The sequence below is a fragment of the Lycorma delicatula genome, chromosome 3 (assembly GCF_047948215.1).
Source record: "Lycorma delicatula isolate Av1 chromosome 3, ASM4794821v1, whole genome shotgun sequence".
Taxonomy (NCBI): domain Eukaryota; kingdom Metazoa; phylum Arthropoda; class Insecta; order Hemiptera; family Fulgoridae; genus Lycorma; species Lycorma delicatula.
The window spans coordinates 208,768,463-209,345,178 of record NC_134457.1 but is presented as its reverse complement, the minus strand read 5'-3'; the positions used below and the strand labels follow the sequence as shown (position 1 = coordinate 209,345,178).

The 576,716-nt window shown below is 30.4% G+C and overlaps 3 protein-coding genes across 3 annotated transcripts; 1 reads left to right on the top strand and 2 right to left on the bottom strand.

The window, feature by feature from the left end:
* Window positions 1–135,854: 135,854 nt before the first annotated feature.
* On the bottom strand, window positions 135,855–229,084 carry LOC142321303 (outer dynein arm-docking complex subunit 4-like). The gene is made up of 7 exons (XM_075359298.1): window positions 228,824–229,084; window positions 224,047–224,202; window positions 166,670–166,852; window positions 154,673–154,821; window positions 145,099–145,284; window positions 138,238–138,550; window positions 135,855–136,271 (listed from the first exon to the last, which is right to left on the bottom strand). Exons 1-7 carry the CDS (start codon window positions 229,082–229,084, stop codon window positions 135,855–135,857), a joined length of 1,665 nt encoding a protein of 554 aa, XP_075215413.1.
* A 67,971-nt stretch (window positions 229,085–297,055) lies between these two features.
* LOC142321302 (uncharacterized) lies at window positions 297,056–298,087 on the bottom strand. Its single transcript, XM_075359297.1, has one exon. It carries the CDS (start codon window positions 298,085–298,087, stop codon window positions 297,056–297,058), a length of 1,032 nt encoding a protein of 343 aa, XP_075215412.1.
* Window positions 298,088–314,368: 16,281 nt separating this feature from the next.
* Window positions 314,369–572,499, top strand: LOC142321080 (uncharacterized). Its single transcript, XM_075359078.1, has 7 exons — window positions 314,369–314,669; window positions 333,590–333,896; window positions 402,103–402,299; window positions 456,487–456,734; window positions 503,737–503,890; window positions 557,949–558,088; window positions 572,000–572,499. Exons 1-7 carry the CDS (start codon window positions 314,379–314,381, stop codon window positions 572,220–572,222), a joined length of 1,560 nt encoding a protein of 519 aa, XP_075215193.1. The 5' UTR covers window positions 314,369–314,378; the 3' UTR covers window positions 572,223–572,499.
* Window positions 572,500–576,716: the final 4,217 nt, after the last annotated feature.

Below are 576,716 nucleotides of genomic sequence, written 5' to 3'. Positions count from 1 at the left end.
AATTTTAGCACGTTAAGAAATGTAAAATATAAATTTGGCTAGCAAAACTGTTGACTCAATACGTTACTGTTATCGTATTCCATAGTGTAATCTAAGAACATTAAAACGGAAACATAATTTCATAACAAATAATCTTTTCTTAGTTTAATATAGCGGTTAGGTTGGAAAAAGTAAATGGAATTTCTAAATAACCCATACATTAATTACTACAGTGTGTATTATGTAGTCTCTTTGAATGAATTTTGTGATGTAAACGATTACAGCAACGCACACATATTTAGTAAAGGTTGTGGTAAATATATAGTGTTCTTTAAAGGTGAGGACAAACAATAGGAAGTGATTCTACTTGTACTGAAGATGTCCAGTGAATAGAGGCCCAAAAGCTCATATTCTACTGCCTGTGCGCCATTTTTTTTTTTTAAGAAAAAAATTATTTTTCAAGAAGAGTTGGAGATAACGCAATAAACTTTTGTGCTTTAATATAAACTAACGTTTTTTAATAGTTAAAAAGATAACCATACTCTTCGTTGAAACATTTCAAAATGGCGGTCGTTTCAATCTTAAATATCATAGGAATTATTAGATTTATCAAATTATATTGAAAATAAAAAATTATGAAGTATTTTTTTGTGAACAAAATGATACCTTTTTCGTAAAAATCCGACGACTAATAACAGAGTTATTGCAAAAAGTAGGCCTAAACCGATATTGCGGGCATATTGTTTTTTTTTTTTTTTATTATTATCATTACTCATTTGATAACTAATTAAATTTTCTGATTATGATTGCTAACATTAGCAATTTTAAACAGAAACCACGTTAATAAAAAAAAAAAAAAAAACATGATGGTCACCAAATCGGTTTAGGCCTACTTTTTGCAATTACTCTGTTGTTTATCGTCGGATTTTAACGACTAAGAAGTCGTTTTGTTCATAAAAAAATGCTTCATATTTTTACAAAAAACACAATTTTTTTAGTTTAATAATTCCTAAGATATTTAAAATCTTAAATATTGAAAAATTGAAACGACCGCCACTTTGAAATTTGTCAAGAGAAGATTGTCGTTATTTTTTTCCTGTTAAAAGATGGTAGTTTAAAAAAAGAAAAAAAAAGTATTGCATTATCTTCAACCGTTCTTGAAAAATATTTTTTTTATCAAAAAACACAAAATGACAGACAAACAGAAAAATATGCGTTTTCGGATCTATGTTCGCTGGAAATTTTTTCTTCAGTATGTTAAGTAAAATCACTTCCTAAAGTTTGGCCTCATCTTTAAAGGACACTGTATATTAGCACAACCTTTCCTAAATTTGTATAAATGTAATTATAATTAATATAAAACAGAAATGATAAATTTCATTATTGCTAAACGAAGAATTAGATTTTAGTCTCTGAAAATTCCGGGGAAATTAGGTAATATTATTACAAATATTTTTATATTCCATACCGATTTTGCCTTTAAATTTATTATTTTTATTTTACGTTTTATTTATGACAATCTATTAGGTCAATAACAAATTAAATTTAGTTTTTGGATAAAGTGGGTGTGTACATATAAATATATATGTATATAAAACTATTAAGATTAAGTACTTAGTTTTGATTAAAAACTAACTACTTAAAATTTCTGAATAAACGTGTTAACTTACTCTAGAGCAACTGGGTTACAATAGTTTAAATCCTTAGAATTTTTTAGACTTTCAGTAAGAAGGGATTTAAAATCAAACCACTCAGAAACTAAGACAAGAAAAAGGTGTGTCAGTTGCCATTTTCTTTTTTACTTAAGTCTTAAGAGGTTTTTTACTTTTTTATCTCAAAAACAAAATGATTATGTCTACACTAGGATTTTTAAAGAAGTTTATAATTCAAGTTAAATGTATAACGCATTTATTTTTATTTTTATTTCAAAGACAGTTCAAATAAAAATAAAATTAATCGTAAAAACATATTGTATGTCTAATTATGCCAAGAAAAGGGTGAGGGATTCCTTAAGGATGTCAGTATGTATAAATCTAAATTCAGAACGGCTGCATTGATTATCATGAAACGGCTATCAAATGATTTGTCTCAGTTTTGCTTATGAAGCAAAATAAAAGACAATTTGTAACAAATAAAATGGCAGATAATAGTCGTAATTCTATTTTGGATGAAAAATCTAAATTATCTGAACATCAAATGGGGTGTTATTAAAGCTACTAGAGCAACGGGTTAAAAAATATTATTTTTTTTTAAATATACTACAGTGCCCTTTATTTTAAGTTATTACAGTTATTTTATTTATTATTACACCAAAAATTATAAAAAATATTACTATTATTTGAGCTAGCTTTAGCTGAATGATAAGGTTTCTTAAAGATTGCCGCTAAGAGAGCTGTTTGTTGAGTTGCCGGAAGTGAATTCTGAGACTGCTTTCACAAATCGTACCATTAAGACTACATATAATAATTTTAAGTGTTTGTATGAATACATATATATATATATTTTACACTGAAAATGAGCATAAAAACCAAATTGACATTGGAGAATTAAAATAAAAAAGGATTTGTTTCAAATTAAATAAATTATTAAATGATTTAGATTATATAAGTGAATGAATGATGGGAATTAAAATTATTAAATAATTTCTTAGTTAATAGAATGTATAAATGTTCGCAGTAAACTGATGAGCAAGGCATACAATTATTTCACGCGTATTTTCTTTTAAACTTAAAAAATCTGTTTCCATTTATTCATGTTGGCATGTTACTTTTAACAATAAGCACTGATTTTAATGATTGTTTTTATATTTTGTTAAGAACAATATTATGGTGATTCCGTTGTAAGGTTTTTAACTTACGATACTTTACATAGAACGTACAAATAAAGAGCTATTTTAAACGGTCATTGAAATAAATTGGTTAATAAGATTTAATGGTTTTATTAAAAAGACTATTGATAGAAAAGGAAAGAAGTTATGTAGAAATGAAGCGTTAACAAACGCAAGTAAAGTTCTGCAAAGGTTACTGAAAAAAAGGATCGGAGAAAGCACTGATAAAAATTAAATGTTACCATTCATATAACAAGGTAAATAAAATATGAAACTGTTCACAAAATTAGTTTATCAGAAACGAGAATTTTTAAAGATGTACCTATGAACAGGAATTAGATAGTTGAGGTACTTTATTATAGTGAAGACAAAATTTATTGTTAATTTATGATAAGAATCAATATACCAAGAGCCTCTTTAAAATTAAAATTTTATCAAAAATAATTTTATGTAATTCTACAGTCATAAGAACAATAAAATATTATCCCCACCCTTAATTTTTTTTTTATGGGCGGAAATATCTCTGATCCTTTTAAGGTTCATGACTTCATTATACTTTAAGAGATAAGTTTTATTTATCCAACTTATAAAAGGAGCGTGCACTTAGTCGTAGGAGATATAAGAATCGGAACCCACCGGATGGGTCTAGTGGTGAACGCGTCTTCCCAAATCAGGTGATTTGGAAGTCGAGAGTTCCAGCGTTCAAGTCCTAGTAAAAGCAGTTACTTTTATACGGATTTGAATACTAGATCTTGGATTCCGGTGTTCTTTGGTTGTTGGGTTTCAATTAACCACACATCTCAGGAATGGTCGAACTGAGACTGTTAAAGACTACACTTCATTTACACTCATACATATCATTCTCATTCATCCTGTGAAGTAATACCTAAAGGTAATTCCTAGAGGCTAAAAAGTAAAAAGAAAAGAAAAGAATATAAGGATTGGGGATTTACGCTTTCGACTGGGATTGTCTAAAAGGATTTTTTTATTTAAAAAAATAAATATATTTTTTTAATTTAATTTTTCATATTTATTCTAAAATACCAACTAAAAATACTTGCTTTTCTAGTGTTTTTAAACTACTGTTAATCAATAATATATTATTTCTTTGTTTATATTTTGTTTACTTTTTTTTACATATATTTTTCCTTTTATTTTCGTTAGTGTCTGATGATGGTAATTGTTTAGCAAAGGAAATAGATGTAGGACTAGATTTTAAATAAGACTTTTTTTAAACGGTTATGGAGAAAAATATTATCTTTCAGTTATATAAATTAAAGTTCCACTTATCAAAAATGTTAAAAGAATATATCCGAGCACTTTCGGAGCCGTTACTCCATCATCAGATTTCCCAAATGATGTTATTTCAAATTCAAATGTATGATTGTATTTAAATTAAAATTGTTACGTTCATAATAGTCAGTCGTCATGAAATAAAATTAAATTGTACATCAATAATACCGTAACGTCATGTTCTTATGTTTTATTGACGTACAATTTAATCTTATTTCTTGACTACCGACTATTATAAATGTAACAATTTTAATTTAATTACAATTATACATTTGAATTTCAATGAACATCTTTTAGGTAATCCCTGATGGAGTAATGGCTCCGAAAGTACTCGGATATATAATTTTTGAAATTGTTGGTAAGTGGAACTTTAATTTATACAATTGTATAATAACAATGTTGCCAAATTATATGCTTAGTAAATTATATTATCTTTTAATTTATTTGAAATTAAATATAATTAAAATTAATAATTCCATGGTCTTCTTCATAAACAATTCATAAATTGTTATTTATCTTTCACATCCAGTTTCTTTTTATTGTTGTAATGAATGAATCGTTCAAAATGCTATTCAAAATTATGTCTAATATGTAATGTATTTAATATAAGCATCGTTTACTTCTTTTGGTAATTATATACAGTTGCTGTCTCATCTCGAATTTTCATAATTTTTATTTTCACGTTTCATTAGTAGTAGATAAGTAGATTAAAGGTTGAAGGTAAAAATTACGGTTATTTCAATGCTCAAAGTTAAATAATACTCGTAGTATTAGCTATTGACATGCGATCCAATAATGAACTGCGGTCAGTCTTGTACAATAACTATTTTGGGCTGTCGTAAATTCAGATGCAACGTCATTCCGAGTACGAAAATTTGTCCGAAATATGGGCAATAAAATGACGGTACAAGAAGGATAATTTTTTCATTGTGTAAGTAATGAATTATCTTAAAGGCACTTTTTTCTCAGATAAATGTAATGATGAGTTATCGAAATTCTTTGGCATTAGGTCCGGTGTCCCTTAGGGCTCTGTACTAGGACCTATGTTATATTCAATATTCACTTCCAACCTTTTTTTTTTTTTTTTTTTTTTTTTTTTTTAATATTCCCACCTACTCCTCTGGAACAGATCTACAATCAAGTTTGACTCGCACCAGAGGAGTGTCCTTTACTCTAGCTCGCTTCTCTGCCCGCCGGCTGTATGTCCGGCACGGCAGGTCAGTTCACCGGTTAGCTCTTTTATTTCGTAGGTGGAAATTCCACCTACGACAAGCCGTCATCAGCGAGCGGTTTCTTCTTGACGAGCTTCCTCATATTTCTTCTTTATAACTGCGGTTATAAACGACGAGATCACATTAAAGTTATCCTCGTTAAGTAGCATTTTATCCACCACATTCTCCGTAGATAATGGCCCTATACGTCTTACACAGGATTGCCTACTTTCAGTCCAACGGTTACATTCAAATACTACATGTTCAAGGGAATCATATGCGCCACAGGAATCATATTCCCCACAGGGGAATCATATGCCTCACTTCCAACCTTGGAAGATTGCATCGTCCCTCGCCACATTTGCCGATGACACTGTTATCCTTGCTGTTAACGAAGACTCTGATCTAGCCTCGCAAGAGCTGTAAATTGCATTAGACTTTATCTGCGCATAGAAAAATTCTGCCTTATCTGGCAGAAAAAAAGTAAAATTAACGTTAACAAGGATAAATTTGATTTATCCTTAATGTGATACGCTTTGGCGTGTCACATTCACCATGAGAAAGGGTGACTGTCCCAGTGTGTATATGGATGGTGTCTTAATCCCACAAACAGGGAGTGTGCGGTAACTAGGACTGCACCAGATCGGCGTTTGAACTGGAAATGTCACGTGAGGATGAAAGAAAACAACTGAACGCGAAGTATACAGAACTGCATTGTAGAAACTCACACCTCACGTTGTCCAATAAATTTCTGATTTACAAAGTTATCCTACGACCAATCTGGACTTACGGCGTAGAGTTGTAGGAGACATCAAGTAATAGTAACCTAGGTATCGTACAACGCTTCCAAAACAAGGTAACGAGAACAGTTGCAGAGGCACCATGGTTTTCTTTGAAATGATGAAATTCATGAATATCTGGAGCTTCCGACGGTTCATAAGGTTTTGAGACAATGCAATGTTAAATACCAACGACTAGAAAATCACGTTTACCTATTAGCGATCAATCTGCTTGATAACAGCAGGGTCCGAAGGTGGAAACGTCTCCATGTGCTTGGCTTAGGAGCTAATGAATGACAGTTTGCAGTTACTTTCGCCAAATCTAGTGATATTATTGTTTACTTTGTTTATTTATTAATTTTTTTTTTTGTATATATCTAGACGTTGTTTTGCTCCTTGTTCGACTAACTATCACTTGATTATTTGTTCGGTTTTTATTGACTATTTATTTGCTTATTGCATTTATTTGTTAATATTTGTTTTTATGGACTATGAAGTGTTGGCAGAAATATTTTTTCTAATGAACTTTAAGATTATTGCTTACTGATAACTATTATTATGAATTGACTTATTATGGGAGTCCCTTAAGAACCTCTTATCATGTACTTATTATTTAACGATTTACTTATGTTTCCACTTAAGGAGTCTATTGTAAATATACTGGTTGTGGAAAAAAAATTGTATAAGCGTAATGTAACTGTGAATAAAATAAAAAAAGTGTAACTTAAACCGTAACCTGACTGAATTATATTTCAGTCAGGTTACTTTTTCATTGTGTAAGTAATTAATTATCTTAAAGACACTTTTTTATTCAGTCAGGTAACCTGACTGAATATTTCAACTGAATCAAGTTATTTGCTTCGTTAATAAAGTGTATTGCATATTTACTGAAATCTACACATTAAGCAAACCTAAAGTAAACCTTACCTTATTTTATGAAACTAAATTATTTAGTTCGCAAATAACGTATATTATAGTCGTGACTGCAAAATTTGGGTGCAGATAAGGATTAACTAACGAGAGGTATAACTCGGGCCAGGCGATAATCGATTCAGATGAATAATTTATTTTGAAATGAGTCCAATTTGGATCCTTTGTATTATATTCAAAATTTCATCAAAATCAGAAGTGACGCAGTAACTGAATACAGTTATCCTTATTTAGATAAAATGATGAATTTTGTATCTTTGTTTACTTCTGAACGAACTTTTTTATACATTTTTTGTAGGCTTACCCATATTTTTTATAAAAATAAAAATTGAAGTAAATTTTAATAAAAAAACCTCCTGTAAAAGACTTCATGTTTTAAATAAAATTTTGAATTTTGGAAACTGAGACTGGCTTAAATAAGTTTTTCATTATTTGTTTCTAATCTATTACAGACTTTAAGTAGGCTCATACTGAGCGATTAAAAAAAAGTATATCGTTATTATTTTTTTTTACTGCAGTTATATGATGTTTTAAACTTATTCAAAAATTACTTTTTTCTTATTATTTAATCCTGATTATTTATTCGAAATAAAAATTTAGCTTGAATTGTCAAAATGTATATTATTTTAACATGTAATTTTACTTTTTTCTTTGAAAATATGATTTTTATAATTTTTTTTCTTTTTTTTTGTTTAACCTTTGAGACTACCGTTAAGTATTGCTTAACGGTAGGAGAATGAGATAAATGATTTATAGCGTTTGTGAAAATGCCATACCTGACCGGGATTCAAACCCGAGACACCGGTAGAAAGGCCGAGACGTCACCACTCGCGCCACGGAGGCCGGCAAAAAAAAAATTAACTTTTATGTAATATATAATGATTTAACTTATGTGTTACGTTTTTTATAACTTATTTATAATGTAACTTACTTATTGATTTATTAATGTATAAACATGTTCTTAGGCTTTACCTTTTCTGTCATTGTACATTGGTTATTTTACGTTGTTTCCTGCTTACGAAACAAAGCAGGCTAATGGAGCCGGTGAAATACAAGGCACTTTTGTTATCTCTAGTGTTTATAATGGGAATTTACTTTGTTTTGCACAAACCATTTCAAATAAGCTATAAGCTACTACCTTTCAATCCACTTAATTTCGTTATAAAAGGAGTTACAGTATTATCCTTTCAAAAAGATATATGTATACATTCTAACACATACCTGCATTTGCCACCTACACCTTTATACAGAGTGTCCCAAATAAAACGTAACGTATCAATCATATACTTATGTCATAAGATATACGTAAGTTATTAAATGCATTTTATTATCAAATTTTCTATCACCTTAAATTACAGAGTAAATCTTTAACGTGGTCATTATGGTTCTGAATTAAGTTGCCATTCTTTTAATTGTGTTTCTTGCAACTGTTTTTAGAGTTTTTAACCGGATATTTCATACATCTTTTTGGATATTGATTTTCAGTTGTTCTAGTGTGTGTGGTTTGTTGCTGTAGACTTTTTCTTTAAGATAATCCCAAAGAAAACGTTCTGTAGGAATCTAGAGACCCCGATGGCAATACCTCACGACCAATGACACGATTATCAAAAAAAAAGTTTAAAGAAAGCGGTTGTTTAAATTTACGTTTTGATGTTGTGACAGCGCCAACAGTATTAATTTCCCTCTTCCAAGAGTCAATGAATTACAATAAAAGATTCTGCTTTAATGGAGTACGCAAAGAAAATAGGATCAAAATTTTTTTTTCGTAATATCACGAAAAAAGGCCCATCTTTTCGGATGGAAACGTTTTTCATGATAAGCTTGGAATTTTCAGAAATCCACATCCTACTTTTTTCACTATTTACCTACTATCCAAAAAGGAGTTACAGGGAATAATATCGAGTCTGTACTATGAATCCATTGACACACAAATCGAGAAACCAATGACAATATTATTTTATTTTTTTTTTCGGAATGAAAAAGTAGATGAACTATTTGTACTCGATGTGATCAAGGATTAACTTTTCTCCTCTGAAAAATGGTTATTTTCGGCTAATTTCAGCTGACAAACAACTAATTGATTTTTGTAAAGCGATCCAGTAAATCAGCCATCGATTTCAGCGATTAGATCTGTATTTAACAGTGCAAAATTCTTCTGGATCTTTGGTGTTGCTTGTTATTAACGGAACTTATCTCTCCTTTTTGAGTTTAGTCTCTAACTTTAATACTGATGTTTAATTAAAAAGTAGTTAATTTCTGCACTTACGGAGAAACGATTTTTGCAGTGCAGTCACTGATCGTTTACTAAAGAACGATTTAAAAATAAAATCACGTTCCTCTTTTGAAAACACCAAGTTCTTACTAATTCTTCTCAATAAAAATCTACTGAACATTCTGATCAGTTTGATGGCTACAGGTAGGAGCCATCAAACCGATCCGATTTTCAGATGTTGGTCGAGTTCACTCTAGCAAAACTCGATGGAATAGGGAAGTCAGTTGAAATTTTATAGAAGGTTGATTGCGTTTTTTATGGGACACCCTACACCAATTTGGTGTAGGGTCTTACACCACGTGTAAGAAGGGTCTTACACGTAAAAATTAGGATTTTACGGTCTTAGCAGAAGTCTTGTTTCAAAAGTTTTCTTTTTTTAATTTTAAATCTCAGAATATTTAAAAAAACTGAATGATACACCATAAAAAGGTTTTACCAATCATTTAATTATTTCTACAATATATATGGTATTATTTTTAAAATTATCTTAAAACACGAGTTGTAAACGAAAGAAATTAGAAACTATAGAGAGAAATTTGTGTTATAAACACAAATTGTTTTGTTAAAAAGATCATAAAAACTGGATAAAATTTATAATACATAGCTTAATTTATATATATAAAATTTATTATAAATTGAATAAATTTATAATAATCTTACAAGGTTAGAAACTAAAACGTTTGTATATATTTTTATACTTTTATACTATATATATGTTAAATTTCGCGAATTAGGACCCAAATAAGTGACTACGCAAATAATAGAAATGAATGTAAATACGCAGGTAAAATATTTAGATCACAAATATTCCGCATTATAATTCTGTTGGTTATTCTAAAATAAAACAAAATGCAAAACAAATTTACACTTGATAAAGCCTCGCATTGAAGGAGAAGCACGTTATTGTTTTGTGTTTTGTTTTATTTTAATTAATAATATCATAATATTGTAAAATGTTTTTTTTTCCCCAGGAAAATTATAATATGGAATAGTTCCTATTAAACTAAATATTTTATCTGCTATTTGTATTTATTTATATTATTTGCTTAGTGACTTATTTCGGATCTAAATATTTTGTATTCCTGTTATTTTAATATCCAACCTGGAAATTATTAACTTATTTATTATTATTATTATTTTGTATATATTTATAGTATATTAAACAAAATATGGTCATGGATTATATAATTCATTTTTTATGATTAAAAAAAAACTAAGACAAATTTTGTGGTTAATTTATGATGGTATAGTTGTACTTAAGTATAGATTATTTTTATAGTACGTTATAAATTTTTTTGTTCGGTAATGTTGGCCTGTTATAAGATTTTTGGTGCTTTTTATAAAATAGATAATCCCAATAGTTTGAAAAATTTCAGTATTTACTAGCTTAAATTATTGGCACTTACTAATTTCACAGGTGGTGGTACTTTGAATTGTTTCTCTAATTTTTAAGAGAATGTGAAAGTTAAACATAAAATTTACAGATATTTTGAAGATGTATTGGGTTGGTTTCTATTCCCTTCACAATTTATTTTTGTTTGTTAACACATTTTTATTTCGTTTCTATTATTTTATTTATTTAATAATTATTTATTTTAATTATTCACATCTACTGAAGACCATTTAAAGTTAATTTTTTTTTTTTAAATTTAAATATTTAATTTTAATTTTTGCTTTTTTACTGTTCTTATTTTTTTATATATTAAGTGCCTAATAAAGTTTACTGTTTGCATAAAAATGTTATGTACAGTACATTGTAATGGTGGAAAGAATAAATATGATTTAATAAAAAATTAATAATTATAGAATAATAATTGAAAAATTTATTTATGCATAGAGTTGATTTAACGTTGTAGATTATTTATTTTTAAAATTTTATATTTGAATACAACAGTATTTTAGCACTTTTATTTCACATTTTGTAGTACATTTTCAAAATTAAGTATACATTGATAATTTTCTTTCTCTACTAATATTGAGCTCTATACGAGTATAATGGAAACGGTTTGTACAAAAATCATTAAATTTTAAGTTATAAATTATGTATTGGCCATTATATCCATTTTTGAATTTTCTTGTTTTTTTGTTTTTTTTTTAAATCGGATATTTAAATAGAAAAATATTGAGGACTACTCAATTTGAACGGGATAGTACTTAATGAAAATCTAACTACAGCAGTTGGAAATAAATCTTCAAATTCATTAAATAATTGTTTGTTCAAATGGTTAAAATTATTTACCATTTTCGGTGTTTTATCTATGTATCTAATAAATAGGAAGATGTAGAAGAGGTAGGAAGATATGTTTACTTTAGTAGTCAGCTTTATTTTCTCCAGCCAACCCTACCGCTCAAGCCTACTAGCCGTATCACTAATCATATTTCTCGGTTGAATTATCTTTTATCTTTGCAATGTAAGCCATATAGACTCGTTACATATATCGAAATGCGTTTGTATAAGTGTATATGTATATCTGTTACACATCTGAAATTCATAGCAGTAAGACACAAGTACAGGAATGGATCCAGTAAGGGGGTCGTCAGCGAAATTTTCAATTGATAGTTGCAACAATATTTACGTCTGATTACAAAAACTTACTTGCTGAGAATATTAATCATGCTCAGGGCTCCTCTCTAGTTAAAATATTTTTCCTTTCCACGGTTCTGATGAATTACGTAACAAACATTTGTTAAACTATTCAATTCTCCTTTCAGCTCTCTAATAATTTTATTTATCAAATCGCGTCAAATTTTAAATATTTCCCTACTGTTGAACATTGTCTCTCGTCGCTATTGTTCTTCATGGACAAAGTAATCTTCTCTGTAAATTATGCACCTGTGGTTAAATTAGAATAGCATTGCTAGGATTACCATAGAAAGCCCCCAATAATCTAAAATGTACTTAAATATTTTTTGGTTTGTCTCTCAGTACTTGAATTATAAAATACAAATTCAAGATATCACGGTGACTTATATATGTATATTTATAACATTTTGTGTTTTTTGGCTCAAAATTACGTCAAAATATTGAGAAATAATAGAAATTTCAATAGAGGTTATTTTTTTTATATGTACATGTAAAAATAGTAGAATATATCTAGGTAGTAGAACATATATGTAATGAATATAGAATTTTTAAAACGTTATTCCTCTACCGAGTTATGAAGTTGGAGCAGTGTATAAAATGCATTGTTTTGTAACAGTAAACGTGTATTAATTTACTTATTACACTGTCCCAAAACTTCCTTATGTCGTTAAGATAAATGATATAACTAAAAGGCAGAAATCAAAGCCTTTTCTCTAAAGAGTAATGTGCTCCTTTACAACCAATCCTTCGGTGAGTAGAATGAAAGGGTTTTTATTTGCATAACTGAATACCATTTACACTTCAGTGGACTTATCATGCTGATATGCAGTAGTAGATTATATCTTGGCTTGGTGAAGAACACAATAAATACATCCGTTGCATTTTTCATTTTTTGTAGTGTCTTTTATGGTCTGCCATGGAAAGAACAACTAAATTTGAAGTATTTGTTAACATATTGAATCTTTTCTATTCAAATTTTGGTTTCAATTCTTGCAAGTTTTCAAAACATTTTACTTATCATTTCATCCATCTCATCTCGTTTTAAAATACAAATTTAGTGTATCTGAGGTTGTATTAATGAATATTAATAAATGAAATGCTTCTTATTCTAAAAGAATGATGATTTCCTTTTTGGGAGTGACTTGTAAATTATATCCGGTGTATTACAGATTTTACAGTATGGTATTTGTACACCAAAATCTTATGTTTAATGTAGAATATTTGAGTTACATAGTAATAAAACTTCATAGTTTGTTGATTATGTTACTTAAACCTCTTGAGTTTTTATTATTTACATTTCTATTGCTTTTAGTAAAAATAAATAAATCAACTGGTGAACCTAATAAAATTTATAAAGATTAGAATTTTTCTATAAAACAGATTTAGTCTAATGGATTCAACTTACTTTACTAGATATCTGTGGGATTGTTAATGGTTTTAAGGTAACTTAGTACTCACTCATTTACTTTCAATATTCTTTCATCGAATTTACAATCGCTTTGTAATTGTTTTTTTAAGTCCTTTAGCTGAAATTGTAAAATAAAAACGGCGTTTCCAATTCTTTTTATCATTAGAGTTGTAAAGTTATAAAAATTTAAAAAAATAAAGGATTAAATTATATTACCGAAGATGTAATATTATACAAAAATAAAACGAAATTAATAAAATTTATTCAATTAATCTATAATTTTAGCTTCCTTTGAGTTTAATTTAATTTAATTGCATTACAGTAAAAAAGTTATTACATAAAAAACGATATTATAAAACATGTTTTACTAACATTAACAAAATAATAATATTATTTTCTTTCTCAAAATAATGAAAAGAATTATTTTTGAAAAGGAAACAAATGCGATCCTTTTCATTAAAGAAGATTAAGTAAAAATAAAAAGGAGTAATTATATTATCTCTTTAATTAATTTTTTTTTGGAAAATACATTTTGATTTTTAAGTTTATTTTTTATTGTGTTTATATTTTATTCAAAAACTTATAACTTACAGCTTTGTAAATAAATTGACTTTGTAATATTTTATATTAAAGGCTGTACTAATTTTTAATTTAAATTTTCTTTATGAAATGATATAACATTGAATCATCAAATTAAAAAAGAAAATGTAAAAATACAATGACATAGAGGTTATTTAAGTAAAATAACCCAATGCAGCAGGCAACAACAAAAGATTAAAATCAAATTGTACGTTCCGTTTTTCAAATAATAATCATCAGAAAGTATTAATTAATTATGTATATATATATAAGATGTTTCTAAAATGGTGATGATAAAAACTTAGATTTGATCAAATCCCTTTACTGTTTTAGTGAAAAGATAAAATAATATTGTTTATATATTAAAAGTATTTATTTAGTAAACCGTGTATTTTTAAATGTAGAGTAGGTAACACAACAATAGTCATAAACGCAATTTATGTATTCGAAACTAATTGAAAAATCTATGAAAAGTTTCGAATAGATAAATTGTGTTTCAATGACAATTTTTGTATTACCTACTCTACATTTAATAATGCATGGTTTACTAATTAATACTTTTAATATATAAACAATATTATTTCATCTTTTCACTAAAACAGTTAAGGGATTTGATCAAATCACTTACTTTCTTTAGGGAAATCACCCCACAGACTTGTAATTTTAACATCTTCCGTGATTTGATAATCTACCTTAGGGATTTGATCAAATCTCCGTTTTCATCATTTCCCTGCGACATATATATATATATATATATAAAATGTTTCTAAAATAGTGGGCTGGCTATACTTTTTCGAATTCTACTTGTAAAACTAAACAAAAATATTCTAAGGAAAAATGACAATTTCTCCTTCGTTCACCCCCTGTCCTACATTTTCTTAGTTTTATATAACAATTTATATTTCAAGTTCGGATAGAGAAATCACATTAATATTTGGTAAGCGTCTTGGTAATAAAATTGTAAAATTAGCAAAAAGTCAGAACTTAAAAAACTTCGCAAATTACAAAATGGCGGGCATGTTTATTTTTCAATCCGTTATAAATCTATAATCATTAGTTTTATCAAAATTTATGTTATGCTAAAATATTAAGCCTATTATTTTAAACAAAATGACATTTTACTTTTTAAAATCGGTCGATAAATAGTTGAGTTATGGGAGAGAATTGATGTTGTAATTTTGTGTCATAATTATTAGAGGAAATTATTACTTCATTTGATAATAATTTACAATACTAGAATTAACAATAAATAAAAATAATTAATATTTAATCGAATTAAACGTAAAGTGGAGGACATGAAAACAGACACAGGCCTTGGGAAGTCCTTTGGTCCACCGGGGGGCTTGACTGCATCGATCTGGGCCAGGGGGAGGCCTAAATCGGCTATTACACACACACACAAATATATATATATAAATAGAGTATTGTTCGGTGACAGTAAGATAAATTTATATAACCCACCGGTTGGTCTAGTGGTGAATGCGTCTTCCCAAATCAACTGATTTGGAAGTCGAGAGTTCTATCCTTCAAGTCCTTTACTAGGACTTGAGTTCTATCGTTCAAGTCCTAGTAGTAAAGGACTTGAAGGACTCGACTTCCAAATCAGCTGATTTGGGAAGACGCATTCACACTAGACCCACGCGGTGGGTTAATGCATTACAGTCCAAAATTTTACTCATTTCATTTCATAAAATAATAATAATAATTTATTTACGAATTAAATTAATTTCGATGATTACTAAACTTAGCATACCGATCGATATCGCGATCTATATCAGTTTGCCTGTCGTTATGAATATGCATTAAACCAAGTGATGTCAACCTCTCTTAATTACCTATAAAAAAAAGTTATTTTAATTTTTTATTATTTTTATTAAATTTATTTTTATTATTTTAATTTTTACATTTTAATTACAGAGTTGCAACTGGTTGTCATGACAATACTGTATTAGTAAAATGTTTCAATTCTTTTCAACTGGGTTTTCAAAATTCAAGGCTATCGGGCCTTGCAACTTGTTTTTTATTAAATGGGCCAAGCGGATAAGTACATCTAACCCATGTGTTTGCTTGCAACAATACGTGTGCATTTTATTTCAGATACTAGTTATTTATCGTGACACGGTTTATCCTATACGAATAAAAAGATGGAAATAATTTAATTAGTAATATTATTTTCCATTGTATAATGTTAAATTATTCACAAAATGGACTGTAACAATCTAACTTTAAATATATTTAAAATTGTTGTATTGTGCTTCTCAAATAAATGAAACGTTACTGATCGCGTGAATAGAATTCCAATTAATGGTAAAAGTAGTATTCTCTTTGGTCCCAAAGCAAAATTTCTGGGTGTTTTATTACATGAAAGCTTTTTGTGGGATGTTCAAATTGATTTCGTTTGTAACAAAATTAAGCAATACTGTTTTGTTCTCAAGAGCCTTTATAGAATACCTTAATAAAACAAGCTTGATGTTATTTATTATAATTGCATACTCGTACTTTCTTGTTTATTACGCTTATTTTCACATTCATGTGCCTATATTTAATATACATATTTACTATGCGTACATATATTCTCGTATAAAGTATAACGTCATCTTGTTCTTCTCAGAACGAATTTTTAAGATAAAGTAATGGGCAGTCAGATCATTAACTGGCTCCCGTAATTATGAATAGTGTAGCCCTATATTTAGAACGTTAAATTATCTATGGGTCAAAATTCTTCATTTCGTTTCGCCACTTATTCTGGTAGATTTTTTGATTTGTTTCACTATTTCACTGTTTGTATGCTTGATTATTTATTCTTTGTGTGATTAATAAGACTAGTTTTTTTTTTTAGTGTTTTGTTTGCTTTTTATGATCTGAACTTTATCAATTTATTATATATCTATATCTATTGTATAAGACATGTATACATATACATTTTTTTAGGGATTTAAATGGAAACTACTCTTCACATATCACTTTTTTGTGTTGAAATTTACTTATAATTTAAATTGGAACCAATTGTAAATTAAACATTGAGGCAAAAACATACCATTGTGTTTATACAGAGTGATTTAAGAAGAAAAATAAATAATTATAAAACTGATTCTAAAGCTTGAAATAAGCAAAAACGTTCATACAAAAATAAGTACGAAAATGCTTTGTTATAGAGTTACGGCTAGCAAAAGATTTCGCCAGGATTTCAGTTTCCTCGGAGAAATGAAGTTATACTGAAATTAAGGTGTTACATAAGGGGTAAAATTGATAATTTCTTATGGTTTTTGACCTGAAAAATCGAATAAAATAAGTCCCAAAACTGGATCTCCCGTAGTTTTTATATATTCAAAGTAAAACAGAAAACATCGATAACGAAAAAAAATATTCTTAGTTTTGAAGTTCAATATTAATAAATTACTAATAAATACGTAAATTTTGTTATCAAAACTTGTAGAGAATTTATACTATAAAATCTAAGAAAAATTAAAGAAAGAATCAACTTTAACAAAACAAAACAATACTTAAAAGAAGAATAATATGAATTTGTAAAAATTAACAACGCTGTTTTAATTTTTAATCAACAGTCAAAATTGTTATTAGTACAATAAATTACCTTTGAAAAATTTAAATATTTTGAATTTGCTTTAAAAAAATACTCAATGTTGTTTATATCATATTAAATTAAATGTTTGAAAATTCCACCATTGACATCGACGCACTTTTTAATTCGTTTCCTTAAATTTTCGATCACCAACCTAATTATATCTTCAATTAACTTGATATGGACATCAACACTGAGAATGCGAATGACCAGTTTACCACGTGTGTTTTGCTTGTATATCTCGCATTTCATACATCCCCATAAACTTTAATCTAAGGGAGATAAGGTTCAGTGAGCTACGTAGCCAATTTACCGGCCATCTTCTTCCAATCCATATACCAGAAAAATTTTTCATCTAAGAATTATCTTACTTCTTTATGAAATGTGTTTGAGCTCCATCAAATTGATAGTAAATTTCAATTCGTTTCGCCAATGAGAAATTTTTAAGTACGGTAAAAATTCCAGATTATTTCTTTCCGTCACACGTTCCTGTAGGAAAGGGCTTATTAATTGCTTGTCGATCAATTTATTAATGTTTGCAAATTCATAATATCTTTCTGTTAAGTTCTGTTCTGTTTTGTTTTTAAGAATAAAAGTTGATTTGTTTTTAGTTTTTTATAAAGTTTATTACATCAATTTTCTTGTAATTAAATTCTCTACAACTTTTTATAACAAAATTTACGCATTCATTAAGCATTTCATAAAGGTAGTTTACTTAAACCCTAAAAATAGGTTTTTTCGTCACCGAATTTTTCTTTTTTTACTTTGGATATCATAAAAACTACGAAAGATACAATTATGGAATCTGTTTTATTCGATCTTTTAACACAAAAAACATACGAAACCATCAATTTCATTGCTTATATAACATCAGTATAACCTTATTTCGTTGAGGGAACTGAAATCCGTGAGAAATTCTTTGCTAGCTGTAACTTGATAAAGCTTTCTCGAACATATTTCTGTATGAACTCTTCTCCTTATTTCAAACTTTAGAATAAGTTCCCATATTTTTTATTTCATTTCCTTCTGAAACACCCTGTTTATGAAATGCAATCTTTACTAAAAAAAAAAACTTGATTTATTCTTAAACCAGAATGGAATTGTTTTCATATAACTCAGCACAACACTTCGGATACACAACACCGTATTATGTTTCCATTGCCATTTTTAATAAACTGCTGGACCATTTAAAAAATCATCCCACCAGGTTATTTAAAATGCAGTTTACTCCCTCGATGAGTTTTTAAATAATATTAATTACAAAAAAAAATAAAAACACCATTTATTTCCATCCCCTTTTTTTCCTGTTCAGCCTCCGTTAATTACCGTTCAAATAATACATCAGAGGATGATATATGTATGAGCGTAGGAATGTAGTCTTGTACAGTCTCAGTTCGACCATTCCTGAGATGTGTGGTTAATTAAAACCTAACCATTAAAAGACCACCGGTATTCACGATCTAGTATTCAAATTCGTGTAAAAATAACTGACTTTACTAGAACTTGAACGCTGGAACTCTCGACTTCAAAATCAGCTGATTTGGGAAGTCGCGCTCACCACTAGACCAACCCGGTGGGTTATTTATTTCCATTTAGTTTAACGTGTATATAAATATGTGCTGAAAATATTTTCTATAGCGGCTTCTGAAATGTTAATTTTATTTTAATAATTTTTTTTATATTAATTTATTTAGCCTAACATTATTTCATGTATTTATATTTAAATAATCATTATGAACTTTACACATAACAATGTTTTTTTTATCTTATAAACTGTTTGTTTTTTTTTTTTATATATATATATATAAAATAAGTTATAAAGTTTATCATATACTAGCAGACCCGGCAATGATTCGCTATGGCTATAATTGAGTATATATATATATATATATATATATATATATATATATATATTTATATATATATATTTCTTGTGTACGTGTGTATGTCACTGAACTCCTCCTAAACGGCTGGACTGATTTTGATGAAATTTTTTGTGTGTGTTCAAGGGGATTCAAGAATGGTTTATATTCACAATTTGAACCGATAGGAAATATTTTTTAAATTAATTAATTTATGTGTTGCTGTTGATCTTGGGATGGTGAAGGTTCACAACTGGATCCAGTAGGCAGCACTGCCATCGCATTTTAGAAATTTGTTTTTAATTTTTGGCATATCAGTCAGTTCCGGTAGTTGGTGCTGCGATCGGATTCTAGGAAAGTTTTTTTATTTTCTTGCTTTATCGCATATCAGTTACTTGCGTCGTAGCATAGTATTGTTATTAAATTAAAATTCGTATTTTTAACGGACTACTGTGTTTAGAGAGTAGTTTAAATTAAATCCGGTAGGTACATTATGACTTTTATGAAGTGAAAGGTTAAATTTTATGAAGTTCCGTAATGTTTTGTAAGTTTCTAAATGTTCAGTATTAATTGTGATGAATTTGCAGCCATATCTCTTTTCGTTTAAAAGTTATTATCCACTGAATACTGTGATTAGAGAGTGGTGTGAATTAAATCCGATAGGTAGTGCTGTTGATTTGCCATTTGGATTTATTTACATTCTGACTTTTATAAAGTGAAAGGTTAAATTTTGTGAAGATCCTAATTTTCAGTTTTTTAATATTTAAACAAACTTTCAATTATATTTATTTAATCTGTATGTATACTCAAATCTAACGATAGCGAAGCATTGCCGAGTGATAGAATCGCGCACTTATTGAGAATACTATATTATTATTTATTGAAATAACGTTTTAAAGTGTAATTAAAATATATACATTGTGCAAATTTGTAAGGCGCAGTATTGAAGTGAGTATTTTACATGATTTTTCATGACTTTTAGTGATATATATATATATATATATATATATATCATTAAAATTTATATATATATATATATATATATATCATTAAAATTTATATATATATATATATACACACGTGCATTCAATAACAATCAACTTAACCTACAAATTTAAATTGTCAGTTCTCATTTTATTCTATGCAACTTATGAAGTATTGAACGGCTCTTTGAAAATAAAAATGTAAGTTTGTAAAATAAATTATAACATTTATAAAGTTAAAATATAAGTTACTTATAGTAATTATAGTCGCAGAACAATAATGCTACGTCAGGGCAACGTCTGCCGGGTCCGCTAGTTTTATATATATATATATATATATATAGATTAATTGAACACAATTGAATGTTGGATAAAATATAAAAAAGTGAACACTACGGAACTTTCCCTTTCCCTATTTCCCTCTTTCCCCTGTTCCTTTTAACCCTTTCTTTCCCCTTTCCTCCCTTACACTTTTCCATTTTTACACTTTCTATATTTTCCCTTTTTCACTTTTCCCTTACCCTCTTTAAAATATGACCTTAATTAGGAGAAATCTCGAGATACTGAGATTTAAAAGGTTAAGGGAGCCTCACCCCCTTGGCCTTTTAGGTTGAAAATGTAATGGCAGTAATGCCCCCTATATAGAAGAAATCTGACCAAGTTTGGTCAAAGTCGGTCCTGTAGTTCTGGAGATATAAGGTAATTTAGTGGCCAGCATTGAACACACACGTACATTCGAACATGAACATCCGGAGAATTTCCTCTGTTATTTTGTTTTTTTTTTTTTGTTTTTTCGGTTCTATAGGTGTCAAAACGACAAGATCCGGTGAAAACCGCATATGCCCAAATTGGACCGATTAGATTACTTTCTCTTCTAGAGCTATAGCGCTATCTAGAAAGGAAAGTAAAAGTAGTAGTAGTAGTAGTAAGCTGCCATTCACAACCCTTTTTAATCGTTGAACTTTTTTTTACCAGGTAGAAAGGTTCCGTTATTGAGTAACGTTTTTACGATGACTAGGTGTAACAGGGACATATGCAGAAAAAAACTCTGACACATCCATTGAACTACCTCGCCTACCCCCGGAATTCTGTTTTAACCTTCCTTTACATTTCCATTGGAATAATGTTTACAAATTAGTTACTCATTTAACTGGATTTGGTTTAAATTTCAAGAGTACGAAAATGATAATATTTTTTATCTTATCATAGGATTTTCCTTCCAAAAATAAAATAAATATTGATTTTTAACTAATTAACTGATTTTATTTTTTATATTTGCTTTTTGTGTCAGAATAAATAAATAATATAAATATAAACTTGTTTTATACAAAATCTTAAAGCAGGATATTTCGAAATTAAAAAATATAACTTTACTATCTAATAACCCTCTTGATGAACTGATTTCATATTTATAGTGCAGAATGAAATCATTGAATGAAAGAACGGTAAAGCCTTAATAGAAATAGAAAATAATTAGACAATGAAAAATAATTGTGTAGTTAGCTTAATTAATGTTTTTTCCTACAAAAAAAATTCAAATAAAGATCTGCTGCACAACGAATATTACGTTCAGTTAAGCAGAACAATTTGGTATGATTTTAGTTAATTTATTATAAGCTAATTTAATTAGGGGGGGATATACCTTAATCTAATAGCCAAAAAGATATACGCATATTTGAATTCAAACGACTTCGCATTTTATATGCTGTATAAGCACCTTTTTAGAATAATAGAAGGGTTAAAGGACACTAAATTAATGTAATATTGCATTTTATTAACTTGTTGTATTAAAGCAAGAGAATGGTAGAAAGGACCCTTTGTGCATAGTCAAATTTGTGGAATTCTGGAATAACATCAAGGCAGTTAATGAAGGTACAGCCACACGAATTAAGTTCGCTTTCAAACTTTTTCTGAATTTCTTAATGGAGTTGATTTTATTAAAGAAGTTAAAATATATTCATTTTTGTTGTATTTGTCTCAGTTTTTTATGATTAAAAAGTATTAAATTGATTTTAAGTTATACGTATTACAATGTCCTTTAAATAATTGTAATTATCTAAACATCTACGCCTCCCAATTTTATAAAATATTGCATTTGTTAATTCAGATAATTATTAGTTTTATATGAAATCCATAAATTATTTAATTTATTGTTCTTGTAATTAAATTTCGGAAAACAAGAACATTATTCTAAACATTTTTGTGTAGAGATTTCCCTTTAGAAAACACGTAATTTTATTCTTCTTCTTATGAACCCTGTTAATGTAAAGATAATTAAATGAAATGTGCACTGTTTCAAATATATATTTATTAACTTTAAGTTGGATTAGTAAAAATAGTAAAAAGTAAAAAAAATGCAGAAGTAACTTTAATTCAATTAGATTTTTTTTTTAACGGGATATTTTTCTTTACTTTTCCTTTTAAAGTAATCATAATTCCTTGCCCTATCCTCCTTTAAAATTTTAAATACTATTTAAATTAAAAAATACTATTTATTTATAGTATTTAAAAAATACAATTTTAATAACCTTTCAAATAATATTTTGCTAATATATCCAATGTTTCATCAATGAGGTGTACAGAGCCTTTTTTTAAGTAACAAAATTGTCTTTAATTTCATCCTTTTTTTTAGAATTTTTTTTCAAAGCTCTTTCAAATTCTTGTTAATTCCCCGAATTGTAAAGTTAGAGTTTCTTCAATAATTTTAAGAGTTAAATAAAAGCTCACAACAAAGCTGTTATATTGGCACTGGTTATTTATTTTTATTTAGTGAAAAAATAATGAAGAGAACATTTTAAAAAATTCAAAATATTTTAATTTGTTGTTTTTTCTACTTCTTACACCTAAATCGTTTTTAATGGTAAGATAAGCGTGTACCTACGTACTAAGATTAATATAAAGTGGGGTTATGTTTGGAAAAGTTTGAGAAAATGATTCCGAAGAAACTTTCTATCACATCCCTTAGATATTAACCCCAAACCTTTACCAACAAATTGCCTTATATAAATGAATCTGTATCCAACATTTCATCAAAATCGGTTTAGCCAGTCAAAAGTTAAGCTTCAAACACACGTACGTACGAACACTACTCCCCACTTTTTTTTGGTATTCCTGGGTCATGAAATGTAAAGAAAAGCAAAAACCCACACACCATTTTTTGACTGATTACCATACTTTACTTCTTGCATCATAGCTGATCTTGAGCTACGATGCCAGTAAAGTAAGCTACATGAGATGACTCCTTCCTTATTCACTATTGAAACAATATTTTTGAAAAACTTACATTGTCCCAAATAACACATCAAAACACATGGAACTTTAATTTTGTCGTTACTTAAAAAACGGTATTATAATTAAGTGTTAGAAAGGATGGCATTATACAAAGATTTATAAGTAGGCTTTATGAATTTATTGAATATATTTTATTTTAAAAATTGTAAATATTTACTTTATAGATTAAAAAAAATACAAAATTCCTTATTAAGAAGTTTTATTTATTTATTAACTTAGATTTTTAATAAATTTAAAGTCTTACGTGAAAAAATAGATGATAAAATAAAGAAAAAGTTTTACAACGAAATAGTTCTAATATTTATGTTAGTAAAAAATTGATGTATAAAAACTTTCGGTATTATATGAATCTTTACGGTTTTCTACTTTGGCTTTATTTACAGGTTCATTCTATTCTTCCTTAATACTCTATCATGAGCTTTACTTTTCATGTATAGGTTTCCCTTTAACATTATTCACAAACTTTGTGCTTTTTCTTCTTCTCGTAGTTCTTTCTACTATTTTTTTTTTATATATTCCTTAACAAACAATATTTTTCAGTTTCTTATTTTTAATTTTTTGTTTATCTTAACGTTACTTCTTTACTTTCAGATTTTCTTTCTTTATCTTTAAAAAAAATATTAATAAACTTACACTGTTTTTGTGAAACATTTAGAAAAGAGCTCTACTAATGAATTCAAGAAAACATTTGGAGAAATAAAGGAATTTTTAGAAAAAACTGAATTAAAATTCGCTGAATAAAAAAGTATACTGTCCTATAACAAGGAGGTGAAAAGTTATTTATAAAATTTCACGGTTAAAAGATACTGGCAATCACTGAATTAAAATATATGGAATGAAATATAGAGAAGAATAGAGGAATAGAAGCTGAAATACAGAGTAACGTACAATGTGGGTGAATGAATTGATGACCCTTGTGTGATTATAAAGAAAGTAAGAGAAAGACGAAAGAAAATAAGTAAAAATGTGTGTTGAGACCGACGATGATTTGTATCAATCAGAAATGCGAAATTAAAAAAACATATGCGATGAAGAAGGGAGATAAGTAGAGTGATGAAAAAATAAAGGTAGAAAATGCATACATTTAAATTTAGAAAAGCGAACATAACCGTGTTCACTCTTTCTGATTCTACGAAAAGAGAGCTTTAGGAAGGTAGGCCGAGATGTTTGGACAAATGGAAGGAAGTGATGAATATTTTTAATATTTTGAAAACAAAATTCACAACACGGTGGTAAGGAAAATAAAGAAAGGAAGGGATCTTTTTCGGAAATCCCCCCTAAAAGTTAAACACTTAATTTTTTAACCAATCGGTCAAAATTCGATGTATTTTTAATATCCAGTAAGAATTAGGTGGGAATGTGCATGTTTCAAAATAAAAATTAGTATTTTTTTAGTTTCCCTCTCCCCAAAGTTGCACGTTTTTCACCTGGATAACTGATAACTAAAAATAACAAGAAATATTGATATTAACAATAACAAAGTTGGAGAATCCAATTTCTCCAACTGGGGAATGTCGGACTCTCACGGGTTCGGCTAGATGTTATTAAGACCCTATGTGTACCCGCACACAACCGACTAAAACTCCTATCTCACCGTTTCTCCTCCTCCGGGGTCGATTCTGCAGTTTAAGCATTGCACGGGCCCAGGGGTCCAGAGTTCCCCTGCTTCATCACCGTCGCCATCCACGCAAGTACAGACGCACAATGGCTCCACAGGGGGCTTCCTTCGCCTCTTTACCATCAAATCACTTTCTTCGCCTGAGTCTCATGCCTTTTGTATGGAATTCTGATTTATTGCTGGGTGATCTTCAGTCCTCTTACTGATCTGGGTCCTAGGTCAGGCTCCATCCCATTCTCTAGCTTCTCTCGCTTTAGTTTTCAGGATACTTCTAGCTAGGTGTACTACCTTGTCCCATTCCGCTCTTCCTATCAACATGTATGCGACTGTTTCTTCCGAGGAAAGCCACCTTAACCCGACATCTTGTCTGACCACATCTCACCGCTGGCATTGGTACATAGTGTGCTCATCGGTATCTTCAAGATCGCAGTACCTGCATAGAGGAGACGCTCACCTGCCAAATCGATGAAAGTAGACTTCAAACTCGCCATATTCAGAAAGGAGCTGCGTTATATAGAAACCTACCTCACCCAGTCCTCTCTGCACCCATACATCTATTCTCGGAATTAATTTACGTGTCCATACACTAGTAGGTTAGGTGTTCCAGGCCTCCTGTCACTCGGCCAAAAGTAAGTCCTTAGCCTCAGTCATACTGTGATAAACCCGCCGGGGCATCAATGCACACAGCCGCACCGGGGTAATCTTTGAGATGACCTCATTAATAATTTAAGCCTTCTGCATTGTAGGTAGCTGTTAATTATGCCAAAGAGATACCCACTTACATTATTCCCTCTCAACACATCAATAATCGTCGGCCACTGGAGACTACCAAAGGCGTTCCTGATGTCTAGGAGGACCACTACGGGATCCTCCGTCGACGCCCAGTGCCACTACTTCGATCTCTAGCCCATTCAGTTATGCGTTTCCACGCATCAATTGTGGACTTCCCCCTAACAAAGCCATATTGATCAGGGGAAAGCCCTTCGCCCACCTCGCACCAGAGCCTATCAGGATAAGTACGCGCGCTTCGCTCGCTAATCTTACTTATTAACAGTAAGGTTTTGAATATTTAAATAATAAATTCAGTAATTATTGCTGCATTTTTTTTGTTGAAAATGCTATGCCTGACCGGGATTCGAAGCCGGGATCTCCGGATGAAAGGCCGAGACTCTACCACTTGCGCCACGGAGGCCGGCAATTATTTATTATTTAAGTAATCAAAACATGAATGTTAATTAATCGAGTTTAGCGAGCGAAGAGAGCGTAGGTTAGGTTTTGTTAGATTAATAAATTTTTAATGAATTCTGTAATTACTGCATTTATTTAAATAATTTAAACATTACTGTTAATTAGTCGAATTTAGCGATCGAAGCGAGCGTAGGTTAAGTTTGGTTGATTATATTTATAATTTATATCTGTAGTTATAAGCAGTAGTGCTTATATTTTTAATATGTAAAATATATTAATATGGAGAATGTTTAAAATGACTGGTATAAAAGTGCATGTTAGTGTATTGTTGGGTTATTTCTCCAACCGGGTTATTGTTAATATCAATATTTCCTGCTATTTTGAGTTATTTCCTGCTGATTTGAAACATGCATATTCCCACCTTATTCTAACAGGATATTAAAAATACATTTTTAATTGGTTATTGGCCCATTAATTTAAAAAAAGTGGTTTTTTTGGGGTGGAAGGGAATTCCAAAAAAGATCCAAAGGAAAACTCAAGTTAAGGTGCGGTGTTACATAAGAGAGAGAAAGAGATAGATAGATAGAGAGAGAGAGAGAGAGAGAGAGAGAGAGAGAGAGAGAGAGAGAGAGAGAGAGAGAGAGAGAGTGAGAGAGAGAGAAGCAAGTTCGGGTACGGAAGAACAACGAAAAATAAAGTACGAAAACATCAACAAATTGTAATCCTGACCCCCGTAGGAGAAGATACCCACCCGCCTTGGAACTATCTCGGTCGTAACACCATCCTCTCCATTCCTAGCGCTGAAGGGCTTTACAGGAGATTGTTTTTTAGACTTACTAAACTTGATAACACAACGCTGTTATTAGTTTGGCCTCTGTCAGGATGCCACCGATGCAAATGCCTCTGTGAACATTTCCAACACTGTATTTACACAACCTATTATCGCCTTCGTATGACCTCTTCCAACCACAACCATCTACAATAACTTAACTCTCAATTATCAAACTAACCGATTCGCGGAAGCAAGATCCCCGCGCCTACATCTAACACTGAAGGTTTCATACAAAACCTCTTCCGATATCTAACTTCAACTGGACTATGCACTCAAATCATTTCCTTAATTTGTCTTCAAACACCAAAAATACTATTCTCATACCAACATAAATAAGACATTTTAATTTATACTTGATGAATAATTTCTTTGTAAAATATTTGCTATTTGAATATTACTCAGCCAATTATAACGAAGAATAATAAAAATAATCATTCCTTGAATGAGAAATTTGAACAGTTGGCATTGTATTAAAAACAACTGTTTTTAATTTTTACAGATTTATGAAATATTTTGTTAAATTTTGTTTTTAATAATAAAAGTTGATTTTTTTTGTTTATTGTAGATCTTATTATATCAATTTCCTTATAATTAAATTCTCTACAAGTTTTGGAACTAAAATCTACGCATCTATTAGTCATTTGAAAAAAATTATTATACTCGAAACCTAAGAAAAACTTTTTTTCGAGACAGAATTTTTTTATATTACGTTAGATATCATAAAAACTACGAGAGGTACAATTCTGGGACCTGATTAATGTGATTTTTCAAGTCAATAAAACATTAGAAGCAATCAAGTTTACCAATTATATAACGCCATAAAAATTTCAGTATGACCTCATTTCAGGGGAAATTTTTCCACTAGTCATAAATTGATAACAAAGCATTTTCGGACATACGTTTATATGAACTTTTCTCCTTATTTCAAGCTCAGAATCATTTCCCAATTATATCCTTTTCCTGCTGAATCATTCTGTATAATCATCAAAGCTGTTATATTTATCCTGAAAATTTTAATATTATTCAGTTTGGAATTAAACCCACATATTTATTTGTTATATATTTTCTGGGTAAGATGAGAAAATGGGGTATTAGAAATTATTTTTTTATTTTTTTGTATATTCTACTTTTATTATTAAAGATTCTGATTAGGAATAATTAAAAAAATATATTATATAATAATATCTGTTTGATGAAATTTATCACAACATATCAAAATAGAACTATATTTAATATTTTATTTATTTACATTTTTCACTAAAAAAGTTTTATTGTAATATTTTTTTTTTTTGTTTTTATTTAACAGGGGCTATGATGTGCTGAACTTCAGCTAGTATTGTTCATTAAAGTGATATTCTAAAGTTGTCATCTGATTCAGTTTAATATGAAGGTAAAATTACATATTTTTATATTTATATCCAACTATTAATGATAGTAACAGTGTTTTAATTTACTATTCTATTTTATTGTTAATTATTAAAAAGGGACATAATTTAAAAATTATTCATAATTGCAGAACTAAACAATTTTATTACAAATATATATAATTAATTACATATAAAGATTTCTAAAAAGTATCTTAAAGCAAAATACTCTTTTACTTTTTTAACGAAAAGAAATTTTCCATTTTGTATATTACTCAAAATTTCCCAGCGTTAAAAGAATTCGTTCATTTAGATTTATTAAAATTATTTAAAGTTTAATCCATTACATTTTTGTTATTTTTTTATTTTAATAACTACAAGTGGTGTGATTTTATTTTTTAAATTTGATTAAAGATGTAATAATATTTTCTAAAAATAAACTTTTTTTCCTAATTCGTCGATCGAGATGAATAAGACTAATTCGTCTTAAGAACCATTAAAAATTCCAACATAAAATAATTTATAACGAAATAAAATATTTAATTAATTATAATAATAAATTTGTCTTATGAAATTCGTATAAGACTATTAACTGAAGCATAAGTTTAGATGTTTAAACACATCATAAGACGCCAAGCAAGCTCGCAAATTAATTTTATGACGTACATATACTTTAATGAACTCAATAGTGTAGCTGAGACATTAATTTCTGGGTAACTGCAGCTATAGTAAACGGTAGATAAATTCAGTATTTCTTATTTAACTGGTCAAACATGTTTATATTCTTACTGTATTTTAAGATATTGTATAATAAAAATTTAAACAACATAGCATATTTTTTTAATAAATATTTAAGTAAATTAATTTTAACTGTAATAGGAAAAAGTAAAATAAATGATAGTAAGATTTGAACACCTAGATACAATTTGTTGATTGGAGGTTGATAAGGATAATATTGGAGTATAAATAGTGATTTTATCGCAAAAATACGAATATATTCTCTGAACCTATTAAAAGTAAAAACACTCGATATCTGTTTCTTAAATAAAAATCTCTGTTTTCAATAAAAAGCATTAGTTTAAAACTTCAGAGAGCCAATGTGTTGCTCTCTGAATTAAGTAATAAATTAAGAATCTTCGATATTTACGATGTAAACTGAAGAAAAAAATTACAAATTACAATTATTGAGTAATAAAATTGCTTCCACTTTTGAAATCCAAGGTATGGAACTTCAATAGTAGATTTTAAAAAAAAATATTACGTATAAAAAAAATACAACAGTTTGAAATTACAACTTCAAACCGTTTAAAATCTGTTTCGTAAGTCAAAAGTGAACATATGAGGAGCCAATGATTCTATTTTAGAGAACTGTAATAAAGCTGAAAACATTCTGAAAGCTCTTTCTATAGTGATTACTACTCAGGCTGCCCCGCGGGCGTCTAAAAGGAGAATGATCATGTCCGCAGTGACATCGGCAGTTTATACACGGCTCCAGTCTGAGATGCTGCAGCTAATGTCAATAGAAACTTGAACAGACAGGCGTATCCTATTAGGAGGTATTTCAGGGTACAAAACGGAGTCTTATGACTCCGTTTGCATCCTTGCCTCTGCACTCTCGATAGATTTACAAGTCAGGGAAAGGTCGCTTAGATATGAGGACATACGAAGTCCGATGCTAATAAAATTGTTATAATGGACGTTTGGAAAGAAAGATGGATGATAGGTGATGGCTGGGTATGGAGCAGAAGGACTGTTGCAGATCTTGAAGCATGGATCACGAGGAAACATGGTGAGATAAATTATTGTATCACATAGATGTTCACTGGGCATGAGGCGTTTGAATTTTATTTACACAGAATCGGAAGACGCGATTCTCCTCGATGTATGTTCTGTGGCGGATAAGATACGGCACAATATACGCTGTTCGAATGCGTGGAGTGAGATGTTCTGCGGATTCAGTCGGGAATATATGATTTTGAATGTGATAATTTGATATCATTTACAATGAATTTCGAAGATAACTGAAAGTTGTTCGATGCTTTTGCAACGAGGGTGCTCCGCATGAAGGATGAAGAGGGCTGACGGCGCGGTTTCTAGTTAGGGATAGGCGGAGAGGACCAGTCGCGAGAGCCGGCATGCTCAGGTGTACCGGTTCCAATGAATGACCGGGGACCAGGGTTCCTAGGTTTGGGAGAAAAGTAAAAGACCGAGACATGGCTGCTAGGTCTGGGGATGGTAATGCCAGAACTGGTCACTCCCTCCACGGCAGTTAGAAGCATGACATAATGTAATGATCGAGTCCCGGTCTCCGGTAAGGGGGCCCGGGAACGTCATAGTTGGGCTCGGCCCTCCCTCTTAGAGTAAACGGACACTCCCTTGCGCTGAGCTTTACTTAACTGAATGTCCGGCCCAGGGAAGAAGGGGAAAAAAGATTCTTAGTGACCGGACTCCGTGGCACGAGTGGTAGCGTCTCGGCCTTTCATCCGGAGTTCCAGGATTCGAATTCCCGTCAGGAATAGCATTTTCACACACGCTACAAATCATTCATCTCATCCTCTGAAGCAGTACCCAACAGTACTGTTAAACAGAGGTTAAACAAAAAAAAAAATTGATTCATAGTTCCTCATAAAGATAACATTTTGAAGAAATTGAAGCTTGCGTCAAGGAAGAAAACATTGCTGTAGATTGTCTTTGAAGATTTAAGGTTTACTTCGCTTATGGGAAAGTTTATTTTTCGTTGTTACAGATCTTTAAGCAACCAAGTTCATATTTTCAGCTAGAAATTTGAAAAAAGATTTATCGTAAATAGTACATTCAATTTTATAAGTGTTCTTGTGAAATCAACGATTTAATGGTACAAAATATCAGTCATTGTTTATTTATACTTTCTTTTCTTTTTGAGGGAAAGTTACATTTTTTACGGGCAAGAATATATAAAGATATTGACTTATTTTAAAGTGTAGAATGAAAAAACGGCAAAATACTGATAAGAAACTTGTTTTCGGAGTTATTTCGTGCAAAGTAATTTAATTAATATTTTCCTAAGTTTACCAAATTAATTTTTGACATAAATGCTGGCGAAAAATCAGAAAAATGAATGTCAGTTTAATTTTGATGAATTACGATCAGTTCGTGAAGCTTCAATACATAGTAAAATGAATGTTGGATGCAAGACGTTTATTTTACTTTAAAATCATTCCTCAGAACATCCCATTAAATCTTCTTACAAAAATTTGTAAACAAATAACATTTCATATTTCTTTTCTCTCAAAATAAAATATATATCTTAAAAGTTATTTATTATAATAGAAAAACTGCTGTACATTAAAAGAAAAGAAAATACAAACATATTTATATAATCTTGATTCAAATATAATACTAATAATATTTGTATTTCAGCCTTCTAGTAATGCAGTGAAGTTATTTAGAAGGGAATTTTATTTTCTTTCTTTTGATAATCATCTGATTTATTTTTTAGTTCTTGTATTGAGATTGGTTATGTCTTTATTTTTTTGTTTATTGTTTCCTTTTAAAATAAGTTATGTTTTAAATCAAGTCATTAGCAGTGTCCCAGAAAAAATAATCAGATTTCAAAAAATTAAATATTTATTGTAAATTTTTAGGATCCAAAAAAAGTTAGTAATGAATAATAAAAAATTAAGTTACATCATAGTACTTTCAAAAATGTTTAAAAATGTATGTTTGGAACGTAGCTTTATAAAAATGAAACTTGGACGATCGGAGTACCTGAGAAGAAAAGATTAGAAGATTTTGAAATGTGGTGCTATAGGAGAATTTAAAAAATCAGATGGATGGATTAAGTGAAAAATGAAGATGTGTTTTGGCAAATTTATGATGAAAGAAGCATTTGGAAAATATAGTTAAAAGATGAGACATAGGCCAGATACTAAGGAGGCATCCTGGAATAGTGCTTTGATATTGAAAGAACAGGAAGATGGTAAACATTTGCAGGTAGGCAACGTTTGGAATATGTAAATTTTTTGTTAATGATAGGGATGTAGGGGATATACCTAAATGAAACGACTGGCACTAGATAGGGAATCTTGGAGATCTGCATCAAACCAGTCAAATGACTGAAAACAAAAAGGTAATATAGGATTAAATTTTTCGTATTTTGTGGTCTTGAACTTTGTACACATAGCTTAGAAGATAGTTTGAATACTCAAAATTAATAGTAATATTAAAATCTGTAGTATACAAATAAAACTAACCTTTTTAGAGGATTTTCCACAAAGGAGTGTAATGTATTTATGTTGTTCAGCTTAACGGCTGAACCGATTTAGATGTATGAGCCCGCGTTGGAATCCTTACGTTTTCAAAAGTGTCATAGGATATACGGATATATATTTGAAAATGTTCTATTAATTTGGACAATTTTCTAGCTTATTTAGTTTATTTATACATATATATATGTGTGTTTTTGTGTGTGTGTGTGTGTGTGTGTGTGTGTGTGTGTGTGTGTATTTAAAAATTTTTTAAATTTGAAAACAAAATTATACTATATACAAAATTGTCCCCACACGCTCTTTAATCGTCCTACTATTAGTAATTATCCTAAATTAAAGAGCAATGTTTTTTTTTGGAAGTTGTGTTTTTTTAAATTTTAGTATTTATCTCTTTTTGTGTCTTATTTCGGGAGCGGACACATTTCCTAAATTGCTTTATAATAATAAAAAATAAATCTTACTTGCATTCACTGTTGTGTAAAACAGAAGAAAGCGATACCTGCAAAATTTGATCGATGTTGGCGACACCTGAATTCGCATAAGTAGGAGTTAAGCGTAGATTTCGATGTATCACACAATTCTGTCTTTTCACATCTACCCGGAAACTCATCACTGTGTTTACATGCGCTCTGGTTCTCGAAAGTTAACAGAGGGATTAATAGTTTTGTGTAAAATAGTACCCTTGATAATTACGTATATCACTGTAACTCCCTCAACAATCAGAAATTATATTTGTTTCAGATCTAATACATTCGTTTATAACACTTAGTAACCTGCCTTTCGTTCGATCGGGGACACCACAAACGAAATATTCTTCTTTTTTCTGCAAATTCCCGCAAACATCCATTGCTGAGGTAAACAGTCTCCACATTGTATTTTCGCCTTGAAAAAAGAGATTTGTTTATTTCTACGTCTACGTTGTTTCATTCCCGTCTATTATATTTCTGTATTAAGGAGTAACACATCCCCACGCACTTCCCTTTCAAAATTTTTCCTACAATTATAGCGGTACTACTCATACCAAATTCTTCGTTATCATGCGTACAGAGAATAAACAATTTTCAGTTTCAGTTTACTGGATTGCAGCCACCGCTTCCTAAACGAGCAGAATTACGACAACTTGCTTTTGCACAATGTCATTTATTTTCCCTGACGCTTAATGAAAGAGACATTTCATGACCCTTTACCCAAAATCTGCGATTATTTAAAATGTCATTGGCTTTAAAAATCGAACACCTTGTTGTTTATCTGGCACCTCACGTATTACGTCTATCAAACCCATGTCGGATTAAGATAACGAATACTTTATACACGATTGAAATGATTGACTGCATCGACTAGTATGTAGCCAGCGAAATAATTATGATAAGATGAGATAGGTTGAAATATAATTACTACAACGACACATAAGATAAAAAATATTAACGATTTAATATTGGATATTATTATTTAATCCATAAATAATTTACATAATGATATTAGTAATTCAGAAAATAAAAATTCAGTAATTACATTGGCGGCTCGCATGTAGGCACTATGGAACTGCAGCACTCCCTATTTTCACTAGATATTATCGATAAAATTTATTATATTGATTCCTTTTTTCGTTAATCCTTTATTTATACTTGTACAATATATAATCCTTAATCTTAATGTCAGCAGCCATATCCCAGTTTATGAAAAAGATACAAAAATCTTTGTATGGAACTGTGAGTTTCATAGTTCCAGCGGCGTGGTGTTTGGCTGTTGTGCACATGCGCACATAGGAAGCTGCAAGGGAAAGAGAACACTGTCGCTCCCGCAGTTCGGACCCGGCGTGCTGGTGGAAGGTTTTTTTTTTACTCCGCGTGTGAATTAAATGTTCCTTGTTCGTTCCCTTTTTTTAGTTTAGTTGGTGGAAATATGGAGCGATTTAGTTGTTTTTTTCAGTAGTAATCAGAAGACAGCGGAAAGCAAGGACTATTTGATTACCAATACTATCCAAAAACATGCTGGAAGGGCGAAAGAGAAGGTAATTAGTAAAAACTTATTTGTATTTTTTTCTGTGTGCATAGAAATTTAAATTAACCATCATTGGACACAATAGTGTTTTTAAGCGGATATTTTATTAAGTTATTATCTAATAATAATAAAAAATATTATCTGTATTGACATTTTATTATTTATTCGGGTAAACCGAATATGGTTTTTAAGCACAATATGCTTAAAAATCGTGTACCATATTCTTGAATGTTATAAAGTGTAGAATTAGATTATTATCCTGCTTCCAGCTATTCTATTTGATTCACTTTTTCGATTCTTTTATTTAACAGAAAACTTTCTTGACCTTGAAAAGGCCCAGAAAAAAAGACTGGGGCAGCAGCCTCACTAATTTTAGCTACGAGCCGCCGTGGTAATATGTTCGCTTTTGAAATAAGACTCACCTTTTTTAGGTAAACTAAAATAAGACGTTTAAAAAATACATGACTACTAAAAGCGCGCAAATCTTATCATTGATAGCTCTTACGTTCTCATTAATAGGGTTAAAAATTAATAAATTTGATTTTTATTAAATAAATAAAAATAAAATAAATTTTTAAGTATTAATATTACTTTTCTAAGTATCTATTTATAATCTTATTTCAGTCAACTTCAGGTGTTCTACACCTAGGGATTTTTATTTTATTTTTCACTTGCAGTGCAGTTGTTTCAAACACAAATGCTATTTGTATCAGAAAAAATCACGATGTTATGCAAATGTGAGTTTGATTTGTAAAGAACTAAAGAATTCAATTAATTTTTTTTTTAATATCATTACAAAATGAATATTTTAATGATTTAATACATTGTAAGATTGTGCAAAATTACAACAAAATGAACAATATTTTCTTCATTATTATTATTATTATTTAATTAATTTACCTTTAATTAGAGTTATGTAATAGTAGTAATTAACAAGCTTAACTTTAAGGAGAGTTCTACAACTCTACTAACTTGTCGGTACGCCGATTTTGATTAGAATTTACTGGTATGATTTGATGGTTAGGAGAAGTGAGGAGTGTAATTCAGCTGCAATATCTCCTTTCACATTATACATACCTCTCTATCATGCTTTCATTGCCATTCTGGAATGCTTTGTTTCATCAAGGTTGTTTTGACTCCAATATACTCCCTCATTGTTTGTACAAAATGTTGCTTGTATTTTTGTATTCTTTACGAGAATTCTTGTTTGTAATTTCCATTAATATCTGTTTTCTGTTTCAATATTTCGAGGAATAACAAGAAAGTTATAGTATATCTTTTATAATTCTCATTAAATAATCCATTATATATGCATATCAATATTTTATCGTAATGCTATAATGTTGATGTTTGTAATAAACAATTTAACTTCGGGTTCTTGAACTCTGTACAGTTAACAAAATCGTTTGAAAACTGAAAACTTTACAGCAGTTTTAAATTCTACGGGATGATAATAAAACAAATTTTTGTTTGTATGCGAATACTTACGTTAATCACTTTCTTTAAACTGTTTCATTTGCTCTGGTCCCTGAATATTTATTTGTCGATATAGAAAGGTGAGATATCGAAAATTATTCAACAGTATTTTATCTTCCTGATTTTTGTTTGAATTCCTTGAAATTTTGGCATATTTCATATTATAATAACTTTTTACATCGTAAATTGTGGTACAAGCTCTGAACTTATTTGATAAATAACTCATCTAAAGAAAAGTAAATAATAATAACAGTAATGAGTTTTATAATCATAATTTAGAACAGTTCAATTTTTTAAGTTTTATATAATTATAATTAATCCGTCTATGAATTAGCTGGAAAATATAAAGAAAATAATCTGGATATAATATACTGGTGAAATGGTTAGCATACACATTCCGGTATCCATCTCTGTAATGGATAGTAACTTTAAATTTTAAAAGATATATTAGGAAAAATAAGAACTTTCGGTAGAATGGTAGAATGATTTTATTTTAAAACTAGCTGCAGGGCATGCCTAGGGTACGCCTAGAGATTTTTGAATGATGAAAATTGATCAAGGAAAAGCGAAAAAATATCAGCAAGTCTTCCCAATTAAGTTTGGTTTAGATCGGTTTAGGCATTATTTAAATATATTCCATACTCTCAACATTTTCATTAAGATCCATAATATCCATATGCAAATTCACTCGATACGAGAGCTGGAAGCTTAAATATAAATTTAATTAATTAATTTACTATTTATATATTGTATTCAATTTACGAAAAAAATTATCGTTATTACGAAATTAACCTTCCTTGACACAATGACAAAACAGAAGTTGGCTTCAGAATCAATAAATCGCTAAGAATTAGCGATAAGGATAAGATCAAATAAGGATAAGATAAGGATAAGGATCGCTAAGGATAAGATTCAAAATCCTTCTAATTTATTTACTATTTGACCCTCGTGCTTTCCCTGTATGTATGTTTAATTGTAATTACAAGGCCAAAAAAAGGGTCTTAATACAATTCTAATTGGACAATCGATAGTATTTTCAGTATCGATTTATTTGCATCGAAAATAGTGGTGTTTTAAGATCTGCTACGATATTGAATGAATGAATTACGGTAGTCAAATTTATTAATTTATTTTTATAATTAATGACTAACAACAGAGCATTAGACAAATTCATTTAACAAGACTAACAAAAAAAAAGTGAGAATTTATAAAGAGTAAAAGAAAGAACGAAAATTTATAAAGAATAAGAAAAAAGTGAAACATTTTTATTTTTACAAATAAAAATGGAGGAAATGAAACCTGAATCTTAAATAATTAATTCATTATTTATGTATTATATTCAATTTACGAAACAAATTATCGTAATATGAACCTAACCTTTCGACAAAATATCAATGGATTCTGATGACCAACAATATCGAATAATGTGCCGTCTTGGTTCAATACATCGGTTAGGTTTAATTATTCTAAATATTTTATTATTCCTTAGTTCATTAAAATAAATAAAAATCTTTATTTCGTTTATAATGTAAATTATTTTCATTATAATCTTTGAACTTATAATTCATATATATATATATATATATATAACATATTAATTAATTATACATTCCTAATAAACACATGCTGAGTTTGAAGAATGGAACAAGATTGACTAACAAGAGACCATTAGACAGATTCATTTAATAAGAGTAACAAAACAATTGAGAATTCATAAAGAGTAATAAAAAACTGAATTTTTTTAAATTTTTATAAATAAAAAAGTAGGAAATGAAACCGGAGTCTTAACATAAGTAATCGATTTTATGAAAAAAACAATCACATAAATAAAAAAATATATTATTAATATATACTTCACATATATATATAGATGTAAACAATATAACACCATCATTGTTTAGCAATTTGTTACTCCTAACTGAGTATCTTGCGAATGATGTGGTTAGGATAGGTACTTGCTTCTTGGAAGAGCTCGAAACTTAACTCTAAATGGAAGGAAAAGTTATTCTCATATCGTTATTGCTGCTGTGAGAGTCTTTTCTCATCATCCGCAACTTTATTTTCATACTTCTTCCCATCTTCCATATTATTAGTTGTGTGGGTTTAGTTCTAACTGCGCTATAAACATGTACACCATGCTGAGAATGCCTCAGGACTGTAGATCCAGTGTCTAATATTTTTTAATTATACGATTCATGGGCAGAGTTTCTACGAACTTACACGATAGCTTTCTATCTTATTCAGTGGCTGAACGTTAAGCCTAATACCCGAAATGCCTGTCGGGTAAAGCCAAACCACTTAATAATCTGTAAACTTGTTCTGAGAGGATCTGATGGTCTGGATTGGGCAGTGATTACGAAAGAGAAAAAAAAATAAAACAGTACATCAACATTATTTAAAGTTTGTTAAATTTATAATTATACCAGAAACGCAAGAAGAGTTTATGCATCGACTACAATAAAGGAAAACAATACGGTAAATAACATTCATGCTACAAGAACAGAAGACTTAACTGAGAATAATTGAATAAACATTACATTCTCAAAAAAAAAAAAAAAAAAAAAAAAAAACAGGAATTCAAACACATAATTAACTTACAACACGAAAAAACATAGCACGACCAGTCTTAACGAGCACAACATTTTACTTAAAAAATAATCTAATTTTAGTATTTATATATTATATCCGACAATACAGAAACAGCCGCGAGCAGTAAGTAAAGATTAAATTAAGTCTTTAGATAACTTAAATCTTGTATAGAGTTTGACCCGACGATTTAATAACAAAAAAACAATGTACACAGCATCGAAGTTAACACACTCACCGCACGAAGAGAACAGACCGACAAAACAGCTGACATCGTCATTCGCACACAGGTCAGAATTGTATTAATAAAAAACCTTGGGTTATGTTGTTTTTTAACACCATTAACTGATTTGTTGACAAATCCTAGCCCGTTATTGCGAAATCGGCAAAACTGTGGTTTCTCGAACAACGTTGTTCTGCGACCTTGATCAAAAACTGAACAAACCTATAAAAAAATAAAATAAAATAAAAACAGGTTGCTTCTATGTACATAATATGTTTTTACATGTGATGCGCTTTAAAATATATACCAGGAAATGTTATCATTGTTAATTTATGGGCATCAGCATCCAATTTAGACTACGTGCTACTTTAAAAACATTGACTGGGGTCCTTGATCATACGGAAGAACTCGTTATGTGTATGTCACAGTTTTTCCAACAAACTACAACTCGTATCAAATTTATAATTAATAAAATTGGTTATGTAAAAATAGAATCTTGCAGAAAACCTTAATTTTTTGTAATATGGATAGAATAATCCTTTAAAGGGTTGGGACTAAAAGAAGGCAAAACTAAATCAGATTATCTCTGACTCAATTGTTCGTAAGAGTCTTATCTTTTCTCCTATTCGTTTACTTTATTGCAATGTGCAACATATCCAAAATCGTAAAATTTATATTTATTATTTAATAAGGTAATAAAAGAAATTAATATGTCGTATAAAAAAAAGTAGAGGTATATAGCAAATAACTTTATTTCCTCTTTCAAATCAATTTTTCCATTCAAATTTGGTATTTTATTTTGACTAGGAATAGCTCTATTTTAATAAAATGAAATCAGATGTTTTATTTGAACTTTTAAAATATGATGAAGTTGATGGTGAAATGCCACATTTTTCATTTTTTCGTCTGTTTTATTCTTTTACGGATCATTGATTCAGAGGATTCAAACATTCCAGTTTTTTCTTTTTTTTTTTTACCATACGCCTTATAGGCTAACAATCTAACCTCATTTCTTTTAACATCTTTACTTTTTCGTTCCTTTCTTTTTTATAGCTCTCGAGACAACGATTTGAAAATTCTAATGACATTTTTCCTGGAAGTTCACTAATGCCACTATTCAAACAGCATTTTAATGGGGGTTTTCCAAAACTTTTTTATAATGGTTCCAAGAATATTTTATTTTAAGGAAGAAAGAATTTTAGCTCTGTAATCCCGTTTATTTTATTTTTTATCTACCTTTGTTTTTGTGTTTTCTTTCGTTAATAACGTTGCTGTAGTAGGCACCTGTAACTGTCTCATTTTTACAGCTCGTTACAGCTAAACTGACTGTTATTCAAATATTTCGCTGTTATTATTCTTTTTTTGTTTTTTTCTATTTATTTTCATATTACTTGACAAAGCAAAATGTTTAACTAGACGAGGCCGCTGTTTAGAGATAAGTCTTATACCAAATATTACACTGATTTTTAATTTATTTGAATTAAACGTAAAATAATATTAATTTCATATTATAGTACTATACATTATGCCATAGAATGATATTATAACAGACAAATTAAACATTTTATAATACTCACATATTGAAATATAAAATAAATAAAATTACTCGTAATATATTAATTTTACCAAATATTAATAATATATTAAAACAACAAATATATTAATTTGATGTTTTCCTAATTATGAACAAGAGTTATTTTTCTAATCTTTCTATATTTGATCCAACCAAAAGAGATATTTTTCCCGCACTACACTGTTCCTTCTTTGAAAATAAAAATCTTAATCCGAAGACGCTTCAAAAGAAAACCGATTTTATTTATATTATTTTGTTCATAAAGTAAATTAAATAGGATTCCAACGTAACCATCCTTTAGCCAGTTCATTATCTATTAATAAATTCTCACCGATAACATTTTTGAACAAAAAGCAATTCTCATTCTGAAAACTAGCAAACCAAAAGAAATTCGCCTTAAAGTTACCATCTTTTCATATTATCTACAATTTTTTCTATTATAGAACATATTATTGTACCACTTCAAGGAAAATTTAATGCAATAATTTTATCAGTTTTATCATACACCCATCGATTTCATGATAATTGACGTTCCTTATTTGCTTCCAGGTTCCGCCATTTTGCGAATTCTAATTGTTCTGACTATTTCGTATAATTTCTTAAATTTGTAAAATATATGTTCGACAGAATTTCAACTTTTTTATGAAATATAATTTTGCTCTTATTTAAACTTCTTTTACATTCCTTATCATTTCTTTCTTTTTAAAGATTATAACGTTATTATTCACTCCATATTTACATTCTAATACAATAAAACAAAAACTGTAAGCAACTAACAGAAAGAAAGTGTGCAATTTTAAATTCTTACTACTATAAAAATTGATTTGCTAAAAAACCATCAGTCTCCTCCCCTAATTCACAGAATTCAGTGTCACAGGTCCGTAATGAAACAAAGGTCAACGACCAGATAATGCAAAACCGTTTTAAATCTCAAAATATCGTCTAGGGACTATTTATCTAAGTTTATTTTCTGTTATCTAATTTAAAACGTAAGATTTGTGTTTGTAGGAAACTTGTATTTCGAAGATTTAAATAAAATACATTATTTTAACACTAATTAAAAAAATAATTTCAATGAGGTCTTGATTAAGTTATCCTTAATTGGCTGTATTAAACTAAAAAATTTCATGACTTAGACTGTGCTATCTGATATTAACCCTAAAACATTTATTCTTTGAAACTCACCGACAAATTTCTGCATAATTTTCTTATAAAATCACCTTGTCACTACAAGGCACAATTTAAACACTTCTAAATGAGCTAATAAACATATTTGTACTAGCCGGTCAGGGCTCGCTTTGCTCGCCCGACCGTTTACCCAGGGGACTCTGTCCTTTTGGTCCTCGACGCGTTCATATTCTCATGTTTGTGACAATATTAAGTATTTTACAGAAGCATTTTAAGAAAAGAAATATTAGTAGTGGTAAAATAATATTAGTAAAATAATACTATTGTCTAAAGAATATTTTTCTGAACATTTGAGTTTTTTTTAATTTAAATAAATACCGTATTCTTCATTTAGTCTTGTGTGTGTTTGTGTGAGATAGTATTAGCTGCCAGTCTAGCTGTTGCTATTGGCGAAGAGCGGATCACGTGATATGCTGGCCGGATGCGCGCCAACGACTTTAACCCGCTAAATAAAGAATCTTTATTTTTACTGATAAATATTAATCCCTTTCTTTTATTAATAAAATTTAATAAATATTACTAAGTAAATAAAAATACAAATATAGAATAAAAATTAAAATAAATAAAATGCTTAGAAATTAAATTAAATAATCAGTAAATTAACTGACAACGGACTTCTTCTAGCGGGAGAGAGTCAGCTGAGAGAGAGTTGCCGTACGCAACCGCCCGACGCATCACCATTGATTGGCCCGCTCTGCGCCAATAGCAGCTAAAATAAAAATGTGAGCACATACAGCAAATAAACAAACAAACCCACGTAAAATACATTTTATAAAGAGTGAAACTATATTGTTCTTGCTGCAATTGCTAAACGGAGTTTTTTTTTTATGGAAACATTTAAAATAAAGAAATAACGAAGATGGACCACTGAATGTAAAAATAGGAGGAGAAAAGATTATGGAGGTAGAATTACTAAAGATGGATGAAGGAGGAGCGATATAAAATGCCGAATAGCACAGGCGAAACGAGCCTTCAGTCAGAAATGTAATTTGTTTACATCAAAAATTAATTTAAACGCCAGGAAAAGATTTTTGAAAGTATATGTTTGGAGCATAGCTTTATATGGAAGTGAAACTTGGACGATCGGAATACCTGACGAGAAAAAATTAGAAACTTTTGAAATGTGGTGCTATAGGAGAATGTTAAAAATCAGATGGGTGGATAAAGTTACAGTTAAAGAGGTGCTGCTGCAATTCGATGAAGAAAGAAGCATTCGGAAAAATTAGTTAAAAGAAGAAACAGACATATAAGCCGCATATTAAGGCATGTTGGAATAGTCTGTTTAATATTGGAGAAACAGATAGAAGAAAAAAATTGTGCAGGCAGGCAACGTTTAGAATATATAAAACAAATTGTTAGGGATGTAGGATGTAGGGGGTATACCGAAATGAAACGACTAGCACTAGATAGGGAATCTTGAAGAGTTGCATCAAACCAGTCAAATGACTGAAGATAAAAAAAAATGATACTTGCTAAGAAAAAAGAATTAACAAAAAATCAACTGATTTACCAGAACGTAAACTGAAAAGCTAAAATTTATGTAGAAACATGCGAAAGGTTACTCTCCGTGAGAGGATTATCATTCTGTATATGCTTCTCCATTTTTCATTTTAATAAAAAAATGATCATTACAATTTTCTCGTTTATTTTATTGATAAGAGAGTCGTCTGAGAGAGAGTTGCCGTACACGATAAAAATTTGATTATGTATAACATAATCTAATTATGTATAACATAATCAAATTTTTGTCGTGTAATAAAAAAAACTAACTACATAATTGGATTTAAAATATTATATACCTTTATTTAATATAGTAATTCTGTGAAATTTATTTACTTATACTTTACCTCCGAAATACGATGGTTCTTTCCACCTTTATGTTAGGAATGATAAAAATTCATTGGTCATACTGTCGACTTCCACGTCTTTATCGATCTCTTTTAGTGAGAGAACGTGCTTTAATTTGCGGAATTTTTGTTCTTTTCCAAACATTCATTCGTTTTCAAAGACAGACGCCCACATCTTTCTATCGTCATGTCTTTGATATCCTTCATTCTATAGGAAAACAAGTAATTGTACTTATCTCTTATTTTTTAAAGATAAATTTACTTTTGGTTAATATAAAATCTTTAAGTTTCTTGTAATAAATGTGTTTTTTCTTTTCGATTTTATTTGAAACCTTTTGTTCGTTCAAATGTTCAAAAATAAAAAAATATTATAATTATTAATGAGTTAGAAAGTAGTGTTCCGTAAATTGTCTTCCGATTTTTAATGCAGTCTTAAAAATTTTAAGCTTAATAACGAATAAATTTAAAAAAATTAATTAATAATTGCCTCCAACAATTGTACATGATAAAATGTTTTTATCTTACGTATTACGGGTTCTTAGGGCCGTCCATTTATACTCTACAATTTAAATTATTGTAGTATGTATAAGCTATTCATGCAAATTGCCGTATAGCAGTTTGAAAATTTAGTATTTTAATTGAAACATAAAATGTAAAATATATTTGTTTATTACAACAAACATGTGTCCGGGCGATTGTAACGCCAAAGCGTTTTACGTCCAGAAAAAAAAAAACAAAAATTGCACTAAAGTTTGAAAAATAGTTGTTTTACTCTTCTTCAAATTTAAAATTTTTGAAATCGTGGGCGCCAAATAAAGGTTGTTCGCTCTAATATGAGGTTTCTTTTTTTAATTTAAAATAAAGAATTGAAAAAGTATATATACATTGATTTATTTTCTTTTACTCTTTTTTAATTTGATTTTTTATTTAAAATAGAGTTAGACCTTCAAAATGCGCAACCCATGTGAAAAAAGCGTTAGCAAAAAATGCGAAGAATTGTAACCATGCAGTTCTCCCATCTTAACAAAAACACGAGAATTTAAAGGAACGAAAAAAAAGACCTAAATAGACCAATAAAAAGTTTTTCTCGATCATAATACTTCCTTTACTTCGTGCAAGGAACTAAAAATAATTCAAAAATTTTTTATCTATTTTACTTATCCAAAACAATCTGGATTTTGAACTTTTTCTTAATTATCGTAATAAGCCCTTACTTGAGAGATTTTCAACGATATATCATAAGTGGTACTTATTTTCATTAGTTCCAGAGTTACAGCCAAATAAAATTTTAATTAATGAAATATTTGAATCTTACAAGGCGAGGTAGATAGGTTGAATCAACCTATCTAACACCTTTAACCTTAACACCATAAACCTAAGGCTTCCACACCTTTTTTTTATTTTTTATTTTTTTTTTTTTAATTTAAATATAGTGATTTATTAATAATTATTAACCTGTGATTGTAAAAAAAGTTTTACGATAAATAATAATTCAATAATAACAACAAAAAGAAAGAAAATATTAAAAAATATCAGACGTTATTAATGAAATAAAATTTTATGTACTTTTACTACAAAAAAAAATGTGTGTATGTAATTTAATAGGCGTACAAGCAAGTCATGTAATGTCCACATCAGATTTTTTACTCGGTCGTCGTAATATACTCATCTCTCTCTCTTTCTCTCTCTCTCTCTCTTTGTTTGTTAGTGAGTGTGTGTGTACGAGTACGCACGCTCGCGTGTGTGAGAGAGATTACGCTCTAATAATCGAATAATAAGAAAAGGTGCAAATAAAATTTTTATTTTTTTAAATACGAAAATTTAAATCAAATCGTAACAGTGCATTTTAAAACGTAATTTTAAACAAACGATTATACAATCTTTTAAAACTGTATTCAAAGAAAACACCATATTTTCAAGACATTAATATTTATAGTGTACGAGGGTTATTTTTTTTCAAGGTCCGATCGGTCACGAAATTAAAACCACAGTGAAAATAAATTTTTTTTATTTGTAACAAGTACTTACATAGTTCTCTTAGTATTTCTCTATATAGTCGCCACTCCGATTTAGACATTTGTCGTAGCGCGGTACCAACTTTCCAATACCCTCGTCATAGAACCGCCTGTGTTTTCAGCCATGTTTCTACGCTGGTCTGCAGCTCAATATCTGTGCCAAAATGTTGTCCTCCTAGCTAGCGTTTTATTTGAGAAAAGAAGTGAAAATCGGATGGAGCCAAGTCCGGGCTGTATGGTGGGTGAACAAATACTTCCCAACGAAAACGCTGCAGAAGCTTCTTTGTTACAGCTGCAGTATGCGGCTGAGCATTGTCATGGAGAAAGACAATGCCTGATGACAACATTCCTCTCCGCTTATTCTGAATTGCCCTTCGTAGACGTTGAAGAGTTACATAGTATGAGGCTGCGCTGATGAATTTCAGTTGCATTACACCCTTCAGCCTAAGGAAATCGAATTACCGAACGTACGTCAAACTTGGCGGGAGATGCTATTGTTGTAGACATGTTTACGTGATAGCTGCGCGTGTTCAGAAATAAACGAAGTGACTCGGCGTGATTGAAGACCATATAGAGACGCTGTGCAACACATATGCGCAAAGGTTCATCCGATTTTTGCGCGGGATTTTATTTCGCGACCGATCGGACCTTGAAAAAAAGTAACCCTTGTACTTTTTCTTTTTAAAAAGTCTTCCGTTTGTTTAGGAAAAAAAATACAGCAGACCACTGAAGGAAATATTTCTAGAATATAAAAAATACTCATGTAAGTATGATCATGTAATAAAGAATAATATTATATTATAAATAAAAAATAAAAAATTTCCTACTTTAATGAGGTGGGTAAAGGTAGAAATTATTCAATAAAATGTATAATATTTATAACGTAATTTTTTTTTTAGTAAGTTAGTTGTAAAAATATAAATAAATGTTTAAAAAAATCTCATTTGATGAAATATTATTACCATTAGATTAATTGTTACTACATATAACGAGAGTTCCCAATTATCAGGGATACAAGCATTATTTTAAGATGCAATTTGATACATCAGATAAATTTCTTACGAGTATTTTATTACATCACGTAGTATCTTAACTGCTGTAATAATTGATCATTAAGTCAGGTACCTTTAATTGAACATTAGTAAGATTAATTGGACATCAAGAAATATGTGATGAATTCTATTATTTAACGTAATGATTATTTTTTGTTATTTTTTTTTTACTTTACTTTATTTTTTATTACCGAGGAAATAATACAATTTATTCTGTGATTTGTTTTGAAATGAGATGGATGAAAAAAACTTTAGTATTCGTGATCCAGAGAGGTTGGATACGTTACAGAATGTTTATGTTTAATTTATTTTATCTGTTTTTTCTATTTTTTACGGAAATGAAAATATTTATACCACAAAAAATAATCGTAGATTCATTTCTAGTGTTATTTACTTCTTTGCACACACATGCATCTTGTTCGTGTTTCTGTTTTATCATTTTACTGAAAAATCTAATTTATCTATCAAATATTTTGTAAATTTTCTTTAGTATCTTGATATATTTTCTATTAAATTAATTATTTTCATACCAATAATATCATAATTATTATTATGATAAATCATTTTATTAACCTGCATTTCCATTTACTTAATTATTTTGTAGCTGGTTACTTTATTTTTTTTCCAACAGAATTATGATTCAGATACATGAGTTAATGCTTTCAATTATTTTATTTCTACTATTGACCTGAAACCGTACAGTCTATGACATTTTGTTAATCCTTCCAAAATAATGTCTAATGTGTGTTCTTCTTTATCTTTAAGAATATCTTAATCCTTTATCTTTAAGAATAAGGTTTCTTTGAGGATTCCACCCATCCTATCCTCAACCTTCCAACTTTCTTTTTTATAAAGGAGGTGCATTAAAATAACTTATTAGATTAACGACAGTTTTCCGTTCCCATAACGTAATCAATCAAATTGTTTCGAAAAATTTTTTTGATATAATTTATAAAATTAATCGACCATTTACCTCACACTCAAACTCTCCTTTAAACCCTTATGGTAATTTTCCTGAAAAATCTCATTTCTGCTTTTTGCATCTGTTGACAAGTTATCATCCAAGACTTACTTCTAAGCATTTTTGTCAGATTATTATTTTTTTTTATACTACTATTTTAAAATGAGATCAACCTGAATTTTATTTTTTAAGCGTCATATAATTTTTCATAAATATTGGAACTATAGCTTTCACTGTAAGTAATGAAACTGGAGCCTGTTTGCTTTGTTGAAAGTTTCATTGGTATAACATGAAACACTAGTGATGAAACTTGGATAAAGTCTCCTGCTCTAAAATTTGACTATTAATTACAGTATTTTTTTCATCTACTACTCTTTAAAAAATTACATAATCTTTCTTATGTAAGAAAATAATTTCTTCTTCTACAAAGTGAAATTTAAAAAAAAAATTATATTTAAAAAAAACCAGATGGTTTTTTTAAAAAAATATTCTTTAAATGATTGCTAGTCTAAAACTTTTTTCAGCGTAGATTAGTGAGGAATCTCAAACGAAATAATTTTAGAATTTTTTTTTATGACTATGTATTTCGATGTAAAATTGACATATGTGTTCACCTCCTATAAGTTATCTCATTGATAACTTTTCCAAAAAATCCAAAATTAATCACTGCAATACATTTTTTGTCTAGTTGATAATATAACCAATTCATTTCAATATTATTAATTATTCTTTTTTTTTTTTGTTTTCCCTCCGGGTCTGCAGTCAAGCAGCAATTCATTCCGCAGAGGATGAGATGAATATTTTGTAGCGTGTGTGAAAAATGCCATGCCTGACTGGGATTCGAACCCAGGACCTCCGGGTGAAAGGCCAAGACCTTACCACTCACGCCACGGAGGCTGGCATTATTAATTATTCTAGATCAGATTATCGGTCTTCCTCGCTGCTACTAATGTATGAATTAAGTGATGTAAGAAAATCATATAATTAAATTCTTCTTCTACTTAGTGAAATTTAAACATACTAATTTATAAAGTATTATATTAATATTCTTACAGAAATTCATTGTTTACATAATCATTTATAGGCCCTTCAAATTAGATAAGGTAATTTCTTATACTTTTAAAGATGGTGTAAATAGTGGAAGAACTTAGTAGAGATAGACATTAAATTAGAAAAAGTTTCCTTCAGTAAGATTACAGACTCAGAGTTATCCTACTTTCCACGGAGTTATAACACCAGTTATCACCGGGATTTAAAATGATTGACCGAGAATACAAAACTAAACGAACTGGATCTTAAAATATTTATAATACCACAAAATACGAAATTGTTGTGGACCCTCGTATTTAAAAAAAATCGGTTATATTTCTGTTTTTTTTTTTTAATAGTCTGTAAAATTAATACTGGTCTAAAACTTTTCTCAACGTAGATTAGTGAGGAATTTCAAACGAAATCATTTTAGAAATTTTTATAACCGTGTATTTCGTTCTAACTGACATAGCTTTCACCTCCCAAATAAATATTTCATTTTTCCAAAAAAATCTAAAATTAATCCCTGCTGTAAATGTTTTGTCTGTTTCTTAGTAACGAATTCATTTCGATATTATTACTTGTTTTGGATCAGATTATCGGTCTTCCTTGCTGCTACTAATGTATGAATTTAAAGTGCACTAGCATATTAAATTAGGTCTATTACTACAGGGTGATGTTTTAGTTCTGTTACCCAGTTGTTAATGTCTGGTAATTTTTTCCTAAGAAAGGGAAATTTTGTTTTGTGACACGAAGTTGGTAGCGCTACTCAACCGGTATAGATACGGCAGTGTGAGTTGTTTCTCCTTGAGCTGTGTAAACGTTTGTGCCGTTTCCGGTCGTGTTACGAACAGAATGTCTTTTACCATAGAACGAGTTTTCATTCTTGAACAATATTTTCCTACGAAATCATACGCGACTGTAAAATAATAATTTCAAATTAAATTTGTTGGTGTTCCTCCGCCAGAAAAAATGTCAATTTCTTGGCTAGCAAACCGATTTCGAGAGACAGGTAGTGTTTGCGACAGAAACCGTAGCGGTCAACCGACTCGCTTGACGGATGACGTTTCAGAGAATGTGAAAACAAGATTGCTCAAATCTCCACGGAAAAGTTTACGAAAACTTTCCACGCAAATCGGTTTGTCATATTCGAGTGTTCAGAAAGCTGCTAAAAAATTGAAATTGTTTCTGTATCGCGTACGATTAGTCCAAGAACTTCAGCCTCCAGATTTAAACAAGCGATTGCAATATTGCCGTCGGTTTAGGTCTCTCGTAAACGATAACGGAATCGAATTTTTAAACACAGTGTTTTTTAGTGATGAACTTGGATACATCTCGATGGTTATGTGGACAGTCAAAACTGTCGAATTTGGGCGGTTGAAAATCCTAACGCTTTACAAGATTAATCTTTGCATCCTGAAAAAATTAGTGTGTGGTGAGCGATATCTCATCATCGTATAGTCGGACCCATATTCTTCGAACAGACAGTAAATGGTGAAGTATACAGGAATATTGTGCGCCAATTTGTGGCCTTCCGGAAACCTCAATAACGATATTGCTGGTTTCAGTAAGACGGCGCTTTATGCCACACGTCTTGAGAAACAATGGATTTTCTGCAAGAGTTCTTTGATGATCGAATAATAAGCAAGGGATTATTGGCCTCCATGGTCCCCAGCCCTCACATCTCCTGACTACTTTTTTTGGGGCTATATTAAATCTCAGGCCTTCAAAAACAATCCTCACACTATTGATGAACTTAAAGTCAATATTAAAGACTTAATCACGAATATTTCCAATGCAACTCTTAAAAAGGTTTCTGCTAATATGCTTAAAAGAGTCCGTGCGTGTATAACCGCAATGGGGTGGGCATTTTGAGCATATTCTTTAACAATTATGTAAGTAATAGCTTTTTATTAAATCTCTTTTGTAAGTAACAAATACATTTTTTCATTCCACCTAAATTTCCCTTTCTTAAATTACATTTAAAATTGGGTAACAGGATTAAAAAATCACTTGGAGATTAGCGAACATACCTACACTGTTGAAAGGTTGTTGGCAAGGGAAAAATCGCGAAATAAATTACGATTTGTTTTAGTTACTGATATACAGCAAGGCACCATTTGAATTCTTATTTACTGGAGTTTCAGTTTGGTGATTACAAGTCACCGACCGGCACAAAAGTGATGCTTTTCAAATTAAATCTTTTTGGTATCAGTCTCTTGGAAACTAAACTCTTACTCCCTCTTTTGTTTAAAGGTATATCTGGAAATTGTATTCTCAGATTTATAAAATATTTTGCTCTCCCTAAATTGTAAATGAGAAAACAAAGGGAAAATACTAGTATTTATATATGTTAAATTAGGATAATTAATAAAACATTAAAATTTAATTATTTCTATTTAGAAAATATCTTCTGTTTAATATTCTGCGCAGGAATAAGATAGTAAATTAATTTCCTACGAGTTCCTTAAATAAACAGTGAGCCAGTTATGTTTTTTTCTAAATAAATTATTTTAAATGATTCTTTAATAAAATATTTTATATTTACGTATTAAAAAAAATGTTAGTTATTGGAAAACGTTTTTAATGCTAAACATGAGATCGACTCATGATTTCTTGTGAATATAAAATGAGTCTTGAGACAGTTTGTTTATCTGTTTCTTTTTGGAAAGCTTCATGTTTCATTTTACCAGTACATTTGAAGTCGTTTTATTTATTTAAAAGTAATGAACCTAATAAACATAATGAGTCTATTTATCAGCAGTATTTTAATGTTTCACGATTTGTTCAAGAAATAGGCATACATTTACGAATTTTTTCCACAATTAATTATACAATATGATATTTTAATTTAATGCACTTTTAACATCCATTGTTAGTGTTTAATTACCGCATAATCTCTGTCTCTTTTTATTACGATAACGTTTTCAATTCTCTGGATGAGAGCCAATTGAAAACTATCCAAATGAAGTTCGTTCTCTTTATATTCTTTATTTTTTTGTATTCTTTGTATTTTTATACTATCTGCTTTATTTATTAAAAAAAAAATTAGTGAAATTTAGTCAAAAATGGGAGAAGAAGGAATTATAAAGACAATTGGATTGATTTTTTAAAGGATGATTTTTAAAAATAAAGAAATTTAAATAAAAATCAGACTGAAATATTTATCATATTATTCTTATAATTTTTTATTCTAACTTCTTTGACTTCGTTTTACATTGAAACTAATAGAACATTTTTTCCTTTGTCTATATATTCACTGTAATATCCAGTGATATAAATAAATATAAAAATAAATATTTTCAAAGAAAATTAAATAAATAATAGGATAACACTTATATAATTAATACTCAAGGACTTTCAAAATCGTTATATTAGGGCATATCAAGAAAATATCTGCAATAAATTTATTGATTATCCATCATTGGAGATTAATAATAATTTTTGTCTTCTAGACTAGGTATAAATAGTTGCACTACTTATTCCGTAACTATTTTGTGCTCAGTGATTTAGTTATTCATACTCAGCTGGGAATTTACTATTGAATAAATAATTTTCTTTTTACAAATACCATATTCCATCGCCATACTCGTTAATAAAATAATCCTTTCACTTTCGATTGAAGTAAATATTTTTTCTGAAAAGTAAAATCTTAATTTTTTTCTTCAAATAGTCATAATGAAGATAAAAAGTAAGTTTGACTGTATTAAAAAATAAAAATTGTATTGCAGAATTTTTAATAAATTATTTAATTTTATAATAAAGTTGCTAAATATCACCTGTAATTGCGTACACATTACTGATAAATTATTAAATAAAATATTTAATCTTATTATAATAATATTTGAGTTGTTTTAGAGCTGTAACACTTTTATAGGGGTGCTTGCACAAGAAGTGACTTTTTCCTTTTCCCGAAATTGAAACATGTCTTAAAAGATTGTCATTTTGAAACTCTGGAGAACATTCAAAAGACTGTGACCGACCAGTTAAAAACCCTACCACTTGTTATTTGTGGATATATTTCATTCCATTTTCATTTTTGGTCATCTCGTAAAATTGGAATGTTATAGAGGAATTATAAATATTCATTCTTTAATATTTAACGTCTCTTCACTCAAAAATTCATGTAAATTAGTTGAAAACTTAATTTTTTTTAAATCCACATCTTAGAGTGCTTTAGCTAACACAAAGTCTTTTTTACTTTAATTTATTATTTTTATCAAAACGTTAATTTCTAACCTTTACATTTCTTGTGAATAGCTTTTTATAAGATTATTCAAATTAACATAAAAAAGTAGAATAAAAAAGTTATAAAATCTGATTACTAAAACCAGTAGTATTTAGTATCGTTTCATATTACGTTAAAATGTAGAAATTAACGAAATAATATATTTTTATTTTGTAGGTTTTGTGTTTTTCTGGAAGTCTGAATTACTTATCTACTTTATGTATATTTTATTAACGCTGAGAGAAAATACAAAAAACTAAAAGTGTTTAGTTACTAAGACTGATTTTTCAATTACATTTTACAAATTATCAGTCGTTACGAAAGGTGTTTTAACATTTGTCTTGCAAAAGAGAGAACGTTTTATTAAGGTCTAATAAAACTTTTTCAGTTAGTCTTCCGACAAGTTGTTTAATATTAAACATTTTATCACAATGGTTACAGACCCTATTTCGAAAATTTATCACTTGTACTTTACACCTATCATTAAAATAAATAATATTTTTATGTTGATTGGAATTTATATTGTTATGTAAATTTTTTATTTTATTTATTTGAAATATTTTGTTATCAACATAAATTTTATTATTTCTCTTATATTTTATACTTTTATATTAATCACTTTAATTAAAATGAAAAAGGATGTTTATGTTTTGTACCCTGTGTATTGCTGCACTCTGTGCGTATTATTTAGTAAACGTTTTAAGATTAATATTTATGAGGTAATGTTTATTTCATAATATTCATTGCTGATCATCTATAATTAAAAATGCTTCATGGTTTTTAGATTGCTTTATGAACCGTGCTTTAAACATTTTTTTATTAAAAATCCATTTTGTTTTGTTTTCTGTGTAGTAAAGATTTTTGCACGATTACCTCTTCATCCTTCTTTATAATCAGCTTCTTAGATAGAGAATTCCGTTTTTGCTCATCATAGTTATTTTCTTATTTTTACTAAACTCTCCTCAAAATATGAATTATTTAGTGCTTTGTTATCTATTTAACAACTGCCGCCTATAACTTATTGGTTTTAATAAATAAGATTTTTTTCTGAATTTTATTTTTTACCTCCTTGTACGAAGTAAAATGTGAAAGTTAAATCGTATTCAAAAAATCTGATGTAGACACCGCATGACTTCCTTGTATGCCTATTAAATTGCATATATATTTATATATTCATATTTTTTATTAAATTTTTCATATTTTTTTTACTTCCTTGTACGAAATAAAGTAGGTATTGTGATCGTGAAAAATTTCGGTTTTCAGTTCAACGAAAATGTCCATTCTGACCATCCCTGAATCAATTTTGAATAGTTTCGGCGCGACGTATGTACGTACGTATGTGCGTATGTATCTTGCATAACCCAAAAACGAATAACCGTAGGATGTTGAAATATTGGATTTAGAACTGTTGTAACATCTAGTTGTACATGTCTCTTTTTGATTGCAATTGATTGAACCAAAAGTGTCCAAAAAAAACACAAAATCTAAAAAAATTTGGAATTTTTTCATGAACTGCCGTAATTAAGAGCTTTTCAACGATATATCACAAGTGGTACATATTTTCATTGGTTCCAGAGTTATAACCAAATAAAATTGTAATTAATGAAATATTTATTTCTTACAAAGGGAAGGCACATAGGTTCAAATCAGACGTCATCTCCTTTTTTTAATTTTTTTTTTTTAATTTAAATATACTGATTATTAACCTCTGGTTGTAAAAAAAAGTTACACGATAAATAATAATTCAATAATAACAATAAAAAAAAAAAAATATGAAAAAATATCAGAAGTAATTAATGAAATAAAATTTGATGAATTTGTCATTTAAAAAAAATGTGTATATGTAATTTAATAGGCGTACAAGGAATTCATATGAAGTCCACATCGATTTTTTTTTTAATTTATCTTTTATATTTTAGGAATTTAAAAGTTTATCATATTCTTTTAATTAACAATTTGTTCTTGTGTATAAAAGATGATCTGCTTACATAGTTTTTATTCTGAAAATGTTCTCTCCTTTGGATTTTTGTGATGATTTGACCGTTATTTGAGTCCAAATTTAAAATTTCAAAAAGTCTTCGTTTAAAAAGTTGTTAGTAGTATCATTTACGTTTGTAATTGTATATTTATAACTCAAAGATAATTTAAGTTTCAATTTAGAAATTTGATAAGATTGCTTGAATATCTTAAGAATTCATTCTGTAACTGTTTTTAAAATAATCGAAAAAGAATATTCGGAGAAAATACTGTAATCTGAACAAAATTCAAACCTTAAACTGAATTCATCTTGAATAAAATTTAACGTTTGTGCTTGATTTATAAGTAAAATTAGCAAGTAGCATAAATGTAAATAAGTGAAAAAACTATATGTATATATACAGGTGTCCCATATAAAACGCAATCTATCCTTATAAAAGTAGGTATTAAAATAATAAAAAGGCATGTGTAAATGTAAATATAATTTGTATTATTACCATCCATTACCTTACATTTAGAGTAAATGCTGGAAGTGGCCGCCATCTTCTTGAATACAAGCTTCAATTCTTTTTACAGCGTTTCTTGCAACTTTTTTCAAAGTTTGTGGCTGGATATTTAATACAGCTTGTTTAATATTGACTTTCAATCGTTCAAGTGTTCGTAGTTTGTTGCTGTAGGCTTTTTCTTTGAGGTAACCCTGTAGAAAAAAACTGCCGTAGTCAAATCTGGAGATCTTGGTGGCCACAAGCCTCGACCGATAACACGATTACTAAAGAATTCCTCTACGAAATCAGAAGTTGAACCTGCGTAGTGCGATGTCGCACCGTCATGTTGTAGCCAGCAGTGTCTGTCTTCCTCTTCCAAGAGTGCGATGAACTGAAATAAAATGTCAATCCCCCCCCCCCCCCACGAGCAGGGCAGTCAAACATCAGGTGTTCATTTGACTGGGCCTCCCCTACACGCACAGCTGATGAGCTGCCAGACGGAACAGAAACAGACATTGGTTTAAATTAAGGGTGGTTGGTGAGCACCTAGGCACCCCTTGCCCTTAAAAACGAGCTTGAGGAATACCATCCTTCCAGATCCTGTATAACTTTATGCAAGGACGTTCGCTTAGTCGTGGTGTGCTATTCCAGCTGCCATACATCCGTCGCGAGGCTCTGCAGCCTCTTCTGCAGGCGGAAGATGGGCAACTGAACGAGATTTAGATCCGGCGCATTGTGATTACCGTTCCGTTCCGGTACTGGCCCGGCTCGAAACCACACCCCAAATACCTCGGCCTCCTTCGCAATTTCCACAGGGCTGCCTGAACTTTCAATTGTAAATCGATTGGGAGAGCCTTTCCAATACGGTGGTACTCTTGTAGGAAGTTGTTTTAAAAACATCAGTGCCTACAATTAAGGCTCTACACTGGGCCCTTTTTAAATTTTGACGGAGTGCTCTATTCATATCCAACCTATGTGCCCAAAGGGTGGCGCGTAAGACGTCATGATTTCGAAGAAACCTCGGTACACCAGGTACATATGGACCCGACAACCCATACCTGTTGGTTTGTTTCCGAGCAATCCTCCCAAGTTTGTGCATCAATTAGACGGCGTCCGCTGCTACTACCTTTATGTAGTTGCTAAACAGCAACTGTTTAATTTCGATTTTACACCGAATTCTTTAAATTCAAAATATTTAAAGAATTAAAAACTTTTAATTCTTCAATTTGTATTCGAAATATTAAAATTATATATTTTGTACTATAATTGGTTATACATGTAAAATAAAAATTGAAATGTGATTTATTTATTAACATTAACCCATACTTAAATTTTAGCACAAATCGAATAACTTTTCAGTAAACACAGCCACTACCGTGTTACAGGAAGACCTGCCTACCCCTTAAGCCTTCTAGTTATTCTTGTGGGTCCATTACTCTGGAAATTAATGTCGAAAAAGTACATAAACTCTTCTGTACTGAGGGTGCAATATCTTACAGTTTGGATTTATCGCTTATTTTTCAATTCTTTATTACCAGAAATAATAACATGTTATTGTTATATTTATTATATATCTATGTACTTTTCTTATGGTAATATTTGACTCGCCGATTTTACATGTACTGGTTAAGTTTATTAAAAATTACGTCAATATTCTTTTATTATCTTTTTTATAAAAAACTCAGGCATCTTGAAGAAACACAGAAAGAATAAAAATGATAATACTAGAATTTTTATTGTCTATAATTTTTTTTTAGCCTCTGATGCCACCGTTAAGTACTGCTTCAGATGATGAGATGAAATGGCAATTCTTTAGCGTGTGGAAATGCCTGACTGAGAATCGAAATTCTCGGCTTTTCATTTCTTCCAGATAAAAAGCCGAGACGCTACTACTCTCGCACCACGGAAACCGGTATAGTCTGCAATATATCTGTATTATTATAAAAAATAATACTGGGCGAGCGAAGCGACCTGTTTTAATTTCACTATTTTGCACTTGGTCTGCAGTTCGTGTTAGTGACACAGTTACAGCTGAACGAATATTCCTATTTTTATGAAAACGTTTAGTAATTTTCCTATTTAGGTATTAGGCGACATTTTTAAATTATGATGGTTTTTCTTAAAAATTTTCGTTTTAAAATGACGTTGCTATCTTTCTTTGATAACGTTAGAGAAGTGCAGAAGAGGAGAGTTCCCGCTACCAAGCCATCGCTACGATAGCTAAGCGATGGCTTAGCAACTTCTAAACTAGTGGTCTACCTATAACCCACAATTTCCCGTCTGCCTCTCAGCAGCATAGTATAAGATACTTCATTATTTCAACGTTTACTCGTATTTTTTTACTCAGCTATAAGTTTAACCAGTATCAGATTTGTCTTTACCACTGTTCTCTTACAGACGTATAGTGTCGTAACTTTCTCATTTATTATTAAATAGTTTAATTAATTAACTATATTTCGATTAACTTAAATTTTCTCTTCGGACACTTTATAAAAAGAAAAAACAGATAACAAAATAATCTTGCGCAAGAAGACCGACTATTTGTATCCGACGCCTTTACTAATTCGCTGTCAGAAACAGACTAATTTTCAGAGTGCAATGGAATACGTACGTTCAATTAAGGAGTAGACTACATACAAGCGTAAAGTTTCAACTCGCTCACCACTATGACTCACCGCATAAGCATGTATAAAAAGCCACACCTCTACACAGTCAAATATTTTCGACTTTAAATTGAGCGTAACACACGAATGACTTAACCAACCTTCAGAAAATTTTCACATGCACAATTTCAAACACTCTACTACAGCATATATAAATTTCCATGAAATTGATTTAGTGGTTCTGGATATTTTCGAGCAACAAAACTTTATATACAGGCCTATATATACTCGTATATATGTTTATTATTATTATATATTTTATTATTATATATGTTTCGGCGTTATCATCGCCCGAAATATATAAGTGAACCCCATTTTAAGTGAAGTGTATTTTCCTACTTCTCATACCTCGAACGTAAAGAAAATTCATTTTCACCTCCCACTCACACCATTAGACCGAAAGTAATATCATAATTTCCTTCAAAAATTCAGAATAAAAACCTTTGAATGATAAAAAAAATTAAAAACTAAAATTAATGGGACTGTAATGGCAATAACTTCTCGTCAGTTATCAGTCAGAGATGTCTGGTGACTGACGAGAAGGCTTTCGACAAAAACGCTTTTGACATTACTAATGAATTAAAATTGTTTCTGGCCTAGATTGTACCTTCCATAACAAAATAAAACTTTAATTTTACTATACTTATATTTTTTTTCTATTTGCTCATTAAATTTCATTGTAGAGCTGAGTATATTAAATTCAGTACAGAATGAACTGTCTGCTGTTAACAAAACTACCAGTGTCTTATAATAAGTTAGTTTTATGAGAAAATGAATCCATAAGTTGAATAGTATCCAGTGTCAATTAAAAAAGTCTCTTTCATGAGCTTCCATCCCTAAAATTGTTTACTCTGGATGCTGTTTCATTAACTTAGGTTCTACGTATGAAAGGGATTTTTAAAAGCCCTTCAAACTGTAGTATTCAATATGATTAGAGTCGTTGTATCTTACAATAAGATCATAAACATCTTCCTTCTTTGCAAAAATAGACATTTTTGTATAAAAATTATATATAAATAAAGTAACGAAAAAATTAAAACGAAAAATTAAAAATTGTTATTAAAGATCCGAATACCGACTTTAAAGTAAGAACTTTTAATTATACAAAAAGGGTTTATTCAGAAGAGGATCGTAAATCAAGATCATTAAAAATGACTAAATATTGGGAGAAAGTAAAAGCTAAGAACTTAAGGCCAAAAGATCGGCAAAAAAGACTTGAATTATTCTGACTAAAGTGATCCTTTGCGGCCTTAAAAGTTAAAAAAATAAAGAAACACACACACACACACACACACACACACACACACACACACACATTCGCGCGCGTGTGTTTACATAACTGTTTCATATTTAAAGAAATCTTATTCTTATTTTTCTAAATATTAAAAATTACTTGAAGATATAAGAAATTTAAAAAAAAATCAGTTTCATATATAATTTGCAAGATAGTAAGAAAGTGTTAAACTACTGTATTTGATTTTTTAATCGAAATCATTTAAATTGCTGATTAGTTGTATATGTAGTAATCATCATGTTGGCTTCTAGATCACCGATGTATGTGGTTCGATCACCGAACGATGTATGTGGTTCGATTTCCGAAAAAAGTCCAAGTACTTTTTCACATTTTATCTATTCTTCGTTAAAGTACGTATAGAGTCAAAAGAGAGATTGTAAAAATAATATTAATAACTTTTTACATTTAGTTTTTATCATTAAAAAAAATACGGTTATTAAAGGATTACAGACACAACATAAATATTCTGTTTAATATGGTACACAACAATAAATATTTCCAGTAAATCCGAAAAAAAATGATAAAGTACTTGTTATTCATTTGTCAACACTTTTTATTGAATCGATTATTTACCAAGTGACGCCCCGTGCAGTAACTGCAAATACAGTTGAGCGTGTAAGCCTACGCTCAATAAATAGTACGACTTATTTATTTTCCTTTTCTGCATTACAAATTTTTCTTCCTATTGACATATTTGACCATTTACCTATATAGGTTGAATTATTTCTTAAAATACACTGATATCCGTGACCGTTATTTCTGTCTCAGTCTTTCATCCGCAAGGTCCTACGTTCGAATACTAGTCAGGTAGAATTTGAAGGCTGCAAAAAAGGGCTAAATTTTTTATACTCTACCAGATTTCATTCTATATTCTCATGTAAATATTTTGAGTTTTGTAGTGAATTAATCATTAACAAAAAATAAATAAACTAATAATAAAAAGAGAATTCTTAAATAGCTAATAAATCACCGTTTTATTTTCATAAAGCGTTGGAAATTTTGTTTAATTTTATGATTTATTATCTTCTTTTACCAAACATAAAAGTGAAATCAAATTTACATACTTTTATCATTTTTTTAATATTAATGAGTTTTTTTTTTTATCAATAATCTGGCTAATTTTATACATTTCTCAACTGCTTCATATTTTGACCCGACCTAAATGTTGAATTTAACTAAAACTAAGTGTTTCAATGAATTCATACTAAATGTTGAATGAAAATTCATTTAGTTTTTTCAATCAACAAATGAAAAAATAAATGTTTTTTTTTTCATTTCAATGAAACATCATTGATTTAAAATTTTATTTTCTCCTTAAATTGATTTTGTTTTATGTATCAATTTATCTTTTTTAACACCTTTATCTCTAAACGTTTTTTGTTAAGCTAAGTTAGTTAATCATTCTTATCTTGATATACGGTCAAGCATCATTATTCTTTGCACAAGATTCTGTAACAATTTTTATCTCCAAATTTCTTCATGATTTCTTTGAAATCCTCTTTGTATTTTTCTTTTTTAATTAAAACAATTGTTAATATTCTTTGCATCTTTGTAAACGGTATACTTCAACATGTTGTGTTCTATCTAGGTTAACGATGTATATACAAATGTAATTGTTATACCAGTTCCATCCATACTTCATAACTAAAGATATTATAGGAATATCAAAAACAATAATAATTTTTATAATAACAATTAATCTAAGTCCATTTTATAATATATAAATTTACAAAAAAAAAGTTTTTATAATTCACTACAGTTAAATTTCTCTAGTTAATGATGATTTTTACCTCTTATTTATAATATTAAATTTATTATTAATTACGTAAAATTAGTGAAATGATATGTGTGACTTGTAGACTTCTAAAACAATAATAATAGTAATAATTAATTGATATGCAAGATTAATTAGTTAAATTCATACTGTCATTTCACAATTACTTTATACAAATGTCAGTGATGACAATGGAAGACCGCTGTCACAAAATCTAAATTCTGTTCGTAGAAATTTGTAGATGACACATTTTCATATCCTCTGGTGAAAGGTTAATTAAATTTCACCGAATTTCTTTTGAATGTAATTGATTATGTAAATTAATTATTTCTTTATGAATTCATTAATTACTAGAATAATTGAATTATTTCTTTTATTGTTGATTACAAAACGTTTATAGTTTTATTTATAACTTTGTTTCAGTTTATTTTATAATAAAAGAGTGAATGTGGGATTAAAGAGAAGAAAATTATTAATACTTCATTCATTGTAATAACTATTCAGTAACAAACAGTATAGAGTAGAATGTGTAATCCAATCTCTCAATCGGTCATTATAGAATTACCACTACATTAACTGCACGGCGTTTGGTATATGGTTTATTTTCCTAAGACTTTGTGTAATAAAATTCCCCGAATGTAATTTATTTTATCCCTGTAAAAAAAAATAATAGATTCCAGCAACGACTTCTATGATAATTTATTTATGCCTGTAATTTTGTATTCTTAACAACACGAAATGCTTTTCAAACAAAAAAAAATCATTCATCTCTAGAAATTAGTGGAAGTAAAAAGGAGTAATAATTGATTCATATTTATTTAAATTTACGATTATTTGTAATTTATCACTTTGAAGCTAGCGTGTTATAAAAGGTAATTATCACCAGCCAACTTGCTCCCACATGTTCTTTTGAATTTCTAACTTTCAACCAACCAATGATTTTTTTTGTTTTCGTTTCTGTAAAATGCTATTAGTTAATAAATTTTTAAAAGTTGCCAGAAATATTTTCATTTGTGTCTAATCGTAAAAGTTGTCAATTATTTTTACCCGCTGTAAAGATTAGAAATTATTCTTTACTAAGCTTTGTGATTTTTTCTAAAGATGGTTATGGACGAAACAGTTTCTTTTAAAGGTGATGTTGTTAGCGATACGTGTGTCATAATTATTATTTTGATATTCTTTTCTATTTCTATTTCTTTAAAAAAAGACCAAATTCCAATTTGGGGTTATGGTGTGACCATTCTCCTTCAAATTTTTTTATATCTTTTGGTACAATTTTGTATAACTGAGTATGATTTACTCATGATTACGATGCAAATAATTTTTGATTTGGGCAAGGAAAAAACACCGTGATTATAATATGTGCTAGTGTTCTCAGTTTTTAAAACGTAATTTTAGGAAAATTTCATAAGAAACCTTTTTTTTTCTGTTTCAGAAAGTAAATTACCTCTGAAGTAATTACCGTCAGGTATTACTTCAGAGGATGAATGAGGATGATATGTATGAGTGTAAATGAAGTGTATCCTAGCACAATCTCAGGTCGACCATTTCTGAGATGTGTGGTTAATTGAAACCGAACCACCAAAGAACACCGGTATCTACGACCTAGTATTCAAATCCGTATAGAAGTAACTGCCCTTATTAGGATTTGAACGTTGAACTCACGACTTTGAAATCTGCTGATTTACGAAGATGTGTTCACTACTAGACCAACCCGGTGGGTTCATAAGAATGCTACCTATCGGTACCATGATTCGACTTCGGGAAAATTTCGACATATTTTCGCGTTTCACATCCCCCAGACCCCAAAACCACGTCAGTCCAAAAGTTTATATATATATATATATGTGTGTGTGTGTGTGTGTGTGTGTGTGTGTGTGTGTGTGTGTGTGTGTGTGTGTGTGTGTGTGTGTGTGTGTGTGTGTGTGTGTGTGTGTGTGTGTGTGTGTGTGTGTGTGTGTGTGTATTTCACCCTCTTGGTGATCTAACGTAAGTTTTAATATATAATATGGGTAATGTAGGCCTATTGTATTACAAATGATTTTCTCAGCATCACTTTTGTTACATTTATACATGTTTTTAAATAAAACTCTCTGACAACAATTTCTTTTTTTATCAATACTAAGAGAAACCTAGAATCTTCCAATAATCCTGAAATAGGTGTGTTGTCAAACAGTTCAGGAAAAATCATAATGAAGTCTTGATAAATTTAGCAATAGCTTGTAGTCTAATGAGAAAACGTAGTGTCCGTAAAACATGGAAAGTTAATACGAGCTCGTACAATCCAAGTTCGCCTACTCCTATTTTTCGCCGGTGAAATCTACCTCCGCTTTCCTGCGTGCCGAAAGAAATTTTGTTCAATTAACAATTAACAGATTGTATTTTTAATATTGTGGAGTGAATAGTAATACGCACCTTGATCGGTGATAAAATTTAGTTGTTTAACTTACTAGTTCTTATTAACAATTTAATTTTTAATAATACTGTTTAATTATTAAACTACCATTAGTAAATAACTTTAATAAATCATTAATTGTTTCATTACAAAAAATATGCGTTAAGTACGACTGTACTTCCCATCTTTGTAAAACTTTCAAACTTATACACAAATTCAAACAATATGAGATTTGGTTCGGTTTACCGTTTAAAAAGCTTTATAAGTTTATCGTAATTATTAAATATTAAACGAAGTAGATGTAATAACACAACGTATCGTAAGTCGAATTTATTATTCAATTATATATTTACTGAAGGGATTTCAAAACTTTTTAAGACGGGTTGTAGTAAGAACCGTGCTAACGGAAATTACAAATATATTCCATAATTAGATCGAAAAAATCTTTGAGAGAACATATTGCAGTTACTAGAAAGCGATTTATTACAAGACTGCCCAAAAAGGAGAGTATTGTATTTAGAGTGTATGTTTATTCCACTGTAGCAGTTCAACGGCTGAACTGATTTACATGTATGATATCGCGTTGGAATCTTTACGTTATGTTCATCTTTACGTTATGTTCATAGGCTATATATATATATATATATATATATAAAGATTAATGTTTGTTTTTCTTGTATGCGTTCCTATATCATTCATTCGATTGCGAAGAAACTTTGGTGAGTTCTGTGTACGCCCACGAAGGTTTCTGAATTAGTTTGGACCAGCTAGGTGGAACTGGGGTTGAGATATTTCGAAAAATTATATTTTTGTTCCGATTTGGTTCATATTCAGAAATACATATTAATTACGTGAAAAGAAATTTTTTTTCAAAAAATATACCCGTCAGATGGCGCCGGTGTCAAGATATTTACGATAAACAATTAAATATACAAACAGATTTTCTTCTTCTGTATATATAAAACGCATCGTTCGTATGTGTGTCTGCTATAGACTAAAAGGTTTCTGGCAGATTTACGCGCGGGGTTTTTCAAAATAGATTGTGTTGTTCAGAGAAGGTTTAAAGTTATTGAAATCCTTGATCGGACCAGTAGAAAAAAAGTTAGGGGTATTTTGAACCGACTACTCTGTTTAGAGAGTAGTTTGAATTAAATCCGATAGGTACTACTGTTTTGACGATTGAATTTATTTACATTCTGAGTTTTATAAAGTGAAAGGTTAAATTTTGCGAAGTTCCGTAATGTTCTGTAAGTTTCTTAATGTTCAGTATTAAATGTGATGATTTTGCAATCATATCTCTTTTCGTTAAAATTTTATTTTCCACTGACTACTGTGTTTAGAGAATGGTTTGAGTTAAATATGATAGAGAGTGCAGTTGTTTTGCCGATTGGGTTTATTTACATTTTGACTTTTATTAAGTGAAAGGTTAATTTTTGTGAAGTTCCGTAATGTTCAGGTTTTTAATGTTTTATCAAACTTTATTTAGTGTTCATTTAATTTCTATATATACTCAAATCTAGCAATAGCGAAGCATTGCCGGATGTGCTGATATATACGTATTAGTAGAGATTTACCGGTTGAAACACAAATTTTAATGAATTGAATTAATGAACTGTGAACTATGAGCCTCTATCACTGTGTGAGCTGGGTTTGAAATGAAAGATTCCAATCAGTAGACTTAATAATATACAAAAATAATGGAATTAAATTTACATTAAATAAAATTAAATATTCTAATATTAAATAGATTTAGAAAATTTCTGTTTAATAATAATGGGCTTCCCGAATGGGACTAGAGTGGTAAGATGTTGCGAGCACCACGTGCCAGGCTAGACCAATCAACATCAGTACCCGGTAACAAACGGGTTGCCCCTAAGGCGCTGTTTTGGGAGGTGCAAGAGGATGTTCTTATAATATCTCTCATACAATCTTCCGATTTTCAAAATTCAAACGGAGCATTTGTTAGTAGGTTGAAGGCTAAATTTTTCATGTATCAGGTACACTCTCGATTTTACAGATTACGGTTATTCGGAAATATCTTCGCAACCGAATCTTCGCAACCGATCGTCCGGTTCTCAAAATATTTGCTAGTATTTGCCGGTATTTGCTAGTATAATACAAAATCACGATAGAACCAAACCAGAACAAAAGACAGTGTTTGTCAGCAATGTTTTTGCTGGCAGTCGTGTTTTTTTTTTAATATTTATATCTTGTTTAATATTTAATAATTTTAAAATAAAAAGAATAACATATACATATCGATTTTATGTGTCAAATTCCTTTTGCTTATTTTTTGGTTTTTATTCGTTAGTTTTTTTAATTTTGTTTTGAAGACATTTATTTAACTTTATTAATCATGAACGGTTTTACTTGTCTTTGTATTGATTATACATTTAGAAACTTTAAATATTTTAAGTTCACTACATTGTTAAGAAGTTGTAGTTTATAAGTTTTATTAATACCCTTGAGAGGAAATGTCACGCGAAGCGTTATCAATCAATAAAAAGTGCCATCAGAAACATTTTAATATTCGCTCGATTTACCTCTAGGCTAATTACATTTTTTATAATATTTTTATTTTTTTATTAATATTTTTCTTTTTAATATTTTTATTTTTATTTTAAATTTTATTAAAATAATATTGTGGTCGATTAATTTAACTTTTACTTTGTCAAAACATGAAGTAAAAATGTTTTTAATTTTTTTTATTTAAAATACAAGTTGACTGTATAAAACAATTTTTGTTTATTTAAAATATAGACTTTTCCATTTTTTGAGATGCTATCTGCTTGATGTAAACGTCTAACCTATTTAATCTATTATATTTAGCAGCTAGTACTGAATTAGCTTAAATTAAATTTTCGTTAAATAATTTTGATTATTTTTAGAGCAAAGCTTACTATTTTTTGTTATTATTTTTGTTTTAATAGTTCATTATATATTTTCTCCTACATTGCCTTACCGTTTTTAACAGGAATAGGGTATTGAAGTTTAGGAACCTTTTACCTTGACCTTGTTATTAATAATTAATTAAATAGTCCTTTATCTTTTAATAAAATAAAGAAAGAAATTGGTTTTACATTTTTTATTTTATGGTTAACACATATTTATTTTTGATGATGAAGAATGAAAATAAGATATTATTTTATATATTGAGTAATTCAATTTTTTAATTTGGAACTGTAGTATATTAAAAAAGTAGTGTATTGCTATTGCTAAAAAAAATATTACCCCACCCGTTTATTTTTTTGTTTCTCAACATATTGAAGTGTTTTCAATTAAAAAATTTAAATCTTTGTTACAATATTGTGTAATATGTATGAAAATGTGTTACTATCATTTCTTTTTAAATCTCGGGAAAATCTAATGTAAATTTTGTAACGGAATCATAAATGTTAGAAAATTTAAAAAGAATAAAAATTACTATATTACATACACTACAACATACTTGAGGGATTAGATTAATATTGATGGCGTGCTATATCTCGTAGAAGAATTTTACTGGCAGAAAATTTTATTCATGCGTATTTTTTAGCTTATAAGGTATTATAATTAAAAAGAATATATAAATAGAAATGCTTTAACAGCATTATTGAAAAATTAATTAAAAAAAAAAAAAGAAAAAGATTTAAGTGTTCTCCCTAGAAATTAAATTTTAATGAATTTTCTCATTTTTTATCCTTTTCTACGTCTACCGTAGATTTATTTTCTTCTTTTTTATAAATGATGAGCGGTTTCGAAAAATACTGGCCTTCTATTTATCTATATCTATGTAGGAACTAAATTTAAATATTGTGTTTTAAAATAATTCATTTGTTTGAATTTCTGGAAGTACTGTCTCTCCCCCGTATATTTCCTGATTTCTATTACATACTATTTTATCACCATTTAAATTTTTTTTAAATATTCCTGTACTTATTAATCATATTTGTTTTGAAAATGTTTCATTAGTTTTTAATGGACAAGATTATAAAATAAGTAACCAGCTAGAGTAGCCAGAACCTGGACCCTCAGGGCCCAGGTCAGCCCAGGCGAACCCCAGAGCCAACTCAGGAGCTACTTGGGGCCTCCCGGCCCCCAGGGGCGCAGGGCTCGCTTCGCTCACCATTCCCGTGTACTCAGAGTGCTTGACCTTCAAACAGTCATGACTGTATTCTCATTTTAGTTTTTGACTTATTATAATATTTTTAATCTCCTAATGATAGTTTGAAAAATCCGAAAGATCTTGAGAAAATACATCTTTTTTGCTTGTGAGGTAATAAAAAATAATTTTTGAATTATTTTTTATTAGTAATTAAAGAATTCAGACTTTATAGAAAACTGAAAAAGAAACTACGAGTAAATTACAAAAGATAGAATAACAGTAGCTAAGGTAACTAAAGTACACATACCTTTAACGACAAATAATTCATAATTTATTATTTGCCATGGTGGTAGAAATATAATAATGAATTAAAAGGAATTTTCCCCCTTAATAATTAATCTTTAATTTACAACTTCACTCTCCTTGGGGGCGAAGAAATAATGAATATTTTTAATATTTTAACTTTAAAGGGTGCTAGGCCCTTGGTCTTTGTCTCAAAACCTTTCATGGTATACTAGGAATGTAACCTGAAAATTTAAAAGTAATCGATCGGTTGGTTCTTTGAGATGAAATATATCTAACAACCTTCTAGTTATGCCAAGAAGTAAAAATTTGGTTGCGATTGATCGAGTAGTTTTTATTCTGAACATACAAAAACCCTTTTCCTCTTTATGTAATAATACACATAAAAACAGTAGCTAGGGTAGAATAATTTTCAATTTTTTTATCTCTGTAGCGAGGGTTAGTTTTTAGGCTGTATATAAATTATAGGAAATTTCAGAAAGAGCTTTGTCAGCTTTTTTTTGTCGTGCGTACTGTTTATTCTGTATGAAAAAGTGTTAATGAGAAATTAATTAATTTCTCTTCTGTTTATAGTGTTAAACCTTTTGTAAAGTATTCATAAAAATGAATTAAAGTGTTGCCTTTTATTACTTTGCTGATAATAACACCCTGCTGCTTTTCAAGTAGCTAATATATTTTATAAAATTTTCATGTGGCGTGGGATAAAATTTTCTTTAGTGTTTTCCCACATAAATCCAACTTTAATCTTTCCATTATTTTACTGTTAAATTCCCCTTCTTTTAAAACTCTATCTTAGATTTAGTTTCATATCGTATAACGTTACGGGTATTTTATTACACGTTAATAAAATATATTTCTCGAATGTTTTGCTTCGAAGAATTTGGACGTTAACGTTCTTAATTTACGATACATACTGTAATAATTAAATCACATTTCCTTTTTAATTTCCATTCTTTTAATTGTATAATTTCTTTTTTTTTAATTGTAGTTTTCATATAAATCTTCATATTTGTTAGAATTTTTGTCTTATCGAAATTTTTGACATTAAAATATTAATATGTATACTGTAATGGTAATAAATAATGTATTATAAAAGACAAAAATTGTGTAGTTACATATTTTATAAATAATTCATTAATTATTATCCTGAGTGTCATTGTTTGGCCGAAGAAACATCCGTTTATTAGAAAAAGAATTTTGCAGAAACAAAATATAATAAGCAATATTAATAACTGTAACATGGTTCAAAGCAGATGTTTTAAGATATGGTTTTATGAAGCTAAATATATTTTAATCATGTTTTTGACTGCTATGAATATTTTAGAATAAATAAATCCATAAAATAACTTATTTTTTGTTACATACGAGGTTTTTGCTAGCATCCTGAATACCATTTATTAGTTATTATTGAGTATTTTAATAGTATTTACTATGATTGATATCTAAATACAAATCTGTATAAATAAAAATGTAAATGTTTGTTTGTTCAAAATCTTAACTCCGAAAGTTCTTCACCGACTGCATTGAAATTTTCACACAACGTTGCATTTGAATATGCACATGTTTTTATATGCTACTATTTATATACCTAAGATGTCACACCTGAGACAGGTAAAAAAATGCTTTTTTTTAAAAACAACGCTATCTGTTGGATGTAAAAGCAACACTCGCTACACTAAATATTTTACAATTCCATTTCAATGTTTCCTATGTGTGTCCGCAATAAAGTAAAAAACTCTAAGACCGATTTACGCACGTGGAAAAAGGGAGAAAGAGAATAAGGGGAAAATGGAAAAAGGGAAAAGAGGAAAATGGAAAAAAAGGAAAATGGAAAAAAAGGAGAAAGGAAAAACGGCAAAAGAAGAAAATATAAAAGGGAGAATGGAGAAAGAGAAAAAGGAAATGGAAAGACAGTTGGGAGAAGGAAAGGGAAATGGGGAAATTTGGAAAAGGAAAGGGGGAAATGGAGAAAGGGAAAAGGAATATGGTAAAATTAATATAGGAAAAAGGAAATGGGAAAAGTGGAAAAAAGGAAAGGGCGAAAGGAATAAGGGTAAAAGTGAAAAGGGAAAAAAGGGCAAAATGTATATTACATTTTTGTAACTCGGTAATATTAATTTTTTTAATGTTTTATCAAACGTTCAGTTGTGTTCGTTTAATCTATACTAATCTAGCGTTCATTTAATCTAACATATACTCAAATCTAGCAATAGCGAAGCATTGCTAGAAAGATAATTCTTTCGTTTACAGTTATCACTGTAGATTTTTGGTTTATTTTTAAAAAAAGTAGGTATGCTAACTTTTGATATAAGTAAATATTAGTTTTTTTTTTTAATCAAGGTATTAAATTAAAATGATAAATAGAATGGTTATTGTTTGATATTAAACTGAGCCAGGAGAATTTCCTTAAATACAATAATTTATTCTGCTTAAAAAAATTCCCTTATGACAACAGCTTTGTTTAAACTGAAACGGGCTTAAAAGATGAGAAAAAGCGGAGTGAAAATATTTTTCATAACTGTTTTTTTACGATGAAAGATAATCGATATCAACTCTTTAAAAACGGCATTGATGCATTTTTACTTTTTTTTCATTTTAGATCTTACTCGGTAAGCCTTAACTGTGTTTATTTGCTTCCTTTGAAAATATTCGAATAAAATATAATATTTTGAATTTAACTTTTTTTCTGAATACTATTGACGTTTATTAAACGGTTTAAATGTGAACTAAATTAGAAGTATCATCGACAATAATTATATCTTATTTATAAATATTACTTTTTCGAACAGGGATTGTTCGATATAATAAAAAATTACGAAATGTAATACGTATTTACACTTGCACCTGATCTTGAACAAGCAATGGCAACGTGGTTGCAAAGTTTTTTAAGGTGTATTTACCCGACCCACCGGGTTGATCTGGCAGTGAACTCATCGCCAATCAGCTGAAGCCAAGAGTTCTAAGATTCAAATCCCAGTAAAGGCAGCTACTTTTATACGGATTTGAATACTAGATCGTAGATACCCGTTGTTCTTTGGTTGTTGGGTTTCAATTAACCACACATCTCTCAGGAACGGTCGAACTGAGACTGTACAAGACTACACTTCATTTACATTCATACATATCATCCTCATTCATCCTATTAAGTAATAGGTTACGATGGTTCCAGAGGATAAACAGGAAAATAAAGGAAGGACCTATTAAACCTTCCGTAACCCTAAGTATAAAACCCATTAGGATTACTGAGAACCCTACGGCTTTGGGTTAGAAGCGTACCAGTTAGGGGAAAATGGTATCTACACCCATAAGTACATACTGACCTCGTAGCGGAAGACACCTACCATGTGACAGTTGCGGTCGCCACGCCACACCTCCCCCTTCCGTACCTAATTCTTATGAGCTTTACCAAAGTTCATCTTCAAAACTTCGGCAAAACTCTCGGCCTTTCTTGTCTTAGTCAGTATGCTACTGATGCGAATGCCACATGTGATAGTCCCATCAGTAAACTACTATCCCTAAAAAACAACAAAACTAAAAACAATACATATATTACGAAGTCTCAGTAAACAAATAAGGAAAGGAACTGAAATCCACTACCTACCCGAATGCAAAATAAGTGAGTTCAACAAGTAATTAACGAACAACAAAAACTTTGCGCAAACGAATCGGGACAAATTCCATAATTATTCGTTCACCAGTCCCGTAGACATTAAACATTATATACAACCCAGTACATACAGAGTTACGCCAATTTCTTTTGTTTTATTTTTGAACTAAACGAACCTCGAAATTTCCAAAATCTATAAATCGGGAATTGTAATATACAATAACAGTTATTCTGTATTATTATTACTAATAATATATACTATTATAATACACTATTATTATTTATTACTTTATTTTTATTATTATTACTTATGGTAATATATGTTTCTTCTAACTTTATAACGCTTGATATTATAAAAAAATACAAATCGAAATCTTTTATATAAATAGATGAGTAATACATTTTTTTTTAATTTTATATAGAGAGGTTATGAAAGTTAAAGTAGCAGAAATACCTTAAAAGAATATTTCCTATAAATACACATTATTCTATGTTACTGTTCTATGTTACTCATTTTGTAACATTTCTAAAATGAAGAATAGTTTTTAATGACTCAAAAATAGAAATAATCATAAAAAATAATTTTCCTGATATTTTTTTTAAATGATTAGGAAACGTGATTAATGATTAGGAAACACAAAAACATGTAATTTTAAATAAATCTACAATAATGTGTGGAAACTGGTAGTGAAAAAAATCAAAAGAAACTCAAAGAACCTCAGCTGTCATTAAACTCAAATTTTTAATTTTCCTGACTAAGGTATTCTTTTAATTATTCCATTAAAGGTAATTTCATTATGATAGTGAAGTTATCACTATCAAATTCTTTTAAATTAAGAGTTTTTTTTTTTTATTTATAAAAAAAAACAAAATAAATATTATTTAGTATTGTTATGTTCTTCAAAACACTACTTTTGATAAAATTTGTCCAACATGGATTGAACTAGCAATTAATTTTTTCATTTCTGAAAAGTCATAAAAAAAGGGATTCTCAATTCGACACATTGTTGCTTTGCCTTTTCTATTCTTATTCTTAACCAAATAGTCGGACTTCAGGATATATATACGATATATATATATATATATATCGTATGTATATAATTAACATTATGATAATGTTAAAATCATATATATTTATATATATATATATATATATATATATATATATATATATATATATATATATATATATCGTTGCATATAATCAATTACATACGTGCTTTTTAATTTTTAGAGTAAATTACTTTTGGTTTTTTTTAAGTTTCATTTCATTAAAAAGAAAATTTTTCGAACAAAAATAGATTGTTAACATCGTTGCTTAACTTTGAGTATTTATACGATAATGATGTATAGTTTACTCCGATATTCAGAAGAACTTGCAAACAAATACAAATTTTTGGTCGGCCTAAAACTAGCCGATGAAAATGAAGACAAACGTAAGATAAAAATAATTTTTCATAATTTTAAATTTCGACTTTTCAGATCAGAACAAAACTATGAAATAGTAATCTTTAGGCAGTTTTCACGTCCTTCTACGAAGTAAAGAAAAGTATTTTGTGATCGCAAAAGAATTTCGGTTTTCAGATTTCAACGGAAATATCCATTTCGATCATCCTTTAATCCATCGTGAGTAGTTTCGGCGATGTCCGTACGTACGTATGTATGTCACGTAACTAAAAAACGATTAGCCGTAGGATGTTTAAATTTTGGATTTAGGAACATCTAACAGTGCACATCCCCTTTTGATTGCAATAGAATGGATACAAAGTGTCCAAAAATGCCTAAATCCAAAAAAATTAGATTTGGTCTTTTTCCTAACTGCAGTAATAATAAGCACTCATTGAGAGCTTTATCAACTATATATCATTATAGTTATAGCTAAATAAAATTTTTATTAATTAAATTTTTGGATCTTACAAGGGGAATCAGTTTGAATCAGGCTTAATCTCCTTTTTTTAAGGTTTTAATTTAAATACATTGATTTATTAATAATTATTAATCTCCGATGTAAAAACATTTTTACAATAAATATTAATTCAGTAACAATAAAAAAATAAATATTAAAAAACATCAGAAGTTATTAGTGAAATAAAATTTTATATAATTTTCATTTACTTCAAAAATATTTAGGTTTAGTCGGTAGAGCGCAGAAACACTTACGCACTTTAATATTACAACCTTGCGGAACCTTTGGCGAGTTTGGCACTGCCTCTTATTGGGCGTACCTAACTGATATTCCCCCTCCTACTAAGTAAAATATTTTATGTGCAGTATGTACAGCACTAACCCACCGGGTTGGTCTAGTGGTTAATGCGTCTTCTCAAATCAGCTGATTTGGAAGTCGAGAGTTACAGCGTTCAAGTCCTAGTAAAGCCTGTTTTTTACACGGATTTGAATGCTAGATCGTGGATACCGGTGTTCTGTGGTGGTTGGGTTTCAATTAACCACACATCTCAGGTATGGTCGAACTGAGAATGCACAAGACTACACCACTTCATTTACACTCATACATATCATCCTCATTCATCTTCAAAGAATTATCTAAACGGTAGTTACCGGAGGCACAAAAATATGTACAGCACTATAATGATATTGATTTAGACATTAATTTCTAATATTTTTATTCAAAAACTCCTTGATATCTTTAAACAAGATTGCTTAGTTATTAAAAATAAAACTGTATTTGAGGAATATAAAATAACTTTCCTTTTTTGGTTTTGATTTTTGTTGCTTAATGAACACCTTCTCACTTGTTTCTTTGCAGTTTTCTTTCTTGGTTTATATTCTTCGAAGATCATAATTTTAGTTTTAAAGATGTGTGTTTAAATCTTTGTTTTTTGTTTTTTGCTTTATTCTTTTTTTTTCTCTATAGAATGAATACTTTAGAATACATGATATTCATTCTATAAATGAAAAATAAAAAAATGATAAATAAAAATATTTATCCAAATATTTTTTGTCCCCTCATATTACTTTAAATAATTGTACATAAGTTTTCTTATCAGGTTATCAAAATGGACATACCAGTTTTAAAAATAATAATAAATGGTAATTTCGCGAAAAAAAATTATGTATGGAAAATCGTCAATTCAAAAACGCTCACATTATCAGAGGGTAGTGAAAATAAGTACATTAGATATTCTGACATATTTTTAGAATCTTTCTTTGGGTTTCACATTACACAGTGAAATAAAGATTAATAAAGTCTCTAGTTTTGAAGAAAAATTGTCATAATGAAATGAAGCTGCAGACATAACAGTTGTTCATTAAGTTGTTCATAAGGTCTATTAATGGTTTTTTAAAACTATTTTAATGCAAATTATTAAACTCATTGTAAAGATGTGTAGCACTAATTTTGATATCGTTTTTAAAATAAATAAGAGCTATTGGATTATCTATTCATAAAATGTTTATAAACTTTAAATGATATATTTATTTTTAATTAAAAAATAAATCAATTAAAATTACATCCATTTAAATTTTTTTATTTATTTCTTATAAAATTTAATAATATAAAATTAATAAATATTTATTTTATAAGATTATAGTTTTTTTTTTTTGTATATATGTATAATATATTTATTTATTTATATTTAAAAATAGATTGTGGAATAAACTTTAGGGTACATTTTATTCTATAAAAAAGTTAAAAAGTTTATAAAGGTATAATTAACATCTGTAAACATAAATCTTAAAAGATGTAATGGAAATCTATCATAAGATTCGTGGTATTTCTTCTCTCAAAAAAATATTCAAAAACATGCGTGGAGCTATTTTATAAACCAGCCTGAGGAAGGTTCTCAGAAATCCATTTTCAAACGGAAGTGATTTAACATTATTTTCACAAACAATGGATTCTAAATTATAAAAAAATGTTAAAAATCATTTAGAAACAATGAAATCATATTGAATTAGCTTCAGGTGAAAAGGAATTATAGTAATGCATCTAATTTAGCTTTCTTTTGTAATAGATAATTTATTGGAACACTTTTTGGCCTCCTAAGTGTTGTATAAGAAGATTGCTGTTTAGGTTCTGATTGTTTTACAGTTAAATTACATTCATCTATCTTAGGTCTGCGTAGTTTCTTTCCCAGTTTTGTCGACTCGCAAATTACATTGAAAAGAGTACGTTGATCGTTTAGCCGTCTTGCAGCAGATTCTGCAATTGCATAATATTGTAGTGCTTCCGTTTTGTATCCTCTTTCAGTTTCTATTTGTGCAATTAAAATAGCTGCATTCCTAACCCAAATGTCGTTGTTTGCTTCTTTAGCAGACTCTAATGATAGCATTCCATACGCTCTAGCTTGTTGAATCTGTAAACGAATTTATTATTTGAATATAAAAAAAAATTGACTAGTTAGTCTATAAATAATTAAACAGACAAAAATTAGATAAAATGTTACTAAAGATATCGTTAACTAGTTTAACAATAGTTTAACTAGTTTACTAGTGTTATTAACTACTGGTCAACAAAATATCGTTATTTGTTTGTTACATAAATGTTAATATCCGAATCTAGGAGTATTGGTTCTATATATCTCGCACATTTTAGGTAGATTTCATAAGAAAGCTTATTTCATAAGAAAGATTTCATAAGAATGGGAAGATGTCGAATTTCACTTTCACATTCCCCCATACCCCAAAACCACAGTCAGTTATAATATATATATATTTCACTTTCTTGTGGAAACGATAACTGCCGTAATTTTGCGCCAATCACTTTCAAATGGATACATAAATTATAACGATTCAAAATCTCGGTCGAGTTCGGTAATGGGCAGAATCGCACCATGGAGGGGCTTCTTCGAAAAAAACAAAATATCGCTAGAACTGCTTTCTTTTAAGTAAAATATCGAATTCGTTTAAAGTTACTACTATTATTTTACGGGTAAGGTTCTAAAACATATCCAAATAAAGTTTTTGGTACCACCAACCAGGCCCAACGGGTGGAAAAAATAAGGTTTCGAAGACAAAATTCATATCTCCCTTATAGGCACTTGATTGGCACAATTTCGAATCGTTTAAAGTGGTTGTTAGTCCTCTAAACATTACCTGAAACTTTTCTCTGAAACAATTTTTTATATGACCAACCCTTACGGCAAGGGATAACACCAAAATGTCACTATAATTGTAAGAAGATGGGGTTTGTCGTATGCTAAACATGTGAATTTTTTTTTACATGCAACCATTGTCGTATTGAGTAAATTTGAAGTTTAAACTTCAAATTTCTTACCCTTTAAGTAGGGGATTTTTTCCACTCCCTGGGCCTGGTTGGTGGTATCAAAAAACTTAAAGTTTTAGGCCCTTATCTAAAAAATATTAGGAATTTTAAACGAATTCGATATTTTAATTAACTTAGCACCGGTGAAATCTACCTTCGCCATCCGGCTTGCCGAAAGGGATGTTTTTTTTTTAATTACCAACCTTTTTTGCAAGAAAAAAGCATTGTTAACTAATACAAAAATATTATACATGTAATCTCTACATACCTAAAATCTACTTCTTTTGGATTTTCTGGTGTAGTTTGCCGTAGACACGTCAGTCTTGAGATTACAACAGTAGTCAGCCTGAAATCTTGAGCTCCATTTTCTCTGGTTTCGTGGATATTTCCTGGTAAAAACTTCTTCATGCTCGTTACTAACATTTCCAAAATTGGTAGGGAAAAATTCGAATCTCTTTCTGGCCAATTTTTTTAACAATGATTCATTCTAGGTCTTTGTTGTTTCACTCACACAAGGCGCAGCAAAATTTAGTATATTCGATTTATAACAAAGTAACAGAATTATCACTTTCAGGTCTTCACAAATATGCCCCAAATATTTCTCATATTGAATCATATCTAACACAAATTTCATACTTTCTTCAGACTTTCATATGACTGTGCATATGACACGTGCTTTAAAAAGTTCAGTTATAAGTTCTTTGTATTACATGCCTTATGGTTTCCGTGGAAGTTGTTTACAACCTTTATAAAGATTTTCACGCAGCAGCTTAACAAACCTAACAGTCATTCAATCTATCAATCTATTTATCTTAACAATTATATTAATTATGTAACTTGTTTTTTAGAAAGTGAAATCCAGTCCCATCACGATCCATTGCTTCAAAGAATCTCTTTCTGGCCAATTTTTTTAACAATGATTCATTCTAGGTCTTTGTTGTTTCACTCACACAAGGAGCAGCAAAATTTAGTATATTCGATTTATAACAAAGTAACAGAATTATCACTTTCAGGTCTTCACAATATGCCCCAAATATTTCTCATATTGAATCATATCTAACACAAATTTCATACTTTCATATGACTGTGGTTAATACGTTAAAGATTTACTGAATTTTAAATTTATTAAAATTTACTAAAATTTATTCAGTTATTTATTCAAATAACTATTATATCTTTATGAATTAACTAAATAAATAATATATATAGGTTATTTGAATAAAATACCTTTTGAAAAGTTAAAAATTTACCCCCGAATCCTTATGACAAAGTTTTAAAAATATTTCCTTCATGATAACGTTTAATTAGAAAGAAAAACGATTTAAATAGTTTAGATAAATTATTCAAACTTCAATAAGAAATCTTTTACCCATTTTTTGTTAAAAAAATTAATTCCATATTCCCTTTAAATACCAAATGATATTAACAATCACATCTTTTGGTATAACTTACAAAAGTTAATACCTTTTTTCGGCGTATAAAGCCGAACGGAGACGTCAAAAGGTCGAGAAATCTTAGAGGAATCATTTTTGAACGGATAGCAAATACATTTGTAGAAAAATACAAGACTCAATTCGGACAATAAATAAAACTTGAGGTTATTTTCAAAATTTCTAAAACTGATTATCGAAGGAATTAAGAGTTCGAATTTAAATAGCATCAGGTATGGTTGAATTTTAATGTAGAAATAAAAAAAAAATATTTTTTTCAAAATAGTGCCTTTTAGATCAGATATGTTTAAATTTTGTAATCGTTTATTCTAGTCGGGTTCTCATGAGTTTTACCTGTTTTTTGTATTATTGAATTTATGCGTGACATGCTAAGCATATGACTAGAAAAAAATGAGTTTTCTTTATAAACAAATCCAATGATATAAATTTAAATTGGTACTCCAAAACGAAGTATGCGGCAGTCATTATTAGATATTTTTTATTTTTTATTAGGCGTGGTTAAATGTTTTAATAACTTATTGATAATTTAGAAAAGTATATTTATATTTTAGCTTACGTTAATTAAATATAAAAACTATTTTCATATATTTATTTTTTTTTTTACCCTGTTAAGTTTGAAGTAACATCTTCCAACTTCATGAAGTAAATGCGCTATTCTTCCTGGATTTGTTGTTTTCCTAAGAATATCCTTCCATGTCTTTGCAGCATTTACATAATTACCAGAGAGAGCATACGCTCGCCCTTGTAAATAGTTAGATCTAACTCCTAATTCTTCATCATCAATCTTTTCAGCTAATGATGAAATCCATTCATTGTATGTTTCTGCAGTATCGTAGTTTCCCATTTCAATTTGAGCCCTGTATAAACACAAAATTTAAAAATGAAATGTCGATGTTAGTTTTGGTTTGACAGTAAGTGGAGACAAAAATTAGAAAAAATTATTATTTTTTGTATATATTATTGTCATTTCATCTTAAATTAAAATTAGGTTATAAGAAATACTAAATAAAACTTTTAAAAGGTAATCAACCAAATATTACGAAGAATAGATTGCCAGTAAAAATTTAATTGCCACGTAAAATGTTTAGAAAAAAAAAATAAAGAAATTTTTCGAATAGATATTTATATTAAAAAGTAAATTAGAAACAAAACAAAGCCGATTGTAAAAGGACTCTAAAAATGTTAATAACAATAAACTCTAACAATAAACATTGGTGGTATGTAAAAATATATTACATTTGAAAATAAACTGGTAAAATGTATTCAAACTTAAGATCTCTAATGAAGATCTTGGAAAAAGATATTCCAAGGGACAAGACAGCTACCTAACATACTATTAGAAGTATGGTTGATTTTGGTACGGGTGTTTGGGGTTACACCTGTAGCTGTTCCTTATGATGGGTGTTTACCCCCCCTCTGAGTTAGATACCTAATTATATAAGTTGCATAAAGTAACTACAGCTGGAGATTCTATGTCAAATTATTATAAATAAATGTTAAATTATTATAAATTTATATAAAAGAAGTTATTAAAATATTGTGTTTAACATATTACTTGATAGGCTAAAACAATGTACTTGATTAGCATTTTTCACGCCTAATTATCATTATCAAATTAGAAGTATTCAGTAAAATTTATTAAAAAATTGAGTGAATTTCTGAAAAAGTCATTAGATATCTTTAAAATGTTAAGTTACTGTAATTTTATTTAAAAGTGAATAATTTAAAATAATGTATCTACATTTAGTATTATTTAAAAAAAAATTAATCTGTGCTTTTTTTAAATCTCTGATGATATTGATGTTACTGTAAAGCAGTTTTTTTAATGATTTCATTATTTACATGTGTTGGAGGATTGTTGTATGTATTCCCTACTATATTATATTTGTTTTTAGTTATGAATCAATAACAGAAACCTGTAAAGTATTGAGGAAACTGATTCGACATATCCATTGTACTCTTTAAGTTAATTAATTCTTAAGTTAATGGACTTGTTCAAACTTTGAATCTCAGTAATGATGAGTCATTCGCTGAAAAAAGATAAGCCTTACACGAACAAATAATTAAACACCTACTTACAATTAAAAATATGCACACAATGTTCATTCGTAAGCCCTGAAATGTTTTTGAGTTTGTTTGTTGAGTACTGCAGTCATTTTGATCAAAAGGTTCTTGGTTTTCTTATCTTCATATTAATATATACAACAATAATATTAATATATTAATATATTTACAATAAAATGTAAAATTAAATATTTAAAGCTTAATTTTTATTATTTTATTAATGAATTGAAATTAAACTAGACGGAATGAGAACAGCTCTTATGAAGATTTGATGCATCTTTAGAGGTCTAGAAATCTCATCTCATGAAATTTTTGATGAAATAATCATGTAATTGCCTAATTAAGGTAATTTTTATTGATCTATACTTTATTATCAATTTAAAAACTTTCATCCGATAAATGTTAAGACCTACGTAATGAATTTTCGTTACATATTATTTTACTGGTTAAGTGATCCATTTTGACAAACAGCAGCATGGTTTTAATTTTTTACTATAATTTTCTGTGCTTTCGTTAATCTGGAGTTAATAATAATAAATACGTTATCTTATTAAGTGTTATCTTTTTTTTTGTATAATTAAATATATATTTTTAATAATACTTATATAATTACTTTAATATGTAATAATAAATTTCTCCTTGAATTTGCATTTTATCTATTTCCAAAAGACCAGAATTTTGTAAACTATCCAAGTGCTTTGTAGCTGTTTCTAACAGTTTGGCTGGATTATTCATTGCTTCTAAATTTGTTATAATTTCTGTCCACTGAAATTTTTCATTTGGATCAAACTTCACGTTTTCGTTTCTTTGATAAAAGGATGGACCTTGTTTACTCCAAACCTGTATTGCAGAAAAAATTCATTAAATATAGTTAACATTTAACAGTTATTTAGATACAGATAATAGATATTATTAAATGTGCCTAGGTCAGTCAAATAAACCTAACTATATATAAACTTCACGTTCGGATGCATCTCTTAACTCATAAAGAGTTAATAGATGTTTGGAGGTAGACACTAGACACCAATAGGGGATGCATCTCATTAATCAGTGCCCCTCATGCCAGAGCAAGATATTTCATTGTTCGTTGCGCATGGTATTATCGTGAAGTTTCTTATAATAAGGGCGTCATACCCTTTGTGAAAGGTTTCTTAATCTATTTCGATGAGAAATAATTTATTACATCAAACAGTCACAAAATGTGATGAGACAAGCAGTTTAACTATACTCTCAAACTGAAAAGTGAATTTGTTTTGTCAATAGGCATAAGGGACGAATACTGATCTCTTATGTAGAAAAATTTCCGCTAGAAAAGTCTTCTAGCGGAAATGCGTATTGCTCGTCAATTTTCTGACAAGAACGTCAGAATATGAATAAGGCGCGCTATTCCCACTAGGAAAATCAGATTGGCTGTCATGCAAGTCAACATCACTTCTCACTCAGCTATCAGCATTCAGGATAAAATGGACCAAATTTACTAAAAAACCTTAAATAGTAGCAAAAAAGTACAGATTTACCCTTCTGCCTTATTTTTTTTTTGAGGGCCTTTGAAGAAGGCACTGGAAGGACATCCATCCAAGAGCGATAAGGAAATAGTTCGTTGCGACTGTCTCGTGACACAAATTCAAATATTTTCTAAATAATCCACACGATTCTCACTCGTTGGAAAAATGTGTAAACTTCGGATGTTTACACATCTGAATGCGTGTTTATGTTAGGATTTTTATTATGTTTTATATATATATATATATATATAAAACAAAAGTCCGGTGTATATTAGACTGGCCCTAATATATAGTTTCAATTAAATAAATTTACACGACTGGCATGACTAAGTAACCTAAGTGTGCAAGCTATTATGAAAGATTATGTTTAACTCAATACCCACTGGCGGTTCCGTTCATTGTTTAAAAAATACAAGTAGCATATACATGTGTTAAAATAAACAAATTTTTAAGCAGAATGTACATGTTAGCTATTTAACAGATTTAACCAATTTAAATGCTTTGTCACGTTGAATAACCAATGATTTGCCAGACTTGAACTTTTATTTTGTTAGGTTATAGGGCATGTTTGTTTGGGATATAGTCATTTCTCTTTGTGTAATTTACTTCCATAGGGATAACGTAATTAAATCATTGAAAACTGACTGATCTACCAACAGTCGGTTGATTACCATAACCAACTGAAACAGTATCTCAATGAAAACTTCCTGCAGCGTTAGATAGGACAAGCAGATCGCGGCAATAAGTAATGCAATGCAGTGACCTCTTTGGTCACCAGATTCAATAAAATGCAATTTATTTTATGAGGATACGTAATTTTAATGCCCCCACTTACGAGGGATTTCATGGTACTTCGAATAGTATCACCACTACTGCTAACACTGATTAACAGTTATCTTTTCGATTCTAAATTCTCAAAACGTGACGCCCTCTTACGATCCATACTTGTGTATGGAATATATCATCTAAATGTTACCGCATCTATGAATAAAAACATAGTAAGAAGCTCGGAAGTTTAATGTAAGAGTTTAAATCTTCAACGTGATTATTCATAGTTACAAATCTTGTATGAAGAAATACAAAGAACCTGTATTTTATGAAAATGCTATTTATGAGATTATGAGATTATTGTACTATTATCAGTTGTATAATATGTCTTATGTATTTTACTTTTCTGTACCATAAATTATTACCTTTAATTTCCGTTCTTTGTTTATTGTAATCAATTTTTGATAGTATACTTTGCTTGTCTATTCTGTTTCAGAATTTCGATAAATAAGAAAATATTACTTAGTGCTAGAAGTAATTGTAAAAATAAGTACATAATAACTTCTTTTTTTTTAAGGATATTTTCTTGGCATCGCTAATTTGTATAGCCTTATGCTATTTGTATAGCCAAAATTTAAGATTTTAGTTACAATTTTATATTTTCCAGAAAGAAGTCATATAGTTAATCACATTCCAAAAAGGGTTATATATCACGCTTGTTAGCATCTTTATAAATATTCCTTTTCTTATTTTAACGATTCTTATGTTTTTAACAAAAAAAAAATCTTCTACGTAAATTAAAATTCAAAAAAGTTTGATAAAACTTGAATTTGAAAAATCACCAACGTACCAGGAATAAAATACTGTTCAAATCTATTGTTTTATTTCAATTTTTTGAAATGGATTCTAATTTGCGGGTTAGTGAATTAGTCTATTTTGTCACTCGTTTTAATGTAGCGTTGACTTCAATTTTTTCTGTGCGCGCAACGAATTGTCGTTATCAGTGCCCGGACACGGTATTTATATCTTAAATAAATATTAATAATTAAACATTATTTATTAAACAAAATAAACAGCTAAATATCCTACAGAAAAAAAAAAATTATAATAAACGGATGACCCATAACATGGGTAACATGGGACGGACCCATGTCCGTTAACTTATGCCGAGAGTTCCAGCGTTCAAGTCTTAGTAAAGCCAGGTATTTTTACACGGACTTGAATACTAGATCGTGTATACCGGTGTTCTTTGGTGGTTGGGTTTCAATTAACCACACATCTCAGGAATGGTCGAACTGAGAATGTACAAGACAACACTTCATTTACAGTCATACATATCATCCTTATTCAACCTCTGAAGAATTATCTAAACGGTAGTTACCGGAGGCTAAACAAGAAAAAAAGAGAAGATAACATCACTTCATTATCTCGTAGCATAGATCGCATGTTAGCCATTACTTTAAGCTTTGAACGCAATGCCATATAACGTGGTGGTGCACTATTAATTGCCAGCACAAACAGGTGCATCTGTTTTGAGTCATAATGTATCCATGAGTGAGCCAAAACGAATCTCCTTTCGACGGTTAGTTCTGCACGAGTAGCTCCACTGTTATACATTATTCTTAACTGGACGAAGTTTGTTGTTGATGGTAGCATGCCATTCACTTTGCCACTCAAAATGAACCACTCTTCAGAAAACAGACAAAACCGTTATAAACAACGCGATTAGTGAAAGGAAGCTGGGAACAACCCTCTTTTGCCGTATTATCAGCGCGCTCATTGCCTGAAATTCCTACATTGTTGGGGATCCAGCAGAGGTTCACAATTTTATTACGGTGAGTCATTTGCGAAACAACACACTGAATCTCACAAACAGTAGGGAGTACTCACAATCTGGAGTACTTATCACTAATCATCTTTAAGATACTCATGGAATCTGAATTAACAAGTACATGTCGAAATGTAGGGCTAACTATATTTAAAGTCTTATTAATATAGCATAAAGCTTCGTAATGAAAATACTAACGATGTTGGGTAGGCTAAACATGTTATGTTCTGTTGATCCGTTGTCGAATCCGTTTAAAAATTATAGCATCGGGTTTACGCCATTTATATTATAAATTTTACTTAAGCAGTAATTAACGAAAGGCGGCCGCCAAGGGAGGGGGGAAACATGGAGCAACAGTAAGGACTGGAGCTAAAAATATTTTGATCTGAAAAAATGGCGCTAAGCTCAGTTGCCTAGCGGAGCAGTAGATCTCCGCTGTTCCTGGTATATAACATGCTGGTTGGAGAATACCTCATCAAAAGTTTAATGATTTGCTTGCGTTTTAATGTAAGCCACATAGGAGCGTATTATTCTCTGTCTTCTATTTCAAAGAGCTATTTGAAACAGCTTGATCACTGTCCACCAGCAAACTTATCTCGTGGCTTAAATGAAACGCACAAGTAGCAAGACGGCTAAATTAATGATGGACTGCAAAGAGCATTTTTAGAGCGGTGGTCGGTGCTGACGAATAGAAGCGCAACATTTTTTTTACCTTCAGTTGCCTTTTAAATGTGTTATCCATGTCAGTCGTCGGTCAACCGCAATCCTAGAAATTCACACAATGCACGCTTCAACTGGTTCACCATGTAAAATCAGTTGAGGGTCAACATGTTCTCTCAATCGAGAAAAGTAAATGCACTTCATTTTCTTGAGATAAAACGGGTATCCAGTTGTTTTACACTACGATTCTATACGGGTTATTGTGTTTTGAAGCAGCCTCTCACCCATAGTCTTATCAACTGAAAATAATCTACAAATAAAAAACAACGGGGTTTTCGCACGCATTTCGTTATAAATATTTATGATTACGGTAACACATTTAGGACACTTCCCTGTAGTATTCAGTTTTATAGTTGAAACTTTCGGATATCCTCGTTTCAACTATTGAGGAAGCACCTGATTTAAATAGATTCCTTTGTATATCCCATTTATGAACTGACTATTCCTCCTCTTCCTCCATGCTGTGTTGTACGTCTTTTGCAAATCGTAAAAACATCAACCAGGCGTTGGTGAAGAAAATGGCGTTTAAATAACAGTTTCCATGGTAAATACTTGATCAATAGACGATCTACCTTCGCGGAAACCGCATTACTCTGGATCAATTTGGGGATGTTTCTCTCAAGTTACCACACTAGACGCCGGTTTATTCGTTCTATCACCTTGCACAGGATACTCGTGAAGGAGATATGACGATAACTTGTGGGGCATGATCTATATTTACCAGGTTTCATTACAGGGATCACCAGTGCCTCTGACCAAGGATCTGGAAACACCTGGTCAAAAAATATTCTACTATAGATACATAAAAGATGTCGTAATGCATTATCTGAGAGGTCTGATAAGATACTGAGCCTGATATTTCCGGGAGTTATTCAAGGCAATCTTAGCTAATTATAAGAAAAGGGTATTTTGCGAGTTTCCAGTTACAAACCGGATATTTTCTACCTGCAACTTATATTTCACAAACTCAGAATAGTACGATGACGTAAGTGAGACTGCCCTAAACGACCTTCCAAATATGTTCCGCTGCTTTGCAGTTTAATTGGCTGCGCTGACTGTACTAACCAACTCATGGTCCGAACCTGATGTATGATGATTGTTGTCTGAGAAGATTCGTCATAATTCAGCCAAGATTTTCCGCTTAGCACACGTAAACATTTGACAGCAAACAACCCTCACGTTGCGGAAGGCTCAGAGCAGCAGTCGTCGATCTTCGATCGAAATTACGTAAAGCCCTGCGTCGATCCCTTAGTGAACGTCTGCATTCTTCATCCCATCAAAATAAAGCAGGCCGCCTTGACTTTCCAGATGTTAAAGGGATAAATTTATTCGCTCAATCGATAATCTAATATGCAAACTTGGAAAGTTGGTGAATTGCACCAACTTTTGTTATATTGGCCAAACGAATCCTTGTATCCGATCCAGTCAGCTTTCTGAACTACTATTAATCATTATTACTATTAAAACTATTATTACTATTATTTTTATTATTTTATTTTTATTATTATTATTATTATTCTACTTCAGTGCTTTTTTTTTAATATTCTTTGTTATTACTGTATAAATATATTTATTTGTTCTTACTATTAAAATAATTTCAGTTAACAGCCAGCCTTTAAACTCCTTTCTTTACATTCTACTTAAAGTAGAATAAAGACAATCTTTGAAATATAAAACGTTTTGAAATTTTAGCCATTTATGTCAATTTTAATTATGCATGTTGAAGATTAACTAAAATAAAATTTAATCAGTAAAATGTTGAACAAACTGATTGTTCATCGAAAGACAACACCCAGCATATATTTTTTTCAAAATATCAAGTGAATAAGTTTTTTTTCAGAACCTAGAACTAAACTATCTTTAAAATTTCATAAAAACAGTTAAATTCAAGCTGTTTAAAATTTTATATCAAATTAATATCAAAACCAAACAAAATGTAGCATATCTCATAACTAAAAAGGGGAATAAAAATGTTAAAAAAGATTGTCTATTTAAGGTAAAAGATTACTTTTTAAAGCATTTTATCACACCGGAATAATCATATGAATTTCACAGAATCATTAAGTAAATAGGTTCTTCAAAATTAAAACTTTTTCGGCTTTGTTGGGTGGGCATTATTGGGGGTTAGACAAGGATTAAAAAGTAAAATAAAAGAATGGATGAACAGGCAATTGCTCAAGAAAACAAAAGAACAGAGGGCAACTTAGTGTAGGGGTGAACACTCTTCTGAGAGGATTGTTGAGTGAAGTAGTATCTGCATATCCGTTGTTCAAACTTAGCAGGGAAGGGATCAAAAACTCCTAGACTCGTTTTTGCGTCACTTTTATAACTTAAGATAGTAATATTATAAATCTAATATACGGGAGAAGTATAAGCAATTTCATTAGTAATGTAATTATTTTTTATTCCTTTATAAATTTTTTTTTTCTAAATTGAAAAAATTGTAGATATAACGGTTTAAGCATGTTTCAACTTTAAATAACATCTCTTTGAACCGGCTAAATATTTACATGTAGACTTAAAAAAAGGTTAATTAAACATATGTCTATTTACATCGCACACAGTTTTGAAAAAGTTTCAAAATAAAGTTTAAAATTTAAAACCTGTTTAAGACGTAAAATTATTTTTACTGATTTTTCCATACGATACCACTGTGTAAATAAATTATAAATTGATTTATGTCGACTAACTTAGAATTATTATGATTAAAAATCTTTCTTCCTAACTTTTATTTGTCTTACTTATTTCAACAAAATTTCAAAGACAACTAAATATTTAAAAAATGATACCCATAACGTAATGAAAAATAACCGTGAAAAGGACCTTTGTGGCATTCCGAATTAACTTTATCTCTCATTTTCAATTATCAAAAGAGATTTTCTCATTTTATTAATAATTTACATTTATTTTTTACATTTATTATGTTTCGTTAGTATTGACTTATTTGTTTTACTTATTTTATCACTATTATGAATTTTTAATGTTCATTTCGGGCTTATTTATTTTGATTTTGATCCGAAATCCTGATTTCTTTGAATCTTAGCAATTGATAATCAAAATTATCATTCAATTAATAAGAGATTCTTGACGTACTTTTCAGTACTTTTGAACAAATCTTAACATTTAATATTCCTCAGTATAATATTTTTATATGAAACGTAACAATTGTTTGAACTCGTATTTAAAATTGAACAAGTATTTTTTTTAAAATAATTTAATAAATTACAATGATTCTTTCTGTAAAAAAAAAAATCCCATTCGGCACGCCGGAAGGCGGAGGTAGATTTCACCGGTGCTAAGTAGGGATAAAAAATATTTCCACCTTAAAGTTAAGAAAAAGCTTCAAATTTACTAAATATGATAATGGTTGCATGTGAGAAAAATTTTCACATATTTAGCATAAAACAAGCCCCATATTCTTACAGTTCCAATAATATTTATGTCATCCCTTGCCGTAACGGTTGGTGATATCAAAAATTGGTTCAAAGTTTTAGATAATGTTTAGAGGACTTACGCGACCACTTAAAACTATTCGATACTATCCCTATTAATTTTGTATTCGAAACCCAATTTTTTTCGCCCTGTGGGCCAATGGTTGGTGATATCAAAAAACTCTACTTACAAATTTTTAGGCCCATAGCCCAAAGAATAGTTGGAACTTGAAACGATTCGATATTTTACTTAATATGAAAGTTATAGCGATATTTTATCTTTTCGAAAAAGGTCCCCAAATTTCCATCCCCATGATCCGATTTTGCCCATTTTGCGAACGAATTTTTCGGTCGTTATTTAATGCATCAATTTAAAAGGGAATAATATAAAGTGACTGTGGTTTTGGGGTCTTTTCTTTCTTTTTCCTGTTTAGCCTCCGGTAAATACCGATTAGATAATTCTTCAGAGGATGAATGAGGATGATATGTATGAGTGTAAATGAAGTGTAGTCTTGTACATTCTCAGTTAGACCATTCCTGAGATGTGTGGTTAATTGAAACCCAACCACCAAAGAACACCGGTATCCACGATCTAATATTCAAATCCATGTAAAAATAACTGGCTTTACTATGACTTGAACGCTGTAACTCTCGACTTCCAAATCAGCTGATTTGGGAAGATGCGTTAACCAATAGACCAACCCGGTGGGTTTTGTGGTTTTGGGGTTTGGGGATGTGTAACGCGAAAATATATGGAAATTTTCCGGAAGTCGAATCATGATCCCCCATTACAATAGGTAGCTTTCTTATGAAAATATGGGTATAGGCAGTAATATGATAATGCATAATACATTATGTGATATGGCTTAAAATTTTATTTAATATACTTATCCGGAAGTTCTGGGTTCGAATCCCGGTCGGGCATGGAATTTTTTATACGCTACAAAAATTTGTAGCGATATCATCAAGTAAAAAAAAAGAGGCGAGATAGAAAATTTATGGTGGTCTAATATTGTAAGAATAGGTTTTTGAAACGAAAATTATAATCTATTCATTAAATCAGATTAGTGAACAGTGTACTCAGAATCTGTAGGACTACGGAGAATTTTTTTTCTTTTATATTAGTAAAAGGAAGGCAACTTACTGATTACAAAATTTAACAAAGTTGCCTCTTATTTTTAAATTGATCTTCTTTTATTATAAATTTAATTAAATATATTTATTCATTATATCGGATGAAATCTTTAAAAAAAGATTTTATTTAGGGGCAAGACTCAATAGTTTTTGGATTAAACTTTCATTCGATAATTTACCAACTACATAAAAGTTTTTTTTTTCATTAAATATAAAATATTAACTCCACAGGCAAAAAATTAAATCCAAACATATTTTATCAAGCATAAACTTTCATTTGACCATTTTCGAAGATTCTTTTCTACATGCAACTCTATGTCTAAACATTCTGATGTTCAGCTAATTTTTTTGCTAACAATCTATAAACTAGATATCTCAACGAAAGAGATGTGATGAAAAAAATGTTAATCAACTTATTTTTAAATAGTATTCTTTATAGTGTTTCGTATGTTACTGAATTCATCCTGCGAATTCGTTGTAGGATAAAAACAATGTCTCGTATGAAAATTGATCCTATAGAAAAAATCTGATGTGGACATTACATGGTTTCCTTGTACGCCTATTAAATTACTTATACACATTTTTATTTTCTTGTACGAAGTAAAGGAAGTTTTGTCATCGCGAAATTATTTCGGTTTTCAGGACTGTTGTAACATCAGTTGTGCACCTGTTTGAGGCTTTTTTAACGGTATATCATTATTAAGTGGTAGTTCTTTTATTGACTTTTTTTAATTGAAATATTTTGATTTATTATAAATAATTATTAACCACTGAAAAAAGTTTTACGATAAATAATTCATTAATAATAAAAAAAAAATATGATAAAATTTCAAAAGTTAATGGAATAAAATTGTATGTACTTTTTATTATAAAAAAGTATTATAAAAAAAGTTATATGTAATTTAACAGGCGTACAAGGAAGTCATATTGTGTCGTCAGTTAAAAAAAAAAGAGATAAGTCGGATTCGAATCGATGTGCCTTCCTCTCGTAAGATCCAAATAATTAAATTAACAAACATTTTATTTGGCTATAACTTTGGAACTAGTGAAAATTGTTTTAGGCATAAGTTTAAATGTAGAGGACTAACGACCACTTTCAACAGATTCGATGCTGTGCCTATTAAGGGTTACCTCGAATTACGAGAGCGATTTAGCTAGACGAGATCCGCGAGCTCGGTTAGCTAGTTCAGAGTTAGACGATGTAAGGACATTCAAGATGTCCGAACGAGGCCTACAGTGAAGTCAAATGTCTACCGAAAAGCATCCCAACGAAGTCAGGCTTATTACTATTAAAGCCCAACAGGGCAAGGAATGGGTGGGCGGTTGTGTGGTGACCGAAACGTCACTAAGCGGGTGTCTTCCCCTTCGGGGTTGGGATGTGCCTATTAAGGGAGGTATGATTTTTTCTTCGAAATCCCATTTTTTCCATCTTCTGGGCCGAAGGTTGGTGATATCAAAAAACTTTACTTAAGACATTTTAGGCCCTTATCCAATGAATAGTAGGAACTTTTAACATATTCGGTATTTTATTTAATAAGAAAGTTATAGCGATTTTTTTTTTTGAAAAGCCCCCTCCATTTTCACGTCCATGGTCCGATTTTGCCCATTAACGAACTCAACCAAGATTTAGTGTCATTTTGAAAGTGATTGGCGGAAAATTACGACAGTTATTGTGTCGAAATTTTCCGGTAGTCGAATCATGGTACATTACAAAAGTCAGCTTTCTTATGAAATCTACCTAATGGTTGTTGGACAAGAGAAAATCATAAATGATTAGACTTAGAGTGAAATTTATTTAGCGTATTTTTTATTAGTTACTTATATCAGTTATATTACTTAGTAAAGTTGCTTGTTTTACGTTTATACAGATTGTTTTTGTCGTTGAAATTTGAACTTTTTTCATTGAAAAAAAAATTGGGTCAAACCACCTACAACAATTTTGGTGAGAGTTGAGCTATTATTTACAAACTATTGAAATGTAACTTTCTATGTTTGAATTTCGTTATTAAAATGAACTATCATGCTTTCATAAATAATATTCACTTTAATTAGTTTTGTTTGTTTGTTTATGTATTTTTATTTTTGTTATACTTTGCATTAATCTTGTTTAAAAGTCTTAATATTTAATCCTTTCAAAGTTTTGTATTAATATTCAAGTAAAAATGTTTTATTTGTATTTTGTGAGAATCGTCGTGACTTTATAAACATTCTTCAGTAGTAGTTTATATTTATAAATTTAACCTTTTTTAATTATTTTGTGTTTTAAAACTCCTAATTTATAATAATGAATAAACATAATGCTTTTAAAATCAAGTAAATTCAATTTTTAAGTAAAAATCATAAAAATGAGTCAACCTTACTCTCTCCTTTCCTTAGATACATAATGACTTACATGAAACTACGCCACTTCAAATTTTCCACTTCAATTTTTATTGCAAGTAATTTCATCTAATACCTATTTCAAATCTATATTCTATGTTCTTTTATCCACATTGTTACTCGCAAAGCTATTTTATTTTTTGTGTTAAAAATTAAATACATTTAAATGTTAGGCAATTAAGACTTACACTAAATAGTTAGGGACATCCTGAAATAAGTTCAAAATTTAATTTTTCAACTAACATGTTTCATCATATGATACTTGTATCAGATTATTTTAGTACGTGGGCGTGTGAGTGTGCATTCCCGCGTGGTATTCATTTTTTCGTATATTTCATAAATGTTTATCATGAAATACGAGGTGCGACAATAAAGTAATGAGACTGATTTTTCTTTGAAAGATGTGGCAACCCTGCAGCTTGCGTAGGCACACCAACTTTGACCTTGGTTTATAAGCTACTTCTAGTCCAAGCGGCACATTGATGCAACTGCTCAGTCGTGAGTTGTGCTGTAATAAGTGAACACGTGTTTGTGTCTCGTCGCAGAAATGAAACCGCAAAATATTGCGCAACGGTATGCAATTTCTTTTTGCGTTAAATCGGGTGAAAACGCGACGAGAACTTACGGTAAGCTTCAAAAGGTTTTTGGAGAGGAAGTTATGTCAAGAGCTCAAGTTTTTCGGTGGCATAAAATTTTTAGTGAAGACAGAACGAATGTTGAAGATGAAGACCGCAGTGGACGACCATCAACCTCACAGACAGATGTCAACTTGACCAGGGTGCGTGAAATCGTACGATCTGATCGAAGATTATCCGCGAAAATGATTGCAGTAGAACTCAACGTCAATCGAGAAACTGTTCGTCTAATGTTAACTGAAGATCTTGGTATGAGAAAGATTTGTGCTAAAATGGTCCCCCCAAAAATCAAACACAACAGCGAGAAACACGGAAAAATGTGGCAGCCGATCTGTTAGAGCAAACGGAAATCAATCCAGATTTGTTGAGCCTTGTTACTGGCGATGAAGGTTGGATTTTTCAATACGATCCATAGACAAAACCCCAAAGTTCGCCGCAATGGTGCTCAAAAGGATCACCCAGACCAAAAAAAGCTCGCAAGTCAAAAGTGAAATGTATGCTTGTGTGCTTCTTCGATTCCATGGCAATTGTTCATAAAGACTGGGTGCCTCCTGGACAAACAGTTAACCGATATTTCTACAAAGAAATTTTAGAAAGACTTCGTAAACGAGTTCTTCGTGTCTGTGCCAACATTGCTGATAATTGGATTCTGCATCACGATAATGCGCCATCCCATACTGCTCTGTCAGTACAGCAATTTTTAACCTCAAAACAAATGTCAGTACTACCACAGCCACCTTATTCACCAGATATCGCTCTGTGCGACTTTTTTCTATTTCTAAGAGTCAAAATGGTGGTCAAGGGACACCATTTTCAAACAACACAAGATGTCCAAAAATCTGTGACGAAGGTCTTGGAGGATATGACAGAAGATGAGTTCCAGAAATGTTAGAATAAGTGTGAATATGTGGGAATAAGTGTGTGCAATCAGAGGGGAACTACTTTGAAGGAGACAACACTAAACATGACTAAAACGGTAAGCAACATTTTTTTTTCATATCAGTCTCATTACATTATTGTCGCACCTCGTATAGTATCCTATATAATTCATTTATATGGGGTAATGACTGATAAGTTATTCATTTATATTCTTAAAGACATACTGCAACGCAACATTCTATAGTTTTCAATACTATTAACCACTTTTTTAATTTTCTATCCTGTATGAATCCTCAATTTTCTAGGAACTTTTCGCAACATTTTTAAAATATTGTCCTAGATACACTTAGTTATCTCTCAAAATATAGTTCATTTATTAGCTCTAAACGGTATTCTAGCGCCACGTCTTGGGGGATGTAATGATTCGACCTATATGACGGAATGATTTATATGAGTGTTAACCGGAAAATTTTATTTTCTCTAAATTTAAAAATAATTTAACGGTTTTTTTATGTTAAAAGTTTTACTGAAAAAAGGTACACCACTTTTTTATATAAAATTAGTACGTGTTTAGTCTATATTAATTTAACATATTAAAATATAAAACCGATCTGATATCGGACGCTTCCACAATATCATTATTTCTTTGTTGACAAATAATACTGGACTGGACGCGTTGTGTTTGTTATCTCATACACTTGAGGATTGTGCCTGTATTGATTGCGCTTTCATCTCGTAGTAGAAGTGGCGGTTAACATCGGTGCATCAATACGGTTGCTTTTCATATTTTCTTTTATTGTTAAGTTATTGTTAAAAGTGTAATTTAATCTACAAAGATGTATTTTATAATTGATATTTAGAACAGTTTTATTAATTTATTTTCTTTTATTTAATCTACAATTTAATGTTATTGAAATTACTACTTGCAGCTTTTATATTTTTAGCTGTTTTAATACTGAATAAAAACGAACAATTTAACGGGTCTAATTTTGGATAATCAATTTTTTTCCATTACTCGGCGGCATTTTCAGATATCCTGTCTCCAAAAAAAAAAAATAATTACAGGGAAATTCTCTCTGTGATTATATATGGTGCTGTCTATTTTATTTATTAATTAAGGAACGGGTGAACGTAAAATACTACAAATATCCATTAACATATTTCGATCTAATTAATATATTTCTCTGCAAAATACAAACCAAACAAATCTTGTCAACTTTGTTATCTCATCTCAGCCGGAGCTAGCTCCGGCTTTGCGGACGACGAGATAACATTCAGTACCAAAACTGGGGGTCATGTTTATCACATACACCGTATTACATAGTTAAGACGTCCATTATATGTTACATATAAGCTACATAATCCATGTTTACTTTCTGAAAATAGAATTACTTAAATCACTCGTTTAGTTTTAAGTTAAAAAAGATAATTTATCTAAGTTTTGCGTTTCCTTTCATGATTATTAAAAATTATATATTTTTTTATAAAGTTTCTCGTAGAATTAACTTATTTTTCCGTATATTAAAATCTGAATTATTAATCGTAATAAAGCTATTAAAAATAGTTTAGAAAAGTTTTTTAAATTAAATTATTCCTTAAATAAAAAATAATCTTCGATTTTACTATAATGGTTACCTTATGTAGAATAAATTTAGCATTTTTTTATATTATAAAATAGGCTACCATCAACGCCTATATTGTTTTATGATGTAATATAGGCTATTGCTGTTGTTAAACGGGGAAAGATTTTCCAAAAATAAAAGTGAAACTGGTAAATATGTAGAAGGGGTAAGGAAGAAAATAATCGTGCTCAAAAATTATTTTTGAATTCAAAATTGAAAATGTTTTGACACCAGGAGACAAAAAAGAAGATGGACGGTAAATTCTGTTCGTTCGCAACACGATTGGGGTTGTCGATTTGGGATAATAACTGTGATTGGCTAGGGAAAAAATCTTCAAATTTAACGTGGAGACTTCTTTATACTGCATATCTGAGATGTATTTGGAGGCAGAAAGAAAAATGGTTGTAACGTAGTTAAAAAAAAAATGATACATGATTTCGATTTAAAATTTTAGAATGGTGAAACCCGTTTTTCTATTAAGAAAAACGGGTTCCGTTTCCGGTTCCGTTTGCCTTCCTGTCGAGTTATAATCATTCAAAGTTACAATGGTGGAAAAATCGTGTTAATAATAAAGCCAATAAAGCCAGGTAAAACGCGCTGCATAAACAATTTTATTGCATTTTACACATTCATAATGCATACAATTAACTTTAAACAGTGCTATAATAACAATACAACAACAATTAAACAGCTGATATTATTTACTTTAAATATTACAATATTTATTTAAAAAATTTAAATAAATGTTTCGAACGAAAATTACTGAGCTACAGCTAAAATTAAAAAAAATATTCCTTTTAATTTTTTCTAGAAAATAAATTTACTTTAAAAATTCGCGTATTAAATTCGCTAGAATACATTCTTAGTTTTTAAATACATTTTAGTTTTTTAAATCTGTTAAATAATAGAGTTATGGCAGAAACTTTATGTTGTAGTTTTGTGTCATATTAGGTCTTGAGAGAAAATTATTACTTAATTGATACTAATTTACAAAACTAGAATTAACAATAAATTAAAAAATATTTAACCGAATTGAAAGTAGAGGATATGTAAACAGCCACATTACATAAAAATTTGTTAAATTCTAAAAACATAAAAACAGACGCAAAATTTGTTAACAGATTTAAAAAAATGCCATGTTCAAAATAAAAGGCTTAATATTTTATCGCATAACAAATTTTGATAAAACTAATATTTACAGAGATACTTGAAAAATAAACATGGCCGCCATTTTGTAATTTTTGAAGGTATTTATTTAAGTCCTGATTTTTTGGTAATTTTAAAACGTTATTATCAAGACGCTTACCAAATATTAATGTGATTTAATCTATCTAAAATTCAGATATAAATTTTTATATAAAAATAACAAAATGGCGGACACAGATAGAACGAAGGAGAAATTTGCCATTTTTCCTAAGGATATTTTTTTTTTATTTTTACAAGTAGAAGACGAAAAAGTATAGCCCGCCTACCATTTAAGAAACAGTCTGTATATTACTTTAGGGACCTTTAATTATTAAGGCCCCTATGTTAATAACTTATATTTGGCGAAATATGGTGGTTTAGAACAAATATGGAATAAATAGATTTCGTACTGAAAAGAAATTAAATAAAATCGATTATACTAAAAGATTCAAATTTTAGAATTATTCATGGAATTAAAAACAATTATTTTCTATCATTTAATTTTTATTAAAATTAAAATTATTAAATTTTGTAACTTATACGCTGAGAATCTATTGGGAGAAAAATTTACAACAGGGAATAATTTCTCACCACAATAGTTCTCATTATGTACATATAGAAACTTATAAATCCTAGGGCTCCAAGAATATGATAACCTTTCTTTTGACAACATATACAGAATGTACGAAACACACCTTTCTACAGTCAAAAACCATATATACTGCTCTTTCCTTAAAACCCCACTAAAACTCACCAAATACTAATATTTAGTTCTATGCAGTATAACAGTTACAAATTTGTTTTGTAACTTAGTTTTAAATAATTTCTAACGTGTTACAAAAATTTTGATGTTGCTCAGTGATAAAATTTTAGTCTTGCTACTGAAATTCCTTTTACAAAGATCTTGGTTCAATTATCATTACACGCTACAATGAAATACCAACTACTCGTCTATTACACGAATTTAAAAAAAATCTATCGATTTTAAATCAAAAAAGGCTATGAAAGAAGATTTAACCTTTTACATTTTCTTCGTACTGTGACTTAAAATACTCTTTTTTTAAGTTTTGTACGTGCTTGTGATTTTTTTTTTGTTCGTATGATTTTAATTTAATTAATTTCGCAGTTCATCAGTTAGATTGTGCCATCATTCATCATGTAGTTGAATAATAAGATGCCACTTCCATGGCTTATATTGTCAGCTGTATAATTAATAATAAACAGTTAATATTTATTTAATCGTAATGGTTAACCATCTTATTCTGTCGATACGTTATTTTTAGTTTATAAAATTGTTTGTAAGCGGGTTTATTCACTCACAAATATGAGTAGAGTTTGGGAATAAAAGGTTTACATCGTGTATTATTTTAAAAGTCAGTAGTGGGAGAATAGTAGACTTTACCAAAGTCCGTACTCGTGTCAGCAAACACCACTTCACCAAAAAGGTGTTCTCTTATCACAACATAAACACTCCTGCTGTTTACGTTCATAAAAGTACCTCCTTCTGTCATCTTTCTTACGTCATTCAGCTTTAAAAAATCCCAATTATTTTTAACACAGGACAGAAAAAACTATTTAGAGACTTTAATTAAATTTTCATTCAGAAATGTCAGAAATAATATACGGTATAATTTTTTTTACTCGAAATTTAATTAGAATTTCTTCTTAATAAATTTAATATATATATTTTTTTTAATCTGAAGTATCTGAATCTTTATTATGCTTTTCTTTTAAAATTAATTATTTTTTATTATTTAAAATACAATTTAAATTTACTGATATACTTTATTAAGGAAACAGGAAAATATACCCTTATCATTATGGTAAACAATGAAATGTGAATAAGTATTATAGTAAATACTGTTTCAAAAGAACCGGTTAAAAAAATTAGATTTATAATTTTTTGAGTAAGCGACTTTTTGAGGGTGTCTTCTTAATTTAAAACCTTAAGCATATCATTGTAAAATTATTTTTAATGAAAATAGAATACGTACTCTTTTTTTATAGATCTGTGGTGAAATTTTTCATCCATTAGTATAACTTAACCAAAATGAAATAACACTTTACCTTAAAATATATTCCATACTCGAATTTCTGTTCTACCAAGGAACGAAACGGTACAGACGAGTAATTTAAGTAAGTAATTAGTAGGAAATTTTTATAATAATAATGCTAGAGCATGTTTAATGAAACTAGTGCCTTATGAAGTGTGTTTTCCTTGTAACTAAAATATTCTTTTATTCATATTAACACTAAGCTCAAAGTCAAGTTTATTCTCTTTCTTTTTCTGTTTAGTCGTCGGAACCACCGTAAGGTATTAATTCTGAGGATGAATGAGGATGCATAGTTTCAGTCTCAATATGAATTGATATCAAGAATATATTAAAATATATCTCTGGTTTAATTATCTGCTTGCTTTGCAAATATCTATAATTTATGGAATAAGCATTTTCAAGAGGACAGAGAGAAGTAATTATAGTTAAAGCATAACTATTGCACAACTAGCTAGTACAATTCTCGCAGAACTCTGCAGAAAGGTTGCCAAAGGTTATTAGACAATTTAATATTTTAGCATAATAATTCGTAAAAATGGATAACGAATAAAAAAAAAACAGAATTATAGAAATACATTATAATCTTAATGGTGGCTAGGTTGTAGATTTGAGATTAATATAATATGGTGTCGATAAAGGGGATTAATTAAAGTTCATTGTTAAGACAAAAATATGAATGATGTTTCACAAGACATTGTTTTATTAAAAATGCTTTATGTGGAAATTTGAGATACGATAATAGGAATGTGTTACGTACAATCCTATACCTTAAATAGTATTCTTTAACAGATATTCAGGTGTATTATCTTAAACAGGTATTCAAACTGGATATTTTTGTGTATTCTTATAGTTGGATGACTCAGATTCATTGACGACGAAAATTAACCAATCCAGTTATAATCGTTTTTAACAATCGTTTAACAATCGTTTTTGACATATAAGTTGTTTTTACTATACTTCACTATTATATTAAAAATAATAATATTAAATATTTTTACTTCCTTGCACGAAGTAAATGAAGTATTGTATCGTTGCCTGCCTGGATAATTTGTTCTATCTAACTGTCCCTCCAATATTAAAGTGACTATTCCAGGATGCCTTAATATGTGGCCTATAAGTCTGTCTCTTCTTTTAGCTGTATTTTTCCAAATGCTTCTCTCTCTTCATCAATTTGCCGCAGCACCTCATCATTTGTCACTTTATCCACCCATCTGATGTTTAACTTTTTCCTGTAGCACCACATTTCAAAATCTTTTCTTCTCAGGTACTCCGATCGTCCAAGTTTCACATTCGTATAAAGCGACTCTCCAAACATATACTTTCAAAAATCTTTTCCTGACATTTAAATTGATTTTTGATGCAAACAAATTATATTTTTGACTGAAGGCTTTTTCGCCTGTGCTATTCGGCATTTTATATGGCTCATGCTTTGTCCATCTTTAGTAATTCTACTTCCCAAATAACAAAATTCTTCTACCTCCACAATCTTTTTTCCTCCTATTTTCACATTCAGTGGTCCATCTTTGTTATGAAAGTAATTTCATTACTTTCGTTTTGTTCTTGTTTATTTTCATGCGGTAGTTCTTGCGTAGGACTTCATCCATGCCATTCATTGTTTCTTCTAAATCCTTTTTACTCTACGCTAGAATTACTATATCATCAGCAAATCGTAGCATCCTTATCTTTTCAACTTGTACTGTTACTCCGAATCTAAATTGTTCTTTAACATCATGATGTAAACGGGGGAACATCCTTGTCTGACTCCCTTTCTTATTACGGCTTCTTTGTTATGTTATTCAATTATTACTGTTGCTGTTTGGTTCCTGTAAATGTTAGCAATTGTTCTTCTATCTCTGTATTTGAACCCTAATTTTTTTTAAAATGCTGAACATTTTATTCCAGACAACGTTATTGAATGCCTTTTCTAGGTCTATTAATGCCAAGTATGTTGATTTGTTTTTCTTTAATCTTCTACTATTAATCTGAGGCCTAAAATTACTTCCCTTGTCCCTATACTTTTCCTGAAACCAAACTGGTCTTCTCCTAACAGTTCTTCCACTCTCCTATCAATAAATATCAATATATTTAAATTTAAAAAAATACTTAAATATGTATATAAAAAAATGTTTGATCAATTCAGTGTCCAAATTGCAATTGTATTACTACCAACTTTATTAAAGAATTAGAGGATCGTATCTCTTTATTTCAAATGATATAAGTTTAATGATATAAGTTCAAATGATATGAAGTGCAGCAAAAAATTGTGTATATGTAATTTAGTAGGTGTACAAGGAAGTGATGTGGTGTCCATATCATAATCTTTAATTTTAATGACACATGGATGCAAACAGAACATAATTGTCTTGTAAATGGTAATAAAAAACTTAATATTTGTAAGCTTTTTTTTGTAATTTCCATATTATCTTGATATGAATAAATTATTTTTTTTCAAAAATTAAGGAAATTTAAACTATAACAATTTTATTTTTGTGAATTTATGCAATGATTATTTACCTAAACGTCATGATTCATTAAAAAAAGAGTTTACTGTAATGAAAAATATCAGAATAAAATCAGAATAAAAATATCAGAATAAATTTATAACTTTATATTATCTCAACTTTAAACTGTTTTTTAATTATGATTTACCTACTGTACTATTCTAAATTGGATTATGTAACCACAACTGTATGTAAATTATTCAGGGAGTGTGTTTTTTTTTTATTAATTACGGACTAATTGTATTTTAATGACCCATTAAATAGCAATCTTATTATATTACTAAAATTTATTTACACAACGTTTATTTATTTTTTTATATAATTTACATAGTTCGGTTACTACGTTTTTACCCACGACGGAACGGACAATATATGTGGGAAGTTTTTTTGCGCGCGTGTGGGTGCACGTGTGTGTGTGTGTGTGTGTGTGTGTGTGTGTGTGTGTGTGTGTGTGTGTGTGTGTGTTTGTGTGTGTGTTTGTGTGTGTGTTTGTGTTTGTGTGTGTGTGTTTGTGTGTGTGTGTTTGTGTGTGTGTGTGTGTGTGTTTGTGTGTGTGTGTGTTTGTGTGTGTGTGTGTTTGTGTGTGTGTTTGTGTGTGAGCATGTGTGCGCATATGCATATGTGCGTATATGCGCGCGTGTGTGCATGTATGTGCGTGTGTGTGTGCGCGCGCGAGTTACCATTTTCCTCAAAAACTACTCGACCGATTTCGATTCGGTTTTTTCGTTACATACATATCATTTATACATACGTATCAGAGCAGGTTCGTATATTAGTTTTACGGTTACAAGCCACTATGGGGCGCTGCAGTCGATTGTTTCTCCAAAACTGTTGGTCTGATTTCGATGAGATTTCTGCATTACGTACGTATCACTTCATTGCATTACAAAGTTATCAACCTCAGAGCAGGTTCTTTGATTAGCTTTACGGTTGTAAGCCGCCAAAGGGCGCTGCAGTAGATATTTTTTTTCTTCAAAACGGCTTAGTGAGTTTTTAAAAGTTTTAATTTTATCACTTGTTATATAGTTGTTAGATGCTTTTAATTAAACCACAACTTTTTTGCTAAAAGGTGTAATTTTTATGTGTAAATTATTTTTATTCGAAAACAATTTATGGGATAGGCAAATAATATTACGATTTATTTACATGCTCAAAATCTGTAATTAATTTTAACATAATTCATTAAAAAAAAAATAAAAATAAATAAAATTAAGAGTTCGTTACTAAAATATCTAAATTTTAGTTATGCTTAAACAATTATTTGATTTTTTTAAATAATTTTTCCGGGAATTTTAATTTTAGTACTTAATTTTACATTTCTTCAAAATAACATTTTGTCTACTGGTATTGATTTAGAATCTATTTCCGTTCTTCAAGTCCACGGATTTTTTTATATAAGGTTAACTTTTGCCACAGAGACAGATATTTTAAGTCGGCTGAAATAGTTACACTTTTAACGCTAATGTTCCAGTGAAATATCGAAGATTACAATTCTGCTGGTTCTGCTCGTATAACAAAATTCTACAATAGGTTTTTAACAATAATAATATTGTTAAAACAGGGAAACGGTTAAAACAGATCGATAACATTTGAATATGGTTAAGTTTTTCCGTAACTAACTACCATATTATGCATACACTAAATATTAGGAAGTATTAAAGAACGCATATAATAATCACATTAAGCAAAAACCATAGAAAAAACAGCTGTCAGATTTTAAAATAAATTTTCCTATAAATTAAAAGATCATTTAACATTAAACAAGCTTAATTTCCAATAGCTGAAATGAGGTGATTGCCTGTCACCTTTTTTGGTATACCTGTTAGGTGTTTATACATGAAGATTAATAACTGTGATGGATATTAGATATTATATTAGGTATCTTTAGTTTTAATTCCACCTGAAAGGCAAAACGTCTGCCTCCAACGTTGTTTGTCAACGTTATAATAGGCAATTTATTATCATTTATTGAAAAATTAAATAAGTATTAGTATATTTTATCGTGTGGTATAATAAAATTACAAAGTGATGAAATTTTGATTCATGATGTAACACAATCGGAAACCAAAATGCAGTTGGTTTTATAAGTCCGTGTGACAGATTTATTTGCTCCATTGATATATTGCTATAACAGTTATGAAATCCTGTTAATACCCAATCTATGTGGTATACATTCCAACAATAGAATCATCTTTTCAAAAGTGATGAAATTTATTTTATATCTTCTTTTAAAGTACGTACTATATAAATTTAATCCTTTCTCGATCAGTTTTTCTCACACTACAACTAAATGTTGTAATGTAATGTTAATTTTTTTAATTTAAAAATAATTATTTTATTTTTAACAATTATTATTATTAATCTAACAATTTTAGGGGATGAAACTAACCAAATTTTTTAGCGGTAGAACATTATTAAGCTGTACCCCGTCAAGGGTCATATCATTGATTATTTTTCATTACAATTATCAATCGACAATATTGTAATAGTTCTATATATACTGTTTAAAAACTCCACATGACATTAAAATTTTGATGATTTTTACTAGTATATCATTCTTATTTATTACTCTTATTATTATTATTATTATTATTATGGCGATCACGTTGGAAGTGGCACTGGGGTCGATCCTCGCCACCGACCTTTGAAACGCCGTCTAAGTCGGCTTGCTGAGGCTGGAAATTCCGGAATAGTAGGCCTTGGTTGATTACGCACGATGACGACATTGCGCTTCTTGTTACAAACTCCTTATTGGGCGCATTCCAAGCGCTCAGCCGAGCAATGAACAGGGTTAACGCCTAGCTTAACGACCATGGGTTGTGTCTAACCCTCAGCAAGAAGGAGGTCACGGTTCTAAGAAGAAGCTTATTGAGACCCTTCTTCCCTTGCGGATCGGGGATGATATTGTCTATACCAGCCGGCTGTGAAGTATCTCGGTATGTTGATTGACCAGAAATTCAGCTTTGCTGAACAGCTGTGGAGAACCGTCGGGCCTCGAGGGCCATAACTCTCTCAGCCGGCTCATGGCGAATATCAGTCTGCTGATGACAGCAAAACTTCGGTCTGCTGACCACTGATGTCCACGGCGCATTCCATTGTGTTATTCACGAAGGAAGTGTAAGGACAGGCGCTAAGATTTGAGAGAAAACTGAAGCAACTCGCCACGTTGCTACGCACGCTGCTTTACGAATTGCCTCCACGTATCGGTCGGTTTCTAAGCCTGCTGTTCTGATGGTCGCCGGTGTCATACTCTTAGATCTTTTAACAAGGGAGCGCCAGGCGGGCAGGCGAACATCGGAACGGAGGAAAGGAACTAAACATTCCTCGCCTGGCAAGAGATCTAGGACCCCACGAGACCAGAGTTTAAGCAAGGCTCATTCCTCTGGTCAGACCATGGACAGAGAGATGGCATGGAGAGGTGTAATACTTTGTGGACTCGCTTTTACCGCGTGTGCTCGGTGGGCCACAGATCAAGTGACACTAGAGGCGGGATTTCGGAGCACTGAGCTCCTACCTACAGTATGATTGCTCAGATCTTGGAGCATTACCTCCAAGATCTGAGCAGCTGAGAGAGTGCGATCCGATTCGTCGGGTGCATCCTCAAGAACAGAGAAGAACGACCTGGATCATCCTGAAGTAAATACGTCGCGGCCTTTTCAGGCTAGGATAGGACGACTTAGTTTGAAGTAATTGGTAAAACAGTTCCGTGCGGAGTTCTCGTAGAAAGGGGGATAGTTTTAGCCGGTAGTCTGTTGAAGGCGGTTTGCTAAGATACCAGCGGGAGCCTTGTACTCCGAGCATAAATTGCATTTCCTTATGAAACCGGGATTATTTTTTCATTCTGATTAATTACAAACGAATGATTATTTTACAATGATTTATTGGGCTTCTGATTGACACACATTAGTATGATAGATGGCTAATTGAGATAATTTTAATATTAACAATAAAAACGGATAATAGATCGAACTAAACGTTAAAATTTTTTAACCAGCATTTCTAAACCTTTTGAGGTAAATTGTTTCTAACCCATTAATGTTGATAAGGTACGTACGTAAAGCTACCATAAAAGAAAAAGATAGTTTTAATTTATTAAATTTTACATTATTTATTAAAGCTATAAATCTATATATTTTATTTATAGAAATCACTTAAAATCATTGAACATTAAGGAAACATTAAAACAAATAAAATTTCTATTTTCAGGTAGTTCAGAATGCGACTACACGTGATCTATATTCATGGTTAGCTTACAATCCTTTAACTTGTTGAATTATAACTGTGCTTTTTTGTTGTTATAAAACGTTTAATTATAAATGAAGTAATGAAGCAAATATATTTAACCATATCTGTATCGTAAAATGGATGAATTAGAATTTAACATAGTAGGTTAGAGATGCTTTTATTTTCGAAAATATTTCGCAACGGATGAAGTAATCGATTTCTTTATAAAACTGAATTGCACACATTATTGTAGTAAAAAATAAATTACGTATATGAATCGGAGAGTGTGTAAAGGACTTCCAGAAATTGAAAAGGAGTGGAAAATAAATTAAATTTCAGAAGGATGTTTAACTACATCAATAAGTTGAGAAATTTTTTTAATATGCAAAACACCTCCATATTATGCGGGCTACTTAACTTAAAATTAAAAATTTGGGTTGTTATGCCAAAGATCGAATTTTGTTGTCACCTGTGAAAGTTTAGTTCGAGAAATATATGGAATACTTGTTTTCAAACAATAAGGAAAATATATTTTTAAATTATTCCCAATATTTTCTATTATTATTTAGAAATAATTTTTTAGACAACGAAAGGAATACAGTATTAACATTAGCATCTATCTTTCATATAATGTAGTCATTTCTAACCAGTAGAAAAATAAAAATGTTTTGGTCTTCAGTCATTTGAGTGGTTTGATGCAGCTCTCCAAGATTCCCTATCTAGTGCTAGTCGTTTCATTTCGATATACCTCCTACATCTTACACCCCTAACAATTTTTTTTACATATTCCAAACGTTGCCTGCCTGCATATATTTTTTTTCCTTTTACCTGTCCCTGCAATATTAAAGCGATTATTCCAGGATGCCTTAATATGTGGCCTAAGGTCTGTCTTCTTTTAACCATGTTTTTCCAAATGTTTCTCTCCATCAATTTGTCACAACACCTCTTCATTTTTCACTTTATCCACCATCTGACTTTTAACATTCTTCTACAGCACAGCATTTCGAAAGTTTCTAATCTTTTCTTCTCAGGTACTCCGACTGTCCAAGGTTTACTTTGACACTCCGAACATATACTTTCAAAAATGTTTTTCTGATGTTTAAATTAATTTTTGATATAAGAAAATTATATTTTTGACTGAAAGCCTGTTTCGCTTGTGCTATGCGGCATTTTATATCACTTCTGCTTCGTCCATCTTTAGTAATTCTACTTCACAAATAACAAAATTCTTCTACCTCCATAATCTTTTCTCTTCCTATTTTTACATTTTTACAATATATATATTGATTACAAATATAGGATTTGAAATTCGGGAATTCACAATAAAATGTTTGGTTTAAATGCCTTGGACGGTTACCCCTGCCCGTCACTTCTTTCCATAACCATAACAAAATCATATAGCAGTACAAATTTAAATAACATATTATGCATGTTTTAAAATTCGAGGTCATCTAAACTAAGTACTACTGGGAAACAAAGTGTAAGTTCTTAGAATTACGCAATTTTTTTTTTAATTCCTTAACTTTCTAAATTTCTACAAATTTTTTTGATTTGATTTCTCTTATTATATGAATTTTCTTAGTGTAAAATGTTTACTAGAAGTAATTTAATTTTAAATGAATATCGTATATAGCTTTGGAGAATATTTTGGGACCACGTATAAAGTTTAAGGCATAACTTTAAAGACCAATACTACAAACCATTAAGTTATTATGTTTGCAACCTTGTAAGTGGACAGAAAATTAATTAAGAACATTTGGTTTTACATAAAAATAGGTCTAAAATAACAATTTCTCAATTATTGATAAAGTAATGGATTGTTTAATGTTTTGTTATTTTATTTAAAAGCATTAATTTTTATTTTTAAAACAGTACCGTTGATTATTTTATTTTGACACTGATAAATTTCAAAAGTAAAAATGTTTGTTTTTTAATTTACATTTGTTTTTATTTTACATTTGAATTTGTTTATATTATGCCATTTAACGATGGTCGCCTATGTGTAGTAATTAATTTACTTTTAACCGATTTATAATTTTTTTTTTGTCTTTTATTTAAAGATAAGTATTATCGGCTTAATATCTTGCTCTACAGGTAGCTTAAGAGTATAAATGATTTGAAAGGGAAAAAAATGGGATTTAAAGACATGTTTACGAGAACGAAAGTAAAGTTCTTTTCAGCTTACTACTAAATCGTGAGACGATGTACATCTGTCAGTATACATCTGACATTATCTGTTTTTTTCATATTACAGTATTAATGTATATCTAGTAGCAGAATAATACTTAAAAACACAAATTGTAAGTTAATTCTGTTACTTTGCATTTTTTAGATTATTATGCTTTAAATTAACATCAGAGGAAGTAGCGAATATAAAAATTGAATTACATTTTTGAATTATGCGATACTAATATATAGCTAGATATTATATATAATTATATAATATATTATATAATATAGATATAAATAATTAAATACTTTCTAATGTTAGTTTTTAATTTTTTTGTTCAAATTTATTTATTTTTGATCGCACTTTTTAAAAACAAGATCTTCGCCGACCGGATGGAATTGAAAAAATGGACTTTTATATTTTATATAAAAGTTTTATATTTCCGAACCGAATGTATGGAATATAAAGCAAATATTTGTATTAATTTTAAAAAAATTATGTGGACATTACATGACTTTTGCTGTTTTACACCACATTTTTTGCTGCATTTCATTTAAACTTATTTCAATTGAAAGTGGACAGTTATAAAATTGCATTGTGGGAACACTACATTGCACCATATTTTTTGTTTTATCCGTATCAGTATTTTGTGTTTAATATAAATTTGTTTCACTTCGCTTAAGTAGTTCTGTGGTGTAAGTGAGAACGTATCGGATCGGTAACCATGCGCACGATTCGAATCAAGACCAAATTTTTTTTTTTAGCATTTTTTTTTAACTTAAATACATTGATTTAATTAATTATATTGATAATTATTAACCTTTGCAAAAATTTTTAAATTAAAAAGGAAAGTACTTAAAATTTTATTTCACTAATAGCTTCTGATTCTTTTTCATTATTTTTATGGATTTTTTTTTTTTTTATTACTGAATTATTATTTAACAAATCTTTTTACAATCAGAGGTTAATAAATTATTAATTAATCCATGTATTTAAATTTGTAAAATCCAAATATTTCATTAATTAAAATTTGATTTGGCTATATGACTCTAAAACCAATGAAAATAAGTACCACTTATTATATATCGTTGAAAAGCTTGAAGTTGAAAAAGTTGAAAATCCAAAATGTCAACATCTTACGGCTAATCGTACGAATATTTGTCACGCCGAATCTAGTCAAAATGGATATTTATCAATTTTGATCATTCCTGAATGAATATATAATATAAATTAAAATTTATTTTAATATTGCAACCATAATTTTTCGGAAACTGTGCAAGACGAGTGTAATGAGAAAATGCTTATATTCTAGATTTCAAACTCTTAAGCGAAAAAAGTTTATCACAATAAATTGATTGAAAAAGCGTTATATGGAACGTAAGAATGGCGAGTTTCAATATTTCTCCCTACAGACCGCAGAGCCTGGACAATGTCCCTTGCTGCTGCTGTATCTTTCTATTATCGGGCGAGTTTCCTCGGTTATTTAGAACGGGTTATAAATTTTATGTTTTATTTATGGATGGATTTGGTCATTTGCGTTCCTATCCGTATGGAACAGCGTGAAATTTATTTACTGGGTCTGACCGTGGGAGACTAAGCTTAATTACCAAATCCGTCCATAAATAAAACTTAAAATTTATTGAGCATAATAATTCCGGCGTGATTCCCCTTCAGCCATCCGCTGAAGTCCTTTCGGTACCAGCATCTATAGGCTAGCAGGAATGCGCCTACCGGAGCCCTAGTTATTTGGAGGGAGAAATGCGCCCCTTTCTCCGGAGGGAGTCGCATATGCTGAATAAATGAGATTGTGGTCTCTTCGTGGGACGGTGTGGGGTGTTGTCTGGGTTTTTATAGTTTTAACAAAATTTAATTGTGAAAATTGTCACTTTTGCGGCCGGAAATTTTCGCGCGGTTTCCATTTATAGGTTACGCGATATAGAGACTCCTAAGCCTGGTTTCTCATTTTTTGACTCTCGTACTGCCCCTTCACGGTGGTTCGTGTAATACGACTTGAGGCCGTTTTCTTATACCCTGTGGAGTACGGTCCTCTCAGCGGATGTCCCGGAGATGGCCGTGTTCGGACACAGCCGCTCTACCGAACAGTTTGCATGCCTGCGCCACCACCACCTCGGATACGGTGTGTAGTCCCGCATCTTAGCGAAGAGTGACGTTTATGACGAACCACGGTGCTCCAAATATCGTCCGCAACGCTATGTTTTGGATGGCTTCTAATTTCTTTTGAAGTTATATGAAAGGTCTTCAGCGTAAATATAAAAAAGAAATCATCACATTCGCTTTATTAAATTAATTTTTCTTTTAAACAATAAGTACCCTTATTGTCGTATTAATTTGTATATTAAACGTTAGTTATACAAGGTTAGCGAGCATAGGCTATATGTGGTTAGGTTATATTGATATAACCCTCTAGGGGTGAACGCGTCTTCGCAAATCAGCTGATTTCGATGTCGAGAGTTCCAGCTTTCAAGTAAAGGCAATTAATTTTATATGGATTTCAATACTAGATCGTGGATACCGGTGTTTTCTTTGGTGATTGGGTTTCAGTAAACCACATATTTCATTTCGGGAATGAACGAACTGAGACTGTACAAGACTACACTTCATTTACACTCATATATCATCCTCATTCATCCTCAGAAGTAATACCTGAACGGCAATTTCCGGAAGCTAAACAGGAAAAAGAAAATAGTTATATTTGTATACATACGATAGGGGTGCACGGAATCAACACATCAAACCAAACGTAACCTACCCTTGCTTCGCTCGCTAACCTCTAAATATTTCACTAAATTTCTATTAATAATCAAATTATAAGCTAAATTATAATGGCTTATGGGAAAAAGGTTGTGCGTGCCGATTAACGCACAAGTACCATGTTTTTAAAATTGTATTAATTTTCTTGCTATTTCAATAACATAGATATTTTTATTATCAGTAATATTTCTGGATTTTAAATTAAATATATAACTCATTCAATTTTACTAGACTAACCTTGTTTTTCTTGAGAAGAAGATTAAGATGTTCAAGCATGGTTTCATCTCCAGAAGTTTTTGGAAAAAAGTTGTTTTGTGTTGCTTGTTGAATAAATTTTAAATCTTTTTCTAGTTCTTTGAACTCTGATTTTTCAAAAATTGTACCAAAATTAAGTGGTTTCTCATCCAGTACAAAAGGACGTTTTATCGAATTTGCTGTTACACTGCTACTTGTCCGTTTTATTTTACTAGTTTTTTTCGGCAACACGGCTTCTGCTTTTATTGTTTCTGCTCTTCCCAACGCTAAACAATATTTACACAATCATAATATATATTTATCATATGCAATAAAAAGAAAGTGTACCTCCCCATTCATATTTGGATTTTAAGCTAAATTAAAAATCTTTTAATAAAAATAACAATTATCTGGAGATAATTGTGAGTGATCGTCATTTTGACCCATTATTCTGGCGCCATTTTTTATGGGCTGTTGACACAGACATTTTTTTTGTTAGGAAAAGCGGGTGCATATAATATATTACAGAATATAAATAATAATGTGTTGTGTTTAATATAACATAGAATGAAGAATGGAGGATGGAATTAAGTCTTCTCTTACTTTTTTGTCCATTTTGACTATTATATCCAAAAATGTAACTTTATAACGTTTGTTTTGTTACACTTTATAACATTGTACTATACGAGACCTAACCTATATAGTAGTTTCCAAAACATCCATTATCAAGTAACTCTGGGGTATAATTGATAATATTGCTTTTAAAGATACTATTATTACTATTAAATTGTTTTTAATCAATAGATTAAAAACAATCTATTATCCCCTATTATACCCTAGTTCCTAGGATATTTTTCGGATTTACCTAGCCTTATTATGTGGTATCAGAAATATCAATTTATTTCTGTTACAAAATCTAGTGTTCTCAATAAATGATTATTTCTCTTACTTGTATTCTTGCGGATACAAATATTGATGTACAAATTTATTAAAAAAATTATCCGTTTTTAACGTATTTAATATCTCTTAACACCGTAAATTAATGAATCAGAAATAAAATTAAAGATTAACTTAAATGTGAGCAGTTTTTGTCATGTGGCACACATTCAGCCGATTGGAGAGTTCGATCCGTAGTTTAACTAGCGCATGTCTGGAGTAACGGTAGTGATACTTCAACCCAGTACCTCAAATCCGGGTAGATCAGTAGGTAACAAAGCCACATACACAATATCTTTCATAAAACTACAATGAAATAAAAAATCACATTAGGCCAGATAGGATGACCTTTAAGACTATCGCAAACGTCGTAATGTTTGGCAAGGTTGTGATCGGGTCTAGTTTTTTAGAAAACTGCAAAACACAGAATGCTTTCTGTTCAGGAGTTGCAATCCGCCTATCAAGCGGAAAAATTGGGAATCATTCTTAGGGTATGCATGCAACTAAAATTGACATTTTTGCTCTTTGGTTCTACTCTTAAATCAGCAGTGTACACCTTTTCCAAAAAAAAAATTATTAACAAATTTAAATCCAATTTTTTTGTACACCCGGTATTTGATTCAGATAATTATATATAAAAGACTTAACTGTAGAAAAACCATCTTTTAGCACAATGACTGCAGGATTAAAATCGTCTGGCCCCAAAAAGTGTATGTGTTTATTGCTTTACTCTTTTTGATATAGGTTAAGAGAAATTTAATTTAATTAGTTATTTTGAGTATAAAAAGTAATATGGGACTGATATGGACGTCAGAAAGCATCTCATTATTGTTTTTCAAATTTTGCTATTTCAATTTTATTTTAATTTCATCTCCTGTTTTAAATCATCTTGCCAGTTCCTCAGGATTGCTCAACTAGGACTCTTCTAATCTTTCCTTTTATTATAAGCCTTAGTAAGGAATAGTTTTATTGCTTATCAGTTAAACTAATTTAATTATTTTAGTAATTCTACTATGTTATAATTATTTACCATTTTCCTCAGTCATTCCTGATTAGTTACTTTTTCGTTCATACTATTCACAAAATATTTAAAAGCCGAATATATTTTGTTTTGTGGTTGTTTCAAGGTCCATACCATAACAAAGTAAACAAAACACGACATTAAAATTTAGCCTTTATCCGGTCTCGTTATTTTTGTTCTTCCTTTATTGTTTTTTTTATTTTATTGTATTATTACAAATTCAATAATATACATTACTCCTGTATGTTTTGACGTTCCTCAGTTTTTACACTAAATAAAGGCTGTTTAAAATAGCATAATTTTCTTATCGCACGATGTTGTTTTTTTTAATTTTATGGTTTATTCTAAGATGATAATCATTAGATAGATAAATTGAAGGAGATTTTGTTGAAATCTCAAAAAAAGATTTTTTTAAAAATAATTCGTTAATTGACCGAATGGCGTTTTTCTTTCAAAATCGTTGAGGCTCTTCATACTTACTGCTAATTGAATCCTGTTAGTAGATACTAGTTAAGAAGAAAGTAATTCTTCCATAAATAAATTATTTTTGTAATCCTACAATAGTAGGCACATTGCAACGGTCTTGTCAGGCAAGGAGAATGCTATTTGTTGGTTTAGAAATAATACAAAAATGATTTTCAGAGATGTTCATCCGAATTAATTTTTTAATTTTATTCGTTCTTCATTTTCTACATCTCTTTCTACATTTTCAACGTTATTATTGGGTTTTCCCATTTTCTTTTCCTTATTTTGTTATTTTAATATTTCATAGTCTTTGAATATGCGAGCTACATATTAAAAACCTTTGTCAGAATACAATATTTCATTAGAATTTTAAAATGATTAATCTCGCAAAGTATCAACTTTATATCGATATAAAATGCAAGATTTTCTTATTCATGGAACGATGAATTTTTACTTAATATATAAGGTTATGGTTTCTTCATAGAATATCAGAGGGTCATGTTAAAAAATGTCTTTTTAATTTATGAGCTTAGATATATATCATCCAAATTGTTATTTGTTCTGAATAATTCCAACTATGCAGTAATCGCTCTTTCACCTGTAGGAATGGAGGTAGTATAAGGTTTTATATAATATATATTAATTAAAAACTAATAAGTGTAATATTTATATGAATTTTGTTAGGATGTTAGGTTTCGTTTATTACGAATTAGAATTAGCCCGTGGTCAAATTTGCTAAGGTCAGGGCAAAGTGGTTTCCCGTTGACCAACTGAATGTGCTGTTAATCAGTACTAAGCCTCCTGAAATGGAATGGACTGCCCTACAAAAAAATCTTTACTCTGTCCATCACAGAGGTGCTGCACTTAGGAAATTCATGCCTAAAATTAAAAAAGGCGTGCAATGTATATTATATACATTGTAAAGCAACAAATAGCTAATTACATCTCTCTATAGAAAATAGTGAATTATTTACATTATCTCCTATCAATCCGTGTGTGTGTGTGTGTGTGTGTGTGTGTGTGTGTGTGTGTGTGTGTGTGTGTGTGTGTGTGGGTGTGTGTGTGTGTGTGTATGCGTGCGCGCGTGTGTGTGTGCGCGTGTGTGTGCGTGCGTGTGTGTGTGCGTGTGTGTGAGTGTATATGGGTGTGTGTGTGTGCGTGGGTGTGTGTGTGCGTGTGTGGGTGTGTGAGTGGGTGTGTGTGGGTGTGTGAGTGGGTGTGTGTGGGTGTGTGAGTGGGTGTGTGTGGGTGTGTGAGTGGGTGTGTGTGGGTGTGTGGGTGTGTGTGGGTGTGTGTGGGTGTGTGAGTGTGTGTGTGGGTGTGTGAGTGTGTGTGTGTGTGTGTTGTTTGTGTGTGTGTGCACGTTCTTGCACGTACGTACGTGTACGTGGTGCAAGGACTTACTAATTTCTCACCCCTTTTAATATTAATAGTTAGGTTTTTCTTACTTCGAAGTTTCTAAAATTAGTTCTAGTACTAGATTGTTTTACATAACTAATCTACTAATTAATATATTTGTGATGTTCCTTTTTTAATAGTAAATTGTACTATCTTTTATCTCATAATTACACTAAGTGGTTACAAAATTAATACGTACCTCCAATAAAATTTTTTATTACGTAAGTTGCCCTTTGAGCACCAGCTCGAAAAACCATACTATGTGGTCGTATCTGAAGTCCTTTACGATATACTAACAAAGCAGCTTCCCACTGACCTTGCTCACTAAGTGTATTTGCTTCTTGTATCAATTTATTGATCTCTTCTCTTTCCAACCGCCAATATTTTCATTAAAAAAATATAAATAAGATGTAATGAAACTTAAAAAAACATCATGAAATTAACTTAAAGTATAACTATTGAATATTAGAAGGTTTTTTAATAATTTTTTTATGATATTTTAACAAAAATTATATTATGATTAGAGAAGTAAAAATTAATTTTGATACATTAATCGGTTACGTCAAAATGTGAAGCTATATCATCAATTCCTCTTCTAGAATTCTGCAGGACTCTAGTACTACTAAATGTAAAAAAAAGTCAAATTTTAGAAAGAAAGCTCAACTGACGCTCTTGGTTGGGAGATCTTTGACCGGCGTTTGGATTCTTGTTATTTATAAATTCTCCTCCCACAATTAGTAGTTCCCAATATGTATTTGAAGTACTATTGTGTTTCACTTACCTCCAGATGGAATTACTGCATATCTACATGTTACTTCTCTTCAAACTTCGACGAGTAATAAAAATGATTCGGAGTATATAATATTCCCGATTTGTGGAGTTGAAAATGTTTTATAGTGAGAATAATTAGTTTATGTCAGATTGATTCTAGCTTTAGTTGTAGCAGTTTCGGAATTGTTAAAATTCATCCCTTTAAGTCCTTGTTACCAAATATCATTGTTTTAATCAGATTGGATTGACTAAAGTGCTTGTAGTCGTATCAAGTTAACTTTATAGCCGGCTGCATCCAGAATTTAGGGAATTTAAGCAATTTAATGATAATTGACGTTTCTAAGATGAGATTAAAATCTCTAGTTAATTAATATTTTAACGTTTTTTTTCTAACTTTTAACGGTCTTTTCATCGATCCCTAAGTTTTTTTTAAATTGAAGACAAGGTTTTTTTAAAAAACCCAATTTTGATGTTTTATATTTGGAACAAGTTACTCGGTTAACCCGAAATACAATTTCGTGATTTATTTGAAAGAAAATATTTTAAAAGTTTTTTTTTATCACTGCTTAGTGCAAGATTATCATAGTGTAATAATAAATAGCTTTGTATTAATCTAATAACCAAATGTAGATTGGCGGGAAAATACAAGAGAATTAGTTGGAAAGCTTACAGTAAAAAAATATTCAATATTCCGAATTCCAGAGATCTTTAACTCATCCTCAGTGACAATGTATTTACGGTGTTTTCTTGAAATAGGTTTGTTATTTTTATCAACCTAAGTTTCTCACGTATTGCTTTTCTTAGGATTGGCATTTCACTCTTACGCGCAGCTTCTTTTAACAGCCTGTCCATATTAAAGTACTGTTAATTTAAATAAAATATATTTTTTTAATTAAAACTTTACACATTGTCTAACAATCAATCCTATTTATTTTTGTGAATATATTTATTTCAGGCATTTAAATGGACGTCCTTATGTTACGGGCTTTCCGCGTTTAGTCCCTTTCGCACACTGTTGTCTTTTCCTTGATTCCTTTTTACTCTTTACTATTCCTTGGATTTTATGTAGATCATTGGATTGATCGACACAAAGCCTTCTTGTTGTGTGTTCTTTGATGAAGGGATTTCTTTGTCTATTTGTGGATTATTTTCTTTTCCATTATTACACGATGTGTATCGTTAAGTTCTTCCGAGACTTCGCTGGTTACGGCTAGTGAAAGATTTCGCTCTGAAATGAGATCGTACTGAAATTTTTAGAACGTTAATTAAGGGGGAAAAATTAGAATTTTTTCTGGCTTTTGACCTAGAATAAAAATTACCTGAATAAAATAGATCTCAGAACCGTTCTTAAGTATTTTTTAAAAATCTGGGGTTGAAAAATAATAAATTCAAGTAAAAAGCCTGTTTTTTGTTTGACGTACAATAACTTTGTTAAATGAGTAATAAACACATAAAACTTTTAAACAAAACTTGTAGAGAAATTAATTCTAAATAAAATTGTGTAAGATAAGTTGAGTAAAACAAAGAAAATATTGAATTTTATTGCACGATGCAATATTGCAATAATTTTATTGCATTGATGCACCGATGGCGGTGCCATCGGTGCATCATGAAGTACACTACCCGGTACTACCGATCCCTCGTTGAGCATTCTGCACACTCTCGGGGCAAAATCGCAGACTTTTCTAGCAAATGGACCCTTCTTATTACCGTTTAAATCCAGGACCATTATAACCTCACTGCCTTTATCCAATTCGGGAGTACCCATCTTGGTCTCGACATGTTGAAAAAATTCCTCTGGCCATTTCTGCGAGATTAGCTCGGGGATACTATCCCGCTCCACACCTTGCTCTAATTTCTGTTTCATTTCCGTATTTGTCACTATAGCCCTAACTGGTTTATCCGTCTGCATTTCCTTGTCCACCGTAATGGGTGGAGCCAGATCCTCAACCAAAAAGGTAATCGCTGCCACCTTAGCCATGAGTTGCCTAGCTGTTTCTCGAATCTCTCGCTTAACATTTGTACTCTCCTGTACTAGTCGCCATAGAGTATCCGCAATCATATTAAGGTCTATAACATCTTGATGTGAGTACGGGTGCTGTGTTGACCCTTCCGTATCCGACCCTGAGGGCGTAATGCGCCGCTGTCTTTTTCTAATAGGCATTCCGCAGATTACCTAATTAAACCTGATAATCAAACACCAGTAATATAACTAATACAATATAACAATAATCTCATTATATAAAGTCAATCAATAACAACAATAAGTATTAAATTTTTGCTCTTTTTAGTTCTTGACAATTGTCCTTAAGTTGCTCAGCCACATTCTTAATGCGGACATTAATTTCTCACGAGAATGTACTTTTTGTTTTGCATACAATATTTTTCAACTATCCCCAGATGAAAAAATGATCCCCAGCTGATCTAACGTTGTTAGATCAAGTAATCTTAGAGACTAAAAATGTGAACTCCCACGCCCATCTAAATAAATTAAGTGAGTAGAAACGGTACAAGGCCAGGGCGGGAGGGGGGCGCCATTGTGCTACAGAAACAACTTTTTTAAGAAGTGCAAGTAGTCCTCTGCATTTAAGCAACAAGGTAATATAAACGGTCCCAAACAACTAATTGTTAAGAAGGCCAGACCGTACACGGTATTGAAAACTGCCTTCCACCGTTTCATGAGGATTTACTTCTGCCCGTGTATGTTCATTGCTAAGTTGTTGGCACCATGTTAAGTGAAATTTGCCTTATCGGTAAAAAAAAACATTAGCGTTGTCGATTTCTATTCCAAGTTGCAAAACTCCAAGCGAAGCGCACTTGTTTTCTTTGAGTTTCCTCCAAACCATCGAATGCGAAACTCCGATCCGCTTGAAAAGACGTAGTGTCTGATGCATCGACTGTGCTGAACTGCATCAATAATAATTTTACCAATAACAGTGTAGTGTTGGGCAGATCCTTAGTAGCTGGTACGAATACCGGATAATGAACCTGTTTCCCAAAGTTAGTGAAAATTCGCGCTAATTTTTATGGGATTTGGAATCCTGCGATTCGGAAAACCTTATTTCATGTTCTACTCCAGCAACTGTAGCATTACCATTACACATACCCAAAATGAATACTACAAGTACGGTATTACTTCATTGGCATACCGAACAAAAATTCACTGAAAACCGTCGCTAACAACAACAGGACAGTACTTAATTGTACCTTACAAAGTGATTTAAAAATTAATACGTTATTGCACTTTGTTGATCAGCTATTATTTTATGGTTAACTTTGAAATAATATATTTTCAAATAATTTATTTTCTGCCAATAAAAAAATTATTATTTAAGTATATATTTATTTATTTACATTTTTACCAAATTGTTGTATAATTTTCAGTTTTTTAATTTGATAGCAGTAAATTTTGTTTTTATAAATTTTCACTCGCTTAAAAAGAATTTGTTTTGTTTACATTGAGTAATTTTCTGACAAATGTAATAACTATTTCTAAAGAAAATTCGAATTTGTTTAACCATTATGTGTTCTATTCAATTTATTTTAAACTACTTCTATTTTGATCAGAATTAAATTTTCTACATGTTTTATTAAACGTTTTATGTGTTTATTACCCAATTTAACAATGTTATTATACTTCAAAGATAAAAAAAAACCCGGGGTTTTTACACGAATTTATTGGTTTTCATCCCAGATTTCGCAAAGTGTATCTGCAGTAATTTGAAGAACCTGGGGGTCGTATTTTATTCGGTTTCAGGTCAAAAGCAATAAAAAATCACTAATTTTGCCCCTTAATTAACGTACTAAAAATTTCAGTACGACCTCATTTCACCGGAGTAGCTAAAATCCGAGCGAAATCTTTCACTAACCGTAATTCGCAAAGGAAACAGTTAAGGACGTATGTTTATATGAACGTTCTCCATTATTTTCACGAATAGAATAGGTTATGAAAATACCGCGATATATTCTGTATTCGTATAACGTCCAAACTGTAGCTAAGATGCTTTGACGAACAACTAGTATAATCTACTACCGTGAAACATTTCGGATTTTTTTAAAATTAAATTTTGTTTATCGATTTTTCTTTACAAAAGTGAAGCAGTGTATGTGTCTTGAACAGATTAATTTTTTTCTTAACTCTTATCTCTCGAAAAAATCTTATGTCCAGTGGACGCAGATTGTTTTTTTTTTGTGAAAGCAATGTTATTTTCAATGGAGCCAGCCATTTTGTGAGTCCAGTTATAATGTCACTTGATTGAATATCATTTACATTGTGATGGGCTTTAAATGATGACATGCAACTATATATTTAATTTCTCGAACACGGTATTGCTGATGTGTTAAATAAAAAATATTAACAATTAATGAAATCCATCTTACCAGTACAAGTTATATGAACTCAAAATCTTTTGGGTTACTCGAAAGCCATCATCAGGGGATAAAATGATTGAATTAAAGTCAAAAATTTAAAAGATCACAGTTAAAATGTAAAATGTACTTAACGAATATATATTTACTCTGGTAGATTAAAATGAAATCAAACGGAACAATGTTATCGACGAGATAATTAGTAGATTAAACTATAGTTTAATCTATCTATATTCCTTAAGTACATTTTACATTTTAACTGTGATCTTTTAAATTTTTGATTTTAATGCAATAATTTTATTTCCTGATAATGGCTTTCAAGTAAGCCGAAAGATACTTACTTTCAAATAAGTTCATATCAATATGCTGGGTAAAGTGAATTTCATTAATTGTTAATGTTATTGATATATTACATCTATTCAAAATTCCTTTTCCTTCGTTAACCAAACCACGAGAGGATTTGTTATTTTTGAGAATATACGTCGTTTCTTTGATGCATCTTTTTTTGGAATGATAAGTTGTCTAAAACAGTAGGCATGTAGTAAACATACATGCATTCATTGTCACTTGTATAATTGAAACGAGTTTTGTGATGCTTATTTCATAAATAATTCAAAATTCAAGACAATTACATTATTAATTATTTTTATAATTTAGATAAAAATTGGTTTATTATGAAATCTGGTAAAAATTAGTGAGTGGCTACGTGATCGCAGAATATATTAGCAAAGTTCTTACTAATTTAGCTGTATGATAAATATTAAATGTAATGTATTGTTAATTGATTTTGGTAAAGTGACTAGAATTTCTCTACTTGTAGGTAAGCAGCCCTAAGCTACGATCACAGCCCGAAGCTGTGCAGTATTATTTTAACGTAAGTAATCAATGACATTCATTAATTATAATTTTGAAGTACCATTTATTTTGATTTATGGAACTATTAATTAATTTGTATTTATGGATTAGTTTATTATGGTTATTTTCTTTTTACCAGTAATGTGTTACTTTGTTAATCAATTAAGTCACTAATTTTTTTAGTGTATACATTAATTATATTCCTGCCATATTACCGCAATATTTTTGATTATTAAAATCGATTTACAATAGTGGTTATAATCTAATAATCTTAAAAACTTTAAAGTTTAATAAATAATACTAGTTTACTAAAACGTAAGATTGCTTTTCGTATATTATAATGTAAATTTATATAGTTTCACTTCGAAACTATATAAATAAGTACACAACAATAAGTAAATAATTTTTAACATCCAGTAAAAAGTATGACTAGATTATTTTTTTATCAAATTTAAATTCCAGTTGATTCTAAAAATTAAACAGTTTTTACGATTTTATAAACGGCTCTATCTCAGAAGATGATGTAAAACAAGTTTGTTCAACTGATCTATTCTAGAAAAAAATATGAACAAACAAACGCAAGAAAGTTAAATTTTTATCTATTATTAGAGTAGGTTTTTGACAATGAAAATGTTCCGTTTTTTTACATTAGTTTGCAAATTGAACTTGTAACTTAATACTCTTTTAGTACTTTCCTGTTTCTTTTTTTTTCATTTTTATTTATAAATAATAAAATAAAAAGCTTTTAAAAAAATTCATAATTCCAAAGTATAAAATGTATACTATATAATTTAATATTTGACTAGCCTTTTAAGTAATGATAGATTTGTAAGTCTTTCAAATTTTTTTCTCTAAGTTATCAATCATGTTGAAAATAATTGTCTGTCATTAATAAAAGTTGAAGCGGAATATTTTTACACGTTTACAACTACATCATTAAAAACATAAAAGTTTAGTTATGAAACAATTTTACTTTTAAGAAAATTATTGCCAAGAGATTGTGTACACTGCCTCAATGATCAGCATTCTTCAGTTATGGCTTTTAAATTTTGACGTAAAAGTTCTTTGATTCTCCGTTATCAGTTTATGAAGCAATTATTTTTAAAGACTTTTTTTATATTTAAATACGTATCGTCCTTTATTATTAAAAAAACTTAGGCAGGATGTTATGTTTATGTAATAATAGGGGAATATTTTTTTAAAATCTTGGACCATGTTTTTTTACACGGATGTAAGACAATTTAGATCAAAAGGCAATCGAAAAATGATAAGTTTCTTTAGTTTTCTTCTGTTCAGTTATATCGATTAAGAAAAATTTATTTTTAATTAAATGAAAATACATTTGTTAACAAAAAATTAATTTGTGAATAAAATTTTCAGTTAATCAAATGTCACACATTATAGAGAAGTCAATGGCGCGACAAGAAATATACATTTTTATCTAAATTGCACTTCATAATCGCCCCAAAAAATCTTTTCTCACTGTTAAATTTTAGTTCCTGTTAGCACTACACTTGCTGTATTAATGCGTCTTCGTACTTTTCATCTCATTAAATCGTTTTACGCTGTCCAATCGTTTAATGAAATGATTGTTTTAAAGTCTTTACTATTGATAAAAATCTCCAATACTGACAAATTTCAAGAATTTTCTATTTGAACACTTTATCAAAAGATTAATCTTAAGTGAATTAATATGATAGTTGACAAACAGTCTAACGGATTCCTAAGGGATTCCCCCATACCCGTTGGCCCTAGTTTTACTAAAGCCGTCAGTAATGACCAGTATGTAAGGAAAGAAAAAATATTTTCTTTCACCCGGATTCATGATTGGGAGTTATGCTTGCAGTTACTCCTAATGCAGTCTTTGTTAAGTTTTTCTACTACAAAACGGTGAAAAATTATAAACAATTTTAATTGATATTTTAAGCTTAGAATGTTAGGTAAGTATGGAGAAAATTTAAGTGTTTTTTTATACCGATTATAGAATCGAAAAAATTCTCAACGTCGTATTTTGATGAGTTTCTCCTTTTTCTGAATTTCATAAGAATTTAAAAAGTCATAACTACCTCGTGTACAAAAAACATCACAGCACCTGGAATGTATAAAAGCTAGCAAACTTATGTCCCAGCCATGTACATGTACCTTTAATATATTTTACAAAATATTAACTTTTTTTAATGAAATTTAAATTTAAATTTCAATTTAGGAGAAGTACAAACGCTTTTATAAATAAAACATACTAAGCAAAGATTTAAATAAAACATATAAAGTTCATGTTGCTGTCCCAAGTCTTACTATTGTTAATTTATCAGGCTTTCTTTTTGATGAAAAAATTTATTAGAACTTAATAATTTTCTCAAAATTCAAAATAAAAAATTGGTACTATTAAAAGATTATAATCTATGAGAAATGTGTAAGTTTACCATTTTGCAACATATTTAGTACAAAAGATTTGAAAGTAACTGCATTTTGGTTATGTTTAATATGGAATCCGGTTGAACGTGAAGGACTATTATACAATTTTGTTAATAATTAGTATATGTATATATTTAAAATAAACAACAAAATAACTAAAAATAATAGACCTAAATTCACTTTATAAAAGTAAACTGAACAAAAGTAATATTTTAAAATGTTTTGTAAACAAAGCAACATATCTCTGTATTTATGTTGTCATTTATTTAGGAAACTGAACTTGTTAACGTAAATTTTAATTTAATTAAAAATAATATGAATGTAATACCTCATAGACGCCATCATTTAAAAAAGAAGTTTAGATTACTTCATTAAAAATAATTCCTTTTATAAATATTAAAATATTAAAACAACAATGACTTAAAACGTTTCAAGTACTTCTAACATTTCTTAAAATGGTGTTAAAATATCCTCAAATAAAGAGGTGATCTATATATATATAAAAATAATATTTGTATAACGTTTTTGCAACAAAACAATTCTTAGCTTCATAAGTTAAAAAGCTATTAATTTTTTTTTTTTTTTTTTTTACCCAGACAAAATTAAAAGCTATTCTATAAAAAAAAAAAAAAAAATATGTTACGCGTTTGAAAAAATAATTTAATTAAGATGAAATATGCACATTTCTTATTCTTTAATATGTTATATATGTATAAAAATTACAAAAAAGAAATAAATTATTTTAAAGATTAATTAAATGGCTTTTTTAATTAAGAAAAAAAATATTTGCATTATGAAGAATAATATATTTATATTAAATATAACTGCTCTTCAAATAATTTTTCGATAAAATGAAAAAAAAAGAAAAATAAACTAAATAAAAAAGCTGAATGACCAAATATTAAAATTTTAATTTACGTAATAAAGGAGGAGGCTGTATTAAACTAAAAGACGAAAAAGTGGGGGAATAATTTTTAATGTTAAATTGTAAGGTTTTGTAATTAATTTTTTTTTTAGTGAAAATTTTTTTTTTTTACAAATATTTATTTCAGAAAAATTATGATAAAATTCTCCACTTATAAAATAGAAAAGGAAAATATTTTCTGTAAAAAGATTTGAAGATTAATTTTTAGTTTTAGACATATTTAATAAGTAGTGGATAGCTTTAACTTAATGATACATTTCCGGAAGTCAATTTACGCATATTTCAGGAAATTGGTTGAAAAAACTTAGGAAAAAAATGATAATATTTTACTTTATCTCAAAGCAACAGTAGTTTCAATTTCCATTTTTATTTTTGTAAAAATGAAAATGGAGACCCCCGTAGACGCTATCACTTCAATAAAGTTGAAGTAGATTTTTATTTAAAAAAAAAAACAATTTAGATCAATGAAACATGCCGTTTGCAAGAAAGACAAAAAGCTTCTTCATTACATTACATAAAGAATGCAGTACATTATCTTTTACTGAACTTTATTATCTGATATTACCAGTAATGTATTGTTAAATATTTTTTATCTCGTTTTTCAAGCTTCAACCCTTTTTTAAAGTCTCATTCATAATTTTTGAACATCAAGATGAATTCATGTTATAAATCTCATCGCACAGAACATTTCAGTTTACCTACATGACCTTGAATTTTTTTAATCTTCCATTAATGTTATATCAGGAAGGAAATTCGTACGGAGCAACCTTTTAAAATCTCTTTACAAAATTAATTAGTCGGCTTAATGCTGTAGGAATGGAATGCAAAGTTGGCAGGAGTTTATTACTCCCTACTCCATCGCAGAACCTGGACAGAGTCCCTTGCTGCTGGATCATTCTAATCGGGCTTTTTTTTTTTTTAAAAGGGTTAATTTTAAATGGCGGGTCTAATTTTTTCAAATTTTGTTTATTATTATTTAGTGTTTTAAGGACGGATTTAATTGCATTCCAATCCGATGTTAAACCAGCGTTATCGAACCCATTTTACGGGCCGACCGCGGAAGGCTAGGCTTATAAAGCCTGTCCTCCCGACGTAATTCCCCTTCAGACCGTCCACTGAAGTCCTTTCGGTGCTAACTCTTTAATAGGCTAGCAGGAATACGCCACAACGGGGCACTAGCTATAAGGAGGGAGCAATGCGTCCCCTTTTCCGGAGGAGTCGCAATTGCTGGGTTATTTTGTCTTATTGTAAGTTTTGAAATAGGAGAGGTTGTGTAGAAGCTCTTCATCCGCTTCTGGTATGGCTGCCCTTCAGGACGCATCTCTGCTGGGCTCTGTTCCGGACTCCAGTCCGTGATGTTGAGGCGAGTGGTTGGTCTTCCTTCTTCTTCTCCCTCTTCTTCTTCCGAAGACCTCTTCGTTCTTCTTTGGCCTGCACTTTCCAAGAATTGGTAGTAACCGAAGTTACATACCATTAACCTTGTAATTCCCGAAGCCCCGAAGGGCTGAACGGGGGAAAGTGCAGGTTTCTTCGTTCTTCTGTGCTGTCAGTGGCTGCTGGGCCAATGCTGTAGTGATTAGGACGCGGATTTCTTTATCATTACTCATGGTGACAACATTCTGGCATTTTTCACCTATTACTTCATCAAGAGATTATTTTGTTAATATAAAATTAAAATCATTTTCAAGTACTGTTTTCCATGGAAAAAGTTTCAAAAAAATTCTTATAATGTTTAATATTTATTTCTTATTATTTTTAAATCTCGCCTATAATAGTAAAAAATAATTTGGGTAAGTTGAAAAATATTAATATGTTAACTGATGTTGACACCACATGACTTCCTTGTACGCCTATTATATTACATATCCTTTTTTTTTTTTGTTTAAAAACTACATAAAATTTTATCTCATTAGTAACTATTAAATTATTTTTTATAGTTTTTTTTTACAGTCAAGGTTAATAATTCTAAATCTTCATTAAAAAATCTAAAAAAAATATGAATTAAATTTAAAAATATTTAAATTTAAAAAAAATAGTTTAAAAAAAAGGAGATGAAGTGAACCGATGTGCCTTCCCCTTTTAAAATCCAAATATTTCATTAATTAAAATTTTATTTGGCTATACCTCTGGAACCAATGAAAATAAGTACCTCTTACGATATATCGTTGGAAAAGCTCTCAATGAGGGCTTATTACTGCAGTTAAGAAAAAGTCCAAAATCCAAATGTTTTTGGATTTTGAGCTTTTTTGGACACTTTTGATCCAGTCGATTTTAATCAAAAGGGGTGCACAACTAGATGTTGCAATAGTCCTAAATAAAAAATTTCAACATCATACGGCTAATCTTTTTTTGAATTATGCGAGATACATACGTACGAACAGACTCACGCCGAAACTAGTCAAAATGGATTAAGGGATGGTTAAAATGTATATTTCCGTTGAAATCTGAAAACCGAAATTTTTCGCGGTCACAATACTTCCTTTACTTCGAAAAAGGAAGTAAAAACTTTTGCTAGATAACGTATTGATTAAAATACAAAAAGACTATTTTAAATGCATATTCATCATTTGATTTGACTAGCAGTAAATTTGAGTTACAGTGAAAAAGACAAAGGTAAATAATATTCGTAATTAAAATTGAAATATTTTTTTTATTTTTCGATTATATTTTTTAGATTTCGATTTAAACTTTTTTAGACTTTGCTATCATTTCGTGTAGTAAATTTATTATTTTCCAAAACAATGTACTAAGTAAATCTTTTGATCCCTAACGTATCTTGAGAGTATAATATGCCTTTAACAATTTTTTTTTACCTTACAAGCTTTTAATATTACGTTAACTTAGTATTGTAACAATGTTTTTTTAATATTTAAAAGATAATAAAAATTGTAAAATTACAGAACAAAATTTAAAAGTAATATTATAACATAGATACAAGTATAACAGTAAATAAGTGCTGGACATACTTGCTTTAGTTTGCTGTACATATTTAGTTAATTGTGTTTATCTGCATATTATGGTTATTAAAATAACGTCCGTTTGAGGATAATGGGGAGTGAATTTTAAATGAATTTTCTCTGTTATTCCAAATTTATATAAATAAATTTGTTTGAACATTTTTCCTACAATTTGTTTATTTTTGTGTTACTGATATTGTTACGCTTGGTACGTACTTTAAAAGGAATATAAATTAGATGAAATGCTAAAAAAGCATTCTATCCTCATCCACCATCAAACCTGAGACTATTTTATCCGTAGTCCTACAACGTGGTTAACATTGCATTAACTGGTCTTCTGTATTAACTAAACATTGTGCAGTCAACTTGTTAACTTGGGTTACCAGTGGATTTATTACATTATATGAATTTTTAACACTGACATAAAAAGTTGTTGCCTAATAATTGTTTGAAAGTTGTCCAGCAGTTTTACAAATGTAAGACTTCATTCAGAAGAATTTCGTACTAATTATTATGATATTATTTATTATAATTCATAGTAGTTTGAGATAAATTGTTCAATTATTTAAAAATTTTATAATCAAACCATGTTACGAGGCTTGGCTGATAGATTTTGCACATATATGCGTAGCATGAGAATGAAAAGAGATATAGGGATGAAATAAAAATGAATAATAGTACAAAACTTAGCTACAAAATGCAGTATTTATTTTTCTATATAATCCCCGTTTACAATGATACACTTTTCCCAACGTGTGAAAAGTTATTACAATATGTCACAGAAACATTCTGGCGGTCTTTCACGGATCCAAGTGGCCATAGTTTCCTTCATCTATCGGTCGGTGGTATAATGATTACCTTTGAGATCTCTCTTGAGACGAAGGAAGAAGTAGAAGTCGCACTGAACCAAATCTGGGGAGTATGGCGGGTGCGGAATAGGCTCAAACCTCAGCTTGCGGAGAGCCATCAAAGATTTTGCGTGGTACCCATCGTGCACAGATTTTACGGTAACCCAGTTGCTCGATAATATTAGCTACTTATCGTTTAGATTCCCTAACTGAATAGCGATGCGTTGCCAGATGATTCATCGATCACTTTGAAGCAAATCGTCCACCTCCTTTCAATGTTTCTTGTCAGTAACAGAAACTGGTCCTCCGCTGCGAGGTGCGTTCCTCAATTAACGCTTTACCAGCTTCACATTCGCAAAATTTCAACACCCACCTATTCCTAGTACTCCTGTCAACAGTTTCACTAACGTAAACCGCTTTTAAACGATGAAAAATATTCGTAAGATTTACATTTTCTGCTGTTAAAAATTCGATCGCTGTGCGCTGTTTTAACCGTGTTGGCCGTATTCGACTCCATTTTAATTGCTATTGAAAACAAATCGGTAAACGGATTTCAACGCATTATCGCAGGTTTTTAGAGGGGAATATTAGCTATCCTGTGCTGCCACGACCAAATCGATAGTAACTTTTGTCTCAGTGTACCACGCTAGTGTGCAAAATTTATCAGCCGAACCTTGTATTGTGTTTTGTTTTTTTTTTATAATTCATTGTTACAATGTGATGAAAAGTCGTAAGCGTGATTCACTTCAATCCGTTTTATTTGCATCATAATTGTTCATTATTGTTAAACGTCACATGTCGTTATGCTAATGTAAAATATAAGGTTAATAAGGTTAATTATAAGGTAATATATAAGGTCATTAAAGCGTTTGAATTGTTTCATAACGTCATAATATTATTTAAATGCCAGACAAACTCTATAAGTCGTAAAACGGTTTTTCTTGTGGCAATGTAGGAGGAATTAAAAGGACTGAATTTTCTTAACACCTCATTCCCGTATTGGGCTTTTTTTAATACACGGTAGTAAACAGATACACAGGGTAGTTCGTTGGGCAGACATGTTTCATGTGAAGTAGTGCAATACCATGTTAAACATAATTCTAAATCTACTCATGTCCTTTGTATTAGTCCTTAATTCAAGGAAATAGGACGGTAAACAATACGTAAAACCTCTGAAGGTCATCATATAACTTTTCACAGTTCCCTCACTAGTTTATTGAAAATTTCATACAGATACTAGCATGTTAAGGACCACCAGCTTTAGTGTTTTCAAATCCACAGCAAACACTGATCTACACTTACGAAAAACAAAATAATGAATGAAGGATAAGGTAACGCAGCGAATAATGAGAAACTGCGATCCACCCTTTGGAAAATCTCATTATAAGTCATACAGTCACATCTAGATAACGTGAAGGTGCCAACCCTTTCGGAAGATCAAAATGTGATTACCGACGATGGAAGTAGCACATTACTGATTAACAATTTTTCTTTGGGCAGTTATGCATTAGTACAACATATTGTTTTTCCCTAGATAATAAAAAGCAACAAGAGAACGGCTCAGAGGTTTTTTTAAGAAAAATGCTACACTTGAATAAATTTGTGGAATTTGCACGTATCCAATGGAAATATAAACTTTTAAATAAGTGGATATTTTGCTTTTTTCCATATAGCTTGTTTTGGATTCGATTCTCAGCAACTGTTAAACAACAGTCAGATTAAAACAATAATTAGATATGGTTAATAGTTTTATGTTCGAACCTTAATTACAAACATTAATTTAATAAATTATTATACACGTATTAACGTTTAACAAATATCTATTTACTAAGCTGTATTATGTTCTAGAACTCCATGAAAATTCAGTTTTCATGATTTGAGGCCCGTACACAGCTGCGCACTTTATTTGAGCAACGAGTACCTGAAAATTCTTACAATCATGGATTACCAGATCAAAATATGTTTTGATAATTAGAATCCAACAATATGATTTAAAGGAACTATCATTTAAAGGATTTAAATTAAATCATTTATGGTTTGGAAAAGGCTTGAACTATTAACCACTCTGTACAGAAAAATCAGTGCTAACCATCTATCTAACACGTTCTAAAAAAGAGGGTTGTACTCAGGAATACAACATCAACGTTTTGACAAGCTCTCCTTTATCTTCACTCCAAACATACAATCCAATCCGTGCATACATCAACTTCCCAACACTCGTTAGAATAGCGCAAGCATTTCCACACGTCAACTCAAAAACAAACACAGAAGGATTCGGTAATATATTTTACCAAGCATACCTCTTTAAAGTTTGTTTACGGTGTGTTTAAGATCGTAATAAAAATTATAAACCAAAGCAAATAGTTGCATGTGAAACTTAGTTTCACATGTTTAGCATACGACAAGCCCCATCTTCTTACAATTCCAGCAACATTTTGTTCATCACTTGACGTAAAAGTTCATATAAAAAATTGTTTCAGAGAAAGGTTTTAGATAATGTTTAATGACTTTAAACCAATTCAATATTTTACTTAATAAGAAAATTATAGCAATATTTTGTTTTTTCAGGTTTTTTTGTCATCCCTTGTCGTACGGGTTAGTCATATCAAAAATTATTTCAGACAAAAGGTTTAGGTAATGTTTTATGTATATGTCGAAATTTTCCGGAAGTCGAATCATGGTATCCATTAAAATATGTAGTTTTCTTATGAAATGTACCTAAGAGTGATGCTTGAATTAACTACTATGGTTTATCTGTGTTATTTCAGTTTATATTTTTAGCATATAATGCTGATAATATATTTTTTTAATTCCATTACTATTTTATTACATTAATTTTTCATATATATATATATATATATAAAATAATAAAAAAAAATTACATTTGTCATTTTTATTGGCAAGTAAAATTATCTTTTATACATTTATATAGTTACTTCATAGTTTATTTTTTAAATTACTAAGGAAATAATTTATTTACGAATTGGGGTATTTCCAGGTCTGTGTATCTTTGAACTGCTAGGTATGTTAGATGAGGTACTTAACCTTGTAGCGCTAGGTCTATTAGATAGCAATTTCATTTCTAAATGTCTATTAGAATCCAATGCATGTGCTTGATTATGACGGCGTTCTTTAACTGTTCCAATAGTAATAGGTTGAATACTTGGTTTCTTTTTCATTGTCTTTTTCTTTCTTGTTGAAGTAGCTCTTACTCCTGGTATTAACATCAACCGATTTTCTGGTGGAACTCGACTCATATGTAAGAATATAAGTTGCATCGCCATTTTCATGTCACGATCCGGCATACAATTCAATGCTGTATGTGATTAGGACGCGGATTTCTTTATCATTACTCATGGTGACAACATTCTGGCATTTTTCACCTATTACTTCATCAAGAGATTATTTTGTTAATATAAAATTAAAATCATTTTCAAGTACTGTTTTCCATGGAAAAAGTTTCAAAAAAATTCTTATAATGTTTAATATTTATTTCTTATTATTTTTAAATCTCGCCTATAATAGTAAAAAATAATTTGGGTAAGTTGAAAAATATTAATATGTTAACTGATGTTGACACCACATGACTTCCTTGTACGCCTATTATATTACATATCCTTTTTTTTTTTTGTTTAAAAACTACATAAAATTTTATCTCATTAGTAACTATTAAATTATTTTTTATAGTTTTTTTTTACAGTCAAGGTTAATAATTCTAAATCTTCATTAAAAAATCTAAAAAAAATATGAATTAAATTTAAAAATATTTAAATTTAAAAAAAATAGTTTAAAAAAAAGGAGATGAAGTGAACCGATGTGCCTTCCCCTTTTAAAATCCAAATATTTCATTAATTAAAATTTTATTTGGCTATACCTCTGGAACCAATGAAAATAAGTACCTCTTACGATATATCGTTGGAAAAGCTCTCAATGAGGGCTTATTACTGCAGTTAAGAAAAAGTCCAAAATCCAAATGTTTTTGGATTTTGAGCTTTTTTGGACACTTTTGATCCAGTCGATTTTAATCAAAAGGGGTGCACAACTAGATGTTGCAATAGTCCTAAATAAAAAATTTCAACATCATACGGCTAATCTTTTTTTGAATTATGCGAGATACATACGTACGAACAGACTCACGCCGAAACTAGTCAAAATGGATTAAGGGATGGTTAAAATGTATATTTCCGTTGAAATCTGAAAACCGAAATTTTTCGCGGTCACAATACTTCCTTTACTTCGAAAAAGGAAGTAAAAACTTTTGCTAGATAACGTATTGATTAAAATACAAAAAGACTATTTTAAATGCATATTCATCATTTGATTTGACTAGCAGTAAATTTGAGTTACAGTGAAAAAGACAAAGGTAAATAATATTCGTAATTAAAATTGAAATATTTTTTTTATTTTTCGATTATATTTTTTAGATTTCGATTTAAACTTTTTTAGACTTTGCTATCATTTCGTGTAGTAAATTTATTATTTTCCAAAACAATGTACTAAGTAAATCTTTTGATCCCTAACGTATCTTGAGAGTATAATATGCCTTTAACAATTTTTTTTTACCTTACAAGCTTTTAATATTACGTTAACTTAGTATTGTAACAATGTTTTTTTAATATTTAAAAGATAATAAAAATTGTAAAATTACAGAACAAAATTTAAAAGTAATATTATAACATAGATACAAGTATAACAGTAAATAAGTGCTGGACATACTTGCTTTAGTTTGCTGTACATATTTAGTTAATTGTGTTTATCTGCATATTATGGTTATTAAAATAACGTCCGTTTGAGGATAATGGGGAGTGAATTTTAAATGAATTTTCTCTGTTATTCCAAATTTATATAAATAAATTTGTTTGAACATTTTTCCTACAATTTGTTTATTTTTGTGTTACTGATATTGTTACGCTTGGTACGTACTTTAAAAGGAATATAAATTAGATGAAATGCTAAAAAAGCATTCTATCCTCATCCACCATCAAACCTGAGACTATTTTATCCGTAGTCCTACAACGTGGTTAACATTGCATTAACTGGTCTTCTGTATTAACTAAACATTGTGCAGTCAACTTGTTAACTTGGGTTACCAGTGGATTTATTACATTATATGAATTTTTAACACTGACATAAAAAGTTGTTGCCTAATAATTGTTTGAAAGTTGTCCAGCAGTTTTACAAATGTAAGACTTCATTCAGAAGAATTTCGTACTAATTATTATGATATTATTTATTATAATTCATAGTAGTTTGAGATAAATTGTTCAATTATTTAAAAATTTTATAATCAAACCATGTTACGAGGCTTGGCTGATAGATTTTGCACATATATGCGTAGCATGAGAATGAAAAGAGATATAGGGATGAAATAAAAATGAATAATAGTACAAAACTTAGCTACAAAATGCAGTATTTATTTTTCTATATAATCCCCGTTTACAATGATACACTTTTCCCAACGTGTGAAAAGTTATTACAATATGTCACAGAAACATTCTGGCGGTCTTTCACGGATCCAAGTGGCCATAGTTTCCTTCATCTATCGGTCGGTGGTATAATGATTACCTTTGAGATCTCTCTTGAGACGAAGGAAGAAGTAGAAGTCGCACTGAACCAAATCTGGGGAGTATGGCGGGTGCGGAATAGGCTCAAACCTCAGCTTGCGGAGAGCCATCAAAGATTTTGCGTGGTACCCATCGTGCACAGATTTTACGGTAACCCAGTTGCTCGATAATATTAGCTACTTATCGTTTAGATTCCCTAACTGAATAGCGATGCGTTGCCAGATGATTCATCGATCACTTTGAAGCAAATCGTCCACCTCCTTTCAATGTTTCTTGTCAGTAACAGAAACTGGTCCTCCGCTGCGAGGTGCGTTCCTCAATTAACGCTTTACCAGCTTCACATTCGCAAAATTTCAACACCCACCTATTCCTAGTACTCCTGTCAACAGTTTCACTAACGTAAACCGCTTTTAAACGATGAAAAATATTCGTAAGATTTACATTTTCTGCTGTTAAAAATTCGATCGCTGTGCGCTGTTTTAACCGTGTTGGCCGTATTCGACTCCATTTTAATTGCTATTGAAAACAAATCGGTAAACGGATTTCAACGCATTATCGCAGGTTTTTAGAGGGGAATATTAGCTATCCTGTGCTGCCACGACCAAATCGATAGTAACTTTTGTCTCAGTGTACCACGCTAGTGTGCAAAATTTATCAGCCGAACCTTGTATTGTGTTTTGTTTTTTTTTTATAATTCATTGTTACAATGTGATGAAAAGTCGTAAGCGTGATTCACTTCAATCCGTTTTATTTGCATCATAATTGTTCATTATTGTTAAACGTCACATGTCGTTATGCTAATGTAAAATATAAGGTTAATAAGGTTAATTATAAGGTAATATATAAGGTCATTAAAGCGTTTGAATTGTTTCATAACGTCATAATATTATTTAAATGCCAGACAAACTCTATAAGTCGTAAAACGGTTTTTCTTGTGGCAATGTAGGAGGAATTAAAAGGACTGAATTTTCTTAACACCTCATTCCCGTATTGGGCTTTTTTTAATACACGGTAGTAAACAGATACACAGGGTAGTTCGTTGGGCAGACATGTTTCATGTGAAGTAGTGCAATACCATGTTAAACATAATTCTAAATCTACTCATGTCCTTTGTATTAGTCCTTAATTCAAGGAAATAGGACGGTAAACAATACGTAAAACCTCTGAAGGTCATCATATAACTTTTCACAGTTCCCTCACTAGTTTATTGAAAATTTCATACAGATACTAGCATGTTAAGGACCACCAGCTTTAGTGTTTTCAAATCCACAGCAAACACTGATCTACACTTACGAAAAACAAAATAATGAATGAAGGATAAGGTAACGCAGCGAATAATGAGAAACTGCGATCCACCCTTTGGAAAATCTCATTATAAGTCATACAGTCACATCTAGATAACGTGAAGGTGCCAACCCTTTCGGAAGATCAAAATGTGATTACCGACGATGGAAGTAGCACATTACTGATTAACAATTTTTCTTTGGGCAGTTATGCATTAGTACAACATATTGTTTTTCCCTAGATAATAAAAAGCAACAAGAGAACGGCTCAGAGGTTTTTTTAAGAAAAATGCTACACTTGAATAAATTTGTGGAATTTGCACGTATCCAATGGAAATATAAACTTTTAAATAAGTGGATATTTTGCTTTTTTCCATATAGCTTGTTTTGGATTCGATTCTCAGCAACTGTTAAACAACAGTCAGATTAAAACAATAATTAGATATGGTTAATAGTTTTATGTTCGAACCTTAATTACAAACATTAATTTAATAAATTATTATACACGTATTAACGTTTAACAAATATCTATTTACTAAGCTGTATTATGTTCTAGAACTCCATGAAAATTCAGTTTTCATGATTTGAGGCCCGTACACAGCTGCGCACTTTATTTGAGCAACGAGTACCTGAAAATTCTTACAATCATGGATTACCAGATCAAAATATGTTTTGATAATTAGAATCCAACAATATGATTTAAAGGAACTATCATTTAAAGGATTTAAATTAAATCATTTATGGTTTGGAAAAGGCTTGAACTATTAACCACTCTGTACAGAAAAATCAGTGCTAACCATCTATCTAACACGTTCTAAAAAAGAGGGTTGTACTCAGGAATACAACATCAACGTTTTGACAAGCTCTCCTTTATCTTCACTCCAAACATACAATCCAATCCGTGCATACATCAACTTCCCAACACTCGTTAGAATAGCGCAAGCATTTCCACACGTCAACTCAAAAACAAACACAGAAGGATTCGGTAATATATTTTACCAAGCATACCTCTTTAAAGTTTGTTTACGGTGTGTTTAAGATCGTAATAAAAATTATAAACCAAAGCAAATAGTTGCATGTGAAACTTAGTTTCACATGTTTAGCATACGACAAGCCCCATCTTCTTACAATTCCAGCAACATTTTGTTCATCACTTGACGTAAAAGTTCATATAAAAAATTGTTTCAGAGAAAGGTTTTAGATAATGTTTAATGACTTTAAACCAATTCAATATTTTACTTAATAAGAAAATTATAGCAATATTTTGTTTTTTCAGGTTTTTTTGTCATCCCTTGTCGTACGGGTTAGTCATATCAAAAATTATTTCAGACAAAAGGTTTAGGTAATGTTTTATGTATATGTCGAAATTTTCCGGAAGTCGAATCATGGTATCCATTAAAATATGTAGTTTTCTTATGAAATGTACCTAAGAGTGATGCTTGAATTAACTACTATGGTTTATCTGTGTTATTTCAGTTTATATTTTTAGCATATAATGCTGATAATATATTTTTTTAATTCCATTACTATTTTATTACATTAATTTTTCATATATATATATATATATATAAAATAATAAAAAAAAATTACATTTGTCATTTTTATTGGCAAGTAAAATTATCTTTTATACATTTATATAGTTACTTCATAGTTTATTTTTTAAATTACTAAGGAAATAATTTATTTACGAATTGGGGTATTTCCAGGTCTGTGTATCTTTGAACTGCTAGGTATGTTAGATGAGGTACTTAACCTTGTAGCGCTAGGTCTATTAGATAGCAATTTCATTTCTAAATGTCTATTAGAATCCAATGCATGTGCTTGATTATGACGGCGTTCTTTAACTGTTCCAATAGTAATAGGTTGAATACTTGGTTTCTTTTTCATTGTCTTTTTCTTTCTTGTTGAAGTAGCTCTTACTCCTGGTATTAACATCAACCGATTTTCTGGTGGAACTCGACTCATATGTAAGAATATAAGTTGCATCGCCATTTTCATGTCACGATCCGGCATACAATTCAATATATCTTGTTCTCGTTTAAGTTGAAATGATGAACCATCTTCCATTGAGGAAGCAAACTCCAATAATTGATGTGTCTGAAACAGTAAAATTAATGTAATTAGACAATTTTGAGATTTACACGGGGTGGATAAATTTTTGTAAAAGATTTACAAAGACTTTCTAGAGCTATAGCTCTAGAAGGTTTAAATCTTTAATATTTTGTAAATCTAGGGAAAGTGTTGTGATCGGTCCAATTTAGGCATTGCGGTTTTCACCGAATCTTGACGTTTTGACACCTAAAAAACAAAAAAAACCGGATGGAAATTTTCCGGATACTAATGTTCGTATGTACATGTGTTCGGTGTTACTCTCTAAATCGCCTTAATTCTCTAGAACTACTGAACCGATTTTGACTAAACTTGGTCAGATTACTTCTATATATGAGGCATTGTTTCTTTTAAATTTACAACTTAAAAGGTCAGGAGGGCAAGATCACTCTCAGTATCTCGAGATTTTGTTTAATAAGGTTATATTTTTCTTAGACACATTTGTTAACAAATAAAATACAACCATATTTGAAAAAAAAAATGTTTGCAAAATCGCACACCCAGCCAAAACAAAAATGCTTTTGTAGTCGTCTGCTGCTATGTTGTGACGTCACAATTGAGAGTAGAATTAAGATTTAAAATCTTAACGGCAGATTATCTCCATAAAAGTGGGCACATTATTTTTCGTTTGGATTTCAATAATTCCAAAAAATCCAAATGAAAATTAATTGGAAGGAGATAATTTTAAATAGATCATACATGATTAGATCGAATTTTTAATAGACTTTAGAAAAGCAGTGGCATTTAAAATAGATGGGATTCAATTTTTTAATCTGTTTCTTTGCTATATTTTTTACAAAATGATCGATTTTTTTAATTTTAACTGGAAATCCTTTGGTAGACCTGTAATAAACTTCTTCCAGTTAACGTAAATAGAAGATTACTTAAATGAACAGTTACAATTTAAAAAATAGACGGGTTATTTGTTTGGCGTCACTAATGTTGTAGCTGAAGGCGTTTGCTGTGCACATAGACTGGCTTACCACGCGATTAAGTATCCTGAAATAATTTACTTGTAACAATTCTGACAATGTACTGCATACTATGTAAGTATACGGAGCTATACGAGATGTTTTCTTAAAGGAATGACTATCTAACTGACCACCCGTCCTCCCCATCTATCGCTCTAGCACGCAATGTGCACAGCTATATTCCGCCTGCTGTACTAATATTGGATTGTTAATATACCAATTATATGCGGCATATATCATTCCAATATTTGTAATATTTTAACCTGATGTCTATAAAGAGAATTTATGGCAAACGAGTGTATATTCAGTCCATAATTCTCATTATAGCGTTCCATAGAAACCTTAAGTTTACGTATTGTAGTATTTTTTTTACTCGTTTCTCTATACTTTTAACTTTTAATCGACATACAAGTTTTCTACATTTTCATTTCTTGAAAACGCCGTTTTTTTATTGTTCTTTAAATTTCAATACTTCGACGACAAATTAAGGATTAATTTTTGGTAGTAAATTTTTTATTTGGTTCTAACATTATAAGTTGAAATTTATAGAAACAAGTATTTTTTTAGTTTTTAAGACGTTTTATGAAGTCAGTTTTTGGTTTATTTTTTACTATCGGTTACATGAAACTTGCATTTCTTAAGATGGCATGTAGTGGTGAAAAATCTGTATTTGAATCTCGATTTTATTACTCCATTTATTCTACCATATTTATAATTTTTTTTGCGGGGAAAATTAATTGGGATTTTATCGGTTTTAAAGCTTATTGTTGGAAAATAACTATGAAAAACTGCTGCTGAATAATGCAAATAAAATATATTTTATTTTATTTTAAAGTAATCGATTCAAGTTTACAAGTTTGGTCGTCGCGTAGAGCATGTAAAAATTTAAATTTTGGCTGTATCTCTGTATAAAACTTATTAATGAACACTATATCCATATAATTAAAGAAATTTTAGTAATAAATAATTACTTATATAATTACCCTCATCAAGAAATCCAGACAGTTTGTTTTATTTAACTTCCTGATGATTTCTGTAGCTTCAATAATTGTATTCTTAGCATCAACAAAGTTTCTTTGCAAAGATTCAAATCTGGCTACCATGAACATTCCATTAAATGCCCAGATAAATGCTTTAACTGGACGCGCTTCTTGAGCACACCTTCTTCCCATTGTACGTGCTAATTCATACTTTTTAAGTTGTCCTAAACAGCGGCTCATATCATGAAAAAGATATGCTCTTTCTAAAGCTGTTGTAGCAAGAGCGAGTTGTTTCTCAGATTCCTCAAGAAGTTTTCTGTAAAAAAAAAATGTATTTTTTTATTATTTTACTTTGGTATTGAATGAGTATATGCGCTTAACTGTTCATTGGTGGATTTAAATAAAATACAATCGCTTTTACAAAGACTACTCAGAGTTTTATAAAGTTAAATAATTTACTTAATTTTATTTTCGAGTACTTCATTTTAGGGGGGGAATCGATATCTACGGTCAATAGCCCTCGTCATATTCTTAAAAGAAAATACAAATGTTATTTAATTATTTAAAAAAACAATTATTATTTTGTCTCACCTAATTTAAATATTTTATAAAACTTCAATTTATTAATTTTACAATGTATTTTATTGTATCAAATAATGAATTATATGGTACCGAGAGATAAATTGATTTCTCACTATTTTGTGTCCCTCTGCAGCGGAAAAATACATTTGTTTCTCTGTTTAGTTATTAATAATGTTTTAACATGTGTAAATAAACCCACCGGGTTGGTCTAGTGTTTAACGCGTCATCCCAATTCAACCGATTTCGAAGTCGAGAGTTCTAGCGTTCAAGCCCTAGTACAGGCAGTTACTTTTATACGGATTTGAATACTAGATCGCGGATACTGGTGTTCTTTTTATGATTAGGTTTCAATTAACCACACATCTCAGAAATGGTCGACCTGAGGCTGTACACGACTACACTTCACTTATACACATCATCATCTAAAGTAATACCTGACGGTGATTCCCGAACGCTAAACAGGGAAAAAATAATCGTAACAAGTGTAAACAATTTTTTTTTAATTTTTGGGATTCGTTTTAACTTTTGTATAAGCTCGATTGAAAAAGTTTTATGAACATATAGTTGTATATTGTTGGTTAATTCCTTTCACACAGTTTACCGCAAATTTAAAGTTAGTAACTAAATTTGCGATCACCATACATCTTTAGTTCATAAAGATGTATGAACATCATACAAAGATGTATGATACTGGTATATATTTACCTTAATTATCATATTATCTATGTAATTTTCTGGTTAAAATGTTTCAAAATGTGAAACTAAAAACTTTAAATCACTTTATTTTCATTATTTTTGTTAATGAAGTTACCATATTTCAAAGAATGAAAAAATAATATTTCCTAGTTATTGTCACTATGTCATTAGCAAAAGTCTACTTCCAGCGCAATGAATAATAATTTTCTCTCGATCAAAAAATGTTGATTAATAAAATATATTTAGCAATTATTACATTGTTTTAATATCAGTTCATTCGAACTAAAACAGCAAATAAAAATTATTGCAAACATTTTTATCGGTTTTTTTTAACTTTTTATCTTGGGTTTTAAAATGACAGATTAATTTGTTTTATTAAGGTTGTCATTTATAAATTACTCAATCTAAATATCACACTTCCTTTACTACTCTTAATGTTTTATCACTGCTAAAATCATACGATTATTTTGTTTTTTTATAGTTTATATAAGTTTTTTATATTTTTTCCTTACTCCCCTACGCCGGCCCGCAATTAAGCATATAACCGTGTAGGGGGTGTCCTTTCTACCCTTAACAGCCCTTCCCATCTACCCGCATGGCAGGTTGTCGGGAGCACAGGCTTTAAACGCCTAGTCTTCCGCGGTCGGACCCAGAAATGGGTTTGAGAACGCTGGTCCAAACGGATATGGAACGCTATTCACAAATTCGTTCATAAAATGTAACAAAACTTGAAACTTAGACACGACATTAAAAATAAACCCTTGAAATACGCCCGATTAACAGAATCATACAGCAGCAAGGGACACTGTCCAGGCTCTGCGATTCGAAGGGAGAATTTGTGAAACTCCCGGCATTGCGTTCCATTCCATGGCAGGTCGGGCTGCCGGTCGGATCTTTATTTTATATTATATTAGTAAGCCATTACAATTAGCAACCCCAACAGAATACCCCACTTACTGTGCAGTTTTTTTAACAGTGTTCCTATATGAGGCTATTCAGCTTTCAGTTATCATTATACAAAAACTAACCCAAGGGGTCCCCGACCCCTCATCAAGAACGGCCCGCCTCGGCGAACCGTCCTCTCCAGATCGAGGCTGCCCTCCCTAACTAAACTTACGCACGGTTACACACGATCGAGGTCCCAACCGTACGAGATTTTGTCTTCAATATTCTAGTAGCTAGCTTCTCCACATTTCTCCAGGCCTGCCTATTGGAATGCATATAACCCATAGTCCTATCTGGAGTAAGCCAGGTCAAACCCAGCTCCTATCGAACACCGTCCCACCAACAACAGTAATATATGGGGTACTCCGGTATGTACACTGGAGCACACCATATACTACTACGATACAGAGTACCATATACTACTGTGATTCGCAGTATCTACAAACAGAGGTAGCGCGTCTACCAAACCGACACAGCTACCCCTAAAACTCCCCATGATCGGTCAGCTGAAAGAGGTAGAATCCCACTTCCCTAAAGCCACGCTGAACCCACAGATCAATGCTTTGTATAATGTGTGTATTGTCCATGTAGGAGAAGCATTCCAGACTCCCTGTCAATCTCTCAAAAGGATTTGTCTAGCCTCAACTTTAGGCATTCCGTTATACACCCTGAACAGCATTTGAGCCCTCAGCAGAACAGAAGGGATGCCAGAAACCACTTCAGCAGCATTACGGGAAACAGTCCTGTATGCCGCTATAATTTTGATGGCAATTTGCAGCTGAATAGACGACAGCCTATCAATGTTCCTTTTACTGGTAAATGCATCCATCCAGACAGGGGCCGCGTAGAAAATTATGGATAAATATAATGAAATAGTGATTTCATTATATATCTCATCATAACAGATTATATATGTTACATCTTCTCGTGAATAACTTTTTTATTCTGTTTAGTCTTCGGAACCACCGTAAGGTATTACTTCAGAGGATGAATGAGGATGATATGTATGAATGTAAATAAAGTGTAATGAGATATATTCCTGACATAGATGTATGGTTAATTGAAACTCAACCACCAAAGATCACCGGCATACACGTGAATAACTGGTTGCAAAAAAAAAACTTAATTCATGTAAAATTTAGTACTGAAGTACCACCTTATTTTAAAGTTAAAAAATTAAAAATAACAGAATTATAGCCATCAAAATCCTTTTTACGTAACTGAAAACGATATTTGCAATACAACTGAAATATCTTCATGATTGAAAAATAAAATTGGAATTGTTTCTTCAACACAATAACTTTAAACTAAATGTATTCATCAGTTAGTTCGATGTTTGAAGTAAAAATAAGAACTGATTTATATTATTATTTTAATCTGTGTAAATATACACTTTTAAATATATTTTAAACAAATACCTTTGAAAAAATCATACTTCAGAAATTCAGAATTATTAGATTTTTTTAAAATATCTTAAATATCCTTACAGTTATTCATTTAGATTACGTAAGTACATTTTAATATAATTAATTATAAAACTATATCCTTCTCGATACCAATAAAAATTAAATTAACTTAGAACCAATATATTATGAATTTTTAGTAAATGAGTCATTAATATTAAAAGTACATCATATTTTCATAAACGTCTGATATTTGACGTTATAAACATTTATTTACTATTGCCAGAAATTTAATTTACGTTATGTAATCTACATAGTAATTGTTAAAAGGAGTAAAATTAACTAACATTATTTATAGAGAGAAACTATGAGTAAATATAGTATGAAGTTACTGTCAGCAATTGGCTGGGAGCAAAGTGGAACATTGATTGTATATGCTGTTATCCACACTATATACATGTCCGATGACATAGATATGATGATATAGATCATCCACCTGTACTACATCAATATACCTGAACTAAAAGATTATTTTCTTTCTTTCATTTATTTAATTTCAATTGGATAATTTTTTTAATTTCATTTGATAGAATAATAATTATTTTATTACGTAAATGTTATTTTAAAATGTATCAAAATAACTGGATTTGAATAATTAATTTATGAAAGAAATAGATTTTAATTTGAAATCTGATTCGGTGTAAAAATTATTCTAATTAATGTTTAAATAAAAAAGATTTCAATTCGTAACGATTTCTTTTAAATATGAAAATTTTTTATTGAAATAGAAATTAAATCGTTTAATGAATAATTAATTATATTAGCCAACGCATTCAGATAGAATATAATGAATTCAATAATTTATTTCTTTCAATGAAGTTTTTTTTTTTTTTTTTAAATTAAATTGCTGGGGAAAACGAAATTGCTATTGTTAATCTTGACACTATTCTTTAAATGACTGAAATCGTTTTTATCAATTTATTATCTCTTTTTATTCACAACTCCATCAAATTGCATATATAAAAAAACAGAAACATTCATAAACGCAGTCATTTAATTACTTCAGTCGAAGTTCCTCTTTTTTCAAAGTTTCTGTTTATAAACCAGAAAATCCATTGTTATGTATTGATAGATAGTATAAAAAATTATAAATTTTTATTCGACTTCGATGAAAACAAAAAAAAATTTGAGTAATAATGTTTTGGTTAAATTACTGTTTTACTAGACAGCAGATGAATAATTGCTTGAATCTTGCCTAGGAATTAAACCAAATCCAACCCGACGAAGAATTTTATTTTATTTATTATTAGAATTATTTTTTATAGTAATTATGCTTTTTAGTCTTCTTAATTAATATCTTCACGTTTTGGCCTATAATTTCTTAATTTAGGACGTATTTTATTATGGTTTTACTATACATTTCATTTATGACATTAGCATTCCTTTCTAATTTATATCTTATCATTTTTCATTCTTTCATAGTTGTGTTTATCATTTAACACGTTTTCCTATATGTATACTTTTTTAAATAATTATTTTTCCTTTTCCAGATTTCTTAAAAAATCGTTAGTCTAAACTTATTTCTAATCCATTTTCCTTTTCCTAAACTTTAATATTTTTTCATTACTTTTTTCTTGTCTTTTTAGTGATGTCGTTTTAAGTTAAGAAGATCTCAATAAGGTCCAAAAAAGCCCAAAATCCAAAAAAAATTGAATTTTGGACGTTTCCTTAAGTAATAAGACCTTATTGAGATCTTCTCAACGAGATATATCATAAGGCAAATTTACTTTCATTGGTTCTAGAGTTATAGCCAAATAAAATTTCAATTAATGAAATATTTGAATCTTATAACTGGAAGGAACATCGGTTCAAATCAGACTTAATCTCCTTTTTTATAACATTTTTTTTAAATTTAAATATATTGATTTATTAATAATTATTAATCTCTCGTTGTAAAGGAATTTTTACGATGAATAATAATTCTTCAATAACAACAACAAAAATAAATAAATGAATTAAAAAATATCAAAGTTTTAATGAAAAAATTTATGTATTTGATTTTTTTTTTTTAATTAGTGTAAATGTAAGTTAATAGGCGTACAAGGATTACCTGTAATTACCTGTAATTTTTTGGGGGGCGAAATAAATTAAATTTTCAATTAAAATATATCAATTACATTGATTAAGAAAAAGTGGTGGACCAAAACTTAAAACGACATCACTAAAAAGACAAGAAAAAAGTAATGAAAAAATATTAAAGAAACGTCCAAAATTCAATTTTTTTTGGATTTTGGGCTTTTTTGGACACTTTGGTTCTGACTATTACAATCAAAATTGGAGATGCACAACTAGATGATGTTACAACAGTCCTAAATCCAAAATTTTAGCACTCTACGGCTAATCTTTTTTTAGCTATGCGAGATACGTACTTTCGTACTAACGTCACGTCGAAACTAGTCAAAATGGATTCAGGAATGTTCAAAATGGTTATTTCCGTTGAAATCTAAAAATATAAATTTCTCACGATCACAATACTTTTTTTATTTTGTACAAGGACGTAAATATTAAAAAAAAATTTCTTTTAACTTGTATTTCTAATCCCTCTCATCCTCTTCCCATAATTAAATTACCGTTACGTAACTTATAATAATCGTCCAACTTATGGTCTGACGACTTATGAAGAAAACAGCACAAAACTGTTGTTTAAATCAGAATTACAGTTTTTTTTTTATTTTCCCTCTTTCAAAAAAAACTATTGGGGTTTTTACGTGCTATGTAATTGTGTGCTTTATTATGGTAAAACCTTGTACATTAGTGTTTACTTAAAATTAATATTTTAATATTCTAGCTGGAATTTTACTTTAATTATCTGTACTAAGCAAATTGTTAATCTAATATACGTAATTTGTTAAACTTTAATGACGAATCATAAGTCTCATCCTTTGATAATTCTGGCGTTACTTGTTTAATATAATATACTGTTAAATTTGGTTTAAAAGTTTGATTTCAAAGTGTTTGTTTCAAGGTATATTGTAGAACTATACGTAATTAAAATAGATACGAAAGTTAGTGGCTTTAGTGAATTTGTGCAGGTATACGTAGATGTATGTTAAATAAACTTTTAGGTTAAAAGTTACATCAAAGTTAATTTCTATGTTATTGATGAGTATTTTGTAAACAACGATAATAGTTTTTATTTTGTTCTGAAATGAATTTATAATGTATTTTTATTACATACCTAGGATCGTATATATACGGTAAAAATGTCCCTCGAATATGTTCCTCTTCACATTTATTAACCACATTAACTCCAATCATATATAAAATTCTTAAATCGTTTTCATCTTTGGTCCAAGAAGGTACAAATTCTTTCATTCCAAAATACAAATCACCAATTATACTGAACAAATTAGCGATGTACACACTGTTTAAAATAAAGAAAAGTCCTCAAAATATTTTAATTAAATATAAATATTATACTTTTTATATTAAATATATTTAACATTTTTATGAAATATATATTTGATTGTTATTATTATATTTAGTAATTAACGTAAAATATAGAATGGTTTTATATTTTATTGAAATACTGTACATCTAATAAGGATTGAACATTTCGTTTAATTTCACATTATTTACTGTACATTTAGCAGACTTGCTGTTCTTAAATTCGCCATCAACATAATATGTTGTGTAACGTTGCAGTTTAACCAAACAGAAATTTTAAGTCTTTTATATTCCAATATTTTTTATTAAATAAAATTTTATGTACAGATTATTTACTAGATATTAACACTCATAATATGAATTATCTTTATAAAACTGAATTCATCCTTAAAAAAAATAATAAATAACTCCACCAGTTCTTTTTGTCTTTTTAATTTGAGAACTTTTGTCAAAACTACGAAATAAAATTAAAAGACTTGCCAAAAAATTTTAGGAACTGTTGACTTTAAATGTTACAGACATTTTTATTCTATAACAAAGAAATTTAAATTTTAATTTATTTACATAAATTTCTTCTTAAGAGATAAACTATGACTAAAAATTGTTAAACGCGCGCACGCACACGCGCGTGAGTTTTTGGTAGAGAAAAAATGTCGTAATATTTGAAGTCAACAGTTCTTAAAATGTTTTGGCAAGTCTTTTAGTTTTATTTGGTAGTTTTAACAAATTAAGAAGAAATTTACGTAAATAAATGCAAATTTAAATTTCTTTGATGTCAAAGAAAGAAGCAAAGAAGTATTGTCTTTTTTTCTTTGGCTTTTTATATACAAACTTTTATGATTTCGGTTATCCAAGTGTCTTCCATTGAATTTAATGTTTGCTTATAAGATCATAGCGAAAACAAAAAGATTCACAACCTATGCTAAAATGAAATTCAAGTATGGTTTTATTTTTACGAGCAGTTTGAAGTAAATTTCTCGTGTACCTCACTCGGTCATGCCATTAACTAACCTTATAAAGAAATAAAACACAGATTAAGGAATCGAAATTTTTCTTTTCGAGAAAAATATAACAATATTTTCACTAAAATTCGGCGAATTGTCTCCTAGTTAACAACAATAATCATCTGCTATCATTCTAATAATTGAACAACGATATTTTTTAATTCGTTTTCTAATTCCTTTTACAAACAACTGTTGGATGGCCAAATTTGTCTTCATATCATATCTTTACGAACTCTTGAAGAATAATTATTAACAAGATATACATATATATCTCGTCTTATCAATAACATAGATGCACTTCTTCCGCGTGTAAATCAGAATTTAATTTTACCGTCCCTATCATACTGCTTACATAATAAATGGCACTGTATCTATAAAACAAGGTGTCGCCTTCTGTAAATGCTTAGAGAATTTGGCCTTGCATTGTTGCCAAATTATACATTAAAGTTATCCCTAATAAATTTATTTTACTCGATAACATTTATATATTGGGTTTTAAGTTTTAATATTATATTTTGTTCAAATTTAAATTACTGTAATGGTAGCTTGATTGTTGTAGTTCCATTTCTCGCCGCTAGGACTCACCAGACCCGTTCACACCTCTATGGTGGACACTCGGTTGTAGGCACACGACGCAGGATATGTATTAGTTCTGTTATATTCAATGTATACAGCTATTCGATTTATTATTTGTATTAATTATATTCAATGTATTACTATTCGATGTACTATTAAACTGGAATACAATTGGAGCAATCAAGGCTACCAGATCTATCTAATCAAAAATGTTTCTTTTCAATCAATAAATAGTGCATAAACTTAATATAGATTCGTTTCTAATTATTCAAACTTCACATATTCAACACATTGGGTTTAGTTTATAACTCTTGTATCATTATTTAATTGTTGTCTGTATAGAATAAATTATTTATATAAAAGTCATTATAGTAGCACTTTTACTATATTAGTGCATAATAATAAATTTCTATTTGTTAGTATATGTAACGTAATAGTATTTCGTATATCTCGCTACAATTTAAATTTTATTTAAATAGGTCTTGTATGTATCACGGAGTTCTTAGAACTTCGTCTTCGTAAGAGGTGACGAAGCCAACGAACTAAGTTTACAATTCTAAACATGACCTAACCTAAAATTGAAATGAAAATGATAAAAAAATTTAAAAATAAGCATGAAAACATTATATTTCAATTCAATTAAATTAGTAATAAAGAATACTTTCAAAAAATCCCTCGGATTTTTGTTAAGACAACGTTTAATTTTTTTCCATTTGATGAACCGCGGGACTCGAATATGTCATTTTATTTATTTTTTTTTAATGTACCTTTTTAAAAAGGATTTAGAAGAAACAATGAACGGCATAGATGAAGTCCTACGCAAGAACTATCGCATGAAAATAAACAAGAACAAAACAAAATTAATGAAATGTAGTAGAAATAACAAAGATGGACCACTGAATGTGAAAATAGGAGGAGCAAAGATTATGGAGGTAGAAGAATTTTGTTATTTGGGAAGTAGAATTACTAAAGATGGACGAAGCAGGAGCGATATAAAATGCCGAATAGCACAAGCTAAACGAGCCTTCAGTAAGAAATATAAGTTGTTTACATCAAAAATTAATTTAAATGTGAGGAAAAGATTTTTGAAAGTGTATGTTTGGAGTGTCGCTTTATATGGAAGTGAAACTTGGACAATCGGAGTATCTGAGAAGAAAAGGTTAGAAGCTTTTGAAATGTGGTGCTATAGGAGAATGTTAAAAATCAGATGGGTGGATAAAGTGACAAATGAGGAGGTATTGCGGCAAATAGATGAAGAAAGAAGCATTTGGAAAAATATAGTTAAAAGAAGAGACAGACTTATAGGCCACATACTAAGGCATCCTGGAATAGTCGCTTTAATTTTGGAAGGACAGGTAGAAGGGAAAAATTGTGTAGGCAGGCCACGTTTGGAATATGTAAAACAAATTGTTAGGGATGTAGGATGTAGAGGGTATACTGAGATGAAACGACTAGCACTAGATAGGGAATCTTGGAGAGCTGCATCAAACCAGTCAAATGACTGAAGACAAAAAAAAAATGTACCTTTACGAATCGCGCCGTTAGATAGCAGTAATTTATAGTACTAGTTAGCTTACAAAAACTTGATAATGTACATGAAATAATAAAATTTAAAATAAAATATACTTCAGTTTGTTTTAATATTAAATGCTGTTATGTAAATGTAATTATTAAAGATGAAACAATTTTTGAATTCTATCACTTCTTAAAAAAAAATAAAAGTATTAATTTCCAAGAGATTATACTAGTTTTATTAAAAAAGTAATAAATAAAACAGAAATAGATTTGGTTGGTAAAATCGAATTTAATGATAAAAATCGAGGGTTACACTTACAAAGTAATAAGTGCAATATTACATCAAGGATTTTCTATTCGTAAAGAATATTATACGAGTTATATTAAAAAAAGAAATTTATGGTATGAAGTGAATGATACGACTACCGACAAAAAAAAATTGACCGTAGAATTAAATTTGTTTTTTCTAAGGCAATAAATTTTAATAATAAATCCGTAAGATAACAATTAACAAAAATAAATAAATAAAAGAATAATCTAACAAACGCAGTAATATCCAAAAAGGTTAGAATTAAATTGTAAATCGTACGGTATTCGTACCTTCGCGAGTCTCGCGGATATCATTTCTTCCGCTCAAAAAACAAAGATTTCTTTAATATAAAGATATCAAAAAAGGTATGACACATTTCTATTATCAAAATCTGTTATTAATTTAGAATTTTCTTTAAATAAAAAACATGTTACATATATGTAATAGGCAATAGATATGCAATAATAGATAATAAACAATGTTTAAACGTTCCATATAATAAGCAAAAAAAAAAATTGTTACAAAACAATTACCGGCCTGATTGTAAATTAGTAACAGATTTTGATAATAGAAATGTAATGTCTTACCTTTTTTGATATCAATATAGTTTCTTAAAAACAGTTGTTTTAATATTACAGAAATTTTTGTTTTTTGAGCAGAAGAAATGATATCTGCGAAACACTTACCGCACGGTTTACAAATATATATATATATATATATATATATATATATATATACTAGCTCTACCCGCCACACTTCGCTGTGGCACATTGAGGTTGCATGGATGAGAAATAAGAAACAAAACAAAGCATACGTTTCATAGAAGTTAAATTTTGCAATACTTGTGGATATACAATATTTTTTGTTTTTCCACTCTCTGCGTAGATATAAAGGCGATCTGGTTTGCCGACTCGTGAACACGCAACATACAGATGTCCATGTGAGAAGCAATGCGCATCTAAATCTAAACCACACATTTCTAAAGATTGACCTTGAGCTTCATTGATTGTGATTGCAAATGCCAATCGAATTGGGAATTGCAATCTTTTAAATTAAAATGGTGTATCGGACGGGATTATGGGTATTCGAGGAATGAGGACATCTTCATCTTTGAAAGGCCCCGTTAAAATCGTTGCTTCCGTTATTCATCAATTTCTTAACTGCAAGTCGCGTGCCGTTGCAGAGTTTTGGCTGATTAATATTCCGCAACAGGATAATTGTCAATTTTTGATCGAACCGTTGCTAGAATCAATCTAATGAGGAATGTTTTCCCAGTTCCTCCAGGCACATCCAAGAAGAAGGTCCCCCCAACTCCGTCATTTATCATTTGCATTATGCGATCATAAATGCCTTTCTGTTCACGCGTTAATTTGGGAATGTTTGATTGGACATATGACTGAAGATCACCAATGTTGTAACTCTGTTGACGGCGTAAATCCATATCAAATGAAGCAATCGCAGCTCGGGTGGGTGGTGGCATTCCCAATTGACTAGGAACTTTATTTGCAATACCTAAGCACTTGTCTTCAATATTTATCAATGCTTCGTTGTAAATTCGTTCTGTAAATTCCACGGTCATATTGGTATTTTCTAGGCGTACTCTATGCAAAATATCCTCAGCCATATCCGATCGATATCTTTTCCATAACTCTGTGGGAGATGAAGGGAAGCAAGCGGTCAATATAATTGCGAATAATGCGCGAATTTGGTTTGGATGTGCAGTGTTGCACGCGTCATTAATACATATATCCCACTGTTGGTCGTTTTCTAATAAATTCAGAGCTTGGTGAAAGGCGCAGCTCAATCACGACACGATCACACAAAAGTACCTCGATTAAAGTGAATATTTAATTCAGATTGTATAATAATCTGAATCAGATGCAAGTGGATACGTTTTTTTTTTTTTTTTTTTTTGTTAATAAACAATGTAATTGGGAACAGGTATTGTTTCACATGTGACTGCGGTTGTCGTTAGCTAATATGGCGAGTGTTCCCCTCGTTTCCGGCAGATTGGCAACGGCCATACGGGCTCTTTGTGATTGGTCGTTGTATTTGACAGCCGCCATCTTGCATCGATCTGATTGGTTTTCCTTTGTTTACATTTCCAAACTAAAAATGTACAAATTAAAAATAGATAGATAGATGTATTAAAAATAGATGAAAACAATCTTTGATGCGGGTTATATATCGTGCTAAAACTTGAGCTCAATCGGTGCAGAACATTTTGAGTTTTTGAAGCCGTACACAAACGAACTTAACATTTTTATATATATAGATATAATGAATACAAAAATTAGATTTTATTACGATTTGTATGAGTATTATTTCCTTGTGCAGTAAAAGAAAAGTTAACGTAAATTAACCAGTAACATTATTTATTGACATATTAGTTCTGAGAAAATAATTGCTCAGTAACTTTTTAATTTATACGTTCTTATAAATATATTACTTTTATTTTATTTATAAAAAGTTTCATTTTAATAGGGTAAGTCAGTTTTATTTCTACGAGCAGTTAGAAATAAATTTTTCGTGTAGGTCATGTCATTAATTATATCTGATAAAGAAACGAGACACACATTAAGGAATCGAAATTTTTTTTGAACAATATTTCCGCTAAAATTCGGTGAACTGTCTCCCAGTAACCAACAAACGTCGTGGTTTTATCTTATATGATAGTATAATTTTTTTAATATAATTCATCTTCTGTATCTACTCATATATTTTCGTATTTAATCTTTTATAACTGTCATTCTAGTATAAATAGCTTTTACGAGCTCTCCTAAATTGAAACTATCGAAAACAGAAGCCGCAAATACAACATGGTCGGCAAACAGAATTAAAAGATTTAATAAATAAATTGGAGTAACGTCTAGAAAAATCCCTTATATTACGTTTTTCTAATTTCTCTCAAAATTATTTGTAAACTTGTAAAAAATAAATTAAAAATTATTGTAGTTGCCGAAATAATTAAAATTACGTACGTATAATTTATTAACTGGAGTGCGCAATTCAATATTATTATTATTACTAGGATACAACAACGCAAAATTACACTTCTTGATCAAAAAAAAAAAAAATGAAGAAATAAATAAAAATATAGCTCACGATATACAGACACGAAAGGAATAAATAAACAATATGACAGTCATATAAAAGCAACCATTTTTCTTATATATAAATAAATATTTGATTCATTTCTGAACATAGTTTTACGTAATATAGACCGCATCAGAAATGATTTATGGCTCTAAAAATGAATTGTTCCAGCACTTATTACATAAAATCGTGAAAAACCATGGAATAACTTCTTCAACATCAGAGAAACATTACAAAAAACCAAATTAATGAATAAAAAAGAATATTGTTGATAACAAAAAAATAAAAATATGAATTCTGAAAAAATTATAAATAATAAACAATTTCGAAAAATTTAATTTATTTGAATATTTGGTGTACATTGAATGAAAATAAAGAAAATTCAGGTTTACCTAATTGATCAGCAAAGTCTTAGTATTTCTGCATTAGAGAGAAAAAATGAAATTGACACAAACTGGTTAGGATATATTTTAAATATTTAAACTTTAAGTATTAGCTGTATCAAGCTAAACGTTTTCCTGTTCTCATGTACGGTAATAAATAGTAATATGACTATATAACATTGAATAATACTTTTACAAAGATGACCCAGTCAAAAATAATCGCAAACAATGGAAACTAACAGGCTGTTTTCCGTTTATTGATTCCCTAGCTTTATTATTGAACTAATTGTTATGAAAATCTGATTACAATATTATTGTTAATAGAATAAAATAAATATTTAAAAAATGTTTTTTTCTCAATTTATAGTTCATTAATAACAATTTCAAGTAGCGTGCAGGTATTCACGTATGATTTTTTAATTAATTTGATGTCCACACTATTATATAAAGACGAAGAGGGTTTTTATTTGATCGGTATAAACAAAAAAATTACCCGATCAATCACTACCAAATTTTTACCCATGTTTCTTGGCATAACCGAGAAGGTTTTAAATATATTTCATCTCGAAAAACCAACCGATCGATCGTTTTCAAATTTTCAGAATACATTCGTATTACACCATGGAAGGTTTCAAGCTACAAACCTAGCTCCCTTGAAAGGTTATTCATTATTTCTTTGCCCTCAAGGAAGATGAAGTTGTAAATTAAAGATATTCATTAAGGAAAAAAAAAGATTAATCCTTTTACTCAATTATTATATGAAGTTTTTGTCTCCTTAGCTAAAATAGAAGTTATGAATTTATTTATACATTATATATGTATCTATATATTTATTTATGAATTTATTTAGGAAGTTATGAATTTTTCGTCTCGAAGTTGTACCTACTTTAGTTACCATAGCTATTGTTATTTTGGATTTTGTAATTTAGTTTCTTTTTCAGGTTTCTATAAATCTTGAATATTTAAATTTTATTGATCAGTATTCTGATGAGGATATCAATCAATGCTGGGGTCCAGGGGGCGGAATTCTCTGGGTAGACGGGAATGGTGACCGAAGCGAGCTCTGCGGATGTCCAAGGCGCCGTCCCACTACAACATGGGAATGGCGAGCGAAGCGAGCTCTGGGGACCTGGTGTAGACCTCGTGGCCCCGAGGGTCCCTTGAGTTGGCTCAGGAGTTTGCCTGGGCCGACCTGGGCCCTGGGTGCAGGTTCTCGCTAGACGGGCCGGCTAGTATATATATATATATATATATATATAAAACAATTATATATATATATATATATATATATATATATATAATTTAATTATATATATATAAATTACTAGCCGGCATCAGGAACATATATTATATATATATATATATATATATATATATAAAACAATTATATATATATATATATATATATATATATATATATATATATATTTTAATTATATATATATATATATATATATATATATAAAACATTTTAATCTAATTGCTAGGTGCTAGATCGTATACTACGTAAAATGCCATAATATTACCAATTACTAATTTATAAAAAAAAAATAGACTTGCGATATTGCATCTAAAGATGACGAATATTTCTTTGGGATCGTTTGTTTTATTCTGTAATTTGATAATTGTTAACGATTTATTGTTGTTAACAAGCGTATGTATGCCAGATTAATATATATAAAGATAATTGGTATAGAGGTAATTGGTCGAAAATATAAAAAAAAAATTTCCAGACTGAAGTTTTGATCAGTTTTGAACTTACTTCAAAGATATTCTTAAAGTTATTCATTCATTCGGTTAATTTTTTTGTTTGATCATATGTTTAATGATGTGAATTTAAAAAAATGTTAAACAAAAAGTAATAATCATCTTTTGCTAGAATTATTCTTTAATTTTTATAATTTATTTATTATTTCTTTTATTAATGATCGATTTTTCAATAAGAGAATAATTAAAATTCTTAACATTATTTGTTTTATTTTCTTTCACTACAATAGGGAGATATTTTCCTTTAAATCTTATTTTTTATTACGTAATAATACTATCGAATTTTAAAATTATTTAAATAAGTTTTTAAACTATTTTTTCCCTTTTTAAGTTATAGCTAGATTATAATTTATTTCTTAAATAAAAAATTAAAATTAGTTTATACCAGTGCAATCATTTTATCGTGCACATCATGATACTATACATTATAATTCTACTAAGAACTATAATGCAGAGATACATTTTATTTGATTCATGGAATGTAGTTACGCACAACTGATAATATCTTACAAGTGTTGAAAATATCCGCCATTTTCTTGAAGGCAGGTCCGAACCCTCCCCATGATAGCTTTTGACACCCTTCGTAGGACATCAGGGCTAATGGAATTCATCTCTTACTCTTGGTTACTCAACGTAAGTGAACTCAAGACAACTGATGTGCGCGACAAGATGATCTCACTGTACATGATTTTTTTTATATAAATGGATGATTACCTTTTATTTTTGATAAGTCGTTTCGGTTGGTTCCAAATATATTCTTTTGCTCGATCAGCCATACGAAGACATAAGACAGTATCGTGTTTCATCTGAGCATCTCGAGCTGCATTTACAAGTTGAAAAGCTAATTTTGCTGCTGCTAATTCCTCTATTTTTTGTTTCATATCAAGTTTTTCAATTAATTTTGCTGGTCTTTTTTTACCAAATTCTCGAAGTTTTTTTAAATACATCGGTTGTAATCTCATCAAAGTCTTCTGCACTCTCCAAAACATAATATATAATTTATTATTAACGTAAATAAATTATTCACTATTAATTAAAAAAATAAATGCATATAAATTAACTAATTAAATTTTTTTTTAAATTTTATTACTTTACTAGAATTTTAGTAAAAATATTTTTTTATTTATATTTGTTATATAATGGACCCAATTATTTACATTTCAATTTTTTTATTTAATGCGCTTTTGAATTAACCTGAATACCGTGTTTTCTGTTTTTATATCTCAGTAATTGTTTTACTACTTAAAATCTACGTTGAATATGGAGTATAAGAAAAACGTCCAATAATTTCCATGAGAAGAGAAATTCTTTGGGTGGTATGGTCGCTGGACTGTGACTAGTTAACACTTGAACCACGTTGCTAATTTTTATCATTAGGTAATATGCCTCAATTAACCCTGTGATAGTGCGTACATGATTATGTGAAGAAACAAAATGTCGGATCATATATACTTCACTTTTTCTCCAAAATATTTTTTTGTCAACAAATGTTTAAATATCTGTACTTTAAAAACGCTTGAACTGTAGTTTGCTGTAGCGATATTACTAATTAAAAATAATCTTAATTATTAATCTGTATTAGATTAAAAAGAATGTGGAAATCTAGTTTTATTTGACTGGTACTGTACTTCTCCCTTCTGTGGTGTCTTCAGAAATGGCAACATATATTCTTGATCAACGATTTTGCGTTAACCAAGTAAAATTATTAATATACGAGGACTGTTCAGAAAATAACCGAACATTTTTAATTACCCGCCAACGGAGATATTTAGTGACTTGCGGTTGGTAGTACTGCGTTCCGCATAAACTCCTCTGTAACAACATTTCTTCAATTTTTGATGTATCGTTTAGTTTTTATGAAACTAAAAAAAAAATATGTTTTCTTAATCTGGAAACAGATCTATGCTTCCGTAAAAAGAAAAAAAAAAGCCTATTTCCACAATTTTGTGGCATATGAAAGTACCCAACTACTTGTAAACCGTCAAGCCATACCCTGTAGATAGTTACTGCATGAATTAGTATGAAATTACACATTAATGTTTTACAAACTTGTTACTTTGTTAATTTAAAGTGAATTATTTTAACATTGGAATTTAAAAAAAAATTCATAATTGGTAATGTAAAGATTCAAAAGAAAAGACTTTTTTTTTAAATAAAAAAAATAAAAATATTAATTATGGTTTAAATATTGATATCACAACATAAAACAGTTTTTTTTTTTTTTTAATTTTCTTGAGAAAGGTATCAAAATACTACTTATTTTTGTACGTATGAGTTTTGTGTCACTCACAACCAATGTAAATGTACTATGAAAAAAATCTGAACCTAAAAAATATTTTTAGTATTCATTTATGTGAATCTTATAACACCAATTTGTAGTTTATATATTCATACCACCAAATACTAAACGTTTTATCTTTCTGTTGGTAATAAATATAATTTATAAGCATACAGAGTGTCCTTTAAAGGTAAGGCCAAACTCTAGGAAGTGATTCTACTTAACAAACTGAAGAAACAGTGTCAACTGAACATACGTCCGAAAACGCATATTTTTCTGAGTGTCCGAAAGTTTTGTATTCAGGAGGCAAAGACTCTTACCCCCCACTACTCCCCCCCTTACACTGGATCCTCCCTATGTTCGTTGTCCTCATGGTTGTATAGAATAATACTAATAAATAACAATGAAAAGCTCTACTATACTATTAAAACTACCAAAACTATTAAAACTTTTAATCCTATTAAAACATGAAAAGCTCTCTTTCGTCTAACATTTCCTTCATTCTTAATTCAAAATATCTGATATGCTCCTGCTGTAGAGGAAGCTCGAGTCTGGGTGTTGCGCTTTCGGTCAGCAGCTAACCGAGAATAACGCGCTTCAGTTTTTTATGACGACCGAGACATTCCATTCTTTTAGCAGACTTTGAATAATGAGAAAGGTTACTTTTCTTTCTCGTAGGCTTTTTTTATAACTTTTGACAATTTAATATCGACAGTCAAAATACACAATCAAAAACCATAAAAGTTCGCTAAATATGCTAGTTTAGGTTAATTACAATAAAATTAATAATAATAAATTAATGAAATATTAATATATTTAAAATATTAAATATTTATAGATATTCCTACTGAAACAATATGTCTACAGATCATTAGTAATGATCAGTAGATATTTACAGATACAGGAATATCTTTAGTATCTTAATCCCCCTTTAGGAATATCTTGTGATTTTAATTGGATAATAATAACCAAGCTCTTAAAGTATAAATCTGAAAATTTTTATTAAAATCTGTGTAGTAATTTTTGCGCAATACACGCACAGTGACTGCCCTAGTTATCACTTTGTACGGGTAGATGAATGTATCTTATGTATAATGTAATTTTGTGTTGTAATTTTTTATGTGTTAATTTAATTTATGAAATTATTTCATACCTTCATTCACTTTTTTTTTATATTTTGTAATTCATTGCTTCCTCACAAGTTTTAGGTAGATTTAATAAGAAAGCTATCTATCTTAATGGGTACCATGATTTGACTTTCGGAAAATTTCGACAATTCTTCGAGTTTCACACCCAGACCTCTAAACCAAAGTCAGTTCAAAAGTTTATATATACATTTATATAGCTATATTTCACTTTCTTGTGGACAACTGCCGTAATTTTGTGCCAGTCACTTTCAAACTGATACATAAAATATAATGACCCAAAATCTCGTTCGAGCTCGTTAATGGGCAAAATCGGACTATGGGGTGGAAATTGGGGGGCTTTTTTAAAAAAAATAAATTATCGCTATAACTTTCTTATTAAGTAAAATATTGAATTAGATTAAAGTTCCTACTATTCTTTGAATAAGCGCCTAGAACTTATTTAAGTAAAAGTTTTTGATATCATCAACCATTGGTCAAGGGGGTGGAAAAAATGGGATTTCGAAGAGAAAAAAAATCTACCTCCCTTAATAGGCACATTTTCGATTCGGTTTAAAGTGGTCCTCTAAACATTACCTAACACTTTTGTTTGAAACAATTTTTGATATGACCATCCCTTTTATGGCAAGGGATGACCAAAATATTGCTGGAATTGTATGAAGATAGGGTTGTTGTATGCTAAACATGAGAACCTTTTTTTCACACGCAACCATTGTCGTATTGAGTAAATTTGAAGTATTTCTTAACTTTAAGGTGGAAATCTTTTTTATCCCCTATTTAGCTCCGGTAAAAATGGTACCTCTGCCTTCCGGCGTGCCGAAAGAGACTTTTCCTACTTTTCTTTTATTACTCAACTGTAATTTTTTAAAACATTTTTAATTTTATCGACTCGCCAAATTTATATTTTTCACCTTACTTTTACAAAATAACTCTACAATCTGCTTTTTTCTTTTCCTTTTGGTTTTCTTATTTTCCTTTTTTTGTATTCATAAAACTTCAAAAATATGTTTGTTAAAAATTAATTTTTAATCCCGGATATATATCTGATATTAGTGGTCATTAATTTACATCATTATTAAACTTCTATTTACTTATCCTCTACTTCTGAAGTTTCCTTAATTCTCTATCCTTTGTTATTCGTTCGCACAAACAATAAAAAATGTTTTTTAATATGTTCTCGTATAATACAAAACTGCTTTTTCTTTTATTTTCTATCATATCCTATTACTTTTATACTTGTTTATTTTTAAATTGAATTTCTTTCTTAGTAGTGACTTTGTAAAATTCAGTATTACTTGTAACTCATTTTTATTTTACGCTTAGAGGAAAATATTATCATTGAATCCTAAACTCTTTATCTTCTTTCTTTCAGTTTTTACTCCAATCTCTTACGTATATTTCAATTCGTTTATTGCTTCTATTTATATATGTTAACGGGATACAGTACATCCTTGTCTCTTTTACCACTACCTGCTGGGTTGCATGTTGCCTTTATTTCTACCAAGTAACATTTCTTCTTTTGGTATTTTCATTACATTTTAAACAATTTCATATTTAGATATATACATATATTTTTTAGCTACAATTTTATATACTAGTATTTTAAAATAAACAACAATCAAAATTTGAATAGAAATGAGTGTCCAGTTCTTATTAATTTTCAAAATTAAAATGTCGAAAATTTTATTAAATTTTTCATGTTTTTCTATATTAATCAGGATTATATAATCTACAGATTTATTTTTCATTCAGAAGGATTCAAATATATCTATATATAAGACTATATATCAAAGTCCTCATTATTCAACTCTGAACCAACTCTCCAGTTTCTCAGTAATTAGATAGCTGAAATTTGGAATAGGTTCTTTAGAATAACGAAATATCTTAATTAAACACCACTACGAATTAATCAGTGTTAAAGAGATTAGAAGTGCGAACAACTTACAGATAAGTATGAATTCCGTACAATATCAATCTACATTTTGAATAAAAATATTTTTAAAAATTCGTTACAGACAGATGCTATGAAATTCTATGCAAAATTATTTTTCATTGCTCTTTAACTCATACTTTTGACGGTGAAACTATATAGCGGAGTTGTAGATAGTTTTTTAAATATAATTAAATATTTAATTTGGCACTGAAATATAGTTAACTCTACTAAATATAACTGTTTAAATACTAATCGATCACTGAAAATTAGTCATAATTGATAATTCCCGTAAAGCTAGAAGCTGGTACACCGTATTCCTAGTGATATTTTTTAGAAAACGTTACTTAATAGAGTTAAAATATTATAACCCCATCTTTATAATTTTTTTTTTCTTGATAATCCGTTACTTAAGCTTGAAGCTTGTGCGTAGGAATATGAAAATGGAATTTTGAAGCGTATGAAAAATGTCACGTCTGACCGGGTTTCAAACTCGGATTTCCGGATGAATGGTCGATACACTACCGCACCGCCACGACTGACCAAGCAAGGAACGATTACTTCAACTAGCCTCTGATGAAAAATCGAATTCTTAATTGAATTTTACCCAAATAATTATTAATTAATGTGTTGCAACCATTGTTATTAATCAAAATGTTGGTAATTTTATTGATATGAAATTATGATTTACTTATAATTAAATTTCTTATTTCTGCAACAGTTGTTATGATAGTAGAAAATTTTAACAAAACATTACCGTAGATTGATAACAGGGGAAAAATGTGCAAACTATTGCTCTATAAATTTAAAATTTTCTGATTTTGAATTGCTAACTAAAATAATTTATAGAAGAATAAATCAAGGAGTAGAAGGTTTACTGGGTGAAGGATCAACTTGCTCGTAGAAAAGCTTGGAAATGCAAGAAGCAGATTTAGCACTCAGATTAATTTTGAAAGGCAGGTTGAAGAAAATCAAAGGTATCTCACCCCTTTACCTTGAAATAGAATTTGATAGTGAAAAATAGAATAGAATGTTAACGATATTAATAAAAATGGAATTGAAATATAGATAAAAGTATTATTTTCGATCTATAGAGGAATAATTTAGCCGTAATAAGAAAATAAAGTTGAGAAAAGTATAGAAAATATAATACGGAATAAAGGATGTAGCCTATGTCCTTGGCTTTTAATTTTTACATGCAAAAATAAACAATGAAAGAACAAAGTGAAAAACTGAATACAGAGCAGGGAAAATATTTTAAATTTTAATTAAGAGTTATTGATAATAATATGGTCAGTGGCGGCTCGTAGCTAAAATTAGTGGGTGTGCTGCTCAACAAATTTTATTTTGCAAGCCATTTCAAGGCCATGGTTAACTTTTTCTGTAAAATAAAAGAACCGAAAACAAATGAATCAAATAGAATAGTTGAAAGCAGGATAATAATGTAATTCTACACTTTATCAGATTCAAGAATATGGTACACGGTTTTTAAGCACATTGTGCTTTGTGCTTAAAAACTATATTCCATTTAACCGAATAAATAATAAAATGACAATACAGATAATATTTTTTATTATTATTTGATAATAACTTAACAAAATGTCCGCTTAAAAAAACTATATTCCAACGGTGTTTAATTTAAATTTCTGTGTACACAGAAACAAATACATAATTAGTTTTAACTAATTACCTTCTCTTTCGCCCTTCCAGCGTGTTTTTGGACAGATTTGGCAATCAAAGAGTCCTTGCTTTTTGCCATCTTCTGATCACTGCTAAAAAAACAACTAAAGCGCTTTCATATTCCTTCCATCGACTAAACTAGAAAAGAGAAAGAACAAGGAACGTTCCGAACATACCCGGAGTAAAAAAACTATACCGGCACGCCAGGGTCGCCACTGTAGAAGCGACAGTGCTCTCTCTCTCTCTCGCAGCCTCGCGTACAGCTTCCTATATGCGCAAGTGAACAACAACCAAAAACCACGACACTGGAACTGTGAAGCGCACAGTTCCATTCAAAAATTTTTGTATCTTTTTCATAAACTGGGGATGACTACTGACATTAAGCTTTAGGATTATATATTGTACAAGTATAAAGAAAGAATTAAAGAAAAACGAACTCATTATATTAAATATTATCGGTAATATCAAGTGGAAATTGGGGGTGCTGCATTTCCACAGTGCCTATACGCGAGCCGCCACTGATTATTTTAGTTGAAAATTAACTTTTAAGTATTGATTAATAGTCGGCTTCATTGTGTAAAGAGAAATTCTGTATTAGAAGTAAGCAGCAGTGAAAAAAAGTTATGAAATCTAGAGAAAGAACAATAAATTTGTTTTTTTGTAATAACATATTATATTAACAAAGGCTGAAGAGTTTTTAAATAAAATTTAATTGAATTAAGATTGACAGAAGCCGGAGAAAGTTTTTATGCCAAAAAAATAAGCAATTACCAAACATAAATATTAAATTAAAAATAAAAATTCTTTAATATATTTATATTGTGAATAACCGCTTTATGTAATCAAAACATGAACAATAAGGAAAGTAGTAAATCAAAGAATAGAGTTATTTTTTATGTATATTTTACCGAAGAGTGCTGAAAATCATGTGGATTGACGTAGTACGAAATAAGATAAATCGGATAAGGGACATTTCTGAAAATATCTTGTAAAATAAAGAACAAGATCGCTGAACCATATATCGTAAGACGTATAGGGTCAGTAAATTTGGTTACAAAAACCTGTGCAGGCTGTAATAAAGAAAGATAAGAACTAGTCCGCTTATTTTACAATGTTCAATTTTTTCTTCAAGGTCATGAAAATTTTCTTTCTTAGATTTCATTTCATTATATAAAAATGTATTATTTAATTATAAAGAAAATATTTTATCAACATGCATTTCTAATAAAAAAAACGCAGTATGTTTTTATCAAATTGAAATATCTTTATAGAATTGAAAAATGTTTCTTGTTGTGATTTATAACCTAAAGATATAACAATGAAATACACAATTTTGCATGTGCCTTTATATTGAAACCAATTTAATTAACAGTTGTTTAAACTTATCTCGAATTCCTTATGTCCTTCGTTAGTATACTTAAACAAAGATACTAGAAATATTCTGAAATTTAAAATAAATACGATGTGTAATAAAAAACTTAACTATTAACGTTTTATTGAATTTATTTAGTTTAAAAAAAAAAAACAAATTTGGAGAAAATTCAAGGCGGATGGGACGGGGTCCCGGTAACGTCATAGCCAGGCGCGTTTATCCTCGCCTCTGATGTTAGAAGCAGGCAAATTAAAATAAGAAGATCCAGAACCGACGGGCCGACCCCCTATGCTGGACCTACAGCCGGCAGGCGGGGAGGCCCTTTAGAGTCGCAAGGACACGCTCCTGGACTGAGTCATGCTTGACTGCAGATCCGATCCATAGGTGTACGAGGAAAAATTGAAAGAATAAGTTAGTTGTAACTTGACTAATCAGAATTTTATTTAAAGTTAAAAAGGTTATTCATTAAAATGTTTTCTTTCTAACTTTGAGCAAAACATTGATTTTTATCCAAAATTGCAAATTCCTTTTGATCTAAATCCTTTCATATCTTATTTTTCTATGTTTGAGTATGTATATAACAAAGATAATTAATTCATTTCAATATCATTGTTAACTAATTTTCGTCCGAAAAAGTCAACTATCGACTTCAAATGTTACACTCGCTATTATTAGACCTTTATAAATTATACGATAATTCTTTTAATATCTTTACTTTAGAACAAGACAAAACGAAAAACGAAATTCTGGTAGCAGCGCTTGAACGCTTCAACTGGTAGGGCTTTTAACTGGTCGGTCACAGTCTTTTGAATGTTCTCCAGAGTTCCGAAATGTTCCTTTTAAGACATGTTTCAATTTCGGGAAAAGGAAAAAGTCACAAGGACTGAAATTAGATGAATAGGTGGGGAGGTTGAGGAACCGTAGGAATGCGTTTTGAGGTCAAAAATTCCATAATGGAAATGACGTGTGACACGAGGCATTGGCATGAAATTGTCACAAACCTTTCGCATGTCCAAATCGTCTGTCAGAATTTGATGCACGGTAAAAGTGTTTAAATTTAACTGTTTACTCATCATCCCTATTACTAAACGACAGTCTGATCTCACAAGAACCCTCACACGAACCCTCACACGCTCAACGTTTTCATCCGATTTTAAAGTTGAAGGTCTCCCTGAGCGAGGTTGATCTTAAACGTGTTCTCGGCCTTCCAAAAATGATTTCTGCTAGCGGAAAAATTGTGCTCTTGATAAGCAATGTTCCCATAGGCCTGTTTCAACTTTTCAAAGGTCACACTCGTGGATTCCCCAAGTTTAACACAAAACTTGATCACACAATGTCGCTCTAAATTCCGATGCTCCATTTTCGTAACACACAACAAAACCACAACTTCACTGATGGCGCTGTCAAAAATAACGTGCTGGCTAAACGGAGTTGAAACTCGTACTTAGCATGTGGAAGGGATGAACAAACCGGTCTAGCACAGACCGGTAGATACAACGTTGCCAGATCGCTCGCAGTGTTACCAATCTCATTACTTTTCTTACGCACCTCGTATATACGTCAATCGGTTGTTTTCTTTCTCTGGGAAAGTTTAGAAAAAAACGAAATTTAAATTTATTTTATTTCATCACTGAGACTCGTACACGTTAAACTGGTTTTTACGATAAAATAATAAAAATAAAAAACTATAATAACTATATTTTTCTTTAGGACGATGTCTAAAACTATATACTAAATAAGAATCGTTAATTCCTGCCTCAATCATATTATTTGATATTACTCAACCACCTTGATGGACGGTTCTCACAGTTTAATAAATAGACCATGAGTTAGCAAGCTTTTTTAATACTAAATCGGGAGTTCCACAGGGTTCAGTCTTCGGCCCGGTTTTGTATTCAATCTATACGGCTGATCTGAGCACAGAACATATCAATCTTGCGTAATCACACTTTGCTGATGACACACTTATTATGGCGGTTGACGTTAACCCAACACAGGTCGGAGAAACTGCAATCGAAGTTAGAACTTCACATTGAATGGCTAGCTAAATAGAAGATACATGTACAAAGTCGAGACATGTAACGTTTGTGATGAGGAGGGGAGTTTTCCCACGAGTTGGGATGAGGAGGAGAGTTTGCCCACAAGTCTGCTAGATTTCACATCCCTCATTGGGACAATGTACGATACCTAGAACTTCATTTGAACCGGCCTAACATGAAAAAATCATGTGATAGGAAAAAATTAAATATCTACCTTGAACAGCTTACTAGGAAGGAGGTCCGTGCAGTCATTAAATAACAAACTGTTGTTATATAAGGTGTTTTTAAAGTCAGTATGGCCCGACGGGATGCAAATTTTGTGTACGGTAAGCAGTACCAATATTGACATTATCCAAAGCTTCCAGATCAAAGTGCTGAGGAACATATCAGAGGCACCACGGACTGCGAAGAACACAAGGAGAGCCACAATTACCTTAGCATGCCATCTATTCGTAAAGAATTTCACCGGTTAAGCTTAAAATTGCAAAAAATTGCAAAAATTTGTGAATTAAACAACAACCACTTAGAAAAGAATTTCCTGCCTAAATGGATTAATGGAGCTACACCTAACTCCAAATGTTAATTTATAATGAAAAAAAAAATAAAAGGCTCAAATGCAAGAAAAATACTACTTAATCTTAACATGCGTGAAAACCATATGTCTGTTACCCTGTTAAACTCTTACGTTGACCATTTATACATTTTGCTCTATTTCATTGCATGTTGATTTACGTGTGCTTTGTTAGGAATTTGTGTGGATTGTTAGTTATATTTTATTCGTTGTTCTTTTAATTATACTATTCTTTGTTCAGGTTTTATTTTAATGTTTTAGGAGGTATCACTCGATACCTTTCTTTCTCGTCATTGTTACTTTACAATATTTACTTATAATTTCGTTATTTGGGAAAATGATTGTAAATAAAACAGTATAAGATTACAACATAAATTTCTAACACAGATAGTTGTAATACAATTATAATGCAGTTCATTATTAAAACAGTTAGTTACCTTATTCTTAAGATAAACGTCTTGTTTCAATTTTGAATGTAGAAATATATTATAATAGATTATGTAGAAGACTATTATAAAAATTAATGGTGACATGAAAAACACCTGAACTACTGAGTGAAGTTCTTTTTGGTGATGCAAAAATATTATCGTATTAAGAGGAAATGTAGGGCATTTTATAAATAAATCAGAATAATAAATATATAGGAAGGACAATGGTTGTTATTTAAATCTATGAAGCTTTTCGACAGGAATCGCAATGTTCAAGAAAAAATAGAATTCTGATTGCTTATTTTTAACTAAATTTTTAATCAAATTTTGTGTTTTTGTGTATGTGAATGTCTCTCTCTCTCTCTCTCTCTCTCTCTCTCTGTGTGTGTGTGTGTGTGTGTGTGTGTACGCGCCAGCGCTCATGTGTGGGTGGGGGCGCGTGTGTGTGCGCGCGCGCGCTTGTCTGTGTTGAATGCATATTCTTTGAAATACAATTGAGATTATCATAACTTTTTTTGAAGGGAATTATATATTAAGATTAATGGTTATTCGTTCTTTTGATACTATCAAACGGCCATTTTCTGTAACATAATAATTCTTTAATGTTATATCGTCTATTCTTAATTCTCTTTTTATAAAAATTCATTTTTTTCTCCTTTACTTTTCTTATTATATAATTTCCATTACTAATTCTTTCTCGGTGAATATTTTTCTTTTTAACTTATTACACATTCTCTTCAAAGAGTTATTCTATTCAAGGGAGCTTTTTTAATAATTCTACTCATATTTTTATTATTCCATATTTTATAGTTTTCTGGTAATTTTAAAAATGTTAAATTATCAAAATATTTTCACGTTTTTTTTTGTTTTTTTTTTTAATTTCAGTGAATATAATAACTAAAATTTATTTGTTTAAATTAATTTTTTATTGATTCATCTCGCAACCTTGCATATTCCTAGGAATATTATGTGTAAATTTTAATCCATCTCGGGATTTGAACAAGATATTTGCCAGCTTAAAGGCTAAGAGGCTGCAGCTCTTCCACCCACATCGGAAACAACATTTTTAAATAAATGCTTTATATATATATATATATATATATATATATATATATATATATATATATATATATACATATTATAAATTATAATGTAAAAAAAGTATAAAACAATTTGAATTAATTCATTCATTTGTAAAAATATTCATTTATAATAATATAATGTTCATTATTTAATAATATAATTAAAGAAAAACGAAAATATTTTACCTGCTTACGGTTAATATTAACAACTGCATCAATTATAACATTTTGAAGCTCCATATATGATTCGGGATCGCCTGAATATAACAACTGAGTATTGCCAACACAGCTCAACAAAAATTGTTTGTCATGACCTAAACGATTTAAATATTTTTCGCCAAAATATTTCTCTAGCTGATCTTTGCATCTCTGAAAAAAGAAATTAATAATTGTTTTTAAACGTTCATATTCTACTATTAAGTTGTTATTCAATTTTTTATACTTAATAATTACAGTAATTTAATGTGTATGGTTAACATTGTAGTAGAGCTCTAGGTTTATGATCCGGAGATTTCCGGTTTGAATTTAGTTCAGATTCGTTTTATTTATTATATATAAAAGATTTTGATTATGAGATTCTCCTATTGTCTAACTGTGATGATATTTCTGTTTTTATTGAAGTTGAAGATCAAGACATTGTTCAACCGTAGAGAAAACAATATCAATAAAAACAAAGAATGTTTACGTTTTTGTGAAATTATAACCGCCTTTTAACCTCTTCTTATTTCAAAAGTTATTAAGCACGGTCAAATCCGTTTAAATCGAATCCCAGTCTCGAGAATCCCAGAATCGAGAACCCAGTAGTTTTTTACTTCCTTGTACAAGGAATTATTGTAATCGCGAAAATTTTCGGTTATCAGATTTCAGCGGAAATATCCATTTTGACTAGTTTCGGCGTGACGTTTTTACGTCTATACGTACGTATGTATCTCGCATAATTTAAAAACGATTAGCCACAGAATGTTAAAATTTTGGATTTAGGACGATTGTAACATCTAGTTATGCACTTCCCCTTTTGATTGAAATCTACTGGACCAAAAGTCTGCAAAAGTTTAAAAAATCTAGATTTTTGAGTTTTTTTTAAGTGCAGTAAAAAGCTCTCATGAGAGCTTTTAACGATATATATCGTAAGTGGTACTTATTTTCATTGGTTCCAGAGTTATAGCCAAATAAAATTTTAATTAATGAAATATTTGGTCTTAATAGAGGAAGGTAACATCGGTTCGAATCCGACTTCATTTAATAATATTGATTTATTAATGTTTATTAATCTCTGATTGTAAAATAATTTTTACAGTAAATAATAATTCAATAATAACAATAAAAAAAATTGAAAAAATCAAAATTTATTAGTGAAATAAAATTTTATGTTCTTTTAAAAATGTATATATGCAATTTAATATGCGTACAAGATCATTTGGTGTCCTGATGTGATTTTTTCGAATGATGGAGGTTTCGATTTATAGAAATTTAATAAACTCTGCAATTTTAATGAATTTAATGAAAAACTGCAATTTTATAAGTACTTTCTGCATTGGATATATTATATTCCGCAGCACATTTTTTACAATCGTTAGTAGAAATAATGATGGTGGACCACTGAATGTAAAAATAGGAAGAGAAAAGATTATGGAGGTAGAAGAATTTTTTTATATAGAAAGTAGTATTACTAAAGATGGACGAAGCAGGAGCGATATAAAATGTTGAATAGCACAAGCGAAACGAGCTTTCAGTCAGAAATATAATTTTCTTATATCAAAAATTAATTTAAACGTTAGAAAAATATTTTTGAAGTATATGTTTGGAGTGTAGCTTTGTATGGAAGTGGAACTTGGATCGAAGTACCTGAGAAGAAAAGATTAGCTTTAGAAATGCGATGCTATAGGAAAATATTAAAAATCAGACGGGTGGATAAGTGACAAATGAAGAGGTGTTGCGGCAAATTTATGAATAAAGAAGCATTTGTCAAAGTGTAGTTAAAAGAAGAGGCAGACTTATAGGCCACGTATTAAGACATTCTGGAATAGTCGCTTTGATGTTAGACGGTCAGGTAGATGGAAAAATTGTACAGGCAGGCATATCTAAAACAAATTTTTAGGGATGTAGCATGTAGGGGTATACCGAAATAAAACGACTGGCACTAGAAAGGGAATCTTGGAAAGCTGGATCAAACCAGTCAGATGACTGAACACAAAAAAAATTATTTAAAGATAAGTTTGTTTTCAAATTTTAGTTCATAAGTATAGGTTTTAAAAATTTTTTTTTACTAATTTACAAAAAGATTCTTTTTTATTTTAAGGCTACATAAAGAAAATTTTAGTTTTTTTTTTGTTTTTCGTAAACAGTAAGGCTTTTTAACATTTTAATTTACAATTAGGCATAATTGTAATATGATAATGTTACATATAGTAAATACTGGTGAGAAGCAATTATTTTATGTAAATAACGTATTCTTCAATTTTTAAGTTATATGTATTCATGGGACAAGAACTTTTAATATTATTCAAGTTTCTATTGGCGTATAAAAATGTGATTAGAATGATCTTCACGGAAGGGTACAACTCCAGCAGCATCCCAATTACTCATACCATTTACCACGTATAAAATGTCCCGGGAAATGAACTTAACGATATAAAGATAAAGAGAAACGTTCATGGGAACAAATGCCCTATCTCGTTTCATTTTTCCTCTATCAGCTATATTGTGATATTTCAATAAAAATGTATACCTTAAGAACGAGCTGAAATATTTTAATGAAATTTGGTGTTCGTATATTGATAACACCATCTTTTACAAAACAAATTAGTTGAAAATTTTACGTTTGAACATTTCAAAATGGCCACCATTAAAATAGTTTAACCAATAATAAATCCGTAAATATTAGTTTTATGGATTGTTTCATAAGATAAATTTTTTCCTCTAATATGTACATTGCAGTCTGTTCAACTAGTGAACAATAAGCAATGAGATGAGGATGATATGCATGTCATGTAAAAAATATGTAGTCTTGTACAGTCTCAGGCCGACCATTCTCGAGACGAGTATTATTGAATCCCAACTACTAAATTACACCAATATCCATGTCTACTATTCGAATCCATAAAACTGCAGCTAATTTTACTAGGATTTGTACCTCAAAACCTAAGTCTTTGAAAGTCAACTGCTAAACAAGTGATTTGCGACGATGAGATAACCACTAGACTAAATAATAAAATTTCAACCCTTTATCGTGGCACAAAATTGTCAGAGTGCACAAAAATTGTGCAGTCTGATAATTTTGTGCCTTTTATCACTTAATAAATATTAGGAACTAATAATTAATTTTAATTCAATTGATGGATGAAATATTACTTCCTTATTTTTGTAATCTTCTTAAAGAATGTTTTGTCGTAAATCAGTTGTTTATTAACGGATCTGAATAAATTAGGTTTTTTTTTTCTCACAGTAAAAAGGATTAAACTTTTATCTAGTAAAATTGAGGTTTTTATCACAGATTCCTGCAAAAATTGTGTAAAAGGACGAATCCTCTTAATTACTATCATATCCAGCTGTTCCTTTCTGTTGGATACTGTATAGCATAATTATAAAATGAAAAATTTTACAGGAAATTCTGCCGATCTCCGTGGAGTAGTGGTAGCGTTTTGGCTTTTCATCCGGAAGTCCCAGTTCCCGGTCAAGCATGGTGTTTTTCATAAGCTACAAAATTTCCACTTCATATTCCCATGCACAAGATTCGAACTTGTATTATGAATTAATCATAAAATAAAAACAATACACCGGTCTCAATTATACGCGTGCTGATTTATCACTTAGTATAAAACTACACCAAATTTTGAATATGTTTTACTGTTAAATAGTGTCTCAGTAGCATTGTTTCTCTAGTAGTAATATTCAAAAGCGATATTCATCTCAAATCCATCTCTGGTTTACCATAAAAATAACAGCAGACATCATGTTTTCGATGCTCTTATAATTTTCATGAAGTATCATAAACAAGCCTTATAATCTTCCGTAACAACTGATATGTATAAATTTCTATGGCCTGTTAATACCTGCATCAAAATGATTGACTATATTTGGTCGCTCATTTCAAAATTTCCGAGAGATTAATGAAATAAGTTGATCCGTAAACCGACAACAAAATTAGCTTCACGTCTTTCCTCTCCTTTCTGTTGACTTAGCGATTACTTTATTGTACAAATATTCAATTATTTTTCCTTCATAATTATGCTTCCATGAGCCATAATGAGGGAATACTGCAACAAACGCTTAGCGCGTTTCGGTATCATTATTGTATAATAAGTCTTAGATAACAAAATTCACATTATTCTTTGCAGGAAGTAAAATCCTACTATAAAATAGCGAATCGTCAAAAATAAACTACAAAAATATATACTGCGCTGTTAAAAACAACTCGCTTCCCAATTTAATGGTAAGTACCGAAAAATATGTCATGTAATCAGATAACGGAAAATCCACTAATTAATTTTACTATGACATAAAGGTTCTCCATCATTAACTGACGTAATGAAAAAGGAACCCCTCAATATAAAGAAGAAAACCACTATAAAATGCTAATAAAACTACTGTATTATTTTATACTGTATCATTTTTTTAATTTTAGATTTAATACTAGTTCTTTATTTATATTTTTTTAAATGTATTTAATTTAAATTTATATATTACAGAAATAATAGCGAGACAGTTATTAAATTTCACCCATCCAGAGTCTCTATATTGAATCTGAAAATATAATTTTATCCTTTATTCTTAATATTAGAATAGATTTCCGCTTCATATAAAGTTTCGTTTAAAATAAGGAATGATTTTATGTTTTAAATTCTCATTACTTCCTTTTCTAACGAATGAAGGAAAGCTACTTCAATTTTCATCTCTTACATAATTTAATTTTTATTCTCTTTTGTAACTTTTTTTATGTAATCTATATGGTTAATTTTAAAATTAAACTTTATTTTTTTTAAAATTATTTTAACAATTTTGTTCTATTTATTATATTTTTATTTCACTCAAGCCCTCGTACTATGTAACATACAAAAATATATTATATTATTAAGCTTTTACTGATATAATTAAAAATATTATTCTTGTAAATAGTGTAAAAATATTATACAGAAAACAATTTTTGTGGATGTGGTAGATCAGGCTTTCTTAAACTGTGTGTGTGTGTGCGGCACGCACGTGCGTGTGTGTGACAATTCTATATATATAACTGGAAAAGGAAAATCTTTCTTTCAGGAAGTGTTATAACATATAATACGGAAGGATAGATGAAGTGCGTTCATTTCATCCCGGAAATGAACAAATTTTCCTGTACGGAATTACAGAGTTCAAATCTTTGGTGACAAAATAGATGCGGCTTTCGTTATTTCAAGACATAAATTACAAAAAAAAGACTTTATTTTGTGAGTAAAGCTTATATATTTTAAAATTATTATTTAAAAAAAAATACTTTAAAACATTCAGTATAAAAAATTTCCCTTTAAATCAAATAATTAAAAATAATTAGGTAATAATAAAATATAACAACCGGTTTGAAATTAAATACTAAATTCTTAGAAATAAGATAATTTTTTTTTTTTACTCTTCTAATATATTATCTTGCGGCAAATATATAATATCGCAATATTATAATTATTATATCTTCTAATATAATATTGTATTATTTATCTTTTCAGTAAGAGCGTAAAAATTAATTAGTCTATTTCTTCTTTTATATCCTCATTTATAGTTCTCTAAGAAAGAAAATTGACTGCTAGAAATAATGTAGCGTAACAAGCAACAACAGCTTCTTTATTAACTTTTTTAACGTAAAAATTTTTCCAATTATATTGTAAAATCATTCTTTTTTTAAGAAAAGTTTTTGATTAAAAATTTTTACTTGTTTTTTATAATCTTTTACAATTTTTTTCCTTCGTTTATTTAAGTCAGTTTTTAAACTCTGCAGTCAATAAATTCATGACAAATTTATTTTTATGTTACTTAATGCAATTTCATTGTAGGGCTCAATTTCTTTAATTCAATTTATATTAATCTCATCTGCACTTGAGAATTTCAAACGACAAGAAATGAAAAAAAAAACCCGAGTAATTAGAAATTTAATCCATTAGAACCTTCAATGATTATTATAACACTATATTTTGCAGGAGAATCAAATTAAGACATTACGGTTATCCTAAAAGATTGAAACACTGCGTCATTTTCTTGTCAAGTTGGCAGCAGTGATATGGTTTATAGCAGTAATGCCCGAACTTTAACCGGGCTTGACCCAATTAAGAATTTAAATTTTTTTGACGAGCCACGTATATTTTTTGCTTCTAATATCTCAATTTAAAACGTATATAATGCACAAACAAAATTGCAATGTGTTAAAAAATTCGTAATTTGTTATGAGTAGAAATACCAATTAAATATAAGAAAAACATATTTTAATGTGAAACCTAACACTAGATTTCTTCTGCCAGTTTTTAGGTAGATTTCATAAGAAAGCTACCTATTGTAATGGGTACCATGATTCGATTTCCGGAAAATTTCGACATATCTTCGCGTTTCACATCCTCCAGACCCCAAAACCACCGTCAGCTCAAAAGTTTACATGTATTTATATACATTTATATATATATATATTTTTTTTTTTCAATTTCGTGTGGACACGATAGTAGCTGTCGCAATTTTGCGCCAGTCACTTTCAAATTATTCTCTAAAAATAACTTCGATCCAAAATATCGGTCGAGTTTGTTAACGGTCAAAATCGAACCGTGGGGGCGGAAATGAGGTAGCATTTTAGAAAAAAAAAACAAAAAATCGCTATAACTTTCTTATTAAATAAAATACCGAATTCGTTTAAAGTTCCTACTATTCTTTGGATAAGGGTCTAAAAAATATCTAAGTAAAGTTTTTTTTTGATATCACTAACCATTTGCCCAGAGGGTGGAAAAAATGGGGTTTCAATAACAAAAAAATCATACCACCCTTAAAGGCAAATATCGAATTCGTTTAAAGTGATCGTTGGTCCTCTAAACTTTACCTAAAACATTTGACTGAAACAACTTTTGATATGACCAATCCTTACGGCAAGGGATGACCAAAATGTTGCTGGAATTTTAAGATGGGGCTTGTATACCAAACGTGTGAAACAATTTTTCACATGCAACCATTGTCGTATTGAGTAAATTCGAAATTTTTCTTAATTTGAAGTGGACATTTTTTTATCTTCTACTTAGCACCGGTGAAATCTACCTTTGCCTTCCGGCGTGCCGAAAGGGATTTTATGTACTCTGGAACGTACGATGTTATAGGTAAATTCATGCAGTCATTCAGATGTTCATTAGTTATCCTGGATCTGAACTTTGATTTTTGCAAGTTCATTTTTGAAAAAACCACTTTCGCAAAGGTAAGTTAATCCGAAGTAGGATTGTAGCCTTTGAAAAGATTCTATTAAAAGTAGTTAAATCTGTTTTTGATATTCTTGTTTTTAATTGTAGATCAGATTGAAAATCAAATATTTCCATTTCTAAATTAGTAGCCTTTTTTATTTATCCTGATTGCAATTTGTTGCGATATTTCAGAAATATTAGTATCAACAAATGGATTTAAAATAAATGATGCAATTGGCTGAATTTTACGAAAATCAGAAAATCAAATATTTCGTTCAAAATCCGTAATAGAATTTAAAAAATTAGATAAAATATAAAAAAATAATATACTGTGAGAAAAAGATTTTGCGGAAGGTTGATCATAAAAATCCCTACAGGGAAAAGGGTAAAAATGGCTTCATTTTGTTAATAAGTCGTACATAAAATCACTAGGTATGAAATGAATTTTAAAAACATATTCAACAAGTTCCTAATAAGACTGCTTGTGTCTATGATGAAGTTGAATTATATTTGTCAGTAGTTGATCGATGATTTTAAACTACAATTAAGTAATTATTACACACTGCATATCCATTATTTTTCTTTTAATATAGATTGTTTTGTACTCTTCATCAATTAATATAAAGTATGTACTGTCTAATTATTTTAGAATATGATTTATGAAGTAAAATTAGTTTGTTAAAACATAATTCTTCCAATAAATTTTCGTAAATTTCATGTAATTGGAAAAATATTAAACATAATGTGGAACTCCACATGTTTATAAGCTCTAAATATTTTATCAAAATTGTTTAATAGTCACAGAAATTAAATTTTTAAATATCAATTTAAGATAAGTAAAGAAATAATAATTATTATTAAAATAATTTATTTTATATAAATATATATATTTATTTATTTTTTTAATTACTGGCTGAAGATGTAAATATATGCACAAAAAATATATTCAGCAATGTTACAATGTTTAACAAGTGATAAAATTAAAAATTAAAAACCCACCAAGCTATATTAAAGAAACATATGTACTGTGTCCCCTGACGGCTTATAACCGTAAAACTAATCTAAGACCTGCTCTGAGGTGATAACTACGTAATGAAAAAACCGCATCAAAATCGGCCCAGCCGTTTTAGGGAAACACATCTACTGCAGCGCCCCCTCATGGCCTATAAACATAAACATGTCTAAGAACCTGCTCTGAAGTTATACCTCTGTAATACAAAAATCCGCATTGAAATCGGTTCAGTAGTTTTTGAGGAAAATGGTACACACACAACCTTTTACCACAAACGCATATATCGTCTCCGTTCCATCGTGAGTAAAAATAAACGTATTTTATTTTAATCATATATAGCTTTTGAAGTACGTCATAAAATATCATAAAAAAGTTATACTGACTTTTCCAGTTTTTTAGGCTGGTTTAGTTTTAAACTTACATGTTTGTTCAAAGAATTTTTTTTAGTTTTTATTTCCTTGTACGAAGTAAAGGCAGTAAAAGGAAGGGCTGAAGTAAAGGAAGTATTGTTTCCCAAAAAACTTCAGTTTCCAGATTTCAACGGGAAGTATCCATTTTGACTAGTTTCGGCGTGACGTCTGTACGTACATATTTAAGTATGTGTGTACGTATGTGTTACGCATAACTCAAAAACGATTAACCGTAGGATGTTGAAATTGTGGATTTAGGACTGCTGTAACATCTTGTTTTGCACCTCTCCTTCTGATTGCAAGCGACTAAATGCAGAAATAAGCCCTCATTGAGAGCTTTTCTACGATACATCTAGAGTCGTACTTATTTTCATTGGTTCGAGTTATAGCCTAATAAAATTTAATTAATGAAGTATTTGGATCTTAGTGGAAGGCACATCAGTTCGAATCAGTCTCCTTTTTTTTACTTTTTTTAATTTAAATCTATTGATTTATTAATAATTATTAACCTCTGATTGTAAAAAAATTTTATGATGAATAATTCAATAATAAGAAAAAATGAAAAAATATCAGAAGTTTTTAATGACATAAAATTTTATGAAATTTTCATTTAAAAAAGAAATGTGTAAATGTAATTTAATAGGCGTACAAAGAAGTCATGGGTTGTCCGCAGATTTAATTGATAAATTTTTGACTTTATTATAAAATATTTAATATTATAACAAAGGTGTGAAATTTTTCTTTTATAAAATGTGATATTGTTCTAGTACGCGCTTTAGCAAATGTGACAAACCATATTTTTACTCTTATTTTCAAATTTATAACAAACTTTATGAAATTGAGAAATGCTATATCCACGTATTACTTAATACACGTGAACAATACCAAGTGCTGTATACTACTTTACAGTAATTATTTTTTAATGAATGAAATGAAATTCATTCATTTTTATGTTACTACGACATTAGAGGTTATAACTGATTCATAAAATAGCAACTGCGGTGAACGCATTAAGTATATTGCTTTGCGAAATAAAACTTCCCATAACCAAGTTATCTGGTGCGGATCATTAAACCAAAGGACAGAAAATGAAATGCATGTTTCCCACTTGATTTTCTTATAATTTTACTACCAGTGTGTTTAGAATCAAGTAATAAAAGCTTTTAATGGTGTAAACACGAGAATGATTACAGTAAAAAAAGACAAATTTCTACTCATTTTAACTAAACGAAATTCTCTTCTCTTGTAATTATTATATCTTATAACGATTCTGTTTAAGATTTTGTGAAATTTAAAGTTATGTCTGAGGTTTTCTCTTTACTTGTAATAGTTTGTAAATGGATTAATTTACCTACAAATATTTTGAATAATTAACAGAAAATGTTGTTAATAAATAACAGAGTTAATCACATAAAGATAATGTTAAAATTTATGTTTTTAATAATAAATTCATCATCAGAATTTTCAAATTTGCTGATGGGAATATGTTAAAGAATTTTTTAGTGTTTGAAAACTGACAAGGCTAACCGGAAGCTCAACCCGGTACATTTCAAATAAAAGACCAAAGCGCCATATTATCGTGCAATAGAGGTAGGTGGGGCAGTAAAACTTATTCAGAATAATTTTTGGGCAACTGCACTTAAAGGTTTTTCCAATTTTTTTGGTTTTTATTTTATTTATCTAATCAAATTAAGTTAAATTTCTTTGAATGAAGTTTTATCTTAATCGGTTTAGCCGTTATAAATGTTTTAAAATATTAAGTAAAATACCGAGCTTTTTACTTCCTTATAAGAAGTAAAAAAAGTATTGTGATCGTAAAACATTTCGGTTTTCAGATTTCAACAGAAACATCATTTTGACCATCCATGAATCAATTTTAACTAGTTTCGCCATGACGTCTGTACGTACGCACGTACGTATGTATATCGCATAATTAAAAAACGATTAGCCGGAGGATGTTGAAATTTTGGATTTAGGACTGTTGTAACATCTAGTTGTGCACCTCTCCTTTTGATTGCAATCGACTGAAACAAAAGTTTCCAAAAAAGCCCAAACTGCAGTTAAGAAACTGCAGTAATAAGCTCTCATTGAGAGCTTTTCAACGATATATCATAAGTGATACGTACGTATTTTCATTGGTTCCAGAGTTATAACCAAATAGAATTTTTATTAATGAAATATTTGGATCTTACAATGAGATGGTACATCAGTTCGAATCAGACTTCATTTCCTTTTTTTATTAACTTTTTTATCTTTATATCTATTTATTAATAATTACTAACCTCTAATTGTAAAAAAACTTTTACAATAAATAATATTTCAGTAATAACAAAAAAAAATATTAAAAAACCCAGAAGTTATTAATGAAATAAGATTTTATGTACTTTTCATTTTAATTCAAAAACTTTTACCGAACTTAATAAATAAAGTCGGATTCTAACCGATGTGTGTATTATTACGGATCTGAGACGTTCTCTTACACCACAGAACTACTTAAGCGACGTGAAACAAAATTATTGCACAAACTAGTAAAATTCTGATACGGACGCCACAAAAAAATGAGATGCAATGTGATTTCCACCACAATGCACTTGTGTAACTGTCCACTTTATTAAAAATTAGTAAGATCGTATATCACTTTCAAGTGAAATAAGTTTAAATGAAGTGCAGCAAAAAATATGTATATGTAATTTAATAGGCGTACAAGGATATCATGTAATGCATCCAGATCAGACTTTTTTGTTTACAAAATGAAAAAACATTGAATTTTTTTCGGCGGCTTTTATTTATTAATTTATCGATATATTTTAACTGAAAATAACACGCAGCAAATGTTAAACATTTTATACACCATTTAACCATGGTATTGGTGAACGGTTATTGAAATAAAGTCATAATGGAAAACACTCAAGAGCTGTTTAAAATGCAAATTAATAATCATAAATATTTAAAGGAAAATGGCCAATATTTATTATTAAACGCTTCAAGTACGTTTCCTTATATAGTTTAAATCACTTAAACACTTCACCAAAGTTAGCAGTTTATTTTAAATATGTTTGTTTTTTATTGTTCTTTTATGGTTTTTTGGTTTTGTTTTTATATTTACATTTACCTTTTACCCACTCTCTTGAATAAAATTACGATGAATAACAGTTGAAAAGGGTATATTGTCTTACATTTTGTTGATGGATCTTAAGAATTCATTTAATTAACACAAATTTCGACTAATTTTTGTTTTTTTTTCTGTGTTTAATTTTAAAAAAGATGGTTAACAAATTTTAAAAATTAAATGGTACTAATAATATTTTTGTAGGAGACATAAATTTACCAACGGTAATTAATACTAATATTGTTAATTTTTTAAAAATTTGCCTACCAAAAGAAACCTGAAGGCATTCAAGTGGAATTATTTTTTATTAAACTTACAACTTATGAAAATTACCCTTATCGCTCGTATAATTAAATCATATATATTGTAAATATGTACGTTTTGCTTGTAAAAAGTGTAGATGTGCATTGTAATGTTTCACCCACCACGAGAATTCTTAAAGTTTTAACGTAAATTATTTTTGAAAATTTTATTTAAAAGTTTTTTTTTCATTAAAATTTGACGGTGCTTGTCGACAGGGTAATATTATAAAATGTTTTGATGTAGAAACTTTTTTATACATCCATTAGTTTACTTGACTGATCTCATACAATAAGGTATATTATACCTTTAGAGCTGCTTTGTTGTTTTACGTTACTCTACGAAAGAACTTTTTTTATTATGAAGAAAGTTAAATTCCATTTATAAACAATTATTTTGAAATATACTTCATTTTACGAATTTTTTACTGCTATCAAGTAAATTAAAAATATTTAAGCACTTTTCTCAAAAGTTTATATTGAAAATATTTTAAAATCTTTTACGGTTAATTTTATAATCATTGATTTTTTTTTTACTTCCTTGTACGAAGTAAAGGAAGAGTTGTATTCGCGAAAAATTACGGTTTTCAAATTTTAACGGAAATATCCATTTTGATCATTCCTGAATCCGTTTTGACTAGTTCCGACGTAACGGCTGTAGGTACGTATGTACGTTTGTATCTCACATAATTCAAAAACTATTAGCCGTAGGATGTTGAAATTTCGAATTTGGACTGTAGTAACATCTAGTTGTGCTCTTCCTCTTTAGATTGCAATCGACTGGCCCAAAAATGTGTATTGAATCAGATCTCTAAATAAAGCGGGGGTTTCAATTTTGAAACACTTGGATCTTGGATATCTTACTGGCTTTTCTTTAACTCACAATGTTTTTTTTCATGTTTGTCCTCAAATCTTGCATCTTCAATTTAATATACTTCCTGACGTTGTTCATTGATGAAATTTTGCATAGTTACTAAGGTCGCGTGGCAATACAATATTCCATCATTACTTTTGCAAACCTCTCCCCGTACGGGGGTAAATTAAGGGTGCAAGTGTAATTTTTTAACATACTTCATGACATTCTCTATTGATGAATTTTTGCAATGTTATTAAGGTCGGGTGACAATACAATATTCCACCAATATTAATTTTGCAAATATCTTCCCGTACAGGGGTAAATTAAGGGTGCGAGTGTAAAAATTTACAAAACCTGTGAAACCGCTATGCCGGGTTTTTGGGGTCAGAGATCACAAATCCGATAGCCTTTCAATAAAAAAAATTACAAAAACATAGTACGGGAGATTTTGTGGTGTCGAATTTATTAACATGTTGTCATCATTCATATATATATATATATATATATATATATGAATTTTACATGAATTTATTTTATATGAATACATACACAGAACACACTACCCACTTAATTAATAAATAAGTAAATGAAATTAAAATTTCACTACGGAAAAACTTCACTAATTTGTTACTTTGTATAGCAAATATTTGATTGAAAATTTGTTTGATTTTTATAAATGTATTACACATTTCAATATGATATTATCTTTTGAAATCCAAATTAATCTACTAATTAAACTCGTGCAATGTATGATAATAATTTAATTAATGTATGACTAATAAAGCAAATTTTTAAAGATTTTGAAAAATTTTGTATTATTCTCAACTGCAGTAATAAGTCCTTCTTGAGAGATTTTCAATGATATATTTTCTATGTGGTACTTATTTTCATTGGTTCCAGAGTTATAGCTAAATAAAATTTTAATTAATGAAACATTTGGATGTTACAAGGGGAAGGCATATCAGTTCAAATCCGACTTCATGTACATGTATTTTCTTTTTACTTTTATTTTTTTTTAATTTAAATATATTGATTTATTAATAATTATTAACCTCTGATTGTAAAGTAGAAGTTGAACTATTCATAATTTTTATTCATTAATAAATGTTCAAAAGTAGTTTATTTTGCAGAAATAAGTAGAACTTTGTACTGAAAAGATTTATTTTATAAAATATAGATCTAAGGAAGAAAGAAAGAAACTAAAATATTTTTGTGAACAAAGAAAAATCAATATAGATGTTTTTAAATATATTAAAAAGAAATGCTGAAAATTAGAAGTGATTTTTCTAACAGAATCTTTTTTAGAAAGAAGCTTAGTCAATTAGTCAATGAATTCGAGCTGAGTAGATGTAGAGAAAGGCAAGAAACTAATCAAAGAAATAATAATAATGTCAAAAAATAAATAAATAAACGTCGAAAACAAACTGTATTCAGCATTTTGAAGAGGGTAAAATATCTTTACAGTAACTAACCGCGTTAATCTAAGCTGCAATTCTAAGCTATTGATACATTCAAACCAGTGTTGCGAGAATTGACGATGGATAATTAGTCCTTAATAAAAGACGCTTTAAGTAAGAGTAAGAAAAGGTTTTACTTGGCATTGAGTTATATTGGTTAATGTTGATTGAATTTATGACAAAATAATTAATAATCACTGATAACATAATTTTTGTTTCCTAACATACGATATATGATTTTAATATGTTTTATGATGCTGAAAACGAATATGAACTCAGAATCTTTCTATCACCCACCATTTTTTTTAAATATGGAAATTCTAATTAAAGGAATTTTTTCATTTTTCAACGTATTGTTAGTATTTTAAGCTCCTATATTGTATTTTCTTAGCTCATTTTTTATTGTTTAACTTTTCTAATATAATTTTTAAGCTATAAATAATATATGAGTACCTCACAGTGAAAATATTCCTGTACCTGAGCCATCTGTGAATGTATGTTTCGAAAACAGCAATGAAGAATCAGGAAGTACTGAAGAAGACAACAATGATTTTGAATTATCTTCCAATAAGCCCACATCTTATATCACAAGGTGAATAAAATGACTTGGTTAGGAATTTTAAATTATCAAAAAATCAAGCTGAACTGTTAGGATCAAGACTGCAAGGTTGGTATTTACTTCAAAAACATACAAAAATTTCGGGCTTTCAAAGCCGATAAAAAGAACTTTCTCGGTACATTATTGATGAAAATAATTTGGTTTATTGCACAAATACTGATGAGCTTATGTTGCACTTAGAACAAGTTCATAAACCTGAGGATTGGCGCCTTTTCATAGATTCGTCCAAGTATAGTTTAAAAGCGGTTCTACTACATAATGGTAACAAATATCCTTCGATAACAATCGCTTATGGTATTAATTTGAAAGAGACATTCGGTGTGAGGAAAGACGTTTTTGAAAAAATAAATTATAAAAAACACAGCTGAGAACATATGTGGTGGTTTGTAAGTTATAGCTATTTTGTTAGGCAGGGCAGTTAGTCTATACTCAGTACACGTGTTTTCTTTGCGAACGGGACAGCCGAGCTAGGAATAAGCATTATGTTATTAAAGAGTGAAAGAAACGAAACAACTTAACTCCAAATGGGGAAAACATTATTCATGAGCCTTTAATTGAACCCAGAAAAATATTTTTACCCCCTCACCATATCAAGCTAGGAGAAATGAAAAATTTTGTTAAAGGAATAAAGAAGGATAGTTTCGGATTTTTGTACATCAGGTAGAAATTTCCCAATGTAAGTGAAGGAAAAGTTAAAGAAGGAATATTTTTGGTCCTCAAATAACAGAGTTTGTCAAAAGATCATGTATTTAACTCATTGCTAAAAAATATAAAAAGTGCAGCATGGGCTTCATTTAAAGACGTTTGCAAAAGTTTTCTCGGCAAACAAAAATCCGACAATTACCATGATATTATTAATCAACTTCTTACTTCAAACAGAGCTATGGGATGTAACATGTCTTTGAAAATACATTTCCTCCACTTATTTTTTCCCGGACAACCTCGGAGACGTAAGTGACGAACACGGTGAACGTTTCCACCAAGACATTTCGGTGATGGAAAGCCGCTATAAAGGGAAATGGAATACTAACATGCCGATTATAAACGTTATACCTTTAATTTTTTTTATTTTATGTACAGGTGGGTCTCACTGATCAATTTATCATTTAATCTCCCTTTTCTACGACGTCTAAAGTTTGATTAAATTATTATCAAGCAGATCTTTATGAAAAGTATGAAAATATTATTTTAATAACAAACTCTAAAGGATTAAATACCGGTCGAGAAACAGTGCTGATACCGGAGAAATCTAGAAAACCATAAACTGGCAGGGATGTTCTCATTATAAAATAGACTAGCGCTACGAAATATTTTCATTTTACCCATTTTCAGAAAAGAGGAAAAGATTTCCAGGCGTTTTTTATATTTTAACAGTAAGATCCTAGCTGGACCAACTCATTACTAATTTTCCCTTTTTCTGGATAATTAAAAACTTGAATATTAACAATTTTTCCAAGAAGTTCTTTAAAAAAGCAAGAAAAATTAATTTTTGATAAATTATCCCGAAGGATCCTGGATAAACTGATAAAGCTACCCCTAATAAAGACTTTCCTTTATATCAGTTGGATAGTACGTATTTTCCTTAAACATAATCTCTTAGTCATTCTACGGATATAGGTCTGATATTTCTTAATAATCCACGCTGGGAATCCCAGGGTTTTATTGATAAAGACAGTGTATTGTTTTCTGGTGAATGAGAAGCCTATGGACCGGCATGGAGACTTCAGTTTTCGGTGGTTCCACAATTACCTGGTGTAGTGGCCTGTGAGTAAATCCAAACATCTAAATCCTACTAAAAAAACCTGTTTAGGAAATATTTATAATAAAATCCTGTTCATCTCAATATTCATTTTTTGTTTATTTTCTCTTGCCAGAAACGGTGAACAACTCAGATGTTACAAATTTAACATAAATTTGATTTTAAGTAATATTGTGTTAGTGGTACTATTAACCGGAAGAAATTTACATAATGCTTCAGTGCGCAATCACCAACTAACGTATTATAATTTTGTAGGAAGCCGTCTAACAACTTTACTACTTAACAGTATCTACAACCTAAGCTGTTTAAATTGGAAGACTACCAGCTTGTTTGTAATTTCCAATATTTGATTATTCGTATTAATTCAGTTATTACCTTAATTTCATTGCTTTGAAGTCTTTCTATTTATGTATTAAATTTCTGCACAAATTGATTTATTAAAATGTCATTTAGTGAAACGGTTGAATAAACGTCTTAATAAATTAAACAAATCATCTTTAAAATTGAAATTTTTATAACTGATGATTCTATTCTGTTTGAAAAACATAAGATTTTGAATTCACGTATTTAATTTTATATTATCGTTATTTAATATTTTAAAGATGCTAATTAAAAATTAAATTTTATGATAGAACATAATATAATAGAAATTTCTGAATACTGTCGTTTAAATAGTTAAATTATAAAATAAGAACGGAATAAGTAACCTGACTAACTTGACCAATGAAACTGACTGGGTTTTATGCACAAATGATATCTGTTATCGATTACAAATTTTGATATAACATTTATTAAAAATATTTGTTCAGAATTTTTGTAAAATATTGACGGTAAGAAAAATAGAAATAAAAAGAATAAAATCATTCCAATTATAGAGGGATGGGTAAATTTCGAAATGAAAATGAATTTAAAAACAATCATTCCTGACTGAAGTAGCTCTTACTTTGAAAATAACCAATTCATCGAGAATTATAACTAAGACGTTCATTTTAGGCGAGGCAAGTAACCGAAGTTTAGATTAAATTAAAAGTTTATTATTATTTAGAGTATTATTGAATTTTTTAAATTGCTGTGAAATAAAGTTAGTTTAAAATATAACCAAAAGAAATTACTCTTTTTTTAATAATTTTATTTATAATCCCATCAACAATTAAAGTCATTAACGACTTATAAGTATAATATAACTGTTCCAGTAAATTTGTAATCTTGTACAAACTCAGATCGACTACTCCTGAGATGTCTTAATAATTGAAACCCAACCACCAAAGAACAGCGGTATCCGTAACTGTTCCAGTAAATTTCTCGTCTTGAACAAACTCAGGTCGACTACGCCTGAGATGTCTTATTAATTGAAACCGAACCACCAAAGAAAACCGGTATACACGATCTAGTATTTAAATCCAAAAAAGTAACCTTTATTATGATTTGAACCCAAGAACTTCGACTTCAAAATCAACTAATTTACAACGACGTGTTTTACTACTAGACCAACTCGGTGGGTCAAAAATACTTAATTTTCAGTTATGAAACAAAATCACTTACTTTAAGAGAAAATTGATTCTTAACAAAATATCACTATCGTCGATTTTTATTTATTATTATGAAGCGTATTATGAAACTTCAAACTCATTAGTTGAAAATATAATCTGATTAATATAAAATTAAATTAACTTTAATGTGGCTCGCTTGTAAACGCGTAAAGTTTTTAACAATGAAGCACAAATGTGTAATGGTAAATATAAGTTTCTTTAACAATACTGATTGTTAATTAAAATTAATATACTTTGTTAACTAAAGGTAAGCTAACTTCCATAGCTTTTGTTACCCATTATTATTGTTAGATGTATAACCCCAACGTGAATCGCAGTCTCCGGACAAATACGGAATCTTCAACTATTATCGGTATGCATTTCGTCTGTTTACTTATGTATTGTTTTTAATACCATATTATTTAAACACCTAATGTTTATTTTTAACATTATAATAAAAGAAAAAGCAATTTAAATTAATTATAATTATTATATTTTAAATCTTTTGATTATTGTTAGGTAAGAAATTCTCAATTTTATTAAGTTACGGTAGCTGCATAGAAAGGTATTATCGTCTTTACAATGTCCTTTACTATAAACGTCTCTTTTTACGAAGTCATTAAAAAACGGTTTAAAATATTATTACCATATCTTCCTCGTAATTAAGTTTTATAAAAAGAATATTAAAAGCGAGATAAAAGAAAGTTTATTTTTTTAACTGTGATTATTAAAAAAAGTTGATGATGATTTGAACATTCTTGTTAAAGTAGAAAAAAATTAAATGAACTGAATATTTATTTTTACAATTAATTATCCTAGGCAATGTTTCATAAGATTTATTTTTTTCTTTTAATATATTTTTAGAAAATATAACGATTTAGACCGATAATATAATAAAATGAAATTTCCTTCTGACTGTCTCTTTAATCTATCTGTTTATTTTTTTTCTAAATAACAAAATTAAGTTTTTTTTTTAGGTCACCTGTAATGCTTAAAAATTAATTTTTTCACATTTAAACATTTTTTTAATAAAAACTTATTCATAACATTAAGAATTTAAAAAAATAATGGAGAATGCAGTATTATCCTACTTGTATTTTATTGAAAGCTATCCCGCTATAGCTTTCCTTCTACATGAATAGTGACAAAACACTGTAGCGTATAAACATTAATCACAAAGAATGAAAGTATTGCTTTCCGATCCATTCTTAAAGGAATTAAGTCATTTTAATCTATTCTACTATGGAATACTTCGAATTTTAACCGAAGCTCCAATTTTTACGCGGTGTCCAAATTGAAAATATTGACTCCTTGACAAATACAATTATAACAATAACTAATTATTTAAAAAGTTAAAGTTTTTCTTACTAAATTAAGCACTGATTATGAATTTATCAAAATAATACTGGAATTTTATTTTTTTTACTTCCTTGTACGAAATAAAGGAAGTATTGTGATCGCGAAAAATTACGATTTTCAGATTTCAACGGAAATTCCATTTTGATCATTCCTGAATCCATTTTGAAAAGTTTCGGCGTGATGTCTGTACGTACGTATGTATGTATGTATGTATGTATGTATGTATGAATCTCGCATAATTCAAAACGATTACCCGTAGGATGTTGAAATTTTGGATTTAGGACTGTTGTAACATCTAGTTGTGTAGCTCCCCCTTTTGACTGCAATCGACTGGACCAAAAGTGTCCAAGAAGGTCCAAAATCCAAAAAAATTGAACTTTTTACTTTTTCTTGGCTGCAGTAATAAGCTCTCATTGAGAGATTTTCAACAATTAATTGATAAGTGGTACTTATTTTCATTGGTTCCAGAGTTATAGCGAAATGAAATTTTAATTAATGAAATACTTGGATATATAAGGGGAAGGCACATTTCAAGCGAAATCATTGTGGCTATGGCCCATCTTTGGTCTCCAAAGAAAGCAATAAACTAGTTTCTTTTAAAAAACTAATTTATTGATGGACGTATGAAGAGGAACTGTAATTTAAAGATTTCTTTTAGGTTTACTATTTTATCAACTACATATACATTTTTTTTGTCTTCAATCATTTGACTGGTTTGATGAAGCTCTCCAAGATTCCCTATCTAGTCCCAGTCGTTTCATTTTGGTAATAATCTTTACATCATACTTCCCTAACAATTTGTTTTACATATTTCAAACGTTGCCTGCCTGCACAATTTTTCTTATCCCTCTAATATCAAAGCGGCTATTTCAGGATGCCTTAATATGTGGCTTATAAGTCTGTCTGTTCTTTTAACTGTATTTTTCCAACTGCTTCTTTCGTCATCAGTTTGCCGCTTTTGTCCAGTTTTTAACATTCTCCTATAGCATTAATAGGCATTCGCCTATTAATTTTTTATGCATTCTCCTATAGAATGCATTTACCTATGCATTCTAATAGCATTTCAAAAGGTAATCTTTTCTACTCAGGTACTCTGATCGTCCAAGTTTCACTTCCATATAAAGCTACGCTCTAGACTATATGTTATAAAAATTATAATGTAAAATGACAAAATGTTAATTTAGTAAGACTCGGAATAGTATCGATAGTTTTGATTTATTTATAATAACAAATTAGTACATGCTTGTCTGTCAATCATTCCATTTCAGTTACACATATCGAAAGATAGCCTACAACTCGTAACGTTTTAACATGCATTTTACATGCTTTATTTACATATATTGTAAATCATTTAGATTTTCAATAAATTAGTAATGAGGTATATATTATATAAAGATAACAAAAAATTAAATTAATAATTAAATTTTAAATCTCATTAATTAATTAGGATTAACTGGAAGAAAATTGAAACTTCTACTTGTATATTATGAAAGTAATATTTCACCTTTCTTTTACAGCTTATTGCTAATTAATGTTTCCACTTCGTTAATAACGTGTAATAATAGTAAGTGTATTTTTTTTTTATTACTAACGAGTAAATTTTACGAAAGAGAGTAAAACAAGAATAAAAAAAATCATTAATTAATCCTTAGTTTTATTTAAAGGTAACAAAAATTTATGTGTTGTTTTTCACAATTTACTTGCTAGTACAGTAAAAGGTGTACATGATGCACGAATTAATCAGAACTTTGACAATAAACTCTTTTTTCATATTGTCTTCATAATTAGTTACAACAAATTTATCCTTTTTCAGATAAATTATTGCATTTATTTTTTTACCTATCGGAGTATAATTTTATTTTTATAATAACGTAATTTATTTATTTTTTTAATATTGCTTGATTTAATTACTTTTGAGATTAGTTTTATAGTTAATTTATTAATTATACTCATAAATAATAAATTATTTGATAAATATATTATAATTATTAAAACAACGTTAAGATAAATTAATTAGAGTTCATTTTTTAACGAAGAACTGGATTTTTCGAACATTATTAATTTCACTTTATTATAGTTTATTATTATTATTTGCATCGGTAAACAAATGCAAGTCGGTTTAAATTTTGTAAATTTATAGATTGTTATTTATTGACCTCCCTTGGAGATTGGTTGGAACAAGAAATTTTGTATTCTTTAAATATGTTGCTAAAACTTGCTTACATTCTTATTAAATGGTTAATATTTTTTGTACCTCTATTTAGCTTTAATTACACGGTAATAACATTCAAATAAATATACCTAGTAACAGATTGTCTAAATGTAAGCTTCCGTTGGATCTACATTTGAAATTTTTATAGTTTAATTAAACTGAAACTCATTTGATAAATTTATTAAAATTGTTATTTGTTGAATTCTCTCAGAATTCTACTTGGAACAAATCATTGTAGTTTGTAACGAAAGTTCCTTAAAGAGCAAAGGAGGGAAATTAGAAACCGGAGATTAAGCTAATCAATCTCAACTAAGAGTGGCTGCAATCTCTTTTATCGATCTCTTCACAGCTTAGTTCCAAGTTAAAATGATGACTTTTATTTAAACTTCTTTTAAGTGTATAACTTTTTTTTGTGGAGACGTCTTGTATTAGATATTATAATGTTTATATTTCATAATAGTCAATCAATAGAACAAAAAATACACAGATTAGTCAATCGTATTTTTTAATACCATTAAAGTAAATTTAGTGTAAGCATACAAAATTATATTATTATATCCCCGAGCTATGCAATTACTACAGTTCTATTGGATGGTGATCGAAAGAAAAATTTATTTTTATACCCCTAATTTGTATTCATTGCTTAGTTAATTCCTCTTACCTTTCTGACTAGTAAATGTTAACTTTTAGTGTGAAATAAATATTAAAGAAAATTGTGAAAATTATTATCTTATTGAAGAAAATAGAGAAAATTAACCAGTATATTGATTTACAATTAGTTTAATTAGATTTAGTCTATAATTTTTTTCATAGTTTTTTTTTTTTGAATAAATTTGTTACAGATAATTAATTTCAACTTAAAAAATAGTTTAAAATCTTGGAAAGAATGTTTTTCAACATTTTTAATTTAAAGTTTTGTTTCATAACACATTACATGCCTTCTTATGTAGTTATATATGTGATGTATGGAATAACTAGTTGAAGAAATCTTAAGTAATTTTTCAATCGAGGATAGTTGGTGATAATTAAGAGTTAATCCTGGTTAAAATACAGATACATGATACTCTAAAACTACAATCAAAGCATCTCTAAATTTAAATAAAAAAACGGTCTTTATTATAATATTGCTTATTAATTTGCAGTAAAAAAACATTTTAAAAAAATTCACTATAAAATTTAGAAGAAATTCCTTTTTTAATTTTTTTTTTAAATATTTTTCTCCAGTAATTGCTATAATTTGATGGGGGATAAATTTGCCACATACCACTTTTTATTGTTTTCCTCAACTGCATTATCTTCTACCTTAGTCTACTTCTAATTTTTTGTATGAACGTCTGTTAGTATCCGTCGGATATCAAAACCATTTTACCATTACATGATTAACGTATTTGTTTAATTATAAAAAAATATTAGAAATATATTCTACACCATTCATTCAGTAGACTATATTAATCAATTTGTATTTGTGCATTTATAATTTCAGCTTTGAGGAGTTGTTGCTTAGATGCATACTAATCAGTATCACAACTTCCGATAATTTGATTTTTTTTTAATTACGGGCTCAAATAATGTGATCTTTAGTTCTGACGGAAATTTTTAGCGTATGAAAAATGCCTTACCTAACAGGAATTGAGAGCCTCTGCCCAATAACCAGAACAAACTTTATCTCAGGTGGCCTTTATTTCTTTCTTGAATGAACTTTCTACTTTAGTCGACGGTTAAGGTGTAGACCTAGGTACCTCACACTCTCAGTTTACAGAAATATAACGCCATCAAGGTGTGGTTCAATTTTGCTTGGTTAATGCATATTCTCCATTGTACTCAACCACCTGTTGATTAAATCCGATTCAAATTGTATGCTCTTCGATTATATAGCTGGGCTGGTATCAACAGCGAGTACAGCTGTGTCATCCGCAAAGGAATTGAAAGTAACCTTACCTGTAGTTGGAAGGTCTGCAGTAAAAATCCCTTTATACAGAATGAACAACATAAAACCGAACCCATAACGTAACCGCTGCAGAATCGTTAGGTTATGTTGGAATGAAATTTTATGAATTATACGGATAAATTAAATAAGAAAAACATAAAACGTAATTTAAATGTTGCATTTATTTACCTTATTATTACGAAAGATGTTCGGAATGACCACCCTGGGCTTCGAAGCACTTTTGTGCTCAACTGATCATATTGAGAGTCTTCTGACGCAAAACGTTGCTGTCAATTGCGTATTTCTCTTGATTGTTTACTTGAGTTCATCAATATTGTGGGGACTACATTCATAAACTCTCTCTTTTAAGTTGTCCAAAAGGAAAAAATCGCAAGCAGACAACTCTGAGGAAAGTGGAGATCACCGTCCATTGCTGACAGCTCGTTCATTTATGAAAGCTCCATGATCGCAATTCAGTGAAACGTTTGATGTGTTACATGCTGCTCCGTCTTGTTGAAAGAAGCTATATTCTTTTTCATTATCAGTTAATTGCACGTAGAAGTTTTCGAAAATTGTGACATAAGCTTGGGTATTGACAATCCGGTCAAAAAATATTGATCCCGTTATACGATTACCGGAAACGGTACTTCAAATACCAATTTTCTCATCGTGAAGTGGACGCTCGAATATCTTGTGAGAATTCCTCGCCATCCAATACCTGGTGTTCTGCTAATTAACATGGCCGGATGAATGAAACTATGCCTCATCTGATATGGAATACGACATCGGGTTTATCTGTCTACCAAAAATATTTTTTGAGAAGCCGATTGCAATAATCAAGTCGTGTCGGTTTTTTTGGCTCCTTCAGTTGTTGCACAGTTGTAACGCGGTATGGTTTCATTTGTAATTCATGATGAATTTTACTACAAGATGTGTATTCAACACCAGACTGTTGGGATAACTAATAGTGTTATTTTTGGACTGACAGTAATTCTCCTTTCAATATTGTCAAAGGCCTGTTGAGTCCAAACGGAAGGTTGCCTATTTCGTTCTTCATTTGAAACCGAACCTGTTGTACGCCATTTTTTTTTTTAACTAAATGGTATATGCTACTCTTCGCTGGGATATAGGCATTCGGAAATATTTCTACGAATACTTGACGTGATTCTTCCAACGATTCAGAACGAATATAGTCCTCAACTACAGCTATCCTTTCCTGGATTGTATAAGACATTTTACACAAACACAATACTGAAGTGCAACAAAACGTATACTGCACTGATACGTAACCACCTGAAAACGGTTACAACAATCAGTTGTAACATATACATTCACTAGTCGCGCTAGTTGTGCGAGTCTTTCATAAATACTGTTGGATAGTGGTTACATTATGAGTTCGGTTTTATTTTGCTCACTTTGTATAATTTAAATTTAAACATTTAGTCGAATTTAAGAAATTTATATTTTTTATCATCGTTAACACTTTATATGGAAATATTATAGCGTAATGATGTACGACCTGATCTCAATCTGATATTTAAACTATTTTCACATGAAATATCAAGGAAATTATCGCTAACATTTAAGATAAAAATAATGGCAACATATTCCTGCATTCCAGAAGGAATAATTACTTTGTTATTGAGTTAAATAAATTACTGAGTTACGCGGGTGTCATCTTTTTATGTCATTTCTCTATTTTCAGAGGATCGTTTAGTCTGTCTTATTTTCTTACTTCTTCAGGGTAAAGGTTTTCTCGTCTTCTTTTTTGTTTCTTGTATACTGTTTTTTTTTCATACAGTTGGCGATTTTTCTTAAATTTATCCATATTTAAAAAAAAAAAAAAACAACTTAAAAAATCTTTTTTATATTGTTAATTTTTTAAATTCGTCTTTTTGAAATTGATGCCAAATTAAGACTCAATAAGTTATTGTTAGTTATTTGATCTTAATATGGTGAAAATTTTAAGTAGAATTAAAAAAATGATATTTTGTTGCTTTCTTCACTAATATAACTGAAGGTTTGTCCCTGTCGTAAACCGAACTGTGTCGGTGGCATTGGCAAGACAGTCGAGAGGGGTTTGTTGTACTATCTAACTTGATGATATTCGATTACTAATAATATGATATATTTTTATATAAAATGTAAACACAACAAAGTAATACAATACTAGTACACTAGACGAAGCAGTTGGCGAGAGGAAACTTTCAGCTCATATAACTTATATTTTAGATAACTTAATTTTTGATCGCGTTAAATTTATTATAGTGTGAATTTTGGAACGATTTTTTCAATCTTAAAATAATTTTTAATAATAAAAAATTCTTTTAAATTAAAAAAAGTTTATCCTTGATTAATAAAAATTATATATTTGTTAAGTATGTTTTATTATTTGCGTAATATAAAATAGACGTCGTATTTATGAACTCACAGAATTTCTGTGAGTAATTTATATTTTCTTGGAAATAAAACTATTTGTATTGTTTTTTTGTGTAGTCAAGGTAAAATTTTCGTATTTATCATTAAATAAGATTTTAATGTAACGTTTTTATTTATTTATTTTTTATTCTACTCATTGATAAATTTTATTACCTTTATTTTAGCTTTTCTTATGTCCGTGCATGTGTTGCATATCAAAGCGTTAAAACCATTACTAGGTAGCGTGATAATGTTACTTTTTATTCTAACCAAACCTGTCTCAGTCTAATAACATTTATATGCGTGTAACTTCACATGCACGAAATAAATGTGCTCTATATTATTTTCATAGCTTTTCATAATTATAAATATGATAGGGATATCTCATTTTATAATCATAATAATTATTACTTTTGTTATTTCCATTTTTACGTGTTAAGTAAAGTTTAAACCAATTTCACATGCGATCTGTGTCAGATTAAAGTAAGCCTGTCGTAGAAAATGTGATTATTAAAATATAAGCTAAAACAAAGGACTGTTCTTAATATAAATGAATGCATTTGTAATGACTGCTTCATTCATAAAATAATGATGATTTTCTACTTTTTATTCTTTAATATTTAGTCTGAATAAATTAAAATAATAAAATTATAGAAGTACTCATGTAAAATATTTTGTAAATTGAAATTTGATTACGCTTTAATTATAAATTTACTATTCGTATTGCCTTCTTTATATTAAATTTAAAAATTCGAACTTTTTGTGTTCCAGAAATTCGAATAAAGTTTTTTTTATATTATATAAACACTGAATAAAATTGGAATATAGGAAAAAACAAATTTGATTCTACAAAAAAGGGTTTTTAAATAAGTTTCACGTATAAATAGGTGTCCTCTATTTGTCCCGGATAAATATACTTAGTCCTACAAAGTTAAAGGATAGGAAATTACAAGTTTGTTGAATTGTACTGACGGCTTAAATTCATGTCACATTCGATGTATCGGAGTAAATAAAACAACATATATATATATATATATATTTCTCTAAACGAAAAAAATTTACCCATGAAATTAATTAATGACATGAATGAATATTCAAACCAGAATAGTGTTAGTTGTGGTTCTCAACTACGTAACTTCTCAATATGATAGGATTTAGGTTTTACGCATGGTTAAATTTACCGTACATTTGTACGTATATTTATCGAAATATTTATCTAATCGTTTACCTCACCATTTCAAGATATCCTTAAAATAACATCCTGATGGCATGTCCTTAAAACAGGAGAATTTGTTGTTTTTCATCTCTCAAATAACGTTCATTCGAACCCTAACAAAGGTTTTTCCTTCACATAGAATCGATAATCCGTTTATTTTTTAGTCGGGACTACATTAAGGATAATTCTAAGGTTCACTAGCTAAAGCTCTGCATTATCATTTTGTAAGGAAATCCATTAGTGGGAGTTCCTGAAGATCCATACACAATACACAATAATTATGGTGAATTTCATCCGAATTTGTCCATCTAATAAGGAGATATCAAGTAAAATAGAAGCCAAAATGCTGAATGCTTAGGTAGTATTTCCTTCCGGAATTTTTCAATAATAAATTATATTTTCGGGTTAGAGGAGGTTATGAGACGTCAAGAGCTACATAAAACACATATGTGCAAACTTTGATCCGATTAGCATGCTTTAACTTTATAGTAAAATCATAACAGAAGAATATATATATATGGAAATGCTAGGCGATACTGCAAGGTATCAGATTGATTATATCACGGGTAAGAAGATTTAGTAATCAACACGTTGACTGCAAAGCATATCCAGGAACATACATTGACAGCGACCATAATAAAATGTGATAATGTGATAATGTAATAGTGACCGTAGTGATAATAAAATGTAGATTAGGTTTTAAAAACCTGAAGAAAAATGTCAGATGAATCGCTGGAATTTAGAGAAGCTTGGGGAAGAGGAAGTAAAGAAGATTTTTGGGGGGACATCTCAAGAGGTCTGAGTAAAAAAGATAAGGTAGAAAATATAGAAGAAGAATGGGAGAATGTTAAAAAGGAAATTCTTTAATCAGCAGAAGCGAACTAAAGCGAAACAAAGAGAACTGATAGAAAACTATGGATAGCAGAGGATATATTGCAGCTGATGGATGATCGTAGAAAGTATAAGAATACTAGTAATGAAGAAAGTAAAAAAACCTAAAGACAATTGAAAAATACTGTAAACAGGAAGTTCAAATTATAGAAAGAAGAGTGGATTAAAGAAAGAAAGATAAATGATAAGCTCCGTCTATTAGTAAAGTCTATAAGCTCCGTCTATTAGTAAAGCTCCGTCTATTAGTCGGAGCACACAGAAAAGTTAAGGAGAATTGTGGTACATAAATTAAAATCTAATAATGTGGTAAATAAAGATGGTTCACCGACTTATAATACGAATGAAAAGTTTGATAGGTGGTGGTGGAATACACAGAAGAAGAGAAGAAGAGAATGAAAAGGGAGATACAATACTGAGATCTGAATTTAATAGAGCATTAAAGGGTTTGAACGGAAAAAGGCTCCTGGGATAGACTGGATTCCTGCAGTATTACGGCGTAGTGCAGGTGAGGAAGAGATAGATAGATTATACATACTGGTGTGTAATATTTACGAAAAAGAGGAAGTTCCGTTAGACTTCAAAAAGAGTGTTTTTTGTCATGATACCAAAGAAAGCAGGAGCAGATAAATGTGAAGAATACAGAAAAAATTACTTTAACTACTCACGCAACAAAAATTTTAACTAGAATTCTGTACAGAAAAATTGAGAGGAGAGTTGAAGAAGTGTTAGGAGAAGATTTGGTTTCAGGAAAATTATAGAGAAAGGGAAGCAATGTTAACGCTCAGATTACTAAAAAAACGAATATTAAAGACAAAGAAACCAACATATATGGCATTTGTAGACAGAAAAAGCATTTCTAACGTAGACTGGAGTAAAATGTTTAGCATTTAAAAAAAAAAAAGGAGTTTAAGTGTAGAGGTAGAAGAACAGTTGCTAACATTTACAGGAACCAAACTACAGCAACCAATAATAATCGAAGAGCATAAGAAAGAAGCAGTAATGAAAAAGGAAGTCACACAAGGATGTTCCCTATCCCCGTTACTTTTTAATCTTTCCATAGAACTAGCAGTCAATGATGTAAAAAAACAGTTTAGATCCGGAGTAACAGTACAAGGGGAACAGAAAGATTCTACGATTTACTGGATGAAGTCCTACACAAGAAATAACGCATGAAAATAATAACGAACAAAACTAAAGTAATGAAATGTAGCAGAAACAAAGTAGATAGACCATTGAGTATAAAAATAGGACGAGAAAAGAGTAAGGAGTTAGAAGAATTTTGTTATTTGGGAAGTAAAATTACTAAAGATGGACGAAGCAGGAGCGATATAAAATGCCGAATAGCACAGGCGAAACGAGCTCTCAGTCAGAAATATAATTTTCTTACGTCAGAAAAACATTTTTGAAAGTATATGTAGTGAAGACTGAACGATCGGAGAACCTGAGAAGAAAATATTAGAAACTTTTGAAGTGTGGTAATATAAGAGAAATTAAAAAATCCGATGGCCGGATAAAGTGTCAAATGAAGACGTGTTGTGGCAAACTGATGAAGAAAGAAGCATTTGGAAAAATATAGTTAAAAGAATAAACAGACTTATAGGCCAAATCTTAAGGCATCCTGAAATAATTGTGCAGGCAAGCAACGTTTGGAATATTGAAAACAAATTGGTAGGGATGTAGGATGTAGAGGTATACCGAAATGAAACAATTGGCACTAGATAGGAAATCTTGGAGAGCTGCATTAAACTAGTCAAATGACTGATGAAAAAAAAACCCTTTATAATGCATTGTAAGAGTACATTACCATACAGCCACAGAAATAAAGGTATAAATTCAAGTTTTTATGCAGTGTAATCAATATGTGTTGTTTCCAAATTATTGCTTAAAAAAATAATTTAATTCAAAATTGCAAAAAGAATTAAAACACGTCATTCATACTATACTCTATCGTGAGAATCTATCGTACTATTGTCATGTAAGAGTACTTCACAAAACTACCTACCGGTTTACTATTTGGCTTGCCAGATAATGCAGATGTACTGTAATCTATTGAAAACGAGAAAGTAGTCTGCGGATTAATGACCTGACAATCACCTGTTATCGAGTGCTTTTTCGGTAACGTGACACACTATTAAGGTTTCGTAACCTACGTATTAGGGATTTAAATTTAATGCATTGTTGAGAATATCAAATAAATTTATATATCAAGTAATTCTTTAGATAATGTTTATTTTTTTTAGTTCTTTAGATGATATTACCAGTAATTTAATTTAATTAAATTACGAAAGAAATTTAATTTATGAAGATATTTCATATTTTTATAAATTATCATTGTAAATATGACATAAAAAAGCGATTAATTAGAAATAATATAATTACCGACAGTTTTTAGAAAATTTTCAACTAAAACATTCTCATATTTCATAAATATAAATTTTTAAATTATATCGATCTGCGTTTTTTAGGGATGGAGTTGAATTTGTTAATTAAAAGATAAAAAAAAACAATAATCTTTTTTTTTGCAATTATTACTTGAAATAACCATTTGTGATAGTTTTACTTTATCTTTTAGCCGAGATTTGAAATTGTAATTATTACAATAACGTTCACTGGTTAAACAGAACAATTTAAAATATATACAAAAATATTTTATTTTGAAATAAAAAATCTTATGTCGACACTTCATGACTTCCTTGTACGCCTATAAATTACATTTACCCATTTTTTTTTTTTTAAATGAAAGAACACACTATTTAATTTCATTAAACACTTCTAATATTGTTTTAATATATATATATATATATATATATATATATATATTTTTGTTCACCATAATTTTTTTTACAATAATCTGTATATATAAAAATGAATGTTTGTCTGTCTATATGTCTCTTATGCCTTCGTATACCATTCATCCGATTGCGATGAAACTTTAGTGAGTTGTTGCGCGAACGCTCGCGAAGGTTTCTGAATTTGTTTGGATACGCTAGGTGACGCTGGCGTCAAGATATTTCGAAAAATTTTATTTATGGTCCAATTTGCCTCATATTCAGAATACGTATTATTTACATGGAAAGAATTATCTCTGCAAAAAATGGATCCGCTAGATGGCGCTGGGGTTGAAATATTTAGAAAAATTATCTTTATGGACCGATTTGGTTCATATTCAGAATATGAATATTAGTTACACGAAAAGAAATATTTTTGCAAAAACTATACCCGCTAAGTGGGGCCGGTGTCGAGCTATTTTCGAAACAAACAAACAATATACAAACAGACTTTTTATTCTGTATATATATATATATATATATATATATATATATATATATAATAGGCATGTTCGTATGTGTTCGCTAAAGACCAAAAAACTAATGGGCCGATTTACGCGCGGTCAAAAGGGAAAAGGGGAAAAACGGAAAACGGGGAAAAGGTGGAAAGAGAAAAGGTGAAAACGGGAAAGGGTAAAAAGGAAACTGGTAGAGGGGCGAGGGAGAAGTTGGAAAGGGAAAAGGGGAAGGAGAATAAATGAAAGGTAAATTTTGTGAAGTTCCGTAATGTCAGTTTTTAATTTTTTTATAAAATTTTCAATTGTGTTCATTTAAACTCCCTGTCACTCTCTCACTCTCTCTCTCTTCTCTTTCTCTTTCTCATTCTCTCTCTCTCTCTCTCTCTCTCTCTCTATATATATATCTATATATATATATATATATATATATATATACTCAAATCTAGCAATAGCGAAAAGCATTGCCGGGTCTGCTATTTATTAATAAATCAATATATTTACATTAAAAAAAAAGTAAAAAAAAAGGTGAAGTCTAATTCGAACCAATAAATTAATTCTTCCCCTTGTATTATCCAAATATTTCATTAATTAAATTTTTTTTTTTTTTTTGCTATAACTCTGGAACCAATGAAAATAAGTACAACTTTTTTATTATTGAAAAGCTCTCCATGAGAGCTTATTACTGCAGTTAAGAAAAAGTCCAAACTTCAATTTTTATTGGATTTTGGGCTCTTTTGGACACTTTTGTTTCAGTCGATTGCAGTTGAAAATAGAGGTGGACAATTAGATGTTGCAACAGTCCTAAATCAATAATTTCAACATTTCACAGCCGATCGTTTTTGAGTTATGCGAGATACAGACGTCACACCGAATCTAGTCAAAATGGATTCATGGATGGTCAAAATGGATATTTCCGTTGAAATCTGAAAACCGAAATTTGTCGCGATTACAATACTTTCTTGTGTTATACAAGGAAGTAAAAACAAAATTTTTGGTTTTGATTGACATTTTTCTCTTAATTCATAACCATAAATCTTTGAATAATGTTATTATTTTCTTGTGTGTTTTTAAGATCATTTTTCCTTGGTTTAGGTGGATAGAATAGAATGCGCTATGAAGTTTTACGATTTGATATCCTTTTTGACGTAAATTTTGAATTAGGTATGGAAATTTTTAATATATAACAAAAAATGTAAACCCTGACCCGAATTGGGAACAATGTAAATGTTATTATAACTTATTTGTATAATAATTTAGATTATTACTATTTTTTCATCCAGATATATAGATTTTTTTTAAAGAAATGATTCATTATTTCTTTTATTACACGCCAAACAAAATGTTAATTTTTCTTTAATCAAATTATTATAGTAACCAAAATTTCATATTTCTGTATTAGGTGAAAGTGTTTCACAATATGTAGTGAATATTATATATATTCACTGAACAATATATATTATATAATATTTATATTTATAATAATTTATCATTTTTAAATATGATATAATATATATATTTGTATAAATTTAAATTATTTATAATATTTTAATTTATTTTAGTTTGGACTTATTTTTATATTAATAATAAATTAAGATTTATATATTTTATCAAACAAATGAGAAAATTTAATACTAAATTATAATTTACCACCGGGAGTTCATGAAGTTGACTGTCGGATGTACATATAACATTAGTCTAATATAGAACCGTTCTAACACTCATATACTCATTATATTTTCTTTTAATCTAATTTAATTGGTTATAAATTGATAAGTAATTTTCTAAAATTATCTTTCGATTTTCTTAACAGATGTAAGTTGAACGGAAATTAGTAATCGACTAAATTCTAGTCGTTTTACACTACCACTAAGCACTTAAACTGTTCTAATTTATTAATTGATTTTCGTTCAACTGGTTGCTGTGTACGAAATTCATATGAATATAAGTTATCAAATAAAGATTTCTGTTTTATTTATTGAAATATAATTAATACTTTTTGGGTTATTCAAGTAATATTTCTTGCAAAAAGAATATTTTTTTTCATAAACAATGTTATCAACTTTATTATTGTCATTTGGAACATCAGATTGAGAATTCAACACACGAATTGAAATCCAATAATAAAAAAATATTTTTTAAAAATCTGATGTTGACACCACATGACTTTCTTGTACGCCTATTAAATTAACATATACACATTTTTTGCTGCACTTAATTTAAACTTATTTCATTTGAAAGTAATATATTTTTTTGTCCAGTCATTTGACTGGTTTGATGCAACTCTTCAAGATTCCCCATCTAGTGCTAGTCGTTTCATTTCGGTATACTTCCTACATCCTACATCTCTAAAAATTTGTTTTACACATTCCAAACGTTGCCTGCCTGCACAATTTTCCTTCTACTTGTCCCTCCAATATTAAAGCGATTATTTCAGGATGCTTTTTAATATGTGGCCTATAAGTCTTTCTCTTCTTTTAACTATATTTTTCCAAATGCTTCTTTCTTCATCGATTTGCTGCAACACCTCTTCATTTGTTACTTTATCCATCTATCTGATTTTTAACATTTTCCTATAACACCACATTTCACACATTTCAAAAGCTTCTAATCTTTCCTTCTCAGGTACTCCGATCATCCAAGTTTCACTTGCATATAAAGCTACGTTCCAAACATATACTTTCAAAAATCTTTCCTGACGTTTAAATTATTTTTTGATGTACACAAATTATATTTCTGACTGAAGACTCATTTCGTATGTGCTATTCGCCATTTTATATCGCTCCTGCTTCGTCCATCTTCAGTAATTATAGTTTCCAAATTCTTCAAAAATTCTTCTACCTCCATAATCTTTGATCTTCCTATTTTTATATTCACTGGTCCATCTTCCTTATTTCTACTACATTTCATCACTTTCGTTTTGTTCTTGTTCATTTTCATGTGGTAGTTCTTGCGTAGGACTTCATCCAGGCCGTTCATTGTTTTTTTTCTAAATCTTTTTTACTCTCGGCTAGAATTACTATATCATCAGCAAATCGTAGCATCCTTATCTTTTCAACTTGTACTGTTACTCCGGATCTAAATTGCTCTTTAACATCATTAACTGCTAGTTCTATGTAAAGATTATAAAGTAACGGCGATAGGGAACATCCTTGTCGGACTCCCTTTCTTATTACGGCTTCTTTCTTATGTTCTTCAATTATTACTGTTGCTGTTTGGTTTCTGTAAATGTTAGCAATCGTTCTTCTTTCTCTGTATTTTAACCCTAATTTTTTTTAAATTCTGAACATTTTAAACCATTCTACGTTATCCTAGGTTTTGTCCTTTTCTAGGTCTAAAATGCTAAGTATGTTGGCTTGTTTTTCTTTAATCTTCCTTTTGTTATTAATCTGAGTCCTAAAATTGCTTTCCTTGTCTTTATACTTTTCCTGAAGTAGTTAAGATTTTTGATGCATGGCTAGTATAATTGTAATTAAACAAACTGTATTAGCTCCCACCAACATATAAAAAAATATTTAATCATACTTTTTACTTCCTTGTACGAAGTAAAGAAAGCATTGTAATCGCAAAAAATTTCGATTTTCTGAATCAGCGGAAATATTCATTTTGACCAACCCTGAATCCATTTTGACTAGTTTCGGCATGACCTTTGCACGTACGTATTTATCTCGCGTAACTCAAAAACGATTAGCCGTAGGATGTTGAAATTTTGGATTTAGGATTGTTGTAATATAGTTGTGCAGATCCCTTTTTGATTGCAATCAACTAGGCCGAAAGTGTTTTTCTTAACTGCAGTAGTAAGCCCTCATTGAGAGCTTTTCAACGATATATCATAAGTGTACTTATTTTCACGGTTCCAGAGTTATAGCCAAATGAAATTTTAATTAATTAAATAATTGGATCTTAGAAGAGGAAGACACTTGGGTTTGAATCAAATTTCATTTCCTTTTTTTTAACTTTTTTTTTAATTTAAATATATTGTTTTATTAAAAATTATTAACCTACGATTGTAAAAAATTGTTACAATAAATAAAGACAAAAGACATTTTTGTGAGAAAGATACTGTAGTTGAACATGCCACAAATACTTCGTTCTGTACTGCTAGTGCACTTGCAAAGTGGTATTTGACAGATGTCCACCGGTAGATTATGATTTCACAATTTTTTAATGCTATAGAAGATATTGTGCTTTAAATTGATACATATTTTGTAGTTATTAAATTCGCCATGTTCGTATAGTAGTTAAACTCGTCTTCGCGAAATCAGTTGATTTTCAAAGTCGAGAGTTATAAGATTGAGTTATAAGATTGAGTCGACCACATTGGGAATGCAAACCACCCGTAAAACCTACCAGGAAAATTCCTTTATGGAGTCGCCTTGGGTTGAATATGACCGAATGGCAAAATTTAATTTTTTTGTAGTTATTAATAAGTGGCGGTTGTAATTTATTCTTCCTATAGTTCTGAAAAAATATTTTATTATATGCTTTACTTATATTCATATTAAAGTATTAATCATTTGTTGAATCTAGCGTAAAAAGGTAAGTTATAAATTATGTGTATTCGATGCTTTACTATCGATATGCATTTTCATTTAAAGTATGCAATTAGAGATTGTTCTAATCGCATACATTGAATAGCGGTTACACCGTTAGTATTTTAATTGTGTTCAGTAACCAAACGGTCATTTAATGAATTTCTACCCACAATCCAATGTAATAACCACAGCTGCATTAATGCAGTATTGTTCATTTTTTAACAATTTCATTTCCTGCTATTATTGTTACTTTTTTAATGAAATATTACTGGATACACTATAAAATACAGAACATGTATTTTAAGTGCCTCTTAAATATTTCAATTCATAATAATGACTTCCTTTTTTAATGACATATTTCTTTATAAATATATCATGATTGAATTAGATCGGTAATTTATATTTAAATAAAATTCATTTTTTTTACTTTCCTACCTGTTACAGTATGTAAAAGAAAAAACATTTTTAGCAGACTAATACTATTAAGACTGAATGATTACTGAAAGTTCTGGGTTTTTTCTGCCAGTAAGAACCTATTTTTTTACGGCGAACTAATTTGTTTGACACCTTTCACTTAATATAGGTGATACACTTAAAAAAAAAATTCTTAGCAAATTATCATTACTAGTGCAAAAAAATTTGTTGACCTCCGGGTTTTTGTGGCTTTTCATTTTTTAATGTTTTCTACATTCAAAAATTGCAACAATTTCTTGGTTAACAAGTTTTGTTATGTACATTTGTATTTGAATGTAAGGTTTTATTCTTGACTTTTTTTTATTTTTTGTTTATATATATTACGAACAGTCGAAACATATATAAAAATGAAAATATTTAGAAAAAGTCTTTATGTATAAAGGACTGATTCTAATAGTTAAACAAATTGGATGAGGTGTGACATTACAAAAATATAACTTATTAGTTTTATTTTTCAGATCTTCAGTATCAAAAATATCATTATAGAAAACGATTTGAAAGCTTTCATTAAAAATTTTATTTATATAAATTTTTATTTTTTGATTGTTTTAACGTAGTCTTAATTATTATTCTTTTAATAAGTTGATATTATTATGGGAATAATTTTTAACCTTTATTTACACAGTTAAAAAGCATCCGCTTTTTTAAAACTTGTAATTATTTTAACTTTTTAATTTGCTATGCTTTAAATTTTTTTCTAAATTATTGTATTTTTCTAATAAAAAATTTTTCAACGTGAAAAAGGGGTTTTCGTACTTTATAAATTGGTTAGGAATAATAAAGAGCTATCCTTAAAAGTATTAATAGTAAATATTTTTTTGTTTTTAACTTTTATGATTCACCCTATTAAGTTGATTTGTTTTATTATTTCAATATTTTTTCTAAAGGAGACATTATGCGAGTCTAAATATTTTTCAATCTACACCACAAACTATGGACAAGACATGAGTGTAGGTGGTTTGGATCTTGCCTGGCTGAATGTGTTCGTTGATGCGGTATCGTAGCTGTTTGTAGACAGAAAAATGCATATACTTTGCAAATAAAAATTTAGATCAAATTTCTTATGCACAACAAAATTATTAAGTAACTAGCATATATTTTATAGAGTGTACTAGCAGACCCGGCAATGCGCTTCGCTATTGCTAGATTTGAGTATATATATAGATTAAATGAACACAATTGAAAGTTTGATAAATATTAACAAAATGAACATTACGGAACTTCACAAAATTTAACCTTTCCCTTTCTCGCTATCATCCTTTTCCCCGTTTCCCCTTTTCCCTTTTACTTTTTCCCTTTATACTTTTCCACATTTTCCTTTTCCAATTTTATTTTTTCCATTTTACCTTTCCTCCAGTTTCCCCTTTCTTCTTCACCATTTTCCTCAATTTTCCCTTTCCTTCCCCCATTTATATTTTCCTTTTTTCAATATCCCTTTCCGTTTTCCCCTTTCTTTTTTCTCGTTTCCTCTTTCAATTTTCCTTTTCCCCGTTTCCCCTGTTTTCTTTTATCCATTTTCCCCTTCCTCCCTTTTATCTTTTTCGATTTTTCCCTTTCTCTCTTTTTCCCTGCATGTAAATCGGTCCAGTAGTTTTTTAGTCTATAGCGGACACTCATATAGGAACATTGAAATGGAATCGTAAAATTGTTAGTATAGCGTGTGTTGCTTTTAAGTCCAACAGATAGAGCTGTTTTTCAAAAAAAAGTTTGTTTTTACCTGTCACAGGTGTGACATCTTATGTATATAAATAGTAGGTATATAAAAAGATGCGCGTGCTCGATTGCAACTTTTTCTCAAAATTTCAATGCAATCTGTGAAGAACTCGGAGATTTAAGATTTTGAACAAACGAACATTTACATTTTTATTTATATAATTTATTAATTGTTATTGTTATTATAATGTGTTGGTAATTTAAATATTATTGCTTTACAAGTGTTTTTAAAATTAATTTGTTTATTTATATAAGCAAAAGTATTTAATTTAATAAATAATTTCTTCTACTCTATACCATTATTACTATCCTACTTATCAGATTCTAAACAAAAATCACCGGGGATTTCATCAACCTGGATGACTTCAAATGTATTTTTAATATTATTTTAAGTTATATTAAAACCTTTATTCCTTTATAAATCTGAAATTAAGATTTCTGTGATAAAATAGCCATTAAAAGTATTTTCTTTTTTAATTAATCCCAACTGACAAATTGTTTTACAATAAAAGTTCGTTAAAATGTAGCTGCACGTTACAACAAAAAAAAAATTAAAAATTAGATTTAGAACGAAGTTTATTTAGAGGGAATTATAGTTTCTGTAGTTTTACTTAAAACTTTGTATTAAGTTAAATTTGTCACATTGAATCTCAGCACGTTGAATCACTTCACGTAAAATAAAAAAAGTAATAAAATTGTACTGATAGTAGACACAAATGAGGTATCACGACGGACTAACGGATATTAGCGAATGCAGAATACAATTATTGTGTCTGCAGATCCAGGGATATTTTCGGTTACTTGTCGAATGATGAGTGTATTTTGTAAACTGTATTAATAAATATTTTATTCGAAAACTTCCGAAACTGCTGCATAAAACTGTGTTTTTAAAACGTTTTGTGATTATTTAGTTTTTCAATCATTAAAAAAAAAAAAAACCATACTGTAAAATAGGATTAAATTTGTAAAAATTTTACAAATTTTTTACTGTCTATTACTCATAAAATTTTATTCCTATCGCTTTATGTGTCTTATTCATTTCTGAACATAAGTAAATAATTTTTTTTTAAATCATAACGGTAATATAATTATTTTCAACTTTTTCATAACTATGTACATTTTGTTGGTTTCGTATATTTATCGGGAATGTTTTAGCTATAGTTATCATTTTTTACTCTAGTACGAAGAAAAAGAACTATTGTGATGGCAAAAAATTTCGGTTTTCAGATTTCGAAAGAAATATCCAATTTGATCATCCACGAATCCTTTTTGACTAGTTTCGGCGTGACGTCATTACGTACCTCGCATTATGTATCTCTCATAACTCAAAAATGATTACCCGTAGAATGTTAAAACTTTGGATTTAGGACTGTTGTAACATCTAGTTATGCACCTCCCCTTTTGATTGCAATCGACTGGACCAAACGCTTCCAAAAAAAAGAGCAAAATCCAAAAATATTTGATTGGTTCTAGAGTTACAGGCAAATAAAATTTTAATTAATGAAATATTTGGATCTTACAAGGGGTAGGCACATAGATTCGAATCAGACTTCAACTCTTTTTTTTTAACTTTTTTTTAATTTAAATATATTGATAACACTGATAAACATAATTTTTGTTTCCTAACATGCAATACGTGATTTTAATCTGTTTTTTGACGATAAAAACGAATATGAACTCAGAATCTTTCTATCACCCACCATTTTTGAAAAATTGTTAATTTTTAATTAAAGGATTTTTTTTCAATTTTTCAACGTTTAGTTAACATTTTAAGCTCCTATATTGTATTTTGTCACTCTTTTTTTATTGTTTAACTTTGTTAACATAAAATGTAAGCTATAAATAAACAATACTAGTAAAAAAATTAAATCATATGAAGTCACATATTATGACATCGTATCTAATACTGAAGATTGAGCCTTCATGTACAGGATTAATCATGTCAGTCCAGGTTAAAACATGTAGCTGAAAGCACAGCTGTGTTGTTTATATTAATCACTGGATTTTGGAATGAATTAATTTTGTTCAGTCTTATTACTGTCTTAACTTTGTTAACAGTGCAGAGTCATAATGCCTTGAAATTGTGTAAATGTACTGTAACCGATTGTTACCTTTGTTTAACAAATATGTCTGGAATGTCTAAATAATCTAAACATACTGTACAGTATCCTTCATTGTAATCTGCAATCAGGCCTATACCTTACATTGAGATTATTCAAGTTCCTGAGCCACCTGTGAATATATAATTCGAAAACAGCGATGAAGAATCAGGCAGTACTGAAGAAGACAACGATGATTTTGTCTTCCAATAAGCCACATCTTATATCACAAGGTGAATTAAATGACTTGGTTAGGGATTTAAATTTGTCAAAAAAATCAAGATGAACTGTTAGGATAACGACTGCAAGATTGGAATTTACTTTTAAAAAAATACAAAAATTTCGGGCTTTCGAAGCCGACAAAAAGAACTTTCTCAGTGCTTTATTGATGAAAATAATTTGGTTTGTTGCACAAATATTGATGAGATTATGTTGCACTTAGAACAAGTGCATAAACCTCAGGACTGGCGCCTTTTCATAGATTCGTTCAAGTATAGTTTAAAAGTGGTTCTACTACACAACGGTAACAACTATCCTTCGATACCAATCGCTTATGGGGTGAATTTGAAAGAGACATACGAGGTGAGGAAAGACATTCTTAAAACAATAAATTATAAAAAACGTAGCTGTACTAAGTACATGTGTTTTCTTCGCGAATGGGACAGCTGGGCTAAGGATAAATATTATTATACCAAAGAGTGGAAGAAACGAGAAAACTTAGCATCAAATAGGAAAAATATTATTCATGAGCCCTTAGTTGAACACAAAAAAATATTTTTATCCCTCACTATATCAAGCTAGGACTAATGAAAAATTTTGTAAAAGCAATGAAGAAGGATAGTCCCGGACAAGTCCCGGACAATGTTAAATAATGTAAAAAGTGCAGCTTGGACTTCATTTAAAGACGTTTGCAATTTTCTTGCCAAACAAAAATCCGACATTTACCATGATATTGTTAATCAAATTCTTACTTCATACAGAGCTATGGGATGTAATATGTCTTTGAAAATGCATTTCCTCCAGTCACATCTGGATTTTTTCCCGGACATCCTCGGAGACGTAAGTGACAAACACGGTGAATGTTTCCAGCAAGACATTTCGGGGATAAAAAGCCGCTGTTAAGGGAAATGGAATAATAACATACTAGATGATTACTGTTTAACATTAATTCGGGAAAGCATTAGCGAAATAATTCTAACTCAGGTATGGCCGAGCAAAATTGTAAATTTTACAGATTTTTACCTAATATTATATTATATTATATTATTAATATAATATAGTATTATTACTTAATATCCATCTGAGGTGGAGTTTGAATTCAATTAAAGGTTATTCTAACCTTGGTTTTAGCTTACCAAAAACCAATCAATAAAAATTTAATTGTAAATTATACTACTGAAAACCGTTAAAAAAAATACATTCATATAAAAAGGGGTCGAAAAAAGCACTCGCTGTTTTTAATTAAATAATAATATCCAAACAAAAAGACTTACACTCAATAATAATAATAATTTTTAGTGTAGTATAAGGTATTAAATTTGTCGTGGTAGGCGTGACATCTGTACTTATGTGCGTATGTATTTAGCATAACTGAAAAAGGATTAGCCGTAGGATGTTGAAATTTTGGCTTTAAGATTGCTGTAACGTATAGTTATGCACCTCATTTTTTGATGGGAATCGACTGGACCAAAAATGTCAAAAAAATCCAAAAAAAGAAGAATTGGATTTTGGACTTTCGGTTCATATCCCATATTCATTTCGGTTCGTATCCGACTTTATATACATATATTTTTTTAACTTTCTTTTTTTTAAATATATTGATTTATTGATAATTATTAATGTAGATAGTTAACATAACTTAGGTATTGCACCCAGGCTGTGATTATCCTATATTACAGTTTATACTGTTGATACCGATGTCTGATTTGATTCCTGGGAATGGCGTTGCATTATTTATCGCCTTATTTATTTAAACGCTGAAATTTTTAATGGGATTTAAAAAAAAAAGTGAGTTTATTATATAGCACAAAATTTCATTGTAACATTTATGACTTTCTAGTTAGTTTTAATTATTTAATTTTATGACTATTTTTTTTTTTTTTTTAATATTTTTGGTTTGAGTGGTTTTTGTTAATTAAAAAAAAATAAAATTAATATTATTGTGAGGGATACGTCCACTCCTTCCTGCTAATACACACCTTGGTACCTACATTAATTTGACAGGTGAGCCCCTACGTGTGAGTTCCTACTTGTATAAGTGTAACTGTATTATATGATGTAAGTGAAGTAAGTGAGCAAGTAAAGTAAGTGAATAAAAGAGTGAAAGTGTAAAAGTGTAAAAGAGTAAGTGAGTAAGTAAGTTACCAACTTATCAACTTACCAACTGACCAACAGGGTTAGCAAGTTAGCAAGTTGGTTGGTTGGTAAGTAAATAAGTCAGTAACGTTAGTGAAGTATGCAAACTACTAGTTTACGAGTGAAAGACTAAACGAGAGAAAAGGGTAAAAGGGTAAAAGAGCAACCGAGTAAGTAAGTTACCAACTTATCAACTTACCAACTGACCAACAGGGTTAGCAAGTTAGCAAGTTGGTTGGTTGGTAAGTAAATAAGTCAGTAACGTTAGTGAAGTATGCAAACTACTAGTTTACGAGTGAAAGACTAAACGAGAGAAAAGGGTAAAAGAGCAACCGAGTAAGTAAGTTACCAACTTCTCAACTTACCAACTGACCAACAGGGTTAGCAAGTTAGCAAGTTGGTTGGTTGGTAAGTAAATAAGTCAGTAACGTTAGTGAAGTATGCAAACTACTAGTTTACGAGTGAAAGACTAAACGAGAGAAAAGGGTAAAAGAGCAACCGAGTAAGTAAGTTACCAACTTATCAACTTACCAACTGACCAACAGGGTTAGCAAGTTAGCAAGTTGGTTGGTTGGTAAGTAAATAAGTCAGTAACGTTAGTGAAGTATGCAAACTACTAGTTTACGAGTGAAAGACTAAACGAGAGAAAAGGGTAAAAGGGTAAAAGAGCAACCGAGTAAGTAAGTTACCAACTTCTCAACTTACCAACTGACCAACAGGGTTAGCAAGTTAGCAAGTTGGTTGGTTGGTAAGTAAATAAGTCAGTAACGTTAGTGAAGTATGTAAACTACTAGTTTACGAGTGAAAGACTAAACGAGAGAAAAGGGTAAAAGGGTAAAAGAGCAACCGAGTAAGTAAGTTACCAACTGACCAACAGGGTTAGCAAGTTAGCAAGTTGGTTGGTTGGTAAGTAAATAAGTCAGTAACGTTAGTGAAGTATGCAAACTACTAGTTTACGAGTGAAAGACTAAACGAGAGAAAAGGGTAAAAGAGCAACCGAGTAAGTAAGTTACCAACTTATTAATTTACCAACTGACCAACAGGGTTAGCAAGTTAGCAAGTTGGTTGGTTGGTAAGTAAATAAGTCAGTAACGTTAGTGAAGTATGTAAGTTCAACATCTAAGCTATGAAAAATACTCACTCACCTGTCTGCGCGAGCCTGTGTATTATTTGTTAATGTGTAAAATGTGTTAATGTATGAGTGTAAGAAATGATCGTACCTATTTTCCAGTATCGGGAAAAAAATTGTACGTGGAAATCCCCTAACTTGTTTGTGTTTTCTGGCATATTAACAGGATAGAAGGGGAGGTACCCTCAGTAGAGTTATCTTAAAAATTCATTCCAAAAGAAAAAAACATTTGTACGTGTAATATCTGCAAACTCTGTTAGAGAAATGAACATTTATTAATAATGTTTCTGTAGCAACAAAATTCATTCAATTTTATTTTTCTTATTGTTGAAAACAAATTTTATTTTGATACACCATAGAAATAAAAATTAATAATTAATGTCATATGTTTCTTTCTGAAACCAAAAAAAAATTATTTAAAAAAATTAGTATTATAATACCTTTCTAATGGTTTTACATTTTACAAATTTAGTACAATTAAATAATTATAAAAAATGTCTCATTGTTAGGAGAGACGGCTCTCAGGATTACGCGCGTGAACTTGACATGTGTGAGTGTGTGTGTGTGGGCTCGCTTGAGAGACAGTAAGAGCGGGTGCACCCACAAGTTAACATTACGTGAAAAGAATTTCTTCACTGAAGTGGATTATAAAAAAGTTAACACTTGTTAGTTCCCCAAACATATTTTCACGAGATTACCTAACTGACAAAATTACTTAACTGACATATTTAACTATAAAATACTTTTTTTGTGAGCGTGATACTCACAAAATCCCTCCGGGATAGACGGCAATTAAGAGGATGCGGCAGTCAGGCATGGTGGAGGAGCTAAAGTCCATCGTTGAGCGGATATGGGCTGCTCAGACTAAACAACTACTGTTCTGACGGACCTCCCAAAGGACGAGGAGGATAAGAGCAAGTGTTTGTCAACAACAGTCATGGCATCCCAGATCGTGACTTGGACAGCGAAGCTACCAAGGAGGAAATTCTGCGTGCTATCATAAGGGTAGTTGGGAAGCAAACACAGGTACAGGTACAGGTACAGATACAGGTATCTTCCTACGCCCGGCATACGGGGCTTTCCGCAGTGGTCTTTCCGCAGAGGAAAGCGAAGAAATTGACCTCTGCGGGAATGCTGCTGGTCGGTTGACAAATCGGGATACTGGGTGATCTGTAACGCTGAATCGAAAGTCCTCAACTGAAACAAATCTGGACATTGGACCGGAGGTCGAGAATGTACCAATCGGAAAATAAGTGCCTCCTCCAGAATACCAACAGGAGTGTAACCGCCAATGAGCTTGAATTGGCGGCGGCACACATCCTCGGCCCTAATCCTCGGGTATTGGTTGCTAGCGGCTGGTACGAAGACGAGAGAGGGGATGCAGCGATCAAGGACGTTGCTAGACATCAAGCCGTCTTGAGGTCGGAGAAGCGTCTTGAGGTCTTGAGGCTTCGTCATCGTGGAGTTCGCGGGCTGTGTGATTGTGAAGGCCTACATATCCACGAATTGCACCCAGGACCACTTCCTGGAGGTTCTTCAGGGCTTTGGGTTGTGGCAGGGGATCTAAACTCTGAGTTTGTGGAGTTACAGGATACTCAGATCCACTGCTAGGGGATCTGTGCTAGCGAATATGTTTGCATCTTTGGGCTTGGTTTGCTTGGCATTTCTCCCGACACCACCCCATTCGGCCGCCCTAAAACATAAGACCAAATGTCTGTGCCACAAACGGTTACTGAGCCTCAAAACAGTTTAGCGACCAATATCCTAAATAGCTTCAGAGATTGCCTAACAGCGTGACGGAGTAAGCGCGGTGCCACACACCACCAGCTTACGTGTTCCAATTGCTGACTTGTCATATATTTCCTAAAATGGGTAGGCGCACACCGTCAACTACTAAAAATATATATGACATCCATAAAATAAAATTAATTTCGTCTAGACAGCAACTCGCTTCCACGCCAAGATCGTTGAATGCCAGCAAGTACCTGTCCACCCTATTAAAGCGCTTGGACCCTTAATTTGTTGGTGGTCAGCCAAATATATCTCTAGATTAGCTTCCCACAGCAGTGCGGTAGGAGTCTTTTCCTTTAGGTAAACTAATGATGTAGGTTGAACAAAGCAACCGCATCAAGAAACTCCCAAACGGTCGCACAATGCGGCTTTTGCCACATTGACCCGCCACTTTTGTGTGGCCAATTTTCATTTCGACCTCTAAGTTCCACGGTGGCCCTGTCACTGCGCCTTCTTTCCCAAGAGCAGGGCAGTCAAACATCAGGTGTTCATTTGACTGGGCCTCCCCTAGACGCACAGCTGATGAGCTCCCATGCGGAACAGAAACAGACATTGGTTTAAATTAAGGGTGGTTGGTGAGCACCTAGGCACCCCTTGCCCTTAAAAACGAGCTTGAGGAATACCATCCTTCCAGATCCTGCATAAATTTATGCAAGGACGTTCGCTTAGTCGTGGTGTGCTATTCCAGCTGCCATACATCCGTCGCGAGGCTCTGCAGCCTCTTCTGCAGGCGGAAGATGGGCAACTGAACGAGATTTAGATCCGGCGCATTGTGATTACCGTTCCGTTCTGGTACTGGCCCGGCTCGAAACCACGTCCCAAATACCTCGACCTCCTTCGCAATTTCCACATGGCTGCCTGAACTTTCAATTGTAAATCGATTGAGAGAGCCTTTCCAAGACGGTGGAAGTTGTTTTAAAATTATCAGTGCCTACAATTAAGGCTCTACACTGGGCCCTTTTTAAATTTTGAAGGAGTGCTCTATTCATATCCAACCTATGTGCCCAAAGGGTGGCGCGTAAGACGTCATGATTTCGAAGAAACCTTGGTACACCAGGTACATATGGACCCGACAACCCATACCTGTTGGTTTGTTTCCGAGCAATCCTCCCAAGTTTGTGCATCAATTAGACGGCGTCCGCTGCTACTACCTTTATGTAGTTGCTAAACAGCAACTTCTCATCAAACAAAACAACTAGGTACTTATGAACTCTCACTCGGCTGAAAGCCGAAATCATCATCGTCATCGGCGAAAGCCTGGGCCGTGATCCCTTCTGGGAATGTCAATCCCAGAAATCCCGTCAAATACCAGGTTCCATAGTAAAGGACCGAGTATGGAATCCTGTGGGCTTCCCCTGATGACGGATTTTTTCACAACTAGGTGCGCATTTTTAAACAGAGCCGCGAGGTTAGACAAGTAATCATGTACTACGGTCTGTTGGGCTACGGGATCATTGTGGCGTTCCAACTCATAGAGGAAGGAAATCCTGCCTCTATGTCAATAAAGATTGCCAATACATATTTACACTTGGGGCTTTCCACCTCGACAAGATCATTTTAGGTACAATCCTAGGTGTTAATCCCTTTTATGAAACCATACTGGCCAACCATAAACCATAGTTAAATTTGACAAAGGACAATATAACATCAATTTGAGATCATGGTGACTGTGTAGTGTGTATTTTTTATGCAGTGATTCATAGTTGTGAGGAGTTGAAACTTGATGTTTTTGTTTAAGGACTACTAATTAATCAATCGTATTTAGAGTGTTGTAGTCTGAAAATCCGTGCGTTTCTGACTGAGAAGAAGGAGTCAGAAATGAAAAGTCGGTCTTTTTGCGAAGAATTGCACAACAGTTTTTTAAATTTATATTTCAGCTAAATAAAAACATTTACATATACCGTTATCTACTCCGTTTGTATCCATTATAAATAATCTAATATTTCTAAACTAGGTACATTCTATTAAAATATTATTTTTCAACCCTTTTACTGTCTTAAAAGCGACGCGTATTATAGAAACATATTTTCCGAAAAATATATCGTTTGTTTGTGTGCAGAATCAGAAATAATATGAGAAGTTATGGTAATATCTGTGATAAAATATTAAGGTTACCGATAATAAACAATTAAGTACTGTAATTTTTATTAATTCAAGGAAGCTTGTTGGGTAAAGTTAACAAAAATAAAAGAACACACAGCTCGTATTTGCCAAAAGAAATTGGACTTTAAATGGAAAGGAAACAAATAAAGTTAATTTAAATCATAACCTTAAATTAAATAAAAATAAATTATGAAATTAATATAACTTAATGATACTTAATAAATATCAGCTGAATCAACATATGAACAATGATATTAAATGAGCAAATACATGAATATACTTTTTTTAAATACACAATGTAACAAAGCCTGAAAACAAGAGAACATAAAACACCTTATTTACAATTATATACTTAGAAACATATAACATCAATAAATATAGTATGACTGGAAAACTATTGCATTACTGACATATGCTGTAATATTGAAAAATTAGCAGTGAACAGATGTCATTACCTTAGAAAAGTAAACTACTATAATTCTTATTATTGGCACTGTCCTTTCCTGATTTATGAACAACAAACTTAGCATTAAATAATTCAAACATGTAATTCTAGTTTAGTATAAAAAAAAGGCCACATAAATATTCTAGTACAAAAAGAGTTAATTACAATAATCAAATTGAAATAAATAAACATACAAATAGAGTTCCTTTACTAGTAAGCTTTCTTGAAAGTATAAAATTACAAAGTCCTAAAACATAACTGCACATCAGGAGTAATTTGCTTTACGTTAATTCAAGAGAAGTATTATGAATACAGTTCATGAGTAGAAAAGAATTAATCTCGGCGATTAACAAGTTACAAGATTAAATTATAGAGTTAATTACAATAACAACAAATTGTAATAATTAAACACGTAAAATAGGTTGCAGCTGAACGATGACACAACGTTATATAAGTCACCTGTCGTGACTGCACTTAAGTGAATAAATGGTTTTAAACTAAAGTTGAAAGTGAAATTCATAAGGTACGATGAACTGAATGTTCCACAAATTTTAATGATAAAATAACTGTTTAACGTAATAAATAATGAAAATTGAACTTGTCTGTAGCACACAAATATTAGCAAGAGACGATATCGTGAATGAAGGTAAATGAATACATACAGTAATCCTGGGCGTAGTCTGCAGTGGTATATCAGGAATGCAGGGGTGAGACGTGGTTTAGAGGTTGAGCAGGACGTGGCGTCTAAAAAATGTAGCAACGAGTTTGGAGAGATTCTGCATCGATGAAAATTTGTAGTAAGCAGCTGGAGAAGATTCGGCGTCGATAGAATTGGCAGTATGTAGTGATTGAAACACTTTCCACAAAGACGTAATATAGTGAATTTGAAGAATAACTTAACAAAGAAACGAGGCTGGACGAATATAGAAAACTGTGAAATCACGAAAAACTGACGAGTAGAACTAAAGAATATTTCGACAGAGAAATACCGCAACGTTTATAAGAGTATGAAGAGGACGAAAGTACTAACATTATACGAGAGAGAGAGAACATCAAAGCCTGGTCCTCCAAGACTGGAGTACCAGGACCCGCACAACGTGAAAGTCAGGACTAGAATGACCAAAGCTGGCGTGGTGAGAGGTAGGGGAAGCGAACAAAGCAATGGACAGAAGATTGTGTGTGTGTGTGTGTGTGTGTGTGTGTGTGTGTGTGTGTGTGTGTGTTGACAACAAGAGTAGTGTCTAAGTATTAGTATGAGAACGATTAGAGAAAACGTGTGGAATTCGGGAACGAAGACTATTTTTAAATAATAGTATTAGGAAACAAAAATAATTTACAAGCAAGCTGGCCACTAAAGAATTACGTAAGACAGATAAAATAAATTCTGAATACAGAAGTTGAAGAAATGACATCAGGGCAGACAAAGAGAAATAGACTTCTAGGAACTATGACAATATTGAAATTGGTTGAGAATAAAAAACACTTAAGAAAAAATATATATATTAAGACTAAACAGCAATATATAATTCGAGATATGAAATACGTTGACACCAATTTGATGATGCAAACTGTAAGTCAAACTGGAGACTGAGAGAAATGATATCGAAAACAAACCCAAACAACCAATTTAAAAATACACGTAGATAAGCCTTACAAAAATGCAAAATAAAATTACCAAGCCTATAAAACTACAAGACTCGACCATAACCTTGAATTCATTGGAATAAAAAAACTTTACGCAACGGCGTAAACAAAGCTATTTGTTCTTTTTATTAACCGATTTAATGGATATATAATTTCTTTGTAACAAGTGTATTACTGTATTAATGATTTTGATTAATGGTTTTGTATTAATGGTTATGTATTATTTCTGGTTTAATATTGTTGTTCTATAATTAATTAATTATTATATATTAAATTTTGATTTTTTTTTCTGGTTAATTCTGTTCTATAATTACTCACCCCACCGGACTGGCTTGAAGTTAACTCATTGTCGCAAATCAGTCATTTAACACCTGATTGTCGAAGTCGAAGGTTCTAATGTTCGAATCCTAGTAAAAAGCTAGTTTCTTTTATACGGATTTGAATACTAGACATTGGATACCGGTGTTACTTTGATGGTTGAGGTTCAATTAACCCCACGTCTTAGGAATGGTAGGCCTTCTTCTTCTTTTTCCTGTTTAGCCTCCGGTAACTACCGTTTCGATAATACTTCAGAGGATGAATGAGGATGAAATGTATGAGTGTAAATGAAGTGTAGTCTTGTACATTCTCAGTTCGACCAATCCTGAGATGTGTGGTTAATTGAAACCCAACCACCAAAGAACACCGGTATCCACGATCTAGCATTCAAATCCATGTAAAAATAACTGGCTTTACTAGGACTTGAACGCTGGAACTCTCGGCTTCCAAATCAGCTGATTTGGGAAAACGCGTTCACCACTAGACCAACCCGGTGGGTAGGAATGGTAGGCCTGAGTCTGTTCAAGACTACGTTTCATTTGCATGTCATATATATCCTCCTCATCTCACTAAACCAGGAGGGAGGTTGCTTGTTGTTGTTTACTAGTTGAACAGATTGATTGCAATGTATGTATTAGGAAAATAAAATAAAAATATTTACTTACTTTTTTGATTTGTATGTAATTTTTCGGGACTAATTCCAGTTAAAGGATCGTTTCTGATGCTGTAAATAAATAAATTAATTTAATAATAACGGCTTCCAAATACAGGAGCCATCATGATGAAACTACTCAGTCTTGTTAGTAGTTCTATATCGGATGGTAAAATCCAGTGATTAAAATTACATCGATGACATAAACATTCATGTTTGTAGTCAGAGCTCGTTGTGGAAAAATCACAAGTTTTTATGAATGAAAGTTTCCTATTAAGAAAACTTCAATCACTACCTTTGATAAAATTATCGTTTACATCGAGTCGATTTTTTATTCATTCTTTGTTTTATTTTAATAGTAACCTGTACCGAGTGTATTGATTTATAATCTTAAATATTCATACTTGTTTGATTACATAGAGCTTACAAAGATGTAATTTTACTATAAAAGGTATTTAATAAATAAATATGTTATTTAGAAATTGATAAAATATTATATTTCATCATTTCCTGAATGATCGATATCTAGATGTAGATGCATTGTGGGTTGTATTATTAGGTTTTAGGGAACGAAGTGGTATCTATGAGAGTTTTAGAATACAGTAGAACACTGTTAGATGTGAATTGATAAACAAAGTTTGAAGAAAGGGAACAGAATATTTTATCGACACAGCTATGGAAACGTTGTTGATATAGTGTGGTTACTGTAAAGTAGAGAAAACGCTTGGTGTTCAAAACTAGGTATTCTTGACATCTGTCTTAAGAGAAGGCCGGATAATATAAATAAGTGGTTCTTAAAAATATTTAAACTGTGTGGGTGAAATTTACAAATGAAAAGAAGAGAAAAAGTGGACTGGTGTATCAACTTTTGAATACAGTACGATAATATTGTATTTACGTCTTTTAAGTATCTGACAGTTAAGTGTGAGAATTTGTTATGTCGAAGTTACTTCCACGTTTATTTGTCTACGTGTGATACTGCTTGCTCTCTTGTAATATTACAACATTGTGCTTATAGTCTTTCCTAAGAAAATAATAATTTTTCATCGTTTCAATACATTTATATTCAATGTTTCTGAAGGTTCAAAAATGTGTCGAAACATTTTACTTTATTTTTTAAACATCTCAAATAGTCGATATCAGAATTTGTTTGGTTTAGAGGCAGCTCACTAATCAATATACATAGTGTCAGACCACGGTATAACACAGATGTACACATTTATCTCTTTTTATTCTTTTTCCCTGGGCCTAACATCTAGTATTTGAATACTAGATCGTGGATACCGGTGTTCTTTGGTGTTCGTGTTTTAATTATAACCACACATCTCAGGAATGGTCGAAGTGAGACTGTACAAGACTTCACTTCATTTACATTCTCACTATCATCCTCATTCATCCCCCGAAGTAATACCTGAACGGTAATTCCTGGAGGCTAAACAGATGTACACTTAAACATTGTTGTGTGAACTTTTTCCTGAATAATTAGTAATTTTCAATCTTTACATTATTTTTAAATCAATTATACACACAAAATTGTTTTTTTAGATTTTATTGTCTTAGTTGTGACAACGAAATCATCAAAATTTAATATTGATTTTTAAAAAATAATAAATTAACAGATAGTTGAATTACCTAGCGTTGGTTAAAAAATCTTAAGATGACATTTCGTTACTTTCTAGAATTACAGACTTCTGATATCCTTTACTAAAATGTATCTCCAGCGAGTGAATAGTGAATAGTATAATTTATTACTTTTCAATAGCATTTTTGAAGACGGTATTATTTTTTAAGTTTGTTTTTGACATTTTGTGTGTGTGTGTGTGTGTGTGTGCACGCGCGCGCTCTCGCGCTTGTGCTTTTCTCCTTAAGGTTGCCTTGTTAAGGAGTTTCGGTTTATCTTAGTGATAGTAAAACTACTCCTAAAGAAAGTACGAAAATTTAGTAAAATTGAAAAAATTACTTTATAAATATTAGTATTTTCTTCAGAACCTTAATACGAATACATTCCTACATCTAGTAAAAATTTAAACATGACGTAATGTAAAATTTAAATAATTGATATACATTTCAGATGAGATATATAATTATAATTACATTTTATAAACATTTTTGCCAAAATACAGTTTTCATCAAAATTATCCATTCGTGAATTACGGGAAAAGTCAACTTTTTATTTATTTAATGAATATGCATTTACCATGTAAAATATAAATATCTTACTGTCCTTTCCTCACGATTAAACAGTGGAAGAGTGAAACAGTGGAACATCTTCCCTTAAAAGTTACAAACTTTTTTAAAACTAAATACCAACTTAATAGGATACTCTTCAAATTATTAATTTTATTATTATACTTCTTTCAAGTAGTTCTTTCGTTTGCCTTATCAACAAAGATTTCTGAATTTATATTTTCTTTCTTCCTTAAATTAACTTCAAACTTTAAAAAATTTTCTCTACTTTTAACAAATATTTTTATTTTATGTTTTCAAAGGAAGTATAAATATCTTATTTAAACAGAAAAATTTCAAATCTCATTTGTATATGTTAGGATAAACCTTAATGGTATGCTAAATATTTTACCTAACTTATAACCATAACGTAAAGAGGTACTTTTTCTATTAAAAAAAAACCACAATTTAATGTATCCCGCATTGGACATTATTTCTGTTGTAGCATTATTTTTCTGAACCGCATAAAGCTATCTAACTCAAACCAGATAACCGTAAGAAATGAATACGATATTGCATTACCTTCCTAGACCAAAATAAAAGTAAAACCTATTTCTGTTTTATTTGTGTATTTTCTTTTACTTGTGTTTTGGTTGTGAAAAGATAACTTCACTTTTTTCCATGAAACTTGGATAATCGAGTCGAGTAGTAGAAAAATGATAATATATATATATATATATATATATATATATATATATATATATATATATATTGAATACATCTCTTCCTTGTTTATTCTAAAATATAAATACTAGACGATTCGACGAAAGGATTATATCCTTTCTTCCTAGCAAACATTGTTTTAGTAATCTCTTTTAATATCGTAAGTGAAGAGGTAACAATTGTTTTTTTGGTTTTTTTTTTTTGTCAACATAATGCATGCAATAAATTAACTAAAAGAAAAATATCTTATAAAACGTTATTACAAGTACATTAGATAAGGCAAAAGAAAACAGTCTAGAACCGTTTATAAAAGTAAGTAAAAATCGTTAACTACATGCGTTATGTCGATTATTAAAATAGATAGATAAATAAAAGGATTTTTAAAATGCTCAATTATATATTGCATTAAAATTATTTTTTTTGTAAGATTCAAACTTAAAACTATATGCAAAGATGCTACCATTCCTCCACAGGGGTGTCAGAAAAATTGTTATAATGTAATTATGTAATCACGGAGTTCATTATAACAATGTCGGTAAGAGGCGATGAAGTTAACGTACTGCTTTTCTAAGCGTGACCTAACCTAACGGTGAAATGAAAATGGGAAAAAATAAATAAGCGTGAAAACATTATATTTCAGTTCAGTTTGATTAGTAGTAAGGAATACTTTTAAAAAATACCTCGAATTTTTTCAGACAATGTTTTTTTTTTCATTTAATGAACCGCAGGACTCGAATATATAATTTTATTCACGTTCTTACGGTGACTTTACGAATGGCGCCGCTGGATACCAGTACATCATAGTACTACGTAGCGTACAAAAACTTTATAATGTACTTAAAATAATAAAATTTAAAAGAAAATATACTACAGCTTGTTTTAATAATAAATGCTCTTATGTAAATGAAAGTACTGAAGATGAAACAATCTTTTTAATTCCCATCACCTCTTTAAAAAAAATAAATAAACATATTAGTTTACAGGAAATATTAGTTTTATTAAAAAGGAATAAATAAAACAGAAATAAATTCGTTTAGTAAAATCGAATTTAACGACAAAAATCGAAGGTTACACATATAAAGTAATAAGTGCAGTACTACATCACGGATTTTCGATTCGTATTCATTATACGATTCGATTCATTATACAAGATTTATTAAAAAAGGAAAAATATGGTATGAAGTGAATAATATGACTACGAAAAAAAAAATTGGCCGTGAAATAAAATTTGTTTGTTCTAAGGCAACAAATTTTAATAATAAATTCATAAGGGGATTATTGATTTATGAACAATCAATAATTCATAAAAAAATAGAAGAATAATCTTACAAAATTAAAAAAAATTACAGTGATATTCTAAACCGTACGATAAGTCTTGCAGATATTTCTTCCGCTAAGAAAACAAAAATTTCTGTAATATAAATAAAACTATTTTTAACAGAACGATACTGATATCAAAAATATCACTACATTTCTATTATCAAAATCTGTTATTAATTTAGAATTTTCTTTAAAAAAAAAACATGTTACATATATGTAATAGACAATAGATATGCAATAATAGATAATAAATAATGTTTAAGCGTTCCATTGTTTTCATATTGTTTTCAAAATAAGTGTGTTTGTGTGTGTGTGCCTTTGTTTGTAATTTCCATGAACAAACAACTAAAATTTGTTCTTTTCCGAATAGTAGAAAACAAAAAATGATGCCGCATTATAGTTAACTGCATAAGGGAATTCATTTTTCAGAAACAGAGAAAAAAATATAGCCAAGGATTATTCCAAATAACAAATGTAAACACACAATTTAAAAAAAATGGTTACTAAGGAAACCAATCAAAACTAGAAGAAATCAACTGTTTAAAAATTCAGTTGACAAAACAAGCTGTTTACAAACAAAAATGAAAAAAAAGCAAAATTGCATGTGTGTTTACATACGTATATATAGACGGAAATGAAAAGAACCCAATTTAAATCCAGAAAAAATAAAAATTGTTTAAATAAAAAATTACTGTTAGACAAATTAAATAAAAAACCCGTTGTTTATTTTGGCCGTATGGTCAGGAAGAAAATGATCAACAATATGTACTTTTTTTTATTTATCCATTAACTCTGCATAAAATCAAAATCTAGAAAAATGTGAGGAATCATTCATTACCTAAAGTTATCTGAGGGATATATTACAGCATCACCAGAATTCATATGTTATCGTAATATGTCCCATACGCTAACGTCAAAAAATTATTTCGAAATAATTTCGAAATGGCAGTACACCTATCTAGTTAATCATAACTTTGTCGTCACTACCCAACCTCATAATTTATCATACTGTTTCACCGGATTATTTCTTATGATTACGGAGAAGTTGCCACTTGCATGTCAAAAATTATTGGTAGTGTAATATATCAAATGATAGCATGTTTTATTATGATAAATTAGATACATAATATTTATCACAAAACATAAGTATGACATATCCGTCTTCAACGAATTTAAAGACAAAATATTTGGCTGTTAACACTAAAAGTGTAAATAAACTGATTTTGTAAGGCACCTCCTTATATCAAACGATCCTTATTGACTATTAAATACACAAATAAACCACCTGTATAAAACCAAAATGTAAATTAATACTATTATTTGAACTATCAAAAACGTTTTGAAATCTTTGCTAAAATATTATGTGACGATTTCTTTGGAAATTATTTTTAAAAGCAATGCTTGTACAATTATCAATACGAAGGTGGTATAATATTTTTTTCTCGTTAAATAACAATGACATTTAAAAATCGCATTATTTTTTACTTCCCCACCGCAATACGAAAATAAGTGACCTATTATATCATGTTTAAAAACATAATTTAAATCTCAAATCCATTAATAACTATGAAAAGACTATTTATTGTGTGATAAATAAAAAATAAATGGGGAAACATAGTAAGAAAAATATATATTCTTCTTTTCTTTTTTGTTTAATAATTTAAAAAATGAAAATTATGATTCTTAAATAATTAGAAAATCGATTGAAATTTAAAAAATTCCATCCTTAATATTTTACTGTTAATAAGTGAGTTACTACGTTTCATTCTCATCGCCTAAGATATATTACGATTAGTACAAGTGTTAACGTTGAAAGATGAGTCTTAAAATTAATTAGACCTCATATCACAAACAGTGACGACGTCTTACAGTGACAGATAACTTAGTAGGCATACGCTAAATGGGTGTAGCATATAAGTTATAAGCCCGTATATTTCAACCGGGAAAGTTATCTTCTCCCTTTTTTACCACCAGTTCTCTTTTAATCTTGCATATCTTAAAAAATTATTCTCATATTTCTTTTAACTCAAAATATTTTAAAAATTCGTAGTAATGTTATATAGATCACTTACATTTTATATTACTCTGTATACTAACAGGGATAATTCTTTTAAATACGTCAAAGTTACAGTTTTAAAATACATAATGAATATTTTTTAAATTATGAAGTTTTCAAGTACGAATATTCTAAGGTATCTGCTATTTCAATATTGCAGTATAATATTAAACAAAATCCGAAGAAATTATGCGGTATATTTTTCATCTCTAGGCTTATTATTAAAGTTTATATTTTAATATATTTACTTAAAATTTTTTTATTTTTATTTTTTTTTATTAGTTTCTTACTTGTGATAAAACAGGATGTAGTTGTTCAGGAGTTATCCATGGCTCTAATAAATTTTGTTCATACAACCACAATCGTAGAATTGTATCACCAAGATTTTCTTTACTTAGCAAATCACCAGTATGTCGACCGACACATTCTTCTACTGTTTCTGTAGCCTAAAAATTAAAATAAAAAGTATGTATTATAATTTTAATTTACTGAATTTTTAAAATAACATTTTTCATAATGTTTTTTGTTCATCGTGTAATAATGTAGCACAAACATTACGTATAAAATCAAATTAATATTGTAAACTTAGTAAATACTCCTGTCAAATTTATATTTTATGTAAATTTGAATGCGGCCAGAGCAAATTTGTAATGAAACAAAATTATATTAAATAAATTATATATTAAATTATATTAATTTTAATCTGGTTGACTGCTTCACAATTGTAACAGATTTGTTGTTCCCCTCCGAAACAGAAAACGGTTTTTCATAATATCTATGTAAATACCGGGCATAAAATAAGAAATAAATTCAGGATAATCACATTTTAATAAAATATTCATATAAATTTGTTCATAAAGTCAATAGTTTTTGTAAGGTTTTCAACGGTGTTTCCTTTTACAATTAAGATTAGCCTTAGTATATAAAATACGTTTGCTAGTATCAAAGAAAAAAATGGGTGAAGAAATATATTAAAAGTATAGGGAGGAGGAAAAATTAAGAAATAAGGTGTTACAGGGAAATGTTAAAAATCTGGTATTTTGATAAATTACAAAATGAAAAGTTATTAAGGTGAATAAGTACGTTAAGAAATTTGAGGCATATATTGTTAAGAGAAAACCTAGGATATGTTGGCCATTTATTAAGACATCAAATGCAAGAAAATTTATGAATGGAAGGGTGTGTGAAAGTGAAAAGGTGTAGTGTAAACCAAAGGTTGTATTATATAAAATCCTGAGGATATACATAGTAATTGCCACGCGTTAAAATGTTAGTAAAAAAGTAGAAAAATAATGAGAATAAATCAGGTCGTTCAAAAGACTAACAACTTCAGAAAAATATCTATTTTCACTTAAAATCCAGGGAAAATGTATGAGAAAACTATTTTGTAATGTCGTTATTGAAACTAGTTTAAAATAAATGATGTATAATAATAAATTCATATAAATTAAGCTTGAGAAATTAGGAATACGCATTTTAATTAGAACTAGCCAGTATTAGTCTAAACAAGGAACGCATTCTTATCCTCATTGCTAAGAGAATATTAAATATTTTACAGATATTCATTAAGGAAAAAAAATTGCATTATTTTACTTCATTATATTTCTGTTGCCATGGTGACAGAAATATGATAATGAAGTAAAAGGATACTTTTTTCGTTAATGAATATCTTTAATTCACAAATTCAATTCCGAGGGGGTTAGAACCTCGATCTGTGGCTTAAATCTTTCCTGAGATAACACAAATATATCCTAAAAAAGTGAAAGCAATTGGTTGGCTGGTTCTTGCGTGATGCTATTGCAAACAGACAAAATTTCGCATTTATATATATATAAGATTTTTAAGTTGTGGTTTTTTAACACAGCTCAAACCCAATTTTTTCCCTTTTTTATCTCCAAAATACAAATATAATTTTAGATAAATATTTATAAATAAGAATTAAATAATAAAAGCATGACAATATCAACAAAAAAATTAAAAATGAAGTAAAATGACAGAAAATTTATCTAACAACTGTATAATAAATTATATTGTGTACAGTAAGTTTGTTTATATTAACATTTATTCTATATTTATTTATTTTTATAAAATTTCAAAAAACTTATGTCTATAATAGCTATTTTTTTAACAAAATATAAAAAAATAAGTATAATAAATGTTAATATAAACAACTTACTGTTTATAGTACACAATAAAATTTATTGTACAGTTTTTAGTTCAACTATTTTTCGCTAGATTGAAGCCTTCCTTCAAAATAAAAATGTGAGCACAGTCAGCAAACCAATGCACCTTCCATTTTTATAAGAAAGAAAGAAAACTTCGGCTTTTGGTAGAATGTATAAGTTTTCAGTTTTCAATATTTTTACAATTATCTAATAAAAAGTTTAAATATTTGTATTTATTTTGTAATTTTAAAAGATTTCGCTGCTTGTTCATATTAATATATCGCTTACAGTGTTGTATATATAGGATTATCTATAGGATTTGATCCTATATATATATATATATATATATATATATATATATATATATATAGGATTTTGAAGAAAAACTAATAGAAAGAAAATCTTATACGTTAGTAAGAAGCAACCATCACAATCCAGCAAACTCTTTTTTTATATTAAACCTCAATGTGTTACCTCTGCCTTTCATCGGGAAGGTTACCGGATAGAATCCGGTGGACTAGGAATGTTCCACACGGTTAAAAATTAATTTTTCGTTATAAAAAAAAAAAAAAAAGTTACTATGGTTGGTGTAATCCTCCATATAAGTTAGTGAAATAAACACATAATAATGAGCGATTCACTGGAATGGGGTATTTATAATGTACTGTAAATAATCAACAATGGATTTCAGATAAGTAATTAGCCCCAAACAAAAGTGAACTAAGAGAAACATTTTGTTTTATTTATTGAAAATAAAATCATTAAAACAACCTCCATTTTGTTATAAACACTTAGTGAAACTTATGTTGAAAGTATTCATCACGATTTTAAACATATCCAAGGAATGCTTCTTCCCAAATTTGTTTCTAATTTTCTGTAGAGCATGATGATGGAGATCCTGAAGTAAAAACCGCTCCACGAAATGTCTACAATCTCATCTGTAAAAACTTTTTCATAATACTTCTCTCATTATCAATGTATATCAGAGTACATTGAACTTCCATTACCCTTCTTTTTAAACGTTGAACCAGCTTTTTTTCAAAGTTGATGATCAGGACTTGATCTATGGACAATGAAACTGGACTCTTATGATGAATGCCAAAATAAGTATGAAAATAATGTTAAGCAATCACGAATTTTAACTATTTTTATCTACTCTTTTATAGCGCAAACTTATCGCTACATGTCTGTATTATAACAGAATATTAGAACGGCAAGGTTGTACTGGTGGTTATAATTTCACTCATTCTTTTAAATAGTTTCCGAAATTTCGCATAATTTTCAAACAAGATATACGAGTTAAAGCCCCTTTGAGACTATTCTATTATTTTACCGATTTTTGTAGAACATTACAGAATTTCTTTCAGTTGCAAGGTGGAATTGAGGGTGGGGAGGGGTAAAACTGAATTTTCTTTACCTTTTAAAGTGAGCATTGCGAAAATATCCTTCTCTTAGAATGTAATTTCCTTATATATATAATAAATAGGACTATGCATAAAATTTGGGCTCAAAAATCACAAAAATATCATTAATTTATAAATTTTTATATCGCTATTAAAACTACAAGATCAATTTCATTGAAATTTTGATATTTTCGGAACGGAACGCAATAATGGAGGGAGTTTCAATATTTCTCCCTACAGATCGCAGAGCCTGGACAATGTCCCTTGCTGCTGCTGTATCTTTCTATTATCGGGCGGGTTTCATCGGTTATTTAGTGGTAGTTATAAATTTTAAGTTTTATTTAAGGACGGATTTGGTGATTTGCGTTCCTATCCGTATGGACCAGCGTGAAATTTATTTACTGATTCTGACCGTGAGAGACTAAACTTTTGAGCCTAGTAATCCCAGCCATCCGCTGAAGTCCTTTCGATACCAACACCTATGGGCTAACAGGAATGCGCCTACCGGAGCCCTAGTTATTTGGAGGGATAAATGCTTCCCGTTCTCCGGAGGGAGTATATGTTGAATAAATGAGATTGTGGTCTCTTCGTGGGACGTTGTCCCACGAAGAGACCACAATCTCATTTATTGGGGTGTTGTCTAGGTTTTTATAGTTTTAACAAAATGTAATTGTGAAAACTGTCACTTTCGCGACCGGAATTTTCGCACGGTTTCCATTTAGAGGCTCCTAAGCCTGGTGCCTCTACACGGTGGTTCGTCTAATATGGCATGAGACCGTTTTCTTATACCCTGTGGAATAGGATCCTCTCGGCGGATGTCCCGGAAATGCCCGTGTTCGGACAAGGCCAACAGTCTGCGTGCCTGCGCCACCCCCAACTCGGATACGATGTGTAGTCCCGCATCGTGGCGATGAATTGCTTTTCTGACGAACCACGGTACTCCAAATATCGTCCGCACCGCTATGTTTTAGACGGCTTCTAAATTCTTTTGATGCGTTATCTCCTTCAGACTCATAAGTTTCATGGAGGTAATTTTATTGTTTTAAGCATATTTTTTCAGCTTAATTTAGGGTTAAGATTGTTCCCATGAAATATTCGCAAAAGGGCTTCTAGTTTTCATCTATTCGTATTACGTTCAATTAATTATCGAAGAAGGTATTACATTTATAACTTATTTGTATGTATGATTTTCAAAATAATAACTATACATTTTTTTGTTAAAAAAGTTACGAAAACTTAATTTTTGTGGATTTTCTTTGTCATACTATTTCATCATTCGTTTATGAAAAAAATTAGGGCAGGCTTGTTTACATTTATAAAAAGCTAAAACAATTAGATTTATTAATTTATGAATATGATTATTTCAGCTACACTTGAACCGTAGTTATAATGAACAAATAAAATTTAAAATTACAATATAATAATCATATAAAAATAAATTAAGAAATTTTAAATAAATATCTAAGTTAATTTTATGTTTAAAGAATGATTTTACTTACCACTAATACACCATTTAAAAAGTAGTCAGGCTTTTGTCTAATTCTTAAACCACGATAGTAACCCACAAGAGCGTCTTCAAAATGATCCATATTATATAATGTATACGCATCATTTTCTAAAACACTTGGTTTTTCTGGAGCTCTCTTAAGAGCAAGCTCAGCATCAGCTCTGGCTTTATCATGTTTACTCAAATGGGAATAGGCCTTGCTTCGAGCTACAAGTGTATCGACTCCTGTCTCGGTTTCAGCTTCCATCGCCATATCATAATAATAGACTCCTAGAAATATATATATATTTTTTAATTATTTTTCAATTTAAATTTCAAAAAATAATTATTCTACAAATATAGATAAGTTATATTCTCTGGTAAAAACTTATCTATAAAATGAAATTGCGTTATTCAAAGGCCCAGAATTCGTTGAACGTTTTTTTATTATTATTACATTAGCTCTTAGTCTGTTACAGTTTCTTCCGCGTTTATTTTATTGCCACCGTTAGCTTGACGACACAATCTTTCACGGTCAATAAATAATCGTCACTTAGATGGTTGTACAGTCAATTAGTCGAATTCTGATTACCGTGCATATAGAAGAGTAATTTTTTTTATTTTATTCAAATCTTTTCAATTTTAAATAGAAACGGGAAAGAAAAGAACTGTTCACTTGAACCACGCACATGACTAAGAGTATTAAAATGTTCTAAAGACATGTTATAAAGTTCGATTCATTTTTAATACATTTTTATTCTGGTGGTATTATGCTGCTTATGGTGGTATATTTATTCTAGTGCTATGCTGCAAGAAGTAAAGTATGATAATCAGTAAAAAAGATGGGGTGTAGGTTTTTTCGACGGTTTTTTTTCCGATCCAAAAAAAAAACAGTGGAGGTAATGTTCGAACGTACGTCTTTTAATATATTTGAATCATAACTTTTGTCTGGATGAATCGATTTTGATGAAATCGGTCTTTATACCGATTTCATCAAAAAATCGCCTCATTTACATTGTGTAGATGGGGCAACTTACTGGTAAAAGTTTGGGGTCAATATGACCAATGGATGGGGTAGATTGTTTCTTCTGAGGTTCAAGTTTCTCAAACTTTTGCTAAAATATTGCCACTTTATATTAAGTAAAATATAAATACACATGCTATCTTACTATTTCAAAAATAATTGTGTCTCAAATTCTCCCCTTTTCCCAAAAATAAAAAACTATCTTTTATTTATTGTATATTTTTTAACCAAAATTTTTTTATCTCTTCTTAAGCGTAGTAGTACGACAAAATACGAAAATAAAATACTTTATGGGCAGTATTAAGAGTGGAGTTATGTGCTGATCAAAGTTTTAAAACATCATTTTTTTTTAAATTATTTAATATTTAAATATTTAATAATAATATTACAACAAAATTTCATAATTCATCTCTAAAAAATTAATCTTAGGTAACTTTTTATTGGTTGTACATTTTTTAGTGGAATTTTTTTTACTTGCTTCCAATTAACATAGTAAACCTGGAAAAATCAAAGAAATTTCTTGGGAGATGAGTTTGGGGTTGGGAGCAGAAAAAAGTTAAAAAATATTGATTTTTGATTTTTTTTTTTAAATTTCTTAAACTTTTTTCATGTATCATGTATTTTTCCCTATAGAATAAATAACCAATGCCAGGAAAGTATAACAACTTTGTTGTCAACTTTTTAACTTATTATAAAAACTGTAGTTTTATTTATAGCATTAAATGTCACATCTGTTAAATAAGTACACATACTATTATTCCAAACCAACCTTTCGATTGAATAAGAACTCGCAGCAGATATTACTTGTTCGCGCAAGGAGAATTTATATGAAATGAAGGAATATTTTTAATATTATTAATTATACCTGTTTAGAGGAATCGCTTCCTTTAAACTTCAAGATGGATTTTGGTTTTTCTATTGGGGAGATAAATTTTACATGCATTACGTTAGTATCCGTAGTTTTCCCTAGTATCACACATCTCGTTGTTATTAACTACAAAATTTCATATATTTCTTTTTCTTATTTTTTTATTATTCCTTTCGGATTTTAATTATTATCAAAAGGTAATTTTAACTTTAAAACAAACGACTTTCAAATATTATTTTATATTAAAGATTTTGAAATCCGATTTTGTTTAAATTTAAGACGGATTAAAATTTTTAAGTTATTTGCCTTAGATTAAATTTTTCTAGATACTTTTCAGCTAATAGTAAATTAAATATTAAATATAAATTATAAAAAATTTACTGTAAAATCGTTTGACAAAAAATACACTATCAGAAACTTAAAACATGTGTAGATATATTTAGTCCAGACAGTATCTGTTTTGGGCTGGACTTATTCTACTTGATTGCTAATTTTTGCTTTAATGTCTCCGGGATATCATCAGGTTTACTATGTTAAGCTCCACTTGAAAAAGGGATGCTTAAATTTTTATTAAACAAAATGTAAAAAAATGGCAAAAATATCCATTGTTTTCTATTTCCGTAGATAAGTGTTCATTTTAGAGAAAAGATCGTGAGGAAAAAGAATATTTTTATTAAATTTTACACACAATATCATCTGTTGCAAATCGAATAATACGTTATTATTGGTACAGAAATAGCAGTAACTGCTGTCAAAATATTTTTTGGAAAGTTTTTTTGAGAACTTATATTTTGTATAGCACCTTCAGATTTTGCTTCAAAGAACATTTTGGTATGATAAACCGACACACCAAATTTCAACAAAATCGGTCTGACAGTTTTTGCACAATACTTTTGCAATGAAAATTTTAAAAAATGCGATTTTTCCAAATTGTGTACAGGCCGAAATAAAATCTCTACATACTTGAAATTTTAATCACGTATAAAGAAGCACTCAAACTATCACATACATTTTGAAAAATTTAAATCGGTTTATTAGAGAGCCTTTTCTTTCTTTTTTCCTGTTTAGCCTCCGGTAACTACCGTTTAGATAATTCTTCAGAGGATGAATGAGGATGATATGTATGAGTGTAAATGAAGTGTAGTCTTGTACAATTTCAGTTCGACCATTCCTGAGATGTGTGGTTAATTGAAACCCAACCACCACCAAAGAACACCGGTATCCACGACCTAGTATTCAAATCTATGTAAAAATAACTGGCTTTACTAGGACTTGAACGGTGTAACTCTCGACTTCCAAATCAGCTGATATGGGAAGACGTGTTAACCACTAGACAAACCCGGTGGGTTTTATTAGAGAGCCTAGGGACAATATTTCAAACATACTCGCAATTTTAACAAAAAAAAACTTTTTTTTTTTAAAGCGACATCTTGAAAGCTAAAAATTCAAATATCATACTGGAAAACGTGAATTACTGCTAAATATCGTCTATTAATTTATCGATAATAATTTATTCCAAATCTTGCACAATGGCGGTCGACTTTGATCGGTTACATCTCCGGATATTTATTGAGTTGAAATTTTTTTTAAAGAAGCGTCTTTCCGAGTACTTTTAAGCTGCGCTTAATTAATCAATTTGTTTTAAAGAAAAAACATAGCAAGTATGTTTGAATAATTCTCTAGGCTCTTCTAATTAACCGATTTAAATTTTTCAAAATGCATATGAAAGTTTGAATGCTCTTTTATATGTTATTAAAATTTTAAGTATGTAGAGATTTTATTTCAGGCTGTACACAATTTGGAAAAATCACATTTTTTTTAATGTGGATTGGAAAATTATTATGCAAAAACTAACAGCCCAACTTTTTGAAATTTGGCGTGTTGTTTTATCATATAAAACAGTTCTTTGAGGCAAAATTTTAAGATCTTACGTTTAATATAAGTAGTCAAAAAAATTCCCAGAAAATTCTGGTTTTTTCGTTTTTTTTACAGTTATTGTTATTTTTGTGTCAATTATAACGTATTTTTTGATTTTCAACCGATTATATTGTAAGTAAAATTTAATAACAAAACTTTTTTCTATTTCGATCTTTTCTCTAAAACGAACAGTTATCGAGATCTATGGAAATTGGAGAAAAAAATGGATATGTTTGCGGTTTTTTTAATTTTGTTTAATAAAAATTTAAGTACACCTTTTTCAACTGGGGCATAAAAAAGTAATCATTTCTGATGATATTTTAAAGGCATTAAAACAAAAATGAGTGATCATATACAATAACTCTAAATAAGCCCATTTTAAAACTAAAACAGATACTGCTTGGACCGATAAGTGGATTGTAACATAAAACATTTATGGAAGTACGGGAGAGTTATGGAAAGGTTATTAAATATATAACTATTTATTCAGTAATAAATTTATTTATGATAACGATTTATTCTATAAGTTCATTAATATTCATGTTAGATAAATGATTTTCATTTTCTTGTAATGTAACTATTTATCAGATGAATTACAAGTAATGTTCTCAACTGTAGTAGAGTATTCTAAATATACGTATTGTACCTGTGGTTGAATCCTTGGCATTGTTAAAAGCCATGATATTTCAAAACGGTAAGTAAAACACATTTACATTTAGACGTTGAATTAATTTTACCTTAAAACTAACAATAAATTTGTTTGCATGTGAATCATTCAAAATCTTAGTACAATATTTAAATATTTCAGCGTTGTATTATATAAACTTAATTTTAAATATAAACGCTACGGTAGTTATCTTTTACTTTTTGTTAATGTACCTTAATCATAATCCAGCTTTAGAAACTTTAAACATTATAATTAAAGATTTTTTTTTACTATTTTTGAGTTGTGGTAAAGTATTTTTTTTGTTATATTTACAAAAATAGAAATAGATTTACTATTACTTTACCAGCGCATATAATTAGAGTAGCAAAACAGGAAAGTATGGTGATCATGTCTAAAACAGGTTGTCGGGTTTTCTGAAAATCTTTGCTTTTTAGGGTCCATAACTAGTTCAAAACTTCAAAACAAAAAAAGAAAACTATGTATGCATGTATATCTGTCCCATTGCTTTTGGCCTTCCACTTAGGATTGACCAAACCAATCTTTTTTTAATTTGACTCAAATATTTCTCTATATGGAGCATTGATCATATTGATTTTTTCAGAATTCATTAAGGCGTAGGGATTTCAGAAAAAACAAATTTCGATTTTTTTCAGAGGGATTTTAGAAACAACTTTATTAAAACAAATTTATTACTTACAATGCATAAATTAATAATACAATTTAAAAAAAAATTCAACCCCATCCACCATTAAATTTGAAATATATGTTTTTTTGCTTTATCCCCCTTCGGTTTCAAATTTTTTTATAAGTTTATTCTTCATATTGTATAAATCTATCTAGAAATTTCTATTTTTTTTAATTATAGACCTCAAACCTGAAATGCAGGAAAAAAGGTTTCTGAAAATTTTATTTTTCCTATTTTAAGGGGTTTTAGATTTAGCGAAAACTTTACTTAAACAAATTTAATAAGCTTAACTTTATATACAAATATTTTTAGAAAAAAGTTTCTTAAAATTTATTCCCCGCCACCAAAAATTTTTTTATATACTGTTTTTTTTTTTTTTGTTTTTCTTTCCCTAATTTTTTAACGTTGTCTTTTTTTTGCTTTAAAATTTAAGAAAATCGAATAGTTATTTACGTTCAATAATATTAACTTAAGTTTTAACAAAAATAAGAAAAAAAAATTTCGTATATTTTGTTTAGTTTAGATATAATTTGTTTGTTACTTTAATATGATAAAATTTCTGACGATTTTTTTTCTACCATTTTCAAAATGTTTAATTGGGTAAAAATTTGTAAAATTCTTGTTTTCTAATAAAATAGAAAAAATCTGACAACAATGCTGTTATACTTTTCTGCCATTGGTTATTAATTCATATATAGTGGAAAACTAATGATAGCCTACACGACAAAGTTACCTAAGATTCTTTTTTGAGGTGGGGTAATTTAAGATTAATTTTTGCTGTAAAATTAAAATAATGTTTAAATCAGAGGTTCCAAATTTATTTTTCTCATAGACCACTTTCAAAATTTTGCTGGTTCCGGTGGACCCCCTGCAGCTAATGTACTAGCTCCGGTGGACCCCCTGCAGGTAAGTACTTAGTACTTTTTCCGACACTGGCAAACGCTAACATCTATTCGCTTTACTTTTCTTTTCGAAATCCCGGAAACAAATGAGTAACGTTTATCTTTGGCAATCGTATTTATATTAGTGAAGAATCAAACATGTTCATGCAAGATTGCTAGCACACACACCACAAGTCGTATTTCGTCCCTTTGCACGTCTGAACAAGCGTTGCGGACGGAGGCGGCGGCAGCGGCGGCGCTTTGCAAGTCTCGACACGTTCGTTGTACTGAATATGGAATATGCAAGTTTTTACAAGTAACAGTCGCTGAGCTTCTCAAAACATTATCTGCCTAGATTGATACGCAAAGTCTCAAGCCAACATTTTAGTTCTTCACTATCGAAACCAGATGAATTTTCGTGGATCCCCGCTTACGAATTGTGAACCTCTCTTTTTTTGTCACGCCAACGTAGACCCCCGTCGAGTCTCCCGTGGACCCCTGGGGGTCCACCTGGACCACTTTGGGAATCAATATCTTAAAAGAACGTCGGTTTTGGTGTTTAACTTCCTTGTACGAAGCAAAGGAAGTATTCAGATCGCGAAAAATTTCAGTTTTCAGATTATAATGGAATTTCCATTTTGACTAGTTTCAGTGTGATGTCTGTACGTATGTACGTATATAACTTGCATAACTCAAAAACAATTAGCCGTAGGATGTAGGGGGTATACCGAAATGAAACGACTGACTAAATCTTGGTGAGCTGCATCAAACAAGCCAAGTGACAGAAAAAATAAAATATATATATATATATATATATATTTATCAAGCGGGGCTAGTACCTGGCCTCATTTTAGGTCAAGTATTGTAAGACCGTATTCCCGATAGGGGGACCCCTTTTTGGGGCCGATCAAAAAAAATGCTTCCATCCAACTTTACATTTTTGACATCTACTCAAAGCACAAGAAACCAATCAATTCTCACTTATTTTATTTAGAAAACATTCAGAGTAGTAAAAAGCAAAAGAAAAATAGTATATTTTTTTGTGTTGCATTTATTCAAATAAGTAATATTTGGAAACTAATGAGTAACGTTTATCCTTGGCAATAGTATTTATATTAGTGAAGAATCAAACATGTTCATGCAAGATTGCTAGCACACACACCACAAGTCGTATTTCGTCCCTTTGCACGTCTGAACAAGCGTTGCGGACGGCAGCGGCGGCGCTTTGCAAGTCTCGACACGTTCGTTGTATTGAATATATGCAAGTTTTTACAAGTAACAGTCGCCGAGCTTCTCAAAACATTATCTGCCTAGATTGATACGCAAAGTCAAGCCAACATTTTAGTTCTTCACTATCGAAACCAGATGAATTTTTGTGAACCCCGCTTATGGAATTGTGAACCCCCATTTTTTTTTTCACGCCAACGTAGACCCCCGTCGAGTCTCCCGTGTACCCCTGAGGGTCCACCTGGATCACTTTGGGAATCAATGGTTTAATAAAAACAGATATTAAAAGTTTATAAAAAAATATTTTTATTTTTTCTGCTCTCCCCCTCACCCTTCCCCTTTAGCGCTCACCATATACGTAATACTACGTCATTCGTTCGTCTGTAAAAAATTTAAATTAAAAGAAAAAAATGTTATTATATCTCGGATATCTCGAGAGCAGTTTAACGATTTTGATAAATAAAATTCCCAAAAATAATTGATAAATACGGAACGATAACTTGTCATTTTTCTATTGTCTATATTTTAGCTTTTATATCTGTTGTCAGATATATTTGCTATGTGTGACATTAGACGAATTTTTTTATTTTTTTTTTTATTTGGTACTTCAAATTCCATGATAATCAGCGATGATAATTTAAAATTAAACTTTTATAACGACAATTTAAATTACATAAAAAAATTTTGACAAATTTATTTTAAAACGTTTTCAGTCGTTTTCGTGACTTAGTGTTTTGGTCCTGTATTCTTCCCTCTGGTGTCAGCAACATATAGCTAAAACTGTTTAAGTACGTCTTATAATACAATTTACTTCGGTTTGTGGCTACAAAATTATAAATTTTTAATAATTTAAATAACTAATCTGCCCTATTATATGAAGTAGAAGAGGATTTTTTTTGTTCGGGATAAATAAAAAAACTACTCAATTAATCATAACCAAATTTTTACCCATGTTTCTTGGCTTAACTGAGAAGGTTGTTTGGTATAATTCATCTCAAAAAACATAACTACATTAATTTAGGAAGATAATGCTTCTTTAATGCGTGCATTCGTATAACCACGCAACAATTTTTCACAGTTCTTTCTACTTAATAATGAAAGCGTTCGCTGCTAATACCTGCTAATAAGTGTACGTATATATATATATGTAGTTTATCTGTTTGTTCCTGCATTTTGCGAAAACCGACTGACCGATTGCTTTCAGATCTGTAGGATACACATTCGTGTTATCCCAGGGAAGCTTTTAAGCCGTAGACCGAGGCTCTAGCTCCCTTGAAGGTTATAAAATTAAAATTACTCTTTATTTTTTCATTCCCAAAGAGGATGAAGTTGTGAAATAAAGATATTCATTAAGGAAAAAAAAGATTAATCCTTTTCCTTCATTATTATATTTCTGCCACCATGACAAAGAAATAAGTTAAGAATTTTTGGTCGTTAAAGGCGTTTGTATTTCAGTTACCATAGTTACTACGATTCTGTCTTTTGTAATTTAGTTTCTTTTTCAGGTTTCTATAAAAACTGAATACTTTAATTGTTATTTATCCGTATTATTCTCTCAACCATGAGGATAACGAATAGTGCAAGGTTCCATGGTGTGGATCTGTCTGAGTAGACAAGAATGGCAACCAAAGCGAGCTCTGCTGGTGTTCAGGACGTTTGTCCCCCTGGCAACGCGGGAATTGCGTGTGAAGCTATCTCTGCAGCTTCGTGGTGCCCCTGAGTGTGTTCCAGGGTTTGCCTAGACCTGAGGGTCCAGGTTCTGGCTTGACAGACCGGCTGGTTAATAATAATATAACTATTCTCAATTTTAAAAGAGTATTTTACGTTGTAGCCTCATATTAATGAAATAATTTATAGCGTTTTTATATAGTTAGAAGATTAACTTACCATCCTTAAACTTTCTAAGTTGAGACATACGATTGCCAGTACTTTGGCAAAGAAGAAGTTGATCAAGTAATAATTTTTTTTCTTCTATCATCTGCATTTTGAATTATTATAAATTATTATTTTTAACAAAAACTAAAATTTCTCGATGTTACAAGAAAACAGATTAATTTTTTTTTTTTTTTTTTTTTTGTTGCTATGGATTAACAAATGATATAAATAATATAATCAATATTCTATACAACTTTTATAAAATATTTGTTTTCGAGTAATTTAATTTTACAATCGGTCGTAAAAAGATTTGTGATCATAAGTAAAGTTTTTGGTTAAGAGTACGTATCATCTCAATGATGCGTATTAATAATATGCATCACGTCTCATGAAATAAAGGAAGCAATAACAAAACCAAAGATAGCTGATAACAAAGGCGACAAATAATTATAAGTCACAAAAAATGAAAGGCATCCAAGTAAAGTCACAAATATTTAATTCAGATAAAAACAATACAGTCACAAAACTATAAAGACCCCGAATTTTCAGCAGAGACTCAAACTGCTGACTCGTAATCAAACACCAGCTTCAACTTACGTCAAATACTATTATGGATTCATAAAGTTTAAACTATCTTTGACATAATAATCACTGTACCATTCCATGGGTCATGCACTAAAGGATTTCGAGGGCATTCATGTCATCAATGATCTGCGAGATGCAGTTAAAACCTTATAAATGAACTAAATATTTTGCGATATCTTTGGCAATTTAAAAAAAAAAAATAAAGCTTATGAGCGTTCTGTTATTAAATTATTCTAAATAAGTTAACAAAATATACCTATTTGGTTATTTTGAACGTTGCACCAAAATTTATTTGATATACATAATACTATCAATACATTTTTCAACTTGAGCCGTTATGTAGCCATAAAAATCTCGTGTGTACACCACATGACTTCCTTGTACGCCTATTAAATTACATATACACTTTTTTTTTTGTAAATGAAAGTACATAAAATTTTATTTCATTAATAACTTCTGATATTTTTTTCATTTTTTTTATTGCTAATATTGAATTATTATTTATAGTGAAAACATTTTTACAATCAGAGGTTAATAATAATAATTATTAATAAATCAACATATTTAAATAAAAAAAGTTAAAAAAAGAGACGAAGTCGGATTCGACCCGACGTGCCTTCCCTTTGTAAGATACAGATATTTCATTAATTAAAATTTCATTTGGCTATAACTCTAGAACTAAAGAAAATAAGTACCACGTATGTTATATCACTTAAAAGCTCTCAATGAGGCTTATTATTGCAGATAAGAAAAAGTCAAAAATCTATTTTTTTTTTTTTATTTTGGGCTTTTCTGGAAACTTTTGGTCCAGTTGATTGCAATCATAACGGAAGGTGCAGAACTAGATGTTACAACAGTTCTAAACTCAAAATTTCAACATCCTGAAGGGTAATCGTTTTTGAGTTATGCCAGATACATTCGTACATACAGAAGTCACGCCGAAACTAGTCAAAATAAATTCAGGGATGGTCAAAATGGGGATATTTCCGTTGAAATCTGAAATTTTTCGCGATTAAAGTATTTCCTTATACGAAGTACAAGGAAGTAAAAAGGAATTGAAGTATGTACCCCAGTCGAAATATTTCAGTCTTCTGATATTTTATTAAATTATATAACAAGAAAATCAGAAAATAATTAATACAACAAAAAATATCAATAATATAAAAACTCGAAAAAAAAAGTTAAAGAACCAAAAAGAGCATAAAAATTAAAAAGAAACGTTCTTAACCGTTCAATTTTTGCCTCATGCCGTTAACGATTTAATTGTTAAACTTTAGTTACTTTATTTCCAAATAATTCATCACCAGAGAGAATTAAAAAAAAAAAATATTATCATTGAATTAGCCAAACTAAGAGTATTTTAATTTGAAGTACAGTATTTTAATAATTATTTAATTGTTGTAATAAATCAATTAAGATTTTATAATTATTTTTAAATAAATTAATCTTATGGTTAAAATTAGTTTTTAATTACATCACGAAAAAAGTTAGCAAAATTTATTTCTCAATGATTTTTTTAAAATAAAATATTAACAATAAATCAAAGGTTATTTATTTTTATTTTTTTTCACAAAATTATCACGTATTAAATTGATTTTCATTGAATGTAACAAATATTAATAAAGTTTAAATTACGAGACTAAAATTTACAATAATTTTTATTAAAAAATAAATAAAAATAAAGCGTATCGGTATATAATGCAAGTGAATTACAAATTTCCTTAGTTTCAATGTTTTAATAACGAAACAAATTTCACGTTGGCAAAATAGATTTATGGGCTACTCTGTAGAACACAGGCCTAACAGTAATCGAGTTTTGGTTCGGTTTCAATACGATACAGCACGGATTTTTACTAAATGTATGTAATATTACGTAAATTTTGATGTAATATCAGAAATTTTCTCTTTTAAGCTTATGATAAAATTCGTGTTATTTGTTTTCGTCTACTAGTTAGGTAGGCATAATTTATATAAATTACGAGTATTTTTTATTGGTAACATTGATAAATTTATATCTCTTCTACGAGTATTTCTATCTCTGTTGTTTATGTTGTTAATTAAAAAAAGAAAATAGTTCTACCAGTTGTTTTTACATCACTTATACATCATACATTTTACTACAATACCCAGCTAATAAGAAAATTAATACAGTTTTTTATTATATATTTATTTATTATGAAAGTTACTAATTATACGAGTATAACCGATTAAACTATTACTTACACTTAAAAATGAAATATAGAGTGATCCCTTGATGATGTTTTTATTGTATTACTCAAAGTTTACTTAAATAAAAATTAATAGATTAAAAATCAACCCAGAAAAAATTGCAAAACTGGATTTAGATTTCTTATCTGCGACGGGCTATTATATATATAATTTTTTTTAAATATATATTTTAAAAGATATAAATGCGATAAAATTTATGATTTATCATTTTCTAATAAGAAAAATTGAGATTTGAATAGGCGCCACATCCGCCCACATCTTAGGGAAGATTATATTTTATAATTTATTTGTATTATTAAAAGCTTTTATTTAACTCGCTTTAGGAATAATCAAATCTTTCAACTGCTATATCTTTTGATCTATCGTATGAAAATCAATGAAATTTGATACACATATGTAACTTCGATGACAATACAGCATTACGGTGTCGGAATTTGATATCACCCACCCCCACTTAATTATAAATTAGAAAAACCCTCTAAAAAGTAAAAAATAAGAATTAAATCAAATTGAGAAGTTTAAACAAAAAAATGTAATATATTAAAAATTATAAAAATGCACTGAAAATTAAAAAATTAATTATATATATATCTAATAAATAAAAAATAAATAAATGTAATAATTATTAAAGTTTAAATTAAAAGTAATGAAAATATTTAGTTAAATAAAAGCGTGGCGCAGTTCTTATAATTTATTTAAATCAACACATTTATTTTTACAACATTTAATCTTCATTTTCATTTTCAATAACGATGCGAGGAGGCGGAAAGATCTGCTTGAACCTCTCCAGTTGAGACTGGAGTATACTCAAATACTATACTATATACTAAGGACAAATAAATAGTACACTCAAGTACAAATATATACTAGTATGACAGGGACAGTCATGATTGTTTTTAAATTTTAACATAATTTTTTGAACTTTTGACTTTAAATGTATTTACTTTAACTCCTGATGATGACTTCCGGTTATGCCGAATGATCTATCAACGTGCTGGTAAGGTGGATTATATTAATTGTTAATTTATCCATTTAACATATCAGCGGTACCATGTTTGAGAAATTAAAAATATATATATGTATTAGTTTAGATTTGCTGTTTGAACCACAAACTTTAATAAATTGTGAACTGTGAGTGTCTATCAGTGTTTGTGCTGGGTTTGAACTGATTGATTATGAACATCTAAAAACCAATTTGTAGATTTTTTGAGTTTCAACGGTTAAAATTTATTTTTAATTTTTTTTTTGAAACCCTGTTATTTTTTTTTAATTTCTCGGTAATAAATGAAGTCAACGTAATTTTTGGTGAGTGTAATCTTCATGTCAATAAACTAATTTCTAGAGTTTTGAAATTCAACCTTGATAAGTAAAGAAAGGTAAAAAAATGTTTTAACATTGATTGTAAATTTTCCCAATCCCGACTATAGTAAATGAGATATCAATAGATTTGGGCTTGCAAATACCCTTTAAATAAATATTTAAAACCATTTTCGGTTTTTTTTTAATTCCGATTTTTTTAAGGGGTGCGAAGGTATACGGCGCTGTGGCTCAACCAACACAGCCACTGCCATCGTTACGGTATGTATGACTGGCTGCACCTGCCTCCGGTTACTTGAGTAATAAACATAAAATTGACCGCTACGGGAAACGCAAGTGATCATAATCATATAGCGCTGGCGAAGCTGCGAGTGGGAGCTAGTATATATAAATATATATATATTTGTATTATATAATTTATTTATTACATATACTTTAATAAATAATATCAAGCGATAAAAATTAGAATATACTCTTTTCAAATTTGCTTAGAAAATCTTTTTAAACTCGAAAATGATATGTCACTTTCTGAAGAAACGAATTATTGTTTTTTACTCTTTCGTGCTATTTAAAGGGGACAAGAATTTAGGTAAATCTTAAAAAATGTTTTGTTGGAAAAATTTGATGAAAATTTTATAAACGTTTGTTTTTAAAAATTTTATAAATGGTTGCCAGAAATATTTATGAACTGTTATAGAGAGAAACATTAGGGAAATCGTTTAATAAAATGTAAACTTTCTGGAATTAAAATTAAGTCTTGATAAATATGATTTTCTGATCAGCATTTATGTGAGAATTTAGGAATATTTAGAAATGTAATTTAATTCAACAGAAGGAACTGTTAATTAAATATTATTATTTTATTAAGAGTAATTAATAATATTATTTATCAGAACATGTTGACTTTTAATTAATATAATTTAAAAAAAGAGTAGAATAAATAAGATATTTATTTCATAAAGTATCAAATGTGCAATAGTAGTATAAAAAGAAATGAAAACGACAAATGAAAAAACACTTTGTTTATTGTATCATAACCGTTTGTTAAAGTATATGCATTATATACAAACATATAAATAAATGATATATTTTATCATTTATTTAACCTTTTTATACGGCTTCATTCATAAAATATTTATGAAATTCATTTTTATTTTGTCATCTTCTGTAACAGATGATTTGTTTCTTTTTCTGTTTCACTATGTATGAGTATTGTAAATTAAAACAAACTGCAAATAACTTTTTGATCTTATTACGAGTAGTTTTAATTTTTTTTTCCGACTATCATTCTTTGATATTTTGAATGTGTAATGATCACATGTTATGTTTTAGTTGTTTAACTTTGTTCTCGATTATTTTAAACATCCATTTATTTAACACCTACTTTTTTTCATATTATAACTTTGCAATTAATTTGAGAAAGGAAGAATTGTCAGAAATATAAATAATATTCTTAATTTTTTTATTATATCTGTAGTTGCATTTAATTTCATATTTGAATATTAAAGAAACTTTTTTTTTTGTTTTTTAAATAACTTAATGATCAAATCTTAGTAAAGACAGTTACTTTTATACGGATTTGAATACTAGATCCTGAATACCGGTGTTCTTTAGTAGTTGGGTTTCAATTAACCACACATCTCAGGAATGGTCTGCCTGAGATTGTACAAGACTACGTTTCATTTACATTCAAACATATCATCCTCTGAAGTAATACCTTACCTTGGTTCCGGAGGTTAAACAGTAAAAGAGAGTGAGAAATAACTTAATGTGTCTAACAAAAGTTGACATATATAATAAGGACGGAATTGGATGGATTTTTTTAGAGTTTCTGAAAAAATTTCATTAGTGGTTTAGTAAAATTATTCTTAGGAAACTAAGTTATTATAGTTCGTAAATAATTTCTTTTATTAAATCAGATTACCTTAACTAATAACATCAGATAAAATATCTTCTTTCAATCTTTATACCAAATTGCCGAAATGGTGCGTGCCGGATTGTGTATTTCGTCCAGTATAAATCAAATTTATCCCCATTATTATCATAATTTATTTGTTTGAATAGAAATAATACTTATTTGAAACCCGCTTACTTAAATAATTTAACAATTATTTAAATAATTTAACATTCAATTTAAATTTAATTAGTTATAAATGAAAGAAAATTATGCAAACTTTTTCATGTATAAAAAAAAATCGTTATAAAAGTGTCAATAACGCGGGAAACTTAAAAAAAAAAAAGTTTAAATTAGTTAATTTTCTATTATATACATGTTTATAAATGTAAGATTTTTTTTTTATTCAGACAAAAACTGAGAAGGAAAATCAGGTAACTGTTTATTTTTTTATTTTTTATTTTTTTTGATTTCGTTGTAATTTTTTGCATATTAAGCCCATTCGATCCGGTTATTGCATATTTTCCTTAAAATCCACTGATGATGCACATTTTTGCTATATTTACAATATTTTTCGGCAGAATACCTAGTTAATAAATGAAATCTTACGTTTTAGCCGGCCAAACCTATTAGTCGCACAGCTCTTAGAGCGCACTTAGCCGCTGCGCGTCTGTTTTTTGATAAGATAATATTATAATGAGGCTAAGTAAAACAGACTCACGCGCGGCAAGGACGGACGATACCGTTCACACCTACTACAGGCACTCCTCCCACTAGGCAGTTAAATTACGCATATTGTTGACGCGCTCATTGCATCAATGTAGTTTTTCATTTATTTGTGCAAAGTTAATGAGTACCACGCCTCCTGAAAAAAAATGTATCTTCGTGGGTAGGTAACAATCCTGGAACATTTACTTACGATGGAAATGTTTTATATTGTCGAATTTGCGAGAAAAATATTTCGTACAGAAAAAAGTTTCAAAAAATCATGTCAAGACTAGTCATCAACAATTGAAATTTTCTTTTACAATCCGAAGACAAGTCTGCGAAGACAAGTCTTCGCAGGATTGCAAAAGAAAGACCCACGACAACTTATAACAGCGGCAAGTAGCAGTGATTTCATTACCAAAGGTAAATAAAAGATCCACTTTGAGCGTGGAATTATGTGAAGCATTGCTTACAAGTAATATTTCTCTTCACAAACTTACAAATTTTCACCTTCAAAGATTTTCTGCGAAAATATTGCTTGAATCAAAATATACCAGATGAATCAACATTGCGTAAAAATTACGTGCCGACAATTTACCTATATGTTCTGGAAGAAATAAGGAATGAACTCAAGGATAGCATTATTTTATTTGGATTTCAGCTGACTAAATTACCGACAGTTGTGACCATTAAATTGCGAATTTAATGGTCGGTGCATTAAAACTACAGCCTTCTTCTTCCTATTTGGTATCCTGCAAAGACCTCGAAAAGGTCTTACCAATAAGTGCTAACATAGCACCCAAATTCAAATACTGCCCAGTTACTTCAGTGGATTTGGAACGATCCTTTTCCACTTACAAAAAATATTTTGAGTGATCGAAGACACAATCTTACTACCGAACATTTGGAACAGTACCTGATGGTTTACGATTACGAAAATAACAAAATGTTAAATATTTATTAATTATCGAATTTATCGATTCGTTAATTCTTACTAACAATTTGCTGATTTTGAAATAAAAGAACTAAAAATTACTATTTTTTTAATTATTCAAAGTTGCATATTTTGGTAATTTTCATGCATATTTTAAGCGTTTTTAATGCATATTTGCATATACATTTCAAGATTTTTATGTTGCATATAATCTGGTGTCTAGCTATAACGTTTAAGGTGAATACAGCTTACAGTTATTGTTTACTCTGAACCAATTCTAAGATCAAAGATCTGAGTATACTGTTTTGGACGTAAGTATTTCACTACTAATGATAAATTTACGGAAGGAACAATTATGCAAATTATTTTAGAATAAAACAATTATTATTATTATTTTAGGAACAATTATTTTATAATATATTTTATTGATCCAGGAATATTATATATTCGTACCTTATTATATATTATATTATATATGATTATTTTATTGATCCACGAATTCTCCCGTCACATACCTTTGGTTATTGTTAGACAGAATTGCATAATTATCTTAAGCACTTCTTCGAGCTAATTTAGCTAAAATAGTCTTAGATAATCCTGAAAATTTTCCATAATCATACGCTTCACCAGGTTTTTCATTACTTTAATAAGAAATGGGAGTTTAGAACCAACAGGTTTACTAAATGCAGCTTACCAATATTCCTATCATAACTGTAACTTTTTAGGTAATGTAATAATATTCCTTATTAATACAAAACAGTTTTTAGGAGATCATAAAAAAAAATAATTTCCAGCACAATTAATTGTGTATGTAAATGAATGTATATTATATATACCAAAGGAATAGCTAATCGTTTTATATTTAAATTAGTTTATTTAATTGGATTAAAATGTGAATGTATTCATGTATATATATTTGGTTCCATAACGTAACGTATTTAAACAATTTGACACGAGACAAAAATCACTACTGATTATCGATAGCCATTCTCTAGAATAACATTAAATCCATGTCAGCGTTGCTGGGGTATGTGATATATGAAATGATTTACTTTTGAATACTGAACCAAATATACTGTTGAGTATCAGAATACTAAGCCCGATTAAATGCTGGTAATATTCAAAACTATTAGTGATAGATTCATTCTGCTTATCACAGGAATTGGTTGTACAATGAACATCATTAATCTCAGAAAAATCAACTCTGACTAGTGCCAATCAGATTCTTTAAATATGTTAATGTCAATGAGAAACTTTAATTAAAACAACAGTTTAATTAGCTCTTTCTGTTAAGCAATATCTTATACATTTCGAAAATCTATAGGATTAAATTAAATAATATTTAAACACAAATACGAGGGACGATCGAAAAGTAAATTACACCCTCTCTATGAAACAAACACATATTTATAAGGGAATTTATTTTTGTTGAACAAAAAACTACATAATTTTATCTATTTTTCGACATAATCACCAAGTTTTTCTAAACATTTTTCATACCTTGTGACAAGATTTTCAATTCCACTCTCATAAAAATTTCGTCCAATTTCTACTTAAGAATCGCTTCCTTCAGTTCATCATTAGCGAAACGCTCCCCTCCCAGGTCCCGATTGAGAGGACCAAGCAAATGGTAGTACTAAGTCAGGGCGGTAAGGCGTATGAAACCACACTTCCCACTTGAACTTTTGCAGCAACTCCTTTGTTACATGAGCTGAATGAGTAGCGTTGTCGTGAAGAAAAATAAACCCATCGCTTAATCTTCCAGGTTATTAATCTTAAATGGCTTTATGCAATTTTTTTTAAGTCTCACAGAATCAAAAAAGACTGTCAACAAAACCTTTCGAACATGTGGAAATATTTTCACTATTTTGGCTGCGGCGAATTTTTGTGTCTCCATTGATGAGATGCTCGTTTTGTCTCAAGAGGGTATTGAAGCACCCAGCTCTCATTCCCTGTGATGATTTTCTTTAAAAACTGTGGACCAGTTCTGGAATAACGTTGAAGAACAGAAAGAGGAGACGCAAAACATTGATGGCTGTGGTTGCTAGTCAATAGATGTGGCACACATCTTACGGTAACCGAGCTGATTGTGAATAATCGCAAACACACTACCATAACTGATGTTAAGTTTACTTGCAATCTCTCTAATTTTAATGCGCCAGTTACTAAAGATCATTTCATTCACGCGTTCCGCATTACCCGTCATGTTTGCAGTTGAAGGACGCCCAGCAGGGAGTTCGTCACTCACATTTTTTCTTCCGTTTCTGAAACTTTGGCACCATCTTGTGATCATGGGGCGTGACATTGCATTCTCACCGTACATCTCAACAAAAATCGGATTATTGAACGCACTTCTATGCTCGACGAAACCTCTAGAGGACACGCCATATTGACAACGACACTATACACGTACTGAATGTTGTGCAGAATTGCTGCTCGGTGAGCGTGAATACAACAAAAAAACCAGTTCTGCAACCACAAGACATTAAAATATCCCTTTCACTTCAAGAAAACGGCAAGGGTGTAACTTATTTTTTCATCCACCTCTCGTAATAGTGTGTAGAAATGAAGTAAAGAACTCCATAAAAGCTAAATTTAGAGAAGGTTCAACAACGATTAAAATATATATTATACATATTTTACATATATATATATAATTAAGATTAAATAAATCGTAATCAGTTTAAGATTAATATAACGAATCAACCTATAATTTTCAATACAATCATCCAATTGAATACTATTTAATTGAGTTCATTTATAAAAAAAGGAAGCATCATGAAATAAAACTCGTGCCTTTGAAAAATAATAAATTACGATGGGAAAAGTTCAGTTTCGTAGGGTATTATAGCTTAATATTTTTGTTGAGAGTTTGAATTTATTGAAGAAAACCTGTAGGAATAAAGAAGATTTACGAGTAAAGTGATCTATTCTTGTGATAGTGTAATTGTAAGATTTCATAATTTCGTTAATACATTAAATTAAAAAATTAAATATATTTAAAAACACGGGTTTACTTGCATTTTAACTTACTATTTTAAACTTTTTTTTTCGATGAAACAATTTTATGAGCTATTTAAACAAAATAGCTATTTCTGCTTTCAATAATGATGATTTTTTTCAGAAATTTGTATTTTAACAGCAATATTCAGTTGGTTTTTTTTTTTTATATTTGTTAATTCACAATATAAATTCGAAAATTGTGCGAAGGAATATGGAATAAAAATTTTCGCAGCGAATGAAAAATATTATGCCTGTCCGAGTCCCGAACTTTCAAGATAAAGGTAGAGAAGTTACCAACACTTACAGGTATTGAATGGAAATGTTAGTAAATAACTGGATCGAAAAGAAGTATAAAGGAAAGAAGAATTCTCAATAAAACGAGCGGAACTCTTCGCTCGTGAGTACATCCGTTTCACGTAAACATGGAATTCATTGCAGAAGAGAAATCCTTTTTGTACGTATGATTGCTGGTATTTACTTGTCTATACAGCTGTTTTACTGTGGATCACTTTAATGTGGTAGCATTCTTTTTAACAGAAAACTGAAATTACAAATACTTAATACGGGAATTAGGAATTTCTTTTACTACTGATTTTCCACCTCGTGGTTGATAAAAACTATTTATCATTCTAGTATTATAATGATGTTGTTAATTAAAATTTAAGTATATTTTAATTTTTTAAATAATATATTTATAAAATCATGAAACTTTGACATTGCATTACGGCGAAAATGTGGGGAAAAAAAAGAAATTTCCTAGTAATTGGATATACTTCAAAAAATATTTTCTTCAAATAAATAAATACTTGTAAAAACGATGCAGAAAAGAATGATTTGTAAATAATATTATACAATTTCAAATTTTTCGATCAGTTGTTTCATTGGTTATATAACTCTTCAAAGATTAGGTTCTTATTTTTTTATCATTCTATAATCAAATCAGTAGCCCGATATCAAGTCGTACAAGGTGAATTTAATGTAATTATGTCGTACAAGTTGAATTTAATGTTATTATGTTCTTGATTGGGTCTTTGACCATTTGTATTCATTCCTTATCAACAAAATATTCTATCCTGGTAAATTTAAGATTATAATATACTTAAAAAAAAGAAGCAATAATTTTAAGGTCTTAAAATAAAATCGTACCAGATATTCTAGATACTTCCTATTTTCCGGCCTCCGTGGCGCGAGTGGTAGCGTCTCGGCCTTTATTCGTAGGTCTCGGGTTCGAATCCCGGTCAGGCACAGCATTTTTACATACTACATGTCATTCATCTCATCCTCTGAAGCAATACCTAACGTGGTCCCGGAGGTTAAAAGAAAAGAAAAAAAATACTTCCTATTTATTGCTCAAGTCAGTGATTGCAGATCAATTTATCACTAAATGACTCAAGAACGTACTGGTCGATACAGGATTTCATAAGTGAAACCGATAGACCAAGTCACCTACCCTTATAACAAAAAAAAACAGTATAATTTTATTAAAAATTTTTATTTTTATTATTTTCATAATTTTATAATATAATATTCAATCTTGTACTAATTTCGAATATTTAGCTTTATTTATTAAAATATTTGCGGTATAAATTGTAATCTGCAAAATAAACTATAATTGCCGATACATAATTATCGTCAATACAAATTAAGATGATTTGACGATGAATTTAGAATGAAATAAATTCACGCAGTCTTCTTCATATACAGAATCATTCATCTTCGGCGATTAAGAAACTTTTCACGTGCAGTGGAATACAAATATCAACAATGTTCAAATTTAGAGGATCGAACCTTCCCGCAGTGTTATTGAATACGTATGATTTAGGGGATGAAGATTAACTTATTCATGTTTGTTGGCCTGTAAAACATAAGGTGTTTCAAAGATCAAGGTACTTGTGATATTTCTCTTTCAGAGAAACAAATAGATTTGATTAGCTCAGGATAAATTTTAAATAATTTCATTAATTAACAATAAATTGTCAACAATAGCACGATAATTTTGGTAGTTTTATTTCATATGATAAATATATAGTTTTAACATTTTTAGTTTAATTAGGTTTTATTAAAAAAAGAGTTTTGATGATTCATTCGTTATATAAATGTTTAAAATATTTTTTTAAATTTTCTTGAAGTTTTAAAATAAACATTTAATCCTTCTTAAGATAATTTTACCAACAAAGATATCAAAAACAAATTCTGTAAATGTGTCCTTACATGAATAAATTGTTAAATGCAAGGTAAAAATCGCTAAATAAAAAATAATTACAAGTTAGAAAACATTATTAAAATTAATTAATTTGACATATGAGTAAAATAGGATATTAATTGTATTTTATATTTTACTATGAAATTCATTTTTATGTTTATTGTTTATTGTAAAATTATGAATTTTAAAATTTATAAATAAATTTTGTAAAATATAAATGCACAGAAAATTATCTTTTGAGTTAAATAAAATTTATAACTTTTCAAAATTGAATTAGCGTACTTTCTACTTTATAAGTATATCGATAAGACTGAAGCGTGTAACGCGAATTAACATCAAACGGAAATCAACAAGTGTCTGTCAAGTAAGCTACAAGGTAGCCGCCTCCAGTTTTTTTTTGATTAAACAAAATTAAAGAGAAACAAATTTTTATGTGTAAAGGAAATTTAATTAATAAAATTTCTCCTTTATTATATTTGTCTTATAAAATTAAATACAACTGAAAACAAATGATATAAAATAAGGGATAAAAGAACTTTAGTAGAAAATTTTATTTCATAAATAGCCTTTACTTTATTATAAACAATGTATAAAAATTATCGTATAATAAATTTTTAAAAAGTTACGTTTTCGTGTCTCTAAAGACCGACTCTTCCTTATTTTACTTTTTATATTTGTTGTATAATTATTTTGTACAATCGTTTTGCCCAATAAATGTGCAGAAGTAAATTAAACGATAAAACTAAGCGAGTACAATTTGTTTTATTTAGTATAAACATATATTTTCTGTTACAAGAAAATTAAATTATTATATTCGTAATTTGATGAAATAATTAAAAATAACGAGTAGATTCTACACAAACATCTTATAATTAAAAGGAGGAAGTCCTCTTTATCAAGAAATATGTTGATCAGAAATGAATAAAAAATATTAATTAAAATAAATTTAATTTTAATAAATATTAAATAAATATAATATATAATGAATAATAATAAATTTAATATTATTTAATATTAAAAATATTAATAAATATAAATAAAAAATCTCAACTTCTAAAGAAGATGTATATTTACTACTGATAATAATTACTAATAATAATTACTACTGGAAAATAATTTTAATTAAGAAAAAATTGGAATTATAAATTAAATTCAAATAAAAAACAACATATCATTTTTTCTACAATTAGTATATTTACAATTGGCCCCTTAAGTGTTACCATAAATAAATCGTTTGATAAGAAGCGCATGATAAGGAGTTCTTAAGAAGCTTCCATCATCAGTTAATCCATAACAAAACAAATAATCCAGCGAAAAAAAGAATTAAACAAACTAGATTTGGCGATAATAACTCCAAACTGTCATTCAATAGTATAAATCAAGCATATGGAAACGTTTCAACCTTCGGGGGCCCCAACTGTTATCAAGCAGATTGATCGCTAAGTAGTTGACGTGATTTTCTAAAAGTCGGTGGTATTTAATACCGCGCTGTCTCACAATCTCACAAACCATCGGAAGTTCCAGATATTTATTAATCATTTTTATTCTTTATGAACCATGGAGCTTCTGCAATTGTTCTCGTTACCTTGTTTACGATGCGTTGTATTATATCTAAGTTACTATTATTTGCTGTCCCCCCACAACGTCTTATGCAATTATTCTCACAACATCAAACCATAAATCCAGATTGGTCGGAGGAAATCAAATCTTAACAAATTTAATTAATTAATTGTAGTTGGAGCACTGATGTTGTAAAATTTAACGAAATTTCTGTCATGAAAAGTATGAAACTATCTGAAAAAACCGTGTGTCTGTAATAAGACACTCGGTACAAAAATAAAAAGTATGACGTGCTTAATTTTACTTTTTAAGGTTTTAGAATCCTTTCTCACTTCTTGGATCCTTTACAGAGGGTAGGAATAGAGGAAAAGAGATAAAATAGTTTTTTTTGAGGGAAAATATTTCAAAAAATCATCAATTTTAGCAAATATTACTCTTCTTTTTTAAAACTTGCTTACGAAAAGCCATGCGGCTAGTATTTTTTCCTTTCCATCTATGTAATAAAAGTAAACACATTATGATATTTTTAAATATTTGTCTTTTGTCCCTTCCTCCCCGTGAAATAAAGTTTTGTATGTGTACATTCGTGTATTCATTTATAAGTTGTCGCCGAATGGCTTCGACGGCACGTGGCACTTTATAATCTTGTAGTAACCCTGTGAAGGGCTGCTGTTGTCGATTGGCTTCAACGGATCGTTGTAATTTATAACCTTGAGATAACCCTGAAAAAGGGCCGTTTTTGACGTTAGCTCTGAGAACAGCTGTTGGATTCGGAAGGTGGTCTTCGATGAAGTCGTCTTGGCTACAGTCGGGGAGTTGCGGCTCGTCCATTGAAATCAGGCCGGGCTTCCCCTCAGCGGCAGTTGGGTCCCCACTACAGCGTGGCAGTGGTGACCTCGCAGTTTAGGGTCGGCATCGAACGTCTTTCACCATCACGGTTCTCCTCGACCGATCCCACGCTGAGCCGACTCCTGCTCCTGAGTCCGCCGGCCAGGGCGATTGAGCTTGAGCGATTCAAGCTTACCGGTCCCAGTGAGCTTGAGCGGCTCCTTCAGGAGCCGCTCAGGCCTGCTGCTCCGGCGGGGTATCCGGCTGGAGACCCCACGTTGAGGCGTTCAGGGAACTTCTTTCTGTCTACTTCTTCGTCTTCTCTAGGTGATGGCAGACCATGAATTAAAAATTCACTGTCTTGCATTCTCTTTTATTAAAGCCTGAGAGTGGTGGGGCCACAGCGCCGCTATGGTGGGAGAACTGCGCGGTTATCTGCGCGATGGGAGTGACGACGTGAAATCGCGTACGTGTACTGTACTCCCGCTGACATCTGAGCTGCTACCGTTGCCGTCCGCTGATATTAAGTTGGCATACATGTGGTTACAACGTAAAAATCCACACTACAGTGTTGTAATTGCCTCAATTTCATGACTCAGACATAATTCTGTAAAAAAATACATCATATTTTATTATGTTTTAATGGTTTTTAATGAATATTATGGTCATTAATGAATATTCAATTTTATCTATTTTACAAGAACGGAACGTGAATTTTTCCTAAAAATTTATTTTTATCTTTTGTCAAGTATCATTTGAAAATTTACCTATTTATTCTTTATTTATAAATTTTAAAAAAGTTTTCATCTCTTAGAAAAGTTTTTATTAAAAAACATTGTTTTGTTGTATATTTATCTCAAAACTTGATCAATTGTTGAAATTATAGTAATGAAAAAACGCAAATTACAGGAAATAATCTGATCAGATTTTTTTTTTTCTTTTTTAGATATTTACTTCTTAAGTTACTCGCAAATTACTAGCATATAAAAACTTTTTCATAACGGAAAGGAAGTCAAAAAAAGAAAACTTAAAATAATTATAAGTACGTTTTAACGACACAGTATAAAAACAAAAAATAAAATTTTACGTATTGAAGAAGAAGTAATACCATTTCTTGATTAAATCCCTTTTACTGCAATTAATAGATTCTTTAAGTATTAGCATAAGAACATCGTTTTCCCTCCCCCCAATTTAATCGTATCAAACCTCTATCTATTAGGACGCTGCAAACCTTAAAAAGTAATAAAACTAAAAATTCCAAACTAAATTTTAGTATTATGTAACTTTTTGCTTATTCATTATCTATTTTATTTTATTAGTCGAGTGAATACCAATCTGAAAAAATTGAAAAACCTTTTAAAAAATACTATTTAGTATTAGTGAAGCCTTACTACCCTTTTTTAACAGAATTTTATTATCCAAACTCATATAATTTTTATAATTAGCATTTCTTTCTGCTGGATAGGTGTATCAGTATATTTTTAGTTAAGGGTGGTTGCCACGTAGGTTTAATTTGCAGTTATTATTTTTGATTTAATTTTAATATCCTAACGTAAATTTTCATTTAATACACTATTGATTAATTTTGCTCTTAAACCCTTGGAAATCTTGAAAAATATACGTTAGTAACTATGTACTATGTGTTACTTTCTTACAATTCTAAATAAAATTGATTTTCTATTAATGAATGAATATCTTCTTCATCATCCTCATTAGCTCCTCATCCATCTTCTTCTTATTCTTTTACATCCAATCACTTTTGGATCGGGGTCTGGACCAGTTGTTTACATTTTCATAAAAAATGTTTAACAGTATAGCCTCTTTTTATAATGTCTTACACTATCTTATTCTTCCATCTACTCCTTTCTTTTTCTATTTACCCTCCGGAACCACCGTAAGGTATTACTTTAAAGGATGAATGAGAATGATATGTAGGAATGTAAATGAAGTGTAGTCTTGTACAACCTGAAATCAACCATTCCTGAAATTTCATCTATTCCTAACCATTTATGCCTTTTGGTTGCATTTTCAAATCTTTAAGTTAAACATATAATTATTATGTAATTTTATTATTTTCGGTTTTGAAATATAATATGTAACTATTTTTTTTCTTCAAAATTTATTACTTATTTAAAAATAAAAAATCATAATATTCATTCTTTATATTTTCAGTAAAAAATTGTATTATATTACTAAAGATGGATGAAGCAGGAGCGATATAAAATTCCGAATAACACAGGCGAAACGAGCTTTCAGTCAGAAATATAATTTACTTACATCAAACATTAATTTAAACGCCAGTAAACATTTTTTAAAGTATACATTTGGAGTACAGCTTTATATGAAAATGAAACTTGGACGATTGGAGCACCTGAAAAGAAAAGATTAGAAGCTTTTGAAATGCGGTACTGTAGAAGAGTGTTAAAACTCAGATGCGTGGATAAAGTGACAAATGAAGAGGTGTTGCGGCAAATAGATAAAAAAAGAAGCATTTGGAAAAATATAGGTAAAAGAAGATTGATTTGCATGGTATTGCTCCCCCCACCATCCCATTCGGTGGCCCTAAAGCATAAGACCGAATGTCTGTGCCACAAACGCCTACTGAGCCTCGAAACAGTTTACCGCCCAGTGTCCTAACTAGCTCCTAGAGCTAACCTAATTGCGTGGGCGCACTAAACATTGTGACACACAGCACTTGCTTCGTGTCCAACCGCTCACTTGTCATATATTCTAAAATGGGTAGGCGCACCCCGTCAACAACTAAAATATATATGACATTCAATAAATTAAATGTATCTCATCAAGACAGTAATTCACTGCCACGCCTAGGTCACTGAATGCCAGAAAGTACCTGTCCACCAATATTAAAGCACGTGGATCTTTAATTGGCTGATGGCCAGCCATAACACTCGGGTAGCTTCCCACAGCAGCGAGGTAGGAGTCTTTCACCTCAATAAACTATTGATGCCGGTTGAACAAAGCAACAGCTTCAAGGAACACCCACACGGCCCGACTCGCCGCTACGAGCGGCCAATTTTCCCGTTGACGTCTAAGTTCCAGAGTGGCCTGAGTTTTGGCCCCCCAAGAGCTGGTCGGTCGAACATCATATGTTCGTTCGACTGGACCTCCCCGTATCAAACATTTTTGAAAGTATATATATGGAGCGTAGCTTTTTATAGAAGTGAAACTTGGACGATCGAAGCAACTGAAAAGAAAAGATTAAAAGCTTTTAAAATGCGGTGCTGTATAAGAATGTTAAAATCAGATGGGCGGATAAAGTAAAAAATTAAGAGGTGTTGCGGTAGATCGATCAAAAAAGAAGCATTTGGTTAAAATATAGATAAAAGAAGACACAGACTTATAGGCCACCTATTAAGATACTCTGGAATAGTCGCTTTAATATTGGAGGGACAGGTAGAAGGAAAACATTGTGCAGGTAGGCAACGTTTGGAATATGTAATAGGGATGTAGGATGAAGGGGGTAACAAAAATTAAACGACTGGCACTAGATATGGAATCTTGGAGAGCTGCATCAAACCACTCAAATGACTGAAGACAAAAAAAATTATATTACTAATAAAATCATTACTACAATATGGAGAGAATTACATATCAAAGGTATCTTTTTTAAAGTATTCCCTGTGGTTACGGCTTAGAAAAATATACATTTTTAGATGGTTCTGTACTTTTCAAGTTCATTTTCTACATTAGTTATTTATATACTCAAGTATAAAATTAGATAATTTTAGTGTAGCAACAATTATTTTACTTATTTATTTTATAAAAAAAAAGTTTGAATTTATTTTAAATGGTTCTCTGCAACATACTTTATAATAGAAGTAAATTTGTTTTGTTTCTCAAACATAACAAAGTACTTTAATTCAATAATAGTAGTACAGTTTTCTTTTTTACAGTAAAAAAGAAACTCGTACATAACTTTTGAATTTTATTTTTTAGATTTCTTTCTACAAATATTTCAACAAAATTATTTTTAATATTAATTTTCTTTAATTTAAATATTTTGGTTTACAAAATTTAGAAACGCCATAAAAAAATCACTTTACTACGTGTAATACGTCATAATCATAATGGTTGAAGGCAACCATAAACGAAGCCAAGCCATTTAAAAAAAAGTAGCACAGTTATCTAAAAAATAATAAATATCCCATGACAGACTTACTTAGGAAAGTGAGAAATGAAATAATTTCTCTTTTATTCTTCACCGAGATGAATGTATATGTTAGAATTCCAAGCTGACTGAAATTCAGGTGATATTTACCTCTTCATTAAGTTATATTTATCCTCTTAAGTATGAAGATGCTAACCCTCCGGTTTAGTCTAGTGGTGAACGCGTCTTTCCAAATCAGGTGATTTGGAAGTCGAGAGTTCCAGCGTTTAAGTCCTAGTAAAGCCAGTTATTTTCACACGGATTTGAATACTAGATCGTGGATACCGGTGTTCTTTGGTGGTCGGGTTTCAATTAACCACACATCTAAGGAATGGTCGAACTGAGACTGTACAAGACTACAGTTCATTACACTCCTACATATCGTCCTCATTCATCCTCTGAAGTATTACCTGAAAGATAGTTACCGGAGGCTAAACAAGAAAAAGCTGTAGTCCAGGTCACAGAGCTAAGTTCTGTAATGGCACAGATAGAAGTGGTCATTGTCTTACGTGCGGTAAGTCCGGCCATATATGTAAAAATTGTAAGGAGCCTCGATGTACATCCTGCAAATTGTACGGTCATGCGCCCGGAGTCGAGGATGCAAGATAGGTTCATTTGCGTCAGGATTTGTGTCTTCATAGTAACGTCATAGTGACTTTGACGGTCAGCTCCATCCGGGAGAGGTGGGAGGCTTCGGTTTTCCACCTTCAATGATCGGGTAGGGACTCCTTTGAGATGCTATTGGGGGGAATGTAAGACCATATTCTCGGTGGAGGTTCCCCATTAGAGGCAAGGCGTCAAGACCGGAGTCCCGGTGGGGTGTTCCCTTTTGGGAATTTGAGGCATGGCATGCAAAAAGATCGAGTCCCGGCTGCTTGGGCGAGGCCTTGCGTCTTTTCGAGGTAGCTTGAGACAAAGGCACCCCCTGGAGCTGAGTTATGTTTAATTGCGTCTTCGATTCCGGGGCGAGAAAACTATAGATGTATAAAAAAAAGGTATTAAGATTTTAAAATTACAACCTAAATTAATATTTATGTTAATTACTAATTTGTAAAAAACCTATTATCATTTCTTTTAAATCACAATTTAAGAGATGACAACTTAAAACAATAGATGTTATTAATCTGTCTATAATTTTTCCACTCCAGATAGAATATTTTTAGTACCAATAAATCTTTTTTTTTTAAATCTAAACCTAGGATTTACCTAGAATGCATGAATTATAGTATTTATAAGAAGGAAAGAAACTGTACATAACTCTATTATTGTAATATAAAGTAACACAATGGTAGCTTTAGCTTTTTATAACAACTTTTAACAGGATAGAATAGATCAAATCGGCCTTTGAATTGATGACCAATATATTACATGACAGCAAGTATAGTTAGTTGGTCATTATATTAGTTTCAGTATTGGAAACGAAGATTTTTTTTAAAATCCATTTTCACCATCTCAAAACTTTTAAATATTTTACTGTTTTATTATTATTATTATTTTTATTGTTGATGCATTAGTTTCCATTGAGTTTTCTATATAAACTCAGGAATACGGAATGATTTATATTGTATGTTGTATTTCTCTGTTATTCAAATGAACGTGTCTACTTTGTAAAGAAAATACCACTTAAAATTTCAAATTTTAATTTATTTTTTGAATACAAAGTATCTAATTACATGATGTACTCGTATGTAGTTTTCATTAAAGACCTTTAAAACGTTTTAATTTACAACTCTCCTTGTGATTTTTTTAATTTATATTTTCGTTCTTGCCGTAGATTCATATTTTATTCATAAGATACGATATTAGATGAAATGAATTATAATTGCGAAGACTTGAAAATACACCGCTAAATATTGAATTCGCTTTCTCAAAGCTTCACTTTTACTTTAGTTGAAATATTGATCGCTTTAAAAGCATATTAAATATTAAAAATGTCATCCATTGAAAAAGGCCACAAACTGAGTACAAAGAAGAATATGAAAATAAATCTGGTAAAAGTAGATGATTTAGTTTTATTATTGTTTTTATATAATAATCCATTCTGTTTTTTTTTCATATATAAAAAATTCTGATGTGGACATCACATGACTTTCTTGTACGCCTATTAAATTATGTATACATATTTTTTCTTGCACTTCATTTAAACTTATTTCATGTGAAAGCGTCAATTTAAACCGTTAATAAATATTATTTACAATAATTTCACTGTTGTTTTTCTGATGCTGCTCATTGCAAATTACCAGAAATGTGGAAATCGTGTGCAACTAGTAACTCCAACATTAGATAATTACAATTCAATTGTCATTATTCGTATCTAGTCTAAAATATTTTAAAGAAACATATATATATATATATATATATATATATATATATATATATATATATATAAATAAATATATAATATAATATATATTCCAATATTTATATCAAACATCTTTGATAGCTTAAAAGTAAGTAAGAAAAAGGCAAAAATCATTTAGAAGTGTACGAAGTTCCGTCCCTTTTGATATTTTATTAGATAAAAATTGCTTAAATTTTATTAATTTGGTTATTATCCAATTACATTTTTAATACAGTCCAAAATAAAACAGAAAATTAATATTTATTTACGAAGAAGCAGTGTTAGCCCCGGCACGTTTATTAATTCATTTTTTGGTTGATGAAATTAGGTATTAGTTATAGAATAGGGAAGTGGTATTTTGTAGCGTATGAAAAATGCCATAATTGGCCGGGATTCAAACATGGGATCTCTGGATGAAAGGCCGAGACGCTACGATTCTGCCACGAAGCATGATTGAAATTTTATTTTTTTCAAAATTAGGCCTGTTTGATTTATAGCTTACCGTTTCTTCTGATAATTAAGCATTTCCAATAACAAACGTTTGATTAATATATGATCAGTGGTGATTATTCTACTATAATGTAACAAACAGAAAAAACGTTCTAAAATTGATTCATTAGAGTTGTAAAGAAAACTTTTAATCTGCAAAAAACAAATGTACAAACAACTGCAATTAGTAATAATCATTAGTTTGCTTGGCATTCTCCCGCTACCACCCCATTCGGTCGCCCTAAAGCATAAGACCGAATGTCTGTGCCACAAACGGCTACTGAGCCTTGAAACAGTTTAACGACCAGTGTCCTAAATAGCTCCTAGAGCTTACCTAACAGCGTGATCGGACTAACCGTGGTGCCACACACCACCGACTTTTGTGTCCCAACCGCTCACTTGTCATAATTTTACTAAAATGGGTAGGCGCACCCCGTCAACTACTAAAAATATATTTGACATCCATAATTTAAAATTTACTTTGTCTAAACAGCAATTCACTGCCACGCGTAGGTCGCTGAATGAATGCCAGCAAGTACCTGTCTATATTAAAGCGCTTGGAGCCTTAATTGGCTGGTGGTCAGCCATACGTCTCTAGGTTAGCTTCCCACAGCAGTGCGATAGGAGTCTTTTCCTTAAGTAAACTACTGATGTCGGTTGAAGAAACAACCGCATTAAGGAACTCCCACACGGTCCGACAATGCGGCTCTCGCCACTTTGACTCGCCGCTTGTGAGTGGCCAATTTTCCCCTTGACCTCTAAGTTCCAAGGTGGCCCGGTCTTTGGTCCTCCCAACAGCAGGGCAGTTAAACATCAGATGTTCATTTGACTGGACCTCCCGCAGACGCACAGCTCATCAGCTGCCAGGCGGAACCGAAACAGATATTGATTTAAATTAACATGGTTGGTGAGCACCTGGGCACCCTTTACCCTTAAAAACGAACTCGAAGCATACCATCTCCCCAAATGCAGTATAAACTTATACACGGATCTTCCCATAGTCGTGGTGTCCCATTCCAGCTACCATGCTTCCATCGCGAGGCTCTGCAGCCTCTTCCGCAGGTGAAAGATGGGCAGATGTTTAGTAATAATCATACAAATTAATGTTTAAAATTAACCTGAGCAGTGTTAAGGTTTTTAATAGAACGTACCGGTTGGTTTATTGGCGAACTCTCATCGCAAATCAGCTGATTTCGAATTTGAGAGTTCTAAGGTTCAAATCCTAGTAAAGGTGGTTTTAATTTTATACGGATTTGAATACTAGATCGTGTATACCGGTCTTCTTTAGTGGTTAGGTTTCAATTAACCTCACATCTCAGGAATGGTCGACTTGAGACTGTACAAGAGTACACAACATTCATACGTACTATCCTCACTCATCCTGTGAAGTAATACCTTACGGTGGTTCCAGTGGTTGAACAGAAAAAAGCTACTTAATAAGTGTACAATATATTACTTATAAATGAAACCTTACCGACAGGTTTTCTTTAACTGTGGGAATGTCCACATTTGATACTGTAATATACACCCACTTACTGTTATGAAATGTGTAGTAGTTGTACATAACATTTTTTATTAATAATATTTTTAATATAAAAGATTTTTGTAAATAGATTTTTAAAATTGTAGACTTCAATGTCAAGGCTGTTATATAGAATCAAATGCTCTCATTTTCTAATTATATAATTTTAAGTAAAAAGATAAATAATATTATTGATTTGTTTATTCAGCTATATTTTTGTAAAAATTATAAAATTAACATTTTAAACTTTGTATTATTTTTTATTATTGTTTTTCTTATAAATTATTATTTAAAAAATCGAAATTCCACTTTTAATAAAATTCATGATCAACATTTTATCTATCTCCATTTTTTCTGAACCGTATTCCCAGAGAATTTCATTATTGATGGAACTTCACAAAACGTGTTCTTAAAAAATCGTATGAATTGTCTCTGTCTCAATGTAGGGTCTATTGGGAACTGTAGAGGAAGGTCTCTTTATAAGATTTCAGACACCACTGAGATTTACCGTTGGGTTACTTTTTTTGAAATATTTATGAAAAATTCATAACTCTGAAATTTTTCTCTCTTTTTATTAATACTGGTACATAGAAATAACTTGTATTTATAAAAAAATATATATATAATATGTAATTTAATAATAATAATTTATAATATATATTTATGAGAGTGTACGTGCGCGCACGCACATTAGTTCCTAATAATCACTTTTTCAAGTAAAATATATGTAAAAATCATTAAAAATCGCCTATTGAAATTAAGTGTTATGTAAATGAAATTTAATCTTGTACAGATTCAGCCCGACCATTCCTGAGATATGCGAGTAATTAAACCATCACCAAAGAACACCGGTGTCTAGTACTCAAAGTGGTATATTAAGATGATTATTTTTAATTAGTTTAGGTTAAATATTCATAGCATATATTTCTCTGCCAATATTTTTTGTGTTTATAATTTCATAAAAAATAAATAAATAAATAAATAATAATAATAAATAAATAATTTCATAATCTTTTTTTACAAAAAGATTATGAGGATAACATCTTATCCAGTCACCATTTACTTCCATAATCAAAGAAGCTATTCCAGTTCAGCGTATTTTATGGCCGGTTGTGATGTCATCCGTTATGCATATAAGCTAAGCCTAGCTATTATATACGTGATCTGAACGTGATTGTTCAAATATATTATTGAATTTGTGTGCGAGACAGTGTTCGTAGAAGACACTATATAAGGAATAATAGGAATAATAATATACTATATAGAAATAACCTTAGCAAATATGGTATGCGATAGCAAATATGTAGTCAGAGAATTTTTTAGAGCATCGATCAATTTTTACTGGTCAAAATACATTCCTGGAAACATATTTCATAGGATATACACATTTTAAATATATTACATAGCGCATTTTTTGAGAAGAAAATTAAACAGAAGGGGGATAATTAATTTCCTCTATCATCCCTGCGATCGACTGAAGCACACACTCAAATAAACACTTCTTACGTACAATCAAGAGGGTATCAGCAGCTGTTAATATTCTATTCAAATTGATCACTGGAAACTGAAGGAATAGGTTATGAAATTTTCTATTGAATAATATTAGTAACTTGTAAATAAACAAGTAAAATTATTTATTCCTCTGTAAGTAACCGTATTTATATATTTCTCCTCCACACTCTACCCGCCAATTATAAAAATTCACAATCGTGTATTATTCGTTACTCTTATAAATTATGTAATGATAAGTAAAATAATATTTATTCTATCTCATGATCGCCATTTCTTTGTATTGTACCGGTCAACAGTTTAAATATTTTAAATTTTGAGTAAATTTTTAATTTTATTTGTTCATCTTGCCCAGTCAACTTTGATTGGTACTACCCAATAACGAAAATCTCGCGGAATTCTTAGTACAGCTACTCACGACAGTTGGAACAGAAAATTTCAAACATAATAAAAACTTTAAAATTTTTGGAAATATCAAAACTGCGACTATTTATTACTTAAATTTCAACCACTATTATTTATTTACGTTCAAAGAATCAAGTTCTGTTAATAATAATAATAAATGTGTAATGTTGTCTTAATGTTTACGAGGAACATTGAAAAACAGAAATAATAAATTATTCGTAAAAATAAGAATGATTCACGAAGAATGTAATAAACTTTCAGAACATATTCTACAAGTGAAAATAGAGGAGATAGTTTACTTAAACAAAGGTTCGGAATCGTTTCATTAGTGAGTGTCGGCTGGCGAAAGATTTCGCCCTGATTTCTGTCCCTCCGGTTAAATTAAGCTTGTAATTCTTGAGATCCAAATTAAGGGTAAATTTGTTGGTTTTATATGAAATCTAGTCTGAAATATTGAAAAAAATTGATTCTTGAATTGTATTTTTATATTATAAATCTTAGGTAATAGATAAAAGATTAGGGTTGCTAAGCACAGTATTTTATATAAAATAATTTTGTTAAATGGGTAATAAACACTTACAAATTATAAATAAAACTTATACAAAATTGGATTCTAAGTAAAAAAATGGTATAAATAGAATATACAGAAACTAAACTCGAACCTAAGAATTTCGAAGGTTGTTAAAAACAAAACATATCAAAATGGCAAATTTTCAACATAAAAGAATTAGAGGAACGTCTGACAAATTTTTACATTTATAGTATGAAATCACGGTTAGCCTTTTTTTTTTGTAAACTGACTGAATTAAAACATCTAAACGCGTTTTTAAGCATAAATAAGTACGATAAAAAATAGGAAGAGAAAAGATTATGGAGGTAGAAGAATTTTGTTACTTGGGAAGTAGAATTACTAAAGATGGACGTAGCAGGAGCGATATAAAATGACGAATAGCACAGGCGAAACGAGCCTACAGTCAGAAATATAATTTGTTTACATCAAAAATTAATTTAAACAAGTAACTCTTCTGGTGATGGGAAATCGGTGACAAAGAAAGATGAATTTTGAGGAACCATTAGGAGCTCCTAGAAGTCGTTCCTCAGAACTCTTCTTGTGCTGTACGTACTGTATTAAACATCAGACAATTCTGTAACGGTGAGTTCATTTTTTCAGTTAATTTTTCCTGTTTTGTTGTAAACCATGATTATTAGGTTCGTAATATGTAAAGTAATAAAGTAATAAGATAGTTTGAGGTTTAATAGGCTTTTTCTTAACGTCTCCCTATTATCCGACATTTTCGAAGTTCTGTTCTACCGGCCCGTTTAAGTCGGATAAGCGAGACTCTACTATATATATATATATATATTTTTTTTTTTTTTGTTAATAAACACAGAAAGTAATTTTATCAGAAATTGATCTATTTATCAAAAAACTAATTTAAAATTGTTGATATAATTTTCAACAGATTTTAGTGTGGTGGTGAAATTTAATTTTCCAACAGATATTACAATTCTTATGAAAATTAATTTGTTTTCAGTGGTATGTAAGGAACACCTGTTGACTCTGTTCAAAGTTTATCGCGTAAATACAGCTTGTAAGTACTTAATGAAGTGAGAAAATCTGGGGTGGTAAAAGATTATGGAACGGGAAAGACTTGGTGGTGAAGTGGCCGTACTTTCTGACTCTACATTTAAATCTTTTATATTTTCATGATCATACGCACGTCAACAATTATTTATATTTTTACATGGTTTTTAATGAAAGATTTTATTAATTGTTAAACAATATGTACTGATTGGATCATTTTTAATTCTTTTAACTATTCGGTGCAATCGTAATGGGCTGATCAGTTGCATGAAAGGATGTTTCTAGTAGAATTTTTACGATACCAGTAGACCGTAATTTTTATCTTAATTTATTTACATATAAATTTTAACTCTTTATATTTTTTATCTTCTATTATAAACTTTTGCTTTTTCCCTTTTCTTATATATATAATTTAAAATAAGAAAACGAAAATCAAATAAAACAACACATCAAATTCGAAAAGCCACCAAAAATATTATTCATCGGGCAGAGTGCTGTTCTACTGTGATGAAGGACATTTTCAAATCTTAAGTTAAGTTTGTATTTGTTATTCTTCTAAAATATTTAATTCTTACTTTTTTTAATATTAAACATTTTTTTCGTTTAATACCTAGTTAAAATCTACTGCATTTCGATATATTTTGTTTTTAATTAATTCAGCATTTTTACGTTTGCATTTAGTTTCTATGGATTTTATTCATACCTTTTATTTAAAATTAAATTTTAGTTTTGTTCAAAATTTTTTTGTTTATTACGCATTTAACAAAGTTATATTATTCCATACATAAAACGGTGTATTTCTCGATCACAGTTTTTTTTTTTTTTTTTTACCTCAGATTTCTTAGAAAAACTACTAAAAATACAGTGTAAGACCAATTTTTTTCCCATTTTTCAGGTCACATTTCATATAAAACCATGAGATTTACTCCCTAATTTGGTTACCAAGAATTATTCTGCCTAATTTTACGTAACGTGAAGAATTCAGGGCGGAATCTTTCGCCAACCAACACGCGCTAACGAAGCGTTTCCCAACCTATGTTTATATGAACTTTCTTCTTTATTTTCACCAATAAAACATGTCTTGAACGTTTGTTACATTCTTCGTGATTTACTTTGTATATATGTGCAATATATATGTTCTATGTGCAATTTTCCTACCATAAATTAGGTTATTTTTATTGTTAAATTTTTAGTGCTAATGTAATTTGTGTGATAAGAATGAAAAGGGGCTGGAATAGTTATTGTAATTATATGAGGTAATAGTTGGAGTCGTCCGTTTCTTAGATGGTTAAATTATGTATATTTGAACATACTATACATACTTGAAAAACTGGGATGATTACCTATTTTCAGTCCGTCTAGCTGTTCTATTGGACGGATCGGGCAGATTTTTTTTAATCTGCTCGGATTAGAGCGGCAAAATATGCTAATTTGCTATCAGACTTCTTTCAATAATTACTGCGTTGTTTCCGACGATCTTGTCTGTTTTCTGAAGAGGGTGGTGTGGTTCGTGATAAGTGGAACAATGAATGGAATGCTACCATCGATAATTAACTTCATCTAGTTAAGATCACTGTGTCACTGTGAGGCCCTCCATCCAAGAGTTGCCATCGAGAGGAGATTATTATTTGCCGTTTGCAAACAACGCACACTAGATTCACTCATGGTTTGGATCGATGCATCTGATTGTATTCGCTAAAACTGCCATCTGAGGGTACACCACATACTTATGGACTGTATCTGTTATGCGGCATTGCGTCAGAAATTTAAATTTGGAGCTAACTTCCGTAATATTTTAGGGAATAATACGGCGATGTTATCCAGTGCCTTGTATCTTAAGGCCGTGCATCTATATTCACATATTTGATTATTTTTATTATTATTATGATTATTTGATTATTATTATGATTATTTATACGCAATTGCTTATTGTAGTTATTCTGTGTCCAGCTGAGATAAGCACACATCGTTGTGCCCCCAGAAAAACCAACATATTAAAAATACTTTACTGCCATGGGACTCTCTCCCATTAAATCCCAACAGAGCAAAGAACGGGGGTGTGGTGTGGCGGAACGTCACTAGGCGGGTGTCTTCCCCTACGGGGTTGGGATGCCATGCGACTCTTCTTGTAGAAGAATTCGCTAAAGGAAGTCGTCCTCTGTCGATTGCGGTTATTTTTTTACTTGGCATTTCTCCCACCACATTTCGCGCAGCTCATCAGCTGCCAGGCGGAACCGAAACAGATACTGGTTTAAATTAACATGGTTGGTGAGCACCTGAGCAACCGTTGCCCTTAAAAACGAAGGAGAGGCATACCATCCCCGCAGATCCTGTAAATCTATACAAGGACCTTCCCTTAGTCGTGGCATGCCATTCTTGCTGCCATGCTTCCATCGCAAGGTTGTAAAGCCTCCTCTGAAGGCGGGAAATGGGAAACTGTTCGAAATTTAGAACCGGTGCATTGAGTTCATCGTTCCGCTCCGGTACTGGCCCGGCACGAAACCGCATCCGAAATACTTCGGCCTACAAATCTCTACATGGCTGCCGAACTTTTACCACTAAATCGATTGGAAGAGCCTTTCCCAATACGGTGGTAGCCTCGTAGGAGTTTGTTTTAAAAACACCAGTGCATACAATTAAGGCTCTGCGCTGGGCACTCCTTAAATTTTGAAGAAGTACTCTCTATTCATATCCAATCTATGCGTAAGAGGTCATGTTTTCAGAGACACCTCGGTACACCATGTACATTTGGCGACCCGACAACCAATAGTTTTTCCGAGCAATTCTCCTAAGTTTGTGCATCACTGAGACGACATCCGCCGCCACTTGCTTAATGTGTTATCGATTGCGGTTAGGACATACCAGAGCTACTCACGGGTAACTGATATCATCAGAAAACGCACTCCTATGTACATGATGTAACTGCTGCTTGACTATGCGCCACACTTTTGTGAATTTCATATATTGTGCAGCCTTGCGTTTATTATAAATTACCGAGAAACATTCGCCGTATATTACGCAATGAAATAAAAATTGTAGGCAAGATATCGTTATTTCTACAAACTATAAAATGTGCTTCATAAAATTTAATATTATTTATCACATGAAACCGAGAGTCAATTTTTTATTTTATTTTGTTATTCGTGTTGTGTATTTTATTCTGGCGATTTTGTTTCTTTTTTTTATTATTATAGTTTTAATCTCAGTTCTGCAATATTTTTGTTATCAGAGGGAGAGCCCTTTATACTCCTCTCGGACTTCTTTAAATTTTGTTTATATTTATTTAAATTTTGTATTATTTTTGTTAACTATTCTTTTTAATTTTTTTTTTTATCCTCCGGGTCCACAGTTAAGTACTGCTTCAGAGGAATAAGATGATTGATTTGTAGTATAAGTATATCGTATTTTTTAAATTCGATCTGTGATATTAGTTGTAATTTTGTTATTAATATTTTAGTTTTAGTTTTTTTTTAATTTAAGATATATTAATAACGAGAAATTTTTTTCAACCTCCCCCTTCACAAAAAAGGAATGACACAGATATGTCATCAAGCGACTCCAAAATTGAGTCTCCTCTGAAACTTCCTCAAAAAATTCTCTTTTATTATTTAATTGAGGAAATTTCCGCGGATATTACTCAAAAGAAAATCATTTTCATGGTCTGTTGCTTAGTCAATGTCTTTTCTGTTAATGCTTAATGACAGATCTGCGGCCATTCCGAGAAGAATAAAAAAAATCAGTTCGATCCGTCCATAAGAACATCTGGACGGACTAGAGATAGGTTTTGAACACGCATTTTAGTTAGGAAAGGAAAGAAAAAAACAAAGGAGTTGGTAGTGAGACGTATTGTAAATGGAATAGGTTTTTAGCTGATTTTTTTTAAATATATAATATTAGTTTGTAATAATAATTCTGCAAAGCAGCAAGGGGCCAATAGTTTTTGTTTTTTTTTTTTTTAATTAAAGAAATTAAATGAAAATTATATTTGTTATCCGCACTCGGGTCTAAAGGTTGCAAAAGAGAGATTCTTTCTTTAAGTCTGCTTAATAAATCTTTTAATAAAAATAAGTCCGCTTAACAAAGATTTTAATAAAAATTAAACTAATTAAAATAAAAAAAAGAATTTAAATGAGAAGTAGGTTTTAACCCGATATACGGTCTAGTATAGTTTTCTTGATGGAAGTCCATATTTCACAAAATTTTCTCTTCTTTTAATTAATTTTTTTTTTCATTTTTTGATTTACTAATTAAAAGCATATGCTTTAGTAAAAAGCAATTATGTCAATTATAACTAAGATATGTTTGGAATCATGGTATGATTTTTTATCTTGTAAGCATTTTAAGTACGTTTTCATTTCTGAAGATATATCAAATTATAAAAAAATAATCTTGTTATCTTTTTATATAAAATACCATACCACTTTATAATTTATATTAATACAAACAGCATTTCCAACGTTTTGTAATAGTGAGTACATCGGACGCTTAGAATGTCTGTGAGATGGTAAAATGAACAAGCAAGCATTTGACTTTGTACGTCGGTTTAAAACACATAAATAATGTACTATATGATTTACGTGCATACTATTAACGTGTAGTGAAGCGGCTCGCAAGACGCAACTTTAATGAATACACTCTTATGTATTATTAGTATATCATCATAATTGTTTTAGTAATTTTTTTTGTACTTTTCTAAGGACTGGGATATTCCCCAATCCTTAGCTGAGATTGGGGTATTAAGTTATTGGGGGATTCAGTGCTTAGTCGTTTAGTACCTTCTTTACAATTAGATGGTATTATATGAGACTAAATATAATATGGTATTATATTGATTTAAAAAATAAACAGTGTATTATAAAATATAATAAATGTGTTCTATTTATCAAAATAAAAAATCTAATACAGGTTTGGAAACGGCTTGTTTCTTAGTTATGTCTGTCGAAAAATTTAGCAGGCATATTTAAGTAATAATAGTTTCCTTTAAATTTTGAAGCCAAAGTTTTATAGCAAAATTAATATTCCTAGTTACAAAATTCGGAATATAAATGATCAAAGTTGATAATTTGTTAAACGTATTTCTTACTAAAAAGGATTGAGAACTTTTAAATCTTTAAGACCTGTAATTATAACTTGTGCTTGAGTTTCTCTTTACGCTTGCAAGTATATCACTTTGAACAGCTATTAATTACTGATCTTCGAAATTAAAATCTTCTGTTAATTATTTTCGGATTAATTATATTCTATCTATAGTTTAACGCCTTTTTAGCTTGGATTTATTTTCGTAAATTATCTGTAAATGTAACTTTCTTCATAATTAAGTAGGATATTTCCCCCAATGAGAATCTGATTGAACTGGTTTTATGATTCAGTTTGATACTTTCTTATACCATACATGCTGGAAATAAGTGAAGTTGTTTTTAGGAACCATATATCTCTTTATTTGTAGCCTTAATTTCTGAGAAAACTTTTTGTTGGTGCAAAAAAACTATGAACCCAAATTACGTATTATTTATTAGTCTTATGAACCAAAATCATTGATCAAGTATATACTAATCCCATATTTGTAAATATACCTGATCTCTCTAGGGCTTGTGAACGCAGCCACTATCTAAAAGAAACCTAAGTTTTTGCCAGAATGCTTTCGCTTGCTTCATATTACTTTTCCTCCAAGGATAGGTTCTCCTTCTTACTCACCACTCGCTTCTTTTACTTAACCTATTCCATACTTTTTGAGTTTCCTATCAGTGAGTGTAGATTTGACTTCCTTAGATCCTGAAGGCCAGGATTCCTTAGACCTGTAGAACCAGTCCATTTGTGAGGAGACTGTCTATGGATCAAGTAAGAAACTTCATTCCATGTCCAGTGGGGTTACACAATAAGCCTGATTTCTGAAAAACCTATCGGGTAAACGTGGCCCGTTAATTTCTCTTTTATAGAAATACAAAATTATAAAAGTATTTTTTTTTTTTTTGTAGCTTTTCACAATCTCATCTGATTTTTCCAGTGAACTTGTGTTTGAGTAAATATTTTTTCCATGAATTTGATATATGTTTGTAAAATTTAAATTGCTAATTGGTAGTTTCACTATAAAAGTTTGGGTTAATTTTTTATTGGTTAATTGTAATTTGAAAACAAAGAGTTTCAGGTTTTTTTCATTAAGATCAAAATATTTCATTAACAATCACCGCAATAATTGTATATTTTTACTAGGATTTCAGTTTTCTTCAAGTAAAATAAATAAAGAAGATTATTTATAATAGCCATTAGTAGTTTAAAAATAAAAGAACTTTTTTCTTTGAGGTTTAGGGGCACCAACTGGTGTTGTCATTAGCCCTTTTCCACGTAAAAAAAAATAATATTTTTCTCCACCCGACAAAATACTAGTGACGTACTCATTAGACTAGTCTTGTCAGTACAGACCATCTAATAAATAGACTTATCGTCGGATATTAAAACCACAAAATAAACACAATATGACAAGAATTAGCCATTAACACTAACGCAATAATTAACACTTAAAAACACATTAAAATATTCAAACGATTTCTAATAAAAATTTGTCAAAAAAGTATGAAAACAAATTAAAACATTAACACACAAAATTAAGTTAAATCACATAAGAACTAATTTCTAAATTTATATCGCCTAGGTTTCCCTTGAGGTCATCATTTTTTCTCTCTTTTCTCCATTTTCATGAAGGCCTCCAAGTTGTCTGAGGCCGCGGAAATAGACTCTTCTGATCCTCCGCAATAAATCACGGAGAATCTCCAGCTGCAAGCATCAGATGATGCCAGCTCCGATTGTGCGGTCAGCAGTTTATCAGAGTCAAGACTTGATACACTCCCCGCTAAAGATTTTGGGACAGCTGAAGTATCCGTCTTCTCATATAAATGCCTCCGTACCTTCGGAGACTCCATCGTTGAACGCTTGAAGTCCTCTTTTTCTAATATATTAATTCCCGGCTTCGCTATTGCCTGAATGGCATTTTTTTCTATGGTGACTACTAACCTTCTTCTGACTTAGCTTCGGGCTTCTTCTCTGTTTGAACCTCATTTTTGCCATTCATACGACTGGTCGATGACTCATTCCTGGGTTATGCAGAAATCTTAGCATCTGCTTTCTTCTGTGATGATTTGAAGCCGCTTTCTCTTGATGGTCGACTCTTCAACTTTTTGTTGATGATAAATTCAACCATGTATGCCAGTTCAGGAAATACGTCCTCTGTTTAATGGAAGCTGCAAAAGCTGCAGCAACCTGTGCATATGACGCAGGTTTTGGAATTCTGCCAAGCACAATTTTCCTGGCTTCAATATTGTTGACTTTCTGTGTAATCTTGATCTCTTGTACAGCTACTTCTTGTTTATAAGTCGGGCAATTCCTAGATCTTGTAGAGTGATGACCATGATAAATGGCACATACAGGTGGAGGATCCCTGCACAGGTCCCAGGGTGTAATGGGTCACCACATATACAGATTTGCTTCCTCGTACAACCTGCCGCTGTGTTTCCGAATCGCTGACATCTAAATCAGGCCAAAGAAGTCCGAATAAACGAACGAACGAACGTCTAAACTGTAAAATCTAGCTTTAATCTTCTGGACACTATGGCTTAATGAAGGTTAACACGTGCGATGCAAAGGATAGAACTTTCCCGTTGCGTTGTGTATTTAGTAAACGACACGCATCAACTCCTTGCTCATGAAGTTCCTCTACGATTTCCTCTTCTATACAATTTAAGAAATATCTACCTACGATAACACTCTTTGAGGAATTAAGTGTATTATGAGGTGCAACCTCAATGTCCAAGACTCCAATCAGCTTGGCTTTGAATAGCCATGAACATTGTATATCGTTGACAGTTTCAACGAACAGGCCAGAAGCAGTACTTCTTGTTTCTCTTATAGGTGGTGACACCTTCCATGATGTCACGAGCTATCACGAAGGGCTGACCTTTGAATTTGTCCTCATGACAAAAACCTTTAACAAGTGCGATGCAGAGCGTAGAACTTCCCCCCGTTGCATCATATATTTAGTCGACGACACCCAAAAAAAACAACAATCCGTATTCGACAACCCTCTTCCGGTAAGAACCGGAAGTTGAACGCTATCCACTATTCGAAAGATTGATTTCGGTTTTAGGTCAGACATCATTGCTGTTATTAAAAAAATTAGTTTTTTCAAAGTTAAAAACCCTTCTTAATTACTTGGGATGAAGTAAACTCCAAAGGTCATTTAGAGGTCAAAAATCGCATTTTTATAAAAAATTTTACAAACAAAACTTACGTATTTGTCAACGTAGAATCCAAATCCGTAGTCAGACTATGCATATTTTGTTTTAAGAAATGAAGCTTCAGTCTGGATAAATCACTTCCGGTGGGAATCGTATGTTAATATTATTAGCATTCCATACAGCATATCCAATTTTCTTAATATCGAACCATGATTTTTTCGATGGCTCAATATATTTTTATCATTTTAATAGGGTGGGTGGGAGACGAGTGGTTTTGAGCACCCATGATTTTTTCGATGGCTCAATATATTTATCGTCTTTAAAGAGAGTAGACGAGGGAGAGAGCACCCTTCTTTCTTTTTCTGTTTAGCCTCCAGAACCACCGTAAGGTATTATTTCAGAGGATGAATGATGTGTAGTCTTGTACAGTCTCAGTTCGATCGTTCCTGAGGTATGTGATTAATTTAAACCCAACCTCCAAAGAACATTTTGGCAATGTGTATATGACAACGTGGTATGGCCGTTGGCAACGTTGTATTGCCAATGGCCATATCACCATCGGTTCTCGTCCGATCACCGAAGTTAAGCAATGTCGGCCTCAGTCAGTACTTGGATGGGTTTTTTGAACACTCGATGTAATTCAAAGTAATATCGAACAGGATTTTATCTAAGATTAAAATTAAAAAAAAAAAATAAAACTTTAGAAAACATTATTATAAAATGTTGATTAATTAGAAAAAATAAATAAATAAATGCTTACGATTTTGAGGATTATTATAGTTTTTAATTTTATTCACTGAAGAGACATATATTTTAAGCTCTTTTAATTAATGGTTTTATAAATAACGGTGTGGTTAGTTGTGTTTGTTTTAATTATTAATGATTTTCAACGAAGAGTTGCTAAAAAATATATTTATATAAAATTGCATGAAAGTATATAAAACAATATTTTTTAAATGTACATAACATTTTTATTGAAAACAGCTGTTGTTTGTATACCAAGAGTAATTGCAAAAAAATAATATTAAAAAAAATAACAAACAAAAAGTTGTAATACGATATAAAACGCGTTCAATTTTACATTTGTAATTTCAAATAATTTAATAGAAAGAGAGTATTCATATTTACTTTAGTTGCAGTAAATAATTGTTCATTTTTCCCGTAATATACTACGATATAATCCTTTTTTGTTTATTTTATTGCAGCAAATAATTCAATTTTTTTCCAATTTTGTTGAATACAAAAAAAGAATTATATTATTGATCTGAGTATGGTCTTGTAATTAAATTACAATTGTATAATTAAAACTATTCTGATTACTCGTCATGGATTTTGTTTATTAATTTTGTTTTTTTTTTTTCATATCAATTCCATCCATCATCGATGACCTAGATGTTTAATATAATAATTAACGATCTTTTCTCTCAAGAGATGTAGTTTATTTATTATTACAGAATGAATTTTTTTTTACTTAATTTATTAAATTATACATTCTTTTTTTAATTGCTCAAAGTTATTCTTCATATTACGTAGTTTTGTCAGATATTTTTGTATTTACAAAAGAATTATTTTTCTATAAACAATTATTTGAAATTTCACACGTAAGTTATTAAAATGTATATAAAAAGCATAACTGTGTTTGGGTTAGTGTGTGTGTGTGTGTGTGTGTTTCAAGTCGGTGAATGATTCATATCAACGCCCAGCAAAGACTACAGATAAAAATTGGTGAAATACACGTTCTTCTTACGGTGTAAGTAGACACTAAGAAAGATTTTTTTTTTTAATTCCGAGTAAGAAGGGGTAAAATGGATAAAAATAAAATTTCTAATTTCTCGGTAACAAATGAAGACATCAGCTTAATTTTAAATGTGTGTAATCTTCATGTAAATATCTAAAAAAAAAACAAATGCTAAGTTCTTTCGGGATTTGACCTTGAAAAGTGTGAAGAAAGATAATAATTTTAAACAATGTTGCAACCTTTCCTCATTCCTCATGTTAAACAAGATATTAATTATAGTTGAGCTTACAAATACTCTTCAGATAAATATCTAACCACAATTTAGGAGTGTTTTTTGAATTTTGAATTTCGATTTTTAAGAGTTGTGATGGAGTACAACGCGGCTACCCAAACAATACAGCCACTTTTACTGTTAGTGCGATGCGACTGGTTTCACCTGCCTTCGGTCACTTGAATAAAAGATCTGATGTGGACACCACATGACTTCATTTTACGCCTATTAAATTAGATATACAAATTTTTTAAAGTATATAAAATTTAATTTCACTAATAACTTCTGATTTTTTCATTTTGTTTTTTTTTTATTGTTTAATTATTATTTATTGTAATTTTTTTTTACAATCAGAAGTTAATAATTATAAAAAAATCAATATATTTAAATTAACATTTTTTTTTTTTTAAATATGTATATGAAGTCGGATTCGAACCGATATGCGTTCCCCTTGTAAGATTCAAGTATTTCATTAATTAAAATTTTATTTGGCTATAACTCTGGAACCAGTGAAAATAAATACACTTATCATGTTTTGTTGAAAAGCATTCAATGAGAGCTTATTACAGCAGTAAAGTAAAAGTAAAAAATCAGAATGTTTTGCATTTTGGGCTTTTTTGTCAAGTAGATTAAAATCAAAAGGGGAGGTGCACAACTAGATGTTACAACAACTCTTAATCCAAAAGTTCACCATCCTACGTCTAGTAGTAGTTTTTGAGTTATCCGAGGTACATAAGTATGTACAGACGTCGCGCCGAAACTAGTCAGAATGGATTCAAGGATGGTCAAAATGGATATTTCTGTTGAAATCTGAAAACCGAAATTTTTCTGGATTACAATACTACTTCCTTTACTTCGTACAAGAAGTAAGTAAAAACATAAAATTAAAATAATTGACTGATACTGGAAACGCAAGTAATCATATAGCGGCCAGCCTCCGTGGCGCGAGTGGTCGCTCCTCTGGCTTTCATCCGGAGGTCCCGGGTTCGAATCCCGGTCAGGCATGGCATTTTCACATGCTATAAATCATTCATCTCATCCTCTGAAGCTCTAATGGGACCACTGTTAGGAATTGCAACAAAAATTAACCATATAGCGTGGACGAAACCGCGACGGGTATGCCATATATATATATATATATACAGAGTGTCCCATATAAAACGCAACCCAACCTTATACTGGTAGGTATTGAAATAATGAAAAGGCATGTGTAAATATAAATGTAATTTTTATTATTACCATCCATTACCTTACATTTAGAGTAAATGTTGGAAGTAGCCGCCATCTTCTTGAATACAAGCTTCAATTCTTTTTACAGCGTTTCTTGCAACTTTTTTCAAAGTTTGTGGCTGGATATTTAATACAGGTTGTTCAATATTGACTTTCAATTGTTCAAGTGTTCGTGGTTTGTTGCTGTAGGCTTTTTCTTTGAGGTAAGCCCGTAGAAAAAAATCTGCCGCAGTCAAATCTGGAGATCTTGATGGTCACAAGCCTCGACTGATAACAAGATTACCAAAGAATTCCTCAATGAAATCAGAAGTTAAACCTGCGTAGTGCGATGTCGCCCCGTCATGTTGTAGCCAGCAGTGTCTGTCTTCCTCTTCCAAGAGTGCGATAAACTGAAATAAAATATTCTGATATTGTTCTGCATTAATGGTGTACTCGAAAAAAATAGGACCGATTATTTTCTTCCGCGATATCGCGCACCACACGCCCAACTTCTGGAGGTGTAATTGTTTTTCATGATAAACGTGGGGCTTTTCATCACTCCAAATTCTACTGTTTTGGCTGTTTACGTAGCCATCCAAATTAAACCGTGCTTCATCTGTGAAAAATAACGAATCCGTAACATTAATTCCCTCACGCAGAAATCGACGGAACCGTTGACAATATTGTAGCCGTTTTTCTTTGTCGGGCTCAAGAAGTCGATGAACCGTTTGAATGCGATAAGGCCGTAATTGTAATCGTTTGGTCGCCCGATGAACAGTAGATTTAGACAAATTAATTTCAGCAGACAAACGTCTGATCGATTTATTTGGCGAGGTGAGTAATCGGTCTTTGATTTCAGTGTCTGGATCTGTATTCAACACTGACGCAGATCTTTTGTGTTCCTTAATACTGATGTTTTGTTAGGAGCTGGTTTATCTGGGTACTTATGGCGAAACAAATCTTGCACTGCAACCACTGATTTCGTACTGAAGTACTACTCGACAATGAAAACACGTCCATCTAGCTAAAACACCATCTTATCTCTAGCATTAAACTGAACATTATGATTGTATTGTTGTTAGTATCGGTAGTGTTCTACTGCGTCGCCGCGTTCAGATGTTGGACGAGTCCATTTCAGTAACGTTTAGGGTCCATTTCAGTAACGTGTAGGGGAGTATGCTTGACTTTTGAAATTTCATGGATGAGTGATTGATGGGTTGCGTTTTATATGGGACACCCTGTATATATGTATATATACAGCATATATATATATATATATATATATATATATATGCCAGGTGTGTGTGTGTATATATATATATATATATATACACACACACACACACACACACACACACACAGACACCCTTATTTTAATAGTACATTTATTACTTTTTTTTTACAATACTCTTTTCTTTTTAATCTTTTTTTATTACCATTTTTAAAGGTACAGAATAAGTATTTCCTTTTTAAAAACACTAAATTGGCTCCACTTAATTTAATTAAAAGGTGCAAAAAAATGTTATGTGTTCCTTACTGTATTACTTTTTTATTTTACTTCTGAAGTCAGAATTAAACAATTGCCTTACACTAAATGGTTTTAAAAACCTTCCTTTTATTTCCTAGTATTAAATACAAACTTTTTATATCTGTATATTTTAATTACTGAAAAATACTCTTTTGTGCAATTTTTATTACTTTGTTTTAAAGTTCATTTAAAAAAGGAGCGCTATTAAATTCGACACGTTTTTTTTTATATATATTTAACCCTTATTCTTCATTACGGTTTTGATGATTATTTTTTTTTTTTTTTTTTTTTTTTTTACTGAGGAACTTTCCACTCATGGTCTCGTCGTACATTTCTTTCAGGTTACTTTGATTGATTTTTTAAATTAAAAGTTATACAACTTCAAATAGGCAATACAAAAGTAATACATATAATAATATTTTTGTTTTTTAACTCGGTCTAATTTAAATTTCATCTTTTATTCTATGAATAAATAATTAAATTGGGATCGTATATTTTTTTACCTATTTTTAAAGAATTTTAATCAAAATTTTTAGTATTTAGTTTTAGTTGTTTTCAATTTTTCTAATTTATTTCTTCGCCCGTTGAATTTGCATGGAGTAAAATCTAGGCTTACATTTACAACTGCCAGTTGTCCTTTATTACAATCAACGTGAAGGGTGACATTTAAAAAAAATAACACGAGTTAATAAAACATTTAATTTCAACGTCAGATTGAATTCGATCAAAACAGTTAAAGGAAGAATGATATTTTGGGATTATGCTTTAGTGATCTCAAAAATATTAAAAGCTTGATTATTAGAAATATAAATAATACACATGCTTAGTAAAATAAATATTTATCATTTATAATAGTATTTTTCTAAATAAAATAAAAAGTTTTAAAGAAATAAAAGCAATTATTTAAAAAATCGCATTAAAAAAATGTCCTTTCTTCTTTCAATTTTGAATCTTTGAAATTGGAAAATTACCTCACTCTTAATTGGAATGAATGAATAAACCTTTTTTTTCCTTTTAGAAGATATGACACAAAAACAATTACAATACATAGTTTGGAAACAACTCTGTAAATGATTACCTGTGCACAGGTACTATAATAGATTTAATATTAAATGAATTGTTTATAATAAACTTATAAACAAATTATATAATAATTAATTATTAATAGGTTAGTAACATTTCATTTAATATTAATTCTATTTCATAACAGTTGCAAACATGACGTTACTGTCATACTGACGTACGAATTAATTTTATTATTGACGACCGACTATTATGAACGTAACAGTTAATTTAAAAACGATTATTGATTTGAATTTAAATTAACATCTTTTAGAAAATCCCTGAAGGTGGAAAGAAAATCCCTGAAGCTCCGAAAGTACTAGGATTTACACTTTTTAAATTTTGGTAATTGAAAATTTAATTTATACAAATATAAATTAACTAATTAGTTGTACCATTAGTAGTTAACAAAAGTTTTAAATCAAATTAATAAATTTAATACTTTTCTTTAAGTTCAATCTTTTAATCTTTTAATTTAATGCCAAAATAAAAATTATTGAATTCAATAATATCATTATTGAATTTCCTTATTCTGCTTATAAATCAGTTTATATTTTATAGAGATTTAATATATAGCTAGGATATTTAATAAAGCGGATAATTTCCATGAAATAAATTAATATTGTATGTATCAGTAATATTTTAATTAATTTATCCATTATGATGGTGATATTGTTTTTTTTTTTTTTTAATTTATTTAATGCATTTTTCTTGTTAATGTGTGCATTCATAACAAATGAATAAAAATTTTATCGAATAAAATATTCATAAGACTTTTTAAATAGTTTTATGTAATCGTATAACTAATTTTATCAGATAAAATATATTGTTTAAAATATATATCTGTTAGCTACATCTTCTTAGTATTTAGTTTTATATATAAACTTTGAAGTTTAAGCTCAAAAGTTTAAAGATAACAAAATAATATAGCAGAGTTCTCTTCTGTTCAGTTTGATCTTTGTTTGATCTTAAGATTTTATTACACAATATCCCAAAGGGGATCAATCTGGTAAGTTAAGATATCAGAAACTTAATAGGTTTTTATATCGTAACTTACGAGAAAGTACTCGTTCATTTTTTAGATTCTATATTTTTGTGTGCAGGGGATATATTCATTTTTGTTTTTTTTTTATTCTATTACTTGTTTAATTTACTAATTAATTGTTTCCGCTTATTTATTTATTATGTAAGTTACAGTTATTATTATTATTATTCCACACTTTCACAGCTTTTACTTTTTCCCAGTGACATTCCTTAAACTTGGAGTAATTTATACCAACGAGATTAGGCTTCCTATTGTTGACTAAGTGCCTTCCGAGCAACATGGCAGGTGTCAGTTATCACGCTCCTTTGCATGAGCGCGTGGGACTTCCATTGGATCTTCAGTTTTGCAAGACTGTTGTGCAAAGTAGATGGTATTATTCCCTCTCCAGATATAATTAATGTGAATTATACAAACTTCTTTTTGATTCCACATTTGTTCAATTTCAAAAGCAAGATCGGTATATTTCTGCAGCTTCTCATTGTGTTTAGTGTTGATGTTGGTACTTCATGGGAAGGCTACGTCTATTAGGTTAGTTACTTTTTCCATTTTATCAACTACTCCTATATCTGGCCTATTACAGTTGATGGGTTTTGCTGTTGCAATTCCCTGGTTCCAGAAAATTTTGTGTTGTTGTTCAAAAAGGAGGCTGGCTCATAAGTATAGTAGGGCCCTTTATAAAACTGTAACTTTTATCTACTGCAGAGTTCTATGTGTACAATTTTTGCCACGTTGTTGTCTCCTGGTGTACTCCATCGGAGCTAGAATCGGACAGCCAGTGATTATATGGTCTATTCTTTCATTGTGTTGCATACGTAGCCTAAATTTGTTGTTGATATTTTCTTTAAGAATAAATTTCTTAAAATTTCTTGTTGCTACTACTTGATCCTGTATGCTACATATAAACCCCTCCGTCTCGGAATGTAAGTTTCCTTGCACAAGCCAATTATTTGAAGCTGTTTTGTCGACATCTTCCTGCTGTAGACGGTGCCTATACCTCCCATGCAACTCTTTTCTTCCCCAATCTTGAATTTTATCTGCATTGCTCTCTTTCTTGTGTTCTACGTTGTTAGTCCTTTTGGCTAGATTTAATGGCGTATATTTTTGGTCTGCCGCTACGATGACTTGATAGAAGGGGTGTTGCCTGCTATGGAAGTAATCCCTTAAGTTTTCGTTCTGGCCGTAGCATAGATTTTTAATATCGAGTACTACTCTTTTACGTTCCTTTTTCGGGAGCTTAAATCTTTCTTTTGACGAGTGGATGTGGTGGTACCTTTATTGGTAGAATATTTTTATAGTGAGTCTGTTCAACTCGTCTAACTCTGCTTCACTGTATTTTATTATACCTAACGCATATATGTACTGGCACTGAATATGTGCTCACTGCCTTCACTTTATTTCCCCCATTAAGTTCCGATTTTAAAATTAATTTTAATTTTCATACGTTTTCTTAAGTTTTTCCTTAATGGTTTGTGCTCCAATTTTATCGTTTGATGGCATCCTAGGTACTTGTACATGTCCTCTATGCTATCTACATGCTTGTACCTCTATGCTACATGTCCTTTATGCTTGTACATTGCTTCTATGCTACCCTGGGCCTGCAGGTCGTAATTCTGCGCCTGGTGGAACTTTCCCTTCATATTGGCGTTTATCTTGCATTTACTTATTCCTAGCTCCATTTTTTTCGCTGCACATTTCGACAAGTTTGAGCAGTTGCTGCAGCTGATGTTCAGTCCCTCCATAAATTTTATTATTATTATTTTAAACATATCTCCTTCGCTTCTTTTAAAAACTTTAGTTTTCTTTGACAAATTTATGTTTTCAATTATGGAAGGCAGATCAGCTGACATGTTTAATATTATTCAGTAGTTCGGTATCAAACGTTTCACAGCCAGAACATATAATTTATAATTTCATATTTCTTTATCCTCTTCCACAATAATTAAAAGTCTTAAAATGCGCCTTCTTATGGAATCTAGGTCAAATTCAACAGACAAATCGATAAAATAATTTTTCCTTGTAACTCATATCTGGACTATTAAAAAAATTCCTTTCGGCACGCCGAAAGGCGGAGGTTGATTTCCCCGGTGCTAAATATGGAATAAAAAATATTTTCACCTTAAAGTTAAGAAAAACATCAAATTTATTCAATATTACAATGGTTGCATGTGAAAAAAGTTTCGCATGTTTAGCATACGACAAGCCCCATCTTCTTACAAATCCAGCAACATTTTGGTTATCCCTTGCCGTAAGGGTTGGTCATATCAAAAATTTTCAGACAAAAGTTTTAGATAATGTTTAGAGGACTAACGACCACTTTAAACCGATTCGACTGTTAACTGTGACTATTAAGGGAGGTATGATTTTGATTGTCTTCGAAACCCCATTTTTTCTACTCCCTGGGCCAATGGTTGGTAATATAAAAAAACTTTACTTAGATAAGTTTTAGGGTCTTATCAAAAAAATAGTAGAAACTTTAAACGAATTCGATATTTTACTTAACAAGAAAGTTATAACGATTTTTATTTTCGAAAAAGTTCGCCTATTTCCACCCCGATGGTCCGATTTTTCCCATTAACGAATTCGACCGAGATTTTAGGTCGTTATATTTTATGTATCAATTTGAAAGTGACTGGCGCAAAATTACGGCAGTTATCGTATTCACAAGAAAGTAAAATATATAAACTTTTGAACTGACGCTGGTTTTGGGGTCTGGGAGGATGAGAAACGCGAAGATACGTCGAAATTTTCCGAGAGTCGAATCATGATACCGATTACAATAGGCAGCTTTCTTATGAAATCTACCTAAAAACAACAAGCGATCTTTTACTCTTTAACAATTAATTAATTTAATTTTGCAAGAGGTAATAAATTTTATAAATGAAGATGAAAATTAGTAGACCAGTATTATTGATACCAGGAGATATTTCTGTAACGGGTCAATAATTAGTTTCTTGACGTAATATCCAATCCCTCAAACTATTCTGAATTGTTCTCAATACAAGTAGTTGATTACGAAATCGAGTTAAAATTATTCCGTCAGTGGTCCAACCTTTTAAGAAAAATATAATTCATTCTTACTTACGTATATTAGTATCTGTAAACCAGAATATTTCGATTTCAATATCCATGCATTATTCTGTAGACAAGGTATAATAATAAAAATAAAAAAACAGTTTAAAACTGTAGGTGATGAAGTAAAGAAATAGTTGCTTCATGTGTTAAGGCAGTCGACAATCACCTAATCCCATGAAGTACTTTAATTCTTTGTGTACAACCAACCAATCGTCTTCTTTGAGACACCTTACACAAAAAAGAGGTTATGCAGTGTATTTTCATCAAAGATTTAGCCAAATTAAAAACCAGTTAGAGACTTATATTACCAATGAGAGTTGTAATATTTGTTCCAGGGTTTTAAGATCATTTTTGTTTCATAAGCTTACAAAAAATAATATCATAAAACAAACGACACCTTAATGTTCTAGATGCTAAGCAATCTGAGACAATTGTAGAGAAAAACATCGCAAGTTTTAAAGGATGCACAATTTACAGAAATTTAAATTACATGTTTACAAATACTTTGAAACTAACTTATCTCAAATATATATTTGTTATTAACCAAAATGAAAAACAACAGTAATACTACGCAAAAACAGTCTCTCGACTACAAATTGATGGTGACACTGTCAGTAGAAACCTCTTTTATTATTAAAAGAGAAATATAATAATATCTTTATATTCTGTGAACGCAATCACAAAATATGAACCGTGAAAATTTTGACATTCTTATTACTGCAGTAGAATGAATGCTTACTAGATTTGAACAGATGATGGATCACGTCGAATAATTGATCTTGTCATGTCAGACAAGTGAACAAAGACAAATGTTTTTTAAAACAAAACGATCTTGTTATAATTTTACAAATGAGGTTTACTGAAAGAAGGTATATAAAATTCAAAAGGTCTGACACATATACGAGACCTATTAACCATCTTTCCGTAATGCCCATGAAAGAACGGTTATTATGAAATAAAATGTTACAGGCCTATTAATTCCATTCAAGAATACGTTCAAGCAACATACATAACAGTTTAAGGACTTGCTATCTCGCACACTCTTGTTTACCGTTTTTCCTTGCTGTCCTACAAGTCGTGTAATTAAGGAAAGAAATTTTCAGTGTACATGACCCTAGGCTTATTCTGTTGGCGACTGGAACTCTAGAACACACACACAAACACGAACGATTATTATCTTTTAAGGGGACGAGAGCTTTTTCAAATTTAGAAAAATGATTAAGATAAAGGATTATTTAACATAATTTACAGATGAACTATTCAATTTGAACGAAGTGATTAAATTACAATACTTTTCATATAAGCAGGTTTAAGAGATATTGAACTTGCAAATGTTATCATTATTTATAAAACAAAATGTTGTAAAAACTTTTCTTTAAACACAATATGTATTCCATTTTTAATGCGAGTCAATATTTTGAGGTAAATTTTAATATATTACTACTAAAAAGGATATTCAAATGAAGGCGTTTGTAAAGATTTTTAAACAAAGTCAGTGTTTTTAAAAGTTTTACAGTTTGTGCCGCGTAAGAAAATTCCATCAGTTAGTCCATTTCTGTGCAAGAAAAAAGCTTAATTGACTTTTAAATTGTTTTTAAAATATTCTATTACACCTCTGATTATTTCTGAGCATCCTACTCTACTAAACTGCATTTATATTTGTCTGTGTGTGCGTCCCCCTTAGCTTAGCACCGGAATGTACCGAACACTAGCGGAAAATCCCGATTCATTAGTACATCTCAAGTGGTAGTCAGGTGCATACTTGTTTTATTATTATATGCCGATATAACGTATACATATATAATATATATATATATATATATATATATATATCAACGTTTTCGGAGAATTTATTTACCGGATCAAATTTTCGGACGAAAATCGCAAATATCTCAAAAACGATCGGTGCTAGGGCTCTGAAATTTTTTTTAGACCGGATGATAATATTTTCAAGTGCTTCGGGGTGGCGTGCGGAAATTGGTGAGGGGGTGTGCCACCGTAATATCTTGGCAACCGCTCGTCTGATTTTCACGATTCAAACGGCAAATGTATCAACAGGTCGAGCGCTAACTGTTTAATGCAATGGATAGACTCTTGATTGACCGAATCTTGGTTATCCGGAAATTAAATCGCTTAGCCCTGTGTTTTGATTGCACTCGTTCATCGTAAAACGTACCAAGCCAATCTTTCGCTAAATACGCTCAAACTTGTGTGCTAGTGTAGCTGTAAGGTATAAACTTATGAAGAATAAAAACTATAAAATGAAAAATATATAAAAAACCTTTTAAAACCTACTCTTAAATTAAACGCACGAAATGTAAAAAATAATTTTAAGATGGTATCTCAGAGTGGATTTGACAACAAACTTTGATGAATGGCCTAAAGAGTGGGGTGCAAACATGCATAAGAAAAAATTGGCATAAACATCCAATTTTTAATTTGAAGCTATGACTCACATAATCTTACATACCACCATCAAAACTTGTCGTCAAATCCATTCTGAGATACCGTCCTAAAATTATTCTTTACCTTTTAGTGCGTTTAATTTAAGAGTGGTGTTTTAACAAATATTTTTTACATATATTTTATTTATTTATGTGATTGTTTTCTTCATAAAATAATGAACTATAACCAATAAGTAGATATCGGAATGTTCCGATCACTAGCGGAAAATTTCGATTCGTTAGTATCAATTTCTACAGTTAAATTTCTAATTTAACTTTCGTTACATCAATTTTTATCATTCAAATAAAAATATTTTTACACAAGAAGTAATCAGTTTTGGACACCTAATAATTCCATTGCTGGACCCCGCCCGCCAGGGCAACCTTCTTGGAGGGTCTAGGTGCGGAGGCGTGCCATAGGCACGCCCTGCAGCTAGTGTTTATAATAAATTATAGCTTAACGCAATAATTTTATAAAATGAAATTAATTTAATCACTTCAAAGACACGTTCATCGTGTTATAATTTATATCGTTTTTATAAATATGTACTTGTATTTACACTTTCTATTGTTGACAGTTGAGATAATAGAAACTTTTTTACAAAGATTTCCCATTTTCGGTTTGAAACATCAAGGCAATTTGTCGTAACATTATTTTTTACTTTATAAAACTTTCGAATAATTTGTATCCAATTCTTACATTCGTTTTATATAATTTTTACTAGTTTTAAATTCAATTACTTATTTTCTATTTATATTATTAAATTCATTTTATTACTGTAGTTTGTGATTCGTTGGTTTTCTGTCTGTAAAAAATTTACTATCCGGTCTGTACTTAGTATTTATATGCTGTTACTATGCTGTATGCATTTAGTATATAATTTTACTTATTCTTATAAATAAGTAAATAATTACGTTCCTACCAGATTTTTTTACATATTCCTGATTTCAAAAATACTAAAGTGTATGTTTCAAAATCCATTATATGTTTGCATAAATATATGCTAATGCTTTGTAATTCAGATATGGTTTAATCTTTAATCATGAAATTTGGTGTCGTAATTTATATATTAAAAAAGAATGTGTTGGGGAAAAATTTTAGGGGGAATAATATTGCAAGATATCTGTAATTGAATTCACTATTGCCAAGTTGTAGAATTAATTTAATAATTATTTCGTACAAAAACAGGAGCTACTACAGTTCGTTATTGAAACTCCACTGGACAAATTCTTACAGCACGTTTTCCTTTCCATTTTTAGCTTTACGCGATTTTTTAAATTTAATTATTGCTATTTCAAAACAGAAACAGTTTTGGAGAAAAATGTGTTTTACCAAAATTGGATTTAAAATATTCGAGAAAGAAAACTTTCAATTAAATTGTTTTTTCATACAAGATTCATACTAGGATTGTTATCGCGAAAAATTTCGGTTTTCAGATTTCAATGTAAATATCCATTTTGACCATCCCTGAATTTATTTTGACTAGTTTCGGCGTGACATCATTACGCATCTGACATAACTCAAAAATGATTAGCCGTTGGATGTTGAAATCTTGAATTGAGGACTGTTGTAACATCTAGTTGTGCACCTATCCTTTTGATTGCAATCAGCTGAATCAAAGGTTTCCAAAAAAGTCCAAAATCTAAAAAAATCTAGATTTTGGACTTTTTCTTAACTGCAGTAATAAGTCATCATCGAGAGCTTTTCAACGATATGTCATCAGTCGTACCTATTTTCATTGGTTTTAGAGTTATAACCGAATAAACTTTTAATTAATGAACTATTTGGATCTTACAAGGGGAAGACACATCGGTTCAAATCCGACTTCATTTCCTTTTTTTTAATTTTTTTTTAAAAATTAAATATATTGATTTCTTAATAATTATTATTTCTGATTGTAAAAAAAAAAAATTACAGTAAATAATAATTCAATATTAACAATAAATATATATATATATATATATATATATATATATATATAGAAAAACAACAGAAATTATTAATGGAATAAAATTTTGTATACATAATTTAATAAGCGTATAAGGAAGTTACGTGGTGTCCATATCGGATTTTTTTCCTATAAAAATTTGTGTGTTTTCAGTTTCTTTCTGTTATGTTTCAATTTTTAAACTTTAAGCTAATTACTTCATCCTAGTTTCTCAATCATCTATTTTATGTATTCCAGGTTGTCTTCCAGACAACCCTTTCTATTAATAATTTAAATTAACCTTGATATACGTATATTATGGTCAAATAACCGAGTTCCTTCCTTTACAGGATTCTGTCGCATATTTCTCTCTTTTTCGATTCGTGTTAAGGTAAAGGAATTTTTATTTTGTGATTTATCAAATCATGTAATTTTCAGTATCTATTTACGATTCAACATTTCAAAGGTTTTTATTCTTTTCGTTTCTATTTTTCCTGTTGTCTAAAGTTTTACTTATAGAAAGTACTACATTCTAGACAAAAAATTCTACGATTGATCTGGCAGTTTATTATTTTTTTTGTCAAATAACATCTTCTTCCGTGTGCAGTTGGCTTATGATCTTTACGTTATTTTATCTTTCCTTTATAATTTTACTTAGCAAATAAAATTCTGTCGTTTCTATTATATTACGTTCCCTCTAAATATTTATTTTTCATTACATTTCATCTCATGACTTATGTTTTTACCTTATTTACTTTCAAACTGAATTTTTCCTGTAGCAAAAAGTCTAATCTATTCAGTATTTTTCATAACTTATTTTATTGTTTTTATTAAAATAACATCATCATTATGTTCTAACATCCTAATTTGTTTTTGTTGGATATTCATTCCACTTACAAAGTTTTATCTTAATTTCTGTATTATTTTTCCTATCCTGTAAGTTGAAAAATAATGGGGACAAAATATTGAACCTTGACTCATTTCTTTTTGAATCAGAGCTCGTCTTTCTACTCGTAGAATTAGAGCTTTCTACTCGTAGAACTACCAATCTGTTTCTTATACAGATTTTTAAATAGCTATTATTTCTCTAATAGTATAACATTATACACAAATTTTTTTAATCAATCATTTTATTAACACAATGTTAATGGTTGGATTAATACTTAATTAATTTGTTTTAACCATTTCTAAATAGTAGAAGTTGTTTATTTTTTTTGTTTAATTTTTATTGCGAATTCTTCTGAGATATTATACAAATAATTAGTATTTCAGTTAGGATTAGTTATTTCTCTTAATAAAAAATAATTTTGCTAATCATTGATTTAAATTTAAGTAATTAATACTCTAATAATATTTTTGAAATTAAATGGTTGTGTTATCAGTTTGCTTTGATGGTTGGATTAAATGAATGGTGTTACTCACTAATTTAGGAATAATTCTAGATAATTCCAAATGTCGAATTTCAATTAAGATAATTATACGTTTTGAGGCTAATTATATTTATTCGAAAAAAGTTAGAAGATAAATAATATTTCATCATTAAATTCATACTCACTTGCCTTTAATATTGACAAAACCAAATGAATAAACATGTTATCTATAAAGGGTAGAAATAATAACAGAGATGGATTCACGCTCAAGCACATTAATAAACCGATTCAAGGAAGATGGGAAATGTAATCCTAGTGCTATTCCCATCCATAATAATGGAGTTGAAAGCCACGACTGGTGATTGAACAGTAGCAAGGGTTAAAGTATTAACACATTAGGCTTATTGTTCGCGTCATGTATTTTAGTAATACAACAAAGACTGATATTCCTGTTTGGGATTCATATTTGCACGTTTCATTAAAATCTGGACTTTTCATTATTACTAATTATTCTATAAAATTTATACGAATTTAGTTTGTTCTTTTTTTTCACCGAATCTCGAAGTATTAGATTCTATTTCTTTTATTTGCGTGTGTTGTTTTTAAGGTTCAAAGGAACACAAGATCCAATAGAATAAGGGAAGAAATCAAATAAATTTATCAAGTTTATCGAGTTCCCTTGGGATCAGTGTATCCCAAGGGAACATAAGTTTAAACCAAATATATTGTGTGTGCAGCTTTATATAACTTAAATAATAATCTTTATTTTTGTTACTTTATGATTTACTGATCCAAAACGTATGAAATTATTATTTTATAATGATCTATCAATATATGCTACTTTAGTCTACTGAACTAGAAATTTATTACACTTGCTTCATCACAGTAAAATGTTATATGTTTAATTGGATCTAAATACCAATTTTATTACTGTGTGCTAGTCGTTGATGTCCGGTTAACGGCACTTTTTTGATAAATCTAAGATTTAAGAATATTAAATTGGTTTACTGCCCTAGAAATTTTCGTTCTTATAGCTGTATATATTATATATAGCTGTTTATATATATAAATTAATCTTATAGCTGTTTATATATATAAAAGTTAGATTTCATAACCAAACGATTACAGACGGCTTAGTATGAAACAGGAATCATTCTTGAGGGAGATTAAAGCATCCGAACTTGGCTTAATAGGAAAATAAGGAAAAAGCGGTTTTTTGTTGTTTTTCTTCACTGAGCCAAGTGTTGGCTAATATTAGGATTCATTATTTATCGGCAGAAATCGGTGTGTCAATACCTTTACAAATTATTTTTCCTAGTCTACCTTATACTTCAGATGTTTATAAAACACCTATAATTACTGATTACACTAGTCATAATTGCTTTCTTTGAATGTTTCCTATTTAACTAATCTCTTTGGTGAACAGATTGATGGTATGAAAAATTTAATATCCCTTACATTTCTGTAGGCTTTGTATAGTCACTTTATAATAATACATTCGGATCAGTGAAAAAGTAAAAGAAAAACCATTTTACTCTTCACTTTTCCTTGGAAGCCTGGTAGAGGATGCTTGTAATTTTTAGAAGGATTATACTACTGTCAGGAATTACTTTCCTCGTTTCAGGTTTCGTAAACCCTTTCTTTTAAAGCATAGACTTACTTACATGAGGATCAAAAAAACTGTTTATTAATCTAAAACAAAGTTTTGAAATACGGTACTGGATCGGGTGGTATAACTTAACAGTTGCAGGTCAGTCGACATAAAACCCAACTATCCATCAATAAAATGAAAAATAATACACCTAATGTGTTATTGCAGATCAGCATACCAATCATAACGAAATTCAATTGATATTCCACCGTAAAATTAATACTTTCACTCTGTTTATCATAGGACTGGCTATATTAACTACAGCTGGGACCTTTGCTTTACTTTCAGAGAAAGCAACTCTAACTCCAGCGTAGGACTAGTGCCTCTTGCATCTCAGATACATTATATGTATCTTATCGATAAAAAGAACTGGGACAGATAATGTAAAAAAATAATTTTCCACCCTCGTATACACACCCTCTCTATCACTCTATCTCTCTCTCTCTCTCTCTCTCTCTCTTTCTTTCTCTCTCTCTCTCTCTCTTTCTCTCTCTCTTTTTTTTTTTGAGAAAAAATGCATTAATTTATACGTGGTGAATAATTTTTTTCTGATTTATCAATTTATCCATTCCAATTAAATTTTTATTTAAGTTTTCTGTTATGGAAATAGGATGGATATCAATCATACGCGTGTAAGGATTACTGTATAAATTACTTTAAAACACAGAGTAAATATGCCTGCTAAAAAGCCTTCTTAAACAAGCCTTCGTCTTATTTAAAATAATTTTTCTTTCTTTTTAAAAATTTATCAATAAAGTTTTGTAAAAATTTACTTTCTGAGCAAAATTATAATAAGCAAATATTTATCTTTAGATAAGAACAATCTACTTTAGGTTATCACGTTTTTTTAATATATTTTTTTAAGAAATATATTTTCTTTTTTGCAAATATATTATTTTATAATGCAATGTTCATGCCGTAATGAATCTGCTTTTTTGATTTACTTATGATGTAAGGTGTACTATACTGTAATATTTTATAGTATAAATTCACTGTCACTAGTTTTTTTAAACTACCGTTTATAAAATACACTGGCACACTATCAAATACCTTTCATTAAACTGAGAAAAATTGTATTAGTTAATATCATAGACACGTAGTTTGGCATGTAGTGTCAATTATATGTACCGTTCTGTTATAATTACCTATATTACCACACATTCTCTATCCTAAAACTTTTTTTTAGAGAAAATTACGGGTATCGATTCTGTGGTCATTAGTCTTCCCTGCTCCATAACAAAAAAGAAAAAAAGTTCTTTCCCTTCCGAATAAAATCACTAAATAACTAGACCGAAGACTAATCAGACAAATCATCCAGAAATAGACTTATCATAGGTCATTAAAAACCACTAGAAAACACAACATCCTAGGGCCCTTGCCACTTATAAACATACTTACATTTTAAATAAATGTTGTCATCTATCAACTGATGTAATAATTTTTCAATTCTTATCATAACTCATACTTAATGAACATTCGTCAAAAAACTTATAAAAACCTTCAATTATACCATCCATCGTCTAGGTTTACCTGTAGGCCATCCTTTTTTCTTTCCTTCCCCTGACATCCTTCACCTCTACTCCCAGAATATCGGAAGTTTCGAAATTCTTCTGATCCTCCGCAGTAAACCACAAAGGATATATTGCAGTCGGTATCAGATGATGCCAACATAGATAGGTCGGTGTTAATCAGAGTCAGTTTAGAGATTATTTCCTTTGACTTAAAGGAAGCTGCAAGAGTTGCAGCAACCTAGCTTGAGACGCAATATTTAGCGATCTGCTAGTTACAATTTTTCTATCATCGAAATAGTCGTTCTTTTGTTTGGTCTTCACTTCGTGGATGCCATTTCTTCTGTATAAATCGAATATTTTTGCGACCTCGCAGAGTAGTGCCCATGACAATTAGCACAGCCAGAGAGATCCCTGCACAGATTAGTAAGCATTGGCTCACCACAAACACATATTGTTTCTTATGTAACATGCTGTTGTGTATCGAAACTTCTGATTCCCAAAACACCGCAATGGAGTAGGGATGAATGGACGAACAACTTAACTATGAGACCTAGCATTTATCTTCTTTGGACACTTGGGATTGTTGAGTTAGGACATGCCACGAGGATGATTCAACTTCTCCGTTACGTCGTGTGTTTAAGGTCGACGGAGAGCTAAACCTTATTCATGAAGTTATCTTCAATTTTCTCTTCCGTATCATTCTAAAAGTCTCTGCACACGACTATTCCTTTTGTGTTATTTAACGTACCGTGGGGTGTAACATCAATGGTCAAACCCCAGTTTTCTTGGCTTTAAGTAACCGTGACGATTATAGATCGTTGACAGTTTCAACGAATAGTGCCACAGCCGTCTCCTCTGCAGGTCGTCCTTCAGCTTTCGTGGAGCCTCAATTTATCACAAACGTATTAACTTTAGAGTAACCCCTTCTTTTTTCTCATGATCACAAATTTGTTTTGGAATCATTCCACTACTAAACCGTCAAAACGTAGTTCGATCCGTCTTCACTACTTCGGTACACTTAACGCTCTTCCTTTACTTCGCTTGCAAAGATAAAGGTTCTCCAAGACGAGGCTTTTTATGTGGACCCTTTTTACAACTGAATTTGAGAAGACTGATGTTTCCAAAAGTGTCGCCAGTTTCCAAAAATACAGGCAGAGAGGCGGTTTGGATCACTGATGCTGCTGGGCTTCTCCAGCCAGCCACCTCCCACCGAGCCGGTGAGTCAGTTAGTGCCTGACCCAATATACCGACACTTCGGTGCTCTCACTTTGCAGTATGGGCTCCGATACCCTTACCAATGGAACAATCCCTGCCAAAAGCTGAAGAGACTGACTCATATTGAGTGGCAGAAAACTTCAGCAGAGAAAGTTCGCATCGCTCAACACGATCTCCCGCATAGGAAGGAGTGATAAGTACTCCCCATCCAATCACCGCCCAGCGATGGCGAAAACAGCTCACAGTCATACCTCTCGACCCCACTGCAGGCAGCAAAATCGAGAGGCATAACGGCGACCAGCTCGGACGCTCGGGCCACAACCCCATATTCCATTCAGCTTCTAAGTTATTATTATTATTATTGTTACATAAATCAATTATCCAAGGAAGTGTGAGGTTCTTTTTGAGGAATAATGAGGAAATATTTTTGGTTAATGACTGCTGATACGTGAATTTTTCATAGATACCTTACTTTTTCTGCTTATACAGATTTGACATCTACTTTTATAAGTGATTAGTTATTATTTTTGTATTATTTATTTTCACACTTGACATTGTTTAATTTATTTTAGGGAACAGTTATCTTATGATAACGTTCGACTAGGTACTTTTTCTTTATTTTTTTGATTTTAGATTTAATTTAGACATCCTACCCTAGTAATGTAGGCATAGACCAAAGACAATTTTTTTTTCATGCATTGTTTGATTTTACCTCCTGTAATTTATGTAGCTTACTTTTTTAAATACTGATAATGTTAGTTAACTAGTTCTGTAAAACCTGAAAAAATTTTCTATTAAACTTCTTTTTTTTTATTAACCTCCGGGATCACAGTGTTATGTATTCGAACCCGGGTCAGGCGTGGGATTATCACACACGCTACAAATCATTCATCTCATCCTTTGAAGTAATACCAAAAAGTGGTCCCGGAGGTTAATAAAAAAAATCTGTCCGGTCAGTGACGCATTAATGCCGCATCTCAGTAATATAAGTTCTTTAAGTGATGTAAGCAGGAAATGGAGGAACATAGTAGTTTTCTGTTGCTTATTTTAGTGAATCAAAGATACGGTTACATATCAGGATGCCAAGCCCACAAATGTGCAGGTGATATTCAGCGTTTTGAATGTGACTTATCACTCAGTATATATCAATATAGTATGTCAGTATATTATCAATATAGTTTATATCATTATTGTCAGGGAAAGCAACCCTAACTGAGGAAACCCTATTCTGGAATCTTTTATACTACAAGCGTCTAATATCTGTCATATTCAGAAGAGAAAAATTGATAAATAGTGTAAATCAATAATCTAATACAACCCTTTTTTTGTGAATCTATATATATATATATATATATATAAAAAGCATAAAACCTAGGTTTACAATGTTTAAGTAGTGCTAGATTTACCTTTTTTTTTTTTCACTCTACTCTCCTGGGCCGGTCCGACTGGTTGGTATTGCGCCACCCAGGGGAGTGTCTGGTAAACTCTAACGAGCCTCCCCGCCTACCGCCTGAACGTCCGGCATGGCAGGTCGGCTCGCCGGTGTCAGCTCTTTTGAGTGATTTTCTGTTTGCCCATTTGGTAACCACGACATACCTCGATTAGCCGTAACGTGGCACCGGGTCTTTTCTTATTCTTCTTCTTCATCAGAACCTATCTAAACCCTTGGAGTCCTCAGTGGATAATTGAGAACGACACACCTCAGCATGCCGTCTCTCACCACTGAGGCTGTCCACCTTACCCTATTCTACACTAGTAACCTAGTCGCCTTTCATCTATATCCTTCTCTGTTAATACTGCAACTATAAATTCCGTAACCTTCTTCCAGTTTATTTCGCTCCTCAACATGTGCACTAGGACCTCTGCTGGGCTCATACCTATTATGCCACAGTTCCTCCTTTTAATTGCCCACCTCTCGCAGCAGAAAAATGTGTGTTCTGCATTGTCAATTCTCTCACAGTACATACATTCTGGACCTGGCATTCTTCCAACACGATGGAGGTACTCATTGAAATTGATATGACCTGTAAAAACTACGTGATATGATAATTTAACTCAACATGTTTCCTGTCTAACCATAGTGTAAGATCTGGAATCAGCTCCTTCGTGCGTCTGACTGGTCCATCCTCCTGCCATCTATGTCTAAGTCTATCTTTTGCTTCATTTGCTTCGAGGCCTTGCGCCCTCTCGACTCTATTTAGGGCCATTAAGTCTATTGGTGGCACCCCAGGCAACACGCACAACGCCTCATAGGAGACCGTCCTGTAAGCTGAAACAACCTCCAGCAACAGCCTCCTATGAGTACTAACCAGTCTGTTCAAATTTCTTTTAACCCTGACTGAGTGCCACCACACTGGTACCGCATATAACATCATGGATGTCACTGTGGACGCTATCGCCCTTTGCTTAGAGGGTCTTGGAGTTCTCTGCGAAGACATTATTATATTCAAATTCTTAGTCATCTGTTCACCTTTGGCACATATGTCTATTATATGCTGGGTGAACCGGAAATTCCTCTCATAAGTCACACCCAGGTATTTAATCTTTTCGACCTCTGTTATTTGTTGGTTTCCAATTTGGATGGCCGGCAGTCTAAAATCCTCTTCCCTGTGAACATAATATATTTACATTTTTCTATTGCCAGCTGGAGTCCCCTCTCTTTCAACCAATTATCTATCGTCCGTAACGTGTTGTTAGCACTCTCTTGTACATCGACAGTTGTATTACCCTTGATGAGTATCGCCAGGTCATCGGCATAGGCAATTACTTGTACCCCATCCTGATAGTCTAGTCCTAATATCCCATCGAAGGCCAGTATCCAGAGTAAGGGTCCCAGTAAAGAGCCCTGTGGCACACCACCATAAATATTGAAACGTAGGCACTCGCTCTGCGTATCCACCAAGCATTCTCTATTTGAGAGGTATTCCCCTATCTGCCTTCTTAAATAAGGATTGATACCTTTTTCCACTAATGCCCTATTTATTGATTCCCACTTGATAGAACCGAATGCATTTTTTACATCTAAAGCTATGAATAGGGGAATACCCCTCGTTCTCCATGTGCGGCTCCTAGTATCCTTAGCCCAGTCGATCACCTTTGTCGCCGCCTGAATCGTTGAACGACCCTTCATGAATCCAAACTGATTTCCACTAATGCCTATTCCTTCCTCAAGTTCCTCAAGATTCGGCCAGCGAACATCTTCTCCACTACCTTCGCCATCGTATTTAAAAGACTCAATGGTCTGTATAAAGGTTCTCCATTGTCATTTGTGCCTTTTGGGAGGAACACCACCCTAGATTCCTTCCAGATTCCTGGAAATTTCTTGTTTTCTACTAATCCATGGCTGGCAACATCAAGCATTTCATAAAGAATTCTCTTTATCAGCCCTTTAAGGAGTGCCGCTGGAATTCCGTCTGGACCCGGGCTCTTCCTATTACCCAGTTGTGCTACAGCCAAGTGCAGTTCAGAGAACGTGAAGCGTCTGGGTTCGCAATCTATAACATTTCCTGCAGTTTCTACTCTACCGGGGAATAGCTCATTAATTTGTTGTTATACTTTCCCATTATTTAATACAGGCAGACGCCTTCCAAATCGCTTGGTGATTATTCTGTATGCTTGTCCCCACGGGTCTCCGTCTAACTCCTCGCAGAGTCTGTGCCATTGTTTTTTCTTAGACATACGAATAGCTTTGTTTAAGGCCCGTCTGGTCTCTTTATACTCCTCGTACTCCTGTCCGCCTCGCATTCTGAGTCTCTGCTTCCTTCTTCTGCGCGATTGTAGGAGCCGTCTCAGTGTTTCAATCTCCATATTCCACCAATACACTGAGTGTCTATTGGCTCTTCTGTGAGCTACTCTGCCCATTTCTTGTCTTATAACGTTAGTCAGGGCAACTGGTGTCAGATTCTCTATGTTGATAATCCTTTTGGCCGTTCTATCGATTATGATCTCGATCTGTTCCGTTGTAAAACTACTATAGGGCATTTTCTCTCTAGTTACATAGTCTGAGCCTTTTATGGTAATCATAGTGGCATGATGGTCACTCGCCACATCATGTGGTAACACTCGCCAGTCCCAGTGTTCCCTGCTCCATCTATCGTCTATGATTGTTAAGTCCAAGACTGACGAGTGTCCTCTCGCCTCATATGTAGGGGTGCCATCATTTACACAATGACAGCTAATTGCCCCCATCATATCCGTAAGGATCTCACCTCTGCGATTGGTGTATGCTCTCCCTGCTGCAATCGCTTTACTATTGAAATCACCTAGAATAATGACTTTCTTCCTAGCGTTATTTACTACTCCTTGTATTATGTCTAGTCTTCTAGTAAATTCATGTATGTCACAGTTTGGAGACACATAGGCACCAATCGCTAGTGTTGAATCCGACTCCACCGCCAACATGCCTCCAGATCTGGACATCAATCTCCATGCTATCCTGTCACTTACATCCATAATTGCCACGTCACCATTTGTATCCACCATCCAGCCTGATCTAGCAACAAGGTACTTGTTCGGCTCCGTGATTATCAGTAAATCAGCCCTTTGCTCTATGACCAGTTCACTAACCAAATCATGAGACATGGTGCTTCTGTTTGTGTTAACCCTAATCACCCTAAGCATTTAAGTGTTTTGAGCACCCCCAACCTCCGGTGCGGTATTCTTGGCTCCCACAATCCAGGCAGCAACTATGCTCCCGGCATTCAGCAATCTTGTGGTCTCTGCCTCCACAATTGAAGCAGAGATCCATTCTGTCAGGGCCCTTGCACTCATGTTTACGATGTCCAGTATTCCAGCATCTGAAGCACTTTTCCTCTGATTCCCTAATATATGCCTGACAATTTCCCCTGCCAATCTTCAACCTTTGTCCCACCAGCTTACAGGCAGCTTTAAACGAGGTGATAACTGTAACATTTTGGGTCTCGGCGTACCCTTTCCTGATGGATGATATCTTTACCTCCTCATCACTGCCAACTCTGTTCACAACCGCTGTCATAATTTCTTGTTTCGTGGTCTCGAGGTCTACATCTTTAATATGTACAATCGTTTGCCTACTAGCTCGCGATCTCAAATCTACCTGTAGATCTGCCGCTTTATCTCTTAGTGTATTGGTAAATTCTATAGCTTTTTGCGAACCCTGAATTCGGACATGTAGTTCGTCATTTCTACCTTTTCGCAAAGATAACACGTCCTTTGCGTCCTCGTTATCTACAGTGGCTTTTATTTACCTTAGCAGATCCGCATAGGATTTGCCCGCTGCTTTAACTATCACCGTCCGGCTATCTTCCGCCGGCGGCGTGTCCTTCTTAATATGGACTTGTCCTGGTCTAGACTGATCACTTTTAGGGCCAGTATGCAACGTTAGGACTTTCACCGGTTCTGTGCTATGCTTATGTAAATACGATAGGATTTTCTTAGCATACTTGCCAATACTATTATTTGGCAATAATATTCTCACCGAATAATATTCTCACTGTTTTCTAATTATATATATACCCGTATATATATATATATATATATATATATATATATATATATAAAATAGAAAATAAATTTTAAATCAACTACATCAATTTCTATCCTAGTAACATAGGCATAGACTTAACACAATCTTTTTCTGATATTTTTCGGAAAAAAATTCTAATTCTAGGAAATACATTTAAAAGAAGCATAAAATTGCTGTTTTTGTTATGTTATAATGTGTGTGTGTGTGTGTGTGTGTGTGTGTGTGTGTGTGTGTATGTGTATTTGTGTGTGTTGGTTTGAATTAGAACAAATTAGAAGTTATAATTATAAGTAATGTGCCTCTTAGTAAAGCTTTTTATATTGCCAGATAGTAAAAAAGGTCTCAGACATTCCATAGATATAGCTACCATCCAGCTGCAATTTTTTCCCCTGTAATAGTAAAAAAAAAAAAAAAACACAGGTTTAATTAAGTTATGTTGGCTGCAATATAAAAACAAAAAAAAAGAATCACAGAGAAGTAAATTTGATAATTTAAAGAGTGGAAGTGAAAAGCTGAAACTGTCCATTACAAGAGGTGGCACCCATTACAATGTGGACATAATCCGGCGCCACTAACTTCTCTGTTTCTTTATTATGTTTGTGTCCACTTTACTCGTATACGTCCCTAATCCTCACCATCACGCCTCTACGTATGCCATCTGTGCCAACCAGATGATAATTACATTTTGTTTGTAGCTTGTTCACACTCACTTTTTTTAGTTTCATTTTTTTATTATTTCTAATCTGATCTTTTAAGTATAGAGTGGTATTGTTTTGATTTTTGTTGTTTATATTCTATTCCAATCGAATTATTAATTTTATCAATTTTATCAAAATCTATATTACCATCATTATTATATTTATACCTTTTACATAAAGGACAAGTACAGCCAACGTACCAATTCTTCAATAAAATAAGTGTACAAATAATAATATAGATAAAGTATTATAATAAAAATAGTTTTATTTGTACAATAAAATTCGTTAAAATAAACAGTGTTTAAAACACAATAATGAGCGGTAGTTTTTTATACGCGTACAAGCTGTATCCCAACCCTATAGGGAATGACACCCGCCTTATGACGCTTCCGGTCGCCACCCCTCCCCTCGTTACTAGCCCTGATGAGCTTTAACGGGAGACATACAAGCTGCAATCCTGTAAGTAAATATAATGTAAATAAAATAGTCCTAATATGAATATAAAATTAGGATGGTAATTAGCATACCCAAAAGATAAGTCAGATAAGAATTTACCAGCAAAAAATAAAATGGTAAACTGCAAAATCAGAAAATTTAAGAAACATTACTATAATATCCATAATCATAATATCTCTATAATCATAAATATCCATAACCATAATAGGATGGAAAATGAGAAAAGACCGATACCGGTGGGGGTGCTTTGGCACACCCATTAGAGTGAGCAAAATAAAGATAAATAAAGATCCGACCGGCGAGCCGACTGCCATGCCGGACGTACTGCTGGTAAGCAGAGAGGCTCGTTTGAGTAATGGACACTCCTCTGGGTGGAGTTATACCCACCAGTCGGACCCATCCGGAGGAACGGAAAAAATCCTAGGATGATAACTTTATCAATAAATACTACATATGCAACTAATAAATAAATAATAATTTTGCTCATAATTAAGTATCGCATATCAAACAAAAGAAATCTCATCTAATGCATACCAACTAAAAATTAATACTAAAACTAATACTCTTGTAAATAACAAAGTTAACCAACACAGAGCATCTAGTATCTATACATAAAGCTGGACTAAACTATCTACTGAAAAGTTACCGCATCAATCTACTTCTAAAACTACACAAATTACTAGAATTATTTATATATGCAGGCAATCTATTTTAAAAAGAAAGGAATATGATACATTTTGTAACATCGCAGTCTTAGAAAGATTAAAGTTGAGTTTATCCACTGATATTGAACGTGTTTACTCTAAGAGACAGATTCCCGCAAAAAGAAAGAATGAAGATATTAAAGATTAAAATTACATAATTGTATAGCTACAGAATGTTGGTTTTATAATTTAATTCCCTTGTCTAATGGACTGTAATTGGTTATCTTCATTTTTAGTAATCGATGGCGTAGCCGTGGCATAAGTAGCATCAATTTCAGCGCACCATTTGCTTGTGAAAAGTTTACTGCCATTCCTCCCTTTGACTACTCCTCGTAAAATTAGAATCTGTGTTTCAATGGATAAAATTTAATTAATATTGATATTAAAAGATTATGAGAGACTTTGTAGATGGATTTGAAGGACGACCGATGCCGACTCGACACTGCAGGGCTCTGGGGACCACCACTGCCATGCTGTAGTGGGGACCCAACTGCCGCTGCGGGAAAGCCCGGTCGGGCTTCAATGGACGAGCCGCAACTCCTCGACTTCGCTGAAGACCAGCTTCCGGACACAACAGCTCTTCTCAGAACTAACGCCAAAAAAAGGCCCTTTTCAGGGCCACCACAAGGTTATGAATTACGTTCCGTCGAAGCCATTCGGCGACAATATATAGAATTATTGTTAAAACATATATTACTATAGTATAGTCTGATTTAAATTTAAACAAGAGAAACCACTATTCAATAGACATATAATTAAAAAATTTTTAAATTACCTATTTTGTATTGTATTGTTGTTTTACAAAGTACAATAACTATTAATATTCTTTAACTGGTGGAATCCTGCTTTGCTCAGTACGTATTTATTATACAATATCTTTAATAAAATTTAAAAGATAAGAGTAAAACAACATCTTTACAAAATCAAGTATATGTTTGTTTTTTTTATTATATCTCAAGTTATTGAATGCTGTGAGAACTATGTGAATTTACTTTTAATTATGTACATTTCATGTAAAAATATTAACCAATATATTCTTGAAAGATCTGATGTGGATACCACATAACTTCCTTGCACACCTATTAAATTTCTATACACATTTTTTTTAAAATATTACTTAAAATATTACTTCATTAATAACGTCTGTTTTTTTTATTGCTATTATTGAATTATTATTTACCGTATTTTTTTTTTACAATTAGAGGTTAATAATTATTAATAAATCAATTATATTCGACAATATATTTGAATTTAGACATGTTATTTTTCATTCGCTAAAATATATCCATTCAATATTCCCCCGTACAAACTTCAGACTTTTAAGGCGAATGAATCAACACTATTCTGTTGCAAAAAAAAATCCATTGTACACATTTTTTCCACTTATAAACAGAAAATTTAATACATATATATGATAATTCAGTGGTTCCTAATTTTTTTCGATTTTTGGAGCCCTTGCTGAATCCAAATTTTCGAATGTCAAATTTTAACAAATACACGTTGCGAAATAATCAGTTTTGTAAAAACCAGGTAAAAATAAATAAATATCATTTGAGATCATTAAACATTTAATTGAACAAATTCAATTAATTATAACTTGTATAATATTACTTGGCGTTCCTATGAGGAAGTCGCGGCTCCTAAGGACACCTTGGCGCACACTTAGGAAACCACTGCGAAAACCAGTTTATTTTGATTTTTCATTTAATCTAATTATACGTAGGTTTTTCAAAAGTTTTCAACTTATCGGCTTGGAGGAGAATTATCTTGACTCAAATCAAAATGGCGTATATAGTTAGTGCGTATTCTTATTTGTAATTATTTTGCAATAGATTGAAAACTGGAAGTTCGGTTATATTTTAATGTTAACTTCTTCTTGGTACTGTCTTTTGCCAATATTCTCTTGTTACGTTTTAATTAATAGAAGATTTTAGCGTGGCAGTCTACGGATGTTACCATATACGTGAGTAATAATTAAAGCTGCCCAACTGGCTCCTGACCAAGAAAAACATCTGGAAATGGCTTCCGGTTTATCGTACGAATAAATCATTATTCAGTTCTCAGTAATTTTTGTAAAAATAAATAAAATAATTCAAATTAATAATTTTTATAAAAATAATTAATAAATAGATTTAAATTAATAAATAATAGATTTTTTATAAAAATAATTCAAATTATATCGTTTGAAGGGTTTTTTGTTTAATGATACCATTTTTCTTCTTCTGCCTCTTCTTCTCCCCCGGGCCGGATCCTGTAGTTAAGTATTACACAGCTCAGGGGAGTGTCCTTTACTCTAACGGGCCTCCACGTGTCGGCCCACCGGTCGAATTTTACTTTGCGCCCGCCTCAAACCCCCAGAGTAGGATCCACCAGGCCCGGCTATGCCATCTCTGGGTCCCGACTCCCGGACTACCCCGAGTAAGGCATCCCTGCCGGGACTCGGTCTTTTTCGATCGGGGGTTTAATGATACCTTGGGATGAAACATCTCAAGACAGGATTATTTATACTAATTTTTATAAAATTCTTTAACTATATTTTATATAAAAAATACCAAAATATATGAGTAATTTAATATTTTAAAAGTTTTTCATCTGGGAAGAAAGTTTTCTTTTAAATCTAAAATTATATTAATTTTAATCCCCGCCATATTTAAATACGAGTAGTTGTATATTTTGATTCTGCCGTTTTTATAATCGGACATTATATTCTTTTGCTAATTATTCTTTCTGAGATAACTTGCATTTTGCAAGTTATCTCAACAAAGCACCTTAAACTTATCTCAACTTTGCCCATTTGATACCCCGTATCTCGAACTCTAAACAGAAATGTTTGCGTGTAACACAATAATTTACTTTGGCTTACGAGAAAGAAGCTTATTATCCTTCCATTGTCATTTCTAATAAATAAATATCTTCTCAACATTTAGAAAAAAAAGAAAAAAAATTTTTTTTACAAAATGATTTTATCCTTTCAAAGTTTTAAAAAAAATAATATTAATTAAAAGAAGTTATGACTTTTCGTATTTTTTTTTTTAAATCAAAATGTATAAATAATATGTGTTAGGATAATTTTAATACTGTATAAATTGTGATTTGCTTTGTAATTATTTTGTAAATATAATTATTAATTTTAAAATGCAATTAACATATTCATTGAATATTGTTGTTGGTCATACTGGTGTATTAGGCAAAAATGAGAAGGTCAGTTATTACGTACGATACATACTTCCATAATTACTTGTTAGAATGAAGTGAACTTCAGGTCACTTTGAATGCTAAGTTCTTTTAACCCACATAGCCATAAATAATGAGATTCTCTTTGATAATAGTCAACTCTGCGTGATCTATAAAGCAGCCACATAAAAATTAATAGATTTCATTGAACTGTATTGAAGCCGTGATTTCATTATATACACTGTCATTTCTACCTAGTCTGACTATGGTAATTCAAATATCTTATTACATGAGTTTGAAAACGATTTTATTAAAAAAATTATTTGTAACTATATGATAGAAACAGAAGTAGATCTATATAGCAGTAAAATATTATTTTAATGTATTAATTCTGTTAGTTTTTCTATCTTCTGGCTGAATTTGTCTATCATTTTGAAATTTTTGTTTGTTTTCCAAACGTGATATCAGTGTGAAAATAATCTTTAACTTAAATTACAAAGGCAAAAAGAAAATTTGGAAATTCGTTTGTTCCAGTAGCCCCAAAAAATTATATGAGATTTTGTAAACGTGTAATCTACACTGTAATGATACTTATTACACATAGAAAATTACTACATAGAAATAGGTAGATAATTTATTAATTAAAACTGTTTATTTCCAGTCATTTTTTCAAATTCTCATAAAGCATTATAGATTACAAGATGTACTAAGTAGCTTTTCTACGAAAGGAATGCTGTTCATAATACAACTAATCTATGTGTGGTTAACTAAGCGAAGTGGCCCGTGTAGAAGAAAAGACATCTTAGATTATATTAAAGTTTTTCTCTTTTTTTTTTTTGAGTTTCAACGGTAATAAAAAATTAAAAAATATTTTTTTAATTTATTTTTTCTTTATTTTTTTTTCGTTTAGAGAATAAATCAAAATAATGGTCAGGCCTGGAATCCAAAAATCTAAAAACTATACAGTATAGTTTTACTTTTAACAGTAAATATGTTATAATAAAAATAACATTTTAGTGGTACTAAACTCAGTTTTATTTTAAATAATGTTTAAGTTACATTCGATTTTACTTATGATATTAGTGATTATGTTAATTTTTAATAGGCTCCGATAAGTAACACTTTATAAAAATTCAATCCCCTTACAGACACAATACATTCTCAACATTTGTCTGACTCCTCCTAATCTGACTGTTTTTTGTTGAAATTTCATAGAATAAATGACCGTCATAAATAACACACCAAATTTCATGATTGCTAATTTAGTTCACGAATAAAGTAAACCCAAACATATATATATATATATATCTTTATATATATATTTCTTGTGTGCGTGTGTATGTCACTGAACTCCTCCTAAACGGCTGGACCGATTTTGATGAAATTTTTTGTGTGTGTTCAAGGGGATTCGAGAATGGTTTAGATTCACAATTTGAACCGATAGGAAATATTTTTTTTATTTATTTATTTATTTATGTGTTGATGTTGATGTTGATCTTGGGATGGTTAAGGTTCACAATTAGATCCAGTAGGCTTCGCTGCGTTCGCGTTTTAGACATTTTTTTTTTTTTAATTTTTGGCATATCAGTCAGACCCTGTAGTTGGTGCTGCGATCGGATTCTAGGAAAGTTTTTTTATTTTCTTGCTTTTTCGCATATCAGTTACTTGCGTCGTAGCATAGTATTGTTATTAATTTAAAATTCGTATTTTTAACGGACTACTGTGTTTAGAGAGTAGTTTGAATTAAATCCGGTAGGTAGTGCTGTTCGGATAATTGGATTTATTTACATTCTGACTTTTATGAAGTGAAAGGTTAAATTTTATGAAGTTCCGTAATGTTTTGTAAGTTTCTAAATGTTCAGTATTAATTGTGATGGTTTTGCAGCCATATCTCTTATCGTTAAAAGTTATTATCCACTGAATACTGTGATTAGAGAGTGGTGTGAATTAAATCCGATAGGTAGTGCTGTTGATTTGCCATTTGGATTTATTTACATTCTGACTTTTATAAAGTGAAAGGTTAAATTTTGTTAAATTGCTAATGTTCAGTTTTTTAACGTTTTATGAAACTTTCAATTGTTGTCATTTAATTTGTATGTATACTCAGATCTAGCAATAGCGAAGCATTGCCGAGTCTGCTAGAATTGCGCGCTTATTGAGAATACTATATTATATTATTATTTATTGAAATAACGTTTTAAAGTGTAATTAAAATATATACATTGTGCAAATTTGTCAGATGCAGTATTGACGTGAGTATTTTACATGATTTTTCATGAATTTTAATGATATATACACGTGTATTAATTAACAATCTAATTAACCTACAAATTTAAATTATCAGTTCTCATTTGATTCTATGCAACTTATGAAGTATTGAAAGGCCCTTTGAAAATAAAAATGTAAGTTTGTAAAATAAATTATAACATTTATAAAGTTAAAATATAAGTTACTTATAGTAATTATAGTCGCAGAATAATTTATTACAGAACAATAATGTTACGTCAGGGCAACGTCTGCCGGGTCCGCTAGTATATATATATACACAAGGATTACATAATATAAATTTTAATATATTTTAGTTAAATATTTAAATGATCTCATTACTTTTAGGAATGTCTTGAAGAGAATTATGTACTTTTCCTTGGTAATGTGCTGTAAAAATTAGGAAAGTAAAAGCAAGCTTTAAAGAAAACGGGTTTAAAGAAAAGCTTTAAAGAATACACAGGTTAAAAGGAAAAGGATGTTTACTGTAAGTCAAATATACCTGAACATGAACTACTTTTTTTGAAAGCAGTAAATTTAAAAAAAAATAACTTTTACTTATCTCCTTAAGCAAACTGGGACGGTAAAATTAGAAAAAAAAGAAAAAAAAAGAAAAAATTAAATAAAAGATAACAGGGATATAGATATTGTGATCTGAATAAAAATTATTAGCCACATAAATCTTATATACATAAAGCCGAAAGTTTGTTTGTTTGTTCTTGTCTCATACGAGAATCAACCGATCGATGGCTTTCAAATTTTCAGGGTACATTCGTGTTATCCTGGGGGAGATTTTAAGTAAAACCGAGGCTTTTTATTTAAAAAAATAAAAAGATTAATCCTCGTACTCCATTATTATATTTCTGTCACCATGGCAACAGAAATAAGTTATGAATTTTTCGTCATCAAAATTGTACGTATTTAATTACTACTAGTTTGTCTTTCAAAATCCATAATTAAATTTAGTTTGTAGTTAAAAAACAAAAAAATGATTTTTGTTTACAAACAATTCTGTTCCTTTTTCAGGTTTCTTAAAAGTCTAAATATTTTAATTGTTATTTATCAATATTATTCTCACAACCATGGGGGTAATAAAAAACTGTGCGATATCCAGGGAGCGGTACATTGTTGCCACATGGAATTGACGACCGAAGCGAGCTCTGCGAGAAGAGCGAGGTAATGCCCTGGGGTAGGTATCGTGGCCCCAGGATCGGCACTGGGTTGACCAGACCCTTGATCCAGTAATATATATATATATATTACATTAGCTGCACATCATCGAACGAAAAATAACGAAAAATTTGATTTATTTGATGGTTTTTAATAAAAATAAAGTCAAATTATAAAGGTAAAAGAAGGCAAAGATTTTTCTGAGCTCTTCTGGCAATACAAAGCGTTCTTTCAAAGTACTAAACCTAAAAATTATTAATACTCTTAAGACCAAATTTATTTTCTTAACTTCGCTGATTTCTGGAAGGGAATAAAATGATGATTGAACTTTTATGAAGTGTTACTTAACGGACCCTATTAAAAATTAATCGCTAATATCGTAAGATTGAATGTAACTTAAACATTGTTTAAAATAAAAATGATTGTAATAGGATTTCTACCGCTGAAATGTTTTCTTAATGTATTTACGGTTAAAGCAAAAACTGTACTTTACAGTTAGAAACTAACCAAACTTCTTTGTCTATAACAAGAATGTTTGAATTTACAGCGATGCTGTCAATCTAGTTACAAAATGAGATAAAGGAACAAAACATTTACACAAAAACACTAATAAACACAACGGGAATTACCGTCAAGTTACAGCACAGCTGAAGGAAGAAAATCAATAAAATCATCTACAGAATAGATTGGGTTTACTTGAACCACTTTCTTAAAATACTCTTTTATTGCAAATTATTCTAAAATTTCAATGATAGATTTAAATACGAAATATTTTCATTTCATTTACCCTAAAATTAAAATAAAATAAAGCGTTAAATTTTTAGTTATTATCATCATTATAATTTTTTATTATGATTTAAATAATATTTGTAAACATAACTTTAATTTTTTATCTTATTTTTTGTAAACGGTTTTTAAAACATTTCTAATTTAAATTTAAAGCTTTTTTCTTGATTTAATTATTCAACGGTGGGAGTATTTTCAATATTTGGCATCACATATGATTAGATATAACAATTTTTTTCAAAATTCCAAATATTGTGATGTAAGCTGTTTTTATGTAAACTTTATAATTACCGGCCTCCGTGACGCGAGTGGTAGCGTCTCGGCCTTTCATCCGGAGGTCCCGGGTTCGATCCCCGGTCAGGTGTAGCATTTTCACACGCTACAAAAATTGTCATTCATCTCCTCCTTTGAAGCAATACCTAATGGTATTCCCGGAGGTTAAAAAACAACTCTAAAATTAATTATGACAATGTATCTAAACATAGTGTTTAATTTAATTTGTGTTGAAAAATGTTTAATTAATTTAAAATACATTTTAAAATGTGATCTATTATATTTCTGAAGATAAGAAATTCAACAACGTATGACAGTTAAAAAATAACTTTTAGCCTTTTTATTTAAGAGAAGTTATATTTTTTAAATCTTTATATAACTACCAAGGAATACGGCAACCATCAACGCCAGCTTTTTCAGCTTTACATTCAACCTTACGAGGTGTACCAGCTTAGTAAAAGAAAAAAAGAAAAGAAAAAATGTTTAATATAATTTGAGTTTACCACCCGGGCATAGCTGATATTTCACCTAAAAACTGCAATAAATAACAGGATTTTAGGTTTACACACCTCTGAACGGAGAACAGTAGAAGGATTAACCATTGTGCGTAGAAAAAGTTTGAAAAATGTAACTGTGGTAATAATAAAAACGTCACTGCAGTCATTGCTTGCCTCTTCTTAAGAAGAGTTAAAACCCACTATTAATCATCGAACCAATTTGTATAAAATAAGTATTGACATAAAATATAATTAAGCGTTATAAAATTATACTGAGACCTTTGTTTTACGTAGAAGATTATTGAATTTATATTTAAAATAATTTTACTGATGTTTTTGTTATAATTTATACTTTCTAACTTTTTAAAAGTTAGATAAGTTATTAAATCGAGATATGTTTAAAAACTTTTAATGGCATTACAAATTAATAACTTACAACGTAGAAAATTCTTTCAGCTGGTGTAATTGTTTTTTATTTTTGTCGGTAGTTTAAGATTTTTGGTAATTTAAATAAATATCTGTAAAAATAATAATAATAATAAATGAAGCAAAATAATTTTTTTTTTAATAAAGATATACAAAGGACAAAAATAATTAAAATTAGAGATCATAAAACAATATTCTTCTCCGACTGCGCTAATTTATCTAGCAGAAAATTAAAAAAATTAAAAACCATTCCATCCTTTTTTTGACGTGAAAAGTCTTTAAAATCACACCAAAACATACGAGTACCAGAACAGAAATTTGTAGCGTAACGTAGAGGTCTAATCATCCTGCCTTAATAACTCTCTAACTATTAGTCTTAGAGACGTAAATGCGGTGTCATTTTACAACTTACATGGTCAGCTCGCCTGTACGAATTTGAGTTTTCGTCACTGGTTAGCGGATTGGTGAGGAGGGAACACAACGCAGATCGGCCAAAACTGGCGCTCTCCTCATTTCCATTCAGTGTAGCTCACGACTTAGTCGTGATAGTGCTATAACTCGTGTGTTAGTGTTTATAATTTGTCGAGATATGTCGATGTAAGTAATAATAAGTGTGTTTTGAACAATATTCACGTGTAAAAAATTAAACGTGAAAAAAATATAAAAATTCAATATGTCAACCTCAGCCCGTGCAAAATCCAGCCGGAAATATAAATTACGCATATCATAGGAAAGGGAAAGTTATGGGCTACGCACAGATACCCCATTGTCCGGTGCCGAGCGAGCGAGACTGTTTCGAGAGCGTCACAAAACTGGCACGGTGCGCTCAGTGAAAGACGCCGAAGGCGCGAGCACTTGTACCACTGCTTATTATGCTTTATGTCTCTTACTTCTCATATCATAGACAGAATGTTAACAAAATTGTTGTCGAATATTAGTCGAAATAAATATCAAATACCATTTATTGTCTGTTTTAGTTTAAAATTAAATTTATTACGCAGTCAATATCTGGTTTTTATTTCAATTCGATACACTAATAATGACTCGCTGACATACAGACCGACCAATTTATCTGTAGAGTAGGAAAAATAAAGGAACTAAAATTTTCCATTGGAGACTTTCAGTCTTGTTCAAAAAAAATACGATGGTGGCTCTCCCATTTAACTCTACATATAAGTTGGTCGGTCTGTTGCTCAGTGAGACTTCATCCAAAGTCTGTAACGTTTCGCGTTAAACCAACAGTCGTGTGCCCCGATACAACACCACCCGATTTTTTTTTTCTGTTCAGCCTCAGGAACCACTTAAGGTATCACTTCAGAGGATGTATGAGGATGATATGTGTAAATGTAAATGAAGTGTAATTTTGTACAGTTTCAGGTCGACCATTCCTGAGGTGTATAGTTAATTGAATCCCAACCACCAAAGAACACCGTTATCCACGATCAAGAAAAATTAAAAAACTGCATTCTATTAGCTGCATGTTTCATATCTCGTTTTGTTCATACTTCTGGATTTCAATTTTTACTTTTTTTTTGTTAAAAAGAACTGGATTGATGAATCAGGTTATATGTTAGGAATCACCCTTATATTTTATACTTCATTATTACTTATTCAACAACTGGTTGTAATTAATTGTTTTACGAGAATGTTAAAAATTAGATGGGTGGATAAAGTGACAGATGAAGAGGTGTTGCGGCAAATAGATGAAGAAAGAAGCATTTGGAAAAATATAGTTAAAAGAAGAGACAGACTTATATTAGGCATCCTGGAATAGTCACTTTAATATTGGAGGGACAAGTAGAAAGATAAAATTGTGCAAGCAGGCCACGTTTGGAATATGTAAAACAAATTGTAAGGATGTAGGATGTAGGGGCTATGCTGAAATGAAATGACTAGCGCTAGATAGGGAATCTTGGAGAGCTGCATCAAACCAGTCAAATGACAAAAGACAAAAAAAAATTGTTTTACCGAAAGCTATAAAATCCAGTATAACATTAGTTTATATTCTAGTGTCTTTTCTCAACAATAAATTGTTTTTATTCTAATAAAATACGCTTTCTTCTATTTTAGTAGATATTTTAAAGAAAATTAATTGTGCGATTGAAACATAAGATATGGTCACATAACAATATAGCAGTAATATACAATTTAGTTGAATACTAATAAATAATTTATTAACTTATATACTAGTAACATAATTTTTAATATTCATTATTTCCTACTTAATTATTTCTGACTTCTTAAACACTTTCCTGATTATCACAGATTCATCAGATGAAAAACTTAAATGCTATTTAAGTTTTTTTTTTCTTTTAATGCTATTTATTAAATTATATATTTAATAGTTGTAGGCGAACTGGGTTGATTAATAAGTTACACCTAATAATTTTGACATAGACATTTTCAAGATTAAATTCAGTTCGTGTTTTCTAATCTTATTAATTTCAATTATCATCTAATGAAGTAATGATCCACACGAAAATAGTTCATCATGCAAAGAGCTTTTAATAATAGCCATTAAGGCACGAGTGCTAAGTAAGTTACGACACGAGCATTGGCGAGTGTCATAAAATTCGCAAGAATACAATAATGGTCATTATACATAGTTGCATACTGTATTTTTTTTTACGGCTAAGAAAATATTAGGATTATTGATTCAAATTACAAATAGAATACATTGTTTAGGAATATTTGTTTTATTAATTTTTCAAAAAATCATTAATAAATACATTTCTGTGAAAGTAGGTTATTATTCTTAGTTATAAGTTTTGCCATTACTTTAATATATCAGTAATAAATATTACTGATTCCAAGAATCCGATATAATTATCAGAAAGATAAATAATGTAATATAGAAACTTGGTTGTATATTGGTTTTCTTTCAAATTAATCCTTTCTCTCTCTTTCTCTTTTATGTTTTTCTGTTTAGCCTCCGAAACCACCGTAAGATATTACTTCAGAAGTTGAATGAGAATTATATGTACGAATGTAAATGAAACCTTATACAGTTTCGGATCAACCATTCTTGAGATGTATAGTTAATTGAAACCCAACCGCCTAAGAATACCGATAGTCAGGATGTAGTATTCAAATTCTTGTAAAAGTAACTGGATTTGAACCTTAGAACTCTTGACTTCGAAATCAGCTGATTTGCGATGACGAGTTCACTACTAGACCAACCTGGTGGGTCAAACCGCTGCATGGGTGAAATTAACCTGTCTACTAAATCTGATTAAAATCAAAGTAAAAAAACAGCTTGAAATTAAACATTACCCGCTTCTGACTGGTCAGTGATTGTAAAGAGAAAAAGAGAAGGGTTTTGATTGGTTGAACAACTGTATCGTAATGAAAATTATTTCATAATGATTCTCATTATGATACACGTTCCAGCCTTGTAATTTAATCGTTATAATTCAGCTGTAGATAAAAATAATTAAGCAATTAACAGAGAAAATTAAAATTGATCTATTAATATTCTGTGTAAGTTTAATATTAGTTATTTTAAATAACTTATACTAATTTTAAATATAACTTTTATATTATTTATAATTAAATAAAAATCTTGAACGTGATTTAATTAAAGATACCAATTCAGTTTTAGAAGAAGTCCTAAAGTTGCTTTAATATGTCAACTAAATGAATAACAAAACTTCATACACAACATTTTTTTTTCTTTTAAAAGCTTTTGATGTAAAGAGAGAAAATAATGTTAAAATTGTTTTAAAAAACTAGAACTGAAAGATACAGAAAGTTAGATATCAAAAGAATAGATAACTAGAAAATAAATTGTAATATAAAAAGGAGTTAAAAAATTTAAAAAATAGGAAAAAATTAATTAATTAATTGGAAAAGATTTGAAAAATAAGAATTTAAAATTCCCAAGTTAGAAAAGAAAAATACTAATAAAATAAATAAATCGTTTATTCTCATCAGTACGTAATAATGCATATGAAAATCACATCAGGAATGATCTCTAAAGTTAAAAAAAAAAGAAAAAAGGAATAGTTACAATTAATTTAAAAATAAATATCAGATAGAATTAAAGTCCATATTAATTATTTAAAACATAAACATCTGAAATAATTGTTAGGTATATATATTAAATAGATGAGAAGGTATGCAATATAAAAGGGAATTACAAAATAATTCACAATTCAGATGACTTTATTGAAAATTATTTTACTCTTATTTATATACACATCAAACGGAATGCAGAAAATTATTTTTTTAATTATTATTATTATTAATAATTTATAGTATTATTTAACAATTCTTCGACGAAGTAATATTGCTTTGTAAAATAAAATCTCTTACAAAAAAAACAAGTTTTTTTTAAGTAAATTTGTGAAAGATTTTTTTTTTTAAAGTAGTTCGGTAATCTATTAAAGTTAGCAAGGAAAGCATAATAAAGTTCTTTCTCTTAGGCAAGAGAGAATGGGAGAGGGTAGACATCACTTCACCAGACTTTGAGAAATGAAAAAGAAACTAGGTCGGACATGTGTTCCGGAAGGACTCTGTTAAAAGTTATCTTACAGGGTAGAGTGAATGGTAAGAGAGAGACAGAATAAGAAGTAGGCGGAAACTTCTCGATGATATTAAGGTAGAAAGAAATTATGTTCATATATAAAGGTTAGCTGAAAATAGAAAAGAATGGATAGCCAATTCTGTATAAGGACCTGCTAAATAGCAAACATTGATATTACTACTACTCGTAAGTCAATATTGTGTTGGGTTTTACGAAAACAGTTTGTTTTCGGGTTTGATAGAATTGGATATTATGGCAATTCTTTTTAACAAAAAATTGCATATTCATAAATAAAAATACCAGGATTTAATTTCTAATTATCGATATTTTCCTGCTAAAATTAATGATTTTTTATCCTTTTTTTTCAGATGGAGTATCAGTGAAACTGGAGCGAAATGGCGCTTCTTTACAGGTTCGTGAAATTACACGACCGGGCCAGCTCGCACGTGTTTACATTTGTCGTTACCAAATCGGTGACGCGTGATTTAGAACGCGATGTTACAAGTAAAGAATTTTCATGCGGTCATCAAAGATGGGCGATAACATTTTCTCGTACAGATAAAGTGCTAGGAGTGTACCTCGTGTGGCGTAGTACATCTGATGCTATGAGAGTATATGTGGATTTCACTTTTACTCTACTTAATCGTGAACATTTTAGCGCCAATGAAGCCTTCTCAGGAAAACAGGTACTTTAATCATCTTTTCATGTTTTTTTGTACATTTTACTTAATAAAGTATCTAATTTATACTATTTAATAAACATAACATCAGAGGTATCTTACAACAATTACTGCGTACAAGGAAGGAATACGTCTAACGCCAGCTGGTGATATATAACGGGTTGAATAGGATTTACGCTTAAATTCGATGTAAAGGGGAACGGGACTAACGAACATAGCATACCACCTCACCAGTTCTCATTATTTTCCCCGTTTATAATAATATCCAGCCATCAACTGCAGGATAACTATAGGCAACTAGGCTTTTGCTCATTCGTGCATTGTTTTGGATTAACTTTGTACTAAAACGGTAATTATATTTTGCTCATAATTCATTAAACCAAATAAAAATTAAATAATTCTTAGTTGCAAAAATTTTGTTTATATTTACGTCCAATATTCCCTTTCGGTAAATAAATAAGAATTGGTACTCGACAGAATGTCGGATAACTCAGCTAATATTCTATTAAAATTACAACCGTATTGACAAAATATAATAACGATTCGCGTTATCCGGGTGTGTACTGCAATCAGAAAAGAATCTGATTATTCAGTTGTGAATATTGCTATTTATTAAAGTAGCTACATTTACAGTTAAGTTTTACAGTTTTTTTTTTTGTTACTTGAAAATTTCCAAAACTACTACATCAATTTCATTGAAATTTAGATATTTTGTAGTACTGTATCCGAAATTTTCATGTAAAAATTTGATGAAGATCGGATGAGTCGTTTTTGAATTACGCTCAAATTAAGGTCAAAAAGATTTTAACGGGGCAAGTTAGAAGAGTGGTTCGTTATGATACTGCGAGTTGGAAGGTTGCAGAGAGGTTAGAAAACATTGGCGAAATCGGACGTGCCAATGGTGTGTTCTGACTTTATTGTTATTTTAGTGTGGTTTTTTTTAGTTCGTATTTTGTGTGAGTGAATATGTATTTTAGGGAGGGCAGTGTTTTTATGATACAAGTATTACTGCTGGGACTTAATATTTTCGAAGTTTTTTTATAAGTGTTTAAACTTAACGAAGTTGGTTATTACCTAAGTGTACTGTATATTTCTCTTTGGTATTAAGGGCAAGTACATTTTTATTAACTGGATAAGACCATACTTTGTGTTTTGTTTAATATTAGTATTAAGCTTATATTTTTATAAACTTAATTGTTTTACTTAGTATTCGGATTTAGTCTTTTTTGTCAGTAAATAACCTCAAAATACCTGAGATTTGTTTAGGCGGTAACTCTTTCCCAACTAACTTTTGAAACACACTCATCCCAACGCATTTTTGCCAATTACCACTTTACTGTGGAGTTTATCGGTTTTTTCTGTTTTCGGGTTTGTAAGGTGCTCTACAGGTTCCTGGAAACTTGTGCTGTACTTTTAGTAATGCAATAGAAGAATTCTGAGACATTTTCCTTTTTGCGCATTTGGAATATGTGTAAAAAATGTTGTCCTTGTTTGTTGTTAAGCAGGGTTCCGGTCGACTTGGGGGATAATTCCATATCCTAAAGTCATGAATGATTCTTTCAAGTCAAGCCCGAGAAATCGATGTTTGCCACTGTCGGCCGCAATGTATAATCTTGTTGATTTATTTGCAATGATGAAGCGGCCAGTTAGGGCATTTGTTGTGGAGGAGACCGAAGACGGTCGCGACTAACGGTTCCGTTGGATCAATCCGATAGTGTTGAGAAATAGCAGATGCTTAAGCGAAGAGAATCAAGCAGCCAGACGGGTGATCTAAATTCAACGGACTTGTCAAAAAGATTACGGACGTAGTCAAAACAATCCACAGTCACGTAGACAAGACCGCTAAGAGAAAATTGAAGCAGGCTGAGGTGGAATTATGTAGGCTTGTTTTGGAGTTAAGCTGTTTGAGGTAAGTTCGGGACATTAATCGAATCAAGCCGCCGTCCATATGCGTCTGCCGCGGGTCAGATAGTAAGGTCAATGTGATGGACGTCAAGACTCTCCTAGAGAAGGACGTTTCTGATGCGGAGGCTACCCGGCTGGTTGCGAGGAGATTGCCCTCAGAACTCTATAAGAATTCGGTACCGTTGTAAGAGCGGTGTTCTTTATGAACAATAGAGACACGTTTCTGATATTGGGAGCCTAGCCATGTCGCAACTAAATGTCAGGATGCTGATCGCTTTTCTTTGTTTTAATTGTGGAAAAGCGGGCCACAAAAGGTAGCAATGTCCTGGTCAACTGGTGTGTGCTCTGTGCAATTTGGAGGAAGTAAAGTCTGTAAAGGTAGGAAATGAGGGTCCTACAAGTCAAGTGCAACCGGAATCGTATAGCTATATACGCTTGTTGGAAGATGGCCTCTAGGAAAGATGTGGACTTGGTGTTCGTGTCCGAACCCGTCTCCGTAGTGGAGGCCAGGTCTTGGTTGAGCTAGGTGTGGAAGTATCCCGCCACCCATATAACCAAGACAACATAGCGTTGTTGCGTAGCGGAGAAGGTGATGGTTTTGTTTGGGTCGACGTGAGGCAGTTGTAATATTTAACTACTGCTGCTCACCCAATCGCTCCGATTCCGATCGTTCTTTGCCGAGATCAGAAGGTGTTGGGGCCGTCTGGTCATGGTCACGGGAGATTTCAATGCAAAATCTAGAAATTGCAGTGGGTATGCAATTACCTTAGAATAACCCTAAATTAGATAACCCTAAAAGTTCGTATTAAGTGTTCTGATGAGTATGGCGGGGTTGGTTGTTTAAACTACGGCCATCTTGCTACGTTTAAGACAACAAATCGTTGATCATGGATTGACGTGACTCTTATCAGTGCTGACCATGCGGGCATAATCGGCTTTTGCTAAGTTTCAAATAAGATCTCACTTAGCAATCACCGTATCATTCTGCTCGAGGTTTACTCCATGATCTCGAGGAGGGATGGTGACAATTGGGTGGTGGGATATACTGAAGGTTGCGTTGGATTTAAGGATTTAATCGCGTCTAGAGTGTAAAGAGGCCGGATGTCCTGATGGAGGCGGTCGCAAAGATCTTTGAGGTCGCGGCGGTCTTTGTTAAAAGATCAACCGGAATCAAGCGGGTCTACTGATTTTCAACTGAACTGACCAAATTGAATAAGACTTGTTAGTCAAAACAGCGGCGGTTACAGAGGTTTAACCGCGTAATTGACCCTGAAAGAAAGGAATACGCGAGAGCTTTTTTCATCGAGGCCAAGAGAGTTTATAAGCTGGCTATCATTAAATCCAAAAGGGGTTATTTGAAGCAGCTGTGCAAAGATATCTATGGAGACGACCGAGACCAGGGATACCATATTGGAGTTAAGAGATTCAGGCGCAGCGATGCTGGTTCTTACGGATGGTCTGCTGCGTTGTTTTGCGGCAGTGCTCTAATCAGCAGGTGGTGACAGAAGGGAGGAGATCGTCACCGATGATATTCCACGGTTGAGATTGGAGAAGGAAGTCCGGGAAGAGTCCTGGACCTGATTTTCTTCTGATTGAAGTGATCAAGAATGTGGCTGACGGCACCATATAGGGTGGGATGCGTTCCGTACATGGTGATCAATAAACAGATACCGGAAGTCCTGATAAATCTTGGTTGGTGCTAGATCAGGAAGGAGATACGTCCAGTTGATGACCATCCCTCTATAGACCTGATCAACTTGATAAAGCTGTTTGAGAAGATGCTAGTGGTGAGACTTTATTGTAGAATATTGTCTACAACGGAGTTCTGAGGCTATCGTTTCCGTAGAGTGTTGTCCCTGTTGCCTTTGCGAATGACTTCGTTCTTGTGGTAGTTGGCAGGACAGAGCAGAGCTTGATAGAAAGGGGCATCGAAGACGTGAGTTAATCAGTGGCTGGTTAATCGATAAAGGGCTGGAACTGGCCCCGTAGAATACCAATTTACTGATCATGGCTGAAAAGCGGAGATTGGCCCCTGTCGCCTTCCAGGTTCAGCGTGTGTCTTTACTTCCCGAAATTTCGGTGAAGTACATAGGAATGTAGTTGGATGGAAGGCGTTCTTTTCGGAGTTATATTTTCAAACCCGCAATACCCGCTATAAGGACAGAGAAATTGCTGACCTCGCTAAGCAGGCTTCTCGGCAATGTTCGTGGTCCTAGGTCGTCTAAATGACGTGTTTAATCGAACGTTATAAATTCAATAATGTCTACGGGACTCCTGCTTGGTTAAGGGCACTAACTACTCATCGTGCCAGACTGACGATAGAACGGGTTTACAGAAAGATATCTCTGAGTGTCTGCTCAGGGTACAGAACTATTTCGTTGGAGGTGGTGTTCGTTATTGTTAATGCGCCACCGATGGATCTGTTGACCTTATTCAGAGACGACTGCTATGGTGGGAAGGATAGAACCGTGTTCTATGATATTCTTAATCGGTGGCAGATTAGGTGAGAGAAAGTGCATTGAAGTAAGAGGAAACATTTTCGAAAATTTATTGTAAATTTTATTAATTTTGTACGTTTTTTTTACTGGAAAATCATTTTCCAGTTAAATTTAGCTTTGTATTGCTCTAAATAAAAGTCCATTTTATTTAACTGTTATTCGCTTTCTCTTTACTTTATTTATACTATTATTTTTAGAATTAAATTTCGTACAAGTTTTATTTTCGATTTTTATTTAAGTTATTACAAGTCAAACGTAAAAAAGTGCGTTTTACAACTAAGTTTTTTGCGCTTTTCACCGGTTTTCTAAAAAATTACAAAATTTAAAGTTCTCGGACTCATTTTTTTCTATTTTTCAGATTAGATTTCATAAAAAAACATAAATTAGCTTAAATTTTTGCGTCCTAAGAATTTATGTATAGCTTCATTACACTGGAGAAGATGAAATCTGGGCGAAATTTTTCGCCAGCCGTAACTCGTTAACGAAGAGTTTCCGGACCTATGTTTATGTGCACATTTTCCTTTATTTTACATGTAGAATGAGCTGCCAAATTCTCTGCATAAACTGGGAAATTTTGAGATATAAATTTGTGAGATATAACAGTGCATTTTATATCTCACAGATCGTACTTCTACATATCTGACCCTACGTGGTGTGATGGAAACACATTTACCAGAATCAAGTAAAATTTAGATGATAGCATAATTTTCTTTTAGTTTTTCGTTGATGAAATTTACTTTTCTTCTGTTCCCAAGATGAAAATTTTACATGAGATCTATTTTTATTTATTTTTTTGCAACAGATATGTAAGTACGTAATTCTTTGCGATGATAGTGTTTTGTTATTTTTCTTGATAATATTTGAAATTAAAATTTTATATATAAATTTTCAAGAATTTTTTCATGGTATTGATATGTTTACGTCTGACGCACAGAATATAAGCGATGAAATTGATATTTATATCCTATTCTTTTTCTGAATTATCAGAAACAAGTTCATCTATTTTAATTTATGTATAGCGTAATTGTTATCTTTACCAATGATATTCACTTAAGAGCATAAGTATTGAAATGCGGTTGAAATTATTTCTAAAAATTCTTAAAGAAATTTCTTAGTTATAGTTTAATTAAGAAAATTTTACTATATAATTTACCCGCTTCCATCTTGATTTAAATTTCTCAGTCCATTTTAATAAAAAATTTGAACGAGAAGTAAAATTTGAAACATCTTGTTAAAATATTATTAAAATAATAAAATTAAATAAAACTTAGGAATACAATATTACTTTTCTGAATTACTCGTATTGAGGATTTACTTGAGGTAAATAGATAAGAACTTACAAAGGAGCATTACAGAATAATTCAGCTTGTTATTATTAGTTCACAGATTCAAATAAGATAATTACTCTCCCCGCAGGCTACATTTATACAAATGTTTATGCAAGTTCTCAAAATACAATATTATCTACGGTTAAAACAGAACAGTGGCAAGGAACTAGATTTTCCAGCAGTTCACAGTTATATTACAATTTTAATTACTAGTTAGTATTTACGGTAATTTAATTTTTGAAAATCGAATTCTATATTTTCATATATCCTCTGATAAATACTGCATTAAATGTTAAACCTGTAATAAGCACTTAAATTCCCTTTTTCTGTATAATTGCTAGTTTAGCTTAGATTTTTAGATTTGATTTTCTTCTTTAGTTATTTCACGTTACTGATTCGTTTCGTAAATCCTAAAATTGTAATTAATAATATATCATCTCTATTGTTATTATTATTACTTTACTATTCATTTGGAAAACATTTATTCTCTAACTCAGTTGAATATTCTGAAAACTGTTTTATTTATTTATTTTAAGTAATCACATAAGTTATTTTACCAGTTCATTTTATACCTATTAGATACGTTAGTTTTCCCATCAATAGCTGAAATCTAAATTAAATAATGTCATAAAATCAAACATGCGTCAAAATCGTTCAAAACTTATATATTCATTTAATGAAATGATACTCAATTTACTTTTACTTATTTAGTTTTTATAATGACAATTTTTTATTAATTGAAAAACGACAATCGTGAATGGGATTTGAATTGAAAACTTTTCGGTTTAAAAAAAGTGAAGACGATATCATGTTTATCGACGAAGATATCAAAACTAACCAAATTTTAGCTCAAAAATATATGAAAGAAGTGTCGTTTAAATAAATACACAGTTTTATTTTTAGCATTTTTATATGTACGTAAGATGTTCGTAATCTTTTTTACGAGTATTTTTTCTTTATTTTAATATTCTTTTTTTTTATTACAGTAGTTCATCTTTTTTTTTTTGTTATGTACACGTACACTAGAGGTTTCCTGGTCTTTTATATCCAGTTTTTGGGTCACTTTATATTCATGGAATTCATTCAGGACATTTTTAGGATTACTTTGCGTTTTCTGTTGACTTAATCATAATTTTAGAACTTACATTATTCATTCTATACTTTTCCGCAGTATTATTTCAAACTGTATCATTTTCCATCAAATTTACTTAGCCTTTATTCTTTCTTAACTAATTCTAAACATATTTAATGTAATCTAAACATATTTAATTATTAAAGTAATTTCCAATCCGTGGTTATAAATAGCACTAAACGAATTTTTTAATATTTAAAAAAATACTTTAGATGCATCATTATTTTCTTTTCAAATAAGAAATACAGAAATAATTTTTCTTGAATCAATCTGGTTAAAGTAATAACTAATCATAATATCTTGTAAATGTTATGCTGATCTACTTCCCAAATTAACATGTTTTAATTTATCTTATTACATTTGATACGTGTATTTCAACTATAAAATACTTTTATAAGTTTTTGTTATTTAATATTTTAGTTTTTGTCTCATTTTTATTCCTTTCTTACACTTGAAAAAATGCTAACTTTTTTATTAAGTAGAAAATCGCATATTTTTCAAAGCGGCTAATATTTACCTGATAAATGTATTACCTACCTTTATTTTATTAGATCAAAGGAATTCTTTTATACACTTTATTTAGCTTTAACTTTACTTTACTTTACTTTACTTTACTTTACTTTACTTTACTTACTTTACTCTACTTTACTTTAAAAGGAGCGTAATTTTAAACCACTAGAGGTTTTTTGGTATCTTATAAAGACTAGATTGTTAAGTAACTCATATTTACATTTTTATTTATTTTCTATTTTATTGGGAAAAAAACTGTATCAATTTACTAAAATATTAATTACACGCTAATTTTTATTTTTTTTGTTTTTGGATGATTTTATTTATTTTATTCTAGATCATAATAAATTTGAATGTAGATTATTGAATAATGGAAATGTATATATAGTTCGCATGTAAATTAGATTTATTATTATTATCATCATCATTATTACATATTGATTTCTAATAAATTATTAATATACCCCGGTCCGCCGAGGAAGCCGCTGGACGCGGACACTACCTTCCCGCTCCAACTCGCCGGGGTTTAATCGCCCTGGCTGGCGGACTCAGCAGCAGGGGCCAGCGCAGCGTGGGATCGCTCGGCGAGAACCGTGCACGTGAAAGACGTCCGACGCTGACACGACATTGCGGGGCCACCACTGCCACGCTGTACTGGGGACTCAACTGCCGCTGAGGGGAAGCCCGATCTGATTTCAATGGATGAGCCGGATCCAACAGCTCCTCTCAGAGCTAATGTCAAAAACGGCCGTTTTCAGGGCTACCACAAGGTTATAAATTACAACGAGCCGTGGAAGCCAATCGACGACAATAACAACAACCCTTCTCAGGGCTCCTTCTCAGGGCCCTTATAACCTTCTCAGGGCCCTTCTCAAGGTTATAAAGCCCCACGTGCCGTCGAAGCCATTTGGCGACAAATTACATTAAAAAAAGAATTTAAAAAGTCCATTTTGTTAATTATTTAAATGGCCTGTATTTTTTGTGCATTTTCAACACAACCTAGTATAACTTTGTCAAAAAAGATTTCCATTTCTTTGTCGAATTCCTTTCTACATAAACTAGAAGCCGAGATAAAACATATTACAAATTCTGCTCAAGGTATATGAAATTTAACTGTATGAAGTTGGTCACAGAATTAATACTAAAATACACATTAATTAAGCATAATATTCACTTTACAATTAGATATTATAAAGTATACATGCATTGTATAGCTAGTAACCATAATACCAAAGGGAAAGTGATTGGACAATGCCCTTGTTTTAGTTTCAGTATACCCAAGTCTTTGTTGTTGAACGGGTTGAACTGAAAATTAAATTGGTTGTCAATAAATGCGTAGCAGTTGAATGCGCAAGCACTTGAATGTATATCAGTTGGACATAATAAATTGGTGTTTGAAAACGGAAGGGAAGAAATTTTTCTTGGCTGCCTTCTTTTCAAAAAATGAACCCTGTATGAAAAAATTGTTGTCACAAAAAATTATATAAAAAAATATTTTTTTTAAGAATAATAATTAATATTATAAAAGATAAGAAGTGTAAAAATGTAAAGAAATAAATAAGAAAGTAAGTAGACTGCAAAAATGTAGAACCCGGTGTAGTCGCTTAAGAAAAATTTCTAAAGAAAATTCTAAGAAAAAAAATGGTAAGGACTGCTTGATAATATAGCTGTTTATGATATTATAAATACGTCATATTAAATCTGAATACCGTGCGGAAAATTACTTATTAGATAGAAAATTTATGTAAAGGAAGAAGATCAGTGGTAAATTATATGTTCTAAAGCTTTCAGCGACATCAACTTTAATGTAAAATACCAGAAATTATCACATCTTAAAAAAACATTCTTTGCGCCTGAAAAATTCTTTAATTTAGTTGGGAAGATTTTAAAACTGTAAATAAATATGTAAAACTTTAAATTTACTTAGTAAATAATTGTTATTTTGAAAATATTTAAATTTAAATTTTCCTGAAATTTACTAAAAAATAAACACTTTTCTTTCTTTGATAGTAAAAATAAAAACATACATTTTTTTTTTTTACTTTTATTTATATTTGCATCAACAATTATAGTTATTAGCGACTTAAATGATCACATATTGATCATAACTATAGTGATCATACGCTATCACATAGTGTATGATCACATAGTTTTGTGATCGTAAAAAAATGAACACCATGAACATAAACAAGTGCTTAAACAAAACACCATGAACGTAACAACAGGATCATAAATAAAAAATACCAAAAACAAGAAACAATAAACACAAACTAAGCAAATTCGTTCTTCATCCCACTATCAGAGAGAAACCGCATTCCTTCCGCCTTAGTAAACACTTCACATCTGAACCCAGGTCTAATTTTTGTCGGATAGATCCGAAGATTGGGCAATCTATGAGCAAGTGGTGTACGAATCATTTTACGCCTCACAGTTCTGCTGAGGAGAGCCAAATAAATGTGTGTCCAATCCTCAGCCGAGTTAGGATGACTTGGTCTCTTCTGTTTGTTTCTTTCCGTTCGAGGAAATTCTCCCGATATAAGGCCGTGGGAGGACTTAGCAGCCAGAACTTACTCCGCTGTAAACGTCGTTCTCACATGTTAATTCTACACGGAGGCCATTTATTGTCGCTCTCTTGCAGCCTCATCAGCACGTTCGTTCCCGAGGATGCCGCATTGGACAGAGACTCATACCAATACCACAATCTTATTTACTCTTGAGAGCGTATCATAAATTATTTGAACGATGGATTCAGATCGTCTGCAGCTCAAGCTCTCAAGTACACTCATATAGTCGGTAATTACAATACACTATCTATTTTTATTTTTTTAATTATATACAATTTTATTTTTTACGGTAATGAAATATGATTGCTGATTGCGTTTTTTTTTTTGGCATTACTACTATTTTATAACTCTTTTTCAATCGCTGATACTACTTACTAAAGTTTTCTTTCGTAGAGAATAACACTTAATCCATTTATAATTTTTCAGATATACATACACAAATTTTTTAAATTAATTATTTCGAATCGTGATAAAAAATGTTATTAAAATAACAAATTCAGTGCATTCATATATTAACTAATCCATTGGTTTCCTATACTTTTATAGGATCTCTGTTACTTTGTTTAAATTGCGATATGTCATTCAAGATTTTATTTGTTCATTAACTTATTTTTCATTTTTATCTTTGATTTTGCGTGTAAAATCAGTTATTATTGTCGGTTTAATTGTTTAGATTTGAACAATCAATTTACACTCAAGTTTTAAACTTGAAGAGAAAGTTTTTTTCCAGTTAAATATACTTTAATAGCCATTCACAAAACTACAAGTTTGCGTGTCAAACAAATATTATTAGGTATATTATTAAAACTTAGCCTTGAAATTATTCATTTCTTTGTTTAATAAAAAATTAAACAATAATATTCTATATTATAAAAGTTGCGTACCATAAAATAAGTTCTCTTTTTATTTTTTTTTTTTTTTTTGTCTTCAGTCATTTGACTGGTTTGATGCAGCTCTCCAAGATTCCCTATCTAGTGCTAGTCGTTTCATTTCAGTATACCCCCTACATTCTACATCCCTAACAATTTGTTTTATATATTCCAAATGTTGCCTGCCTACACAATTTTTTCCTTCTCCCTGTCCCTCCAATATTAAAGCGACTAATCCAGGATGCCTAAATATGTGGCCTATAAGTATGTCTCTTCTTTTAACTATATTTAATCTAGAAATAACAATCTTTGTATAATATTATAGAAAACAGAAGTAAAAAATTAATTAAAATCAGCAAAAGAATAATTATAACTTAGTAATACAATAATGATGTGAAACTTACTTGACAGAACGGTTAATAGAAATATATAATCCGAGAATGTGATTAAACCTGAACTTCCAAGTTTGTAGAATATACTATCTTTTTATTACCTCTCTTATATTAACTCGCTCTTGGACTACGTATGTAAGATTCATGGTACGGAACCTTTGAGTCGAATTTTGAAGCACTTCCCCTTATCCGCTCTGAAATTTTGCATACAGGTTTGCTCCTGATGACAACTCATTTTAGCAACCTTTTTAAGTGGCTAAGATGCCCCTTAAGTTGCTAAGTGAAAAAATGCCCCTTGAACTTATGCAACCTCGTTTACATGCATATTTTCTTAGTGAAAGATAATCTAGTCTGTTTCGGTAAGTTTGGATCTAAAATTCGCACATGTTTGAAATACATCATTTTACCACTACCTACTATAACAAACGACTGGAGCTAAATGATAACACGCTATTATTTTTATAAATAAGTGAGATATATATTAGGGTATACAGTTGCTATTAGAAATTCTGTACAGTAGCGACTGAAGCATTGGGAAAATTTAGTACTTTTTCACCGGATCCGAATTTTTGGGTGAAAATCACAAATATTTCGAAAACGGTCGGTCCTAGCGCTCTGAAAAATTTTTTCGACCCCACATAAAGAAACTCCATGTGCTCCCATTAGTACTCGTCGGATAGATAATATTTTCAAGTGTCCCCGGGGTGGCGTTCGGAAATTTGGAAGGGGGTGTGATGAGGTGGCACCCCATCACACCCCCTTCTCACAATCTCGGCAATCGCTCGTTCGATTTTCACGATTCAAAAAGCGTATGTATCACCAGGTCAAGCGTAAACTGTTTAACGCAATTCGTACACGTTTGATATACCCGACCTTGTTTATTACTTTGAACTTATTATTACTTTTACTCCGGAAATTAAATCGTTTAGTCCTATGTTCTGATTGCTCTCACTTACCGTAAAAGGTATCGATCCAATCTTTCGCTAAATACGGTCAAATCTGTGCGCTAGCGCAGCTGTTAAGCATAAACGTATGAAGACTAAAAAGTAGAAAATAAAAAATATTTTTTTTTTAAAAACCACTCATACAAAATGCACCAAAAAATAAAAAATATGTAAAAAAAAATAATAAAACACTTCTCTTAAATTAAACTTTTATTAATTTGTAGCTATGACTCTCACATAATCTTACATATCATCATCAAAGCTTGTTATCAAATCCATTCTGATATACCATCCTAAAATTATTTTTTATTTTTTGGCGCGTTTAATTTAAAAGTGGTGTTTTAAAAATGTTTTTTACATATTTTTTTATTTTCTACTTTTTAGTGCATTTAATATGAGTGGTTTTTAAAAAATTTTTTTATAAATTTTTTATTTAATTTACTATTCTCCAAACTACAATTTATTTTGTAATTTTGAGTACTTGCATTACTAACTTGAAGTTTTTATAATGTTATGCGACTCACAACTTTTCAATTTATAATTCATTCATAATTTCGTTTATAATTCATTAAAGTACCAAATTTAAACTTCATATTAACGTCTTTTAAACTTAACTTTTTTTAAACAACTGTTCAAAAACCATGGTTTTTCTGTTTTGTACTGTAATAAATTTATAAATTAGCAAAAAATCGTAATAAATACAAATAAGTAAAAGATAGTGAGAATGAAGATGTCCGTTGGAGGGCTACTTGAAGGTGAAATCTAGTTTGTAATTATTTACCGATGTAAATGTCTGCCGAGGCATTTACATCAGTGGCATCCCGACTGAGGCCTGGTTGATGACTGTGAGATGTAATCATTAGAAGATCAAGACACGACCTCTGGTAAAGCCCCTCAGGGCACGGAACGGAGGGGGTGGTGTCGTCACCGGTAACGTCACAATGTAGTGATACCGGTGACTACACCGGTGTGTGTGGGGGGGGGGTGTCTTCCCCTACAGGATTGTAATGTAGGAATGAAAGATACATATGAAAGTATGTCAAAACTTTTAAAAGCTATTAATATGATGAATACTTATGGCAAATCATTGTTGACCAGAAAGCAGTAGGGTTTCTTCTCGGTCCCCAGAGTGGCTTTACAAAATATATGTGTTTTTGCGTTTGTGAGATAGTCGGGCTACAGATAAACACTACGGAATTGAGAAAGACTGGCCAAAAAAAAATCAGTTTACCCCAGGAAAAGAAAATGTTGTCAACATTCCCCTTATCGAAGCAGATCGTATTATTTTACCACCGCTATACATAAAACCAGGCCTGATGAAGAATTTTGTAAAAGCATTAATTAAAGATGGAGACGGCTTTAAATATTTAGCTGAGGTATTTTTACAATTAAGTGTTGCCAAATTAAAAGAGGGAATATTCATCGGTCCACAAATAAGAAAATTTGTGAAAATATATTTGACATCAAACTGAACGCTAAAGAACTAGCAACATTGAATTCATTCAAATATGTCGTTAATTTTTTTCTTGGAAACAAAAAAGCAGAAAACCATGATTAGTTTATCAATGAACTCTTGGTGAATTGCAAAACTTTAGGCTGCAGAAAGTCATTGAAAATTCAGTTTTAACATTCTCATTTGGACTTTTTCCCTTTAAACTTTGGTTACATCAGTGACGAACAAGGTGAAAGGTTCCATCAAGATATATTGCAGTTGGAACAACGTTATCAAGGCAGATGGGATGAATCTATGATGAGTGACTAGTGCTGGATGACAAAAAGAGAAAACTTCACCGAACGTAAAAGAAAAATAAGAAAATAGAAATTAAGATAAATGTAAATGCAAAATAAAGGTAGGAATTTCAATTGTAATTATTATTATTATTTTTGTATTTTATTATCTAAGAAGTTTGTCAATATTTTAAAGGGTCATAACTAAAAATATAAGGATAATAAAGAAAAACTGAATTCATTTTAAGATTCAGTATACAAAATACGTTCTAATTCACTACTTTTGTCTCAGTTCCAAATTACATATATATTTTTTTTTGTTGACCTGTTATTTTTCTGGAAGTGACATAATACCACATAACAAAAAGAACTATCTCGGTGGACAGTTCATTTAATTCATTTGGAAAGCGCGGTCTGGTAACATTAATGAGGATAATTATTTGAATAAAATACTAAAATATACAGCCAGCGAGATCAATAACAATGCCTGATTAGACCTACGTCATTACTTCAGCGTCAGTTTTATTTGTGCTTTAACAAATATATCATATTTAATTCAACCTGCTAATATCGTGAAAATTGTAAAGCCGTAGGTATACAGATTATTACTTTAAGCTATCATTTTTTATTAAATTATTATATAAAATAATAGTGGTATACCTTTTTTTTTGTAAACGGTAAACTAAAAAAAAAATTTGTAGGGGTGATTTTTAAGGATATAAAATAATCGTTACAAAATTTTATAAAATAAATCTTTTTTAAATTTTATAAAACAGATATATATATATATATATATAAATAAGAGCACTGTCTTATTCTTAAAAATTCACTAACAGTGAATTTTTAAATATTAGTCTCGATAAATTTACAATTGAAATTAAACAAACAATGCTATTGGTGGTAATCTGTTGTGATACAATATTAGGGTGATTACAAATAAAATATACACTTTCGATAGCTTATAAAAAAATTAAACTAGTGTTTGTGAATACAGTAAATGATATGGTTTTACAGGGAATTTTTTAAAGAATGTTGGTATATCTCTTTTGCTGCTAGATCACTGATTGATGTATCATGTTACTAGTCTGATAAGATGGCTACTACTAGTAGAAAAGGCTTTTTTTGAGTTCGAATTAGCCAAAACAACGGCTTATGTCGTGTAGCGACGTTTCAGAACAAAATATGGTAAATAACCACCAACAAGAAAATCCCTCTATTACTGGAATAAACAGTTTCAAAATACAGAGTGTCTGTGTAAAAATAAAAATGCTGGAAGTCCTTCTGTTTCAAAAGAACAAATCGATCATGTTCGTGATGTGTATCGACGTAGCCCAGGCAAATAGACTAGATTAACGAGTTTAGAATTGCAAATTCTTCAACCGACTATGTAGAAACGTTTGAAAATGAAGCCTTATAAATTAAAGTTATTACAAAGTTTAAATTTCGACGATAAATTCTTACGTAAATTTTTGCGTGGAGTTGCAGAAATGTGGTGAAAATAACGATGGCTTTTTTCATCCTCTAATTTTCGGTGATAAATGTCCGTTTCACTTTAGGGAAGAAATTAATAAACATAATGTAAGAATACGGGTTATAGAAAACCCAAGAGAAATTTTACAACATATACGAGATTCCGCTAAAGTGTACGTGTTTTGCACTGTATCTCGTGAAAATGTGTACGGGCCGTTCTTTTTTCATGAAGCGACAATAACTGAAGTAATCTATCTGGACATGTTAAGCGAATGGCTAATGCCTCAACTCGAGAAAGACAGTGACTACTTCGTTTTTGTACAAGATGGAGCTCGCCTCCCTGCCTCTTACAGGTCGGAAATTATCTGGATGAACACCTTCAGAGATGATGCATCAGCCGTGCAAGTGAGAAAAACATGTGTATAAGCGCTGGCCAACAAGTACTCCAGACTTAACTCCTTGCGACTACTTTTTATGGGATTATGTAAAATACAATAAAAGACAAAGTTTTTGTACCCCCTTCTTGTTCACATCGACGACTTAAAACAACACATCACAAATGCTGTTGCTACCTTTGACCGACATATGCTTGCATGTGTTTGGAATGAACTGGACTATCGTGTTGATATCTGTGTGTTACAAACGTCGCATACATTGAACATTTATAAATAAAAACTTAAAGGATTCTTCTATATAATTATGTAAGTAATCGTCTAAACGCTTGAAAAATAAGCTATCAATGTGTATAATTCATTTTTAACCACTCTGATATTTTATTAACGAAATAGTCATATAAAAATTTTCAAGTGAGATTTAAGAGTACTCATAAAATAATCTAAGATTTGCAGTACAGTTGATAGGTCTTTTTATTAAAATTGAACTGAATCTGTAAAGTTTAAATTAACAGCTTTTTTCTGCAGATTATTTTTGGATTCTTTAATCGATTGCCGTTTTTTTTTTTTTATAATAACGAATAATTATAAAAAATATTTTATTTAACTATAGAATTAAATATTAAACTATCAAACAGCTACCTATAACTCAGATTTATAAAACATTTGTGTTGTTTCAAAGTGAAAAATTCTTGAATATAGTGTAAGTATTAATTTTTACTCAAAAAAAGTGTACAGATATCCTCCCTACTAAAGGGCATTTGTATTTGTGTCTGACTGTGTGTGTATCCGTCCCTCTTAGCTTAGCTTAGAAAAACCCGATTAGTTAGTACATCTCTCGTGGTAGTCAGCTGTATACTTGTTATTATATATCGATATATCACATATACTTCGATATATATGTGAAATGTATATTAATAATATATTTTATTATTTATGTGTTTGTTTTTCTTCATTAAAAAATCCGATGTGGGCACTACATGACTTCCTTGTATGCCTATTAAATTACATATACGCAATTTTTTTTTTAATGAAAAGTACATAAAATTTTATTTCATTAATAACTTCTGGTATTATTTCATTTTTTTTTTTAATTATTATTGTGAATTCGTAAAACTATCGTATTATCAACATAGAATTTTTTTTACAATCAGAGGTTAATAATTATTAATAAATCAATATATTTAAATTAATTTTTTTGGATTTTGGGCTTTTTTGGACACTTTTTGGATTGTAATCAAAAAGGGAGGTGTACAACTAGATGTTACAACAGTCCTAAATCCAAAATTTCAACATCCTACGGCTAATCGTTTTTGAGTTATGCGAGATATATTCGTACGTACAGACGTCACGCCAAAACTAGTCAAAATGGATTCAGGGATGGTTAAAATGGATATTTCCATTAAAATCTGAAAACTGAAATTTTTCGCGATCATAATACTTCCTTTACTTCGTACAAGGAAGTAATAATGAACTCTAACCGAAAAGTAGGCACCGGAATGTACCGATCACTAGCGGAAAATCCCGATTCATTAATATCAATTTCTAGAGTTAAATTTCTAATTTAAAAAAATATTTTTACACAAAAGATAATCAATTTTGGTCACCTAACAATCCAATTTCGAGACGTCGCCCACCAGGCAACCTGCCTAGGCACGCCCTCCGCAGCTATAATGCACATCTTATGATGTATCATTTAGAGATTCATGGTGTTTCAAGTTATAATACGCAGAAATATATGGGACACTAAAAAAATTGTCAAAAACTATGTTACTTTTTCTGAAAAAATACCTTTTGAAACATTTGCTTTATTGAAAATTTCACTGGAATTAATTTTAATGTAAATTTTGTTAGAATGCGTCCAATTAGAAATAAGGGAAGATGAATAATTATTTTCATAGAAAAATCCATGGGTGAAACCCTTGCTTAAAATTAAAAGAAAGAATATTAAATGAAAGATATTTACAAAATTTATACGCAGCAAGCTATAAAGTGCATGACCTCCAAAAAAATTCTTCTCCATCCCAACAAATCCTACACTTTATCTAATCATCTTCAAGGTTTCCTATGATTTAAATCGTTCATCAGACTCTGGAATATCTTCTTCTTCTTTTTCCGTTACAGGTCGATCTGAGACTGTACAAGACTACACTTCATTTATATTCATATATATCATCCTCATTCATCCTCTGAAGTAATATCTTTTGTGGTTACGGAGGTTAAACAGAAAAAGAAGTAGTAGTAGGTTTGTGTTATATATTAATAAATAAATATATATATATATATATATATATATATTTATTTATTTATTTATATTTATTTTCTCTAAGTTAAATGGTATTTCATTAAAGTAAAACATATGCCGGGCTCCGTGGCGCGAGTGGTAGCGTCTCGGCCTTTAATCGGGAGGTCCCGTGTTCGAATCCTGGTTGGGTATGGCATTTTCACACACGGTACATGTGAATCATTCATTTAATCCTTTGAAGCAATGCGTAACGGTGGACCCGGAGATTTTTAAAACATATTTATTATTTTTTTTTTACTTCAGTTTAGTTTATTAATTTTTTATTACATTATGTAATCGATTATGTCAAATAAAATATTTCAATTTGTATTAAAATATTTTATTATAATATTTATAGTATTACATTTTTTGTAATAAATTAATACAGCATTACATTATTACATTTAAAGAATGTAATAATTGAACGTTTTTCGGTCTGAACTATCTTATGTGCATTATTATTATTATTATTTTTTTTTTTTTAATTTTTATAATTTATAAGTTGTAATATTTCAGTTCAATATGAAAATATTATTTCAATTATAATATTTTTGTACTATTTGTATCTTTTACTCCGTATTTCTTTTTGATCACTTTTCTCTTGATTTAATTGGAAAGATATCTTGCTAACTACATTATAGGTATTTTATCGAGTAGCTCTGCTAGTGCATTACCATCCTTCCTCCTTCTAGGAGGAATGGTTATACAGGAGAAAAAAAACATACAGTTTTGTTTTTTATTTTTTTTTTATTTTATTCAATCTTTAATTTTATATTAAAATGTAGTTTAAAATATATTGTATTTTCTAGAAATGTAATGTTATATTTTGTATAGCTGTATACTGTTACTTTGTATTAGTGTTGGGAGGTAAATAAATAAATTATATATACATATGTTTTTTTTATTACAGGTGAAATTCACGACAGAATGTCCAGCGCAAGGAAACCGTAACTACATCCCTGTTAATGATTTATATGGACGCAACTTCACAGATCCAAATGGTGAATTTCAGCTTGAACTTAGTATGGGCCATGTAAGGACTGTTTTTGATACAGAATTCCGAGTACCACAATCATTGTTTGGTCATGCTCTGCCTACCCGTCATCCCCATGCGTCCAAACCGCAGCAAGGTACAAAGCTTGAAACAACCTATTTTACTTTCGGGGGATTTGACTGGAATCTCGCCCTATATCCACATGGAACTAAAGATATTCATAGTAAGTGTTAATCATTTATCATTTTTATCATTATTAGCATGTACTAAAAATGTTCTTTCACAAAAATTATTTTGTTTGAATAATTATTGACTGTAATTACTATTTAAAATATTCTATAATCTAGTCTGTATTTAATTACACTTGAATTTCTTGGTTATTATTAAAGATTTTATCAGCGTGAATAAACAGGAATGAAGACAAAAAAATATTACTGTTTAAATAATCCAGTACAGTAACAGATATTCAAAAATAACAATCTACGAATGTAAAATAGTTGGTAAACTCCGGTATTTTATTACAAAAAAATTTAGTTACCTTGCATTGTCCTACTACAGAACAGATGTTCAGATAAGTTCAATTTCAGCCAAGACTGTATTTTAAACTTACATGAAGCTACTGTACTGTTTCTAAACAAAAAAAACCAGCAGAAAGTTTCACTCATTTATAATGAAAACTTTTATTTCCTCTGCAACCGTTTTTCCATCCTGTTCTTAACTGAACTTACCTAAATACCAAAAGAGTGTTGTTAAATTCATAATCCGGTACAAAAAATTTTCTTCTTTATTGAGACTCCAAATAACGATCCTTTCTTTTTAAGATGGCCGCCGTACTGAAACCGCCCATCGGAAAATTATAAAAAACAAAATTGTATTAACTACCTTATTACTCTAACTTACTGCGAAATAATGCATTAACATTATATATTATAATTAACATCTTGTCACTCAAAATAAAGAAACTTACATATTTAAACTAACTCTATAATTATTTACCCTTACTCTATAATACGTCCCATAATTACTTACCCTCTCAATGTACGCATATTGCCTTTGTAATAAACAATCCTAATTTCATTAAACACAATCATCTAATCCGTAAATCTTATATATGATTTTTAACTAACTTAACTTCGATTCCATTATATAAAAATTTTTGTTACTCTAAATCTAGCGGTAATTTATTTTAAATATTTAAAGTATACTATAGATTTGTGACAATACAATAACATAATTATTATTATTATTCATAATTATTATTATTATTAATTATTATTATTATTATTTGAGACATAATTATTCATTAATTTAATCTTTTTTACAATTTCTTTAAATTATCATAGAACCATTATAATTATCGTAACGATATATCAGCTGTTTCAGTATGTATTCATCTTTCACAGAATTTTAGATTGTTTAAACATACTTTATAAACTACTACTGAAAGACGTAATAAAATGGATTCTTCGTAATTTTTTTGTTTCATCACCTTTAAAATTTAAATTCCTTAACACGCGTAATTAACTTTTGTTTATCTTTTCTTTTAAAGGTTTAACATTCGTTTCTTACTCATATCCATGTATTTAAGATTTATAATAATACTTATTTCAAATAGTTTTAAAAATAATTTGATATTCAAATTCTATTATAAAATTTATAGAGTTATATTTATAGAATTGATTAATTTCTAAACATTTTCACAGTATAATTTAATTGTTTGAAATAATAAAATACTTTTATTTAATTGGTTCAGATTTGCCTAAAAAATTTAACCTGTTAAATATGATAAAAGAAATCCTTTAACATTACAATTTTCGGTATTAAAATTCCAGTTCTTTCCAATCGTTTGTATAGTATTTACGAGCAAATATCGATATTTTAAAGTAAGACCATGGTAATAAAAATAATAATTATTATCATTATTGTTCACGATTAATTAAAATAATTTACTTAATAATTTTTTACACAGAAAACAAATGATATTCAGAAAATAATTTTTATATGTCATATTATGTTTACCAGAAACTATTTCAGATAAAGCTTTATAGAATACTTGTATAGGTTTATTTGAGTTATATAGATATAATCGATTGTTAAGTTATATTATTGAAAAACAATAGTTATAATAGACGAGTTCCTGTCTGGCCACGTCGTTTTCCGGGTATATTTGAATGCACGACAGCGGGCTGATGACCCCATTTGTTTATCCTGCGGGAAGCTCGACACTCTGGAGAATGTTGTGTTTGCCTGTCGGACCTGGGACAAGGAGCGCTTGCAATGTGAGTTGATTACTGCGTCACTTACGGTGGAGAGTATCGTGGGCCGTATCTTGGCGAATGAGGTACAATTCCGTGCTATATCTGATTTTATTACACGGGTCCTTCAACAGGATAGGGTTGCTAGGGCAACGAGGGGATGAGGGACACCTCCCTGCTGAGCTGCTATTCGTTTGTGCATGCACAGATGGATAGCAGTGATGAGGCTCGGGGACTCTCTCGTCCTCTTGTAGAAAAGACCCGGCGAGAATGCTCCTTTGGGTGTTCTCGATTGAGGCAAACAAGGCATAAAGATCGAGTCCCGGCTCCTAGGATGGGGGAACAGGACGACATAGTCGGGCCTAGTAACCCTAATCTGTGAGTTAGAGGCAGGCATTAATATTTAAGATCCAGCCGGCTTATTAGAGTAAAAGGACACTCCCCCAGATTGTGTTATGCTTCACTGTAGAATCCGATTCGGTGGAGAGGGGAAAAATAGTTATAATATTCGTCATATTTATTGATCATTTATAGAGTTTATGGATTTTTATAGACCAAACACGTTGAATATGAGTTTTTACATAGTTCTACTTCTATTTAATCAAACTGAAAGGAAAGTTTAATTTTGGAAGTAACGTTTTTTTACTCTTTATTCTCAAAGATATTATCATTACTTTATTGAACTACTCTTACAGTAAAATAACATTATTCTTGTTTCTTAAAGTTACTGAACTGATTTTACTGAATTTTTTCAGAGGGTTGTCTTGAAAGTAATGATATCTTGAATTAAATTTTCTTGTAGAACTTATTTTATCTGCAGGATCCAAGTTTTGTTGATAATGATTACTGTAGTCTACAACTTATCTACTTACTACAATAATTTCCGGACGACTTTAATATTTTGAAACGAATAAAACAGTCGACTTGATGTTGACTGTGAAGTATGTAGGGATACGTTTTTTAGGCTTTAGGGTACAAAGAATTACGTTGTGCTTCACAGTAGGGACTATTATACAAGCGTACTATGAAACATCTCAAAACTTGCCTAGTGCCTAGTCTAGTTGCATAAGGTAGTATATAATGTATCATATAACTTGTGTAATTACATAATGTTTCCGTGGTAATTAAAATCGGTGACGAAGTCTGTTGACAAAGGAACTTCCTTATAATTGCATAATAACATGCCTTCACATTTAGCAGCTTTGATCAGAAAATTCAAATGGGACCAGTCACTTACAGTAACGTCTAGATTTAACAACGACCGACCTACTTCTAAAAAAGTGCGATTTGCGACTAATGATAGTTTAATAGATGCTTTCAAGCAGTGGTTAAATGGATTAGCGATATTGGATATGACGAAGGAATTTTGAAGGTCGTGGATCGCTTCATAATTGCCGTCTTAATATTACATAGAAAAGGAAAACTAAAGTCGTATAATTTTAGTTAAAACACTCTTCACAAATTGTAATTCAAGGAATATTTAAAAAGGAACCTTAGAGTGAGATATACAGTATTTATTTATTACTAAACAAAATTAAATGGAGGAAATTAAATCTACATCGCTTTTTACATTTTTATATAATGCGTTCAGAAAGTTGCTGTGAACCGGAATTCTGGAAGTGAAATGAAACTTTCTTAATGAAAACTTTGTATTTTTATTTCATTATTTTGTAGAAACGAATATTACAATAACTGGAATAGTTTATAAAGGTTTTGAAAATGATCTCTTCCAACAATTCAACACCGCACAAGTTTCGATTTGTTTTCAAATACTTTAACCAGCTGATTTACTTGAATGTCTCGTACGTATGCTGTTATTGCGGTTTTTAATTCAATTATCGTGCGTGGTCTGTTGCGATACACTGGTTGTTTCGTTGTTTCCCATAGGAAGTAATCTGGGGGAGTCAGATTGGGTGATCGTACAGGCCAAAATTCCTCGAAATGATTCGTTCAACAAAGACATTTCGTAAAAAAGTCCTTGACCTGCTAGCTGTGTGCGCTGTGGTACCAAATTGTTGGCACTAACCGTAATTGATTTCCATTTCTGTAAACTAACTAATGAAGTTTAATAAAACAGCAAACAACAATCACTATTAACTGTAAAATAGATTGGACTGACAATGTGCATTCTACTCAAATCGACCCAGACTCCAACTTTTGCTTCGTGTAAAGATTTTTCGTGTAATTCATGGAGGCTAGTTGTCGACTACAATCGTGTATTTTATGAATTAATATACTCTCCCAGACATCTACGGAATTTTGGTAAATAAAACGTTATACCATTGACAATAATTTAGTCTTTTGGCATGATCTATAGATTTTAATTCTTGAATACATATAATTTGTAGGAGAAAAGTTTCAGTTCTTTTCTTATAGCTCTATATGCGATGGCAAGTCCGATATGTTGCTCTTATAACGAACCCATAGAGCAAACAAACTTAAGCCGAAAGAACAGAATGCATCACACAATTCTAAAGCATACTGAACAGCGACTTTCCGAACGTACTATATAATTAAGGGAATTGGATAAACATTTACTTTTTCAAACATTAATTAAACTATTTCTCTAAAGAAGCTTCAACAGCTTAATTATTTTCTTCATCTACAAAATCTTTACCTTCCTAAATAAATAAAATTAAGGCAAAATTAAGACTGTACGACGGATTCATATTTTCATAATTTATAGGTAGTGGTTTTTTGATAAGCAGGTGTGCAATGTCATGTTAGAGATTGAAATTTTGTTAAATTTTAATTTAGTTTCCTATCTGATAAACGTTGCCTATAAAAATTTCCAATTGTTCAGTGGCATCACGAATGCCACTAAACGATTGGAAATGAGATATTTGTAATAAATGAAATCATTGACACGGTGAACGTGGTTTCTCGTTTTTGATGAGATCACTCTTTCAACAAGTGGCTTATCAAATACGGATGACCATTGAATATTTCATTGTTACGATATCCTGATAACTATAAAATTCTGCTCTAAATTTTTGCAGTAATTTTTCATGAATTTTAGAGGTTTTATTTTCTGCTCATAAAAACACGATTACTACATACAGCTTGTTCCGGTCGTAAAATAACGTACTAGCTTCAGTATTTTGTAAAGCTATTTTGAAAACTCTCGTACTAAAACTGGTACAGTGTTATTTTATTCAAAAGGAAAATATATATTGCCTACCCCTTGGCTGAGAAGGTTTAACTAATATTCTTGGGGGCTGATTTGAAGTTTTTTAAAATCTTTTATATTTCATAAACAGTTTTTACTTCAAAAATAGCCCTATAAAAATGGAATTATAATCACTTATTATTGTTTCAGATTTATAAGAAACTGTTGCATGCACTACATAAATCAGTGTAACAATACAGTTTTCAATGGTTTTTCTTTTTTTTATTAATCAGAATTCCGTAGTGAACAAATACTACAGTTATTTATTCACGAAAGATAAACTTCTGTGTGAAATATGTCATTGTACAGAAATACTCCACAGCAATTGCTGAACTTAAGATGTAAGAAATTGTTTTGAGAAAATAAATAACAAGAAATAACAACAATTAAGTAAAACAATTTCAGTTTGCGGTAATAATTTTGCGGTAATAATTATCAAGTTTATTCTAGTAATTTTCTGTTGAATTGTCTCAGGAAATCAACTTGGACTTTTGAGTTGTTGCAGTAGCTAAATAAGAACAACTTGATGTCTCTTTACTATCGTACGTAGCATGAACCCCCTTCTCATTTCACAAAATATAAGATATAACAAATTAACATTTTATATGCTTAAACGAAATATTAAAACTTGAAGGAAAAAGTCTTTAAAAGAATGGAAATATAAAAATTACAACTTAAAGTTATTTTTACTTTCAATCTAGCGCTATAGCATAACTATAGCTGAAGAAGGAAAAGTATTGTAATCGTTCCAATTTGTGCATATGCGGGTTTCACCGGATCTTGACGTTTTGACATCTAAGGCACCCAAAAAACCGGATAGAAATTTTCTGGATGTTAATGTTGGTATTTACAAGTATGTATTCGGTGTCGCACTCTAAATCACCTAATATCTCCAGAATTATGGAACGATTTTGACGAAACTTGGTCAGATTACTTTTATATCTGGAAAATTGATGCCATTAAATTTTCAACTTTTTTGGTCAAGGGAGTAAGGCTGTAGAGCAAAGTCACCCTCAGTGATTTGCTCAGAGATTTCGACTAATTGTCTTATTTTTCTTATGCGCATTTATTAATTAAAAAATAATATTTTTAAAAAAACTTTTTGCAAAATCGCACTCCCACCGCACGTTACTATTTTTCAAACTGGACATGACACATTTTAGCTACTTCTTTTTTAATTGATTTAAACAGAGGAAGTTCTCACTTCGTTTGGTATTTATGTATTAGCTATTTATTAGTAACCCACCGGGTTGGTCTGGTGGTTAACGCGTCTTCCCAAATCAGCTGATTTGGAAGTCAAGAGTTACAGCGTTCAAGTCCTAGTAAAGCCAGCTATTTTTACATGGACTTGAATACTAGATCGTGGATACCGGTGTTCTTTGGTGGTTGGGTTTCAATTAACCATACATCTCATGAATGGTCGAACTGAGAATGTACAAGACTACACTTAATTTACACTCATACATATCATCCTCATTCATCCTCTGAAGAATTATCTAAACGGTAGTTACCAGAGGCTAAACAGGAAAAAGAAAAGCTATTTATTAGTATTTATTTATGTATTTTCTACTCATAATCATCACCAAATGGACTGTTTTCGATTATTTTTCCTTTAGTTTTTAGAAAATGTTCTTTTGATTACTTACTTTTTAACCAGTTTTTTTCAAAAGTGGTTACATAAAGAATCATTGAAATGTAAAATTACGACTATATTTGAAATTTTTTCAAATCGGTCGTTGCTCGGTGTTGGATTGTAACTACGTAATAATATACAACCTGATATCGTTATATAACATTCTAAGTAATTTCGCGTGAACATTCTCGAATACCGGTTGATAATCTTAAGGTAAAATTTTTATAATTATTTCTGCATTTCAAAATGTATTACCTCATTTCAGTGGCGAAATCTTACATCATTTATCCTCACTTTATTGTTATCAAGATTTAGTTTTCTTGGCTTAGAGCTTTTGTGACTGGTTTAGTGTGATTTGTTGTTGTGATTGGTGAGTGTTACTTTTATTATGGTTTTGTCAGCTTTTTGAGAGTGTGTTTTTTTCATACATAGCAACATTTTTGAAAACATTCCAATATTTTAAATAAAAATAATTCTTAAAAGTTTAAATAAATTATATTTTTAAAAAACTGTACCAAAAAATATAAAATAATACTTTTTCATTTCCTCTTTAAATTTCAACTTTTTAAAGAAGAAAAAGTATTAATTCATTTACAGAACGTTTTATTAGATTAAGAAGAAATAACATTAAACAGGTTTCGTATATCTTTAGGGTAATTTGGTGTATCTGTTGAACAAACAGTAAACGTTAACATATCGATTACTCATGTCATGCGGTGGTGCTCAAATGTACTCGGTTTCGCCTCTAGCGTAACGGTTCATTGCATCCTAATTAATTGAATGGGTACGTCATATTACCTTTACGGCGAAGCTGACTACAGGTTGGCAGTATCTTCAGTGATTTATTTGACGTAATAGATATTTTATTTTTAGAAAAAGACTAAATTTTAAAAATTTTTTTATTTTGTGCAAGATTGGTTTTAATTTTCTGCTTGATAGGGAGCTATATTTATCCTTCGGCATTTATAATTTCCTTATTAGTGTATTTATTTATTTTATATTTAAAAATATTTATTTTTAATATTTTATTGACCTCGTATTTTATATCACTTATGAATTTGTTTTTTTTAAAAATAACAATAGTTTTTATTAACTTTTTTATTTTATTTGGTTACAACTAATTCAACCCCCGCCTCCGTAGCGCGAGTGGTAGCGTCTCAGCCTTTCATCCGGAGGTCCCGAGTTCGAATCCCGGTTAAACATGGCAGTTACACATGCTACAAAAAGTGTCATTGATCTCATCCTCTGAAATAATACCTAAAGGTGGTCCCCGAGGTTAAAAAAAAAAAAAATCAACCCGGATTGTAAGCGATGACTTTTCGTGGTTTTATTTAATAAATTTTATATTTACAGCCATATTTATTTATAATATAAAAATAAAATAAAAAACAACCTTTCCAAAAATCGATATTATATCTCTAGCGCTTTCGATCATTCTACCATCCTCAGAAGAAAAATCGTTTTGTAATTTAAAACATAAATTATGAATATTATAAGATATTAAAATCATAACAACTGGTCGTCATTGTATAAAAATAATTACGTCAGTTCAATAAGAGTGTCACAGCTGTTATGAAAAACATATTTTGATTTGAAAAATTTAACCATATTTATATTTTTTCTAGTCTTTTACGCAATTCTGTTTAAAAAAAAATACATACAAGGGTTTTTTATTATGTTGTTTCTATTTATAAATTATATTTTAGACTGAAAAGAAGTTTAATAATGAGTTAACCTTTACTTCTTTTCTACATATTTTTCTACGTTAGCTTAAATCCGAGCATGTTAGTTAAATTTCCATTTCAATAATGTTTTGTTAGATGAAAGAGACAAGTACGTACGTATAAGTTTAATTTAATTAAAAAATTTTAATTAGAGAAATGTATTGTTAAATACACATATCGCTTACATCAGTACTGAGAAGCATCAGTAGTAAGCTTAATCCATTACTACAAAACAAGCATGTTCCTGAGAGCGTACACAGTAATAGTTGTTAAAGCTGCGGTCTATACTAGACGTATGAGATTGTTTGTGTAAGTTGATTACTCAAATATAATTATCAAGGTTAGTAAGGTCAATTGTCACCGTTTTGTCGATTTGTGTTCGTTCCTCTTGAAGGAACCTGCCTTTAGCGTACGACTGAAAATCGATACTGTTATCTATTGTTTGTTTCATTTATTAAGCTGTGCATCTAATCCTTTTTAATGATTAGTAGTGAAACGTATGAAAGATTATCTTTCATTTATGTATACGTATTATTGTTTGTACTGTACAAAAATATAGACTATAGTAAAGCGAGATTAAGTTCGGTATTATTAGAAAACTTTTTCGTGATTGGGAAAAAATTTAAGCGTTATTTCAAATATGCGATATGAAATACGGTAGACCAATCTCATCGGAATTGGTTTACTTCATATACTGCGTAATAACATATTACTGAACAAAATACTCTTTTAGCAATATATCAATATCATTTAGATGTTATTAAAAAAAATGTATCGTAAAATATTATTAACTTTTTAATTAATTAATTGTAATTAATTATTTAGTATATTTTAATAAACTAAACAAAAAAAAATTAAAGGTCTTAATTTAAGCTCCGTCATTATAAGTATTCTGTCAATTTAATTGTAATTTTGACTACAAAATCTCGATTTTATTCTTACAAGTAATGATTATTTTTGCTTTTTGTGTTAAAAATAAATAGTGATAATAAAATATATAGTGATAAAATACATTCACATAGTGTGGCAATTTGTAGGATGTACTTAAGAGCAGAGACAAAAGGAGATAACTTACTATCGTTCGGTAGGTTTTTTCTGTAGCTATCAGTCACTTGACTAGTTTAATGGTAGTCCTTTCTGTTCTGCTCTGATCTCTTAACCTCAACGCATTTACTTCATCCTGCATCCTTAATTATCTACTATATATAGTCCAGCCTTTTTCTTCCTCAATAACTTTTATTTTCGACATATTCCCGCATTACCAAATTAACTATACCTAAAACTATAAAAATAAATTAATAATCGGGGTAGAAAAACTGTGAAAATTTTAATTTTAATGCTGAGTTTTAGATAAAACAATCGAAATTTATATAATTATTTTCTTAAAATTTAGCTTTGCAAAAACGTGTAAAAATTACTTTTTATTAATTAAAATTTGTAATTTAATTATTTGCACAATCGGCCATATGTATACGAACGTGAGTGAACAACGTTCAAAAACATTTTACACTTATCACATAAAATAAAAAAATATAATATGAGAAATTTCAGAACGTAGAAAATTCCCATTTATTCTAGCATACCGGTATATTTTCGCATAGACGAATATAATCAAGGTTCAATTCAACCTTCTAATCCAACTATTTTGAAATTAATAGTAACCGAAAGAAATTCCCACTTCGAGATTCTTACCAAACCATTTCTAATGCTGCCATCTATGTATTGATAAAAAAAGCACTAAAAATTTTAAAGGAAATTTAATGTAAATGAGTTTCTTTTTTCATTAACGCACGCAGAGTACAGATGAAAATGTTAGATTCAAATGCATATTCTAATCTTCAGGAATTTTTGCAGTAAGATTTCAACTGAGCAACATAAATGTAATGATTTTTCACAAAATTTTCCATCTTAAAATCGTTGCTGATATTTTTTTAGATAGGAATAAGGAGAGGTTGGAGAGGTGTAATAGAGTGGGAGTTTTCTTCGCCAAAATTCAGTTAGATACGATCTCTTCTCTTCTCTAAAGCGACTCAATCCTGGCACCCAACATTTTTAGTCTACGTTTCAGCTTTAGATGATTCTTCACTATTTACGTTGTACTTCATCTGTAAGTGTAACATTTGTCTCAGAGCGTTCTCTTACTACATATAGCCTTTTATAGTACATTATTAAACGCTAGTTTTAATAGATTTATTTTTTATTGTTTTCTCCTCAGACTGCTTAGATAAAAAAAAATTGAAAAAATGTATAAAAAAACATAAAATAGTTGTGTACAGTGAAAATATCAGTCAGTATACATTGAAAAAAGGATTACGAAATTACAAATGCAATAAATTTATTTTTAGCGCCAGCTAAATTTCCACAATCAAATACGATTGAATTGATCATTACATTATATGAAAGAATCAACGGGAAACTATCGCACTCCTTATTTCATCTCCATGAAATATATGACAAGGAAATTGTTTTATTTTTAAACTTAGCTATAGAATTTCTAATGCGAATTTTTACTCCTTTTAGGCGCCTACAAACGCTGCGGTTTAGCATGAGGGGCAGATACTTTTAGTTTTTCTTTTTTTATTATTGCTTTTAGGAATTTTGTATAATAAAGAATTTTTCTGCAGATTTATTTAAATTTAATTTATTACTAATTTTAGGTTTTCTGTGTTTTGTTTTATTTTTTATTTATACAAGACATCTCGTTTGTATTGATGTGTCTAGAGAGATATATGAATAGTACTTTAACCGATATATTTTTTAATAATTTAACTCGTTAAGTTTATCCCTACTTACACTACTATTGAATTGGTGTCTACATCAGATTTTTTTACATTTCCTTGTACCTCTGTTAAATTACATTTACACATTTTTTGCTGCAATTCATTTAAACTTATTTTATTTGAAAATCAGATGCGATCCTCCAATTCTTTAATAAGGTGGACAGTTACACAATTGCTGAAATATTAGTTTTTATTAACATCAAATATTTATACAATTATTAATTCAACAATTTTACATGAAATATTAAGATAAAGTAAAAGTTCCTTATTATTCGTATTACTAGATCACTATTATTCTTATCTTCGTGAATTGCTGATTAACAAAATTTTCAGATTTTTTAACGAAAGTTTCAGGTGTCGTATAAATAAAAATGAATAATAATTAAATTATTCCGTTTAGTGAACTCGCTGTATACTGGTTACAGATGGTAATTTCTACCTTACGGTGTAAAATATTCAGTTTTTATTATTGAATATTTGATGAATAATCAAAAATGCGAAAGAAACAATCATACAGAAAAAAGAAAGATAATATGAAGAAATATATCTCAAACAAAAACGACGAGAAGATGAATATTAAGAGGAAGAAAATGTTAAGAACAAGGGAAGAATAAAAAAATTTCGAGAAGATGATAAATATAAAGAGGAAAAAACTTTAATACCAAGGAAAGAATAAAAAGATTAAGAGAGGATGATGAATATAAACACAAAGAAATTTTGAAAGCATGTACATAAATTAAGATCAGAAGAATTACATCAAACCAAAGAGATTGGCAACAAAAAACAAACAAAGAAATGATTATCGACTCCGACTGAAAATATCAGAAGAGTAATGAAGTAAAAGATAAGAATTTTTTGCAATTTACAAAAGATCGGACATGTATGCCTAAGTGTCTATGTTGTTCTTGTGAGGGTCTATTTTTCAGTCACTCTGTGATTAATTTTAATGTACATAAAATTAAACAGAAATTAAAATAGAAAGTCCAAAAAAATACGATCCTGAATTATAATTTTCAATTTGTATTAAATAATAAAATGTTTCACCAAATCTATTACATATACACATATGTAATAATAATGCCTATTAAATTACATACATTTTTAAACGTACATAAAATTTTCTTTCACTAATATCTTCTTACTTTTTTCATATTTTTATTATAATTATTATTATTATTTATTGTATTTTTGTACAATCACTGGTTAATAATTATTAATAAATCAATATATTTAATTTAAAAAAAGGTAAAAAAAAAAGAGATGAAGTTTGATTCGAACCGATGTGCCTTCCCATGTAAGATCCAAATATTTCATTAATTAAAATTTCTTTTGCTTATAACTCTGGAACCAATGAAAATAAGTACCACTTAGAATATATCGTTGAATAGCTCTCAATTATAGGTTACTACTGCAGTTAAGAAAAGGTACAAAATCCAAACTTTTTTTTATTTTGGACACTTTTGATCCAGTCGATTGCAATCAATAGGGGAGGTACACAAATAGATGTTACAACAGTCCTAAATCCAAAATTTCAACATCCTACGGCTAATCGTTTTTGATTACGTAATTTTAATGTACATAAAATTAAGCAGAAATTAAACTAGACGTTTGTGCATGTGACGTGACGTTTCTGGTACGTACAAACGTCACGCCGAATATAGTCAAAATGGATTCAGAGATGGTCAAAATGTATATTTCCGTTGAAATCTGAAAACTGAAATTTTTCGCGATCACAATACTTCCTTTACTTCGTACAAGGAAGTAAAAATCGCTTTAAGCCAGTACTTGAAACTTTTACAGAAAGTTTTTATTTTTTTTTATTGCATTACTGTCCTATCTATTTCAAAAGGTTTATAACAGTTTTTTATAGTCAGAGACTTTGAACTTTTATATCACTACAGTATAAAAAATTACATTTGATAAAGAGTAAAAAAAATACATAGAACGAAAACATTATTGTTATATCGTAAAATTTATTGCACTGCATTTCACAACTTATGTTATAAACAAAAGAGCTTCACTGCAACTTTCTTTAGTAAAGTACTACTACTTGTAGCAATGAATCGTATAAAGTTGTGTTCGGGTTTTGAAAATTTGCTACCGTTTTCTTGTAAATTACGTAATTTTAGAAAACTTATTGTCATTTAACAACTTTAGCATAATATTTTCTGGAAACTACTGTAATTAGATTTTCTTATGTTACTTGATTTATTAATCATGTGAGACTTAATTTATTATTTTGCGTCCATGTAAATTTTTAAAACCGTAACAATAAAATTTGATTCAACATGAATTGGCTTAGCGTTAAATTTGTTATGCTTTATATTTCTAGTAGTATAATATATAAAAATAAAGAAATATAATAATGATAATAAAAAAGATATTCACGATTTTTTTTTCAGTATAGTTAAAAATAAGTAAAACAAATTTTTAGAAACAACTATCTTTTATAACTTAATAGTTAGAGTTAAACATTATGCTTATCTGATATGGAACAGAAACTGCTTCCGGTAATGGTACATAACTTTTTAGAATAACAAAAATCCTATTCCTGGATTAATTAAGAAAATTGAGGTTTTAGTGGTCTCCCATTGTTGCTTTTTATCGAACCGTATATATTTTCCCTACGTTAGCACCCAAAACCCATCGAAATTCTGATGTTTAGCTGTACGTGTGATACCTTCACACTACCACAAAGTCTACCTTTATAATTAACACTACTACTCTCAAAGAAAGTAAGTCTTACTGACGCCTCAAGTAGTCATAATACAGGTGGATTTTTTTTTTTTTTTTACTTTGAGAAGTGATTTCTAATGACTGAAGATGAAGGTTATGAACTGAATTATTTTTCTTGCGCCGTTCCTCTTTGATAAAATTTTATTTTTTCTTTACATTAAATTATTATATTATAATTATTTATAAACCTCTATTGAGCAGATAAATAAGTAGTCAAATAAACATCTGGGGTAAATAATAAAATATTTCAATTTCAAAAATAAATAATTTTTTTTAATAAATTTTAGAAGAGATCAGAACTATCTCTTTATGAGTCAATCTTAAATATAAGGTAAAAAGACACTTGTCTTATATATATATCTTCTATTTACTGAATTAATTACTGTAAAATAAATTCCGCAAAATATTTCTTAACTAGATTAACCTAAACCTTTTTATATCGTAAACCGAAGACGTCGTTTATTCATATATGCTTTCAAAACGATATTGTTTAAATGCCATGCGATGGAATACAGGTGATTCAATAAGATATTTAAATACAAAATCTTTTAAATGCAACGAAGATTTAACTATTCTCCTATAACTAATTTCAAACTTCTGTAAGGAAAACACTCCTACCGTACTGCTGTGTGAAGCTAACTTATAGATATATATGGCTGACCACTAGCAAATTAAGGCTCCAAGCGATTTAATATGGTGGACAGGTACTTGCTGGCATTCAGCGATCTAGGGGTAGTAGTAAATTTCTTTTTAGACAAAATAAATTTTTATTAATGGATGTCATATATATTTTTAGTAGTTGACGGGGTGCGCCTACCCATTTTAGTAAACATATGACAAGTGAGCGTTTGGGACACGTAAGCCGGTGGTGTATGGCACCGCGCTTAGTCTGCTCATGCTGTTAGGTAAGCTCTAGGAGCTATTTAGGATACTGGTTGCTAAATTGTTCGAGGCTTTGTTGCCGTTTGTGGCACAGACATTCGGTCTTATGCTTTAGGGCGACCGAATGGGGTGGTGGCGGGAGAAGTGCCAAGCAAACCAATTACTCTCTTCTATACTAATAATATTATTCTAATGTATAATATCAGGTTAAGTGTGACTAATATTACTGAAATTAAATACGTTTTAATTCTATTCATATGAAGCTTTTTACAAATAAATGTAAAATATAAAAAAATAATTTTTGACAATGAAAGTATCAGATGCCCGGTTGAAATTTCAAATATAAGTAATTATAGTTTCAGGAACGCTATAATGATTAAATATTATTTCAATTTTCTAGATGGTTTAGCTAGTAGGCGTCTCCTTGCTCATTACACCAAAGGTGTTAGACTTTGGTTAGTCTGGAAAACGTATTACATCAGCTCTGTCGTAATTGTTAATTGTTGATGCTATCTCAAAATAAGAAAAAAAATTACTAAATGGAAACATAAATGATTACTAACAATTTGCCCGCATTTACATTAGCGCCAAGTTCTAAAAGCCGAAATTTAAAAAGATGTAAAAGTATTATTTTTAATTTTTGAAATAGTTTTATTTTTCTACAAAATTTATGTTATGAACTCTTTACTTTTATTTAAAATATCATACAACGACCGCATTCAATATAAAAAACGGTTTGTAAAAAATACAAAAGAAAAAAGAGCTTATGTTTCATGCTAAAAATAAGAAAATGAACGAATAAACCGTTAAATAACTATCTTAAGCACGACCTGCCTGAAACGTAGAAATGTGAATTACTTTTATCTCAAATTTTCCAACTAATTTTCTTGAAATTTTTACTAAAAATAGAGTGATTTTCAGAATAATTTCTGGTTAATTTATATTACACTTGTCATTAGTTACAACAATCTAAAAATGGGTAATGAAAAAAATAAAAAGGTTTTTCAAATGGTTTACACGACCAAATGCTGTTAAAAAATCTTCCGTTTATGTGACGTGGCAGAAACTTACTATTATAAGATACCTAGAAGAATTTTCTCTACAAAACAAAGAAAGAGCCGCTGGAATTGGTGCATTTGATCGTAATTAAGACTTGAACTTATGTCAAAGGAAAAAATATATATAGTTCGAATTACAACATCCTTTAGTTTTTTAAAGCCTATTAAAAATTATACAAAATTTTGTGTAAATATAAATACATCTTTTAATTTTCAATAACTTTTCAGTTACTGAAATAAAGATTTCTCTTTATTTCCATCAAAAGATCCAAAAAATATGGGATATTAAAAAAAACTTTGAATAATATTTGCTCGAATATTGTAGGCTTTAATTTTTATTACAAGATCTGTTCTTAAAAAATATATAGCCGAGAAAGGGATAGAAAACTAACTGTTAACTTACAGATTCGGTTGAGGTCTGATTTCACATCAAATACATCAAGTTTTGACTCCATTAGGTCATTAGTAATTAATTCGGCTACCAGCGCTGTCATCGTGTTGATAAAAAAGAATATATTTAGTGATAAGGTACGTGTTTTCTCTGTGTTTTGGTTTCACAATTTACAGTCATCAACTGCAATTCAACGAAATTTTCGTAGAGAGTATGGTAGAACTGTTTGGCGCATGTTTCGTAAACGATTGCACTTTTCTTTCTTTTTTTTAAACCTCCAGGAACACCGTTAGATATTGCTTCAGAGGATGAGATGAATCACAATTTTTGTAGCGTGTGAAATGCCATGCCTGACCGAAATTCGAATCAGGGACCTCAGGATAAAAGGCCAAGACGCTAGTGATAACTCACGACAATTTTTAACGCATGGTTTTTAGGAAAATAAAACTGGCCTTTACCTCGCAATTCATTACTGATATCCTAAACTATTATACTGTAATCAGCGCTTGTATTTGAGATTCCTACAATCAGGATAGAGCTAACAGTTAGTTATGTTTTACAAGGATGCACACGTAACCCACCGGGTTGGTCTAGTGGTGAATGCGTCTTCCCAAATCAGCTGATTTGTAAGTCGAAAGTTCCAGCATCAAGTCCTAGTAAAGTTACTTTTATACGGATTTGAATACAAGATCGTGGATACCGGTGTTTTTTGCTGGTTGGGTTTCTATTAATGACACATCTCAGGTATGGTCAACCTGAGACAGTACGAGACTACACTTCATTTACATTTATGTATATCATCCTCTGAAGTAATACCTTACGGTGGTCCCGGAAGTTAAACAGAAAAAGAAAAAACGATTGCACTAGAAGCCATACAAACTATTCATAATTAAATACATTTCAGATGACGACAAAGTTGCTCGGCTGCAGTTTTGTGTGGAAATGAGGATAGAATTGCAAACAACAATACATATTGAGACAATGTGATTTTAAGTAATAAGTCAACGTTTCACATCACTGGCAAGGTGAATATCCATAACGGCCAAATATAGGGTAGAAAAAACCCTCATGAAACTTTGCAGCACGTTCGTGATAGCCCTAAGATCAATGTTTAGCCCTAAGCAAACAAAGACTATACGGCCCGTACTTCTTCCAGGAGGCAACCGTAAACGTATCGTTTACCTGGACACGCTTCAAAATTGTCTAATTCCTCAGCTGGACGATGATAACCAAGAAAGACGCCATTACTATTATAAAGAAGTGGTGTCACCTCACTACGGCCTAGAAGTCTTAATATATTTTAAAAGTGTTAGGCAATCTTTCCTGAGTAGTCCTAAAAACCTGCGGTGAAGGCTGGCCGCGAACTAGCGAAGGCGGTGATGACATTGTGAAGTGTTTTAAGGAAACACTTATATGCGTCCATATGTTACAGATTGCTTAGTCTTTGAGTGCTGACTTTACAGCAAAAAGTTGCAACATGAAGATGACAACTTTCTTGATCGTATTGTGTTAAGTGACGTGTCAACATTTCATCTTAGAAAAGGTAACACGCATAATTTCTCTATCTGCGAGTCAGTAAATACCCATAAACTCTTACAATGTAAAAGGACCTTCTCAGAGTTAAATGATTTCTGTTTGATATACAGATGGCGAGTTTATTGCTCGTCCTTTTTCACTGAAGGTAGCGTAACAAGGTTGCTTATTTGGATATGTTGCTCTTTCCTCGAATGCAAGATGGACTAGGGAATTTTATGTGGCAACAAGATTAACGAGATTTGCCTTTACACTGGCCTAACTCTGAAAGGAATTGGTTGAATGTCGTTTTCTCCGACTGCTGGATCGTTTGGCATGAATCCGTTGATTCATACCAAACGTTTGATTGTGGTGATTTTCAAAGTCTTCTGTTCTGACCCCATGTGATTTTTCCTTTGGGGTTTTATAAAGGAACTTCTGTATGTACCTCCGCTACCTACTGATCAATCCGATTTGAGGTACAAAATTGAAGCACTGCCGTTTCCATTACTCTCCAGACATACTGGTTAAAATACGAGATGAACGCTCCTATCCGTTTGATGAATGCCACATAAAGAAAAATGCTCATATTGAATACTTGTAGGGAAAACTACTCTTTTTTTCAAGTAAAAGTTACTCTTTCATTTTATTTTTGATTCGTTACTATAATTAAATTTAAAATATATTCAATAGCTTTAAAACCACGAAACTCTTTTTTGTTACCTTTAATAATATTGTAAAATTAAAACGAATTCAAAATTTTAAAATCAAATACTTAAATTTTATTAATGCTCTGCTTTTTGGATCAAATTTTTGTTTTATTTCTTAGTTCATGAAAATATTATAATAATTTATGCATTCAAAATAAAAAAATAAATAAATAAAAGAAAAGACTTTAACGTAATATGGGTAATAAGGACTTCCTACGTAGTAAATTTACATCAGACTAAGAGATAAATCAGGTATAAAACTCTTAATATTATGATGATACTCGTATAACTCTTTTTATTACCATGTCACGCTACTTACCTTCAAAAAAGAACCCAGAAGTTTTTTCCCTGCCTTATTTCTTCTTATCTGGAATTGCTACCGTAACGACTAGGCAATATTTTGAACAAAAGTGTATTATATTACAGTTGTTTTATATGAATTAGTCTACAAATAATATTATATGCTCCTAAATCTGTATTCATGTTTGTCAGTCTGCAGACCAAATTTATTTTAAATTTTTAAAATATTAAAAATGAATATTTAATTCTTGTTTTACTACAGCTAATGAGTAGAAGAGGATATTTTTTTTTATATTGAAACGGAAATTTTGCTGAGGAATAAATGTTTGTTTTTCTACGTGTTGTTCTGAATTGAATGAATCAATATGTATTTAATATTCATTTAACTAGTTATAAATGTCGCATTTAAGTTTGAATTTTTATTTTCGTTTATACGTCTACAAAGTTTGTTATCAATAAAATTTCTCACATTTATATATATATATATTTTCAATATATATTCAAAATATGCGAGTATATTTATTCAGTACTTCAACTGGTATATTATATATAATACCAACTAAAGTAACCGTTCATCTTTAAATTCAGGAATTTATTTTTAACACAGGGATTTTTAATAAAAACTTGCATTATGAATCTGTGACCTTTCCGTTTAAATATATAGATAAGGTTCAAACCCTTTTTTACTTCTTTGTACGAAGTAAAGGAAGTACTGTGATCGCGAAATATTTCTATTTTCAGATATCAACGGAATATCCATTTTGACCAGTTTTGGCGTGACGTCTGTACGTACTTATGTATCTCGCTAACTCAAAAATGATTAGCCGTAGAATGTTGAAATTTTGGATTTAGAATTTTTGTAACATCTACTTGTGCACCTCCTTTTTTGATTGTAATTGACTGGTCCAAAAGTATTCATAAAAGCCAAAATCCAAAAAGTTTGGATTTTCGACTTTTTCTTAATTGCAGTAATAAGCCCTCATTGAGAGCTTTTTAACGATATATCATGGGTGGTGATACATATTTTCATTTTTTCCAGAGTTATAGCTCAATAAAAGTCTAATTAATGAAATATTCGGATCTTACAATGGGAAAGCACATCGGTTCGAATCAGACTTCATCTCCTTTTGTTTTAATTAACAATAAATAATAATTCAATAATAATAATTTTTGGATTTTGTACTTGTATAAAGTACAAAAACATATGAAAAAATCAGAAGTTATTAGTGAAATAAAATTATATGTACTTTTCATTTTAATTCAAAAATGTTTCCAGAGGTTAATAATTAATTATCAATTAATCAATATATTTAAATTAAAAAAAAAAAATTTTAAATGTATGTATATGAAGTCGGATTCGAACCGATGTGTGCATTGTTACACACCTCACCCTGCATAATTACTTGAGCGACGTGAAATAAAATTAATACATAAACTAATATAAAATCTGATACGGACACCACAAAAAATGTGAAGCAATGTGGTGACCACCACAATTCAATTGTGTAACTATCCACTTTATTAACGAAATGGAGAATCGTATCTCACTATCAAATGAAAGAAGTTTAAATGAAGTGCAGCAAAAATGTGTATGTGTAAGAAAATATTTCACTTGTACGTTCGGTAGACTGGTTTAGCCAGCCACGAGGTTTAACGCACCAGGTACTGAGACAACCGGGTGATCGAGTTCGAGATCCAGCCAGACCGTGTTACTTTTTTACAATTTATTCATTATTAATTTATTTAAGTTTACTGCTTACTTGTGACGTCACAACATACCATTCGACTACAACAGCATTTTTTTGGGGTGGCGGTGCGATTTTGCGAAACGTTTTGCAAATATTCTTATATTTTAATTATTAAAAAATGTGCCTAAGAAAAATATGTCCTTAATTAGAAGAAATCTCGAGATGCTGATGGTGACCTTGCTCAACAGCCTCATCCCCTTGACCTTTTAAGTTGAAAATATGATGGCATTAATGCCCATATGTAGAAGTAATCTGACTGAAGTTTGGTCAAAATCGATTTAGTAATTCTAGAAAGTAAGGTGATTTAGAGTGCGACACCGAATACACACACGTACATACGAACATTAACATCCGGAAAATTTCCATCTAGTTATTTGGGTTCCTTAGATGTCAAAATACAACAAACTGGTATGTAATATACAAACTGGTGTGTAATATTTATGAAAAAGGGGAATTTCCGTCAGACTTCAAAAAAAGTGTTATAGTAATGATACCAAAGAAAGCAGGGGCAGATAAATGTGAAGAATATAGAACAATTAGTTTAACTAGTCATGCATCAAAAATCTTAACTAGAATTTTATACAGAAGAATTGAGAGGAGAGTGGAAGAAGTGTTAGGAGAAGACCGATTTGGTTTCAGGAAAAGTATAGGGACAAGGGAAGCAATTTTAGGCCTCAGATTAATAGTAGAAGGAAGATTAAAGAAAAACAAACCAACATACTTGGCGTTTATAGACATAGAAAAGGCTTTCGATAACGTAGACTGGAATAAAATGTTCAGCATTTTAAAAAAATTAGGGTTCAAATACAGAGATAGAAGAACAATTGCTAACATGTACAGGAACCAAACAGCAACAATAACAATTGAAGAACATAAGAAAGAAGCCCTAATAAGAAAGGGAGTCCTACAAAGATGTTCCCTATCTCCGTTACTTTTTAATCTTTACATGGAACTAGCAGTTAATGATGTTAAAGAACAATTTAGATTCGGAGTAACAGTACAAGGTGAAAAGATAAAGATGCTACGATTTGCTGATGATATAGTAATTCTAGCCGAGAGTAAAAAGGATTTAGAAGAAACAATGAACGGCATAGATGAAGTCCTACGCAAGAACTATCGCGTGAAAATAAACAAGAACAAAACAAAAGTAATGAAATGTAGTAGAAATAACAAAGATGGACCACTGAATGTGAAAATAGGAGGAGAAAAGATTATGGAGGTAGAAGAATTTTGTTATTTGGGAAGTAAAATTACTAAAGATGGACGAAGCAGGAGCGATATAAAATGCCGAATAGCACAAGCTAAACGAGCCTTCAGTAAGAAATATAATTTGTTTACATCAAAAATTAATTTAAATCTCAGGAAAAGATTTTTGAAAGTGAATGTTTGGAGTGTCGCTTTATATGGAAGTGAAACTTGGACAATCGGAGTATCTGAGAAGAAAAGATTAGAAGCTTTTGAAATGTGGTGCTATAGGAGAATGTTAAAAATCAGATGGGTGGATAAAGTGACAAATGAAGAGGTATTGCGGCAAATAGATGAAGAAAGAAGCATTTGGAAAAATATAGTTAAAAGAAGAGACAGACTTATAGGCCACATACTAAGGCATCCTGGAATAGTCGCTTTAATATTGGAAGGACAGGTAGAAGGGAAAAATTGTGTAGGCAGGCCACGTTTGGAGTATGTAAAACAAATTGTTGGGGATGTAGGATGTAGAGGGTATACTGAAATGAAACGACTAGCACTAGATAGGGAATCTTGGAGAGCTGCATCAAACCAGTCAAATGACTGAAGACAAAAAAAAAATAAAAGATGTCAAAAGCGCTATAGCGCTATCTAGACGGGAAAGTAAAAAAAGATGTGAACAGGTACTAATAAAACTACGATATATGTATAATTTGACGATATGAATCAATCAAAATTCATTTATAAAGTTCTTTACTCTTTTAAAAACTACCATCAAAATGCATATACAGAAACATACAAAAAAGAGTAATATATCAATTAATCCGATGTGTTCTGCCATCTGGTTGATTCACACACTACATATGTGAAGGCCTAGCACTCAATCCCTCGTTCCTAGATAATTGAATCGTTCTGTTTGCTCCCCGCCTTTCGATCAGTTATTTACTAATATTCAAAATGTTTACTAAAATTCAATCTAATATTAATTTTTTTAAAAATATCAATAAATTGTTTAGTGGCAGATTCACAAATAAAATAAACTGACAGCTTGTTACTCAATCTCTGCTTCCTAGATATTTGAATCGCTCTACTTACTTCTTAGCGTTTTATATAATATTTACTCTTTCACCGGATTTCTTCAATTTACCACTTTCCTGGTCTTAGACTTATTTATTCTTATTCCATATTGTTCACGCTTTTTATCAAAATTTTCAAGCACCTCAGGCACTTTCTCCTTATATCTGCTAGCGCAACCATATCACCAGCATAACTAAGACATTCCACTCTCCTTCACATATACAGACACTCCTCTCTCCCTTCTTTCTTTCGTGTTTAGCCTCCGGTAACTACCGTTTAGATAATTCTTCAGAGGATGAATGAGGATGATATGTATGAGTGTAAATGAAGTGTAGTCTTGTACATTCTCAGTTCGACCATTCCTGAGATGTGTGGTTAATTGAAACCCAGCCACCAAAGGACACCGGTATGCACGATCTAGTATTCTAATCCTTGTAAAAATAGCTGGCTTTACTAGGATTTGAACGCTGGAACTCTCGACTTCCAAATCAGCTGATTTGGGAAGACGCGTTCACCACTAGACCAACCCGGTGGGTCACTCCTCTCTTCCTATCAGAGCCTTTTCCAACTATTTCCTCTAGTTTTAGATAAAACAGAGTTGGTGACAAGCAACACCCTTTATGACTCCTCTCTCCAGAAAAGAGTTGCTCTTTTCTCTCCTTCTGTTCTTGTTCTTACTCATTGTCTTAGGTACATAAATCTTTTATCAGTTTTCTCACTCACCAATCAATTTATTCCAAAATTTCTCAATATATGCCGGACTGTTCTCCTCCTATTATTTTATCTAATTTTCAATTAAGACTCCTGTTTATTTTTGTTGACAATACTTTGGCAGCATGGAATATCATACTTAATGTACGTTATTCTTCACATTTTTTGAGTACTTAGATATCGGTACCATTATTTTTTCTGAAAGTTTTTTTTTTAAATTTTATAGCAAATATTGAAAAAATATAGCAAAGCTGAGAGTAAAAAAGATTTACAAGAAACAATGAACGGCATGGATGAAATCCTACGCAAGAACTACCGCATGAAAATAAACAAGAACAAAACGAAAGTAATGAAATGTAGTAGAAATAACTAAGATGGACCACTGAATGTAAAATAGGAAGAGATATGATTATGGAAGTAGAAGAATTTTCTTATTTGGGAAGTAGAATTACTAAAGGTAGACGAAGCAGGAACAATATAAAATGCCGAATAGCACAGGCGAAACGAGCCTTCAGACAGAAATATATTTTTTTTACATCAAAAATTAATTTAAACGTCAGGAAATCATTTTTAAAAGTATATGTTTGGAGCGTAGCTTAATATGGGAGTGAAACCTGAACGGTCGAAGTACCTGAGAAGAAATAAATTAGAAGCTTTTGAAATGCGGTGCTACAGGAGAATGTTAAAAATCAGATGGGTGGATAAAGTTGACAAATGAAGAGGTGTTGCGGAAAATTGATGAAGAGGGAAGCATTTGGAAAAATATAGTTAAAGAAGCGACAGACTTATAGGCCACATATTAAGGCATCCTGAATAGTCGGTTGAATAATGGAGGGACAGGTAGAAGGAAAAACATGTGCTGGCAGGCAAAATTTGGAATATGTAAAAGAAATTTTTAGGGATGTAGGATATATGGAGTATACCGTAATTAAACGACTAGCACTAGATAGGGAATCTTGAAACTAGACAGGGAAAAATTGTAAACTCGCAAGTTTATCCCTATATTTTTTAATAAAAATAATATTTAAAAATAATAATAATAATAAATATAATATTATTTAATATTAATAATAATAATATTTGAAATAGCTTTCTGCTTTATTGATTTAGTACGTGCGTACGTTATGTTGGAAGTTGTAAAAATTTTAGAAACACCGGACTAAGAAGAATTAGGGTGGTTTGTTTTTTTTTTTTTTTTGTAAACCTGAGGCTGTTCTTAGATGGTGGTCTTTAACTGCTGGAAGAAAGTTTTGTTACTGCTTATATTTCAACTGGATTTTGCCAAATCGCTGCTTATTAGTGTTTCACAACCGTCTTAGTAAAATGCTCAGATATTCTCAAGGATTGTGAGTAGAATTGTGTCCTGCAAAATGGGACTTTAAGCTATTTTCTAGATGAAATTGTTTGGCATCCATACCTTTATAATCTTTCGCATAATCCGTCCCTTTTTGTTATTCAAAATTATTCTTTCCCATATTGGTTTCTGTAGGTGTAGGTATAGACTTAGTAGTGTACGCACTGCTAGGTCTATATTAAAGATTTTTGCTTCTGTAGAGCCGGTACATATGGTAAATGATGACTGCCTATACATTAATCTGGGGACTTCTTTTCCGAGGCTAAGAAATAAGTCCAATTTCTGAAGTTACTGTTTGGATTAAGCTGATCTTTTTAAGCCTATTAATATTCAAATAAGGCATATACTTAATTAAAAACTCAGAAAAGTTAGCCCATAATTTAAAAAAAAATCGTTATGAAGTAAAAAATGAAAAATTAAATATGGTATTTTTATAATGATTGTACGGAAAAATTTGTAATCATGAGCAGGTATGTTTTATTTTTTCATAATTTTTTCTTATATTGATATTAAGGAAATATTAGACGGCATTTTAGTACTTTCTGTATGGACATAAATATTTTCAATGTTTATATTAAAATGTTACTGTGCATTTATATTTCTCTCTAAGGAATTTTTTAATCTCTTCTAACTGTGTATAAGATCAATATTACTTTCATTGTGAACGGATTTTTAGTTGTTATAGATCAAACAGATTTATCTTCAATTTCTATTCTCTTTGTTACACTTGTTGCTTTTTTAGAACTTTCTCTAACGTTTGAAGCTGTTATTTCTTTCATGTTTCTTTATCACTTCAGATCTGTCTTAATATGTTACTTTTTTTTATAAATATATTTTTATTTTTTTAAGTGCAGGAAAATATATTTATCAAAAATATCGTAAATTTATAAATAGTTAAAACATTTTTTGTTATGATTTTTTGTTACAAACACCATAATAATCTTAAAAACAGTTTTTCCTGTACAGTATAATTTTTTTAATTAATAAAAGAACAGAGTTCTTACATCTAAAAATTGATTTAACCTAAAATGACAAAAATTTTGAAAGGTAGCTTGCTCTTAAAAGGGTTAATTTATCTATCATTTTTAAATCAGATCACTGGAGAAAGTTGGGATTGTGAAAAAATTATATTTTTTTATTATGAAATAACGGAAATACGAATAAAAAGTATCTGAAAAATTTCTTAAATTACCACCTAAAAATTGTTCTCCAGCAGAAAAGTTTCCGATTTCTCTTAACCTTCATGCAGAGTAATAAAAAAATAACTTTTCACTTGGCTACTTTTACTCTTTTCCGGACATAATATGCATATTAACCATTTAAATACGAGAATAACTATTCTCGTATTTATATTTTGAATTTATAATAAACCTTACTTCAGTTTGCTAAAAAGGTCTTCAATTTCTGTTAAAAAATTATACATTTAACCTAACATCTTCCGTGTTGTAAGGCTGTCTTTCAATATCTCATTTTTAAATTTTCAATTCCGAAAAATCTGTCTTACCATTTTCATATGAATCCAGTCAAAATTTTACAGCTGTGGAAAGACTAGTCATAACACAATGCAAAAATTAATTGAAAATAAATCAGTGCAATGAATAAAAATGCGTAGTAATCTCCGGGGGAAATGATTGCTGCTGAAAACTTGAACTGAACCGTTAATAGATAAAATGATGGAAATATTTATTGTATATTTAGACTGTGATTATAACTGTGAAACAAAGGAAGCAAAGATAGTAAACTTTTAGAAGAATTGGTTGCGTGAAGCAAAGTTAAGTAGATTTTTTTTATTTGTTAACAATTGAAAAAACGTTGAAGTTATTTAATGTAAAAAAAAAACATAGTATAAAATAATTAAAATATCTTTTATTTTCTTAATTTTTAAATTTATTGTTTCTGATAATTAAGAAAAGCTTACAGTAAGGCATGTATAACATTAATGGGTATCGGTTTATTATTACACGAAAATAGAAGCTTCAACTGGCTGAGGCATATGAGAGGAGAAGGATATGTTAAACATTACTAGAAAAGTCAATAATAGAATGAAAAATAGAGATCGGAAAAGAGTAAAAATGATAAACGCCCGAAGGGTAGGGTAAAGGTTTAGTTGGAAATAGAGGAGAATGGAGACAAACATGCTGAAAGAAGTTTGCCTCAACGCTTATAACTATATAATGATATAAAAAAACACACGCAGGAATATATAAAAGGAATAATGGAGCAAATATCTAGATAAATGCTAGACGACCTTTATAAAAAAATCGGATTAAAAAAATTACCTCACCTTTTTTACTGAAAGACATCCTAACTAACGAAAGAATTCGCCTGAGTTAGGTTTTATGGTACAAATTGATATTACGTAACCAACTAAAGCTTTTTACTGTCTAAATTCATTTTTAAGCATCCATTTTAACAACGAAAGTATGGAAAAAAGAGGATTTGTTTCATCTTTTTATGGCTTATGACAGTTCCATAATTTAAATATAATATAAAAATCTTAACATATGTTAAAATATTGCCTTTTATCATTATACTTATGAAGATTCCCCGTCTTGATTTGAATATTATATAACCGATGGTAAACAAATTTAGAGATCGTTATTATTTTCACGAGTAGTCTGTCGGAATAGTTGTTCCAAAAGCTATCAAAGTTTATCTTTTGTGTATTCAAAATAATTTATATAAAAAAGGAATTCGAATCATGAATACGAATTCAAATCACGTATGTAGTGTCTGAGATTTTTTTATGTACTGGAAATGAATTAAATACTCTCAGTTAAAGCATAAACATGGTGATCTTTATACTCTGTTATGAGAGGGTACAGTGAATGTTTTAAATTTTTAACATTTTTACCATTAGTGAACGATTTAACGTTAACGGCTTTGAAGGAAGTTGAATGAACGTATTATGATGAATTTATTTTTCATTAATTTCTCTTTCTTTTTAGCCGTTATTCGAATTTATGTACTAAATGACAGTTAAATTTAATGGAGTGAAGACCAAAGTGTATATTTTAATTTTTTTTTGATTGGTTTGATTTATTTAAGTTACGTAGTTTGAAAGCAGTATAAAGTAAAAAGGGCACAAATACACTAAACGTAAATGAAAGTGTGTGTGTGTGTGTGTGTATGTGTGTGTCTATGTGTGTGTGTGTGTGTGTGTGTGTGTGTATATTTTTATATTTTTGTTTTTATATATATATATATGTGTGTGTGTGTGTGTGTGTTTCATTGTATAGTAAAAATTGCCACAATGTTTCCATATCATTCTCTAGTTTCGTGCGGTACTGGCCTCTATCGGCCTTTACTTAGTTATTTATTCACTAATCTCAGAATGATAATTTATGAAAGAGTTATTTCTTTACGATTCCATTTTCTTGTTCAGATTGATTCGAAGGAGTTGGTCCACAACATTTTAGCTTAAAAAAAATGTATTTTACAGTTAAATATGTCAGTAAAGTAATTTTATCAGTTAGGTAATCATGTGAAAATATGTTTGGGGAAATAACAAGTGTTAACTTTTTTAAAATCCATTAAGAGAAGAAATTCTTTTAACGTAATGTTAACTTCTGTGAACACCCGCTCTTTCTTTTACTCTTTTACTCACTTTCTCACTTTCTCACTTACTTTACTTGCTCACTTACTTCACTTACATCATATAATACAGTTACACTTACACAAGTAGGAACTCACACGTAGGGGCTCACCTGTCAAATTAATGTAGGTACCAAGGTGTGTATTAGCAGGAAGGAGTGGACGTATCCCTCACAATAATATTCATTTTATTTCTTTAGAATTAACAAAAACCACTCAATCCAAAAATATTTTTAAGAAATAGTCATAAAATTAAACAATTAAAACTAACTATAAAGTCATAAATTTTACAATGAAATGTTGTGCTATGTAATAAACTCACAATTTTTTTAAAATCCCATGAAAAATTTCAGCGTTTAAATAAATAAGGCGATAAATAATGCAAGGCCATTCCCAGGAATCAAATCAGACATCGGTATCAACATTATAAACTTTAATATACGATAATCACATACTGGGTGCAATACCTTTTTTTTTTTTCCCCCTACTCTCCCCGACCGGATATCCAATTAAGTATACTCAGTCGGGGAGAGTGTCCTTTTACTCTCAAAGGAGGCGTCCCCCACCCTCCGGCTATACGTCCGGCACAGCAGGTTGGCCTCCCCGGTCTCGGATCTTTTGTTTTACATTGCCTGCCTCTAATCCCCCGCTTTAGAGCCAAGGTCCGGCTATGCCGTCCCCCAGCGCCTCAGCAGGGAACCGGGACTCGGTCTTTACGTCTTTGGCCTCTAATCGACAGCGGCGACCCCACAAAGAGCCTAGGCTCCCGCAGGGACGACCCCGCCGACCGGGACTTGGTCTTTTATTTTAACCCAAACTCAAACTCCCCTGGAGTTCACCCCCTTCTCAGGTACCCGCACACCAAGGCGTACAGGCCCTCCATGGAGTGACTGTCCGCCCTACCCTACTTTTTATACTCCCATTCTTCTGTCTTCATCCTCTTTGGCCCGCAGGACCTCCCCGGCGAACCTGCGGAACCATTCCCAGTTCTCATTGTTGTACCCCAACCGGTTTATGAGATTTTCTGGTGTAAGACCATTAATTACTATTTGACCTCTGTTAACGGTACATCTTGGACATATGAACAACGTATGTTCGGCATCGTCGTTCTCTGGACAATAGATGCACTGCGGGGTGGCTCTCTTCCCGATCCTATACAGATACTGACCGAAAGAGCCGTGCCCCGTCAGTAATTGTGTCATGTAAAAATTGACATCTCCGAGTCTATTGTTATTCCAGGTTTTAATATTAGGGATTAGGCGTCTGGTCCATTCTCCCACTCTGGACCCTGTCCACTCTTCTTGCCATTCTTGTTCTATAATCCCTTCCATCTCTTCTTTCGACATACCGCTGTGTCTGAGGGTTCTGGCTTTTATCTGAAGGTCTACGGGTAGGACCCCGGTCAGTACGCACAGCGCGTAATACGATACCGTACAGTAACTAGCAGCTACACGCAGCAATGCCAGTCTATGGACACTTCTCAACTTCTTTTTATTTCGCTGTATGTTCATTGCCGCCCCCCATATGGGAGCCGCATACAGTACCGTCGAAGTGATAGCCGCGGTTATCAATCTTCGAATAACCATTTTAGGTGTGCCGTGGTTTTGAAATAATCCTCTTAATCCCTTTACGGCAGGAGTAACTCTCCCACAAATCATATCAATATGCTTGCTGAACCTTAAACTTTTGTCCAGAAGTACCCCCAAGTATTTTGTTTCTTTTACTTCATTAATTCTCTGTCCTCTGATATTTAGATTCACACTTCTTAATGGTCTTCTACCCGAGAGGACCAGGCAACAGGATTTATTAGGAGCTATTTCTAATTTGTTATCCTCCATCTATTCATCTATTGTTCTAAGCGCTTGGTTTGCCTTGTTCTCCAGCTCATTAATATCTCTCTCTTCTACTAATATTGCAATATCATCCGCGTATCCTACTATCGATACCCCTTCGGGGTAGTTCAGCCTGAAGATTTTATCATAGAAAACATTCCATAAGGTTGGGCCAAGGACAGATCCCTGCGGCACCCCTCCGAATACCTGAAATATGGCTTTCCTTTTTAGGGTTTTGACCTCTATGAACCTATTTTGCAGATATTGATCTATCTGATTTACTAAGTATTTACTTATTTGCATGGCTTGAAGCGCCTCAATGATGGCTGTCCAGGGGACCGTACCAAATGCGTTTCTAACATCAAGCATTATAATCATGGAGATTTTTCTAGTCCTCCATGTACCGCTTCTGCAATTTAATGCCCAGTTTTTTACCTTCTCGACTGCGGTCACCGTGGACCGTCCCTTTCTAAATCCGTATTGTTCCGGATGTAGACATTGTTTTTCCTCTATTTCCTCTCTAAGTCTATTTTCTAACAACCTTTCAACTACTTTTCCCATATTATTTATGAGCGTAATCGGTCTATATGCTGTGTTCTCTTGAGTTTGTCCTGCCTTTGGGAGGAAGACTGTTCTTGCTTCCTTCCAGCATTCAGGGAAGCTTCTATTTTGTAGGCCGTAGCTGGCTACATTGACTATTTCCCAAGGTACGATCCTAGCTATTATCTTAATGATGGCCGCTGGGATGCCATCTGGGCTGTGGCTTTTCTTATTTTTTAATTTATTTATAGCTTCCATGACCTCTTTTTGTGTAAATCTTCCTCCCTGGCATTCTATCACCTCTCTATTATATTGCTCCTCCGTTCTGGAGAATAACTTTCTGATCTGCAACGCAGCCGTTTCTTCATTCAGTGTCGGAGCTTGTCTCCCAAGCCGCTTGGTTACTATTTTGAAAGCCCTTTCCCACGGATCAGCATTCAACTCCTCGCATAGTTCTAACCATTTCCTTCTTTTGGCCTGCTTTATGAGGAAGTTAAGCGTCTTTCTCGCTTGCCTATATTGCTCTGTCGCAATGTTACATCCTATTTCCGAACCAACTCTAGCTCGCAACCTCTGGGCCGTCCTCTTGTGTCTTTGCATAATTCTACGCTGTTCCTCTATCTCCCTGGACCACCAGTAGACCATATTATGTTTAATATTATTTCTCCTCGATATGTTTGCCATCTCTTCTTTAACTATATTTTGGAATATTTCAGGTGTTATCTGAGTACTATTTCTAATTCTATTTGCCGCATTATTAGCCACTCTATACATCTGTTGATCAGACAGTCTGATATTGTTATTTATCTGTCTTATTTCTGGCCGTTGCTCTCTGAAGTTAACAAAGATGGCTCTGTGATCGCTGGCTGTTTCGTCATTAAGAACCATGAAATCAGCTGCATCAGTGCGCATCCTTCCATCAATTATAACTAAATCCAGGACCGATTGATGCCCTCTTGCTTGGTAGGTGGCTGTTCCGTCATTAATACATGTCATTCCTGTCGCTGCCAGCAATTCCTCCAGGAGTTTTCCTCTAGCGTTCGAGGAGACCGCTCCAGCTAGAACAGTCCTGCAGTTAAAGTCTCCAAGGACTACAATTCTCTTCCGAGCTCGTATAATGACTTGTTGGAGGTCAAGGAGTCTGTTCTTAAGAGATTCCCTGCTGCAGTTAGGACTGATATATACACCTATTATAATCTTATCGCTTACCTCAACAGCAATGAGTCCGTCACCTCTACCATACAGATCATAATCCACATTTCCAACGATCTTTCTAATTGCCACATCACCATTCCCATCGGTCAGCCACTGTTCTCTGGCCGCCAAATACACATTAGGTTCGGTGGCCACCAGCATTTTAACAAAATTAGGGTTTAAGTACAGAGATAGAAGAACAATTGCTAATATTTACAGGAACCAAACAGTAACAGTAGTAATTGAGGAACATAAAAAAGAAGCCCTAATAAAAAAGGGAGTCCGGAAAAGATATTTACTATCTTCGTTACTTTATAATCTTTACATTGAACTAACTGTTAATGATGTTAAAGAACAATTTAGATCCGGAGTAACAGTCCAAGGTAAAAAGATAAAAATGCTACGATTTCCTGATGATATAGTAATTCTAGCTGAGAGTAAAAAAGATTTAGAAGAAACAATGAAAGGCATGGATGAAATCCTCCGCAAGAACTGCCCCATGAAAATAAACAAGACAAAACAAAAGTAATGAAATGTACTAGAAATGACGTAGATGGATCAGTGAATATAAAAATAGGAATAGAAAAGATTACCGAGGTAGAAGAATTTTGTTATTTAGGAAGTAGAATTACTAAAGATGGACGAAGCAGGAACCATATAAAACGCCGAATAGCACAGGCGAAGCGAGCCTTCAGTCAGAAATATGAGTTGTTTATATGAAAACTTAATTTAAACGTCAGGAAAACATTTTTGAAAGTATATGTTTGGAGCATAGCTTTATATGTAAGTGAAACTTGGACGATCGGAGTCCTGAAAGGAAAAGATTAGAAGCTTTGAAAATGTGGTGCTATAGGAGAATGTTAAAAATCAGATGGATGAATAAAGTAGCAAATGAAGAGGTGTTGCGGCAAATTGATGAAGAAAGAAGCTTTTGGAAAAATATAGTTAAAAGAAGAGACAGACTTATAAGCTACATACTATGCATGCGGTAATAGTCACTTTAATATTGGAGGGACATGTAGATGGAAAAAATATACAGGCAGGCAACGTTTGGAATATTATATAAAACAATTGTTAGGGATGTAGGATGTAGAGGGTATACCGAAATCAAACGATTGGCTGTAGCTGGTAATCTTGGAGAGCTGCATCAAACCAGCTGAAGAAAAATGAAATTATATTTATCAATTGGGGCTAGTGCCTGTCCCCATTTGAGGCCAAGGACTGTAAGACCATAATCCCGGTAGGGGGACCCCTTTTTGGGGTTTCCTTATTAGAACCTTAGCACAAAAGACCGAGTCCTGGTTATCAGGGTGGTGGCCTTGGGAACATCATATTCGAGTACCAGGGCTGCTGCCCAGGCAGTTTGAGGCGATGGCACCTCTCGGAGATGTGTTTATACTTAAATGTGGGTCCGGCTGTGAGCGGCGGGGCAAAAGAAAGACGAGGAAAATGAAAATAATAAAAAAGTAATATTAAATCTTCAACAAGACAAAAATTCTCGTGTAACATTACTTATGTTGATTTCACTCGTTATTCAACGCAGATTTTACAGAAAATGATACTGTACTACAAAATTCAGCCAACCAATATAATTTTATTCCATTACTATTCTTAAATGTTATTCTTAATTAGTGGTGAGGTATCTCTCTCTCTCACTGTTGGTCCAATCATCGTTCTGAATCTATTGCAGTATTTGTCTTTGAATTTTTGTCCGTAAATAATAATACAATACTATATTGTAACGGAAAGTCTCGAACCTATCAAATTATGTAAAGTTTTGTAAGTTTTTTTTATACATTAAGGGAAAAGCTTAATTTAATCTAAAGATTTGTCGACTGCTACCTAGCCATACCATTAGCACAATTGACAAACAAAATGTTTACTTGAGAAATATTTTTAGTGAATTAAACGATATAATACAATTCATCTACTACAAAAATGTAAGACCTTTTTTCAAAAATCAATTGTCTAAACTGATTTTTGGAATGGGGAGGGTATACCGAATTAATTTCTCTTTTAAACTTATTTCAATATTAAATCGACAAGAAGATTTAATTTTTCATTTTTCCTAATAAAAAATAACAGATTAAATGATTAAAAATATTTTTTATTTAAGCAAAAAATGTTAATGAGATTCTCTATAATTCAATTAATTTTATTGCCGTAATTCGACTATCTATATAGATCGTTGTATCAAAAATCTATACAAACTTACATGTATTCCTCAGAGTGTACAAAAAGATTGTAGATTTTACTCCATCAACCTTTCCGATCTTTCCTTGGTTACCAGAAATGACAGCCAGCGAAAGCTTTACAAGGCAATTTTTATTTGGTTTTTATATGACTGTCAGAAGTGATTTTGAGATCTAAAAATATGAGGTACTTCTAGATTGTTGAAATGTCTTTTTTGCAAAGGTTTAAAGTTATGTGTCGGAAAAGTATTTGTAAATAAATTCGTTGATAAATTCTGTAGTGTAAATAGCATTGTTAATATCTGAAAATTATTTTCCTTTTTTTTATTAATATGCCTTTTTTTAGAAATAAACTTTGTTATAATTTAGGAAAAGAAATTACCTTATTTTTCCAGTATTATATTTAACTATCTGACCCGGCAATGCTTCGCTATTACTAGATTTGAGTATATATATATATATATATATATTATATAAATGAAAACAACGGAAAGTTTGGTAAAACTGAACAAATTTTTTCAATTTATGAAATTGTCATTCTTAAAGTGTGACTACTAAAATGTTTCTATGCAAAGGAAAAATCTGTATGAAATCATTTATTTATGACCGAAAATTTTCAAATACAAAAAATTAAGTAAAGTTTTGCAAATTGTTTTAAGTAAACTATAGGAAAATAATTTTTTTTATAAAAAAATTTCTATTTCCCTATTATCTACACGTAGTATTCAATCAACAAAATTAAATTTTTATTTAAAAATTTTTTAGGAAATAATCGGTTATAATCTAATTAATCTGAACTATAAAATTTATAGAAATTTCTTTTCATATGTAGAGTATGTATCCAGATAAATATTCTTGATTTTGAACGCTCATTGAACGGTTACCGTTCTCTCCCTCACCACACTTATACAGGTATGTCGAATTACGTTTCTTTTCTTCAAAATTTGTTCCAAAAATAAACGCGCTTAAAAATATAATTTTTTATATGAACGTGATAAAGTATAGCAAATAATAAAATTTGTTTCAAAACTAAATCGGTATATAAAGAATATTATCATATAAAATGACATCGTTCAACAAATTATAAAATGTTTGAAAATATTTTTTTGTAAATTAGATGTAAAATTTTAATTTAAGGTAATGTATATTTTGTTCCCGTTTCTGTCTATATAAACTGTATATATATATATATGGAATAGATTCCAAAAATATTACAGAAACTAGATTTTTTTATTCTTGGTTTCAAGTATTAGGCCTTATCCCCTTTTGGTCCTAAATCTTTAAATCACATCCACCCTCTCTTTGATGGAAAACCATAACGCCTTGAAGTGTATACTCTAAAGACTTAGAGTCTTGTTTGGAAATTGGAAATTGTTTCAGATGGCGTTCTTTCCACATGATTCTTCATTCGTTTTTTACACTATTTGCCTTTACATTTTTAACGCTGTTCAATATAAGAACATCGTTACAATTATTTTAAGGATTTTTTTCCAATTTTGTCGGATATCTTTATTTGAAATCTTATCAAAAGTGTACCAAAATTTTGTGGATCTTAAGAAATTCATTCTGTAGTTTGAATGTTATTCTCCTACTTCTTCCTGTGCACCCGAATCTTTCACTCACCATGCTTCCATGCATCCCAAAGTTCTTCCCGCCAGCGTTTCCTCACACATTCTCTTTCTTTACTTTAAAGGTAAACAGGTGAGTATTCTTAAATATTCTGTCATCATTTATTCTTAACAGATTTTTAATCATTTTTCTCTAGTTGCGGCAATTTTGTTATGAATAGAGCTGATGTTCAAATTTCTTCGGACTTCATTTCTAACTCTGTTCCGAGACGTTAGCTGTTTTAAATGCTTATTTTCCAATTTTCAAGCAAGCAGCTTGTTTTGCTGTTGGGTAGAATCTAAAGAATAAAGCCAGAAATGGCATCCATCTAAAGCTTTACAAGGCAATTCTTATTTGGTTTTTATAGGGTTGTCAGAAGTAGATTTCAGATCTAAAAATGTGAGATGCTTCTAGACAGTTGATTTTTTTTTGCACAGGTTTAAAGTTACAATGTGTCGAAAAAAATTTGTAAATTCTTTCATAAATTCTTTACTGTAATAGCGTAATATACTGCGTAATAGCGTAAATTCTTTACTGTAAAATCTGAAAATTATTTTCCTTTTTGTTTTTATTAATATAACTTTTTTTTAGAAATAAATTTTGTTATAATTTATGAAAAGATATTATATTATGTTTCCAGAATTATATTTAACTAGTTGCCCGGCAATGCTTCGCTAATACTAGATTTGTATGTATATATATGTGTTGCGTCGCTTGCATAAGATCGAACTACACAAGTAGCGCCACTCAGTAGCGCTACTGTCTTGTACCATATGATACAAAATATTAGTTTTACTTCTTTTTTTTTACATAATGTTTTTCTCCTAATTTTATTCATTAATTGTTAGTGCACGAAGAGAGCAATTACACAACTTGGCCAAGTCGCCAACTATTATGTATCAATATTCTTTTGTTAAAAGTGTTAGTATCATTTCTTGTTAATAAAGTTGTTATGTTCAATTCAGTGTTTATTCTACAGTCCATTAATCAAATTAAATTTCAATTATCAATACAATACAATATGTATAGATTAAATGATCACAATTAATAGTTTGATAAAATATTAAAAGACTGAACATTACGGAACTTCATAAAATTTAACCTTTCACTCCATACAAGTCAGAATGTAAATAAATCTTATTTTTCAAAACAACAGCACTATCTATACGATTTAACTATTCTCTAAGCACAGTAGTTTGTTAAAAATACCCTTAACTTTTTTTCTACTGGTCAGATAGAGAATTTAAATAGCTTTAAACCTTCTCCGGACAACGCGGACCATTTTGCCAAACACCATGCGTAAATCGGTCCAATAGTTATTTAGTCTATACGGGACACACATACGAACATTGTGCCTTATATATATATATATATATATATATATATATATATATAATTTACTCCTATATTTTACGTTATATATATATATATATATATATATATATATATATATATTTACTTCCTAGTGCGAAGTAAAGGAAGTATTATGATCGCGAAAAATATTGGTCTTCAAATTTCAACGGAAATATTTTGACTATCCCTGAATCCATTTTGATTAGTTTTGGCGTGACGTCTCTATGTACATACGTATGTATCTCCCATAACTCAAAAACGATTAGTCGTAGGATGTTGAAATTTTGGATTTAGGACTGTTGTAATATTTATTTGTAGATCTTCTCTTTTGATTACAATCGACTGAATAAAAAGTGTCAAAAAAGCCCAAAATTGTCAAAATCCAAAAAGAAAATTGGATTTTTAATTTTTTCTAACTCCAGTAATAAGCCCTCATTGAGAGCCTTTCAACGATATATCATAAGTGGTACTTATTTTCATTGGTTCTAGAGTTATAGCCGAATAAAATTTTAATTAATGAAATATTTGGATCTTACAAGGGAGGCATCTCGGTACGAATCAGACTTCATCTGCTTTTTTATTTTAACTTTTTTTTTCTTAATTTAAATATATTTATTTTGTTAATAATTATTAACCTCTGATTGTATAAAAATTTTACAATAAATTATAAATTCAACAATAATAAAATAAAAATATGAAAAAATATCATAAGTTATTAATGAAACAAAATTTTATGTACTTTTCATTTTAAAAAAATGTGTATATGTAATTTAACAGACGTGCAAGGAACTCATGTGTTTCCACATCAGATTTTTTTAAAAAAGATATGGATGAAAATGAATGTCATCTTACAAACATCATTGTATCTGTAAATGTTTTCTCCTCTAATAATATTTTAACTTCATTTAATATAATTATATTTTATCTTACTGTTTTTTACTTCATGTTATTTACAGCTCGGTTGATAATAGTTAAATATAAGTTTCTCTTTTACCTTTTTTTTAACTTTAAAGGATGAATAAATAAATAACATAATATATTATGTTCCTTCTTTATTCTGACGTTCATTTAACTTTTATAGTTTTAAAAAAAAATATTTTTATATCATAAAACTTTGATGGTACTTTTTTTAATAAAACATATTTTAATTAGTATTTATTCTAAGGAACATCAATCGTTCATCCCAAGAGAAAGAAACTTCTTTTGTTCTTCTTTATTCTTTCTCTTCTTTATTTTTTCTTTTTTCTTTCTCTTCTCTACTTCTTACGTTACTTTACTTCCTATGTGAATTGGACATAATAAAAAACCTTTCTTTATTAACTATTTTCTAATTAGTAAATAGAGAAACAGAATTTTAGTTCACTCGTAGTAAGATACCCGCCTCAAAATTGTTTCATACTAACAGATGTATAATTTACACTTTTAATAACACATTTCAGCCAGGTTTCTATGTTGCATGCACGTACTTTCTTGTAATTTCATATAAAAAATGTTACAATGCATCGAATATTATATTCAGCATTCCTGATGCAGATTATATATACTTAGTGATTCATACTGAGTATATATTTTTGTGATACTTAATTTTTTTGTCAGCTATGATAAGGGAGATCAAATAAGTCATTCCGCTAATTCTCAGCGATTAAAAATTATAGTTATTCATTTCATACAAAGAATATATGTCGGTCGAAATCCATAATCAGGGAAGCTGTTATAACTGTTGTATACGAATATCTTATTTTCATTATTAAAAATTATACCTCTTTCTCCGCCCTCCAAGCCATTTAAACATTATTATATATATTTAATCACCTTTTTTACCTTATAATCAATGTATTTAAAAATTATTAATGACAAGTACATGTAAATTGAATAGACTTAAAATTCTGAAACCTTTTACATCCATATTTTTTTTCACCATTATAAGCAGTAGGACCTCCGTCTTCATCATTTTTGAGATGAAATTCATTTTTTATTCCAGTTTATAAAAACAAATTTTTGTAATAAAACAGTATACTGATTTATACTTAATATTTCTTAATATTTAATATCTCGTATAGTATTTTAAAGTTATTAAGTAAACTTTCAATATAGATTCTAAAATTTAAAATTAATATCTGAGACACTGGAGGCTTCTCTTATACTTTGGAATTTTTTATAAAATTATAAACAATAAAATTGTCAAATAATAATTAATAATAGTAATTATAATAATAATACAATTTCGTAACTTATTTTCAATAACTATATTTTTCATTTCATTTTCATAGGAGGTGTAACGAAGTTAATTAGTTTTAAAATACTGAATCTATATTCCGGTATGAATGAAATGAATATATACCTTTAACGTGTTTTGAAATAAATAAAAATTTAAGAAATATTCACTCTGGTTTTAATGCAGAATTATTTGAAATGCATTTATAAAATAAATAATAGTAACAGTTTTAGTTCTTACAGATGCCAGTTATACAAATGTTATTTTGTAATTCACCGTTTTTGATGTCCCTCGATATGACATTCCGTATCAGCTTTCCTGGCCTTAATCACAGTTTAAGAAGTTTTAATATATATATATATATATATATATATATATATATATATACCATACTAACACTAACAGTTTGTCTGTTGAGTAAACCAAGATTATACTCAAAGTATGTTAATATAGACTTAATGATACAGATTATTCCAGTAGCTATGTGATTTATAGGTTATAATTACGAAGAAATATTTTCCGACATACCACATTTCCTTTGATGTTTGCCTAACTAAAAGACTAGTATCGCTTTGATATTAAGCTACAAAGAGAATATTATTGGGAAACTGCATACTTGATGTTAATGTAAATTAGTTATCAAGTTCACCTGGTAAATATTTATTGCAAACTATTATAATTTAAATCAAAACTAACAAATAAAATTTCATTTTATTCACATATGCACTCAAAGTATATTATGTTAATTAACTACCAGATACGACCAAAATAATAATTCTTAGAAAAATTTTTAAAATAACGGTTTCGTGAACTTATCACATCTTCAGCTCTATTCAGTCCTTTATAAATTACATATATGTCATAAAACTTCATTTACCGATCCCGACGACGATAGATTTTCTTTGATATTTATAAACTATTATTAAAAAATAGTACTGCCAAATTAGTAAAACAGTTATCCTGATATTGCTTTTGAAGGTTCATTAGTTTGTATTTATTTCAACATTTTTACTTGTATTTATCATCAATTTTTTTTTTTTTTTTTATACGATCAATAATCCTAAAATTCCAAGTTATCGAATTGTAGGTTATACATGCGTTCGCACGATTTTTTATACATAACATAGTCATAATAAATAACATATATAATTAAGATTTTAATATTTGTATTCGAGAATATCAAAACTTGAAAAAATACAAATGTTTGAGGAAGGTCATCGATAGCAGTAGTTTTTCCTCTGTTATAGTATATAACAGTAAAAAATGAAAATGACTTTCGGGTGTTATGGTACTTCCCTTGAGTACTTTAAGGATAGTCTACTTGTGTGAGAATATGTTTCACCGCTGATTTAGCAGTTCTTTTAGATCGACTTTACATCAAATCGTGACATTACATCAATATGAAATATATTGCTCAACGCGTACTCCTAAATTTACAATAAATAAGTTTGAAGTTTTAAATAGAAAACATATTTTTATATATAAAAATTTTGTACTTGTGTATTAGCCAGTCGACCAATAAATTGCAAATATTTGGGTTATTATTAATGTCCCCCAATATAACCATTTTATTACCATTTATATTTATTTATTTTATAAATATAAATTAACCAAAGGTTACCCTACGCTCGCTTTGCTCGTTGACATTGACTAATTAACACAATGACAAACATTACTGTTATTTAGTCGAGGTTAACGAGCAAAGAGAGCGTAGGTTAAGTTTGGTTAATTTATATCTATAATTATAAGCAATAATGCTTATATTTTTAATATGTAAGGCAGGCAAAGTTTGGTATGTGTACAACAAATTGTTACCGATGTAGGATGTGGGGGGTATATCGAAATGAAACGACTGGCTCTAGATAGGGTATCTTGGAGAACTACATGAAACGATCAAGACAAAAAAAATCTGAGGTGGACACCACATGACTTCCTTGTCTGTTAAACCATTTATACACATTTGAAAATGAAAAGTTCATAAAATTGTATTTAATTTATAACTTCTGGTATTTTTTTCATTTTATTTACTTATTTTTTTTTTTTTTACAGATGTTAATAATTATTTATAAATCAATAAATTTAAATTAAAAAATTAAGGAGATGTTCGAACCGATGTGCCTTCCCCTTGTAACATCCAAATGTCAGATAAGTTAAAATTTTATTTGGCTATAACTCTGAAACCAATGAAAATAAGTACCACTTATGATATATCGTTGAAAAGCTCTCAATGAGAGCTTATTACTGCAGTTATGAAAAAGTTCAAAATCCAAAATTGTTTGGATTTTGGAGTTTTTTGAACACTTTTGTTTCAGTCGATTGCAATCAAATGGGAAGGTGCAAAACTAGATGTTATAACAGTCCTAAATTCAAAATTTCAAAATCCTGCGGCTAATCTTTTTTGAGTTATGCGATTTACATACGTACGTACGTACATATGTCACGCTGATACTAGTCAAAATGAATTCAGGGATGGGGAAAATGGATGGCCAATCTTAAATTAATTCATTTGGATGGTCGAAATTTTTCACGATCGCAATACTTCCTTTACTTCGTACAAGGAAGTAAAAATGTAAAATATGTTAATGATTCCGTAACTTTGAAGTATTTTCAAAACTACGGGATGATTATGGTTATGGTCGACGGACTAATAACTAAGTACCAAAAATGTTTATTAATTTCATCAAAATTAATGATTTTGAAAGATTTACTAATTAAATTAATAATTTTATCAAAATTGCCTGCAGGTGCGAAAAATATGAACAAAAGTATTTGTGTTCCACATTGTAATAAACTTACAATCATTTTTCTCAATAATTGGCCTGGTTTTGAAAATGTTAATTTTTTAAATTGATTTTTTTTAAAATGATAAACTTTATTTTTAATTTTCCAGGAAAATTATTTATTTTCATACAAAATATGTACAAAAGATAAAGGTATTTTACCTAATAACAAAATAAAATCGTAAATATAATCTAAATAAGAGCGCATTTAATTGTTAAACAGCCATAACTAAGAGCTTAATTTGATACTGGGTATAGAAATTAAAGATTTGTAGAAGAATTGAAAAAGTTTTATATCTTAAATAAAAAAATAATATAGTATCTAAGAATTGTCTGTTTCCTCTTCTACTTCTGTTTCAAAAACGATATATCTAAATCGATTTGAAAATTGATCTTACGATGTTTTACTTGACTTAAAGACTGCTTTAGTCATTTAAACTACACTTAAACTGGCCGCCACGCCTCATTTCAAGGATCTTTATTTAAGTTTTTTTATCTTTTTTTTAATTTTTCCTTTATATAAACAGTTACTCTTTTCTTTTTGTTTCTGTGTTTAACCTCAGGATCCAATGTTATGTATTGCTTCAGAGGATGAGATGAATGACTTGTAGCGTGTGTGAAAATGCCATGCCTGACCGAGATTCGTACCCGGGACCTTCGAATGAAAGGCCGAGATGCTACCATTCGCACCACGAAGGCCTTTATTTTTTATATTCTGTTCGTATATATTTTTACTTTTGCTAATTTCTCCTGCAATTCACCGATAATGATAGCTTAACTATCGAAACTCGTATCTAATTTAAATTTTTCTAACAGTAGTTTTAGTATTGCTATTTACATATAAGTGTGTGATTATAAGATTTTATCAAAGTTGTATAATTATACGTTTTGAGAAATGCAGTCGCGATATTTTTCTATTGGGAAATTAAAATTTTCATCAAAAAAAAATATTTTCTTGTTGTTTGAAACCTCCCTTGGGATACCTACATAAAAATTTATACGGATCGTTGTTTGTGGTTGTATTAACTCAAGAAGAATATTTTTTACTATTCACTATTTTATTTTTTAATATCTATATTATTTTAATATAGATCGAATCGCAAATATGAAACCCCTTTGACCAGTATTTCTAAAATGGTAGTCAATGACAAATGGTATAAATAGTGTTTTGAACTAGAAAATTATTTTTTTATAAGAATTTACAAAAATTGCTTTCGGGTGCTAAAAATATGTTCAAAAATAATTTGTATTTTTCATTATGATAAAAATGTAAAAATTTAAAAAACCGATTTTAAGAAAATCAGTTTTGAAATTTTTGTAAACTGGTAATATTGACATGAAAAATACATTATTTGGAATATGCAAAGGCTGGATGTTTTGCAGCTTCTATCATTAGACTGAGCACAAAATAGGATTCGATTTCAGAACTGATAAAAGGATATTAGCTATTAATACACCACGTGTAGATCGATAGTTTGAGTTAGACGGAATATTATTTGATTTGAATATTTGATATTAAATAAAATATAAAAATAAATTAACATTTTTTTTTTTTTATTTTACAGTGGAAAATTCCTAGCGGGAATCAACAATTTGAGATTTAGAAATAAATAAGAGTTTTCACTCAAAAATAATAGAATATCGATTTTTTTATGAAATAAATTGAATTTTATATATTTATAAAACCCTAACATTTTCTTTTCCTTCTGTAAAATTTCTTTAAATATTTTCTATCGTTACACTAATTTTCGTTTTTGATAATCTGCCATTTTTTTTTTTTTAAATTTCGCATTCTGGAACATGAAGTCTAATAGTACGTAATCGTAATGTAAAATACGTAAATCGTAATGACAAAGCGTATTGGTGCAGTAAGAGGTTACGAATTTTCCAGGTTGAGAATTACTCTGTCTATAAATTTACATTGTAAATTCATTATAGCTTTTTTAAAAATCATTTAAAACTGATTTTACTACGTTCATATGAATTATTTATGAAAAGATTTTATAGATAGCGCTGTAGTAAATATTATTGCACGGATTGATCGGAGATCATAAATACTTTATGGATAGAAACACGTTGCAATATTGTTGTTTTGCATTAATCAACCTGAAACGTAATAAACTATGGAATATGTTGTTCTGGTTCAAACAGTTTTTACTTTGTTTCCTTTTTTACAATATAACTGAGTTATTTCCTGAACAATTTCACCAAAAAAGTTTTAATATTTATCACTCGTTTTTTTCACAAATAACAAAACTCAACGGAATTTTTATAAAGCAAAATAATGAATAATAAATAAGTGCTTATTTGTCAGTTCATAATTATTAATGAACGATTCATCTTGTGTTTACGAATGTATACATCAAGAAGGTTATTTATTATAATTAGATTTCAGTGTCTCAGCAATAAAATTAGTTACAATATAATAATAAAATTGTCCTATAGACAACTTTCATTGTCCTGTAAGTTAACTATTCTTCCACTACATTTAAAATTTTTGAACTATGTTTTTAATCCGAAATGTCGGTATTCATACCTTCTGACGAAGCAGAGATCTCAGTGAGAGTGCTCCTTGTAGAAGAAAAAAGTTAAATTAAAAAAAGATAATAAGCAGAAATACGCGTATATATATTCATACATTTTAAAATGAAATAAAAATAAAAATACATCTGGTTTTCTGCAGAATCAAATAAGAAGTTATTATTCCTTTCATCATAAATTGTTTAATTATTCATACGAGATAATAGAATTTAATTTTAGGAAAAAATAAACAGCCTATCCGGAATTTGAACCCTTATAGTATACCAGGAATTGCTTTTTCATACTTCTAAATGATTTTCTTTTTTCTTTTTTTTCTTTGTTATTACTGTGTATATTATAATAAACAAGAAAAGAATTATCCGCTCAGGAACCTTATATTATGACGTATATTGTGATAGCTTTTTAATTAATAAGGGTTGATTTACTAAACGTTTATTTAAAAACTGGATGATCTGATGGATAAATATCGGAAGAGAATAATATACAGTAACAGGTCAGTATAACGGACCAGAGTATCAGATTTCTTCTAATTAAGAAGAAACAATGAGAAATTAATAGTGAAAAGAAGAATCCAGAAGGAACTAAACGGGATCCTTTTCTCAGACCACCAGGTCCGTTTAACATTCTGTTCTTTGTAGTACAGACAATGGCACCTCCAAAAGCTGTTGTTCGACCCGAAGGGTTACCGGACCGGATAAAAATTTATAGGAAAACGTAAGGGCGCGGATGATGAAAATTATTACGCTTCAACATTTAAAGGGATGAGGCGGTTACTGGTTCTACAAACCAAGGGATACAAATACTTTTTTCTTTTTTTTTGTGAGGAGGTCGAATACCAGTTACGTGCGTCCCATAAGGGGCAGTGTCGGATTCGTCACAAGTTCCGCAAGGTGTTGATTAAAGTGCGTATGTGTTCCTGGACTCTACCGACTAAATCTAAACCCCCCACTAACTCCCCACGACCCGGCCTAGACCAGCACTGAAGCGTTACTACAGCCCCGGCGTGCCTTTAGACTCAGGGGATTCAGTGCCCTCGTGCGTCATCACCGTCGCGCCGATCCACACAAGCGCGGACCAGCGACAGCTCAGCAGGAAGCTTTCCCTTTACCCCTTCGTCCTCCAGTCGTGCTCTTCTGCCTCTCTCAGAGAATTTTTCCCAGAAACTATCATTCCGCTGGCGGCACAGTAGAAATCCTATCGAGTACCTAGCTCAGTCAGTCAGCATTCCAGTTCTCTCATCTATTTCCTTTGTACTGAGAATATTTGCTACCATACTTGATACCAGTTCCCATTGTCTAGATTCTTTCAACATAAATTCTATCACGTTTTTCGGAGTCAAGCTGGCTAGTGCAGTCAAGACCCTATAAGCATTCCATTTGTCACAAATAAAGAAGACATGTTTCAGAGTATCTTCCTCTCCACAATATATATAGTGAGGATTTTCTTTTGAACATGTTTAGGTATGCCCCAAATCCCCCGTAGCCCGAAAGGAACTGCGTGAGGAAGTATGACACCCCCACATCTTCTTTGAACCAAGGGTTCAAGTCTGGGAATCGGACGCCTTGTCCACGCTCCTTTAGTTGAGGCTTCCCAGGACGCCTGACATTCTTCCAGTAGTATTTGGTTTGCCTGTTTCTTGGGAATCCCACCGTGAATTTTATAAATAGGGGATATAAATACTGCACCAGCAGTATTCCTGGATATACAGGAACCAGCGCAGAGAGTCAGTATTTCAGACATAATTCTGTGAGGCCGTGTTCGATGCTGTTGGGATGACAGCGATATCAGTAAGCGTGTTGTAACAATTAATAGAGAGTACATCACGAGCATTCCATTGTGGACAGTGGGTGAACGAAGAAGTTGTTCGGTGAGTTAGTAGTAAGCAGCAGTGAATTCATTCATAAGTTGTAGGGTAGTTCTACTGTAGACAGTAAAAGTAATAATAATATTTGTATGAAAAATAATTGTATAAACTTTCGATTTTAATAATATCTTGTTATGTTAGGTATCTTGTTGCAATATCAGGTATATCAGGTTTTTATTAAATTGGACTGTATTCTGGTTTTTATAATTTAACTGTCTAGGCTTTTAAAATCTGTTCTCCCGACGTAATTCCCCTTTACCATTTTGTATATCATATATACGTATTATTATTTATTTTGTTTTCTAGGTTTTTAAATTGTATTTACGAGTATAAGAACTTTTTAGCTCGTTAGTCTCTCAATATCCTGGTCAAACAGCGAACACGCGACAGTATGTTAAAGAAATGCAGTAAAAAAAAAAAAAATAACATCAGAAATAATAAAATTAAAATACAATTCGGAAAAGTAACTCTTAATATTTACTTTACTAACTCCTAAAAAAATTACTTTTATAATTTTTTTATAACTTTTGACTATTAACTATTAACCTTTCAACTTAAAATTAATTTCGTAGATTTTTCTTCTAAATTTAATGTTATTAAAATAAGTTTTTTTTCCATCTATTGATATCGGATTAAAAGGAGTAGTAACAACTAGTTATCTTTCTAAAATTGATTTTTTTTTTTTTACTTTTTATTGTTTTGACGATCTGTTTGAATTTTTGTTTTTGTATTTTATTTCGAAATGAGGGATTATCAGGACTAAAAAATTTTAAATCTGTATTAGATAAGTTGAGGGTAAATTTATGAAAATGTCAACCGGTAAACTCAAAATACCGTAATCTGAAGTGTTTTTAATTGTATCATTAAAACAGAATATCTTAGCAACAATTTATTCTATTTTTTCAAATTTAATAAAAAATTTTAAAGAGGTATATTTTTATTCCTTAAGGTATGTTTTTATTCTAAGTTGAATATACCTAATTAAATAAAGTATAAAAATTACTTTTTTTTAAACTTTATAATTGGGAAAAGTATAAAATTTTGAATTTTATAAAAATAATAGGAAAGTTTAACCATTTCTGGTCCGTTATTTATTTATTAACAACTGGTGTTGTACCTTTTTTTTTTTGACAGGTGGTTGTTTACCTTTTCTTGTAAAATACCTTACAGTAGTCAAATCTGTGTTGTTTTTTTTTTTATAATAAAAAATAAAACTTTAGAAAGGAAAAAGATATAATGACGCTGTTAAACAATAATTAAATTAATTCATAATCATCAAACCATATTGTGTAATATTAATTTGAGTTCTCTATAATTTGAATAAAAGATAAGAAGCTTGTTAACTTTGAAGTGTAATATTTTAAGAACAGTCTTTAAATTAAGTAAAGATGAAGAGACAGATGTTTAGCAGTTGAAGAAAAGTAAGGAGGGAGATGTTATATTTCTAACTCTGAGGTATCTGGTAAGGTTTAAAATAGATGGATGAGTGGAGTAGGACAGATAAAGAAGTGGAAATAAGGATTCTCTTCTGTATTAAGAAGATTAGTAATACTAAACAACAAATTTAACAAAGCTGGACTATTAAGAGTTCTCAGAACGTGAAGGAATGATATTTTGAAGAATGACTTTGAATGATGAATGAAGCAAGAAATTCTGAGAGTTTAATACGTAGCAGAAGGGGAAACTGACATTGAATCAGGAGACTTAGAAAAACATTTCGTTACTTGTCAGTGAGAACATACGCGTTTAAGTAATCTTCATCGTAGTAATAAATTACTAATATTAGGTACAATCTGAAAAAAATTTTGTTACCTTGAGATGTGCAGAACAGGTACGCAAAAAAAATGTCAAGATGTTTCTTGGAGACGCATTTGTTCAGTTATCCCCCATTTTCTCTTTTTCTTATTCAGCATTTAGAGTACAAGTTTATTTTTTCGTTTTTATTTTTATTTCTTTTCTTTTATATATATATATATATATATATATATACAAAGTGTTTCTAAAATGGTGGGCTGGCTATACTTTTTCGGATTCTACTTGTAAAAGTAAATAAAAAATATCCTTAGGAAAAATGGTAATTTCTCCTTCATTCTTCTCCTGTCCACCATTTTGTTACTTTTATATAAAAATGTATATCTCAAGTTAAGATAGACGAATCACATTAATATTCGGTAAGCGTCTTGGTAATAATTTTTAAAATTAGCAAGAAATCGGGACATAAATACCTTCGAAAATTACAAAATGGTGGTCATGTTTTTTTTTAATCCGTTATATCTCCATAAATATTAGTTTTATTCAAATTTATGTTTGCTAAAATATTAAGCTTTTATTTTGAATAAAATGACATTTTATTTTTGAAAATCGGTTAACAAATACCCGAGTTATGGCAGAAAATTGATGTTGTAATTATGGATCTGTTTTTATGTCCTCCACTTTACGTTCAATTCCATGAAATATTAATTGTTTTTTTAATTGTTAATTATACAGGCTGTCCCATATAAAACGCAACCCATCAATTACTCAGCCATGAAATTTCAAAAGTCAAGCTTACTCCCCTACTCGTTACTGAAATGGACTCGTCCAACATCTGAGCATCGCGGCGGCGCAGTAGAACACTACCGATAGTAACAACAATGCAATCATAACGTTCAGTGTATTGCTAGAGACAAGATGGTGTTTTCGCTAGATGAATGTGTTTTCATTGTTGAGTCGTACTTACGAAATCAATGGTTGCAGTGCAAGATTTGTTTCCCCATTAGTACCCGGATAAACCAGCTCCTAACAAAACATCAGTGTTCAGGTTAGTTACAACATTTAGAAAGACTGGTTCTTATAACAAGGAACACAAAAGAACTGCGTCAGTGTTGAATACAGATACAGTCACTGAAATCAAAGACCGATTACTCGCCTCGCCAAATAAATCGATCAGACGTTTGTCTGTTGAAATTAATTTGTCTAAATCGACTGTTCATCGGGCGACCAAACAATTACAATTACGAGCTTATCGCATTCAAACGGTCCATCAAGTTCTTGAATCCGACAAAGAAAAACGGCTACAATATTGTCAACGGTTCCGTCGATTTCTGCGTGAGGGAATTAATGTTATGGATTCGTTATTTTTCACAGATGAAGCACGGTTTCATTTGGATGGCTACGTAAACAGCCAAAACAGTAGAATTTCGAGCGCTGAAAATCCCCACGTTTATCACGAAAAACAATTATACCCGCAGAAGTTGGGCGTGTGGTGCGCGATGTCGCGGAAGAAAATAATCGGTCCTATTTTTTTCGAGTACACCATAAATGCAGAACGATATCAGGATATTTCATTTCAGTTCATCGCACTCTTGGAAGAGAAAGACAGACACTGCTGACTACAACATGACGGTGCGATATCGCACTAACCAGGTTCAACTTTTGATTTCGTTGAGGAATTCTTTGGCAATCGTGTTATCGGTCGAGGCTTGTGGCCACCAAGATTTTCAGATTTGACTGCGGCGGATTTTTTTCTACGGGGTTACCTCAAAGAAGAAGCCTACAGCAACAAACCACGAACACTTGAACAATTGAAAGTCAATATTTAACAAGCTGTATTAAATATTCAGCCACAAACTTTGAAAAAAGTTGCAAGAAACGCTGTAAAAAGAATTGAAGCTTGTACTCAAGAAGATGGCGGCCACTTCCAATATTTACTCTAAATGTAAGGTAATGGATGGTAATAATAAAAATTACATTTACATTTACACATGCCTTTTTATTATTTCAATACCTACCAATATAAGATTGGGTTGCGTTTTATATGGGACACTCTGTATTATTGTAAACTAATATCAAATTAAGTAATATTGTTTTCACAATAATAGACCTAATAATTATGACACAAAATTACAACATTAATTTTCTCCCATAAATCAACTATTTGTTAACCGATTTAAAAAAATAAAATGTAATATTTTTCAAAATAAAAGGCTTAATATTTTACCAAATAACATAGATTTTGATAAACCTAATATTTATAAAGATATTAGAACATCCGGCAACGCTTCGCTATTGCTAGATTTATGTGTATATATATATATATATATACGTGTGTATAGATTAAAGAACACAATTGAAAGTTTGATAAAACATTAAAATCTGAACATTACGGAACTTCGCAAAATTTAACCTTTCACTTTCCCGTTTTTCCTCGTTTTGTTTTGTTCTTTATTCCATTTTCCCTTTTTTCCCTTTATCCTTTTCCCTTTTTTCCCTTTATCCTTTTCCCTTTATCCCTTACCCTTTTCCCTTTATCCCTTACCCTTTTCCCTTTCCTTTGTTCTTTTCCCCCTTTTCCTTTGTTCTTTTTTCCCCTTTTTCCCGGGCGTAAATATTGTCCAGTAGTTTTTTAGTCTATAGCGGGCACACATACACACACTGATTTTTATGTACATAGAAGAAGAAAGTCTGTTTGTATATTTGTTTGTTTCGTAAATATCTCAATCCCAGCACTAACTTGCGGGTCCACTTTTTGCAAAAATATTTTTTTTTTTTATGTAACTAATATATATTCTGAATGAGCCAAATTGGACCATAAATGCAATTTTTCCGAATGTCTCAACCCCAGCGCGTATCTAGAGGATCCATTTTTTTCAGAGTATTTTTTCCCATGGAACACATTCTAAATATGAGCCAAAACGGACCATAAATAGAATTTTTCGAAATATCCCGACCCCAGCGCCACCTAGCGGGTCCAAACTAATTCAGAAACCTCCGCGAGTATGCGCACAACTCACCACAGTTTCATTGCAATCGGATGAACTTTTTAGGAAGGCATAAGAGACATACAGACAAACAAGCATTCATTTATATATATATATATATATATATATATATATATATATATATATATATATATATAGATAGATAGATAGATAGATAGATAGATAGATAACAGGTTGAAAAATAAACATATCCACCATTTTGTGGATATGTTTATTTTTCCACAAAAAACATATTAACGTTGGCAAACGTTAATTTGCCAAGGTATTTAAGTCCTGATTTTTTGCTCATTTTAAATTTTTATTACTAAGGCGCTTACCAAATATTAATGTGATTCGTCTATCTTAACTTGAGATATAAATTTTTATATAAAAATAACAAAATGATGGACAGGAGGAGAACGAAGGAGAAATTATCATTTTTCTTAAGAATATTTTTTTATTTAGTTTTACAAGTAGAATCCGAAAAAGTATAGCCAGCCCTCCATTTTAGAAACACTCTGTATGTATATATATATATATATATATATATAAATATATATATATATATTGTATTTTACATAACTTATAACCAAAAGATTAAAATTAATAATAAATATTTACTAAAAACGTAGTTTTGACTTTCATTTTTGTAAACAGTAATATTAACAAAAATAAATTTAGATGGATTTATTTTACAAAATATTATTTTAAAGTTAACTTTATCTTTTATAATGTTTCGCTTAGACCTCATAAGTACCAAATTATACGACAATCTATCATAGATAACTTTTCGCTCACAATTTTACAGTTTATCAAGCTTAAAACTTTGAGCTTATTTATACAACATTCTTATAATCACCCATCTGCCTGGGTTGGTGGAACTACTTTATTATACAGAGTGTTCGCAAAAGGTCATGTCAAACTTCTGATTAAATGATTGCTAATAAGAATAGTCGCTTACTTAAAAAAATAAAAGGAATATATCAATCTTTGTCAAACTAGACACAAAACTGTTTTTGTATAAGTCACACAATACTTGGCTTATAACAAAAGGGCCATATTATGCTTTCGTTGCCACTCTTAATAAATAACAGACAATTTTTTTTGTCTTGATGATATTGCAATATAAACTTAAAATGGAAATGGGATTACCAAACAGTAAAAAATATATTATCGATGAGTATAAATCTAAAAATGATTTATCTTTATTTATCTGGCGGTATGTTTTTTTTTTTTATTTAAAAAGAAATAATGGATAACTTATTATTTAGATAAGGAATTGAATTCAAATTTTCTATATACAATTTTATCGTGTGACTATAACATTATTCGAAATTTTTTTTTTCAAAATGGTGGAAATTTAAACACTTTGTAGTCATTCTTTCTTAAAAAATACGAATTTTACTACTTTGAAAAGAGGAAAAGATTAAATGTTTAATTCTTAAGAAAATGATACCTCATTTATTGATATATATCAAATAACAACTTAGATAATATTTTGCCATTAATAGTAATATATTAATATTTCGTTATAAATTAAGTAACGTAAGGTATATATATTTTTTTAAATCTGATGTGAACACCACATGGACGTCCTTATATGTCTATTAAATCACATATACACATTTTTTTTATAATCATAGTTCAATAATTACTAATAAATCAATACATTTAATTTAAAAAAAAAAAAGCTAAAAAAAGGAAATGAAGTTGAATTCGAAACTTGTACGATCCAAATATTTCATTAATCAAAATTTTATTTGGCTATAACTCTGGAACCAATGAAAATAAGTACCACTTATGATTTATCGTTGAAAATCTCTCAATGAGAGCTTATCATTGGAGCAAAGAATATTTTTGGACTTTTGGTTCAGTCGATTGAAATCAATGGGGTAGGTGCACAAGTAGATATTACAACAGTCCTAAATCCAAAATTTCAACATCCTACGGCTAATCGTTTTAAGTTATGTGTCATACATACGCACATACATACATACATACGTACATACAGACGTCACGCCGAAAATAGCCAAAAAGGATTCAGGGATGATCAAAATGGATATTTCTCGTTGAAATCTAAAAACCGAAATTTTTCACGATCACAATACTTCCTTTACTTCGTAAAGGAACTAAAAAATAATTATTTCAGTTATTAAAGGTTAACTAACATAATAATTTAAGGTTAAATTATCTACCTATCGCAATAAATAAGAGGTATCATTTTCTTTAAGCGTTAAAAACAGAATTTTTTATTATTTTGAGAAATTTTCAATTTTTTTGTGTAATAATAATTGAAGTTGTGTGTGTATACGTTACCGTGAAAGATCGATATCAGGCAAATATCGATATTTCTCTGGTGAATCGACACATACTAAATACGTCGATGAAAGACCAAAATATTTGCTTATTCGGACCTTCGCCGGTATATGTCGACAAGCATAGATAAGCTCTCTGGTGGGGGTCGAAACGATAACTAAAAATTAAAAAAAAAAACGCCTATTACCAATCTCTAAGGTAACTAGATTACGAGAAACCCTGATGAAAAAAGATAATTTATATTTAAACAAAACGTAACCTACGCTCCCTAACCTCGTCTAATTAACGTTAAATATACAAATTACATATGTTATACTCTAACATTAAAGGCGATTAATCAAATTCCCCACGTTTATGAAAAAAATTAATCAAATTTTCAGCATTTTAAATTGAAAGGGACAATCAAGATGTACAGAATATGTTAACTGCATATCTACGAGTTGGAACGCCGGAATATTCCCGTAGCCGTACAGGCCGTAGCACGTGACAACTTGTCTAAGCCCTCGGCTCTGTTTAAAGATGGCGCACCTATTTGTGGAAAAATCCATAACCAGGGGAAGCCAGCAGGGTTTTCCGTTCTAGGTCCCTTTCTGTGGAACCTGGTCTTTGACGGATTTCTGGAATTGACATTCCCAGAAGGGGTCACGGCCCAGGCTTTCACCGACGACTGTCTCCTATTAGTTCGTGGTAATTTACGACAGCAGCAAGAAGATCGAGCGCAGGCGGCTTTGTCAACCACAGAGGGCTGGATACACATGCAAAATTTAATGATTTCTGTGCCCAAGACAAAGTACACACTTCTCAGTGGTGCAGACAAACTATCGTACAATCGGAACCCTCACATTAAGTATAAAGGCTGAGTAATCAGCCGAGTGAGAGTTCATAAGTTTCTAGGTGTTTTGTTTGATGAGAAGTTGCTGTTTAGCAACCACATTAAGCAAGTAGCGGCGAACGCCGTCTCTGTAATGCACATGCTTAAGAGCATGTGCATTACATGCTCATTACATGCCCATTAGTCGGAAAGACTATGGGTTGAGTGTCCAGGTGCTCACCAACCATGTTATTTTGAATCAGTATCTCATTCGGTTCCGCCTGGCAGCTCATCAGCTGTGGGTCTGAGGGGAGGTCCAGTCAAATGAACACCTGATGTTTGACTGCCCTGCTCTTGGCTCTTGGGAGGGTGGCAGTGACAGGGCCACCGTGGAACTTAGAGGTCGAAATGAAAATTGGCCACTCAAAAGTGGCGAGTCAATGTGGCGAAAGCCGCATTGTCTGACCGTGTGGGAGTTTCTTGATACGGTTGCTGTGTTCAACCTATATCAGTAGTTTACCTAAGGGAAAAGACTCTACCGCACTGCTGTGGGAAGCTAACCTAGAGATATATTTGGCTGACCACCAACAAATTAAGTGTCCAAGCGCTTTAATAGAGTGGACAGGTACTTGCTGGTATTCAGGGATCTTGGCGTGGCAGCGAGTTGCTGTCTAGACGAAATGAATTTTAATTTATGGATGTCATATATATTTTTAGTAGTTGACGGGATGTGCCTACCCAATTTAGGAAATATATGACAAGTCAGCGATTGGGACACGTAAGCTAGTGGTGTGTGGCACCGCGCTTACTCCGTGACGCTGTTAGGTAAGCTCTGAAACTATTTAGGATATTGTTCGCTAAACTGTTTTGAGGCTCAGTAACCGTTTGTGGCACAGACATTTGGTCTTATATTTTAGGGCGACCGAATGGGGTGGTGGCGGGAGAATTGCCAAGCAAACCAAGCCCAAAGATGCAAACATATTCGCTAGCACAGATCCCCTAGCAGTGGATCTGAGTCCCTTGTAACTCCACAAACTCAGAGTTTAGATCCCCTGCCACGACAACCCAAAGCCCTGAAGAACCTCCAGGAAGTGGTCCTTGGTGCAATTCGTGGATATGTAGGCCTTCACAATCACACAGCCCGCGAACTCCACGATGACGAATCCGTTCCCCCCAAGGAGGAGAAGGAATCTTCTCATTGGTAGCTTCGGTGTCCAGGTCACGACCTGGGATGCAATGACTGTTGTTGACAAACACCTTGCTCTTATCCTCCTCGTCCTTTGGGAGGTCCGTCAGAACAGTAGTTGTTTCATAAATGTGAGCAGCCCACCTCCACTCAACGATGGACTTCAGCTACATGCCTGATTGCCGCATCCTCTTAATTGCCGCCTATCCCGGAGGGATTTTGTGAGTACCACGCTCAACCGACGGTCCTTTTTCTCTCATTTCCTTCAGTAGAGGGGCCATTCCCTCCATCCAGATGCGTACTCTTGTGTATCAAGTCCTGGCGTTCCGCTTTAAATGGAATTATAAAGTCGTCCAGCTCCTCGATGTATTCTAGAATCGTCATGATGTCTACCTCTTCACTACCGTTCGAACTACTACTGGAAGGTCTCCTCCGCTTCCAAAGTTTATCCAGCGTAGTCCCGGCAACGTCGTCGCTCCGCATGGTCTCGCCATGTTCTTCTATCGGAGGGGTTCAGCCTCCGTCTCGGAGCTAGTCCCAGCCTTCGATTTACGTCCTTTTCTCATATTTTTCGGGAAATAAGTTTTTCGAACCCGTACTAAGCACTACTAGGGACTTGGAAAATATTTTCTAAGTTCACACTGTACGAAAGATACGAGTCACTGAGACTCACTGAGAAGAGAGGCAAAGAAGATGTGTATAATCCTTTGAACGAGAGGTTGGCAAACCTACAACAATGGCGGGTTCCGCTCTCCGACCACGTTGCAGACAAAATTTAACAAAACTTAAAATTACACTTAAAATACTAAAAAATACATAGTTTTTAGTCTTGAAATCAATATAAAACCACCGTGTATAGTTAATAAAATATAAATATAGTTTAAAACACCGTTAGATATAAATATACTAGCCTAAATGTACTCAACCCACCGGGTTAGTCTAGTGGTCTTCCCAAATCAGCTGATTTGGAAGTCGAGAGTTACAGCGCTCAAGTGGTAGTAAAGCCAGTTATTTTTATACGGATTTGAATACTAGATCATGGATACCGGTGTTCTTTGGTGGTTGGGTTTCAATTAACCACACATCTCAGGAATGGTCGAACTGAGAATGTACAAGACTACACTTCATTTACACTCATACATATCATCCTCATTCATCCTCTGAAGAATTATCTAAACGGTAGTTACCGGAGGCTAAACAGGAAAAAAAAAGAAAGCCTAAATGTACTCACAGTTTCACTGCCACCACATGGTCTTATGCTAATAACACAAAAACACTATACGTACGATTGTCAAACACACTGAAAAAAACAAATCCACACCCTTCTAACATTCAAAATCACAAAAAATACCACTAAAATAACTAAACACACAGGAGCACCTTACAACCCAACTGGGTAGTGAGGAGCTAGCGACTCTTCGTAAATAAATATCTAAAAAACATTTTCGGGTGGTTTTGGATTTGGAATTGAGCTCGACAGCTCAATCAACACAGCTATTGCTACTGTTACTATAAGTGCGACGAAACTGGCTACACCTGCCTGCAGTTCTTGACTAAAAAACATTAAAAAAAACTTAAAAATTCGAAACGAAGTACGGTCACCTCCTAGTGGTGTTTGACGGGTTACTCTAAGAACCAAGCAAAATACGTTTTTACTCGTCGGCATAATCGTCGTAATCTGTCGGGAAAGTTTTTTCAGAGACTTCAAAGTGTATCTTCTGTGTATTATAAATAATTTATGTAGAAAAAAGGACAATACGAATTCGAATTATGTTTATAGTGTCTGAGATTTCTTTATGTACTGGGAATGAAGTAAGTACTGTCAGTTACAGTATAATCATAGTGATCTTAATACTCTGTTATGAGAGGGTACATTGAATTTTTTTAATTTCTACCATTTTTACCATTGGTAAAAATTTTAATATTTTTATTAAATATTTTTATTTATTTATTTTTTTTTTTATTTTAACATATTTTTAATATTTTTACCATTGGTAAAAATATTGAAGGAATTTGAATGAACCTTTTCTAATGAATATATTTTTCATTACTTTCTCTTTATTTTCAGCCGCTATTCGAATTTATGTACTAAATGACAATTAAATTTAATGGGTTGGAAACCAGAGTCTATATTTTAACTTTTCTTTAATTAATTTATTAAAGTTACGTAATTTGGAAATAGTATAAAGCAAAAATGGCACAAATATACAAAGTAAATGAGTGTATACGTATATGTAATGAGCAATTTTTGCTATAATACATATATATATATATATATATATATATATATATATATATATATTGTGTAGCAAAAACTGCTACGTTGTTTCCATATCATTCTCTAGTTCGGTGCGATGCTGGCTTCTATCGGCCTTTCAGATTGATTTATTCCCTACTTATTATTTATTTACGAATCGCAGAGTGGTAATTTATGAAACAGTTGTTTGTTTAGGTTTTCATTTTCTTGTACAGATTGATTCAATGGAATTGGTCTACAACATTTTAGCTTAAAAAAACGTATTTTATAGTTAAATATGTCAGTTAAGTAATTTTATCAGTTAGGTAATCTCGTGAAAATATGTTTGGGGAACTAACAACTGTTAACTTTTTTATAATCCACATCAGTGAAGAAATTCTTTTCACGTAATGTTAACTTGTGGGTGCACCCGCTCTTACTGTCTCTCAAGCGAGCCCACACACACACACACACACACACGCACACTCACACACTCACACATGTCAAGTTCACGCGCGTAATCCTGAGAGCCGTCTCTCCTAACAATGAGCAATTTTTTATAATTATTTAATTGTACTAAATTTGTAAAATGTAAAACCATTAGAAAGGTATTATAATACTAATTTTTTTTAATATTTTTTTTTTTTTTTGTTTCAGAAAGAAACATATATGACATTAATTACTATTTTTTATTTCTTTGATGTATCAAAATAAAATTTGTTTTCAACAATAAGAAAAATAAAATTGAATGAATTTTGTTGCTACAGAAACATTATTAATAAATGTTCATTTCTCTACCAGAGTTTGCAGATATTACACGTACAAATGTTTTTTTCTTTTGGAATGAATTTTTAAGATAACTCTACTGAGGGTACCTCCCCTTCTATCCTGTTAATATGCCAGAAAACACAAACAAGTTAGGGGATTTCCACGTACAATTTTTTTCCCGATACTGGAAAATAGGTACGATCATTTCTTACACTCATACATTAACACATTTTACACAAACAAATAATACACAGGCTCGCGCAGACAGGTGAGTGAGTATTTTTCATAGCTTAGATGTTGAACTTACATACTTCACTAACGTTACTGACTTATTTACTTACCAACCAACCAACTTGCTAACTTGCTAACCCTGTTGGTCAGTTGGTAAGTTGATAAGTTGGTAACTTACTTACTCGGTTGCTCTTTTACCCTTTTACCCTTTTCTCTCGTTTAGTCTTTCACTCGTAAACTAGTAGTTTGCATACTTCACTAACGTTACTGACTTATTTACTTACCAACCAACCAACTTGCTAACTTGCTAACCCTGTTGGTCAGTTGGTAAGTTGATAAGTTGGTAACTTACTTACTCACTTACTCTTTTACACTTTTACACTTTTACTCTTTTATTCACTTACTTTACTTGCTCACTTACTTCACTTACATCATATAATACAGTTACACTTATACAAGTAGGAACTCACACGTAGGGGCTCACCTGTCAAATTAATGTAGGTACCAAGGTGTGTATTAGCAGGAAGGAGTGGACGTATCCCTCACAATAATATTAATTTTATTTTTTTTAAATTAACAAAAACCTCTCAAGCCAAAAATATTTAAAAAACATAAAAAATAGTCATAAAATTAAATAATTAAAACTAACTAAAAAGTCATAAATTTTACAATGAAATGTTGTGCTATTTAATAAACTCACAATTTTTTTAAACTCCCATGAAAAATTTCAGCGTTTAAATAAATAAGGCGATAAATAATGCAAGGCCATTCCCCGGAATCAAATCGGACTAAGGTATCAAAATTATAAACTTTAATATACGATAATCACACCCTGGGTGCAATACCTAAGTTATGTTAACTATATACACTAATAATTATTAATAAATCAATATATTTAAAGAAAAAGGTAAAAAAATGTATGTATATAAAGTCGGATACGAACCGAAATGAATATGGGATGTGAACCGAAAGTCCAAAATCCAATTATTTTGTATTTTAAATTTTTTTGGACATTTTTGGTCTAGTCGATTGCTATCAAAAAATGAGGTGCATAACTATACGTTACAGCAGTCTTAAAACCAAAATTTCAATATCCTACGGCTAATTCTTTTTCAGTTATGCGAAATACATACGCACATACGTACAGACGTCACGCCGAAACTAGTCAAATTGGATTCAGGATGGTCAAAATGGATATTTCTGTGGAAATCTGAATACCGAAATTTTTTGCGATCACAATACTTCCTTTACTTCGTACAAGGAAGTAAAAATATAAAAAAAAAGTCTCTACGTTACTAATAAGATTTATGAACAGTAGAAAATTTAGAAAATTAACATCAAAATTATTCCTTTTTCTAATGGTTACGTTTCTTTAATATAACATAAAAGAATTAAAATACTTTAAATGAAAATAAATAGTTTTGGCCGCTATACTACACTATATCATTACGTAGAAAATGGCAACCTCTGTGATAAATATTGAAAACTATATTTATTCTGAATATTACTCATCTGAAAAAAATCAGTAGATTTTGATACTTTTAAAGGTAAAAAAAAATTTATAGAAATCCTTTCTTTCAGCTAGTAGATTGTTAATTAAACTTCGTATAAGTTTTGGAAACACTTTCCTTAATTTACCGAATCTTTTGGGAGAAAAATAATAAATTATATTTGGAAATAGTAAAAACTTAACGAAACTCCTATTTTTATGTATATGGGATCTATACAATTTCTGTTATGTAAGGACTGATATGTTTTACTACCTTGTAAGAAGTCAGATTTATAAAAATACTGTGGTGATATTTTTTTTTAAACTTATATAAAAAAATTTTAAAAAACTGCACTCACTGTTTGCTAGTCCATATCTCGTGACAAATTTGACGACGTGACAATTTTTGTCACCGAGAGAGTGTTATGGTATGTGTTCGAAATGGCCACAAGTAGCTTCTATACTACGCCCAAGACGCCGAACTGCACACCGAACTATTGCTGTTAGTGTATTTGGCGTAATGCAGCACATGACTCTACAATTTTCTCATGTAGCACGTCGATTGTTAGTGGTTTTTGTCGATACACGTCATTCTTTTTGGTCCCCCACAGGAAGAAGTCCAGTGGTGTCAAATCAGGAGACCCACCGTCCAGGTAGAGTTTTATCGATATACAAACTGACATCTCGATGGTAGTGAGGCGGGGCTCCGTCCTGTTGCACTAAAAAGTAATGATTGATGTTTGACTGCCCTGCTTTTGGGGGGGCCAGATACCAGGCCACCCTGGAACGTAGAGGTCAAGGGGAAAATTGACCACTCACAAGCGGCGAGTCAATGTGGCAAGAACCACATTGTCAGACCGTGTAAGAGTTCTTTGATGCGGTTGCTATGTTCAACCGACATCAGTAGTTTACTTAAGGGAAAGACTCCTACTGCAAGGCTGTGTGAAGCTAACCTAGAGATATAAGGCTGACCACTAGCAAATTAAGGCTCCAAGCGATTTAATATGGTGGACAGGTACTTGCTGGCATTCAGCGATCTAGGGGTAGTAGTAAATTTCTTTCTAGACAAAATAAATTTTTATTAATGGATGTCATATATATTTTTAGTAGTTGACGGTGCGCCTACCCATATTAGCAAATATATGACAAGTGAGCGGTTGGGACACGTAAGACGGTTGTGTGTGGCACCGTACTTAGTCCGCTCACGGTGTTAGGTAAGCCCTAGGAGCTATTTAGGACACTAGTCGCTAAACTGTTTCGTGGCTCAGTAGCCGTTTGTGGCACAGACATTTGGTCGTATGCTTTAAGGCGACCGAATGGGGTGGTGGCGGGAGAAATGCCAGGCAACCCAACATATGTTAACTGCATGGATGAACGATAAGGATACTATAAATGATCACATGGTTTGTGCCCTTCGTTCAATCTTATATATATATATATATATAAAAAAGGAATGTTTGTTTGTTTGTCCCGTATGGGTTCCTATACCATTATATCAGAAGGTTTCTGAATATTTTAGACCCGCTAGATGGCGCTCGATTCGACATATTTGGAAAAAATTATATTTATGGTCCGATTTTGCTCATATTCAGAACATATCTTAGTTACGTAAAAATATACATTTTGGCAAAAAATGGACCCGCTAGGTGGCGCTAGGATCGAGATATTTCGAAAAATTGTATGTATGGTCTGATTTGGCTCATATTCAGAAGATATATTAGTTACGTGAAAATAAATATTTTTTGAAGAAAATTCCGGTGGTGGCGCTGGGATCGAGATATTTCGAAAAATTACGTGAAAATAAATATTTTTGCAAAAAAGGGAAGAAGTGAAAAATGAAAAAGCGAAAGGCAGGAAATTGGAAAGTGGGGAAAAAGGAAAGGTTAAATTTTGTGATGTTACGTAATGTTCAGTTGTTTAATATTTTATCAAATATTTCATTGGTATTCGTCTAATCTATATATATATATATATATATATATATATACACTCAAATCTAGCAATAGAGAAAATACAGTGAATTTGATAATCGCCTCCTATGTTGGAGAATAATATTTATAATTTGTATATTAAACATTAATTAGCCGAGATTAGCGAGTGTAAGTTATATTTGGCTTTAATTTAAATCTCCTTTTCTTTACGAGGGTTTCTCGTAATCTATTTACCTTAAAGATTGGTATTGCATAATTTTTTTTTTTAATTTCTAGTTATGGTTACTACCCTCACCAGAAATCGCAACCTGTTTGTCTATATATACCGGCGAAGATCCGAATGTATAATAATGTAAGCAAATGTTTCTGTCTTTCACCGTCGTATTTAATATTTGTCGACAGATTCACCGGAGAATATTGACATTCTCCAATCTCGGTCTTTCACAGTAACATTTATACTATGTATCTTAACAGTTACAAAAATCTTTCGTCGCCGTTTTATTATACTACAAATATATATATATATATATATATATACTTATTCTATAGTAACATTTTATATTTTAATAATTTAAAAAACTAATTGTTACGTACTTAGTGCTTAATGTTATATTTTATTTCTCTTTTTCTCACGTTAAGTGCTTTGGCTTAGATTTCTGCTTCGGTAGAACGTTTGATGATTAAAAACATATTTTGAAAAGAAATTTTCGGGAGTAACTTGCAACTTCTACACCAGATCACACACAATCTGTATTGTTACGACACCTAGCGTTGCAGTAATTAGTCACGTTATGATATTAATAATGTACATATGTAATGTATGGATCACTTTCTTATTTTTCTTCTTTTTTTTTAAATAAATTACTTTAAAAACATTTAAATAAGATTCTATAAATGACTTAAGTTCTTTTATCAATTAGCACAAATTGTTTTTTTTTTTTAAATTGTAAGAATATTTTTAGTATTTATTGTTTTCTTAGTATCTGTGTCGCAGTTTGTTTGTTAAAGTTTAATAATGATTTCCCATTAATTTAGATTAGAAAAGTAACGTAGATTAATTAGGCGGCATAAAGCGACTAGTAAAGTTCAAAGTAGACCCTCTTAAACTTTGTCGTCTTCCTACTAACCAACCCTCATCCTTTGAAAACCTTTCAAAGACTTATCTAAGCTTTTAGATTCCTTACTTACAGTTATCTACAACCTGTTAAAATTTATATTACAATAATCCTCATTATCTTTACATTTTCTTTAAGTTTACTCATATTTTCAATTACTATTATTGTAATAGGCTTTCAAACTTTACCACTTTTGTTACTTAACTTGACTTGAATTACTAACCAATTGTTTTACATGCAGTGGATATATAAAAAAATCGTCTTGCATTCTGGTAACCCGTTCTTCAAATCACCATACGAAAATAAGTGGGGTAAACATAGGCAAAAAGCCGTATTTTGATTCTCATTTTTCTTATTTATTTATTTTGGTTTTTTATATATAAAATAATACTTTTTTGGGGTTTTGCTTGTTCTTTATGATGACGATGAATTCGGGAATTCGGAACATTAATAGAGATAGGGATGAATGTAAGAGTGAGGACCTGAAGAAGAGCAGTCCTGTTCAGATAGCAGAAGTGCTTGTGGGTCGACCTCGAGCCTATCTCTCCATGACTGGATAAGACTAATTGCTGTTGTAGTGTATGTCTGGTAAAGTCAAGCCTCCAAATCTCCCCCCTCCACCACCATGCTTACAAAAACCAAATTTTATTTAACCGTACGGGTTAAAGGGAAGTTTGGGTTAAATTGAAATTTTCTCATCTCTTTATTGTTCGATTTTAATAAAAAATGAATATTATAGCATCCCTGTTCCATTTACACTAGTAATCACATCCAATATCATGATTGTACCTTCAATTAATCCAGAGATGATCTTAAAAAAAAATAAAGCCAATTAAATATGAGAATTGCTGCCAGGGTTTTTTCCATTTTTCTACTCAAGAGAACACAAAACGTCAAAAAAGGATAAAGTTGAGTGTCTATAATTTTTATCCTTAAACCCTAAAATATTTTTCCTTTTAATATTTAGGCTATTTAATTAACAAAAACATAAAATTAATTATTACTTTCCCGTCTAGCGCTATAGCAGAGCTGTAGCTTTAGAAGGGAAAGTATTGCAATCGGTCCAATTTGGGCATATGTGGTTTCATCGGACCTTGACGTTTTGACACCTAAGGAACCCAAAAAACCCAAAAACAGGATGGAAACTTTCCAGATGTTCGTATGTACGTGTTATGTTTGATGTCGCACTCTAAATTATCTTATATCTTCAGAACTAATCGACCGACTTTGACGAAACTTGATCAGATTACTTCTATATATGGGGCATTACTGTCATTAAATTTTCAACTTAAAAGGTCAAAAGGGTGAGCCTGTAGAGCTAGATTACCCTCAGTATCTGGAGATTTCGCATAATTAATTAAGGTCTTATTTTCCATAGACACATTTGTTAACAATTAAAAATAATTTTTCCGAACAATTTTTTTTTGCAAAATCACACTTGCATCCCAAAAAATGCTCTAAATAAATAAGTAGCTAAATGGGTTTACAGCGTTATTAATACCCCTTCTCATCACAAGGAGCACTAGTGTAGCACTGACTTACAGCTGCTGCAGCCTTCGGATATATTGTGACGACAACGGTGAGCGGTAGAATTAAATAAATGAATAATATATTTAAAGTGTAATAAAGTATTTAAAGTGGGTGGCTAGTTCCTCCAAACCTGAGCGAATAAAATACGGTATGTGCATGCGATTTAATTAGAATCATTAAATTAAATAAACCCAAACTATTATATTTAAATAAAATTATAAATATTTTAAATTAAGTTGTGTGAATATGTGTGTGTGCATATATATATGTGTGTGTGTGTGTGTGCATGTGTGTGTGCATATATATATATATATATATATTTGTGTGTGTGTGTGTGTGTGTGTGTGTGTGTGTAAGCCACGCATCTGAAAAAAGACGCGTGACGGGAAAGTCCTTCAACATTGTTTTCAGATTTTTTTAAACATTACCTAAGACTATTGTCTTAGTTATGGCGGATATGATCAAAATAAAATAACATACAAATTACAAAACGAAAAAAGGTATTCAGTCGCTAGAAATAATATTTTAATAGAATAAAATTTAATTATCTAATTATTATTTTCCTAATAAAATTTACTGGTTTTTCACTCATAACATCAAAGACATTTCGTTTGTCTGTTAATTGACGACCAGTATTTCAATTGACATTAATTAGTCCCTCCTGAGTATTTCATTTAAAGATTTTTTCTTAAACTTTCAAGTTTTACGTATTTTATTAAAAACTAATATTTAAATTTTTCTTTAAAAAACGGTAGTATATTCTACTTTCTTTTAAAGAAATTATTTGTGAATTAATAATATAAATTATCAATGTATGTGTATACAGTATTATAATATTGTATAATTAATGTACGTAAATTATTATTTTTGTTTATAATTAAATTACTTTACATAATAAATTTTTACAGGTTATACAATGCAACGAATTTCAGTAACTTATTATCTTTAATAATAAAAATTGATTATCTTCCAGTTCTTCTATGAACCTCTTAATATTTTAAATACACAAGCAATTAATGATAGCTTTTCTTATTTGGTACTGCTACATGAAAATTTAATTTAAATAAATGTATTGAAAAAATATTATTCTTCATATTTTTTAAGTCTTTGAGTCCTGTTTTATTTTTATTTAATAACTAGAGTTAGATTTACAAAACAAAACATTCGGTTACCGTATGAAAAAAACACCCATTCGCCCAAAACGGAAAAGAAAACAAGTATTTTGATAAAAATAAGAATAGTAATGCAGAAAAAATATTATAAATAACTACTATCAAGGTGGCTAAAACTCTCTTTGGATCCTGGGAGTAAGAATTTAAGTAATATTTTAAGTTTTCAAGCAAATTTTACTTGTAATTTCGCGTGAAACTATTTAAAGCACCAGAATGATTTTAGACTATAAAATATATTGTATATATTACTACCTAAATAGTATAGATTACCTAAAGCAACAATAAGTATATTTGAGGCTCGGCTGATAAATTTTGCACATATATGCGTAGGTGGAAATAAAGAGATATTCGAATGAAATAAAAATGAATAAAAGTACAATACCTTAACTAAAAAAATGCAGTATTTATAAATATAATCCCCGTTTACACTGATATACTTTTCCCAACGTGTAACAAGTTTTTGCATTCCAAAACTGAAAAATTCTGGCGGACTTTCTCGAATCCAAGTGGCCACAGCTTCCTTCATCTCATCATCGGTGGTGTAATATTACCTTTGAGATCCCTCTGGCGATGAAGGAAGAAGTGGAAATCGCACGAAGTCAAATCCAGTGAGTGTAGCGGATGCGAAATAGGCTCAAACTTAAGCTTACAGAGCGCCATCAGAGAGTTTTCGCGGTACTCATCGCGCACAGCTTTTACGGTATTGCTCGATAATATGGCCTACTCGTTCTTTAGATATGCCTAACTGAATAGCGATGCGTTGCTGGGTTATTCGCCCATCACTTTCAAGCAAATCGTCCACCTCCTTTCGATGTTTCTCGTCAGTTATAACTGGTCGTTCGCTGCGAGGTGCGTCCTAAATTGCCGTTTTACCAGCTTCACATTCGCAAAATTTCAACGTCCACCTATTTACAGTACACCTTTCAACAATTTCACCACCGTAAACTGCTTTTAAATGATGAAAAATATTTGTAGGATTCACATTTTCTGCTGTTAAAAATTCGATCACTGCGTGATGTTTTAACCGTGTTGACATATCGGCCGCACTCGACTCCATTTTATCTGCTACTGAAAATATACAAGTAAACGGATTTAAATGCATTATCGCAGGTTTAGATAGAGTGATTTTAGCTATCATGTGCTGCTACGCTCAACTCGATAGTACCTTTTGTCTCCGTGTAGCACGCTAGTGTGCAAGATATATCAGCCGAGCCTCGTATACGACTTGATAAACTAATATTTTGTAATGATCAAGACGGACAACTAAAATGTTTCTTCTGATTGTTTATATGACGATATAATTTTTCTTTTTTCCTTGAAAATCTTCTGTTGGTGTTAATCGGACAAGATTTACAATAAGATTACTGGAAAAGCTTCTTCCAACAAAATAAAAATATCTTTGAAATTATTGCATTCGGTTATTACAAAAGCTACACTAAAATAGTATTTATAGATCGAAAAGAGAACTTCTTTGTTTTTATAAGTCTGTTATAGATCACTTAATCTTCCTTACAGTGTAGCTGGATGATACTCAGTTCATCACCATTGAATCACATTGATGTATTCATATTTATTATAGTTCACTTACTTCTGTTCTGCTATGAGACTTGCATCTTTTTTTTTATTACATTAATTAGTATAGAGATTAATCCCTGATCTATGGATAGATCTTTCCCACTGATTATATTGTTTTATCGCTTATTAAAAAATAATTCTTGCAAATGACAGCTTTAAATGTAATAATATCCAAATTTTTATCTTTATATTCAATTATAAAAAAATTTATAATTTTCTTAAACAATAATAATATATATTATAATATAATTAAATATTATATTATAATTTTCTTTTTTGAATTTTCTTTATAAATAGTTAAAATATTATATACCGTGAATTTTAGATAAAATTTTCACTAGGTTACGACATAAACATTGTTATTAAAACTTGTATTATTATTTTTTTAACAGGTAGCGGAGATGGTCGAGTTTCTGTATACCTGAATCGTTGTACTGGTTTTGATCATCAGTGTCGTGTACGTTACAGTGTTGTTCTCGGTGATGGTGACAGAAGAATAGATTCTGGTATTGTTGACGACGTATCAGATTCTGATGGAAAAAGTTATGGCTGGCATCCGAGAGCTCGAATTAATGATCTTATTTATAAGGTAAAATAGAATTGTTTTATACCTACGTTAATTTTTATTTAATTATTCTATGACATATTTTATTATTATTATTAGTCTTGGAGATGTTTCACATCCGGAACTCCAGTACGATGGGCCATTGAGCAAACCTCATTCATTGCTGTGGTACATTTAACGTAGTCCGTACAATCTTACACGTCTCCAGAATTACCGAACTTTGGGCTTTTGGAATTATGACTTTAGGATCCAGGCCAAACTTTGCTATGCACTTCAAACTTTTATTAATTAATCCAGTATGGATTAATCCTCTGTTTATAATTATTATTATTATTTTTTTTTTTTTTCTTTCCGTAGCGGAGGAAAAAGCTCTGCCAGCCGCCGTCAGGCCCGTACTGACGGCAGTGCGGGGCTCTCACCCGCTAAAAAACCTCCCCTTCTACCATGCAGAGGCCGGATCTAAGCCATATGGTGTGTACAGCCCTTGCATGATTGATCACCCAGGCACGCCACTATCCGAATCCGTGTGACCGGAAGGCGTTCCCAGGAGGCGATCGACGAGCGACGACTCCGAGGAGCCCCCGCCGCCCACCCCCAGAAGCTGGCCTCCCTTGATCACCCGTCATCGAACTCCAAGCCTCCATAAATTCGCATCAACTCATCCTGCCGTCGCCTCTCTTCATTGGCCTTCTCTCGTATCATTGATCCGATCGTAGTCGAGACACACTTCCACTTGTTGCCATTGCTGAGCATTACCTCGATTATACTGTTGGCCCCCTCCACACCCTGACCCGCAAGCACTATGCGGAAGTTGCGCCATCTAGGGCAAAAAAATACTACGTGCTCTGCTGTATCCAGTATTTATTCGAGTACCCCCGCACTTTTTTTCGTGAAATTGGAAAAAAAAAATAACGGTGCGGGGCTTACTTGAAACATAGCCTTTAGGCAGGATAATTCATGTAAAAAAAAACGTTTTCTTAGAAGTACCTAAATTCAATCACATAAATATAGTTACATTAGGCTTTCGTTTATCAATACCGGATGCCGCTTATTCAGAATAAATCCTTAATTATTAACATCCTGTTCATATTATCGGATAGAAACGAAGTTACGGTATTTTTATAAAACATTCATTCTGTATAGGCTGCATCCGGTTCTAATAACACTACAGTTACAGTAACAGTTACCCATCGTCGTCTTGTCTACTTGGCATAGTCATTGCACTGTTTGTATATGTGGACGGTTATGTGTATTTTATCTGTTTAGTTAATCTTGTAAAGTTTAATACGGTGATTTATTTTAATTACGGCATTAAAATGAGTACAAAAGGACAGCGTCTACAATCTTTTACATTATATGAAAAACTGCGCGTTATACAAGAGGCTGAAAAAATTGGAAATTGGGCGGCAGGAAGAAAATTTGATATAGATGAAAGCTGCATTTGAGACTGGCACAGAAAAACTTCTGGAAGAAGAAACAACTTCTGGTGAAAGCCACTGGTAATAAAAGGGCTTTTCGTGGCTTAAAACCAAAATACACAGACGTTGAAAAAAAATTGTATGACTTTGTTATGGAAAAAAGGAAATGCGGTGATACTGTCACGACAGAAATGTGTCAATCATATGCTCGTCAAATCGCTAAATCATTGAATAAAGTTGATTTTAAAGCAGCCGTGGATGGATAACACGATTTTTTGCACGAAATTATTTGTTAATAAGACGAAAGATGACCATTTCTCAATTACTTCCAGACGCTTATGAACAAAAAATATTTTCACAAATACATAATAAATCTTAGAAAAGATAAAGGCTATTTGCCTTCTCAAGTAGGAAACGCTGATCAAACCCCCGTATATTTTGAAATGCCATTTGACAAATCCGTAAACAAAAAAGGTGGAAAAAGTATTACGATTCGCACTGGTAGTAATGAAAAACAAAGGTGTAGTGTTATGCTTTGCATTACTTCTGATGGATCAAAATTACCTCCGTACATTGTTTTTAAAAGAAAAACTCTTCCTATCTTACAGGCAAATGGAGTTATTATCAGAGCACAGGAATCAGGTTGGATGGACGAAACCTTAATTTTAGATCGGATCAGGTGTGTATGGCAAAAGCGATCAGGAGATTTACTTAATAAAAAAAATACCGGTGTGCTAGTAATGGATATTTATCGGGGGTATACGACTGATAAAGTGAAAGATATTTTTAAAAAAGAGTATGACAGACCAAGTAATAATTCCAAACGGATTGACATCTCTATTGCAACCACTAGATATCTAGGTCTTGAATAGAGAATTTTAATGCATTATTCAAATCTGCATTAAAACAACTGTGCAGTAAATGGATGGCTGATAGGATACTTACGAGTAAAGCTATGCTATTAGCATGTATTTATATTTATTCCAAACCGAAAATACCTTTTCGTTTAGAGAAAAAAAAATTCTAATATATAGATTATAACAGTAAATAATTAACTTAGAATTAATTAGTAAACAGTATATCTTAGAATTTTTAGAGCTTGAAGTAACTTCCAATCTTACCCTTTGATGCAGGATGATAATAATAGTCTCCTGATAAGACCTTATTATGAAAAAGTGGAAAAAAATTTCTGGTGGGAATGTTTTCAACATTTTCACCTTTTATTATATTATTGTAATAGTTTAATTTATTGAAAAATTAATAATCACGAGAGAAATTTAAAATAATTCCAACCTCTACTCTTTCAATAGAGGTACCTACCTCTAACGTCCAAAAGACGTATACTCTAAAAGACAGTATATGTACAACACATAAGTGATCATATTACGGTTCTTGAAATTCGTTTAAACCGTTGTTAAGATATAAAATTTAGTACGGCAAGATGTACGATAAAATCTTTGCAGCTTAAAAAAATATTTTTCGAAAAGAGCTTTTAAAAGTACAAAAATTGTTAAAACAAATATATGACTTGTTATTTTAAGATATTCTGAAAATAAAAATTCATCCTCTGATTCAAAGGATTTACATCATGAAAGTTGCAAGGATAAAAGACGAGGTAATTTAGGAAGGCCTATGTTTTTAGCAGACTACATACGACGGATTAATTTGGTTAGTACCACACCCATCCGAAACTGACTTTAACCACTAATTATGGTAATTACCCTTTGCACCTGGGTCAACGAGTTCTATCCGTTTGGTTACAAACTTCTGAACTGACTAAACAAGAATTAAATCATCTTTTGATAAGGAAGTTTTCATTTAATTAATGAGTCTTCTAGCTCTGCATCTTATATAAAATAATAATTTCAATTAGTAGAAAAAGAATTTCATTCTTTATTAAAATGATTTATTGCCTCTGTGGAAACTGGTGTATATTCTTGTAAAAGTTGCTTAATTTTTTTTTTATTTTAACAAAAATACATGTAAAAATAAAGAATTTTTTAATTCTTTATAAAAATTACAATCAATTTTTTTTTTAAATAATAATAAAAAAGATGTAATTTAGAGTAGAAAAAGTAAAAAAAAAAAAAAAGAAGGGAAGGGTTAGTAATAATTATACAGTAATTTATAAGTTTAAAAAAAAAGAATGACAAGTTCCAATACAGAAAGAAATAAGACGAGAATGTAACAATTTGCCCTCGTTTCATTTTTACTTGTACCTTAAAAAAATGACTAAAGAATTAAAGGAACAAATTTGAGAACGGAGTAAATAAACAGATGAAGAAAATAGAAGTTTTAAAATTAATTCATGATATTGTTCAATGAAACTTAAAAATAAGTTAAGAAATAATAGATTGATAAGAAGAAAATATTAAGCAAAAACCTGTTTTAAAATAAAGAAGACTTAAAATTAAGATTATTTATTATGACAGAAAGTAAAATAATGAGGAATGAAATTTTAATGTTGGGTAACCTAATATTATAAAAAAATTAAATAATTTTATTATTAACTTAGGAAAATTACAAGATGAGCAAAAAATAAAACAAATTAAAGGGAGACTAGCATAAGCAAGGAACCAATGATGCAAGTAGCAATATACAATTACGCGATTACAATACTTTCTTTACTTCGGACAAGGAGATATAAAAGTAAATAATTTTATAGAGTATACATTTTTATAACACCTTTTTTTGGGTTATTAACCATTTGTATGTGTAAGACAGTTATCGTTTCTTTTTATTTTAAACCAGCCTCTAATCTTTAGACTATCTCGTATATCATATGTACTTAATTATCAGTTCACACAAGTATTTCCTTTATTTCCCTTCTTTTACTTATTTTATCTTCTGTTTTACCTCCTTTAAACAGATTTATTAACACTTGCTGATTTAATGTACAGTTATGAACGTTGAAGAGTTTCTGCTAGAAAATATCAATGAAATTCTCCATTTCTTACCCTTACCAACCGATTCTAATTTTTGTTATTTTTCATGTAACAACATATTTCAAGACCCTTATTTTTACCCATTCTCCACTGTCTAAAATTGTTTGTTCTCAGTCTCTACCTTTTTGGTATTTTTAATCGTTCTTTCTCCGTCCATTGGGGTTTTTTTTTTATAGAAGTAGTTGAAGATAAAACTTTCCTCTAAGCATTTTTAAGTGTCCGATGTAGTTGAGTCTTTTGTTTTTCTCATTGTATCTTCTACTCTGTCCATCGGTCCATTCTATTTTATGCAATTTCTCTGTGGAAGAACTGCATAAAACAGAAGTGGTCTCAAACTGTATTGCCGGTTTTATTTGCTTTGGGTCCCAGAATTTTTCTTAGTATTTTTTCTTCACATTTCTAATCCTTTGAATATGTCCATTGCCGTTCAGAGAATGGCCTTTTTATTGCGTTTACTAGTTAATCTCATTACTGTGCAATAATGACTTTTTTTTTGCCTTGATCAAAATGTATTTTTTGGTATTTTTTATGTTACGGCATTAGTTTTTGACATTTTATATGTTACTTCCATTCTCTATTTTTTTGTTTTGTAGTAACTTTATCGTGATTATTTTGTCGGATCCATTCTCCCAAGTTCTTGAATTGTTCTCTATTATTTATTTTTCCATATTTTCTTCTTATCTTCCTGTTCTCCACTCTTTCTCTTGCGATGAACTCTGTTTTTTTTAAAGGAAGACGTCTTTCTCAACAACTTTTTTTATTATCTATATTTGCCTTGTTTGTTTATTATTATTACTAGCTCTACCCGCCAAACTCCGCTGTGGCACATTGTGGTTGCATGGATGAGAAATGAGAACAAAAACAAAGCATACATTTCATAGAAGTTTAATTTTGCAATACTTGTGGATACACAATATTTTTTTTTGTTTTTCCACTGTCTGCGTAGATATAAAGGCTATCTGGTTTGCCGACTCGGGAACACGCAACATACAGTTGCCCATGTGAGAAGCAATCCGCATCTAAATATAAACCACACAATTCTAAAGATTGAACTTGAGCTTTATTGATTGTGATTGCAAATGCCAATCGAATTGGGAATTGCAATCTTTTAAATTAAAATGGTGTGTCGGTCGGGATTATGGTATTCGAGGAATGAGGACATCTTCACCTTTGAAAGGCCCCGTTCAAATCGATGCTTCCACTACGTTATTCATCAATTTCTTAACTGCAAGTCGCGTGCCGTTGCAGAGTTTTGGCTGATTAATATTCCGCAACAGAATAATTGTCATTTTTTTATCGAACCGTTGCTAGAATCAATCTAATGAGGAATGTTTTCCCAGTTCCTCCAGGCGCATCCATGAAGAAGGTCCCCCCAACTCCGTCATTTATCATTTGTGTTATGCGATCATAAATGCCTTTCTGTTCACGAGTTAATTTGGGAATGTTTGATTGGACATATGACTGAAGATCACCAATGTTGTAACTCTGTTCACGGCGTAAATCCACATCAAATGAAGAAATCGCAGCTCGGGTAGGTGCTGGCATTCCCAACTGACTAAGAACTTTATTTGCAATAGCTAAGAACTTGATAAATATCTTCAATATTTATCAATGCTTCGTTGTAAATGCCTTCTGTAAATTCCACGGTCATATTGGTATTTTCTAGGCGTACTCTATGCAAAATATCCTCAGCCATATGCGATCGATATCTTTCCCATAACTCTGTGGGAGATGAAGGGAAGCAAGCGGTCAATATAATTGCGAATAATGCGCGAATTTGGTTTGGATGTGCAGTGTTCCACGCGTAATTAATACATATATCCCACTGTTGGTCGTTTTCTAATAAATTCAGAGCTTGGTGAAAAGCGCAGCTCAATCACGACACGATCACACAAAAGTATCTCGATTATAGTGAATATTTAATTCAGATTGTATAATAATCTGAATCAGATGCAATTGGATACGTTTTTTTTTTTTTTTTTTTGTTAATAAACCATGTAATTGGGAACAAGTATTGTTTCACATGTGACTGCGGTTGTCGTTAGCTAGTATGGCGAGTGTTCCCCTCGTTTCCGGCAGATGGCTCGGTCACTGGTACACATCTGACCGTTAAAAAGACTGTTTTCTCGCGGTCGCGGGTATGTAACTAATGCAAAAATAGATAAAAACAATGTTTGATGCGGGTTATATATCGTGCTAAAATTTGAGCTCAATCGATGCAGAACATTTTGAGTTTTTGAAGCGTACACAAACGAACTTAACATCTTTATATATAAAGATTTGTGGGCTGCGAAAAAAGCCCTTAAGTCGTACGAAAAAACACATCATTTTAAATGCTTACAAAAGCAGAGTAATGCTTACAAATTACAGAATAATCAAACGTCGTTGATTTCAGATGTTAATAAACTGCTAACGTAAGTAGAAGTTGTGCTGCTTCAGTGTACAACGTGATTCTCGAGTATGAATCTACTAATGAATTACGGTCTCCAAAGAAAACAAAACCCCGCAGGTCAATTGAGAAAAAGGTGAGATTTTGATAAAAACGCAATTCGTAAAACAATTACACGAATTTGAATTATTTAGAAATAGTTTAGCAGTGTATTATATCCTTTGGAAGAGAAATTGGTTATTGTCTTCGACAACGCTTCTTATCATTAAACGAAAAGAATTCCACCGTGTTATAGAAAAACAGTGATATCAAAATGTGGCTTTAGTTCAAAAGGAATAATTTTTGAAGAGGTTTAAGTTAACGTTCAATCATTGCAAAGGGTTTCGCGTATTAAAAGTAATTATAGTCCATATATAAAATTGGTTTGACACACAACGCCATATTGGTAAGTCGTGTTTTTATTTGTCTCCTAACGAATATGTTTGCCGACCTCCGTGGCGCGAGTGGTAACGTCTCGGACTTTAATCCGGTGGTTCCGAGTTGGAATCCCGGTCAGGCATGGCATTTTCATACGCTATAAATCATTCATATCATCGTCTGAAGCAATGCATAATGGTGGTTTCGGAGGTTAGAAAAAACAAAAAAACAACGAATACTCAGTTGTGTGGTTTCAGTGTTACTATTTGTGAATTTTGTTCTTTGCTTTTACATAGCAAAGAACGCTAAATGACCTAAAAACGAATGTTTGGTCATATATATGTAAAAAAATAATCGAACAAAGGATTTTTTGGTCATTATGTAGGGATATTAGTTTCTGTGTATTTGGTTATTTCGACTTTTTTTGTTTTCATAGTCTTTCTGGACTATAAGAAAGTTGGGTGTTCTAATTTATTTACTGTATGTCATCCTTCTTGGTGGCTTTTCATTTTGTTTTGGTGTTTATGTTTTTTTTTAATAAACTACAGTGGTTTTAGCTGTTAAATATATCTCAAAGAATTTGTTGCTTAATCAGTTGTGATTTTGTTTACATTGGCAACGGCCATACGGGCTCTTTGTGATTGGTCGTTGTGTTTGACAGCGGCCATCTTGCATTGATCTGATTGGTTTTCCTTTGTTTACATTTCCAAATTAAAAATAGATAGATAGATTTATAAAAAATAGATGAAAACAATCTTTGATGCGGGTTATACATCGTGCTAAAATTTGAGCTCAATCGGTGCAGAACATTTTGAGTTTTTGAAGCCGTACACAAACGAACTTAACATTTTTATATATAGATAGATTATCGCGTTTCCTTTTTATTTTACGATACCAAAAGTTAATTAATGAAAAAAACTTTATTCAGATCAGTACAGATATTTTTATTCTTTTTCGTATGTTTTCATGTATTTTATTTCATTAGAGTAAGATTGATGAACTGATAAGTATAAAGAAACAAACCTCCTTGCTTGGAATCGAACCTGAGGCTATTAGCAGATCTAAATTCCAGCGTGATAACTATTACATCAGTTATTCAACCAGTTACGTAATACATTATTTAATTGTTATGTAAATTACGACAGGAATGGGCAGTGTGCTCTTTCGTGATTAGTAAAAAGAAAATGCTGTAACATTTTCGTGGAAGGATTATTTAACTATTGTACTTGTTAAACACACAATAAATAAAGATGCAGACCATTAAGGTTTATTCAACTAAACTTTTTTTTTAAAAACTCATCAAAAAAGAAATATTATTGCTGTAAAAAGGAAGTTTTTAATTTAATATTAAATTAGTTGGTGTAAAGATATTTTGTAGTGGTAGAAAATTTATTAAAAACTGTCACGAAAGTGTAATAATGTCCTTTCTTCTAGAACGAAATATTAGGTTTTCATAACGCAAGATTTTTTTGTTGTCTGATATGATAGAAGTAGATATTTTTCTTTCAGATTAAGAATTCTTTTTTTAATGCAATTGTAAATATAATAGCATGAAATGCTACAATTTTTAATTTATGAAAGAAAGGGTTATTAATTTACTAATGATAGTGAATAAGCAAACCAGAATGAAATCTTTTAAAATATGATTTTTTTAAATCATATTGAAAATTTTATTACCTTCTAACTGATGTATTCTAAGATGAATTTAAAAAAAAAGGAGCTATGTCAGAATCTTAATTAAGTTGATAGATAATCTATGACGACATTTAAGGGTCATTAATATGGTGTTAGAATAAGGTGTTCATGCTAAAATTTTCATAAGGAAAACAAGTTGAAGCAGATGTTAAGAATGTAAGATTTTCTCATTTTTAAGATTAGTATTAGAACAAAAAGAAGTGTACAGTTGTTTTAAACAGGATAAGTAAAAAAATCTGATGTGACACCACATTATCTTGTACGCCTATTAAATTACATATTAACATTCTTTCCTACACTTCATCTAAATTTACTTCATTTGAAAGTGAGATACGATCCTCCAATTCTTTAATGAAATAGACAGTTACACGGTTGCTGAAATATTAGTTTTTATTAATATCAAACATTTATAAAATTATTAATTCAATAATCTTACCTGAAATATTAGGATAAAGTAATAGTCCCTTTATTACTCGTATTTCTAGATCAGTATTATTCGTATCTTCGTGAGTTGCTGCTTAACAAAAATTTCTGATTTCTGGTGTTTGTATAAATAAAAATTAATAATAATAATTAAACTATTCCGTTTAGTGAACTCCTGTATACTGGTTACAAATGTTAATTTCGACCTTACGTGTAAAATATTCAGTTTTTATTATTGGATTATTTGTTTGATAATCAAAAATGAAAAAGAAACAATCATACAGAAAAAGAAAGATAACATAAAGAAATATATCTCAAAATAACGACAAGAATATGAATCTGAAAAGGAAGAAAATGTTAAGAACAAGGGAAGAATAAAAAGATTAAGAAAGAATGATGAATATAAAGCGAGAGAAAATTTGAAAACTTGAGAACGTGAACACAAATTAAGATCAGAAGAATTTTATCAACCTAAAGAGCGATTAGATGATTGACAACAAAAAAACAAAACGAAGTGATGATCAACTACGTTTTAGGGAGAATATTTTCCGATAATATCAGAGGAATAATGAGCTAAAATATAAGACTTTTTTGCAATTTATTAAAGATCAGGCATGTTACCTCAGTGTATATGTTGTTCTTGTGAGGGTCTGTTTTTCAGTCACTTGTAGTTAACATTAGCGTAGATAAAATTAAAAAGAAATTCCAGAATAATTAAATTAAATTAAACAGAAATTAAACTAGAAAATCCAAAAACAATACGATTCTAATTTATAATTTTCATTTAATCTAATCAGATGTTTCACCAAATCTGTTACATATACACATACCTAATATGCCTATTAAATTACATATACACATTTTTAAAAGTACATAAAAATTTATTTCACAATCAAGGGTTAATAATTTATTAATAAATCAATATACTTAAATTAAAAAAAAAAGTTAAAAAAGGAATCGATGTGCTTTCCTCTTATAAGATCTAAATATTTCATTAATTAAACTTTAATTTGGCTATAACTCAGAAATCAATGAAAATAAGTACCACTAATTTGAAAAGCTCTCAATAATGGCTTATTACTGCAGTCAAGAAAAAGTCCTAAATACAAATATTTTGGGATTTTGGACTTTATTGGACACTTTTGGTTCAGTCGATTGCAATCAAAAGGTGAGGTGTATAACTAGATGTTACAACAGTCCTAAATACAAAATTTCATCATTCTACGGCTAATCGTTTTTGATTTATATGAGATACATACGTACGTACGTACGTACAGACGTCACACCGATACTAGTCAAAATGGATTCAGGGATGGTCAAAATGGATGTTTCTGTTGAAATCTCAATACCGAGATTTTTCGCGATTACAATACTTGCTTTACTTCGTACAAGAAAATAAAAAGGATAATACGACTACAATTCTTTGCAAATTTGGATTTCTTTGTTATTTATCAAATGTCAACAATTTTTTTTTTTTTTTTATTTTAGTTCGCTTTTACTCTTTTTTAAGGGAGAGATTGAACTTATTCCAGTTTTATTATAAAAATTTAAAAACCTTGAAGCTGCAGGTTCCTAATTTTTGTACGACTTAAAATCAACCAAAAATTTTACAAAATTACGACATTCGATACAAAGAAAAGTTATTTGAAATTTGTTACAAAATTTTTTAATTAGCAACATTTTGTTGTGGTTCCTCCCTTTGCTCGCTTCAGTAAACAAAATTAATGAACCTCTCATCAGGTATGAAATTTGAAAGTAAGAAGTTCGATATAAAGTGGTAGTGATATAGCATCTTTATCTCATCCAAAAGTTTTTTGGTTTGAATCCGTGTCAAATTGATATTTTAACAATCCCTATAAAATTTATTTCTCATATTCATGTAAAAAAAGAACAACGTTAATTGATAATGTGCCTGTAATTTTTTTACGTTGTTTAAGGGTAAATAAACAAATAAGTCGATTATGGACATAAAATTACGAACGACTTTGGATAATTAAAAATCTGATACTAACTGGCAGACCTTTACTTTTAAGAGCCGGAAAAAAGGATAACAGTCTAAAAAAAATGTTCGATCTGTACTAAGACTTGAATTTTTCAATTTCGTCTTAAATAAGGTAATTTGGTGACAAATAGAGTTACATCGATTTGTAGTAAGTGTGACAGAGAAGATCCTTTTAAAAATATTCTGCCCTTAAAAAAAAATATCACCAATGAGTGATTTTCCAACTATTATTCAGTGGAGCGTTAAATTATTGTTTCGTATTTAAAGTATATAGGGACACTAAAATATCTAAACAGATTTTTAATAATTGCATATCAAAATTTCTGGTAAAAAATTGTTTTGTGATAAAAAAAATTAAATAACGTTTTAACCATAGGAAGAGAAAAAGAAACCTATTCATAGTTCTTTATTTACAACAGTTATCACAATTTCAATAATTGGCAAACCATTTAACCAGTAGCAACCAATTTCAGGTAGCTTTCATAAGAAAGCTACCTATTGTAAAGGGTACCATGACTCAACTTCCGAAAGTTTTCGACATAACTTCGCGTTTCACATCCCCCAGACCCCAAAACCGCCATCAGTTCAAAAGTTTATATATAATATACAAAATAGAAAAGCAAAGAGATTTATATATGGTCTTCATAGATGGAGAAGGCATTTGACAGGGTGGAATAGGATAAATTGCTGAGAATCTTAAAGGAAAAAGGAGTCGCTTGGAGGGAAAGGAAATTAATAAGAAATCTGTACTTATCACAGAAGGTAAAAATAAAGATTGCGAATGAGTATCGAAGGAAAACAGACTTGGGAGAGGGGTGCGGCAGGATGTTGCATGTCACCGATTCTGTTCAACTGTTACCTCTAAGCGATAATTGAAAAGAGTCTAATAAGGGTGTAAATATTGGAGGAAGGAGGATAGAGTGCGTTAGTTTCGCTGATGACATGGCAGTCTTGGCAGAGAATGAGTATGTGATGAATGAAATGTTGAGAAGAATAAATCAAACCTGCGAGGAGTATGGGATGAAGATAAATACAAAAGGCCCCTTCACGCATCAAGGACTCGTACCTGTCCTCGATCCCCCATACATTCCCATGACCCCTCATTACTTGTTGCGCCATGTCCCCCTTGGCGTCAGCGATAGAGCACCGCACACAATATCCCCCTACTCCATGTCCATCGGTATATCCGACATTGCATATTCCAACAACAACATGAGGAAAGACACATAATATAATCATAAATTCCTAACCTAACAAAGTACATTAACAATTACAAAAATAAAACACATTTCGACGCCTCTGATGACCTCGAGAGCCATGTGCACGTCAAGGGGGTTTCTCCACCTTCTTCGCTGTTAGTACGAGACGAGCCACTGTCTTTATCTCCCTCCATCCATTTTCACTCTGGAGCATGTGTCTGACAACGTTATCTGGTGTTACGGCCACCGGAACTGACGACTCTCGTTCTACCATCTGATACAGTCGAACGAGGTGTGTTCGGCTGTGTCAGCTGTCGCACAGTACCTGCAACCCGCCGTTCTGCTCATCTTGAAGCGATGTAGATAGCTATCAATGTCCCCATGGCACCAAAGTAGTTTAGTGAGGCAGTATCCAACTAAACCATGCTTACAACCCACCCAAGCACTCACGTCCGGAATCAGACGCATAATCCACCGTCCTACCTGGCTCGCTTCCCACCGTTGCTCCCAGATGGCCATGATCTGCGCCCTTGCATTCTCTTTGCTTACACCTTCAAACCAATGTTCCTCCACCAATAGGTATATAGGCGGCGTTCCCGCAATGACGCAGATTGCGTCGTAGGAGACCGTCCTGTAGGCACATGTCACCCGCAGAAGCAGCCTCCTATGAGTGGCCTCCAGCTTTCTACTATACTTCTGAACCGTCACTGCCCTTTTCCAATTCGGCCCCATGCAGGGGCCGAATTTGTTAAGCTTAGATTTAATATACGCATTATTAATAAATCAATATATTTAATTTTTTTTTAAATTGCGTGTATGTGTGTGTGTGTGTGTGTGTGTGTGTGTGAAGTCGGATTCAAACTGATGTGTACATGGTTACGGATCCGACACGTTCTCACTTATACCACAAGTCTACTTGAGCGACGTAAATAAAAATGAATATTTAAACTGATATAAAATGCTAAGAAAATTTTTAGGTCCATTTTCTTAAGTATAATTGAATATTGCGTGTATGTATTTTGGAATGAAGGCACGTAAACAGTGTAATATTCACACACGCAGTATGATTCAAATCGCTGTCCCGAACCCCGTGCCTTCCCCTTATAAGCTTCAGTAATATGGATCTTAGGTTCCGTATAATGATTTAACTTTTTATAGAAAAAAATCATTATATTTATTTTCTTTCAGAATTAGAAATAATTTGCTTACAGAAAACAATTGTTGAATTAATAATTGCATAAATCCACAGTATGTCTGAAAAGTTCCCGAACTAAATTTCTGTAGTCGGTACAAGTAGCACCATCTCTAGGAAAACCAAGAAACTATGTAGTTCAATGTCTGACGAGTGTGTGTTCAAAATTTCATCACTTGAATCTCGAATTACATTCGACCGAGTACGTTGTGTTTATGTGATCTTGTGCGACTTTGGGAACATGGAACAAAGAAGCGTGATAAAATTCTTTGTTCGACTTCAAAAATCTTTCGTTGAAACTTATCCTATTATACAGCAAGCATTCGGTGATAATTCTGCATCTCATACTACAACATACACATGATGAAAACGGTTTAAAGACGCTAGAGAGTCGTTGGATGACGACGAAAGAAGCGGGAGGCCGTGAACAGCTATTCACGACGAAAACTTTGCGAAAGTGCGCGTGCAACTGGTCAAACTGTCCCAACTGACCAAACAGTGAATTTTAAATTCTATTTGGAAGTATTCGTCGAATCCGTGCCGAGTACCGGGATCCAGGCACTTGGATTCTCTTGCACGACAATGCCTCGGCACACATGGCAACAGTTTTAACACGTTATTACCCCGCAAATCAAATCACCGTTTTATTTCATCCTCCCTATTCACCCGACCTGGCTCCAGTAGACTATTTTTTGTTCCTGAATTGAAGTTGAAGATGAAAGTCCGCTTTTTCGACGACAATTCGGCCATCCAAAGGGCTTGCACCGAGCAATTGAAGGCGATTTCACAAAGTGATTTCTCCAGAGCGTTTGACGGGTTGTGTCGACGCTGTAACGAGGGTATAACTAGAGAAGGGTTCTATGTAGGGGGCTGATGTGAGTAAATCTGTTTATCCTTAAATCTGTATTTTTATTTAATTTAGTTCGGGAATTTTTCAGACTGTGTATTTGATGTTAAAAGAACTAATGTTTTAGCAATTGTGTAACTGTCAATTTTATTAAAGAATTGGAGGATCGTATCTCACTTTCAAATGAAATAAGTTTAAATGAACTGCAGAAAAGATTGTGTATATAATTTAACAGGCGTACAAGGAAGTCATGTGTGTACACATCAGATTTTTTTTTTTAATTTATTTCATTGTTTGTTCAATTTTTTCCTGAGAAGTAAAATATTTTGTATCATATAAATAAATTCCGAAGTATTAGAGTCAGTGTTTTGATTTTGTAATTTAAACTGACTTTCCACTTAATATCCATAATTTATGAAACTCGTAGTAAAAAAGTTTTTTTATGATATAAAGTTTTCCCGGAAATTTCAGAGAGATAGGGAAAGTATCATTAAAAACAAATTACTCCATTTTAAATCTTTCAAAGTTTATTTTACATTTTATTATTATTATTATATTTATAAATCTGATTACTATAAATTTTCCACTTTATACGCTAGTAAAACTGAAATAGATTTTATTACTGAAATATACATCTTATTATAAATTTAGATTGTTTACAAAGACAAAAACAAACATCTCGTCATTTCCGGATTTTTATAGGATCAGTGTTTATGAAGTTTTGTTAGTTTATTTGTTACAATACTTCGTTGTTTTGAAAAGTTTTATTTTTTAAAATAATGAAGTGAAGTGTTCAAATAAGAATACTCAACTGATGCTTTTTTCAGAATAGCTCATTTTTAAAACAAATCATTTATCGTTGTAATTAAATTAATTACGTATTATTATAATTTAGAAAATTATTGAAGAACTTATTTATATTGTTAAAAAGTGCTGAAAACAATTTTTTTTTAGTTATAAATATTAATAAATTACAAAATAATTTGTTATATAACCACCAGAGAAGAAATCGTCAAAGGTTTGACATTTTTTTGAGAATTTTAATTAATCGAATAAAATATGAGTGAATAAGAAGAAACTATACCATATATAATACCAATAAGATAAAACGATACCATTCCCTAACCTATATCGTTCTCTTTGAAATAAATTAAGTTACTTATTTTAATTGAGTACTTAAAAGTGTGGCATATAATTTTTGTACGCTAAAACTGTCTATACCATTATTTCATATATTAACATTCAAAGAAAATTTAAGTAAGATAAATCACAAAAATAAAATTGTAATAATTATTTTGCTGAAATTTTCCCGGTATGTAAAAAACCTGAAATTTAATCCATCCTCTTGTAACGAAGTAATTTTTTTTTTGTCTTCAGTCATTTGACTGGTTTGATGCAGCTCTCCAAGATTCCCTATCTAGTGCTAGTCGTTTCATTTCAGTATACCCTCTACATCCTACATCCCTAACAATTTGTTACATATTCCAAACGTGGCCTGCCTACACAATTTTTCCCTTCTACCTGTCCTTCCAATATTAAAGCGACTATTCCAGGATGCCTTAGTATGTGGCCTATAAGTCTGTCTCTTCTTTTAACTATATTTTTCCAAATGCTTCTTTCTTCATCTATTTGCCGCAATACCTCCTCATTTGTCACTTTATCCACCCATCTGATTTTTAACATTCTCCTATAGCACCACATTTCAAAAGCTTCTAACCTTTTCTTCTCAGATACTCCGATTGTCCAAGTTTCACGTCCATATAAAGCGACACTCCAAACATACACTTTCAAAAATCTTTTCCTGACATTTAAATTAATTTTTGATGAAAACAACTTATATTTCTTACTGAAGGCTCGTTTAGCTTGTGCTATTCGGCATTTTATATCGCTCCTGCTTCGTCCATCTTTAGTAATTCTACTTTCCAAATAACAAAATTCTTCTACCTCCATAATCTTTCCTCCTCCTATTTTCACATTCAGCGGTCCATCTTTGTTATTTCTACTACATTTCATTACTTTTGTTTTGTTCTTGTTTATTTTCATGCGATAGTTCTTGCGTAGGACTTCATCTATGCCGTTCATTGTTTCTTCTAAATCCTTTTTATTCTCGGCTAGAATTACTATATCATCAGCAAATCGTAGCATCTTTATCTTTTCACCTTGTACTGTTACTCCGAATCTAAATTGTTCTTTAACATCATTAACTGCTAGTTCCATGTAAAGATTAAAAAGTAACGGAGATAGAGAACATCCTTGTCGGACTCCCTTTCTTATTATGGCTTCTTTCTTATGTTCTTCAATTGCTACTGTTGCTGTTTGGTTCCTGTACATGTTAGCAATTGTTCTTTTTTAAAATTTTTTTAAAATGCTGAACATTTTATTCCAGTCTACGTTATCGAATGCCTTTTCTAGGTCTATAAACGCCAAGTATGTTGGTTTGTTTTTCTTTAATCCATCCTCTTGTAACGAAGTAAAAATTGTTTAAATTTCTTTTAAATTACCATTTCCCTTATTTAAATAGCAAAACCTAATATAGAAATTTTAAATAGAAAAAACACAGTCCAAAACCAGGTATATTATTTAACGGAAACTAGATACCCATTTTGGTATTTAAATAATTGACGCTAAAGAAATAAAGTATTGAACAAACTAAATATATTAGAAAACCAACAAATTATACAAAATTAATTGGCAAATAATAAGTTTACGAAAAACTAATATTTTCCCTAAAAAAGTGTTTTTAAAATAAGAGTAAAAATACAAACTGCTATAATTTTAGAAAATTCTAATTCAAAGCTTAAATTTAACTTAAAAAGATCTAAACTGGTGAAACCGCCAACTTCATGAGTTTCTAGCTACTACCTAATTATACTTCTAATATAAGTTGGAGAGATAAAATTTTATCTCAAAAAGATAAGAAGGCTAAATTTATAGTGTCTAAATTTATAGTATCTTTTAGATCTCTTAAAACAGAGGTTCCCAAATTTATTTTTCTCATAGACCACTTTCAAAATTTTTCTGGTTCCGGTGGACCCCCTGCAGCTACATTTCTACCATATTTCCAGTCGACGGAAAATGTGAAGATTAGATCTAACTATGAAAATTTGCGTTACGGCTGAGTTCCACGAACTAACAGCTTCCGAAAAAAAAGTGAGAATTGATTGGTTAATTTTTGATTGACTGTGCTGTGAGTGGATGTCAAAAAAGTAGTTGGCCGATCAAAAAAAATGCTTCCATCCAATTTTACATTTTTGACATCTACTCAAAGCACAAGAAACCAATCGATTCTCACTTATTTTATTTAGAAAACATTCAGAGTGGTAAAAAGCAAAACAAAAATAGTATATTTTTTTGTGTTGCATTTATTCAAATATGTAATATTTGGAAACTAATGAGTAACGTTTATCCTTGGCAATAGTATTTATATTAGTGAAGAATCAAACATGTTCATGCAAGATTGCTAGCACACACACCACAAGTCGTATTTCGTCCCTTTGCACGTCTGAACAAGCGTTGCGGACGGAGGCGGCGGCAGCGGCGGCGCTTTGCAAGTCTCGACACGTTCGTTGTACTGAATATGGAATATGCAAGTTTTTACAAGTAACAGTCGCTGAGCTTCTCAAAACATTATCTGCCTAGATTGATACGCAAAGTCTCAAGCCAACATTTTAGTTCTTCACTATCGAAACCAGATGAATTTTCGTGGATCCCCGCTTACGAATTGTGAACCTCTATTTTTTTGTCACGCCAACGTAGACCCCCGTCGAGTCTCCCGTGGACCCCTGGGGGTCCACCTGGACCACTTTGGGAATCAAAAGAACGTCGGTTTTGGTGTTTTACTTCCTTGTACGAAGCAAAGGAAGTATTCAGATCGCGAAAAATTTCAGTTTTCAGATTATAATGGAAATTTCCATTTTGACTAGTTTCAGTGTGATGTCTGTACGTATGTACGTATATAACTTGCATAACTCAAAAACAATTAGCCGTAGGATGTAGGGGGTATACTGAAATGAAACGACTGACTAAATCTTGGTGAGCTGCATCAAACAAGCCAAGTGACAGAAAAAAAAAAATATATATATATATATATATATATATATATATATATATTTATCAAGCGGGGTTAGTACCTGGCCTCATTTTAGGTCAAGTACTGTAAGACCGTATTCCCGTTAGGGGGACCCCTTTTTGGGGTTTCCTAATTAGAGCCTTGGTACAAAAGACACGAGTCCTGGTTGTCGGGGTAGTGGCCTTGGGAACGTCATATTCGAGTACCAAAAATCAAAATTTACTTCTTTCGATAAGAAAATCTATTGTGGTTGCTTTATATTACTCTTCTGTCACTTTTCTGTTAAAATATACAATAAATAAATACTTTTCTCCTTTGCAAAGAAACAGTCAGTAGTCACACTTAAGGATGACAATCTTTTAAAATTTTATAGGTCGGTGGAATAAATTTAACAATTTTTTTGTACACTCAGAGGAATATATGTAAGTTTGTAAAGATTTTTGATAAAACGTTCTACATAGATAGTCGGATTACGGTGATAAAATTTATTGAATTTGTGGATCTCATTAACATTTATCGCTTAACTAAAAAATATTTTCAATCTTTTAATCTGTTATATTTTATTAGGTAAGAAATGAAAATTACATCTTCATATCGATTAGAATAAGCTTAAACAGAAATTATCCCAATTCCAAAAACAAGCTACCCTCCCAATTCCAAAAATCAGTTTAGATAATTGATTTTTGAAAAAAAGGTCTTACATTTTTTTGTGGATGAATTGCATTATATCGTTTAATTCACTAAAAATATTTCTCAAGTAAACATTTTGTTTGTAGACTGGGCTAATGGTATGGGTAGGTAGCAGTCGACAAATTTTTAGATTAAATTAAACTTTTCCCTTAATTTACAAAAAAATTTGCAAAACATTACATAATTTGATAGGTTGCAGACTTTCCGTTAAAATATAATATTGTATTATTACTTTTACGTTCTCGGACGATAGTAATAGATTATTTTTTGAAATGAGATGATGGCGTATGGAACTCCTTTAATAGTACATATCCAGCGAACCTATAATGATAGCCATTAATACACAAGTGTGAAGTAAGTTACCACATGAACCTTGGTGATTGTTAAACAAATTTCGTAAAACTAAACATTTACTATTGTAATTTCTTCTTAAAACCATTTCCAGCAGCGTTTTACTATTTTAATAAATGGTATATTAAAGAAAAACCGAAAGGAAAACTGAAAAAAAAACTATTTTTTTACAATAATTTGTTAAACAATTAGTAACATGATATTTTTAAAAAGATTTTCATACGTTAATTCGCACACCTTTAGGAACCCTTTCCTCTTATTTCCATGCTTGGGGAAATTTTTTCTTTTATTTCGACCCTCCAGATCTAATATAGGAATATTTACAATACTTAGTAAAGCAATAAGAAAATGAAATCCAGACGATCAAAGTCAAACCCATCGGGTTGGTCGAGTGGTTAACGCGTCTTCCCAAATCAGCTGATTCGGAAAGTCGAGAGTTCCAGCGTTCAAGTCCTAGTAAAGCCAGTTATTTTTACACGGATTTGAATACTAGATCGTGGATACCGGTGTTCTTTGGTGGTTGGGTTTCATTTCAATTAACCACACATCTCAGGAATGGTCGAACTGAGAATGTACAAGACTACAACTTCATTTACACTCATATATATCATCCTCATTCATCCTCTGAAGAATTATCTAAACGGTAGTTACCGGGAGGCTAAACAGGAAAAGAGAGAGGCAATCAAAGTCAATTTTAACTTTTAATATTTTGTGTCTATATTCTAACTTAGCCTCTATGTAATGAAAGAATAATTAAACGAATGATTGTTTATGGAAAGACATTGGCAAATTGAAATAAAAATTTGCGTTTACTGGCTCTTATCCGTTTTTTTAAATAAATGATTTTACTATATAGAAGGTTCCCGTGGATTGTCCACCATTACCAGTTTTTGTTATGTGTATATATGCAAAACAATTAAACGATAAAAGTTTAATAACTTTATGCAAAAATTTGTGTAAAAATATACTTTGATAAAACACTATCAGTTGTTATCCACCGAACTTCGTATCAGAATAGTAGTGTCTCTGCTTTTCATCCTGAAATCTCTGAGTTCGAATGTCAGGCATGTCACTTTATCGTATGCTACAAACTCATTTATCATTAAGTAGTTATAGTGGAGTATCACCCTGTTGATTTTTAACGAAAGAAATTAGTATGAATTTACGATAGATGTTTTGGGTTTTTACAGAGAAATTTGGTGACGAAGTTGAGGTAATATGAGTAGAAGGTTAACTGGTTATATTTTTGTTTTGCCTTTCTATTTTGTTGGTTCATTAAAATATCAAACAGAAGTCGTTCTATGTATTTATATAATAATTGATGTAATAACATGAAAAATTATAAATTTTCAAAATATTTTCATTTGTTTTATTTTATTTTAAATAATTTACTGCGTCATGTACGAATAGTAGTGGACTAATTCTTTACTACTCTCAAAAGCAAAAAACTGAGTAAAAATAATTTTTTCCTAAAATATTTGAATAATTATATTCAAGCTAAAGCTTTATAATCTCAGCTCTTTCTATTTGCGTTCCTCCTGTTTCTTTCATGCAAAACAAAATTTTAATTAATCCTTTAAGAGAATTTGCTTTGTAATATGTTTTCGCTTTATTTATTTTTTTTTTTGCGGTTTGGTTATGTACAATTATATTATGTTTTTGTTTTGATTTTTTTTTACTTATGCGTTACAAATATCACACTTTTATTTGTCGATCGACAATATTTTTTAAAAAATTTTACATAGAAATTGAAACTTTAGTTTTCAATTTGAAGATTGATTTTCTGACAGAAATATCAAAAGTAGATTAGTGGCAAGAGAGATTTCTCTGTAAAAAGTTATACTCCTTTATTTTTCTAGAGGAAAAAGATACCACACGTGTTATAAGAATGAAAAAGACATGTTGACACAGCATCAAGAGCTGTTCTCTAATCTTATTGACATCCATGGCAAAAACATCTTTCTCCTCACAATTCCATTTCATAATCGTAAAATATTGACACTGGGATATTATCAGTTTTGTTAAAAACTGAGTGATCACTTTGAATTTATTTTTAAATGAGTATTCATAATTAATCGTTTAAACGATTAATTTTTAATTCAAAACATCAAAAAAATGATTTAATATTTTATTTATTCAAATTTTGCTATTGAATTGTTTTGTTATATCGACGATTTCAGTTTGAAGGAGGATATAATCAATTAATTTAAAAGTTAAATTAAATACAAATGGTTGGAGAACTATCATCTTGGAATATGGTTAATCATATATATATAGATATAAATAAATTTTTGTTTATTTGTTTGTTCATCCCGTACGTGTTCCTATACAATTCATCCGATTGCGATGAAACTTTCGTGAGTTTTGCGCACGCCCGTGAAGGTTTCTGAATTAGTTTGAACCCGCTAGGTGGCGCGGGTCGAGATATTTAAAAAAAATGTATTTATGGTCCTATTTAGCTCATGTTCAGAATATATATTAGTTACGTGAAAAGAAATATTTTTTCAACCGGTAGGTGGAGCTGGGGGTCGAAATATTCGAAAATTGTATTTATGGTCCGATTTTGCTCATATTCAGAATATATATTAGTTACGTGAAAAGAAATATTTCGCGAAAAAATGAAAAAGGGGAAGGGGCAAAGATCGGAAGAGCGAAAAAAGGGAAAGGTTAAATTTTGTGATGTTCCGTAATGTTTAGTTTTTTAATGTTTTATCAAACTTTCATTTGTGTTCGTTTAATCTACATATATATACTCAAATCTAGCAATAGCGAAGTATTGCCGGGTCAGCTAGTTAGAAATAAAAAAAAAAGTGTCCTATCTAAAGCAATATACTAACACGGATACTAATACCAGTCCGGATTAGTATCCGTTAAATAAATCTTGTCCAAATATTGTAATGTTTTTTTTTTCTTCAGTCATTTGACTGGTTTGATGCAGCTCTCCAAGATTCCCTATCTATTGCTAGTCGTTTCATTTCGGTATACCTCGTACATCCTACACCCCTAACAATTTGTTTTACCTACTCCAAACGTTGCCTACACAATTTTTCCCTTCTACCTGTCCCTCCAATATTAAAGCGACTATTCCAGGATGCCTTAATATGTGGCCTATAAGTCTGTTTCTTCTTTTAACTATATTTTTTTTCCAAATGGGTCTTTCTTCATCTATTTGCTGCAATACCTCATCATTTGTCACTTTATCCACCCATCTGATTTTTAACATTCTCCAGTAGCACCGCATTTCAAAAGCTTCTAATCTTTTCTTCTCAGATACTCCGATCGTCCAAGTTTCACTTCCATATAAAGCGACACTCCAAACCTATACTTTCAAAAATCTTTTCCTGACATTTAAATTAATTTTTGATGTAAACAAATTATATTTCTGACTGAAGGCTCGTTTCGCCTGTGCTATTCGTAGAATGTTATTTTCTAATTTTCTGGTGACCCCTTTCTTAGTAGTCCCCACCCGGAGATTCGAACGGGGGTCTAGTTTACCTCCGGAATATTTTACCAAGGAAGGCTATAACATCATTGCTATATGAAAATGCAGAGAGCTATATTTTCGTGGAAAAAAAGCAGCTATAGTTTTCCATTGCTTTCAGCTGCGCAGTACTCAGAGGACTGAGTGATGTTGATATGGCCGTTTAAGTCGTCCTGACTTACGCCCTTAACAACTACTGAAAGAGCTGCTGCCCTCTTTCAGGAATCATTCCTTATTCTGGCTCTCAATAGATACCTCTCCGATATGGTTGCACCTTCGGTCCAGCTACTCTGTATCACTGAGCACTCAGCCCCCTCACCAACGGCAAGGTCTCATGATTCATAGAGGGAGAAAATTTTGTTAGAAAAATGTATCTGTAATGCAAAGATATAGATGAACCCAGGTAAACAAATTTTCAATTGAACTATAGTTTTTTTTTAATCTATTCTCAGGTTCATAAATTAGGTTACGTAGAATGTGATTATACATTATGTGTATATATATATAAAATCATACATTCTATGCAACCTAACATCTTGTTGTGTAACATCTTTATACCTTTATTCTGTTGTCGGTTTTTCACCTCATCATCTGCTTATATCATATAATTAATGCTAATTATCTAGACCCAAGTGAAAAAATAAATAAATACAGGTTGGCGCAGAGAAACAGGAAAATTTTAAATAATTAGAAATAAATTAAAGTTACTAACCTTTATTGGAAATTGAAAATATGTTTTACAAGAGTGTAAATTTCAATATACTTTGATTTTTAAAAATTACTTTACTTAATTGCTCTCCAGTTTAGCGTACACATTTAGTAAGTCAATTCTAATAATTTTGCATAGCGCGGCATAATACATTCTTCGGGATGTTGGCAATTTCCTCTTCAATCTCTGTTTTAAACGGGTAAGGTTTCTTGGTCTAGTATGGTACACAACACTTTTCAAATTTCCCCATAAAAAGAAGTCACAGACTGAAAGGTCTGGAAACAGCGGCAGCCAAGCGATGTTAGGGGTTCTTGAAATTATGCAATCCCCAAACGTTTCACTGCTGCCATAGACTGTCGAACAGTGTGTAAGGTGGCTCCGTCCTGTTGAAACCAGACTTGCTAAAGGTCAAGATTTGCAAGTGAATGGACCTTGGGAGCAAAAAAATGTCCCTAGCTTGTCATCATAACTTTAAGATGTCACAGTGACAGCAGAGTCCCCTTCTTCTTCAAAGAAGTAAGGGCCTATTACTCCACGACACGAAACTGCAACCATACAGTAAGTTTAGCACTGTGTTACTGACGCTGGCAAAGTTGAGCAGGATTTGTTTGTTCCGAGTAATGGAATTTCTGCTTATTCGCGTATCCACTTAAGGGCAAACGGACTTCGTCTGACATCCAAAGATTTTCAATAAAATTAGCATTCTCATTGATTTTAGATAACAGTTTTTCACAAAATTGCAGACGCAATATACAATCGTTAGATTTCAGTTCTTGGACGATTTGAATCTTCATGTAAAAATGAGATTTCAGGTTATGAAGTATTCTTTGCACGCTCCGACGTCCGAGCTCCAATTACAAGGCAGTTTTCTACAAGGAACGACGAGGACTTCTTACCAATACAGCTTTCACGGGATCAATGTTTGCTGGGGTACAAACAGACAATACACGCTTACTAAATTTTTCAAAGAAAAACAGCCTCTTCAATTTTACGAAACCAGGTTTTGATTGCGTGTGAAGAAGGAACGTGCCCGGTGGAGCGGGATCTCATAATGTCGCTGAAACACTCTTCGTGTAGCTGTCACACTGTCACCGTGTCGGTAAAACGCCCTTACGGCAACCTGACATCTACTCCATTCCACTGCTCCATCTCAACTAGATGTCCGTTACTGCTCTACAATTTAATGTCTTTCTCCCACTTATATTAATCTACAGGACTGCCAACATCAATTCAAAATTTTCCATTTCTCTACATATACATACAAAATAAACCCGATCCATCCTTCAATTTTGGGAAATTTGAAGATTTTCCCGATTAATTTGGGAAATTGTAAACAAATCAAAATCAATCGACTGATTGTATTATGCAATAATACATACCAATATTTTTGTTCGTTAATAGTGTCTTTATTAATTTTGCTTATTCTTCGGGGCTCTTATATACATATTATAAGTCTGTTAAAAGTTTATTTTAAAATTCAACAAAGACCTGAATTAATATTATGAATTGAATAAATATGACTAAATAATTTTATTTTTATGGGATGAAGTAAGAGATGCAAGCGGAGAGACCGGTTTGACTGTTCATAAATAAATTTTCGCTTGAGTAGTAGTCAAACATTTGTACTGCTGTTATAGCTCAGCAAATTTAATTGATTCAATAAAGGTTTTTCGATAATCATTCTGTCAACTGCGAAAAGAAACAAAATGTATAACAGTTTAATTTTATACCAGTTTTTTTAAATTTCTAACAACAGAAAGAGTTATTATAATAAATGATTTTTTTAGTAAATATCTGTTATAACTGTAAATCTTGTACATAAAACTAGCTAAAACTGAGGAATTTAAACCAACAATTTTAATTATACACAATAATATGAAATATATATTTTTTTTTTAATTTAAAACTCTTTTAAGAATTTTTTCAATATTACTACAAAATTACTACAATAAATTTTAATAAATCATTCCATAAATTACTGACCAGTTATTAGAAACTGCTGATTATATTATAAAATATCAGTATTATTATAAAAGAATAACACCAATAACAGAATATAGTTCATTTTTACTTTCTTATACGAAGTAAAGGAAGTATTATGATCGCGAAAAATTTCGGTTTTCAGAATCCAACGGAAATATCCATTTTGACAATCCCTGAATCCAATTTGACTAATTTCAGCGTGACGTCTGTACGTACGTATGTATTTATTTCGCATAACTCAAAAACGATTAGTCGTATCGTATGTTGAAATTTTGGATTTAGGACTGTTGTAACATCTAGTTGTGTACCTTCCCTTTGATTGCAATTGACTGGATCAATATTGTCCAAAAAAAACACAAAATCAAAAAAATTTGGATTCTGAACTTTTTCTTAACTACAGTAATAAGCCCTCATTGAGAGCTTTTTAATGATATATCATAAATAGTACTTAATTTCATTGGTTTCAGAGTTATAGCCAAATAAAATTTTAATTAATGAAATATTTGGATCTTACAAGGGGAAGGTACATCGGTACAAATCCGACTTCCAACTTCCAACTTCTTTTTTTTAATTTAGATATATTGGTTTATTAATAATTATTAACCTCTGATTGCAAAAATATTTTTACAATAAATAATAATTCAATAATAACACTAAAAAATAAAATATGAAAAAATACCAGAAATTATTAATGAAATAAAATTGTATGTACTTTAAATTTAAAATAAATGTGTATATGTAATTTAATAGGTACAAGGAAATGTAGTATCCACTCAGATATTTTATTTGTTTGAAAACTACTTTGGTCTAATTACTTACTTTTTCGTGTCCGAGCGATGAGACATTAAAACCTTTGCGACCAGTATTGTGCCAGCGAAACACCAGAAGCATTTCCTTGCCACAGATCTTCTAATGTGCATTTGATTGGGCAGAGGGTGCATTTTAGGAGATGTTCAGAATTCTGAATCTCACCGCACTTGCAGTTCAGGTCGTTAGGCTCTATTTGACGCCATCTAGCGCGGTTAACTCTGGTTGGTGCAACCCCATTCGAAGCCGGTTTAAAGGCACTCACGTTTGCCAATCAAGGTCATGTCCTGGAGGTGTTGAAGCCCTTTTTGGGAACCATGGAGGGGGCTCGATAGATGTAGAGTTCAAAAATCCCTTTCTCGATTTCAGTCTCGGAGGGGGTAGTCGCTCCATCTGGTACATTGTATGTCGTGTATCGAAAGATTGTCTGAACCGTTCAATGTACTCGGCTTCAGCTCGACGTATTCCAGGTTCCTCCATGCCCGCCGCTCGGTGCAACGTTTCAATAGGAGTGGGTTTCATACATTCCGTTATTAAACGACAGGTCTCGTTCAGCGCTATATCAACCTTTTTGGTGTGTGTTGATCTGTTCCAAACAGGACATGCATATTCGCCTGTTGAATAGTACAAAGCTATAGCTGTTGTCGACAGGACGGTTGGCATAGCACTCCATTTACTGCTTCGGAGTTTCCTCAGGAGATTGTTCCCGTATTTACTTTCAAAATTGTGCTTTGACAGTGGGCCCTATACGTAAGTGATCTGTCTAATATAACTCCAAGGTACTTTTTGGCGCTTCTGAGTGTTCCAGCTGCTGATCGTTCCATGTAACATTCAATCGTCTTTTTGCTTCCCTGGTTTTCAGATGGTACGCGCATACAATTGTTTTCGCTGGATTTGGTTTTAAGGAGTTTGTTTTATAATACTCAGTTAAACCATTTAGGGCTGCGGAAAGTCTCTTCTCAACTTCTGGAAAAGTTCGATATTGAACAGCCAAGGCAAGGTTGTCCGCATACAGGAAATGCTCGGCCTCGGGGAAGATAGGTTGATCGTTAGTATACAGGTTGAAAAGTAAGGGTGATAGCACAGCGCCCTGAGGCAGTCCATTCCTCTGGTTTCTCCAGCGACTTTTCTTTCATTCGAAGCTAACATAAAAACACCTGTTCTGTAGTAATGATTCTACTATTTTAGCTAGTTGGTGATCCCCTGTTGATATAAGTATTTTTTGTAGAAGCAGTCTGTGGTTACTGTATCGTACCGCCTATAAGTCGACGTATGTAACGTGTGCGAGTTTCTCCTGAAAGCCCTGTTCAATGTGCTCTGTCAGCTTTAAAACTTGACCTGTACAGTTTTTGCCCGGTCTAAACGCAGCTGGGTGAGGAATAAGTATTTGTTCAATAACTGGTTGAATGTGTTCCAGAATCATTCTCTCGTAAAGCTTTGGTCTAATTAAATAATTATCAGTAAAGGAAGGAAAAGTATGAACAAACCAATTGAATCAAGTTTTATGAATTTTAATTACAATCTTCAAAAGTAAAAACATTTGATAAAGGTAAAAAAAATAATTAATGTTCTTACTGGTTATATGATGTAACTAAATTAAGAGAAAGAAAAGATTAGTAGATAACATTTTGTAAAGGAAAAATCACATTTGATTTTTATTTTAGAAAAGAAGGCGGAATTAAATAATTTGTATATGCTTTGTAATTCTCACCTAATTACGATTTTGCTGCAATTTTTACACTTTCAGAGAGATGAGTCATATTAAAAATACTCCCTTTGAAAATTGTTCATCAGAAGTATGATGTTAGGTGTTTCTAGGATTTTTTTCTAATAATCGAAACTATTTAGTTTATTTAAAACTAAAATCGAATATATTGGTCTAGTTTTTAATGTCCAAGATTTAATTAGCTCGTTAAAGTAAGAGGACCGTATTACAGGTATTTACCAAACGATTTCCCCTCAGTAGAGCACAGCGTGACAAAGAAAAACTCTTTATGACATAACTTCAGCGAACTTTTTAAATTCATTTACTGCCTAATAATGGTACCGAAATAATTATCTTGTTAATACACTAAGTATTCGAAATATATGAAGGGTAATGTATATCAGAGTATTAGCTCTTTTTACCCATCACCCACTAAATCAAAAAAAAAAAAAAGAAATAACGAGGTTTAGTTGATCCGCACGCGCTTTCTTGCTTTACCAATCTTTGTGTTGCTTCATTCGGCGAAGTCTAGTTTCTTTGTATTTAAGTTTTCTCAGAGAATGAAATATTCCCTTCTTTTACTGTTAACTTAATCAAACTAAAATAGTTTTAAAAAAATAATAATAATTATATTTTGATATCCTTTTATAATAGTTTTGATTTTATAAATTATAACCCAGAAATTTCCAATAACTGACCAGTAATTTATCGTTTTATGATTTATTTGAATCTATGGTTGTAATTTTAAAATAACATTAAAAAAATCCTTATAAGAGTGTTTTAAGATTTTTTTGTTTTTTTTTAATTACACTTAACATTATTGTATGTAATTAAAATTGTTGGTTTAATTTCCTCAGTTTTAGCTAATTTTGTGTACAGGATTAAATTTTGCAAACAGTAACCACAACCGTTAACGAGAGTGGGTTTTCATTTCCGCTTCCAAATCAAAGATTACATCTTCACTTGTAGAAATAAATTATACTTTTTTGTTTTTGTCTTTTTCTCAAAAGAAATATTTTGTCTCTTTTCTTTATCCTTAAAGGATTTATAATTTGAAAAGAACAAAGAATTCATTTATCTTTTGTATGAAATGGACATCTCTGGTGAATATTTCCTTTTTATATATATATTATTACAAAAAAAAAGTCGTAGTATAATTTCATTAAAACTTTCACTGTTCTGTGTTTTGTTTTTTTTTTCAAGTACTGTAAGATAAACTTGTTAGAAGCAAAGAATTTAATTAAATATTCATATATCATTAATGTAGTCTGTATTTACGTACATCAATTATTATTTCTTTTATAATATTAAATTTATTAATATCATAATTCATTAATATACATTTATTAATTTAAATCCTAGTAAAAGTTAGTTTCTTTTATACGGTTTTGAATACTAGACATGGATACCGGTGTACTTAGGTGGTTGGGATTCAATTAACCACACGTCTTAGAAACTGTCGGCCTAAATCTGTACAAGACTACACCTCATTTACATGTTATATATATCATCTTCATGTCATTAAGCCGTAAAGGGAGGGATTGCTTATTGTTCACTAGTTGACAGCCATGAGGTGTAGCGCCGTCTTGAAGAGGGCGGTTAATAAATGAAGGTAACAATATAGCTACCGGTGGGATGGTGACTGCATTGCCGAGGGCATGCAGCGTGGGGTGTAGCCCCATCTCGACGATGGTCGTTTTAGGTATGGAGTAAATATCACGAGGGACTCTGCAATGGAACTGAGTAGGAGTCAACGGTCTGTCCACCTCTCCCTGGTAGACCAGACCGGAGTCCGTAGTTGTAATTTAATTGAAGGCTTAGATCAGAAAGAGATGAGAAATAGAGAAATAAAGAGATAAAGAAATAAAGAGATAGGGAAATAGGAATAAATTCCGTTGTTGCGATCAACATTGGTGGTGGTATGCATTATATTTACCAAATACACTCGTATGATATGTGACATTTACAATCACAAGTAGCTTATTTTAATGTAGAACTAGACGCAGTGTTCGTGCTTCCGTGAACTCGGTTAGATAGTTCAAAGGGTAACGATGTAGGACAGTCAAGATGTCCGAAAGAGGCCTGCAGCGGTCAAGCCGAGTAAAAAGTCACTGATGTAAATGTCTACCGAGGCATTTACGTCGGTGGCATCCTAACCGAGGCCTGGCTTATTACTGTGAGATGTAATCAGTTACAGGGTCTGAAGACGACTCCCGTTAAAGCCCATCAGGGCTAGAAATGGGGGAGTGGTGTGTCAACCGGAATCGTTACAAGGCAAGTGTCTTCCCCTATGGGGTGGGATGTTCACTAGTTGAACAGATAACAACGTACACATTTGAAAAATAAAAAAACATAAATTAAATAAAATTAAAATCCACAAAAGGGAAGTTAATAGCAAACTGAGTAAAAATAGAAGGAAATAATAATGAATACATTAAGATTTATTTGAACGATAAAATTTATATTTACTACTCGGGCGTTTGTATTATTCTACAATCGAATTCTGTGTATTATTTACTTAGTAATAAAGTATTGACCACCGTTTTACATTTTAAACTCCCTTCCACAGGAAAACGGATATGTATTATACATGAATATATCCGTTTGCATATTATATGTTAGTCTCTCTTTTCCAAACACCTCATGTGATCAGAATCAAATTTTGATTTTGATGGGTTGGCAATCACTTTGAATATATATAATACATTGAAATGTGTAAATCACTTTGATGGGTTCACATATTCTATGATTTGCTCTTCCGGAACTAGACAACTAATCTGGCAAAGTTACTTATTTCAAATATAGAAATTTAAGTTATAACCTGTCAACATATAGCAAACCATAAATATTCAGATTTATTCCAGTGAAATATTCGTATTAAAGACATAGATAACGTGATCGCATTATGAAACGTTACATATGAGTAAAAGTGAGACGGCGAATTATTACCTTTCTATTGAAAACTTCGATTGTTTGTAAAAACATAAATCATCCAAGCAAGTAGTGGTCTGGCTTTAAAATTTCAGTTAGAATTAGTTAACTGTTCGACACATGCCCAATACTAATTGCAACTCATAACGGTCCGGATAAGTTTTCTTAGTGCGAGCATGTTAGCTCATATGACTAGATTCCACAATCCCTACTGAGTACTGTTTTGTAAACCTATACAGAGAATTTCAGTATAGAATACAGATAATTTATATAATCAGTTGTGTTACTTAATATATTGATTATTTAATCAGTATTTTATTGTAAGGAAAATGTGATGATAAATGAATTATAATTTATTATAATTATTAAGAAAAGATTGTTCTAAAATTTCCTAGAATGATTTAGAGAATTGTTGTCTAATTATTGTTTGTGATCCGTTTGCACAAAAATTCCTTTACAATTATTTTTTTTTTGTTTGGTAATAGAACATTCTTATTAATTCCGATAAATTTGGTTTTCGCCATCTCGGTGAAATAGGCGATAGCGTGTTTGCACCGCTACTCCTGAAATCTCGGGCTCGATTCCTCCTTGGATCTAGAAAACATATATGTGCAGAGGGAGAGAGTGAGAATTAGAATGAAAGAGCAACTAAAATTATAAAATTCCGGGAATAAATACAATTAAATAATAACACATTATGCAACTACCCTATAATGATAGCCGTTGATGCACATGTGCGAAATAAGTGAACATACGAGCCTTGACGAGTACCGTAAATATCACAAGAGTGAATTAATAACTATTATAAAGAGTTACATGCCATGTTTTTTCTACGAGTGAGAAAATATTGCGATTATTGATTTAAATCAATGATAGAATACGTTATATACAGAATATCTTTTTAAAATCTTTCAAAAAATGCATCAAATGATACATATCTGTGGCGATAGGTTATTTAGTCGTAATTTCTGTTTTTTTCTTTAATAATCGATCGGTGTTAAAAATATTTCTTCCTCAGAATCCAACATAGTTAACAAAAGGATAAACATTGTAACATAGAGAACCAGTTATCTCTTGGTGTACTTTCAAATTAACCTTTGTTTGCTCATTACTAAATCGGATTAAAATGAAAATTTAAAAAAAACCAGTTGAACAGTTGATACTTTTGATTTTTCAGTAGTTGGAAAGAGTAGGCTTTTGATTGGTTGAAAACCTGTATCATAATGAAAATTTGTTTCATAATGACGCTCATTATGATACAGGTTGTAGCCACGTAATTCCAAACGTTATGATACAGCTAAAGAAAAATACGTTAATAATACAAAAAATGTATATTTTGGAAAACTAGTGAATCTAAAAGAAGAAATAAAGTTAAAAAATATATACAAATTTAAAAATTACATTTTGAAAAACTTACACAAGTAAAACATGCGCATTTTATTTTACAAATAAACGAATAAAAATTGGTAAGACAATAAAATAGGCTATTTTAAAAATGTAATATTTTGTTATTTACTCATTTAAAAAAGAATATTTACTGTAAATTGACAGTTTGTTAAAATAAACCTTCAAGATTTAACCTTCTAAAAATACCTTCTTTATTGTTTAAATAAACTTTTTAACTACTACATGTTGAAGTAAATTCATTTTTCCTTATTCTTCTACTCGAGCTGTTATATTTTACATTACACAAAATTAACATTTATTTTTTTATTTTTTTTATTTAACATTTCGTTGGAATATATCACCCATCCATCCAAACTACCCTTTTGTGTATAAAAATGAGAGTAATTTCATTGCTCTTCAAATAGCTCCGCAAGAAAAACTCACACTGTGAGATCCAGCGTTCTCGCGAGACAAGACAGATCGTTATTTGCATGTATCGTAGTCTGAAAACAATCGTTTAACTCCATTTATTGATATCGTAGCTGCATGATTTATGCATCCTGTTGAAACTACGTGTATATTATTGATTTCAACTTTATCCGCATTTTTTATTTTTTTATTTTTTACGATTTTTACGATGAATTAAATCACCAAAGAAGCTTATGAAGAAACTCGTACATGGAAGTATGAAACTGGAAATCTGTAGCGTTGCCTTACCAGGATTCCAATCCGGGTCCTCCGGACAAAAAACCAAGACACTACCACTCGTCCACGGAGATTTGAAAATACAAAAATTCTTCAGTCATTTGAACATATCGTTATGACATAACGGTAACAGTATTACCATAACTTATTCAAATAAATATGAACCGATTATTCTTGAGGATGCTGTTGCACTTGGTTGGTAACAAGGACTGAACAGTTCTTGATGAACTAAATTAGGATTGTTTGATGCAAAATATCGTAATATATTCATTCCAATATTCATGTAAGTGGAAATATTATTCACCACTAACATAAAAATATACTAATGATAACAAAATTAATTAATCATAAAATGAAATAATGACAATTTTGAAATGACCCGTTAACGGGAAGGGCTCTGAGCCGACGTTCTAGGTCCACACTATAACTGTCCAGCAAATTAACTAGTTTCCAACAAAGCCGCTCTCGCCAGAGCGCGCCTGCTGACGGCGGTAATAACTAAACACCACTGAGCATATTATGATAACGTCTTCGTTAACATTTCTAAGATTCAAACTTCATACGATTAACACGATCCGCTTCATATAATGTCTGCATCATTTGAATTTTACGTTTAAGAATGCACGTGAAAATTCTTACGAGGAATTTTTTGAACATTGATTTTCGATAACCAAATAACTATTGGTAGACCCGTTTAGGACCTCATATCATTGCAACTCTGACGATGTATTGTTTTAAGGCTCAAGTGTTTTTTTTTTTGGTTTACCAGGGGGCTTTTGATTCAATGCTGCAACCAAAAACATCTATAATATGTAAAATATAGTAATAATATATAATATAACAAACGAATTCGAACGATTCGATTCGATAGTTATAACGATTCGTTTATTATATATTACTTCGAGTATGTAATAGGTATATATAAAATAACGTTAATAATATATTTCAAAATTGTGCACCCAGATTTTAATGACTTGGACTGACGTTACCACAACGTTTAAATGGAAATTGAAGTGAATCGAAGCAAATATTGTGAGGCAGTAAAACTGTCACCATTTTATAAAATATTTTAATGGTAAACGCACTCTATTCTCTCACCTTTTTTTCCTGCTAAGCCTCCAGGAATTACCTTCAGGTATTACTGCAGAGGATGAAGGCGGATGATATGTATGAATGTAAGTGAAGTGTACTCTTGTACAGTCTCAGGTCGACCATTTGTGAGATGTGTGGTTAATTAAAACCCAATCACCAAAGAACACCGGTATCCACGATTTAATATTTAAATCCGTATAAAAATAATTACTTTTGCTAGGAATTGAACGCTGGAACTCTCGACTTTGAAATCAACTGATTTGCGAAGACGCGTTCACCAAACTAGACCAACCCGTTTTTCTCTCATCTAATGCTATTCATTATAACTACATTTAATCCTGTTAAAAGAAAAATATGTTGTCATCGAATGTTTCTGAACATATCCAAATGTTACTGGAAAAGATGTATGTTTATTTTTGCCAATTGCGGTCTGATCCACCTCGAGACTATTTGCTGTGCGGTATTCGGTCTGATCTATAAAGTGAAAAAGCCTAGTTTACTGCCTGCAAAGTCAAATTGAATTATGAAACTACCCGTTTAAAGCAGAGCCTGCTCCAAATTTGAAAGTGCAAATGTGATATAGACTAAGAGATATAGACCACGATTATTTCTGCTTCTCCAAACCTCAACCAGCAGAAACAGTGAAACTTTTGACTTTATTTCCATGTTAATGTCCGGACAATAAGTTAATAGTACTTTATTTTAATTAGTTTTTGAAATATGTCTATACTTTTACATAAATAGAATTCGAATCTGATATCTCAGGATTGCAACGGTATTAATCTGCCAGGATGTGTACTGATTTATGATGTATACTGAAGGGAGGGCATTTTCCCAGGAAAATGGAGAACACAAAGATTAGTCCTTGTGCAAAAGCCTGGAAAGGACCCGGAGCTACCCTCATCATACAGACCTCTCGCCATGATCGACGCTCTAGCCAAGCTGTTTGAACCGATGATTCAGCAGAGATTAGAAGATGCAATCGAAGAAGAGGGTTGCCTCTCCGAGAACCAATATGGTTTTCGGAGGGGTAGATTGGCCCTTGATGCAGTGGCTGTTGTCCGTCGAATAGCTGAAGGGATCATCAGAGGAGAAGAAAAGCGTGTCAGAGGCAGTCTATGCGTATTGGTGACACTTGATGTAAGAAACGCCTTCAATAGTGTCACACGCAGCAGTAGGCAGGGCCTTTACCACACGCAGAGTTCCTTCACATACAAGAAAAATTATAATGTCATATTTGACCGAGCGTAAATTGCGCTGTGAAGTGACGAATGGGATAGTGGAGCGAATCATCGAAAAGAGAGTTCCGCAGGGGTCGATACTTGGACCGACTTTATGGAATATTGCGTATGACGAGATATCGGGCTGCAGATTTTTACTACTGTCTGATGTATGCATTTTTGTGTTCTGTTGTTGCACTGATCCTGTAATATTAATGAATGTTTCTTCAAGCGTATTTTTTTTTCTTGCTTTATTGGTTTTGATGATTTTTTTTTATATGATGTTTATTTTGTTGTGAGACTTATTTCCTTGAGTTTTTCTTCTCTTTTATTTGCATATATTATGTGACTTTTTTCTTTGTATGTAGTTTCATGATCTGTTTTCTGTATCATGATGTATGGAAGTGTTTCTTGTTTTGCTATGACTGATGTGTTTTTGTTGATATTCCTATTATGATGCGATTTTACTATGACGTATGTGAGTGGGCGTGTAACCCCCCTTCCAGAAGGAATGCTTCGTTAGCGGTTCCAGGAAGAGTGGTAGCCAGGGATGGCGGGTTAGTCGGTAGTGCGCAGGTTTATATACGCATATTAATAACATATTGCGGCACCTGTTAGTGAGCCCGACACTGCTTAGGTGTCCGTAAATGAGATTCCCCACCTCAAAAGTATGTGTACTGATTTACATACAGGAAAATATTTATTGAATTATTTCTATATTTAATTTTTTTACGATGCTATGAAAAATCTATCTAACAATTTTATTCAGATATATTTGCAGTGAATTGTATTTGATATTTATTCATTTTGTACCATTTTAACAGAATATTTATTATCATATATTTTTAATTTGATTGATAAGAATGAGTTTTAATAAATTAAGATTTAATATTTCAATTATATATTAGATACAACGTAGATGTGCATATTTTATTGGAGTGTTGAGTTTACTACATAAAAAATGTAAAATGTTTTTCTCCTTGAATTTCTTGTATTCCTATCGATACGTACAGGGATTTTCCCCACTTCTATAAAACCGTACTTCTCCCCGATGGGCATTAAGCTGAATATCTGCGAAGTTTGCTGTCTTTCTTTTTTTATTTCTTTCCATTGCGGTTTTTCAACACAAAAAGTGTTAGCCGAATGAATGCGAGAGAAATAAGAACCTTCATCCACTTTTTTCCCTTTTTTGGCTGATATTCCAACTGTGTTGCTGTTCCCTTTATTGTGCTGAGTTGTAAAATTTAACGTAACTTATAAACCTTTCTATTGACTACTTCTGAATTACACTTGTTGCTAAATGTACGTCTGTTTACAATACTTGTATTTTATTTTATACATATATAAAAAAAACAATTATTTTATGAAAAAGCATATTTATTTATACAAATTGCATTAAAAGGCTGTATAGGAAAGTAAAAGGTCATTCCCTTTTTAAATAAAAATATTTAATGTTACTTAGTATTACGTTTAAAGTTAGGTCCAAATTCCTTCCAAAAATTAAAAAAAAATTTATTTTTAACATTTTTTTTAAATGTTTTTTTTTATATAAAAAATTAATGAAGTATTTAAGAAACTTACTTTTTTGAAAATTTGTTGCTTGATGATGATTAAACATTTAATTTTTTTATTTATTTAAAAATAAAATTATAATAAAAAATAAATTTTTGAAGTGATATTTGATTTTTATCCTTTCACTACTAAATTTTATCAGTGTATAAGATTTTTAACACTTTCGATACTTTGGTCATAAATATTCAAATTATTTTATTACCATGACTGAATTGTCAAAATTTGTTTGTTTTTTTTCTCTACGTCTGTATAATAATGTCTGAATTACACGGTTGGTAACTGTATCATAATTAGTTTCATTACGATACAGGTGTTCAACCAATCAAAAACCTACTCTTTTTAACCACTGACCAATAAGAAGCGGGTGTTGTTTAATGTATCCCCTGTTTTTTTTTTTTTAATCCAATTTAGTAGTTAGCAAACATAAGTTAATTTGAAAATAGATCAAAAGATAACTAATTCTCTGTATTATTACACCATTTATCTTTTTGTTAACTATGTAGGATTCTGAGAAAGAAATATTTTTCACACCGATCGATTATTAAAGTTAAGGCAGAACTTACAAAAATAACTTACTAAATAACCTATATGTCCTATATATTTGTCCTAAATAACCTATATGTTTGGTATAATGTATTTTTTGAAAGACTTTAAAAAAATATTCTGTAAATAATGTATTCTATCATTGATTTAAATCAATAATCGCAATATTTTCTCAGCCGTAAGAAAAAAACATTATCTATTCTCTATAATTGTCATTATTTCACTCTTGAGAAGTTTACGACACTTACCAAACTTACTTAGCATTCGTGCATTAATGGCTATCATTATCGCCTCGTTGTATAATGTATTATTAAATCGTTTAATTCTGATTTACAGGTCTTTTATTTATAAAATAAGATTTAATCCTATTTTTGTACAAAAATTTTTTTTCCTTAAATCTTTTAACACTGAAGTATTGTAAAATTTAACGTAACTTATAAGGGTTTCTATTGACCACTTCTAAATTATACCTGATGCTAAATGTACGTATGTTTACAATACTTGTGTGTGTATTTTTTTTTTTTTATATAAAAATAAAATGATTTTATGAAGAAGAAAATTTATTTTTTGTATACTCGTATACATATTTAAGTAAAAGACTAATAAGCTGAATTGGTTTGCTTGACATTTCTCTCGCCACCACCCCATTCGGTCTCCCTAAAGCATTAGACCGAATGTCTGTGACACAAACGGCTACTGAGCAACGAAGCACGGTGCCATACACCACCGGCTTAGGTATCCCAACCGCTCACTTGTCATATATTTACTAAAATGAGTAGGCGCACCCCGTCAACTACTAAAAATATATATGACACACATAAATTAAAAATTACTTCGTCTAGACAGCATTTCGCTGCCACGCCTAGGTCGCTGAATGGCAGCAAGTACCTGTCCACGATATTAAAGCGCTTTGAGCCTTAATTGGCTAGTGGTCAGCCTTATATCTCTAGGTTAGCTTCACACAGCCGTGCGGTAGGATTCTTTCCCTTAAGAAAATTACTGATGTCGGTTGAACATAGCAACCGCATCAAGGAACTCCCACACGGTCCGACAATGCGGTTCTCGCCACATTGACTCGCCGCTTGTGAGTGGCCAATTTTCCCCTTGACCTCTAAGTTCCAGGGTAGCCCGGTCTCTGCCACCCCCTCCAAAAGCAGGGCAGTCAAAAATCAGGAGTTCATTTGACTGGACCTCCCCGCAGACGCATAGCTCATCAGCTGCCAGGCGGAACCGAAACAGATATTGGTTTAAATTAACATGGTTGTTGAGCACCCGGGCACCCGTAGCCCTTAAAAACGAGCTCGAGGTATACCATCCCTTCATATCCTGTATAAACTTGTACAAGGATCTTCCCTTAGTTGTGGTGTCCAATTCCAGGAGCCATGCTTTCATCGCAAGGCTCTGCTGCCTCTTCCGTAGGCGGGAGATGGGCAACTGTACAAAATTTAGATCCGGTGCACTGTGATCACCGTTCCATTCTGATACTGGCCTTGCTCGAAACCGCATCCCAAATACCTCGGCCTCCCGGCCTCTTCGCAATCTCCACATGGCTACCCGAACTTTCACTACTAAATCGATTGGGAGAGCCTTTCCCAATACGGTGGTAGCATCGAAGAAGGTTGTTTTAAAAACACCAGTGCATACAATTAAGACTTTGCGCTGGGCAATCCTTAAATTTTGAACAAGTGCTCTAATCATACCCAACCTATGCGCCCAAACGGGCGCCGCGTAAGAGGTCATGCTTCCGAAGACACCTCGGTACACCATGTACATTTAATGGCCAGACAACCCATAGTCCTTCCGAGCGATCCTCCCAAGTTTGTGCATCACTGAGACGGCTTCCGTCGCTACTTGCTTAATGTGGTTGCTAAACAGAAACTTCTCATCAAACAAAACACCTAAGTACTTATGAAATCTCACACGGCTGATTACACAGCCTTTATACTTAATGTGGAGGTTTCGACTGTACGATAATTTGTTTGCACCCTTGAGAAACTTAAACTTCGACTTGGTCACAGATATCTTTAAATTTTGAATATCCATCCAGCCTTCTGCGGTTGGCAATAAGCTGTAATTGGGTACCAAGGAAATTTAAATAGATCATACACAACACGTACTTTACAGTAATTCTTATCAGTTGTTCAGAAGCTTATGTTACGCAAGTATAAAGGATGTAAACAGCAGTGTTTGGAAATGAAACTTGTAAGAAACATGACAAGCAAGATAAATCAGCATCGAAAATAAAATGAAAAAAAAAATGCTTTGTAAGGGGAAAAATTGGAGGAGATACTAATTGAAAGTTATTAATACTAAAAATATCTATGTAAAAAATGTTCGTGAGATAATTGGTCTAATATTGAATATAATAATATCAATCACTGCTTATTAAAGTTAATAACAATGAAGTTTTAAATTTTAAAACTTAAACGTAAAACTAGAACTTTTTAATAAATCTGACGTGTGAGCTTATCAATTATTTACACTAATGGATTTTGTACTTCACAAAGCAGAATTAAAAGAAAGAGAAAGACAATCGGTAATACTAAATATATAAAATTTAGTAAATTATCAAGCGATTATTCATTATGCATTATTTTTTCTGTCATTAATTTCTAAGTAATCATTTTTTAGTTAAAATGTTTGTATTAATACAGATGTAAAATTATTATTTTTAATTATTAATAAATTAAGGTATTAATAAATTAACTTATTAATAATGAAATTTAATTAAGAATAAGAAAAGTAGCAAAAGCAAAAGAAGAGGGGTAGAGAAAATTGATGATGACTTGGATGAAGAAGAAAAAAACGAAGGGAAATACGAGAAGAAAAGTAAAGAAAAGATGACGAAGATGAAGGGGTTGAGAACGATGCCCTCCTAAGGGAATGAGGGAGAAAAAAGAGACCTATCGATTAACAAAAACAAATAACGATAGTGAAACTGAAATTCTTTTCCTCTTATCTAGTACTCTGTCGGTCGATGCATCATAGCTTACACCCACAGATTTCTCATTCTATGCCACCATCATCTTTCCATTACCTTCTCAACTTCTACAGGCCTCCTACGAATATTCTTTTCCCATTTAGTGTCTAATTTAACATTTTTAAAGCCGATCTTTTTTCATTCATCCTTACATTTACATTTGTCATATGATCTCCCCTTTTCTTGCCTACCGTCCTTCTAAAAGAATTCATTTTCACAACCTGATAATTTTTCAATAAAAATCTTATAAAACAGAAAACTTTGAAGGTCATATATTTATTCATATAAGTTTAATTAATTTGATCGCAAGAAAAAGTGTACAATGAAATTTTTAATTCTGTCGATAAGTCGAATAAAGTGAATAATTATTGAAGTTGTACTAAATTTAATGCATATTGATATTAAATTATTATCGTAGTTCAGAAAAGAATGGAGATATGCATCAAACGTGAAATTTTTAATAACAAAAATATTCTCTCAAAGTTGGTTTGCTGTAACATTCTCAATTTTTAAATAGATAATAAAATTTATTCCTACATATTGTAAATATTTTTTTAAAGGTTTACTTTATGTAAGAACTAACTATTCAGATGATGACCATATTATAAATAGTTTCTTTAATGTTTATTGTTTTTAAAATAACCTATCTGTTCTTTTGGTTTCGCGGCTTTATCTGTATTAAGTGTCTTAACCTGTATAAATAACATAGCCTTTCACATATCGTGCCAGGCTTACTAAAAAAAAAAGTAAGTAGTCTAGATTCCTTCTTTATTAATACACAGTTTCATATCATCATAACCAACCCTCCATAATGCTGGAAATACAAAGCCCGCAAGCAATGCCCTCAGAATTTTATTCACCATCGGTTATATAATTAACATTTATTATCGAAGAAAAAAAAAGCTATAACTAGTAACATTTTTATTCCTAAATGCTTCACAAACTTAACAAATATTTTTACAGATAAGATAAAACAATTAATGTAATTTGAACTTTTTAATTCTTCTGGAAACTGTGCAATAGGTACAGTTTCCCCACTATACAACCTGATTTAAATATAGGTTACAACATAATATATAATATTCTTTAATTTAAAGATTTGGTACTTAATTACGTGTTAAATTATTCGTCTTTTGTACAGAGCGAGCAACTTCAAAGTGTGCAGAAGACCCATCCAAATAGCCAATAACATAATGATTTTATGAATACATTAAAGATACAAAAACAAAAAATCTGTTATGGAACCACATAACTTCCTTGTAGGCTTATTAAATTACATAAACACTTTTTTTTAATGAAATGTACATAAAATATTATTTCACTAATAACTTCTGATTTTTTTCATATATTTTTTTTAATTTTATTGTTATTATTATAAGAGGTAATCGATATCGATTACCTCTTATAATACCTCGTATAATCGGTATAAGAGTATAAGCGGTAATTAATATATCGATTTATTTAAATTAAAAAAAAAAAGGAAATGAAGTCTGATTCGAAGCGCTGTGCCTTCCTCTTGAGAGATCCAAATATTTCATTAATTAAAATTTTATTTGGTTATAACTCTGGAACCAATGAAAATAAGTGCCACTTATATATTGTTGAAAATCTCTCAATGAGAACTTATTACTGCTGTTAAGAAAAAATCTAAAATCCAAATCTTTTGGATTTTCTTGGTTAAGTCGATTGCAATCAAAAGGGGAGGTGCACAACTAGATATTAAAAACAATCCTAAATTCAAAATTTCTACGGCTAATCATTATGCGAGATACATACGTACGTACAGACGTCACGCCGAAACTAGTCAAAATGGATTCAGGGATGGTCAAAATGGGTATTTCTGTTGAAATCTGAAAACCGAAATTTTTCGCGATCGTAATACTTCCGTAAAAGGAAGTAAAAAAGAAACTATTTTATTAAAAACCAACCTGAGGGTAAAAATTATAACAAAAAAACATAAATTTTATTCAGGAGGAAATCCTGTTTTAAAAATTAAAAAGTATTTTCCACAAAATTTTAATTTTTTGACATTTTGCTATATAAACATTTTAGATTAAAGAATTTCTTCTATAGGTTGTAAATTGCAATTATTTTTTTCCCCTTTGTTTAATATATAGAATATTTTATGAACTGTTGGTTATACGTAACATTCCCATTAATTACGATTGTTTAAAAATAACCTGTAAGATTAAATAAATTTTGAATTGAGGAAATTTTATATCCTTTCTTAATGATATCAGAATTTCGAGGCACTTAACTAACTCTTAAAAGCTACTTAATGACTCTTACAAGGCTTTAATCGAGAAGAAGCCTCTTCAAAGTCTTTCAAGAGCGAATTGTTTTACTGTGCTTTAAACACTGTTTATACTCTCTGTTTACAGGTTCTTCAGTTTCTATTGAAGATAAATCAACCGTTTTAACGCATTGATTCCTTAAAGAAAGAAATATTTTTTATTATAACTGTTACATCTACTGAAAAATTAACTTTATTCAATATTTAACTACGCCAATTTTTTGTTAATAGTAAAATAATTTTTTCCTTATTCTTTCTACTTCCATTTAACTAAATAAAAATAGGAATATGTATTTTTTTCTCAAATTACGGATGATTTTTTTTATGGTTAGATACAATATCATGCCAGCTAATCTTAAATGGTAATACTTCTATTTATTTGCTAATCATGACCTAATGAACTTTAGTTTTCAAATGAGACCTATTTTATTAAACCTTTAATTTCTATAGGACAATTCCATATACTAGCTAGTATCATTGAATTACTTGTCTCAGTCTCAGAAACTTAACTTCCAACTAATTTTTATCGACGAACGTATTTTACAGACAGATTTGAAATAAAAGCAAATATACACAAGGAGGTTTTTAATACGAAATCAATTTTTTTACGTATTTTTAAGCCTTGTTAAGGACATTACTTACTGACTTTTTAGGACTGATTTTTAGAATTTTTTTTTTTTTTGTTTTGTAAACGAAGTTTGTCGAGTGGTTCTTTTGTAAGATTTTTTAAATAGTTAAATTGGAAAATTTTTAACTGAAAAATACGTTTGATTACAAAAAAATTGAAGATATATATATTTTTTTGCATCACCATTACTTAACATCGGATAACATTATTTTTTTTTGCCAGAGGAAGGGGTAAGCACTATCAGCCACCTTTCAAACAGTAGTGTCGGGCTCTCACCAACTAAAACCCTTTCCCTTACCTTCATGATGCCTGACCTACCATAATGGCATAACACAGCATCATGAATGCATTACGGGAATCCAGTTCTGATCTACCGTTGAGGCACTTATCGCAGGAGTCCTGCGACCATCATCATAGGCAGCAGCTACCCTCGCAGGGAGAAGCAAGTATCTACTAGTACCACAGGCTGTCCTACTCCAGCAGGAGTAATCCTGCTGGATTACTCCAGCCATCCTCGTACGAGGATTAAGAGTAATCCTCTTACGACTTCTTTAGAGTCGAAGCCACCACTTTGTTCACAGCTGACCAGTTATCCGGACTGTGAAGCATTTTTGTGACAATTTTGTCAAAGGATGCCTCTCCCAGTGCCTCAATCCACCTCTCTCTGTGTGTAGCCCTACGGCTGCGGGTGAAGATCGCGTGCCCGCAGTAGATGCACGCATCCAACGAGCGCCTTCCTCGGACGAATAAGTAGGAGTTGAATAATTCATGATCCGTTAAGAACTAGGCTATTTCAAAATGCAACGCCTTCCATCCTTTGTTGACCTAGTGATACACCTGATTTATCAGCCGATGGAATCACCTTCCCGTCGTTGCTTCATCCCATCGTTTCTGATATGTGTGTATTAGTCGTGTCACAAGGTGGTCCAGCGTTTACACAGCATCTGAGCCAACAACTCTATTGGGGGGGATGACAGCCACCACATGTGCAGCCTCCGTGGAGATGGTCCGGTAGCTGGTGGCAATTTTCTCTCTCCATTTTCTGTAGCGCTTTCTTGACTTTAAAGTCCTTAATATTGGATTAGTAAAGCGTAATAATATACGGGAGTTATGATTTAATAATATACAATGGCAAAATGACTCCCCTCATCTAGCGTAGTGGAATTCTGTTATCCAAAGTATTTTCATGCGAAAATAAAATACAACTGGTAAAACAGATTGATTAAATATTAAATAAAAAAGAGAATATATTTTTTTTTTTCTCATGTTCCAGACAACTTTAGTTGTCTCATGCTTCTCATGCTTGTTAATATTAGCTCATGCTTGCTAATATTCTCATGCTCTATATTAGTCTCTTTCGTTTTTCTTCACGCTTTCCTGATTTTTCCCTCTTTTATGTACAAGTTTTTATTTTGTATTTCAAGCAAACAACTTTTTTCATACTGGTAATAATTTTGTGTGCCGATAAATATCGTTCATAAAAAATGTAACGTAAATTAAAGATAAAACCTTAAAAAAAAGTCGTTTAAAAATTTTTTAAACTTAAAACCTTATACGTTTTCAATTCTTCTTTATGGTTGATTTTTTTTAAGTCGACAGTAATTTAACATTAAAGATTGTTTAACAATCGAAATACGCTTCTAGTTAAATTTTTGAATGGTTCTTTTGAGTATTTCAATTTGCGATTTTATTTTATTAATTATAAAAGTAAAATACTTTATTTTTTTATATATTTGGCTTCTGCCAATAAAAAAGATCATAAAATAAATGGAAATTCATTTTTGTTTTTTATGCTTATTAATAATAGATTTCAAACTAATCAGAATTTCAAAAATAATTCAATTATTTTTTTTCCAAAGTTAGTTTTTTTTTTCTATTATTATGTAGAATACTAAATTTTAGTTCGTATTTTTTAGTACCAGCAGTAAATTTTGAAGAAATTGTTAAAAATAAAAACAGCAATCGCTTTTCAAATTAAAAGTACTTATTGCTAATTGTTGCTGTTTTAGAAGGTTGCGTATTGTTTGAAAGTAGATATATTTAATATTGATGTGTTGCAACAATTTCATTATAATGAAAATTTATCGAAATCGATGTAAAAAAATTTGAATACGATTTGAGATACATGCGCTCATAAAAGTGGAATCTCCATAAAGTATCCAAGGGAAGTTCTGAATCGCTGAAAGCCATTTTTAACATTTCTGAATGTAAAATATATATAAAACCGAGTAAAAGTAGTGATTTTGTTAAAAAAATAAATTATCCTCCAACATTTTTATTTCTTAGTATTTTTCCTTTTTTTTAAGATTATTATTATTACTATTTCATTAATGGGTCATTTAAGAATTAAGTTAATAATAAGGGCTAATGTTTTGAAGGTACGGAGCCCAAAATTTCTAAAATACCGTGCATAATTAATTATATGTGCGTATTTATATGTACTTCTGTTTTATTTAGTCTATAAAACAATCATGAAGTATACCGAGTTGGCTTTTCACTTTGACACATGTTTAAAGTATTGGATGAGAAAACAGATTGACTATCTCGAATTTCTAATCCATGAAAATTTTACTAATACGTAAAAATTTTTAAATAGTAAATTTACAGGAAAATTATTTTGAGTTAATTATTTTAAAACATTTTACATATTTATTACTACGTGAAATTTCAAGTTCTTCATTGTATATTCACATACAAACTTTCAGCAGTTGTAGGAAATTTTGACGAACAAATTTTTTTTAATAAAGTCATTAAAAAAACAATTCTTTATGTATTATAATGTCTTTAAATATATGTATATATATATATATATATATATATATCTTTTGATAAGATATTCATTAAATAAATAACATGTATGTAGAATAAGTATCGCCTTATTTACGGCCAAGAACTAAATAAATACATTGAAATATAAAATGTATAATTAGATGCAATACTAACGCTATATATTTTTTAAAGGAATACAGTTTTGATAAATTCGTTAAAACTAAAAAAAGTTAATATCATTTTACAAATCTATTTAACAAATAATAGATTATTTTGGCTTCACCAGCAAAAAGTACTAGAAAGCCTTGTTTGCTAGTGAGAGCAATCATTTAACTACAGTAATATATCAGATAAGTCAATGCAATAAAAAGGAAAACGTTAAAATGTTATCCTTTGTTCATGAGCATAACAAAATTTTAGTAGTTAAATGCAATTTTAGTAATAATTAAAAATTAGATGTCTTGACAAAAACCAAGAGATTGATTAGTTAAAAATATATAATAAAATAAATTATCTATATTAAAGAAAAAACTATTTTTAATCCATTTCTTTAATACTTTGTTAGTTTTATATTTGATCGCTTGATTTTGATCTTCAAAAGATTTACTTGGTGCAAGATTCATCAGTCTTGTACTAATATAAATAAAATTTCTTCGTGTAATGGTGAAACTTGAATGATACTCCTCATATCTCTTAATTCTTTCATTTCTTAGGAAGTAAATATCATAATTTGCATTTAATTTAAATAGTCCTACGTGACGTTGAATGTGTCTCATTGGGGTTTTAATATACAATATATAGTAGAGATGTGCGAGTCCTGACTTGTTTATTTCATCTATTCACTAAAACAGTAAGGGATTTGATCAAATCACTTTCTTTAGGGAAATCACCCCACAGAGTTGTAGTTTTAACATCTTCCGTGAATTGATCATCTACCTTAGGGGATTTGATCAAATCTCCGTTTTCATCAGTTCCCTGCTACATATATATATATATATATATATATATATATATAGATTCGTAAAGAATGTAACAAACGTTCACGACATATTCTACTGGTGGAAATAAAATAAAAAATCCATATAAACATAGGTACCAATTAAACAAAGTAAAAATTTCAATATTACTAAACGAAAGAATTATATATTTTAGAAAAATAAAAAAATTTAATCATATTCAATTTAATACCTATTTAAAATCTGCCACGTTTTGCTATGTTTTGTTTTTTAATAAACTTTGAAATTTCTACGTTTGTATTTTCGAAGGCTGTCCAGAAATTAACTTACGTTTTGAAATAAAAAACCAACCAAATAAAAAAAAGATATTTTATTATATACATTTGAAAGGGACAATCTTAACCTATTTTTCTACATAGTCGCCATTTAAATTGAGGCACTTATCATAATGACGCACAAGCTTTTTAATTCCTTTTCTTTAGAAATCTGCCGCCTTAGATTTTGGCACAAAACTTGTGATAACTAAGCTTTTCCGATACAATTTCATGCAGTAAACTTCGTGAAATTTGGGGGAAATGAAGCGAGAGTTCCGTAATCGTAATGCGGCGATTTTCACGAATTTTATCGTTGATTTTCATCGTCAGTTCATCAAGGCCGACCACTGTGGTCCTCATCATGAACATTGGTGCGGCCAATTTTAAACTGAATGAACCACTGTCTCACTCCACCTTCACTCATTATTCCATCTCCGTACACCTCATAAAGTTGCCAATGAATTTCAATTGGTGTGAGGTTTTTGGTCAGTAAAAATCTCACAGATGTTTCATCAGTGAACGCACCTCACAATTTGCGGGATTTTCTATTGAAGCGCACATTTCAATAACTCACAACGAACAAAGTAGAAAAATCACAGCCCACACGCTACGACAGCTTGATGCGTACTGAGTGTAAAAACGTTTTGACGCCAAGATGGCGGATCTATCCCCACCCATCTCCACGCTAGGCGCAAACGTAAGTTACTTTCTGGACCACCCTCGTAGTTTCTGTGGATTTAATCATACCGTTTTGCTCAGAATAAAATTCTCTACAATGTTTTTTAACACTTTTATGTATTTATTACCCATTTCACAAACATATTTTGCACCAAACATAAAATAGTGTGTGTTGTTTTACCCTAATCCTTTGTCTTTTAACCCATATTTTTTGAAAACTATTTATTAAAGATACTGTTCTAGAACCTATTATTTTTTTTTTCAGGTCAAATTTAATATAAAACTAATAATTTATGCTTTAATTTGGTTTTAAGCGTTACAGTTGAGTTTAATCAGATTATGGAACAGTCTAGATTAAATACCGAAAAAGTAGAAATTAGGACGGAATTTTCGCCAGTCGATACTCGCTAAAGAATCGTTTTTGAACCTTTCTTTACATGAATATTCTTCTACATTTTCACCAACAGAACATGTCCTGAAAATTAGTTACATTATTTGTGAATCATTCTGTGTATGTATATGCATATAAATTTGTGCATAGCATTGAGAAATTTCTTTGAAAATAATAACACAAAAAAATTATCCTATTCAATGATTATTGTACACAACCAGTTATTTAATTAACGGAAAGGAGTACATTAATTAATTGCTTTATGCTGTCTGTATCCAACTTTCTTGTGCCTAACATACGTAATAAAACACCTGAGCTATAAGACACTCGTCAAGAGTTGTTCTCCTAAGAGTAATAATGTTAACGATTAAAACAGATTAAAGGTATAATTTGTATGACTAAACAGTTTTCTAATTTCTATGACATTGGTAGGCTAATAAGGATCGACATATTTCAATAAAATCACAACCAGAAAATTTTCTCATTTTTCCTACTTAACTTGACATGAGATGCTTATTATTCTTTACATTTTGATGTTATGTTGTTTGCGGAGATAACGTGTAACTAATCTCTAATCATATAGTTATGACAGTTAACGATCACGTACTTTATTCAAAATGTAGAAAATTGTATTTATAAAAGTACTTTCAACCCCTTAAAATTAGATTTTTTATCAAAATTTAACTTTTTACTGCTCCAATTTATGTAAATTACATTTTTTATTATTTATAGTCTTTTTTTACTAATTTTGATGTTACGATAGAACCAGTTTTACAACTTCATTCTAGGGTAAACTTATGTTTACTTATTTAAAAACTTACATTTTTTTAACTATTCAAAATATTGTGACGCAATTTTTTTTAATTTTTATGGTATTTGTACCCAAATACCTCGTAACTTAGAACGTGGCTATTGTACAAGTTTCTTTTTCTTTTGATAAAAAAAAAAATATGTCTAAACTGCCAAAATGGTTTGAAACTTTTAAATGTTTGTATGGAAACAAGCCACTCCTAAAAATAATAACGATAGAATGTTATAATTCACGTATAACAAGTATCTAATGGCATTTTTATAATATTAATTAAAGAAGATAATGAATGAAGTAGTTTCCGCTTGTCTTTTTCACTGAGAAAAAATATTATAATGTTACATATCAGCATCATTCCAAGCCTGTCGAAATGCGAAGATATTAATTTCTAGAAATGACCCACTACACTTTGCTCACAACAGTATTGGCAGTAAACATTATTACACAGCCATCATTATTTTCAGAGAAAACTTCTGAAAATACAGGTACTTATACGGGTTTGTATATTTACGACCACTTGAAAGAATGGGACAGTTATTGTAAAACAAAAAATGAATACACCCTGTTGTGAAACAATCCATAATATATACACTTTTCAGTAACTCATCACAAGGAATTTTTTAACTCTATCTCTGAGAAAAGGTTTACAATTTAGGCTTTATAAAAATATTGGAACTCATTTCCTAGTTTTCTTTTGTACTTCACCACATCAAGAAAGTTCAGTTTCTACTATATCGAAATTATAAGACAATTCTCCTACCAACAAATAATCGTAATCTAAACTAAAAATTATATCATTGCAGTTTTTATTTTGCATTCAACTTTACCACTTGATCTTCATAATTGTTTTTTTTTTTTCATGTAGTTCGGCGTTTTCCTAGTTAAATTAATTAATGGATATTTTTCTTGTTTGCTTAATTTTTACTTTCCGGGCTGCATACCTCTAGAGCTATGAAAAAAGAACGAAAGTACGGTAATCAGTCAAAAAATGGATTATTGATTTCTTTTTCTTTTCTCTACGTTTTAAGACCCAGAGACCCCAAAAAATAAAAAGAAGTAAGGGAGGATAATATTCGTACTTAATTTTGTACGTGTTAGATTCTTAATAACTTCTGATTGGATAAACTGATTTTAATGAAATTTGCTATAAGACTCGTGTATAAGGGACAATTTTTTTTGAAATCTTGGGGTCAATACCTCCAAGAAGTGGAGTAGGTAGTTTCTTTGGGATCAATTTACTCAAAATTTTTCTCATATAACTACACTCTTTTCCTACTTAGCCTCCAGGAATCACCGTCAGGTATTACTTCAAATGGTGAATGAGGATGATATGTATGAGTGAAAGTGAAGTGTAGTCTTTTACAGTCTCAGGTCAACCGTTTCTGAGATGTGTGGTTAATTGAAACCCAGCGACCAAAGAACACCGGAATCCACGATCCAGTATTCAAATCCGTATAAAAGTAACTGCCTTTACTAGGATTTAAACGTTGAAACTCACATAACCCCACTTTTCTTCTTTTTTTCCCCTCTCCCCGAATCGGATTCCACACTGAAGCATTATACAATCCGGGGGAGTGTCCTTTTACTCTAATAATCCGGCTGGATCTTAACTATTAATGCCAGCCTCTAACTCCCAGAGTAGGGTTACCAGGCTTGACTATGTCATCCTGTTCCCCATTCTAGGAGCCGGGACTCGGTCTTTATACCTTGTTTGCCTCGAGAACACCTAAAGGAGCATTCTCGCCGGGTCTTTTCTACAAGAGGACGAGAGAGTCCCCGTGGCTCATCATTGCTACCCATCTGTACATGCACAAACGAATAACAGCTCAGCAGGGCGCTGTCCCTTACTCCCTCGTTGTCCTATCCTTCTGTTGAAGAACCCGTTTGATAAAATCAGATATAGCACGGAATTGTACCTCATTCGCCAACATACGGTCCACAATACTCTCCACCGTAAGTGGCCCAATAATCAACTCACATTGCAAGCGCTCCTTGTCCCAGGTCCGACAGGCAGACACAACATTCTCCTGAGTGTCGAGCTCCCCGCAGGATAAACAAAAGCGGTGATCAGCCCGCTGTCGTGCAATCAAATATACCCGGAGCACGCCTTTATATTAAGCTCAGTACACGCACGCGTAACATGCTTATATTACTATTTTTTTTATACCCAAAATTCTCCCCCTTTTACAAAAATCGAAAAAATCTATCTTTTTGTTTATTACATATGTTTTAACCTATTTTTTTTTAAATCTTTCTAGACAAAGTACTAGTGCAAACGACCCACAAAAAAATACTTCGGGTGCAATATCGGTGGTAGTGGATCCTATCAAAGTCTAAAATATCGATTATTGGAATTTTAAAACGTTTTTTTAGTTTATCTAAACTTTTAGATAAGCAATATTATATATTAAATATATATTTAGATACAATAAAATTTCATCATAATTCACCCCCACCCTCAAAAAAGAAATCTTAGATAACATTCTATTTGTACTATATTTTTCCGTAGAAGTTTTTAGTCTCTTCAGTTTAACATAGTAAACGTAGACAAATCAAAGAATTTTCTTAGGAGGTGATTTTCGCGGTATGTGAGCAGAAAAAGATAAAGAAATATCAACTTTTTGAATTTTTAAAATTTATTTTTATTTATTATTATTTTTCCACTAAAACAACTTATTAATTACCTTTATTTATGAAATTTATTGTTGTTAGAAATATTTGTAAATAATTAACTTACTTTTATTATAACATGTATACAACACCGATTTATTTTTTAAACAAGCTATACATTAATTTTGCTTTTTAAATTATTTACATTTTTCTATTAATAAAACTACAAACTCGTTCTCGTTCTGTTAAATTGACAATATAAAGAAATTTAAAATAACTAATAGAGATTATTATAAAAATACGATGACTTCATATATTTTTATACAATGGTATATTAACTGCAGAATTTGCATTTTATATTCAAATTCTTTTTGATGAAGTCAATTAATTTGTTATTTGTAATTATAACATATGATTTATATTAGTAACATATGTTGTAAACTTAAAAAAAATATATATATTTTTTTTATTCTATTTTCCTAACGTATACATACGTTCCAATCTGTTCAACTATTGAACAATAAGCCTCTCGCCACCCGGACCAATGAAATGAGGATTATATAAGCCTCATTTTATTGGATGTATGATAAATAAATGAGGTGTAGTCTTATATAGACACAGGCTGACCATTCCAGGACTCCGGGGGCTCTTAGATAGGAACACTGGAAAAGGATGATCAGTGAAAAGACCCGACACCACGTCACGGCTAATCAGATATGGCGTGGTGTCAGAATTGGGCAACTAAAATAAGGACCTCTCAAAAAGAGCTGAACCGGCGAGCCGAACTGCTATGCCGGACATTCCGAAAATTCCTGGTGCCTGTCCATTCCAAAGGCCGACCATTCCTGAGACGTATAATTAATTGTACCCCAACCATCAAAGTACACCCGTATTTATTGTCTAGCATTTAAACCCGTATAAAAGCAATTAACTTTTTATTAGGATTTAAACCTCAGAACTTTCGACTCCAAAAATTTGCGACAAGTTATAGTACGTCTACTCAAAATTTTAATTAAAAAATGTAAAATAAAACAACTTTGTAAAACATAAACGTGACAGAATATTTTTTTTTTAAATTCTTCTTTAAAGTAACTTATATAACGTTGTCTGAAAGATCTGAAAAAAGTAACATATTGTAATTGCAGGTGATGGAACACATTATTCGATAAAAACATTATGATGTAAGTAAAAAGTCCCATGATTTATTTCAATTTTTATTCTGATTCTTACTAGTAAAAAAGATTTAACTAATTTTCTTTAAAATATAAAAAAAATGTAAAAATTAAAATAATTGCCCTCAAGACATAACATTAAAAAGATAAAAGAATGTGGCTTAAATTTATATAAAAATATTACTGAAGATGTAAACAGCTCTCATTCTATATATTTTTCATGTGAATTATTGTTTTTATAGTTTCTTTCTTTTGTAAGTCCTCTATAAGAGGAGTTCAAGGTAAATATAATTTGTAAACCAAACAAACGTATTGTCGTTTGTTCTTTTAGTTTTAGTTATTGTTTTTTTTATCCATAAATCGAATATTTTTTTCTTTTAACGTATTTGCTTTAATGCAATTTCATTGAAATTACAGTAGTTATTGTGACGATAATAAAAAAAAATTTTCATTCCATTAATTTTTAAATCTTATTTATCGAAAATTATGTTCTTTTTTTCTGTAGATGTTCTCTTTATTTTAAATTTACTCACATTTGAATAACGTGTTTAAAGTTTATTTGTTTATTTGAGGAATACTGTATATATTTTTTTTAAACTGCATTTATGATGTTTTTATTTAATACATGAATCGTTCTCTGTTTTTTAAACCGTTTACAATTTAAACCTGCATTAATTGTTTTAAATTTTTATGCAATTTTTTATTTACAGTAAGCTTATCATTCAAAAGTGAATCCAAAGCAGAAATAACTCATGTTATTACAATTAATTGGATTAAAATTTAAATCCGTGAAATTTAATGCGATATTTATCTTTACATATTTTTAATTTATTTATTACAGAGTGTAGTGAGAGTTCATCTAGAAATGCTTCTTGCAAATACGCTAAGCGAGGTTATTTCAAGCTTCGTTCTTCAACATCCTAGCGCAGCTCCTGGGCCAGCCGGCGGTGTTGTACCGGCTCCAGCTGTTACCCAGTGTTATGATCGGGATAAGCAAGCTTGGAGTATTAAGAGCGACTGCCATTCAGACACCGTCCGACTCCATATGGTTTATAAAGACATCCATAATGTTCCTCGAAATCACCTCAGGTAATGTAAATGATTAATTTTATTTTCATTATTATAACATGAAAATTACACTATCCTTATTTATAAAATTATTATTTCTCCGCCATAAAATTTGTACATAATTATTTTAAAAGTTTCATAATTGTTGCATTTTTTTTTTTTAATGTCTGACTCAACAATATTTGGGGAAACGAACTGGGTAGTTTCCTTAGGGGCTTTAATTTAATTTAAGGGATAGCCAATTCCGCAAAAAAATCTGCTTGCGTCATTTTACATTCTTGTTATAGCTGTGTTGCAGGAAAGAGGGTATGGTAATCACACAAAAAAATGAGGTATGGGTTTTTTTTATATTTCTTGACGTTTCAAAACCGAGGAATCACAAAAACCAAAATAAGTGGTGGATAACATTCGTATTATGTATTTTACGTGTGTTGGCGTGTTTGAACCCAAATAACTTTTGACTGGATAAACCGATTTTGGTGAAATTGTTTACAGACGCTCTTCTGTAGAATGGAATCTGTTGGTAAAATTTTTGGGTTAATAGCTCCAAAATTAATTTCTTTGGAATCACTGTTTCAAAAACTTTGCAAACATAACTCCACTTTATATTAATTTCAGTACATGCAGGCATAATATTTTACCATTTAAAAAATTTTTTTCCAAAATTTTCCATTTCCCAAAAACCGAAAAACGCTGTCTTATTATTTATTGCATATTTTTTAACCGAATTTCTTTTAAGTATAATAGTAGTGCAAAAGGCCCAAAAAAAGCTTTAAGGGCAACGTTGGGGGTAATAGTGCGTATCAAAGTTTAAAAATATCGAATTTTCTCATTTTTTTAATCATTTTCTTTTAACTAATATACTTTTAACAATAAATATGAATAGTATTACAAAAGAATTTCATTCTATTTCACCTCTCCACTGAAAAAAAGAAGAAATCTTTGGTAACGTTTTATAAGTAGTAAACTTTTCACAGGAATTTTTCTTTTATTGTCTTCCATTTAACATAGTAAACGTAAAAAAATCAAAGAAAATTCTTAGAAGGTGATTTTGGAGGTGGAGGAAGAAAAAAATTTAAAAATCTATTCTTTGAATTTTTTAAACGTTTTTTGAGTTATTTTTTGAGTTATATAACATAATGACGATTCTACAATAAAATTTTATCATAAATTACCCCCATCCCATAAAGAAATCTTAGGTAATTTTTTTTATGTATCAATAATATCTCTCCACTATCGTAACTAAATTACTGATAAACAAAAAAAGATTTTTAATATTTCTGTAAGTATGATACCATTTCTTAAATTTTTTTTTTGCCTACATTACAGATCTGTAAATACAAATTTCTGTCAACCTTTAATTTTAAATAAATTGGTTTGGCAAAAGTCTTTAAATGAAGACCAAGCTGCACTTTCTACATTATTTAACATCGAGTTAAATACATCATCTTTGATCAACTCTCTTATTTGAGGACCAAAAAATATTCCTTCTTTAATTTTTCCTTCTCTTACATTTGGAAATTTCTGCCTGATATACAAAAATCCGGAACTATCCTTCTTCATTGCTTTTACAAAATTTTTCATTAGTCCTAACCTTGATATGGCGAGAGAGTAAAAATATGTTTTTGGGTTCAATTAATGGCTCATGAATAACATTTTGTATTTAGTATAGCCTAACTGCATATCTAACAAAATAGCTATAACTTTCAAATCACTACATATGTTCCAGCTATGTTTTTTATAATTTATTTTTTCAAGAACGTCTTTCATCACATCTTATGTCTCTTTCACATTAATACCATAAGCGATTGGTGTCGAAGGATATTTGTTACCGTTGTGTAGTAGGACCACATTTAAACTATAATTGGACGAATCTATGAAAAGGCGCCAGTCCTCACGTTTATGAACTTGTCCTAAATGCAATATAAGCTCATCAATATCTGTGCAATAAACCAAATTATTTTCATCAATAAAATACTGAGAAAGTTCTTTTTGTCGGCTTCGAAAGTCCGAAATTTTTGTATTTTTTTTAAGTAAATTCAAACCTTCCAATCTTGGTCCTAACAGTTCAGCTTGTCTTTCTGATAAATTTAAATCCCTAACCAAGTCATTTAATTCACCTTGTGTAATAAGATGTGTCTTATTGGAAGATAATTCAAAATCAAAATACATTATTGTCTTCTTCAGTACTGCATGATTCTTCATCGCTGCTTTCAAAACACATTCACAGGTGGCTCAGGAACTGTAATAATTTCACTGTGAGGTATAGGCTTGATTTTAGATTGCAATGAATGATATTTTACAGTATGTTTCGATTTTTTTTAAATTCCAGTCACACTTATTAAACAAAAGTAACAATCGGTTACATGATCCTTTGGTTCACGCCAAATTATAGGTACACCAAATGGCAAAGCCTTCCGTGTACCTTTCAGCCATCCTCTTAAATATACAGAACAATTAGTGCATACTATATGAGGAGCCCACGTCTTATCCTGACCACAAATTTTATACTGAAAGTACAAATGAAATTCCCTTTTTTAATTAAAGATGTAATGTTTTTTTCTATTTGATGTTACAGTAAACTCACCTCGTTCATAACAAAAGGCATCCACATCATTTACACAATTTCAAGGCATTATGACACTGCACTGTTAACAAACTTAAGACAGCAATAAGACTGAACAAAATTAATTCATTCCTAAATCCAGTGCTTAATACAAACAACACAGCTGTGTTTTTAGCTACATGTTTTGGCCTGTTTAGACATGATTCCATCTTCTCCATGAAGGCTCACTCTTCAGTATTAGGTATGATGTCATGTGACTATGAAATGATTTAATTCTTTTTTTAGTATTGTTTATTTATAACTTACAAATTATGTTAACAAAGTTACACAATAAAAAATGAGTTAACAAAATACAATATAGGAGCTTAAAATGCTAACTATACGTTGAAAAAAAATCCTTTAATAAAATTTTAATTTTTTTTAAAAATGGTGGGTTCTAGAAATATTATGAGTTCATATTCGATTTCAGCATCAAAAACAGATTAAAATGATGTATCGCTTGTTAAGAATCAAAAATTATGTTTATCAGTGTAACCAAAGCCAGGAAAGTACTACATCTTTGTTATCAGCTCTTTTCTTTAAATAAATCCTAATATTGTAAAAGATAGCTTTTTAATCTATTATTGATTTTTAGAAATGGTTTTTAGCATTCCACATCCAACGGAAATATTCCGCCTTACACCTACTATCTTGATATATTACCCAGAATGGCCTTTTGAAATAGTAAGTCTCAAACAAGATAAAAGTATTTAAAGACGTTACCTCTTTACTCCACGTAAAATCATTTTTGCATGAACTCTTACCGCAGCAACTCCAGATTTTACTGGATTCTTAGCTCTAAACAGTATGTATGGACAAATTCTTAACAAATACATAAAAAAATAGCTTCCCAAGCTGTATCTTTTACTTTATTCGATTTTAGGGCTTTTGTAATGTGTAAAGAAAATGTTTACTAGGCATATAACCGATTTTTCTCTTTGCTTTTCCTCAATTATGGGAATTTTTGGACCAATGATTTTTCATTAATTGGGCAATTCTCAAAAATATCAGCAATTCTAGGCAAGAATGTTTATAATTAAAAAATAATTATTATGTTAATAAAAGTCATTAAAAAGTACATAAATGATAAGAAATGTGTACCTTCGTTAAAAATAACCATTATACGATGGGAATGAAATATATTAAATAGGAGAAAATCTTTTAAAATAATTTTTTCTACATAAATTCTAGAGAGGAAAAAGTTCTGAAATAGTAAAAAAAATAGTATAAATACCATAATAATAATTTGCCCATAAGACAATGCTGAGAGGTCTTGCGAGAACTGTTTTTCGTCGCTCGTAGTGATGCAAAATAATTTTGCTTAATTTATTAGGAAAATTAAAATAAAATCGAAATTTTAATTAAAATAAAAATATAAATAACATTTTTAATTAATTGCACTAATATGATATTTTTCATTACTTTACAGATTTTCTTACATAGGTGAGAAAAAAATAAACGAGGGTTTTTAAATTTTAAAACCAACTATTCCTGATCATGTAAATGCTTATTTGAAAATAGCCAATGATCAGAAAACTGTTTCTTTACAAATCCTTCACATTGAACGAGAATAGTGAGAAAAAATAGTGGATAAATATGTTCGCCCGTTTCAACAAGCGAAAATTCGAGATAGGTTAAAAAATCAGTTATGTGTATTTATTTATTGTATATTTTAACAGAAAAGTTAGAGAAGAATAATATAAAGCAACCACAATAGATTTTTTTATCGAAAGGAGTAAAATTAAAAATTTATTGGTAAAACCTTAACGTTACTAGTATAGTATCAATTATTGTTATCTGTACAAACTTAAAAATTGTATTTTTTCCACAGCTAAAAAAATAACATAACGGTTTTTAACCAGGTCAGATATCAAGAAATTAATTTCAATTTTTTTTATTCTTCAAGGATTCTGTAAAAAAAGAAATACCAATACAAAATTCGGAAACTCTATTTATTAATGATTTATGCTTTTTCCTTTCATCTTCCGACATAAACATTAAAAATAACTTGACAAATTATAATTTATATTAGAAACTGTTCTACATAATTTAAAATGTTAGAAATTATTATTTTCTAACACGTATATGGTAATCACAAAATATATTTTTCGTTGCACATATAATTTCATGTTATAATCGTATCAGTCATGAAAGCATTGTCAAAAGCAATAATCTGTTGTCATATATACCTCATTAGCATATACATATCGTGGAGCTGTTGTACGTAATTTAATACCATTCGTATCTGTTACAATGTTCTCATAGACTATGCTATTAAAACTTGTCATGGAAAAATATGTTTGGAGAAATAACGTGGTAACTTTTTTATAATCCATATCAGAGAAGAAATTCTTTTCTCGTAATGTTAACTTGTGTGGGCATCCGATCTTTCCCTCTCTCACGCGATCCCACGCGCACGCGCACACACAACACACACACACACACACACACACACGTCAAGTTAACGCGCGTAACCCTAAGAGCCGTCTCTCCTAACAATGAGCAATTTTTTATAATTATTTAATTGTACTAAATTTGTAAAATGTATTACAGAATAAAATGTAGAAAGGTATTACAGTATAATACTTATTTGTTTTAACTAATTTTTTTTTTTGGGTTTGAGAAAGAAACATGTATGATATTTATACTAAATTCTATTTCTTACATAATGTATCTAAATAAAATAATTTGTTTTCAACAATAAGAAAAATAAAATTGAAAACATTTTGTTGATACAGAAACAATATTAATAAATTTTCATTTCTCTAAACAGAATTTCCAGATATTCCACGTACAACAAAGTTTTCTATCCTTTGGAATGAATTTTTAAGTTAATTTTACTGAGGGTACCTCCTCTCCGATCCTGTTATTACGCCAGAAGCTTAACACAACAAGTTAGGGTCCACGACGGCGGGAGGGGATTTCCACGACGATTGCCTGACTGACTGACTTACTGACATACATTTTTTTTTTACTTTTGACTGACTGACGTACTTACTGACTTACATCATATCATACAGTTCCACTTGCACAATAGGAACACACACGTAGGGAACACGTAGAGCTCACCTGTCACTTTAGTGTAGATACCAAAGTGTGTTTTAGCAAGAAGGAGTGGACGTATCCCTGACATTAATATTAATTTGATTCAAATTAATATTGACAAACAAAAATATTTAAAAAAGACAAATAATCATAAAATTAAATAATTAAAACTAACTAAAAAGTCATAAATTTTACAATGAAATTGTCTGATATATAATAAATACGATATTTTTTAGAAATCCTACGAAAAATTTCAGCGTTTTATATAAAGATTGTTCCTATAATTTACGGGGTTTATTTGTTGGATATTCTCAATTGGTCGAGGGCAAAAATTAATTTAAAAGTTCTTTAAATTAAGTCGCAATTAGAAAAATTCTGATCGATTAGGAAAAGTCAGAAATAGAGAGTTCTCTTATTTATCATAAGTTAATATGTTAACAGAGTTACAAGTAACTTAAATGAAGGTTATATACATTGTTCGTATTTAACTTATTTGCTTGTGTTTAATATGGAAATTGTTAGACTTACAAATTATTTACTGTAGGTTATAAAGGGTTATCACAAATGATATCTAGATATAAATAATAAACGTGAATTATAATTCGTAGGTGAGAAGTATAAATCATGTATATGATCTGCTCCTTATTTTGGTAGTTATAAATTTTGGTTTTAAGATTTCAATGGAAATATACATTTAGACCATCCCTGAATCCATTTTGACTAGTTTCCGCGTGATGTCTGTAGGTACGTACGTCTGTTTCTGGCATAATTCAAAAACTATTAGCAATAGAATGTTGAAATTTTGGATTTAGGATTGTTGTAACATCTAGTTGTGCACCTCCCCTTTTGATTTCAATCGACTGGACAAAGTGTCCAAAAAAGCCCTAAATCCAATTTGGATTGTTTCTTAACTGCACTAATAAGCTCTGATTGAGAGCTTTTCAACCAAATATCTATCATAAGTGGTACTTATTTTCATTGGTTCCAGAGTTATAACCAAATAAAATTTTAATTAATTAAATATTTGGATCTTACAAGGGGAAGTCACATTGGTACAAATCAGACTTCTAACTTCGAAATTTTCCAACTTCCAACTTTTTTTTTAATTTAGATATATTGATTTATTAATATTAACCTCCGATTGTAAAAAAAAATTACGATAAAAAAATAATTCAATAATAACAATATTGAAAAAATCTGAAAAAATATGTGAATTTATTAATGAAATAAAATTTTATGTATTTTCATTTTAAAAAAATTTGTATATGTAATTTAATAGGCGTACAAGGAAGTCATGTGGTGTCCACATCAGATTCTTTTGATTTTTGAAAATGAAGAAATTTGCATACAGATATATAAAGAGAAATAAAGTTTTATTTGGTTTTTTAGAATTTTTGATTCTAAATGATCACCGAAATGAAGGTATGAATATTTAATTCGATTAATTTTCTTCAAAAAAAAAAATAAAGTATAAAAATTATTTTATGGAATAAAACATTTTATTCTTACTGCAATCTTAACGATTGAGGCAAGCCATGTAAGAAATAAGTCGCTTTCAAAAATGGATTAGACATCAATAAGCATACTGCATTATTCTATACACTATATGTTGCGCATAAGCATAGTAACCGAATAATATTCCTTCGTTCGAGTGGTCCAATTATTCTATTCATTATACAGATAGATTGGTATTATGTACTTCATTACACTTAGTGAAAGCAATTTTATGTTGTTTTTATTTATCTTAAAAGTTTCACTTTTCAGAAAATTTAAATGTTTCTTGCATCTCACATAATTTACATGTATCGATGAAAACTTAGGAAATATAATGTAAAGTAGCAAATTACGGCAAATTTTCTTAAGATATTAAATTAGGATTATGCAGTAAATACTGCCTTTGTTCAGTATGATCGAACGAAATTTTGCTATATAATTAAAAGCAGAAAAAAAAATTAACGAAAATCTCCTCTTGACCTGAATAAATCAAATCATCTACAGAAAATCAATCAATCCAGTTTTAACAGTACTGTTGCATTAGCAGAAGGTTAGATAAAAACTCAATTTAAAAATGCTACACATCTAAATATTTTTCTTTCCTGTGTTATATAATAAAAATATCTATTCACTGAATTTGAAGTAAAATATTCTACCTCACTTTCGACTGGACAGTTTAAAAAACTGCCTTTTTATTCATTAATAAATTGAATATAGGCTAATTAAAGACTAATTACAAATTACGAATAAGTAAATCAAAAGTTTTCTGCACTTTTTTTTTGTAAACATTCTCTTATATTTTCTACCACTTAATTGAAAATAAAAAGAAAACATTAATGAAACTGCATATTACGTATTATGAATTAATTAAATTGCTCAAATAGATTGTTTTAAAATTAATTAAATTGTTAGATTATCTATTATATATTGAAAAGATATTTTCAGTTATATTTAATTTATTTTAGAAAAAAATGAAAACTTAATATTTTAGCTTGCTTTACATCGCCGTAAAATCAATCTATCAGTTTTATAATACAAGAACTATTTTTTTAGCTTAAAACTAATATTTATAAATGTGACTTTTCCTGTTATTTGTAGTCCACTTTTTTTACAATCAAGCAAAATAAAAAAATTCTGACTTACAAAATGTATTTCCGGAAAGATAAGATGAATAAAATAAGTAATAAAATGCCTCATCTCGAACCAATCGAACCTGAACCTGAACGCGCGCGCGCGTTTGTGTGTGTGTGTGTGTGTGTGTGTGTGTGTGTGTGTGTGTGTGTGTGTGTGTATAAGCTGCAGAATTTTGTATTAGAGTGAATTAATATCAAATAATAAAGTTTAAAGAGAAGTATAGAGTGGGAGGTATATAATTTTCTAAAATATATCATGTTCTAACAGGGAAAATATAATAATAATAAACAGGGCTTTTAACGAGATAGTATTTAAAAAAGAACATGTTTGATTAAAGCGTGGCATTGAGAAAGAGTAAAATATCGTTGATAAACTTAAAGCGAAATAACCCAGAAATATAAAATATTACTGAAAAGTATAAATAAATTTTTACTACGGAATATATTAAAAACATCAAGAAATAAAATAAAGCTAAACCGGTCCAATTTTATGACTAATTTAATTATGTATATACGAATATAAAAAAATTAAATTATTATTTTATTTGAGGAGGAAATATACTAGAAATGAAGACTGAAATTTATATATGTTCTCCACTGTTAGAGCTTAAATCGTTACAAGTGTTTTATATCCGTGTATTTTTTAGCAGATAATTGCATTTAATTCTTTGGTATATTTTTTGACTGTTTAAAATTTCAATAACTACTATAAAAGACTGTAGATGAGATGACATGAGGTACCTAATTATTCCCAAAATTGCGCAGCAATTCTCAAAACTAACACGTATCCCAGGCCAGATTTAACGTAGAAATGTGGAGTAAAGTAATTCCTTCACCGACCCAACTGTTAACCATCATAAACTACCGAAATAGAAGTTATATTCAGTCTTATAAGTGGATGAATTTACTTTGTTCACTTACGACTGAATAGTGAATAACATTACTTTTAATAGGAAAAAAAGATTGTTATTATAACCCGCAAATACTTTAAAAAACACATCTATAAGATGGATACACAATTCACAAGAATAGTGTAATACGTAATGTATTATCTCGTACAACAGATAATTTTTACCATTTTGTAGAAGATGGTGCATTATATACAGTGTTGGAAGAATACCAACAAAGTATTTCAGTTATTTGATTAGATTTCGTTTTTAAAACGGATACATTAGTATATCATTAACGTATATTAGTGTGCTATTTCAGAAATTTGTATTACCCAGTTAAATTTTATGTTGTTTATTTAACAAAAGTGAAATCTACAATGTCTACATTATTAATTATTAATTACATTATTAATTACATTAATAACGTTTACTATAATGTAGGGAATTAGTATTACATATTTTATTGTAGTTATAGACTTTGTCGAAGGCATTTAAAAATCTAGGAATCTATCTAAGATAACGTCAGCTAATTTGAATCATTGATTTTTACTTCCTTGTACGAGTAAAAAAAAGTATTGTGATCACAGAAAATGTCGATTTTCAAATTTCAACGGAAATATCCATTTTCACCATCCCTAAATCCATTTTGACTAGTTTCGGCGTGATATCTGTACTTACGTATGTATGTACGTACGTACGTATGTATCTCGCATAAATCAAAAATAGTTAGTCGTAGGATATTGAAATTTTGAATTAAGACTGTTGTATCACCTAGTTGTGCCCCTCCCCTTTTGACTGCTACCAACTGGACCGAAAGTGTCAAAAAAAACGTAAAATCCAAGGAATTTGGATTTTGGACTTTTTGTTAACTGCAGTAATAAGCCCTCATTGAAACCTTTCCAACGATATATAATAAGTTGTACTTTTCAACGATAAGTGGTACTTATTTTCATTGGTTTCAGGGTTTTAGTCAAATGAGATTTTAATTAATGAAATATTGGGAACTTACAAGGGGAATGCACATCGTTTCAAATCAGACTTCATCTCCTTTCTTTTTATTAAATTTTTTTTTAATTTAAATATACGATTTATTAATAATTATTAACCTTTGTATGTAAAAAAAGTTTTACGATAAATAATAATTCACTAATAAAAATTAAAAAAATTTCAGAAGTTATTAATGAAATAAAATGTTATCTACTTTTCATTTTAAAAAATTGTATATATGTAGGCATACAAGGAAGTCACGTGATGTCCTCATCAGATTTTTTTTATGTAGATCGAATCCAATGTTTTTGATATTTACTCTTTAGCTTGATTTAGTTAACAGTTTTAGTATTTATTATGAACAATTAGATGACGCATACCATGTAATTTACCAATCCGCAAAGTAGACCATGTGTTTTTTTTTAATTTTAAATATAATCGCTCCCCGGCCCATTATGAATCTTCTCAATCCGCCACTGCTAAACAGGAAAAAAAGATGTACTACTCGTATGAACATTCTGAATAACTTCATCTAAATATTTTCCCACGTAAATCTGGAAGAGTATTTTCATACTTAATTTCATTGAAATAAAAAACAAGCTCCAATCAATAAACTTTTTTTTTAAGAATTGTACTAAAATAAACATATAAACTGACAGATTATTTTTCGTTTTATGACAAATAATAAATTAGGCGCTACGTTTGCTTACTCATCTTTCTAATAACAAGATACGTCATCGCGAGATAAAACGTTAAAAGTATAAAACCAAATACCAATTTTTTTGTTCAGTAATTTGTACAGTATTAAAACGTCATATATTTTCCTTTTTTTTTCTTTGGTTTCAAGTTTCTGTCAAGATGTGTCATGTAATGTGTTTTCGCTTAGTGCCTTTATGATTGATAATTATGTTTACTTTTTCGAATACGATTTTAAAGTAAAATGTTATTATTGTTGATTTCAATGTAATTTAGATTTAAAATATATATTATATTTAAAAATATATTTATATTATATATATTTAGAATTTAATTAAAAGACATATTTTAAAAATTTTAATAATTTATTTTTTTTTTTTAATTTTTAATTGACGTAATGACATTTTTGTAGGCCATTTTGGTTTAAATAATCAAAACTTAATTTTTTTGATACCGTTTTGATTCTTTCGCTATGACCTTTAAAACTAGATATCACATGACCATATGTCCCATTTAAAATTCTTGAGCCACCTCCGCCCACTCCCTGAAGGCCGAATACTTTAAATTACGACTTACTGAGTTAGCCTGTATTATCAGAGAAAATTTCCAAGAGAATTGGGATATCTCAAATAAAAAAGAAATTAAAGGAGAACGTACTACCATAGTACTGTTTGAAACAAACATCGCTTGGCCACCGTTTTGGATTGGGCGATCAGAATTTAGTTTTAATTGTTAATTTTTCTCGCTTCATCAAGCTCTTTAAATGATATGAGAAATTATCTCTAAAGTAAAGACCGTTTCATTGTATAAAAACTTATTCTGAAAACTTTATATATATTTTTCTTTTCTCTTAAACTACATACATTATACTACTCCTTTATATAATCGTCACATGAATTAAGACATTTATAGTAGCAATACACCAAATTCAATACACTCTGGTCGTATTCTTCTGCCGCCAGTCCATTTAGCCACTGTTGAACAGGATTTTTAATTTCGCCATCTGCGAATTGCTTACGTCTCAAAAATTCCTTCAATTTCCCAAACAAATGGTAATCAGAAGGAGCTAAGTCCGAACTATATGGTGGGTGATCGTAAATTTCCTACCCAAATGTTCTCAGTAAATTCACGTGTCGGACCCGCAATAAGTGAATGTGAGTTATCGCACAGCAGGACGACGCCGTCGGTCAGCCGCTCACGTCACCGATTTTGAACTGCGCGCCGTAACTTATGTAGAGTTTCGCAGTTGGCTTTTGCATTATTAGTCGTTACATGTGACATGAAATTAATCAGCAGTATGTCCAACCGATCCCAAAAGACTGTGGTTATCAGTTTGCATCCAAATAGCTGCGGCTTGACCTTTGTCGGTCTGGTTGGTGATTGAGAATGACTCCATTCACTTGACTGCCGTTTTCCCTCTGGCGTGTAATATGAAATCCATGTTCCATCGCTGGTAACTATTCATTTGAATTAAGGAACTCATCCATCACCTTTATCTGTGTAGCGTATCAAAAATTCCAAAGCAGATCCCATTCGGATTATTTTATGACATCCCGTTAGGACGTGGGGCGCCCAATGTGCACAAACCTTTCTGAAGCTTAAATTTTCATAAACAATGCGACCGATAACAGGTCTTGAAACATCCGGAAAAGGAAGGGCCAAATCGGAAATCGTTGAGCAACGGATCTTTTCTGATTTCATCATCGACGCATTTCAACAAGTCCTCGGTGATTATCGAGGGCCTCCCCGAACGTTCTTCATCACGCATATTAATTCTGTTGCTTCTAAACCTTTCACACCATTTTCGGATGTTTCTTTCATTCATTACATTATCACCGTACACAGCAACCAACTGATTATGAATTTCAGCCGGTTTAACGTTTTGATGGTTTAAAAAACGTATGCCTCCACGTATTTCACACTCAGAGGTAACATGGATTTTCCTATTCTTTTTAAAACGTAATAACTCACACGTAATCAAAGATACTATAACACGACAATTTAAAGATAACAATGCAGTGTGTACATTACCAGCGTGACCATGAACGACGTTAGCCTTCGCCAACCTTATGGAGAGAAATTTCCCAGCGATCTTTACTTTACAGCTATCCCTTGTATATCAAATGACCATTAGTACCATTTAAATTTATTTTTTTAAGTTCCCTCCCACACCCACCCCCACCAGAAAAAAAATCGAAAAGAGATAAAAGTATACAATCATTGAAACAGCCTCTCGGTACAAAGGAGAATGCCGCAAATCGCATCCAGTTCTCTCAATTGTGAAAAACGTTAGAGAGGAGTGTAAACTTTTTAGCCACCTGGTATTATATTATATTTAAATTATTTTTTAATTGAAAAGCATATAAAAAATAAATTCATTAGACTGAAAAATCATTTATTGAATAACATTTTAAGATTATTTAATAAAAAGTTAGATTTTGCTTTCTTTATTTATAAAATAAGCTATTTATTTTATTATTTAATCTAAAACAATATATTATTTCATTCTATACCATCATTGTTGTTTAAAATTATATTATAAATCTATTGTAAATTTTAAAATATACGTGCTTTTCATTAATGATCGTATAATAATAATAGTCTGCGTTGCGTAAAATTTATTGATCAGTCGTGTTGTGATATATGCAGTTTTTCTCCCATATTTTGTCAGCCAATGTTATAACTGACGTTTATTAAATTATGAACTATAATAAATCAAACATTTTCAAAAGCTATAATATAATAATTTTCACTCTTTTTTTTTCTTTTTAAAACCCTTTTATTATTTTTTTTTATGTTTTTAAATTTTCATGTTTAAAAATATCCAAAGGATTAAAAAAGGTCCTATTTTTGTTACTGTTATTATCATCACTCGTATTATTAGCCTAATTAATTTATATATTGATCAGCTATATTGTTTCCAAATAAAATAATCTCATGTTTAATTTCTAGAAAGAGTTTGGAATTTACCATTATAAAATCATTATAGACAATATAAAATAATTGTTTTTTTAAACAAATAGTTTTTTAAAATTATCAATTTTTAAAAAAAACTATTAAATTTTTTTTAACTCGGGACTTCTTTACCCGTAATTTGAAATTGATTTTGAAATTTAAAAAAAAATCTTTTTTAAATATTATTAATTTGTTTACCGTTTTAAAAATCGGTTTTATGTATTTTTTAGATGTATTTTACTTGGAACTTTTTTGTTGAATTTTTATTTCAAATAATGGTAAAGAGTAAGTTTAAAAAATTTAATGCAAGTCAAATTATAAACGATTTCTTTTAAAGATGATTAAAATGCATTTCGAAGATCGCAACTTTTACTATTTCTATTTATGGACATTGTACATGTTATGACGTCTTAAATGCGTTTTTTTTTTGTTTTTTTTACTTCCTTGTACGAAGTAAAGGACATATTGTGATTGCGAAAAATTTCGGTTTTCAGATTTCAACCATCCGTGAATTCATTTTGACTAGTTTCAGCGGGGACGTCTGTACGTGCGTATATATCTCGCATTAAACGATTAGCCGTAGGATATTGAAATTTTGGATTTAGGACTGTTGTAATATCTAGTTGTGCACTTCCTCTTTTGATTACAATAACTGAACCAAAATTTTCCAAAAAAGCCCAAAATCGAAAAACAAAAATTAATTTTGGACTTTTTCTTAACTGCAGTAATAAGCCCTCATTGAGACCTCTCCAACGATATATAATAAGTTGTACTTATTTTCATTGATTCCAGAGTTATAGCCAAATAAAATTTTAATTAATGAAATATTTGGATCCTACAAAGGGAAGGCACATCGGTTCAAATCCGACTTCATCTACTTTTTTTTAACTTAAATATTTTTATTTATTAATAATTATTAACCTCTGATTGTAAAAAAATTATACGACGAATAATAATTCAATAACAAAAAAAAAAGAATATCAGAAGTTATTAATGAAATAAAATTTTATATGCTTTTCATTTTAAATAAATCTGTATACGTAATGTAATAGGCGTACAAGGAAGTTACGTGCCGGTCTCCATGGCTAGTGTTAACGTAAAGCCAGTTATTTTTACACGGATTTGAATACTAGATGGTGGATACCGGTGTTCTTTGGTGGTTGGGTTTCAATTAACCACACATCTCAGGAACGGTCGAACTGAGAATGTACAAGAATGTACACTGTAGCACATTCTTCACTGTAGTACTGAGAATGTACACTTCATTTACACACATACATATCATCCTCATTCATCCTCTGAAGAATTATCTAAACGGTAGTTACCGGAGGCTAAACAAGAAAAAGAAAAGAAAAAAAGTGTTAACGTCTCAGCCTTTCATCCAGAAGTCCCGGGTGCGAATCCTGGTCAGGCATGGCATTTCCGATCATACTTTTGAACTGTTTTATAGTCTATAATTTCTTTTAATAATCAAATTTTCTAACTGTAATGATTTCATTCAACTCGAAGTAGTAGTTTTGAAGTATATAGAATATACCAAATATTCATAACTTCTACAGATTATTGAAATCATCTCTTCTAAAAAGAAAGTTTTAAAGCTCTGAAAATGTGTAACACTGTATACTGACTAATCCATAAATTTTATTATTAAATTAACAATAAGTTTTACAATAAAATTGTTATTGTAAATAGTTATATAATTGTTTAAACCTAACCACGAGTACTTAAAATCTTTACGAGTTCCAAAAAAAAATAATTTTTTTTCAACTCTGCGTTTAAATAAAAGAAATTAGTTATTTGTGATCCTAAATCTTTGTTTAGTATACTAAGATCGATTTTTCGTATATATTTTTTTATCGACTGGTTCAGAAAGAAATCAATACAATCATATACTGAATATAACTATATAGTATCATATATTGATACTATATATTGTACTGGTACTATATGGTCCATATAGTATCAATACAATGTACGTCAGATTAATATTTTGTTTTTTTTAAATTGAGATTAAATAGTATTTTAGTGGTAAAAAACTTTTATTTTAAAAAAGAAATCCTCTAGGTGCGGTAAATAGTACAAATTTATTCTATTCAATAAACAGTGAACTCAGATTCTATTAAAATTTTATATAGTCCTAAAAACAGTTTTTGTGTAATCCAATTTTGGTTATTATGTCTGTTTACTTTTCACTACTCTATATACTATAACGTAGAATAATATAAAAAAAAGGCTTGCTCCCTTGCTCCATTAAAAACTGTTAAAAAATGTGAATGGATGTGTGTGTGTGTGTGTGTGTGTGTGTGTGTGTGTGTGTGTGTGTGTGTGTGTGTGTGTGTGTGTGTGTGTGTGTGTGTGTGTGTGCGTGGTACTTTGCTTGATATATCAGCAGGATAAACAGATAGTAAGTGAATATCATGAAATTTACTTTGGTTTTTTATGAGGAGCAATATGTTTTTAAATTTTTAATAATTTCGAAACCGAGCTTTAAGGATCAACTAAATTTATTTCAAGGAATTTTTTACCTGATTAACATCTCGGCTACTTTTTTTTACCCTAACCTAAAATAATAAAAGGAGTTTCCTGTCCTTTGACCTCAAAGAGTAAAAAATTGATGAGATTGATCTTAACAAAAATAAATTTTATGAATGAAGATTACTGCTAATAGTATGTTCGAACTGTTAGTACAATTTTTTTTTTATTTGAGTGTGGTTGAAGTACAAAATATACTACAAAGAAATGGGTTTCCGGTTTTTTTTTGGTTTTTTTTTTTAATTTCTCTACGTTTCTAGATCCCTTTACTTCAAATAATTGAAAATAAAATTAGTGCGCATTTCTGTAAGCATACATATGAACTTTACTGAACGTAACTGGAACGGTACGTATAATCATGATAGTTTGTATAACGTGGATACATGAAACATAAATTCCATCAAGTTTTTAAGAAAATCCGATAAATCTAAGGATTTTAGATTAAATACAACCGAAAAAATTCTGCAACAGGTTGCTAGCCTTTTTATTAAGAAATATATATCGTAAAATAATTATTTTTTCAGTAGTTTATTAAAAATTACTAGCTGATATTAACTTTACATGCATGTAAATAAATAAAACAGATTATTGAAATATATATATATATATATATATATAAAGAGTGTGCCATATAAAACGCAACCCAACCTTATATTGGTAGGTATTGAAATAATAAAAAGGCATGTGTAAATGTAGATGTAATTTTTATTATTACCATCCATTACCTTACATTTAGAGTAAATGTTGGAAGCGGCCGCCATCTTCTTGAATACAAGCTTCAATTCTTATTACAGCTTTTCTTGCAACTTTTTTCAAAGTTTATGGCTGAATATTTAATACAGCTTGTTCAATATTGACTTTCAATTGTTCAAGTGTTCGTGGTTTGTTGCTGTAGGCTTCTTCTTTGAGGTAATCCCGTAGAAAAAAATCCGCCGCAGTCAAATCTGAAAATCTTGGTGGCCACAAGCCTCGACCGATAACACGATTGCCAAAGAATTCCTCAACGAAATCAAAAGTTGAACCTGGTTAGTGCGATATCGCACCGTCATGTTGTAGTCAGTAGTGTCTGTCTTTCTCTTCCAAGAGTGCGATGAACTGAAATAAAATATCCTGATATCGTTCTGCATTAATGGTGTACTCGAAAAAAATAGGACCGATTATTTTCTTCCGCGATATCGCGCACCCGTGATAAACGTAGAGATTTTCAGCACTCCAAATTCTACTGTTTTTGCTGTTTACGTAGCCATCCAAATGAAACCGTGCTTCATCTGTGAAAAATAACGAATCCATAACATTAATTCCCTCACGTAGAAATCGACGGAACCGTTGACAATATTGTAGCCGTTTTTCTTTGTCGGGCTCAAGAAGTCGATGAACCGTTTGAATGCGATAAGGTCGTAATTGTAATCGTTTGGTCGCCCGATGAACAGTTGATTTAGTCAAATTAATTTCAGCAGACAAACGTCTGATCGATTTATTTGGCGAGGCGAGTAATCGGTCTTTGATTTCAGTGACTGTATCTGTATTCAATACTGACGCAGATCTTTTGTATTCCTTGTTAACAGAACCGGTCTCTCTAAATTTTGCGACTAACCTTAATACTGATGTTTTGTTAGGAGCTGGTTTATCTGGATACTTATGGCGAAACAAATCTTGCACTGCAACCACTGGTTTCGTACTGAAGTACGACTCAACAATGAAAACACGTCCATCTAGCGAAAACACCATCTTGTCTCTAGCAATACACTGAACGTTATGATTGCATTGTTATTACTATCGGTAGTGTTCTACTGCGTCGCCGCGATGTTCAGATGTTGGACGAGTCCATTTCAGTAACGAGTAGTAAGCTTGACTTTGAAATTTCATGGATGAGTGATTGCGTTTTAGTGGGTCATGCGTTTTATATGGGACACCTGTATATATATATATATATATATATATACATATACATACATACTCGTATAAACACGTGACAAGATTTTTTTTTTTAAATCCACCTTTGAATTTGTTTATTAAATAGTTTTTCTTATGCTAATAATTTAAATATTTTTTTACAATCGACTTAGATTTGTTTTAATCTCTTATCACAATAAAATTACTTACTTTATCTAGCATTAAAGAATTTAATTGCTGTTCTAGTTACTAGAATAATTTTCAGAACATCAAACAAATGTCTGTATAAATTATTTTGTTTCATCCTGCTACTTAATAAAATATTGCCACACGTTATCGCTACACGTATGATTAAATAGTCTAGCAAATTAAAATTTTCTCGTAATTGAATACACAGTTATTACTGATGATAAATGTACTAATAAATGCAAATGAAATTTTCATTCTAAATGCAAATATAATTTCGTTTACAATTAGCATTATACTGTTTAATATTGCATAAGTATTTTCGTTTTGTTTTCTTGATTTTAAATTATTAATTATAATTAATACGTTGCTACCAACTAAGTGTACCTGATTCTGTTTTCTTTGTAGTGCTTCAAGTTGTACAAGTTCATTATTATGAGATATTATTAATGTTTTTCCCACAAAAAAATAAAAAATATTTTTTACGAAAATTATTTCAAATTTCAAATATTGTTCCTTGATATTTTCTTTAAAATTTATCCTAGACGAGTAAATACTGAAAACCTATTTCCCTTAAAGAAGGGTAAGTTCCCGTTAAATTCTTGAGGAGTTAACCTCCACAAATCTTCCCCGAGGTCCAAAACCTCTCCACTTTTTCTACAGAAGTTTGAATTTTTATTGAATTTTTTTTTTTAATTTTTATATCTTTTTTGTGCCAACGGACTTTAAAAGTTTAACAAAACCTCAATCGATTACGTAACAAAAAACTTATTCACCAAGAAAGATGAAGAACCTCATTTGAAATTAAAAAAAGAAGGTTTTCTAGAATTTTTGTTATATTTTTATATTTTATTTTTTTGTCTTTGTGTAATGATAGTGTTAGTTACCACCCTGTGATACCTAAGATAGAAATTTCAACTATGCAGCTGAATATGACATTAATGACAAAGTGATTGGACAAAGAGCATCGAATTAATATCATCTAGGTCATCAGGCCTACGCTTATGAACTTGAGAAAAATTAAAGTATACATAATAAAATCAAAACGGAGGAACGAACTTCATTAAAATTTCTATTGCTGTGGGAAAAATTAATTTAGATCATAAATTATATTATGTGAAATAGTTTTCGTCAAACTCTTATATCACAAATAGAAGAAATTTTAAATATTAGTTTTAAGTGTTAATTTAATACAATGTTTTGTAACTTTTTAGCGACCCGGTACCAATAGAAATTTATAATTCATAAAATAAAATAATTATGGAACATAGTGAAGAACGTTCTTTACAAGGTCTGTTTAACTTTCTTCTACTTCTTTTTATATTAGGAAAATTGTCCTTTGATAGGTTTATACTGTACGTTTTCCATTTTTCTCGATTTTGAGCTCTTCCTTCATTGCCTTTTGCTTTTTCCCTTCATAATATCTGTACGGATTCCAAACCTTTTTCTTCCACTTCCCCTTTCTTTCCTTCCTACAACTTTTTTCTCAAACCTTATATACCGAATACAATTTCTACGCATGGTATACCCCAAACAAGATATTTTTCTCTTCGTTAAATTATATTCCTTACCGATTCTTCGTACCTACTACCTCATTTGTCCTTTCAAGAGATTAACAAACTACTTTTTTCCTTCTTTTTGACCATCCATTACTCTGATCCAGAAATAGCTAACACGCTTCACACAAATCTTTGCTTAATTATTATAACAATGTTTAAAATTATCTGTAAATATGTTAAGGAACATTTTGGAGTATTCATATTTTTGAATTCCGAGAGATGGATTCGTGCTAATAATTATAAAAAGAAGATAATTTATTGAAAATATAGATTTAAAAGAATATTTTATATTAGTAATATAGATTAAAGTATCTATAGAATAATTTAAAATAAATCAAAAACATCTGATTAAAAAATTAAGTAAACAAACAACCTCTTTTTTCAATCAAAAGAGAACTTCTATAATCTGATTGTACTTGACCAAGATTTAATATTACATGCGTAAGCGCATTTGAAATATTAATTTTTCTGAAGGATCTGTAAAAAAGAAAACCGGATAAACATGCTATATATATTCAGGAATTGAAATAAATAAGTACCACGAAGTAGGACAGATATTCATTCTTTTGAAATATTTATGAAGCCTATCTTAAATCCAATATATAAAGTACTGCCAGTGCTATGGACTGTTATTCAGTTTTCTTTTTTAAATTATTCAAAGTTCTGAAAGAACGTCAATATGAAGGAAAAACATTATACACTTTTAAGTTTCTACCAATCATTAATTTATTCATTCATTACTTTTATTCAGTATATTTTTATTTATGAATGAGGTGTAACTCGAACCATCAAGATAAAGTTGTAAATTTTATTTATACTCTCAATAAAGAAGTCATATTTTTATATTGAAAAAGTTCTTAAAACTTCGTTTTAAATTAATTTTGTATACGTATTAAATTTAATCTACTACTTCATTCATTACCTTTTTTTTTAAGTAAAAGTATCTCTACAATACAAATAAAACATTGAAATTAAAAAAAGTTGGGAATTTAAATAACTGGTTTTTCAATCGAAATCAAAGATTAACTTGAAAAAATATTTGTACTACTTAAAAAAAAAAAAAAAAGAAGAAAACGTAAACTGATAATCAGATACCAATTTTCTACGTTAATACTGACAAAATATTTTACACATTAAAATAAAATCAATTTGATTAAAACTAAAATAATTTGATTGAACTGAAACTGAAATAATTTTGAAACAAATTCTAGAATTTAAAATAAGGAAAGAAAATTCATACAAACATATCTGTAAACTTCTGTTAAGTTTTTTGTTATGCCGGCCTGCATGGCGCGAGTGGTAGCGTCTCGGCTTTTCGTCCGGAGGTCCCAGGTTCGAATCTCGGTCAAGGATGGAATGGCGAAAAAAAAAAACGGTTTGTTATGTTTTATTTTTAACTATTAGACCCGGCAATATATATATATATATATATATATATATATATATATATATATATATATATATAGCAATAGCGAAGCAATATATATATAGACAGAGAGAGAGAGAGTTTAAATGAACACAATTGAAAATTTGATAAAAAAATTAAAAAACTGAACTTCGTAAATTTTACCTTTCACTTATTCTCCTTCCCCTTTTCCCTTTCCAACTTCTCCCTTTCACCCTTCTCCCTCGATCCTTTCCAAGTTTCCTTATTACCGTTTCCCGTTTTCCCCTTTTCTCTTTCCACCTTTTCCCCGTTTTCCATTTTCCTCTTTTTCCATTTTGTCCGCGCGTAAATCGGTCCATTAGTTTTTTGATCTTTAGCGAACATACATACGAACATGCCATATATATATATATATGTATAGAATAAAAAAGTCTGTTTGTATATTTGTTTGTTTGTTTCGTAAATATCTCGACACCGGCCCCACCTAGCGGGTATAGTTTATGCAAAAATATTTCATTTCACGTAACTAATATTCATATTCTATATATGAACCAAATCGGTCCATAAATATATTTTTTCTAAATATCTCAACCCCAGCGCTATCTAGCGGGTTCATTTTTACAGAGATAATTCTTTCCATGTAAGTAACTTGTATTCTGAATATGAGGCAAATCGGACCATAAATACAATTTTTCGAAATATCTCGACGCCAGCGCCACCTAGCGGGTCCAAACTAATTCATAAACCTTCCCTTGCATGCGTCCAACCATTCCCCAAAGTTTCATTGCTATCGGATGAACGGTTTAGGAAGGCATAAGAGACATACAGACAGACAAACATTCATTTTTATATATATGCATAATAGAATTTGATTTTTTTTCGTGAACTTTTATACATCAATTTTCTCATAATAAAATCTATACAAGTATTGATAATAAAATTTACGCATTTAATAGTTATTATACTTCAAACCACAAAAAAAGTGTTTTTCTATCACCGAGTTTTTCTATTTTACGTTGGACATCGTTAAAATTACGGGAGATATAGTTCTGGGACCTGTTTTATTCAATTTTTCAGGTCAATAAACATAATAAATAACCAATTTTACCTCTTATATAATACCGTAAAAATTTCTATATGATCTCTTTTCAATCAGAAAGGATAAAAACCTCTCAATCACCAATTCAGAGATGTGCTTAAATCGTAAATTCAAAAATCAGTCAATCAATCGAAAACGATAATAATAGAAGAATTAATAAATAAGAACTTTTACCCGAAAAAATCAGTTTTTCTGGATATCAGATTAAAAAGATACCCTAGAATTTTATTTTTATTATTACTCTAAGCAGTAAAGAATAAAAAGCGAATAACCTCTTTAATAAAATAAAACTGATTATATTGTCTATCCATCTAAGAGATTAGATGAGGTTTTAAGTAAAATATACCCTCAGGTTTTCATCTTATTTTGCGTAGCAGTGATAATGTTAATTACAGTATTCATAAAAATCTATGACCACCTGTTCTCCCTTTTGTCCTTTTTAAGTCGTTCGTTGTTTACGATTGCTAATAAAATTAAATAGTAGTAATTACAACAATATAAGTGAATAAAAACTCGGTGTAATTACTAGAAGTGAATTATGTTGAAATGTTCTTTTTGTAATTAAAGTTTGTCTTTAAGAATGTTCCTTCAAAAACAAATAAAGAATACCATAATAACAGCACTTTTGTTTTTATATTTATAGGAATCGATTACGTTGTACTATAAACATTAATGCACCCTGTTTTCTTTCCTCCTTCTTATTTTTTTCTTTCCCTTCGCCTAATTGATTTAGCTTCTTCTTTTTTTTTTCTTTAGCTTGATTTATTTTATAGATTCATTTCTATAATAAATGTTGTTATGACTTACATCAAATGATACTCGCTTTCAACTCATCTGTTAACAAGTTGTATTGTGTTCAGCTATCTCTCCTTAGAACTTAATATTCTCTTTTATATTTTACATTCATCTTCTTCTTTTCAGTTTACCATGCTCTATATGTTTACATTCACTTACTTCTCATTTTTTATTTGTTTTATGTATGCAAATTATATAATTCCCATCTTTTTTAAATCAGATTATCCAGTTAACTTCATGTACTATTTATTTATTTTCTATCATATATTATTTGTTTCTTAAGTACACAAATTTTATTCGTTGAGATTGAGTAAACTCTTCTCGTCATTTAAGCAACGAATTAAACAGTAATTTAATTGCATTTATTTTTGGCCGTACATTCAATAATAAAAATATAATTGGGTTAATCATATCATTCGTAATACATTTTCATCATACATATATGAAATGTCATTTTTCGAACAGCCCAGCTGAGGTAATATGACACCAGGAAATAATTGATGATTGATGTAATTTATCTGTAATATATATGTAACCTTGATGAGTACGGAAGCATGATACTTAAAGATAAAGATAATATATGATTTCAGTTAATTTCCACGAATGTATTGTTGATATTTTTATCGGATGAAAACGATCCTTGAAATGCCATAACAAGAATTACTGTCCAGTGATTGGGGAGATCTATTTACACATAATATTAATCTTTATTCCACAAAATAAAAAGATTATAAATGAAAATAAAATAATTTACAGTTATAAATTGTATTTATGAAAAAGGGGAAGTTTTGTCAGACTTCAAAAAAAGTGTTATTGTCATGATACCAAAGAAAGCAAGAGCAGATAAATGTGATGAATACAAAACAATTAACTTAACTAGTCGTGCATCAAAAATCTTAACTAGAATTCGTGCAGAAGAATTGAGAGGAGAATGGAAGACGTGTTAGGAGAAGACCAATTTGGTTTCAGGAAAAGTATAGGGACAAGGGAAGCAATTTTAGCGCTCAGATTAATAGTAGAAGGAAGATTAAAGAAAAACAAACCAATAACAACCAATCATAAATTGATAATGAAAACCTTTTAGTCTTCTGTGGATTTAAATTCCACTTGGTAAATGATTAAATATTTTTGGACCTAAATATGAATAAAAGCATTTAAATAACTCAATCCTTGGCCTAGGAGGAACTACTCTATCCGCTTGCCGCAAAGGCCTCGTAACCAAAGAACCAAGAATCCTATCCTGTTTATAGCCTTCATAATATGTCATTAGTAGTATTCTATAGAAATACATATGACGCAGTGCCAAGATCTTAAGGCCTCTGAATAATGGGAAGGATTCATGCCGTCTACCTTTACCCAATATTATACGTACTACATGCTTCTGAGCAATATAAACAGATCTAAAAACATAACTGTTAATGAAAGTTCTGATGTTTGATCAGCCGGTGTAAATATATTTATATGTCTGCATGGCCAACAGTTTTGGTGATGCGTTTGTCGTAACGTGGTAATTAAGAAGATAGATTATTGCCTCCTTGTGTGTAGGGTTCAGAAGTCTTAGGAAAAAACTTGATACTGTCCAATAATATTAATTTTATTTGAATAATATTTGATAGATTAATTTGTGATATTTACACATAAAATGTGATTTTAATTATTTTTTTCTGTGAAATTTTATTTATTTATTTTCTGGAAGTTAATAGAAACGGATCTATTGTTTTGAATAATCGAGTAAAATTAATGTTTTCCTCTTTGAAATAATCCTTACCATCGTTTTAATAATTAGATTGTCCTTACAACTCGCGTGATTAAATCGTTATGTAAAAGACAGATGTTTAAGACAGTATGTGTTTTCTTGATATTTTTTTTCCTTTTACTGCCTTATACAAAGTAAAGGAAGTATTGTGATCGCAAATAGTTATAGCAAGTTATATCCAAATAAAATTTCAATTATGAAATATTTGGATCTTACAAGGGAAGGCACATCGGTTTGAATCAGCCTTCATCTCCTTTTTTTTAATTTAAATATATTGTTTTATTAAAAACTATTAATCCATGATTGTAAAAAAATAATAATTATTCAATAATAGCAATAAAAAAATATATGATAATAAATCAGAAGTTATTAGTGAAATAAAATTTCATATACTTTTAAAAATGTGTATATGTAATTTAATAGGCATTATTACATATGAGTATATGTTATAGACTTGGTGAAACATCTGATTATTTAATACTAATTGAAGATTTTCATTTAGAATCGTATTATTTTTGGATACTAGTTTAATTTCTGTTTAATTTTATTTAATTATTCTGGAATTTTTGTTCAATTTTATCTATATTAAAGTTAACTACAGAGTAACTGAAAAATAGACCCTCATAAGAACAACATATACACTGAGGCATACATGCCCAATCTTTAATAAATTTGCAAAAAATTCTTTTGTTTTAATTCATTACTCCTGTGATATTGTCGGGAAATATTCTCCCTAATTTGGAGTTGATCATCATTTCCTTTATTTGTTCTTTGTTACCAATCATGTAATCGCTATTTGGTTTAATATAATTCTTCTGATCTTAATTTGTGTACACGTTCTCTAGTTTTCAAATTTTTTGTCTCTTTGTATTAATCCTCATCTCTTAATTTTTTTATTCTTCCCTTGTTCTTAACATTTTCTTCCTCTCGGATTGATCTCCTTGTCGTTTTTTTAAAATATATTTATTCATGTTATCTTTCTTTTTTCTTTATGATTATTTTTTTTTATTTTTGATTATTGACCAAATAATCCAGTAATAAAAACTGAATATTTTACAGCATAAGGTCGAAATTAATGTCTGCAACCAGTATACAGGAGTTCACTAAACGGAATAGTTTAATTATTATTAACTTTTATTTATACGACTCACCATAAATCTGACACTTTTGTTAATCACCAATTCACGAAGATACAAATAATACTGATATAGTAATACGAGTAATAAAGGGACTTTTACTCTATCCTAATATTTCATGTAAGATTATTGGATTAATAATTGTGTAAACATTTGATGTTAATAAAAACTAATATTTCAGCAATTGTGTAACTGTCCACTTTATTAAAAAATTGGAGGATCGTACCTCACTTTCAAATGAAATAAATTTAGATGAAGTGCATGAAAAAATATGTATATGTAATTTAATAGGCGTGCAAGGATAGTACAAAGACAGTTATTTTCACACGGATTTGAATACTAGATCGTGGAAACCAGTGTTTTTTGACGGTTGGGTTTCAATTAACCATATATCTCAGGAATGGTCTAACTGAAACTGTACAAGACTACACTTCATTTGCACTCATACACATCATCCTCATTCATTCTCTGAAGTAATACCTGAATGGTAATTCCCGGAGGATAAACAGGAAAAAAAAGAAGGCGTGCAAGGAAGTAGTGTGATGTCCACGTCAGATTTTTTCATTTGAATTCTTCTTCTTAAGTAGAAAAAATTAAAAAATATATGAAAGATTAAATTTGCGAAAAATTGAATAAATTAAAAGTAAGCCAAAAAAGCAGATTATGATCTATTTTTTTAATGCCTCATAAATTTATTCACTTCAGTTAATGATGACAAATATAGAAAAGAGTTTTACTATACGTTTATGTATTTATTTACTATTTTTATTTTTTATTTTTTTTTTTTTTTTAATAATATTAGGTGCAGCGTATCCACCTTAAAATACTTCACAGAGTAATCCATTGGCATGTTAACATTTTAAATGCAGGTTTACCAACTGCATAATTTAATTCAATTCTCCAGAATACAGTGGTTAATTTACATATTAACAATCGTTGCCAAGGTGTATGCTGGCTCAACAAGGTTTCCTTCATCCATTCTAATGTGTTTTGCATGTGATTCCATTAATTTATTATATTACGTATACGAACATAAGCGGGCGCGCATGTGTACGTAATTTTGTGAATTAAGTAAACAATAGTAACTATTACTATGGTGTATATTATAAAATATATCCCCAAGTATGAGCGAGTGGAAACACTGTATATTTGAAGCATTATTTCTATGTATGAAAGATTACGTTAATTTCTTGTTTTATGCTATCTCTTTTATGACTGTATATCAAAGTTGCTTGTTCCAATAATATTAATTACGTTCCCAATATAGACTGATCAGTATTGAACAGAATAATGACATCATTTTTAAAGCTGGATAACATATTTAGTTATATCTTAAAAAAAGAAAACTTTCAAAGATAAAAAAGTCAGTCCACTACCTAGTAATTTGTCATTTCACTAAAACAAATTTATTTTTTACCATAATTAACATAACAAAACAGTATAATTTACATTTAACTTACAACAATAACTTACTATTAGTACACCAAGTTATAATGAAATATAATTTTACCTACTTTAAACATACTAACTTGCCTTTCAATCCAAGTTACCATCTACAATGACTGTATTTTTCCACATTAATGAATTGTGAATTTCCCAAAATGGAATTAAAATATTTTTGAATGCTTCCTCATTGAACTCTGATACTCTGAACTCTGATGTATGGAATGATCCATAATTAGTTTGTGAATATAAATAGTCTTGCATCCAGAATCTCCTTTTATTTTTCTTATTCATTTTCAAAATTAGGATAGTTTCTATTTTTTCTTCAGACTCTAAACTTAAGTGTTAATTCAAGTAGTTGCATAATGTCTTCTACATCACACACTAACACAGTAGTCATTTTAATAGAAAAACATTTTAAAAATTATTTGTGTTGTAGAAAAGAGCCTCTATAAAGATATTTCACAAAAAAAAATAGTATGTCTGACTTGGAAGACTAGCTAGCTCCTGCCTAGCAAATTCCTTTGATTAGATATCAAATTTTGTTTGCTCATTCCTTATTTACCAAAAGTATTCCATGTTCCAAAATTGAGTATTTCATGTTGACTATATACCTGCATTTTTCTCCTGCTGAATTGAAGAAATGTATAAATTATATTGTTCTGCACTAGAAAAGAAAGAGAATGTTCACGTTTTGTTTCATATTATTCCTCCCATTTTTTTAAGGCTGTAATTTATGTAAACCAGCTAAGATGCAAGGTATACGATTTCTTTGAAAGAAATAATCTTCACTGTACAGTTGATTCCTTTACCATTGGTAAACAGAGAGAATATGTAACTTTAAGAAATGAATATCTATCTATATTTGAGTAGGTTTGGCAAGCTGATATGCTACTGAATATTTGATTCTGTGAAAAAGGCAATGAGAAGTTACTTCACCCCATAGTTTTCTGGGTAATTCTGGCAAGTAAGGCAAGTTATTCTTGAGTATAGATGTTTCATCTAGCTTTATCAACCGCTACATTGTGCATTTAAATTTATCAATATTCTGTGCTTAAATTTATGAATGCATTTAAAAAAAAAGCATTCATTTTAATCAAACACATGATAGAACTGATTTGATGTAATTGAGCATAATATTTCTACGTATTAAGTTTGCATTATAATTTTTAATAAATTACCAAACTATTAAAAAAAAAATCTTTCAACCAAATTATTAAAAATTAAAAAAGATTTCTTTTACATTGTCAGTATTACTCTGAAAATGAGTTTTTAAATAAATACAGCAAAATAATAAACAGAATTAAATAAAAAATGATAAAATCTGAATTTTGTACATTGCGTTAAATAATGTTCAAAAAATATAAATTTAAATAATTTTCACTAATTACTTATTCTTTATTAATTCTATTTATTACTATTTTCATACTTTACTTTTTTACTATTATTTCATCTACTTACTAATTTCAAGTGTTAATAAGTATTTTTATTTTATTTTCTCATTATGTTTTTTTTTTTTATTTTTTTTTTTATTCTGATTAGAATAAAATATTTATTTGTTTATTTGTATGATATCATCATGAAGTTATTGATCCTTTTTTTCTTCAAATTAACAATTATAACTTTATTACTTTCCTGTCTAGTACTATAGCTGTAAAAGGAAAAGTATTGTAATTGGTTCAATTTGGGCACATGCAATACCCAAATTGGCACAAAATTTTAGGTATAATTTGGGCACCAAATTTCTTGACATTTTGGCACCTAAGGAACCCAAAAACCAAAAATCTGGATGGAAATTTTCAGGATGTTCATATTTATGTTTGCGTGTTTGGTGTCGCCCTCTAAATCATCTTATATCTCCAGAACTACCAGATCGATTTTGAAAAAACTTGCTCAGCTTAGGTCTATATATGGGGTGTTGATGCCATTAAATTTTCATCTTAAAAGGTCAAGAGGGTGAGGCTGTAGAGCAAGGTATCTCAAGGTATCTCAGTATCTCAAGATTTCGCCTAATTAAGGTCTTATTTTTCTTAGGCTCATTTATTAACAATTAAAAAATAATAATATTTCCAAATCGCATCCCCCTCCCCCAAAATGCTCTAAACTTGTGGCTAAGTGGGTATACTGTGGCAATAGTACCTCCTGTCACCACAGGGATTGCTAGTGCAGCACTGACGAATGAAATACAGTATGCATGTGCGCTTTAGTTAGATTCACTGAATTAAATAAACAAAAAATATTTTATTTAAATAAAATGATAAATATTTAAAATTAAGTTGTGTATATAAGCCATTCATCAGAAAAAAGCTGTGTGATGGGAAAGTCCTTCTGCTGTGTTTTCAGCATTTCTTTTTTCTTGCAACCCCATCATTTGATGTAATTAAATATGAAAAATAGGAAAAATGGTGAGGAGCATTCTTATCATACTCTATTTGCCTTGTTAATTTTGTTTTTATTTTCAAACTATCTCCATCATTATTAATCAGTATGTTTGTGTTGTGTACATTAATATTCTTTTTTTCTAGTCCAACTTAAAATGTGCCAGTAACTTTGCTAATTCTTCTCAGTTAACATAATAAAAATCCTTATATAAATATATATATATATACATATGTGTGTGTGTGTGTGTATGTGTGATTCCTAAAAGGAATAAAAAAGCATAATACCTAATACTACTATTCAATGAATCTAAAAAAATATATTCACTTTGTCTACCTTAAAATACCATTGCTTGAACAAGTTTTTCTAGTGGCTAGTGGCCCTTTGGCTGAATAACTTAGTTTATTTTTGGATTCTTCCGTGCAATTATGACCATAGCCATAAATTTTCTTATACTTGTAGACTTGTCCTTGTTTGTAGTTTTAATCATAACAAAAGATAAAATAACAAAAGAATTAGTAAACTAAATTTTATACAGCCAGTCTTAGTCTGAGCAGAGTAAATTTGTAACTTATTGTGCTGAATATGAACAGAATTTCCATGGAATTGGCATGTTGATATGAACAATACATTCAGCTTACTGAAGATAGCATTGGGAGACCATCTCATTTTTCACTATTCTTAGTAAGCTTGTCATGAACTGCTTGTTATTCTTCAGAATGGTTGTGTCATTTTTTTAATGATTTTTTTCTTGTTAAATCACCTAAAACCATACTACCAAATACTTATAAATATGTTTAATTATTTAATTACTCTATTGAGCTTTATATTGATTTGTTGTGTTCTCTTACTTTTATATCCTGTACTAATAATATAATTTTATATATTAATATATTTTCTCCCTCTATGAATCATGAGATCTTGCCATTGGTGAGGGTGCTTGAGTGCTCAGTGATACAGAGTAGCTGGACCGAAGGTGTAACCATATTGGAGAGGTTTCTGTTGAGAGCCAGACTAAGGAATGATTCCTGAAAGAGGGCAGCAGCTCTTTCAGTAGTTGTTAAGAGCGTAGGACAGGATAACTTAAACCGCCATATCAACATCACTCAATCTTCTGAGTTCTGCGCAGCTGAAAGCAATGGAAAACTACAGCTGCTTTTTTTCTAAGAAAATGTAACTCTCTGCATTTTCATATAACAATGATGGAAACACCTTCCTTGGTAAAATATTCCAGAGGTAAACTAGTCCCCCATTTGGATCTCTGAGTGGGGACTACTAAGGAAGGGGTCACCAGAAAATTAAAAAATAACATTCTACAAGTCGAAGTGTGGTATGTTAGAACTCTAAAAAAGCTTGGTAGGTTAAAAAATTTAAATAGGGAAATGGATAGGATAAATGTAGATGTAGAAGGAATTAGCGAGGTTCGGTGGGAAGAGGAAAACGACTTTTGGTCAGGTGATTTTAGAATAATTAACTCAGCTTCAAATAATGGGCAGGCAGGAGAAGAATTCATAATGAACAAGAAGATAGGGAAAAGAGTAGTAGAGTATTTCAGAATGCATAGCAATAGAATCATCGTTATAAGGATAAAATCAAAACCTACACCGACAACGATTGTTAATGTTTGTATGTCTGCAAGTGCCCATGATGATGATGAGGTAGAGTTTACGAAGAAATTGACGAAGCAATTAAACACAAAAAAGGAGATGAAAATTTAATAATAGTTGGAGATTGGAATGCAAGCATTGGAAAAGGCAAGGAGGAAATATAGTGGATGAATACGGGCTGGGCAAAAGGAATGAAAGAGGGGACCAACTTATAGAGTTTTGCACAAAGTATAATTTAGTAATTGCCAACACTCAGTTTAAAAATCATAATAGAAGAATATACACATGGAAAAAGCCAAGTGATACTGCAAGGTATCAGATAGATTATATCATGATTAAGCAAAGAAATCAATTTAGAAATCAACTCGTCGACTGCAAAACTAACCCTGGAGCAGACTTATAAAATTATGGTCGCTATCAATGGATAGCAACCATAATTTAGTGATAATGAAATGTAGATTCAGGTTTAAAAACCTGAAGAAAAGGTGTCACATGAATCGGTGGAATTTAGAGAAGCTTAATAAAGAGGAGGTAAAGAAGATTTTTGAGAAGGACATCACAAGAGGTCTGAGTAAAAAAGATAAGATAGAAAATGTAGAAGAAGAATGGGAGAATGTTAAAAAGGAAATTCTTAAATAAGCGGAAGCAAACAAAGAGAACTGGTAGAAAACCTTGGATTTCAGCCGATATATTGAAGCTGATGGATGAATGTAAAAAATATAAGAATGCTAGTGATGAAGAAAGTAAAAGGCATTAAAGGCAAGAAATACTATAAACAGGAAATGCAAACTAGCAAAAGAAGAGTAGATTAAAGAAAAATGTTCAGAAGTGGAAAGAGAAATGAACATTGGTGAAATAGACGGAGCATACAGAAAAATTAAGGAAAATTTTGGAGTACATAAATTAAAATCTAATAATGTGCTAAACAAAGATGGTACCCTGATTTATAATATGAAAGGCAAAGTCGATAGGTGGGTGGAATATATTGAAGAGCTACACATAGGAAATGAATTAGAATGTGGTGTTATAGAGGAAGAAGAGGACATCGAAGAGGATGAAAGGGGAGAAACAATACTGAGATCTGAATTTAAGAGATCATTAAAAGATTAGAATGGCAGAAAGGCTCCTGGAATAGACGGAATACCTGTTGAATTACTGCGCAGTGCAGGTGAGGAAGCGATTGATACGATTATACAAACTGGTGTGTAATATTTATGAAAAAGGAGAAGTTCTGTCATACTTCACAAAGAGGGTTATAATCATAATACCAAAGATAGCAGGAGCAGATAAATGTAAAAAATATAGAACAATTAGCTAAACTAGCCATGCATCAAAAATCTGAATTCTGTAGAGAAGAATTGAGAGGAGAGTGTAGAAGTGTTAGGAAAAGACAAATTTGGTTTCAGGAAAAATATAGGGACAATGGAAGCAATTTTAGGTCTCAGATTAATAGTAGAAGGAAGATCAAAGATAAACAAACCAACATGCTTGGCATTTATAGACCTAGAAAAGGCATTCGATAACGTAGACTGGAATAAAATGTTCAGTATTTTTAAAAAAATTAGGCTTCAAATACAGAGATAGAAGAATGATTGCTAACATTTACAGGAACCAAACAGCAACAGTAATAATTGAAGAACATAAGAAAGAAGCCGTAATAAAAAAGGGAGTCTGACAAGGATGTTCCCTATCCCCGTTGCATTTTAATCTTTACGTAGAACTACAGTTAATGATGTTGAAGAACAATTTAGATCCGGAGTAGCAGTACAAGGTGAAAAGATAAAGATGCTACGATTTGCTGATGGTATAGTAATTCTAGCTGAGAGTAAACAGGATTTAGAAGGAACAATGAACGGCATGGATGAAGTCGTACGCAAGAACTACCACATGAAAATAAACAAGACTAAAACAAAAGTAATGAAATGTAGTAGAAATAATGTAGATGAATCACTGAATATAAAAATAGGAAGTGAAAAGATTACGGAAGTAGAAGAATTTTGTTATTTGTATATAATATGCTGAATAGCACAGGTGAAACAAGCCTTCAGTCAGAAATATAATTTGTTTACATCAAAAATAATTTAAATGTCAGGAAAACATTTTTGAAAGTATATGTTTGGAGAGTAGATTTATATGGAAGTGAAACTTGGACAATCAGAGTACCTGAGAAGAAAAGATTAGAAGCTTTTGAAATGTGTTGCTATAAGAGAGTGTTAAAAATCAGATGAGTGAATAAAGGGACAAATGAAGAGGTTTTGCGGCATTATTGAAGAAAGAAGCATTTGGAAAAATATAGTTAAAAGAAGAGACAGACTTACAGGCCACATATTAAGGCATGCTGGAATAGTTGCTTTAATATTGGAGGGACAGGTAGAAGGGGAAAATTGTGCAGGCAGACAATATTTGGAATATGTTAAACAGATTTTTAGGGATTTAAGATGTAGGGGGTATACTGAAATGAAACAACTGGCACTAGATAGGGAATCTTGGAGAGCTGCATCAAACGGTCAAATGACTGAAAACAAAAAAAAAAATATATTCTCTGACTTATGTCTTCAGTATTTATTTATTACTAGGAACAGAAACAGAGGGCCTCAGACTTCAGCCACTAGTTTGGCTGTTTGCGTAAACTACAGATAAGAAATTTTGGACAGTTCCACATGGATACATGATTGCCTACCCACTAAGTTCCAAAATGAGTAGAAGCTGCTATATGCTACTTGCCAGCTACCAAAAGTAGATACCAAAAAAAAAGGTACCAGATGGTCCCACACGTAAACCAGAGCTGCTGACCCAACTCCCATGGTACTTGCCCCAAGGAGGAAGGAATAATGCACAGGGAATGAAAATGAAAGAGGAATGGGACACTCAACCTACAAATAGATATCTCTGATCGGGATTGATCAGGGTAGTTAATCTCCTACCTTTCATTATCTTTTAATCTTAGTTTATTTTACAAATCTAACTTATACAATATCTTAAAATTTATTCATGATTAGCATCATCAACCTATGAGCTTTATGATAATGAAAAGCAAAGCCAGAATTTAAATATATATATAGATTAAAATTGAAAATATGTTCCACTAAAGCAGATAATAGTAAAATAATAGGTACCTTACATTTATAATTCTTGCCTAACATTTATGTAATTAGAATTAACGATTTAGGTGGTATCTCGGTCTTCAATTTCCTTTTATCTTCATTTTGTATTTTTCTATTAAAATGATCCTTGCTCATTTGATTAAAAAAGCTATAACTTTATTACTACTTTTAAGGTGCAGTGATATCAAGACTGATATAATTAATCTTTTATTTTCAATTATTGTACCCAACATAAATTTTCTCTAATCTAATCTCTAACCTAATTTTAATTGGTTATGATACAATCTATTTGTTAACCATAAGTTTGAATTTTTCTTAAAATTTTATATAAATATATTGTTCTAGTCACTCTAGCTCCTTACTGCTATTATTTATTTACAATTTTTATAAATTATTTTCAATATTGGTTATTGTTTGTTTTGTCTGTTAAATGTTCAGTTACATTTGACATTTTAAGTTGTGTTTATTTGTATTTGCTCCATTGTGTTCAGAAACTCTTGTATAAAATGATCTATTGTCTTTTCCTAAATAAATATAACCACATTGATCACAATTTCTTTTATAAATTCCATATTTATTGTATGTATCTTGTACATGATATCTGATTTAGTTTTATAGTATGACTGCAATTGATTTATAGACATTTACTTGTATTTATTTCATCAAAATTATTTTTTAATGGTTTGTGTTTTTAGTTGTTTTGTTGTTATATTTATGTTTCAAGTATCATGTCTCATTTTTATCAATTCTTTTTTATATATATATTTTTTTATTTAAATATTTTTTTATGATTTATCTATAAATTTATTGTTTTCGCCATTTTCTTTGCAATGTATTTTATTTACTTTTGTTTAATTTCTGACATTAAATCTTCTTCATTACCTTGTGTATTATTGTACATGTTATTTATCATATTGCAATTTGTTGCTGCTTTTTGTATCCATGTGTGATGAGAATATTTATTTATATATATGTGTATATCATTATTTATGGACAGAAAACCTATATATATTTGTTTGTATCTTAATGTTAATGAGTTATTTTTTTATATCAAGGAAATTAATTATTCTATATCCCTCATGTGGATTTAAATTTTTTTTTTTTTTGTTATATGCATTACATTTAATATGACAAGAGTTTATAATTAAAATAAATTCATATTTTTATTTTTTATAAACCTCTACCAAACTCTTAATTTCATTCTACATAATTAACAGTGGAAATTGAGAATGGATATTACCTAAGAAAAATTATTTTTATAACATACATTAAAGTAAATAATCTGTTTTTGATTAATTTGTTTTTCAATCTATCTCTTTGAATATAATTCAATATTGTTCTATTTTGAAATCTATAAAGGATCTTGTTGCTATTCATTTTTCCTGATCCTCACCTTTAGCTTTTAATATTTAACTTTGCTTTCTTTGACATTAAAGATATCTGACCTGTTTGATAATCTAGTTCCACAATCAAAAGATAAATTCACAAATTTGAAAATGAATAAAATATGTAAAAAAATGTATTTCAATGCATTAAATAATATCTACCAAATAATGGACAGTAAATTGTAGTTAAAAAACAAAGCAAACATTTGAGAAATATTAAACGATGTAAATCAATAATTTTCAACCTTTTTACCTCTATGACCCCCCAAAAATTAAAAAAAAAAATAATGAATATTTTGCGACAATCCCAACCCCTACCAGATGAAACCTAATTAAAACTATTAACTGCATTAATAGTGACAGGTATGAACATGCATGTATATGAAGTCTACAAACATGAACGATTTACAGATTCCAACTTCATGTGTACATGCTCCTTGTAATTTGGTCTGTTCACATAATGTTCACTGTGAGAACATCATGTTTGAACATACATATGATACATATGAACACGTCATGCTCTCAGCAATGTAAAATAGGTGTAAGGGATTGTAGAAGATCAGTTTAGTTGTTTCAAATGTGAAGCATGTGTCTGGTTCCTTTATTTATTTATGCTTTTATTTCTAAAAGTATAGTTCATTGAAAATAATAATAATAATTGCGTTTTCGGTTTTTTGGTATGCAATCAAACAGTATAACTGTTTTTTTTTTTGTTTTTTTTAATTATATTCTTATGCAAAATGGATAAATTTGTGAAAAAACAAAGTGAGCCATCTGTATCCAGTGAATCAATTGGTAAAAAGACAAGACTGTACAATGACGGTTATTTAAATTATGGCTTTACCTCATTGGATGGAAAACTATGGTGCGTTTTTTGCTTTCAAGTTGTCTCCGATAAAAGCATGAAGCCATCAAAATTAATAACACTAAGAGACTAAACAAGAAAACTTGCAAGGGTTTCTTTTATAATAAGGGTGGATTATAAACACAAACTCTTGCAATTTTTTTAAAGAAAATTAAATACTTAGAGAAATCAACAAGCTTTTATTTGTAAATCAAATCATGCTGATAAAAGTACACTTAAATAATCTTATCTCATAGGATTAAGAGTAGCTAAGATGTTTAACCCCAAACAACTGCAGAAAACTTCATATTGCCTACTGCAATTGATATGACCAGTATTTTAATAGGCTTGGAAAAAACAAAAAAAATTGAAAAAATTCTGCTTTCTAACAACACTGTATCAAGGCAAATTGATGACATGGGTGCCAATGGTTGCAACCAGATAATTCAGTACTGAGTTAAAGTGATGATTTAGTATTCAATTTGATGAATCAACAAATGTAGCAAACATTACTGAGTTCTTATGTTTTGTGAGATATGGATGTGATAGGAACAGATCAATCTGAGAAAATATGTTGTTTTTGCAAATCAATACCTTCTTTATTTATTTTTCTGTTTAGCCTCCAGAACCACCATAAGGTATTACTTCAGAGGATGAATGAGGATGATATGTATGAATGTAAATGAAGTGTTAGTCTTGTAACAGTCTCAAATAAACCATTCCTGAGATTTGTTGTTAATTGAAACCCAACCACCAAAGAACACCGGTATTCATGATCTAGTATTCAGTTACATATAAAACCTTAGAACTCTCGACTTCGAAATCAGCTGATTTGCAATGACGAGTTTACTACTAGACCAACCCGGTCAATACCTGTCACACAACTATGTCAATACTGTTTGTTAATCTATGCGATGGAATGAGTAAAAAGAAAAAAATCTCTTCTTTTCTGTACAAATGTCAGATGGTTATCGCAAGGAAAGCTTAACCCTGTTATTAGAGTTGCGAGATGAATTAATAATATTTTTACAGGATAAACAAACACCATTCTCAATGTTTTACAGAATAATAAATAAATGTTGCTGTTGGCTTACTTAGCTGAGTATTTTCATATTTAAACTACTTAAATATGAATTTAGAAGATCATGATAAAAAACATTTATTAATGACAAAGTTCATGCTTCCGTTAAAAAAATTGATATCTGAATTATTCGCCTTCAAAGCAAAAATTTGTATATTTTTCCACTCACTACCAATTGTATTAAGATAAGTTTGGATGAAGACACTATATTTCACTACAGGTTGAATAGCACAAAGATGCATTTGCACAAGCTAAAAATTCAATTGTTGTAATATTTCCTGGAAGATAAAAATGATTTCTTGAAGACAGGTACTGAATCCATTTGGTGAAAAAAATGTTGCAGCTGCTAAGTCATCAGTTCAGATTCACGACCAGTTCATCAAAATGTCTGCCAATAAAACATTACAACTGCAATTCACATCTGAGGTTTTAGATATGTTTTGGTTTGCTCGTTGAAGTGAATATGGAAATTTAGTCACAGAAGCATTGAAAATATTGATCCCTTTTGCCATGTCTTACCACTGTGAAACGGGTTTTTCATCTATGATTGCACTAAAAACTAAATATAGGAATTGTCTTTTATCATTTGAAAACAGTTAATTTGCTTTTTTATGTTTCTAATGTAGATCCACTTATAGAGAAACTTTTAAATGAAAAATAAATGCACTATCTCATTAATTTATTTTCTTTACCTGTCTACTTACAAATGTATGTAAAATGTTATTATAATTTTCTTTCCCCCATAAAATGATATCATTATTGTTTATGTGGAAAGTTGTATGCTAATTTCACAACCTGCAGGTTAAGAAATGCTAACGTAAATCATTGTAACTTAGCGAACACTTACTGTTAGACAAAGCATTAGCAGCTACCACTGTGTTCTTTGATAACTAAGAGAATAGACAAAGGGCGGTATATAAACCCTCTGTTTGTTTTCTGTTAATTAGCTTGACTATTATTCCCCTTTCCTTGTCCAGTTACTTTTCTCTAATTACCTCTTTTCCAGATTCAAATCATTTTAGATCTTTCACTTAAATTTTTACTATTTTCTGTAAAATCTGTTAATCTATTTTTTTTACATCATTCTGAACAACTAATAAAAATATCTGGACAAAACATCTTAATAGAATATATGTGCTATTTGTTGTAGATAAAATAATGGATAATTTCATGAGTCATTTTACAAAGTAGCAAATCAGATATCAGTGAGTTTTCAGTTCATCCTCAGCTAATTCGTCAAAAAGCATTTGTAAACAATTAAATTAAAATTGTTTAAGTTTCTATTCATAATTCAGCCTACAGCTACATTATTTTAGTTATTAGATTCTTCACGTCCAGTACATCATAATTTAAGTATATTACTCTGTTTATAAAGTGAATTATATTGTTCCTAAATATTACATTTCCCCTTTATTTATTTGACTTTTCATTTAAAGTATAGTTTCTGTTAGCTTATCAGGTAGGGATGTTTGAAAATCAATTAAACCAATTTTTTTTTTTTTCAATTAGGAAATATTCATTATTTCCTGATTAATAATGTCAAATGCATATATTCTTTGAGACTGGGACAGGCGTTTTGCCTATGCCTTGAAAGAAGAAGATATATGAGGCTTTAATGTTAGTATCTGAAATGTAAAAAAATAATAAGACTCTAAATGGAATTTTAGTTATTGAAAATATATAGGTCTTAATTACAGTTAATTATTGCAAATTGAATTTCAACTAATTTACTTCAATTTCTGGATTTATACAACACTGTTAGTTTTATTTTGTAATATTATTTCTGATCTACAATCTTTCCACCCAATGACATATTAAAAAAAACCTTCTTTCTTGTCTTAATTACTTTTGTTTTTCCTCTTCTTATATTTATTCTGAACTGTTTCCGTCACTCTTACAATGCTCTCCATAATTAACTTTATTTCCTCTTCTGATAATATAACACTGCATAATTGATTGTCTTTATTCTTTCTTCTCCCACTAAAATGTCTCTTGCTTTGCCATCATACATGTTGAAATCATATTAATCATATATGTTAATGTTTAATTATAAATGTCGAAAAATGCTGGTGTCATACAACATTCTTGTCTCATTTTTCTAATGTCCGGTCTACTTTTTTCTGTAACATGTACAGCAGTGATAATAATAATCTATCCTTCCAATAAATATAAATGCTTTTCAAAATATTCAACACCATTCTTCAGTGCTCTATGTCAAATGCTTCCTCTCATTTAAAAAAAGAAGAAAAAACTGTACTAAATACTAAAAATTTATTTATTAAATTTCAATTTAAGTTTCCAGTTGAGAATTTGTCTCAAACTTCAAAGAGTCAACACTTTTTTGTAAATTGAAGAATATTATTCTTTTAGTTTTCAAACATTTAAATTGATTTTTTATTCTCCATTTCCATTCTATTAAAAATTTCTTGCAACGAAACTATACGCATGAAAAAGTAATTTAACCAATTGGTCAATTTCAAGCACTGTTTCTAGTTATTGTTCTTTGAATTTCCTCTACTTCAAAACAACAAATAAATAAAATTTACTTGTTCAAGAAATTTAGAGAGTTACAGATATTTTTAAGGTATTATTAGTGATAGAAGACTAACAAATCTAAGGTTTGCAAATGATCTGGCACAATTATCTTCATCTCCAGAAATGTTAGAAGTGTTTGATAAATTAGAAGGAGGCTGAAAAGGTGGTTGAATAATTAATGAAAAATATATTCTTCTCTTTATAAATGGAATTAAGAAATATTTAAAGCTTTTAGGCAAGATACTATGCTGGACAAATGTAACAATATACTTAAGGCAACTATTATGCTTTGAGAACAGACCTGGAAAAGAGACCCAAAGAAGTATAGCAGGTGCTTGGAAAGAATATTGGTCCCTTTTATGAAAAATAACCAGATCAATGGTATATAGAAAGGTAAATTTTTAGACTGTTGTGCAACACCTTGTCTCACCTATTGTTTACAAACTTGGGTATTGCGAAAAAGTCCACACAAATTATGAGAGTTACCCAAAGATCAATGGAAAGAAGCAAGCTCAGTATGAAAAGGAAAGTCAAAATTAAAAGTGAAACGATAAGGCAATACACTGAGTGGTAGATGATTAAAGCAATTAAGAAACTGAAATGGAATGGGCTGATTTTCTGACAAGGTTATAAGTCAGGAAGTGAACAAAACATGTTAAATTTTGGAAACCTTTTCATAGGAAAAGGAAACAAAGGAGATAGAAGAATCAAGGAAGATGATGGAGGTTGTGGGAATATATTGGTATAGATTGGCCGAACAAAGAAGTATGAAATATTGGGGGAGAAACCTATGCTTAGTAATGGGCATGATTTCAGATGTGTAAGTTAAACAAATAACTATGGTTAAAAAATAAATAATTTAACAGGTTGCTCAAGTGTTACTTTTATTTTTTATGTTTTTAAGAGTTTAAGTAATTTTGTTCATTTTACATACTAGTATATAAAATCTAAAATTTAAAACCAAATAAATATTTTGTTTATTTATTTTATAAAGTATAATTTAGTTAATCAGATTTGTCAGTGTTTGAATAGTGTGTGAAAGTTAATAAAACTTATAAAACATTTTATCAAATGCAATTTTTAATGAATAGATTTTTTTTATTATTTTGTATTAGGTTTTTAACACATTTATTTTTTATGATTATTTGTGTTAAATGCCATAACTAAAAATGGTACAGGTGACTTGACAAAAGATGCATGTCCTCCCAAAACTGGCAGACCTTTTCAAAACAAGAAAATCCCAAGTCAGGCTCATTAAAGAAAATGAATAATGTGGTATTCCGTCTTGCCTTCTTCAGTGTGCATTATGTAATATTGAATCAGCATATAAAATCCACTCTGGAAGTCAAACTACAAATGATACATTCAATCAGAAAGCTTGACTATTTAGTGAACATTATTACTCTAAGAGAAAGCAAATTCTAGCTGGTGTTTATCGTACCCAAGATGCTTTACATATTTTTGTCACATTCATAAAAAAATAGTGAGAAATTTAAAACATCAAATTAATGGTTCCATTTTATCAAAAAGGAATGCATTATATACATTATCAGTTGGGAATTTCCTTAAATATTGTACAACACTAAAAATATTCATCACAAGGATTACAGGTTTGAATTCAGTTCAGGCATGGCATTTTTTAATGTCTTTTACATAGAATAAAAATTTGTGTTCTTCATTCCTGATAGTAAGCATCAGGAAGCTCATCAAGCTGTAATACTCATCAAATCTCACTTTTCTAACCCCTGAAATTTGTAATGTCTAATTTCATACAAAATATAACGTGAAAGGTTTTTAAACAAGCTGATGAAGAAATTATTAATATTAAAACTAATGAAGGAAGAGGTTATGAGTAATGTAAAAGTGGCTCGTGACTTATTTTTCAAATTGTTAATTTTCATTGTAAGAATATAATTTATGTTACTTCTAATAACAGGTAATAGAGTAATTAATATGAGATAATAGAGTAGTTATTAACTGTAATAGAGACAATAATAGTATGTGAAAAAATACATTTCAGTATATGAAGCTTACAATTTAACAGTAATTAGGCATACAGCCTCCAGTGTTTTTTCTTTTGGATTTAAAATCATAAAGAAAAAACACTGATAATACTTGTAGTTCTGAATTGAATGAGTTATATTATAATGAGTAACATAAAGTTATATTAAAGTTACATCATTAGTTACATTATACTGTTATTGTATTGCATGCAGCACCGTAGTTATAAGAACTAAAAGAGCTTAAAATAAGCTCTCTCTCCTCCTTTAATCCTTAGTATTCAAACAGTTTTTAAAGAGTACGACAAACAAATTTAAATTGATTGCTAGCTTAAGAGAAGTACTGCTTTTTTGTTTACTTGAGTATTTACTGAAACTGTAGATGAACCGATATGTTGATTAAGAGTAGATTTTTCTTTTGTTCAAACTCACGTACACTTGAGTTACCAAGTGTACACAAAAAATTACCTGTACACATAAATTTCCGATTCAGAGATTAAATTGACTACTTGTACCTGTGGTTTCAATATTATTATTGCTTTAAAAATATTCTTACATTAATTAAATCTTTGTAATTCTATATTTTTTTGAAGCATTATTACCCCAAGCAATTAGTACAATTTCAAAACTGCTTGCAACCAATGATACATTTTAGAAAATTAATTTAAAAAATTTGCTAGGTCAAAAAAAATATTTTGCAGGTAGATGAATGTTAGTGAAAATAATTTTACATTTTTAATTTTTCATCTGCATTTTTTTTATGTTAACTTCCATGAAGTGCAATTACTTTAAAATAGCACATTAAATATACATATTTACAAACACATATGAATAAATACCGAATTTTTTTATTCTATTGTTTGGTACTTTTGAATTTGGAGGATTGAATATTGCAAACTTAAAAAATGCAGTAGATTTTTGACTTACATTGGTACTTTCTCTCTCTTATATAGAGAAACAATTATGAAAGTAAAACAAATTATCAGTACACCAGAAAAAAAATAATTCAAATTGATAACTACTTAATAAGTTGTCCTGTACTCTTCCTTAACAAATAAAGTGCTTTAAAGCCATTTTTAAATAAATTTACTCTTTTTCTTGAGTACTTTTTATAAATCACTTCTAATAAAAATAACCTTAATGGAAATCTACAGTTAACTAAAAATATAGGTTGAGTTTTCTGTAAGAATAAGCTTGATATTTTTGAATAAGCTGAACAATTATCAGACTCTTTTGAAAAGAATGCATCTTCTTTTTCATGAAAGCTACCAGACTGAATATACTTTAACAAAGAAATTGTTGAATGATAGTCATTTGCTCTTTTTTGTGCATGATAAGATATAACATAACATTTCAGTAGTCAAATATAATTAACTGATTGAATTTATTAACTATTTCATTTGTCTTAACATAATTTTTAATATATATATTTGATTATTTCTTTTAATTAATTAGTTTTTTTTTTATAATTATATTTTCGTTATACAAAGTAAGTCAAGTTTCATCCAATAAAAATTTTAAATTATAAAAAATAAAGCATTATTAAGTTTAGTGAGTTAGTAAATTACTAAATATTATATTTAATATTAAACATATAAATATAATTTATGGTAAATTCTAGTAATAATTAGATATTCCAATTCAGAATATCTTGCACATTAAAAATAAATTAACCAGTATTATTATCCAGTTATTATTGGTAAGTTGAGATCAGGGACCTCTATCTTAGTTTTGTACTTTCAACATCTTCCTCAAAACTATCTCCATTTTTATTTTATTTTTCAGGTCTTCTTTACACAACCTAACCTCGTTCTCTTTTTTATTCCTTTATTTTTCTTTTTGTTATATTAAAAAAAAACTTTCTTTTGATAAGTCTTTCATTTTGCATTCTCTCCAAGTCCCTAAACCATCTCATTTTACTGTATTTAATTCTCTCTGCATCACTTTACACATATATTTATTTATTAGACCTTATTTTATTGCACTATGCTTTCCAAAAAAACTTTATCACATACATTTTACTGTCTTCTTTTTTTGTACACAACAAAGACAATAAACCATATGTTACAGTAATGACATAGTTATGGATGAATATTGTCTGTCCATTTTTTATTTGTACCTCCTTAATTCAGTACTAAAATTTTATCACTTTGATAAAGTCCCTCCTACCATATTCATTGAACTGCTAATTTTCTGACTAATGTTCAAATTCTTCCATTTGAACAGTTTAAGATTATTTTGGATTCCTTTTCTCCTAATAATGTCATAAGTGGGAATTCTCTTTTTCTTGACTTTCCATTTTTCTCTTCACCTTCTTATGAATCTCATCCATATAATAATGTTAAATAATGCAGGTAAGAGAACACTACAATTTCTTAGTAAAGTTTCCTTCAAAACTTTCAATTTCTCTGTGGTCCTCTGTGATTTTATAATATAAATGAATTATATTATAATATAATAGATTCATCCCATCTATCATCTGTTCATCCCAGACCAAAATCGGTTTTGGTCTGGGATGAACAGGAAGTGTGAAAAATTAGTAAAAGTGATCCCCGTTATAATTGTCCCTGTGAGGTCTTAGAATATTTTTCGTGTTCGAGACTTCGATACGCCGAGTCGCCCCCACGTCGCCAAACAGACTATCAGAATCATCATCGTGGTCTTCTGCGAGCTAAATGACGTCTTATGTTGATGACCCATTAAACAAAATAGTAAGCTGCAAGAAGACAACATCTAACCCTCTACGCATGGCGATTGCGCCAAGTTCAATTTGCGCAATGTAAGCGTCCTTCGCATTGAATTGCCGAATTTCAACCTTCTAAAAATATTCAATTGTAATACATTACGACAGCACCCTTATAACACAAAAATTACTTACTATTTACATAGTGCTTAAGGAACTTCCGAGGATGTCTACAGTTAACACAAGTCGGGCCCACAAACTATTTAATATACTGCTCCCGTTTATGTATCTCATCCTCATAGTGGTAGCACACTACCACCAGATTTTACACACTTCATCTGTGTATAAAACTGGCAGCACTTGTAACAACTTTGAACATTAACAAAATCTTTGGCCTTACAGGAAAAGAAGTCAGTAAAACCTGCCCTCAGATTGGACCCATTATAGATTATATAACCCACATTGAGATCGTCGTCTTCCTAATCATTTCAATTTCCTTGGCTACATGTGCTTTAAACTCCTTTCCCATAAGTAATATTTTATTTTCCAATCTATTTATGTGTTGAACATTTATATTTGCATTTTGATCAAGTTTATAGTTTACTTCTTGTGCATGCCTCTTATTTGATTCTTCTTACTTGCTCCCTAACTCGTTCACTATTCTCAATACCCAATAATTATCTGGACCCATACTACCTCCTTCTTCTAATTGTATGCTAATCTGATTTTTTGTTTCTACTAAAACAGTTTCCTCTGAATTATCACTCTCATTTTCATCATTTACTCCCTCTAAAAGAACTGTATCGGCAGAGTAAACGCTTTCTCCTAGATTACTCTCTTCTACATCCCTACCATTCTTTGAATCCCCCTGTTCTAAATTTTCAAAATTTTCCTCCATCTCTGTTTCCTCATTACTATCCTCACTTATCAGTCTGTTTTCACTGTCCACACTACCCCTATTCTTTTTGGCTTTACTTCTAGTCTCCATAATAATACAAAAAAATTTATCTTAACAACAGTACAAACACAAGAAAAAAATTATCTTACAACTATCTTATTATATATATATATTTTTTTAATTTTATTCTAACATTCAAATAACTTCCAGTAATCATACAATCCTGCCAGGGTCGCCACTTTGCGTCGTTCTCAGCCGACCACGCTTCGCCCTGCACCTATGATGTGCCAAGAACGACACAAGAAAAAATGAAAAATGCAAACTTTATATGGTCTCATAAAATTATTACTAAAATGCTGAAATAGTTTGGTTTTTTGAAGAATCTTTTTAAATGAACTGCAATTCACCGCTAAGAAATTTGAATGTTTGAACAAAGAAATTTTATTGACATAATGTATCTTAAAATTAATAATTTTTATATTAGGATTCGCCCTTTGATGCCGGCCGGACGCTCGCTACATCATAAAGAGAAAGTCATTTTCATACGCATTGTTTCGTATATGTTTCCAGATCATTACGGGGGAGTTTATGTTTTCTGGTAATGTTGTTTTTCAGACGTTTGTGTTGAAGTTAGGAGTTCTGTTGGTTCTTCACAATTTAGTATTTTGTTGAAATATTTAGATAGGATTTCCGCAATGTCTTTATTGTTATGGGCCAGTTTACCATTTTCATTCTTCATCAGAAAGGTTGGGGGTTTTTATTTTTGGAGCTGAAATATATTACGCAAAACTTTATATATTATTATGTATTTTACTTTATTTATCTTGAATTAATGAAAGACTGATATCAATTAATGACCTTAATACAAAGATGCTGAATTTTTTTTTTAGAAGATAATTTCAATATTCTTTTGCAGATATGTTTGTTGGACCGCTTATCTACTTCGTTTCCATGGTAAAACTGGCGTTGTAGAACCTGTACCATTACCAGGTGCTCCTTTTAGTCATTATTATGCACAAGAAAATTCAGATGAAGGCATTATTATGGAAACTGATATTGGTGTAAAAGAGGTCAGTGAATAAGTTAATTATTTCTTTTATACATTTTTGTTTTACATTTTTATTAATTTTTTTTAACACAGAATGTGCATGCATACATGCTGCTGAAATCTTACCAAATTAGAATTTCCAATTGCTTTTTTTTTTATAAAAACAAAGTTAAAATACTTTTTTTCATACACAAGACCTGCAAATCAATGTCTTGATGTGTCAATCATATTTTTTAACTCTATTAGTTCTTTGGTTTTATCTCCTAACCAGCATTTGTGTTCAATTATTAACACATTTTGGTCAGATGAATAAAGTATACAATAAAGTTTTATATACCTTTCACTTCATTAAAAACGAACTCAGCCAGGCATCTACAGATTCTGACTAAATAAAACTGCACCAAATATTCTGGAGACTTACAGATTAATATTTAACTCTCTCACTCATTGATTTCAAACAAATAAAATTTATTTAATTCTTCTAAATGATTCTACAAATGCATTACAGCTTAATAAACCATACTATGAGAAATATCTACTATACAAAAATTTAATTTTTTATGTACAGATTTAAATAATTATTAATTTTCTCAAACATTACTTTATTGATTATTACAATCTCCATCAGATTTCCACAATTGAACAGTTCTGGGGAAAAGTCAGATAGGCACAGACTTTATCAATACCACTTAAGTTTGTAACTCATTTCAAAAAAAATTTAAAACATTAATTATGTCACAATTTGTTCAATTTTAATTAAATAAATATATGCAGAAGAAGTGGTCATAGACCCCTTTAACTCTTTGAGGTTACTACTTGACTTTGAAAAATAGTGTTACATTTGAATCAAAGAATTAAAATTCTTATTAAAGAAGACTAAGAGACAAAAGGCTAAGGATAATTGGTGGGCAACTCAGACTTTTAAACAATATAAATATTTTATGGTCCCCGAAAACCATATGTCTTTAAAACATAATAGACTTTTTTTTTTTAATTTTCATCAAGTTTTGTCATTTTAATTTCCATATAATTTTAGAAGTTGGTGGTAGATAACAGAAGTTATTATAAGTTATAATTTAATTTCATCTTACATAATTTTTTTTTAATAGAAGATATTAACCAGACTTAAAAAGTATAGTTGGTGTAATTGGGTAAAGAAAATGTCACCCATCCAAAACTTTGGAATAATCATATTTGTGTAATGTTTTTTAATTATTGATATCTACACAGATTCTACAGCCATCTAATGATAATAAATATAATTATATGGATCTGACGAAATCTAAATAATGTATTATTATGTGCCAATCACAATAAAAGATTTATTTATTTTACAGTACCACATTATGCATAATTAGTTTAATTACACACAAAAGTAATAGAAGTAGGGGTTACCAGCTAAAATCATAATAATCTGTTTATTAGATGAATCTCTATATTGAAATACAACTGTTAAATATCGCTGTGTAACAGTTAAAAAATTTTTCTTATAAAAACGTAGTTTATTTAGGATATTTTCATATAAAATTGCTACTCCAGAATTTTACTTCTGAAAAAAACTAAAAAAAAAAAAAAAAACAAATTTCTTGCTTTACTTTTTAAATTGAATTAAATTATTTTTCATTCGTTTCTTGTATAGTTTTATGTAATTTTCCACTCTTTTCTAATTTGCACCAATCCTTTGAATATTCTGTTATATCATTCATCTTTCATTATTTTCTTTACATATTCTTTTACCTTTGTTTTTATGACTTTTTACTTAATACATTTAATTCTCTTAATAAATTATCAAATCTTATGTGATTTTGTAATGATCTATTTTACTGGTATGATGGAGTGACTATTGAAGAATAATGAAAAAGTAGAGTAAAGGGCATGAATCTTGAAGCTTATCACTGTGTCATCTGACATTCTATTACCTATTTAGCATAACACACAGTTCGCTACAGAACTGTCTGTATATATTTATACATTTAGCTACTCAAAATTAGCATTCCTAATTATTATTATTATTATCATAATTATTGTTTGGTTCATGTTAATATTAACATTAATCATGGCAAGACTTAATATTAAATAATATGATTAATCTTTAATTGTTAATATACAGTTAAAATACATTATGAAAAAAATTGTTTTATTTTTCAATTAATATTATGCTAATCCGGTGATGAATTAAATGAAGTATAAATAACTGAATTTATATGAATTGTTTTACAGATCTTTAGAAAAATAAAACACTAAGCTACTGCATGTTTTACACAAATTTAAATAATACACAAACTTTACAAAAATTAAATTAAAAATAATACATTAGAAACTAAAGCGATTGAACATCATCCAAATCACTAAATTCACTGAATTTCCTGTGTCATCACTTTCACTACCATTATCATCTTTCAAAGACTTGAAAGGATTCTATAATCTTATCAATTATATACTCTGTCTAATGTATTTATCAACATTTTTTGTACTTTTTTGCAATAAGGTTTCCGTTGTGATGCATCCATTTAAAAAAATTTATCTTTGGCAATCCATTGAACATCATTAAAGTCAAAAGTGACATTGTGGCTTCCAATATATTGTTTTCTTCAGACTAAACCACTTTGTAATTTTCTTTGTTTCTTTTAATTATCTCATATAGTTGAGGTTTCAGCATAGTAGATGAGAATGGAATGCCATAATTATGTAATCAGTCCTGCATTTCTTGTTTTCTTATATTGGAAGTCGATAATTTTTCTTGAAATGTTCTGTGATAAAATGCTTTATCTAAAATTATTACAGAATTTTCAGGAAAATTTTTCTTCAATCCATTTTAAGTAGTTCGGATTCATAGAATCGTGGTAGTTGCCAGTTATTACACTTGCTTTCCGGGTTAAAAAATGTGTCTGGAATAAATCCCATTTCACCCAAGCATGTATATAATAATAATAATCAATCTGCGATCTTTAGAAATTGAAGTTAGAAGTCCCCTGAAGCATTCCTTCATGATTTCGTTGAGATATGAATTGAGCAAATATATGTTTCATCAGGCTATACAATCGGCCTGTTTTTGATTCTTAATTTTTTTATGTGTTTACTTATATTTGTTTAATCCTCATGTTATAATGTTCAATAACAAGTTTCCTATTGTTTTCAATTTTTTCTCATTTGAATTGTTGTAGTACTCTTCCTAGACTTTGATTTATTTCCTGAGAATCCTATTAAATCTTTCAGATGTACCAGCAATTTTGGAATGGTAAACATTTCAAAATAGTGAGTCCTCACTATACACATGAAAATCATCTAGGCCTGTTACCGGTTTGCTGCAGATTTTATATTTTCTAGGTGTACTGAAAGTCTCTGATGAGTTTTCTTGTAATTTTTTCAATTATTTAATTTTCTGTTCCTTACTCTTTGATCTTGCAATTCTGATATTTTATTTACAGCGTTGTTCCTTTTTCACTCCTTTGAATTGGAATAATATGCTTGTCAACATTTTCTGACTTTCCAAATTTACTTGCTTCTTCTTTCATGAATTAGTACACATTATTGATTAACCCCTGAGCTTACCGACTAAATTTTTTATGAATCACAGTGGATTTAATTTATTCATCCTGCTTGCAACTGCAGATCAAATAAAAATGTAATCTATACTACATACACACTACTCTAAATCAAGAAAAGCAAAACATGGCACTGGCGAAACGCACTAAACAAATGAACAAAAATGACTGAACAATATTATTATGCAAAGCTTTCAGCTTTAATGTATTTCAAAATAGAATAAATATAATACTTGTTTTTGTTTTGTATATGATGCTTTTTATCAATGTAAGTCTTTACTGTTAGTCAGCTAATTAAAATAATTCATTTATTACAATAACGCATACTTATAAAATTGTTTCATTTAAAAGGAAGTGTTTACATTTATCACTTTTGTCAACATATACATCATTTGTAATTTTTAATTGTTGGACCATAGATTATCATAATTTAGGTTTAGAAACACCACAATTTCAAACAATATTTACTAGTGAAATAAGTCAGAGTAGTTTTATTTTAATTGTAATTAATATTATAAACAAATTATTAAATTATACTTCATATTGATTTGGAATAATAATTTCTTTGTTAAATAAGGTTTACTTTTCATGTAAATTGTAAAGTGATTGAGACTGAGATTGAATCCTAAAAATTTTAGTTTTCTGTTTTGTAAACACTGATACGAGAAATCTTGGTAGAATCACTGATATACAGCATATTAGCTGCTTGACTACAAGCTTCAGATTTCATGCCCTCTAATATAGTAAAGTAAAATATTTTATTTTATTACTCATATTCTTCTATAAAAACTTGCCACATACTTCCTCTTAATTTTTTTTTTTTTTTCATTTTGAAGGAAAATATTGTAAACACCAAATTATTTATATTAAGGGAAAATATTTTCCAAGACATTTTGTATATTTCAGATTCTATATTAGAAATATCTAAGAAGGCATAAGACTTTTATTTTATTTTATTAGATCTGGACACTAAGGGAATTTAACCCATATCAAGAAAAAAGTTTTGAATGTTTGATTTTTCAAGTAACAGATTACATATATTTTTCTTTTGTAAACGTTTATAATTTCATTGGTTCATACAACTTCTCTGTCAACAATTGACGTCTTTTATCGTTAGGAAATAAAACGTCTTTTATCATTGCATCTCTAATTTTTGAGATGTATAAAGTACGTGGTGTATTTTTAGAAGTATCAAATTAAAGTTTTTTAATATAATTTTGAATTCTAACTCTACAAAATAATTTATTTTTTTTTAATTGAAATATTAAAAATATTTCAAGTATTTCATAAGTATTGGTCTTGAACCAGGCTGCAACAGTCATTTCAGAGTTCTTCCTCATAAATTCCCTGTATCCACTACTGCTACACATTGGGAATTTGTAATTACAAAATAAATACAACAGATAATAATTAAATTCTGCTCAAGCTAAGCAAGTTGAAGTGTTAGATCATCATAAAATCCTAACTTTGATATGAATTTTAAAATTCCAGGTAAGTTAACATTCAAATTAATTTAACTTTATATTTAAAGTAAATTAAATATAAAGTCATTATCATCATCATTGTTATTAACATTATCCCTATTCCAATTTTCATAAGGTTAAACTATCAGAGCTACCTTCTCTATCTTTCCTTATCAAGATTCTTATATTTAAATCATACTACCTGCCAGTCTCATCCTCTTTCTTTCCATCTCATTCTCAGACATCTTCTTGGTTTCCTTTCAAACAGAAAATCATATCCTTACTTTAATTTTTAATTTCATTTCTCTTGAATTCCTACCTATTTTGCAATTCAAAATGTTACTTACATCCAGATAGAAACATAACGTATTGTATTTTCTTTCTTTGCTTATTTGCTTCCATCTTTATCCCATGGTGTAGCTTCAATATCAAAGAATATTTTCCTGCCTTCTGCATCATTTTACTAAACTTACTTTCTAACAACCAATTCTTTGAATAAAACTTCTAGATTTATAAAATCTAAAACTTTTTATATAATGTTAAATCCTACCTATCTCATTTTCAATTATGTATCATAAACTTAGCTTTCTTTCCACTGAATTTTAAACCTGAACTTTTTATCCATTATTTTAGCTGTAAACCATGTCCTGCATCTCTTTTTCCAATGCCTTTCTCTCTTTCTGTATTATGATGTCATATGCAAATAACAATAAAATATGTTTTTTTTATTCCACTTTGTATCTTGTTAATTTTAAAAATGAGATCATAAGAGCAAAGTTTGTCTTTACACAGCATTCAAAACTCTTTCATAGGCCTTTAGGAGGTTCTAAAAACATAAATAGAAGAAATTAAAGTATTTATAGTACTTACATTTTTGAAAAACAATTTCCTGGTGGTTTTTTTTTTTTTTTTTTTTTTTTTTTTTTTTTTTTTTATCAGTAGTTAATGTTTAATCATTATTGTCTACTTTTCTGATCTTTATTTTATTTATAATAGTCAGAAAACTTGAGCATTAGAATTGATACATAGAATATTTTTAACCAAGTGAAGAATGCAACACTAAATTTAATGTGAAACCAAAATCTTTCAGATAAAAGACATGATCTCTAATGCTGTATTGCTGTAGTAGTTTTTGAATTTATATTAAATTTTATTTTATTTTATATGTATACGTGTGAGTACACACATATGGGAATTTATTTTAATAAAATGTTTTATATGAATCTCTTTTTAAATATTACTTTTCAAGTATTAAAGTTGTAACATGATATTCCAGTTGTAAATTCACGCTACGTTACTTCAAACTAGAATATAAACATATGCTGCATAAACGAAAAGTAAAACGTAAATTTAACAGAATATAACTCCAAGACCTCTAACATTATTACATTGTTCATCAAAGTTAGTAGTGAAGTTCGCCTACCTTTGAACAACTTGCTTTAATATTTAGCATTTAAATTATGTTTTCCTTACTTTGTTTGTGTTTGTTTGTGTTTGTGTGTGTGTGTGTGTGTGTGTGTGTGTGTGTGTGTGTGTGTATGTGTTTTAGTGAACTTTGAGGTATGTTTATAAATAGAATTGAATTTCATCCTACTGAATCGAAATGATTTTACTATTTTCAATAGGATGTAGGTAAATAACAACTTTCCTCTGAATAAATATTGAGTTTTCCTTAACTTAAATTCTAATTTACTATTTTCTTTAACAATATCGTTTTTTTATTTCATATTTTTTTAATAATAATAAAAATTATAAAAATTATAAATTCTGAATATAAAGTGAAAAGTTCATGTCAAAATGTTAAAAGATTTTAATAAATAATTTTTGCTAATTCCTGTAAAGAAAATTATGAAAAAAAAATTTTAATTCTTACTTTTTAATCATTCTATTTATCTCTGCATTACCTAGAATATCCTTTATTTTTTTTTTTGGTTTAATGAAAAAGTTTATTATTTCTAAATAACTCCCAGCAATAATTTTAATTTAATAATGAAATGAGCTTATATTTATAATCTTATTTCTACTTATATTTTAATAATCTTATTTGTAACATACATTTTCTGCTTTTCTAATCATATTACAATAATAATTTTGCATAGACTGTAACCTACTTCACTTTTACATATTCATATTTACATTTTATATAGTTAAAAGGCAAATGAGCTTCAGAATTTTGATTTTTTTCTATCTGCCCAGGTATCTTTCTGTTTCTTACTTTTATCAAGACTGAAATATCTCTATTTAGCATTTCTTATTAGCGACTTCTTTCATACGGGCAGAGTTTTTTGCAGGCCTAACCAAAATTTAGGTAAATTAAATTTTTTTTTAAAAATATTAATAAAACAACTTTAAAAAAAATTGCATTAAAAGTCATATATATTTTTTTAATTCTTTAAATTTCAACTTTTTTAAATCGTCACCAAATTAGGGATTATTTTGTATTTTTTAAAACAATTTATTTAGTTGGTTTTATTTATTTATTTATTCCTTTTTAACCTTATTTTATTATATAAATTTAAAAGAGTGCAATATTGTAGGGTGATTATTAAAACAATTTATGTAATTCTTTTGGTGTAATATGTAATAACAACCAAAGGTACAAGATGGTATTTATATAATCTATTGTAATTTTATATTGACGTTAAAATCATTAAATAATTAAATGAAAATATAGAATGTAATAATTGAGCACAGAAGAATTTTTTTAAATAAAAACAGAGAAGAAATAATAAAGAATTGCATTCAATTAGAGTGATTAATGACCAAAGTACTAAATTTATTCTAAGTTTTCATAGTATTATCAACCTGGGACATCAGTTTCCTAATACAGGCACTTCCAAATTTCATTTAATTTTATCTAGTGCTTTCTTTATAAATTTTGTTACAATTTTGTTTTTATTTTTTACAGTATGTACCACCACTCCATTTACTTTTTGATCTATTACCACGTTGAAGAAAAAATGCTTTCAGTCCTCATGCCATCTGTATCTCATTGTTTTTACCAGTCCCTAACTTATGAAATATGTTTCTAGAATTCCCATTGGTTTTTTTACAATTAAAATGGTTAAATTAAATTTATATTGAATTATAAATTTGTATACTTAGATTCAGATGTTATGAAGGGAATTGAATGAATGGTGATGATTTTGTTTTTAATTGTATACAGGGATTTGTACATTTTGGTATTAAGGTGAAGATTACAAGGTACGCATTTAAGTTAACTTCACGCTGACTTATCTTAATCACATACTGGATACCAGTATTATACTTAGAGTTTCTTGATATGGTATAAGTATCAAATCTCATTCATGCAAATCTCTTTAAGGAATTAAAACCAGAATTTTGTGCCACTTATGATTACATTAATTCCATTATTATTATTTTATTTATTTTTTTTTAAGAAATCTGTTTCTTAAAGATTAGAAAATTTTTTCCAGAATCCACCCGTAACCTGTATTTCCACGAGATTTTTTTTAATGGTTTCACTAGGGTTTGAATCTATAACTATTCGATAAAAGGTATTTTTTTTGTTTATTTTCCAAAAATTCCATTGCATTCTGTTAATTTTTTTTGTTTTTTTTTTTTTTTTAACCTCCAGGTCCGCAGTTAAGCATTACTGCAAAGGATGACATGAATGATTTGTAGCGTGTGTGAAAACTGACATGCCTAGACCGGGATTCGAACCCGGGACCTCCGGGTGAAAGGCTGAGATGCTCCCACTCGCGCCATGGAGGCCGGCACATTCTGTTTATTTAGAATTACAAAAAGTACTCATACAAAAGCATGTTTCTCAGACAGAAAAAATACAATTGTAACTAGTGCAGTACAGAGAAGAATATTACTTTGCACAGAAGTATTCGATTAGAATTCCATAATCAATTAAGATATTAAACATTCAGAGACCACTTAAGAATTCTTTATTTTTCTACAAAATTTGATATTTTACAGTCAATACAAATAAAATAAAAATAGAAATGAAACATACAAAAATGAAGGGAAAATAAACAGGAAAATAATAAATTAAATCAGCAAACAATATCAGTGAAATAAATGATAAACAAATTAATAAAATAGAGTAAAAACATCCACAACTAAAATTAAATAAAAATTACTGCTTTTAAAAAAGTTACATCTTTCTTAACTTATTGAAGACTCTATAATCTTATCAAGTAAATTGATAAGTTAGTTAAATGACTGAATCCCGTTAATCAAATGAATATATTTATACATTAAACTTCCTACCATAATTGAGATTAAGAGAAGAAGAATAAAAAGAAATTAAAGAAAGAGATAAGTAAAAAACAAAGGAGGAAGGAAAAGGATATAAAAAATATAAAAGTAGAGAAAAGAAATGAATTACAGAATGCAAAGATGAAAAAGGTAAACAAGAAAGATATAAGACAGAGGTAGTAAAGCATAAGAAAGAAAAGAAGTGATTAAGAAGGAAGACAAGTAGAAAAAGAAGAAGGCTATAGAGAAGAAGAGAAGGATGAAAAGTAAGCATAATGAGAAAATGAAACAGAAAAGGAGAAGCACGAGAAAAAGATGAGAAGAGCAGAAAGACGAAGAGGAAAATAAGAGAAATAAGAGGAAAAGGATGGTAGATATAATCAAAATTAGGTACCACATTATTAATAAAGCATAAACAACATTGAAAGAATTGTTATAAGTGCCGCCTGAAGATTCCTTTTCCGTTGCAAGAAGCTGCTATTATTCAATAAGTCTTGTGGAGATGAGAGTTCCATAGTTAAATATAAGTAGAATAGGAAGATTAAAGATGTATATCTTGTCTCTTGTATCAACACACCGAGTCTCATTACATTCATCTCTAAGAGTTTTGGTTTATTAAGTTCTCGCCTACTGAGCAAGGAAATAGAGAAGAAAATAACATTTTTCATTCCGTAAGATATGTTGAACAATTCGACTTCTCTCTATATACCTAACAAGATTTTGCAGCCCCTATCTAACCCACATTAAAATTTAATCCGTTTTTTTTTTAGCTGCCATTGCAGAACTGTCTGGAAATTTTTAGGCTTAACTACGTGTCCATAGATTTCAGATCAAAAAATTAAGGTACATTAATTTAAATAATTTTATAATTTTTTTTGTGAACTGTGAGATCAGTCAGGTAAACAACAATAAATAAAACCTATTTGTGCTCCATTCAAAGCTTAATTCACAAAATCCTTATATTAAAATGGATAGTTATAGTATCTCCTGAAAATTTCATGTAGTATTCTCATTTTGTCTGAAAAATGGATATTTTATGTGTAAAAAAATTGTTTTTGAGAAAATCAATAGAAAATGGAAAAATTACAAAGTGGATATATATTCATAAATAAAAATGGGTCACATGGATCTCCTTCTGTTTCATATTGATCTCGCTTTCAATTTGATTTATTCCTAGTCTGTGTAGTTTTCTACAGATAATCGACTAAATTTCTTGTCTGTTCTTATACTCTGTTTGTTTGAGCCCAATTTCCTTCAACTTCTATGGTTATCTTCAACTTCTATGTTGATGTATGGTCAACTTCTATGGTAATGATTTTTTAATATTTTCTTGTCTGAAACAGAATATTTCCTCATATCTATAGCCGTAGATATATATATATATATATTAGCCACAAGATGTTGAAATTGAGGATTTCGGACTGTTGTAACATCTAGTTGTGCATCTCCCCTTTTTATTGCAGTCGACTAAACCAAAAGTGTCTAAAAAAAGCTCAAAATCTGAAAAATTTGGATTTTGGACTTTTTCTTAACTGCTGTAGTAAGCTCTCATCGAGAACTTTTCAATGATATATCGTAAGTAGTACTTATTTTCATTAGTTCCAGAATTATAGCCAAAGAAAATTTTAATTAATTAAATATTTGGATCTTACAAGGAGAAGACATGTCGATTCGAATTCAACTTCATCTCCTTTTTTTAACTTTTTTTTTTAATATATTAATAAATTATTAACCTCTGATTGTAAAAAAAATTATAAAATTTTTATTTTGTCTTCAGTCATTTGACTGTTTGATGCAGCTCTCCAAGATTCTCTATCTAGTGCCAGTCGTTTCATTTCGGTATATCCCCTACATCCTACATCCTTAATTTGTTTTACATAATCCAAACGTTGCCTGCACAATTTTTCCCTTCTACCTGTCCCTCCAAAAATAAAGCGATTATTCCAGGATGCCTTAATAATATGTGGCCTATAAGTCTGTCTCTTCTTTTAACTATATTTTTCCAAATGCTTCTTCTTCATCAATTTGCCACAACACCTCTTCATTTGTCACTTTATCCACCCATCTGATTTTTAATATTCAACTATAGAACCACATTTCAAAAGCTTCTAATCTTTTCTTCTCAGGTACTCCGATCGTCCAAGTTTCTCTTCCATATAAAGCTACGCTCCAAACATATACTTTCAAAAATGTTTTCCTGACATTTAAATTAATTTTTGTCGTAAACGAATTATATTTCTAACTGAAGGCTCGTTTCGCCTGTGTCATTTGGCATTTTATATCGTTCCTGCTTCGTCTATCTTTAGTAATTCTACTTCCCAAATAACAAAATTCTTCTACTTCCGTAATCTTTTCACTTCCTGTTTTTATATTCAGTTATTTATCTACATTATTTCTACTACATTTCATTACTTTCGTTTTGTTCTTGTTTATTTTCATGCGGTATTTTGGTATTTCTTGGGTAGGACACATCATCCACGCCGTTCATTGTTTCTTACAGTAAATTTCTTAATAATTTTCTTGTTACAATAAATAATTATCCAATAATAACAATAAAAGTAAAAGAATATAAAAAAATATCAGAAGTTATTAATGAAATAAAATTTTATGTTCTTTTCATTTAAAAAAAAATGTGTATATGTAATTTAATAGGCGTACAAGGAAGTCATGTTGTGTCAACATCAGATTATTTTCTTGTTCTTTACAGACATTAAAATGTTTTTAATTAAATTTGTCTAATCATAAAACTCTTTATAGAATGCTTGAGATAACTTAATATATAATTTAAAATAATAATTGAGAAACAACGATTCGATTTGTATGACAAATTTTAAATGTCTGATATCAATATCATCGTATGTTTGTAATGAATAACCTAATTTACTGTTAAATGATGATAAATATTAGCTGCAACAAAAACAGGATTGTTAGGACAAATGAAACGGTTGAAAACACAACGAAAATACAACTTTACCCGATCCTTGTCCAAATAAACGGTAATGAGACTGGCCCAAGTTAATTAAAGGAACTCATGCTTACGTTTACCCTACCATTTGTCGTAACCACACGTGACATACAACTCTATATTATCGTTTTTAGTGGTGAAGTATCTCAAATAAACATTTTCGTAAATTAAAAAATTTTGTATAATTAACAAAATTTTAAACTTTTTGACTTTAGATGAGACAATTGTTAATTAATTTTGGAGTTCCTAATACGAATATATATATATTTTTTTTATGGTATCAACCACTATTTTAATTTTTCTAAAACGTAAAAACTTCTATCATCAATTAGGCTGTAGAAGTAAAACAAACCATAGTTGGTTTTAAAGGTTAGACGGATTGGTAAGTATAAAACAATGTTAATCAATATTAGAAGTTAGAAAAAAAATATTTAAAAAACTGATTATAATTTAATGATTCAGTTCAAAGAAAAGTATGTACATCACGAAATTAAATCTTTAAAATTGTTTATGACTGACTCGTATTTAAAAATAAAGCACACGAACAGTATTTTATAAAATTTAAAAATTATATAAATTTTAAAAAATCGGAGTTATATTAATTTAAAAATCCACTTACCAACAATTCTTTTATATATGCGTTCAAGCACTTTCAGAATAAAATTCCATCATCAGAAACTTAAAAAAATGTATGTTATAATCTTAATAAAACTAAAACTTCTTCGTCATGTAAATTTGTTTATGTAACTTAATATAATATAACAGTGGTCGTCAAATGTTTAAAATTATGTCGACTTAACGTCCACCGTTATATCGCTGGAGAATTTATTCTGAAAGCGCTTGAACATATATATATAAAAGAATTATTGGTAAGTGGGTTTTTTAATTATTAATTATATAATCATACCAACGGGCCATGTTCGATAAAATTATTCTGAATTATGTTGCCATGTCATCCTGATCCCGTAGGGAAGACACCCTCCGACACTCCCTCCGTTCCGAGCCCTTATGGGCTTTACCGGAGGTCATCTTTGAAATCTCGACTTTTGACCTATTCCAGTCCCCCTCGACCAGGATGCCACCGATATGAATGCCACGAGTGACATTCCCATCGGTCTACTACTAATTAATGAACTGAAAACAATCTGACACAGTTCACCAAGTCTTAAGAGAGACTGAAAATGTCTAATTAACAAAGGAATTGTACTACCTCCCGTAGAAGATAAAAGTGAGTTCAACACACAACACGAAATATAAAAATATTTCATGGAACAATAACAACAGAGTAACACTGAAACAAAACAAAACAAGGACAAGAACAACAAAAACATAATTTATAAAACAAAATATCAACAAAAATAGAATAAAAGAGAAATCCAAGCAGAGCTCTAGATCCTCTCAGCAATCAATTCCTTTGCTAAATACACTACAAAACTCTCTACTATTGCCCATTCGGCCTGGCTCCTCCAGTTTACACGGAGTTACAACGCCGACCCGATATCAAGCCGACAGATAGTCTTCATATGGCACCGTAGAGGCATATGGTAACATATGCCTCTACGAAGATCGCTTCAAGACAAATAAAGATCGGATAATTAGTTTCGAAACCTTTGAACGATAATTTTCGAAAATCTCGAAGCCACCGGCGCCTATCTTCAAGATATGGCACCTTGAAGAACTTTTTTGCATTTATTCCATCAGGGTAAACTTGAGCATTTACATTTTGGGTACCCGGATTTTTACATTTCTCATCCTTTTGAGATCCCTGAATAAAAAAATGCAAAAAGATTAGTTATGTATGCCTTTTCGTGCATGCGTGTGTGTGTGTGTGTGTGTGTGTGTGTGTGTGTGTGTGTGTGTGTGTGTGTGTGTGTGTGTGTGTGTGTGTTTGTTTAGCGCTCTCTCTCTCTCTCTCTCTCTCTCTCTCTCACTCTCTCTCTCTCTCTCTCTCTCTTTGTGTGTGTGTGTGTGTGTTTGTTTAGCGCTCTCTCTCTCTCTCTCTCTCTCTCTCTCTCTCTCTCTCTCTCTCTTTGTGTGTGTGTGCGTGTGTGTGTGTGTGTGTGTTTTGTGTGTGTGTGTGTGTATGTGCGTGTGTGTGTGTGTGTGTGTGTGTGTGTGTGTGGGTGTGTGTGTGTGTGGGTGTGTGTGTGTGTGTGTGTGAGAGGGAGAGAGAGAGCACATCTATATTTTGAACGTCTGTGGAATGAGTGAATCTGTAACCAAGAGATGTAGTATAAAAAGTACATGTAGCATATATGATGTTACATTTTTATAAAAATTAGACTGAATAGCCCTTTGCATTTCACTCGTTACGTGGTAACCTTTCGTCCAGAAGGTTCCAGATTCGAATCCTGACTGGTATGGCATTTTTTTGCAATACCATATTCCCATGTAGCTTTAAATTTATACGGTGAATCAGTAAAAAAAAAAATATATATATCTATATTTATTGCATTTAAATTCAACCAGAAAATTTAGCAACCATTTTTTCTTTAAATAAAGTAATTTATAGAATTCTGAATTAACACAAATGTCATACTTTTGTGATATTATATATTGTCTGTTTCTTTTATGTGTGTTTTAAGAGTGCACGTATATAAAAGTAAATAACCACACTTATGGTGGTCCAATTTTTCATTTCTTATGAAACTGATTTTTCTTTTCTATTTTGTTAGATCCCTTTGAAAAATTCTACAAGAAAAACTGCTGAGTGTTCTTGTCTAGATAAAAAATAAGGTATTTTGTTACAACAAACACATGTTTTCTTTTTAATAAAAGAAATTCCAACCTAAGCTTCAGCAGTAAGCTGATTTTATTAACCTTTCTTACTTGAGTACCCTTATTTATTATAGATCTAAATTTTAATTTCTTAAATAATAAATTTAATCGTGTTTTGTTATATAATTTTAATATATTCCATGAGTTCATTTACAACTAAAATATTTTTTAAAAGAAGAGAAAAACAATAACAAGAATAACATATTCATAATATTTTCTGTATAATTTACGGCAAATAATATATAACCTACTGTTTTGCGTGACTGCTTCATGGAAAGGAGTGTATTTGGCGCTATATTTACATTCGTAAATAGAGCGCAACAATACTTATGTTGATATACTTATCTCAACAATACTTAATAGCTGTACCGATTTTGATAAAGCATATATTAATAACACGACATTCAGAATTAATTTTATAATATATTAAATAATTCGTATTGATTAAAACGACATTTAAATAATTGAAAAATTATAATTTTTACTATCTTTGAAAAATGAGGAGATTTCCGTTTAGTTCCGAAAAATACTCCTTTTACTGTATATTCAAGCCTTACCATCATAGGATTGTCCAGATTTCAATGAAATCGGTTCATTTTTACGCGACTGGCAAAAAAAGAAATTAATATATTTACGGTGTATATGTATATGTATGTTTGTTCCACCGTATCAACTCAACGGCTGAACCGATTTAGATGTATGACCTCGCGCTGGAATCCTTACGTTACCGGAAGTGTTCCAGGCCAATATATAATGTGTGTGTGTGTATACGCGTATGTTTAAATAAATTTAAATATATATATATATATATATATATATATATATACACACACACACACACACACACACACACACAGTTTATATATATATATATATATATATATATATAAATAAATACTAGCTGTACCCGCCACGCTTCGCTGTGGCACATTGTGGTTGCATGAATGAGAAATGAGAAACAAAACAAAGCATCCGTTTCATAGAAGTTTAATTTTGCAATACTTGTGGATATACAATATTATTTTTGTTTTTCCACTGTCTGCGTAGATATAAAGGCTATCTGGTTTGCCGACTCGGGAACACGCACATTGGGTGCTGGCATTCCCAATTGACTAAGAACTTTATTTGCATTAGCTAACCACTTGTCTTCAATATTTATCAATTCTTCGTTGTAATTGCCTTCTGTAAATTCAGACAAAAGTGAATATTTAACCTAACAAAGGATTTTTTGGTCATTATGTAGGGATATTATTTTCTGTGTATTTGGTTATTTCGACTTTTTTTGTTTGCATAGTCTTAAGTCTATCTAGAAAGTCTATAAGAAAGTTGGGTGTTTTAATTTATTTACTGTAAGTCACCCTTCTTGGTGGCTTTTCTTTTTGTTTTGGTGTTTTTTTTAAAAATAAAATACAGATGTTTTAGCTGTTAAATATAATTCAAAGAAATTTGTTACTTAATCAGTTGTGATTTTGTTTACATTGGCAACGGACATACGGGCTCTTTGTGATTGGTCGTTGTGTTTGACAGCGACCATCTTGCATTGATCTGATTGTTTTTCCTTTGTTTACATTTCCATCTGATTTATTAGCCTCTTATTTATTAAAAAACTGTACAAATTAAAAATAGATAGATAGATTTATTAAAAATAGATGAAAACAATCTTTGATGCGGGTTATATATCGTGCTAAAATTTGAGCTCAATCGGTGCAGAAAATTTTGAGTTTTTGAAGCGAACACAAACGAACTTAACATTTTTATATATATATATATATGTTTAAAAAAATTGAAGAAAAAAGATTACACTACATAAAAATACTATATACAAATTATTATTCGCACGCTCTTTAATTATCCTATATTAAAGAAAAATCCTATATTAGATGTTTGTCAGCAATGTTTTTTTTTTGTTTTTTTTTTTGTATTCGTGGTTTTTTAATTTTTAATATTTATCTCTTGTATGCTACAGAAGATGTATTTCTGATATTCCCATTTTTCTAAATTAATTATTAGGAAGATTTTTTTTTTTTTATTAGATTATCTACATGTACAATTTGAATATTTCTTTCATTTATTTATTTTTTGTTGTCATTGCTTACTATTGAATTGTGGTAACGTATTTCCTCTCTCGTTAAAAATATTTCAAGCTAACTAACGCTCAAGAAAATTGTTTGGAAAACTTATTTAATTAATTTATAATGAAACGTATAATTAATATCTTTAAATGAGTAGATAGCGTCTCAGCATTTCGTACGGAGGTCCCGGGTTCGAATACCGTCAGGTATGGGATCTTTTCATACCAATTTCCAATTGGTAATTGGAATTTCCTCCGGGCTAATAACCATAGCTGTTGATGCCGCTCTATCATAACAAAAAAAAAGATCTGATGTGGACAGTACATGACTTCCTTGTACGCCTATACACATTTTTTTCTGCACTTCATTTAAACTTATTTCATTTGAAAGTGAGATATGATCCTTGTAAGAATTAAGAATTAGTTCTATAATGAAGTAGACAGTTACACAATTGCATTGTGATGGACACAACATTGCATCACATTTTTTTGTGGTGCCCGTATCAGCATTTTATATTAGTGTATATATTAAGTTTGTTTCACGTCGCTCTAGTAGTTATCTAGTGTAAGTGAGACGTGTTGGATCCGTAACCATGGACACGGTTTGAATCCAACTTCGTATACACATATTTGTTTTTTAACTTGTTTATAATTTAAATATATTGATTTATTAGTAATTGTTAACCCATACAAAAATTTTTGAATTAAAATGAAAAGTACATAAAATTTTATTTCACTAATAACTTCTGATTTTTTCATATTTTTTTTATTTTTTATTGTTATTATTGAATTATTATTTATTGTAAACTTTTTTATAATAGGAGGCTAATAATTATTAACCCAATATATTTAAATTTAAAAAATATATGCATATGAAATCGGATTCGAACCTATGTGTCTTCCCCTTGTAAGATCCAAATATTTCATTAATTAAAATTTTATTTGGCTGTAAGTCTGAAACCAATGAAAATAAGTACTACTTATGATTGTTGTTGAAAAAGCTCTCAACGAGGCCTTATTATTACAGTTAAGAAAAAATCAAAAATCCATTTTTTTTTTTGGATTTTGGGCTTTTTTGGAACTTTTGGTCTAGTCGATTGCAATCAAAAGGGGAAGTGCACAACTATATGTTACAACAATCCTAAATCCAAAATTTCAACATCCTATGGCTAATCGTTTTTGTATGAGAGATACGTACGTACAGACGTCACGCCGAAACTAGTCAAGATGGATTCATGGATATCAGAATGGATATTTCTGTTGAAATCACAATAATTCCTTTACTTCGAACAGGGAAGTATAAAATACTATTATTTTTTTGTTTTAAGTTCGACTTTCTGAATTCTGTCGGTAATTATGGTATTAACTTGAGCAAGTACATGTTTAAAATAGACATTATTTTTTTTAATTTTTTTGTAATTCTTTTTATTTAGTTATGTAATGTTCAAACGTATGCGAGGTGTTTTGTTGATTGGATTTTTCGTTTATTTTTAAAATTTAAGCTTCTGATATGATGTACTTGATGCTTTTTCTACATAAATAATTTATTGGCTGCACTTAAAAAAAACAATATTTTATTACTGGAACTTTACAGTACACATTTAAAATTTCTGGTTTGCTTGGCATTTCTCCTGCTATCACACAGTTTAGCAACCAGTGTCTTAAATAGCTTCTAGAGCTTACCAAACAGCGTGAGCGGACTAAGCGTGGAACCATACACCACCACCGTATGTGTCCGAACCGCTTACTTCTCATATATTTATTAAAATGGATAGGCGCACCCCGTCAACTATTAAAAATATATATGACATTCATAAATTAAAATTCTTTTCGTCTAGACAGCAATTCGCCGCCACCCCTAGATCGCTGAATGCCAGCAAGTACCTTCCACCATATTAAAGCTCTTGTACCATTAATTGGATGATGGTCAGCCACATATATATCTAGGTTAGCTTCCCACAGCAATGCGGTAGGAGTCTTTCCCTTAAGTAAACTGATGTCGGTTGAAAAAAGCAACCGCATCAAGGAACTCCCACACGGTCCGACAACGGAGTTTTCGCCACATTGACTCGCCGCTTGTGGTGGCCAATTTTCCCTTGACGTCTAAGTGCAGGGTGGCCTGAGTTCTCGCCCCCCCCCCCCCCCAAGAGCAGGGCCGTCAAACATCAGGTGTTCATTTGACTGGACCTCCCCTAGACACACGGCTAATTCCGTCCTGCCAGACGGAACCGAAACAGATATTGATTTAAATTAAGGGTGGTTGGTGAGCACCTAGGCACCCCTTGCCCTTAAAAACGAGCTTGAGGAATACCATCCTCCCAGATCCTGTTTAAATTTATGCAAGGACGTTCCCTTAGTAGTGGTGTGCTATTTTCCACCTCTCATACATCCATCGCGAGGCTCTACAGTTTCTGCAGGCGGGAGATGGGAAATTGAACGAAATTTAGATCCGGTGCATTGTGATCACCGTTCCGCTCCGGTACTGGCCCGACTCGAAATTACATTCCAAATACCTCACACATTTCCAATTATATTTTATTATATGTAGTGAAACATATTCGTAAATAATTTATTATTAGTTATGATTACAAATGTTGTCCATCTTTAATGTAATCGCAGTAGAAAATTTAGAAGTTGGTAAAATAAAAAAAATTATTTTTTTTTAAAATAATTTCTTTCTAATTTGATAATATAAAAAAGCTTTTGGTTCTTTATTTTCTCATTTACTACTATAGTTTCCTCTAAAACGCTTTTACGTAAAGTTTCTCGTGATATCATTATAATTAAAAACAAAACTTTTGTCTAAAAAAAACAATATATTATTTAAATAAATTAATTATTTTTGTTACCAAATAAAATTTCCTTTTTTTTGAACTAATATTTTTTAAAATACATAATTTTGTAAAAGACCATAGTCGTTATTAATTTAAAATAAAAACAAACGTTATTGTAATAATTAAAATAATCTGCACCCTTTGAAGTATATATATATGTATATACACGGACATATAATTATTATTCAGTGTCAAATTGGATTCTTCACTGTGCATACAAGGGCGTTTAATGAAGGGACAGTATTTGCATGAAATTTGCATTAAAGTATTGACTGGGTTAAATAAGTCCTCAAATTCGGTTCTCATTTCAAACAGCTAAATTAGAATAAATAATTTTATTATTCATATTTTATTTTGTAAAATTAAAAACGTGATGATGAGAATTTTTACAATTTTATTCATGAAAAAACTTTTATTTTTATTTTATTTTATAATTTGATATTATTATGCATAAAATTATATTTAACAGTGATCCCTCTATTACAAAATCATTTATGAATAATAAATTATACATCGCGGAAATAATAATTCTAGCTGAAAGTATGAATTCCTAAATGTAATGTAAATAAATTATCACGAGCTGAGACCGAACAAAATGCTAATAAATGCTAGCACCAGTGTTGTTGAATTTTCCCAGCAGTTAGGTAGAGGTACAATCTTATTTTAATTTTTCACCCGGTAATACTGTTGAAAATTATTATTAAACTTTTGACCTCATTTGAATTCTTATAAATTTCACTTACATATTTTCTTACCCAAAAAGCTGATAATGAATTTTTTTTTTTTTTTTTGACTGATGAATTATAATTCACCACAGAAGTTCAAAGAAGCTCGTGTGTGCGAATATAAAAATGGAAATTTGTAACGTACGAGAAATAAACCATGGTTGACTGGGATTTGAACCCGTGACCTCCGAATGAAAGACAGAGACTTAATAAATTATACTTGTAGAGGAGAACGGGACCTCTTGTTTCGGTATTTTTCGTGATATTTTAAAATATTTGTTTTTTGTAAATCGGAAATACATTTTTCTTCTTGCAAAATCAATACATTTTGTTCATTCAAGAATAAAAAGGTACATATAAACAAAAAAAAGATTTATTGTCATTAATATTTTTCCGGATCCATTATTTATGTGAAGTTTTATAACGTCACTTGGCTCTACTCTAGCTTACAGAATCATGAAACATAGTTAAAAATACATCTCCATCACAATTTTTCAACAAAAAGAATTATAAAACAGTTGAAATTTTTTTCTTTACTACTATAATAAATTTTTAAAACTCTTTTCCACCCTGATAACGCCTGATTAAAATATGCAAAATAATATACGTATATATATATATACGTAGTTAATAAATATTCAAAGCGATTGATTGGATGAATAAAGATGAATAAAAAGAAAAGTATTAATTTTCTATTCTGAGATAGTAAAGTTAATTTAACATTTTAAAACCATTTTGTTTCCACTTTGTTAACAGTTCATTCGCATAAAAATAATTTTCATATTAAAACAGTAAAAAGTCAATAAAAGTACTCGCTTTTTAAGGTTAAATTATACCGTCCTTCCTGTATTTTAATTATAATAAAAAATTATTCCAATCCTGATTATGGCTCGGTTAGAGAAATAATATTTTTAAATTTTCAACTGATCATGATAAAAAAATCTGATGTGAACACCAGATGACTTCCTTGTACGCCTATTAAATTACATATACACATTTGCTTTTTTTTAAAGTACATAAAATTTTATTTCATTAAGAACTTCTGATATTTTTTCCTTATTTTATTATTATTTATATGTATTGAACATTTTTTATTTATTGTTATTGTAAAAAAAAAAAATTGTTATTGTAAAAAATATTTATACATTATTTATTGTAAAAATATTTTTACAATTAGAGGTTAATAATTATTAATAAATCAGTATATTTAAATTTTAAAAAAAAGTTAAAAAAAAGGATATGAAGTCGAATTCCAGTCGATGTGTCTTCCCCTTGTAACATCCCTTGTAAGATTTCCCTTGTAAATATTCCATTAATAACAATTTTAATTGACTATAACACTGGAACTAATGAAAATAAGTACTACTTATGATGCATCGTTGAAAAGCTCTCAATGAAGGCTTATTACTGCAGTTGAGAAAAAATCAAAAATCCAAAAAAAATTCAATTTTGGACTTTTTCGGTACACTTTTGGTCCAGTCTATTGAAATCAAAAGGGGAGGTGCATAGTTAGATGTTACAACAGTCCTAAATCAAAAATTTCATCATCGTACGGCTAATCGTTTTTGAGTTATGCGAGATACATACATACGTACAGACGTCACGACGAAACTAGTCAAAATGGATTCAGGGTTGGTCAAAATGGATATTTCTGTGACATCTGAAAACCGATATTTTTCGCGATTACAATACTTCCTTTACTTCGTACAAAGAAGTAAAAAATAGATTGTAAAATTTAAATTTAATTTAATTTGTTTAAAAAACTAAATTTGTTTTTGATCGGAGATAGATGTATGAAGATTTTTTTTAATACTTCAGTCTTATAACTTCTTCATTTAAAGTAATTTTTATGTAGATTTCATAAGAAAGCTACCTATTATAGTGGGTACCATGATTCGATTTGCAGAAAATTTCAACATATCTTCGCGTTTCACATCCCCCAGACCCCAAAACCACCGTCAGTTCAAAAGTTTATATATATATATTTCACTTTCTTTTGGATACGATAACTGCCGTAATTTTACGCCAATCATTTTCAAATTGATACATAAAATATTCCTACCCAAAATCTCGGTGCAGTTTGTAATGGGCTAAATCGGACCATGGGGGTGGAAATGGAGGAGGTTTTTTTGAAATATAAAACTTGCTATTACTTTCTTATTAAGTAAAATATCGAATTTATTTAAAGCTCCTACTATTTTTGGATAAAGGCCTAACATTTATCTAAGTAACTTTTTTTTTATATAACCAACCAGTGGCCCAGAGGAGGAGAAAAAATCATAAGACAAAAAAAATCATACCTCCCTTAATAGGGACTGTATCGAATCGATTTAAAGTGGTCGTTAGTCCTCTAAACATTACCTAAAACTTTTGTCTGAAGCAATTTTTGATATGACCAACCCTTACAGAAAGGGAGACCAAAATGTTGTTGGGAATTGTAAGAAGATGGGGCTTGTTGTATGATAAACATGAAAAACTTTTTTCACATGCGACCATTGTAGTATTGAGTAAATTTGAAGTTTTTCTTAACTTCAAATCTTTAAGATGGTAATCTTTTTTATCCCTTACTTAGCACCAGTGAAATCTACCTCTGCCTTCCGGCGTGTCGAAAGGGATTATTTTTAATTAAAAAGTATATTTTTAATTTAAAAAATCATTATGTAAATTTTTGTGAAGTTCAAAAAAAATAGCACTAATAATAACAGGGATAAACGTGTCAGAAACGTTGACAAAATAATCATATTTAATTGAAAACGGTGTGCTTAATGGATATTTGTAGAAAGACAGCAGGTTAAATTATTACATTTAGAGCAGATTAGAAATTGTTTTATAGCTTTTTCCTACCCTCAGTATTAATTGCACAAAATTATATAAAAATTAAAATTGGGATGAACAAAATAGTTTGTTGTTTAGCATGCTATGGAAAACTTCATGAAAATAAAAATCTACACGATACTTAAAACGTCAAAAAATGTAAAATTTTAGCCAAAAATATTATAAAATTAAGATAATCACATTTAGGATATGAATTAAGTTGAGTGTATGCATTTTGTATATAAAAGGTTTTCCTCAATGTTACTACTAAAAGGTTTTGTAAAAAAAATTATGTAATGTTCTTCACCTTAGATATCGAAATAATTCTTTCATGAAGAATTAACATTAGAATAAATAACGGGAAAGATATATTTCTGAAATCTAGCCTCTTGATTCCAGTAACCGATCGGTTTTTATCGTTATCATACTAATTATAATTATGAATAATATAATATATCTTAAAATCTAATGGCCAGTTGAATTTTGTCATTGGTTTGTCATTTTCTCCAAATTTAAAAAACTTTCATTCTAGTAATTAGGAAAAGTATAAAAGTTAGTTGAGATCCGGTAAGTGGATAAGATTCGAGAGATTGAACAACGTGGTAGGCTAGGTGGGATGAGACAGAAGGTGGGCGTTATACGCATAAACTCTTTCCAAATGTTGGTTCCCGGGACGCCTCTTGGTTACACCCTAATAAATACGTGACGCAATTTCTTTCCGGCCATGGCGCTTTAAAGGACAGACTGCATCCTTGTCTTTAATAAATTTCATTAAATCATCTGTCTGTTCATATATTTCCTCCACTTCTTCGTCCTTACTATTAGTTGTAGGTAGATAGACTACGATAGCACACAAATTAACAAGTTGGGCTTTAATTGTAACTATGATTACTTTGTCACTACGGTGGTATGTGTTCGAAATGTTGTTCTTCCATTTCCCTCTTAAAACTACTGCAACTCCATTTGTTCCGGACCTGGCACCGCCACTGTGAATAACTCTGAAATCTTCAGACCGAAAATCTCCGTTTCCTGCCCATCTAGTTTCGCAGATGTCTAAGATGTCCAGTTCTTATTTCCTCATCACCATCTTAACTTCCTCCAACTTCCCTGCTTTTAAAAGAGTTCTTAAATTCTATGTTCCTATTCTAAAAAGTTCCTTCTGACCTCTATTCTTTGCAGCTTTATCCAAGACATTCCCCCCCGGAGATCCGAATGGGGGAATTGAAGCTCCGAAAAATTTTGAATTGGACGCAGCCATATTTTACCATAGTGTATTATTTGTTTATAATTTGTTTGAAAACGATGTTTTCAAACATGTGCCTTCCACTTGTAAGATTCAAATACTTCATTAATTAATGTTTTATTTGACTATAACTCTGGAACCGATGAAAATAAGTAACACTTATGTTATAGAGTTGAAAAGTTCTCAATGAGAGCTTATTACTGCAGTTAAGAAATAGTCCAAATTTAACAAATAGTCGAATTTTTTGGGCTTTTTTGGACATTTTTGGTTAAATCAATTGCAATAAAAATGGGAAGTGAACAAGTAGATGTTACAAAGAGTCCTAAATCCAAAATTTCAACATCCTACGGCTAATCGTTTTTAAGTTATGGTTATGCGAGATACGTACGTAAGTACAGACGTCACGCCGAAACCAGTCAAAATGGATATTTCTGTTGAAATCTGAAAACCGAAATTTTTCGCGATTACTCCCTTTACTTCGTACAAGGAAATAAAAATGTATTTTTACATTTTCTTAAAACTGGTTACGTGAGTAGCATCATCATATTTTAAGTCGCATTTATGTACATTTATTTCTACAAATTCGGATTGTTAGGTGAATTTTTTCGTAGACTACCTTTTTCTAGAAATACTTTGGGATAAACGTTTTTTCCAGTTCGGTTAACAAAAATTTGGCCATTGAAATGACAAAATTTATACTACGTTATCTTATTTTATTTGAACATTTTTAAATGCCGTAAAGAAAATATGATTTTTTTTGTTAATTTCTCATCTTAATTAAATCTTTTATTAACAGGTTGACTGCCACACTGAAAAATGCAAAATTTCCAAGGCTGCTATACTTATTTTGCTAAAAATATCCACCAGTGCTGCCATTTTTTTTTTCAATTTCAGTAAAGGTTTTTTACCCTGTTACTAATTTTTGATACCAAGTTCACTTTGCAACTTTACTTTTTGAAATATTTAAAAATAAAGCTGAGACATCAAGTTGTATATTTTTAGCAACCACGGATAACGAGGCACCAATTGATGTCTCAGAATGTTTAACATATTTTAATTGATTATAATATCTTTTACTTATTAATAATTATTTGTATTTATTTTTAATTTTACAACTCCAGAATAGTTTGAATATTATTTTTATTAATTTCTATATATTTTTCTTACATAAATTACTAAAAGTCAATCAATCTCTTTTGTAATAAAATCACATTTTATTGATAATTTTACTTTGGATTGAGATTTTTAAAGTAAAATTTAAATTTAATATTTTTAAGAGTACTTGGTTTTAAAATCTAACTAAACTTTGTCAGTTAACAACTAAAATTAATTCAAATTTTATTACAACACTTTTCAATTATGTTTACTTTGCTTTTGTTTGGTGATTTTCAAAAAACATTCTTTAATTTCAGATTTAAAGAAAAACTTCTGTGCTACATAAAATACAAAAATATACTGAATTTTATCTTTAAAATAATATGTAATTTGATACAAAAAAAAATTAAAAATAAACAATAATATTGCATTTTAAGTTTGACATTACACTAAGACATCACTTGAGGTCTCATAGCAGTATTGGATTGCTAAACTAAGACATCAAATGATATCTCATAGCGATAACGGATAATTGGCTGTGACATCATTTTGTCTCATAGCAGTCAACCTGTTAAATAAAATTTAAAAAGCTATTACAAATACTTCAAAGTTATGTAGTAGTAAATAATTTGTAATAAGATTTAATGAAGAAATCGTTTCGATGTAAAATAAATGATCCTAGACTGTTGGTTGCAATAATTTTCTAAGAACTCGATAAGTCTAGCCATATCCATCTTCCTAATCACCCATGTCGAGTCAAAATTAATTCTTCGCATATTTCATTAATCCCTTATACGAAACCAACCGATAATAAACTGCTCGAGATTTTATATACACTTTTACATCTCAGCATCTAATCGTGGATATCCATTTAAGAAATTTTATGGTTTGCAATTTTTATAATTTTCTTTCCATAAGTGCCATTCTGCAGTCACGATTTATTTTCTCTACGGAGGAAGGGTATGTAAGTAATGCTTATTTTACAAACATTAATCTGTGGCTGTTCATTACCTACTCCCCTTTTTCTTAGAGATTTAATGCATATATAACACTTGAAAGTACGTGAAGCATTAATTAAAATCGATTTCTCTTGTAGTAGTGTAAGAAAGATTTTTTTCAATGATTCAATAATAAAAATGATTTGATATTAAAATGTACGGAAGGATGATAATAAGGCTAATTTTCGTAAGCCGAAGTATTGAGTTGAATTATACAAAAACCGTTCTAGTTTAAAAGTGAACGGAAATTATACTTTACACGTGAATATATGTAAGCATAACAAATATTTAATAACGATTACAAGGTTAGCGTTTTATTGATGGATTTGGTTATACCACCTAACAGACAGCCCAGATAATGGTACCCAAGTGTAACGATTAAATAGGGATGTAATTTTAATATTTAAATCAGAGTACCCATGGATTTATTTGTTTCAACTCGTATTCTTTTAAAAATTATGAACTACAAAATCTATCTGATTGATACGTACATCCCAACCCCGTAGGGGGAAGATACTCACCTTGTGACGTTACCGGTCACTACACCACCCCCTCCGTTCCAAACCCTGGGGGCTTTACCGGAGATCGTCTTTAGACCCTCTAGCTGATTACATCTCACAGTCATCAGTCAGGCCTCGGTCGGGTTGCCACCGATGTAAATGCCTCGGCAGACATTTGCATCAGTAAAATACATATAAAATTTCGTCTTCACGTAGGCTTCAAACGGACATCTTCACATCCAAACTATTATGGGTCCCTCAAACTAACTAACCGAAACCGCGGAAGCGCGAACCCCGCGACTAGTAAAGATTTGACAACACCGTTCGCCATTGTGAATGCCTCAGAGAACGAACGAGTTTAAAGTTAAATCAGTGCTACTACACTCATACCAATCAAAATTATGTCTTACGCAACATAGAAATTCAGACCTACACTCAAATAAGTTGACCAATTTAGGTCACCTAACAAGGGGAACGCAACCTCATTCCGGTCCGCGCAGGATCCGGGGACAAACCCCGCACCACCACCCGGTCATAATTGATACGTACATCACTGAATTGATTAAATTTCGAATTTAGGCGTAAATTTCCCAAATACGTCTATAATTGGGTGGTCAGCAAAACTTAAACTGAGAGCCTATTTCTCAATATTTTACTGGAGTCTTTAATCGTGTAATAACTATCTTGAGTCACTAACCCACATTCTATGAGAAATATTTGTCTTACGACGTGTAAGAAAATAGCATGATTCTTACAAACTATTAAATTTAGAAAATAAATTGTATCTTATCTTGGTATTTCATTAATTAAAATCAAATAAAATGCACGAAATATCTAATTAAAAAATTCATTGATATACAGTAGGTACGTGAAGACACTTCGTAAAAGTTAATATAAAATTAAACTATCTTTATTTTAACTGAATATGTGTTTTTTAACGAAGAAATACTTTATGTTTTATAATAGGTAGTCTAAAAAGTATTGAGCCTTTTGCGCAGAAGATAGCGTTAGCGTATTCTGCCAAAAGTCGAGGAAGACCGGCATGTAACCAGTCATGACATAGCCAGTGACTTCCATCACCGAACAGTATTAAACCATTTGGAGAAAGCTGAACACAAAAGGAAACTCGACATTTGGAGCAACATAATCTGACTGAGGAAAATTTACTCCATCGAATTTTTAATCTGCGAATCTCTAATGAAACGTAACGAAATCGAGCCATTTCTGAAGCGGTTGTTCATGAGTTATGAAAAGTGGATACGACAAAAATGTACAAAAAATAACATGATAGAAGCGAGAAGAAGCTCCACAGTCCGTGGCAAAGCCCATACTGACATCCAGGAAGGTTACGCTGTGCGTTTGGTGGGATTTGAAGGGTGTACATCACGAGCATCTGTCACCAGGTAGCAAAGTAGACACAGACCCTTACTATGGCGTCTAAGTGACTTTTTTTGGTAATATTTTGAGCCTCGTTTGTTCTTGTTACACATATTTACTCGGTTATTACGACATTTTTCGTATTAATTTGGTGGTTTAACATCATCCAAAAATTGAGAACAATAAAAAAATGTTAATTATTTAAAGTTTAGTATATATGTACTTTTAAAAAAAGCATGCATTTCACTCGAATGTAAAATCGTGTTAGATTAAAAATTTAAGACCAAAGAGTACGTTTCTTTAACTTTTCCTCGGTTTTTAATTATGAAATAAAATTAGTAGGTAAAAAAATTATTGGGGAAAAATTAGGACCACCCACAACTATTTACCCTTATTACAAAGCAATTTATTAAGATTTAAATTCATTACCCAAAATATAGCGCGCCGAATAACAGTAACAGACTCTAATGTCAGTTTTTGTGCTATAGTTATTTTTTCTATTTGTTTTTTTTTTCCACCAGTAAAATCAAAAAGAAAATACTCTCAAAATCTATTTACAAAATCATTTCCTCTTAGTAATTTTACCTCAATAGTCGTACAGCTCATAGCTTATTCAATAACCGCATCGCATAACTTTATCATTCTTTACTAGATTCTAATACTCTTTTATTAGTTTTTGAATTTTTAATCTTTTTGCAGAATTATTAAAAAATCAGTTTAGATACCGTTCATTCATTGAATGTAATAAATATTCAGAAATATTTTATAGTAGCTATTTATGTAGGGAGAAGCTCAAGGAATTTTCATATTCTCTGCCGTTCGGATACTCACTCACAAAATATATATGTAGTGGACAGGTTAGAACGATGCATTGATCAATGTTAAATTTATTTTAATAACTTCGCTTCTCTTTGAATAATTAATAAAAATTCCATAATTCTTAAAAATAAGATTATTTTTAATATTATTTCTTCTCATTTATTATAAAATTGATGCTTTAATATTAAAATTTACGAAAAATTCCTTTAAAAAACAATCTATCTAATAATAATTAAATTATTTAAGCATTACAAATGATTTGTAGACTTGCAAATATTTTTTGAAATAAACGAAACTAGTGAAAAATGTTTGACGGTCATCTATTTAATAGAAAATAATGAAATAATAAAACAATTAATCTTATCAACTAAATTAAAGAACTTCAAACGATGACTTAAAAACTGTCAACTGATTTCTTTGCAGTATTTTACTTTTTCCGCAAAAAACAAAACAGAGGAAAATATCCACACATCCTTATCTGTAGCGATTCGTGTAGTGTTCTCCAAGCTTTAGAGGACCTGTATTTGATACAGCCTATTGTCACCGAAATACATAATACAATCGCTGAATTAAATCATCACAACACATAAGTGAATTCTGCTGGATCCCTAGTTATGCGGGAACCCTGGATAATTAAAATGCGAATTCCGCTGCCAAGTATTGTGTTAGATAGTGGTCTAACCTGGAAGAATCATATTGCGTTATTAAAGCAAAACCTTTTAAGCTATCTTAGGATATTTTATTTTTTAAACAAATTATCCCCAAAAATAACCATGAGAAAACTTTATTTTGCTATTGCGCATAGTCGACTAGACTACGGCATCAGCTGTTGGGGAGGAACTTATGTTACAAATTTAGATACCATAATCAAAATCCAAAAAAGATTCGTTAGAATGATAAGTAAAAAAAGAACTACGGATCATTCTTTGCCAACATTTAGGGAATTGTCTATATTACCGCTACGTTATTTATATGTTTATAAAGTAATGAAAATTTTCTTTATCAGAAGTGGTCATAGAGATAGTATGATAATCGAGTACGAACTTAGAAGTAAAAGGAGTGTATGTGTCCCCAGATCAAGTAAAACGATTTATATGAAGTTCTTTTCAAGTACTGCTCCCAGATTGTATAACATACTTCCTAATCGTATAAAGACCAGTAGGAACCTAAACACTTTCTTTTAAGACGATGGCTAATTAATATTGATGACGCTGAAAGTATGTTCCATGTAATTACATGATTTACGATTACATATATAATTAATTATAATGCTTTATATATTGATATTAACATAGTAATAGATTTTTTACATATATAACTTAACGGGTAGCACAGGATGAAAGGTTTATTAGTAAACATAAATATTTGACGACGATTGATCTTCTTTATACTTAACTGCAGAAAAGATAAGTTTCCACCAGAGTAAATCATGAATTGAACCAAAACTAATCCTCCTGTATAAGATAAAACTGTTTACTTTTCCCCTTACTCTAACTAAAAAGATTAATAGAAAAGGGATGGTGCCACAAAACGGGCAAGACCCTTGTGGACACCTAATCTTTCATCTTTTACAAATAATATAAATTAAGTATAATTAAGTTAAGTTAAGTAATAAATATTAAATTGTATTATAAAACAATGTTAAATTAAGTATGATTAAGTTAAGTAATATTATAATTAGTATTAGGATTACTCCATTAATTATTAATTCTGTAAAAGTGAAAGAAATAAAAGAAAAAAAAAGTATGCATGTAATCAACCATCTTTGACCAGTCGTGTTACAACTACCGATTTTATTAATCCCATTAAACATACGCTTTGAAGAAGGTGACAAAATGACTGGACCGCTACACCGGAAAATAAATTCAGACACATCAAAGATACGGTGTTACTATGGAATTCATGCAGAAAGATTCACCGAAAAAAAATAGTTCTATGCCGATTACGAGTAGATAGCATACTCATGGATAACACCGTTCAGTGGAAAGCGCACCAATCCGCATCCGATGCGACTACCGCTTGACTTGCAGTAGTCGGTAGTTCCACAAGGATGTGGACTTGCAGTCCACTTCCTTGTGGACTGCATATGTTATGCGACCTTAAGTCACAAATTTAAATTGCCGAGGGACAGTGCATCCTAGGATATTACAAGAATGTATAGACCGGATATGCTACTTCTTAGAAGAATTAAAGATATTTAACCCGTCATAAATTTTGATATTATTTTGTTAGTCGAGTTACATATATTCTCCTATTTGTTCCATTTCTTATACTAATTCAATTTTATGCTTATTATTATGTTATTTTTCATCATAGTTTTAACCCTATTTTACTTACATTTTAATATCCGAGAAGGAACCCCTTATTATATTGACCAGGCTGATGATAACGCGAAAGCGTTTTTCGCCTAAAAACAAAACATAGAGAGAAAAAATGTCTGTGTTCTTAAAGTGGCACCTCTGCGAATTTTTATTTCATTGTACGAAGTAAACGAAGTATTGTGAGCGCGAAAAATTTTGGTTTTCAGATTTCAACGGAAATAACCATTATGACCATCCCTGAATCGATTTTGACTGGTTTCAGCGTGACGTCTGTACGTATACGTACATATGTACGTATGTATCTCGCGTAACTTAAAAACGGTTAGCCGTACGATGTTGAAATTTTGGATTTAGGATTTTTGTAACATCTAGTTGTCCTCCCCTTTTGATTGCAAGCGACTGAACCAAAAGAGTCCAAAAAGGCCCAAAATCTAAAAAAATTAGATTTTGGACTTTTTCTCAACTGCAGTAATAAGCCGTCATTGAGAGTCTTTAAACGATGTTCATAAGTGGTATTTATTTTCATTCCTTCCAGAATTATCGCCAAATAAAACTTTAATACTTTAATTGATAAAATATTTGGATATTACAAGGAGAAGCACATTTGATTCTAGTCCGGCTTCATCTTCTTTTTTTAACTTTTTTTAATATAAATATGTTGATTTATTAATAATTACTACTGTCAGTAAAATTGTTTTACAATAAATAATAATCAATAATAACAATAAAAAATGTAAGATAAAATATCAGAAGTTATTAAGGAAATAAAATTTTATGTACTTTTATTTTTTTTTTTAAATATGTATATGTAATTTAATAGGCATACAAGGAAGTCATGTGGTACAAGGAAGTCACATCAGATTTTTTATTTCTCTGTACAAACTCTAAAAAAAAAGTCTATTACGTCTTACTTACGTGGAAAGAAATGCTTCTGCAAAAAATGGATCCGCTAGATGGCACTAGGGTTGAGATATTTGGAAAAATTGTATTTATGGTCCGATTTGGCTTATATTCAAAATATGCATTAGTTATGTGAAAAAACAAATTTTTGCAAAAAACTATAACCACTAGGTGACGCCGGTGTCGAAATATTTGCGAAACAAACAAATATACAAACAGACTTTCTTCATCTATATAAATAAAAGGTAATGTTCGAATGTATGTCCGCTATAAACTAAAAACTGCTGGACCGATTTACATGCGGGAAAGGGAAAAATCAGAAAAAGGAAAATAGGGGAAAATGTAAATAGGGGGAAAAGGGGAAGGGAAAAGGGGAAAAGGGAAGAAGGAAGAAGGAAAAAGGGAAATAGAGAAAAAGGGAAATAGGGAAGAAGGAAAAAGGGAAATAGAGAAAAAGGGAAATAGGGACAAAGGGGAGAAAGAGATAAAAGGGGAGAAAGTGAAAGGTTAAATTTTGTAATGTTCCGCAATGTTCATTGTTTTAATGTTTTATCAAATTTTCAATTGTGTTCATTTAATATATATATATATATATATATATGCACTCAAAGCTAGCAATAGCGAAGCATTACCGGGTCTCCTAGTTAAATATAAATATTAAAGTTTCCCTCCAGTCATAAGTGTTCCCGCTTTGCTCACCTTCTGACCACCACTAAAAAGTTATGTGACTATCTGTACTTTAATAATATTATTCTCCCACACCTGCGCTGTCAAAAAAATCTGTTTCTTTGTATATTTTTCTTCTTATTGTAATAGAAAAATTTTTTCTCGACATAAATCAGAGTAACAAATATACCCGCGTGTTTTACAACATTTCCTAATCTCACAACGTCCGATCGAAGAACTTCACAAAAGTGACTGCACAAAAGCGCTATCTAAACTTTCACCAACAGTTTGACAGACTTAAGTTGTTTATTGATATGGTACGGACTAACTTACTATTACATTATCTTCTTTAAAGTTTCGTACTTATTTTACGAGCTAAGTTTCTGCTGTATCAAAACCGCCCTTTATATAAGAAGAAATAATATGTAGCTTTTATAAGTAACTATTAGTTTAGTTTCAAATGTGTTTCTTAATTTAAGTCATTGATAATCGAATTCATTAAATCTTTTTTCGTTAAAAACACCATAAGTAACCTGTTAAAACTTAGTTGTTTAATTTTTGTACAAGTAAATTAATAATAATGATTTTTTTTTTTTTTAATTTATAATTAATTTTAGGTTTAATTTATGTTTAAATTATTATTAATTATATTAAACCTAATATATAATGTTGCCAACCAGCTGATGATTAATCTGAGTTCTTTACGTGATTATCAACTGTTATATGGAGCTTAGCTAACATTTTGGACGGAACAGAACGTAAGAACGGCGGGAGTTTCAATATTTCTCTCTACAGATCATAGTGCCTGGACAATGTCCCTTGCTGCTGAATCTTTCTATTATCGGGCGGGTTTCATCTGCATAATATAATTGTAAAATTAAAATCTGAATAAAATTTTTATTTATTTAACATTAAAACTTTCAGAAAAAGTAACTCTCATTGATGCTTCTTAAAGCTCAGTCCTACTTAATCTTTGCCATATTCATAAGAAGTAGAAAACTTTGTGTAAAGCAAGAAATTAAGGTTCTTTTTCTGATGAAATTATTGCCATATTTACGAAGGACTTTGGTCGTATGGGGAAAATATTTTCAACATATGGTAAAGTAAAATGGTCTAGTAATTCAAAAAGAAATTTGGGGAATTGCATGTTTCTTATTTAGGAGAAATGCCAAGCAAGCCAAAATGATTTACCTTATCAAATTATCTTGTCATCGGATTTTGTAGAAATTTTTATAACTTACTAGCCGACCCGGCAATGCTTCGCTATATATATATATATATATATATATATATATAGAGAGAGAGAGAGAGAGAGAGAGAGAGAGAGCATAAATGAACACAATTTAAAATTTGATAAAAAAATTAAAAAACTGAACTCACAAATTTTACCTTTCACTTATTCTCCTTCCCCTTTTCCCTTTCCAACTTCTCCCTTTCACCCTTCTCCCTCATCCCTCGCCAAGTTTCCTTTTTACCCTTTCGCGTTTTCCCCGTTTCTCTTTCCACCTTTTCCCCTTTTCCCTGTTTTCCATTTTCCCCTCTTTCCCTTTTGCTCGCACATAAATGGGTCCGTTAATTTTTTGGTCTTTAGCAGACATACATACGAACATACCTTTTATATATATATATATATATATATATATATACACACATACTAGTTCCCAGTCACAGCTTCGCTCGCGCTATATGGTTACTTGCGTTTCCCGTGGTGGTCAATCTTTTTATTTTATATTTATTAGTCTAGTAACCGGAGGCAGGTGCAATCAGTCACACATACAGTAACGGTGGCATATCGCATTTCCCATTGCTCTGTTGTTTTAGTCGAGCGGGATTGATCTGTGCGTATTCGGTCACTTTCTAAACGTATTTCCCGTTGCTCGGCTGTTAAAAAACATTTGTTTTTAAACAGCTGTAAAAAATTGTAAATGAATGAATCGTAAAAATTGCATATGCATGTGCGCTAAATCAATTGAAACTTAGGAATAACTGTACGTTAAAACCTCAGTCCTTTTCACAATTAATCAATTCAAAAAAATGTTAGCTAAAAATTAAATTTTTCTTGAAAATCAGTCATTTTGAAAATTAAATAAGCTTTAAGGAAGAAATAGTGTTTTAAATTTCGTTATGTCGGAGGTCGAAAAAAATTAGCCTATGTTCACCGCAGGGCTTCAAAGTGTAGGTGTGCAAAATTTTAGACAAATCTGTGCGGTAGATATCGATTTAAGTTGGAACAGATAGACAAACAAACATTGATTTTTATATATATAGATATAGAATAAAAAAGTCTATTTGTATATTTGTTTGTTTGTTTCGTAAATATCTCTACACCGGCCCCACATAGCGGGAATAATTTTTGCAAAAATATTTCTTTTCACGTAACTAATATTCATATTCTGAATATGAACCAAATCGGTCCATAAATATAATTTTTCTAAATATCTCAACCCCAGCGCCATCTAGCGGATTCATTTTTTGCAGAGATAATTCTTTCCATGTAAGTAACATGTATTCTGAATTTGAGGCAAATCGGACCATAAATACAATTTTTCCGAATATCTGGACGCCAGCGCCACCTAGCGTGTCCAAACTAATGCAGAAACCTTCCGTAGCATGCATCCAACCATTCCCCAAAGTTCATCGCTATTGGATGAATGGTTTACGAAGGCATAAGAGATACAGACAGATAAACATTCATTTTTATATATATATAGATTGGTGTAACAAATTTGTTTTTTCGAGATCAGAAAATAAATTACATAATTAAATAAGAAAAATTCTAAGATAGAAATAATTAAAAATATTATAAGGAGTAAGAATTAAATTCAAGCTCTGTAAAAATACAGGAAAAGGTCAGCAATATCATTGTCAGTTTTTTTTAATTAACATTAAAGGTTTATATTTAATTAAAAATTTGTCGATTTTATTTTTTAATTGTAATGCTATTTTATTCTGCATCATTTATTTTTTTTGAAGATTTGGCTCTTAGCTATCTGAAAACTCTCTTTAGTTTTCAACTATAACAGTTTACTTATAGGCATTATCCGCATTGTAATGAAGTATATTTTTAAACTCCCATATGCTTTACTTGCCGAGTTATCTATTTTATACATTTCGTTCCAATAAAGGTTCAATTTAAATATAAAATCGTTCCTAAATTATTTGTTAAAAATAGATTTCAAACGCCTTTATTCCTTGCTTACGTACTTTTTTTTCTCTCTCTTTTCAAAACCACTAAGTGGTTTTGAAAAAGAAAGTATTTTGAAAATGTTTATTTTTATTGATAAAGTAACAAATGTTATCAATAGACTTCTATTCTTAAAGGAACCTCCTTTTCATCCTCCTTACTCCTCCTTTGAAATTATACTGGTATAGTACTTTATAATAATAAATAATACTTTACCGCACTTTTTTTATTCAGTTTATTTAAATATTCTCAAGGAAATAGAACTGTTGTCTTATTAAACAAGTTAAATAAAGAGTGTACAAAATAAAATAGAGAAAAGAATTATAATTAACTTTTTTAACTTAAAAAGTTTTAAATTTTTATTTTATTGAAATTAAACTTAATTTCAAGTTAATATACTTTAGCTGGATGCATGAAATTTAATTTACACACGCAGTAAAGCAATAGTTAATATATTGCTCTTATGTATTATTATAATAGAAGAAATTTAACTTACTTTCACATGTTAACAATATAATGCGGCACTAACCACTGAAGTAATTTACTAGGTCATTTATTTACTGTTTCCAACTAGTTCCAAAACTTCATCTAGGCCTTCCCTGTTGTGTTATAGTTACAATAAATAGTTAAGAGAATAATTAATTTTTCATATCATTATTGTTATGAACGTTTTAGGTAATAATCTGTTTCTATTGTGCAGTGGTTGCCAAGTTTATCTTCAGTTCATAGAAACCGTGGACTGGACTTAAAACCCTTAAAATTAGTTTCTTTTCAGGCCATACATTATATCAAGACTGTTATACCTAATAGAAAAAATGCTGTTAAGTTGGCTGAGTTAGCGATTATATTTTTTTTAAATTATGGAATATTTTACTGCGTAATCATTACAACATCGAAAATAAAAAATGTATATATTAATTTGGTATTACAAGTTTCCATAGATTAATAGTTTGTCTGTAAACGATTATAAAATAATAACAATTATTAGCTACCAGCAGTACCCAGCTTCATCCGATAAATCAAAATCGCTATTCAATCGCGTCGGTGGTCGTTTTCCTCATAGAATTGTTTTTTTTTTGTTTTTTTTTTTGGAGGTTTTAGGGGCATCAGATACTTTGGTCATTAGCCCCTTTTACGTCAAAAAAAAAAGAAAATATCTCTTTCCCATCCCAATAAATAACACTCGAGTAGTCAAAAAGCTGTCTTGTCAAAACAATCATCTAATAAATAGACTTGTCAAAAGTTTGGGAAACCCCAAAGAAACACAGGATCACAAGGGTGTATAGAGCTCTTCCCACTTAAAAGCACTTAAAACTAACACATTAAAACCACTGCTCGTGATTTATATATATATATATATATATATATATACATACACGAGTTGTGTGAGAAAAGTAATGAGATTGGTAGCACTGCGAGCGATCTGGTAACGCTGTGTCTACCGGTCTGCACTAGACCGGTTTGTTCATCCCTTCCACATGCCCAGTACGAGTTTCGACTCCGTTCAGCCAACACATTATTTTTGATAGCGCCATCAGTGAAGTTATGTTTTTGTTGTGTGTTACGAAAATGGAACATCAGAATTTAGAGCAACGTTGTGCAATCAAGTTTTGTGTTAAACTTGGGGAATCCGCGAGTATGACCTTTGAAAAGTTGAAACAGGCCTATGGGAAACATTTCTTATCAAGAGCACAAGTTTTCCGCTAGCACAAATCATTTTTGGAAAGCCGAGAACACATTAAAGATCAACCTCGCTCAAGGAAACCTTCAACTTCAAAATCTGACGAAAACGTTGAGCGTCTGAGGGTTCTTGTGAGATCAGACCGTCGTTTAACAATAAGGATGATGAGTGAACAGTTAAATTTTTGCACCGTACATCAAATTTTGACAGACGATTTGGATATGCGAAAGGTTTGTGCGAAATTGATGCCGAAAAACCTCACAACGGAACAGAAGGACAATCGAAGAAACGTGTGCGTTGATCTTCTTGAGAGGATTGACAATGACCAAGAATTCTTCAATCGTGTGATCACAGTTGATGAATCCTGGAATATTTGAGTACGATCCTGAAACAAAGCGGCAAAGCGAATGGCACACTCCATCATCTCCTCGACCGAAAAAATGTCGAATGAGCAAATCAAAGATCAAAACCGTGCTGATTTGCTTTTTTGACAGTAGGGGTATCGTGCATAAAGAATTTGTTCCTCCAGGACAAACTGTCAACAAAGTGTTTTACAAAGGTGTCCTTGAAAGGCCAGGAAAAGAGTGATTCGCGTGAGACCAGACATTGCAGACAAGTGGATGCTTCATCATGACAATGCCCCGTGTCACACGGCCATTCCATCAAGGAATTTTGGCCTCAAACGCATTCCTACGGTTCCTCAACACCCCTATTCACCTGATTTAAGTCCTTGTGACTTTTCCTTTTCCCGAAATTGAAACGTGTCTTAAAATGATGTCATTTTGGAACTCTGGAGAACATTCAAAAGACTGACCGACCAGTTAAAAGCCCAACCAGTTGAAGCCTTCCAGCGCTGCTACCAGGAGTGGGAACAACGACTCCGCCGGTTTATAGCTGCCCAAGGGAAGTACTTTGAAGGGGATAATATTGTTGTTTGAAAAAAATAAAAACTTTGGTAAGTAAAAAGTCACTGTGGACTTTTCTCACACACCTCATAGACTGATTGCGCAATAGTGCCGATACTTGGATGCTTTCACTTTCTTCAGTATGATACAATAACGCTTATTTTTTTAAATCTATGGAGCACTTCTCCAGTCTCATAAGTTCTTAATATGTAGTTTATCCAACCCTGCTTCTCCTAGATAAGACTAATAATTCTATGTTGTACCATCTATTCATATTATTTTATTTTTATTCAAGTATTTTAGCGATCTGTTAAACTTTGCTCATAAACTCTGATTTGGAGACCACATGACTTCCTTGTACGCCTATTAAATTACAAATAAACATTTTTTCCTGCACTTCATTTAAACTTATTTCATTCCAAAGTGAGATACGATCCTCCAATTCTCTAATAAAGTGGACAGTTACACAATTGCATTGTGGTTGACACCACGTTGCATCATATTTTTTTGTAATCTCCGTATCAGCATTTTATATTAGTTTATATATTAATTTTGTTTCACATCGCTCAAGTAGGTATGTGGTGTAACTGAGAACGTGTCGGATCCGTAACCAATGTACACATCGGTACAAATTCGACTTCATATACATATATATTTTTTTTTTAAATTTAAACATACCAATTTATTAATAGTTATTAACTCTGATTGTACATACTTTTATATTAAAATGAGAAGTACATAAAATTTTATTTCACTAAAATAACATCTGATTTTTTTTTTCAATCGGAGTTTAATAATTATTAATAAATCAATATATTTAAATTTAAAAAAAAAAAAGATGAAGTCTAATTTGACTTCATCTTGTAATATCGACGTGCCTTCCCCTTGTAATATTCAAATATTTCATCAATTAAAATTTTATATGGCTATAACTCTGGACCAATGAAAATAAATACCGCTTATGATATATCGAAGAATAGCTCTCAATGAGCTCTCAAAAGTCCAAAATCCAAATCTTTTTGGATTTTGAGCTTTTTTGACACTTTTGGTTCGGTCAGTTGCAGTCAGAAGGGGAGTTGCACAACTAGATGTTACAACAGTCCTAAATACAAAATGTCAACATCCTACGGCTAATCGTTTTTGAGTTATCCCAGGTACATACGCACGTACAGACGTCACGCCGAAACTAGTCAAAATGGATTCAGGGATGGTTTAAAATGGATATCTCCGCTGAAATCTGAAAACCGAAAACAGTACTTACTTCCTTTTCTTCGTACAAGGAGAAAAACGAGTTCCTGTAATATCATCATCATTTTTTTTCTGCCTCTATAACCTCGCCTTATAAATTCCTCGCCTCTTTTTACTTTCTGTATGTATTCCTACTTATTATTAACTCTTTCTTGTTTCCTTAACATTGGTTTTCTATCTAAAATTCTAATACTAATTAATTTTCGTTCATTATTCCAAAGTTTTCCCTTATTTCTCTACACGTGCATCCTCTTTCTCAGTAATCATATTTTTCTCTACTACAGTACTTCTTTCTTAACTATGGAATTTTTTTTCTATTTTACAACTCCTTTTAATTTTATTTCTAAATATCTTATAAAAATTCATATCTTTAAAGTTTTTAAACTTTCTTTCTATGCTCATCCATTAATTCTATAATATATCTTTTATCTTTGTTTGATTTTCTACCGAGCATTATCTTTCTAACTAAAATTTACCTATCTTAACTATTCTTTTTACTAAATTCGTTTAAAAAAAGTAATCCATTTTTGTATTATTCAGTCCTGTGCCAATCCTTCGTTCAAATCTTTAACTTTATATTATTCTGTTTTAGTCTATCTTTATTTCATTTTTCTTCAGTTTCTTTAACTTCAACCTACATTATATTATTTCGTTACAAGTAAGTTGTGATCTGAATCATTATCTCATCATGGATTGCTTTATACTACATAATTTAGATTTAAATTTCTGCCAAATCATTATATCTGACACCTTCTTATAACACTCATCTCGCTATGTATTGTCGCCGAATGGCTTCGATGGCACGTGACACTTATTAACTTTGTAATAGCCTCCTGATAAGGGCTGTTTTTGTCGAAGATTGACTTTGACGGCTTGTTGTAACTAATAACTTCATGGTAGCCCTGAAAAGGGCTATTTTTGTCGTCGATTGGCTTCGACGGCTCGATGTAATTAATAACCTTATGTTAGCCCTGAAAAGGGTCGTTTTTTGCACTCTGAGAAGAGCTGTTGGTCCGGAAGCTGGTCCTCCGGCAAAGTCGGAGTTGCGGCTCGTCCATTGAAATCAGACCGGTCTTCCCCTCAGCGGCCGTTGGGTCCCCACTACAGCGTGGCAGTGGTGGCCCCGCCCCCAGAGCCCCGCAGTGTCGGGTCGGCGTCGGTCATTTTTCGCCGGAGCGGCCGAGGCGGTTCTCCCTGAGCGATATCACGATGGGCCGGCTCGTGCTGCTGAGTCCGCCGGCTAAGGCGATTAAAGTCCGGCGAGCTGGAGCAAGAAAGTATCATCCGTGTCCAGCGGCTCCCTCGGCGGGCCGGCAAGGCCTGCTGCTCCAGCGGGGTTGTTGGTATCCGCCGGGAGGTTCCATGTTGAGACGGCCAGGGAACTTCTTCCGTCTTTTTCCATATTCTTCTTCTTCTTCTTGGTCTTCTGTAGGTGGTGGTCGACGATGAATTAAAAATTCCCTCTCGTGTACGCTCTTTTATTGGAGCCTGAGAATGATGGGGCCGCTATGGTGGAGAACTGCGCGGCGGGAGGGATGCTTGTACCAGCGCGTATGAATACTTTGCTCCAGCTGACATCTGAGCTGCTACCGTTGTCGTCCGCCGATATTAAATTAGGCATATATTTGATATCAATATACTCTTTTATGAGTTTTAAAAAAGTTATTCAAAATAACCTGTTAATCCTTAATGAAAGATTCTGAATTCCTAGTTCTTTAATTTTTTTGATGTAGCTTGTATTTTTCAACAATGTTTCCATCTTTCCTTTACTTACTTCCTACATTTTAATTTCCTATTACTATCAAATTTTCATTTATCAAATCATTTTCCATTTACATCTTGATTAAGTAATCTATTTCTTTACATCCTTGGTAGATAAAAAATTATTCTTTCCTACTTAAATTAAGAATTAATTAATTACCATAATAAGAAAATTAAAATTTTCTGTTAGAAGGTTCTCAAAAAGAAATAAGTTGATTCTTATAAATGAAACACCGAAATATAGTTCAGTCTTTTGGCTAAATTTTATATATGTGAAACACTTAGCAATCTCTCAAAACTTGATTTAGATAGGAGCTCAAAGTGTTACGATCAGAAAATGACTTGTAAAACACTTTAATACACATAATAAGAGAATTATTTAGATAAATTTTAGTTTGAAACCGTCGTTAAAATTTAATAAAATCAGTGGTAAATTACCATTCACATCGACCTAGCTATTTTTAAATTTTAAATAAATATCGGCAAAAAAATTATATATATATATATATATATTTTTTTTTTCAGAAAATTTGATTTACATGTACGAGCATAATGATAGAGCCACATTGTGTACAATGCAGTATATAGTGTTTTCTGTTTGTGGTTACACGTAGGATGGGGGAAGATAAGTTTTTATGACAGAATAAAAAAAGGTATTTTAACGACATGCAAAAGATTTATCTTCTATCACGCATTCAAATGGAAATAATTTCGATTTCTAATCATATACATTATAAAGAGAGAAAAAAATTCGAAAGTTGTAATTTTACATTTATTTTTTTATTTAGAAATTTCGAAAACTAGAAGTAACATTCTTCTTATTTTTATTGATATTATGTATTTTCCATCCTAGGATGACATAAAAGGTTAAAGGTTAGAAAAGCGTTCTTCCTTTTTTATATGATTTTTCTCCTCGATTTATTTTTAAAAAATAATAACTTTTGAATATTTTTCTCTTTTTATAATGTATACGAAGAGAAATAAAAATTATTTCCATTAGAATGCGTAATAAAGATAATTTTTTTGTCTATCATTAAAACAAGTTTTTTTTAATTCCGTCATAAAATCGAATTTAAATAAAATTGATTTTTAAAAAGTATCAGTTTTCTTTTAATGAATATTTCTTTTCTTTATATTCTTGGTGTAAATTACAAGACTGGAAAATAAATTGGAAAGTTTATGGGAAGTTAACTTTAATGAAAGGAAAGTTGTGATTTATTATTTATACTTCATTATATTTTCTTTATCCAATAAAATACGTCATTGTTTATTATTAATTCCTTTTTTCTTTCTTTAAATATTTCTATTTTTCCATCTCATTTTTTTTAAATGTTGTTTAAAAGAATAATGGTTTAAGACTTTGTTTTTTTTTATCTGTCAGGAGATAAAAAATTCCTGCAATTGAAAAAAAAAGAAAGAAGTATGCTGGTAAATTTCTTCTCCACTTTCCTTGTTTTTTTTTAAGTTACTTGACGTCTGCTGCCTTTGACTGTAAACATTAATTTACTCCAAAGAATTCTCTAAAAATTCAATAAAACTTATACATTTGATTACGTTTGCCTTGTTTTATTTATCAAAAACACAGAAAAAAGAATGATTTCATTCAAGAAAATTTTATACATATATTTTATTTTAACGATTAAATAAATAACATTCTAAAAATATTCTTCCTGTTACCGTCATTTCAACATTTTTTAAATACTTTGTTTTATATGAGACTTTGTTTTATATGTACTATTATGGATATAGTCACTTGTGTAACTCATTTTATAAACAATTTATTGTGCATTTCGTACACAGTTCCTCAGAATTAATTTGAAGCGTTTCATTCAAAATATTTTTTATATATTTCTTTTTTTATTATATATATTTATATTTATTATTATTATTATTATTATTATATATTTTTATATTTATATTTATTATTTTTATATATATATATATATATATATATATATATATATATATGTATAGGAACAAGGGAAGCAATTTTAGGCCTCAGATTAATAGTAGAAGGAAGATTAAAGAAAAACAAACCAACATACTTGGCGTTTATAGACCTAGAAAAGGCATTCGATAACGTAGACTGGAATAAAATGTTCAGCATTTAAAAAAAATTAGGATTCAAATACAGAGATAGAAGAACAATTGCTAACATGTACAGGAACCAAACAGCAACAGTAACAATTGAAGAACATAAGAAAGAGGCCGTAATAGGAAAGGGAGTCCGACAAGGATGTTCCCTATCACCGTTACTTTTTCATCTTTACATGGAACTAGCAGTTAATGATGTTAAAGAACAATTTAGATTCGGAGTAACAGTACAAGGTGAAAAGATAAAGATGCTACGATTTGCTGATGATATAGTAATTCTAGCCGAGAGTAAAAAGGATTTGGAAGAAACAATGAACGGCATAGATGAAGTCCTACGCAAGAACTATCGCATGAAAATAAACAAGAACAAAACAAAAGTAATGAAATGTAGTAGAAATAATAAAGATGGACCGCTGAATGTGAAAATAGGAGGAGAAAAGATTATGGAGGTAGAAGAATTTTGTTATTTGGGAAGTAGAATTACTAAAGATGGACGAAGCAGGAGCGATATAAAATGCCGAATAGCACAAGCTAAACGAGCCTTCAGTAAGAAATATAATTTGTTTACATCAAAAATTAATTTAAATGTCAGGAAAAGATTTTTGAAAGTGTATGTTTGGAGTGTCGCTTTATATGGAAGTGAAACTTGGACGATCGGAGTATCTGAGAAGAAAAGATTAGAAGCTTTTGAAATGTGGTGCTATAGGAGAATGTTAAAAATCAGATTGGTGGATAAAGTGACAAATGAAGAGGTATTGCGGCAAATAGATGAAGAAAGAAGCATTTGGAAAAATATAGTTAAAAGAAGAGACAGACTTATAGGCCACATACTAAGGCATCCTGGAATAGTCGCTTTAATATTGGAAGGACAGGTAGAAGGAAAAAATTGTGTAGGCAGGCCACGTTTGGAATATGTAAAACAAATTGTTAGGGATGTAGGATGTAGAGGGTATACTGAAGTGAAACGACTAGCACTGGATGGGGAGTCTTGGAGGGCTGCATCAAACCAGTCAAATGACTGAAGACAAAAAAAAAATTATATATATATATTTTTTTTTTACTTCCATCTCTCATTTTATATTTATTCACTGACAAGCAAAAAAATAATTTCGGGTAAATGCTACGAGGCTTTGCTGTACATTCTTGAGATAAATAAGGTAATAGTACTACTGCGTTAGAACAAGTATTATTTCTAACTTGTAAAAATTTAATTTAAACAGTTTGATTTATGTAACTTTATTGATTGTAACTAAATTGTGTTAAATTTTTTCAGTAGGCCATGTTGTATGATTTCTATTATTGTCCCCTATTACCTTCTTTTGGTAGACTGTATTGTACATTCGAAAGTAGTGTATAATTGGGATGAAATTTCTTTGTTTACAGTAAAGGCAGTTTATAACAGTATTGGTAAACTTTTGACGTACTTCATTTATATCAAACTTCAAACAGGTATTTCTAGAACAAGATGAACTACTCAAACGTCATATCTTTATTTTTTTTTAATGGAGCATCAAACTATGCCAGAAATTTACCACTCATCCAGTAATACACTATTGCCTTTTATTTCCAAAATTATTTTTAATAAAAATGTTATGTATGACAAAATAACCCGATTTATTGAGAATTTTTTCTTAATTTAATAACATCAGTATGGATAATTTTATAACAGCTGCTATTATTTCATTGTTAAGGATGTATTAAAAGATTTGGATGGGACACGATCATATCTCGGTATTTGTAATAACTATTAAAAGTATTTAATTATGTATAAATTAAACGGGATTCTGTTTATTTTATTCAGTAAAATATCTAAAAGAAATAATAAATAGAATCTCGGATGACAAATTTTTTATTAACCAATTCTCAGCGCTCTAAAACTTGAATGCCGTATTCCCTTGGTAATGGTTTTGAAATTTTCACTAGATGATTTTTAGAAATATCGGTATCTTATTTTCTTGTTTCTTGATTACTTCCTGTAAATTTCTTCTTTTTTGTATTTTTAGAAAGTTCATGGTAAATTAATTTTAATGAAAGGAAAGTTGTGATTTATTATTTATATTTCATTATAATTTCTTTATGCAATATTTTATGTCATTGTTTATTATTAATTCTTTTCTTTCTTTAAATTTTTCTACTTTTCCATATCATTCTTTATAATATTGTTTAAAAAAATAATGGTTTAACAACATTTTTTTTTTATCTTTCACTATAAGATAAAAAATTCTTCCAATTAAAAAAAAAAAAACACAAGTATAATGGTAAACTTCATCTCCACTTGAAGACTTGCTAATTACTTTCTTTTTACTATCTTTTTTCTATATATCAAAGAGAAACTGCACGTAGCAGAGGGGGACTGACAAACACAATAATAAAGACTTTTACAGAGCAGTTAGTTTTTTTAAGAAAGGATAATAACCAAGTGCATTTGGAATAAAGGATATGAATGGGGCAAGTGAACCAGGAAAAGTTTTGAACATATGGAAAAAGTACTGTAGGAATTTTCTAAACGGTGATAGCACACCAGGGGAAAGGGAGGAGGAAGAAGGAAGAAATAGGGGAAGATGATTAGAAACATGACGCACCAGAACCAACATTTGAGGAGGAAAAGTTTTAAACAACGCATTGAAAAGTTTTAAGGATTGGAAAGCACTTAGAGAGGATACAATACCACTGAATTTAAGAAATACAGGAACCACTATGCAAAGACAATTACATAAACTCATTATTTAAGTTTGGAAAGCGAAAATATTACGAAAAGAATGGAAGGAAGCAATTATAATACCACTACACAAAAAAGGGGGAGATTGGATTGCAGAATTTATCAAGGGATATCACTTCTGAATACAACTTATAAAATACTGTCAACGATTTTACCTGGAAGGATAAAGATACATGCGAAAAAAATAATTGGAAATCACCAAGCTGGGTTTATGCAAGGCAAATTAAAGACAGACGAAATTTTTGTTTTCAAATAGATTGTAGTTAAGTACAAATGGAAAAAAGGAACAATATGATAAACCAAAGAAACTTGTTAGAAAAGCAAAAGTATTTATTACGGGATCTAAAGGAAAGGTTAGTTTAGAAAAGGAACAAAAGACTTTTGAAATGAATACAAGACTTCGACATGGGGATGGTATATCGCCTATACTATTCAATATAACAATGGAGAATGCTAAGAAAAGTGAAAGGAGCTCCATGGGAAGCAATTGTTAGAGAAAAATAAATGCCCTGGCCTTTGCCGATGATATTGCTCTCACAGCAGAAAAAAAGGAGGACTTAGAGAATTAGCAGAAATAGCGGCGAATGAAGTGGGAAATGTAAGGCTACAGATAGAGGAGAAGACCAAATATATGAAAATAAGTAGAAAACCAGAGCGGAAAATTCTTTTTTAAAAGTCGGAGAATACAATGAAATAATAAATTAATTCAGATACTTAGGGAAGATAGTAACAAGAAACAAGAAGGAGAAAATGAGACACAAGCCAGGCCGGCCGCAGCAAACAGAGGTTACAAGGGAGTGACAAAACTACTGAACAATAACCTATTGTCAAAAAATACGAAGATAAGGATATATAAATCGTTGATCCAGCTGGTAATACTGTATGAATCTGAAACATGAATATTAATTAAAGCAGCTGAATGAAAGCTAATAACGTTTGAAAATAAAATATTCAGGAAGATGTATGAACCAACCAGAGAAAGTGTTAGGTGAAAGATTAAGCGTAACAGATAAGAAAACTGTTTAGGGACCCAGACATAGTCATGCTGATTATGTCTTATAATTTCTCTTATAATTCTAGCCATCTTAATCTTCAAAAAGTTGAAGATTAAGATGGCTAGAACACATTTTAAAAAGAGAAGAAGTTGCAACGGTTAAAAAAGTATGGGCAAAATGGCCTATTAGCACAAGATCCCTCGGAAGACCCCGTTTGAGATGGGAAGATGATCAAAAGGCAGATACAAAAAAATGGGTGCCGAGATTGAAGAGACAAAGGGTGGAAGATGAAGACGGTTTGTTGACGAGGCCAAAAACCTGGTAGGTTTGAGTAGCTATAGGAGTAAAAATAGCTTTTCTATTAAATAAATAGATAAATACATGCTCAAAATTAATTTAATTGTTTGAGGGACTGTGACCTGTGGGTACCTGTGTTTATGATAAAAAGGTGCAATAGACATAATATTGTTAAATTATTGTAAAAATTACAATGTTTGTAAGTTCCTTAGAATATATATATATATAATTTAGATTTAAATTTCTGCCAAATCATTATATCTGACACCTTCTTATAACATATATATATATATATATATATATATATATATATATATATATATATATATATATATATATATATATATATATACTGTCTATCTTAACTAAACAGCAAACTCAAAATTTGTGACCAAACTTATTTAACCTGTGTACCTGTGTTTATGATAAAAAGGTGTAATAGACATAATATTGTTAAATTATTGTAAAAATTACAATGTTTGTAAGTTCCTTAGAATATATATCTTAGTATATATATATATATACTGTCTATCTTAACTAAACAGCAAACTCAAAATTTGTGACCAAACTTATTTAACCTGTGTACCTGTGTTTATGATAAAAAGGTGTAATAGACATAATATTGTTAAATTATCGTAAAAATTACAATGTTTGTAAGTTCCTTAGAATATATATACTGTATATCTTAACTAAACAGCAAACTCAAATTTGTGACAAAACTTATTTAACAAAAAAAAAATTTAGAACCAATTATTAAAAGTTTAACCGTGCTGACGTCACCCATTGTAAGTTGTTTCCTGATCATCAAGTTGTAATCCGGTCTCAAGTTAAATCAGATTATGCAAAGAGGTTTTAAAAATTATTTTTTTAATAATTAATAATTTAGAAGATTAATTATACTTTAAAATTTGAATATTTTTTTTTATCACTTACTAATATGAAATTTTTTCATCCTATGCAGGAAAAGGACCTGTTTACTAACAGTTGATTAAAAATTGACGGTTAATCAAATGTAGCTATTAATAATAGCATTTTAATATTTTAAATTACCACGAATACTGATAACTGGTATTAGAAAATTAAAAATGTTAACCTAACCATATATATATTTAGGCTACCATTGTATTGGGAAAGGCCCAATCGATTTAGTGGTGAAAGTTCGAGAGGCCATTTTGAGAAAATTGTGAAGAGGCAGGGGCCGCTTCTGTACCGAAGCGGAACGGTGATCTCAATACACCAGTTCTAAATTTCGATCAGGCTTTACAGCCTCGCGTTGGAAGCATGGCAGCAATAATGGCACGCCACGACTAAGGAAAGGTCCTTGTATAGATTTATACAGGATCTGGGAGGATGTATGCCTCTCCGTTTGTAAGGGCAACGACAGCCCGAGTGCTCTCCAACTATGCAAATTTAAACCAATTTGTTTAGGTCCTGCCTGGCAACTGATGAGCTGTGCATCTGCGGGGAGGTCCAGTCAAATGAACACATGATATTTGACTGCCCAGCTCTTGAGGGGGGCTAGAACCCAGGCCACCCTGAAATTTAGAGGTCAAGGGGAAAATTGGCCACTCACAAGCGGCAAGTCAATGTGGTGAGCGCTGCATTGTGGGACCGTATGGGAGTACGGTCTTGATGCGGTTGCTTTGTTCAATTGACATCAGTAGTTTACCAAAGGAAAAAGACTACTACCACGCTGCTGTAGGAAGCTAACCAAGAGATATGGCTGGCTACCACCCAGATTAAGGCTTCAAACGCTTTAATGATGGACAGGAACTTGCTGGCATTCAGCGGTATAGGCGTGGCAGCGAATTTCTGTCTTTGACGAGATAAATTTATTTATCGATAGTCATATATATTTTGGTAGTTGGGGTGCGCCTTCTCATTTTAGTGATATTTGACAAGTGGGCGGTGGGACTCGTAAGCGAGTGGTGTATGATATCACGCTTATTCCGCTCACACTTTTAGGTTAGCTCTAGAAGCTAGTTAGGACACTGGTCGCTAAACTGTTTCGAGACTCAGTAGTCGTTTGTGGCACAGATATTTGGACTTATACTTTAGGACGACCGAATGGGTTGGTGGCGGGAGAAATGCCAAGAAACCAATGTGTATTTATATTTATGAATGTACAATCTTTACTAAAAAGAATAGTCATATTCTTTAAAAAAAAAAAAAAAAAAATTATAATTGTGTTTAACTCTATCAAATCAGTCCACTTAATACACCTCGGCTTACGAGAAAGAGCCTTATTGTGCTTCCATTGTCATTTTAAATCAATTCCAAACCATTTAAATGATCTTCCTGTCAATTTATTTGAAATAAAACAGGAAATTTATTTTACAGAAACAATAATACTTTGTAATTGTATTTTTAAATAATATTAATCAATGATTCTTTTAAATCCTGACTTTTCTGTGTTGAATTTAATGTGTGCGTATTTGCTCAAATAATTTTCATTAACGGCTTCTGTCAATTATGATTTATATTGTTATTTTGTATATTTAGTGTCTTCAGGTATTTAGTATTATTCACTGTGTTTAAATTTTAAATAATACAGAGTTTAACCACATCAATTTTTATTTTATAATTAATTGTGCATTTTGCGATTATGCTCTAGTCAAGATTTTACAATGATTTTCTGTAATTCCAACAGACAAACTCTAGAGTTATTCCTATTTTTAATCAAAAAAAGCATACCTATGAGGTGTGGTTATTAAATAACGAGACTAATGCTGCTATAGAAGAACTGCGCATGCGCAAAATTTAGACGACCGACAGCTGTGTAACAAAATGCCTTATCTTTCGATTGTTGCCACTCCAGTTTCTGTAGACATATCAGTCTAACCCATCGGGTTGCTGTAGTGGTGAATACGTCATCGCAAATCAGCTGATTTCAAATTCGAGAGTTCTAAGGTTCAATTCATATTAAAGGCAGTTATTTTATACGGATTTGAATACTGAATACCATTGTTCTTTAATGGTTGGATTTCAATTAACCACACATCTCAGGAACGACACCTGAGACTGTACAAGACTACACTTCATTTACATTCATACATATCATGAGGATGATATGAGGTGATGAATGAGGATTCATCCTCTGAAGTAATACCTTACGGTGGTTCCGGAGGCTGAACAGAAAAAGAAAGAAGTCATATTAAACTGGCCATGGCCTTAAAAAACAGATGAGTAACATCTGTTTTTTTGTTTTGCCGAAAAATGATAAGTGTTTTATTAGAGCAAAGAATTGTCGTGAAATTCCATATGAAGCTTGGAAAAACCGCTACAAAAACTTATCTTTTATTAAAAAAGTATATAGCAATGAATGTTTATTATGAGCATGGGTTTTTGAGTGGTTTAAGCGTTTTCAATATGTCCAAGAAGACGTTGAAGATGACGTTCACCCGGGTCGCCCTTCCACATCAAAAATGGATAAAAATATTGAAAAAATTGGTAATCTGATCCACTCTTACCATCGGTTAACTATTCTTCCCTTTATTCAAGGTCCTTGCTCAACTCCGTGAAAAAATAAGTTAAAAACCACACGAATTGTGGAAGAACAAGTCATGGGTTCTTCATCAGGACAATGCACCGGCTCACACTGCATTGTTTGTCAAGATGTTTCTAGCCAAGTATAACATCCCAGTGTTAGACCATGCACCTTATTTGCCTGACCTGGCACCATGTGACTTTTATCTTTTCCCCAAGGTCAAACTGCATTTAAAGGAATCACTATTTCAGACCGTTGAAGCTGTGAAAGAAAAAGCAGCATGCGTCATGAAAGAGCTCACAGAAGAAGACTTCCAGCACTGTTTTGAACAATGGAAATTCAACATGGAGCATTGTAGGGATAGAAGAGGAGGAGTGTATATTGAAGAGGATAATAACTAATTATGTATAATTTAAAATAAAATATTTTATAGTATTAGTCTCATTATTTAACAGCCACACCTCATACTATTCCTGGCTGATCTATATGATGTACAGATCAGAATATTTTTTTAGATATTTACAGTGTTTTACCACTTTGTGATATTTGTTGAACATCTTTATGGGTTTTTCGGATATTTATCCTAGAAGTATTATCTTCCATGCCTAGTCAGCTCAAGTGAGGGTCTGGATCTGAATTGAGTAGGTTCTAGTCAGTTGATTTCCCATGCAGTTCAATGACTCTCGACCTATAGGATGAAGAAGTGTAGGCCAACCCAGAATGCGATGGGAGGACCAGTTTACAGTTTTAGATGACACAACAACCAATGCTCGATGGAAAAGAAAAAAAAGAAGAAGTATTATCTTCTTTTGATCCATTGTTTTCATATTTTAAATGAAACGACTGGCACTAGATAGGGAATCTTGTAGAGCTGCATCAAACCAGTCAAATGACTGAAGACGAAAAAAATTTATTCAGCGACACTGGACAACAGAGATATCATTTAATTATTAGTGACTTAATTATGATTCATATTACTTAAGCTGCTGCTATCTATCTATAACTTAACAGTTGAGTGATAATCCTAGGAAGTAAGCTCAGCTAGTGCATATATGAGGATGGCTAAAGAAACAACCGACAAGAACAGATAAAATATTTAATAAAATTAATTGAAACTTTTTCTATCGCTCAAGTTGACATCACTGATATTGAAAATAATTTGAAGAGAATTTCCGTTTATTATAACTTGTTTGATTTGTTTCAAAGTGTCGGCTCTGTTTATAATGTGTATCATGGAAAAACAGAATGCTGTGATAAGATTTTTATTTTCTACAGATGTAAAATCAAATGAAATTCACTCACAGATGTTAAAATGGTATTGTAAAAAGTGTATTAACCATGCAGACTTTTAAATAAAATAAGAAAGCTCACACAAAGATGGGAAGTGCCTAAATTTAGCCAAAGATTATGGTGGAAGTAGCATTAATTTCATTGTAACTGAATAAATAATAATTTTTCTACAGTCATTTACCTCTTTAATTATTGAACCCTCGTACTTGTTTATGTACACTACAAACTAAATTGGCGATGTATGCTTACTACTTTTTGCATATAATTTTATTCATCTAATCTCTCTATACCAAAAAAAAATATATTTTTAAAGTCAAGTACAATTAAATGTAATGTAATTAAAGTAATAAATGTAATTTATATAAAAGTAATGGAGTAAGAATTTAGTATAAATGCAGTGAAATATGAAACTGGTTTAAGTTCAGAATTACTTTAGGTAATTAATGTTATTAGTTAAAAATATTCTTTGGAGGTACCTTACATAAAGTTTAATTCTCCTTTCATTTCATTAGAGATGTAAAATAGGATAACTGTAGTTTTCTTCAAGTTGAGAAAAAATATGAACTTAACAAACATGATAATAATCAGATTTCATTTTATATATTACTGCTATACACAGCTCTTAGAGGAAGGAAGAAATTTCACTTTCTCTCAAATCTTTCTCTGATTTAATAAGAACGGTAGGTGAATGAAAAAGAAGATAATGATGAGAATGTGTCTTTCAAACAATAGAATTAAAATCAGTTTGTGTGTTACAAAATATGATACTTAAAAATAATTCTAAGCTGCTTAAATTTTAAAAGTGATGCAAAGTAGATGTGAACAATGAAACAAAAGAGTTTTGTACTGTAAGTTGGTAAGTACAGAATTGTAATAAAGCTGTATTTATTTTGTTGTAATATAGCATATTTTCACATGAACTCCTGAATTCATGAGTGTGTTGTGTGTGTGTGTGTTTGTTTGTTTTTCATTTTATAAAATTGATTAAATCTTATTAAAATATTACCAGTCTTACTTTAACAATAAAATGTTACTTAAAATTACTAATATTTTTATTATTTCTGTTCAATTTCAGTTGAGAGAACCTGGTTGTCCATACCTGACTGACAAAGGTCAACTGAGGGTCCAAGTTGAATGGGAAGAAAGTTATCTTTTATTTCAAGCATCTTATCATAAGTATGATGACGTCAGTAGATTGCACAATCAACAAATGAGGTAAATTAGTAAATATTATGAAAAGTGTTTTTATTCTGTATGCATGGCAGTATTTCATCCCCAAAAACTATTCACTTAAACATATTTTAAAGTATTTTCTGTTTGAATATTGTACAATAAATAATGTAAACATCAGTCCCAACAATGCTATAGTTATACAATATCTGAAATGTTTATAATTTAAGTTCTGGATTTTAACTGAAGCCACCAGTACCTAAAGTTGCAAATTTGAGTACATTTCCATGCTCTTGACAAGAATTATACAAAGGCTAACCTGGAATGCTGCCTTGATGTTAACCAATAGTTGCTTGAATTTAAACTTAAACCTAACATAATAATTTTGTCTTGAATGTTTAACGAATGTTTTAAAATCATTATATTGACAATTAGTATCAATACTTCTTCATTTCATCTTCTCCTAATAATTTTTACTGAAGCCACCAGTACCTAAAGTTGCAAATTTGAGTACATTTCCATGCTCTTGACAAGAATTATACAAAGGCTAACCTGGAATGCTGCCTTGATGTTAACCAATAGTTGCTTGAATTTAAACTTAAACCTAACATAATAATTTTGTCTTGAATGTTTAACGAATGTTTTAAAATCATTATATTGACAATTAGTATCAATACTTCTTCATTTCATCTTCTCCTAATAATTTTTTCTTGCACTTTCTTTATTTGCCTGATTCTCTAAAAAGTGAGACTGATGATAATGACCACTTCATCCACTCATTAGAATAGTATGTATGAAATTCTTACAAGGCACCCTCTTAAAATAGCTTATATCAAACTAAATATAAGAAAACTCATTTCATTTCTTCAAAAAAATTAGAGTAAAGTGGAAATGTCTCACCATTCCTAAGGATAGATTCATATTTATAACTGCATCATATATTATTTCAAATTCAAATCAGCAGATAGGAGCAAACATAAAATGTAAATAATTATTGTTATTTTAAATAATAAAGATTATTATTGTTATTAAGTTTAAACAAACAATAAGTACTTTGTTTTAATGATGCATCATAGCTAGATATAAATTAACTGAATTTGTTTGATTATGCAGTCAGCAATGTGAAATACACTTGCTATATTTTGATTAGTTGCATCCAGTACATCTAAGCAGTTGATATTTAATATTACTTTTAGCAAATTATAATTAATGTTTTTTTTAATGAAGGAACAGGTCATACCATCTCAGATTTTTTTTTAGATTTGAAATCAGTTTGAAGAAGGTTATCTTTCATAAGATAAACATAAAAAGTTTCTGGATTGGTTAAAAAAGCACTGATTTCATGAGAAAATAAACGTGTAGAATAGATATTAAAAAACAAACAAATTTGTTTTATCTGTGACCTCATTGTATTAGGGCACAATGCCCTAATACAATCTACCCCTCTCCTATCAGTATAATACACATTTTCAGCACTCAAAAAACTTTTTCATCCCAGGTGGTATTTTACTGTCAGTTGGTTCTGAATAATATCAATGACCTTATTTGTCTAAAATGTTTCCTTTAAAAAATTTATTAAGAAAGCTAAAAAGATGAGAATCCAGTATGTTTGGGCTATACAGGTGGTGAAGTAGTACATATCAGATCAGCTTTCATAGTGTTTCCATTATCAGAATATGGTGTTGGAACAATTATTTTCAAATTCAAAATTTATCTACAAAGATTATTGCAAGAGAAATTAATATCAGTAATTTCTATGAAATTGGCAATATTGTAAGTTGTAAAAAAATAAAGTGATTGTTCCATAGTTATCCTGCATTAACATATGTTAATGCAAACAGTGAGGCATTTTCCAATATTTTAATCAAAGTAATATGTCCCCAGATGTCAACATATTTCCCAAACTCAACTGATGTATCTGTCGACGTGTATCAGTACATTAGAGAATAGTATTTTTAAGAGATAAATGTAGTAGCATAAATAAAAATTCAACTTTGTTTAAATTCAACTTTGAAGTTTATTCAAGAATGTTTAGTGATTCAATCAGCTATAAATGCCATCTACTTTTCTTTTAATTTATCTCACTTGTCTACAAATAGTGTAAAAGATTCTGCTTCTACGATCATGGTCGGGAAGCATGAGAAGAAGAAAAATTTAATCAGTTTTTATACTAAAACCATTCATAAGATGAAATATAAATTTAAATTGTAACTTTTCATTAATACTATCATGTAAACTTTATCCTTTTTTTTAAAGTTCTAGTCATTATATTTCAAAAGTTAAATTTTACTTATAATATGCAATCACCCAATTGTAATTCAGATATGAAATATGATAAATAAATTTACTGAATTAAATCATGAAATTATACTTTGTTTTAAATATACAAAACTAACAGAACCCTGCAATTACTGTTGAAATATATCATATGCAACAATAAATTATGCAACTGATATGGTTTAAATACTTCTATGTATTCATTGTACAGTCTAGATAATATATTCATTGGATATAATGAATGACCACAGTGTAATTTTAGGTTAGTAACGACAATCATGCTGTTACTAGTCATATGTCTGTTGCATATATTGCATATTTGGAAGGTCATATTGTAGAAATTTCTTCAAATTCCAATGCAGATGTTAATAATGAGCAAAGATCATTTATTCAGTGATGATCTTACATTTAAATATCGTTCATTGTTCATCAATAGGAGAAATTCATTTTAAAAAAAATATTAATAAACAAACAATGAAATATGTTGATGAATTAATCATTTTTAAGCTTCCTTTTTTAAGTTGGTTAAAAATTATTAAACTTTACAGTATATTTTAAATTCAATTGCTATAAAAAAACTGTGAATATTTTTCAAAATAAAAACTAAGAGGAATTTATCATGAAAATATATCTAGTAAAAGGACAACTAATATAATTTTTTTCTATTTTTTGTTTAAAAAGTAAGTTTTGCCTAGAATCAGATTGTAAAAGACTGAAATATTTAGAATTTTGTATTACTTCTTTTTAGTAATAAATGGTCATTTTCACGGAAAAAATAAAATAAAAGTATAACATCAGTATTTGTTATTTAATATTCTAAGTAATACAAAATTTAAATGTAAATAATAACTCAAAAAATATTAAATAATTAAATTTTTAAACATTCTACTTTAACAGTTTTATAAAATCTAAATGCAAAAAAAGTAAATTATGAAAAGAGAGAAATTAACACTCTCACTCTCTCTCTCTCTCTCTCTCTCTCTCTCTCTCTCTATCTCTCTCTCACACTCTCTCTCTCTCTCTCTCTCTCTCTCTCTCTCTCTCTCTCTCTCTCTCTCTCTCTCCCTTTCTCCCTCCCACCCTGTGCGCATATGTGTGTGTGTGTGTGTGTGTGTGTGTGTGTGTGTGAGAGAGAGAGAGAGAGAGAGAGAGTGTGTGTGTATTAGTGTGCTTGTAATCCCAGCAGTTATTTCATTCAAAAGCATGCACATTTAATTTAAAATACATTAAAATTTTTTTCATTTATAACAGCAAAGTAATGTGTGTAAACAGAAATAAATATGACGACCTCGATAAAAGATCTTAATCCTGACTAATTGAAACCAATAAAAGTTAAATTACAATTCCCGTTTATTCTGCCTTTGCTCAGATTCAGATTTATGTTTCAGATGATTATAAATACATTCGTCAAAAGAATTCAATCATCGCAATGCTCCTACTTCCAACCAGACTGGGATATTTTATCTGACGAATCACAACAATGTATCCATTTGATAAATTGGAAAATCCTCATATTTACAGAAGTTTAAACTAATCATAACACATATTTCCTTGATCAAGAATTGCGTGGACGTGAACAGTTAAATGATCATGCCCCAGCCAATCACACAAACAGTAAAACAATATGTTTTATCATTTATAAGTATGTAAACACAACCATCCAGAAATTTGCAAGTTTTAACTAGTCGCAATATGAAATTTAATGACCATTAATAAATAAAAATGTTTCTGATTAGGATAAATTATGTTTTCAACCTTTTAGTATACTTACATCACTGCAAAACACATTCGGTTATCAAGTATGAATTTATAGAATTACTATGTTATGTAGACCTAGAAGCAAGAAAATTATAATTTAAAGGAGGATCTTACGCTAATGTTTCAGTGATGTGATCTATGTGTTGTTGCTTTCCTTGCTGTATGAGGAAGAACCTCCCTCTTACAGAATATATCATGTTTCACAGAATAATCCCCAAATCTAAGTGATTATTGAAAAGGTTTTTTTTTATTGTTTTATTTCATTTCAGCTTAACAGTATCCTTAGTAAGTGAACTTACATAGATGGTTATTTGACACTTTCATTTACAATAAGACAAACTACAAGAAGCTGCTACAACAGAGAAAATCAATAAAACTTACTTTACAGAAAAGACAGCTATGAAAAAATAAAAACTAATGATGTACAAAAACCTGCTAAGTATGGCTTTGTACAACAAAGTATTTTCTATAATGATATGTTGATGTAGGCGACTCAAAATGCTAATGGTAAAGAACAAGCTAAAAACGTTTCATTTTCAGTAAACACTACAAAAAGCTTCTTATAATTCTCCAATTACATTCTCTTTATTTTCTATTATACTTATTTTTTTCATTATACTATGTATAATGACTTTACAACTTACTGACTGTATGACCTACAACAGTAATTTATAGTTGTAGGTAACTTTGCATGTATACATCCCACCTATAAAATGACAGCACTATTCACAAAAAAGGCAGGCAATCCCATGGTCCAATTACTAGGAAAAGTGAAAATGAAGTGATTTATCAATTGATGTATATAGACTGTTACACATCAACACCCCAAGCCCACCAAAATTCAGTTGAGAATTGGTTATAAATGAAATCTTCACTTTGTCTTCTCAGCAGCTGGAAGTATAATGCTTAGCATTACTCAAGATAAAACAACTCTAATTAGCACTATTTCTATTTAAAGTGCTTTTCAAGTGTCATAGATGGAAGATTGATACAAACATAAAGTGTCAATCTTTATGTTATAAAATGCATTAAATCCGTTTTTAATGTAATCCCTTTTTATTGTAATACATTATATAAAATGTCTGCATTAGAGGATTCATTTTTAATTTTTTTTTTTATTGGTTAATTTTTCTTAGTTTATTGTAAGTTTCTTTCCTTAACCATCATCCTAAGTCACATGTAAGTGAATATTTTTACATTTACAGAATCTTAAGATTTAGAATCTTAAGAAAGAAAAGTTGTAAAGCAATCTATAAGAGCCAAATCAAAAAAAAAATTACATTAATATTAATTCTTTTTACATTTATAAAAAAGTAATTAATTTTTTTTTTTCATTTTTCAGCACTTTATAGTAAAATTAAATATAAAGAGTATACAACTCTTTACAAATATATAAATTTCTATGAAATTCCTCTTTGGTCCAAGAGTGAAAGAGGAATTTTAAAAAATGTTATACCTATTTTCTTATTTGTCAATTCATTCTAAAACACTTTTTTATTAGTTAGCAAAGTAATAAATAAATAAGAAAATAAGCAAGGTCCAGAAGTTAGTAGCTATCAAACCTGTCACTGAGGAAGTGATTTACTTTTAAATTTATATAAATGTGAGGAAAGTTCACCATCCTTATTGCCATACTTTCTTTGTATTATGGAATCATTTATACCTTTTACTTTCTCTTTTGCTTACCAATCATCAAATACATTAATACCTAATTAAATTCCATGTTATTCAGAAGTAAAATGCTTTATTTTTATATTAGATATTGAAAAAAATAATAAATATATATAAAAAAAAATATATATATATATATATATATACTGAAAGATATACCATGTTACTAAAACATGGTACTATAATATGCAATTTAATCTAATGCTAATTAGTAACAATAATTTTTTTAATGTATAGTTTTAAAATTATGTAAAATAATGCAAATAATTAGTAAAAATAAAAATTAATGATAGTGATTTATGATTTGAATTGATTTTGGTGATTCATAACAAAGTTTTTTTTTTAATGAATATTTTAGTTTCAAGTCATGGCAATACTTGATATCAGTATAAATAGTTTTGTGTTAATTTTATCATTGCTTTACTAATGCAATGGCTTGAAGCTTTCATGGCTTGCATTACTTCAATCAATGTTACAAATGTTAACATTTATGTGACATTTACATATAGAAAATCCCTTACACAGTTTATGTTCTGTTTTCATAATTATGATATTTTGCTTGTTAGTTGTGTCCCACACCTATTATCTATGTTTGTATAGTCACATAACACCTGTTATGTATGTTTGTATAGTGACTTAACACCTAATATGACTTAAAACCAAATGTCTATTTTTTTTAAATAATTTACTGTATGATTGATAGTAATTTATATTTAAATGTTTCACTATTAACAATTCAATAAATTTTATTACGGTTATCAAAATGGTTATTACATTTTTTTTTATTGCCTCACAACAGACATTATGCCACCTAAATACAGAACTTATATTCTTTAAGGTAACAAACATGAGAAACTGAATTTTATTGTTCATCATGTGGACCAAGTGGAGGAAGGCATTAGGAAGATCCTAATAGAAGTGAAGAAATCCTTTGTTTGGACCAAAACCGGTGGATGTCTAATATCCTTGGTATAGAAGAAAAAGAAGTTGCTCACTCTTGTGCAGTGTGTGGTTTATTTTTAACATTACAACTTAATAATTTCTTATTGCATTTTCAGTCTGTTTTTCATTGATGTATCTCTTCAAGATATTGTTATGTTTCTTTTTGATTAAGTATGTTTTAAAAATTTTTTCCTATATAGAAAAATAATAATAGAGTATAGTATTCCTTATTACCATTAAGTAAAATAATACTGAGGTATTACTTAAATGTACTAACATCCTTTAAAAGTGAAAAAGTTTTAAGACCATTACATTGTGCTCCTCAGGTAGACATAACAATGCTGATTGTATAACTGACAATCCAATTACTAATAATAGCAGTATTTCTATAATCCAGTGTGAAATTTCTGATTGTCATGTTGGATGATAAATTATTGTAGGACAGATTGATTTTGTCTGTGGAGAATCAAACCATGCTGCTTCACTTCATTTCACTTTGAAGCATTGTAATAACACACAAAGCTTGCCAACATTATTAAATAAGAAAAAATGTTCATTAATAATCAGATAAAGAAAAGAAATTATAGGTTCTCTTTATAAAATAAGAAATAAATCATTACTTGATTTCATGCCTGTACATCGCCCTTCAAAAAGTCAGATGATTTTCTATAAATGTTCTTTGATACAATGAAATAAGAAGTAATGATACTTATATAAATAAACTTTGGATAGAGTAAGTTCTTTAAACACATAAATAATTTGAACAAATAAAAACTTGTATTGAATAAGTTCTTTAAATCAACAAATCTGAAATTGAATAATTACATAGAATAAGTAAATACTTTGAATAAGCAAATCACTTGAAATAGTAGATTCTTTGAATGAGTAGATACCTTAATTAAGTAAACACTTTGATGAAATAGATATCTTAAATAGTTTCCACATTTAAACAGATACCTCGACTAAGTAAACACTTTGAACGTAAGTACTTGTTCAATTCTTTAAGATTGATAACAAACATAATTTGTGTATTGGTCTAAGAAATATTCCGAAAGATATTTTATCATCTGCAACATGTACTAAATTGTCTGATCCTGCAAATGTTTTTACTATAAAGCCATGTTTCCTCTTAAAAGGAGGAGTATTTTCATCTGATATTAGTACTAAGTGCCCCTTTCACAAATATTCCTCTTACCATTTCTTATGTTGTAATTGATTTAAATAATGGCCCATTTATTCTAAATGGATTGCGTAAATTTTTTAATTAGTTGTCGCCTATGACCTAAACTATTACTAGAAATTTCTGTGAAATCAGGATCAGAAATTGAGGTGAGAGAGATCCAGAAAGAAAGTGTTCAGGTGTTAATATGTGTAGATCTCTCAAATCAGACAGTACAGAGTAAAATGGGTATGAATTTAATAAGCTTCAATTTGCATAAGTAAAGCACATAATTCTTCAAAATTTAGAATAGATTGTCATATGACACAATAAAGATGAAACTTAACACTGTTTATCACACTTTACCCCAACCCAACAAAATGCAGGAATGTCCAGTTTATACCTTGTATGTGGAAAAGAACTAAATATTGTATTAGAAGTCCTTTGATTTAAATATTGTAAAGAATTCATGAAAAATGTTATTTGCAGCCTTGAAGTTTTTCCATTATCAGAAAATTTGGTATGCCTCTTTGAGAAATAAAGCACTTCAATACAGCAATGAATGTTTCTGATATTAAGATGGATACTAATTCTAAATGTATATAGCTGTACTTGAAAAATATGAATAATCATATATAAGTTTTTGAATTGGCGTTTGATCACTGCTCACCATTCCGAATCATTAATGGATCACCATAATCAGCAGTGCAACAAGAGAACGCTTTAGTTCGAGTAATTTGAGCAGACGGTAATTGACCAAGTTGTTGATTTAATCTTTTACCACTGAAATGAAAGCATTTTAAACATTTTTGAATAATAGATCATATAATGATATTACAGAAATCTATTACCCAAATTGAATGTCACTGATTTCTGAAATAAAATATTTTAACTGTGATAATCATATAAGGAATTAAGAGTATTATTTAATTCCTTAGGGATAAATGTATCAATGATTCTTCCAGAATAATCTGATTTAGTATTATGAATGAATTTGAAACAATAGCTAAAAGTATGAATTAATCTAGATAATGATGAAAAATCTTCAATAATATCTTTTGAGTAATTTGGAATCAATCTTTTGATTGAATTTCTTTATGTTTTGTAATATCACACTCAGGTAAAGGAGTAAAATCATTTGAGAAACAATTATACACCCTGTGATTTGAGTCTTGTAAGAACCAAAAAGATCTTTCCACCATAAATTAAATTTTAGAAGCTTTGAAAGGAAACAATCTTGGATAAGATATCAGCAGGATTGATGTGATGCCATTTCACCGGAGTTAAACTGTTGAATTTCTGAAACTCCAATAGCAATGAATACCGTGATTATTCACCATGAATCCATTGAAGTGCAATTATGGAATTGGAATACAAATGAATATCATAAATGCGAGTATTTAAAAATGTAACTACTTGATTATTCAAATGTTAGTAGTAAACAAGCACATAACTCAAGTCTTGGTAAAGAGATTATTTGAGTGGTGCAAAACCCTAGACTTTGAATAAAGTAGATGGGATAAAATTTTTCCATTAGAATAAATGATTCTTTCTTTCCTTCTTTCTTTCTTTCTTTCTTTTTCCTGTTTAGCCTCCAGTAATTACCTTTCAGATAATACTTCAGAGGATGAATGAGGATGATATGTATGAGTGTAATGAAGTGTAGTCTTGTACAGTCTCAGTTTGACCATTCCTGAGATGTGTGGTTAATTGAAACGCAACCACCAAAGAACACCAGTATCCACAATCTAGTATTCAAATCTGTGTAAAAATAACTGACTTTACTAGGACTTGAATGCTGGAACTCTCGACTTCCAAATCAGCTGATATGGTAAGACACCTTCACCACTAGACCAAGCCGATGGGTTAGAATAAATGGTTCTGATATATATACAACTCACATAACCTTTGAGTCATATCAGCAAATCCATAAATTGGGGAAGAACTATTATTCTTAATTGATCTATTAATGACAATGTTGCTAACTAATTTTAACTGAATGTATAAATCATTCCATTGCCACAATAAATTATCAGGTAAGCTGTTATCCCAGCAACATTTAATTTGCTACAACTGTTGCATAAAATGTTTGCACAATAATACTACCAGCACAATCAAGCCTAATGGGTCATGAATTCCTATAATGATAGACAGAACATTTCTTTTAGTTAGTACATTATTTTTCCCTTTAGTAAATTCAAATATCCATTTGTCTGAATAATTGTTCCTAATATACGTAAATTTTCCCTTCTGTTTAATAAGATGTTACATTTATCATTTAATGGAATTATGCTTGAGTTATTAGTAAAACTCTTATGTAATGGAAACCAATATTAATTTAACGAATAGCTTATACTTGCCTTTAAATTCTTTAATATATCTAGATTCTCATATCCTGTTATAAGATCATAGACTTAAGTCATTTAATGTAGCTTCACAAGCAGCAGGAAATTTAAATCCTTAGCAATCTGATTAAGGCATCTGCTAACCAGAAAGAAGGCACTAGCTGTACCATAAGTTCTAAATGCATAATGTCTTGATTCTTGGTCAGTGGAATCTTGTCATATAATTCTTTATAGATTGATAACTTTAGGCGTGAACAAAACTTGCTTATACACTTTTTTATGTCAGCAGTGATAACATAATTGTCTAGTCTAAATCTGAGAATTATTGAGAAAAGACTTTGGTAAACAATAGGACCAGCTAGTAATGTGTCATTGAATGATAAACTATTTGGCAATTTATTTGAACCATCAAAAAAAATTTGTAGATTAGATATTTGGCTCTTAATACAGAATGATATGGTAAGTAAAAGACATTTGAATCTGAATTTATCCTATCATATGAATTCAGTTCAGATGTATGAACTAGATTTAAGTACTTATAAATGAAATAGAATAACTATTTTTGAGAAAAGGATTACGGTTAAACTTGTTTTCTAAACTTAAAAACCTTTACTTGGCAATGTTAAAAGAATCACCAACTTTCATTTCCGGCTTATATAGGAGTGTCACAATCAATTTTCCATGTTCATTTGTAATGTGTTTTCTGAGAATTGGATTTCACAAATATTTTGTAAAGTAATAAATGATGCCTTCTTGAACACAGTTTTACATGTGTTATCTGAGATAATGTTTAATGAAATGGCCAGGACATAAGCAGTTAAAACATTTGTTTTTTGTTAGGTATTCCTTGCAATCATCAATATTTAGTTCTAAAAATATTTTACACTTAGAGTGATTTTAATTACACATATGACAAAAATTCACTTGATATGATAACCAAGTAGTTGTACATTGATGTAACTTGCCTTGGTTACCCTTTGTAGTAACATTAAATTTATGTGATTACTGGATAATGTGAGGCATGGTTTTGTAATTTGACTTAACAGATGTGTTTTCCAATAATTTTTGTCTATTCTCAAGAAATTCAACTAATTTTTAAAAATTAGGCAATTGTAAGAGAAACTTGTCTTTCCTTCCGCAACTTAGCTGTGATATGGTCTAGCTTGAAAGTTAGAAATTGTGTTACAATAAATTCAAATATGTCAGTTGGTAAATTGATGGCTTTAAGTGAATTTACAGATGAGCTGATCATATTAATAAACTAAGAAGTACATGACAAAGACTCCCTTTTAATTTAATTAATCTCAAGAATATTCTCTACATGATAAATGGCTATAATTAAGTTAATAGTAAATATTTATTTATTTTTTAACAAATTAACTGCCACTAGATAATTCCTATTTGTAATGGGTAAATTTTGTATAATGTCAAATGTGGTATTCTTTGCTGAAGAATAAAGATCATGTAACCTTTGAATATCAGACAGATCACTTTTAGAATGAACTAAATCATTAAACATAGTGCCACTCAAGAATATTGCTGTCGAATGATGGTAGTTTGAGAATCAATTGAACAGGATTGGCTAAAGTGTGAGATGTATTTTGACGTGAGTTCAAGTTATCAGAAATATAACAGTCAATTAATGCATTTAGTTTACATAAGTTATCTTCAATCTGAACCCTGTGGTTTGCAACATCATCAGAAGTAGTTCTTTGATTTTAGATTGAATAGTATCATACTTTTGCAATAGCTCTTGCAGATTTCCTTAACTCAATTTTTAATGAATAGCTGTCAATTATTTGAGGACAAAGTTGTTGATATAAATTTCAATCCTATTATTATGGGGGGGGGGGGTTAAACCATATGTTTTCCTTTCAGTATTGTTAAAGCATGTTTACAAGAATATTATAATGATAATTACCTCAAAATAAATTCCATTAATCAGTAAATGACCAAATAATAATTGTTGAATAATTACATGTCAAAATGATATGTAAAGATACCCTTAAATATAACACAGATTAGTAATACCATAATTTTCGTCAATAAACATATTAAATATCACAATTCAACACTTCTAACAGTTTTTTAAACACACATCCATCCTGGAGGACTCATCTTTGTATATAAAACCAATGCGATACATTTTAATTGCTTAGCTAATAAATCATGCCAGCATTGCCGGTTACGTAAATAATGAAGTTAACAACATATTTATAATTTACTTAAATTGAAAAACATGGTACGTTAATATTTTAGAATCCATGCACCATGTAAATTCTTATTAGTAAGGATTTCATACATTAAAACTTTAGATAAATTAACTTTTAGAATCCTAGTAAATATGAGACTTATTACTCATTATATGAATTGTTCAAGACTAAAGAAATAAAAAACATTACATTTGTTAAAAATTAGGTAAAGAATAATAAGATATTATAGGTTCACAAGATTCTTTACAAAATAAAGAAGAAATCATTTCTCGTCTTCATGTCTGAACATACACGATAGAAATATGTATTTATATAAATGTTCTGTTTGTACTAATGGTAGTACTGTTATTTATTTATAACCTTGACATGCACTTTTATATGTATTATAATGATCTGAATGGAATTACACAAATGTAATAATAAGAATAATATAGTTCATTATAAGAATACATTGTCCAAGCTAAAGGTATTGAAAAGTAATGGGCTATATTTAGAAAAGTAGTCATAATCTCTTAGGCCCAATCAACAGGAAATATCTTCAAGATTTATTAGTCAATGGAATACACATACACGAGCAAGTCGACTCACAATGCAATTATAGTAAGTAGTAGTTAGTCAAGATGAGGACCCCACAACAAAAGGTTCAGTGCATGCTTTGGTTAGCAGAGTCAGTCAGTTATGCCTGTTCAACGGCGTAGATGAACTGAATGGAATATCGATCCTCCTACATCCAAGTCTATTTGTCAGCCTGAAATTAGTTTGACATTCAAATTACTTCCATAAAAATTAGGTGGACAATTAAAGCTAAAAAGAATAAGATATATATGTGTATATACATTTCCCCCTCCACATAAAAGAGGATGTAGCTCAGTCATAATAGTAATTTATTTTCATCATTTCTCTTCATTCCTTTTCTTATTTTTATTAATTTGCATGTTTCACTTATTTACCTTTGAGTTTTTTCATACAGTCAATTTTTTAATCCCTACTTTAATTTTTACAGGAATAAAACTAGAATAGCTAAAATAAGATAGACATTAAAAAAATTAAAGTAACTTTTTAAAAATGAAGTTAAGGTAATATAAAAATTTGACTGTTTTTTTAAATTTCTTTTTGAGTTTATGCCAAATTAAGAGTTTCTATATGTATAGTTCAATATAATTTGGCAGCAACATTAAAATTTCAAAATTTAAAGAACTGTAAAAGTGTTATTTTTCTCCTTTAAATATATTTTATGAAGTTGATTTTGTTTTTTGTTAACTTTATTTTATTTTATATTTACGTAAACCTGTTACAATTTTTTTCTGTAAAAAAGCACCAAAATCGATACACTTTCAGCTATTTGTTTCTTTTTTTCATTTTGGCACTTTGACTCTGTACATATGATAATCATGTTTTCTTTGAGAAAAAATATATTACTAATCTAATATCAATGAAAAAAAAAGTATTAATTAAACTTAAATCAATTTTTTCAGAATTTATTTTTGTTTATTTAACAGTAATTCTAATAAAATATTAGGAAGTTATATTATTTAAAAAAATTCTGTTATCTCATTGTATTTTTATATAATGTTTAATTATCTTATTTCAGGAGAGAAATAACGGCTCTTCAAGCAGAAAACTATAGTTTGGAACGGCAGCTGTTTAGTTACCAAAAGAGTATTGCATATGCTCATTCAAGGGGTACTTATTCTGACGATTTGGCTACACCAGATGGTAGAGGGGAAGATGATGATGATGATGATCGTTATTTTGAAGAGAGAGCATACTCCCTAGGGGACAGGAGTCTCTCGACTGACACAGAGTATGCCTGAGGACGGCGGCATGTCGATAAAAATCGCCATCATCATCATCATCGTCACCACAATAATCATAATTTTCAGAGTTCAACTAGCCATTCATCACCAAAACCACAAAGAACAGTTGATCCTATTTATGATGGTAGTGAAAGAAGGGAGAGTATGTGGGATACAATAGCTGGTTATGTTTGTTCACTGGGTACAATTGCAGTTCATGCAATAAAACCTGCTCAGAGAAAGTTTTATGAAATATATAAAACATAATCTCAGTATTATTATTTTATTAGTAGTTTTTAAAAAAAAAGTATTCTTCTGCAATTTCATAATCTAATTTTATTTTAAATATGGAATATAATAATGCTGTAATAAGCAAAGTTATGAACTCAGTCATTTTTTCACAGCTGATTAAAAAATAAAAATTCTGTAATATTACCCTGTTGAATAAACTGTAAATGTAGGAAAATAGATGAACAAACAAAAATTAAGATAAAATTAATTTGAGTACATTATAAGTATCTAATAACTTCTAATTTCTTCAATTAAAAGTGATCTTTTCTTTCAGCTGTTGTAATATACTTTCCACTTTCTAAATATATATTTCATTAAGTAATTTACTTATAATTTAAGATCCTCCTTTAATTAGTATAATAAACAATAATAAATAATCATTAATTATTATTTTTTATTTAAATCAAAGGGATAATATTCTTTCATATTTTTTTATTATGTAAAATTTATTCAGTGAATAAATCCAGTTTTTATACTAACTGTAATGAATAAATGAAATTAATTGAGTTATAGAATTATCAACAATGAATATTAACTTAGGTTAAACAAAAAATATATACATATACATTCTATTCTATTTAATAGTGGATGTATGGATGTTGGAGTTCTAATGTTTGTATAGGTGTATTAGTAGTTGATTATAGTTAATGTTGGTTATTGTAAGATTACCAAACTGGTAGTATGCTTACAAGTATACTGAATATTTTTAAAATTTATTCGTGTACATTTGTTTCTAAAATTCCTTGCACTGCACAACATTCTTTTTACATCTACTATAAACTAGAATAGAATATATTTTAGTAAATAAATTGGCATAATATTCTTATAATTATCTGTCTTACTTCATAGACGCAGCTATATGATATTGTTTCTCAATAGAAAGAGCATTTATTTGTTTTTTTTACATGATTTGCATTAATTTTCATAAGATTAAATCTCATTCAAAGTAACAGTAGTGAAAAAGTCCATAACCTTCTTTGAGAATATGGATGTACATTATAAATCCCTCATTTCTCTAGCATATCTGCCATGGGATGCTGGTTATTTTTTTAAATGGTTGTAATTTTCATAAATCACTTGGGTCTTGGGTCAGTTTCCCTACAACTGAAAAGTATGGTATCTAATGTACATATAGTTTAATTTGCTAATACATTCATGTATATGTAGTAACCTGACTTTAGAAGAAATGAACTACAATATTTGAACATTTTGCCCATTATATATATTTTCACAACAGTCAGAGAATGTGTAATAATTTAGTTCCTTTTTCATGAAAAACAATTTTTTTTATCTACATATAGATTCTATAACATAGAAAAATAGTATAATAATCTTAATGAAAATATCAAGAAAAATGTACTGATAAACCGGTATAACAAACTGACTTGTTTATTTCTGAGAAAGCAAAAGTATTTAGATTTAAAAAATTATAATTTTTTTCTGTGATGATGGGTAGTGAAAATTATTTAAAACTATCAAAATTATTACTACAGGTGATTATCAGTCATAAACAAAAATAGTTCTAAAAATCAGACAAGTTTGCGTTGAGAAGTTTCTTAAACTGGGATATGTTTACTATAATATTGATAGGTTTTGGTATTTCACTGCAATTCACTATGTATAAACAAATAAGGAATAAATGGATAGTTGATTAGAAAGATTGCCAAATAAAAATATCCAAATCACTTGATCATATCAAGTAAATGTTAAAAACTTTGTCAAATTAAGTCTAAACAATCTTATCAAACTTAAGTAAACAATATTTAATCATTTTGTTACTATGATGAATGCATGAAAAATTTTGTACTCTCTTTCGCTATTATTATTCAAATTAAAAAAAAAGTGTTGTTATTTATTTCAGAACTATTTAGATGAAATTTAATTATCAGTTCATTGATTTTGTGTGAAAAAATTCAAATCAGCATATAGACTAGGAGCAGTAAATCCACTATTTTCAGCTTATGTTTGTGTTCTTATAAAACTGTTATTATGACCCATTTAGTTTTTATTTAAGATGTCTTAATCAATTTTCATTTTTCTGAGTAAAATATACATGATTATTCTCTACTTTCAGTATTACTGATATCATGAAATGTAATATTATTTCATTAATTTTTTTCATACAGATAAACATTATGCCAATTTATCTCTACTTTAAAATAAATCTATAAAAATCTTGAACTTCTTTTTTTTAATACATTGATCTTTAAGTGAACTTAAAAATATTAACCTTTAACCAATTACTCTCATATCTTAATACACATTATTGAAAATTAGAGGGGTTACATACAGATGAAACAAAAGCACATCAAAATTTAACATTGTATTTTATACATTTCTGGAGTTTATATTTATTGTATACAATGATTATACTAATTATTTTTATTTAAAAAGTTAAATTGAAATCATTTTGATAGCAGTATTCATTTTTAATATTAATTTAGTAATCAGAGTGATTTATTATTATTATAAATAGTAAAGGAATTTAGTTTTCCTTATTAGAAGCTGATGATAACACTTAATGTTCAAATTATTAGCCTTATAAAGTTTTTATATCATTGAACATTTAGGAACGAATGATTATTTCTGATAAAATTTTACATAAAATATTTAACTTCTTCATGTTTATTTTATTATATATTATTATTATTATGCTTTTACGGCCAACATGGGACCACTTAAGTCAATTTTAGTTGGATCTTTTCTGAGAAAAGCATGTTATTTTACTCTTTCAAGCTGCCCAGTATTTCTTCATCCGTTCATGTTTATTTTATTATTTGATTATTTTCACTTTTATTTTAGTATTTTTGCTAGATGAGGAATTCAGGTATGCTTTTTATCCTATTTATGAATCCTATAAGCTTATTTTTCATTTCAACAAGTTAAATCAAATTTTTATTAAATAATGTGTGGAAAATTAAAAATATACTGATAAAATATTAAAGAAATTAGACCTGCATGTTAAATACATTATATTTTTAATTAATTACTATTCATTATAAAATGAAATTATCTTCATGTTATTTAAACTTATTTTTAGTTTGTTTGGCAAAAATGTAGGCTAATAGGCCAGGATTTCTGGAAAATTCTGATGTTCCAGAAACATAAACAAGTTCTTCATATCTCCTCTTTGTTGCTATGTGAGAGTTATAAATTTACCAGGCCTAAGTTCTCAGTAAAAATTTTATTCCCAATCTCTGCCTATTTATGACAATCAAAAATTTGTATCATTTTCTGTTTTGTAGAAGAAATCCAAACAGTTATATTTTTTCAAGTTCATAACATTTATTAAAATATATTTTGGTTTAGGTGGATTCTTTCAAGTCATTTAACTTCAGGAAGAGCCAAGTTCCATTAGGAATATTATATGTGTTCTCAGATGAATTAATTTACTTTATTTTGTTTTTTTAGATATATTTTTTATCCCTAGAAAGAGTTTTTTTAGCCTGAAAATTCCTTACAGTTTTCTTTGATTCTGCAAATATTTTATGTACATTTTTTCAGAATTTCTCTAGAATGAAACACTACAATGAAAATACATTCAAACAGACAAATAGCAGATAACTCAGGGAAATATTTATTTTATTTTTATTCTTTTTTTTTTTAATCTAAGATGGAACATTTATCACTAAGGAGTAAATAAGAGAACAACATTATATTTTTTGCTTTTAATTACAATTAAATTATATAAATATTCTGAAAAATTAAAAACTTCTCTAAAGTAATAATTTTCACTACCATTACATAATTTTTTATTTAAAAAAAAATTATGTAAATGTGTCTTATAAATGTGAAAGTTTGTCATCTGTATACAATAGTATCACAAGTGAACTAGTTTTGCTTTCAAGGTTACTTTCAGATTTTCAGGATGCATTTGTGTTATCCCAGGAAAGGTTTTAAGGCCCTAGGCTTCATTATATTTTTGTCACCATGGCAACAGAAATATAATGAAGTAAAATGACTACTTTATTTTTCATTAATAAATATCTGTAAAATATTTAATATTCTCACAACCATAAGGATAACAAACATGTAGGAAATCCAGGGGCAAAGCCTCTTGCTAAACTGTCGGGTGAGCAAAGCCAGCCCTGACCAGCTAGTTTTTAATATTTTGGTAATGAGTTTTCCAAAATGATAATGTTAATTGAGGACAGTAGTTTTATTTTAAGAAGAAAATAATGTTTTTTTTTTTTTTTTGTATCTAAGACAAATAGATATTAT

Coding starts and splice junctions, on each gene's coding strand:
- LOC142321303 (XM_075359298.1), bottom strand. CDS start 229,084: ATGGCGATGGAAGCTGAAACCGAGACAGGAGTCGATACACTTGTAGCT. Junction 166,853..224,046: donor TACATCCTGTTTTATCACAA/GTAAGAAACTAA, acceptor TTCTTTTTTCAG/AGATGCAAAGATCAGCTAGA. Junction 154,822..166,669: donor TTAATATTAACCGTAAGCAG/GTAAAATATTTT, acceptor CAAAAAATAGAG/GAATTAGCAGCAGCAAAATT.
- LOC142321080 (XM_075359078.1), top strand. CDS start 314,379: ATGGCGCTTCTTTACAGGTTCGTGAAATTACACGACCGGGCCAGCTCG. Junction 333,897..402,102: donor TGGAACTAAAGATATTCATA/GTAAGTGTTAAT, acceptor TTTTTTTAACAG/GTAGCGGAGATGGTCGAGTT. Junction 402,300..456,486: donor TTAATGATCTTATTTATAAG/GTAAAATAGAAT, acceptor TATTTATTACAG/AGTGTAGTGAGAGTTCATCT.
- LOC142321302 (XM_075359297.1), bottom strand. CDS start 298,087: ATGTCTCATGATTTGGTTAGTGAACTGGTCATAGAGCAAAGGGCTGAT.